This window comes from Haemaphysalis longicornis, unplaced genomic scaffold (assembly GCF_048455015.1).
Source record: "Haemaphysalis longicornis isolate Haplotype H1 unplaced genomic scaffold, Haemaphysalis longicornis Haplotype H1 scaffold_2, whole genome shotgun sequence".
NCBI classification, from domain to species: Eukaryota; Metazoa; Arthropoda; class Arachnida; order Ixodida; family Ixodidae; genus Haemaphysalis; species Haemaphysalis longicornis.
In genome coordinates this window covers 105836148-106361812 of record NW_027526295.1, presented here as the reverse complement: position 1 = coordinate 106361812, position 525665 = coordinate 105836148, and the positions used below count along the sequence as shown (strand labels likewise).

The 525665-nt window shown below is 47.9% G+C and overlaps 11 protein-coding genes and 2 pseudogenes across 24 annotated transcripts in view; 9 read left to right on the top strand and 4 right to left on the bottom strand.

The window, feature by feature from the left end:
* Positions 1-44736: 44736 nt before the first annotated feature.
* On the bottom strand, positions 44737-84635 carry LOC144169105 (P2R1A-PPP2R2A-interacting phosphatase regulator 1). 4 transcript variants are annotated; one of them, XM_077698122.1, is made up of 11 exons: positions 84173-84635; positions 82102-82279; positions 76579-76660; positions 73308-73396; positions 68859-68910; positions 67963-68085; positions 67267-67358; positions 64040-64095; positions 58031-58139; positions 51583-52552; positions 44737-50599 (listed from the first exon to the last, which is right to left on the bottom strand). In XM_077698122.1, the coding sequence occupies exons 2-10, from the start codon at positions 82203-82205 to the stop codon at positions 52342-52344; spliced, it is 918 nt and encodes a 305-aa protein (XP_077554248.1). In that variant the 5' UTR covers positions 82206-82279; positions 84173-84635; the 3' UTR covers positions 44737-50599; positions 51583-52341. The 4 variants fall into 4 exon arrangements, with proteins under 4 accessions (XP_077554248.1, XP_077554251.1, XP_077554249.1 ...); XM_077698125.1 differs by having other exon boundaries at positions 64040-64092; XM_077698123.1 differs by lacking the exon at positions 84173-84635 and adding an exon at positions 83879-84129.
* Positions 84636-84828: 193 nt separating this feature from the next.
* Mpi (mannose phosphate isomerase) lies at positions 84829-121499 on the top strand. Its single transcript, XM_077698121.1, has 8 exons — positions 84829-85106; positions 87818-87954; positions 89479-89670; positions 93670-93811; positions 104912-105067; positions 110110-110280; positions 112725-112927; positions 118115-121499. The coding sequence occupies exons 1-8, from the start codon at positions 85097-85099 to the stop codon at positions 118304-118306; spliced, it is 1203 nt and encodes a 400-aa protein (XP_077554247.1). The 5' UTR covers positions 84829-85096; the 3' UTR covers positions 118307-121499.
* An 822-nt stretch (positions 121500-122321) lies between these two features.
* Rab6 (RAS oncogene family member Rab6) lies at positions 122322-150590 on the bottom strand. Of its 2 annotated transcripts, none has more exons than XM_077698120.1 (8): positions 150382-150590; positions 143510-143568; positions 140293-140346; positions 136844-136949; positions 136021-136132; positions 135705-135798; positions 134715-134778; positions 122322-124306 (listed from the first exon to the last, which is right to left on the bottom strand). In XM_077698120.1, exons 1-8 carry the CDS (start codon positions 150449-150451, stop codon positions 124239-124241), a joined length of 627 nt encoding a protein of 208 aa, XP_077554246.1. In that variant the 5' UTR covers positions 150452-150590; the 3' UTR covers positions 122322-124238. The 2 variants fall into 2 exon arrangements, with proteins under 2 accessions (XP_077554246.1, XP_077554245.1); XM_077698119.1 differs by lacking the exon at positions 122322-124306 and adding an exon at positions 126310-127347.
* Positions 150591-150674: 84 nt separating this feature from the next.
* LOC144169101 (uncharacterized) lies at positions 150675-175359 on the top strand. Of its 6 annotated transcripts, none has more exons than XM_077698114.1 (10): positions 150675-150966; positions 151052-151158; positions 151220-151326; positions 153546-153755; positions 155130-155200; positions 156649-156897; positions 163559-163591; positions 168645-168949; positions 173190-173463; positions 175016-175359. In XM_077698114.1, exons 1-10 carry the CDS (start codon positions 150865-150867, stop codon positions 175196-175198), a joined length of 1641 nt encoding a protein of 546 aa, XP_077554240.1. In that variant the 5' UTR covers positions 150675-150864; the 3' UTR covers positions 175199-175359. The 6 variants fall into 6 exon arrangements, with proteins under 6 accessions (XP_077554240.1, XP_077554239.1, XP_077554243.1 ...); XM_077698113.1 differs by having other exon boundaries at positions 163559-163648; XM_077698117.1 differs by lacking the exon at positions 156649-156897.
* A 922-nt stretch (positions 175360-176281) lies between these two features.
* On the top strand, positions 176282-210998 carry LOC144168214 (low-density lipoprotein receptor-related protein 3-like). Its single transcript, XM_077697248.1, has 5 exons — positions 176282-176303; positions 190849-191072; positions 193751-193938; positions 200176-200312; positions 210334-210998. The coding sequence occupies exons 1-5, from the start codon at positions 176282-176284 to the stop codon at positions 210528-210530; spliced, it is 768 nt and encodes a 255-aa protein (XP_077553374.1). The 3' UTR covers positions 210531-210998.
* Positions 210999-214226: 3228 nt separating this feature from the next.
* On the bottom strand, positions 214227-217653 carry LOC144169100 (dynein light chain Tctex-type protein 2B-like). 3 transcript variants are annotated; one of them, XM_077698111.1, is made up of 6 exons: positions 217309-217653; positions 217049-217182; positions 216901-216970; positions 216141-216204; positions 215983-216040; positions 214227-215241 (listed from the first exon to the last, which is right to left on the bottom strand). In XM_077698111.1, the coding sequence occupies exons 1-5, from the start codon at positions 217350-217352 to the stop codon at positions 215993-215995; spliced, it is 360 nt and encodes a 119-aa protein (XP_077554237.1). In that variant the 5' UTR covers positions 217353-217653; the 3' UTR covers positions 214227-215241; positions 215983-215992. The 3 variants fall into 3 exon arrangements, with proteins under 3 accessions (XP_077554237.1, XP_077554236.1, XP_077554238.1); XM_077698110.1 differs by having other exon boundaries at positions 215978-216040; positions 217309-217652; XM_077698112.1 differs by lacking the exons at positions 214227-215241; positions 216901-216970 and having other exon boundaries at positions 215980-216040.
* A 17-nt stretch (positions 217654-217670) lies between these two features.
* LOC144169099 (uncharacterized) lies at positions 217671-220728 on the top strand. Its single transcript, XM_077698109.1, has 2 exons — positions 217671-218143; positions 219345-220728. The coding sequence occupies exons 1-2, from the start codon at positions 217935-217937 to the stop codon at positions 219526-219528; spliced, it is 393 nt and encodes a 130-aa protein (XP_077554235.1). The 5' UTR covers positions 217671-217934; the 3' UTR covers positions 219529-220728.
* LOC144169098 (integral membrane protein 2B) lies at positions 219507-242867 on the bottom strand. Its single transcript, XM_077698108.1, has 6 exons — positions 242599-242867; positions 229519-229680; positions 225837-225995; positions 224170-224382; positions 222524-222674; positions 219507-221940 (listed from the first exon to the last, which is right to left on the bottom strand). The coding sequence occupies exons 1-6, from the start codon at positions 242677-242679 to the stop codon at positions 221816-221818; spliced, it is 891 nt and encodes a 296-aa protein (XP_077554234.1). The 5' UTR covers positions 242680-242867; the 3' UTR covers positions 219507-221815.
* Positions 242868-243285: 418 nt separating this feature from the next.
* On the top strand, positions 243286-286335 carry Wdr79 (Telomerase Cajal body protein 1 homolog). The gene is made up of 10 exons (XM_077698106.1): positions 243286-243802; positions 243895-244009; positions 253604-253692; positions 260980-261070; positions 264542-264674; positions 266015-266101; positions 269148-269266; positions 272726-272829; positions 274583-274732; positions 286012-286335. The coding sequence occupies exons 1-10, from the start codon at positions 243576-243578 to the stop codon at positions 286175-286177; spliced, it is 1281 nt and encodes a 426-aa protein (XP_077554232.1). The 5' UTR covers positions 243286-243575; the 3' UTR covers positions 286178-286335.
* A 36223-nt stretch (positions 286336-322558) lies between these two features.
* Positions 322559-339327, top strand: LOC144168213 (endothelin-converting enzyme 2-like). Its single transcript, XM_077697247.1, has 3 exons — positions 322559-322577; positions 331110-331387; positions 336971-339327. Exons 1-3 carry the CDS (start codon positions 322559-322561, stop codon positions 339035-339037), a joined length of 2364 nt encoding a protein of 787 aa, XP_077553373.1. The 3' UTR covers positions 339038-339327.
* A 73160-nt stretch (positions 339328-412487) lies between these two features.
* LOC144169096 (potassium/sodium hyperpolarization-activated cyclic nucleotide-gated channel 3-like) lies at positions 412488-480770 on the top strand. The gene is made up of 9 exons (XM_077698105.1): positions 412488-412850; positions 417454-417635; positions 419399-419568; positions 419985-420265; positions 459534-459683; positions 464860-465078; positions 466831-466977; positions 475043-475286; positions 479475-480770. The coding sequence occupies exons 1-9, from the start codon at positions 412566-412568 to the stop codon at positions 479702-479704; spliced, it is 1908 nt and encodes a 635-aa protein (XP_077554231.1). The 5' UTR covers positions 412488-412565; the 3' UTR covers positions 479705-480770.
* LOC144170914 (uncharacterized) lies at positions 444031-446387 on the top strand (annotated as a pseudogene). The gene is made up of 4 exons (XR_013322700.1): positions 444031-444091; positions 444295-444514; positions 445706-445950; positions 446113-446387. The product of XR_013322700.1 is annotated as an uncharacterized LOC144170914 (transcript).
* A 9882-nt stretch (positions 480771-490652) lies between the features above and the next one.
* The window catches only part of LOC144169095 (uncharacterized), a 192508-nt pseudogene continuing 157495 nt past the window's right edge, over positions 490653-525665 (top strand). Inside the window, exon 1 of the transcript XR_013322361.1 lies at positions 490653-491202. The product of XR_013322361.1 is annotated as an uncharacterized LOC144169095 (transcript). The remainder of the gene's footprint in view (positions 491203-525665) is intronic.

Here is a 525665-nt window from a genome sequence, read left to right as displayed (position 1 = left end):
TGTACCAGCCGTGGTGGCTCAGTGGCTAAGGCGCTGCGCTGCTGAGCACGAGGTCGCGGGTTCGATTCCCGGCCGCGGCGGCTGCTTTTCTGATGGAGGCGAAAAGCAAAAACGCCCGTGTGTACGAGATTTCGGCGCACGTTAAAGATCCCCAGGTGGTCAAAATTAATCCGGAGCCCTCCACTACGGCGCGCCTCATCGCCTGCGTTGCGTCGGCGCGTTAAACCCTACAATCAATCAATCATCTTGAATGTCTGTGAACAGGCCAAGGAGCGTATAGAAATGGCTTTTATTAATGCATCACAACAATTGTTAAAAATTATTTTGAACCATTTCAACTTAAACAAATGCAACCCATTAATCGATCAATTAACCCAATGCCGATAATTAGGGTTAGAATGTTTACCCGACTTCCGGCCCTACTTTTAACTACAGGAAGAGCCTACATTTCAGTGAGTTAGTGCTGGTAGTACTTTTTGAAAGGCAACGCAGAAGACGAAAATACGGATAGGGGGAAGACAGGAACAGGACAGGACAGTGGTAGATTTGAGGGGGGGGGTGCCGCCGCTCCCCTTAGACTACTTGACAAACCCGTTATTAAGACCCATGTCTGCATCCTTCTTTGCTCATTGAAGTGAGAAGATGCCCTTACGTTTTGGGGATCGCGTACGACAGCCAGAAAAAAATGCGTGCCAATCCACCCTGTGAAGGAGGTTGGAAAGCGAAGCTGAAAACGACACCCACAACGATTACCCGAGTGACGTCACTTGAATTTACACACGTGGCTCTATACAAAGGGTGAAACCAGAAACAAGTGAAATACACTTAACCGCACCCTTTATTACTTCAAAGGTTAAATCATTGCATGATCCACGAATGGTGGTTGGTTAAGTTGTACTGGTGAAGCACATGAGTTGAAACTCTTTTTTATATAAAATTGGAGGAAGCTCAAACCGGGGTTAGACGATCTCACTTCTCCTCTGTCTCTGCAGCCGCCGACGGAGGCGACGAGATCGGCGCAGAGACGAAGGAGAAGTAAGATGCCATACATTGCTGTGAGCTTCATTTAATTTTTAGGAACTCCTAGCGCATGTGCAAGGCGCGCACACGGCCGCTACACGTGCCGTGAGAGGTGCCGTGAGCGGCGCGAGAGGTCGGATGACACTATCACGTGGCATTCAGTAAGACCGCAGGGGGTAAACCCGCCGATGTGCTCGGTGAGTGCACCGCCTGTCTCCCCCGTTTCCGCGAGGGCTCGTAGCTCAATCGGTAAGACAACGGGCTCTCGCTCCGTTTCTCTATTCGGTCCAGGTTCGATTCCTGGAGATGCCAGTAACTTCTTTTAATAATTCTAGGGGGTTTTTCATTGACACCAACGGTCGCGATAGAACCCTTGGGGGTTGGGAGGGGGGTAAAAAGCTTCGCTTTAAAATAATATTTCCCCAATGCGAATTTATAAAAGCGGTTGTTATAGAGTTGAGGATGCATGGAGGTAAAAAATGCAGGCGGCGGGAAGTGGGCGGATCACGCCGCACCCCGCTGGGAATAGAGGCACCCTATACCGTGATCACTGGCAACTAACACGCTGCGCGATCTGAGATTGGGGTGTCAACACCCCGAATAGCGTACGTACTGCGCGCCACAACACTATCGCTGGTATGCTGTATCGAGGCACCTTTCAGCCCCGAATCAACGCTGAAATGGCTACGGGAAGGTCAGACTTTCCTTTGAAACCAACAACCATATTGCTGTTTGTCTTCAGAGTCCCTTTAAGGACATGGCAGCCGTCTTGATATCCCACGGCATTTGGCCGCATTTTTCTAAGCCAGTGCGAAGAACGCGAGAACCACGAAAAGTATGCCGACGATACTACCGTCGCCTTTCATCTTTCGTCTTCCTTTTGTTGCGATTGGGCTTACGCAACAGTTTATTCAAGTGACGTACACGGTTACGTTTCTATGCACTCCTGGTTGCGCGTGCGCGCGACGTACGACGTCGCTCCCGATTGCAAACTGCTACGAACTCTGGCGGTTAGAACCGTTCGTATACAAATACGAAAAACCAAGCTTAAGCACAGGTTGGTCTGGTTACTCAGTCCCAAGTTAAAGCTTGAATTACGTGGAACTGTTTGTAATCACTTACGGTTTCCAAAACTTCGTTACCCACCTTGAAGTCACGTTTCTTGGCATGCTGATTGAACAGTTCCTTCGATTTCTTCTTTATTTTAGGCCTGTTTATTTTAAGTTTATTTTTACGTTTGTATTTAAGGAAATGACCCGCAGAATAAGCATGGGGTAGGCTGTTTTGGGTAAGAATTCGGATATCCTGACCAGTAAGCTTCGTCGGTCCCTCAAAAAGTCGGTATTTAATCAATGCGTTCTTCCAGTAATGAAGTACGGGGCAGAAACTTGGGGCCTCACTAAACGACCTGAAAGGAAACTTAGATCGGCACAATGGGCCATGGAGCGCCGAATGCTAGGGGTCACGTTGAGGAGTAGGAAAACAGCCGCATGGATTAGAGAACAGACCAAGGTGGAGGACATTCTAGTTCAAATTAAACGAAGGAAATGGGCATGGATAGGTTGATTGATCGTAGGGTTTAACGTGCCGACGCAAAGCGGGTTCGATTCCCGGCCGCGGCGGCCGCTTTTCTGATGGAAGCTAAAAGTAAAAACGCCCGTGTGTACGAGATTTCGGCGCACGTTAAAGATCCCTAGGTGGTCAAAATTAATCTGGGGCCCTCCACTACGGCGCGCCTCATCGCCTGCGTAGCATTGGCGCGTAAAACCCTACAATCAATCAATCAATCAATCAATCAATCAATCAATCAATCAATCAATCAATCAATCAATCAGAGTACACTACCGCTGCTATAATGCATTCTGCTTTGATGAAACACTGAATCATCTGTAGCGGCTGCAACGGCCCCACCACCGGTTTCAGCTCCTTTGGGGTGGGAGCAGACGACGTCTAGGTCGCTGACGGATCTTACGGTATTTTAATCAAAACGATAGGCTTCTCTGGTTACCCTAAGGTTGTGGTAATAAATTATAGCGTACGAGGGCTGTTTGAGATGGGAAATCGGGTTTGTGCAGCGCTCATGCACTAATTCAGGTAAGTTTATGCGTGCACGGTTTTACAATCCACCACGAATAAACCGAGCAATCCGGTTTCCCACGCAGCGTGTCAAAATATCTAGCAGGCCCGATGTTCGTGGCAGCGGCCAATCCGGGGTCGTCCGTCAGTCAAATCGGTTTCCGGAGCAAGTAACGCGTGCGCAACGCACCCTTTTCGGCTCGTGTGTTTCGCCCGGAAATAATAGGGCTGAAAAGACAAGGGCGAACGAATGACGACTGAGACAACATGAAAACTGCATAAAATGGACAGTTTGGGTTAAAAAAACGCAACGAGGTGGTCATTTTTATCGTGTTCTTTGGCTCTCTTTTTTTCGGCGCGCCTTTGCGTTTTACCCGAAACGGTGGCCGGTGACTGCGGGCAGCTGGGCACTCAGGCGTTCTCTGGTCCGATTCGCAGTGCTGTTTCTTCTTTTTTTGCGAGAGATGAAATTTACATATGTTCGTTCGTTCGAGACTCTTCAGTGCATGCTAAACAAATCTGCTGCCATGCATTAGGACGATGGTGATTACTTAGGCCGCGCACTCAGGACCCACGGCGTATCAAAGCCGATTTCCCTTCCAAATACGAGGTTTTCGTACTCGGTAATCAACTGCGAAGAATCACAGCGGTCGTTAAATGCATACACCCTATTTCACGAAGAACGACTAAGCCAGCAGCGCACGTACGGTTCTCGCTAAATAGAAGTGGGAGCCGTCCCTTCGCGTGTGAGGCACGGAGCGTAAGCAAGGTCCTGTCCCGCGTTTCCGATTGCTTCGAAATGTCGGCTCTTACGTGCAGTGACTCTTCGAACGTGGGCGAGTGCTCCGGCATGTGTAATTCTTAACAAACACTTTAGGGCAATTAACAGCAAAGGGATACATGCCGATTTCTTTTAAGTGTCAATTCCACGAAAACGTTTGCGAAAAACACTAATGAAAAAATTCAGTGCCCCTTCCACTCTGTGAAGAAGGATGACCAGACAAAATGGGTGCAGTCTAACGAGTGGAAAAAATAAAGCACGTTTGCTTGTAATTTGAGAATGAACATACTTCCCTGCCACTTGCCTGAATGAAACTTGGAAGAGCTAAAGTTTTGTTTTAGTGGACAAACATGGAGCTGTCCATCTCCCTCTCGTAGAAGCCTATGTAATGAGATCATAGGGGAATTTCCCAACATTTACAACTTCACTGTGCAGTACGCAATTATAAAAAGTAGATAAAACTCGTAGTGCTGTTAGAGTCGTCGTAGCGGCTAAATGTCTTCCGGGAGAGGGGGAATCCCATTCGTCGCTGTGTTGAAGAAAATCGGTGATATTACAGATCCTTGGGGGGGTGCCCCTGGGTATCCTGAATGTGGTTGAGCGAACATGGTTGATTCCTATAGTTGCTGTGGGTCCGGTAGGGAAGTCTGCATGGTATTTGTACAGTTGTTTCCCACAGCCGATAGAAATTAGTCCTTGAAGGATGGCTGAATGGCTGATATTATCAAAGACGCCCTTGATGTCCATGGTCAGGATGCACCGCTTGTGCATATTAGAAAGGCGGTAGATGGACTCTTCCTTCAGCTGCGAAAGAAATACTTGTGTGGACCGCTTTTCTGGTGGAGGCGAAAAGCGAAAACGCCCATGTGTTCGAAATTTCGGCGCACGTTAAAGATACCCAGGTGGTCAAAATTAATCCGGAGCTCTCTACTATGGAGCGCCCCAGCGCCTGTGTAGCGTCGGCGCGTTAAACCTCATTATCTACCAATCAATCAATCAATCAATCAATCAATCAATCAATAAATCAATCAATCAATCAATCAATCAATCAATCAATCAATCAATCAGTTTTGTGTGGACAAGAGGGGGTGTGGAATCCGTACATGGTATTGGGGGGAGTGTCCATTCTCTTCTATGTAGGGGGAGAGGCGATTTTGCACCATATGGTCTAGTACCTTAACAGCACAAGAAGAAGGGAAATAGGTCGCAGATTAGCAGGGGTTAGCGGTTTTCCAGGTTTTGGGATCAAGGTGATATCTGCATGCTTCCACTGAGAGGGGATATTGCCGGTTATCCAATCTTAACTAATGAAGTCGTGAAGGATCTCTAACGCTGCGGCGTCCAGGTTGCGAAGGAACTTGTTTGGAATTCTATCTTTGCCAGGCGTAGTATTTCTCGTTAAACTTTGAATTACTGCTTCAATTTTCATTATGGTGAAGGGGCTAACAAAAAGATGGAAAAAACAAGAAACAAATCGAAAATTGCGGCTCAGAATAGCTCGAAAAACGCAAAAAGCAGCAGGCTGCATGTAAACTTATCCAACAAAATTGTTCTGATTTCTGCACGAAGCTGCGAGGCACATGCGGCACCCGACGCACGTGGCACCTCCTTCGATCCCTAATGGGCACTAAGGACAGCAAATCAGCAACAGCCCATAAACTCTTATCCACTGCAAATGAGATGCTTGAAGATGGTTGAGATGCTTGAAGCAAAAGGTTGGGCAAGTTGATACTGGATAAGTTATGCGTATTTTTCTAGAATAAAATTAAGACTCTAACACAAGGGAAGATTGCGGCCTGGACAGGAGCTACTATCTTCAATTAAACTGTTACCGATTTTTCGCCAACGGTCCAAATTAAGTTCTAAACACATAATTTTACATTTAAAAAATTCCAACTATCCAGTTACGTGGCAGATCAATATTAATCCTGATTGTGCTTGTCTCAATCCACGAAGGTCCCAACGCAAGGAACCAGCACCCAAATGTTATTATGGAATAAATATGGTTTCCGCCTGTTTTTGTTGTCTTTGATTACCCTTGTTACCTCACCAAGGGTAATTACTCTCCCCTGTTGTCGTTACGACATCCCTAATCACGGAGAAGGTAACAGCAAGGGTGTGAAAGGGAGGTGCATTAGCAGCTGTGCCGAGAAGGATGGTGCACTGACGATAAGAAAAAAAAAAAAAAGCTTCCGAAGCCCCTCACTAAACCGCAACTGGGAGTTTCTGGCGGGCGCGCGCAACAAACGAACAGCTGCTCCAAATCGATCCTTAGCTACTACGCCGCATCTCGCCCGGGTTTGGTCTCGCAGCGCTAAGTGCAAATTTCGATCCTGATAATAGTCTTACATGGCGAAATTACAGGTTTTCCCGCTCAGTTTAATCCAATCACCATACAATTTAATCCAGACGCCAGCCAATTTAATCCAAGCGCCATCTAATTTAATCCAGACGCCATGTAATTTAATCCAGATGCCAGCGAATTTAAATCCAAGTTCCAACCAAATTAATCCAGCTACCAGTGTTTTGTGCGAAATTATATTAGGTACAGCTTTGCGGACTTTCTTGCGCGTGGTATGGTGAAAAAGTGGTGTTTCTTGAGCCATTATGTACAAAATACATGATGCGAACAGCTTAATGTACATTTACTAACACGCGCAGACTGTTGATGCCGCGTGCTGTGAGCTGATCGTCTGCGAGAGCGCCATCGATAACACACGTCGGAAGTCAGAACTCTGGTCAGAAGTATCGTCTGCTCTTCATACAATGCCTTCAGAAGCTCTTCTGATAAAAACACATTAATTAAATGCCCTTTGCATTCTGATTTTCAATTATTGAATGCTTTTCTGCAGCGTTGAGCATTATTTACAAATTATAATATCGTCTGCAATCGTCAGAAATATCGCCTGCTCGCGACAGAAGTGTCGTCTGCTCGCGTAACAATACGCTGGCAAATCTGCTGGCGTAACAATACGCGAGCAGGCGAAACTTCTGACGATCTCGCAGACGATCAGCACACGGCACCAACGGATCAAAGATCAAACGAGACTGCTCTCCTGCATTCTGCGGGTTTCAGAAAATGTGCCTTAAGCTGCGCGCATATGATATTTTGCACATAACGGATCAAGAAACACCGCGTTTTCACCACACCACGCGCAACAAATACCACAAAGCTGTGCATAATTTCACACAAAACACTTCTGAACATTCTTCTGGCAGCTGGATTAATTAAGTTGGCGAAGGAATTAAATTGGTTAGCACTTAAATTCGCTGGCACTGGGATTAAATAGTATGGAGACTGGATTAAATTGAGCGACAAAACCTGTAGTAGCGGAACACACGTGCATTGGATCCTTCAAAAGAAACAGCGCCCTTTGTGGGAGTGCTTGGGAGGCTTGAATTGTACGACGCGTGAAGGAATGACAGCTAGGCTTGACCGTGTCTTGGTACTGTATATCAAAGCGTTCGGTCACCGCTGGGGGCGACCTACAAAAACTTTACCATCCCTTCCTGAAGGAAGTTGAGAGAAGCGTGGAAGCTTCGTCCAATCCAAGGAAAGTGCGTCTAATCGATCGTCAAACTTTCAAAGACCCAAATCGCAAAACGAAGAACGAACCCATGCGACGATTTTTCGCGCACTAATTAAACGCACCGGCGAACGATCTAAATTTATACCGATACGTGGCTTATGAGATAAACGTATACTATTGCACTCCTTCTTCATACTATTGCACTCCTTCTTCACTCCTTCTTCATAATCAAAGCGGTTACTTAAAAACCGCGAACAACGAACGGTTTTAGATAAGATGATACACGTGTATCATCTTATTTAAAACCGTTCGTTTTTCGCGGTTTTTAAGTAACCGCTTTGATATAGAAGGGAAGCGCAGTATCACGCACGCGCCGTGTTCGGAGTTCTTTGCACAGCTTTTCGGTCGACCAACCGGTATGTTGGGAAACGCATAAGTTTTTTGACAGGACGCCATCGGTACCGCTAAGAAAGCTTTCTCTTTAAAAGTGGAAGCAGAACACATTGGTCTCTTGGATTTTACGGCCCCGGATAGTTCACCAGCAGGCAAGAGACTAGCATCGAGTATGTGTGTGATTGCTGTTGTAAACATGCTTATTTGAGCGTATAAATAAACAAGAAAGTGCTTGCTGCGCCTCGGGCAGTTCAAGACAGTCTGGTACTGCAGATCGAAGAGGTCTAGATTTGGCGGGGGAGGCCTCTTTCACACACACTGTTGACGATATTGCCGCGAACCATACATTGAGTTTGTTTATTTGTGTTTTGCTTTTACCGCCCGGCTGCGCCGGTTTGCGTTATCTCTGCGCCAAGGGAAGCGCGTGTTCCATTCTTTCTTTCTGTGCCGCATGTGTTATCTGTTGTGATAGGGAGAGCATTCCGGTCTAACGTGAACAGCCCAGAATAATCTTCTTGGATCTACTATGTTCTCGATGCGAATCGACGTTTCGAGAACCACGCGCGCCGAAAGATAAAAAGCCTGCAGTGCGGACGCCGGGGCATTCGATTCGACGACACTCGCCTGTGCAAGTCACTTTGTTGACCGCTGCTTCGCCACCTCTGTATTCTTTTGAGTTGTTAGGGGAGCACAAGTTCGCTCCAATAAACGTATTTCTCATTCAAGACAACTGCTCCGTCCTTGTCTTCGTGACATCTGGTGGAGGTGCTGGGTACGCACCCTTCATGCCCACTACAACCTCTGAAAGCCGCCAAGCCAGTCCAACAAGAGCCAGCCTCCGCGTGCAAGATTTACCACCCGCGTTCGGTCTACTACCGGAGAAGACGAAGAAGAAAGACGTCGCAACCAGCACCATGCTCAACCAAGCCAATCCTCCTGTCGTTCTGCAGCAGCCACGGGAACCGCCATCATTCCGAGGAGCCCCCGCAGAAGACCCAGAAGAATGGTTGGAAAAACTGGAACGCGTCCGGAAATTCAACAGGTGGGACGACGCAGAAACGTTCCGGCACGTTTTCTTTTACTTGGAAGATTCGGCTCGCACTTGGTTCGAGAACCACGAGAGCTCCTTGACAAACTGGGCTCAGTTCAAAAGCGAGTTCACTAAGACCTTCACTACCGTGGTCAGAAAAGAACGCGCAGCGCTTTTACTCGAAACTCGAACGCAGCACCCCAACGAAGGGGTAGTGATCTTTGTTGAGGAGATGAAGAGGTTGTTTCGACGTGCGGATCCGGAGATGACAGAAGAAAAGAAACTAAGGTTTCTCATGCGAGGGGTAAAGCAGGAGCTTTTTGCTTGCCTTGTCCGCAATCCTCCCAAGACGGTGGCCGAATTCGCGTCTGAGGCGGCCGCGATGGAGAAGACGCTGGAAGCTCGAACGAGGCAGTACGATCGCCCGGTCAACGTGATGGTTTCCGAGACGATCGGTGCCGGGGCTACAAGCTCCGACACACTGCGTGAGACCATCCGAGCAGTGGTCAGGGAGGAGCTTCGGAAGCTTTTTCCGACGACACCGCAACCTCAAGTGGCTTCCCTAACTGACGTCATCCGCGAAGAGGTTCAACACGCTTTGGGCACTTCTATGCCATCCGAGGCACCCCGCGAGCCACAGGCGATGACCTATTCTGCGGCTGTTCGTCGACCCCGCCCTGCTCCAACCCGTCTACAAGAAGCTCCACCGTACCGCCGTCCACTCTCGCCGCCGTCCCCCCTCTCGCCGCCGTCGACCGTACCGCCGTACACAGCCCAAACCCAGACGCCGAGGAAGACTGACGTTTGGCGAACGCCAGATCATCGTCCGCTGTGCTACCATTGCGGGGAGGCCGATCACATCTATCGTCGCTGCCCGTACAGGAGACTCGGACTGCGTGGTTTCTCCGTCGACGCCCCACGCCCCCGACCCGGCCAGCGCCCTACTGAGATCGACGAATACCTGTCCAACACCAACCGAGGACCAGCCCGCTCACACCGATCGCCATCGCCCTACCCATACCAGTCGCCTAACCGCCGTAGCAATGCTGATTTCGCACGTGGAAGGTCCCCCAGCCCACGCGGGGGAAACTAAAAGCAGCAACTTCTGGAGGTGAAGTTGCTCTACGGCGAAATACTGGAAACCCTCCAACGACGCAACGACGCACCGAAGACAGTGATTCACGACATGCCCTCATCCCGACGACCCGACCCAGCCCTGACGAGACTCCTGAACACGACGACAGCTACACGGCGCGACGCGTACCCGACCTGACCGAGACGTCCGTTGAGAAGACGACGACAACGACGATGCACAGTGCCGGACCGTCAACACGTACAAGCAGAGATACGACGCCCCGACGAACCCGGAACTCGAGGAAGACTGCATCTGACGTCAAGGTGTCCATCGACGGCTTTGACGTAGTCGCCCTCGTAGACACGGGAGCTGACTATTCGGTAATGAGCGGACCATTTGCGTCTAAACTGAAGAAAGTTATGACCAGATGGGACGGTCCGCATATACGCACAGCAGGAGGCCACCTCGTGACGCCAAGTGGAACGTGCACATCGCGCGTCACCATAGACGGCATGACGTACCCTGCCGCGTTCGTCATCTTGCCTAACTGCTCCCGCGACGTAATTCTCGGAATGGACTTTTTGACGGACAACGGCGCAATAATTGATCTGCAGACCAAGTCGATAACTTTTTCCTCCGATCACTCCATGACGCCGGAACCGAACCCCGAACACCGTGCAGCTTTAAGGATAACCGATGATCATGTCACCCTGCCACCCCGCGCAAGTTTGATGATCACCGTCTACTGTGAAGGTGCTGCTCCTGACGTTGACGCTATCGTGGAGAGTGACCAAAGGTTGCTTCTCGACCGCGGTGTGTCTGTCGCAAGAGGCATTGCGCGCTTCAAGGAACACCAATCCCACATTTTGGTTACTAATTTCACCGAGGAGTACCAGCATTTAAACAAGGGCGCGGCAATTGCATTCCTCGAAGAAACGCAAGAAGCAAGTGACGTGATCGCGGTCGCCGACTTTGAACACACCCCCGTAGAAACCTTCAAGCTCCCGCAGCCCTTCGACGTGAACCCGGGTGCTACCGCAAGAACAACGGAACAAATTATTGGCTTTGCTGCGTCGCTATAGCGAATGTTTTTCGTCGAGCGCAAAACTACGTCAGGCCCCTCTAGCGAAGCACCGAATAATAACCGAAGATGGAGCCCGACCTACCCGACAGTCACCGTACCGCGTCTCTTCCCACGAACGGGAAGCCATCCGGACTCAAGTCGACGACATGCTCAGCGACGACATTATACAGCCATCGAAAAGCCCCTGGGCTGCGCCCGTGGTACTCGTAAAGAAAAAAGACGGCACATTAAGGTTTTGTGTTGACTACCGGCGACTGAACAAAATCACGAAAAAGGACGTGTACCCCCTCCCCCGAATCGACGACGCCCTCGACCACCTCTGCCACGCGAAGTACTTCTCATCGATGGACCTGAAGACCGGCTACTGGCAAATTGAAGTGGACGAGAGAGACCGAGAGAAGACTGCATTTATAACCCCAGACGGCCTATACGAGTTCAAGGTGATGCCGTTTGGGCTGTGCACAGCACCAGCGACATTTCAAAGAGTCATGGACACTGTGCTAGCTGGCCTTAAGTGGCACACCTGCCTCGTATACCTCGACGACGTAGTGGTATTCGCCCGGACTTTCGACGAACACCTTGCAAGGTTGGAGTCTGTACTCGAGGCCATTCGTACGTCGGGGTTGACGCTGAAGCCTGAAAAGTGCCGTTTCGCATACGAGGAACTCAAGTTCTTGGGCCACGTCGTCAACGCCGCGGGAGTCCTACCTGACCCGGCAAAAACTTCAGCTGTCGCGAACTTCCCTAGGCCGAAAGACAAGAAGGGCGTGCGAAGATTTCTCGGGCTGTGCGCATACTACCGGCGCTTCGTCGCAAACTTCGCACGCATTTCAGAGCCACTCACGCGCTTGACGAAAGACAGCACCCCCTTCAGCTGGGAAAACGACCAAGAAAAAGCATTCTGCGAGCTGCAAAAACGCCTGCAAAGCCCGCCCGTGCTCGCTCATTTCGACGAAAATGCCGAAACGGAAATGCACACGGACGCCAGTGATATAGGCTTGGGTGCCGTCCTTGTCCAAAAGCAAAGCGGCTGCGAAAGGGTAATCGCCTATGCCAGCCGTGGTCTGTCGAAGGAGGAGAAAAACTATTCTGCCTCTGAGAAAGAGTGCCTGGCTATTATATGGGCGATTTCAAAATTTCGCCCATACGTGTATGGAAGGCCATTCAAGGTTGTAACAGACCACCATGCGCTGTGTTGGCTCGCCAATTTGAAGGACCCCTCTGGCCGTCTTGGGCGGTGGAGCTTGCGCCTGCAGGAGTTCGACGTTACAGTCGTTTATAAATCAGGCAGGAAACACTCCGACGCCGACTGCCTGTCCCGCGCCCCCGTCGACCCACCACCACAAGACTCTGATGAAGACAGCGCGTTCTTCGGGATCGTGACGGAGAGCGACCTAGCCGCCCAGCAGCGTGCCGACCCCGGCTTACGCGTCATAATCGAGTACCTCAAGGGATGCAACGTTGCCGTTCCTAGGACCTTCAAACGCAGCTTACCAGCATTCAGCCTGAGAAACTCCGTCCTCGTGAAGAAGAATTTCAGCCCCGGAACAAGAGCGAATTACCTCCTCGTCATCCCCGCGGACCTTCGTGACGAAATTTTGGAAGCGTGCCACGAAGACCCGTCTTCCGGACATCTCGGCACAGCCCGCACGATTGGAAAAATCAAGGCGAGGTACTACTGGCCCGGCCTTACCTCTGACGTCACCCACTACGTCCGGAGCTGCCGTGACTGCCAGCGACGAAAAACGCCGCCGACAAGACCCGCCGGACTTCTACAACCGATCGCCGTCCCATCGAGACCATTTCAACAGATTGGAATGGACCTTTTAGGCCCGTTCCCTACGTCACGATCACAGAACAAGTGGATTGTCGTAGCGACAGACTACATGACGCGCTACGCAGAGACCGCCGCTCTTCCGAGGGGGACTGCACAAGAAGTGGCAAAGTTCTTTATAAGCCAAGTTGTGCTGCGACATGGAGCCCCGGAAGTCCTAATCACAGACCGCGGAACGGCATTTACTGCGGAGCTGATGCAAGGAGTATTACGCTACAGCAACACGGATCACCGAAGAACGACGGCGTACCACCCCCAAACGGACGGACTAACAGAACGTCTGAACAAGACAATCGCAGATATGCTGTCAATGTACGTTGACGTTGAACATAAGACTTGGGACGAAGTACTCCCGTATGTCACGTTTGCGTACAACACGGCTATCCAGGAGACGACGCAGCTGACGCCGTTCGAGCTGGTATACGGTAGAAGGCCGACTACGATGCTCGACGCCATGCTTCCGCACGTAGAAGACGACGACCTCAACGCCGACGTCCACGGATATCTTCAACGTGCGGAGGAGGCCCGCCAGCTCGCTCGAGTTCGTATAACGGACCAGCAGCTGGTGGATGCGGGCCGCTACAACCTCCGACGCCGAGACGCCGAGTACCAACCAGGGGATCGTGTGTGGGTTTGGACTCCCATACGACGGCGCGGACTCAGTGAGAAGCTCCTGCGACGCTATTTCGGACCCTACCAGATTCTACGACGTGTTGGCCAACTTACCTACGAAGTGATCCCTGATGGTGACTCCGGCACATCACGACAACGCAGGCGGCCTGAAGTCGTCCACGTGGTTCGCCTAAAACCTTTCTACGGACGATGACGAACTTTTATTTTCATTTGTTCGGACTGTCGCTTATGTTAGCATCGGGTCGATGCACTCTTAGAGGGGGGGTAATGCCGCGAACCATACATTGAGTTTGTTTATTTGTGTTTTGCTTTTACCGCCCGGCTGCGCCGGTTTGCGTTATCTCTGCGCCAAGGGAAGCGCGTGTTCCATTCTTTCTTTCTGTGCCGCATGTGTTATCTGTTGTGATAGGGAGAGCATTCCGGTCTAACGTGAACAGCCCAGAATAATCTTCTTGGATCTACTATGTTCTCGATGCGAATCGACGTTTCGAGAACCACGCGCGCCGAAAGATAAAAAGCCTGCAGTGCGGACGCCGGGGCATTCGATTCGACGACACTCGCCTGTGCAAGTCACTTTGTTGACCGCTGCTTCGCCACCTCTGTATTCTTTTGAGTTGTTAGGGGAGCACAAGTTCGCTCCAATAAACGTATTTCTCATTCAAGACAACTGCTCCGTCCTTGTCTTCGTGACAATATAGTATGCACTAGGGGTGGAAGAGGGTTACTGCGGTGCATACTTTTGCACGTGGCGCCCATTCTACCACTAACGAATTAAGCTCTCTGGGAGACGGAAACACTCTACGGGAACGAAATCAAGTGTATTATGTTAGTAATGCCAGAGTCCTTGCAGTGCTATTGAGAAAGCGTTAGTGTTTTATAGGTCTAGCTGAAACTGCCTTTTTAAGAATTTTCCCGAATTCAACTTTTGAGCCCACATGTTTGTAGGATGCATAGAAATTTAAGCCTATGTTTCTTTTTCTTTCCAGTATGAGCTTGGCAGTACGGCTCATGGGTTGCTTGATGTTGAGCAACGGCACGTCCGCACTTTGCTGCGTAAAGCTGTTGAGTGAGCAATTGATAGCGAACTGAGTTGTAAACATTTTCCACTTACCTTGCCGGATCGTCGATTACCTTACCGAAGTCTCAAATGGGTACTTCACGTTCCGAGCTTCCGTAGGCAATTTACAAGCATATTTTTAACGCGAACAGTGTGTTCAAATGTGTACCATCTTTGCGCCCCATCTCTTCCGCCGGAAAGACGTGGGGTTTCTCTGATAACTCCATCTTACACCTATACGATGCCATGTTTCTCGGTATTTTACGTTACAGCCTGCCTGTACTAACCAACACGTAATTCAGGCCATACATGCCCAGGGTCTTCGGACATGTCTCGGACTCCCGCGTTGCGCCTCAACTGTGGGCACAATTTGCATTGCAAGGGATCCTCTGATCACAACCCACATGACAGTGGAGACACTGAGGGCACACATTAGGCAACTCACCCGGTTGCCCCATCACCACCTTGCACCCCTGCCTTAAACACGACCACAGACATCTTTTTGTAAGGTGGTTGCCGCGTGCACAGTGGGAGCGTACCATCGAGGTATGCACCTCCGTCTCGACCCTTGTCGCCCCTTTGGTGCCTATTACAGCCACAACTGCACCTATAGCTATCCCGGGAATAAAAAAGAAAGCGGACCTTCCACATAGTGGTCTTTAGCAGCTCTACCTATTCTTTCTACGTGAGGCCTACGGACACCGGGTCCATGTCTACACGGATGGATCGGTAACCCCGTCCAGTTCTGCCGGTGCTGTTGTAATACCACAAAAGTCAACCGACATTCATTTTAACCTTTCAAACTCGACGACGTCAACCGCTTCTGAATTGACAGCTATTCGGGAGGCCCTTCTATTTATCCAGCGGGAATCACCAGGAACATGGGTTGTGCTATGCGACATGAACTCGAGGCCTGCTCTTCAGTGCATCCAGTCTGCCCTCCGCCGCGGCCCATACGAACCACTTGTGGCTAAAATCCGGTGCTTATATGACGCAGTAATCAGGCATGGGCCTGATATTGTTTTCCAGTGGCTCCAGAGCCAATGCGGCATTACTTAACGAACATGCCGATAGAGCGGCTTATGGCGCCCACAAAAGTGCAAGATTGACCTGCATCCCTCTATCACGCACTGATGCAACAAGGTCGCTGTGGTCCATTGCCCTCGAAGTCACTCTCGCTAAGTGGAACACACCATAGTTCTCGAACGCTCGTCTTTACTCGCTCGACCCCGATTTGCAGCGCCAGCTACCTACTAACGTGCCACGCTCGGACGTCACCATACTTTGTCGCCTGTGGCTAGGTGTTGCCTTTACCGGTGCTTACTCCTACACCATTGGAATGGCCAACAGCCCTGCTTGTGATGCGTGTGTTACCGATTCATAACGCCGAGGCAACAGCTCTCCACCCCGCTTCGCCGACTCGACGACCACCCCTTTACAGCACAGACAATTTTGTGTCATTGGCGTTGTCCGCCACAAGCCCAAAAGGATACAAAAGCCTTACTTCGCTTTTTAAAGAACACGGGCCTGTCTGAACGATTATAGGGACATTACTACAGTGCGGCGCCCTTAGTTTGCCAATTTTATCAGTGCACCGCCTTAGTTTTGCACATTTTCTGGTTTTGTGTGCGTGCTTTGCACTGCCTTTGAAGTTGTCATGCGTGTTTTGTACTGCCTTTGTATGGTCACGCCTTGATTTTTTCTAATTTTCTTCCTCTCCTTTTCTTCTTTAATATGTACCGCTGTCCTTTCTTTCCCTTTCATTTCCCGTATCCCCTCCCCCCTGACTATAGGGTAGCCAACCGGACAGTACCCTGGTTAACCTCCCTGCCTTTCCTGTACTGTTCCTTCCTTCCTTCTTTTCCCGCCGATTTGTAGGTGTGGACGACGCACTACCAAGTCTACAACGCTAAATTTAGCGGATTGCAAACATAGCCTGTAAAGCTTGGGCGAGAACAAAAAGAATCGATACTAACGATGAGATCGGTGAATATCCTAAATTTGAAGGTTGCGATAGCGTGAAAACACATTTCGAACCAATGTGTGTCATACAACAGCTGGCGCGGCTGCTGCGACCGGCACAAGGTGTTCTCTTTTTTTCTAACACCCACGACAGATAAACAGCGGCTTAGACTTCGGCTAAAGAGCCAAGTAATGGATTACATGAGTCGAGCTCCACCCCTCAATGTCCCTCCACCCCTCCTCCACCACCCCCTAAATTCGCTTTCCCGTCTCCTTAAAGCTTGCTCCACAGCAAATAGAGTTACTCAGCGGTGAAGGCAACAATATAGGGTGACCAGCAGCGATAAGTTGGCTTGGTCCAGTTAGAGAAGCAAGAAAATAATCGAACCAAAGCGCCCTTTATGGAGAGGGAAGTATATTAAACCAAGTTCTATGAATGTAATAATGACAAAAACGGTTGGCACACAGCCCTGTTCACACGATTGTACAGCGAAGCTGTTAAAATGCCAATAAAATGCTACTGCAAAATGAACGACAAATGCGCTTTGAGATGCCCTGTTGCTGGCACCCTACACCACGTGGTATGGGAGTGCCAACGGACTCCCACTCCAACTCCAAATACCAATCCTACATATGAGCAGTGGGTGGAGCAGCTGACCAGCTCCGAGCTCTCGGACCAGCGCCGACTGGTGGAACGGGCCCGGACGGCCAGCCAGCTCCAAGGCATCTTGGAATAAGGATGCCTCTCACGGGGTGGAGGCCCTAAGAACATCCTCCTGCTCATTACTAAAATAAATGTTTGTCTCTCTCTCTCTCTGAGATGTGATTTTGCGGAGCGTATTGACCGGCTCACGGTCCCAACTAGTGCAAAAAACAAAACACAGTTCTTTCCTATTTGCGGTGTATCATTCCTGACTGTATTAGCTTGGAAGGACTACAGTTTTAGCGCAGCAGAACAACATAGGCTTGTACGTTCAACGGAGGCTCTATGACGGGAAGCTTCGCGTTATTTGCATTACAACTTCGACTGATAGTCGAGCATGGTACCAGCGGAGATAAAACTTCCCACCGTTATTTAGTCGTTTGAGCAGCCCAATGTGATATAATTTGTTTGGTTACGGCCTTTTTCTGCAACCATCCTCATGCGGCATACATTGAGAGCAGACGGTGGGCCATGACAAGTGAATGAAACTCTGCCTCATGATGGAGTCATCTTACCGGCTATTTTCAGTTTGATTTTTCTTAGGATTCTTATATTAGATTGCGCGCTACAAAATATTCACGAGAAGGTTGGCCTTGCTGCAAAAGACCCGATAACGTCCCAAGGAGTGAGCCATACACAGCTTCGCTGAAAATCTTTTTTAGGGGCGAAGCACTTGGGGGGTCGGGCTGTCGGCATCTCATGTAGTGACGGTACTAAAACACCGGGACACTCGTTTTCCAACGCCTCGCGCTAGAACCTAACGCGTACTGAAGAGCACACCGGGACACTCGGTTTCCAACGCCTCGCGCTAGAACGTTTCATCTCCGTGGGCATAAACGCCTACTAAAAGAACACACCGGGACACTCGTTATACAACGCCTCCGGCTAGAACGCTTCATGCTTCAAACACACGACCCTTTTACAGCCTTTACCTCTACCCCCCAATGGTTACATCTCCGCGGGCAAAAACGCCGAGGCCTAAGACGACGAAGGCTCAGCATCGAAACCGCATCATACACTTCATCACAACTTCGAAACCGCATCATACATCGAAACAGCATCATACACTTAAACACTGCATGTTTCGACCCTCCCGAGGTTCAGGTTAGTGGGGATGGCCCGATTTTTTATATAATCTTTGTTTTTTTTATTTTTTTGTGCGAAGGGCTGGAAGTCTCAGACTACCTCTCACGTTTCCAAAAGTTTCAAAAGTTTGAGCGATGATTTTACTGCTCTCACCGTCACAAAATTTTGCATCCCCAGTCTTGGTATCCTATGCCTAATTCCTTCAGTATATGTCTCCCCGCCTTGGTTGTGGACAGCTGCTCGAGCTCGGCGGCGCGTTGCGCCTCCGCTATTAGATGCGACGCTCAGAGCATCTCTTGTCGGCGGCCCTGTCCTTCCTGCGTGCGTCCGTTGTTGTCCGCGTGCGTCCGTTGTTGTTGCCCGCAGCCACTCTCCCCCTCTCCTCTCCGATAGCGAACAGTCTCTCGCGAGGGGAATTGGATTGGATTGGATTGGCTTGGCTTGGCTTGGCTTGGCTTGGATTGGATTAAAGTGGATTGCGTTGGATTGTGTTGCGTCATAGCCGCGGCACTCTCTCTCTCTCCGCGGTCTCCTCTCCTTCGGGCGCGCTGCGCATATAACCGGTGTGCCGCTCTCCGGCGGCCTTTCGGTCGACGGTTGCTCTCCGCTTGCGCTTGAACCCCCCCTTTGCTCGGCGAGCACCTATGTCCGGTGCCGCCGCTTGTAGTGTGGACTCGATGTGAGCGTCGCTGCCACCTGCCACCTACCACCCACACCGTTATCACGCCCGCGTAGATGGTATGTCTGGCGTCTTCGATGCTCGCGAGCCTCTCGGCCACTCCGATCATTACTAGGTTGAAAAGCATGGCGAGATGACCGACCCTTGTGGCGTGCCAGTGCTGCCGAGCTTCTTCTCTTGCGCTTGAAGGCCACCTGCTTGTAATCGGCGGCCCTGCCCGTGAGGAAATCCCTGATGTATTTGTAAGGTCTTACTCCCATGTTGAGCTTGGAGACGTGAAAAAGGATCGTCGAGTGCTTCACCTTATCAAAGGCGCTCTGCAGGTCGAGACCCAGTATAGCTTTGTTGTCGTCGGTGTTGCCGTCAATGATTTGATGCTTCAGCTGTATCATTGCATCTTGCGTGCCTAAGCGCTGTCTCAAGCCGATAATTGCCGCCGGGTAGAGGTCCTCTCGCTCCAGGTAGTCTTGCCACCTGTTGAGCAGGACGTGCTCCAGTACCTTGCCCACGCAAGACGTGAGCGAGATGGACCGGAGGTTGTCCGTGTCGGGTCGCTTTCCCGGCTTTGGAATCAGTATGGTTCTGGCTTTCTTCAACTGCTTCAGCAGCGTGCCTACTCCCAGCATTTATTGAAGTAATTCGCCAGGTGTTCGACCGACTTGTTGTCGACGTTCTAGAGCTCCTTGTTCTTGACAAGGTCCGGGCCGGCCGCCGACCTGCTGTTGAGGTCTTGCAAAGCCGTGCGGACCCTCCACGTCGATGTCTCTGTCGAGTCTTTCGTTGGGTAATCCGCCGTACGGTCCGTGTTGTTCCGTGGGTGTAGTTGGCAGGTATTTGTGGCTGATGCGCTTGATTACATTGTCGGTTCCGTGCCTCGAGACTTTCTGGTAGATGAGCTTGGCCAGTCTCTCTCTCTGGTGTGACTTTGTCTTGGTTTCGTCAAGCAGATGTCGTAGCAGGTTCCATGTTTTCCTGCTATGCATCTTACCGTCGGCTACGTTGCAGATCTCGTTCCACTGCTGCAAACATAGCGTGCGGCAGTGTTCCTCGATGGCGCGGTTGAGCTCCTCGACTTTCTTTCTTAGCTTGCGATTGAGACGCTGTTTTTTTTCCACCGGTTCAGTATCGACTGCTTAGCTTCGATGAGGTGAGCCAGACGGCTGTCCACTCTGTTGGTTTCTACGTCCGTTTCTGTTTCCTTGGTTGAGTTTCGTACGACTTTGGCGATCTCGGTGGTCCAGGTTTTGATGCCTTCGATTTCGCTCCCTTCCTCATTGTTCTGACTTCTGATGTCTCTGAAGGCTTTCCAGTCGATCTATGTGTGTTTCCTGGTGTTAGTGCCGCTGCGTTCCGGGATCACTATCTCACGATTGTGTGGTCACTGCCGAAGTCCACCCCCGTATTCCTCCAGGTTATCGTAACCGGGTTGTTATCTTCACGAACGTGAGATCGGTCGGGGTGGTGTCACGAGATACAGAGTTCCCAATTCTCGTCGGGTATGCCGGGTCGGTTTTGAGGGTAAAGTCGAGCTCTGTTTAGTCGTAAGCTAGGTTGCGGCATTTCGCTTTGCTGTTGTCGTAGCCCCAGGCGGGGTCCATCGCGTAGAAGTCGCCGCACGCGATCGGCGTGTTGCAGCCCGCCCCGGTGCTGGCTTTGGGGAGGAGGTCTTTGAATTTCTGATTTCTGTGCGATGGATTACTATAGACGTTTAGTAGGAAGATGCTCTGTTTCCTTTTCTTGGTTGGCATACGTTCGGTGAATGCGTGCTCAATCTTGATGTTGTTCAGCCTCTGTTCGACGAAGGTGAGTCACTTCCTGTCCAGGGTGCAGAGGCCCCTGCCGTTCAGCGGGCCGGCATGCACTCTGTAGCCAGGAAGGGACGGTGCATCTGTCAGAGTCTCTTGGAGTAGGAGCACATCCGGCTTGCGCGCGGCGTGCTCAATGTGCTGTTGAACGACTGCCTTCTTCTTGCTGAGGCGGCGGCAGTTCCACTGTCACACTGTTACGCCTGTTGCGTTGTCCTAGCGTGAAGAGGGCACTGGTGTTCCTTGGTTTAGTCGCGCGATCAGTGATACGAACATCGCGTGACCTGCAATTGGTTTTACGGTTCTCTCCAGGCAGGTGAGTATATGTTCTCCATTTTGAAGGTTTCGATCGCTCGTGTCATTGATGTGAACAGGTCTTCGAGCTTGGCAAAATTGACTTCGTGGTTGTGGCCACTGTCGATGTTCTTGCTACCCTTCTGTTTTCGTATAAATTATTTCCACAAATTCCTGCCTTACGTACGCCATGCTTGGAAGGTTAGAGGGCAGCGTGAAGGAAGGGCGCGGTCTTGGAACGATGTCCGTCGGGATGGAAATTTCCAAAGGCCATAAATGCACGCAGCGTGTCGCCTCCTCCAACTTGCGTTGCGTATGGCCATTGGGCCAACCCACTCCCTGTAACGTTGAGGCCTAAGTGGCTTGGCTCCAAGGAAGCAGAATTTATTGTCGACGATTCCCGGAAACGGGTCACGTCCAGATTAATTCTGTCACTGCAGGTAATACCGCATGTGATGCAGTTTCCGTGATGTTTGGTGTTACATCGAAGTCTTTAGTACACCCGCGTGCCTACGTGGTGTACGATGATTTGCTTCTTGTAGAAGAAGATATGAGGCAGGTTTTGGTAGGTTCCGTCGGGGATTATGCAGGTATCACAAAAAGAACCTTCGGCAGATCTTTGCCGCTGGAACGAACCTCGATGCCCATCTCCCTAGGGGCCGTGGAAGCCTACCTATATGAACTAGGTCTTGAGCCATGGATGAGGAAAAGGGCCGGCTGTGTAAGGCGTTTGTGCGCTGACAAATTCGCTCGCGCAACCTACGTGCCCTCCTCTTCTATGGCCGAGTGGTGTGGACCACTAGAAGTAGTGCGTCGCAATGCCCAGGTTCCAGTGATGTTTTCGTGGATCGGCACCCAGGCGATTTTAGCGCTGTGCCAATTTTTTCAGATCCGTGGCGCCGAAGTACTAATACGCTGAACCGTGTTGAATATTCTCTAACGGAGCCCTGCGAACCAGTGTGTATTGCAGTTATGTCGGTTCCTCTCGGCCATTCTCGGCGACGTGCTTCGTTGCGCGGAGGATGGCCAGAAGTTCGAGGCGATGAACAGTTGTGGCCAGAGCAGCGTCGGCATCATTCGACTCCGTTTGCTACCCTGTGCAGATGTGCCAGGCCGTGGATAGAGGCACGAGTTTACTTAGTTTTTAGCATGCACCTACACAAACGTACTGGACCCGCCGCGGTGGCTCAGTGGCTAAGGCGTTGCGCTGCTGAGCACGAGGTCGCGGGTTCGATTCCCGGCTGCGGCGGCCGCTTTTCTGATGGAGGCGAAAAGCAAAAACGCCCGTGTGTACGAGATTTCGGCGCACGATAAAGATCCCCAGGTGGTCAAAATTAATCCGGAGCCCTCCACTACGGCGCGCCTCATCGCCTGCGTTGCGTCGGCGCGTTAAACCCCACAATCAATCAATCAATTACACAAACGTACTGGTCCCGTGAGTCCGTAGACATCTACAATGTTCGATTCCTACGTTAAGAAGTCCGTGAGCTTCCACGGATGTGCAGAGTGCAGTGGTTCCGAGTGGCCTGTGTCCCGAAGTCTGCTGCAGCCTCGCTCTGTTGTACGCAGGCCACTGATATGTTTCTCAACTGGCGACTTAGTTTGGCTCTTGCAATGCCTTTGAGTCGCGCTAAGGAAAATTCAAAATTGAAGCTTTCACAGGCGCCGACTAAGAGAATGCGGGGTGGGGGGGGGGGCAGAGCCCCCTCCCCTGGCGATGCTGATCCCAGCACCCCCCCCCCCCCCACCTACTCCCGAAGTCCCATTGCCACCGTCATTAAAGGGACACTGAAGTGAATTTGTCAAGCTCCCGTTTTTGCTTGCACTGTGTAGACTGGCTCAAATTAGCACACTTTTCATCGTTTATCCGGTTGACAAATCGGTAATTATTTTACAAACCGCGAAAGAAGAAAAACTACCATGCGCAGTTTGCGGCGGCCGCACAAACTAAGCTGTGACGTTGAGAGGAGGGGGCGCGTGATTGAACGACGCCCAAGGTTAGCAATCAAACAAGTTTCGGTTTCGGTTTCGGCCTTTAAAACAACATGTTTGACATTCGATAGTGTCGTTGGATGGGCATTCTCAATATTCTAGTTATCGTAGTACCGCTCTTCTGCCATGTTGTCGGCTGTAAAATGCATAAGATAAGCCTCCCAGGACGGCTTGAAATCGTAGCATTCACTATCTGAGGCCTACGCAGTGCATGAACGCCCTCCGCGTCCCCGCAGACGCTCAAAACATGCGCTTTTCCCCCATATTTGGAGCTTGCCTCGCTCATGCCTGTATCGTAAAAAGCGTGTTCGCACCAGGCCAAGGGTCTGTTGATTATGGCCTGTGCCCACTGCCCGCAAGCAGTCGGTGCTTATGGCAACAGCACGCCAACGAGAACTCGCTAGCGCGGCAGTGCCAGCCTGCGCGAGTTCTGTGGACTAGTTCGTGGAGCAATGAACGTTGCGGCCCAAAAAAAGGTGAACTCAGTATAGAAAACATCGGCGAAAAACAGAAAAGTTAACTCATAAAAAAAAATGTACCCGTGGCGATTCGAACTTGTGACTGGCAAAACACTTGCGATGACATACCTAGCACACCAAACGACTAGGCCACAGGCGGCCGCTGGCGGCGTTGGAAAAGATAAGGTATATAATGTATTGTGAGCACAGTCGCCATCGTTGTTTCATAACTGTTACTCGAATGACCAATCCCACCTAGCAACTCATCATCAGTGTGGCGCACGCGAGCACCACACCATCTTCTTCATCTTCCATCCTCGCGCCTTCTTCACCATCGCTTTTCGCAACGGCCTCTCGGCGAGGTTGCGTCGTCATTAAACGCGTCCCTCAAGTCTCCCGTGTCCGAGTCTTGCACGTGGTGGAGGTGCACCTCGATCCACGTACGCTCTCCCCGGCTTCTCCCTGGATCTTCGCTCAGGTCGGCGTGTTCATCTTCCCACTCACAGCATGCCACAAGGCGATCCGACCAACCCTGCCGATGGCCCAGCACCCGCAAGCCCGCTTGCCCCAGCCTGGATGATCACAAGCCCGCAGCGAGACCCTCAGAAGTTTTCAGGACTTCCTGGGGAAGACGTAGAGGATTGGCTCGACGATTATAACCAGGTGAGCGCCTACAATCGGTGGGATGATAAGCTCAAGCTCGCCAGCGTCAATTTTCATCTAAGAGAAGTCGCTAAGACATGGTACCTGAATAACAAGGAGGACTTACCTGACTGGTCGCGGTTCACCGCAGAAATACGTCGCATATTTGGCACGTCCACTTTGCGCTCAGACGCGGCCAAGAAGAAGCTTGCTGAACGCTATCAGCACCCCGCCGAATCGTACACGTCGTACATTGAAGACGTTTTGGCTTTATGTAAGCGAGTGAACCGAGAAATGGCTGAGTCTGATCGAGTGAAGCACATCCTCAAGGGCATTTCTTCCTTTGCGTTCAACGCGCTCGCCGTGCAAAACCCGACCACCGTGGGTGATATCGTGACGATTTGTCAGCGCCTAACTGATCTCCAGGCCTTGCGCCTGCAGCAGTGGCGTAGCCAGGGGGGGGGCTGACCGGGCTTCAGCCCCCCCCCGAAATTTTTCCGGCCGTCGCCGTGCTGCCTGTATGCCTGGTACGTCGCCTGTGAACAAAGCTGCATATCCTTCGAAAGTGCCACTAATAGAAGCATTCACGACTCAATGTCGGCCCTACGCAATTGTGTTTACACAAAACCACGGCCGGACTCGACTATTTTTCCGCGCTGCGAAAAGGGAGTCGAGTCCGGCCGTGACAAAACGAAGCGCCGGAAGGGTGCGAACCGCTGAGGAATGATTGCGGAGGGGGCAGCCCCGAAAGCCACGGCGCGTTCGGGTGAGCTCAGCGCACAGGACGCAAAAGGCATGCGTTGTGTCTCTTTGTGCGAGACATGTGGCAACACAGAGAATAATTGGCCGGCTGAGTCGTTCTGAGCAGAGGAGATAGACTCGGCCGGGGAAGCAAGGAGTGGTCCGCACTAACTCGCGGCGGAAAAAAAGGGGGACCGCCGGCCATTGATGGTTGAAGACTGGTACGATGCAGGCCCGAAAGAAAACAGACGATCTTTGTATGTTAAGCAGAAGAACGTGCAAGCGGCGGTGGCTGACCACGGCCGCTTCACCTCCTAGAAAGGGGGAGATCAAGCGGCCATGGGCACACATTCAAGACTCCTGCAAGGTAACTGAAGAATGCGATGGGGCTACGTAATGGATGAAACATGCAGTTTAGCTGGATGAATGTCGTGCGCAGGCAGAGGGCCTTTGCGAATGAAACACACAGCAAGGTATGCCCCTCTTCCTCGCGTCAGCCCTTCATTCTTTCTTTTTCACGTTTCTGTTTAGCCCGGAAGGGTTATGTTGGAGTGGGCTCAGATTGCACGCACTGAGTGTCCCCTTCCGACGGCGATGTTGCGACAATCACTTTCACCCCTGCGATTAGGAGCTTTGTTCGGCGGTATTCTAACCTCCTGGGAAACTGGAGAACAGCGGGTCGACAAAAAAGGCGCGCTGCGGCTCCCCGAGCCAGTCCCAGACTTTATCCTAAATGTGAAGGTACGACGGCCACCAGCCCTGCCACAGGCAGACGGCGTCGTGACAGCAACAACGATCAGATGGCCATATTCTACCTCGATCACAACTAAAGCCCCTCCATTGCGTCCACGGCCGCTTTTTCTCTGGACTGCGGCTGCCCAGAGCAGTGTATATTCAGCTAGGGGCCTGAAACACAACGGCAATATGCCGCGAGGATAGAAGCGCCCCCGGTTTTGAGAAGCTCATGTTACAAGTGCCAACACCCAAAAGAGGCCTCAAATTGTAAGTCATTTTCTTCCAATGATTAATCCTTGCATGATCACTGATGTCTTTTGGCGATGGAGGTTGCATTGTACGTTAAGTTGTGCAATGCAGATCAGTTATGCATTCTTTGATACTTAAATAATCATTTCCTTATATTTACACGATGCCACAGCACCTTGTGTCTGCGAGCTAAAAATGAAATGTGTATCTCGTTTTATTTTGAATGAAGTATTTGCGTTTGAATTGGTCGTTGAAAGCGTCCACGGTGGAGCGGATAGGTGATTTTAATGAGGGAAAACGTAAATTGAACTCCTGTAAAAGCCTAGATATTTTATTATGCACGAAGTTTGAGAGGGTTACTCAGAGTGTATCGGGACAGCCTTAGTATCAGTACATGAAGAGTGAAAAATATATTTGTTCTGGCTGCAGTTTTAATAGTTTGCTTTTGCTGGGACGAAACTCCATGTGAGGTAGCCGCTGTCGCATTGTGTGCGCGTTATCGGGACTTTTGTTACCGCGTTTCACATCTACGCGTGCATCCACTGCTACACTCAATTTTAAACCCATAGCAGCGAGCACAGCGCAAGTGAAAGACCTTCGTACTGGTGGCGAAGAAACGAACGTGCCTTTATGGTAGAATTTTCTTTTAACTCTTCCTGGCCTTCTTTGAAGTTCTGTGGACGCAGGAGTATCGTTCTTTCAAGGCTCAATCGGTAGTGCAAGACAACAGAATTTCCTAATTAAATAAACGGGCTACAGACCACAGGCCCTCTCAAGAGCACCAGCACACCTCCGCCCTCCTCCTCCCTCTCCGACCCCCCCCCAACACCTCCCCCCCCCCCCTTCACATACGGGTGCGCGCTGTTGTCTTCCTGAATCCACAACTGCTACGTATAGGGTGTATTCACAGGGCATTGGACCGCGTGGCGGCGCTACCTGCGCGGCGGCGGCGACGCCATATTTGAGGTTGCACTCCGCCGCGCGGGCAGCGCGTTTCCCGACGCGAAACGTTGTTTGCGGCGTGGTGCTGGCAAGAACGTTCGTGTTGACGGTGTTTTTCTCTGCGTGATTCGTGTGTTTGAGAATGCCTGGTCGTAACGAGTAGCCAGCATTGTTTTCGCTGCGAAATTTCCCGATGCGCTGTTCACGTCTACACTACAACTGCAGACCCGAAGCACGCCGAACGACGAAAGCAAGCGCGCCGTTTTTTTTTTTTTGGTTTTTTGTTGTTTTGTTTCGAAGAGAAGGCCAGGGCAGTGCTTGAAGACACTATGATTTCGCGCGACGAATGCAACTGCCCGATGGTTTGACAGGCGCGGCCAGCGGCGTGCATAACCCGGTTAGTTTTGGCGATTTCGCGCTATCTCGGTGTCATCCCCGTGCGCCGATTTCCTTATTTCTTCCGTTGCTTGAAGCGACCGTGGCGCGAGTTGAGAAAATTTCTTCACCCAAGGCTGCGAGGATATTTGATGTGGTGGTGGCGTGTGAGAGAGGAGCTGGTTTTACCGTGCACCACCCAGGCATGTTGCGCGCTTCTCGAGGAGTATGAGAGAGTGCTCTGGCAACAGTGTTCTGTGCGTTGAACGCACGAAAGTCCTCCATTTGAGCTCCTAATGAAGCGGAACAATTACGCACAGAGTCTGGGTGGAAACCATCGCGAGGTACGTACGTGATAAAATTAGGTATGGTGGCGACGACAAAGATCCCACCGACAATTTTCAAGTCTTTTCCTTTTGGTAAAGACGAAGCGGAAATTATAAGCAGAACAAGATTATGGAACACGCACGCTTTGACTACTTCGAAAGCAGCACAGAGACAAGTGACAAAGGCTGCTCTAGTTTGTCCCTGCATACGGTAACGTTTTAGTCTCTGCGCTGTTTTTGAAGTAGTCAAACTGTGTACCCAGCGTCAAGCTTTAGTGTCTGAACACGTACCACGCTTGGTCATTAGAGAACAGTCGAAGGCGACGGAGAAGAATTGGATCAATTTGGATGCCCGCAATTACCTGGGAAGCGATATTGCATGTACGCGTGCGTTTACCTCAACACTCGAAGTAGCCAATGTTGAGGCTGCAGGAGCCCAGTATGGTTCGTCTTATCCATAAAATACGCCGGCTACCTTAATTTGGAAACATTTTAAGCATGCGAATGTTTCAAACATGTGACAAGGTGGGAGGTGAAAGCTCCGACGCTTATCGTCCCGGGGCCCACCTCGATGAAACGGGTTCCAACAGATTCGATGCTGATTAGCCATATTATCGATAACTTCTTTGGTAATTCGTAGAATGAAGACAGACAGCCTTCAAGCACTGCCCTAGCCGTCGCTTCGAAACAGCGAAAGGAAAAAAAAAAATACACGGCGCGCTTTGTTTATTTTGTCGTGCGGCCTGCTTCGGGTCTGCGGTTGTAGACGTGAACAGCGCATCCGGAATTTCGAAGCGAGAACAATGCTAGCTACTCGGTAGGACGAGGCATTCGCAAACCCACGGATCAGGCAGAAAAAACACCGTCCACACGAACGTTCCTGCCAGCAAGCAGCACACTGCAAACCACGTTTCGCCTCGGGAAACGCGCTGCCCGCACGGCGGAGTGCAACCTCAAATATGGCGTCGTCGCCGCCGCGCAGGTAGCGCCGCCGCGCGGCCCAAAGCCCTGTGAATACACCCTATACATTCTAAAATATTGCATGAAGGACATTTTGAGCAATCGTCAGCATTTCTTACGTAAGCGAAATGGCCCAGGAATTAACACGGTAAACAACTTTGCAATTTTTAGCCAATCTATCACGTCGTAGCCTGAAACCATGCTTCAGTTTCAACATCACGGTCGCTGTCAACCAAGGTAATAGTTCAACTGTGTCATTACTGTCGGCTTAACGCTGAAGCATGGTAGTCTTTGGTCTTTCTGTATGCGGGGCCATGCCATTACGCATATTTTCTTAGTGCACTCCGGACAACAGAATGCTGACTTGTTTTGGGCATCGCACCATGCCCGAAGGTCATGCTGGCTCAGCAAAGCTGCCCAATCCTCCGTTTTCTGATGGACCAAGGAGATTCCCAACATAATTTCCATTTCCCGCGTCTCTAACGAAAACTACAAAACTCCTGTGCGCCCTATACATTCCAGCGCCGCCCATGCTCATGCACTGATACGTTTTTATCGTTTAAGTTTAAAACCGGCATGCAGTGTGTACTAGGCTGAAAAATGGCAGTGCACGCATCAGCTAAAAAAATATGTCCTTTCATGAAAGTTTGAAACCAAAATGGTAAGACCGCATTATAACTCTTTCCTCAGATCTCACGACAAAATTCAAAACAGCAACATTTTGCTCAGATCGCACAGAACATGCCTAACCGCAAGAGTATGGTCAGACATCGTCGTCTTTGCGTTATTTTTTCTTGCTAAATATAAAGTTCGATACAGCATCGAATGGTGAACTTTGCATTTACTTGCTCTACGTACCTCATCCGGGAGTGGTAACTAAATGGGGTGGCTGCTCCAGAAACGTTACTGGATAGTACACGCCTTCAGGCAGACTATAGGGCATTTATGCACAAAGCATTGAAAACTTGACAGGAAATAATGCAACTATTTGAGAACACCAAGCTCATTACAGCAGACTCCACATTTGCGCTGTGCCGAAATGTAAACCAGATCCATTATGTTACAAAGCACAAGCTTCTCATGTCCGCCCGGAGACCTGATAGAAGCTACGAAATGGACTGCGTTGAGACTCAATACAGAAGCGCAAATTTAAACTGGCATGACTTAACAAATACCGATGGCTGAATTATTCCGCTTTGCGTGTGGACTAATCCTGCTATGTTCGTGTAATTTTCGCCCTTAACAGCGCTGTTATTGCGCGTGATGTTAGTGTGTTTAGGGTTGATATTTGTTAAAACTATTGCTTGAGATATAACGCTTCTTGTATGCATAATTCATAGCCTTTCGTTTTTTAAAGATAAGACCTGCGCTACACATAACGCAAGTGCATAGATTCGATGTACACTGCACAGAATGAGCTCCATTGGCCTTACACTGGCCGCTATTGTACGGGCGTTTAATGGAAAACATTTTATTTTGCATTGTGGACAAAAACAACTAAATAAAACAACCTAATTCTTACGGCCTACGCCATTGGATTGTGGATGTCACACTCATCATACTCCTAACGTTGAAATAAAGCAAGTAATTGCATGAAACTATGGCCGTTTAATGCAATGCCTGCACAAGGTTCCCGTGCGTGCAATGTACGTCGCGTATCACGGGCAGAGATTTGTACCACGCGGTCTGCGGATTTCCGCCCAATTTCAGCTGGCACAAATACAATCACAATCAATATATCATGAGAGAACCTTAAAGGGCCTTTTAAAGACAAAATACAACCTTGTTCAATTGAATAACAACTAGCCTTTGGTAACTCGCACAGCTCCACTCCAATCACAGGCGTTTTTTCAACCGAAGCAATGCAACAAATTTCAAAAAAAATTTAAATTTAGCTTTGCAGAGAAGTGATATCGGCAGGAGTGGTATATATATAGGCTAGCACTAAAACGTAGTTATGAGTGTGTTAACTGCACGTTAGAATTCAAATGATAAGATCAATGGAGGCGGAGGCCCCTCTACAATCGCGCAATCATGTTCCTTGGCGGTGACTGAAGTCGTTAGGCGCCACTCGTACAAACAAGATCCTGAACTGTCATAGTGAAATCGCCGCCGGAAAGAGGGCGGGGATTCGCCACTGCTTCAAACGTTTAATTTAATATATCGATTATTCCTTTGAAGTTGGCGATAAAACTGGTATCATTGTTATCGGGACAAGGCAGACTTTTTAATGAACCAAACATGTATTTTATTTTCATAGCCTTTAAGGGCGCTTGCAAACTACGTACCGCGCTTTTTTTTCTTTGGAGGGGGGGGGGGGGGGGCGGAGAACAACCTTAGCCCCCCCCGAACAAAAATCCTGGCTACGCGCCTGGCCTGCAGCCATCATCTTCCGACACAGTTGTACCTGACCAAGGCAACCTGCGAGCCGTGATAAGAGCAATAATCCGCAAAGAGCTGCATGGGCAGGCGTCATCGAGCTTTCCGATGGTGCAGCCACAGACATTCGGCTCCAGTCTGCGGGAGATTATCAAGGAAGAATTGGCCGCAGTCACGTGTTCTTCACCTCCGAAGCCCGACTTTCGCGCCGGGCCTGCGCACTCTGATGTGGTTGCGATGCCACACATCCCGTCCTCGCCCTCCGTTCCTGAGGCTTCCCATGTTCACCTGGCCCCCGTCTCCGCTGCATACCAACCGGCCACATACCAAGCACCATACTACCCACCATGGCAGCCGCCTCGCCCAACATGCTACTACTGCGGCATCCGGGGCCATATTTCCAAGTTCTGCCGACGGCGCCAGCGGGATGAACGTCAAGTATTTTCTACTCCGCCACGGGGTGATCCCCGGTCCACGTATGACTACCGACCGCAGCCATTTACCTATTCTCGCCGCCGCTCACCTTCTCCTCCGGACTCCGTTGATCATCGTGCCACCAGCAGGTCTGACCGCCGCCGATCCCCTTCACCTTTCCGTCGATTTTCGTCTCCCCTCCGTCCAGCCTCTCAGAACGTCGACCGCCGCGCGGAAAACTAGGAGCCGCAGTTCAGGGAGGTAGAACTGCGTCACACGGAAAAAAGACAAGTCCTCCTGACCGGCCATGCAATATTTTGGAAGTTGTTGTTGAAGGAATTCCCGTCGAAGCTTTAGTGGACACTGGCGCGAGCATTTCCATTATTCATGCAGACTTGTGTTCGCGGCTACGGAAGGTCAGAACTCCTTATGTTGGTCCTGCTCTACGCGGCGCCAACAAAAATGTGATTCAGCCTTCCGGGCAGTGTACAGCGCGTGTATTCATAGAAGGCATCCGTCATCACATTCTATTCGCGGTATTAGCCCCATGTGATCATCAGATGATCCTAGGTTGGGACTTCTTGTCATCAGCATCTGCTATCATTTCCTGTCGTGCACCCACCCTTTCTCTTACTGACACGGCTTTCGACACGGTACCGGACGGGCGAATACGTCAATTGGTGTCAGCTTCCGATTTTGTCCTGCCTCCTGGAGAATCCGTATTTTCCATCACGTCTGACAGCATTGTCGATGGCGATGCGCTCATCGTGCAAGCTGGACACTTCATTCCCAAAGGACTTATGATACCGGCATGCCTTGTCCGTTTTTCTTCCGCTTCAGCTCTCGTAGCCGCTGTGAACACTACGACTGAACCCATTTTGCTACCTCAAGGCGCTACTATTGCTTCTGTGCCCCGCGACGATCCCGTAATCGTTCTTCCGGTCTCTTCGCTTTCTTCGGAACAACCGAGCCACGCATCAAAGCCCTCGCCTTCCCTTTTTGCTAGTATCATCAGTTCTGACCTGACCTCGGATCAAAGAGAAGCATTGCTCAAGTTGTTGACTAAGCACCGAGGATCATTTGACTGCTACTCTTCCGTCCTTGGCCAGACCTCTGCCGCAACCCATCGAATCGAAACGGACAACTCCTGCATCGTCCGTCGCCGCCCATATCGTGTGTCTCCGTCAGAAAGAAAAATTATTCAGGAAAACGTGGATGATATGCTGAAGCGGGACATCATTCGGCCATCATCGAGCTCTTGGTCATCACCCGTTGTACTAGTTCGGAAGAAAGACGGAAGCGTGCGATTTTGTTTCGATTACCGAGCCCTGAACAAGATAACTCGTAAAGATGTATACCCGATGCCGCGTATCGACGACGCTCTAGATACCTTGCAAGGTGCACAATTTTTCTCCAGCCTTGACCTCCGGTCAGGATACTGGCAAATTCCTATGGATGAGGCCGACAAAGAAAAAACAGCCTTCGCCACACCAGATGGTTTGTTTGAGTTTAACGTTATGCCTTTCGGGTTATGCAACGCGCCTGCAACCTTTGAGCGCATGATTGACAATGTTCTTCGTGGCTTAAAGTGGAAGACGTGCCTCTGCTACCTTGACGACATTGTTATCTTTTCTTCTACCTTTGACGAACACCTTCACCGTCTAGACGTAGTTTTAACGAGCCTCGCCAATGCTGGCTTGCAAATAAACACCAAGAAATGTCGCTTTGCGAGCAAATCAATCAAAGTTCTGGGGCATGTCGTCAGCAGTGATGGAATTCGCCCCGATCCCGACAAGATCAACGCCGTAGTTAATTTTCCGCGACCTCTTCGTCAAAAAGACCTTCGAAGTTTTCTGGGCTTGGCGTCCTACTTCCGTAGGTTCATCCGCAATTTTGCTCAAATAGCGTCGCCACTCAATAAACTACTAGCATCTGCGACCCCTTTTACCTGGTCTGATGACTGCGAAGCTGCATTCCAGACACTCAAGGATGCCTTGACTTCTGGACCGGTTCTCTGCCACTTTGATGATGGTGCTCCCACTGTACTCCACACGGACGCCAGTGGACACGGTATCGGCGCGGTCCTCCTACAACGCAACTCATCATCAGTAGAGCAAGTTGTGGCCTATGCAAGCCGGACTTTAACACCTGCGGAGCAAAACTACACTATAACGGAAAAGGAATGCCTTGCCGTTGTTTGGTCCGTCCAAAAATTTAGACCGTACTTGCACGGCCGTCATTTCTCGGTTGTGACTGACCATCACGCGCTTTGCTGGTTGTCGTCACTGAAAAATTTGTCGGGCCGCCTCGGACGTTGGATTCTCCGTCTACAGGAATATGATTTTACAGTGACCTATAAGTCAAGGAAGAAACACATGGATGCGGACGCTCTTTCCCGCTGCCCGCTGTCGCCTCAGTCAGATGATAAGCACCCTGGTGTTAACTCCCTAATTTTGCCGATTGCACCTGCAGATTACGATACCTACCACTTGCCTGATAACCTGATCTCTTTGCAGCGGTCCGACACGTACTGCCGAGACCTCATCAATCGCCTCGGCGGCTTGGCGCAGCCTTCTAACAGCCGCTCGCGTCGCCAGTTGGACAAATTTCGACTTTTGAATGGCGCTCTGTACCACTACAATTACCATCCTACCGGCGACAGATGGGTTCCTGTGATTCCCCGTTCGCTTCGAAAGGAGATTCTAGAAGTTTTCCACGATGCCGCCACCGCTGGCCATCTGGCGTTTCGCAAAACATACGACCGCATCAAGAGCCGGTTCTTCTGGCCTGGCCTCGCCACCAGTGTCGCCAAGTATGTTGCATCTTGTGCTGCTTTCCAGCTTAGAAAACATAAAACCACTGTACCTGAGGGACTGTTACAACCAATGCCATGTCCGTCCGCTCCTTTCCACGTGGTGGGAATTGACTTGTACGGGCCCTTGCCATTGACGACAGCAGGTAACCGTTGGATCGTCACTGCGGTGGACCATTTAACCAGATACGCCGAAACTGCCCCGCTTCGTACCGGCTGCGCTTCAGAGGTGGCTCATTTCTTTCTAAAGGACATATTCTTGCGACACGGCCCTCCCCGCATTCTTCTCAGCGACCGCGGAAAAACCTTCCTCTCAACACTGCTGAATGAAGTTCTTCGCGCTGATGGTACCGTCCACAAAACCACATCGAGCTACCATCCCCAAACAAATGGGCTGACTGAGCGATTTCACCGCACCCTGTCCGATATGCTTTCGTTTTATATAAGCCCTGACCACACGAATTGGGACACCGTTTTACCTTTCGTCACTTATGCGTACAACACCGCAACACAACGAACTACTGGCTTTTCGCCCTTCTTTCTTGTTTACGGCCGCCCTCCATCTTCCGTCCTCGATGCTGCTTTCTTTTCTGCACCTGCCTCTCCGCAAGCGGATGTCCCAGGAGAGTTTGTCTCTCGCCTTGAACACTGCCGCCGTCTCGCACAGTTGAACACCCAGGCCTGTCAAGAAGAGCGCAAGTCTCGTCATGATGCGACGCATCGGACTGTTTCCTTTCAACCAGGCGATGAAGTGTTACTTGCGACTCCCATGCGTGCAGTGGGATTATGTGAAAAGTTACTTCCACGTTTCATCGGTCCTTACACCGTTCTGGAGCAGACTTCTCCAGTAAACTATCGAGTGGCTCCTACTCGCCCCACGTCCGACCGCCGGCGCCGCGGAACTGAAATTGTCCATGTCTCGCGCATCAAGCCGTTTCATCGGCGCCCCTCATCTCTTTAGCGCCTGGAGGCGCCCCTTCCGCCGCGGGGGGGGATATTGTGAGCACAGTCGCCATCGTTGTTTCATAACTGTTACTCGAATGACCAATCCCACCTAGCAACTCATCATCAGTGTGGCGCACGCGAGCACCACACCATCTTCTTCATCTTCCATCCTCGCGCCTTCTTCACCATCGCTTTTCGCAACGGCCTCTCGGCGAGGTTGCGTCGTCATTAAACGCGTCCCTCAAGTCTCCCGTGTCCGAGTCTTGCAGTATAACCAGTTTACACTTTTATTTAGTTTTAGTATTTCAAGCAGCTTAGGTGACTATTTGTTGTATTGCGCTCGTGCAGTAAGCGTCCCCCGAGTTTCCACAATAGCTCACGTCTAGCAATTGCATTTCGTAGACGGAAAAGCGTTCGCAGATGCGTAGTCGTGCTGCTGACCGCTCTGCTTGTTCGCCCAGGGCAAAAAAGTGCTTCCCGCACCCTAGTTTTACGCTGTACGGTAAAAATATCAGTTGATTTTATTTCCTTAGTACCTATATTGACTTCGCTCACTCTTCGCCTCCTTCAAGAGGCCTTATATTTTCATACTGGCGTACCAGTCAGCGAAGCGTCGCATGTGCGCTTGTGCAGCGCTTGTGTGAAGCGACCTTGACTTGGAGCTAGATACAGTGTACAAACAAACCAAGTAAAGAAAGGCACATTCTTCCATTCCCAAGCGTGTTGTGGCTTAGTTTCAACTGATCGAGCGAATTGCGACGACCCGTTGGCGGCCGGCGGACTAAACGGTGGGCCGACTGACTCGGTCGCGGAAGGTCGGCGAGCCGTGCAGTAGCGCAGCCAATTGTCAGCTCCTCTCCTGCTGACGTCACACGAAAACGCCACAGAAAATGGGCGAGCGTAAAGAGAGGAGGACAGCATTTTCGAATTGATTTTTCTACTAAATAAATTCGCGTAAACGCGCACAGAGTGGTCGAAACAGGGCCCAGGGACTCCGGACTACAGTTTGCGCTCGTAATCCCGCATTGTTTACAAATCACTTCAGTGTCCCTTTAAGGCTTCTTTCGATTTGCCTCTACCTTTTCACTTATTCCATTGTGGCTAAAAACTTACTGCATCATTGTTGGCGCAGTCGTGCACGGCTTACTTTCGATCCATTTTTTTTTTAATTCGCATTTTTGCCATGCGGCATATAGAGAAAAGATAAGACATTAGGTAGAATAAAAATACCGGGTACAAAAGCACAGGTAGTCAAGAAATTGATGACCCTGTACAAGTCTAAAGGTAGGCATGGAGTCCGGTCTCATGTAAAAAGTTCAGCAGCGACCTGCAGTAGCGGTCTTCGTTCACCCACCGGTTGAAGTCCCCCGGTTTATCCCACCGAAGACCAACCACTCTTAGCGCACTGTCCCGAGCTGTTCTGGTTCCTGTGCACGTCCACAAGAGAGGATTAACATCAGCTGCAGCCGCCGAAGCCGGACACTTGGGACATGTTCCTGGGTCTTCTGGTGCGGGTCTCCAAGTCCAGGTGACTGAAGGTGTGAGAGCCACCCCAGTCTGTGTACAATACACAGTAACCTTCAGGAACTGTGGTATCTGAGGTTGGCGCTGGCTGTTCACGGCGACAAAGCTTCGTTGTCTTGTTGGTTGTTATTGCTGTATAGCGCCATGGTGGAAGGTCGTCTATGGTTGAAGTCACGGGAGGCTCTTTACAGAAATACGAATGGAGGGCTCCGACCATAGGTATGTAAAAACGCTTGAGCTTTCTTGCTTCTTCACGCTGATTTACAAGCTCCGTGATAGTATTGAGCTGAGCGTGCTCCTGTAAGATAGGAATCGGAGTGAGACGTGGAAGTGCTGTGATGGTTCGCATGGCCTCTCTGTTGATAGCCTCAAGCCTCGCCCATTGTTGTGCTGTCAGTCTGTGAAACTGCGCCTGGTAGAGTAAGCGCGGCTGTATAACAGCGCGTACAAGTCGCCGAGCCACCTCCGTGCGGGCTCCTCCACTCCGCGTGGCAATCCTGCGGATCAAGTGCAACGTCGTCGAGGAGTCTTTCCGTGCCTTTCGGAGCCAATGGATACCTGAACCCGACTGGTGGATCTGAAGTCCCAGCACCCGCAGCTCTTCCTTGGCTGGTATTGCGGCTGAACCAATCTTAAGTTGACAGTTAGCCTTCGAGGCTAACTTCCTCCCCGCCTTATTAGCCACTTGTACATAGCCAGACTTCTCAGCGGAAATTTCCAGGCCGGCTGATTGCGCAAAGGCATGGAAAACATCCAGGGCTTGCTGCAGACGACGACACTGCAAGCCGAGGTCTCGGTTTGTAGACCACAGCGTGACATCGTCAGCGTAGATGAGAAACTTCACACAAGGGATGTCTTGTAGCTTCCATGCCAATGGTGCAAACGCGATGTTGAACAGTAGAGGCGCTAGCACGGAACCTTGCGGTACCCCACGGTTAGATTCGAACAGGCCAACAGGCTTTCCGTCCACTCGTACTGAAAACGTCCTCGAGCACAAGAAGGAGTGTACCACTTTGGTGACATGTAGTGGAACCCCCAAAAACTCCATGTTTCTAAGAATTGTTTCGTGTTTCACGTTGTCATAAGCCTTGGCAATGTCGGTAGCCACCACAGTTCGCACAAGGTGGCTGTGAGGTGAAACATGCAAAATATCGTCAGCCAGAACAGACAGGCCGTCCTCGGTACCCAGGTGCTGTCTGAATCCGATCTGAGCCGGATGATATTTTCTATTGTGCTCCAGCCACCAGGATAACCGAGTGGCCACTATTCGTTCAAATATTTTGCATATTGTAGATGTCAAGGAAATCGGGCGAAGTGCACTAATACCAGTGGGAGGTTTTCCCGGCTTGGGGATTGGCACTACCACTGAGTGTTTCCACTCGGGTGGAATGACACCTTTAGCCCATACATCATTCAATGAGTATAGTAGTGCTTCCAAAGCCTCCCCCTCCAAGTTCTTAAACAGCTCATATGGGATTTCATCATACCCTGGAGAAGAGTGCGCCTTGGATTCCTCAATGGCCGCGATGAGCTCGGCCATCGTAAAGGGGTCGGTTATTCCTGAGACGTCCGATACATCAACACAGGGAGGGGCGGCCGGAGGTTGTCGGTAGTTCGGAAAGAAACTGACGGCCGCTCTGTCCGCAAACTCCTCTGGGCTGATGTTGAGAGCCAGGCGAATGCTAGCTGATGGATCCATCACGCTGCCACCCCGCTCCATGGCGTGGAAGGTTCGCCATAAGGCCTTGTTTCCGGTACCAGAGCCAAGACCAGCGCACCAGTCATTCCACCGGCGTCGTGACAACTGCTTCTCGTAGCGTCGAGCTTGTGCTGCGATACGGTTTGCCGTGACACGAGCGTAGAGTTGCGTCGGGTGGCGATTAGCATGGAGCTCTGCTCGGCGGCGCTCTGCCCAAAGTTTAAGGAGGTTCATATCGGGCGTCGGCTGATCCTCATTCACTGTTGTATGTATAGTGCAGTCTGTGAGGACGGACTGCAGCGTATAAATGAGGTTCTCCGCAGTTAGCGAAAAAGCTCGTTCATCAGAGCGGACCTTGTCCCAGTGAACAATTCTGACCTGGCGACGAAGCTTTTGCAACTTTTTCGCGTGCAGGCCAACCAAAATTGGCGAATGGTCGCTTCCCCAAGCATCTGGCTCCGGATTCCAGGAAGGATTCCCGGGGCCAAGCCACCACGTGAGGTCCGGTGCATGAGACCGAGTTGAAGGGATGGTAGGTGCGGTAGAGTTAAGCAAGGAAAAGTTCATGTCCGTGAATGTGTCGTGCTCGTATCCAGACACAGTGTGTGGGGCGTTAAAGTCTCCTCCTACGAGTATGGGGGTGCCTGGGTACGTTGCCCTAAGGTGGTGGAGCCAACCTAGGTTAAGGCGTGCTCTGCCTGGCCTTCCATAAAAGGACACAAGAAGGAGGGGTGTTTTGGCTGGGCGTGTTAAAACCGCAACCACCTCCTGATGTTGGTTACACCATTTCTGAAGGTTGATTGGTGTTTGAGGAACACTTCTAACGATGTATACTGTCGCTTTTCCAGGTGCATCACCACTACGGTTATCCGGGATGGTAGGAATATGATAACCGATGAAGTGGGGGAGAGGGCATAGTTTGTTTGACTCCTGTAAAAGGAGTGCCCACACTTGGAGTTTACCGGAGTGAATTTTGGTTTTTAGCTCTCCTAATTTGTTCGAAAGACCTCTACAGTTCCATTGTAGGATGACCGGTTGACGGCTGGACGGACACTTAGCCATGGTACAAGCTAGCTTGTATTAGTTGGGTTAGCTTGGATAGGGTTTCAAGTATAACGGTCCAGATAGCTGGATCACAGGGGGTTGTCTTTTGAGCGTTGAGCCGCATCCGTAAAGGCACATTTTGTGTTCCTTGCAGTGAACGCGCTTAGCGCGTTCTTTGCGGAGAGCTGCTACGCGTGTCTTCCTTTGCCGCAGTGCCTCAAGCTGTTTAGATAGGTTGGCTATCTGAGTATCCAGATCTTCGTCAACCGAAACAGCTTCATTCAACTCCCAGGAGTCTTTTGGCGTTTGCTTTGGAGGTCTGTGATTTTTAGAATCGGACCCCTTGAGAACGTCGGAATACAAACCACCAGTTGCATCGGGTTCCACAGGCTCTTCTACTGCAGAACCCTCAATGGGTTCCAGGACCTGGAATCGATTGTACAGTGTAGCCCTTGCTGAACTGGTTTCCCGACGGCGAGCGCGGGCTGTGGCGCGCTGTTTAGTGGGACACTTTGCCGATGTTATTTCATGGTCATCCGTCTTGCAAAGCCCGCAACGATAGCGTGGCTTGCCGTCTGAGTTTATTCTATCTGTGTCCACAGTTGCCATCGGACAGTAGTTTTGCTGGTGACCTTATCCTAACCATAGGACACCCATATAGGACAAGCGCCCTAGAAGCACCAGCGGCGGTTGCGTCATCCGTATTTTTTTCTTTTCTTTTTAAACTTTTGACTGCGAACGCTATGCGCACAATAATACATTTAAATATACACACAATAATAAATTATACTTTTTAAAGAGAAGGACGGAGCCTACTAACCATATGTACTGTCTGTTAGGGATAGCCTATCCCGAACAATCACAGGGAATGAATATGTTGCTGAATGTTCACCTCGCTTTAAATTGCTTTGCGTGCTTTTTTTGATCACGAAAAAAAGGCTGCAGTGATCAGTGACCCCTTCGGCAGAGTTCTTCATCAGCGGCTTGTCAAATGCACACGAGTGTTGTGTGTCCCAATATTGCTGTTCTTTCCAGTAGGCAAGCCTGACGAATAATGCAAAAAGAAGCTCTTCTTATAATTTACGCTTCTCAGGGATGGAGACATCGTGCACTTGCATACCGAGTTCATAAATATATAATAATAATACTTTATTAGCATACATATATTCTGGGAGACCCAAACCTGCAAGGGCCGCAGAAGGCAGTGTGCCCATACCAATAGGCCTGCGGGCCCAGCCTTGGTCCCAATGTTAATAGCTATTCACCACACAGACTACACCAGTGCTGCACTACGCAGTCCGTTGGGCAGCCCTCATTATAGTCCTGAGGTCGTCGTCATCGTCGTCATCATATATAATTCATCCAGTACTGAAAACGAGGCCAAGCCGCATTCGCTCAAAATCAGGATCAGATTATGGCGTCCAATGCGCCCAATTCTACACCCAGGCTTTAGGAGCACCATATAGCGCTGGGCTCCGGATTAATTTTGAGCGCGTGGGGACCGTTAACGTGCGCCGAAATCTCCACATACCATAGATACATCATGATGATGATGATGATGATGGGTAAGTTCCATCATCATCTTATCATCATCATCATGGGCTGCAAGTGAACTGATACATATATTTGAAACAGTGAGGTCCCCCCCCCCTGAAAATGAAAACTTTCCACCTATGGGAGGAAGCGTGGCTCCAAGTCAGAAAAGGTGATTTACTCGTCACACTATCGTGGGTGAACGAAGTGCTTGCCATCAGGAAGTAGAGGTGACAAACGAGCTGAACAGTGCTACCGTAGAGGCTGAAAGGGGGCCGGCGAGCTTTGCCAGTCTGGCCAAAGGGGCGACGAAGCGAACAAAAAATATTACCCCCAGAAGCGGCGGCGTCGGCGGCAGACGAACACTCCTGCTCTTGAAAGTGGACGAGCAGCAAAATGGGTCAGAGTAAAACGCGTATGGAGGGACCATCAGCGCACCTTGGGGCACGTGTAATGCATGGCGACAAGAAGGGGTCGTGCACGGCCTGTCCATGAGACGCATTCAACACACGCAAGTGACACTTCGACCACAGATGAATTGAGCACGAAAACCAACAGGATGCATGGGGAAAGCGAGTACACAATGGACCTTTTTCCAGTAGCGATCTGCGCATGCGCGGGCTGCCGGTCCGCCATTCTTGGCAGGCGCCTCGGGCAAAATAAACAAAAGCGCGCCCCTTGGTTTCCTGCTTAGGGAGCGGCTATAATCTGCACGTTTTCTTTTTTTCTCTTTGGACTCCTCGTGGTGGGTTCGTACGAGCATACAATAATGGCTTTCTAAGAAAAGGGGCGAAAACGCTTGAGACTGACCACGCTGCCAGCACATGGCTGCCAGTGAGGGGGTTACGAAAATGAAAAAAAAAAGGGGGGAGGGGCGCTTCGAACACGGCAGATTAGTCACGAGAACGTTCGCCTGCTACCGTGACATTCATGTGAAAGGTGCGGGAGGGGCTGCAGGACCAGGATATTTTGTGCACGAGTTCTCCGAAAGCCAAACTTTCTTGGGGGTGCGCCTTACTGCCATTTTTAGTTCGCCGGGGCGGACCGGTACTGAAAAAAGGTCCATTACCTCAGAAATATTTCTGCTTTTCTTGGGCTTGTCGCAAAAATCATATTTTAGCGCCAATTTTTGAATTATGCATTAAATCTGAGCATATACAAGTCAGCATGCGTATTTGCAATAGCTTTTTAATCGTGAGGTGGTATATATTTTCAATAAGTCATGGAATTTGAATAAATACCAAACGCCTGTTCCACACCCTTTCAACACCCACTAAGAAGGGTGTTCATTACTGCAACACCCTTTTTGCTACATGGGTGTCAAGCTAGAAATAAGGGTGTTGGAAACAAAAAAAGGCGTAAAATACCTCCAGCTTCGGCGGCATTTACTGCCAGTTGAGCAGCGGGGGGATGTTTTGTACCTCACAGAGTTAAAAACAATATGGGTTGGCATAACTTATTACCAGCGGAGCTGCTAAAGCTTCAGCAGATCCTTTCAATGCTTTGCTTCAGCTTGGTTCGGTGGCGTTAGCAAAAAAAAAAGAAACTGTGCCGCCTGTAAAGTGTGCACCACCGCAGAGGGTATAACAGTGAAGCCGGCTTTCGCGCCTGCTCGAGTGCGAGCACAAGGGGGGCAGGTGTATGCGCACCTCTTACTAACCACTTTAAAGGAGCCATGAAGAGAAAATACAACTTCGTTTGATTTGAAAGAACTAGGACTCAGTATCTCACTCAGCTCCATTACAGACCCAAAATATGTTTTTTAACGAAAAAAAGCAAGAAGTATTTAAAAACTTTCAAATTTTGCGCCACAGTGACGTGTTATGAGCAAGAATGACGTCATACGGGCCAACAATAAAACAATTTTCAGTGCGTTAACTGCACGTTAGCATTCAAGTGATGCAGTCAAATGGAACTAGAGGCCCCATTACAGACGTCCAGTCATGTGTCGTCGCTACAGGTCAATTAGGCGGCTGCCAATCGCACAAACAAGGTTCCGTGACGTCATAGAAAAGTTGCGGGAAATTGGCTAGGGGGTCGCAACTGCTTCACACGTTTTCTTTAATATCTCCGTTATTGGTTCGAAGATTGCGATGATATTGGTATCATTTTTATCGGGACTAAGCAGTCTTTCTAATAAACCCAACTTGTATTTTGTCTTCATGGCTCCTTTAAAGGTGATAGTCTTTTTGGGCTACTAAAACGAAAAAAAAAAAAAAACTGGCGCAGCGTGCAGTAGTGTAAGGCTGGGGAAACAGCGGAGCTGGGGGTCGACCTCGCTTGTTTCCCCCTTGGATCCGCTGTGTGGGGGACCCACTGGAACAGCCTTGTAAAATCGTTCTAAACTTGGCCTCACCCAATTATCTTAGCCCAGCAAGAACATCGCACAACCAAACAAATCTTAGCAAAGCCTAGCGAAACTTCGCAACACTGGAATAAGCTCGGCCGACCCCTAGCTCCTCCATTTTTTTTTCGCAACTGAACACCTTGTTCACACCCTTTCAACACCCAACAGAAAATTGATGGTGTTTGTAGTCAGTCAACACCCTTTTTGCCACACAAAAAGGGTGTAAAGCTAGAAATTAGGGTGTTGGAACCTAAGAAAAAGGACGTAATGACTTCGCAACTCGTTACTTATACTACACCTTTATTAGGCGATGAGGGTGTAAAAAGTTTAGTGTGTAGGGCAAATGAATGAATGGAGCAGACACCAAAGGATACCGTGGCGGCATTCACCACCACCTGCAAGCTACAGTTGCTGCACTGCGTCACCCCTTCACCTATTCGCTGTGCTGTTGCGAAACTGCAAGAGCATTGTGTGTGTTTGTTGTGGGTACGCATGTCTTACCATGAACCCAAGGCATGTCCCCCTAGTGGGGACAGTGCTCCAAAGAGGGGAACTTCCACTTTCCCAAATGGACAGCATCATCTGTGGACGCTTCCCGACATAGGGAACCACGAAATGACAGGCAGATAAAAAAAGCCGTGCTACGACTCACCGAGCGTATTCTCAACTTGATTCTCACCCCGACTCGTAGACACGTTATCAACAAGGAAGTCAAGCTCGCGTGAAGCTGCTTTTCTTACAAGCTTTTCTTTCGCTAAGAAGGCATGACGACGACCGGTCCTTCTACCTTAACAGCAGACAGCGCTGGCTACTATGTGTATACGATTCTCTGCCGTTATTAGTTCAGCAGGCCTGTTTCTTGCTCTTTTGAAAATAGAAAAATTGATACTCATGTGCGTTAAACTGCAAGTGTATTGGGTCTGTTGGCGCAGTTCTGGAATTAAAGTAGTCACCAAGCTCGTTTTTGGTGTTGGATAGGATGCCTTTATTATTCGATTAACACGTTGCCCTTGAGATTAGAAATGCGGTGCACAACAAAAACATTTTTAATGGTTAATAGAAAAAAAGTCAAGGTTTTTCTCCTGAGCAAAACGATTTTATTACCATAAAAATTTTGAGGTAAATAAAAATAAAAAAAAAACTTTCGCTTCAGCACCCCCTGTAAATAAAGTTCCAGCGTCACTGACTGCAGTAGAACCTCGTTGATACATTTAAAAAGAATAGCACGTGAGGGAGAAACGTACAATGGGGCGCTTTAGAGTTCACATTTGAAAGCGTAGTAACTGGGAACGTATCAATAAGGTTTTACTGTACACGGCTTTCTGTGGACAAAGAGCAACTGTCATGTTTCGTGTGCACACGGCACCATTCTTGTATTCTGTGGCCCCCGTGGCTGGGAGATGAACTTGGGTGTAGCGGTAGCGCAATGTTTCAGCCAGGACACAACCTTTGTTGCCGACCCAAGCAACCCCCTGAACTCTCCAATGTAACCCAACTTTTCATATGTGCGACTCTTGAGTGCTGATCATTGGGTGACTCGCTATGCAGTAGAGAAAAAAACAACAGAGTTCGCCGCATTCGTCAATGAATAAAATTTAATAGGCATTATCATCTCATCTCTGTGCACACGCATACATACAGACACACTACAGTTAGAGTTCGCAGCAAAGACAGACTGCTCACATCAGTGTGCTCCGACACCGGCCAAGTGCTACGCAGCGGGCCGGCCTTCTGATATGTTACATAATGTACAAATAAAAAGCAGCAACTCTGTCTAGGCGCCGACGAAAACTCCCAAACTCAGGTAAGAAAACAACGCTCACCCTGACAGACATCCCCATAAAGGGAGAGCTGCTATTTATTACACTGCATAGGGGCGCCGTTTCAAAACGAGTTCAAATTTCAACTTTCTACACAACTGCAGCGCTCTTGTGAAGTTTCACCCAAAACATACAACAGCCTAATACGTGAACTCCCTGATTTGGTGATATGATAGTACTACAAGGGCTTTTTAACATTATGGCATTTGTTTCTCTACTGCACTGAGGAAATTCCTGTGTGGGAGTGTCCCTGAATTGGCTATTCTGAGCGGGCAAATCGAGAGGTTCCATCAATAAACACTCAGCACTGCGAACATGAGCTGCACGACGCTTCCTTCGCACTAGGAAATTTAGGACATAGCATTATGCGCCACCCCTTCTTCAATCCAATCAGTTGGAGTTTTGAAAGAAAAAAAAAGACTGTGCAAACAAACACTTTGTTCTTCGATAAAAACACTGTCACTTAAAGAACACAGCTAGGGTCAGCAGCATTCTACGTGTACCCTAAAACTGAGCGAATGGCTGAAACCGCTCTACTATTTCCATTGGGAACAAGACACACAGTTTCAAACGTCCAATCTAGCAGAGCAAGTGCAATGAACAAAAATCCGTCGACGAAGTCGGTATGTGCCAAACAAAACAAAATCATGTGGTTCGAGCTAAGACAAGCAACAAACTGATGCTTCCTTGTTTAAATGGGACACGGCACACATTTTCCGCATTGAAATCGTTATTCACAACAGAATGAAAACCATCTTCTTTGGGTCAGAAAAAAAAAAAACATTTCGACCAGTTATTGTTTGAAACTCCTTGCTAGATCTGAAGTCAACTAGACAATCAAGGATTGGGTTGCAGCAGAATGCGCATTGACATCAACAGTGGGTAACATCTTTACAGTTCACATCTATCATGACAAAACCATCATCAGCACAAGCGGGCAACGCACAAAGCTCCTCTCACAAACCCTGAACAACTAGGTAACATCAACATGCCTGCCTAGGTTGCTTAAAGTGAAGAACAATTTCTCCACACTAAATTTCGAGAACTAAACCAAATTCAAATATAGGCAACACAGAAACGCTGCCCACACCCTGGTGGAGAGAGCAGAAAAGTTGCTTAACTGGCACAATCATCAAAAAGCCAGAAGGAGAGATATTACACTAAGCTGTCTGAATAAATTCACACCTTTTGTTTTTGTACGTGTGTGTACATGCATCATCCATTTGAATGCCAATAGAACAAGCGAGCAAAAAATAATAAAAAAAAGTGTAGCCATCACGAAAGACAGATGCATCCAAGTTGTCTTAAGCGCTAGACACATGTACAACGGGTGCACGTGATTCCCATGCGACTGATCGTTACAACTTATTGTTAGGACCGGTTTTGGTAGATCCTAACAATAAGTCGTAACGATCAGTCGCATGCGAATCGCGTGCGCCCGTCATACATGTGTATAGTGCTTTATCGTAACAAGATCGCACCTAAGGATAAGCACATGTGCAAGGGGCCACAGCTCGAGAAGAGCTGACAGGCCATGCTGGACCAAATGCAGCAGCAGCATTGCCATTATGCTTTTTTTTCGTCCATCGGATTGGACATGGTGCACAATATTCAGAAGGCCATATTGTCACAAAAGGCATATCACTGAAGGAAACGCGAAACAGCGAACAAAAAAATAGCCATCCAATTTCACTTTTTACGCATCGACAATGTGCGCAGACTATTCCGTGCAACACACGACAAGTGACCAGCATTCCTCATACTCTACCCAAGCGGTGCGAACACGGGAGTCCTTGTATTATGCCTCCATCAAGAGCACACTGTCACAAGGCATAGAATTGAAATAACAGTGCAACCCTACAACACTTGGGCCATTATGCCGTCTCGGCAGGGGTGAGGGGATGGGCTAAACAGTGGATGCCTACACTGACTGCACCTTCAAGAGCAAACACGCATAGATACATCCCCTAAAATCTGTTACACTTAAATTCGTTCCACTTACTGCTTTCCAATGTGTTCTCGCATGACTTCAACATTTTCTGCACAGCAGTGCACACAATACTGCTCTGCTTACTGGTAATGAATACTTGAGGCTCGACACACAGTGGTCCGACGCAAAAGTGTGAAAGGGAACAAGACAGATCGAACTGTGCGCAGCACTGCACACCTCATTGACCCATCCACAACATGTTTGCTGCCACTCAATACCATGCCATCCTCAGTTTTTAGAGACTTTTTCAATGCACAACTCACGGCCCTTATGTGGTCATGCAACAACTGCACTATCTCTCAGAATCCTGCGGACTGATCAGCGCACATCCAACACATTTACAAACTGCGATAGGTTCTTCAAGCGTGCATTTCACAAACAAAATCAGTTTCAAGTACATACACAGCAACACACTTCATTCCTCTCTCTCGTAAAGTATTTATACATTCTTGTCACATCAAAGGTCAGGCATAAAAATGCCACGAAATAAAACAGCGGCAAAAACACACACAAAAGAAAAACTGAGGAGCAAACCTTAAATTGCAGCCTCCCGTAGCAAAGTAACTCAATAAGGGCCCGGCTTATAGAGCGAAAACCGCAACTCATAAAGCTGCAATGTAAAATCATATGCCTGTCTGTGCAAATATGCTCACAAATGGCCCGACTTTTGCTCACAATATGCTCACAAATGGCCCGAGTTTCGCAGCCCGCAAACTACCAGCAAAAAGGTTAACCTAAAACATTCCACATTAGCAAAACTCATACAATCAGCTGCCGTGAGGCGTCAATTTAATGCGAGCTCTCGAAGTGCAACACAAGTTTTATAAAATAGTCAGAAAAAATAGAGAAACTCAGCTCCCTCTACACAAAAGGGTAACCAACACGAGAGAGAGAGAGAGAGAGAGAGAGAGAGAGAGAGAGAGAGAGAGAGAGAGAGAGAGAGAGAGAGAGAGAGAGAGAGAGAGAGAGAGTCACATCCACATTGCAAGGTGCAAGTCCAGCTCTCTGATGCAAACAAAAGGAACTAGCATGTGGTATACATAAGTTATGTATATATATAATATATATATAGATATGTGTATGTATATGTCTACACGTGTGTAGCATCAGTTGCCGCAACGGCAATAAATAACAATGCCCCAGAAAACTCCACACTGTCAGCTAGAGAGAGAAACAAGAAAAAGAAAGAAGGAAGGAAAGGAGTTCAAGAACAAAGTGACAGCACCTGCCGGCAGCTAGAGAAAGCCATATTTTCTAGTCTGGAACATGACAGTCTTACTGCTCATCACCGAGCCAACTAATTGAAAGGCTGTGGTGCATGTAGTAAGGTTTTGAGTGCCCCACGAAAGCTTATCATAGAACACGAGAAAGGAAACGTCACTTGCTAAAGCAGCCAGATAACGCCACAAGCACGTTGCAGAGGTTAAGCTAGTGGCATCTGTCGCAGGAGAAGAAATTGCGTGGCCACCACGATCGGCATATGAACTGTGGCTGCTATCATTCTGCCCGTCAGGTGCCGCTACACTCTCCTTCACCGCCACACCTACGAAGACTTGTAGTCTGCATTGGTTTTTATTGTGACATTATCCGGTCGCTCACCCGTGCCCTTTGCAATGGGCCGTTTCACCTCCTATATACATTCTTGCTCCGAGCCATACGAGGTCCTGGACTACTTTCAGAAGGTATCAATTTCCACCTTTTCCTATCGTACGAATGTTCCTATCTGCGTCATTTGAGCAGTGTTCCAGCTACCCGTTCACAAGTGGTTACAGAACACTCATTGCAAACAATGGGGCGACAAAGAGGGGCTTCAACAAAATTTGTGGCTAACCTTTCACTGATGATAGCTGGTTTACTCTAGGGCCCTTTGACAAGTCCACTCACAATCGGCAGCAAATGGATCATGGGCCACAAGGTTTTCGCCACACACGACGCCCAAGCAAGTGATGTCGTGTTTAGGCAACCAGAGTAGCCGGCATGGACGCACAATTCCGGCCTCAAATCGAATTCGCGCCTCAGTCAGAGCCTCACGTCTTTTGGCACAAACTTTACAGAACCCAAGCCCACTACGTGGACTGCGGCTACTGTCAATGAACGAGAATTCGAAGCGTTGTGCTCACGTACCCAGCTGCATCCTGTGTGCCAGGGGAATCGGGAACAGTGTGTACGTCACAAAAACCACTCATCAGTGAGCAGCCTGCTAATTTCGTTGTCAGCAGCGGTCAGCCAGAGAGGCAAAAAATATGGCATAGTAACAGCAAGCCACTACCGAGAGAACTTGTCCTTCAAAAACTTGCACAAACAAAGTTATCCGAACAGCGCACAAGTGACTTGATTGAAAGAAGCCCTTACGATGCTGCCCCCTGGCCCAATTACGCAAGATTTCAAATCCGCTGTCCTTGCTATCCAAACTAATTCTCTCTCAATTAAAATGCGCTAATATCAAGCTGCACCACGCAACTAATGCACTCGTGAGAAGAATAACACGCACAATAAAAGAAGAGCACATTAACAAAATTCTGAAATTTATCTGGCGTGTTTACACTGTAGTCAAAGAAAGAGAGGGGAGGGGTGGGGGAGAAACCTGTGTAAAGATCATTAAAAAAAAAATAGTTGCACTGCCTTTGATTATATACAGGTACCAGCAGTTAAAACACGAAATTCAGGATCAAGCAAGAATGCAATTTTTTACAGCAGCACTTTGTTACTAAAACCTACTAGAAGTAGCCAGAGCAATGTCGGTTTTTTTTTTTTCCCTCGTTTACTTACACGTGGCTGGGCGCCAAGCAGGAGGCATGGCATGAGAACCACACAGGGCTGCATGACTTTGTCACGTGACCCACAAAACACCAGGATTCAATCCAATCGAAAGAGGAGGTCAGCGGTGGCATTACAGGCGGTGGTAACAAACAAGCGCAAACAAAATAATTTAAAAAAAGGGGGAAAAACAAGAGGATGAGAAGGTTTCTCACACCATGCGTGCATTTCCCAAAATGTAAATGACGCCCTTATGCTCTTTACATTTCTTAGTGTCATTCATCAGCCTTTGCTTCAGCCCTTGCCATCAGGTTTTATCGCATGCTGCGTGCTACGACCACGACGCACTTGGGCCAAGCCAAGCCAAAATCCAAGCCTGCTGCAAGCCCCGTTCCACCGATCGGGGCAAGGTCGGCGCGAAGCGATGTGACCAGCACAGTGTTTTAGGAACTACAAAACTTTGCTACGGGTTACGGCGGGAAAAAAAGTCTCGGAGAACGAGTGTGCATAAACCACCGACGGCAGCAGTGTTCGTTGTAAGGTTCTGAGTGCGTGTCTTCCCCGTCCCAGGTTTAGCTGGGCTGCCAGGGATTCAGAGTTGCGGGGGAGGAGCCAGACGAGGCGAGGAGTGGGCTGCTGCGATCCGCTGCACACAAGGAGGGAGGTGGTTTCCTCTCTGGTGGAAATAAATAAGCCACGGCCAAAGCGAGGCATTCGTACGAGGTTAAGTTAGCAGGTGGTGCTGTTTTTTATCTTTTTTCTTCCGCCCACTGGCGATATGATGCTGCTGCGATGCTGGCTGCTGGAAAATGAGCGAGCTGGCTGGGCAAGCTGCCGCTGAGGAAAAGCAGCACACTCGGTGCAGACAAGAACCTGAAAGGGACAAACAGTGTCTGCTGTAGGTACATACTATATGGTAGAGATAACGACTCCTCTCACCCGAAGTTTCGCTAGAGATAGAAGGTCTGTTTGAGTACAGCTAAGGGTGAATTCTTTGGCAACTCTTTCTATAAACTCGACCACTCTAGCAATCTGTAGGACAACTTAGAATGGAAATCAAACTCAACAAATATTTGTGAAAAGCGATTGGCGACAACAAAACATTGAGCAGTACTTGCACCGAGGAAGCTCGATGAGGCTGCTTGCAACAAGGGTTGTCGGCTTAGGCCAGGGTTAGCTAATGGCCACCATTGTTGCAAGCAGCTCACTGCTCAATGATACTAGAGCACGACAAAAAAATTACTTGAAGTTCCATCGGTGGATCCTTACAAATGCATTAGCACTGCATTCTTTTGCATCTTGAAAACTTGATAATTCAGGCTTTTTTTCTGGCCTCAGAAGCCCACAACTCGGCGTTTATCGCACGCCGTTTGCAAACCACATTTACACATTGTGCCAACCACGTCCCCTGTCTCAGTGGTTCCCTTTGCTTAATTAGTGGCAGCACCGACTGCCTGTCGCTCCTTTCGTTGTCTGGCAGTCTCGGCATTCCATCATTTCCATCCTGTCCCCTCTGCTATCAGCCCTGCATACCCCTCTCCATACTCAAGCCTACACCAGACATCAATGCGCACAACCAGTGATGACATGCTCAAGCAACTGAGGTTCCAGTTCTAAGGTGACACGCAGCCGAAGCGGCTGTAGCGGCGTTTTGACGTCCCCTCTTTCCCTGTGCGATTGACTGGCCGTCGTGCAACAATGGCCCTCTCGTCTGTTCCTCGGAGGTCCTTGTAGAAAATGAACCCCTCGTAAAAACTTCAATCTCTCAGGGAAGCAAACCCATTCCTGGCATCAGTTGATAACATCCCCACTAAAAACACAAACTGTCATGGCAGGCGAGAATTCGGTCCACTCACCTCGCACTTTACGGTCGCCCGAGAGTCGCACACAGTCGTGGCACTTCTTCCGCCAAGCTGCAGCAGCACACAGAGAGGTAGTAGGTGAAGGGGATGGGGAGGGCGGAGGATGGGAACGATCTTTTGACTGTGGCCGACGCTAGGAAAAAGAACACTCCCAGCTTTTGATTTCGTTGTCCAAGCTTGGCGCTTCGCCAGAGCACCACTGAGAGGAAGAAACAAACTAAAACAGAAAACTGTGCGTGAGCTCTATGTGCCTTGTTACTTTGGCCATCTTTTTTTTTCATCAATATCGTTTCTTGGCTGGCACGAAGAGTACACCCTGCCTGAAGGCTTCACAATACCGAAGCTAGCACACCTTATAATGCAACGGTCTGGCAAACTTCTCCCTGACCTAGGAGAGAGCGAGAGAGCCTGGAAACTGTCAGCCGCACGGGCGGACCACGTGCCCAAGTAGACAGCAGGGAGACCTAATTTAGACGAGGTTGAATCAACGGCAGCATGCCAGCCCATGGCTCAGCAAGGCAGACTCAACAAGCTGAAAAGGCCAGCACTTGTCACTTGAGCAACATTACGGCCAGCCGCCAACTTTTACCAACCGTGTCCAACGTTAACCTCGTTACGCACAGTGCACAGAGATGCAAAACAGTCCCTGCAACTACGCATAGCCTCGGCCACAGTCGGAAAGGGAGAAGGTGGGGGGCGAGCAAGGAGAGAGAGAAGGGAAAGCGAAGAGGTGAAAGAAGGGAGGAGAGGGGGTTAGGAGTCCTCCATGTTGCAGGGCCCGTCGTTGGAGGAAGCCAGGGGCGAGCGGACACCGGACGAGGAGGCCAGGTGGTGGTGGTGGTGGTGGTGGTGGAAGACGGAGGGGCACCCGGGTGAGCCACTGCTGCTCGACAGGGAATCGCCCATGTCCTGCGGCACCGTCTGCTCGGGGCTGCTCATCGCCTCCAGGCTGCTCTGCGACAGGCTGCACCCAAACGAACAGCAGCGGGCACAGGATGCCACCTTAGAGAATGCCCTCTCTCTGCATTCACCCGCAATAACCGAGACACTTCTTTTTTAAAGCGAAGCTTTCTTTGCCTCTCCCCCCCTGGCTTTTCAGGCACTGCTCCTGCTGCTGCACCCTGGCACGATGCTTTTCTGGGTTTCTACCACCAAATGGCGCTGTTTTCGTGCATAGTGGCTTTTCGCTGCAGTGGCAACACATCTCACAGTCAGCCCGGTCGCTGCCAGCCAACAGAGAGGCCGAGCTCTTCTCGCTGACAGTGTGGGCGATGCGTGCATTGGGCAAAGCAAGGGGGAACATGAACATCGCTTTGGCCACACTTTTACGTCAGTTCGGCAGCATTGCAAATGAAATTAAAAGCTTCATTATTCTGCGCTTTGTTCAGTACGAACTTGGGGCTGTGATATCTGGCTACGACTACATCCCACAGCAAGATGACACCGCTGGTTTTCACAGAAGACTTTATACCAACCTTCGAAAACTGGAAAATGGCTTAGTACTGGGCTTTTTTTTTCATTCTCATTTTGCCCACTCATGAATCCCACACCCCTATGCTCAGGTGCTATCAGAGCATGTACCATAATCGAGCATTCGACCCGTAAAAGGCAGTGTCGCTGGCATTCCATCCATTTTTCCCATCAGGTCAACTTTTATTCTTCAAAATGGGGGTCTGCTTCATGAAAAGCAAGATTACAGGACTTCAAAATCTCACAGGCAGTGCGAAGTTTGTAGTCATGAGGCGAGAAAATACGAAATGTGTCAACACCCTCCACGAGCATTTGTGTGGTAGCTTTAGCCTGTTCACTGCATGCGTGCATATCTTCAAAGGGACCTGCAACAGCCAGAAAAGAAAGGAACGACCTTTTTTGCGTGTTTGCGCGGCCCCTGCTTTACTTGGAGGTGTAATATTTGGTATACGTTGTCGTGAAGATTTTGCGTGATTAAAATAGCTACCTTTGGAAGGCTATTTAGGGCACCTCTAAATATATGAAAAAAAAAAAAAAAGCACTCATAAGTGTGAAAGTTCACTGCAAATCAAAAGTAATAGTGATCACTGTTCCCGAATTATCGGAAACCTTGAATACTAACACCTCTGCACAATTTTTCTGCATTTTAAAGCAAAGCTATACTAGTCTCGTCAAGCGGTTTTGCTGTCGCTCTAAATTAGACCTTCATTTGACCGCATCTGTGCCGTATCCTTGACAACGTATCAAGTGACTCGCTGGGTCAAGCTCCGCCAATGGCCGCATTCGCCGCAGCCACCACTAATGCCGGCTTGCTGCATGAGCTCTCTGCTGCTAGTTCGCGCCTGACCGCATGACTTGCTGCATGCATACAAGCGCATGTGCATGCGCATGACTTGCACAAGCTTGGCCATGAATGAGAGCGAGGTCAGGTTGACTTTTGTAAATGTTGTGCCGGGTTATAGGCTCTGAGTCGTTGTCGGCAAGCGGCATCTGACTACCCTTCAGATATCACCCGGTGAGCTGGTTCACTGGAATGCCAAGCATGCGAAGCTAGTGTTGGAGACACAGAAAGAGTGAGCCATGCGGCTCGGCAAACGTCAGAAGTGACACCATAACTGTAGACAAACGGAGGCTTTGGACGAATTGAATAATAATTACAGCTAAACCGAAGGTTAACCTAGTGAAACCAAGACTTAACCAGGCTAAGCCAAGCTTTCGCTTTGCATATGCAGGATTAGCTGAGCTCAGCCGTAGCCGTTTCTTTTTTTAATGTCCTGGCACTGGATATAAATAAAATAGGCCCAGTTTGTAACATTAGAACAGTACCAGAAGTAACTAGCCTTAGTCCAATTGGTCACAACACCAGTGTGGCTGGCCTCACTTAGCCAACTCGGACAATTTGCGTTTTTTCGAGCGCCAGCTGAGCTTGTCACGAGTATTGCACGCTCTCCTGTTTCAGTACAAGTGAGAACCCCTCACCTGCTGCCTCACCACATACTCATCCGCATCACTTTTCCACAGCTACGGAGCAGCAGTGAAAGCGATACAGAAGAAAAAAAAAATCACGCCATATCCACGGAATGAATGATGATAAGTGGGGCGAAGCTCGAGAGGGGGAGATCATCGGTAACCGTAACTCTCCCGTGAAAGTTCGCCCATTACATCATTAAGAAAGACGTAAGACTGTGTGCGTACATTGTACAAATCAACTTTTATTTTCGGAGTCAATGCTCCCACGCCCAGACCTGGTGAAAGACCCCGCGCCATCGAGGATTACCCCGCACCTCCACCACAATTTGTCACGTAGGATGGGACACAACGGTAAAGAAAGAACTTTTATTTAGGGCGAACTTGTGCCCGAACAAGGCGAGAGGAAACGAGCAAAGGTCCTTGCGTCTCGTTCGATCTCCGAGAACGACTGCCTGCGTTCGTGGCGTGATCTCTTGCGTGATCTCCCCCTCGCAGTGCACGTGCGCTCGCGCCTCCGTTGGCGAACCCAGACAAGCTCGCGCTCCCGGTGCCGAGTTTGCGCTGCCGGTTGCAGCCGGTTCTTGCGCGTGCAACGCGGCCCACTTTGCGACATCTCCGAAAGCATGCGGTGGTCACGTACCACGAGACACAAGGGATGGACAGACCCATGACTTAAGGAGCTCTGCCCCTAAAAGTCCGACCAGAGCCTGCACCTGATTAAGGTACGACTGCCCAACCCAGCTAGGACTAAAAGACACTGCCTGCAACAAGGACGAATTCATAGTGCAAATACCCCTCTTTCACGATGTGCCTCGCATTCATGAACGTGGGAGGGTCGCGGTACCCTCCAGCCGAGTGACGACACGCAGCGTGCTGGTGGTGACGATGACTAACTGTGAGCTGCTGTGCTTGTCGGTGTCTATTGGTCAGCCAAACACAGTGTTGCTCACCGAGCTTTGCGGGGGCCACTGAACTTAGCGGCCAACAAAGATTAGGGTCGGGGGGCGCCACATACCGTATAATGCGGAATATAGGTCGAGATTTTTTACAGAAAAATTTGCCGAAAAGTCACCCCTCGACCTATATTGCAGTCACTGGCAGTTGTCATCTGGCGACCGGGCAGCCCATCGAGCCCATCCAAACCCCAAAGGCACTATCGCCACCACCATCAATCGGACACGACGCCATCTTTGTTTTGTTGCTTCTCTCGCTGCCGGCGAATGTGTGCGTGCAATTTTCTTCTTGCTCAAAATGAGTTTAGGCACTTGGTGCCAGCTTACAGCAGCATTTAAAAGAAAAGTTGGGGGTTTTCCAAGGCCAATGACGTTTCTGCCTAGCGCCTGTTCGGTATCACCAAAAGAAGTGTTGCTAGCGGCGTTAGCTGAAGGGGCAGCTCTCGGTATGCAAAGCTCGGAAGGCCTCGTTTTATGGGCACTGCTCTGTGCACCTGTGCTGCTGTACAAAGGGGCAAATTTTGTCCGCTAGCGTCGTGCGATGTCTCTACGAATGGATACCCCAAGATGTTTGCTGACTGCCGGCACAGACTGGCTGTCGCTCCGGTCTGCACACGAGTGTCCCATGCTTTGCCCTCGCTTCACGATGACATCGTCTTGCGAGAGTTTAAGAAGTGCTGCATAAGCAATTCCCTGGACTGCACCGAGGACGACCTGCTGTGTGGGCGACAGCGAGCCAGAAGCAGTCGTCCGACGATACTTCAGACAGTTTTAAATGCGTAATCTGAGATGAAACAAGTTATAGTCTCAATTAAACAATGGTTGGTACCTCATTATTATTTTTTTGCATTTTTCGGCTACAAGGTAAGGGGGTCGACCTATATTCCGCCTCGACCTATATTCCGCATTACAGTCGAACCCCGCTACAACGAACGCCGCTTTAACGAAATTTCCGCTTCAACGAAATATTTCCAATTCCCCATCAGCTAGCCATAGAAGTCAATGCAACAAAGTCCTCGCCACAACGAACCATTTGTCAGGCTTGCTTTCGCTTCAACGAAATTTTCGATGATTTGGGCTGGGTTTGAACAATTATTTTACAATAAAATAAGCATAGCGCCAGCTATCTGTAACTTTTTATACATTCAGGACGCTTAGTTTCACCGAAAATGCGCGTTGCGACCACACCGCCACCCAAAACAAAACAAAAAATAACTCATAGGCGCACGCCATTGCTTGATGGTGATAACGATGTGGCTGGCCGTCTTTACACGAGGCGCAGGCCCGCTTCGCCAAGGCGGAGCCCCAGAGCTACAGCCAATCCGTATCCAGTTGAAATTGCATGAATGTGCTCCGCTGCTGGCGCGGTGCCGTCATGTATGCGTTGTGAGCAGCTGTCCTTGCCGTTTTCCTTCTACCATTCTTCATAGCCAAGAGCGAAAATCATGTTTGCGCGTTTGGTCTTGAAGCCTAGTCATCCTATCTTAGTCGCGAGCGCGCGGTCATGTTAAATGCAAGCGCGCGCGTCTTGCCTGCCAAGGTCAGTAGCTGCCGTGCCCTGTCAGAGGATAAGATAACGGCACTGCTCCTGCCACAAGTGAGAGGGGGGCTTCCCACGGCCTAGCAGCTATCTGCAAGTAATCAGCTCGGTGGACACGCCTTGTTGTACAGCGATACGTTTTTGCGCCTGCATATCTTCACCCCCTCGGTAACGCGTTCTTTGGCTGGTGAAAAAACAGATAACCATTGGTATGTTTGTTATCCGAATAAACATGAGTTATTGCGCGTCACTCCTTTTTCTAAACATTGTATTATGCTGCCAATGTTGCGGAAATGCACGGGGCTATTTTTCTGGCCTTTCCGTGGTGTGTTGGGGCAGATTTCGCCTCAACGAATTTTCGCTTCAACGAAATTTTTCGCACGTCCCGTCAATTTCGTTGTAACGGGATTCGACTGTATACGGTACTTGTCTCACCCTCAAAGGCAGTCATTCTCAACTGTGAACTGTCAGAACTGCGTCACTATAACAGAATACGCACTATCCAGCTGAGGGGCCCCTGACGGAGCCCAGGGGGCAAAACAGTATTGCTTTATGATTGATTGATTGATTGGGGGTTTAATACGCCGACGCTACACAGGTGATGTGGAGGGCTCTGGATCAATTTTGACCACCTGGGGATATTTAACACGCGCGAAAATCTTCGTGAACACAGAGGTTTTTGCTTTGCGCCTCCATCAGAAAAGCGGCCACCACGGCCGGAAGTCGAAGCCGCGTCCTTGGGCTCAGCAGCATATTGCCTTAGCCACTGAGCCACCGCGGCGGGTACAAGAGTTATGTACTTGCACTCCAAGCATCCATATAATTACCTCCCATCTAATCATTCACAAGCGTTCCTGGAAGCAAGTGAGGTACCGCGGCAAGACAAAACAGGTTTGTGGTTCGATAAACGCCCCACTGGCTGCATTTTGTCCTGCCATTTTACAGCTGCTGGGGACAGGACGGGCCCTCGGCCTCTCCTCAGTGGCCAGTGGAGAGAGTGCCTGCTCACCTGTGGTGCAGCATGTGTGAGGTGGCCATGTCCTGGGGCCCCCCCACGGACAGGTTGAGCCTCTTGGGGGGCATGGGCAGCGTGTCTCCCTGGTCCATCTCCATGTCGACTGCACGAGGGCAACAAGCGGTCTCTCAGCGGAGGAGGTGGACATGCCAGCTACAAGGAAACACTGTGAGGCGCAGGAATAGGTACAGTATGAAAGCAGTGGGAGGCACATCTCACCAAGCTACCCCCTTCAACTACAAGACTGAATTTTCATGCACATAACCAACACCAAAAATGTGAAAATTTCACTAGAAAAGTAAGGGTGCAGATAATACGCGGGGATTTTCCTTTAGTGCAGCTTCATGGCAATGCACGTGCCGCAAAGCTCCTACGCAGTAACACTAAGCCTTCCATGGCAGCGATTGCGCAAAACATACAAGGACAAGGAAGAAAAGAGAAGGCCGAGCACGCACTAGCAACTGAATTTTATTAATGAATTGTGACATTCGTCTTGCAGTCGGTGTATCCTACTTGCTCAATACACGCTTTTTTCATCTTACATAGTGTGTGATGTGTTGCTTGAGGAGTAGCTTTGGTGCAGCCTTTCCTGTATCAAATGTGCGTGCAATACGCGAGGATTTTTTCGTTTTTTGTTTTCCGGCAGGCTGAAACTGGGGGGTGTGGATTATGTGCAGGGGTGAGTTATACGCGTGAAAATGCAGTAATAAGTTGCACTTTGGGCTCGCCTGATGAAACATTGTGGGCAACGCTGGGTGACCCACACCACACGGTCAAGCTGAGCCAAACCCATAGGATACATCATTTCCAATCAGGGAGGAGACTCGACCAAAAGTGGTCCTAAAAGTTGACGCTGATTATGCGACAATATCTTAGCAGTAAGAAGTTTTCTAGCTTTCAAAAACTGTCAGCCCCTTCTGCCCCTCTCATTATGTTGTGATCGTCTCCTACTGCAAATAAGATTACACCACGTCCAAGTATGTTTGACTTCTGAACTCTGAAAATCCATCAAGAGCACCCTTTGCGTACACAGAGACAACCTGGCTTGGCTATTGTAAAAGTTTGCAAGTGAAGTTTGGGTAGAAGATGGTGGACTGCTTCAGCAAGCACAACTTTTGAGTGGCACTTAATGGAACACTAAAGACCAAATGAAATTTCGTTGTAGCTGAGTGATCATACATTTCGTCGCTAGCTCTCTTGGCATTTGTTCGATGGGCAACGACGCAATATTTGCTGAGAAATAAGTAAATAAAGCTGCCCTTCTTTCTCTCATTTCCCCTTCATTTTTTCGGGATGTAGCTGCCACGCCACAGAGTAGGAGCAAGGCAGCGGTGCGGTCTAGAGCGTAAAAAGTTGGCACTAGGCGCTCTCATGCTGGCAACAGTAGCTTTTACCTCTCCAAGCCACTGTCGACCCCCGAGAACATTTCTCTGGCCGAAAAGACTGGCTTGGACTTTTATTACTTCTCACCAATGGATCGAGAAATGCTCTTGAGTGCTCGAGCGGACGGTGTGGCCGTTTACACTGGCCACCCATACCCCATCGAGCCTGCTGCGAGTGAAGCCCTTTTTCTGAAGCAACAAGCGGTATTTCAAATACCTTGCAAGCGTGGCTGCTCGGGACGCTGTTAAAGTGGGCACCTCCACCTCACCTCACCTGGCGATCATGGCCATCTCATCTTCCCTTCCCTAACGTGAACCTAGCATGAAATAAACCCTTTCTTCCCAGCAGCTGTGGCGAGTACTCCTCCTAAGCCGGGCTCCCGGGCACAAACATAACAAAAAGGGCACAGCTAAGCAACGCATGCCTTTATGGATTGCTTATCAACAGCGGCTCGCGGTGAATGGAAGAGCACAAGGTGGGATCGGTTGGCTAACCACCTGCGGTAAGTACCCTGTCCCTTTTATGCGCGATAAGGTTTGAAGTGGACATGGGCACGCTTTACAGATAGCAACATCCACGTGCGGAGAACGGCAGATTGAGTGAGTAGAAGTTGAAGAAGTTATATCTATAGCTCATGTGGGTCGCTTAACCACACCTTGTTCCTTCTGCTGCTGCCTGCAGGGGTTTTTGCTTGCAGAAGCTCGGGCATTCACTGTCGTAGGTTACTGACTTCGCTAATTTTCCGAACCAATGCTTTTCCAAAACAATACTGAAAGCATGATGGCTGACTGAATTGTGAGGAAAGCAGCCTGCCTGGCAATATATAACAGATGTAGTCGGTGTTTTTAAATTAGATAAGCTCATGGAAAGCATTGATTTGCATCTATTTCACGTGCTCAACCACTCCAGAACTGTTTATTTCAGGAAAGCACTTACAGATGCTTCTCCAATGAGCTCTCACTGTTCACAACTTTTCTGATGTCACAAAACGTCATACCCAAAAGCATACGTGGCATCGACACCTGTTTTCACATTTCTGGCATTTCCTGCCTTATTAACACTTTCGTGACCGCGCCTACTCCCATCGATAGTATGTTATCGATGAATACAAATTCAAATTCTGGCGCTCTCCAAGCGCTTCTGAACCGCTAACGCCATCCAAATGGTAAAAGAAGAAGTATTTTATCAGTTTCACTTTTAAGTTTCATTTTTCCGCAACAGGGGGGATTTTTAAATGTCCTTCGGCGGCGGGGAGACAAGCTCACGTGGTTTCGGTTATGGCGTCGTCGCCGCCGCTCACCGATGCTTCGCGCGAACGGCAAATTTCGATGGATTCCGATGTATCTGGGCTTGAATCTGTGCATGATGCTAGCAGCACAGCCACGGAAGATGACTTCGATTCGTCAGACTTTAGTACGGACAGCAAAAGTGCGTCATGTCGCCCCGGACCATCCCCAGGTGAGTGCCAGTGAGTTTCACTTTCTTCTCCAGTCACTCTATCGCGGGCGCGAGTTGCTGTAAACAGATCCGGCCCTGTTCTAAGGGTGACAGCTCTTATCTGCAGGGTGTCGACTTCGTTCGGGCGAGACCATTTCACACCGACTGCACAGAGAGCCGAGTTTTCTCCACGAAGACGGCCCGTTGTCGACCTTGGCGTAGCGCACCAGAGCAACGTGCAGCTGTACATGTTTATATTTATACTTTTGTATGTAAATAACTTTTGTACTGACACCGGTCATATTTGCAGTATTATTCTATAAGCATTCCATGTTCAGAGTGTATATTTCAAATTGCTTTTATGTGTACTGTGTGCAAACTAGCGTTGAGGTTAGCATCAATTTTTTTCTTTTAGTTATTTTTTTTTTCACAATTTTTCAGAAAATTCTTAATGCATCTGTTGTTTGAAATTATTACTGTTGGTAAGCCCCATTCTCCCTTTTATCATATCATAACCTACACTTTAGCATCCATCATTTTCTGTGGCGAGAAAAAAAAAATTCCTGGACTACCCAGGAACAACCGGTAGGCACTAGTGTTTACATAATTGCATGTACGTAAATAAGTTTTGTACTTACAGAGCTTATTTTTGCAGTATTACTTTATAAGGGCCTTATGTTCGAACTGCCTACTTCACATTTTTTTTATATGCACCTTGTGCAAAGTGGCATTGATGTTTTCATTTTTTTTTCCTTTTTGTTACTTTTTTTGTTTTGATAATTTTTTTTCACAAAAATTTTCAACAAGTCTGTTGTTTGAAATTATTACTGTTAGAAAGCCCTACTCTTTCTTTATCATTTCGTATCTTGCACTTCAGCATCAATCATTTTCTGTGGCAAGAAAAAAATCCTTCCTGTAGCGCCCAAAAACAACCCGATTTTTCTGCAGCCACGAAAGGGTTAAACAGCTCCTAGATGCGAGCACAGTGTATTTAGATTCCCGAAACCATAATCTACCAATACAGGCCAACTTGTTTTTACCCTTTAGTGTCCCTTTAGGCTTATTGCCTAGCCCTGATGTGCCTAGTCAATGTTCCTCTATAAGAAAACGAGGCAGCAGTTGTTGCCAGCGCACAATATGGGCTTTGAATGGGTGGGTACGAAACTCATGTTTTACCTAACAAATGAGCACCCCATCAAAATGTGCATTTCCCAATAAAAGTGCCGCTCTGGGAGCAATTATGACCTCTGCAAGGCAGGCAACCTAGATTAATTATTGTATGTTGATTTCATCCAAATACTGCTTGCAATAAACTGTTTACATAAAGCTTAAACCATGTACATGTAACGTAATCAAACTGACACGCAAATTATTTCAACTGAAGTTATTGAAGCTAAATCACCATTTGCTTCAAATATTACCTATTGGCTGCGACTAAATCTCCACAATACTAATCTATATCCTAGCATGTCTTCCTGCTAACTATTTCTTTAACCTACCTATTCAGATGAACTTACTGGTGATGCATGATTTCAATAGAAATAGTGCCACAATTGAGGCGCTCCTTACATCTGCAACTACTGAAGTTCACCATGGTCATTTGCGATTGCTTACAAAAAAAGAAGTGCTATTTGTGCACTTGAATTTCTCAATCAGGGCACCAACAGTGAATCAGAAGCCAAGATTCGTTAGTCAGACTAAGGCAAGGTGGTGATTTGGGCTATAGTGGGTTCAAAATTAACAGAATTTGAAGCAGCGCTAACAAACAGGACAAGAAAAGGCAACGTACACCAGTGCTGGCAGGACCCATTTATTAGCACTGTTTCGAATTCTGTAGTCCAATAGTAAGAGTTCAGTTCAAACGGTTACAGTGAACAAATAAGCTAAAAAAACAATTGAAATTCAGTCGGCAAAGTTAGTTACCCATTTCAACCGGTTTCGTCGCCATCATGCACATTTCTGGACGTACTGTGACGTCCCAGAATACATAATTATCAGGGCCAAGATGACCACAGTTTCGGTATAGTTTTTGGAGTGCAAACTTTATATTTGGCACTACTGCTTAGAACAAGTGTGCTGCCTGCTGTAACCACCTTATTTTTGTGATGACGGATCCGAAGTCCAAAGTCGGATAGAAGTTCCAAGCAACCATCACAGCGTCTTTCATTGGCTGGAAATGTCAGCAGCCATTCACCATTGAGTTGCTGAGCGGTTATGTTCTCCTACGGGTATTTCTGAAGGTCTAATGGAGGTATCAAGTACAAATGGCTACTCCCACAAAGTGTACAATAGTTCCAGTTTCGTTTTCACGGTGAAAACATGGTGAAAATTCGCCGTTACTGAACCATTTCCATCCAAAGAAGCTGCAGGAATATTCTAGCCAGCATTTTTTTCTAGCCTAATTCTAGCCTGATACAACTGCCCAAGCCATGTTTGGGGAGTTGCCGTTGTTTCATGTGTTTTCTTTAATATCTTGTAATTTGTTTGAAGTTTGCCCCTGTTCAACTTTGAGTGGGTTTCCTGCTATCGCAGACGTCTCTGGGAAGTCTGTGCTGTTCTTATGTGCAACACTGGTTATCAACAGGGTGTCTCCGTATCACTTATGAAACATTTGGTGGCAATGGCTAAAAAAAAGTTAGGGCACCATAATGCAGGTGCCATTAGTGCTAACTATTTCTTAACACTGAGAACTGTTGTATGGATACCATATTCTGCTACGAAACAAACATTCTGGATATTTTTTAATGCAATATGTTTTTTTAGACATTCTTATCAATTGTCCTAATGTTGCCACAAAAATTGCAACCCTGCAAAATCTTTAAAATAACATCACTCACTGAAGCATTTTTTGCTAGCTTGTATATCTGTATTTTGGCGAACAGCAAAACATGCCAACATGTCACTTGCACCAAGAAAATAAAACACTAGCCCATAAAAAAGCGGTCAAGTAAAATTTTTTGATGCTGCTAAATGTCTTCAACATTACTGAATATAGGCCGACTGGACAGTGAAATTTTTCGTGACCGGGACGTTATTGCTCTATGCAAGTGATACACAGCAGCTTTCCAAGTGAAAGAATACCTAGTCAGCAAGAGTTCCCTCTATCCCGGTTGCACTGCAACGATTACGCCACCTCTGCTTGGCATACCATTATTGATGACCACCAATACAGTTGGTACTCACATTTTCGCTTTACAGGAAACTGGCTTGGCCTTAGCGTGATAGGGCTTTGACTTCTTCTGGGGGAAAGGGGCAAAGAGAATAGAGAGAACGGACATTCAGACAACCTACTCCAGAAAACGGGGAAGGGGGGAACACTTGACTTACAATCACAATCGAAAAACAATTTCTTAGAAAGACAAGTTTCTTAGAAAGACAAGCACCATAGAGTGAACAAAATAAACGTGAATGATCTATTTATGTGTTGATGCAGTCACTTATTTGTGCTTTCCGCACTTGAGCCGAAAGCTAGTCCATTTGGTTTTTTTTTTTTTTATATATATATATATATATATCTCTGCAGTTTTGGTTGGCAGTGCCACTTTTGTCTGCTTTTTCGAACCTGACCCGCTTGATATCTCTGTCCTTTGGGTGGGCATTCTTTCGCAACTTTACGGTAAGTTGGTGGTGTAAGTGGTGGGATTTGTGCCCCTACCAAGCACCATTTACTACACAACTTGTCCGCCGACTTCATGCGCGCATTTTTAGTTCAATTTCCAAGTTGGAGGACTTTGGAAGTGTTTGGATTTACACCCCAAATTTATGCTTTGCATTCATTCTCAGATTTACTCCCTGTTATGTGCATTGGTTCTTTCCATCAAGGGGTGGAAAGCCACTCTTGTTAAACTGTAACTGAGGGGCCCACAGAATTAACAAAAAAGGGGTACCTGCAATGTCTAACGCTACTTTCATTTTGACAAAGTCACGTGATGAACGAGGACAGGTGTTCGGACTAAAGGATGCAGGCCTTTCCAGCTGCATTATGTCACTAGATAAACTGACCCGAAAATTAAAACAAAGGGAGCCAAAGCGGCTGCGAGCACACAGCTGAGAATAAAGAAGTGAGCGGCTTTGTCTTACGTGTATTGCTTTCCGCATCGCCTGAAAAAGTCGGGGAGAGCGATACGACGTTAGACTCGCCTTTCCAGTGCGTGACAAACGGCAAATGTTTGCTGTGCAGTCAACGTGATGAATAATCAGGTTGCTTGCGGTGCAAGACCAAGTATGTACAGAAACTTGATTCTTGTGCAAGAAAGCATGGTGTGCCAGATATCATTCACATGCAGAAGTGAGAACTACTCGGATAGGAGCCAACCTCTGATCACATACTTCAAAGTGAGGTAGAGGCAAGTCCCAGCCATTTCAAACTTTTTCACTCGTGTCCCACTGCCCCTGCTTTGCCGCAACAAAGCCAGGCCTGCAGATCATAGATCATTGAACGGGTGCTTTTTTTATGTCAAAGTTCACGCCGTTGGTGGTAGATTGACATCGTTGTGTAGATAGATTTTCTTTGGACCAGATATGTCACTGAATGCGGAAAAATATACTTGTGAATAAATCAAAATATAGACAAAGATTTCGTTCTTTTCTTTTCCTGTTTTCTTCCATTTTTTTTCTTTCCTTTTTTTTTGTTTTTACTGCACGAAAAGCAGCCTTGCGACCTGAGAGATTGAAAGCAGGAAAAGAGAACTTTTAGGGAAAACCTTTATATCTCTATGTGGCGTGGAACACCTGGGGTACAGAAAATCATTGTGAAAATTGAGGCACATGCCAGGAACGGTAAACGACAGCACTAAAGGAGGGTTCTCGCAAAAGGCGACAGACCGTAGAACAGATGTACATTGTACACGTTGCTGCATAGGCTCAGACCTTTGTTCCACTACATCACTGTGGGTGACGCCACGCCAGGCAATAGTCGCGTGGGGAGGAGACTGAGAAAAAAAATACGCTGTAACAAGAGGCTAGGGCAGTTCAGAATGCGACTCATTAGCTCCATTCGATTCAGAAGGGAGAAGGGGTGCACGGCAACGTTGCAGAGAAAGTTCTGTGGTGCCGGTGCAGTGCAGCAGCGTGGTTCCGCGGTGCCGTGCATCACGGCTGCACCGTCAGGAGCACCCCTGCGTATTTGCAATCGAGCGAGGTGCAGGCATAGTCGTCTGCTAATCAGCCTCGCCTGCCGTCCTCTACAACTGGATGTTTACGGCCATCTGGGTTGCGTCGTACGCATAAGCGGCGACGCTAAGTTCGTCCCGCGTATCTTCGAGCTCGACGGACATTTTCACGCGGTCGCCGCAAGTGCCGGTAGCCGCCTGCCAACCCGCAACGCCCCAACGCTCACGGCACCAAATCGCTGCACCTCCTCCGTAGCAGGTGCAGCGGTTCTCTGCACCGCGGCGGCAACGCTGCTGCACCATGAGCAATCGAGAGACGCGGTGCACGGCACCATTCCTGCAGTGGCGAATCGAGCGCTTTGGTGCAGCGCACCGTGCAACGTTGCAGGTGTTGCAGGGAATCGCGTCTGAATCGAATGGAGCTATTGTAACTGCCATTGGGACGGAGCAGTGATGAATGAAGCTTTGGCAGCGGTTCAGCGAGAGGAACGTGAAAGTTTCACAGAAAGGTCAGCAGCACACCACCAGAAGCCCAACTGGGCTTTCGCCAACATATTCTAAGCATCCCCCGTAATTTTTTGAACTCACTGTACCCACCAGAACTACTGGTGCAGATCAGTAAAAGAAAAAAAAAAGAAGTACTCCAAGACCAGGCCGTGTGCTCTAACTGTTTACCTCTAACAGTGATCACTGGAGTCATCAGTGCACGTGTTTGCAGCTGCCTAAACACCACTGCTTCGCGTCGCGTCAGCTTAGGGTGGGGTGGGGATATGCCGGAGGTGTACCCCAGTGATGTGTGTGTGATGTGCAAGAAGGACAGGGCCACGGTGGCCCACATCCTGTGGGACTGCAGAAGACACCCGAGCGAGGCCAGTGCAGCAGAGACGTTCCCGCCGTACCTTGTCAGTGCCGCAGCGTGCAAAGACTACGTCATACAACACATGGCCGTCCAGCAAGTGTCGGACGCCCTCGAGCTTCAACGCCCGAAAGTGTCACCCCCACCCGGGGGTAGGCATGAGTAGGTGACGGAAGCCGAGTGGCCGGCTGACACGACGTGAGGCCGCGTCGCGTTTGCAGGACAAATAAAGATGTTTTCTCTCTCTCTCTCTTACAGTGATCAGACAGCATTCACCACCCCTTTAGCGCACCCCTTAACTTACAGCATCCAGAAAACAGTAAATTCCGCTGCACTGAAGCAGGCATCCCTGCCGCTGCCAGAGGAGACAAAGGAGGCCCAGTTTTGCGCGAAGAAGAGCACAGAGTTGGCAGCAAAGAAGAAGAGAGGGACACAGCACCCACCTTGTGGCGAAGGCCTTGCGCGTGGGGCTGGGGCTGGGACTAGGAGAGAACGCCTGCTTGCTGGAGACACACATCGAGGGCGAGAAGCACTGCTGCACGTGGGAAAGGGAGGAGGGGGGAAGGGGAGAGGGAAAAATTCGAATGAGGGCGAGGCACAAGCACATATCTCAAATCTTCTATGATAACAAAATGCTGTGAACTACACACCCACACTCCACAGTCAAACTGCGCGATAACGAAATCCCATGAGTACGAAGTTCCCACAGCAACGAAATATTTTCGGATCCCCAGTGAATGTCCATAGGAACATATGTATTTCATATCTCGAGGCAATGAAATGTTTTTGGAAAGCGATCTTGCATTAACGAAATTCGCTGCAAGTTTGGTCGGCATTTTATCTACCCATTTGAAACTAACAGTATCCCAAAAGTGGTCAAATGAGTTTTTTTTTTTCACTTAAAGTGCGTAAGCTCTCCCATGGATCTCCAATTATCCCAGTCCTGTGCTAACTGCGACCAATTTATCCCCGCAAACTTCTTGGTCTCATCTTCTGCCCACCTAACTTTCTGCCGCCCCCTGCCACGCTCGCCCCCTTCCCCGTAGCTTGTCCCCCAATACATTAACAGGGAAATCCCACGAGAAACGGGATGGGGCGGCACCACCCAGGGAAAGGAGGAGGAAGAGGAGAGCGAGTACCTTGCCAGCCCGTGTCGGGGAGGGTGAACTGCACATGCCCGGGGGCGGGGTGAAGATGTGCAGAGGATCTGTGAGTGACCGGGGCCTCGGCTTGCTCCCATCGCCCCCGAGGCAGCCGTCGCCCTGCACACACCAGTCATTGCCATCAGACCCACCTTCTCTCCCCCCTCCCGAAACAGACTGGTGCTGCTGATTACAACTGCACTTGGTAAAGGTTCAAGGTGAAAGGAAGTGCACCTGTCCACTGTGTCTTGGCTGGCATCCTTAATGAGAAAGCACGGCACCTGTCCCGTGCCCACCACAGTCCCTGCACCTGATCATGTCAGGCTCACATGCAAAACTGAAATGTTTGTGCTACCCGCCGCGGTGGCTCAGTGGCTAAGGTGTTGCGCTGCTGAGCACGAGGTCGCGGGTTCGATTCCCGGCCGCGGCGGCCGCTTTTCTGATGGAGGCGAAAAGCAAAAACGCCCGTGTGTACGAGATTTCGGCGCACGATAAAGATCCCCAGGTGGTCAAAATTAATCCGGAGCCCTCCACTACGGCGCACCTCATCGCCTGCGTTGCGTCAGCGCATTAAACCCCACAATCAATCAATCAAATCAATCAAATGTTTGTGCTGCCCACCAATCACAATTCCCGCCTTTGTGCCGCGAAATGAGTTTGATGGAGGGCCACCATCAATGACCCCCAAGATTAGACGGAAGAGAGAAACATTTTTCAAATCTACACAATTATTTATCAGCTATGTTCTATCTCTAAAGAGACACTAAAGGCGTTTACATTTTGAAATTACACAAATTACAATTTTTCGAGAAAAAAGCAACACAACAGTGTTCCCTCGTAAGGCGGTAAAGAAGGAACTGCTCGTAATGAGAAGGAGGGTGGTGTTTGCCTACCAAAGACAGGTCATCCCAGGACTGCGATATTTGGAGCTTGGACTGCACCTCCCTGAGTGTGGCACAAAGAGGACAAAGACGTCAAACACCATCGCAACTCTGAGTCAAGCAGAAGCGAGTGACCACAACACAGCACGTTTATGCAGAGCTATAACACATCCAAGCTCTTTTCCCTTTCACTACAAACGTTTCCATCACAAATGTGCCTCTGCACACCATGATTACTCTTTCTGCATCTGCCATAAAACTGCAGATATCACAGATTCCCCCCAACCCCCAATTAATGTGACACTAAATACACGTGAGGTAGGGTGCGTGGGGCTGACAAAGGAGGACTTTCCATAAATTTTAAGCTCTGCTGCACACAGGACACTTGACAGAACTTGAAGAGAATGGTCACCAGCTTATCTAGTGTCCTTCACAATGCTATCTCAAGAATGAAACAACGCTTAGTGCTCTTTGCACATCACTCAAAGCCTGCTGGGTGCTAGTCTTGTGCAAAGCGGTGGAAACCACATTAAGAACAAGCAGGAAGCTTAATGCAGCCACAAACAGCAGCCTCAACTTTCTGGATAGCATCGTGGTGCAATAAAAATAGATACACAGCATCTTTGGAAGTCCGGGTTTCGTTTTTGTCAGACCACGGAACACTGAGTGTAGTTCACAACTAAATGATTCCGGGTCTCCCTGCCACTATGGTGAGATCAATGCATCGACCGAAACCAAAAGCTTCACTCCTTTAGACCCCGACATCACGAGAGGCACCATAAGCTTTGTTTCAGTGTTGCCTGCAAACTTGCCCTTAGGGCTAGTTGCAAAGACTTTTTTTCTGGCGTGTCTCGCTACGTATTGATGCGAATCATGCCTTTTGATTTGCTTACTTACGCTCTGTTACCAGCCCCTGGCTCCGCCCGGCTACCTTATCTTCTGCTCAAGCAAAGCGCGCATTTCCATCCTGTTTTGTATGTCACACGGAAAATCTCAGTTTGATAGAGAACGGGTAGTGCTTTGCAGGTCCTGGACTGTCCTTGGTTAATAGAAAATGTTATCAACCTAATCTGATGTTTCTAGAAGCAAGAGCATAACAGATAAATGTGTGGAAGGCAAATGCTGTGGCATTGGATTTGTTGACACCCGTCCATGCACATCCCTCTGTTGACTGCTTCTTCACTGCTTGCACTTTCTTTAAGCTTATTGCGGAAACAAGTTCGCTCCAATAAACGTTCATTTCTGGAAGAACCTCACTTTTACAAGAGGTTCATTTCTACAAGAAAACTTCCCTGTGTGACAATAATCTAGATCTTTTTTTTTATTCTCTCCTGTTTGTAGAGTTGGCTGACACAAACTGCACTCAGCTTAGTCGTGACTGTTATCATTGTTCTGTCGTCAATTCAGGACCACTACTTTTTTTAAGCGCCACTACTGGCAAAAGCCAAGCATCACAGCCAAACTCCTTATCCCTAATTACTGGCAGGCAACCTGTCATGCTACCTTATGCCACTAATAAAGGCAAAAAAAGAGAAAAGAACCTGCGTATTAGGGTGCACTCACACTACAAATGGTCAGTGCTCTACCAGATACGCAGAACACAAATGAAACACACTCTCAACATCTTTATTTGTCCTTTTCAATGGTCTTTCCCATTAAACCGAACACTTCATCTGCAGCAAGGCAAGCAAATCCTACAATGCCTGCACATGCTCGCGTGCTCCACTCAACTGCACTGCACTGGCCAGTGGCAGCTTAGTGAAGCTGTTTGGAGGGAAACCCATAGTGTGGCTTGACTGCCAGGCACTCGTGTGCACGATGACACTTTCACAACTTTTTGCTTCCCCTCTCATTCTAGGCTGAATAGTGAATACATTTCGGTAGGACATCCAAAAAAGCCCTGCAAGACCCCTGAACTTTTTATTTTTAAAGGGACACTAAAGGCTGAATGAAATTTTGTTTTACCGTTCAACCCCTTTATAAGAGACACGAACCAGGGAGCAGTTTCTGTCCCTTGTATGAGATGTCTCTTATAAGCAGAGTACCATGTTGTCACTAACTGGTCAAGCCCCAGTTCAATGTGGGCGCCATATTGTAGGCGCCAAGAGAAAGCTTCTACAAGCTTTCTCTTCTTTCACCGTTTGCGGAAGATGAATTCTTGATGTTGGAGTTTACAAGCCCGGTGAATAGGCAGAGCACACAGCAGCGTCTTCCACTGTGTGCTCTGGCTATTTATCATGCTTTCAGGACTCAACATGTGCAATGCTTCTTTATTGGGAGCTATGCGATGGGGAGAGCCCACTGCGCACTCCTGGTATCCCTGGCTTGCGCAGAAGCTAGCATGTGTGGTCACACTCGTATGCATGGTGGTAAGCTTTAACCACTTCTGTATGTTGCATTTCCATTCGCAGGGCTTCTCGTCGTCACTTCATAGCTGACTGAACCACTGTGTGTGTACTGAAGTTACAGTGTAGACCGCTTATAACGTATGTCGCGGGAGCCGCAAAAATCCGCACTATAAGCGGTACCGCACTATAACCAAAACACGCACGAATTCAACCACATCGCCACCTATCTCTCAAGTCAACCTATATTTATCATCACTCGAACGCACAGCACTTAAAAACGAAGGCACGGTCTATATTTCGTGTTATTTTTAACATCAGCCGCTGCTGCAGGGCAAAAGCGCAGTCTCACAAACGGCGAGCGCGGCTTTAACTTCCGTTGTGTTTGTTTTGAGACCATGGCTGCGTTTTTAGCGTCTATGAACAGGTGCCGCAAGACGTGATAAGAACGCCAGCGGGATTTTTTTTTTTACCCCACCTTGTGTTCAGGATGCCAAAGGCGGCTGCTTATCAGCGCAACGTACTGGTGGTGGAAATCTTCGGCTTCGCGCAGCTCGAATGTTCGGAAAGGGAAAGAGCGGTGGCTTATCAGCAACAACGTTCTAAAGCGTGAACCGCGTGGTAGATTTGGTATCGCGAAAACGTGCAGTGCACGCCAGCGCGGATACAACTGGCGTGGTGTGGGCGGCGCGGTAAAAGGCGGCAACATGGCGTCGGCACTGGCCGTGAAGCGGTGCAGGCAGTTCCAGTAAGTTCCAGCGACCGCTTCTAACCGCTCGCTGAAATGCCGCACGGGGCGCAAGCGAAGATGCTCATGCAAGAAAGGAGCTAATAATGTGGGCGAAAAGTTGAATATAAACTGCCATCCACGCTGCTTGTGAAAGCGCCCATCAAAAAATACCGCGGTGGTAAGCCTAAACATCTCTGGCGCAGCTAGCCGGCTCGGAGCGGTTCGAATCTCCCGCCATTAGGTACGCGTCTCCCCATTGGTGCAAGTCGTCAGGCTCCTCCCACTACCACGCGAAGAAGCCACCGCGAGCGCGGAATCATCGACACGAGCACGAAAAAAAAAAAAAAAAAAAAAAAAACTCACGCGCAACGCTGATGTGCACGATTCGTGCGCGTCATGCGGTTCACGATTAATAAAATCAACTTGCCAAACGCGGATGGGGAGACTGTCGCTATCTTCCGAGATGCATCAAGCAAGGTCAGTTGTGGTTATCAGGTACGCACGAACTAAAGGGTGCCTATTTTTTTTCTTTGGGTGTCTACGTTAGAGGAGGGCAAGGGGTGCACGCTGCGTCAGATGGCCGATTTCACCCTTTCTTTTTTCTTTTGCTACCCTAAAACGATGCCTCAGCTGCGCCGGTCGATCAGCAGACCCGCCGAAAAACCGCACTATAAACGGTATGCTTATGCATTGAGTTCTATGGGAGGCAAACCGGTGGTCGCAAAAACCCGCGTTATATCCGGTCCCGCACTATAAGCGGTTACGTTATAAATGGTCTACACTGTATAATAAATAGCGACTGCAGGTGTCTGTCGTCCTCTTTGATTCCACAACGGATGCAACTGCAGTTAGTGACTGGTGACACCGCATCTAAAGTTAAAATGTCTGTTACAAGCGGGATTGTTGACCAAAATTCAAGGATAGCTTGTCCTTAACAACCGACTATCTTTTACATCCAATGTCTGTCATAAAAGAGGTCAATTTAATGGGAAAGACAGGGTGGCCATCCATCTACGTGAACAGTGTCTCTTGTACCCGATTGTCTCTTACATCCATGCCTCTTATAACGAGGTTCAATTGCACCCAAAAGCGTATGGGGCGTCATCGCCCGTTTTCACATTTCTGGCGTTTTCTGCTTTATTAACCTATTGCCAGTTGCGAGAATGGTGTATTTAGATTCTCGGCACCATAATCTACAACTACGGGCCAACTTGTTTCCACCCTTTAGTGTCTCTTTAAATGTGGACGTGCCTTCGCCAATGCAATTGCCCCCTCTGCTGCATCATGTGAGTGAGGTCACATTTCACTGCTCATCTACAGAACTCGCACCAGAAACCGGTTCCGGGGAAGGATAGGAAAGGGAGGGAGAGGGGGGGGGGGACTCACTTCTCGTGTGCCGTCTCCCTGATCATGGCGTCCATGCCCTCCTCATGCTTGATCTGGCTCACCCGCGAAGGCACAGCGGCCAGGGGCGACTGCAGGACAGGGGGAAGGCAGGTCAGAGTGCACCGCAGGCACAGCACAGCGACAAAAAAGGTACCGTATTTTTGCGCATATAGCCCACCCCTGCTTATCCTCCGCACCCTCACTTTCAGCCCGCCGGTAAAGAAAACCAAAATCCTAGCGAATTGCCCACACATTTGATACAAACAGGAAAGGCTGCACCAAAGCTACTGCTCAAGCAAGTGGAATACATCGACTGCAAGACGAAAGTCACAATTCAGTCATAAAATTCAGTTGTTAGACTGTGCTCGTCCTTGTTTTTTCTTCCTTGTCCTTGTATATATGCACAATCGCTGCCATGGAAGGCTTAGTCAGTGTTACTGCGTAGGAGTTTTAACGGCGCAACACGCGTTGTTGTGAAGCTGCATTAAAGGAAAAGCCTGGCATATTAGACAGTTTTGGCACATCGTTACCGTGTTTCCGTTACCGTTTGGCGCGTTACCGGAAGCCGAAGTTTCCGTTTACCGCTGAAAACAGTAGGTCACACTTTAGTGCACCGTTTACAGTTTGCGTATTCCGGCCGCCGTGGCGCAGGTAGCGTCATCTGGTGAATTAGAATAAAAGCACATCACGCATAATTTTGTTGCTCATATCTATTTGCTTTCGTTTAAAGTAGCTTTGAATACTTCACTTCTCAGTTGAAGCGTTCACAATAACTGTAGTTGTTTCAAGAATACTGTAGCCATCACCTGTAAAGCTTTTAAAAGGGACGTGTCGACGCCATCTACTGAGTACATGTAGAACCAAGGCAAAATAGAATTTGCCACCTCGCTAAACATTTAGGCAAGAAATGAGTAAAATATGTTGTAGTAATTACTCAATAACTTACACTACCTTGCCCAGCACAATCTTGGAGGCCTAAAAGGCCTTTGAGAGCTCATAAACTTATCTGAACTATTTGAGGCGGGCGAGGCTTAGCGAGAGTAGGGGCGGCCATTTCATTCGCCCATCTGAGAAAAATGGTTGTTTGTCGTTCTCCTGAGCATTATTTAACAAGAAAAACATAATAAACAACATCGTGTAAGATTACTTTTATCGGCTGTACCAAGCATAAAGCGCCGAGCGCACTGCATTTGCTGTAATGAATACGCAAGGGTACACTTCATCTGCTCAGGAAGCTCGCTGGCGACAGTGAAGCCCATGCCAGTAAGTTACGTTCGCGGTAACTCTCGCACATGCGCAGTCGACTCCCGGAAACACGGTAAATGGTAATGTAAACACAGTAACGCTATGCTGAAACTCTCTATTATCCGCACCACTACTTTGCCACTGAAATTTGCGCATCTTTGGTGCGGGTTGTACACGCAAAGATACGGTACCTCCATCAAATATCCCAGCTTCAACTAAGGAGAAATTATAGTTGAGCTAAATGCAATTGTACAAAGCAGCAAAATAAATGGCCTCCGCAGAAACCTCCAGCAAAAAAACTTTTTTTAAAGGGGACTAACCCTGAAGGTCGCAAGTTTGGTTACAGTGGTCCAGTGAAGACTCAATAAACAACCGTGCAGAAAACACGAATCTGAGTGCCCAAACAAAACATGTCGATGAAACTGGGGACGAATGGATACAATTCAAATCTAGAGTTGCACAACACTGCCTTACACCTTGCACTCATTGTATATCACATTTTCGCAAGTATAATCCACACCAAAAATGCGAAAATTCTGGTGGCAAAGTAGGGGTGCGGATAATACGCGAGGATTTTCCTTTATTGCAGCTTGACAACAAAGCGCGTTGTGCTGTGAAGCTCATACGCAGGAAAACTGACTAAGCCTTCCATGGCAGCGATAGCCCATATATACAAGGACAAGGAAGAAAAAAACCAGGATGAGCGCACTCTAGCAACTGAATTTTATTAGTGAATTGTGACTTTCGTCTTGCAGTCGGTGTATTCTACTCGCTAAATATACGCTTTTTCTGTCTACACAGTGTGTGATGTGCTGCTTGAGCAGTAGCTTTGGTGCAGCCTTTCCTGTATCAAATGTGCGGGTAATGCGCGAGGATTCTTTTTTCTTTTCTGGCAGGCTGAAAGTGGGGGTGTGGAGTATATGCAGGGGCGGGTTATACGCGCGAAAATACGGTGTTCCGCGCCAGGTGACGGGTGTCACACGTAACACAACATTCGTTATTCCCCAGCCCCAGCAACAGCTATGCAGGCCACCTCCTCTGAGGTCGCTTCAAGGCTTAAGCCTTCCTGAACATCTGTCAGCCACACCCAAGATACCAATGAAGCAGCCCTTTTACAGGGGAATGTTAGGTTTCTCGGCGTGCGTAGAGTTGTAGGAGCTGACGCGGTCACCAACATCAGTGCCCACTTTAATTTTATGGATCTTACGTGGTAAAGTCAATTCTGGGCCACGAAGCATGTCGTAGTAATTTTGCCCAACAGGGGAGCTTTAACAAGCAGCAAAATCTCGACACACAGATACTTTTTGTTCTCTTGCATTGCTTCCCACTCATTATACTCAGCTGCATCGTGCAAGCTCTTCGCTTGTTCCTCTTTAGTGGTTCTTGGGAGTAACCAGTGAATACCCGATCAACAACATCGTTCTGTGAATGCCACAGTTATCCCCTGTTGCGATACATTAATTAACTCAAGCCACTGCGGCTGCCAGGTACCGTATTTGCACGATTCTAACGCACCCCCGATTGTAACGTGCACATAAGTTTACTCATCGAAATCTGAAAAACAATTTACTCCGAAAAAAGTTAAAAGCAAATATTTGCAACAGCCGACTATGTTATGCCCATTGAGGAATGCGCGCGCCAAAATTTACTCGATGTTGACAGATTGTCTTGGATTGGATTGAGTTGGATTTTGGGAGGAGTTGGTGTCTACGGCGATGCTGCAGGACGCTTTGAATCAAATTTCAGTTTTGTGCCCTATTGTAACGCGCACACAAATTTCACAGCTACTTTTGGCGAAAAAAGGGTGCACATTAGAATCAAGCAAATACGGTAGTGGTGGTGGTGGTGGTAGCAGGCGCGTTTCTTTACAGAGAGGGGTACAAAGACACCACACTATGCTCTGGCGAAGTTTTCTGCCTACCGAAAGGTTTTAAGGAATCTGAAGGAAAAAAAATAAAGGGAAAAATTGTGATACACTGGCCTGGACTAGCCACGAGTTTTCCCCACGAGGGGCCGATGCACTCACCGAGGGGGAGTGGTTGGGGCTGAAGCTGGCACTGAAGCGCCTTGTTCGTGGAATGCTCAGCAACAGCGGCGACAGGGCCTCCCTGGACGCAACAGAACGAGGTTGGGACTCAGTTGTTGGCACAGAGGACAAAGAAGCGAGCATGACGTCACGTGCCGAAGCTTTCTTTGCAGGGCTACCAGTATTGAAGCTGCTCGTTCTTTCACTCGTTCTCTGGCACCATCAATGTCAGCCCCATTTGAACAAGTTTGGGTAAGACTGAGCAATATTCCCGCTCACCTCATGAGAGCGTGTGTATGTGCAGCGTTAACTTAGAGCACGTAAACTGCACATGGTTGGCAGAGAAGAAAAGAACAGTTTCTTCTTTTTTTTTTTCCAAAAAAGTGAATATGCCTGTGCACAGCAAAGGAGCTTGTCACTTACTGACCCAGTAAACAGGAAGACTTAACAAATGAAGTTAATTCATCATTCTCTCACTGCCACTTCAAGAACAGTGGAACACCGGGCCTCAACCATTTATTTCATCATTGCCTTAAAATTTTCTGCTTTGGGAAGCACTGGCACTCCCCAGGGCTTGGTCCTGTCACCCTTTCTTTTCAATATCGCTATGAAAGACCTTCCTCCTTTACTATCGACCCCACCGGACCTCCACCATTCCCTTTATGCAGACGACATCACTCTTTGGATCTCCAAGGGTTCGGACGGACACATTCAGGACACCCTTCAAACAGCAACCCAAATGATCGAAACATACACATCTAGCCGCGGCCTCTCCTGTTCTCCACAAAAGTCCGAGTTTTTCCTCTTTCGGCCCAACTCCCATGACCCCCCCAACATCTCGATTACCACCCAATCTGGCAACATCATACCTACCGTCGACACCATCAGGGTCCTTGGTTTGCGCCTCCATAGCAAGGGACACAACCTAGACACTATCCGAGAACTTGAACGTGGGGTATACCAAACTACGAGACTAATATCTCGAATAGCTTCAAAGCATAAGGGTGTCAAGGAGGGCAACCTCATTCGACTCATACAAGCCTTTGTCCTGTCCCGAATAGCGTACTCGACCCCCTTCCTAACCATGAAGCTAAGTGAACGAATCAAAATTGACGGCTTGATACGCGAATGTTTTAGGGTAGCCCTCGAACTCCCTCCAAAAACCTCCAACGACCGCCTCCTTGCACTGGGTGTCCACAACTCCCTTGACGAGATTGTTGAGGCGCAACGCACCGCCCAATTAGAAAGACTCACTAAGAGTCACACCGGTCGGCACTTGCTAGCTTCCTTAGGCCTTTCACCACCCACCTCCAACCATCAGCAATTGGTAGACATTCCCCCTTCCATCCGCCAGAGGCTCCGAATCAAACCTCTTCCGCGAAATATGCATCCCGTACACAATGAGGATCGCAGACTGGCTCGCGCGAGAGCCCTTGAAAAAGCGTACCCTCCAGGCTCCCCCACGCTATACACAGATGCAGCAACCTATCCTACCAGAGCGGCTGCTGTAGCCACAGTGGTTGACTCGAAAGAAGTCCAGCTCGCTTCCGCCTCCTTATCTACAACATCCCCCACGGCGGGAGAAGAGATCGCCATCGCGTTGGCTATGACCCACAGTCCCCACCTTCAAACAACTATAATCAGCGACTCTAAATCAGCCATCCTAAATTTCCTTTACGCAAGAGTTTCTCCAGCAACTTTATCAGTCCTGTTGAAGGCACAGGACATTCGATCGCGTTCTTTCACTCTCGTCTGGGCTCCCGCCCATACCGCGCTACCTGGAAACTCAGTGGCCCACGAAGCTGCTCGAGCTTTGGTCTACCGAGGGCTCGATGGCGCCGCCAATGAGAGTGAGATATTCACTCTACGGGACAGGCTGCACACATACGGGGACATCCTCGCCCATTACCACTTGGAGCGTGCCATTTTTCCTCCTCCTCACCCATCTCTATCCCGATCCTTGGCGGTCATATATCGGCAGCTCCAGACCCGCTCCTTCCCCACCCCTGCCATCATGTCAGCGATCTTTCCTGACACCTACATAGACGAATGTCCATATTGTTCGGTCCCTCACGCATCGTTATCCCATATCATATGGGCCTGTGATAGCATCCCACTATCCAGGCACCGATCCCACCCCATTCTCCTTACTATCACCAGCGAGGCGCGCTGGGAGGCTGCCCTGCGTGACCCAAACCCCCAAATTCAAGAAGACCTGGCCCGTTTGGCCGAAGGCACCGGACCCCTGCCGAAAAGGGGCCCTGCTGCCCGACGGACGACGGAGAAGACGTCGCCGGCCTAATCGCCCAGCTGTGGCCAAATAACGTTCTGTCTGTCTGTCTGTCTGCTTTGAATGCTTGCCAACAGGTTGGTCCTGGAGGATAGATACTTCACTGGTCAAGCCTTTCACCCACTTGGGACACCTAAACACTGTTGATTACAAACTTGAACGGTGGGTTACCAACAAGCTAGCCAAAACGCACTTTCCTTCTCTCACGAAGGTGCTTGCCTTCCCTTGCAATCCTCACTTCGTACTCGATTACAGTCCATGTATGCCTAATCGTGGAAGTCAAAGCAGCTAGCCATAAAAAGTGCAAACTGCATGCCAGGACAACTTAAAAAACAGACGCAGGGAACTGGCTTCCCAAGAAATGCTGCACAGTCAAAGCTGCCGCACCCTTTGCAAAGAGCAAAGTAATCTCTATAACAAAACATTTTTCTTTTGGGTATAGCACTCTACAAGCAAGTAGCAACCACAACAGCCTTGCATGTGACAATCAGAATGCTACCATGGTATAAATGCCTAAGCCACACCATATAAAAATCCCCGGCCATCTCCACTAACGTGAAACCTGGTGAAGGGTGCATGCAGTGTATAAGTGTATTCTTGGTGCCTTGGTGTTTTTGCCAATGGAGATGAAATCGTTGGAGGGTACAGGTATAAAGTGAAACCTCGATATATCGAACAGCGCGGTGCCCGCGAAATAGTTCGATATAACCAGAATTCGATATATAAAATTACGTAAAAATCGCGTCATAAACTGGTACAAATCACCAAATGAGCGAACTGTGCAGTAAACATTCACTTGGTGCTTCAAAGTATTTATTATTTTGGCTTAAAGCACTGCAGCAGGGTAGCCTGGCGTGTCATACACGACTTCCTCAACGTAGTCCAAACATTCCACAAGTGACAAGCCGGTGCCTTCTATAGCGCTGCAGTACCGGTGCGGTAGGCCCAAAACCTCTGAAGCCTCGTCGAAGTCGGGAGTGGGGCACTATCAGCGCTTGCGGGTACAACCTCGGCAGCGCCTTCGTTAGTGCGCTCAGTAGCTAGCATCTCCACATCCGTCAACTCCGCCGTAATTCCGGTGCTGTCGTCACCGCCAACAAAGTCATCAATGCACATGCTTCGTAGCTCAGCAACAAAAAGCGCTCCAGCTGGCCCCAGGTTTCTTCAAGCTCGCATTCTTCTTTTGCACCGCCCAATTCTGCTTCGGCCAACCGATGCGCAGCAATCGGGAACGCCCATCGCGCCACCGCTATCCTCGAGGGTACTGCGGGATAGCTCGCCGCCTGTCAACAGAGCACGAGCGGTCTGGGCAGTCTGGGGTGGCGGAGTTCGATATACCCATTTCATGTCCTCCCAGTTTGAAATAAAAAATAAAAAATGCATGTGATTTTCCGCGTGATATAGAAAGTGTTCGATATAGGCAATAATTTGATATACCCGTGTTCGATATATCGAGGTTTGACTGTACAGCACTGCTGTAAATGTCTCTTAACTTTGAAGTACGAAGACCTCTAGCACGAGGCATAAACAAGCATCCCAGTGTTTTTTTAGTACGTGTTACGAAGCGCTCCAGTGCGAGGCGTAAACCAATGTCCCGGTGTTTTTTAATACGCGTTACGTTGTAGTGCAAGGCGTAAACAAGTTTCCAAGTATTTTAGTGCCGTGACTACATGAGACGTACGACAATTACAATGACAGGAGACGCCAACAGCCCCAGCCACTATGGGGCTTTGCCCCTAAAATAAAAAACTAACCCACGGCATAGGTCTTCTCTGTCGGAATGAGTGAGGCAACCGGTTGATGTGCTCCGCGTCCTCCTCGTTGTGTGGCTTATCCGAACCACGTGACATTTGCGCGGGATGTTCAAACACAATTTGCAACAACATGCTCGGTGGCGGCAAAGTGCTACGAGATAATGGCAGAGTAGAGCGTGCCGTCGCGTGTTTGCTGATCATGCAACCACTTCCGGGGACACAGCAGCTATGGTTCATGCTGTGCACAAATTTCGCTATTAGGGAGTACAGTAATTGTCAGCCATTTTTTTTTTTTGCAATTGGGAACTGGCCACTGCCCAGCTCGTTCACGTTTTTTTCTCGCATGCTTATCGGCTTGAGTTTTCTGCGTACACAGGACCACTGGATTTTCCTTTCACCTTTAAAGCTCCACATTAAAATTTAAACACGGGATGGGCGCACTTTAGTTACCAGTGCCAAAAGTAGAAAAAGTGGCCGCATTCGACACACCCGTGATACACCAGCATCTATTTCCTTATTCATCATCCCTGAATCCATCAAAAGACGTGTTGCTGAGGGTATCCAAGACAAGGTGAAGTGCTTCATCCTCCATGTTTTCCCAAGACCCAGGCCCATCGCCGGATTAACGCTTAGAGGCCCGGCAGCGGTTCAGTTCGCTTTCAAAGTCGCCTAGGTCTGGGGAGATCTTACAGTGCTTAAAGGATGCCAGGACGGTATCTTTAAACCGGCCAAGCATCAAACCAGCCAAGTATCTTCTGTTTCGATCTAAACTTTCCACGGTGGGTCTCAACAGTATTCCTGGAGGGAAAATCAGCACTTCCCCAGAAAGGCCTCAAAGATAACTTTTAAAGGCCTCAAAGATAACAATATTCATGGGCTGGGCAGATACGTTGGGGTTTCTATGAAGATCGACATTTCATCTTCAAATATGACAACAAATTTTTTGTGCCAGTGCATCAACCCTTCTTCCTGGTGCTAAAGTGCATGTGTGCAGCAGCTTTTAATTAAGGCTCCCATTTTCACGTGCCAGTGACGATAACTAAACATTAACATTCATACTAGCACAATTATTTTCATAGCTAGTGTGCAAAAGTGCCAAAACTTTGAGCAAAGGAACGAGGACAGGTGCGCTATCATCCCGTGATGTTGTTCATCCTGTCCTCAGTTCCCTTGTTCGAAGTCTAGGCCCTTTCCCTCCTTAGCTAAGCAGCACCAACTAGCCCCCACTGATGCCCTGTTAACAATTATCCTTCCTTTAGTATTCTTTGAATACAAAGTAATATGATACCCATACTTTCCCAGTGCATTGCAAGCAAGAGTAGCCGTAGGAGTGATGATGAGGTGCTGTAGCTCGGTGTAACAATGCAGTTAAAGCATCCATTTTTTCCAGGTGATGAACCTTTTTCCCTTGGCACTGTGCACAAAAGCAACGAGAGGAAAAAGAAAGGGGACAAAACAGTCCCCTGAGGAGCGCCTCACCTGAATGTGGGCGTATTGTTGCCCAGCACGTTAATCATGGGGGCACTGGAGGAGCGCTTCAAGTTGGAGCCAGTGCCCACTGGCGGCGGTGGGTCTACGTCCATCCTGTCGTTGCAGCGATGCTGCCACCGCTACGCTGCAAGCATCCCTCTCTCCCTCTCTCTCTCCACGCGCAGGCCTGCAACCAGAGGAAGGTGGATGCGTCACTCAACAGCTGTACGGGCAGGCAGACAGTTTGCACAACTAATAAGGGTGCAGCATGCAAGAAGAGCACAGCAGTGGACGGAGAACTCAAGACAAGGCAGATAGCTCATTACGATTTCTGCACACTCAGACGCTTTCGTGTCTAGCCAAACTAGTTTACATCGACCCTGAATGTCAAGCTTGCAATAATGAGCACTAGGAAAGTGCAGCCAAATGCTGAACGCAAACCCAACTAGCCTTATCATGTGTGCTCCACCTGTCAACACATGTGCACAATACGCTCTTGCAGAGCGCCGTGGCTGCGATGTAGTAGCAAGAAGCTGATTTTTTACGGTCGTTAACCGTGCTTTCTTTTTAAGGTTATGCCGTACTGCATTTGTAAGCAGCAGGAAAAAGACACAAATTGGCCAGTCATCAGAATTCTAAACTATCTACGACTGCGGGCACAAAAAAATTATCGTCCCATCTTCGTTGTCAAAAGCGTTCATTTGCAGCTGGCCTTTGCAAAGCAATTTTTTTTTTCGTTTTAATATCCGCAGCATCTACCGTCAATATTATATTACTAGTGGTGGTTCGGGACTTTTTTTCTTTTAATCAATCTGAAACTCGAGCTCGCTTCCAATTTATTTTACAAGCCCTCTAGTCAAAGGCTGCTAATAATTACCGCGATAACACGCGAACGTAAAGTATATAGCTATGAAGCAAACGCTACAACTATGAAACAGCAAAGGATATAACAACAAAGAGAAACACGGGGTTGAGCATACAAGTGCACGCAACAAGCATAGGTGAAATTACGTTTCGCGCAGGGGCTGCGACACGCGTAGAAGCAACAAACAGAACGCCGTTAGCTGAAATACAACACCTCGAAACACCTAAAAACGGGAGCTAACGTCACGTTGTTTCGGCACACGCTTACAAGGACACCGGGCGCAGGCTTTCGAGGACAAGCACGCGACTTCAGCACTCCCGCGTGATCCGGGGATCGGCAGGATAATTGAGTAGCGAGATCGCTGACCCGGAGAAACAGGACAGCCGCGTCGCATCCGCGCACAGGACTGTCACATGCATGCGGGCGACGTAAAGGATGAAAGTAACGGCAAATCCGGCCAATCACAAAGCGCCCGTATTTCGTACATACTACAATACCGTGGCCTCGCCATATTGATGTTGTTGTCTCAAAAGTCGAGGACAGAGAATTTAAAAGGCAGCCTTAATTGTTCCCACCGTGCCGCCAATCGCGAGCCGTTTACGTGTACGCCAAGTTCTCAAACACCGAAGTATGTTATCGCAAATAAAACGGCCCCGAGAATCAAAATCGGCCGCGAAAGAGAGACAGCACCAAGAACGAGACGATTGACCACACCACCTTTGAAGGGACCATCAAAGCTGGGTCAGGATAGGAGTACGACAGCGCTCACCCTGACAGGCCCTAAACGATAACGCAGCACTGTCCAAGAAAAAAAAAAAAAAAGCGTGAGCAGCCAGCAACAGCTTCTGTCCTGTCATGCGTTCAACAAACCAAAGAGGCGAACGATGCGCGAATGAGCAGCAGAAAAAAAAAACCACAGACCCTCCCGGAGTATTTTTCCTCGTTTACCGGCACTCTTCGGCAAGGAGACCATGAACCAAAAGCTAACAATCAAGCGAACGGGGTGCCTGAAACAGTTCCGCGCCAGCTCTTTCCAAACTGAACAAGTGGCGAACGTCTTGTATCGAGTTTCAAGTTTTCGTTCGGAAAAAGAATGCCAAGGAACCGGGGAGCCTGATTGAATTTCTCTACCGCGTGCGTCAGACGCCCACTGCAGAAAACAGCCACCGAAGCAGAAGAAAGTTTAGAATAAGGGACAATTTCTGTTGTACTCACAGCCACGGTCCCTCGTAGCAGGCCCTGTTTTCTTTATTACGTTAATGCGGCGCCAGCAGAAGAAAATAAGCTAACGATAAGAACAAAACTGCAGCTCTCGGGGCCGGATATATAACAAAAGTGCTCATTGGCTACGACCGTCTCTAGCGCTGCTGAGGACCAATGATCAGTGTCGTAAGAACATTATCGAGGTAACTGTTAGCCATGTTAGCTGTACCGAGAAGCAAGCTTTCGTAACCTCAGGTTCGTTCGCTTCGCTGCCGCGAAAATTTCGCGGAAAAAGGTTAAGGCAAAGTGCTCGCAACCGCAGAGAACTAACAGGTTAACAGCTAACAGCACTGACTGCGCAAGCGTCACGCTTGACAGCCGCATTAGTTGACACCGATTAACATTTTTTGTCACCTAATTGCGTTCCTTTTTGCAGTTAATTTCAGCAAAAAATCGCTACTTTTTCGAGTCGTGTGTTGTTGCAACAAAACGGCTGCTAGGAAAAATAAGACTGCACGCCCTTAGTTTAGTTACGCTTAGACCTAGATGGCTCTCAATACCCCTGTCCTTAGAGTCAGTAAAAACTCGTCCTCGTTTTCAGTGCTTGCTAAAACTGTTTATTCCAGTAAGCGTAATGTTTCCAGTGTTATGAAGGTGATTTAGTAACCTTGTTTGATGCGAAAAAAAGAGGGGGGCAGGAAGACTGTCTCTACTATATGTTGTTATCCAGGGACTTTAGCTATGGTATTAGTCCACCGCGTTTATTAACATGGCTGCCCTGTTGTTTTGATAAGTTTGAACGCCAAACAGCTGACTGCGCCGGGTGACCTTAGCGACAGTTTTACACAGCTGTACAAACGATGCAAAAAATTTGCGACGTGGTGTTTGAAGCCTAGCGCGGTAGAAGTGGAAGTCTGCCGCTTTCCACGCTGAACCATGGGGGAAGGTACGCTACATGCCGTTCCGTGTATCTTGTGAGATGTGTCATCTGGAGCCAAAAAGATAAATTCACTGGAGTGCACTTTACCTAGCGTCTCTTTCGCCGATCAAAGCGCCTTGACGACCGTATCCGCATTCAAGCTCGACACTAGTGGCGTATCCTTTAATTTTTGTGTGTGTGTTTTAAGAGCATGATGAAAATTGCAATCCGAAACCTGATCTCGAATAGGTATCGCAAACCACATATCGCAAACATGTTTATCCGTGTATATACAGTTAAGTTACGGCGTATTCTAACTGGGGACTTGCACATATGCCTCTTTTCTGCCCTGCAAGCGGCACATAACTGTGCTCGCATTATCGTCAAGTGGCATAAGCGAAGCGTCCTAGATTCAATAGCGTCCTAGAATGAAAACCGAATTTAGTTTTCTGGTATCGCCTAGTCAAAGAGGAAAATACACGCGTCCCCGCTTATTCCGAAATAGTGTGTAAGCTCACGCAGCGGTCATCAAAGCTGTTGTCACACGTTGGTCTGCATTAATTGCCTGGGAACTTTGCACGCATGCAGTCAGTTCCCAGCAGCCCCTGCGTAAATTTTCGCGGCAATTGCACCTCGTTTTTGTACCAAGAGCCAAGTTTTGAAGCCGGTAGTCTTTCTTTGCGAACCTAAACGAAAACAATTTTGTCTGTATGTGTGTTTGTCACTCAATACAGCTACTTGCTACCCACCAGCCAAACAAAAAAAAAATGACTATGTATCTGTTTAATTCGTTGCAAATGAACCGCTACCATGGAGCATGCATGTCCACATTATTTAGCACAGTCGAAACCTGAGGCATTCTTGTTAGGCATAATGTAGTCACACAACTGAGAAGACCGGCGTTATTTTAAGAACACACGTTTGATTGGTCTGTACAAAAGCAAATAAATAAAAATTGCTGGTTTAAACTACATCGGAGAGGGATGAAGTAAAAGCAAACGTAAAATTAAAAACAAGGTGTCAGCTCGACCTCTTCCAAACACAACAAAGACAAACGATTAAAAAACATTCATGGCCATTGTGCCCTGCAGATGCGGATGACCAGCCAAGCTGTAAAGGCCATGTCACGTAGTAGTGACGACACAATAGCTGTGTTGTCGCTGTGATGTACAGTCGCGGCCACTGATAGCGGGAACACGCAAGTTCGTGGCCACGCTCTTTTCAGCGCCGCCGCTGGCGCTGCGGGAATCTTGCGCCACATGTGAAATTACTAAAATGAGGGGTAGAGGTGGAGGTAGGTGGCACTGCTTGCGCATGTGCCGTAAGATTCCCGCAGCGCCGGCGGTGGCGCTCCGAAGAGCGTGGCCATGCACTGCTGTGTTCTCGCTATCAGTGGCCCGCGACTGTACACGCAACATATCCACAACTGCATACACATTCTTGGACAATGTCAAATTGATGCACATATGGCACTCGGTGGTTGGTTTGGCCGGATTAGTGTGGCCTTGTAAGCCAAATGTCTCCAAAAACACATAACCACTCCCTTCTCGGTCCCGACACATCACATTAAAATCACCGTGTATGAGTACAGGGGTAGGGTCATTGCAACTAACCCATGGCTTGAGGCCAGTCCAAGGACACCGAAGCACTTCTTGAGGGTTCTGAATGCAAAAGCATTATGTTCAGTTGAATGCCCAAGACAGCTTGCCTCTGCTTCGCATTCCTAAAGAGCTTCATCCTCTTGCTTCTTGGCATGATTTGCGTCACGGTTTGCTTCTGCCTTGCAAATGCGTTATTTCAAAAGCATTCGATCTGCCTCCTGTGCGTTGCACAGCTTCCTGTTTCCTTTTGCAATTTCCGGGTTAAAGTGCATGTTGTGGAACGCTTGCACTGCAAGAGTAGGTGGAAACTTGGGAATTTTAGCCACAAGTAAACAAGCAAGCATGCAAATCAACAAGCAAATGCACACACAAATGCCCCACTCTATGGGACACCTTGCCCTTCAAAGGCACACGGATTAAGTTGGAGGCAATTTGATATCAAGCCATCGAAAAATGTATGGAAACCAAAAACTACTCTGACATCCTTCATCACTATCAAACTTCTCGCAGGACGCTACTACCTCCCCCCCCCATTCATTCCTTTTTGCGGCCAACGCATACATTTGGCAACGACTCCAGACAACTACTTTTTATGGCCACACCTTCCTCCGTTGGATTTCCCCTACCACATACACCCTACTGCCGATACTGCCCTGACACCCCAAACACAACTCATTTGGCTTGGATGGGGCCTACCAACCCACACCCACGCACTCTTGAGCAATGGGAGAACTTGCTGCACTGTGGGCAGCTTGCGAATGAAGAAGTTCTAATGATGTGCACCCAGGCCACCGCAGCACAGCATGGACTACTGGACTAGGATGTCCACCCACCCCCACAGTCTCACTCAGTGCAATAATAAAAACATTTTCCAATCCAATCCAATCCACCCTAGCCTAGTACAGCTCTGCTGTAAAATGTACATATTGGCTGTCCCAACAGATGACGTGCACGCAGTGCAAATGCGGGAAAATATGATCCCTCCATTGCAGGAATTATAGGAGGAGTAAGAGCCGAGGGAAAAAGTGGGAGGGGAAGAGGGAAGGATATGCTACTGTCAGAAAACTATCGCCTTTACACATTTGCCGCCAAGCAAGCAGATACGCAGACGATTTTTTTCCTGCTGTGACTGTGCAGCTTGTGGAGTCCTGGAGCTGAGCTGCGCGGTGCAGAAGTACCACTGGGGCAAGAGGGGCTCCAACAGCCTGGTGGCACAGCTGGCAGTCAAGGGGCACCACCTGCCGACCATTGACGAAGCCACCACCTATGCCGAGGTGGCTGCCCCGTTTCCTTCTCCATCTTGTATTCTTCTTTGAAGGGAGCAATTAAATGCAGGAAGGAGGACAGGCTGGTTTGCATTGATGGGGTTACGAGTCTCATTTGTAAAGAGAGCAGTCTCTTTGATTGGAATTCAAAAGGAAAAGAAACTTTCTTTGAACAAACTATGGAGGCTATTTTTGAGAGGTGCGGAACTATGCATGCACCAGTGTAGACTTCAATCAACCAAGTCGAAATGTAGTCGAACCTCGTTAATTCTAACTCAGAGGTGCCCGAAACTTTGTTCGGATAAAATGAAGTTCGAATTGGCGAAAGCTATTTAAGTACACATAACTTTTCTGGGACCGCAGCGTCAGTTCAAATAAACCAGAGGTTCAAACTAAGTGAGTTTGAATTAACGAGGTTTGACTGCATCAAGATTTTACCATGGCCTTTTGATAGGTGGCTGATGTGAGCATAGAACGAAAGGTGGCTTTCTGCACTATGCTTGGTAGCATCACAACTTGGGAAAGCAGATTGGCAGAAGTTTTTTTAAAATCTCAGAATTATTAGGAACTTCATTGTGGTAAAAAGAGATGCATGCTTGTAAACAAGTACACACAGAGCATTTGGCAACATTTGGTGGGTTGGGGTGCTAAAATGCAGCACATACTATTCACTCAGAACTTGTGATGTGTTGCAAAAATTCAAAGGAATCAAAGAAGAGAAATTTCTGCTGGATAAACTGACGTGATTAGAAGATTCAAAGTTGATGGATATATTTGGCTCGTTAAGCAAGGCAGAGGTAGATGGCTGATATTACCAACAGTGAAGCAGAGACAGCTCCTTTTATGGTTGAGCAGACACAGAAATACGTAATGTTTTATAATGGTGTGAGCACAAAAACTTGGATGTTTGTCCTTAGAGCCTCCACATTCTTGAACCAACAAAAAAAGTGTGTTCCTTATTTACTTGTATAATGATTGCACTTGTTTCCAGAAAAAGTGATGTAAAGTTGGGCGATCACTGCATATTTTAAAATTCCGAGGGATTGTTTTAAGCTACAGGAAAAAAAACACTGCCGCTCAGTTTATGTTTTGTTGACAGTTCCTGCCCAAGCCCAGCTGCTGTCTTATCCTTTTCGAGCTGAGCGCGTTTGCTGTTTTTGTCGTCTGCCATGCCAGTTGTCACTGAGCATGTACGATTCTCACTCTGGGTCTCCGGAATCCATCCCCACATTGATCCAGCAGATTATCTTTTGGATTATGGACCCACGCACCCACAAAAAGAACAAGCGGGCGCCTAACCCTTCTTCCCCCACCTCAGGATGTGGGTTTGTTTCTCAGCCGCGGCCGCTGCTTTTCTGATGGAGGTGAAGAGTGAAAAGGCCGTGTCTGGAGATTTTGCGGCGCGTTAAAGGTGCCCCGGTGGTAAAAGTTAATCTGGAGCTGTCCACTATGGTGCGCCTCATAGCTCCGGGATAGGTTCCTTTGGCGGGTTGAACCCCACAATGAATCAGTCACACTCCTTCCCCCTTATAGCTGTGGATGGGCACGCACCCCTCGTGCCCGAGCAAGATCCGGGGCACTGACAAGACACTAGCCGCGCACATTGCCGAGCACCCGGACTGCCTGGGCTCCGGAGTGCGGGCCACCTTCGGCACCCAGCTGCCCTTCCTGTTCAAGGTGCTCTCGGTGGACACCGCCCTCTCCATACAGGCACACCCAAACAAGGTGGGTCTCTCTCTCTCTCTCTCTCTCTCTCTCTTTTTTTAATAGACGACATGATGTACGGCTGGTTTTGAACAAGGACTTATCTGTTTATTATTACATTATGATGCATTGTTGTGGTCATGCTGTACAGTAGCTCACAGACTTTTTGGACCTGGAGGGGAATGAAAAATAGTCTGAATAAAAGAGCATTCCGAAAAATCTGTGAGCCATTACTCCCATGGGACAACTGGCGGGTCCTCGTGAAAGTCCGGAATATCCAGCAAGTCTGAATTTTTGGTGTCCGAAAGGACGGTTGGCTACTGTACTCAATTCCAAGTTAAGAATGTCAATAACCCTACGTGATGTATCCCTCCACCAAAAGGGATGGGCCCGGATGTCAGCGCGCATGCATTTAGAAAGGAGATTGCGCTTAAAGGAGCACTGACGCCAATTTGCGGCGCTAATATTATTGCACAGTTTGCTTCCTTCACTCAACAGAATACCCTGGCTGAAATATGAGCGGCCTGCGACGCGAAGAACATAGTTCAATTGGATCGCATTTATCACGCCGACGGAGCAGCGCGCGGAGCGGCACTCAGCAAATGGACATCAGCGTGACATCACTCCAGGAGAGGAAAAAGAAGTGACGCGACAGCGCTCGTCAAAAACTCGTTACGTCACTTCACGCGCGCGGCCCCACGAGGGGCGAGCGGGCGCAACACCCTCTCAAGAGGGCGCCGGTGACGTCTGCACTAAGCGGTGAAGTCAGGCAGGGAGTCTGTCATATGCGCCGTTTGGGATGAAAGCGCGGGAATTTGAAACAAAGGATTTTCAGGCCGTTCAATGTAATTAACTATCGCGCGCTAAAGTATTTGAAGTGCTGTTTCAGGTTGGCCAGACCATTAAGCATCGATAAAAGCAATAAAAGTGTAACATAAAATTTCCGTGTCAGTGCTCCTTTAATGCGTGATATTGTCCGCTTTTCCTCGCATAGTTTGTGTGTCATCACTGGAGTAATTCATAAACAGATTAGGTTCGATAAATAATAGAAACAACTGGTGTCACGTTAAAAGCACTCGCAACGCGATCTTTGCACGGCGCGGAGGAACATCCGTCTGCAGGGCAACTTACGTTGTTGTTCTGGTTGTCCTCGAGTATATCATCCCAGTAAAGAAGAGTCCTGGGAAAGTGTCCAGGAGGCTAACCTTTAGGAGAATTGAGGTTACAGGGTTGTGGTTTGATGCACAAGCCAGATCAATGCTCATTTCTTAATAGTATATGAGTGAGGTATGAAAAAGGGGTGATTAGGGAAGAGGAGGAAGTGGGGAAATATACTTTACTGACCTGGTCAACGAGCACTCTTGAGTACAAGGGAGGGCCACCAGCACATAATCCTCTGCCTAGCCTTCTTAAAGTATACCATATTTTCCAGAAGTCGCACTTTTGTATGAGTCGCACCCCCCTCAAAATGGCAGTTTTTCCAGAAAAAAAAAACGTATACAAGTCGCACCGGTGTACACAACGCACTCACACAACACAACGTACACAACACAGATCCTCACAGAGGATCAGTTCATTAGGAAGTTTGGCGAAAGTACGTGGTTGCGGCCTCTAAACACATCCCCCGGTAAGTAGTGCTAGACAAGTGCATATACCGTACAAAGTCTAGACAGAACTAATTCTTCTAAAAAATGGTTTATTCATACACACAGATGATGATGTACTTACAGACGACGTTTAGGCGAAACCATCGAAACCTTCTTCCTCCGACTCGCTAACAAACAATTCATTCATTTAAACCACAAAGCTGTGTCTCTTAACGTGCGCTGACATCACACAGCACACAGGCACCTTTTCGAGCGTGGCCCACACGTGGCCGCCACGTACCAAATTTCAGAAAAAATCCGCGACTTATACACCAGAAAATACGGTAGATGGGGGTTTCAGTAGGGTATGTGTGTGCGTGGATTTGCGTGTGTATAAGTGCAAATACCTTTGAAAGAGTAAGTTTGGATTCTGGGGTTTTTACACACTGAAGCTACACCTTTACGGGAGAGCGTCAAATTTTGTCGTTTGAGCGGTGGAAGGATGAATGGGCCAGCTTTGATTGCAAGAACCATCGTCGGCTAATTGTACTTGCATAGGTGGCCGAGCAAGGTCCAATGGGGTCCTGGAATAGGGATTTCGCCCACATAATGCTTTTATGCCATCAAAGTTTGTTCCCTCTCTTTCCAAATCAATTTCGGTCATCTGGGGATCTTTAACATGCGCCGAAATCTCTGCACACGGGCGTTTTCGTTTCTCGCCTCCATCAGAAAAACAGCCGCTGTGACTGCAGTCAAGCCCGTGTCTGTGAGCCCGCCAGCACGCCTTAGCCACAGAGTCACTTTGGCAGGTTCAACAGAGGGGTTAGGCCCGAACTTAAATTGTGAAAAGGAAGATGACAGCCAGCCACCAACGTTTGCCTTTCCATGGTCAAGAAAAGGCATTAATGTCCAATTTTCAAATGTATATTCCAATGTTGGTATTGTGGGTGCTGCCATGCACAACACAGGATATGCTGGCTCGCTGGTGACTGCTGTGCTGCCAGGTGAGGTAGCAATGGTGGTGCGAAACATGGTGCGGTGTGGGTTGAAATGACGTGTCCTCCCAGCTTTTGCACCATCCTTTTTCCTTTCCTTCTTGTCTCTGGTACTATGATTGGAAGCTTTGGCCAGTAGTGCTCGTTAGGCCTTTATTTATGCCTAACCCTTGGTGGCAGCCCGCTCATTAAGCCTAACCACAAGCCAAGCGTTGCCAGTCTCGTATATTAAGAGTGGAACTCGAGATACGTGTCAATTTTATGAGGTAAAAAAAGTGTGATCATTGGGTAAGTAATTGCAGTATCCACTTTTCGAGTTACTCGAGTTATTTTGCTTTTTTTTTTTGCGGGTTCCCTTCAGCAATTAGCGCTGTCGTTAAGTGTAGCTGTTTGCAGACAAAGCCGATTTTAAGTACTGGGTCTTTCTACGTCCATGTTGATTTGATTTCACTCAATTTGATTTCACTTAATATATATTCTTTAGTGTGATTACTTGTTTGCTGTTATGAAAGGATGGGCGGCTCTGTGTAGAAATACGGCATTTGGCAATTGCGAACAATCTTATCGTTACTCAATCAACGCAGCTTTTGGTTGCACAGGCAGAAAACTCACGATGAACGTCACTCGTGGATGCAACATCATTCTAGCATTTTATTGATTTGTTTGTTTGTTTGTTCGTTTGTTCGTTCAGATAAGTGCCCACAAACAGCATGATGCCCTCAGGATGGTGCACAGAAGAAACAAAGGAAAGGAGAGGAAAGGAATATGTGTACAACAGAGAAAGAAGAGCGTAAAAAATGAAAATAACATCAATGGAACAAACATCACATGGCTGACTCGCACATGATTCTACAACACAAAAGAACTCACTCAGGCTTTAGACGCATTTTAACAGCTCGGGCAAAAGTTCTGTAACAGTCAAAGGTACTCAGATCAGGGGCTTCAAGTGAGTTGTAAGGGAGTTGCATTCTCTGGATAGGACTTTTATGATTGACGGCAGGATAAAGTAGTGGCGAGGAACGGCATCGTGTGGAGACATGAAATTTGATGGAAGTTAGCAAATCGGCAGGGTCAAACGAGCTTGTGAAGAAAGCACATATCGAGGAATGTTCTTCTGTCACTCAGTCTGCTTAAACCAATGTGGTCAAGTATTCTGTCGTACGTGTAATATATTCTTCTGAAAGGGTAACGATCATAATAGATTCAAACAAATCTTATCTGGACTCATTCCAGAAACAGTGACAAGTATTGAGGAGCATACATGTCTACATACCGCTTTTTACTTGTGTTTGTGTTTTAATGATGCCTTTCCAATCGACCCAGCCGTTGGCACTTGAGCAGACAGAGCTGCTTGATAAATAACCGGTGCGATTGTGCGCAGCCAGGCCAATAATAAGCTGGGCCATCTAATTACTGCAAAATTGTTTTGGGGGGCACAGGACCTGGCCAAGAAGCTCCATGAGGCTCGCCCAGACCTGTACCCAGACTCAAACCACAAGCCAGAGATTGCCATCGCCCTCACAGAGTTTGAGGCCTTCTGCAACTTCCGCCCTCTGGAGGAGATCTCACGCCTCTTGAAGGGTACGTCCTTAGCTTTCTCTTCTCTGTCATTGGGGGAAAGAAAGTACCGTATTTATTCGATTATAAAACGAGGGTGCAGTTTGGAGAGTAAAAAGAAATCGCCATATATATATATATAAATATATATATATATATATATATATATATATATATATATATATATATATATATATAGCGAATCAGAATAGGAAATGAGGGGCTCGTTGAAAATAACACAGAAATAAGGGTTGGCAGTCGAGAAAACCTCGGAAAGCAAAGGGGAGGATGTGGTAGATCATTGAAACAGATTAAGAATTTGGAAAGAAAGAAAGAAAGTGAAGAAAAAATGCCCGCCAGGTGGGATCCGAACCCACGACCTCCAGAATACCGGTCTGGTGCGATAACCACTACGCTACCGGCGGGGCGATTTTCCCATTCACTTTCTGGGGTATTTATGTTAGGTATGTTTGTTTCCTGTGCTTGGGGGTGGTAGCCAGCGCCATTCGGACTAATCGGGGTGAAGGGGACCTTCTTTTTAACCCCCGGGTCGTGACTCGAGTGTCTACGACATGTCCAGAGTGGTCGACCAGCTTTGAACCCTCTTAAGCTCCCTTTGGCAACAAGACTGCCAGAACAGAGGCCCTCGCTATGCATGTAGCGAATCAGAATAGGAAATGAGGGGCTCGTTGAAAATAACACAGAAATAAGGGTTGGCAGTCGAGAAAACCTCGGAAAGCAAAGGGGAGGATGTGGTAGATCATTGAAACAGATTAAGAATTTGGAAAGAAAGAAAGAAAGTGAAGAAAAAATGCCCGCCAGGTGGGATCCGAACCCACGACCTCCAGAATACCGGTCTGGTGCGATAACCACTACGCTACCGGCGGGGCGATTTTCCCATTCACTTTCTGGGGTATTTATGTTAGGTATGTTTGTTTCCTGTGCTTGGGGGTGGTAGCCAGCGCCATTCGGACTAATCGGGGTGAAGGGGACCTTCTTTTTAACCCCCGGGTCGTGACTCGAGTGTCTACGACATGTCCAGAGTGGTCGACCAGCTTTGAACCCTCTTAAGCTCCCTTTGGCAACAAGACTGCCAGAACAGAGGCCCTCGCTATGCATGTAGCGAATCAGAATAGGAAATGAGGGGCTCGTTGAAAATAACACAGAAATAAGGGTTGGCAGTCGAGAAAACCTCGGAAAGCAAAGGGGAGGATGTGGTAGATCATTGAAACAGATTAAGAATTTGGAAAGAAAGAAAGAAAGTGAAGAAAAAATGCCCGCCAGGTGGGATCCGAACCCACGACCTCCAGAATACCGGTCTGGTGCGATAACCACTACGCTACCGGCGGGGCGATTTTCCCATTCACTTTCTGGGGTATTTATGTTAGGTATGTTTGTTTCCTGTGCTTGGGGGTGGTAGCCAGCGCCATTCGGACTAATCGGGGTGAAGGGGACCTTCTTTTTAACCCCCGGGTCGTGACTCGAGTGTCTACGACATGTCCAGAGTGGTCGACCAGCTTTGAACCCTCTTAAGCTCCCTTTGGCAACAAGACTGCCAGAACAGAGGCCCTCGCTATGCATGTAGCGAATCAGAATAGGAAATGAGGGGCTCGTTGAAAATAACACAGAAATAAGGGTTGGCAGTCGAGAAAACCTCGGAAAGCAAAGGGGAGGATGTGGTAGATCATTGAAACAGATTAAGAATTTGGAAAGAAAGAAAGAAAGTGAAGAAAAAATGCCCGCCAGGTGGGATCCGAACCCACGACCTCCAGAATACCGGTCTGGTGCGATAACCACTACGCTACCGGCGGGGCGATTTTCCCATTCACTTTCTGGGGTATTTATGTTAGGTATGTTTGTTTCCTGTGCTTGGGGGTGGTAGCCAGCGCCATTCGGACTAATCGGGGTGAAGGGGACCTTCTTTTTAACCCCCGGGTCGTGACTCGAGTGTCTACGACATGTCCAGAGTGGTCGACCAGCTTTGAACCCTCTTAAGCTCCCTTTGGCAACAAGACTGCCAGAACAGAGGCCCTCGCTATGCATGTAGCGAATCAGAATAGGAAATGAGGGGCTCGTTGAAAATAACACAGAAATAAGGGTTGGCAGTCGAGAAAACCTCGGAAAGCAAAGGGGAGGATGTGGTAGATCATTGAAACAGATTAAGAATTTGGAAAGAAAGAAAGAAAGTGAAGAAAAAATGCCCGCCAGGTGGGATCCGAACCCACGACCTCCAGAATACCGGTCTGGTGCGATAACCACTACGCTACCGGCGGGGCGATTTTCCCATTCACTTTCTGGGGTATTTATGTTAGGTATGTTTGTTTCCTGTGCTTGGGGGTGGTAGCCAGCGCCATTCGGACTAATCGGGGTGAAGGGGACCTTCTTTTTAACCCCCGGGTCGTGACTCGAGTGTCTACGACATGTCCAGAGTGGTCGACCAGCTTTGAACCCTCTTAAGCTCCCTTTGGCAACAAGACTGCCAGAACAGAGGCCCTCGCTATGCATGTAGCGAATCAGAATAGGAAATGAGGGGCTCGTTGAAAATAACACAGAAATAAGGGTTGGCAGTCGAGAAAACCTCGGAAAGCAAAGGGGAGGATGTGGTAGATCATTGAAACAGATTAAGAATTTGGAAAGAAAGAAAGAAAGTGAAGAAAAAATGCCCGCCAGGTGGGATCCGAACCCACGACCTCCAGAATACCGGTCTGGTGCGATAACCACTACGCTACCGGCGGGGCGATTTTCCCATTCACTTTCTGGGGTATTTATGTTAGGTATGTTTGTTTCCTGTGCTTGGGGGTGGTAGCCAGCGCCATTCGGACTAATCGGGGTGAAGGGGACCTTCTTTTTAACCCCCGGGTCGTGACTCGAGTGTCTACGACATGTCCAGAGTGGTCGACCAGCTTTGAACCCTCTTAAGCTCCCTTTGGCAACAAGACTGCCAGAACAGAGGCCCTCGCTATGCATGTAGCGAATCAGAATAGGAAATGAGGGGCTCGTTGAAAATAACACAGAAATAAGGGTTGGCAGTCGAGAAAACCTCGGAAAGCAAAGGGGAGGATGTGGTAGATCATTGAAACAGATTAAGAATTTGGAAAGAAAGAAAGAAAGTGAAGAAAAAATGCCCGCCAGGTGGGATCCGAACCCACGACCTCCAGAATACCGGTCTGGTGCGATAACCACTACGCTACCGGCGGGGCGATTTTCCCATTCACTTTCTGGGGTATTTATGTTAGGTATGTTTGTTTCCTGTGCTTGGGGGTGGTAGCCAGCGCCATTCGGACTAATCGGGGTGAAGGGGACCTTCTTTTTAACCCCCGGGTCGTGACTCGAGTGTCTACGACATGTCCAGAGTGGTCGACCAGCTTTGAACCCTCTTAAGCTCCCTTTGGCAACAAGACTGCCAGAACAGAGGCCCTCGCTATGCATGTAGCGAATCAGAATAGGAAATGAGGGGCTCGTTGAAAATAACACAGAAATAAGGGTTGGCAGTCGAGAAAACCTCGGAAAGCAAAGGGGAGGATGTGGTAGATCATTGAAACAGATTAAGAATTTGGAAAGAAAGAAAGAAAGTGAAGAAAAAATGCCCGCCAGGTGGGATCCGAACCCACGACCTCCAGAATACCGGTCTGGTGCGATAACCACTACGCTACCGGCGGGGCGATTTTCCCATTCACTTTCTGGGGTATTTATGTTAGGTATGTTTGTTTCCTGTGCTTGGGGGTGGTAGCCAGCGCCATTCGGACTAATCGGGGTGAAGGGGACCTTCTTTTTAACCCCCGGGTCGTGACTCGAGTGTCTACGACATGTCCAGAGTGGTCGACCAGCTTTGAACCCTCTTAAGCTCCCTTTGGCAACAAGACTGCCAGAACAGAGGCCCTCGCTATGCATGTAGCGAATCAGAATAGGAAATGAGGGGCTCGTTGAAAATAACACAGAAATAAGGGTTGGCAGTCGAGAAAACCTCGGAAAGCAAAGGGGAGGATGTGGTAGATCATTGAAACAGATTAAGAATTTGGAAAGAAAGAAAGAAAGTGAAGAAAAAATGCCCGCCAGGTGGGATCCGAACCCACGACCTCCAGAATACCGGTTTGGTGCGATAACCACTACGCTACCGGCGGGGCGATTTTCCCATTCACTTTCTGGGGTATTTATGTTAGGTATGTTTGTTTCCTGTGCTTGGGGGTGGTAGCCAGCGCCATTCGGACTAATCGGGGTGAAGGGGACCTTCTTTTTAACCCCCGGGTCGTGACTCGAGTGTCTACGACATGTCCAGAGTGGTCGACCAGCTTTGAACCCTCTTAAGCTCCCTTTGGCAACAAGACTGCCAGAACAGAGGCCCTCGCTATGCATGTAGCGAATCAAAATAGGAAATGAGGGGCTCGTTGAAAATAACACAGAAATAAGGGTTGGCAGTCGAGAAAACCTCGGAAAGCAAAGGGGAGGATGTGGTAGATCATTGAAACAGATTAAGAATTTGGAAAGAAAGAAAGAAAGTGAAGAAAAAATGCCCGCCAGGTGGGATCCGAACCCACGACCTCCAGAATACCGGTCTGGTGCGATAACCACTACGCTACCGGCGGGGCGATTTTCCCATTCACTTTCTGGGGTATTTATGTTAGGTATGTTTGTTTCCTGTGCTTGGGGGTGGTAGCCAGCGCCATTCGGACTAATCGGGGTGAAGGGGACCTTCTTTTTAACCCCCGGGTCGTGACTCGAGTGTCTACGACATGTCCAGAGTGGTCGACCAGCTTTGAACCCTCTTAAGCTCCCTTTGGCAACAAGACTGCCAGAACAGAGGCCCTCGCTATGCATGTAGCGAATCAGAATAGGAAATGAGGGGCTCGTTGAAAATAACACAGAAATAAGGGTTGGCAGTCGAGAAAACCTCGGAAAGCAAAGGGGAGGATGTGGTAGATCATTGAAACAGATTAAGAATTTGGAAAGAAAGAAAGAAAGTGAAGAAAAAATGCCCGCCAGGTGGGATCCGAACCCACGACCTCCCACGATCCGAACCCACGCCCCGCCGGTAGCGTAGTGGTTATCGCACCAGACCGGTATTCTGGAGGTCGTGGGTTCGGATCCCACCTGGCGGGCATTTTTTCTTCACTTTCTTTCTTTCTTTCCAGATTCTTAATCTGTTTCAATGATCTACCACATCCTCCCCTTTGCTTTCCGAGGTTTTCTCGACTGCCAACCCTTATTTCTGTGTTATATATATATATATATATAGAAAATAAGAGTTGGCAGTCAAGAAAACCTCGGAAAGCAAAGGGGAGGTTATGGTTGGTCATAGAAAGAGATGAAGAATTTTTTGAGTCGAAAAGAAAGTGGTGAAAAAATGCCCGCCGGGTGGGATCCGAACCCGGTATTCTGGAGGTCGTGGGTTCGGATCCCACCCGGCGGGCATTTTTTCACCACTTTCTTTTCGACTAAAAAAATTCTTCATCTCTTTCTATGACCCACCATAACCTCCCCTTTGCTTTCCGAGGTTTTCTTGACTGCCAACCCTTATTTTCTGTCTTATTTCACGGAGCCCCTCATTTCCCATTTTCTGATTCGCTACATGCTTAGCGAGGGCCTCCGTTCTGGCAGTCTTGGTGCCACAGGGAGCTTAAGAGGGTTCAACGCTGGTCGACCACTCTCGACATGTCGTAGACACTCGAGTCACGGCCCGGGGGTTAAAAAGAAGGTCCCCTTCACCCCGAGTAGTCCGAGTGGCGCTGGCTACCACCCCCAAGTGCAGGACACAAAAATACCTTAACACAAATACCCGAGAAAGTGCTGGGGAAACAGCCCCGCCGGTAGTGTAGTGGTTATCGCACCAGACCGGTATTCTGGAGGTCGTGGGTTCGGATCCCACCCGGCGGGCATTTTTTCACCACTTTCTTTTCGACTCAAAAAATTATTCATCTCTTTAGACTATGACCCACCATAACCTCCCCTTTGCTTTCCGAGGTTTTCTTGACTGCCAACCCTTATTTTCTGTCTTATTTCACAGAGCCCCTCATTTCCCATTTTCTGATTCGCTATATATATATATATATATATATATATATATATATATATATATATATATATATATATATATATATATATATAGATATATATATATACATACCTATAAAAAGAAGTGCCCGACTGACTGACTGACTGACTCATCAACGCCCAGCCAAAACTGTTAGACCTAGAGACTTGAAATTTCATGAGTTTATTTGCGTCATTGAGTAGGTGCTCACTAAGGCGGGTTTTTCAGAAATTGCCCTCCTAACCGAAGAAAAGGGCGAAATTGTGGTTTCGCGAATTCGTAATTTTCTTGGTCACCCATTCACATATCGATGCGCTTTTTGCTGATATAAGTAGCCCTTAAGAATACCTAAAAAGTAGTTTTTTGATTTCGTCCTAATCTACACCAGCGAGGTGATTCCGCATTCCGGAACTAAAACGGTGTTCCTAAAGATTCTCAAATAAATCTTTCACCGATGCAGTAATCCAACTGATTTTTGCTAGATTATGTTACTCATACAAATGCACAGAACCGTTTTTAAGGATTTCGCTCTGCAACGCCGCTAAAAGGGTCAAATTGTTTTTTACAAATGGCACGGCTGATGAGCCAAAAAGGCCCGACAGGTTATGTACACGTCTAGCCAAACTGCTCTTTCAAACGGCTACAGATTGCAAGGGCACGATCTGATTACGGTGTTGGAGGTCAATATTTCTTAAAATTTTAAAAATTCCACCATGGAGAGAGTGAGAAACGGTAAAATTGTTTTTCAGATATTAATTTTTTTACTGCCCGCCATCTTAGATATCGAATTGATTTTTGTTGGGATAGGCAACTTACTCACACATCTCAACACTGTTATACAAGATTTTTCAATGACACCCTCCCAATAGAGGCAAGCGGGATTTCGGGAAAACACTGTGTTTTTACACTTTCGTAAATAACCACCCAGCCAGTTGATATCTCCCATTCGTTTTTTCTTCAAAATGCTGCCCATTTAATTGCCCGAAAACCACTTACAGGATTTTGTCCTAACATGCGGATAAGAAGGCCAGCGAGATTTCTTAATATGCATTCTTCTGGACGTAAAATTCAGTTGAGTTTTCCCGCGTTCGCTTAGCGGTCGCCATCTATTGACACCTTCGGCAACTACGCGTCCCCCGTAGAAGCAGGTGTCATATATCATAAATGTAAAAGAGAAGATGTACCAGTAGAATGCGCAAAGGTTAGCCCTCGGCATCTGCTGGGACTTCCTGCAACCTCGCACCTCCCGTAGGGAGCCCATGTTACTTATGATAAAACTGTACCGATGAGCATCGTTCATATCTTCTGAGATAGCACTTCCTACGAGGAAGAATACCCCTCACCCAGCCGGCCTCCATCATGCGTTCCCAGCGCAATCTCCTGCCGAATTCAAGTTGTGGTTGCAACCTGGCACTCTTCCTCATATCATATTAAGAGTGCAAGCAAACCAAGCTCCTCCTTCTTCCATCCACTTTTCCAAACCTTGAGCTGTGGGAGAACCCGGTGACTAAGAGCGATCTGGATGTCCAGACAATACTTCCTCCTGAGCGAAGGCTGCCGATTCATCACATGGCTTTCTGAAATTGGGAACCACTCCCACTTCGCCGGCTCAATAAAGCCTATTTCACTCACTGACTCATTCGCTCAAATGCTCCATCTTGGTGCAATTTGTTTAGCGAGAGTGGGAGTAAAACACACGAGTACCGGTCGTTTCACATTACCACGACGCGCCTGCAGTAGGAGCCTATGTACTGACAGCAGGCAGGCGCTCCCGAGTGTGTACCACTTCCCAATGAAGTAGCCTAATATGGCGCCTAACAAATACAAATTGCTGTCCTTAATATAATGGCCCACCCGGGCACCGCCGGGTACTGCCGCTAGTATATATATATATATATATATATATATATAGACACATATATGTGGAACTTCAAGTATAAGGCGGGGTATGACTTTGCAACTACGGATTTCGGAAAAATACCTCGCGTTATATTCGAATAAATATGGTACTGTCGTCGTCATAATTAATGTGTCATTCCAAAAGGAGATGTAGTCCATCTTAACATTGTCTACGCAACCACGCTGTACTAGTTGTCTGTAGCTCTGATACTTTGAGTATGGGCTGTACACTGAAGATAACGGATTGCATGTAGCTGGTAGTTCTATTTTTGTTGTCAGTGTTTTTGTCAAGGATGAAAAAAAAGGTGGTGTGTATAAATGTTTGTTTCTTGTTCTTACATGTTTTTCTTTGAAGGCGAGGGTCATTAAGTGTCATTAGCAGTGCAAAGGCTGCCCATGGCATCGTTGGAGTAAAGTGCAAACATTGCCTCTGAGGAAATTCGTAAAAATGAAGCTCAGCGCCCAAAAGGCTCGCAAGAGAGCTGCCCTTGTAAGAAGTTACAGTGATTGCAATGCTTTTAATGGAAATCGTGCTTTTAATATGACTTGCGGTGGGTCCATGCTAAACAGGTCATTGAGGCATCACTGTGTATTATGTCTTTAAATGGATAAATGAAAAGTAGAGGTGGAAAATTAGGTTTTAATAAAAGGTAATATGATTAGTAAAAAGCGATGCTTGTTGTGGTAAATATTTATAAGCACAGTACTTTCAGCCCAGTGTATTTGAGACTTAAATACACGACTAAATCAATTCTTTTTCAGCAAGCGTAGGAGTTGAAAAAAAAAAATAAATTCATTGGGCACTCTTCTGCGTGCTGTTCTGTTCTTTACGTGCACTCAAACGTAATAAAAATAATACAAAACAAGGCAAGCCAGGCATAAAGCAAAGCAACGAATTAACTTTAAAGATGTTGTTGCAAAGAACATTGACAAATGCCTGAAGCATTTGTAAATATTATTTGCAAAGGTGCGCTGCGAGTCAAATAAGAGAGCAGTCACTGTGTGTGAACGTTGGTCGGTACCACAGCAGTCCTCCAATCGCGCACATTCACTGTCATGCATCTGCGATGAAAGGTTCTTTTTTCCAAGTGCAATAACCCCGTGGAACAATCTCCCCGACGTTATTGTTTCAAAGCCTTCCCTGAAAAACTTACAAATAATTTTACCTAGAAGGTCTTTGTTACTTGGACCCTGTTAGTAATAGTGTTTAGTCATGCGTACTGCTTGCTTGCCTTTTTTCTTTTCCATAACCGTGCTTTCGATTGTTGTACCGTTCGCTTCTTTCTGAGCGTTGTTCCTTTGTTGTTCTTGTACACCATTTTCTCCCTTTTTTATTTCCTTCAGTTGGTCGATTAGTTCCCCAAGACAATTAGAGGTAATTTGCCATTTTTTGGTCAAACAACAGACAAAACAGTGTTGGTCACAAAACTGTTCTCTTTATATTTATATTTATCTTTATAGTATTGGAAAATAAAATTTTCCAATACTATGAACCCTGGTGAATGCAATAATCGAAGCAGTTTTTGGTGCACCGCTTGGAACTAATTTTACGGCTCATTAAACTTTGGTGTTTGAAATGGGCACTCAAAATGGTTCCTTGCCACTAGTGCCACTGACGTTTAATGAGCTGTAAAATTAGTTCCAAGCGATGCATTGAAAAACTGCTTCAATTATTGCATTCACCAGGGTTCATAAAGTATTGGAAAATATAAAGAGAACAATTTTGTGACCAACACTGTTTTGTCTATTGTTTGACCAAAAATGGCAAATTATCTCTAATTGTCTCCGAAACTAATTGACCAATTGAAAAAATAATGGCATATTTGAAATCAGTGGGGAAAAAAAAACAGCAAGACTGACAAGTTTCACAAAGTATACTTGAAAATTAAAAGAAGTTGTTTTAAGACCAGTCTCCCCCCAAGAGCTTGCCAAGCATTGTTTGCCCCTCCTTATGAAATGCCTCCTGGCCTTTAAGGCTTCAGTAAATGAAATTAAATGAAATTACACAAAGTCACAAATCTTTACATACCACTATTAACAAGGATTCGAGGATGAACTAGAAGAAAAAATTACACAGGTAGGCGTGCAGTGCAGGGTGTGTGGGTAACACAAAGTGAAGGCTCTCCTTTTACATGCGCACATACGTATACATACGCACACAGACGGCAGCCTTATCGACAATCACAGCTGAAAACTGGAAGCAAACTTGACATTGAATCAGTCAGTGCAATGTTGTACAAACATTGCACTGACAGGCCTGAAAAATTTTTTTTTCTTGTTATGTGGGCAGTTAATGTAGTTCTTAAGGCGAATCCCTTAGATGTCTATGTTTCAAGCATGTGCACTGTGGGGGGACAGAAAATCGGTGGTAGAAAAAAGTTGAAGTTGTGGTTGGAGTGAGTGCAAGTTCGATGATTGCACGCCAAAAAAGGGAAACAGCAGTGTAGCAGAAGGGTCGGAGCAGGGCCCTGAGAAAGGGTGATGCAGCGCGCCAGCAAAGGGAAAAAGAAGTGCCAAAGGAGGAGTAATTTTTCGTGTACTTCTGTGTGGATTCTCTACCATAAACTGCATTATATGGGGGTTTTCGTCACAGTCAAATAGATTATGAAATAAACTGTGACGAAGACTTTTGTCTGTGGTTGAGAAAACCTTTGAATGCCCAGCAGAAGCATGAAAAAGATCAATGAAAGTAATAGCGTAGTTGGTGCATAAATTGTCAATGCATCATTAGCGGTGCTGAGCTGATCAGTGTTGATGAGAATTGTGCATATGTGTGAAAAAAATCACACACTGCCGTTACACTGTACTAATGACAGTGACGATGAGCTTTGTACCTTCAGGGTTCAAAGATAGCGAACATATTTGTGCAACATTATCAGTAAGGCAGCAACCCCGCACACTGTGTTAGTGATGTTTGTGCCAATATAGTTTCCGAAAAAAAAAGATGCAAAATTTGTTTTGTTTGAAGAGCTGGTGGTTTCGAAGAGTTGATACGTCTTTGCTAAGCGGCTACACCAGTGACTAGGATTGCAGGAGAACACAGGCGCAGCTTCATTTTTACCCCCTTTTCTGCATTCATTGTCAGTATGCATACAGTAGCCCTTCGATGACATCCTCGTTTCCTTCGCAAAAAGCAGCACTGAGCAAGCTTCTGGGGAGCGTTTGCCCTTTTTATTTAAATGGTGCCAAACGTGCAGATCTTCCAGAGCTGCAACAGGTGCTGGGACCGGTGATGAAGCAACCGCTGGAGACCAAGCAGCATCTCCAGGTGTACTTCCAGGCCGTCATGACTGCCTCACCCGATGTCTTCAGGCCACCCCTCAAAAAGCTCTACGAGCGCATCGAAAAGAAAGGTGAGAGAGGGGTGTACAGGGTCTATTACAGTGTACTGCTCTGAGTTAAAGGAGCCATGAAGAGAAAATGCAAGTTGGTTTTATTCGAAAGATTTCGTGTTTTATAGTGCCCCCAGCGCTTGTCCGGATACAAACGGTGCTTTATTCACTGAGAAATTAAACAATTTAGGTTAAAATTTTGATTTTCCCGCTCAATCGTGCGTTTTCGTGGTCCCAAGTGACATCACGGGAACCGACCGCTCTGCAGCCTAGAATACCTTCATTCACGCATCCGCCGTACAGGGTAGAGACACGTAACGCTGGCGCCGCCATGTTCGGTTGCTCGCTCGCCGCCGAAGCAAGTCATTGTGTCAAAACCGCGCTAAAATTATCGCCGCAACGCGGTTTACTGAAGAAGTTTGAATCATATTGTCTGTTTCGCGTTGCTAGGTCTCGTGGGAAACGAAAAGAATAACGTGTTGAGCCCGTTGGCCCAATTGCGGCGGCACGGGACCGTTGAAAGGTTGTCTCCACCGTGTAGCGGTGTTGGTTTGTTCCCGCGTTTCTTTACGTTCCGTAACCTAGATGGCGCCACCATACCGTGGCAAGTGTTTGGTTTGTTTTTGCCCGCATTTAAACCTGGCTTGTTTTTGTTCTGGGAGAAAATATTCGTTCCCTGAAACAGTGCTCGCTCGACAAATGGGGTCACGTAAGACACCGTTGCTTGCGTCAATCGGCCAGTGTCGTCTGAGACAACCCCAAGCCCCGTAGTGCTGTGCAGCTAAACCAAAGCATGCTGTGCGCAGTACGAACAGCAGAATGCATCAGTACTTCTATGTTTACATGTGCTTTCGTAACTTCCACTGTTTGTCCCATCATTCCTATTGCTTTGTAAAGAATGTGCCCTAAATTTAAGCGCAAATCGCTCGTTCGTCTAGTTTGTAAGCTCTACCTAATTTGCGTCTGCTTCTGCCAGCCTCCGCCAATCGCAGAGCTTAGCCCATGTGACATCACAGGTTCTGTTGCGGGAAATGAGCTGGTGGGTCGCATGACCATTCCCGTTTTTCCTAATTATGTAGCTTATTTGAGTGAAGTTTACGTTAAAAGTGGTGTCAGTATGATTCTAACGAGACAATCTTTTGAATGAACCAAACTTGTGTTTTCTCTTCATGGCTCCTTTAAAGGGACAGACAACCAATTTTTGTGGATTGCATGCCCTCTAGCTCACAAAAAGCCAGCATTTTGTATACTGGACCCGCCGCGGTGGCTCAGTGGCTAAGGCGTTGTGCTGCTGAGCACAAGGTCGCGGGTTCAATTCCTGGGCCGCGGCGGCCGCTTTTCTAATGGAGGCGAAAAGCAAAAACGCCCGTGTGTACGAGATTTCGGCGCTCATTAAAGATCCCCAGGCGGTCAAAATTAATCAAAATTAAGCCCTCCACTACAGCGCGCTTCATCGCCTGCGTTGCGTCGGCACGTGAAACCCCACAATCAAATCAAATCAGTCAAATCGTTTTGTATACAGGGTAACTGCAAGGAATTTCTAAATAAGCAGGCAGAAATAATTTTAATTTTGCACTAAAATTTATGAAGTCTGAAAGGTGGTGACACATAGTGTCTAAACGTGACACTACGTTACTTGTCCAAAGAACTCCATCGATTTTAACACGTGGTTCAAAAACCGCAGGAAGGAATAGGAGAGGTTGCATGTCATTTTTGTTTTAGCCGGGGACAAGTTTTTAAATACTTTTTTCCATCTCGCGTGCAGTTAAAAGTGTGTTGCCACGCTGATCATTGTCATGGTTGCTAGCATTCCTTTTGGCGGGACACGTACGGCCGGTAGACGTAAAAATTCCGATTTAAAAAGTTTTAGGGCGCTATCGGCAAAACCGTTTCGGCAGAGTCCCTCAATACTTTTCTGGTCACAAAAACTCCGGCCGCAGTTTCATACAGGGACAGAAGTTGCCACTAGGGTCGCCGCTGTCAGCAAGAGGGCGTTCCGTGCCCGCGCCACGTGCGTGCACAGCGCACCGTTAAAGCTGCTGCCCGTTCAAAACAGTTGTTAACAGCGGAGCGAATATTCTGCTATCAGTCATATTTAGTTTGACATACAATGGGGTTGCTGCATTTGCATGTCGAAAAATTTTCTTCGCTTACTTTTGCAAGATATCAAAGCTTCGATTGAGCCAATCATGCCTATACGCAGCAATTATGCATGTACGTGTTGTTGCGGCAGTTTTTTTTATCTCGTGCAAGGCAGCGTAAGATGGCGCTTTATTTAAGCGAAGGTTATTTACTAGGGTTTGAGACACTGGCAAAGCTTCAGATTTCACAACTCGCAAATATGAGCTGTGCAGCAAGTCCTGCGGTGACGTCGATCGCGCGAGTTACCGTATTTTCGCACGTATAACCTGCCACTGCATATCATCCGCACCCCCACTTTTATCCCGCCGGAAAAGAAAAAAAAAAAATTCTCGCGTATTGCCTGCACATTTTACACAGGAAAGGCTGCACCAAAAGTACTGCTCGAGCAACACATCACGTATTACGTAGACAGAAAAAGCGTATATTTAGCGAGTAGAATACACTGACTGCAAGGTGAAAGTCGCAATTTACTCAGGGTCACTGCTCCCGGTAGCGCTATCACTTGAGCCGCAGTCCTCACTGTTGTACACAAGGTCATCTTCACAGCACAACGGGCAGTGCAGCTTCACTCCATAACGCGCATTGCCATGAAGCTGCACTAAAGAAAAACCCTGCGGATTATCCGCAGCCCTTGTTTCCCACTGAAATTTTCGCATTTTTGGTGCGAGGTATACGCGCAACAATACGTATATGCAATCCTACCGTTATTCGGCCGGTGTTCCATGCAGCTGCGGTACCAAAAATAAAGCTATAGATTTCCCGTGTTTACAGTTTACTGAAGTTAACTTCAGTCGTGTGCACTTATTGCATAGACCTTCGGCAAAATTTCAAAACACGAGCGATGAAGCTTTCGTCGCATGAATGCAGGTTGCTCTTTAGGATTCTAACCTTGCTTAACTTCGAGTTCACAGCTCCCTCATGTTAATTTTTATGGAACTTCACGAAAATGTTACATAGACACTGCAATATCGTTCAGTAATATTGTTCAGCTGCCCAAGGTCATTTGGGAAGCTACAATTTCCTAATGCTTTGTGCTCCCAAAAATACCCCCACCCGCTGGAGCAAATCCCGCTACCACGTCGATGTTGTGTCGCAAAGTCGTAGTTCAGCCTGCTCTGTTCCCACTTAGCGAGGGAGGCCCGTTGCATTCGTTTAAAAACAGCTTAGGTGGGCTGTCCAGTTCAAGTACCTCAGTTAGTCAATGAAGGCCACCGGCAGCTGTATAGCCTGTGTGCCTTCTTTGTGACACCCGGGCTGACGTGTTCGAGGGGCACTAGAAGCAGTCATGGGAGTGCTTTCACCTCTCTGTCTCTCTGTAGTTGTCGGGGGTAACTACCGCATTAGTGCGTGCGAGGCACAGGTGTGTCTTGGTCAGCGGGGTTATTCTCGCTGCGAGATCAATTGTGGGGCCAGAGATTAATAGGAACAAAAGGCGAAACAGTGTTACCCATAAAACTGTAACCTTGGTATTTTCCAGTGCTACGAACCCTGGTGAATGCATTATAGGAAGCGGTTTTTTGATGCGTCACTTGAAACTAATTTTACAGCTTATTTAAACTTCGTGGCACCAGTGGCAAGGAACCATTTCAAATGCCCATTTCAAACGCCAACTGTCAATGAGCTGTAAAGTTAGTTCGAAGCGATGCATCAAAAAACCGCTTCTGATATTGCATTCACCAGAGTTTCATAGCATTGGAAAATACAAAGATTGCAGTTTTATGGCTACCACTGTTTCGTCTTTTGTTCCTCTAAAAATTCCTAATTATCTCTACTAATTATCTTGGGAACTAATTGACTGACTCAAGAAATAATGGCACGTTCGAAATCAGTGGGGAAAAAGCAGCAAGACTGCTTTTGCACAGACTGCTTTTACGCAAGACTGTGTCACAGAGTTTACTTGAAAATTAAAAGATTGTTTTAAGACCCATGTCTCCCTCCCCTTTAAGGGGCCATGAAGACAAAATACAAGTTTTTATTCGAAATATTTCGTGTTTTATAGTGCCCCCAGCGTTTGTCCGGAAGCAAACGATGCTTTATTCACTGCAAAATAATCAATTTAAGCTAAAATTTTGATTCTCGCACCAAAACGTGTGTTTGAACAACGTTTGCAATGACATCATAAGAACAGGTCTTTCAGCTAAACTTGGTGTGGAGCGGAGACTTGCTTACTGTTAGTCAACCTAGATGGCGCCACCACACCGCGGCAAGCCGTTTTCTGCCTTTGGTTTGTTTGTGACTGTATTTAAACCTGGCTTGTTTTTGTTCATGGAGAGAGTAATCATTTCGTGAAACATGGTGCTCGCTCGACAAATATGGTCACGTAAGACCCTGTCGCTTGCGTCAATCGGCCAGTGTCGTCTGAGACAACCCCGAAGCCCCGCAGTGCTGCACATCTAAGCGAAGCATAGTGCACACAGTACCAACAGCAGTACGCATCGGTACTTCTATGTTTACATGTGCTTTCGTAACTTCCACTGTTTGTCCCACAATTCTTATGGCTTTAAAAAGAATGTGCCCTAAATTTAGGCGCAGATAGCTCGTTCGGCAAGTTTATAAGCCGTGCCTAATTTGCGTTTGCTTTCACCGGCCTCCGTCAATTGCAGAGCTGGCTGGCATGACATCACAGGTTCTGTTGCGGGAAATGAGTGAACGGGTTGCATAGCCATTTCCTTTTTTTCCTAATTGTACAACTTATTTGAGTGAAGTTTATGTTAAAAGTGGTGTCAGTATGATTCTAACGAGGCAATCTTTTGAACGAACCACGCTTGCATTTTGTCTTCATGGCCTCTTTAAGCCCACTTCTGTCCCTGTCAGCTCGTGAAGGCAGTAAAAATTGGGACCGGGACCAACTCCTGTTTACTCGACTGCTAAGTTGTCAACTGATACAAATGCAGCTACCTCCCTCTATTCCCTTTGTGCAGACAAGGATCTGGGCATCCCCGAGGACTTGGCCACGGTGTTCCTTCGTGTGCATGAGAGCTACCCAGAAGACATCGGCTGCTTCGTCATCTTCTTCCTCAACTATGTCAAACTACAGCCCGGGGAGGCCCTCTTCCTAGCCGCCAACGAGCCGCACGCCTACATCTCGGGAGGTCAGTCCCTACCTGTGCTGTCCACCAAGGCCCTACGCGATAGTAAAGGGAAATTTCTGGGGAAGTCTGTGGGGAAATAGGGACATCTAGAAGGAACTCGGTCACTTCTACTGTGTGCTATCTTGGGACCTGCCGTAAGCTGGAAGTGTTCCATTCTTACTTGGCTTGGCTTGCAACAGGCCTTCTTGTGGCTATTTATAAAAAAGCCAACAACAGGGACAATGTTTTCTTCTTCTTGTTGTTCAAATTGCATGCAGCTTTCAAAAATTCCCGACGGAGAATTCGTTTAAGAGCAACACTTTTATGCTGGTAAAAAACTGCCAATTGCCTTTTATGTACTGTAATCACAGTTTTTGCAGTCACATGGAACTTTCGAGCGTGTTAGCGAGCCGTGCCGAGTGATAACGAAACACTTCTCTGCAGTACACGGTGGCGCGGCTGTAGAAGTGTGGCTCGTTTAGGCACCAGTGCCAGATTTTTCTATTATATTAAGTATGAAACACCATGGCCCGACACTCTTCTCCCAGTGTTGTTCTTCTATCTGTGTTGATGTGTTCACCTGTAAAAAAACATTTAGAGGCATTAATTTGTGGAGTTCAAACATAGTTCGTTTCAATTGCAGAATAAAGTGGTGCTGCCCCCGTACTCTTCAGTACTGTTGTTCTTCGGGAAGCCTTACGCTGTCTGAGCACAATGCCAGTCAGTGAAGATATCTGTTAAAGATGGTGCACCTACCACAGGTTATTTTTCAAACCGGAAGGAAAGAAGCAGTCTCACTTCAGAGGTTTGATTCCAGAAGCAAGAAAGTGCTATCATTGCTTATCATTCGTATGGCTAGAGGGTTAGTGACTGAACCAAGTGCATCAAAAAGTGATGATGCTGGTATTATTGTAGAATGACTCGCTGCGCAAGCTTGCGTGAGCAAAAATGTGCACCCCGCACTCACATGTATTTTATCTTCACCCAGTACTCACTCAGACTCACTCACAAATACTTTTCCATAGCTGCAAAAACATTTCGAGGATCCCACTTTCTTGCACTCAGTGCAGTGAAGATTTCCATGGCTTACTACACACACTCGCGTGAGCAGAAGCTTTTAAGGCTCACTCACTTACGGATGAGTGCACTCGCGAGCCTGCCAGCCTAGCTGACATTTTTATTTCAATAAGCAGTTTAAAAGCCAGCAAAGATTGCGCACTGCATAAACAAATTCAGAGCGACCTTTCCCTAAGCTTAGATAAGCTCATTCTACATTTCAGCAGTCCGTATTTGTTATTAAGCTGTCTCTGTAATTTTGCTGTGGGCCGGTCTCACAACTGTGCAGCCGGTACTGAGGCCTTTATTATCAACAACATGTAGTGCCGCAGCATTGGCGAACCTGCAAGCGGTGAATTTAAACCAGCGATGCAATGGGCTGCTACTTCAGTGCACCCCGTTTAAAGAATGGGCAGCATTGAAATGGATCTTCGGATCTTTAAACAGATCACACACTTTCCAAAGCAGCCAATAAGCCTGCCTGCTTGCAGAGGTTACTTCCAGGGGGTGACTATGCTCTGTTTCAGTAACTTCACAGCAAAGGCTGCGAAGCTTGCAGAGGTGCTGATAACAATGGGCAGGACCAAGTGGTCGTTAAGTGCGTCGTCATCCTTCTCCTTGTTGTGGGAGATGATATGTGCAATTGCTGTCTGTGGAGGAGCATTGCTCCTGCCTTCAATCTCCCGCCCTCATTGCTCATTGGTCGATACCCGCTGCAGCTTTTGCAGTGCTGAATAGAGTTCAAGAAAGAGTGCAAGCACATGTGCCCTTTGGCTGCCCCTCCATTGGCTTTCCCTTTGTGTGTGTGAGAGGAAGAGATAGATCTTCAATGAAATCTGGCAATGTTAGCCATGCTAAAATGTCCAACTTGCTTTGCCAGACGATGACATAATGAAGATGAAGGGGGTGATGTTGGAGAAGTTGATGCGCACAAATTATTTACAGACATTGGTCTGTACCTGTGTGCTGCAGGCACGTGGTCAGATTTTTTTGTAGCCGTGAAGCACGTTTGGGACACGTCCACGTACTTAAAACGTCCTTTAATTGAATGTCCACAGAAAGCGGCCGTCCCAAAGACGCTACGAAAGACAGCCTTTGCGCACTAAATCAAGCGCATTCACAGAGCAGGTGCTGGAGCTTTTCTCGCACATTGCAGTGTGGGCACAGTGGCGATGTAGTTCTTTTGAACTTAGGTAAGTTGCGCGTGTATGCGACATTCAACCCCATGGCCTCAACCTGCTTGGAGAGTCCAGGTGGCATCTTGAATTTGCAGCTCGGACCAGTAGAAGATAGCGGCGTGTAATGACGCCATACGTCATCCCAGAGTGCTCGCTGCATGTTCCATGCCTTGCTAGATGCGAGGGCAGTGTGTGTGCCCTGCTCAACCCTCCCCCCTTGTTGTGTTGCAGACTGCGTGGAGTGCATGGCGTGCTCGGACAACGTGGTGCGGGCGGGGCTGACCCCGAAGCACAAGGACGTGCCCACACTGTGCTCCATGCTCACCTACGGCCCCGTGGCGCCCGCACAGCTGCGCTTCCAGGCCGTGTCCTCCACCTGCGACGGCTGCACCTTTGCCCCACCCATCCCGGACTTTGCCGTCGGCTACATCAAGGTGATGACAGGAGTGGGAGGGGGGGAGGGTAGGAGGCCTTTTTAAGAGCGAAGCTGTTCAGCAAATCGTAATTTTTCGTGTCCGCAGTTAAAAAATACCAAGAAATGCGCCTAGTGCGTGCCGTGCCGACCGCCCGGCAGTAAACAAAACCAAGAAAATGCCTAGCGCTCTTGTGTGCATGCCTCGAAATGACCGGCCAGCGTCCCCTGCGCACATTGGTCGAGCGGAGCATGCCCACTTAGGAAGATTGGCCAAGATTGGCCAAAAAGACAGAAGTGCAGCATTTGCCGTAATTGTGGCAACACTTGCTCAGAACGAGAGAGACATGACATGGCGTACACCCCTCCAGGGTCAGGTCCTATCATTATCACTTACAAAAAAATCAAGGCAGCTCACACTTACAGCAACAGGGATGCGGTTAGGAGTCTTTGCGGCAGCGAAGAAGAACCAAATCGGCTGCAACTGTGCACATAAATCTTCTTGATGGCCGTGAAGGTTGCGTACAGCTTCGCTACCTTCGAGTCTTGCGCGTTAGTGTGAGCTTCCTGAATTTTTTCTTTTAGGCCGGCAACTTCGTTATTATGTTGCTTGGAAAGAAAAGGAAATATTCAGCACTGACCTGTGTGGCTTTGCAAATGATGAGCTTTTCTTTCAGAGCGAGTAATGATTTCATTCAAATAGTTTTGAATGAAAATGAATGCTTTGCGGTTGCCAGTGCAAACACTGAAATTTCCCATTTCTCTAGTAAGCTTTGGTAGTAAGCTCAGTCTCCCCCCCCTCCCCCAAGAAAGAGGGGGGGAGGCTGAGTGATGAGGTCGGTATAAACTTTGTTGCGGTGTTTATGTTATGCCGTGGCAGATATCAGTAAAACTTTTAGCTTAGCTTATGGTTTGGAGGCAGCCTTCACCTCCAAGATATACCACTACTACTACTGTTCTAATTAATATTACTAATTACTCTTTCGATAACTACATCGGCACCTCCATGTAAAGAACGAAGATTATCCAAGGCATCACAAAAATGTAAACATTTACAAGTTTAGTGTTCTTCTACATGTCCTAAATAGAGTAGACTCGCAATAATCTAACTCAAAGGGTACCCTGGATTTTGTTTGAATTATTAGAAGTTCTCCGACACTGCACACATACACTTGTAAATTCTGCGTGGAGCCATGCACTCTCTACCACATGGTATGGGAGTGCCGCCACACACCATCCTTTGCCCCAAACTCAAATCCCTCACTTGAGCAGTGGGAGGGTCGGTTGACCAGCTCCAACCCGGATCACCAACAACATCTGGTAGACCGGGCGAGACAGGCCGCCAAGACCCAGGGCTTCCTGGACTAAGGAGGTCCCCCACCTGGCGGTCAACCCAACAACATTGACTGCTCAATTAAATGTTTATTCCTTCTCCTCTGGTGTAAATCGATGGTTCAAGAACCGCGCGCACCGAAAGATAAAAAACCTGCAGAGCAGACACCGGGGTATTCGACTCCTGACACTCGCCTACGCACGTCACTTTCTTCGGTAGTAGAGCAAGTTCAGGTGGGAAGCCTTCCTGTCAGCTGCTGGTACGAGTGGGGCTTGCTTGGCGACTTGCAGATGGTTTAGGGTGCATGTACCCAGCACCTCTACCAGATGTCACGAAGCCAAAGACGACGCAGTTGTCTTGAAAGAAAACGTTTATTGGAGCGAACTTGTGCTCCCCTAACAACTCAAAGAATACACAGGCGGCGAAGCAGCAGTCAGCAAAGTGACGTATACGCAAGCGAGCGTTGGCGATCGAATACCCCGGCGTCTGCTCCGCAGGCTTTTTATCTTTCGGCACGCGTGGTTGTCGAACCGTCGATTCACATCTAGAACATCGTGGATCCAAGAAGATTATTCTAGGCTGTTCACGTTAGTTCAGAACGCTCTCCCTATCAGAAGAGATAACACATGCGGCACAGAACGAAAGAATGGAACACGCGCTTCCCTTGCCACAGCGATAACACAGACCGGCGCAGCCGGGCGGTAAAAGCAAAACACAAATAAACAAACCCAATGCACGGTTTGCAGCATTATTCTGAGTTTTGAAATGATATTTGACTCTTACCCAAACTGAATGACATGTATTCCCTTTGATATTAGGAAGCTTCGGATATTCGCACACCCCTGTTAATTTTTTTTTTCAGTCTACTGTAGTCTAATAACTGCCCACCTTTTATTCCTTTCTTGTGTTGTGTATTGGAGATGGCACACCACTGCTTCCTTCCGGGTGAGCGACACTGCCGTGGTCACGCCCATCATTTCACACCATGATGCTAACGAAGAATGGAATATCCCCCTGGATCAGTGAAGGGAAGGTTGCGTGTGCCGGTGCATACAAAAAAAATTTTTTGCCCAAGGATAAGATCCTCCTCAACAGCGCACACTCTGTCTGTATAAACACAGATTAATGAAAAAAAAGTGCACCGTCCATGGCCAAGATTAAGCCTGCAGCCTCTCGTGGCAGAGGGACTCTGTGATATACATATGTACAGCAAATTTTTTGCTGGAGACAGGCATACAGCTTGGCATGCAAGGAACAGGCTTACCACAAGAACAGTGTTGACAAACTGAAGCTCGCTGTTGGTGGTCTCCGTTTGTTGTCACTAATGCCTGTGAGTTTTTGTCGAGTGCCAAAACTTGTGTTCTGTGGCTGGTGCTGAACAATTTAACGTGTTTACTCGAATCTAGGCCACCCTCGATTGTTGGCTAACCCCCAAAATTCGCTAGGCAAAAAAAAAAAAAGGAACTTACCTTGAATCTAGGCCCAATGACAAAAACGCCGTTTCATCAGCAGGGAACCCAGCACATTTATTGCACAAGGGCACACTCTGTAGGCACATATGTATAAGTTTTATTCGTTGTCATCATCATTATCGCCCACAACACCGCTGTCCTCTGTGTTGGTGGGTTCATCCTAGAGGGCATCATCCTCATTTCCGTCCATCGCATTTGAAATAGAACACTTTTTGAAAGCTGTAATGATTGTTCCATCTGGAATTTCGTTCCACACCGCGACGATCCAGTTCGCCAGCTGGCCGAGTGAAGCACGCGTGATGCGCCCGGTTGGGGTGAGCTGATGTTCTTCCGACGTAAGCCAGTCGGTGTAGTGCTGACGAAGCCTACCTTTAAAGGGCTTATTAATGGTAACGTGAAGCGGTTGGAGTTGGCTAGCCATGCCACCAGGGATTATGGCAATGTCTGTCCCAGCACGAGAAAGCGTGGTCCTCACGCTGTCAGTCAGATGGCTGCAGTAGGAATCGAGGACTAGAAGTGACTGCTTGCACAACGCGGCCCCTGGACGGCATTCCCAAACCATTTTTCACCCACTCCTCTATCAAGCCGCTGGACGTCCAACCTTTGTCATGAATGTGCACAACAACATTTAACAACATTTCTGGGAAACTTCTCGCTCACTGGTAGAGCCTTGCATTTCAATAATATATGTGGGAAAAGTTTCGCCTATTGGCGGTGCAGCACATTACTGTCGTTCACTAATTTTCGTAACCCATTGTAAGTTTGACCTCTGTCACACCCTTTTTGTTCATAGTGTATGCCATTGGCATGTTGAAGAACACCCGGGTTTTGGTCGACATTTGCAATTTGCCCCGGTTGGTAGTGCTTTTCCCACCATTTGTCCATCGCGTAGCACTGAAACTTGACAAAGTCCTTCTCGAAGTCAGCAAGCAGCTTCTGACTCACGGAGGTCCGTCGTCTCAGCCTGAAACTGAACCGCTTCATAAGGCGCATTTCCCAACCCCTGCTTCCTTTAATATTGGCTCATGCGACACCCTTCACTGGCAACTTCCCTGGCTTTCACCTGGACAATCTTTGTCGTCACGGGCATTCCCGCTTCCCTTTGTTCCCTGATAAAATCGGCGACAACTTCTTCCACTCCATGATGTCAGCCCGGGCCGTTTTTGGTCTGCTGAACACCAGGCGGGTTACTACACAGCTGAATGGTTTGGTTCATTGTTTGCGCCATTGTTGCACATTCTTTTCGTGCACGTTGAACTCGTGCTACGCTTGCAGGTTTCAAGTTTTCTCCGCGTGCAAAATGACCTTTTGCTCAAAGGCCGCGCTGTAGTGGCACCGCTTGGTTGGTGCCATCACTTCTCAAGCGCAGGTGGCGCAGCTGCTGCCGGCATTTGGCGAGCACGTGGCTAAGTCACGACACTTGCAAAACTCTACCAACGCAACTGCACTGAACGATCGCTTCCTGAAAACTGCCACCGCTGCACCCACGCCACAGTGAGAGGAAGAGAGGAGGGGGTGTCAAAGTGCATGGCAATCGCCGGCACCGTAATCGCGTGACACGATCCACCTTTGCCGACATGAAAGCTCGCCGGCTCGACGACCCTCGCTGCATGAACGTGTGACTGCAAGATTTTGGAACAGTGGACAGTACGAAGCAGATGACCGAGTTCGCCTGTGTAGCCGTGGGGACCACTACCCCGCCGCTGACCCCGAGTGACCACGTCATCGTGCAGCTACCGTAGAATGTCGCGAAAATGAGCCTTGGGCGCGCATGCAGAACCGCCTGCACACGGCAGCCTGACATCGGTGCATAGCGAGCTGTCATGCTGCTAGCGCAGCCAGGCCTTTAGCGGACAGGCCATGGTACTTGAATCTAAGCACTTTGAATCTAAGTGCTTAGATTCTGAGTGGTGCTTGAATCTAAGCATTTTGCACTTTTGCACATTGGTTTTTTTATAAAAAAAAAAAAACATCAGCCTAGGTTCGAGTAAATATGGTACCCTCTCTGGCTGGGCCCCAAGACAGGAGAGCTATGGTTTCGAGGTTATTGGTTTTTATTTTGGGCAAACTTTTTTCCCCCCTCTTGTCACCTCCAAATGAGATTTTTTGGTAGGCCTCCTTTTTCTGTTCATGTCTTTTTTTTTTACCTCAAGTTTTTTTGTCTCATTTCCTCAAGACGTGTCAACTGCGTGTCTAAGCTCCTTACGAGCTTGCCATACACAGTGCACATCACGTGCGCTCGAAGAAGAATGCATTGCAGCACGCCCAGAACAGCCGCAAACTCTTGTGGCGAAGCTTCCACTCGCATGCCAAGAGAAGGCGCTCTGCCAGTTGTACTTCAGGATTGGCTATGCTGAATCGAGCCCATTCCACCCCCACCCCCTTACCCCTGGTGTGCGTGCAGGTGCAGGCCAACTCGACGTACCCCCTCAAGCGCCTAAACTCGGCCAGCATCCTCCTGGTGGTCGAGGGGACGGGCAAGGCAGGGAGCGTGGAGCTGCACCAGGGCAAGGTGCTCTTCCTGGCCGCCCTCAAGGAGCTCTCCGTCACCGCCACCGACACCATCACCCTCTACCGGGCATACTGCCCCGCCTGAGGGGGAACTGCTATGGCCAATCCCCCCCTCTGTAGTAGGGGGATTCGCAGAATCGACGCGTTCGTTGGTTTTTGAAAAACTGCGACGGTTTCAATTTTGCGAGTCAATCAGAGTCAAAGAGGGTTGGTGTTTGGTTGACAGCACGTAATTAGTGTCAGGCCTCAGGCCAATCGCCCACCGAAGGGGAATTGGCTGAATCGTAGACGTATTCGTTTGCATTATTAAAAAAATTGTGATGGTTTGAATTTTGTGGGTCAAGTGGCGTTGAAGGGGGTTTGTGTTTCAATCCCCCACTGTAGGGGGATTGGTTGAATGAACGATGAATTTGTTTTTCAAATTGCAGTGGTGCAGTGGTTTCAGTTTCGTAAGTTTATCCAGCAGTAAGAGGAGTTTGTGTTTGATTAACGACAAATAATTAGTTGCCAGCTATAAACGATCTCTAGGCCTGGCTCAGTGGCCTGTGATAGTGGACATTTGTTGTTTTCTGTGCTCAATTGAGAGTCATCTGAATAGTAGGCTTGAAATGCACAGTTTTTGTCTCTGCGGTTGGAACTGGCCTGCATCGTTGTGCAAACCTGTGAAATTACACAAGTGCTTTGCCCCTTGAAGTGCTGCCTTAGCAGAGCTATTCTGTGGCAGTTGGCCCAAATTGTCTTTCCGTCCTTTGTTTAAGAAAAAAATATTACTTCATGAAGCTTTGATTCCCCTGTTGTTTCCTTGCCGTCTGCACAGTATGCATGTGGAAATTACTAAACGTGCACATTGGAAAATCACGTTTGTCTCTAAGGGTGGGTTGGAGGTGGCGTTGGCACAAGCTTCACATCTTTCGTAAGACATTACGAGATGTCCTTGCCGCCAACTACCAAAAATAGCGCAAGATGCTTTTTTTTATCCGAAGTTATGGTTCATTTTTACTCACCTGCTTGAATTTGTCCTCCATTCTGCAATAACTGTGAACGCAGACAATTTGTTTTTCCTATTACAGTATCATGCCGCTAAATTAGAATCCTGTGAAATGTTGTGTGCCCGCGAGAACTTTTTTGGTTATGCAGTGTTATGCACTCATATTGTGATCACAGTATCTTATATACCCCTGCTACACTCACTGGCGTCCAAATGCCATTCGAATTGAATGTCATTTGACTCATATGAGAAGTTGTGCTGCTCCACTTGGTTTTGAAATGGCATTCCAGTCAAATGAGGGGCTCTCGAATGCCATTTCTCGCACACTCGCGCACGGCGTTGGATCCAAGTCAGCATTAACAAATGTATTGCTAACGTACTTAGAACAAACAAAATACTCTTGTGAGACTTAGCTTACTTTTCATTCACCTAAATCATGATATCAAGATGTAATATTACGTACTCTTCAGCACCAGTGCAGGCAAGCGACAAAGCAATGTGGCTAGACAGCACAAAACACGAACCCAACAGTATACAAAAAAACCTTGATTGTGATTTAAAGTGAATAAAAACTGTGTCAAAGCTTGCATTATTTATAATTTGATATCATTTTACTGCAAAAGACTGCTGGTAAATTTGATTGTTGCATTAGTGTGAAAAACAGAACTCGACAGCAGCAGCACGGCAAGCGATTCTTAAATCTGTCAAATGCGATCGAAAGTGTAGTGGAGCGCGGCGGATTCTGAACGGCATTCGAAGCCCCTCATTTGAGTCAAATGTCATTCGGTTCGAATGACACTCGGACATAGCTGTAGCAGGGGTATTGAGTTGATGGCAGCCAGGTGAGGCTAAGGCAGTTTTCAAAGATGGCAGACACAAAAGCATTCACGTGCTGTTTCATGTCACCCAACTTGTGGCTATTGTGTGTGCTCTTGGGTGAGCCTTGTTGTCTATTTGTAGGGCAGCAGGTATTGTCACTTCTATGAGAAGTTTTCCTCGGTTACAATACTAGGTGTGCATGAATTTCAGACTCTCGATCAAGACACTAACAGCTATTGAAAGGAGGACATATGCTGAGCAACAAGGACATATTGCACAGAAATTTTGAAAGTGTGAATTTTTAGTTGTTTGAAATTAGTTAGCAGGCCTTACTTAGTCCGGAGTGATACAATTCCCACCCTGTCAGTTCTTGGAGGATCGGGACATTTAGCTGGTGTTAGTGGTTAATTCATATTGCACCTAAAGTGGTGTCTAAACATGATGCTGTGTCATTTTGTTGATGTTTGAACATACGAAGCTCAATGCAGTGGTTTGAAATTGCTGATAGAAACATTGTTTTTGTGGTGTTTTTCTTCTTGTTAAAGTTGGTCATTGTGTGGTCAAATATTTCACCTGCTCAACAGTTATCCTCGCTGGCTTTGGCGTTCCCTAGTACTCCTAGCATCATTTAAAATTGCTTAGTGTATTTGGTGTGGTGACGAAATATTGTGATAGTTTGGAAAGCAGTCTTTCTTTTTCTTAGCCTTTTCAAGTACCTGCAAGTTACCCAAAGTGCAATAATTTTTCACCCCTTCTTGACGTATTTCATTCCAATGTAATCAGCTACGGTGGATGTAGCGGCTATATGCAATACTCTCTCTGCAATTTTAAGTGTTCTGTAGCAACGTCAGCTTGGAATTAACTTATACACTTGTTTGGGATGTACTTCTTTTTGTGTGTAAAGTGGCGATGTTTACATGTCAACGGTCCTCAACACACTGCATTCAGGCTGTAGCCTAAAACTGCAGTGTTGCAAGGGCAACGAACCAGCATGCAATACCTCAGTAGTTTGGGGGTAAGAACCTTGTTTAAGGGGGGCAAGTTTATTTACAATGAGATCCTAGCAACTGGATTTCTTGCCCAGTATTAGTGTCAACTGCTGTGAATGCATGCAAAGTTCCAAGAAATAGATGTCTGCTTTGACAATGCTCCCTTGTACCGCATATAATAGCAAGTTCAGCTAGTTTCTGCAAATATATTGAGACGAAGCACAGTACCCATGTGAAACAGCCGCAAATTGCGAGTTTGCATGGCCTTACCTGTGTGGAATGCAGTAAGCAATGTGGTAAATTTCAATGTCAAATTGCTAAGGCATTTTAAGACTTACCTCAAACTTCACTGCCAAAGAAGGTCGTCACTTGAGCAGGCACCCTAATTTTACAGATGAGCCCTGCCTGCTATCGTTGACGCCATTTACACGTGCTCCCTTGCAGTATACTATGTACGCAATAAAGTTACAGTTTGCAGTAGATGTATCGTCATGTGTTTGAGGCAGCCTTCGAGGCTCCCGATTGCTTTTTTTAAATCTGAGCTGATGGCACCATTCAAAGCATTCATGACGCAGTTCAGCAGGTAAGTTACTATTGCCTTTGCTACTTTGAAGTCATTCGAAGAGCCGCAAACCAATCCAAACTCTGCATTGAGAATCCATAATGAACGTATCCAATAGTCTGAACTTCTGATGTCGGTGGAAAGGAATAATTTTAGACGAGGCAAGGGGAAAAAGATTACCTGTTTTTTTTACCAGGCAAGCTGCGTAAGCTCTTGGTTGCGCCATCCATGAACGGATATACTCGGCGCACGCGAGTGTGCCATCGTCCCACTCCACCTCCGAGAAACTCTGCCCAGCGTTTGTGGAGTGACCTCTCGCATGCACTTCTCTGTCTTTGACGAAGGGAGAAGGGCCGTGACTTTGACGAAGGGAGAAGGGTCACCAGCTCTGCCGTTTCTTGCACCACTAAAGCAAGCTGCACCAATTTTTAACAGGTCTAACCACAGGCAGAATAAAAAAAATTACCCCAAGTTTCCTTCATGTATTTATCAAGCCCACGAAGAGCTGAAGAAACAAATTGATCATCGAAATAAGTTCTTGTTCAACAAGGACTCGTTTGCCTAGTCAGGAGACTATTACAGTGGCCTTTTTTTTTGCCTCAGCACCTTGGCAATTTCCCATTGCCAAAAGTTCAATAAACAAGCAGTGTATTTCGGTTGGACACCTCGCCGCTTGGCAAGATTTTCCCGCATGCTTCGTTCCGTTCGATACATGCACGCACAAGCACAATCTGAGCCAATTGCTCTGCAAAGCCTTTGTGGCCAACTTTATTTGAAAAAAATTTTTTACACCGGACACATAGTTCCTTGGAACTAGCCTCGCACCATTAGCAGCCTTTCCTTTGCAAGTGCAAAGGTCCATTCACATCCTTTTCTCCAAAAGCGGACAACATAAGTACTGGGAACTGTGTTCTCAGAATGTCCTAAGTAGTACGCACGCAGAAATAAAAATAAACATTGACACGTAGGAATAAATAATATGCGCTACAAATAATCTCGATAAGCAGCTAGTACTGAGAGCTAAAACGAGCTTCTTTCATTTCAGAAGAGCGAAATCAACACAGGCTTGGAAACAGCACCACTCTCATTGCAAGGCTTAGATTAGCTCGACAAAAAACAATGTACTACAACAAGCTGCCATCTATGGATGTCTTTCACAGAGTTGTAACTTTACGGTCTGTGTTAACCATTACTGGCAGCCCAGTATCATTGTGCCGGTAAATCTCACCAGTGCTGTGACTTCACAGGCACAGTTAACACTTTTGAGATCCTTCAGTTTAAAACTAACCTGCACAAACTGCACTAGTCAATGACCGCAGTTCACAACTGGCCACATCTACGCAGGCCCACAACTGCTGCGAGTGATTAAACCTAGTTACTTTGTTTCCATCGGGAAGCACTAACAAACGAAAGAGGTAGCAAAATTCTCCCACAGGGACACACCTCCACCACCTACGAGCGTCGTAGTGCAAGTGATTGTAGACCTCGTTCTAAGCTCTCGCACCATGCTTATAAACATGCAAAACCTTTCAGACGTGAAAAAGACCTCAGACTAGAAGGGGAAAAAAAAAAAAAAAGTGTTCCATTTCACACGCAGAGCGCTCACAAGTTTAGCTACTATGTGCGCATTCGCTGCAGCAGCTGTGTCCTAAAGACTGCGCATTTTTTTTTTGTCGGTTTTATTCGAGACAAAGTGGACCGAAACTTATTGCAAGGAATGTGCATTTCGTGGTAGAAGAAGTTCACAGACCACGCAAGTGACGTCTACGCCGCTCGTGAAAGGATATTTACCTAACGCCGTTGCGAGACCAAAATGCATGCACTGATGGCTCAAATGCAGAGCAGGCTCACAGCGGGTTAGGTCAAAGGTTGCAGAGCGACCTTGATACTGACGCAGAATCACACTCTGCCTGTACCACAACTTGTCCCGAGTGACAGATTCGTTCCGACACGTTCGTCCAACTTGAGGCGAAATGCTGGCAAGCAAGCAGCCAAAGTTGAAAGACCAGAAGTTTCAAAGTGACCAGTCGGCACTCTCAGCATGGAACATTCAGCAGAACAGCAAAACAAGCTACCCGATAAGACAAACGCCTTAGAAATTCAAAATTCCCACTTGTGAAATCCCTTTTTAGCTTCAGAAGCAGCACACCTGGCTTAGTTATGTGTGATATCCCACTTGTTATATCGTTACCGAAACGGTCCAGGTGGTGCAATGTTAGATCTTCACGTTCCCTAGCCCTGTGCTCTTTGAGGCAGCAATGAGGCAAACAGACGCGCCGCATCTTTTAGCAGAGTTGCAACAAGCTCAGTGCAACAGCTAACGTTAGCTGCGCCACTAACTTTCACCCGATTGCTGGCAACCCATGCATCCGACTTACACTAACAAAAAAAAATCTTTGGTTTCCTAAGCAAGTTTTCCCGGCAGGCCAGTGAACTTCAAAAGCTGACCACGCCTCCTTTTTTCCCCTGCCATCTTAACAGCCACGCCATCTTGCACACTGTGCCTACCCCACTTGTGGCATTCTTCGATTATCGCAAGCGAGCTGTTGTCAGCGCGTGCTTTAAGTAGTTCCAGCAGCAGCAGCAGCAGCAGCGGCGGGTTCTGTGGGACGTGGGAAAGCGATGGCTGGAGCAGGTGACACCTACGAGACGCGTGCCTCTAGCAGATGCAGCCGCCTTCTTCGTCCTTCATCACCTTGGGAGGCTCTTGGGGCTTCAGGGGAACAGCTGGGCACGCACGTCAAGTCAAGGGAGCTACGACACCACGCGTGCACCCTCTCTCGCTCAAGCACTTTGTGGCAGTGGGCTTACAGCAATGCTATCGGAAATATCGGAAAAAATTGAGCGCTACAAGAACTGACAAGATGAACGCGGCAAAAGTGTTGTCTCTCTACACCTTAGGAAACAGCGCGAAAAATTCAGACGAAGAGTGGGCAAACAGACACGAGCGCTAACGAGCAACTGGTGAAATTTTATCAGAGTTGGCAATAAAAAGGAGGAGGAAAGCACATAATCATACACCAGTGCGAGAAAGAAAAAGCGAGATAAACAAAGAGCTTAAAAAGCGACGTCAGCTATAAAAGGCGATAAAACACACACAACTTTCTTTTTATCCGGCCAGATGCGCAATCTCCCACTCCAGACACGAGTTGTCGTCAGCGCTTGTGTCTGTCTGCCCTCTGTCAGAGCTTTTCCCGCTCTTTCTCTGTTGCTCTCATCATCCTTGTCCCTCGCTCTCTCAACTGTTTTTGTAGCACTCACTTTTTTCAATGCCGTGAACCAACTCGCTGAACAGCAATACAGCTGCAGCTCCGATTTTACCGAGTTCCTAATGTGTCAGACTTATTTCGACACCCCAGCAGTAACCTAATAGAAGTTGTTACCCTCTTAGGTCTAATGAGATTCACAGTGTTAACAAGGTAATTTTAACATCATCATGCTGGTTAGAGTGAATTTTCAAGGACGGCCTCATTTAAGCTTGTCACAGAGGGGCACTGTGTATACACCCACAATACGAATGCATCAAGTTGGAGTGGTCCATCTAGAATTTAGAAAAACAGCTTGCCTCACAGCACAGCCACAAAATAAACCAACACCTTTCTTGCAGTAAACTGCAAAGAGTATTTTACGCTCTGCAGGCCGAGTTTGTCAGCAAGGCAACAACTTTTGGCCAACTTTACGCTGCATACGGCTGCGCTGCACAGCAGCCCGATTCCCCCAACACTTTCTTTTTTTTACTTCCAACGGTTCCTTTCTACTCTCCAAGAAGCCAAAGCTGGCTTACTTCCTAGCACACCTAGGCCTTGTGCACTTCAGTGTATGGGCACAAATATGCCGTTTAGAGTAACACTTATGCACATCCTCAGTAAGTAGAGTGCCAGCACTGGAATGCACGTCGCCACAACAGACCTCAATACGTTTCTACCGCTTGTGTGCAAAAAGCAATAAAGCACGATTCTGAGAATCACGGTTGCCAGCAATTTGTCTCTCAAAAGGCATAAATAATGTTGACAAAAAACTAAATTTGCAGTCTAAACACAGCCCTGCAAAAGGAGCACTTAGATTCGGAACTAAAAAAAGTAACTGGGCATAAAAGGAGAGCACATGTACATTAAGTACTTCTTCATTTGCATATAGTGTCAGTATCACTCTCTCTCTTTTTGCCTAGGTATTGTCCTGTAAAGCAAAAATTGCTCGATCTCAAATTGGGGCTTGGTGTGCCAATGATTCACCTGTGGAATAAAGTGTACCACAGTGATTGGCTATGGGTTAGTTAATGCCTCCCGTGAATCCGTTAACATGCGAATAAACATTATACATGGAGGTGCTTCAGTATTTCGCCTCCATTTGAAGTACAGCACCTGTGGCCTTAGAATCGAACCCATATCCTTGTGCAAGATACACTATGATGTGTCCTACTATGCCGGCAATGCACAATGGGCCTCTAAATTTAGCAACGTTAAAAGACCGATTGTAAGGTCGGTGATTGTTGATGCTTGCCTAACAAGCACCTAGGTAAATGCACCAAACTAAGCATAGTCGCAGCTGGACACTAATTTAGCTGCACTGCTGCCAAGCCTTCCATCCAATGCAGCAAAACTGCAAGCAGCCACGTATACAGCCTCAAAATTGAGGCCGAGATAACTTTGGCTGTATGCTAACTCAATCAGGCTTTCACGAAACAACATTCAAAGGTTCTGAGTGCCCGCATTCACGACAGTGCCACGAGGAAGTAGAAAAAGAAATTTATATTCTACAAAACAAGGAACAGAGCCACACAGACCAACAAAAGAAGGCAGATCGATAAATACAAACTTACAGAGGACGACATACTTCCAAGGCGCGACCGTTGGTTAGAACGTAAAAAGCAAACGAAAAAAATCTGAGGACGGCTGCTTCTGTAGTGGTGGCAGATCGGGAGAAGGCTTAAATAATAAAAACGCAAACAAGAGCAAAAGCACGCTTAACCAGCTAACAGTTACAAAGCCCCAGCCCCCTTTTTACAACAAATGCTCGTTGACAGGCGGACCTCTCGCGCACTTCTCTTTATAGAGGCTCGCACAGCTCAGCCAACCACCCACACCCAGGGGCGCAACAGTCTCCAGTCCACTGTCCAACAAACTCGCAAAAATAAAAAAGAAACACAGTTCACTTCACCCGCCGACAGAAGAAGTTTGTGGCACTTGTATTCCCGCGTCTCGTTAGCTTGCATTCTTGTTCTTCCCTTCCTACCAGTGCTTGGAAATGCCGTGTTGTGGCCCAACCTTTTTTTCCTCCAGCAGAGCAGACAACTGGCCCGAACCCGGCCCGAACCCGGCCCGAACCCGGCCCGAACCCGGCCCGAACCCGGCCCGAACCCGGCCCGAACCCGGCCCGAACCCGGCCCGAACCCGGCCCGAACCCGGCCCGAACCCGGCCCGAACCCGGCCCGAACCCGGCCCGAACCCGGCCCGAACCCGGCCCGAACCCGGCCCGAACCCGGCCCGAACCCGGCCCGAACCCGGCCCGAACCCGGCCCGAACTGTTACGCGCGTAGTTACAGGCGCATGCACACGTGGCCTGAGGGAAAAAACTGCGTGTTTGCGTGTGCATGCCTGGGTGTGTGGATGTGTGTGTAGCAGCTGTTTTGTTGGACGGGTGAGTGCGGCACTGAAGAGCAGCAGTAGCGCGGGGTTGTGTGGTTTTCTGTCTCGCTTTCCCCTAGCAGGCACAGCCGCCTTCGGGCCGCGGCGTTTCCGTGGGGCCATCTTTGAGATCGACGTCCACAACTGGCGGAGCAGGAGAGAGAGGGGCAGCAGGGCGGGAGGGGCTCGAGTCAAGGAACCAACAGAAACAAACGCGGCAAAACCAAAATGGGCGCAACAAAAAGGTATTGGTGCTGGTGCAGAGAGAGAGAGAGATACAGTGAGAAGGTGTGTGCATGCAAGCATGCAGGGGGCACATGACACACCGATGGGCTTGCTGCTGTTGCTAAAAGGTGTGCGAATTAAGTTCAGCCAAAGCCTTCTCACCACCAACAACACCATTTTTTCCAAACCAGATTTCTACCAACTTATTACAAAGCTCTGACTTCCAACAGTTTTTACAGAGGCACCATGGTGTCGCAGGGCAGCAAGTGCAATTTACCTGGGCAGATGAGCACCGGGATTTCTCAACAGCCTTCACTTCTAGTTTCGGGAATCAGTAACTTTTGGCTAAGCAGAAGCTCCTGAATGCACGCACCTCTTGCTTTTTTACTAAATGGGAAGCATAACTTAACAAATAAATTGTACAGATAATTGGGCAAGAACTGCATGGAAGTGATTAAAGAGCAAGGTTACGAACTCACTATGTCATCATGGCTGCTCCTTTTTTGCCTTTCTATGTCGTAACTGTCCCTGTCACTCATGCAAAGCTCTGTTCTAATAAACTGTTTCCCTAACCATTTCATTGTTGTCAAGTACTTTTCTGTCCTGTTATTTGATAGACAAATTACTTATTTTATCTTGGTTATGGATTATGGAGATTAATACACAGAAGCTACTCCTGGGCTGTGTGGAGGGCTCCAGATTAATTCTGACTGGATTAATTAATTTTGACCATCTTTAGCGTGCACCAAAATGCTGACACGGGCGTCTTCACTTTTCACCTCCATCAGAAAATCAGCCATTTTGGCCAGGGTCGAACCCGCATCCTTGGTCTCAGCAGCACAACGCTTTAGCCACTGAGCCACTGCGGCGGGTACCTGTCTTTTCATGACTAAGGTTGCTTTATATGCATAGTACAGATGCACGACATTCGCACAACCACACCAGAAGCCATGGGCGTAAGAAGATGCACACACCATAACGGGTCACCAAAAAAAAGGAAAACCAAAGAACAGGGCATGCAAGTTACAAGGTATTCAAATCAACCATATAAGGAAAAAACATACCAGCAGTCAGGCATGCAAAGACAACAACAACAAACAGTGCTGCTGATACAACGTAACATTTCACCTGTAAAGGGGCCTAAAATTGCTAATAAAAACAAACCAGCCATAGCTCAGCAGCTGGGAATGCACTCAGCCTATAAGCCTGCCTGTAAAAGAAAAAAAAATTCAAGTATGAAGACTGTCTGCTCAGCTAAGGGCAGGGCACAAGTTCAATATGCATTCAAGGTGAAGCAACAAAACAAAGGGAAACCACCTCAGTCCAAGGTGCACTTGTGTGCCCCACTACACAGGTTTGCAGAATCAACATGCATCAGGTTCCTTTCCATTCTTTCCCTTTAAGGCACTCAAACTTGAACACCTGTGATGCATAGGCAACATTACGCGACATAATCCGTGCCACCCATAAGACCTTAAAGCTGCTTGTATCATATGAAACATTTGTGAAAAAGTGAACACAGTTATTCTCAAACAACTACAGTAAACAAGATGTACAAAAGCTAAAATTCTTCCCCTGTTTTCCTCAATAGCCAGCCACCCCCCCCTCCCCCACTTGCACAGCTTAAAAGAAAAATGCAACTAAGCAAAATGATATGTTCCAAGCACGGCGATGACGAAAAATTGTAGCATTTCAGTTGTGCAGAAAGCTAGCAGCACTAGATGAAACTAAGAGGAGTAAAATTAGATAAGAAATGTCCATGCCCGAAGTTGACTGAGAAAAATTTATATCACAAGCCAGCAATGTAACCTCGAGGACTGAAATGCTACAGAATAATTGAGCGTGTTTCGAGTTTGTGTGCCATGCGCTGCGCCCCCCTTTCCCAAACACACACCCACCCATACACACACGCACCCAACTTTCCATTTTTTGCCTCTGTCTGCAATACGAGGCGTCGAAGAAGCTAGCGCAATGAAGCACAGCAACCGTAAAAGATAATGCAGGGCCGTGGCACAAAGGTTTAAAAAAGTGAGGGCTTGTTATGACAGCACTGGCAGGCTAGCAAACAGAAAACGGCACATGCAGTTCAATCCCTCACCGACAGCTCAGAGGTGCCAGTAACCTGGGCATGTGCGACAACAGACTACGTCACCATGCCAGCTGCACTTCACGACGTTCAACCATCCTCTACTGCAAGAATCGAAACCAGGCAGGCTGAAAGATGAGCAGGGTGCAAAAACACAGAGGGAAAGAAAAGGACTGAACAAAATGAAGAGGAGGGGGAGACGAGCAGTACTGCAGGGTCCTTACAATATTTACATTAGAAGGAAAGCTTGAACAGTGCATACGAAAAGCATAGTGTTCAAAGGTAGGGACATCAAAGCGGTCCTACGAACAATGAATGCAAGTGCCAACCAAACTAGAATCCTGAACAACTGCCACAGGAGAAAGCCCAGCTTGCATGCTGTAGGTGGCATCTTTTACCAATGAGGTCAGATGTGAGCCATCCCTGTCTAATCAAGTCTGCATTCACCCTCACGGTCTGCATTCACCAGCTTTTCAGCACCACATGCTGATGTAGCTGATGTTCCCACTGGAGAGTCTCAGCAAGTGTAAATGGGAAAGGTCATCCAAGCTGAGTGAAACTGCACTTGGCCACCTATTCTGCTAATTTTGAAAACTAATACCATATTTTTGCGTGTATAACCTGCCCCTGCATATAACCCGCACCCCCACTTTTCAACGAATAAAAAAAAATATATCCCCACGCATTGCTCACAATTTTATACATGAGAGGATGGACCAAAGCTACTGTTCAAGCAACATTACACATTTGTTTATGCAAAAGAACTTACCTAGCTGACTACGTAACTAGACGGCTTGCTGCATACACTTTTTCAGGTTGGTATATCTTTGAGCTGTGCGTGCAAAGTAAGCACTGTCAATGGGATAACAGTGGCTTAGTCGCTATTACTGCTGTAGGGGCATCACGGCCCTTACAGCAGTAATTGCGGTGAAGCTGCACCAAAGGAAATACCCCGCATATAATCCACACCTCTACTTCACCCCTGAAATTTGTGCATTTTTGGTGCGGGTTATATGCGTGAAAATACGGTACATAAGTTGCATTAATTTTTTATTACTTTTCCTTTTCACTACTGCAATCAATCAAAGCGAACATCTGAAGCTTAAAACGTAGCAGACCTTCTATGAAACCAAAGGAATCTTGCTCCTCTAACACGCTGAAAATATAGTCCTCAGAGCCCTCACAATGTTCTTTGTCAGGCCAAAATTCATTTTCCACTCGATCTTTATAAATTTCCTCTCCAATGCATACCTCCATCAGACCTGCCTTACAGCACGCATCAAGAAGCGGTTTCAGATGCCAATGATTCACCAGGGCTGTAAATCTTGGCAGAGGGCCGCAGATCGACTAATCTCCTATCACCACAAATGCTCCTTCACACCTAAGCACCATCTAAACCTAACTTGTTGCTGTGTAAAAGAAGTACTGAATCGCGCAAGGAGGTCAAGAATTATGTTTGCACTTTCATCTATCCTCAGACACACAGCGTAGCCCTCAGAATAGTCCCTATCATCAAAAAAGTTTAGGCAAAAAAAAACAGAACAAACAGCTATGCTCATCCCAGGCATTTTGCAGATGGCAGAACAGGAATCAGCTAGGCTCATCCAAAACTGTTGAGGGTTACAACAAGCGAGACTAGAAAAATGCTATCTTTACCCATAACCAGAGGTTATAATGTAGCCTTATCCTTTACAGACACGTACCCTGCTTAAAATAGTAGTCGGCATTAACTTTCTAGTCAGACACAAATCTCTCACAACAGACAAATTTTGAGGAGATGTCACAAAATGATTCCTACATTGGCAGCTACTTTGAGATCGCAATCGCATCTAAGAATTGTTGATCTGCTACCCTTCAAACCCGGTGGTGGTGTTTGTTGTCCACTTGTAAAAATAGGCAATCCGTACGTGCAGGCATATAAATCATTCACTACAACGAAATTTAAAATTTTGAAGCACTGTGGTCACCCACACCAAGATGCTCGCCACAGATTGACAGTGCTCAATGGTACAGCAGCTTTAACCTAAACAGTAAATCAGGATGGATTCAGGGCTCACAGTGCCAAAGCAGCACCTTGGCAATGAATGAGCTCCTCAATCAATTTTGACTGATGACAGCTCATTGACGCGCACCTAATATTGTACATACAAGCATTATTGGCCTTTCATAGTAAATGCCATGCCTGAAGAATCAAACATGCGGCTCGTATGGTTCTTGGGCCACCATGACAAGCTTTTGAAAGTACGCAGATGGAGGATGCAGAAACAAAAATGCTGATGCAGTACGGAAAAGCACCCAGAGGCCTGAAAGGACAGCCAATTCAGAAAGCTCCATCAAAACTTCTTGCTGTCTGACTAATCTTTCTGAACTGTCCGAGGAACTTCTTCTTGAAGATCTTTTTAAAGGGACCCTGCAACACTCTTTGAGCAGTGCAAGTAAACCTTCACGACGTTTAGATTACACTGCCAGGAATACCAGAGCCAAATATTACACGTGCATGTGAAGCGGTGGGCAGGCAAATCGCTGTGAAAGGCGTGGTAAAAACCAACCCCACTCTCTTCAGTTCCCCTCATTATGCAACCCTGGCGTGGCCTAAGCGACGTCACTGCAGCCATGGGTGTCCTATTGGCTGTCGCTGGTCAACTTGACCGCTATTTCTCGCATTTCCTGTGACAGTCCACCGTCGCCGCTGTGTTCCAACCTCTTCTATGCCTGAACCTGTACGCACAGTTTTGGCCTTTCTTTTGTGTTCCGAGTAGGCGCGGAGTTTGGGTGACGAATTCAATGCTCCCCTTTCAACAAGACCACGCAGCAACACACGTTTGATGCTTCAAAAACACCCTACCAGCCTTAGCGCGCACTTGCGAGCACACAGCCATGCTATAGCCATGCCTGCTTTTTTTGTGGCACCAGACCGGAAATAGACCCCTCCACATTGCAGGGCAAAGGAAACTACTATCCGGCCTGTGATATATCGAAGGCCGCCAAAGAGAGTGCCACGAGCCACCCCCCTCTCTGGGATAGAGCGTGCAGCTTTCGGCGCGTAGTTTCGGTGACAGTGAAGGATTTTCGCCATGATTCTTGAAGGAGGAGATTGCTGGGACAATAGACTTTACCCCCAAGAACATTCTGTTACGACTGAGCCCGTCACTGGGCTTCGTGTCATCACTCCTCGGCTGTGCGGCGAAGCCACTACGTGCGCCTTTCAAACAAGTTCCACTGTGTCTGTGACCCATGTTTTCACGTCTCGACAAAGCCCGGGTCAGACGCCTCGCTTTCAGCGCGCTTCAAACTCCGGCGGTTGCCAGCGCCACGTCGAGACGCGCCCCACGGACACAGAGGCCCCGCGATCGCAGCGGAGTCCTCCTCTCTCTCCTCTCTCAGACTCAACATGCGCCGATGCTACAGACTGCTCATGAACTCTGGAAAGAGCATTGTGCGTGTCTGTGACGTTCGTGGTGTGTGCACATTATAGAGGGAAAGCTGTTTTGACCGTTGCCGCTTTTGGGTATAAACAGAGCCGCCCAAGCGCTGTAGATCCATTCCCGTTTGAGCAGTGAATCATGCTGTCACTCTGCTCGAGTCCTGTATTGTAACCTCGCCCGTCGGGGCATTGTTCTTTGGCTTCGGCTCACCTCTCGCTATGAAGTAAACAGTTACGTTAGCCTACGGCGTCTGGACTTCTTCACGGCTGCAACAGCGGCTGGCCGCTCTTCACACCACGCTACCACGCGTATGTCGGAGGCAACGGAGCTCGGCTCGGGTCGGCCCACGCGGTCACAACAATTCTGAGTAGCCGATGGTAAGTGCTGCAGGGTCCCTTTAAGGTTTGCTACCCCGATGCATTTTTGTATCCAGAAGGTCAAGACGCCACACAGCTACCCCAGATTTTAAAACCGCCTTCCCATTACAGACGAGAGGTGCAGGTCCCAGAAAGCAGGACCTGCAGTCAAACGAGACCCTCTAACCCAAATGACAAAGTGCGATTGGACTCTTCTATTGAAATTCTCCAAGGATTCTAGCGCCCTTGCCGAGAACAAAAAGGTGTCACACCAGCTGCAAGGTCCCTGGAATCAAGAAAAAAAAAGGACTGAAAAAGAAATCCACCCCTGCAAAAATGACATCCTGTTCTACCATTCCCTCAAGGCTCTTCTGAAAGGCACAATGAACTGCTCTGCAGATCAAAGAACAACGATGATGGTCTGAATGGATACATCCTAAGTTCCAACTTTTACAAATCTATCTATCAAAGTGGGGGACTAACTTTTTACGAAGCCAACAAATGACAAGAAGAAAGAACGTCATCACCACTGCAAGCCACCTTCTACACAGCAATTTGCGGTACCACTAACTTCATCTATTACACCTAGCGTTAGCATACGCACTTGCACATTTCTGAACAATAACACATAGTGTCCTGAGGTAACACAAAAAGCTCATTAAGTTGCATTCATCCAATAGGTTCTTCGTTCTAGGCAGTATGAGCATATCCAAACCCTCCAGCCAAGCAACGCCGCTAGGCCAAACATGTTCCAGCCTATAACACACACACACCATTTCACAAGTGCCTATGTGTGCTACAACCATCACTAACCATCACTTGTACCAATTATTTTGTAGGTTTCAGCAAGACAGAAAACCCCACAGAAACCAGCTTTTCACACAACGAAAATTGAACACTGTGCAAGGAAACAGTTGTGGTACAATTCATCTTTCGAGCAGAAAAATGCCTTACCACACGACAAGCAAACCTCTTCGAAACACACAAACACCACTTTGAGGCGCTACAACAGCGAAGGAACGCGGTTTCAACGGAAATCAGGACTCATGTCATGGCTTGACAACTTGCACGACACCAATGCTACCAGCTCTTGCCACAGGTATTGTGACCTCCCGTGCACCCACAGGATACGCTTCATGCAACACCACTCAGAGAAAAAAAAAAAGATAGTGCACTCGTCTAAGAACTGCAGGTGTCACAACAAGCCCTCAGTAAAACCAAAGTGCCAATGCCCAAAGGAGGTAAAGAAGAGTGCCTAAATGAACACCGTGCCGAACCCCCCCCCCCTCCAATGCCCTCTACTCAGAAAAAAATGCCGAAGGGATGGACATGTGAAATTACTGAGCGCTAAGGCAACGACATTGCAAATGGGCACTGGTGAGAGACAAAGCACAAGACTAACGGCCAACCAAAGGATACTGTCCTCTTTCGTCCGTTCCGTGTTCTCCATGCCTGGTAGGGCAGCCGCCACACGTCTGAAGAGCTGCACCAAAAACCATCATCACTAAGGTGGACTACAGCTGTTACTGTTAATGCAAGGTTAAGTTGTTCAGGTTAAAGCAAAGTTAATTTACTAATGTTGATGTAACAGATCTTTAGCATAGCAAGGTGGCATGGCCAAAACCTATTACATTTTTATGCATGTTATGTTAATCTTATCTTTAAAGAAAATGACATTAGTGGGACCCACACATTAGGTTGCCAGGTTTCTAATTCTGGAAAACCATGAAAAAGTTGCTCGATCCAGTAACTGCAATAATTGAGTTATTGAAATTACTTCACTTGAGAAATTCATTGCTGGGCTTTGTTAACTGTCCTATGGATACTTAGGGTACCACTTATTACGAAGTAAAAATGTCTTCAAAGAAGAAGAAATCAAAGAACAACAAACGTCAACAAGGTGCAGTGTAAGTTGTGTGGAACGCTGAATAAAATTGCATCAAAGTGTAATAGCACTAGACAATGGAAACAGCATGATTAAATATCTAGACATTGCAGACTAGACAAAATAATTTTTTAAAACAAATTGAACAGTGATGAAAAAAGAAATGTGACAATGATGCAAACTTAAAAAACAGCACCATAACACTTGCAGAAAAAAAAGCTTGCAACCATAAGAAAGTAATAAAGTAATATACCATACATGTGCTTCATATGTGTTTCACACTCCCTTAAAGACAATAAGAAAACTGCGAGAAGTGACAGGAATTTCTACCAGACTAATGACTCCATACAGTAATGAGGACAGTAAAAACCCTTAGCTCATGTGACTGGTTTCATCAAGTTAAAGCACATAGAAGAAAAAAAAAAGAAATGTTCTTGGTTATGCAACATCTACATCGAAAGTTATCAGACAGGAGCAGTGAAAGACTGCATCTGCCCTCTTCTTGTGCAAACACAATGAGGTACCTGTTTGACGTTGTAGCCAGACTTTGCACTGGTCTCGATGAACATGACGTTGAGCTCCTTGGCCTTCCTCTCACCCTCTTCCGTCGTCACCTGCCTGCGCCAGTCGCAGAGGGGAGGAGAGCACACACAAGATTTCTCAGGGCACTCAAGTTTGCTCAGGTGCTTTCAAGGCGATACCCAACAGGGACTTATTCACGTCTATTCCGCAGCTTCCTCAATTTCATCTCCCCAATTCTAACCTCACTTTGTGCACCTGCCCAGATCGAAGCAATGCGAGTGGAGCGTACATGCGGCAACTGCCAAGCAGCACACCCACCTCTTGTCCGAGAGGTCGGTCTTGTTCCCCACCAGCATGATGATGACGTCGTTGCCCCTCTCCGTCCGCACATCATCGATCCACTTGGACGTTTGGTGGAATGAGTTGGCATCTGGGATGACAACAGAGGAGAGTGCGACACTGGTGAGCAACGCTTTGGTCTGCAGCCTCCTACCATGCCTCTTTGTTCTATACAGTTCTATCTACCAGCCACTTCAAGCCAATAGCCAAGTCAAGCCGAATGCAATTTAATGCTCGTTCCAGTGACACAGATGAGTGTGTTACAGGCACAGGTCAGATACCTGAAGCCACTGATCAAAAAAACAACAGATGCAGTCTGCCTTACTAACTCTCGCAAACTGTAAGTCCACGTGCCACAGGCACATGCTGCAACTACCTCCTAGACAGACCTAATTCATAAAAGAAAACATGTACACTGCATGAGTTGGGGTTCCCTGGATGGGGCCACAGTGAACCGCAAGGCACCATGGTGTTTGTGAGGCAACATCAATCATTTATGGTAATCTCCAATTGGAGTGCATTTGCTTCCATAATACTCACAAGACTTCCTCATTTAGTTCCACTAGCCGTTCCCTTGAGTACACTTTCCAGTTATTCCCTTCTTTCCCTCTAAATTCTTATCAGCTCTATCAGCTCTCTCACGCTTACACCAGCACCCCAACGGTTTGTGCACCAGTCTAAAACACTTCCATGCGAATCAAGGCAGTTCAAAACGCCTGTCAGTGCACCAAGAAAAGAGACCAGAAAGAAAGGAGGTGTTCATAAGAGGCCAGTGCTCCCCCCTGCCATATGTAGTACTCACTGGTTATGTCGTAGACCACTACGGCGACCGTAGAGTCCCGGATGTAACTTGGAATGAGGCTCCTAAACCGCTCCTGACCCGCCGTGTCCCACAGTTGTAGGCGCACCTGCAACACATGTCAAGGGGGAGTTGACACACACGACTCGAGAAAAAAATGCCAAAGGCCCCAAAAACGGAAATGCCCTCGCAAAAAGCCAATGACGCAGGCTCAAGCTAAGCTTCCTGTGTAGGGTTCACCCTCTCGCATTCGACACCACAACATGCATGAATTCCTTAGTTACTGAGCAGTAAGTACAGAGACTGCGAATGCAATACCCACAAATCAGCCTTTTTTGTTGTGGGAAGGAGACAACCAGCAAGTACCGTATTTTCCGGTCTATAAGTCGCACCTTTGTATAAGTCGCATCCCCCTCAAAATGACAGTTTTCCCGAAAAAGAACGTATATAAGTCGCACCCGTGTATAAGACGCACCGGTGTACAATACGCACTTGTTAATTAGTTAAACTCATAGTGAATCAGATCGTTAGACAGTGCGGCGAAAGTACATAGTTGCGGCGGCCACCGCCTATGAACACACCCCGGTAAGGAGGGCTAGACCCGTGCATATACCGTCCAAAGTCTAGACAGAACTAACTTCTCAAAACAGGTTTATTGATACACACAGAGGGCATGTACTTAAAACCATCGAAATCTTTTTCCTCCGACTCGCTAACAAATAATTCAACAACTTCAAGTGGGAGTTCTGCCGGCGCATCGCTGTTGTCCTCCGACTCACTGATGTCTCCTTCGCCAACATCGTCACCACTCGTGGACCGGATTACTCCGGCCTTTATCAACCCGACTACAACTGTTGTTGTAGAAATGGAGTCCCAAGACTCGGAGACCCATTTGGCCACCTCTCAAAACGATGCGCGCCTCTTCCGTGCTGTCGTAAATCAGCGCAATAAAGATGTCATGGCGGACGGAAGTGATGCAACCGGAAGCGGCCCAAAAATTGAAACTTATCAGCAAGCTGTCATTTTAAAAATTAGCAGCACGTTTACCTCCTTCAGAGCAACTCTGCAATAATTTATAAGCTGCATTTTGTTTTTGCAACCCAGTTTGATGTTACTTTGAAGTTATTCTGAACTGTAGTTACTGCACATGGAAGAAAGTGGCACGCAGTTGTCGCAGGCCATTATCATTGTTCTCGACTAGAAAAAGCTGCAAAGTCTTTGGTTTAACGTTCCGAAGCGACAAATGGGCTATGAGAAACGCCGTAGCGGTGGGCTTCGGATTCATTTAGACCATAGAGCTGTGTCTCAACGTGCGCTGGCCACGTGCGGCCGCCGCCAACCGGATTTATTCCATACATAAGCCGCATTAGTCGATAAGACGCACCAACGAAAATTTCAGAAAAAAACCGCGACTTATACAACGGAAAATACGGTACTGTAACCTTAGCCAAGCAGAGGGGGAACAGCACGCTACAGGGTGGTGCAACGAGCATTCCCTTTCAAGTGCGGAACACTTCAGGGGCCTGGCATGTCGTCATAGCTGATACGGCATCAAAAACCCACACGGAGCACGACATCACGCACCCGAACAGATGCTTCGTAAATAAAGCAGCTTCCCCTGGTTGGGACTGAACCTGGGTCCCTCACATTTCGAAGCCGATGTCAATCCCACTGCGCTACACAGGCACTTGTTTCTCAGATGCAAAGTGTTAGGAATGATTTTTGCACTGCACCATTTCCACAGATGCTGCCGTTGCTAGGCCGCAAATAAGCACGCAGTACTATAAAATAAGGAAAACATGAATTAATGCATTAATTACCCCAAATTAATGAAAACTCAACCCAGTGTCTCATTACGGGCCTTTTCAGGGGCTGCAGCTCCTCTCTCGACTACTTTCGGTATCAACGCCTGGCTGATAGTGAAACTAGTCAAGAGAGGGTGCCACAGCCCCTCTTGGCGGGCTGTGTTTTTTGCTTACTCTTTATTTCATTAAAGAAGCGATATGTTTCTAAAAGAAGCAAACTAGCCATTGGAAACATTTATATCGGTTTGTAAACTTTTTGATATCAGTACACGATGCTTTTTGAGCCCGTGGTACATGAAGTGCTAAGACCCATAGGAATGTGATCAGGCAAGTCCCTTTTAATGTGCAAGCAATACGCACATTTGCCCTGGAGTGCGACCTCACCACAATGTGCATCACACCAGGATACACACATCATCGTCACAGCCTTCAGTGCATTTTCTCCTCTATTCCAGGCCCACACAATGTTAAAGTGGACTTTTTTAGTTGCATACTGACGCCGCCTAGATGATCTGTAAACAGCATTCCCCTAATGCTAATGGCAAGTGCTCTTGCCATTCAAAGATCAACACAAGAAGAGCATCGAGGACAATCACATTAACAGGCACTGTGCCTGACAGAAATGAGAGGAGGGTTTTGCAGTTTACAGCTACAGCTGGCTAAGTAATCCCCACACAGGAGTGCATTGTTGTACAGAAGTATCCCTTCTTGCAGCATTTTTTCCTGATTGAAACAGGGAAAGAATGAAGGCAATGGACTCCTTACAAACAGCTAAAAAGAAAGCTCAATCTTTGATGACCACTGGTGCATTTTTTTACCCTGAGTAACAAATAAGAGCATTATTTGGTTTTTGTCAGCAGGCCCATTAGTGGTGTAGTTCCTTCTTGCAACAACTTCAGCACGGCAGTAGACATGATTAACTTCATACTACCGCAGACACATAAGCACTAATCTAGCTAGTGTGCCCCATCCACTTTAATGTCACTGTAGGTGACCTTGGGAGAAAACTGCAGCTAATGAAAAACAGTGAACCTAACTGCAGGGCATAAAGCCTACATTTCCGATCAGTGGCGTCTCCATTTATGAACAACGCAAGGCAATGAGCTAGTCGCACACCATGCCCAAACAGGCTTCCAAACAAAACTCGCAAAGAAAAGACAAAACAGATTTAGCATAAAAGTGTGAAACCTCACTTATGTAGCAACCCTGGTTCCTCTATCGCCAACTTTCTTAACGCCAACCACAGAAAACCACGATGAGAACTAATAGAGTAACAGTGCCTTCAGCAGTACTAGATGAAACTCTTCTTGTAGTTTCCCTGTAACCTCTCACTTGAAATTTTAAAATTTGGCTTCAAAAAATAGGTTTAAGAATAATAAAAATTTTTAAAGTTTTACGGGCTAGAGCAACAACTCTTAGGTATTTCCAAAAGGCTTTTACATTTCCCAGTGCCTCCAGGTCTAGTCCTATGGCACAAATGGAGGACAGTACAGAACACCGCTTCACTAACGGCGACATCCCGTTTTGTCAGGAAAATTATTAAAGCATGGAGGGGAAAAAAAAAAAACAGACGTGTGTACAAATTTCCCCCAAAAAAGGCAACCAACATCAGCACGCAGAACAAGCTACGAATGTGTTTACACTTACCGTGCGGTCTTCTAGATACATGGTCTTCGAGAGGAAGTCTATGCCTATCGTGGCCTGCACAAAAGAGGGGTGAAGAATGGGAACAGGAAAATTAGGTCATAAAAAGGAAATAATTCAAAACCACAAAAAAGCTGATGAGTGTAATGCAGTTATAAAGCGGAAAAAAAAAAGTAAAGCTGTTTGATGAGCCTTATGGATATGTATATCGGCCTTGTTTCAGACGTAAGAACAACAAGTGTGGTGCCTTCCCGCTTTGTCCTTCATATGACACCCACTGCAGCTGCCATAACTGACAGCTGTGGCCATTTAAATGACCCTGAGGGAGGAAAGAGGTCACACATTCAATCTATCACCGCTTGTCCCTCACTGCAGACATCTCCGGCCAGACGTCGGGTATTCTTCCTTTTGCTGTTGTAGTTGTATTATAACCGTGTACTGCCCCTTCCAGCACAGCAGGTTCAGTCTACCCTTCTCGTAAATTGCGCATTATGAAATTACAAGTCCCCCCCCCCGAACAGTTTTTACAAATCACCTAGAAAAAAGGTTTTTGGAGAAAAGTTTATTTATAAACAATGCAAGACCTTTTCTGCTGGTTTCCTCCGAAGGCTAACAATGCCAACTTAGCAGCTCTGTGTGATCAATTATCGTGTTAATGAGACAAAACGTATGGCTAGTGCAATGGAGCAAGCAGCTATCGAGTACCTTCAATGAATGATACAACTATTAAGGTATTAGCACACCTAATGCGACAACGTTCTGGCAATTGTACAGCTTTGGCCAAATTGCATAACTTCCTCCTCCTCCTCCATTGTGCATTACAATTTCACACAATGCTTTGTCTTGTGCTGTCAACGCATTGTTGACCGCACAAAGGTGAACGAAACAATAACTTCTAAAAATTTTAACGACACTGACCAATTGGCTTTCCGGTGCTAGACCAGGAAGGAAACACTTTGTTGACACATCGAACACAATTGCAAAATGAATAATGCGACATCAATGTTCTCCAGAAAAAGGCTGAACAGCAGAGGTGCCACTATGTAGTATTGGCATATCTCTATGTGCTTGTCTCCCAAGGACTGCATCGGTCGCGTTTGTGTCTAACTCCAGGGTCTCACAAGAAGCCTCTCAGCTAAGCCAGACTGAGTGCCTGGCCAGAACTTCTAAAAAAAACTTGACTGTAGTCAAAAAATGAAACAAAACAGCAAGCGTGATGCACAGAAAAAAGAAAATTAATAATTATATTTTGGGGGTTCCACGGGCCAAAGCTATGTCTGGGCTTTGAGGCACGCCGTAGTGCAGGGCTCCGGAATATCTTCGACCACCTGGGGATCTTGAAGGGACCCCACAACACATACCATCGACTACTCAGAATGTATTTTGGGGGAAACTCGCAATGTATTTTGTGGTAAGGTCTACTGACCCCAGCAATCTCCTCCCGCAAGAATTATGAAAATCCGTTCACTATCACCGAAACTACATGCAATGAGAAATCGCCCATAATTTTCCCCTCTCAACTCGATCGCAGACAATGCGACGAAAGCTGCACGCTCTCTATCGGAGATAGGGGCGGCTCGCGGCGTTCTCTTCGGCGACCTTCGATATATCGCAGGCCGGGGAATTTTCTCCTTTTCTGTGGAACATGGAGGGGTCTATTTCCGGTCTGGTGCCACAAAAAAGCAGGCATGGCTGCCTGCTCGCAAGCGCGCGCTCAGGCTGATGGGGCATTTTTTAAAGCAGTAAACGTTCGTTGTCAAGTGGTCTCGTTGAAAGGGGAGTATTGAGTTCACCACTCAAATTCTGCGCACACTCAAAACACGAAAGAAACACTAAAACTATGTCTACAGGTTCAGGCATAGAAGAGGTTGATACACAACGCCGATGACAGCGAATCGTCACAGGAAATGCGAGAAATAAGCCGCAAAGTTGACCAGCGACAGCCAACAGAACAGCCGTGGCCCAAATGAAGTCGTTTAGCCAATGCCTGGGGTGCATAATGAGAAAAATTGAAGAGAGCGCGGTTGGTTTTTCCGAGTCTTTCACAGCGATTTGCACGCTTACCGCTTCACGTGCACATGTAATATTTGGCTCTGGTATTCCTGGCAGTGTAATCTAATAGTCGCGCCGGTTTACTGACACTGTACAAAGAGTGTTGCAGGGTCCCTTTAACGTGCACCAAAATCTCGACAACCGGGGGGCGTTTTCGCTTTCTGTCTCCACATGTAAAGCAGCTGCGCAGCTGGGAATCTAACCTGCAATGTGCTTGGGCTCAGCAGTACGACACCTTGGTCACTCAGCCACCACGGTGAGTAAAAGAAAAAAAACCACCGCCAGACACTTTTCAACAATGTTACTGTAACACTGAGCGTTATTAGTTTGACGGCCAAGCAACATGTGAGAGGGGTTCCACCCTGCACTTCCATGTAGCTAAAAAAACATGTCTACCCCTTAACCCTTTGAGGGCCACGGCCGTACATGTACGGCATCGGCAAACACTTTCAAAATGGTCAATGACGTACATGTACAGCATTGCTTGAATCTTTAAAAAGCGCTCCTTTTTCGCCAACTTCTCTTGCTTGGCATGTGTTGCGCTTTTCGGAAATACGTCAAATTTTTTTCTTGTGCTGATGGCTCTTCTTTTTATTTTTTTATGACTTACTTCAGCGGCGCGCCAGCTATCGTTTGTGCACCCGCAAATGAGGGGGCGCGCTGGGTATCACCCACCTGGCGCCTGGGCGCCTTTCGCTTCTTGCGCCTGCCACAGACAAAGGTCGTCTGCGAAACTGATGAGGCTCTTTTCTCCCTTTTTGTATTTTATGAGCGGTGCGCCGTCTATCGCTCCCGCATCCAGCTGCGCGCACCCGCGAGCGCGAAGCGGCTGGTATCGTCTTTCGGGCGCTTCCCGCATTTTCCGCACGCGAAACTGATATCTGATTTTGATTCACTCAAAAGGTGCCGGCTTGTTACTCTCTCGTTTTTATTTAGAATTTTTCTTGTGTTACTCATGAATAAACCCCATATATGTCACAACACAAACGATTTTTTTGTCACTTTATGGTCACCCTAAAAAAATTACCATAATTTTTTCTCGGAATAGATTCATCCGAAGAATTTAAATCAGCAATAACAAAAATCGACCCTGAGAGGTCGCACTTGGCGAAAAAATTCAACCCTCAAAGGGTTAAAAAGACACACAACAGATTGAGGGGAAACTCACCTGGTATGTGTTGTCGAAGCTGTCGTACATGAAACGTGTGATGAGAGAGGTTTTCCCAACTGCAAGGAGAAAAGCATTCACTCTTTCAGGACAATGCATAACACACCCAAACGTATTCAGGAGAAAAGAGAGAAAAACCTTTTAGAACTAAACTAAATGTAATTAGACACCTTAAATTCTAAACAAGACGTGGAGGACAGGGTTGTGGATTCCAGAACGTACAGCTGCCTGTATTGAACACACAGCAAGACATTGCGTGTCTATTGTGTAAGAAAGGTGCACGCATTTCATATCCTTAAAAAACGTAACAGAAAAATGCAAGATTCCAGTAAAATTAAGCTACCTAAATTAAAAACTTCCCGACATCACCCATTACTCCACCACCACGCCAAGCACAGACAAATTCTATCGTTATAACACAACAAATACGTGTGCCATTTATCATCCACGTTTGAGCTGCAATGTCCAGTAGATGGGTCAGAACAAATTTGGTGAATGGAGTTAAAATAAAGTTTCCTAAATTAAGAGAGCTTGAATGCTGATCGCCCAGAATTTTTTCAGCTTGTTTCGCATAAAAGTTGAAGGTTGCCAAATCTCGAAAAACTGATCACGGCAACAGCGAAACCCCAGACCCCGAAAGCTGTCAAATGAAAATTACATGTTTCGAACCGCTCCCAACATTTTTTCCTCAGCGCGTAAGTTATAAACTCTCCCTACAAAACTTCAGACAAAAACTGCAGTGGCAATTGGAAGCATACAAGATGCGGCAATGAAAAGCCAAGTTTCTCAAATTACACAACTTCGGCATTTCTCCCCAAAAATGAAAACTTTTCGAATATCTTTCAAAATTTCAATATTTACACTATTGGCAGATGAAATGTTTCTGTTAAATGCAACTTTAATCCATTCATAAATGCAGGTCCCAGCACCAATGAATGTCTATGCAATGCGACTAGCATTGCATTGAGCACAATTCACAAACCCTCCTACCCATTTCACTCCTCTCTTCCACCCCTCCCAAGAGCACCCAGAAAATGATTAAACAGATTCCAGCAGACTGAAAAAGTGGGTAAAGTAGCTGAAGGACACTGATCTCCCTATAACAGAAAGGAAAATACCGCTGTTACAACCAGGATTCAAGTTTTCTGTTTTACCCCTCCCAATATACATCCTGTAGTGAAGGCAATTGCACTGCAGCCAAAGCTTTTTCTTTAGAAACCCACTCCATCCCATTTAAGGCCATTGTATTCTTTTTCCCAACGCTACACTGATAATTTCGAACGACTCCAATAGAATGCCAAGCATGATGGCCACGAAAAATTATCTGAGCTAAGGAAAACCACAGCTGAATGCAAGAGAACATGCCCAGCCATGAACACACGAGTCCTCAGGAATTTACATGGCTTCCCCGAGCCTAGACGCACGTCCTTATCAGTGCAGAGCCCCCGGCAACACAACCCGGAAGATAAGAAATGTCACACAGGTAAGGGCACAGAGTATATAAAGCCGCGGCCTTGAAAACATAAAAATGACCCAGAGAAGATGTCACGCTCGAAGAGAAGATGGATTGACTGTAGGGTTTAATGCGCCGATGCAGTGCAGGCAATGAGGCGTGCCGTAGTGGAGGGCTCGGGATTAATTTTGACCACCTGGGGATCTTTAATGTGCGCTGAAATCTCGTACACACGGGCCTTTTCGCTTTTCGCCTCCAACAGAAAAGCTTCCGCCACAGCCGGGAATCGAACCCGCGACCTTGTGCTCAGAAGCACAATGCCTTAGCCACTCAGCCACCGCAGTGGGTCGCTCGAAGGGAAGCACAACGCAGGAAAGACAGTAAGTACCAGTAATGGTCAAAATAAAAACATGCCCGGGCTATAAACGAGGTCTGAAGTTCTCAATTTGCATCTTTGAAAATTCAACGTGCCTTTTTTTTCCTCCAGTTTAAATGTCATTTTTTGTGAAAGTATGAATAAATATATTCAAAGTTCAAGTTCATCCCTTTTCTCTTTTTTTTTTTGGTCAATATGCAAAACTTTGTGCAATGTCTTACATTCGTTTCGTTTTCTTTTTGAAACATTTGTTTACATGCCAGTACAAAAAAAAAAAAGAACCCATGATCATGTTTCGATTATTGTAACGCATAAATAAAAATGGCTGGAGACTAGTCATGACTGCAAATATGTAAACGTACACAAAATTGCTGCTTTCGTTTTTAATCTAAAAACAAATCTGTTAAAAAGATGCTGTCACATTAAATATGCAATCAACATGAGAAGACATGCTGCTATTGCAACTACGGTACTGTGTAAAAATGTAGCCCCGAAACCATAACAGATTGGCCTGTGCTTAGTTCTCCAATTTTCTGCCAATAAAACATGGAAAATGAACAATCAATCACTCATTTTTTCAACAGCACACATCCTTACTCTTTCCCCCTATCCCTCCCCTTGGAACAAATCAGTGATTGGGCACTTTCACTGTGCAACCGCACAAGGTGCTGGCTTGATCATGGCTGACCTTGAAGGTCAATTGATGTAACAACGAACGACTGTTTTCTGGGTTTGATCTGGAGTAGTAGAATTTTCGCCCTAAAATGCAACATTTGTTCCTGCTAGTACAGAATTTTGCGCAGTTTAGCTTCCCACGATAAGTATTCCCTCACCTCGTATACTTTGATACTGTTGTAGCGTTTGCAGTGACAAATGTGAAACTACCGTATTTTTGTGCATATAGCCTGCCCCTGCATATCATCCGCACCCCCACTTTTAGCCCGCCGGAAAAGAAAAAAATCCTCGTGTATTGCCCGCACATTTGATACAGGAAAGGCTGCACCAAAGCTACAGCTTAAGCAACACATCACACACTATGTAGACAGAAAAAGCATATATTTAGCACGTAGAATACACTTAGTGCAAGGCGAAAGTCCCAAATCACTAATAAAATTCAGTTATTAGAGTGCACTCGTCCTTGTTTTTTCTTCCTTGTCCTTGTATGCTGTGCGCAATTGCTGCCATGGAAGGCTTAGTGGCCTGATGAGGTGTCGACAAGCTTCGTCAGACAGTTTCGCCCCCCCCCCCCCCCCCCTCCTCTCTCTCTTTCTCTCTTCAAAACCTCAAAAGAGAGAAGAAGGCTTAGTGTTTCTGCGTAAGAGCTTCACGGCCCAATGCGCATTGCCGTGGAGCTGCACTAAAGGAAAAACCCCGCGAATTATCCGTACCCCTACGTCGCCACTGAAATTTCCGCATTATTTGTGCGGATTAAACGCGCGAAGATACGGTACTGCTGAGGAATAAACAGCTGCACTCCCTGTGGACAGGCCTCAAGATAGTAGGACACAGCAGGACATATTCCACCTCACGCAAGGTGGAATATGTGACACCCAGATAAAAGGGGAAGAAGCCTTTAATTATAGTGACCATCATCCGTCGCTTCTGCAAAGGTCTTACAAAAGCTGTCAGCATTGGCTGGATGGAATCTTTTTGCATCTGCCATAAACAAATAAAAAAAAAAAGCTCTGCGGGTCACCCACCACCTCAGGATCAGCCACCACCACGACCGTACTTGTCGCCAAGAGAAGGAGGTGGGAATAAAGAAATGCATTCTGGTATTGGTACTTCATACCAGAGATTTCCAGCTTACGCCGGCCAGGGAGGAAACTGACCCCGTGCAGACAATGACAACAAAACAAACCAGTTAACTATGCTGGAAACGAGAAACATCTGCAATTATGCACACTATGTTATTTACAAGCTATGGGTGGGATTTAGTGCACCGAAAGCTACCTTGCGCATGACTCATGTATTGGTTTGTTCCTGTTATCTTTTTTTTTTTAATATGTGTTGCAGGAGTTCCGGAATACAAAACATTTTTTATGTACCACACGGTAGATAAAACAGTATCAACCATGCACTCCAACCACCTGAAATTGTTTTTTTTTATCACAGAAGCATCCAGGACTGGCTAGGTAGAATGACATCGGCTTTGACTTCAACAGCTCAACTCTGAACCAATCTCAAACCTGCTAGGCTTTCAAAGCTTTTGTAAAGTTTGATACAAAGAATATAACAGATGAATGTGACAGGCCATGAAGAGTTCTACGCTGAGTGACACGGGAACCTATGGTGCATCCAAGGTCCTTTTACTTATTGTTCTAGGTGCACCTTACACAGGCATTCAATTTAATTATAAACCCCGTACATGAATTGTACCACATTGAAGCCTAAAATATGAAGGCCATTTATAAAGCTTTCTGCCAATTTAGCTGCACGTTTCAAGGAGCCATGAAGATAAAATACAAGTTTTGTTTATTAGAAAGACTGCTTAGTCCCGATAACAATGATACCAATATCATCGCAATCTTTGAACAAATAACGAAGATATTAAAGAAAACGTGTGAAGGAGTCGCGACCCCCTAGCCAATTTCTAGCAACTTTTCTATGACGTCACGGAACCTTGTTTGTGCGATTGGCGGCCGCCTAAAGCCCGTTCTACATGGGGCGAATTTCGCTTGCAAATTCGCAGCTGCGGCGCTGCTCGTCCACCAAAACGATCTATTCTCGTTGCTGTGGCGAATTTCCAAATGTTTGGAACAGTCGAACTTCTCTTGTGAACGCCGCTTAGCATTTAGCAATATGTCGCAGCAGTGAAAATAGGAAAATAAATCGTTTTGCCGCACGGGCGGCGCCGCAACTGCAAAGTCACCCCATGTATAACGGGCTTAACTGACCTGTCGCGACGACACATGACTGGACGTCTGTAATGAGGCCTCTAGTTCCATTTGACCGCATCCCTTGAATGCTAACGTGCAGTTAACGCACTGAAAATTATGTTTTATTCTTGGCCCGTATGACGTCACTCTTGCTCATAACACGTCACTGTGGCGCAAAATTTGAAAGTTTTTAAATACTTTTTGCTTTTTTTTCGTTAAAAAACATCTTTTGTGGCTGTAATGGCGCTGAGTGAGATACTGAATCCTAGTTCTTTCAAATTAAACGAAGTTGTATTTTCTCTTCATGGCTCCTTTAACAAGAAAAGGGTGTTTGCTTCACACCATCATCCTTGCAGATGTGCTAATGCAAGATATGACTACCTATTGTAAATCCTCGTCATAACAAAGTCCTTTTATTCGAAGTTTTTTGCTGTCCCAACCACAGTTCACAAAGGAAAAATCATCCCTGCATTTAAAAAAATATTCCTCATAACGAGGTAGCTGCTTGTCACCAGGGCTTCGTTATAACGGGGGTTTACTGTACTTGAACTTCCTAAGGCATTATAAACATATTGCGCGCCCATTTAACCTGTGTGAGCTGCGTGCAACAAACAGTTGTCGAAGGATTTTTTCCAAACCACCTCGCAATTCAAACGTTTCTGCTAGAACCGCCTGGTAAGATATCCGAATAGGTAGGTTGTCTTTATTTTTCTACCACCGTCATCACATCTGGAAACCCCGTCACTAACTGCATTTGCTATCAAATAGCCAAAACAATAAAATTTCCAAGGCTGAGATAGCATAGCTTATGGCAGCTGCAATTTATATATATGCAAAGCATATAAATTATCTTGTAATAAGAAAGAGTTGCGATGCATAAGCAATCGACTGTGTGCGTTTTAGGAAAAGTAGTTAACACAATCTGACGAAGGGAAAGCAGCAATTGTTTGGCAAGGCCTCAGAGATGCTGTGTGCATACGCAATCGACTGTGTATGTTTTGTCAAAAGTGGGGGCTAATACAATCTGATGAAGGGAAAGCAGCAATTGCGCGGCAAGGCATCAAGAGACGCTGTCACGAATGAACAGCGCCGCGTTACGTTGTAGAGCGTAGGCTACTTCCGCGTCCGTGGCCGCTCGTCAGCTGACGACGCATTAATCACGAGCCGAAACGGGACTTCTCACGGACGGTCGCACACAATGAGCTGGCGACTTCGCGACTGGCCGCTCGCGTTCAATTCGCAAACGCGGTCAGCGAGAGAACTGGGTTGGTCGCATTCGTCCACGCACCTAGCCCGTTCCTCTACTACGCCGAGCCAGCCCGCCGCCGAGGTCACTTACCCCCACGCTTTTTTTTTCTCGCACGCCCCACGACGCGACGAAGTTACCATCTACGCCGCCGCCGCCGTTTCACAATACCAGACCGCTACCGCCGTTGACACACACGCACACACCCTTCCTTAACAACGCGTTCTCTTTCTGCTGGTTGCTGTAAACGCGGATATACGGTTTGACCCGAGAGAAAGATGAACGTTTATGCACGACCAGTTGCGCTGAAGTTCCACAGCTGCTGCCTTGTAAAAATGAAGGCTCGAGGTGCGCGCACGCAAACTTCGATCCCTGCTATCACTCGAATACGGCGCGCTGTGCATTCAAGCGCAAACTGCAGGGCGAGTTAGCGCGAAAGGCGACGTCACCCTGACCATTAAATTTCCAGCGAAATCAGCCGGCCGATCGGTAAAGCCTGAGAAAGCGGAGGCGTGGACACTGCGTTGAGCGCATCCGGACGCACGGGCCAGTGGTGTCTCTAGCTAAAGTGGATGTCAGGTTAAAGCGCTGCGCCTTCTTGGTGAGGCGTAGTGGAACGCTGATTTTGGTATCCGAAAGCGCGCGCGCGAGAACTTTTAAAACATCGCGAAGTGACAGTAGGCCTAGCCGTTAATCTGACGGGATTCTGTTCGGCACGAAGCAACTCCGAGGTTCGTGCGCGAGACCATCATATCCCCTGACCGCACCCCAGGCCAACTCAGCTCGCCACAAAGACGAGCCGAGGTCAAGAGCGAGCCTCGCAAAAAAATGCAGTCCGCGGCGATTTCAGAAGCCCCCCGGCACGCCCGCACCACCGCGGACCGGCTACGTGGAAGGGGCCGCGACAGTTCGACTCACCGCTCTGTTCTCCAAGGAACACAAGCTTGAACTTCCGCAGAGGGTTCCCGAAATCCCCCGAACTGGACATGATGACCCTCTCGTCTCAACCCAAGACGCACCCACGAACACACACGCACAAGAATCCTTTGGAGGCGAACCCCCGGGCCGATTAATTCGCCCGTCGAATATCAATATCCAGAGGCAGACGCCGGACAACTTTCGTCTTTTCACAGGGCGTCTGCGAGCGAGGCTTTCCCCTTGCCTACCCTCGCACGCAGATCGATTTGACTGGTGCCGCCATCTGTTGAGAATGCAAAGCGCCGTCGCCGGGAAACGTTTCGCGGGGAACTGGCGGCTCGAGACTTATTAATCTTTGCAGAAGCCAGCTGATTTGGATGAGTCTCAGAGAACGAATCGTCGGCACTACGGACGCGGAGGCAGCAGCCGTTCCAGCGGGTTTCCAGACGACGAGCCTTTCCTGTGAAGAGGACGACGGCGAAGATGACGCAGGAGAAGGCGAAAGATGACTGTTCTTCTAGGAGTCGCAGCTCGAGCGATGGATCGAAATCGAGGGAGAAAAAAGACCGATCGTTTCTTACCAAGGTGAATACAGCCTCATTTTAACCTCTTGTTGGTTTGGTGACAATGCAGCGGTTGTTATTTACCTGTCGCCCTTCGTTTGCGTCAGGTTGTGATACGCAGACTCCCGCCGACGATGACGGAAGAGCAGTTTCTGGAGCAAATATCCCCCGTTCCTGCAAATGATTACATGTACTTCGTGAAAGGAAACAAGAGGTAAGATAGGGCTTACGATTTTTAATGAGCCTCAGATATTCTAACGCCTACGATCTCGCAGCCTCGGTCCGCACGCATTCTCGAGGGCCTACATCAACTTCGTCAACCAGGACGAGATTTTCATCTTCAAGGAAAAGTTTGACGATTACATCTTCGTTGACGAGAAAGGTAAACCACGTAACGTGGCGCTGTTTCTGCTTACGTGCGATCTGTAAGCGTGTGCACAGTGCAGCCGTAATGCCGCAGCGGCTTCCACATATTCGCAGCTCGATCGCTGCTCTGTTTGTAAACACACCGCAAAGATTACCGGTGAAGCATATGCGGCGCGCATAGGAAAGCTAGATTTGATGTAGCATCGTTTGAAGTGTAGGTTTTACACCGAGTTGGGTGATGCTTGCTGGGAGCAGCTCTAATTTAGCCTAGGCTATTGTAATCGCCCCACGCATGGCATCAGCGAAAAAGTGAAGCCTTTGCGTGGGAAGTCAGAATAAACGACATCCTCGCTAGGATTTAAGGATAAATAGGATATGCAGCAAACTCGTAATAGTAACGAGGCGCGCGGGGCAGAAAACCTGCTGCTTCGTTGTATGCGGTACTTTGTTAAAAGCGGGCCCGGTTTCCTCATTGTGCATTTCAGGGGTTAACCAACCATTAAACACTTATGAATTAAGCAAGAGTTCGTTATAATGAAATTTTAGAATCCAACTGACACGTGCACCTTCGACAGTGTGTGAGGATACACAAAGTGCCTTCTGCGCAATTTTTTTTTTTTTAAGTGAAGCCTTCTATGCCTTGCTGATAGCGTTCAATGTCTCACCAGAATGCACTGCAGGAAAGAGAACTCTGCATAATGAGTTTCGCAATGATGTTAAGCTAAGGCACATCAAGTGCCTCAAAGAAAAACGCTTCCCGTGGTCGGAATCGAACCTGCTACCCTTGCGTCATGAAGCCGACATCTATCTGGTTGCTCCATTCCAACACGGTGAAGCAGTTTGGATTTAGGTCTTTGATTCAGGTTGCCGTTTCAATTAAGCTGCATTAAATAATGTTTATGCCAGTGTGCACCAACAAAGGGTGCTGAAAGGCCTTTGAAACATATATGCTATTCTGTAATGAAGAAATTTTCAAGCTCTGTTTATGTGTATCAAGCATTCCTCAAGACATGATGCCGTCAAAGTCCTGTGCTAATTGCAACCTGTATATGCCAATTAAACTTGGCGTCCAAGTTTACGAGGTACTCTCAACACAGGAGTGTGTTGCACAAAGTGACACTAGAGGTTAGTCATGCGGAAAAAAAAAAACCCTATTTCGTGTAGGGAAACATTTCTACACTGCTTTTGATTTTAAGTGCAGGAGCTACATTTGGGCTATGAGGCATGCTATATTGGTGGAGCATGGAGTAATTAGACCTTCAAGGGATGTTTATGTACTGGGGAATCGCTTTATTCACAGGTGCACATTTATGTAATATGGTAGCGAATTGGGCTAGTTGGAGTACGCACATGATGGTCAGCGGAGACGAAAACGGGACAAGAAGAGTAAGGACGACACAAGCGCTTGTGTTGTCCTTACTCTTCTTGTCCGGTTTTCGTCTGCACTGACCATCATGATGAGCACACTTATGAATGTGGCGTGGCCAAAAAGGCGGCCGCACTGTGTCGCTTGGCACATGAAACACTGCACACAGGACTGTTCACGCCAAGTGCCTGCCAGGGTGGCGCCACCCATCGTCACTTTGGGAAATGTTAGTGCGTAGTTCCGGACACCCTCGGTATGTGGCTGCACCTGTCAGCATCCGCAAACTGAAACCAGAACTGAATCATGGACGCTGCAGTTTAAAAAGCCCATGAAGACAAAATTGCGTTCAGTCTGAAAGAACTCACCTTTGGTAACTCGCTTAGCTTCAGTCCAGCCACAAAAGACGTTTATTTAACCGAGAAAATGCAAAAACATTGAAGCATTTTCAAGTTTCATGTAACAGTGGCGTGATATGGGCCAGCACCAAAAACGCACTTATCAGCGTGTGAACTGCACATTAGTATTCAAATGATATGAACAAATAGAACTAATAAATATGAACAAATAGAACTAATAAATAAATAAATCACACGAACAAGATTGTGTGATGTAGAGAAATGGCTGGAAAGCGACTAAGATGTCGCCACTGCTTCATCTGTTTTCTTTAATTTTATTATTACGATAAGTTTACAACAAAACAGGTCTCATTTGTTATTAGGACAAGACAGCCTTTAAAAAAAAAAATGAACCAAACTGGCATTATGTCTTCACGCACGAGCGCTGTTGTTGCGTTGCCACCGGTGTTGGCTACTGCTGTGCCTGTTCTGGCCCGCATAGTAGCCCCCGACACCCCTGGCCCTCCCGTGTAGGCAACGAGTACCCGGCCATGGTGGAGTATGCGCCCTTCCAGAAGATCCCCAAGCGGAGGTCGCGCAAGCGGGACCCCAAGTGCGGCACCATCGAGCAGGACCCCGAGTACCTCAAGTTCCTCGAGAGCCTGGAGCAGCCCGAGGAGGTGTCGCTGCCCTCCATCGACACCTACATTGAGGAGATTGAGGCCAGGGAGAAGGAGATGAAAGGTACCCCTTTCCCTTCTTTCTTGTAGGCTGGTGAGCCACCCTGCAGGCACATTGAGGACATTGTAAAGACATTGTGTGGACGTCGTGTGAGGACGTTGTGAGGACATTTCCTGTCCTGTTGAGCACATTGCAGGGGATCTGTCCCTTCGCCCCACTCTCGTAGGCTGGCGAGCCACTCTGCAGGCACGTTGAGGACATTGTGAGGACATTTCTTGTCCTCTTGAGCACATTGCAGGGGATCTGTCCCTTTGCGTCTCTGTTGTAGGCTGGCGAGCCACTCTGCAGGCACATTGAGAACGTTGTGTGAAGACGTGAAGATATTTCCTGTCCTGTCGAGCACAATACTGGGGATCTGTGATAGGGAGTTCAGGCTTCAGTGGTTGAAAGAAACCATTCTATTTGTACTTTTTCGGCGATGCTGTGGATGAGCACGAAGTTGGGTTAGTTGACCTGTTTAGGATAAGCTCTCAGGGTGAAGCAAGTTACTACGGAGGAAAAGTTGTCGTCCACTGGAAACGTGGCAGTATGGCACACAGAGGAAAGCTTCCTTGGGAAAACTCAACAGTTGAAAAAAGATTCGTTCTGGCTCAAGATTTAAAGCCGGTACCATTGCCTATTCAGCGCAGTCGCTCTACCAATGCAGTTACCAAGTTGCTTGTACCAAGGGGTGCAAATAAATCGACAACCCAGAATAAGGGGAAAGTGTTGATAAGTTGATAAGAGGGGGTTGATAAGTGTTGATAAGAGGGACAAGTTGATAAGTTTAGCTTCACTCACTCCATTTGTTCCCTGGAGTGGAATGTCAGAGTGAAGCCCCAATGATGGCCTTCGGCGTTAGCTACATGCTGGGGTTCAGCTTTGATTGATTGTAGGGTTTAACGCGCCGACGCAACGCAGGCGATGAGGCGCGCCGTAGTGGAGGGCTCCGGATTAATTTCGACCACCTGGGGATCTTTAACAGCCGGGGTTCAGCTTCAGTGGCATCACATACGTGATGGCAGGAGACTAATTGGTGAGAGGGAAAAAGGGGGAATAATCGGCAAGCTTAAGGGCCTTTGTAACTTCAAGGGCGTTTTTGTATTGTTTCCACATCATGCTAACACTGAAAACCCCTGAGCTTGCTAAAACCACTAGGCGTGCACTTTGTAGATTGGTGGCAAAACATTGTTGTTACTGCACAATGTGGTGGCAGTCGGTGCAGGAAAACTACTCCGCATGGACAATGGTGTGGTGCGAAGAAGGCTGATGATATTGCACGTAACAGTTGGTTTCCTGTCCACCTTACCATGAAATCTTGCTAGGTCAAGTGACTTTGTGGGGTGCATGTGCTCAAAGTGGTTCTAATGGTGCCTCTGTGTTTGTTATTTTTCCCAGCCAACAACGGCTGCCTTAAAGTGGTGACACCACTAATTGAATACCTGCAGCAGAGGAAGATGGAAAGACTGGTACGTGCCAAATCTCTAAATAAGTTCTTTCTCTCTCTGTTTTTCTGAAATAGGCTGCACAAACCACTGAATATTGGGCCAAAGTAGCATACATTCTTGCTTATAAAGTGTTGTCCAGGTACCACAGTGCCTTAAACTCTGTGGGCACATAACATATTGATAGGAATCGCTGTCCAACACACCTTCCCAAGTATGTTTTTTTTGTTGGAGAGCTTGATTCAAAATGTCGAAATCTGCACTTGTGCGGCTTATTGAGTTGTGGGTGTCGAAGCGTCATCATCATCTTTTTCCCTTTTTACCTTTTCCTCCTTCCCGCCATTACTGGAACCAAAAAGCTTGGCTAAATTTCTTCGGTTGGACTTAAGTTTGCGGCTAACATTTAGCAGCCTCACATGTAAGCTTAACGATCGGGCCTGCCGGGCATCGTCAACCTTACTGTAAGTCAAACTCCCGACGACGATAGACCTCAAATTGTGAAGTCTAAGCCTAGCAGTTTAGTTGGCCTTTTAGCAGTGGTGATACCATTCGTAAAGCATCATCTTGAATCTGTGAATTCCAAGTAGGGTAGAAGTGTCTTCGCATTAAAAAGTAAATAACTGACAACCCTCTGCATCTTTCCAAGCTACATAGTTATAAAGCGAAAAGCAGTACAGAAGTTTCAGTAGGGAAAGGTTGGTGTCCTGTTGTGTGGCAAACGGTTAGTTAATCCTGATCCTATTTCACGTAAAGGTCAGGTACACAGAAGTAGAGCGTGCATTCCACAAGTCATCTAGTGTCGCTCACTTCAGATGCTTCCAAGAAAGGGGGGGAGAGGGTCACTAAAAACCTGAAGTGATGGCTCTGCCATAAAAAGTAAACTGCCTTCCTGCAGATCCCGCTGTTTCTTGCACTGTGCTCTTGAACTCGCTTTCCCCACAGGACTCCTCTCGGAAGTTGCCTAAAGTAATGGCTAACACACGGCACCTGGCATTAAGTGAGCCAGCCAGCCTCCTTGTTTTTCAAACGCAGAACCATTTTGTTCTGTTGGATTGCACCAACAGCAGTGTTAGGATGTGCCACGTTGAGAGCAGTCTGAAGCCACCGCGGCGTCTTGTGAAGTGTAAGCTTGGTAGAGTGGCAGTGACAATCATCGTCAGCAAAACGCACTGGAAGATAACTGAATTCAGTCATGCGTGAAAAGCAACATGAATGCGCCACTTGGTTTTTGGTAATGATCGGCATCAAATCGCCAACGATCAGATGCTGCGATCAGGTGCTGCCTGACAAAACAACACACAAAGGAGCCTTGCAACCACATTTCACTTGAGGGATTCACACAGCAGATGCGGAGCTTGTGAAGGCGGGGTGAGAATGCGGATGTGTTTCCGAGCGGGGATTGAAACGGAGTGGAGCACTTGTGAACGAGCTCCGCTTTATGCTGACCGCTTTTCTCTGTACCCCCTCTGGAGGCGGCGCAAAAGCTGCGCGAGGAGCGCCGGGAGGAGCGGAAGAGGCGGGAGGTGGAGAAGAAGCGACTGCGCGACGAGGAGAAGCGGCGGCGAAAGGTGGATCGCGAACGCTCCAAGGAGTCTGTGAGCGCACACCGCGGCGACACGGGCAACTCGTCGGCCCACTACGACGACGAGCTCCCCCAGATCGATGAGGACGAGGCGGCGGTGGTGGTGGGGTCGGCCCCCAGGCAGCAGCAGGTGGTCAAGGTAGGGAGGGACGGCAGTCTTGCGGGTTGATCTATCCGCCATCAGTGACAAACGAGACGGAAGTGCTTCGCCTCGAGGAAAATGGAGCGTTGCGCATCGTCGCATTGTTTGGCGCTCAAAGGCTTGACACGGCCACTGTTTCATAACGTCGTTGTAACACAAATGGAATGGTTTGCCTCAAGGAAATCGAACCAATGTAACATGGTTACACAAGTGGGCGTTGGAATGCATGGCATGACCCTTGCTTTGTAACACGATAGCGGCACCACACCATGTGGCCTAACGTGGCACCACTTACATGGTTTCGGAGTTTTTACTGGGAGCTGGCTGGCATGCGGTCTCAGAAGGAGCACACTACGTGTGTCTGGTCATGCACAAGCACTTGCACGTGTGCACGCTCCGTGGTAACCAGATGAAGCCAGGCTTCCATGTTGAGGGCATATAATGTCCCAAACTTGTAATGAAGTTGTTTTTTTGTACATAAAACAGCCAACAAGAACGGCCTTGTTCAAAAGCATTGACTGCGCAAACCATTCTTTCAACAACTTCTGCGTTCACCTGCACGCAATGGAAACTTAGAGCAGCACGTTGGATTCCGTGGTGTTTTGCAGAAGTGGCGAAGGCATTCAGAGCCAACTGCAGCGTACTTTATTCAAATTGCACCACTCAAGGAATGCTAACGCAGTGAATGAAGTGCATTTAACAGTGTTAACGGCAGTTGTAAATGTCGTTCTCTGAATGCAAATAACTCTGAAGTAGCGGCGACAACAGTGGACGACCTCCAAGTACTCGTGGCCGTTTAAATGAAAAAAAGGAAAGGAATTGGGAAAAGTTCACACTTACAATGTCAGTCAAAAGCTGCTTGGAGAAGGATAGAGGCTGCAAGCAGAAAATAAACCAGAGCTTCACAAACAGACCCATGTTCGTAGTCATTCCCCGCCACAGTCGTGACGGCATCTCGGTTTTTAATTACCAACATCTCGGTTCTAATTACCAACTTAGCGACTACCCGCCGCGGTGGCTCCATGGCTAAGGCGTTGTGCAATTGAGCCCAAGGGCGCGGGTTCGATTCCTGGCCATGGCGGCTGCTTTTCTGATGGAGGTTAAAAGTGAAAACACCGATGTGTTCAAGATTGCGGTGCACATTAAAGATCTACAGGTGGTCAAAAGTAATCCAGAGCCTTCTACTACGGTACACCTCATCGCCTGTGTAGCGTCGGCGCATTCAACCTCATTATCAAATCAAACCAACTTAGCGACTCAATGTTTGTGCTTACGTGAGTGACGGCCTAATCCCTGCGTAAGTCTGTCGTGGCAACTGCTGTGGAAGGGCATACAAACAACAGTTTCTGGACTGTTTGATGATGCAAATTTATCTCTTTGATCACCTTCACACGGACCAGTTTGGATTTTTGCCGCTGCAATAGAGCTGGAAAGACGGGAACAGTCATCTCTCATCACCAAACCATCGCACAGCAAAAACTCGGCACCACGACTTGAAATTTCTTTGTGTGCTCTGGCAGTTAGTCACAATAACGCCATTTGCAGGTTTAGCAGCAATTGGTTGGCAGCTTGCATTCGCCGCACAGTTCTTGTGCCTGGGAACATCAACATCGTATACCATAAGAAGCTTCATCTCTGTTGGCGACATGAAGTTTGGGAACTTTAGACTGCCTTTATTGGATGGGTGTATGAACTGCCACAAGGAACCCGCCCAAAACAATGCCAGCGACTAATAGTTGTTCGTTGGTGACGTAGACATCACAAAAGCTGCAACACATAAATAAAATCTATAATGGCGGCTTTCCAAGCAAGCACTGTTTTATTTCGAAATATCCCTACTTTTTACAAACATGCAATTTGGTTTCTATCTTTGAGGTGAAATATAAACTAATCAGAACACCACATACTTGCCTTTACACTTGCATAATGTCTCCGGTTTAAAAGGACCAAAAAGAGAGCTCACAAGCTTGCCTTATTTGGAAGATGGAGCAGTACCACAATGGTGTCTTTTTCGATGGGGAAGTGGTGGTACTTTCGCTACAGTTGAACTTGCATCAGAAGGGCAGATTTCAACTTGCCCATTCGCTTCCTAAGCCACATAACATACCGGAATGTTTTGCAGCATACCTTTAAGGGAGCCCACTTGCAAGAGCTGCTGGTTTTTGTGTATGTAGACACAGTGAGGCTGTTTGCTTCAGCAATGTGATGGTGTGGCCGTATGTTTCCGTGCTTGCTTCCGACGATGGATACGACGAAGCAAAGAATGCATATATTTGGCATGGGCAACTGAACCCACCTGAGCTCTCGATCTTGTCCAATGAGAAAACGAGTGACCCGAGTTCCTGGTGTGTCTTTTTTTTTTTCATTTTGATGACGTCGCGCCTTCACGAGAGCCCTGTTTGTGGGTGGGTTTTTTTTCACCAAGTTATTGCTGATCTCCCCTCAAGTTCGCTGTGCACCAAAGCCATTTGCGAACAGTGTCAGCCAGTCTGTTCAGGCATCCCGGTGACATCGTTGGACGAGCAGTTGAAAGGACACCGAGGGAAACATCACCACCGTTTCTCCTTTCTGAATTACTGTATTTACTTCGTCATAATGCACACCTCCTTTTCGCAACCAGGAGAACTGAAGCCTTTTGGCTACTTGGGAACATCGCTTATTGCGCCTGGACAAATTTCCATCGCTTTCAAGTCCCAGCATAGTGTATGCACTCGTAAACAGTATGTTGGGACCGCACGTCCCCACATCAAGTCCTGTACACAGTGAAACCTCGATACAACGAGTAAAGAATGGAACCTTACTTTGTTTCATTGAAATTTCATTGCTCCGAAATTCTACACCTAGCATGCAGAAACATTACCAGTGTACTTGAAAGCTGTATGGACTCATTCGAGGGACCTTTCGTTTTGTCTGGAACATATCTGGTTACCTGTTTATCGATGTATCTGTGACCTTATTTTGCATCTGTTTCGTTGTCAGAGACGGCTTCACAGTGCATTCTTAGACCCATCTTGCAGCCCAGTCGATCTCGCGTAGCGAGCATTTTGAGGTCGCTTGGAGCTTTGCCCTTGTCAGTGTCACTGCCCATGACCCCTTGCGAGTTTTTAAAAATGTCCTACATGATGTAGGTGTCCATCACTTCCTTGGTAGCAACACAAGATTTGGCGCAAAGGAAGGCCCCTAAAATGACACTGCCAGTCCACGGAGAGAACTCTAGGCTTAGCATTGTGACTAATGTTTGATAGCTGCTTTAACTAGCAGCACTGATGGCTATCCAAAGTTCAGTACTCCTTCATACTATCATCCCCGTTCTTGCATGTGTAACTTAGTCTTCACAACGAATTCCATTCTGTTAGTGACTGGCATCATGACGCCACTGCATCGCGGAGCCACGGCACATGGCCGTACAGTTGACATGCGCGCAAAGCGATTCTGCGTGCAGAAAAAGCTTCAAATTTTTAGCATTATCTGTTCCTTCCGAATCATGCGTGGAATTTACAAACTCAGCTAAGTTATTGTTGTACCCCGCAAGGCTGATCGGGTAAAGGAATCGCAGCCTTTTCTTCAGCACGATGTAAAGACAGAGGGAGAGGGCCACAGGCCAAGGAGGAGCAGAGCCATTTGCCACCATTGGTGGCAGAGCAAAAAGAACGGAGAGCAGCGGATTATGTCCAACTCTCAGCAAAGCAAAGCTGCATGCCCCTAGGGGCGCTCCCACACTGGCTTGCCCAAGCCGCTTGTTGTGGCAATGCTTTCTCTGCAGCCATCGTTATTGTCTTGGCGAAATCATCTTTCGGGGGTCAACTTTCTTGGGACTTGAGAGACTCTATTATACAAAAATTACGGCAGCAGTTACTTCATTGTATCGGGATTAAATATATGTACATAGTTTCAAATCGACATTATGGTACTTATCCTTTGTTAACTTCATTATTTCTGCAATTTCGTGATATTGAAGTTCATTATATCGAAGTTGTACTGTACTGTGTATGGAACAAGTAAGTTTTTTTTTTTTGCGACTCATTTAGCTAGCAGACCTATGCAGTTAAAGTATGCCTACACATTAAATGCTGCCAGTTACTAGGGGTGTTTCTGTGGTAGGAGTGGTTTTCCACCAATTCAACCTTCGAAGCATTGTTGGGAATACCTTTAATTAACAGAAGTGCATCAGCTTGGGTAAACCACTTGAAGTTTTTGAATGTGCGAATATTTGGATACCTCACGAATAGGGTTCACTTTTTGATAGTACTCGAAGCCTTCCTTCTGCCGTTCAAAGTGTCCGACATTTTAAAGCACCCGAAAATCAATGAATTGTGCAAAAATGTAAGTCAACTTGCACATCCTCCCGACTTCGGCGTGCGTTGCTCACAGGTTAGCTCTCCCATATGAGGCCAAGGCTCAGCAATAAAGCCCCGGCGTGTTTGACAAATTTGGTGGTTTCGTTGTTCGCAGTCAAGTCATGTTAAAATAAATGTACGCGTTATTTCTACTCAAATTAAACTCTCCGTTGGTTTTTTTTTTATTATTATTATTTTTTAGTTCACTAAAAAAGAACATGCAAGGCAGTTGAGGTTCGTTTCCCACCAACTCTGCGTAATTTCAACAGCTTCCTCAAGTTAAACTTACAAAAAAAATTCCTGAAACTCCAAAATGAGAATTGTCGAATAATGTGCAAGCTTGCCATGCACCAAACCCCCTTAAAGTAAGGTTCACTGCTTTACACAGATGCATGGTTGGAAAGAGATTTCTAAAGTAAATGTAGACATCATGCAAAAAAGCCAACACAACATCACATGCCGTGCAGTGAAGTTAAAAAACTGCATGTATCATGCAGTAATGTCAACTTTTTTTATTTGTAAATTTATGACCTTGAAACAATTTTCAATAGAATTAATAGTGCGTTTTTACAAAGTTGGCGGGGGTAGCCCAAAGCCTTCACAAACTGCGAGAATTTTTGTGAACTCGAGATTGTGTCGGGTAAAGGAATGCATTAATTTTCAGTGGTAAAACACGTTATTTTTACTTGTGTTCAATTTACAAGCAAAGACGTTGTGCATTTCTGCACAACTCGCAATATCAGCCTCTTCACGCTTCAAGTCTGTGCTCTGTCCTCTGTTTCTTCTACGATTAACCATGAACATTTTTTTTCTTCCCTTGTGTAATGCCTCGGTGATAGGAAATTATGTTGCAAAATAGGTTATGTTCCTATCGCCTTCCAATTTTTTGTCGGCTTTTTCCCCGCCCCCTGAGAACCTTCTTACAATCTTGTTAGGCAGGAAATTCTGCTCTTAAGATGAGTTCTTGCGTGCACTAAATTTTATAGATAGCATACAGGCAACTAGAATCAGTTGAATTCAGGGAATAACAGTTTTCAACTTTACTCCGAAAGGCAAGAGTGCACTGCAGTCCAAAGGGAAAGCAAACACAATTTGTGACACATTCAAAGTTTTGAGTGTTTGTGCACCTCTATAAAATGTACAAAGTGTACAATAAATTTTTGTAGGAGTTCTCCTCCTTTGCACTTCGTGTATCGCTTTAGGCTAAGCACATTGAATCCGCAGTGTAACGTGGTGTCTTAGTGCAAAAATTAGCAAACAAAATATGTCACCACTGCAAATGATTGAGCCTCTTGTTGAGTAGCCTTTGAGTACAATTACTATGCAAGTGTGAGTTTGATGCACCTAAGAAACACCTTGCATGCAATTTATAGTGGACAGCCTCAGGTTCATCAATTTAGACAAGGTAAACAAGTTAACACGTGCCTGCATATCTCTCTCTCTCTCTCTCTCTCTTTCATTTGTTCTTGCCTCCTTGAGAGAAACGGGCACTGGATCTCAAATAGGCTATGAACGGCCCTGAAAAATGCTTTTCAATGATGATGAACTTTTTTAGGCTGCCTAAGTGGGAAAATTTTAATCTGCGTCTTTTGTCACTCAATTTATCGCACGGCCAAAAGTTGAGAGGGCACTTAACCAGGAAGTATGCACATGCGAGACCTTTCCGAACTGCTAAAACTGGTGGCATGTCTCGTACATGTCAACACTGTTCAGCAAAACGAGGACATGAGGCATATTTGAGGCAACGCATAACCATATAAGTTACAGTAGCAGGGTTCCGTCAATTAAAAATAGGTCTGGAAGTGGTTAATATTGTAGCATTTCTTTTTAAATGCATAAGAAACAGTGTAAGAAAGTTAAACTGGAATAAAACTTAACCCTGATTACAAAAGATGTCTCTTCAAGCTGTTACGTGGTCATTGGAAACAAAAGGTCTTGACAGGTGGTGCATGAGCAGTGCAACTGCGGGAAAATTGAATCAAATTGAGCAGACTTTCACTGCATTCATCACGCGAGGAAGGAGACCGGAGGGGAGGAGCATGAGGGGTGGACAGAGAAGGGAGTAGGGACATTTACACGACGGAGGTGGCAGCAAGCTATCGTTTTTCACTGCCCTTTGCAGCTAAGCTAGCAGATACGCGGGGAATGTCTTCGTGAGGGGTCACTGCCTTATTCTACAGCTGACTGTAGCGTTCTACAACCGCACTTTCTCTTCTTTCTTACGAATGTAACGTCTGTGTTCTGTTTGCCACGTAACGCCCCTATAGGCCTTCTCGGGTGCCCGAATAAACAAAAGCCGTGTGTGTTCTCCCCCAACCCAGGGTGGCCACGTCCCTAGGTCGGCCAAGTCGAAGGTTGGTCCTGTGCGCAGGCCGGGCACGCGCCCGGCTGTCGCCTTTGCCGCCGGCCCGGTGAGCGACGAACAAAGCGGCAGCACCACAGTCGCGCCCTGGGGGGTCTTGTAATAACACCAACCCCCAAATGGGGCCGCCTCAGAGTCCCCTGTGCTGCTCATAGCAGACGTGAAGGGGAAAGCGGCCGATACCAAAGAGAATGTTGTCTCTATTGGTGCTGTCATTTGATGGCCTGAAGGAGCGAACCACCCACTGGAGTGAGGGTGTTCAATGTAAGGATAAATGGCTCCAATGCCCCCTAGCAGTGCAGATTGATTTTGTCTTGTCGTAATGCAAGGCCTGATAGGAAGCACGATGCAATCGAACACCGTCTGTGGAGCAAGAATATACGGGAGGTGGAATGCGTATTGCAGCGTTGCACGGCCAAGCAACCAGATAATGTCACATTGCAGGCTGATGCAGTCTACAAAGCTTCATGGCTGCGAATGCAAGGAAGGTTAGAGCGGCATCAGGTCAACAAGATGATAGCGGCTGCAATTTGATCTGTGGCTGCACAGCGGTATGCCGATCAAAGCGTCTGCGCAGTGTTTTCTCTCGCAACAGATGCCGCTAGCTTAACCTGTACCAAGCACTCGTGGCGTTATCTGGACGCCTATGAAGCAATGTTTCCCCTCCTGTCTTGTTCTTACTCCACGATACTCACGCTAAATGATGAGATCATGAGCTGAAGGGTAAGGAGGGATAAAACGACAATCAGGAGAGGAGGCATTTTTAACTGTAGAACATGTAGAATATACTAGTTTATACCACCATGGATGAAGTTGTGCACATACAGCTCATATGGCATGAGTCGTGAAGTATTGTATCGTATAAATGTATCATATCGTATAAGAGTCATGAAGTATCGTATAAATGTATCGTATCATCGTGTAAGAGTCGTGAAGTATCGTATAAAAAAATTCTAACTTTGAGGCGGTGTATTGGTCCTTCCTTGCTTTCTAAGGGCAAAACACGCCAAGAGAAAAATTACGCGTTCTTAATGCTTTCCTGTTTATTCAGTAGTCTCTCTGCTTGCGCAAGTTAAATTGCTTTACTGTGGAAGCGGCCTGCAATGTGAGCCTACGGCATTATAGCATGCACATTGCACCCACCACAGTGGCTGATTGTCAGGTGGAGGCGAAAAGCGAAAACACCCCCCGCGTGTCGAGATTTCGGTGCACATTAAAGATCCCCAGGTGGCAAAAATTAATCCGGAGGAGCCCCCCACTATGGCATGCCTCACAGCCCAGGTGTAGCTTCGGCGCGTTAAACCCTCAAAACGTGAATTTTTGTTTTTTTGCATGCACTGCTCTAAAAATGGTATGTCACCTTGTTTTCTTACTCGCAGTGCACTGCATGATGTTTGCAGAATTTGTTCTTCGGTGGGTTTTGTGGCAACATTTTTATTTTTTGACCAGCAGTGCATGCTCTTCTCGCTAGTACCAAACTGACACTATTCCACCCTAGTTCCTTTGGTGTTGCAGCGCACTGACTTCACTCATGTCGGAGTGTTTGCACGGTTCTTACTCGCTTCCACTCGCTCGTACATTTACGTATAAAAATTGGGAGAAAAAAAAAGACGCCTATTTTATTGCACATGTCATCACATACCTGGCTGAAAACATCTTATCTGGCACTTGCAACTGTGGCTACAAAACTTCCGTGCACTTCATAAACTTGGTTATCCAGCAGCTCCTGCTGGCATTAAAATTGGAGCAGGAAACATTGAAAGTTTTTGCTGTTTCAGGCACCTTGACCTCCATAATTTCAGGCCTGGTGAGCTGTTGGTCTATTTGCTGCTCCTTTATGAACTCCGCTAGGTAATCTTCAAGCCCTTGAAAATGTCTGTGCTAAGGCCGGTAAAGCCTTGCATGAAAATATAGCTGTCCTTTGTTTACTTGCTCCTTTAACTCCTCTTTTACTCCTGTTTTACTCCCCTCTTACTCTTACTCCCCTTGCGTCTCCGGGACATCAACAGTGTGGGATGCCGCTTGGTTTCCCTTGCTGTTGGCAAGTAAACTGACCTTGCACTTGAGGGATGCTTCGTAGTGTTACTTCTTTGGAGCTCTAACAACTGAAATGAGGTGGTAATTACAGCAGCAGCAATATGTGCAACAGCTGGCTGAGGTCTGCCCATCGACCAATGGCGTGCCAAAATCATAGCAAACAAGAATTACCTAGGTAGTTTACTAGAACCAACATTTACTCATATGATATTGACGGATTGTATTGGATTGGATTGAGTCGGATTTTGGAAGGAGTTAGTGTGAGTGGCGATGCTCTGCTGGCCTCTTTGAAGCCGGTTTCAAGCCTGACTGTAACGTGAACACAAATTTGAAGGCTACTTTTAGCAGAGGAAGGTGTGGATTAGAATTGTACGAGTGCGGTGATACAAAGAGGGCAATGAATAACGTCTGCATAGCATAGTGTGGCCAATGCCACCTGTCAACGGGTGCCATATGTTGGACCAGGGAGGAGGTTGTCATAGCCAATTCAAAGTAGCGTGTTATTAGTCACAGAGTACTATGCAAACGTTGAAAAAAATGCACGAGGCACAGATGTTGAAGAAGGAAGACCGACCAAGGTGTTTGTCTGTTGTTTAAAGTATACAAGTAGACGATGTAGGTACGTCTCTGAGTAGTGGTTTGGGCGAGTTGGTAGGTACATAGTGATGTGTTGAAGTGCAGCACAACAGGCGAGACAAAAACACAAAAGACAACACACAGTGTGCACTGTGCCTTTTTCTGTGTTCTTGTCCCTCGTCTTGTGCTGCACTTTGGCACGTGTACATCTCAGGCAGCGTTTCCAGATAATCATGTTGTTGTTTTTTTTGTTTTGTTTTTTTTTTTTTCAAAATTTGTTTTTTCCCCCACTTTAAAATTGCTTAGAAAAGCGTCTGAAACATCAGGGACTAAGCATTTAGTCAAATTCAAATTCACAGAGCCTGCAAATAATCAACACACTGCCACTAAAATAAAAGCAGCTAATCTTATACTTGACCGAGATACGACAAACGGTAGGTTCTGTGTGTACCATTTGCAATACTTGGATGGGAAGAAGCTTTTTTAGTTCTTAGGCATGAAGTGCCGGGGTTTGCTGCTTGAACATCAATTTGTTACCATTTTCAACTGTAAGGGAGAGTCTTCAGAGATAGTCAATCTAGCAGTGCAGTTTAGATGAGCAGCCAAACGTGGATGCAGGACTATTTTGTGCATTAACATTGAAGTGGTCATACTGAGCAATGGGTAAAAAAGTAGTGACTCAAAATTCAAAACATCATTCGAAGGTATTTTGAAGTCCCCATTTGAAAATTTCCCGTTATACATTGAACAGAAAGACATGTCGTTTTTTCGCCGGCACATTAGTTTTTCTCCCACGATGTGGGAAGTTTTTAGCAATTTTGCCGCGCTGGTCTTTAGCTGTGACCAGTCACCCTCCATGTTGTGGATCAGAGCCAGATGTTAGAAGTCTGTCATCCAAATTGGTAGATGAACGATTAAGGCTTCCTACCATGCTAGTAGAAGATCCAAGGTTGTGAATAATGTACAGGAGGTGTGCGTAAGAAGCAATGAGTCTGACATGCCTGGATAGTTGACCATTAATTGCATGCGCTATTCCTAGTAAGTATGTGCGAGACGTTAAGGAAGGTTGAGAGTAGGAGATTGATTCAAGTGAATCTAGGCACTTGGTGCTTGGTTGCGTGTGGCCAATCCCTGTTTGGGTATGTACGAGAAGTTGAGGGGAGAAAATTATCCTGATTGGATGAGGTTAGTTGTGGCCCAGTCATCATCATCACCATCATCATATTAAGCATGCATGGCAGATGCGTGAAGCTGTGGCATTTGTGACACTGGAGCATGGCAACATTATAATGACAAGCTTTAACATTTGCACTATTTAATGCTTTCGGCTTCCTTGGAGTGACAAAAAGAGACTGCTAATGTGTCGTTCAGATATTTATGGTGTGCCATCATGTACTATCGGCATCAAATGAAACGCGGACACGAAAATATGAACCAGAACGTGCAAAAAAAATACTATGAAAATGCCACACGCTCGTCAGCGCGTGCCTCGTGGCTGAGCGTTCCCTTCATGCGCTGTGGGTTTAGCAAACAAAATATCATGTTGCGTTCGCACTTCAGGGAGAAACATCCCCCTCGCGAGGGGCACGATCAAATGCAGAGCATTTCCGGGGGCGCACGACGTTAAGTAGTTTGCGTTACGTTAATGTTGTTGCACTTGTGGCAACTGCTGACGAGAGAGCGCTCGTCAGCAGTAATTTGAATGAGTCAACGATATAAGGCGCGTTCGTAGCGTCCCATTCTGTGTCGGCTTTGTGGCGCAGTGGGTAGAGCACCATGTACATTGCGTTCCGGGCGAAAAATAGTATTTTTTTTTATGTATGGTAGGGAGAGGTGCGGTGCGGACTACGGACGTCAACGCGGGTGACATCGTGAGTTACTGAAATGCTCTGCATTTAAAATTGAAAAATACTATTCATAGAGTTCATATAATGGCTTGCTATTGGTATGTTTGGAAACCCACTTTTCCCAACTTGTAACTAATCCACGCGTCATTTTGGCTTGCATGGAAAGAAATCACACTATTTGTGTGCTCAGGTTCATATTTTCGTGTTTGCGTTTCTTTTGACGCCGATAGTACAACCTGGGCCTCAAAGGGAATCCTAAGCACATTAAAGCAGGCTGCACCTTGTGCCAGTGTCAAGACGCCCCCTGCTATGCGGTAGCTTTCAAAGGCCCACTAAGGCGCCTACAGCTGTCGCAGATGGCAGGGTGGTGTGCAGTGCTCATAAATAGCAGGAGTGAGTAAGGTCTGTGTGTTCCCTTCCCCTTTCAGCTGCCACTGGGGAATGTAATGGCAGCTGAGGCATCAGTTTTCTTTTTGGGTGGACCAACATGGACTGTGCACCCATCTGTATGGGGTGTACAGAAAAGCACGGGTGTCTTCACGGGAACATGACGCCACCCTCTGGGTGGGCCCCCCCTGTGTGCAGGTGCTGAAGAACCCCGTGCGGGATCACCACGATGCGCCGGCCTCCTCCAAGGACGTGGGAGGAGGTGGGGACCGGGGCGGAGGGGGCGTGCTGCCCAAGTCGGGGGTCCACCCCAAGGCGGTGGCGGCGGGGGCCCGCACTGCGGGCAGCTCCTCGCGCAAGGACTGGGAGCCCCGGCCCCCGAGGGTGCCCCGGCCACCCACCAAGGAGTACCCGCCCCCCAAGGAGTACCAGTCCACCAAGCACAGCAGCAGCACCAAGGGGCAGGAGCAGGCACCGCCACCACCGGCCGCCTCCACCCACAGGTGGGAGAGTGGGCCTTGTCTTCCAATAGGCCTAATCCTGGCCCTTAATTCACCTTGTGGATTGACTGCCAGTTTGGCGAACAATAGAATGGCAAGCAGGGAGAGAACTGGGCCTCAGCTAATAGTAATGTGAAACCCAGCTATAAAGTTCCTCACTGCCATGTTTTCCTGGCTGTTACATCGTCTTCGGCCAGTCCTGGCAAAGCTCCCATGGTATCCAGTGCTTGGGTTCCCCGCCATTGCGTTGCAACCGTAGGAATGTTCCCGTACCCTAACGTCACACACTGGCATTTCGAGCCCGCATGAGCAACAAGCGCAGACCACCATTTTGAATTTTGATGGGCCCCAGCGTGACTGGACAATGGAACTGGCTACATTGAGTCGCGTGTGACTGGGAGTCGCCACTACTAAATGGCCATCTGTGGTGACTCACCGGTCTACACCCCGTCATAAAGTACACTACATCCATCCATTGTTTTGTGTGAAAGGCTATCACCATCATCATCGCACCTACAGCAGCAGCTCAGATACCTCACTAGACCTTTTTGAGTAACCTCACTCCACAGTGGTCACTCTCTGTGAGCACTATCTTTGTCGTGCTGTTTTGATGGCATCGCAAAAGCGGAAATCACTTTCCCTTGAGGAAGAGCTCCATGTTCTGAAAGCACTCAGTGCGCGGCTAGCGTAGAGGAGAGTCAACTCGACATTACTAAAGGCATCGGACTGCCAGCCTCGGCACAGTGCCTCAAAGCGGGCCAAGATAGAAGAAAATGCCACGCTTTTTGGCCCAAAAGCTAATCAGGCTCGTGGCGCCAAGCACTGAAACCTTGACAAGGAACTTCTGACGTGGTTCAAGCAAGCTCGTGCGACAAAAGTAAATTTCGGCGGCAGTGGCGCCAAGCACGAAAACCTCAATGAGGCGATTCTGGTGTGGTTCAAGCAAGCTCTGACTACCAAAGTTCATTTCGACGGCAGTATTTTGCTCTAGAAGGCCATGTTAATAGCCAAGAGGCTGATCATCATAGCCTTCCCAGAATCAAATGGCTCGACCAATCGTTTCCGCGAGAGGCACAGAGCTGCTATAGGGCAGTCAGTGGAGGAGCTGCGAGTGTCAACTTGGACACAGTTGACGAATAAAAGACCACACTTTACTCTGTAATTGCGAGATATGAGCATCGCGATGCATAAAACGTTGATGAAACTGACCTCTTCCTTCAGGTGATGCCATCAAGGGCACTGATTGTGAAGGAGGCAAATGTAGCGAAGACAGGTTGACCGCGCTTCTTTGTTGCAATATGGGCAGTTCGGACAAGATGAAGCCGCGGGTGATCGGCAAGTGCTGCAGCCCGCGATGCTTCAAGAACATTCGCCTGCTGCCATGCCACTACAAGAGTAAGAGTCGTGCATCGATGGCATTATTGTTTTTCAAAGAATCGCTTCGATATTTCGGCGACAAGATGGGCTCACAGTGCAGGAGTGTTCTCCTTTCTTTGGACAACTGTGCCACTCACCCAAAAGCTGCACCATTTCTTCGGAATGTCAGGCTTGTTTTCTTTTTTCTTCTTCTTCTTCTTTTTTCTTTTTCGCACCAAACATGACAAGCCATTTGCAGCTGTTGGATGCCGGAATTATGATAATAACTTGAAACACTGTTACCGGAAGAGTATCGTGAAGCACTGTCTCGCGCGCGTTGACCGCGGACAGCAGCCTGAAAGCATTTCGGTGCCTGACACTATGCACTACATCGCTGCAGTGTAGGCTGAAGTGAGTGGCTTCTGCATGCACAGGGGTATTGAAACGGCCACGGCACAAACTGAAGAGTGGGTAGCAGTCACTTGTGATGAACTCAGTGAAGCGGTGAATGCCCTGGGTGCCGTCGGAGCCTCACATGACGATCACATCGCCGTGGATGCATCCGTTGTGACGTCGGAGTGACAGGGCATTGCCAAAACTGGTGAAAACTTGGTTGCGAGTGACAAAGCCCATAACAGCGATGATGATGATAAGCACGAACTGCACGTATCAGAGGAGATTCCAGATTCAAGCATTGGACCTATTGCACAGGTACAGTCTTCTTTGCAAAATTTTCTAGACCACACTGAAAGTGCTCAGGCCGCAAGAAATTCAATGTACAAGCTTACGTCTTGAGCGATGCTGAAACTTTTTATGCTGAAAAGCTAGAGAGAGAGAAAGAGAGAAAGGAATAAGTGCTTTTTGGAGACTTGTACAAAAGCACTTCCGCTGTCTGCATCAGTTCTGGCCTGTGAGGATGGTTGGACCGTCAGGGAGGCCGGGTGGGATGGTGGGAGTGTCTTCGGTAGTTACGCAATGCGCCCCTCGGACCCTTGTCGTCATGGACAAACGCGGCAAAAGAGGTCCATAACAAAGTGAGCGTGGTAATGTCCCAGTCAAAGTACGTCGCCGGATGAATGTCCTCGGGGAGCGTATGGAGCGTGCGATCACAGAAGAGAGCGTAACACTGACAGTCCCAGACGAAATGTGCGGCAGTTGCCGGCATGCGACACTGCGGACAGAGTCCTTCGGCGGGGTCATTGCCATAGAATTTGTGGCGAAGCGCAGGGGAGGGAGAATGCGGTGTTGGTGGCAAGGCGGCAAACCAATGTCTGTGTGGCCCGCAGTGACCCCTCCGGCATGGGAGGAACTAGCTCATGAAAAGCTAGAGAAAACAACTTTTTTCTTTCTTGTCTGCCTCCACACACGGAGTCGGATTGGGCTTCAATAAAAGTTTTATCCTCCTCCCCTTTCTGTAATAAAATAATTTTGTCACAGTTAAAGATTAACCTTATTCTTTGAATTCTTCGGGGTCTGGAAGGCTTAGATTTGGCCTAGAAAGTTTTGACAAAGGCTGTACATTGCTCCTCAAAGCAACACAGAGAGCAGTGTGGCCTTCCAGACGATGGGATGGCACGTGGTGCTCTTCAGCCAGCGAAGAAAAAACAAGCCTACAGCCTTGATTTTCTCTGTAAACTTTAAGGGGCACTGACACAAAAATTTTGCATCTTGGGTTTTTTTTGGGGGGGGGGGGGAGGGGGGGGGGCGATAAGTAGCTAGTAACCTACTTATCACCTGTACAAACCTCATTTGCTTCAGCGTGCGACGGTTGTTTAATTAGGCATTTTCAATGCGGCCAGTCGCAGTTTCGGTTTCAGCGGGTGCTGCGATACGATGGATTTTTTGTGAACAAAGCTACCACGTGACCGTCAGAGGGATATCAGAGAGCAATGCTACCGTAGCACTGTCGAATCCGTGTCGCCAGCAGTTTCTGCCAATGCCCCCACGTACTGATCTTGTGAGCCGCTTAATAAAAAAAAGCGACCGTGGATGTGACGCAGGCGCTGCAAGTGCAAATGCTGCCGCGGCTAGAGAACGACGCGCGCTGGGAGCAGCCGGCCGGTCTGCCTACAGGTCTGCCTACAGATGTGTTCGGCTTAGCACTGCGGCGGATATTCGATTTCCGCTCTCGTAAGCGGTGCAGATGACAATTTTTAATGCAACCCATCATTGCATCATTAATTCCTTTCTCATATAAGATGCCATGGCTGGGACCGTGGTCCAATTTCGTGGAGTGGTAACAAGCTATCACTCGAGCTACCTGCGCTGGCTGGCGCCACTTCGCGGCCGTGGCCGTTGCCTGCACAGTGACTGTGCGGCTCACACAGTGGGCTTTTCATGTCTCGCATTTTCAAGTCCAATGTAAATAAAAAAAAGTAATGGAAACAGAGTGCCTGGAATTGCTGTAGAACTTTGGTTGCGGCCAGCTGCCCGATGAGCTGACAAAATCACGGCGCCTCCGCCGCCAACGATCGGGTCGTTCGTTCTCGAGAGCAGAAGCTCCGCCCTCCGGCCGTCCGATGGGAGCGGTGAGCCGGCGAAAAACACCGGCAGTGCGGAAGCGGCAAACACAAACTCGTGACGTGTTTGGATGTTGTTTGTTTACACAATATCCGCGGGATGTCGATTGCGCGTGGTCCTCTGCTGGCTGCTCGGTTGCGTTTCGCACACTTTAAAATTGATTTTAAATATGTTCTGGGCTGTATTCGCCGCTGATATTTTGCAGATGATGTATGTGTGTTCACACCAATCTATCTCCGAAGTTATCTCACCTTCAACTAGACTGTTTTCATGAAACATGTGGGGCATTTCTTCTCATCTTCAGATAGGCATAGTTTTGTGCATCCGAGTTTGCTAAAACTGTCGAATTATGTTTTCCCGTGTGCAGGAGGGGCTCTGGCGGAGGGTCGGCCTCTGACGGGAAAGGGGGCAATCAGGAAACGAGCGTCCCCCCGAAGGCGTCGACGACAGTGGCAGCAGACGACGAGGGTCCTCCCGCCGAGAACTCGCGCAGCAGTGGCGGCGGTAATGCATCGTCCTCCACCGAGGGCAGCAAGCACGCCGCCCCTGCCGAGAAGGACCGCGAGCGACCATTGGCCCCCGAGGAGTCCTCGCAGTCCCGCCAGAAGGACCCTCGCGCCGAGCGCAGGATCCGCAACAAGGTGAGGGGGCAGGGGGACAACCACATATGACACCAGAGGAGGGAAAAGGTTTGGTACATGGCAATCACAATGACTATAAGTGCAGACAGGACAGAGGACAAGGCTGAGACACCCGCCGCTCAGTGGCCAAGGCGTTGTGCTGCTGAGCCCAGGGGTGCAGGTTCCATCCTGGCCACAGTGATTGCTTTTCCGATGGAGCCGAAAAGTGAAAAATTAAAGCTGTTCCACTCAATGTGAAAGCTTTCGGAAGTGCAGAGCAGTGATTCGCCATAATGGGCTGTAGCGCTGTTATCCGCTCACTGCTACCACCCAGTGCAATTCCTGCCTTCGCAGTGCTCACGCGCCCCCTGCCTGGAACTGCACCTGCGGGAGTTCTGTTCTTCTTGTGCTCGCTTTTCCTCCCGCACGTGCCGGCGTTGCGCTGCCACTTTGTTTCGCTTACTATCGCAAAAACCAACCCAACGAGCGTTCCAAACTAAATGAACGCGGGTGCTGCCTGTTAATTACGTACATTTTGCCTCAAATGTACCTGCAGTTTTCTTTGCGCTAAGCAACGGGGAGATGTATGACAAGCGCTAGTGGCTCACGAGTTTCGAACAGTTATGACTATTTAAACCACTTGGCTTTCGAAGCCTCTGTGGGACGCCGCAACGACAGCCGCTATGATGGAACGCCGTGTGGCTCTACTTGAGTCCACAATTATGATTCTCCTGCCAAATCGTGTGCTTTCGTAACGTCAGCAATTAATTCACAAGTGCGTGTATTCAAACAAACTTCCACTGCGTCATTCGGCTCTGCAGCCTTTGCTTGCCGTCAGTGATCCCAGATGGCGCTACTGTACTCGTCCACAGACCATTGTCCGCCGTTGCTTTGTTTTTGACCGTGTTTGTACCTTGCTTGTTGTGGCTACTGTAGAAAGCAATCGTTTCATGAAACATGGGGTATCCTCAAAAACATGGTCACGTAAGACAACGTCGCTTACGCCAATCGGCCAGTGCCGTGTAAGACAACCCCAAAGCGGCGGAGTGCTGTGCAGCTAAAACAAGCATAGTGCGCCCAATACCAACAGCAGTGCGCATCGGTGCTTCTATGTTTACGTGTGCTTTCGTAACTTCCGCTGTTTATCCCACCATTCTTACTGCTGTAAAATGAATATGCATTACATTTAGTGCAAATAGCTCGTTCGGCAAGCTTAGAAGCCCTGCCTAACTTTCGTTTGGTTCTTCCGCCCTCAGCTAATCACACAGCTGGGCACATATGACGTCACAGGTTCTGTTGTTAGAAATGAGCTAGTGGATCGCATGGCCATTCCCTTTCTTTCTAATTGTATAGCTTATTTGAGCGAAGTGTGCGTTAAAAGTGGTGTCAGTGTGATTCTAACGAGGCAATCTTTCGAATGAACCAAACTTGTGTTTTATCTGCATGGCCCCTTTAATACCTTTTGAGCATGCACACAATACGTTATGTAATGTTTGTCATGGCATGTTTTGTCAATGCACGGTCAATGTATTGTCAAGCTGAGTATTGTTGCATCCTGTTTCCCCTGTGCCAGGATCGGCCGTCGATCGAGATTTACCGACCCGGGATGCGTCGGCTCTCCCAGAAGCCGTCAGCGTCGCAGGAGGAAGCCGCTACGAGTAGCGCGGCGGGAGGCAGTGCAAAGCCGGCCCGCAGCAGCAATGGCAAGCCTTCCTCCAATCGCCCGACCAGCAGCGCAACCCAGGATGAGGAGTAGGGAAAGCACTGGCCCCTTCACGACACTTCCGCCTTGATGCACTGTTCCCATGGAAAGCAGGAAAGCAACCACATCTGCTCGTGTGTGACCTGTCTTCCTGTCTGTGTCTTGTAAATAAATTACATTGTGGTAGCATGGAAAGAGCTGCTTCACGGTGTAGGTGCGTCAAGTCCGATGCCCCATAGTGACCGTTTCAGTTGCAAGTGATGGAAAGTCTCTGCATGTGCACTGTTACGCGAGCCGTTAAGATGCACACAACACTTGGAAACACCGACACCATTCACAATGGGTTCGGGTCAACGTAGAAATGTAAAGTGATGGAAGTGCTGCGCCAATCGTGCCAAAGCGGAAATGCTGCTATAATTGCACCATAACTGTACTTAAATCGCACTTCAGAAAGTAAACCGAAAAAAATGTTCTTCATGATGCACGCTGCAGTGAAGCTAATAAAAAGTGTCAAACACGGTCAGGCCAGGAGAAGCGAGACAGGCGACTGCTGTTGCAAACAGCTGCTATTACTTCTTCCCTTTATTTCTCTACTTCTCTTTTACATTCCCCCCCCCCCCCCTCCCACAACCTCTTTTTCTACAAAAATAACGCACTTAGTTAAATGTGCATCCACATATGCATTGCAGTAGTCGATATAGGTCATGCTGCCAAGTTTGGGTTTTCGCACTGTGTTCCCCGCAATGCTGTGTCTGCGCGCATGTACAGCCAGCAACTTGTTAATATTGTGGCCAGGGGAGCACATCATCATAGTGGCAAGCAGCAAAAGTAGCTAGAATACCCACATGCGCAGAACAAGCACGCCAGTGCGAGCATCGGCTGTTCCTCCAATCACAACACGCACCCTTCTGCGTGTTATCTGCTGGGTGTACGCAGCAGACGGTCTTACTTGCCCGGTGGTGTCCCATGTGGTAGCTGTAGACAAACAGTGGTGCAGAAACCCGAGCAGAATTTTTTATATTTCATGATGCCTGAAAATGTCTTTCGCTCGCTTGCACGGGCATCTGCCAGAAAAACTGCAAAAGGACAAAAAATTTTCTGTGTATCTGCTCACTTCTCTGCAAACGTCTTCGAAAGATGGTAGTCGTCCGACAGGAAGGTGAGTCGAAAGTTGCGTTCGATAATGTAACACACTAAGCAGTCTTCACAAATCTTGGCAACCTGGGTTGTGAGAAAAAGACGTACTCCTCCAAGAATTTTCTGTCAAATAGAACTGCCATCATTAAAATTGACGACATCCAGTCTTCCCTCATACAATGCGACAGTTATGGTACACCACAAGGTGCAGTGCTCTTGCCCCTACTTTTCAACATAGCCATGATAGGCCTTCCCAGACAATTAGAGAAGATCCCCAACATTAAGCTTGCCCTGTATGTGGACGATATAACGAGCTGGATTGCCAAAGGTTCTCGAGGCGTCATGCAGGCTACAAACAGCAGCGGACATCGTCCACACGTATTTCAGCTGATGTTGTTTAGCTTGTGCCCCGCAAAAAGTCAGAACTCGTCATAGTACAAAAATTCCACCAGGACCCTTCAGATAACATCAAAATATGGTTTAACAGCGTACTCATCAAACCAACATCCTGAATCAAGATATTAGAAATGACATACCAGGAAAACTGCAAAAACGCCCTGCTCCTCAACAGGCTTCAAGAAACCACGGCTCAAATTGTTCGGATGCTGCCTAGGATAGTGAACAGGAGCTGTGGATTGAAAGAAAATGACATGGTCCATCTTGTGCAGGCCTTTGTCGTCTCCAGAATCATTTACATGGCTCTTTATGCGGTTCTGGGGGCATCGGAGCGCGAAAAGCTAGACGCCCTTTTTAGAAAGGCATACAAACAAGCCCTGACACTTCTACAAGCACCTCTACAATTCGCCTCGTGGCTTTGGGACTGCACAACACCATCGAAGAGCTCGGCCCACCTAATGGTGCAGAAAGCAAGAGTCGGAGCTAGCCCAGTGAGTAGGGAAACACTAGCTAAGCTTAGGTACACGGCGCCGTACTTCACGGAAAACGCTTGAGAATGCAATTGTCATGCCTAGCCCAAGCCAGAAGCTGTGGTCTTCCCATATATCCCCCACGACGACACGGGTTCTCGGGTGCACTTTCCTCTCTAGTATATTTGCTAAAAAACTCTATGGCAGCAGCAAGTTTCGCGGGGCGCGTGTGGGAAAAAAAGGCACTAACTTGGTCGCGATTTCTTCTTTCTTTTCTTTACTCCGTCCTGGCTAACTCAGACGCATCAGCAATGCTCGAGGGCATTGCTTTACGATGCGCGCGGGAGCGCCGTCACCTGGTATTTTCATTTTTCGCGGTGTTTATCAGTCAGAATAATTATTCTAATTACGTACTCATTTAAATGAGTGCGTAATTAGTTCTTGCTAAAAATACCACACTTGTCTCATTGGCGTGCAATCATTAGGGCAGTACTATTCAACTTAGATGTTTTGGTATAATTATTTAATTAAATCTCAACGACAAAATTACTGGCCGGTGCTTCACTCTACTGGAAACATTATGCGCTAGCTAGGTTTTGTTCGAGTAACGTCATTGCTCTTTTTTTTTTAATCTTGGCGCATGATAGCTGGGACACCCTGTATTTTGTACATGCATGCAGCCTGTCTACATTTTTTTAGCATTCCAAGCAGCTTAGATAACTATTTCTTAATAACGCTCGCGCAGTTAAGCGTCCCCCAAATTCCCAGAAATATATCTCATCTCTAGCGACCGCATTACTTAGGCACAAAAGCAATCGCAAATGTGTGGTCGTGCTGCTGGCCGTGCTAGTTCACCAAGCGCAAAAATTACTTCCCGCACAAGCTTGGTTTTACGCTGTAAATAAAAGTTTCGGTTGATTTTAATTCCTTAGTACCTATATATATTCACTTCGCTGACCTTCCCCCGCCTTTAATTGGCCTTAGATTTTTCTACTAGCGAACCAAGCGAAGCGTTGCATGTCTGCTTGGATTTAGAGCTCTGCAAACTAACAAACTAAAAGCACATCCTTCCAGGCACATATCGTGGTTTCAACTAACCCACCGGCGGCCGGCCAACTAAACGCCGGCGAGCCATACAGTAGCGCTGTCAAGCCAAGCCATCTCATTTTGACGTCATGGCCGGAACGTCAGAAAATGGGCAAGGAGAATGCAGAGATGAGGACAGCACTTTCGAACTGATCTTTCTATTGAACAACGTTGTGTAAACGCAGCTAGAGTGGTCAAAACATGGCCTATAGACTCCAGGCTACAATTTGCACTAGTAATATATGGTCCCGCAATGTTTATAAATCACTTGCAGTGTCCCTTTAAACCGACACGTTTGTTTGAGCAAGCAGTGTTTATTTGCAAGAGCGCCTTTGTAGTTTATCGGACAGGTGTTGCCTTTGTCTATCGGCGATCCTAGCCCTACCCTGCGGATTGGCCTGCTGTTGCCGTTTGGCTTCTGCTCGCCGAACCCCTTCAGCGGCCCGCCGTACTCTCCTCTCGCTTGATTCTCACATTCACGGGCCCGCTCCCGTTGCCGTTCTTCCAGAGCTTCCCACTCTGACAGCGCGGACAAAGCGCGGCCTACCCATGCCGCAGCTGGCCTGAAACTGGCTGCCGAGAAATGCGCGCGGAGCGAGCAGCCTCAATTCCCTTCTCTGGAGGAAGGGAGCGCCTGTGATTGGCTTGATGCGGCGCGTAACCTGTAAGAGTAGCCGCCATCTGCGGGCGAGGAGAGTCAGCTGTGGTCGAGGAGGAATGGGAGATGGATGACGGGGAGGAAGAGGGTTTTGGCTTACAGCGACAACACCGACGGCACAAGTCAGCCAATTCAAGATTGTGGCTTTGTTCCTTCGGCATGCCAAGGAACTTATGCAGTTTTGTAATTAACTTGTTTCCCAGTCATCACGCAACTGCACCGACCGGCTTCGTAGTCGGCCGCCCGTGCGCACACCAAAACACGAATGTTCGTTGCCTGAGCGCCAGCCCCCTGGTTCCCGCGGACCGTTTCCTGTCCTTCTCGTGTTCCTGCGGGCCCCCGCACAACCTCCGGCGACATCTCTGAGAACGCCGGGGAATGTCTTTGCGGCCGGGCGGCAGATGAAGGTTGGGGGAGAGCATCTCGGGGAGGCACGCTGAGGCGATACCCACAAGCTTCGCTTGAAAAGCCACCGCCCCAGAGCTGCACAGCATGAACTCCCATATAGCTGTGAGCGTTCCATAGCGCGTGCCTCAGAAATGAAATGCAAAGAACAGGGGCGCGCGCTGCTAGGCAACCCTTGGGCAAGCGCAGAGACACGTGAAAAAGCAGAGTGCGGCATGTGTTCCGTTACAGCTCTCATCACGCCGAGCTTCGCACTCCAGCCGCTTCTGCTCCTCACAGGGTTTCACACAGTGGTAATATTGTGTGAAACCCTGGGATAATATTGCGCCCCAATAATTATCATGAGACGCTGTCTTAATTGGGTACGGTGAACTAGTACGTACTACGGGCACTCACTGTTCCGCGGGCCCGTGTTGCTGTTGAGGCGAGGCTCATCTCTCTATAAATAAATATAGGCCCTCCCTCAAACAACGCTGTGCTGCTCCTCTCGGCCAGCGGCGCAGCAATCACCGTCCAGCGACAACGACCTGCAGCCTACAGTTCAGCGGGGTCCGCCTTCGCATTTAAATCTCGAATAATAGCTAGGTACTGCTGTGGCGACCTCGGAGTTTTAAAGCGAAGATTTATGTGGCTGGGTTTCCGTGAATTCTTCCTGTGCGCGGGCAAAAATGCCTAGCGGCAAAGCTAATTCATTATTGGATTTTTTTTTTTTTTTCACTTCGAGCCGAATTGCAGCTTGGGAAACCGTGAAACCAATGGCTTCTCGCCTCGGTGCTGAGTAGACAAAGAAGTCACACAAGTCCAGGACCGCACAGGAAGCCGACAAATGAAGCCGCACAGACCGAGCTTCTTCATCTACACGTGCGGCTGGTTGTCTGCCAGCAACATGGCGATGTGTGATGGCAGGCCTAGCCCGCTGTTCCTGATTAATGCATGCCGCTTTAACTCATTACAACTGCCCCCCTGGGGAATAAAGCGCCATTCTGGCGGCTCACAAGGCAAACGTCACTAGGGGATTATTGGAAATGCTCGGCAGGAAACGGCTACGACTATTAACAATAGAACTCTTGTGATCGAGACTTTTCGTTCGTCCGCTGTAGGTCGTGCGTCACGCAGGGGGTTGGAGCAGGTTCTTATAGAGTTACTGTATATGCTCCATGTATACAGTAACTCTACGTTCCCCGACCAGCCGCCGCCATCTATCGGTGGATCTTGGATCCACCGATAGAGGGCGCAGTCGTCTCGCACGGGCGGGATCCTCTCTAGGGAAGAAAGAGAGGAGGACGGCTCCCGCCTTTGACGTTTGCCGATTTATTTGCGCAAACCGTAGAATTTTCGCGGCGGCGGCGCTCCTGTTCTCGGGCGAGCGACCGTTTACGTTCGTGCCGACACATACAGCTCCGCTGTTCCAGCAGATTTCGTACTGGGTGGAACTGGGTTTAATTTTTGTTTTATGACCCGCCGCGGTGGCTCAGTGGCTAAGGCGTTGCGCTGCTGAGCACGAGGTCGCGGGTTCGATTCCCGGCCGCGGCGGCCGCTTTTCTGATTGAGGCGAAAAGCAAAAACGCCCGTGTGTACGACATTTCGGCGCACGTTAAAGATCCCCAGGTGGTCAAAATTAATCCGGAGCCCTCCACTACGGCGCGCCTCATCGCCTGCGTTGCGTCGGCGCGTTAAAACCCTACAATCAATCAATCAATTTTTGTTTTATGAAATATTTCTCCAAAAGAATTACGTGATAGCTGGCCGTTAAGACGACTCTATCTCCGAGTTTTCTTGTCAAGACCCGCCGCGGTGGCTCAGTGGTTAAGGCTGAGTGAGCCCAAGGACGCGGGTTAGATTCCCGGCCGCGGCGGCCGCTTTTCTGATGGAGGCGAAAAGCAAAAACGCCCGTGTGTACGACATTTCGGCGCACGTTAAAGATCCCCAGGTGGTCAAAATTAATCCGGAGCCCTCCACTACGGCGCGCCTCATCGCCTGCGTTGCGTCGGCGCGTTAAAACCCTACAATCAATCAATCAAGCAATCAATTTTTGTTTTATGAAATATTTCTCCAAAAGAATTACGTGATAGCTGGCCGTTAAGACGACTCTATCTCCGAGTTTTCTTGTCAAGACCCGCCGCGGTGGCTCAGTGGTTAAGGCTGAGTGAGCCCAAGAACGCGGGTTAGATTCCCGGCCGCGGCGGCCGCTTTTCTGATGGAGGCGAAAAGCAAAACGCCCGTGTGTACGACATTTCGGCGCACGTTAAAGATCCCCAGGTGGTCAAAATTAATCCGGAGCCCTCCACTACGGCGCGCCTCATCGCCTGCGTTGCGTCGGCGCGTTAAAACCCTACAATCAATCAATCAATCAATCAAGTTTTGTTTTATGAAATATTTCTCCAAAAGAATTACGTGATAGCTGGCCGTTAAGACGACTCTATCTCCGAGTTTTCTTGTCAAGACCCGCCGCGGTGGCTCAGTGGTTAAGGCTGAGTGAGCCCAAGGACGCGGGTAAGATTCCCGGCCGCGGCGGCCGCTTTTCTGATGGAGGCGAAAAGCAAAAACGCCCGTGTGTACGACATTTAGGCGCACGTTAAAGATCCCCAGGTGGTCAAAATTAATCCGGAGCCCTCCACTACGGCGCGCCTCATCGCCTGCGTTGCGTCGGCGCGTTAAAACCCTACAATCAATCATCAATCTTTACTTGTCAAAATGAGTTCACAGAGAAAATGCAAACGTTACAAAATTCCCGTCTGCTGTCAATACGTCGTTATCTACGACCAGAGTATGCATGGTTACAGAAGACGGCTGGCTGTAACTCTTGCTTTATCAAAACTTTCTCAACAAAACTCATGTGACAACTGTCCGTTAAAACGGCTATATCATTACGCCCATGCAGTTTCATTTACTCGTCATAATTAGTTCTCAGTAGCTGACTTCGTACCCTGTGCCGTAGTGGAGGGCTCCGGATTAATTTTGACCACCTGGGGATCTTTAACGTGCGCCGAAATGTCGTACACACGGGCGTTTTTGCTTTTCGCCTCAATCAGAAAAGCGGCCGCCGCGGCCGGGAATCGAACCCGCGACCTCGTGCTCAGCAGCGCAACGCCTTAGCCACTGAGCCACCGCGGCGGGTCATAAAACAAAAATTAAACCCAGTTCCACCCAGTGTGAAATCTGCTGGAACAGCGGAGCTGTATGTGTCGGCACGAACGTAAACGGTCGCTCGCCCGAGAACAGGAGCGCCGCCGCCGCGAAAATTCTACGGTTTGCGCAAATAAATCGGCAAACGTCAAAGGCGGGAGCCGTCCTCCTCTCTTTCTTCCCTAGAGAGGATCCCGCCCCTGCGAGACGACTGCGCCCTCTATCGGTGGATCCAAGATCCACCGATAGATGGCGGCGGCTGGTCGGGGAACGTAGAGTTACTGTATACATGGAGCATATACAGTAACTCTATAAGAACCTGCTCCAACCCCCTGCGTGACGCACGACCTACAGCGGACGAACGAAAAGTCTCGATCACAAGAGTTCTATTGTTAATAGTCGTAGCCGTTTCCTGCCGAGCATTTCCAATAATCCCCTAGTGACGTTTGCCTTGTGAGCCGCCAGAATGGCGCTTTATTCCCCAGGGAAGCAGTTGTAATGAGTTAAAGCGGCATGCATTAATCAGGAACAGCGGGCTAGGCCTCATAATGGGCATGTGCCATCACACATCGCCATGTTGCTGGCAGACAACCAGCCGCACGTGTAGATGAAGAAGCTCGGTCTGTGCGGCTTCATTTGTCGGCTTCCTGTGCGGTCCTGGACTTGTGTGACTTCTTTGTCTACTCAGCACCGAGGCGAGAAGCCATTGGTTTCACGGTTTCCCAAGCTGCAATTCGGCTCGAAGTGAAAAAAAAAAAAAATCCAATAATGAATTAGCTTTGCCGCTAGGCATTTTTGCCCGCGCACAGGAAGAATTCACGGAAACCCAGCCACATAAATCTTCGCTTTAAAACTCCGAGGTCGCCACAGCAGTACCTAGCTATTATTCGAGATTTAAATGCGAAGGCGGACCCCGCTGAACTGTAGGCTGCAGGTCGTTGTCGCTGGACGGTGATTGCTGCGCCGCTGGCCGAGAGGAGCAGCACAGCGTTGTTTGAGGGAGGGCCTATATTTATTTATAGAGAGATGAGCCTCGCCTCAACAGCAACACGGGCCCGCGGAACAGTGAGTGCCCGTAGTACGTACTAGTTCACCGTACCCAATTAAGACAGCGTCTCATGATAATTATTGGGGCGCAATATTATCCCAGGGTTTCACACAATATTACCACTGTGTGAAACCCTGTGAGGAGCAGAAGCGGCTGGAGTGCGAAGCTCGGCGTGATGAGAGCTGTAACGGAACACATGCCGCACTCTGCTTTTTCACGTGTCTCTGCGCTTGCCCAAGGGTTGCCTAGCAGCGCGCGCCCCTGTTCTTTGCATTTCATTTCTGAGGCACGCGCTATGGAACGCTCACAGCTATATGGGAGTTCATGCTGTGCAGCTCTGGGGCGGTGGCTTTTCAAGCGAAGCTTGTGGGTATCGCCTCAGCGTGCCTCCCCGAGATGCTCTCCCCCAACCTTCATCTGCCGCCCGGCCGCAAAGACATTCCCCGGCGTTCTCAGAGATGTCGCCGGAGGTTGTGCGGGGGCCCGCAGGAACACGAGAAGGACAGGAAACGGTCCGCGGGAACCAGGGGGCTGGCGCTCAGGCAACGAACATTCGTGTTTTGGTGTGCGCACGGGCGGCCGACTACGAAGCCGGTCGGTGCAGTTGCGTGATGACTGGGAAACAAGTTAATTACAAAACTGCATAAGTTCCTTGGCATGCCGAAGGAACAAAGCCACAATCTTGAATTGGCTGACTTGTGCCGTCGGTGTTGTCGCTGTAAGCCAAAACCCTCTTCCTCCCCGTCATCCATCTCCCATTCCTCCTCGACCACAGCTGACTCTCCTCGCCCGCAGATGGCGGCTACTCTTACAGGTTACGCGCCGCATCAAGCCAATCACAGGCGCTCCCTTCCTCCAGAGAAGGGAATTGAGGCTGCTCGCTCCGCGCGCATTTCTCGGCAGCCAGTTTCAGGCCAGAATTCAGTGTCAGCTCTGTGTGCTAAACAGCTGATCGACTTCCCTGGTTACCCACATAGTCATACAACTAATGTTTTTTATCGGTATTTGTAGAGATCTGGTACGGTCTATACCATCTTCACTCGCCATTTGTAAAGGGTTTCGCCGTATCACCATCGCCATGGGGAAGGCGAGTACCCCAGTAGTCTGGATGCACACACTGCACGCATTAGCTTTCAATACGCCACGCTCGCTTACTACGCCACTCATCCACCCATTATATTCCCCGTTCAACATCTAAGTAGTGGCTGGCTCCCCGTGCCCGGCACGTGAACTCTCTGGCCTCTCAGGAGGTCGCCACGAGGTTAATCCTGGACGGATACGGCAACCCTCCTTAACTGAGGCCGATCCCTTTAAAAAAAACTGTGGTTGATTTCTCTGTCATAGGAATCAGTAAAACGCGAAAGTGAAATGTGCAGCGAAATCTGCAGCTGAGCATGACCTGCGGGTCGGCGGCTGTCTTGCGGGTGTGCTTGGCGAGCGACGTCCTGCTGGCGGGTCGCTTCGGCGAAGGTGTACTGGCGTCATTTCCGTGACGGATATGACGTCAGTGGAATCTTGGGGTATCTCGGCATAAAACACTTTCGTGAATATAAATCCCGAAAACAAACAACCTTACGTATAACGTACTCTTTGGTGCTAAAGGTTGCTTCGCCGCAAGACGACCCTTTGTGCCGGGGTGCACCCTTTACAGACCGCAATTGCTTCGTTGTACTGGCGCCATTTCCGAGACGGATGTGACGCCAGTGAAATCTTCGTGAATCAGGGAATAACTTTTTAACACTTTCGTGTTGAAAAGTTATTCTCTCTCGCTCGCGTGTTTATTACCGCCGTCATTCTGCCTCGGATGCCGTAGAGAGAGATAAACATCTTTAATGAACAGGTGAGGTCAGCCAGGCGGGGCGCCGTACTCTTTAACGTCTGTAGTGGCGTCGCCACCCCTGCAGTTGTGTCTTACCGTCGGTCTGTGCGCGCGACACACTAGCACAGTTGAGTAGTAGATTGTCCACAGGTCCACAGCCTAACGAGCCAAGCCGCGTTCGGACAGCCCCATCGCCAACGAGGCTTTGGCTCGTCCGATGGAACAGCTGAAGTGGACCCCACTCCCGCTTCTGGTTTTCGTACTTGTACAGCATGCCCGATGCTGGGAGAACACGCGTGAGTGGAAACTACATTCTTGGTGGCTCTGTAGATCAATTGCACACAGCCCACACGAGATCTGCCCGTCGCGGTGACTCAGTATGGCGTTATTCTTCTAAGGACGAGGGCTCGATCCCGGACGCGGTGGCTGTTTTTCTGGCGGAGGCGGAAATCGCAAACGCCCGTATGTGGAGATTTCGGCGCACGTTTAAGATACCCAGGTGGTCAAAATTAACCCGGAGGTGATCACAATTAACTTGGGACACAGATAACACAGCCGGGCACGGCCGGGCAGTAAAACAAAACATAAACAAACAAACTCAATGCCTAGTTCGCGGCAATATAAACGAAAGCGCAGAACTTACGTTATACAGGCGTGGGCGGAGAGATTTCGCGGGAATCATCCACTCAAAGGCGTCATCCCGTCGGAAGTGCCAGAACTGGCTGGCTTCATCTTATGCAAGCAGGTTTAATGTGATGGCTTTGCGGGTTTTAAATTCTTGGCCCGCTTCACGTGTATATTCCTGTCTACACCTAAAGCCCCTTCATACCGCTTTTTCCAGATTTAAGCTTCCATACCTTCAAGAGAAGTGAGAGGATATGAACGCATGTTTTGCCAATATTTGTTGTATTCGGCATTGTCTATGGCTACACTCGCGATTACCATTCCCCCTTTGCTTCTGGCCGCGCGAAGGCCGCTGGTCGCCTCTGCCCAAATGATCACGCCTCCCGGACCACCAACGCCGCTGGAGCTCGGGATTACGCCATCTTTGCGTTAAGCCTCGCCGAAAAGGGAAGGACAGAGTAGCAAGGAGGATAGATGGCGTGGTGGGAGGTGTACAGGCGACGATGGCCCAGCAGCTGGTGGGCGAAGAGGAAAGACAGGTCACGCCGAAAGAGGGGCGGAAAGTTGTTCTTACTCGTTCAGAGTGCTAGCCGTCTGAACGTTTGCTAACGTTTGCTAACGATTACTTGTGAACTGTGATGCGAGTTGGTCACGCTCGCGTAGTTTTTCAAGCGAAGCTCAAAATAACTTACTTGAACGTGCGATGTGCGTGTGTGCGCTAAACGCCAGCTTTAGGTTCGCAGTCCCACGGGTAGGCCACGGGTGATTCGTTTAGCCGAGAGCAGGCGGTTATGCGGGAACGCGCTCGTAAGCGTTATTCTTGTTTAAAATTTATTTATTTATTTATTTATTTATTTATTTATTTATTTATTTATTTATTTATTTATTTATTTATTTATTTATTTATTTATTTATTTATTTATTTATTTATTTATTTATTTATTTATTTATTTATTTATTTATTTATTTAAATACCTTCAGGGCCCGTACGGTGTTACATAACGGAGTGGTTATTAGCTTAAATATTGCAATAAAAAGACTTTTAAATACGTGCGAAATTGGACATACAATGGCAGCAATGCATACAACATAAAAACTGAAAAAACAAAAACACGTCACACAAGGTACCACAATATTATACAATATTCAAAAATACAATGAATGAGGTCGATAGAAATTCTCCGCAGCGGTTTTAAAAGCCAGGGTATTAGCAAGGGTTGCAATTGAGGATGGCAGGTCATTCTATCCTTTAGACGTCTTTACAAGAAAAGAGGGACAGAACGAATTCGTGCGGGCAAAATTAAAGGGATGTTAACTTTGTTTGCGTGATCAGTACGCGCAGATAAGTGTGCGGGTGCGGAAAGCAGTTCATGTTTAAGACTCGGGTTGTGACAATAATTTTTGTGAAATAAACTGAGGCCAGACAATTTCCTACGTAACGAAAGCAGAGGCAAGTTTAGAGAAATCTTCTTGGAGGGTATACGCTGGCAGTACGATGATAGTCGGATTGTAGAAAAATATAAATATAAAAATAACAAATGTTGATAAATATAAGCATCATTAAATATATAAATGAAACTTAAATTTAAAATAAAAGAAACGTAGGTTATATAAATAGAAGCAACATTAAACATAGATGTACTTATAAGGTGCGTTGGATGAAGCTCAGCCTCAGTTGTTGTAGTGCATTACGTGTTTGCTATGAAGCTTCGCGTGTTTACCTTTGATTATTTTTCTTTTCGTGCGCAAGAGGCACAGACCACTAAAAAGACGTTCTTGGCGTTTCCGTTATAAGACGGAAGCCTCCTTCACAAATTTTGCGAGCAATATGCTTCCATGCTGGAACCCAAAACGTCAAGAACGATTTTATTTTTTTACTGCAGCAAAATAGAAAATTGGGCCAGTTGGTTCAGAATCATAGTTAAACAGCGCAGAAAGCGAGACAAGAGCAGAGGAACACAACAACTTAATGTGTTAGTCAGGCTCTGAATGTTTAATTCGGCGCGATTTTTTTTTTGTGTTCTTTTCTGTCTGGATAAAACGTGCAGTTAGCGCTCGTCTTGTGTCCCGACTCCCTAGCTGCGCTCTTGACTCGCCTTTAGCGCTGTTTAGGTATTATTTTTTTGAACTTGTCAGCACCTCTTGTGTTTGAAAGGTGTTATCCCGGCCAGACAGGATTCCGTCACACTCGCCACTTGTTGGCCGTGCAGTTTTATGGAGCACTCCCTCTTGTTTCTGCGATTTCTCCCGGATATTTTAGCCACTTGCCAGCTTCAGTTATGATAGTTCTAGGCGCGCAAAGGCGGAATCTGGGATTTTTTCACGTTGTTTTGGCATGTTTCTCTTTTAGTCCTTTTATTACACAAAAGCCCAATGCCTAGCTGTCATATTTTCCTCCTCCAAGGTTACTCTCCTTAGTTTTGGGATGCAGTCCCACCAACCACATTTGCACGAAACGCCGTATACGCGTTAATTGCCGGAAGCTGTCCGATTTCAGCGCGTCCGGGACTGAGATGGGAACGTCCATTTTATTCAGCTCTCATGAGGCGGGTGATATATAGTGCAGGGGTTTGCCATTAGGAGTCTCCCGCTTCCGACCCCACATACTCTGTGGAATCGCTATTACCGTATTTTTGCGATTCTAAGCACCCCCCGATTCTAAGTACCCTCCCCTTACTTTCGGGGGAAACAAATGAAAAAAAAAGGTTACGCGCGAATCTAAGCACCACGTACCTTTTTCTAAACAACCATGGCAATGTGGATTTCAGACGCGTACAAGCGGGCCCGAGTTGACGTTGTGGCCGAGTCATTTACGAAGTTTTCAACTACAAACCACTTCAGCAGAACAGAAAACGACCGGCTGGGGATGCGGGGAGTGGCGGCCCATGCGGCACAGCGGACTCAAATGGTAGTGAGGGTGACTGAGTATCAGACGTAAGCGATGGATTCACTGTCTGTACCTATTTTTCTTTTGAAAATATTTGCCAAACAACCCATTATTCATTGCGCCCGTCTCGTGGAGATACGGCGGCGAAAACAAGTGTCGAGGGTATGAAAGGGGGGAGGGGGGGTTAATTTAGTTTTTTTCTTAATTTGAGCACCCCCTCACTTTGGGCATCGCGATCGTAGAAAAAAAATGGGGTACTTAAAATCGAGTAAATACGGTAATACGATTCGCAGACGCAGCTCTCTGCGTTCACCAAAGCTGGCTTCTCCGCAGGATAAGTCTTGACGTGGAAAAACAAACTTTACGTAGCACTATGATCAGGCATTTTTTTTTAAAGCGAGAGCTTTCTTGGTGAGACCGATGGTGTTTTGTCAAAAAAAAAAAAAAAAAAACTAATTAATTTCCCCATAAACCAGTTGGTCGACCAAGAAGCTCTGATAAGATATCTGGATAACACGGCGCGTGCGTGAAACCGAGCTTCCATTGTGCCAAAACGGTTACTTGAAAATCGCGAAAAAGGAGCGGTTCTAGGTATAAGACAATGCACGCATCGATCACGAAGAGGGTGCACAATAGTATACCTTTATCTCATAAACCACGCATAGGTACACATTTAGATCGTTCGTAGACGCGCTTACTTAGTGCGCGAAAAATCATCGCACGGGTTCGTTCGTTTGCAATTTGGGTCTTTGAAGGCTTAGCGATCGATTGAACGCACTTTCAGCGAAGGATGGAAGCACTGTTGTTTTCGCGCTTCTCTCAACTTTGTCAATTTTTTGAAACAATGTTTGAAGGATTTTCAAAATGGAGAACGCCATTTTTAGGATCGAAACGTGCACCACGGGGTTTTATTTCATTTCGTCGCAGCGCGTGCTCGCGCTCTTCACGTGTTTAACAGAACCATAAATTGCATAGTTGTGTTAACTAAAGACCGCGCATAACGTGCAGAATGGCTTTACCGTTTTTTGCATAGTAGAGCACCTAAGTTGATAGGCTGACGAAAGCTGCAAAACACATTTGAGTGTATGCCGCATGTGAATGTGCCGGTTAGGATGTGACGGTAATCCATGAAACGGCCAGGAAAGTGAACGTTGGAAACTTTGGGAAGAATTCGCAGCATGAAGGACATATTAGGCCGCTGAAACAGCAAAGACGGTGCGACGTGCGGGTTTTAAAGCTGCTGACCGTTTCCTTAGAGACTCTGGACTAAACGCAGCTTGTCACTGCCTCCATTGATTTTTTTTTTTTTCTGTACATGTGCGCGCGTAAGTTCGTCTGATGGATTTTCTTCCTTCTACGTTTCTTTTTTATTATTACTATTCCTGTTCGCAGTTAACCTTCATTAATGGTTCACCAACCTTCTGAAGTAGCAAGCATAGCATTATGCAGGACTGACGTCTTTTGTCTCATTAAAAAATTATCTCTCTTATACCCGTAAGAATCGGCAGAAAAATGTGCGATCCCCTGGTAAGAGTATGTAGGAGAAGGGGGGCGGGGGGGGGGGGGGGGGGAGTGGGTGATAATTGGTGTCGTGAGACCATGTTAGTTCTGCCTAGAAAGAAAAAGAAAACGCATACATTCTGTTGTGGTTTTTTTTTTTTTTTTTGGAACACGGGCATAAAATACATATGCGTAGTGAAACCTCGTTTAGCCCTGTAGGAACTGAAAATAGACTTCGTTATAAACGGAACGTCGTTATAAGCGGAAATGGTTTCCTCTCAATTCTCCGCACTGAGCATGCATGCAGGTACCACTTCAAATAAGGCGAGATTCGGAATAAAGCGACTTCGTTATAACCAGAGTTTTCCGTGCTAAAGCCCTCGCTATTACGAAATTACTTCATTCGAACTTTCGCTTTATTCCAAGTTTTTCACGGTACCAACAGCAGTGCACGGAGAGCAAATAACCTCTATTTCGACGAAGTACCGCTTATAACGAAATTCGTTACTATGCGCTTCCAAAAGACGCGACATGCACTGTCGCCGCAGACCTGTTCGGCGACGTGTGCTGGGAGAACGCGTCCAGCGTGCTGCGTCTCCGGCTGGACGAGTCGTCGTCGCCGTCGTCAGCCGTGGTGGGCCTGCGGTACCCGCTGGCAGAGGCGCACAACTGCAGCTTCGCCGTCACCAGCGACACCGGGGCGCTGGTCGTGGTCGTGCGCCTGCTCAACCTGCGCCGGGACCGCAACGGCACCTGCCTCGATTACGTGGCGGTGCGCGCAGACCTAGGCTTTTTTGTTTTTGCGCACTTTGTATGTATAGTTTATGGAGGTGCGCTTAGTGGAGAGGACACGAAGCGCAAGGACAGTTCTGTTGCGAGCATTCGCTTCTAACGCAACGGCTTTACTTGGCTGGGTTACTTAGTACTTACTTAACTTGACTAGAGATGGGATCCCGTTCTCTCTTAACTCTATTCCGTGGTGTACGTACTGTACTGACTGAGAGAAATAAGCAAACTAACTTTGAAACTTTGCAAAAGTACGCACCCGGCCGGCATCCGCACAAAGCGACCACGGAGCACCTAAACCTCGGTGTTCGCTCAATTCCCATTATATGCGACGCGTTCCATAGCCCTTGCATTAAAAAAAAAATAGTAAGTTCACACTAACGCTTAAGACTTCAAGGTAGCGAAGCTGTACGCAATCTTCATGACCATCACTATCCACGATTGCAGCCGATTCGCTTCTTTTTAGCTGCCGCAACGACCTTTACTCCATCAATGGGGTTATAAGTGTGAGCTTTCTTCATTTTTTGGATGTGATAAACATTGGACATCACCTTGAAGGGGCTCGTTCCGAACAAGTGTTGCCACGATTAGGATGAACTTTGGAGTTTATTTTTTGGTCAATCTTGGCCGATCTGCCTAAGTGGTTATGTTTGTCTTGACAAACGTGCGCAGGGGACGCTGGGCGGTCGTCACGAGGCACGCACGCACGAGCGCTAGGCATTTTCTTGGTATTTTTGACTGCGGACACGAAAAGTTACGATTTGCTAAACAGCTTCGCTGTTAAAATTAAACCACAAAGAATAGAGCCCGCACTCTCAGCTAGCTTTAGCTTCTGAGGAGCAACTGACGCAGCGGCTTGTATAGTGGGACTCTTCAATTTTCAGTCTCGGACTTACCGCGGACTCCCCGAGGAGCAGTCCGGCGTCCGATTTTCCCATGTATCCCTATGGCTTCCGGGAATCCTCGGAGTACCCGCGGGCTATCCGCGGTGAGACCGGGACTGTAAAGCGAAGCGCCCCAGTGATTCTGCAACAAGTAGCTCTCCGATGTCGAGATTGTCGGGCCTTTGTATACTCTGTCCCTCCTTTCTCAAAATTTTAAGTTTACTATAGTTGCGATGTGGAGTTTTTTTTTTTTTTTTTTTTAAGGAACGATGAGCGGAAGCAACGTTTACGAGCCTCGGGCGCAAATACTATATTCGCTAGGGCATTGCATTTTTTTTTAAATTTGGCAGTGTTTGTACGTGATATCAGTGGTCAGCAGCAGCAAAGTGATGTTTATTCGCATAATGATATTAGTTAACAAAGTTTTTGCTATCGGTTATCTGGACTAACGCAAATCAGCGAGAGTGAGGCGAGTGTGGCCTTTGCACAGGCCTAAATGAATCGTGTTTTTAGATAAATTAAAGCGCTGCATTTTGGTGACCTCCTAACAGAAAGGGCCACAGATATGGAACTTGAGAATGGGACTCACAGCTGCAGTATACGACTTACTATCACTTATTGTTACCACTATTACTGTTACTCTTACTGTTGCTATCACTATTAATATTGCTATCTATTACTATTATCAGTATACCACTTGCTACTAACAGATATATTCGAATCAAAGTACATTCGAGCCGCTGAAATAATTGCACTGCTCGCGCACCTCTAGTGATGAACATACAAGTTACCAAGAAAGAAGGGGGAAGAGAGAAGGGAATTCAGCTAGGGGCACCTCACCGCCTTCAGCGCTCCGCCCCGTGTATACATGCCTACTTACTCGTGGCGCATTTGCGTTTTGCTCCCGGTCGCACCGCAGTATCACACATTAGGTTATGTTAGGCTAGCTTAGCTTAGCTTAGCTTAGCTTAGCTTACCTTAGGCAATTTACTGCAGTTGTAAAAAGACATCGCTCTGCCGCACGAGCGGTGCTGCGGAACAAGCTCTGCGCGGCGTCTGCTTTTAACCGCGATGATCATGCAGGCGTTTTGCGCTGCCACCGAAGAGAAACAAAAATGAATAAAACATTGTTAAGGTTATATGTAAAATACGACCAACTCGTACCGAACTTTTTGGTATTTTTTACGTTTAAAATTGTTTTCGACCTTTCTTTTTCTTATCGTGTTCTCATTCTTCCGTTGTTTTTCTTGGGCCCCAACAAAATGTATTCCCCCTTCGTATGCCACCGGTTGTAACCACATATACCACTGTAGGGGACGTAGAAGCTATTTCACAACGTGCAGAACGCGAAATGCTTCACGAGGGACGACTAAAGGGCGACACGGACAAGCGCTACTTCAAAATAATAGATTTATTAGGTAAAGACAGAGTCCCTAAGCCCTCAAAAACGGCGACCTTTCGGTTCAGCTTCGGGCTGTCCAAAGGGACTGCGAGAGGACGGAGGGCCACGGCCTTCCGGTCCCTGCGTGGCAGCGGCCCGCGACTGTCACGGACTCCCCCTGAGAGGGGCTGTCCAATGGAGTTCCTCAGGACCTAAATAAAGTTCTTTGTCTGTCTGTCTCAATGCTTTGAGGGACTCTGGTAAACAACACGCGCGCACGCACACGCGCACACGTGCCCCTTCGTCGTGTCACTCGTGAAATATTTCGCGCTTTGCACGTTGTGTTGTCAAACGGAGCGCCAACTACTTAGCGGCTAAACGTAGTCCGCCTTGACGCAGCTAGAGGAAGGCCCCCGGCGGCCCCTGATCTTCAAGAACCGCCGCTGCGCCCTGGAAGGGGCCGAAGCGAGGCACGCCGTGGCGCGCGGCGTGGTGCACGTGCACCTCAGCGTCACGCCGCCGGTCGACCTCGGCTACACGGGCGTCAACATCGCCTTCACGGCCGCCTTTTTAGAAGGCGAGTACGCGTACTATACTGCACGTGTATATATGACGAATTAATGAAAGTGGTTCTAGCTGGTATCTGGAATTAATGGTAGCCTAGTTGGGGAAGAGGGAAGAATGGAAAGGGAGTGGGATGGCCGTCATTGCCGTACGGTCAGGTCTGCCTCTCGCACGAACTCCCGCAAGGAAAGAATCGTGCTCGCTGTGTCCAAGTGAGGAGGGGGCCGGGGTTGTCCATTCCTCCAGTGAGGTAACGCCGGCACCCTTGCGCCCGCTCCTCAACGGTGAAAGGCCGGGGCAGTCCCACAGTAGGGGCCTTAACGTTGGAGAGGCAAATGCAGCACTTCGCAGTGGCTGCCTGGTCGCCCTCCTCGTTTTGATCGGTGTTTTCCGTCTGAGGGTCACCGCCACGAGTTCTCTTGGAGGCAGCGTGTGCTCGCCACTTTGCCAGAACATCTTCCGTAAGGGCAGCACCTGTCCTATAGCCTTGTAGATTAGCACTTCCGCACCGCGCGGAAGCACTTTGGGAAGTGGGTAGGGATTGTGCGGCACCTTCGTCCTCAGTTCTCGTTTGGCTTGCATCGTTATCCGCTCGCGTTCCTCGTCCGGGTCAAAGAGCAGCGGAGCCTGAGGGACTACGTCAAGGGGGGCCGAGCGGAAACGTACCAGCTCGCTCGCCGCGTCATGGGCGGCGCCGTTACCGATGCCGCCCGCATGCCCCGGGACTCAGTCCACCCACACCGTCACGCCGCAGAGCTCGTGAAGGGTTGCGCAAGCGACTTTCACGTTGTGCACCAAAGTTCCGGCTCTAGGTGTCTTCATCAGATCTTCTAGGGCGTCCAGTAAGTGGGTAAAACTTGGTGAAGGTTTTCTGTCGCACAGAAAGTGAGCCGGTCCTTGCACATTCAGTCAACTTCTCTGGTGCATAAAGGACGGCCTGCAGTTCAAGTGACCTCACAGGTTGCTCTTGGCAGTAGTGAAACGCCTGCGCGTCCCGCGCGCTGCTGTCTTCGGACGGCAGCGACCGCCCCTGGGCGGCGTCCGTAAAGATGGCGTTGTCCTGGAAGCCAGCCCTCTCAGCAAGGGCGGTTCGTTGGGCCGTGTGATCCCCTTTCGTGTGTCGGCGCGTGACCGGCTTCGTGACACGAACCTGGACGTCGTCCCAGGGAGCAATCGCGCGGAGCACTTCTATCTGTTCACCCAGCTGTTCCCCGTCCAGCTCGACTGGCCCGCTCGCGTGTAGAGACGGCGGCGATCATGTCCTGCCTTGCGTTATGCGATGATGGAAAAACATTTGTGGAGAAAAAAACAAGCGTGACGTCGTGCTAATTATGCAACATGTGACGTCATCATTACGTATAGGTGACGTCATAAACAATCACCAATCGGTGTTTCTAGCAACTTCTCTCCCTAAGGGCTTGTCTATAGCAGGGCACAAGTTGGTCCCAACTGGATGATATATCTGCAGTATCTGGTCACAGCTGGGCTTGACTTGGCTGCGGCAGGAATTAGCGGGTTGTTAGCAGAAGCCATAAACACGAGCTACCTGGGACTAACTGTACCTCAACTTGGACAGAACACTTTCAGCTGCTTGTGGCCCAATTAAGCATACAAGCCGAATAAAAGCTTGTTCCCACTTGGTGTGAGCGTCTCGGTGTCGTGACTGCGGCAATCCGCCTCTTTCATTGCGGTGTGCTGCCACCTAGCGTGCCTAGCGGAAGTTGAAGCTGTAGGGTTTGCCGGCGATTCCTCCGGCTGCGTTCTCGTTGTATGCACGGCAATACCACATTACGGCAAGGAGCAGCCGAAATTTTCCTTCTGTGTTGATGTTATAACGCCTTAAGATGACAGCCCCTGGTCATCACATAATACCAGGCGGCTTCTTATCACTGAATGAGGGCTGGCAGAGAAATCTCGGTCAGATCCGTGTGCCGTCCGATTAGCAGAGCGAGCAGTACTTGGAGTCGTCTGGCATGAAGTGCGATCGCCAGCTCAACAAAGGCCGGCAGTTCGCAAAATGCCTTTGAGCGCTGGACACATGTACGATTGGTACACGCGATTCGCATGCGACTGATCGTTACGACTGTCGCCCCGACTAGTCGTACGCGTGAATTTGAGACGGCCCGATGAGCGCATGAGATGCGTCGTCGGCGTCACTCCGCCCACTGCTTTTGCTCCATGGTCAACTACGATGATCGCTGAGCTGAATTTGTAGATTCTGCGCGTTTGTTCGCAAGAAATGGTTAAAGCAAGCAATCTTGAAGCGTTTTCTGCCTTCGGAAACAGTCCGCGCACACGCCGGCCGCGCCTGCCAGCTCGGAACACTCAGCGGCTCGAACCGGCGCAGACCACGGTAGCAACCGCGCTTGTTGCTGCTCTTCTGAATCAATCTGATCGCTAAAAAGTTCCACATGCGAAAAAGTAGGTGTTAGTGTGGTGAAAAATTGTGCTAGGGATTGTTGTCAGGGCTTATTTTAAAAGCGGCGATCAGATATATCTGCCGCGATGCAAGCCTACGCTGACTGGTCGCCGCGGCGCGCGGTGCGCCGAGCGGCCGAGAGATGGCGATACCTGCGCGGAAGCATCGAAACAGGCTACGCAGATGTCTTGGTCACCGATCGCTCAAACGGCAGTTATAACTTAGAGTTCCACATGCGAGAAAGGGGATGATAGTGTAGTGAAAAGTTGTGTTGCGGGTTGTCATTCGCAGTTGCACAGATAGCAGCGATCAAATATCCGCCAGTAAGGCTAAAGTTCCCATCACCCGAGCCGACACGAGCGACGCAAGCCACCGTAGCCGATCGCGTGCGGCCGACGGGAAGCGATAGAAGCCGACACCGTTCCCTTTTCGGCACTCCGAGTTACAGCGGAACGCAGCACAAGTTGTGGGCATTGTTACGCGCACAACGAGCACACACAAAAAATCAAACGATGTAAATACAACCACGACCCCTTCCCGCTTGTGCGGGAGCTGTGGGGAATGTCGTCTGCTGCCCCTACTGGACTGCTTAGGGACTTGGCCGCTAGGGGATTGCGCATGCGCAGTGGGGTTGTGAAAGAAGCCGAGTGGCACGTTTGCCCGTTGCCTGATGCTATGTGCGATTCAGTGTGCATTACAACTATTTTAAGGCGCAAGTCTTCCGATTTTTGTGTTGCATGGAACGCCTGAGGTATGCAGGAAACAGTTGTAAGGGAGCGCACGTCGGGGATATAAAACAGCACCGCCGGAGAGGGGGGCGTAGAACGTTCTGGAAGCGCCCAGTGCCAGTGGACCAACAAAAGGTGCACCTAGGCTTTCGCCATCACATTATTTGAAAGTTTTGAGCAGCCCCATAATTTTTGTACGCTTTTCTGCATATCACAATGCGCGTTTTTGAAACATGTACATCTGGAGCTTTCGCCTAAAAATACACCCCTACCAGGCCTCGTCGGCTGAAGGTTGGATTGATGCTCTATCTTGCTGCTAACGAAGGAAGGCGGCGATTCCGCGCTGCTTTGTCATTTGGTAGGCGTTTTTAAAGGAAACGATGTTGGACAAAAGTCCCACAGCCCCACTGGCCATTTGCTACCGTGGATACAAAGCATTTAAAGTTTGGCACTACATCCGCTTGTAAAACCTTTGCCGGAGTAATTGTGCGTTTTGTTAACAGATGCTTTTTTAGAGACCAGTTGGTATAGTCTTCCGATATTCTATAGTATATAGTTGAGATAGTATAGTTGGTACAGTCTAGTTGGTATATTTCGTCTTGGGACAGATATCATGATAGGGCTCCCGACGTACCAAGCTACGTGCGATCTGCTGCGATAACATCGGTTTATGAGCGGGAACGGATAAAGCAGCGTGCACCACAGTTGGATGAAGACAGATTGCTCAAGTGTAAAAAAAGAAAGGGCACTGCCAACCTCTGTGAGCGTGCAAGAGGTAGAAAATAAATACGGGGAACATTTCTTCAACGAATGTACCAATCAGCGCGCCAATGCAGCGGACGGGTTAGTGGGCTCGTTCCTAAGCATTTCAGGTATAGGGGTTGCAGTGCTCTCAGACAAGGATGCAGAAACGAACAAATACAGGAGACAGCACTGATACAACTACACTGTTATTCGAAGAAGGACGTTGTATACGCACACTGCACCAGCCAATGGCAAGGCAGAGCGGAATTCAATGAACAAACCTTCATATTTAGCCTCCTGTCCGCTACGTAGCGACGTGAAGTCAATAAATTTCCTTTCTTTGAGGCGATAAATCTGTATGCTTATCCTTCTCTTTTGTGGTGACGACGCACTCTCCGAAGAGTAGAGCAAAAGCACAAGTAATCAAGGGCAAAGAAAGACGGCCCGGTACAACAGTCTTTTTAAATGGGCCACGAAGAAAAAAATTCCCGCGCCTTCCCGCGAGGGGAACACGAGTAAATGCAGAGCACGGGGGGTCGTTAACGCCGCGTAAAGTCGCGTTAGGGTGGGTAGTTGGGTCGTAGTTGCGTTGGTGTTGGTTTGGGGTAGAGAGAGGAGAGTAAAGTCGCGTTAGGGTGGAGCGAGCGTCAACCAAGGAAGGAATTAAGGAGCAACGCAGGGACTGAAGCACGAGCGACCGCTAGCCGCTTTATATTTGCAGCGCGCACAGTAGAGGGAGAGCAGTACGGGGGGAGAGCGCGCATGCGCAAGCAGCGCGCACCCTTCCACGCCCCAACGCGCTGCTATCTCGCACCTGTTACGCCGAGACCGCGACGGAGCGAACGGGCTGACTACGACGCATGCGCGCGCCAGCTGCTGTTGAGAGAGAGGAGGGAAGGAGGAGAGGCGCACCTGCTGCGGACGCGGAGCTGTGGACGCCGTCCGACGCAGGAAGAGGCGAGGCTAAGAAATGCTCTGCATTTAAAAAATACAGCTTTGCTTAACTTGAAAGAGCTAGCTTTGGTAACCACCTCAGACCAATGGCAGTACGTTTTTTAACCGAAATACAAAAAACATTGACAAGTGTAAACAATAGAGCACTGTAGTGACGAAATATGGGCAGGAGTGACACAATAGAGGTCAGCACTAAAAACATAGCAGAGTTTTAACTGCAGTGTATTAAATGCACGTTAGCATTCGAGGGATACGATCAAAGGAAACTGGAGGTCCCACTACAATCGAGCAGCCATGTTTCTTGTCCGCGTCGATGGCTTTAGTCGGCGACCGCCAATCGCACAAAAGATATTCTGTGAGGTCATAGACCGGACGCCGGAGAGTGGCTGGGGTCACTGGATCATATCTCGATTATTTCTCTGGAGTTTCTCTGAAACTTCCGAGAAATAAGTTATCTGAAAATTGTATTTTGTCTGCATGGCCGCCTTAACAAGTATCCCCTAAGCCTGTTGTGCACATATACGTACCCTTCTGTTCGATATAACTCACCTGCAAGTCAAGAGGAGAGAGTGAATAACGCATCCATTGTAAATCTTCACTGCATTCAACGAACTGCTCACGACGCTTTTTGGAGCACCGTACTTGGGACTTCATTCCGGAGTTCACCACTGAACAAAACATGGAAATCTTGTTAGGTGCAGAGAATGAAACGTCAACGCTTTATTTTTCTAGATGATGCACGATCCTGTGCAGACGGAGATCCACGAAAAACTTTTAATTTGATTGCCTGATCGGATGACAGTCCATCAGTAAGACACAAGCCGCTGAAGCAGGCAGGTGGTGCGAGCATCCGGTCCACAAGAGGCTGGATATCTGGACCATAAAAATACCCTGCGAAACTGGCACAGGACTTCAAGAATAAATTTATTAGACCAGACACGACAAAACCCCTCATTACAAGTTTTGTGTTATCTAACGGTCACGGAAGTATAGTAGTTTCGTGGCCCTCCACTCATACAGGCGTGTTATCGTCGAACGTGTGACTGACAGCATCTTTGAGCACGCCGCGTAGCCCCACCGATTCCTGAGGTGCAGTCATACAAAGGCAGCTGTACTAAAAGAGTAAAAGTGTAAGAGTAAATAGTAAAAAAAGAGTAGCTGTACTAAAAGAGTAAAAGTGTAAGAGTAAATAGTAAAAAAAGAGTAAAAAGTGCAAAAGTAAAAAATAAAGAGTAAATGTAAAGGAGTAAAAAGTTGTAAATAGTAAAAAATGTAAGAGTAAAATGTCAGAAAGAGTAAAATGTGTAAGAGTAAAAAAATTTAAAAAGAGTAAAAAGTGCAAGAGTAAAAGAGTATTTAAAAAAGCCCGGATGAGGAGGGAGGGGAAATCAATGACCGTGTGCGCACGCAGGCAGCCGTCGCTGCGACTCCAGCGACATGTTCCGGTGCGCAACGGGCGGAGTGTGCATCTCGCAAGAGTGGACCTGCAACGGCATCAACAACTGCGGCGACGACAGCGACGAGCCCAGGCACCTCAGTAGCGAGCACTGCCGTAAGTAGATGCACTACAAAGCAACATCACGCTCCACTCCATTACGCCTTTTTGTTGACACTTAATGGCTTCTGGCGGAACCCTGCGGGTAGGCTGCTTTACTAAGATGCACACCGTAACAACCTTGTCGGTTGGTCAATTTCACGCGGTTAAGGACAGAACGAGCCCGAGCGCATGATGTCCCTGAAATCCACCATGGAGGCTGTAATGATATATTTTTCTTTTGAACTACCAAAAACGCTATTGGAAAGTCTTTCCATAACAGTATTCTTGTTTTCGAGGTGATTTCTTTCAAAATTAAAACATATTATGCCAGTTAACTTTGTAACTCAAATCTACCAGAGCTGATTGTTCAACAGATTTTCGCGGCTTCTGGCAGCATGTCCACCGCTTGTCAGTACACCGACTTTCATATATACAGCCCAACTCCACTTGCTTTCTCTTAATTTGGGCTGCGATGTCTTGTGTGCTTATTTTCTTGCGGCAATCCGTGACACTGGATTCATGTGTGCGGCCCATGGGGGTGGCTGAAGTTTTCCTTCAAGATGGTACGGCATAGTTTGGAATGTGTTAAAATAACCGCCAAGACCTGACCTGCATCCATCTACTGAAGCCGAAGAGAATAGAATAATATCTTCATCCTAGCAAAAACGATTAAAGAACATGGTTAATATTCGCGTGCTGCCCGGAAGAAGCAACAGCGAAATCAGTAAAATCGTCGCCGAAACATGTTCGCAAAGTGCCGCTTTTTGACCATTAACTACGCCAGCATTGTATATACGGGCACAGAAAGCCTGGAAAACAGTTATTTTAAGTTTATTTTTCTTACCATGAGGCACGGTTGTTCATGAATTTCTTGAATTCACCACACTGGTGGGACGAAGCAATTCGCTGGAAACTTCGCCGTTCTGTTTTCACCGCAGGACAAGCGAGCTAGCCGTAGAGCACCCTTTAAAGGCAAATGTGGGGACCTGAACGAGTACCGGTGGTGTAAATTCCTTTCTAGATGCAAAGCATCTCTTGCTCTCGGCTCTGTCGTCCGTCCGTCGTCCGTTCGCACCTCTCCCCACCAGCTGTGCGATAGCGCGCGCGCTTCTCCTCCTCTCCCTCTCTCCACGCCTGCTGTGCGATAGCGTGGGCGCTACTCATCACCGCAGCTGCGCGATAAGCGCGCATGCGCGTCTCCTCTCTCATCTCCTCCTCTCCACTCTATCTGCTCTATATAATAAATGACACCATCTTCCCGCGAGGGAACCCTGAGTTGATGCGAAGCATCTCGGAGGTTCCGAAACGTTCACGAGATTGGGTATCCAAATAACGGAAAATGGCGGAACTCCGAGATGCTTCGCATCAACTCAGGGTTCCCTCGCCGGAAGGTGGTGTCATTTTGTTCATTTTTCGGTGTAGCGCAAACCCTCTGTGAGTACCCGTTTTTAACAACGGAGCTGTTTAGGGGCTGCAATGTCCGGCGGCAATGCTTGTCACGCCAGGCGAAGAAGCCCGTCACGCCAGGCGAAGGTACCCTGCTGGCCCGACAGATAGCGCGACGGCCTCGACGGCGGTATCGCCGTGTTTTTAAAGCAAAACTTTCTACCTCTCCCAGCCAACGATTCATTCGTGGCGTGCAGAACAAGAAACTTCGAGGGCGGTTGTCACTCCCGGAGCACACTGTAGATGGCGCGGAGATAGGGCACTATTTAGGGAGCCTACATAAGCCGCGCCTTCGTCGTTTAGGGTGGTGCCACTCTTTGACACAGCTCGTGCCGCCTCCCGCCGTCGGGCAGCGTTGCCAGCACACGTTGCCATAGCAACGGGGCCGATACGGCGCCATGTTGTTTCCCAGTCGGCTCACTGCCGCCGTGTGCGTAAGGCTGCGTCTTTGCCGCCCGTGACTCGCGGTGACTTCTGTTGACCACGGGAAGCTTTTCGTAACCATGCCAGCTCGGTGAACGTGTGGGGAGTTGTGTGAGCACCAAAAATGCCCGGCTGTTGCGTTCCGCAATGTACGAACCATTGCAGAAAAGGCACACGGATGTTCCGCTTCCCGGCCAGCCCGAACCGAAGAAAGCGCTGGCTCGTACAAGTGAAAAGGGACCGCTGGGAGCCCACTGCTGCTTCTCGTGTTTGCGCTGTGAGTATTGCACCTCTCTTCATGTTTTTCGCACGCGTACTTGCAGCTATATTCTATTATGTAAGTGCTATGCACCTGCAACGCTTTCACCGAGCGCCGTCGTGTCCTCAACGTCTCCTCCGTCGCCGCAGCGCCGTTGCGCGCCGGTAGCGGAGGCCATGGCTGTTTTGATGGCTTCCAGCGACGGCTGCGCGTAGCCGAGCGGCAATTTAGCGTGCGAATGCAGCGTGCGCGCAAGTGGATGCTTTGCGTGGTTCGATTATGCCGGATTACGCATGCATGAAACGTGAATGTTCAAAACTAAGCCTGGTTATAAAACATCCCCGGAATCGGAAGGCCCGGACCGTTCACGCTTGCTACAAAAAAAAAAAAAAAAAAAAAAAAAAAAAAAAAAAAAAAAACGCGATTTTCGTCACTGCGACAAAAATTGGTCGAGACAAAAGCGGTCACTGAGCGACTGCCAAATCTTCGAATGCGCTGCAATTCAGAGTTCGGCAATCGATTTTGAAGCTGCCGTGGGCTGGATATTCATCGGGTCGCCGAAAAAATTGGCTGGCGCCCCCGTAGGCTTTGTGAAATCTCCCCCTCTACCGTAGACTCGCCTCGTAGGTGTTGTGAAATCCCCCCTACCGTAGACGGGCAATTGTTCCCTGCGTTGCTTGTGCTGATATTCCGTGCGGGGGTGGAATATATGATTGATTCTTTCATGCAACACTGGGCAATTGTTCCCTGCGTTGCTTGTGCTGATATTCCGTGCGGGGGTGGAATATATGATTGATTCTTTCATGCAACACTGCCAAACGGCGTATGAGGGGTCACTAAAGTCTGCAAAGATTTCTGTGGCGAGCCGCCCCATAAAAATTCCCGTACTGCAATTAGAGGGCATAATCAATTTCCATTCCAAAAGATAAAAAACGCGCGAAAGCGATCATTCTGCCTCTCGAGCGAGTAATTCAAATGCATTATGTGGTTTTCAATTATTGTTTAGATTGACTTTTTTTGTTCTAGGCACATTTTGAAGATTCAAGTTTTGAGCAGCACCGACAAGATGGACTGAAAAAGCTGAGGCCGGATGCTGTCCCAACTCTCTTTCCCTATCGTGGTAAGAACATATCTGAACTCGTTATATAAAGCCGTAAAATGGACACAAATTTAATTTTCCTTTGAATTTGTGAATCTAGTTTGGGTCATTCAGAGAAAAGACAAACTCATCTAAATGCATTGCCTCAATTGCACTGCGGCATTTCGCTCTTATTTTTGTTTACTCAGAACATCTATAAGGAATAGTAATATGCTTTGTGTGGTGCAGACCATTCAAGAAAGTGCGTGATAACATTTTGCTTGTAATTTTTAGTCTGCAAAGCGAAAATAAGTATTGGAACTGTTTGCTGAGTGAGAACGCATAGGCAAGCATGTTATTGTAGTAATGTTTGTATGTTTAATTTTTTCCAGCTGCTCCAAAACACCGGAAGTCCCCGAAGAAGCGCACTTCTGCCATGAAACCTGCGAATTCGTCTAACACCAAGCGTGTTTGCACATCTGGAGACATTCCACAGCTGCCTACGGATCCTTGCGACATAACGAGTTTTGAGCACGGTGTTCAGTTGAGTGCTCATATTTCAGCAGCCGTTTTACAGCCAGATGCTCTTCCTCATGACACTGCTGAATTCGCGAGAGGTGATCCTCCAGAAGCCCACTTGCTGTCAAGTTTGCCCACCAACAAGGCAGCAAGCATCAGTACCAGCGATCCTGAGTCCAGGCTTGCTCACGCATTGGGAGATTTCTCATTTCCTCTACCGCCTACAAACAATCTAGAAAGTGATGCGGACAGTGCTGCCGAGTGCAGGTGTGAGTGTACATCCGTGCGTGTGCCCCTGCCATTTGTTCCTCCAGCCAATGACGCAGACAGCACTGGTGAGTTTGGGTGTCATCATGAGGCAGTAGCCGCCTCTCCACCACACCTGTCTGCCAACAATCTAGCAAGCGACACAAACGCTACTCCAGGTTCATCCGTAGCCATTCTGAAACAGCTCCCTCCCAACACCGTAGCAAATGATGCAGGTCTCACTCCTCCACAAGAACAGTCAACCATGCCAGCTGCATTTATGTTTGGAGGCAGCACAACTCTCACATTGTCGACGTTGCATCGGGAAAATTCCGAGCTCCGGAAAAAAAACGCCGACTTAAGCAGAAGGTGTAAAAACTTAGTAAAACTGCATGAGCAGACGAGATCAAAAGTACGTAGTCTAAACAAGAAACTAAGGTTAGTTCAGCAAGAACTGAACGCATTAAGATCATCGACATTTCTTGCTGCAAATCAAACGAAGGCTCTAACAACAAAAGGCAGGGTTCGCAAGTGGTCAGTTCAGACTATACGTGTAGCCCTCCAAATAAAGCACGCATGTGGTACAACAGGCTACGAATTGCTCAGGTCTCTGTCATACCCACTGCCATCTAACCGGACATTGATTCGAAGAATGCAAAACATTCGCTTTCTGCCTGGTGTACTTACTGAAGTGCTGGATGTTCTAAAGCGTAAGGCAGAAACAATGGAAGACATTGAGAAAGATTGCGTCCTCTTCATGGATGAGATGGAAATTAGTCAAGGGTTTGAACATGACCGCTCTCTGGATTGCCTTTTTGGGGGTACGACACTTCCAGAGTCAACTGACAACGTTGCAAACCATGCCCTCGTGTTTATGATTGGAGGTCTAAACACGAGGTGGAAACAGGTCATCGCTTACCACTTCACTGGTCGTTCTACTGACGGAAGCCTTTTAAAGGAGCTTATATTTCATTTAATTGCGCTTTGTTTTGAGGTGTCCCTGAGAGTTCTTGTTGTAACAAGTGACATGGGAAGTGCCATCAGGAAAGTGTGGCAGCTGCTGGAGTTTTCAAGCCACAGGCACTCGCAAACTGTCTGCTCTATACCACACCCTCACTTGGATGGTAGGGAGCTGTATTTCATGGCTGATCCTGCTCACGTTTTGAAAAACATACGTGGGCAGCTTCTCCGCTCAGGAAGTTTTACCCTGGGGAAGGAGACGACAGAGGAGCATTGCATCCCAGGAAAAACTGTTACCCTTGAACATGTTGAGGCTGTTCTCGAATATGATAAAAAAAATGACCTCAAAATCGCTAACAAGCTGTCGGACATTCATGTCAGCGATGGACATTTCGCAAAAATGAAAGTAAACATCGCAGTGCAGTTGTTCCGTGAAGCACCTCCTGCCATTCGCTATCTAATCAAGCTCAAAATCTTGAAGCCGGAAGCTGAAGCAACTGCCTGGTTTTTTGACCTTGTCACTAAGTGGTACACTTTGATGTCATCACGACACCCCATCGTTGCTTTAAGTCATTTTGACCGCGCAAAGCACCAGGAAGCAGTTGGGACATTGCAGCTGGCATGTGCTACATTCACTCGGATGAACATGGGAGCAACTGCACACTGGAAGCCATCGCAGGCCGGTCTTTTGGTGTCTACAACTGTTGTGCTGCGCCTGTCAGAGGAGCTCCTGGCGAGGCGCGGGTACTTGTACCTCCTCACTGCTAGGTTGATCCAAGATTGCCTAGAAAATATTTTTTCAGTTGTGAGGTTGAAGAAGCCAGTTCCAAGTGCGTATGATGTTAAATGTGCACTGAAGGCCATTTGTGTCAGCCAGTTTGTACACACCCCTAAGACTTCGAGCTACAACATTGACGACAGCAGTCATCTGGCTGACTTGCTTGAGCCAAGCTTAAAAAAGCTAGAGGAAGACCCCATTCAGCAGGCTGAGGAGTTAGAGAACTTGTTTGTGATTGGACTGACGGAAGCAGAGTGCGACATCGTAGCGTACATCGGTGGTTTCCTTCTGAGGTCTGTTTTAAAATCTATAGGTAACTGCAAAAGCTGTAAAGCAGTACTGACTGACAGTGCTCCTGGGAAATACAGCAGCCTCATCCAGTTGAAGGAGTACGTGAAAAATGCTGGAAATCTGATCCAGCCAAGCATGTCTGTAATGACAATTTTGATGGATTGTGAAGAAAACTTCAAAACGTTTGCTGAAATGGGTGAAGTCATGAAGGTGAAAAAGCCATTTTCAAGCATTCTGAGTGCCCTGCAGAAGTCTGTAAAAATGCACTTGGGATGTTGCAGTTTGCACAAGCCTACTGTAGAGAAGCTGCTTCTCGAAAAATATGTCCGAACAAGACTAAAGATTTACCTCAGGCAGCAGCATGAACACAGAGTAAATGGGGCAGCAAGCAAAACCTGTGCTGCGGCAAACTTGGAGTAGTTCAGCAGCCAGCTAGAACCGTAGAGCGTACGCAGCTGCGATAAATTTTTTTTTTATGTGAGGACACTTGAAGACTTGGGTGTGGTACGTTCAATCATAGTTTAGGACTGCCTTTGTTAAGGACTCTATGCAACTTCATTGCCGTACAATGATGATAAAGGAAAATTGATGCCTTTTTTGTATAATTTACATTATAGTGTGTTCAAAATAGCTGTAAAATATTTTACTGCTAACATTTTCTTTTGCTGTTCCTCAGTACCAGCCCGAAAAAGGCATTCAAAACCAAGAACAGTGGTGTGCCTTCGTTCACATTGCACCTTTCTCTCGAGACGTTGCTCTCCATTGTGTCAGTTGCTCACGACGTGTTTTTGTTCTCGACTGATGTCATGTAATTTTCAGTGGGGTAATTTAAATTAACCCAGTGGGGCTTGGGGAATTTTCTTATTGATTTATTCCCCAATATTTTGGTTCATGTATGTATCCTTGCTCAAAGTACTACTTATGCAGACGTGTAAAATGCTTTCTCACTGTCATCAGTGAAGCAAGCCGTATTCTTCTCTACTTGCTTTCTCCTTCATTAGTTATCTCTGCGTTTGTCTCATCAGCATTGTCCACCTGTGTAGCCCATCTGGGCTTTAATCTTGCTCGTTGCCTGTGTGTTCAGTTTTTTTTCAACAGCTCCATTGGAAAAAAGTCACGAATGAGTGGTAACTTTTACATGCATTAGTCTGCTACGTAAAGTGCTTCTTGAAATTCGATGCCTTTATTAGCTCGGACACATTTACTTTGTGTGTTTTGTTGTATTTCCCATGTACGCCTGTTGTTCGAGAAGGGGGCATCTGCATGTCACGCAAGCAGTGCAATAAAAGAATTTTACGTGAAGTTTGTCTTCCTTTATGCGTGTAATGAAAGTACGCTTCAAGGCATGATGACGTGTATGTTCAGCCATAGATGTAATATTTTGTGTTGCCACCTCAACAATATTCTTTTTAGTGTGTGTAAACGTGTTAAATTACACATTGGGCACGTTAAGATGCCCAGTTTGGGCAGAAGGGTTCAAGCATAGGCTGGGGAGGTTCTATAGGCAACAGTGGTTTAGTCTGTGCGGGCCATTTTTATTGTATCGGAAACTTTACTACTACACCGATATTTTCTATGCTATAGCATTTGCGGGGTACCCTAATAACATGTAGTGCCTTGTATCTGCACAAAAATGCGTAATTTGAAAAGTCAACCTATTCAATTGAATAATAGTGCATAAAAAATAATAGCCACATCATCATCATGCCAAAACAATTAAAAAATGATATAAAAGCCAAAAACTGAAAATGAAATTACCGTCTCTCTAATCGGGCGTCATCGTGCAATTACCTAAACAGAACCTTCCCGGGTTAAGAATGACGGCGAGGTAAGGCGACATAAAATCCCTGGCCATTTCCACTAACGTGAAACCTGGGGAAAAGCAAAGCGTGCGGTGTACATGTGTATCCTCGGCGCTTTGGCGTTTTTGCCACGGAGGTGAAACCGTTGGGGGTAGAAGGATACAGCTTTGAAGCGCAGCGCGTTCTAGCGCGAGGCATTGGAAAACGAGTGACCTGGTGTGTTTTCCTAGTACGCGTTACGCTTTACCGTAAGTTGTAAACAAGGGTCCCGGTGTTTTAGTGCCATGACTACATCGACGACGACATGAGACGGCCACAGCCCGAGCCATTAAGGGGCTTCGCCCCTAAAAGAGACGTGTTCCTTCAATGCCACCAAGGAAATGAAACGTTCGTGCAACAAGCGTCGGAAGAATGCTTATGTATTAGCAGATAATTCTGAGATATATTTCGTGCTTGCCACCGAACTGACCTGCGAAAAATAATTGCACCGTAGCACGATTCTGCATGTGAAAAACAAGATACACCGGCTATGCGCCACATCGAGCTCCACGCACAAAAAATCGCGTATTCGCGCGCTTCTACGTACAGCTAGGGCCTCCAAAGGAGGCATTGGCAAGCCTTTACCAAGGACGTGAATGCCGCATTAAACGAATGATCCCACGATCTCAACTGTTCCCAGCAGCAGGAATTTTTTGGAAAGCTGCTTGGCGATAACCACTAACCACGCACTATCGTTTCGAAGCAGGTCGTTCTAGAGATAGCCTATTCCGCGCCTCCATAGGCGCGGCGCATGCCGGCTCCCTGGGTCGGGCGGGCACTGGGGACCAATATGGCGGCCCGTCAAGTTTGGCGGCCGCCGCAGCCACCGTTAGGAAACCTTGGACTCTGCTGTCGCCACCCTAAACGACGAAGGCGCGGCTTATGTAGGCTCCCTAGCACTATTACCCAGCCTTCCCCGCACGCGGCTCCCTGCTCGCACCGGCGGGCGCGTTGGAAGGACAGCATTGTCGTCTGCTTTAGCGACGGTTGTTTTGGCCTGTTCTGGCGTGCTTCGCGTCCATTGCGCGCTTCCTTCGCACGGCTTGATTAACTCGTTCGACAGTACCTCCTGGGTAACCCGGACGCGGCGAAGTTAAGTGGTCGTAAGGCAAAGACACGTTAAGGATTGGTTTGCAGAGCGGGAAAACAAAGTGTAGTAACCACATTCAAACATCTGGGCGCTAGAGAAACGCCACCTTTTGCGCACTGCTTGTCACGAATGGGACTGCGTTTTCTAAATTGCTGAATACCAGTTCGGTTGTATTTTAACAGGAATTACAAAAGGCGAAAGGAGCAACTGGTTCTGATCAATAGCTATTATAAAAGTTCTCTCAGCTTTATTGCAATTCTCAAACTTACTAAACTGACTTGCTTAAATCGGTATAAATGGGAATAACTAAGCTGACATGCCGAATCGTTTCGGTGTCTCGCGCGGCCGTGTTTCGCGCGGCCGTGTAGCCCCAAGCTAGCACATCAGGATGGCTAGGTTCCGCTGTCTCACCCTTCGAAAGACGCTCCTCTCCGTTTTCTTTCTCCCGACTCACGGCCGACCACAGCGGCGTCGTCCGCCGCTCTAGCGCGGCCGTGGCCGACACTGCTGCTGCGTTCGGGACTCCGCCCCCGCGAATTCCAGGTAACGACTGGCAGAATCTCTGGTTTCGCTCTTTGTAGAGCCGTGTGTGTGAATTCAAGTGACGTCGCGTGGGCAATTGTTGTGGGTGTCGTTTAAAGCTTTCCTTTCCAACCACCTTCACAGCGTGGATTGAACTAATTTTCTTCTACGAAGAGTAGCTTCATCGCGTCTGGCCAGTTAAGGATGAGGAGGCGGGAAGGATTGTCTAAGGGCGCGACAACGCTCGGTGATGCCTCGGAAGGCGAGCAGGGGTGGAGTGTCCACATCATCATTCTCTGTGGCCTTGGAAAAAAGGCCGCAGGCTTGCTGACGGGCATACCATAGAGGAGCGAGCTGGTGGCTCGAGACTGGGTTTATTTGAAACGAGAATCTCTACACGTGCGAGGCAGTCAATTTACACTGGGGCATGTCACGTGTGCTACAATCGGAGTGGGCGAGTTGGTGGCTTTGGAAAGCGGGAACTGTCGACGCGTTGTGCCGTCGCCTTCTTTTTCGCTTGTCCCTGTCGGTGGTTGGCGCTTTCCAGAAGCACAATTCTTGTTCCGCATGTCGCCGCGCGCAGTGGCGGGCGTGAAGCCGGAGTACGTCTGGGGCCCCGTGCTGTTCAGCGCCATCCTGCTGCTCTTCTCGGGCGTCATCGCCTACGTGGTCCTGCTGGCCGTGTACAGGGCGCGCGTGTCGCTCGGCGCCCGCACCGGCAGCACCAGCGCCCTCGCGAGGACCCCGTCGTCCGAGGAGGATGCGGACGTCGCCATCTGACCATCACGTACCGCGTCCGCTGCGCGTGCACTGCAATATACTGCGCAGTCGTGCTATTTGGAAGCCAATACTCTGCGCACCGTTGGGAAGATCACGAATGGAAACTACTTTCTTTCTTCCCACTCGATAAACTGTATTCTTGCGTAAAGCCAGACATTATGAATGTTACGAACTTTTAAAAAATGCGCGTTTCTGGAATAAAATAATCACTCCGCTATCACACAAATTGATCAGACTGAATATCGGCCCCAGCCGACATCTCTGCATTTATTTTCTTTACTTTTTTATCTGCTGAAGTTCGATCAATAAAAGTTAGTTCGACTACATCTTCATGGCTACCTTCGTACACGCAACGCGGCGCGCGTAAGTACGCTCACGGTCTCAAGTGACCACTGCGTTTCAATGGTTGTGCAGTTGTAGCGCACTTGCTGGCCACTGCGCTATCCTAAGGCAGAACAAGCGTGTACAGGGAAATCTAAAAGGGGGTTGTGAAGAGGGGGCAGCGGAAAAAGCAGTTTGCTGGTGGTCCCGGGAGGCTCGTGCTGCCCGGTGAGATTTTCATTGCACGGCTGGAGTAATATATACGTATAACCCGCCGCGGTGGCTTAGTGGCTAAGGCGTTGCGCTGCTGAGCACAAGGTCGCGGGTTCGATTCCCGGCCGCGGCGGCCGCTTTTCTGATGGAGGCGAAAAGCAAAAACGCCCGTGTGTACGAGATTTCGGCGCACGTTAAAGATCCCCAGGTGGTCAAAATTAATTCGTAGCCCTCCACTACGGCGCGCCTCATCGCCTGCGTTGCGTTGGCGCGTTAAACCCCACAATCAATCAATATATATATATATATATATATATATATATATATATATATATATATATATATATATATATATATATATATATATAGGGTTAGTAGAGACAGAGACAAACGAGAAAGACGTAGAAAATAAAAATAAGTTTACTGACGTTTCAGGGAGAGGACTCCCTTTCTTCAGTACTGGGAGTCCTCTCCCTGAAACGTCAGTAAACTTATTTTTATTTTCTACGTCTTTCTCGTTTGTCTCTGTCTCTACTAACCTTATTTTTTTTTTCGAGCTCTGTGTGAGTTTTTATCTTTTCAGACTATATATATATATATATATATATATATATATATATATATATATATATATATATATATATATATATATATATATATATATATATATATATATATATATATATATATATATATATATATATATATATATATATATATATATATATATATATATATATATATATATATATATATATATATATATATATATATATATATATATATATACACACACAGTCGAACACGGATATATCGAACACGGGTATAACGAATTATCGTCTATATCGAACTTAAAAATTATCCCCTTGAAACTTCTGTGTAAAAGTATAGGAATTCGTACGTTTATATCGAACGGTATTTTTCCCGACATTTGGTATATCGAACGCCGCGCGAGCTGGAAGGTGCTCTTCAGCGGTCGCAGCCCACCCAATGTCCGCAGTCGCTTAGCGGGCGACATCGCGCCTTCGCCAAAACGCGACAGCGACAGAAGCGCGAAACGCTTGGAAAATGTGACAGTGCGAGGTAGAAATGCCCTGACTGCGCTCCAACTGCCCACGTTCTCTGAATTGAGGAACAGCTCTTTATTTTTCGGCTGCATATGTTCCCGGTTTGCCAGAAAGATTTTTGTTACTCTCTTTCTGGGTCTGTCTTCCCCCGACATCACTCCGGGAAAGGGAAGAGCAGGAACGGAAGCGCTGCCAGCCTCCTCCTCCTTTTGCATTTTGCTGCTGTTGTTGCTTTGCGAGTTGTCCCGCACCTTTCGTAGACCGCTGTTTCCCTCAGAGGTGCGTTGTTTTTAGAAAACTGCTTCCGGAAGGCAGGCTTCGTGACGGCCGAACTTTCCGAAGCTTGCGAAGACGGCAATGACGACTACGAGTGCATGGTCGAGATGTTTCGCGAGTTGCCGCCACTTTTCCCGGCTGCTGTTCCAGCCGGAGTGTCTGCCGATGACTTTGTGAACGCTGACAACAATGTTCAGGCTGTTGCAAGCCTCGGTGACGAGGGTATCGTAGCTGCGGTCGCAGGAACCCAGGTACTCAGGACAATCTCGAGTGGCGGAGATCGTCCTGACGAGGATATGGCTACACGATCGTACTCCGCCGGTGAAGTGGCGGCTGCGTTCAGCTTGATTCACCGTTGTTGCGCCGACATGGAAGGAACTGGGCTGTCGTACCTGGACAGCCTCGAGAACATTAAGACCATCGTCTTCAATTTCATTTCCAGGACGAAGAAGCAGGGCAAGATCAGTAATTTTTTTCACGCAAATAAAGCCTGCACTTTCGTCGTGAGTGCGGAATTAGTTGTCATTTTTGAATCGGTAAGTGATCGTCCACCATAGGTAACGTCTCAGACCCATATTTTTTATATCGGATTTTTCATATATCGAACTATTTTGCCATCCCCTTGGAATTCGATATATCCGTGTTCGATTATATATATATATATATATATATATATATATATATATATATATATATATATATATATATATATATATATATATATATATATATTCACTGAAGGCGTATATAAAGCCAGAAGTAATTGGCTCAGTGACGGACTGTCGTGCTCCATCCAGTTTAGGGGCAGAAATTGTGGTCCCCAAGTTCCGTAGCACTGTGCTGGAACCATGTGGAATGCGAGCGTCGGAACCTTCGCTCGTAGCGTACGCAGGATTTTGTTTCGCGGAACGGAGGCAGGGGCCCCTGACAAAATGGAGAACAAAAAAGAATTGGGAAAAAAAGAAACACTGCACAAATACATATAACTGAAAAAGGAATCAATCGAATACCTACAACAAAAGACTTCGGGATGCCGTGCTGCTGTTAACATTAACTTCCGATTGTTTTCTGCATTTTTTTTCTTGGGGAAATTGCTAAATGCGCGATTGTCGTGTTGACAGCGGATTGATTGATTGTGGGGTTTAACGCGGCGACGCTACACATGCGATGAGGCACGCCATAGTGAAGTGCTCCGGATTAATTTGGACCACCTGGGAATCTTTAACATGCACCGAAATCTGGAACACACGGACATTTTCGCTTTTCGCCTCCATCAGAAAAACAGATGCAATGGCCGCGTGCTGACAGCAGACATCGAAAAGACATTGTCGGTGCGTAGTTTCCGAAATAAAAATATCTGCAGTCGTCGTAAACTCTGCCGCCCTGCGAAGGATTGAGCAGGGAGCAAGCAGGGAGCCCCTACTTTTAAGCACAAGATGTATCCCGAGACATACCCAGATTCCACCTGTCGGCTGTGTCGCAAAGCCCCAGCAGGACTCGAGCACATCGTCTCGAGGGATTGCCTCGCATACCTGGACGAATCAAACGCAAGGAGGATGCCGCATGCCTTCGAGGAGGTGGTGCGGACTGAAGATCGAAATCTTCAACTCCAGGCTGTCCAGCGAATCATCGTGGCGCTGGCCAGGCAGGGGGACACCGCCAACCCGGTGACGGGGAGCGGGGGCCCTCTAGCCAGTTTGGCTATATACATCTGCGATGACGACTCCGGTCAAGTCATGAAGACGTAGCAATAGGTCTTTATTCGCAGGCCCCAATGAAGTTTTTCCAGTCCAATCCCGCTGGGTATGCGCCAACCACCATCATCATCATCATGTACAGATTCCCGCGTGACTACAGCTTATGGTTTCCAACTTGCAGCCATGGCCTAGGTCTGCTTTGCATCGTTCTTCCACAACAGTCGTTATTTGGCGTCAGTCAGTGTTTGTGACCTTGTCCTCTCCATCACCCCCTCTCCCCCTTTCTTTTCCTGCGTATCCCAAAGCCTTCGTGCACTTAAAGGGAGGCAAAAACAAGCAGAATCCTCGGCAGCCGACCAACTAAGCAACGACAACACTCCAGCCCTGTCGACACAGGCAAAGCGTCGGTGCACATAAAGCCAGCTAGAGTTTTTTTTCCAGCTTGTTTTAAGCGTTTGTTATTTTTTGTTTTTTTTTGTTTTTTGGTATTTTATGTGTTTGTTATTTCGGGTATTTTGAGTGTTATTTTTAGTGGGATTCAAAAAGCTCCGTAAAACCATGTCTACTCATCCGCTGTTGTCCCCCGACGGAACCCTCACGGCTCCTGAGCAGTCGGCCAGGTCATTAGAAAGTTCTAGCACTCCGTATGCTCCGTCTGTACCGTGCGTACCGTGTTGACCGGAACCCGTCTGGGCACTTGCGCATTCGTTTAGGTCGGGGGGATTAGTTCCGCGGCCTGCCCTCACCATATTCCCCGAATTTGTTACGATGGGCTGCGCCCTCCTCGCCGTGCCTGCGCACGCAGGCGCAATCGGGTCCCGGTCAACACGGTAACCACGGAACAGGCGGAACATACGGAGTGCTAGAACTATCTATTGTTACAGGCTCAGATCAAGCAAGACGACCTTGGCTCCGATTTAGAGGTAACTACGCTGAGAAACAACACAAATAAACAACACACACTGTCCCCAAGTTGGCAGCCCATGGCCAGGACATGCCACGCACGGACATAGCTCGTCGTTTCAAAAAGGTGACATTGGACGAGACGAATGCCAGCTTGACAATGCCAAGACATCTTTATTGGCAGATTTCTCCGTGCTGTGCGGATGGAGCGTTTTACGGCAGACTGAGGGCCACCTGGAGAAAAACGTAGAAGTGAAGGTATATTTTAGGTTGCGTGTTCGAAAACCTTGTTGGGGTCCGCTATCCCAAGCCCCGTATTTCTCAATGTCCCATCAAGGCTCTACGCGCTCTTCTATTACGCAGTTCAAAGTGAATTGAGACTTCTGGGAGCCCGCCACACTATATACCTGAAGTATGTAGAGGCGCATTGAACGTTCGAGTGCTATCACCGCAATGGGCACGACGCACGCGCCGTAAAGTGCAGTGCACTGGGAATGATGTCGGTCCATATATTTTTAGCGTATCATCATCATCATCATCATCACCAGCCTATCTACGCCCACTGCAGGGCAAAGACCTCTCCCATTATTCTCCAATTACCTCGGTCCTGTGCCAACTGTGACCAATTTATCCCCGCAAACTTCTTGATCTCATCTGCCCATCTAACTTTCTGCCGCCCCCTGCAACGCTTGCCTTCTCTAGGGATCCACTCTGTTACCGTTAATGACCAGCGGTTATCTTGCCTTCGCATTACATGTCCTGCCCACGTCCATTTCTTCTTCTTAATTTCTACTAATATGTCTAGCGTATCATTTTGCGTATCAATAATTGCCAAATGTGTAAATCAGTGGCTGCGCGCATGCAGTGAAGCTCTATAGAGATCGGGTGCGAGGGTATGAGAAGGAGGGGGAGGGGTGCACACGTTCCAGTAACGCTATTAGCAGTAACATGAAAGTTAGGCGAGGCTTACCGTACTTTTGCTTAGCTAGTAGTAATACGAGGCCAGGACAAGTGCAGCGCAGAACAAGGTATCCTACGCCAAAAACAACAACAAAAAACAAAAAACAGAAAACATAATATGAGTGGTAAACCAGTTTGGCAAACCTAGTAGCTTATTTAGTGGCTCTACTTACGCCATTGAAGAACTCTGAAACACAGACGTCCGTGTCAGCGTCCCACAAGCAGCGGCAAGCCATCCTGCAAAAGGGTCGTCGTCGTCATCATTATCAGCAGCAGCACCCCCACCAGCAGCAGCAGCCTGGTTGTGTCGACTGCAGGACGAAGGGTACACTACAAGGAAGGCCTCTCCCAAAGATTTCCAGCGACGTCTATCGAATTCTAGCTGAGTTCACCTTTTCCCCCCAAATTTTCGTAGTTCACCCCTCCATCGAGACCTTGGCCGACACTGTGCAAGATGCAAGAAGCACAACGGTACTGGTGGCCAAGTGCATTTCTTCACGCCACAATTGATGATTGATTATGGGGTTCAAGGCGCCGAATCAACACCAGGGCTATGAGGCGCACCGTAGTAGAGGGCTCCATTTCGATCGCCGCGGAAATCTCGACACACGGGGTTTTCAGCTTTTCGCCCCGATCAGAAAAGCAGCCGCCGCAGCCGGGATCAAACCCGCGTCCTTGAACTCAGTAGTACAACGGTACCGTTGCCACTGAGCCACCGCGGCTGGTTCTTCCCGCGACAACACAACACTTCGCGACAGATGTTAGCAGGGTGCGAATGCGCACAGCAGATGAAATGTTGAAGGTGCGGTGAAAATAAGTTCATTAAGGCCGGAGTAACAGAAAACCAAATCACCCCAATCAATTTACATCTTTAGCATTTTCTCTTAGATGCAATTGCAGGAGTTCTCGTGTTTCGCGGTTCTTAGCACACACCTTGCACCTTCGCCGCGCTGTTCGCTGATGACGACCTGCACCACGTACTTGTATCTTTCGAAGCCCAGTTCTGAAATGCGATTCACACGCGTGATTCACGGGCTCTGCTCACCGAACGCTAACGAAAAGCAGCGCTTCAAAACAATACCTTGAAGCCTGTCGCATATTTTTTTCGATGTTTCTTTCGCCCACGTGGCCACCTGACTTTGGTCGTACTTCCTGTCGTCGTACTCGTTCATCAAGACGTCTTTCACGCACTCTTTAGCCGCTTGGGCAGAAAACCTGCAAGCGGCGATTCATTGCAATGAAACGAACCCGTGACGCCTGTAAAGAGTAAAACGTGATCGGCGATGGCTAAAAAAACGCTTATGTCAGCAAAATCATGCGCGAAAAGGGAATTATACGCACTTTTTATCAGGAGCCAAGCGTAACTCGTACGTATTGACCGCCATTTTAGTTTGGTTGACGTTGCCATAGCAACGGCTGTATGTGCGGCATAGACGTACGTAATTTTCATGCTTCTTGAGCAACTGGACGTATGTCGTCAGGTGCCGAGGATCCTGCAGTACTGGTCGCACGCTGCAGCTTCGCCGGTTAAATGTGTGTCAACAGAAGAGTTCTTTACATGGGCGTATTTTTTTAGTGGAAGTATAAACGGTTTGACCAGCGAGAAGCGGAAGCGATAGGTAACGCTGCTAACGCCACCACACGGAATTCAGACGTAGTGGGTAGAGAGGGAGAGAGTCAGGTAGGCGTGTGCGTCAGGTTGCAGGATGATGCGGCAGGCATGGAAAATTAAAGAAGGCGCAGCGACTTCTCAAATGCTTCCTCTCGTCTTGCGTTCTTAAAAAAAAAATTACGCATTGTTTTATGAGTGCTTGCAGTAACCGCAATGGCACCAGTGGTGCCGTCAACGCTGGATGATTGCGTGTCACCGCTTCATGTCCTGCGGGCGCCGTGTTCGGCCGTGCATGTGAATTCGTAGACGTAGCAGATGCGATTAGTGTCGCGGTGAGTTTAGTTTTCGGTGCGCGATGTCGGCGGCTGCCACGCTCGCCGTCTCGCTTCTTGTGCTCGGCGTCCGTTCCACCTGCGGCCAAGGCAAAGTGGAGCCCGCGCAGCGGAGCCGCCAACACGAGCTCGAAGTCGTCAGCCGGATCCTGAGCGTGTTCGCGAAACAAGAAAAGGACCCGTGCATTCCACGCGGACGCATCTTAGCCATTATACGGACCGAGAAACCCAGGTGCAAACCAATTTTCAATCGTTTACCACCCGCTGAAGTGAGGTGAAGCAACCGCAGGCTGAACGTTTTGCGTAGGTAAACGTACGCGTCGACCGAGCCATAGGAAGCTATTGCGGTCGTCGACGCGTGGCTCATCGCTAGGGCTCGGGCGCAGTTTCTTCGCCAGCTACAGAAAAAGACACCACCCCCTACGTGTCAAGCAAAAGGCTCAGGTTGTCGCTTCGACGTACGTCACCCGCGGCAACTCGGCAAAAAAAAAAAAAAAAACAAACAAACAAACAAACAACCAACCAATTGGATTGTTTTTGATAGGTCCAAATGGACCTACAATGTATTTCTGGCTGGGATTAACTCTGATTAACTCTCTCCTGACAGGGCCCTTATGGCGCCACTTGCGCCTGCGTCTCCCTAATTACTCGGAGTGTACCGAAGACTCGCATCACCGTTTGTAGTGCATCAAGCAGTGCGAAATCCCGGAGAAATTTTTAGATTTCCCACTGGGGTCTAGAATATGTCGCCAAATCTGCCACTTTTCCAGCAACTTGGTGTCAAATTCCCACTTAACTCGCAGCAGGTTTATTTCAATATGAACCAAAGTACTACCACTCGCAAACTAGCCACGCTCTGTTGTTTTTACGCAACGGGCAGCACAACAAATGGGACGGACAGGACGTTTGTTGCACTGCCCTTACCAATGTGCCAACCAGCTCGTTTCAACTTTGTTGATTACCATACCTTGCTTTGGTTGGAGTTTCATAACAGCAACCATGGTTAGTCCACAAGTAATAGTGGGTTAAAATCGACACAGATGGTTTTCACCAAGAAGTTTGAAGCAGCGAGGCACTGGGTTCGTAGGATACGGGAAGATACACCGACACTTACTACATGCCAGCGCTTAATTTTCTCATGACGATTAGAGAAAAAGGTAATCATCAGTGCTAGACTTACCAATTTAGGCATAATCCATAGGTTCAGTTGCTGCAAATCGATGTGCAGGGGATGGAAGGATTATCTCCCAAACCCCTCGAGCCACGAAGGAAGTGGCGACACGACAGGCATTGCTACCACTGTAGTGCTCTTATAATTACATGAACCACACCCACTTAACTCGTATACCTGCATTTTTGCATGATTGAACTTGCGTGCCATTCACCCAAAGTTGGTGCAAACCTTAATTTCATGCTCTTCCCCCTCCCACCAGGTACAACACAACCCTGTCCATCATAATGGTGTTCGTATCCAACATCGTCCTGGTGTTCAACCTCTTCGTGATGGTGGTGACCCGGTACCTGCGCTACGACATCCGCAACAGCATCGGCCAGCTCCTCCGAGAGGCGGCCGCCGAAGACAACAACGTCCCGCCTCTTCCCAGCTCCTTTTATTAACCAATCCACAAGGAGACAAGAATAGAACCACTACTCGTACGCTGCAGTCAATGTGCGCGCGGGCCAGAACCGTTGCCTGTGCAGTACAAGTGGTACAGTACAATAGTAGCGGTTACGAGTCGTAGTAATAATGATAATAGTAAGCAATGCTCTTCGCTCATAAACATTTTCTCTTTCCCGTGCACAGTTGTGCGGGGATGAATCCAGGAGCCTGAAAAACACACCGCTACTACAACTCAGTATAAAACGGTACGGCACAAATGTGCGAACGTAAAAAAAAGTATGAACAAAGCCTGCAGACAGCACCACACAAAACAAACATGAGGAGGGGAAAAAAAAGCAATGCACCTGCATTTACAAAGTTGTAAATATCCTGTTGTGCTTAACCGTTCTACAGTTAAAACACGACGTCGACATGTTGTCATGGCATGCACTGGTCACTGCAGCTTCTTGTTTTACTTTAAGTGCAAAGCACGTCGATCGTCGTCATTAAGTAGAGATCACTATAACATGGCACCTAACTGTCGGTAAGCAGTTATCGTTAACAGCCCTAACCAGCAAGACTAAGTTGTGCATCACTGCCACGTGCATTTACTCCAGTTTAGTAACCACACCTCCGAAAGATGCCAGGCATGTTAATATCCAAACCTGCTCAGCAGCAAGAACAAAAAAGTGCTAGCCAAAGGCAGGAAAACTAAATGGTGCACTTTAGGATTACCTGCGTGGCCTCTTCCCAGCGATGCGATTGTTTAAAAAGCAGCAAAAAAACGAGACACTGCGCACACGCCGGCGTCACTGTCACTTTGTACTCTCCATCTTTCTCACTTGCCCATTTCTTGAGCGAGGCAACGCGAACTTTTTTTTCTCAATGGTTGTTGGCCGCTACAACATTTTGTTCTCAAAGCCTATCACTGCGTGACAAAGGAAAAACACAATACAACATGGCGACACGCACAAAGAATACTACGACCAGCGGTGGGTAAACATACGTACACACGAAAAGTACATATATATGTGTGTGTGTATATATATGTGTACATATATACGCTATGTGCATTCGGTGGTTGTGCCATAACACGTGCCAGGGCACAGCGGCCATGCCTGCAGTGGCTACCAGAATCCGCGTGGACAATGGCACGCAAAAAAAATAGGACAAGTATGCCCACACACCTGGGTACAAAGCAGTTGTATAAACAGTAGCTACTAGAACAGCCGTAGCTACGTAAATGTGCTTTGCCTTCCGGCAATGCTAGGATAGCGGAATGCACCCAATACTGTTACGTGGTAGTAGCGGATTGCAGTATTAAGCAAAGAGCAGAGAAAAACTGCTTTCAGGTGGGCCAGCTCTTGCGACCTTGGCTAATGAGCATTTTTTTTAATGCCATGGCACACTTACTTAGTCACTTGACATCGTTTCGGCAAGGTAGGTTGCCTTTCAACTTCTTGGCTGTTGAAACTGAACACTCGCGCTCAGCAACACATCACGTCCTAATTGACCCCAAAAGCAGGCGCTTAGCCAATATTTTCTTGCACAACAACAACAACAAAAAAAGAGCAAACAATGTCAATGCCTGGGTCAATGTCAAAATAGTGCACAAGTCCCCACTGCTCCCAGGAGCACCAGTCCATTCGCTAGCAACGAGACCTGCTCCTACTAGACACCATCCACACACGCCTGCAGCGGTAGTCGACCAAAAGAAAGAGGAAAATAAGGGAACAGCGGGAAGGTTGAAAGACGGCCAAACAAACAAGCCGTGGCGAAACCATTCTTAGCAGAATGACTAGACATCCCACAGATACCAGAAACCATCATACAAAAATGAAATGCACAACGAAACGCCGACGGCTACACCTGCTCCCTCCAAAAAACCAAGAAGCCAGCAGCGCGATGCGACTACAACACCGACAAGCCCGCATCCACAAGATGGGTTACCACCGACTGGCCGTGAATTTACGCTCGAGGACACGCGTGTAAGCCCAACGCTGCCCACAACACAATGCAACCATTAAAGACACGCCGATCGCTACGGGGAACGAACGTTGGGAAGAAACCCGCAAAACAGGAAATAGAACGGGGGAACATAGGGCTGGCGGACAAAAAGCGCGAGGCCGCGTGAACTTGGCTTAACCGCCCGATGCGCAATGAACACAGGAAAGAAAGCGGGACTCGGTGAGCAGCACGCACCCGGTCACTGCTGCAACGGCAGTACAGGCACACGACCGCAGGTGCCCTGCCCGCTTCCCACGACAACTCTGGCTAATCGACAGCACCGCCGCCCACAGGGCCTCAAGCGGAGGCGCCACCAGCTCCGACGGCCTCGTCGATGTTGGTGATGTCCAGCTGCGTGATGTGGTTGCCGGCAAACTCGACGAAGACGGCGTGGTGCTGTTGGTCGAGGCTGCGCTTGAACACTGGAACAGACGGAGAGCGGGCTTAGATGCGCCGTGAAAGTTCATTCATTTGGTTCATTCGCTAACAGTGACGCTAACAGTTGTATCTCAAACTTCACACAAATGATGGAGATACGGAGGGAATCAGATGAAGCAGATTTCTCTACGACGTCACACAATCGTGTTCGTGCCGTGTTCGATTGTAGTGGGGCCCCTAGTTCGATTTGATCCCGTCACTTGAACGCTAATGAACATGGGGTGAGAACTCTGATAACCATGTTTGCAGTGCTACGTCACTCCAGCCTATATTACGTCACGTCAGAGTGAAATATGAAAGTTCTTCAATACTTCTTGTTTTTTTTTTTCCTGATTAAAAAAAAAAAAAGCATCTTTCATGACTGGAACAAAGCTGCACGAGTTACCTTTCAAATTGGACTAAGCTGTGTTTTGCCTTTGTAGCCCCTTTACGGCTCGAGTTTAGAATTTGTGCACCTGTGATGCCACGACTACTGAAAGACACGCTTTCATTCAACAAGATCTCCCTTTTCCCCCCCACTTTCGCTGACAGCGCTTATCTCCTCTTTCCCACGTCCTCGAGCCATACCTGGCATGGTCATGCGCTCCAGGCGGTAGGTGGGCAGTGAGGAGCACTCGCGGGCGATGTAGTAGCCCACGTCCCGAAAGTCCAGGATGGGGGGCGTCACGACGCGCATGCGCTCGCGCACGATCTCCGTGTTCACGTCGTAGTAGCCGGCCTGCGACACACGGGAGGGAGGAGGGGCACAGTCAACAGCGGCGGCTTGTAGCAGTTTGAACAGTGCGCCTGACACGCAAAGACGGGTCATCCGCACGCCTAAAGCAGCCGCACAAAGGCTCTTGCGTGCACCAAACTTTACCCATGCAACTCGGGTAATCAATGCCGAGGCAGGGGCAAATGAACACCGACAACAGAAAGCAACGCGGAAGATCGAAGGGGCCCAGAGCACTTGATATCTGCGGCAATCGTTCCAGTTCAGAAGATTCACTGCACAACCTTGCCCAAAGCAAGGCTGTGTGCTCGGATGTAGCTCAGTATTTCCCAGTAGTGTTGCCAGGCAGTGCCGAGTGAACTTCAGTTTGACTTGTTCGTGGAGCTTTTCTGCACATTCCAGTTTTACGCATCTTAGCTCTTGCGTGTTTCTAGCAGATCCAAGTTGACCACCTGGTTACATGCCCAAGGTGGCATGGCTAGCGACCACTTTACACCTCCCCAGCCAACTTAACTTTTCAGTGCGGTGGAGTCACGTTAAACAACATTTAAAGCCATGCAGACAAAACACCAGTTTGGTTCATTCGAAAGATTGCCTCGTTCGAATCATACTGACACCACTTTTAATGTAAACTTCACTCAAATAAGCTACATAATTAGGAGGAAAAAAAAAAAGGGAATGGACGTGCGACCCACTAGCTCATTTCTTGCAACAGAACCTATGATGTCATATGTGCCAGCTCTGCGATTGGCTGAGGCTGCAACGCAAATTAGGCAGCAGGGCTTTAAGCTTGTGAATCGAGCTATTTGCGCTTAAATTTAGGGCATGTTCTTTTCATAGCAGCAATAATAGTGGGGTAAACAGTGGAAGTTGTGAAACTTAGAAGTACCAATGTGTACTGCTGTTGTTACTGAGCGCACTATGCTTGTTTTAGCTGCACAGAGCTGCAATGCTTTGCGGTTGTCGCAGACGACACTGGCCGATTGGTGTAAGCGACAGTGTCTTACGTGACCATATCGATCGAGTGAAAACGACGTTTCACGAAACGATTATTTTCTCCCCAAACAAAAACAAGCCAGGTACAAGTGCGGTCAAAAACAAAGCAAAGGAAGAAAACGTCCCGCTGTGGTACGGTGGCGCCATCTAGGTTGAGTAACAATAAACAAGGCTCCAGAGCAGCTTGAAAACCTGCTCTAGTGATGTCATTGGACACATCATGAAAACATAATTTGGCAGGAGAAGCAAAATTTTAGCTTAAATTGATTAATTTCTCATTGACTAAAGCATCACTTGCGTCCGGACAAGCACTGGGGGCACTATAAAAGCGAAATCTTTCAAATAAAACGAACTTGTATTTTGTCTGCATGGCCCCTTTGAAGGAAACCGTGTTACCCACTCGAAGGAAGAGCACAAGAATGTACAGTTAACTATGCAAAGCGCGCTGGTAGCAACAGACAAAGCGAAGGTCGCCTTCTTGGGGAGGAGGAGGGGCCCGACCCACCCGCATCTTGACGATCAGGTCGAAGAGCGAGTGCGGGGGCAGCACGAGGGAGCGGTTGAGAGGCATGACGAAGCAGCGGCGGCCCTCCACGTCCACGATGCCCGTCTTGTTGGCCGCAAAGTCGTGGATGAAGCGCCCCCGTCGGCCGTGGGAGAAGTCCGGCACCTCGATCTCCTCGTACTGCTCATACTCCAGGTCTAGGTCGAATCGCTCCTGCACACGTGCAACAAGTGCCACACCAGCCATTCCTGAGTTGAGTACGGTACGAGTAGCGCCCATCAAAAGCCGCACTGTAATCGGAATCTAAACTATCCGCAACATGCAAGCTGCCTCGAAGGACATTCATTAAAACAATGCCTCCCAGTGCTGTCAAGTACTTCTCAGGATTGAGAGAGAGAGAGAGAGAGAGAGAGAGAGAGAGAGAGAGAGAGAGAGAGAGAGAGAGAGAGAGAGAGAGAGAGAGAGAGAGAGAGAGAGAGAGAACTGGAGCTGTTCATTTTTCTGCCAAGGGTTTGAAGACCGCCTTTGGACGGCAGCTTGCACAACTGCAAGGTGAAAAGAATTACTGCCCTTTTGCTGTCCTCGGCAGAGAGTGACAAAAAGACCGGGGAGCTCGCACTCGCCCGCTCGCAGTTAAGTATCTGTGCATGTGCCACGTCACTGGCCCATTAGCATAAGCAACACTGCCACTTACGTGACCCTTTATGTCTCTCAATGTTTCACAAAACAATTATCACCAACCCGAATAAAAATACAACACAGAAGGTATAGAAGTCTGGTCAGAGGCAGAGTGTGAACAGCAGTCCTTGAGCAGTATCACTGCGCCATCTAGGCAGGCGGACAGTAACCAAAGCGGTGTAAAGCGAACAGCAGCAACCTCAGTCAACATACTAACTTTCGTTTGAGGTCCCTGCCCACATGATGTCACGAAACACACTGCAGCGGGAGAACTAAAATTTTGGCTAACATAATTGTTTGATTTCACAGCGAATAAAGCATCCTTTGGTGCCAGACAAGTGCCTTACTATAAAGCACCAAATTGTTTGAATAAAACAAACTTGCATTTTGTCTTCATGGTCTTTTTAATACAACTCTCGTGATGCCTCTTTTGTGCCCTTACACAAAATGCTGTTAAAAAAAACTCAAATGCAAGAATTACAGCCCTTCGTTGTTTGAACCCTTAGAAATGTGTTTTTTTTTCTTGGAGCACTTTTCTTGGTGCTAGTGCTGCAAGATAAGTGAATGATATCAGCAGTTGTCAGCTGTATTATCAGCAGGTGCTTATCAACACGCAGGAAAGATCACAAGGGCCTCAAAGCTGCTTTGAACTATTATTGGGAGCAGAGCAGCACTCTGTCCTGCATTTGTGTTCACTACAGTGTCCCCTTGAATAAAAAGATTTCCCAATCCAACCCTCCTTTCACAAACAAGCCCAAAGAAGTCGGACTGCTCTGGAGCTCGGTTGACCAGGTACAATTTTCTCCGCAGTGTGACCTGTTTGTCACTCAGCCGAGGGACAATAACAACACCCCCCCCCCCCCCCAAAAAAAAAAACATGCGCGCAACAATTCAGCATCCGTAGATAAGTCAAATACACTGCACGAACATTCAGTGCACTGAGAAGATTTGTGCAGAAATTCGAGATCACAAGGGATTCCACGGCTTACTTGGAAGAAGTTGTCCTTGACAGAGTCCATGATGGCGCTGGCCACATCGGGCAAAGCGCCATTCCGGTTCTGGCGGAGGAAGTCCGAGCCCGACATGACAGGAGGCATCTTGGAGTCCGCCACGTACGGCACGCCGCACCAGCCGCGGTAGCGACGGACCTGCCAGATGGGGAAGAGTAGACAAGGAAAGCAGCGCTTGGGGGCTCCTCCAGACAGAAGCCGAGTGGGTCTAAGTTTCTTTGACAGTCCTTACACGCTCCAAAGTTCTATCCTTTTCTTGCTCTTGTTCTATCCAGAAGGGCAAGCAAAAATAGACTTTGTGGCTGTTGAGTTCATGCTAAGAAATTGCCCATAGCCCCAATAAATAGGCTTGTCATGAGAAAGCAACACAGAGCTGCCGACAAAGAAGTCGGCACTCACAACTTCTGTACACATGCTTGCGTGCACACTGTCACTAATGAGGCAAAAGCCTCAAGTGCCCCACTCCCCCGAAAAAGCGCCGCCGTTGTTGTTGTCCGGACCAAAGTGTGGCCGCCGCTGTGAAGGACAAATAAAAAAATGTGCAATCTGGTGAGATTTGAGCCCGATCCACTAAAGACTGTGCTATCCCAGCACGTCATGAGCGGCAGAACACAAGTTGCTGCGGTTCTTGTTGTTCCTGGCCAATCCCCACTGGCCAATCCCCACTCCCGATTCCTGGCCAATCCCCACTAGGGGGATTGGCTAGGAATCGGGAGTTCCTAGGGGCTCCCCAAGTTTGGCTTTTTCTACTTTTTTGTTGATGTGCGCAGGCCTAGACATGAAAAACACAGGGCAAAATGTCGCTCCGGAAACCCTTCAAGCTGGACGGGAAAAACACCGAAAACAACCGGAGAAGGAAGCTTGAAACACTAGCTCTTAGGTGTGAAAAACTTCCAGTCTTTGCTGATTTATCCACACACTCAATATGTGGAAGTGCAGGCATATACAGCTGTGCTGTAAAAAAGTGCTCAGGGTGAGATGTAGAGAGATGCAGAGACTAAAATACACTGTCATGTTACTAACTGCAAATGAAATAGGAGCAAAGACATTATCTTAGTGCCTCAACTTTACGAAAGCGAACTCCGCAGACAGACTATCTACGGGGGGATGAAAACTTTTCAATGTCGGTAACAAATTATGCCACAGAGTACCTAGTCAAAACCTAGGGACTTTTCAGCGGGTCTAGGTACAGGCCAGAAAGACAGCCTGGGGACTTTTTCTCCCCAGTACAGCCAGCTATATCAACTAGCAGGTAACAACAGTTGCTAGGCGCCTATGGGATAACCCAACAAGCACTGTTGCAGCGTAACACCGACAAATAAGTGCACAAACACCATGTATTTCGATGCCATCCCGAATACTCGCAGACATTCATTAAGGAGCACATTATCCTCAATCATGGCCCTGCCAAGTGGGATGGTAGGCTTCAATAATAAACGCACACGCTGGCCTTGCCATTTCAAGCATAGCATCAGTGTCGGGGGGGAAAAGACAATTACGTCGACAAGGAGTCCATCATCTGCGCATGCTTTGCATATTACAGGGCCTGCCATTTGCTGAAACAAACTAGGGCAGCTAAACATGTCACTAGGCTGTTCATCTTTTTCCTTTCTTGTCTAGCAACTCTGTTTTCCGCCTCATAGCATTTAAGTTTAATGTGGACGGTGACAGTGAAGGAAAATTTTACTTATGAAATGTCATGGCAGCATCATTTATCAACAGTATCACTTATAAACCACGGACACGGCCAGGGGAGATGAGCAGTAACAAGGCACGGATGGACGAGAAAATATGCAAAAATGTGACGTGGCTGTGTGGGGAAAAAATGTAAACGCAAACAGAGACAGAAACAGGAGCTGCTGGGCCGCAACCATAGGTAAAACATGTCTTAGTACATTTTTTGAACTCCGAGTAAAGTGACCCAATTCTGCCCATGCATTGCAGAAAGGGTGGTAGCCATCACATATTGGTTGAGAGGTTGTTTTTTTGTCAAGCACTATCTTCACTACCACAGGGTTCGTACAGAATTCAGGGACAAGTATTCAAGGACTTTCAAGGCCCTGCCAAGGCATTTTAAAGGGTGCAGGAGAGCCCATGTACTAACATTTCACTACTGTTTTCCCATGCTAAACGTTTGCTGCTTTACATCTAAAAAAAATGACCTCAAGAAATATTTCTTTGGAACCATCATACTGGATGGTTCCAAACTGGACAAGTTTACCCCTACCCATCAAAATTCTGAGGGAGCTTTACAAAAGCCATGCTATCTTGAACTTTTTCGAGCTCTGCAAATTCTCTTAATACACAGTCTCAGATAGCGAGGAATGTAACTTAGTACCCCCTCCTGCCATTCTTATCCCCCAAATTTCTGTGCTCGTTAAAAGGGGGGGGGGGTTGATGAGTCTACTGGCTCGACCCGCCATCACACCCGTCCAAATAAAATATTCCAGTAAAGCTTAGGAGCTAGATGCACTGTGTTCTCGCACTCAAAGTTTTGCTTATCTGTGCTCATTTTTATATCACCCTGGAGCGTCAGCACCGTTCGTTTTCGAAACCTAGTGGGGCATAGGTATGGCGGGGCACAGCAACAGAAAGATATGTGAAATGAATAACAGGATGAGGCAATGCAGAAATTAGTATAAAAAATTGGAAGGGTAACTATGCCAATTTCTGCCTCGTCCGACAGAGGGATTTCATTCCGTACGAGCCAATGTGTAAAGCAGCACGCCTGTGCTTCCAAGCTCACTTAAAATTGTAAAAGCTGTATAAAGCAGCACAACTGCACCCCTAAGCTGGCTTTAAATTGTAAAAAGCATGTTTTGGAAGGGGAGTGTGCAGGGCCACACTACTATAAGCCACGGAAACCCGGTCACGTAATCGGGTCTCCTCTTTGTTGCCCAAAGAAATCAACGGTTTTCCAGGAGAAGGAAAAAATTCCAGGCTTTCAAGTCACTTGAAAACTCAATTGTCAATTTCAAGGGTTTTCAAGGTTTTCAAAGACCTGTACGAACCCTGCTATCAGGTGATTGGTGCAGCACATTTGAAGAATGCAGCTGCTTTAGAAAAACAACAGTTCTAGAACCTGCTACCACCCACACAGCCTTCGTAGTTCTACATTCACCACCACTTGGGAAGGCTGAACACACTTTTTGACACAAGCATTTGTCAGACTGTGCGGGGGAAAAAAAGTTCACCTTTCGTGCCACTGCAGAGTTCCAAGCAAATGTGCTAACCGAAACTGAAGCCTCCAATCAGGAGTGTTAAAGAGAAAAAAGCCAGACCAATTGTAGTGTGGGGCTTATCCTGGCTGGTCTTGCACCATACCAAATAAGCAAGTGTGAATTCTATAGGCGACACTTTGCTATCAGAACTTAAAAAAAAAAAAAAGTTTTGTGATGGCTGTGCACACGGTGCCCAAAACAGTACTCTATGCGCCGGCGACTCTCACTGTTGAGCAAACTCGGAGACAGAGTGCAAAGAAAGCAATGATTCCCCGCTTCTAAATGAAGATACAGCCTCAGTTATCTCGGCTGTTGCTACCCCACCCCTCATCCTGCTCGCTTCCCCGAGCCAGGCCTTCTCCCTGCCAGGAATTCTGGTCGGCAGGGGTCTGTTCTCGCCCATCACAAACACCTGGGTGCCGTTGCTGTCGCGGGCCCACCTTGTAGTGAGTGAACTGCCGGTAGAGGTAGACGCCGCCCACGATGCCCGTGGCCAGCACCAGAAAGGCCGTGAAGAAGACGCACAGCGTGGTGGTGGTGCTCACGCGGCGCGCCCGCATCGTCACGATCACGGGGCTGCCCTCCACGTCGCACTCGTTGCCCTGGGCAGGGTGGGAGGAGAGGGACATCAGGGGGGGGAAGAAGACGCACGCAATTGACAAGGAAAAGAAGAGGACAGGCACACCTTTTACACTAAAAGACACAAAGCTCGATAAGACCGCCACATAGGCAATGCAAGACATTCGGCACAGCACAAGAGACAATTTGCTCAGCCAGGACAGTCACCCGAGCTGTCCACCACAGAAGGAAAGGGGGGTCAGAATGAGCGTATACCATACACACAAGTAGAACCAGTTCTACTGGGCTCCCCTACACAACACTTTAAGTCTTTTTTAGTACCATGCTTCCCCTCTGTTTAGCACACATCACTTTCAGTTTTACTTGTTTCGCTTATTTGTGTTTCCCTGCAACTTGCCTCACTAGCCTTCACTCACACGGCTGCTAACGGCAACTTTCACCCATTGGCTGGTGGCAAAATATATTTACGGCAACCTCGTGTTTGAATACCCGCATTGTAGACAGCTTGGAATTAGCAGTGCTATCATGAAGGATGGGATGCAAGGCGGGGCACAAGTAAGTTGCCCCCTCCAGGGAAATTAGGGGGGCAAACATCTTAAAACACCCAACTTTTATTTCAAGCAAGTCATCTCCGTTAGGGCCACTGCCTTTTTCACCTGTCTCCTTTTCTTTGCGAGATTAGTTTTTGGGAACTGCCAGCAGTGCACGCCACAAAAGGCAATGCACATGACTCGCCAAGGAAGGAGGGACATTTGGAAAGGTTCTGGTAGCGTTTAAAGGCCCTTATCATTCTATCATTCTCATTGCTAGCGATTTACACATTCCACCCTATTCTCAAGGGGAACCAACTTCCATGCAATACTGTCTGCACAAAGTTTTGAAAACTGCATAACCTACTGTTCTTCTCACAAAGTTTTGAAAACTGCATAACCTACTGTTCTTCTAAGTGGCTACTGAGCTACAAGCGGGCATCGCGTGTGCAGGCCTCGCACAAACGAAGGTTGCACAAAACCTTGCGATTCGTGTGGAAAGCTTACCTGCACAGCAGCAAGACAAGGCAGACAGGCTGAAAGCTTGAATCTTAACGCTAATATTGTAGGTGTAGTTCTTTACCTGCCGCTACCACTCTAAAACAACATGCCAATAGAGTGTAGCAGCGTTTCGTCGGCAGCCGGTACCTTGGCACCAGCTACCAAAGACAAGGAGAATAAAATAAACGAGCGGTGCAAGCTGGGTGCACCAGCACAGCACGGGCAGTTCGGCTCTGAAAGCCCACCATGCTGGTACTCTTGCGCTGCGCTGCGACCCCGAAGTTCCCAACAAGACACGTAGGTTTCTCGGAGCGTTTTGAAAGAGTGCAGGTGCACAACGAAACAGGAAGCACAGTGTTGAAATCTGAGCAGTCGCTGCTACCTAAACCCATACACGGCCAGTGTGTTTATCTCTCCAAAACTGACAGGGAGAAACTTTTTTCCTTTACACATGCCAAAAACCCCCTTCCGAGCTCAGAAAACAAAAACAGATCATTACGCCTCCTACTATTCCTATCTCATTTAAGGACATCCTGGAATTGCCATGGGGACGCAGCCAATTTTTTTGCATTACATCATTCCAAAAGAGTTCATTTTCAGCCCGGACATCAGGCTGCCATGCACAAACCAAGTAGGCGAGAATGTGCTAGCCACAGCAGCTACATCCGTTGCCGTGATTCACAGCAACATTCCTTTGTGTTGCTGTCATCCGTCACTGGCAGCCTTGCATGTAGCATGGCATGGCAACTGCGATTTGTAAGCCTATTCTGTCTGCTTGCTTGCAGGACGACCTCAAACAAACATACAACCCAAGCATACCACCGGTGCTCCTCTGCCTTCCTGACGCACAGACACATGCACGAAACAAAAGACAACCAGAAATATTCTGCACTCAAAACAACCAAAACTAACAAGCACACAGAAGAAACAGAAATAACAAACGCATGAAACAACCAAGACTAAATCTTCTCGAGGGAGGGGAGGAGGAGGGGGGGGGGGAGAGGTAGAAACTACTTGTACCCTCTAGCTTCAAAAGTAGTCCTAAATTCAACCATCAAGACAAAGGCTAGGTGAGGCGATAGCATAAAAGCCTGAATTCTGAGTTGAAGAAATGCTATTCAAACGCGAAGTGATTGTGTACGTTTCCTTTGATGAAGTAGCAAAAGAACCTGGGTTTTGAGTTGAAGGAATTTAATCAAAATGCAAAGTTATAGCTTATGTTCTCTTGACAAAACAGGATGCTTAAGAAAAGCCAGAAGACATTTCGCGCACGGGTCACTAAATTTCCAAGCTAAATCGTAAATTTCTGAGCTATGGGCAAAGAAAATAGTGTCACGTGTGTCGCCCCTAAGAAAGTTCACTGCTAGATGACCAACTCTCCACAAGGGCTCGATCCTGCACAAACAACGTTCTCGCATCATCACTGGAATTCCCTGCTGGGTTCAATGAACCTGTGATGGATGTTCTCAATGGAATGTCAAAAAACCAAGCAAAGAAAAGTCGATTCTTTTCAAAAGACTTGCGTTTCCGTAGCGATAATTCTCTTGCGGCAGCTTTGCAACAGTACATGAGTACAGAAAAGCTAACGACACAAGCGCTCACTCTCGACCGGTTTGTTTTGTCAAAAACGCAAGTGCTTACACGGTTGGCCTCAACTTTGACCTTTAAATTTGCCCTTTAAAGGTATCATGATACCGTTTTATTATTGTAGCTACATCCCGTGTGCACCAAATTCCTCATCACACGCAAGTGCGTTTGCTGATGAACGGCATGTGGGGACGATTGACGAAGTTATGTTTATGCAGTAGAGTTACATCCTGCAATGTCAAAATTTTTCACAGTCATGTTGCGAATTGGCTCACTTTCGTTGTAGAAGAGAGACACCCACTTTGGCCTGCCAGAGGAAGACAAATTCCATTCCAAGTAATGTTTGTGTTAAAGTGGCCTTGAAGACAAAATGCAAGTTTGGTTCATTCAGGAGACTACCTCAATAGAATAATACTGACACTACTCTTCATGTAAGCTCCACTCAAACACGGTATATTATGAGCAAAACAGGGAATAGCTACGCGGTTCCCCTGCTGCTTCCATGCACAGAACTTATGATGTATCAAGGACTGCTTGTTGCAATTGGCTGCAGCCGACGAAATCCAATGCAAATCATACGGGGATTATAAGCTTGCAGCATAAGCTATTTGCACTCGGATTTAGTGCCGATTTCTTTTATAGCAGTAAGATTGGTAGGGAGCAAACAGCAGAAGTTACAAATGAACACGTATAAACACAGAAGCAGTTTGTGTGGCTTTCTGCCGGCCAACATTACCCTTTGTAGACACGGTGCGTTGGCCTTGTCCGACACGACACTGGCCACCAGACGTAAGCGACACTGCCCCTTATGTGACTGCGTTTGTCGAGTCATACGCAACGTTTCACAAAACGATTATCACCATCCATGATTAAAAATACGACAGGTACACAAGCCTGGTCGGAAGCAGGATGCAAAAGTGGTCCCTGAGCAATATCGTTGCGCCATCTAGGCAGGCAGACAGTAACCAGACGCGCGTTTTTCAGGCAGCAGCAGCCCTAATTAGTCAGCATACCAACTTTCGTTTCAGGTCCCTGCCCATATGATGCTCCAGAACATACAACGCAGAGGGAGAATATAAATTTTGGCTTAAACTGTTCGTTCTCATTGAATAGAGCATAATTTGCTAACCGACAAGAGCATGGGGGCACTATAAAACACCGAATCTTCTGAATAAAACAAAGCAGCATTTTGACTTCATGGCCCCTTTAAGGGAAAAAACATACTGGTCCCCATCCTCCCATGTGCTTCAAAGAAGAGGCAAGTTAAATTAATCAAGAAAACCCATGCTTACTCCTCCAGGAACCATATGCTAGCATGGAATAATTTTACTTCAAGGACTAATGCTACGTTGGTGGTTATTGTAATGACAATATAAACACTGATACTGACACTTGGTTTTAAAATACCGTTGTCATTAAGAGTGCAGATCCATGAGCAATATTAAAACTCAGTTGCCAGTGTAAAGTGAATTCTGCTTTTTGTCGCCCGCCTTTCCTCTAAAAGCGCTTTTCCTTCAAAAGTAAATTAATGTTGTTAATGCCAATGCAAAGTTGAAAACAACGAAATAAATTTAAAACACTGTGGGGCTCACCCACAATCAGCCTAGCTCGTGCTTTGGGTGGCACATTTCTGTTCATCAGAACAGTCACCCACTTTACCGTTCTCTGTTTCTTGAAATTTGTTTTCAGTTTTAACTGCCATGAAAAGCACTTAATCCATTTTTGTTACAGAACACTTCGCATAAAAAAGTTCTACCCAGCAGCCCCACAATACCGGCCCCACCCCTGGCGGCAGATGAACACAGGGAGGGGGCAGAAATTGCACTCCACGACAGAACAATTTTCTTAAGGATCAGGCCACATGAGAATTTCAGTGGGCATTGCTTGCCAATCTCAACAAGAAACAATTTTATGCCGACACTACGCCAAGCATCATTTCATTCAATAAGACCCGACTGTATCAAGCATCAGTGTCCACTTTATTAGATTGCATGCTCAGTTTACTTCCATTATTTGTCACTACTCCAAATTAGTAGTTTATGTGCACGAAACCACCAAGACGAAGCCTTTTGGCAGGAAGCCCGGTAACACATTCACTAGAAATGTTCAAATGTACAAAATGTTCAACAATGTGAGAATCACTGAGACAGGTCGAAAGATGGGCCAATGGCAGAGAAAAGAAAGCTGTGACCAGCCCAGCTCATTGTCGGACGCTGAGAAACTTCAGCCACAAGTTTTAATGCGCGAGCAGTCTGACGAATGCCCCAGCAAAATCTGTCCGTAATGCAAAAGTTGTAATGCCTTTTATTTGCCCAAAAAATGTATAGTTGATGTAGTTAAGACATTTAATCACAATAGCAGTGGAAATGTAGACTGGTAGCATTACGAATCGATATGGAATAACTGAAACAAAACGAAAGGCACTATCTTCGTTGCCACATCCTTATCCTTACAGATAAAGTGTTCTTGTCTTGGCTTGAACGCTTACTTTCCTGAAGTACATGTGGTGCGCAGAGAAGCTCTCTGTTGGGCTGCCGAGTATAAAAAATAACATTCCTAGATGCGATAACAGTATCATAATTACAATGCACAATTGGTGGCGATAAAAAGAATTTGTGGCACTGCCATAACTGCAGCAAGGCCATAATAAAGAGGAAGAACAGCAGAAATAAAAGAAGCAGTGTCACAGGAAAAACCAGCAGCAATCGGACGACGTTCCGGTTCGGTTGATATGACCGCCTCAACAGGGTCGGATGTGGCGAAATCATTTCCTTTGACGCCATCAAGGAAATGTAAGGTTGGAGAAATGCAGAGGCGCTGTACGAATGCTTGCACACCAGTAGACAATTCTCATATATTCAGTACAATTTCTTCTGCTACACTGGGACCGTGGACACACATTCCCCTTCTGTCATTTCCTTCACAGGCTCAAAAGCAGCCAGAAGTTTTGAATTTTAGCACTGAAATGGTATCATAACCATTGGCACGCAATGAAAGCAATGTTGTTTTATTGAGCGGCCATGAATCAGGAGTAGAGAGAGCGCAAGACTGTTTGTAAAACATTTATTCTGAAGTCGACAAGTTCTGTGTTACTGTTCAAAGTTTGCATAAAGCAAGGCCTGACCTAAGTGTTCAGAACTACCATGTAGCGAGTACTTTCTAGTGCACCTATCGTGTATTGTATCCACACACACACACACACACACACACACACACACACACACACCCACACCCACACACACACGCAAAAGAATAAAACAAACAATTCTTTAAAACCCTTAGCTTGCTAGTGCTAAATAGTTTTATTCTTTCTGGCGAGCTCCGCACTAGCATCATACCCTGCTCAGACCTTCTCCGAAAGTTCACAAGCGCAATCCTCAGTACGGAGGTCAGATTGATTAATTGATTGATTGACTGTGGGGTTTAACGCGCCGACGCAACGCAGGCAATGAGGCACGCTGTAGTGGAGGGCTCCGGATTAATTTTGACCACTTGGGGATCTCGAACGTGTGCTGAAATCTCGTAGTACACACAGGCGTTTTCGCTTTTCGTCTCCATGAGAAAAGTGGCCGCCACAGCCGGGCCTTGCATGTAGCATGGCATGGCAACTTCAATTTGCAAGCCTGTTCTGTCTGCTTGCTTGCAAGACGACCTCAAACAAACATACAATCCAGACATACCGCCGGTGCTCCTCGATCTTCCTGACACAGAAGCACACGCACAAAACAAAAAACAACCAGAAATACAAATGCACAAGACAACTGAAAATAATCGACACTCTAAACAACCAATACTGACAACCACACAGAACAAACAAATGTAACAGACGCATATAGCAACCAAAACTAAATCTCCCTGAGACGGGGGTGCAGGGGGTTGGAGAGGAAGAAAACTGACTGTACCCTCTAGCTTTAAAAGTAGTCCTAAATTCAGCCATCAAGACAAAGGGTAGGAGAGGCAATAACACAAGACCCTGAATTCTGAGTTGAAATATTATTCAAACGCGAACTGATCGTGTAAGTTTCCTTGGATGAGGTAACAAAGGAACCTGGATTTTGAGTTGAAGAAATATAATCAAAATGCAAAGTTATAGCTTATGTTCTTCTGACAAAACAGGACGCTTAAGAAAAGCCAGAAGACATTTTGTGCATGCGTTACCAGCCGTAAATTTCCGAGCTACCGTATTTTCTGGTGGATAAGTCACGTTTTTTTTTTTTCTGAAATTTTCCTTGGTGTGTCTTATCCACTGGTGCGACTTATGTATGGAATAAATTTGGTACGTCGTGGCCGCGCTTGAAAAGGTGCCTGTGTGCTGCGTGATGTCAGCGCACGTTAATTAAGAGACACAGCTCCAAGGTCTAAATGAATGAATTATTTGTTAGTGAGTCGGAGGAAGAAGGCTTCGATTGATTTGATTGATTGATTGTAGGGTTTAACGCGCCGACGCAACGCAGGCGATGAGGCGCGCCGTAGTGGAGGGCTCCGGATTAATTTTGACTACCTGGGGATCTTTATCGTGCGCCGAAATCTCGTACACACGGGCGTTTTTGCTTTTCGCCTCCATCAGAAAAGCGGCCGCCGCAGCCGGGAATCGAACCCGCGACCTCGTGCTCAGCAGCGCAACGCCTTAGCCACTGAGCCACCGCGGCGGGTAGAAGGCTTCGATGGTTTTGCCTAAATGCCGTCTGTAAGTACATGCCATCTGTGTGTATCAATAAACCATCTTTGAGAAGTTAGTTCTGTCTAGACTTTGGATGGTAGATGCACGTGTTACCGGGGGAGGCGTTCAAAGGCGGCGGCCGCCGCAACCATGTACTTTCACTACACTTTCTAACTGATCCTCTACGAGTTTATCTGATTACCAAGTGTGTTTTGTACACCGGTGCGTCTCATACACCAGTGCGACATATATACGTTTCTTTTTTTTCGGAAAAACTGTCGTTTTGAAGGGGGGTGCAGCTTATTAAAAAGTGCGACTTATAGACTGGAAAATACAGTACATTCAAGCCACTGCTCTGTGGGCAAAGAAAATAGTGTCACGTGCGTGACCCCTAAAAAGTCCACTGCTAGATGACCAACTCTCCAAGAGGGTTCGATGCTGTACAAACAACATTCTCGCATCACTCGAATTCCCTGCTGGGTTCAATGAACATGTGATTGATGTTCTCAATAGCATGTCAAAAACCAAGAAAAGAAAAGTCAATTCTTTTTAAAAGACTTGCGCTTCCGTAGCGATTAACTCTCTTGCGGCAGCTTTGCAACAGAGCACGAGTACAGAAAAAGCTAACGACACGAGCGCTCGCTCCCGACTGGTTTGTTTTGTCAAAAAACACAAGTGCTTTCACGTTTGGCCTCAACTTTGACCTTTACATTTGTGCTTAAAAGGTATCGTGATACCTTTTTATTATTGTAGCTATATCCCGTGTGCACCAAATTCCTCATCACATGCAAGTGCGTTTGCTGCACCTCGGACAAATGGAATGTGGGGCCATTGATGAAGTTATGTTTATGCAGTAGAGTTACACACCCTTCAATGTCAAAATTTTTCACAGCCTTGTTGCGAATTGGTTCACTTTCGTGGTAGAAGAGAGGCACATAATTTGGCCTGCCAGTGAAAGACAAATTCCATTCCGAGTAATGTTTGTTATATTAAAGTGGCCATGAAGACAAAACGCAAGTTTGGTTCATTCAAGAGACTGCCTCGTTAGAATAACACTGACACTACTCTTAATGTAAGCTTCACTCAGACACGCCATATACTGAGCATAACAGGGAATAGCTAGTTTTAATGCGCGAGTAGTCTGGCGAGTCCCAAGCAAAATCTGTCCATAATGCAAAAGGTGTAACACCTTTTAATTGCCTCCCAAAACGTGTAGTTGATGAAGTTGAGACATGTAATCACTATAACAGTGGAGATGCATATGATTGGTAGCATTAGGAACCGATAAGGAATAACTGAAACAAACGAAACTCCCCACGGAGAGACATGTTCTCTTGGCTTGAAAGCTTACTTTCCTGCAGTAGAGGTGTGTGCAGAGGGAAGCTCTCTGTTGGGCTGCCGAGTATAAAAAATAATATCCGATTCCTGGATGTGATACCAGTATAACAATTACAATACACAATTGGTGGCGATAAAAAGAATTTGTGACACTGCCATCACTGCAGCAAGGCCATAATAAAGAGGAAGAACAGTAGAAATAAGAGAAGCAGTGTCACAGGAAAAACCAGCAGCAATCGGACGACGTTCCGGTTCGGTTGATATGACTGCCTCAAAAGGGTCGGACGTGGCGAAACCATTTCCTTTGACGCCATTAAGGAACTGTAAGGTTGGAGAAATGCAGAGGCGCTGTACGGATGCTTGCACACCAGTAGACAATTCTCATATATTCCGTACAATTTTTTTTTTCCGCTACACTGACACAGTGGACACGCATTCCCCTCCTGTCATTTCCTTCATGGGCTCAAAGGCAACCAGAAGTTTCGAGTTTCAGCACTGACATGGTATAATAATCATCGGCGTGCGCAATAAAAGCAATGCTGTTTCATTGAGCAGCCGTGAACCAGGAGTAGATAGAGTGCAAGACTGTTCATCCAACATTTATTCCAAAGTCAATAACTTGTGCGTTACTGTTCAAAAGTTTGCGCGATGGCAGACGAAACAACGCCTGAAGTAAGTATTCAGAACAAACATGTAGCAAATACTTTCTAGTGTACCTATCATGTGTATTGTATCCACACACACACAAAAAGGAAAAAAATTACGCCCACCTCCCCTCACGGGAACCCTGGTGTGATGCGACGCTGAGGGGGATTCAAGCGCAAGCGGAGAGCAACCGTCGACCGAAAGGCCGCCGGAGAGCGGCACACCGGTTATATGCGCAGCGCGGCCGAAGGAGAGGAGACCGCGGAAGAGAGAGAGAGATGATTTTGATTGTAGGGTTTATCGCGCCGACGCAACGCAGGCGATGAGGCGCGCCGTAGTGGAGGGCTCCGGATTAATTTTGACCACCTGGGGATCTTTAACGTGCGCCGAAATCTCGTACACACGGGCGTTTTTGCTTTTCGCCTCCATCAGAAAAGCGGCCGCCGCGGCCAGGAATCGAACCTGCGACCTCGTGCTCAGCAGCGCAACGCCTTAGCCACTGAGCCACCGCGGCGGGTGGGAGAGAGAGAGAGTACCGCGGCTATGACGCAGCACAATCCACTTTAATCCAATCCAAGTCAAGCCAATCTAATCGAATCCAATCCAATGCCCCTCACGAGAGGGTGTTCGCTATCGGAGAGGAGAGGGGGAGAGTGGCTGTGGACAACAACGGACGCACGCAGGAAGGACAGGGCCGCCGACAAGAGATGCTCTCAGCGTCGCATCTAATAAAACAAACAATTCTTTAAAACCCTTAGCTTGATCACTTGCTTGCTAGTGCTAAATAGTTTTATTCTTTCTGGCAAGCTCTTGCACTAGCACCATACCCTGCTCAGACCTTCTCCGAAAGTTCGCAAGCGAACTCCACAGGGTGGAGGTCAGGGCTCTTTGCACATCACTACAACTCAAGGCTGCCTCCCTCCTGCTTTTTTTACAAGGCACTATCTTTATTTTCGGTGTCACATTCTTATCCTTACAGATAAAGTGTGCCTTGGCATTCAGCCTCCCCAACAGACAGCTGCGTGAACAACCTGTGCATACGCTACCAATTTACATCTGGTTTCTCACAGGCTACTCAACTAATCTGCCTCAATCACCATGCCAGGAAGCTGACATTTTGTGTGGCGCTGTTAAAGGAGCCGTGAAGACCAAATACAAGTTGGGTCTATTAGAAAGACTGCTTAGTCCCGATAACAATGATACCAATATCATCGCAACGGAGATATTAAAGAAAATGTGTGAAGCAGTAGCGACCCCCTAGCCAATTTCCCGCAACTTTTCTATGACGTCACGGAACCTTGTTTGTGCAATTGGCGGCCGCCTAACTGACCTGTCGCGACGACACATGACTGGACGTCTGTAATGGGGCCTCTAGTTCCATTTGACCGCATCACTTGAATGCTAACGTGCAGTTAACGCACTGAAAATTATGTTTTATCGTTGGCCCATATGACGTCATTCTTGCTCATAACACGTCACTGTGGCGCAAAATTTGAAAGTTTTTAAATACTTTTTTTTTCCCCGTTAAAAACATCTTTTGTGGCTGTAATGGAGCTGAGTGAGATACTGAATCCTAGTTCTTTCAAATTAAACGAAGGTGCATTTTCTCTTCATGGCTCATTCAAGTGCTGCTGCATTCGGCTGTCCACAAATGCTACACTGTTGAATGAATAAAAAGGGACTATCACTGTCGCTGCTCTCGCCTTTGTTTTTTGTTTTTTTAGTGCTTATCATCAATGAGGTGTACTTTTTTACATGTATTTAATTGTAATTTCTGCCCTGTACCCCTACTTTTTGTGCTATGATGCTTTCATGTTAGGGCCTACAAGGGTTTAATAAATGACGATGATACCACAGAATAAAACAACAAGAATAAAATCCATAACGCAGACAATAAAGGGAGTAAATGCAAACGCAAGAAGCAGCTCTGGAAATGCCACCGACACATCTTGTTGGGTGATAAGCAACCACTGGCAGGAACTTTCTGGGGTGGGGCAATGCCCGAAACGTAACCAGAGAAAGTTGAGAGAACAATAGTGAGTCGAGGATATTGCAACGAGAGCATAAGAGGAGTCAATTTGGATCCTGACACATTCAGGCTCCGAGGTATGCCATAGTGGACGGCACCGGATGCACGTAGACCTACAGGCATTCTCTAATGTGCACTTCGACGTTTTCTGACTCCACCAGAAAAAAAAAAAAAAGGCCTGCCGACTGTGAGCAGGGCCACTTTTTAACGACGTAACCCAAGTTGGTTCATCATTGTTTGATAAAGTGTTCAAGAAATAAGAAAATTTGTGTCAAAAACAGGGGCACATTGCTCCACTTTTGCAAACGACCTGACGCGTGACCTTGTCACGCCAAACTTTTTGTAGGTACTTCACGATTCTGCTCTTGCATTTGATTATCTTATCCACGGCGATAGGGCGTCGCGGCAGCCGCACTTTTCACTCAGACCGCTTCTGAACAGAAAACTTGCCAAGGCTGATACGACAATCGCAGGTCGGGACGCCACCACACTCGCACACACGCCTGCCTCGGATGGTTTACCGTAACGCCATCCGCGACACGAACCATCTGCAAGCGCACGCTGCGCGACACCTACCACGAGCCCCGACGCGACAGTCTGCGCACTCGAATATTTCCGGAACGCTCATTCGCAATGCGGAGACATTTCGCAAATTTATCTGGCCTGTTTCCGCGGAGCAGAACTTATCACGGAGCGCCAGCGTGTCGTTTCTTGGCAGGGTCGCCAGCATTTTTTTCTGCACGGGCGACGGAGCAGCACTGTCGACATTCTCTCAGGGAGCGCGAGCTCGGGGGCACAACAACAGCGGGGCTTTCCGAATTCTGGTCTGAAAATAAGCGACGTCGACGCAGTCGACGGTAGCAGTAACCTCTCTGGCACGACGGAAACAAGGGGTGCCAGTGAGCGACATCGTGGGTACCGCTCTGGGGGCAAGTGCGCACTAGAATGCACTGGCCAAAGATGCGACTGCACCCAGGAGGGCGAATACGAGGGACAAAATTACCACTTGCTAGAAGTTCCTTTCTCGATGTCGGTAGTTTGACTACAAATACGAAAAAAAAAAAAAAACGCCTAATCAAAGACGATCCGTGCTTGGATGCGTGCGTTTGACATGTCATCTGACTCACGTTGACCGAAATCATCAACACTCGTCTTCCTTTCTTCCTGTTCTGCGTCCCTTTTTCTTACGCTACGTCTGCAAGAAAACATACACGTTGGCTGAACTGCCCACAAACAGCGTGAGCGAGAAGGGAATTTAAAAAAAAAAAGGCGACCACCGAAAGAAAACGCAATCAATGCGACCAAATTACAACCGAAACTGCCTTTCAGCAGCACCGCACGAGACGAAACGGAAAGCTATTCCACGCAGTAACCCCGCGGAGCTTGTTAAAACATGAAACAGATAAATTTATTAAGTAAAACGCTCTTCGAGAATGCTATCCATCCCGGGCAGAAACAAGCACCACCAAGAGAGCCGCAAGCCGTCGACGCCTCTCCGTACTGACGCGCATTCAGGGCGCATATCGAGCAACCGGCCCACGGCAACGCTTCCCCGTGTCAATCCGGTCGAAGGGGAAACGAAAACCAGCCGATATCGACAGCCCAGGGTGGCAACGGCGACGATATCCTTTTCAACGTAAGCCTAACTCACCGATTCATGCTGTACAAGAGGCTTGGCCTGCGGCGACTTGGCCAGCTTCTTTTCCGTCAGGGGCTGCGTGATGATCGTCATCGTGAAGAAGACGGGTGTCAGCAGTGCGGCACACGGATCACGGCAGTTTGCGGTCTCGGCCTCGGGCTTCTACTACGCACAGCTGCGCACAACAGACAACAAAGATACACTGTCCCGCGAACTGCGACTTCAGCCTCAGCTTTCGCCTTCGGCGCCTGGTGGCGGCTAGAAGCGATCGGCCTTCGCCTTTCTCGATTTGTTTTGTTTTTTGCACGGCGTGCGCCTGTCTACGCGCTTCGCGGTGAGGACATCTAGGGAATGAAACTAGCGCTTCGTCTCCGTGTTGCGTACAACGAACGAGTTCTCCCCGTACTTTTGGAAAAAACTGGGGAGCTGTACTAGGGAACTTTTAAGAAATAGAGTTCTGAATATGTTCTTTTTTTTTGCGTATCAAAGTTGGTTTCCGCTGCTCAAAATAGGCCTTATTGCTACTCTTCTCATTGCTTAAATGTACTACGCTGATACAACAAAAAAGCTGGTTATGCAAATAAAACAAACTTTTCTGTTGTTTTTGTCCACACTTATTTTTTAACAACGAAATTATGACCAATTAGGAAACTATCAGGCGCAGTAACACGCAAGTAGTTCGCTAACAAAATACCGGTGTCTGACATATTGTTTACACCATGTCGACCATGTGGGGCTAAAGCACAGTGCACTTTCGCTAAAACACTGAAATGTGCGCGAAATTAAAATGCTAGGCAGTATTTTTTCTTTCAAGACTTTAATGCATATATTGCTGGAGCTCAATCAAAAGAAGCATAAGTGGTGGCGGGTAGTTCAGGTTTGTCGTGTAATACAAACGGAGTGTGGTGGTGAGCATGTGGTGAGGACAGACTTGCGAACTGCTAGGGGGAAAGAAACAGCATCGATAACATCGTAATCTTTTTACTGCCATGGAAGAGGACACGGCTGTGGGGCCCAATACGCAAGAAGCAGAACGCAAGGAAAGCAGTTCTGAGCACGAATTATTCCCCAGTGCGAACTCCGAGGAGGACGCTGCTACCCAAAGTACCGATACCGCCGAGACAACTGTGCATTCAATCGACTACTGCGTGAAGCCCTTTCAACTGTGCGGGGCGTGGAAGGCGTTTTCCAAGTGCATCACGAGGGGCTGCAAGTGGTAACGTAATGCTTTTATTTGGCAAAAACTCGTGATCTTGGATAAACATGCCTGCAGTGGGTAAATCACCGTGTTTTCTCCCGATTTCAAAGGTCCACTGACGGTTCCTGCATTCTGACAAACAGCGATGACTGTACTCTTCGGCTCTTCAACCTTCCCTCGAGCCTGTATCAACAACCGATTGACTGGGGTGGTGTCGAGGAGATGGTAATATGCGCTAAACCCTGCCTCCTTAGCTCTTATCTTCTTTTACTGGTTTGAACTCGCGCACACACTTGCGGGCGTTGGTGTCGATGTAAAAGTCGCGGTGTGAGGGGCTATTATTGCTTTTCCGCGGGATTTGTGTCTTGTAACAACAAAATCCTTGTGTGTAATGATATCCTAGCAACGAATCCTGAGAGTATCAACTGTGCTAATGTTTTAAGTGGTTGTAAAGAGTGTGTGTGTGGGTATGTAATATATATATATATATATATATATATATATATATATATATATAATGAAGAAAATGAAACACGTCGAAAGAGGATAGGTTTTAACGTTTCGACCGGGGACCGGCCTTCGTCAGAATAACAGTACCAAGAGTAATTGTACAGTATGTATGTATGTATGTATATATATATATATATATATATATATATATATATATAAATATACATACTGTGAGCACGTTCTCAGCATCGCGTCGTATTTACAGTGACCGGCTCGTATATTGTGGGCACCATTCTGTGCTTCATCTTCTTCCTTTCATAATCATCCTCATCACCATCCTACCAACCCTCCTCTTGCGAAGATCATCGTCATCGGAGGCTGGTTCCGAGTCCACGGCGGTTGCAACGCTTCCCAATAAATGTGCTCCTGCACCTGTCTCTTCAGGCCCTCTCACGTGGTGGAGGTCGACTTCGATCCTGTCCTCTACGCCTTCTGATCGCACCCCTGGAGCTTCGTTCCGGTCGCCGTTTACTGGCTCAAGCCATGCAGCGTGAAACTGGGAGCAACCCCACTGGCGCTGCTGCCACGCCTCCGGCATTTGCCTTGACCACCCGGCAGCGTGACCCACCGTTTTTCTACGGGTCCCGCGGCGAGGACGTCGATGACTGGCTCGACACCTACGTTCGAGTTGGTGCATTTAACCGCTGGGATGATGCGGCCGAGCTCCATAACGTATCTTTTTCTCTAAAGGAAGCTGCAGAAACACGGTTTTTCTACAATGAAGCTGACATTGATGACTGGGCCAGCTTTGCCCAGAAGCTGCGTAAGGCCTTCGGCTCTCCAACCAATCGTTCGGACGTGGCCAAAAGGAAGCTGTCTGGTCGTATCCAACACCCTGAAGAGACGTATGCCTCATACATCGAGGACGTCCTTGCCCTGTGTCTCCGCACTGACGAAAGCATGCCAGAGGCCGACAAGGTACGCCACCTTCTCAAAGGCATCTCTTTATTTGCATTCAATGCATTGGTGGCTCAACATCCTAAAAGCATCAGCGATGTGCACGAAACGTGTCAACGCCTCGACGAACTGCAGTCGATTCGCTTGCCACAAGACGCCCGGGCTACTCAGCCTCATGGAGACTTGGAATTACGGGCTCTAATCCACGAGATCATCCGTGAAGAGCTGCAGCTCCATGACCAGCCTACCCTTCCACGGGATCTCTTTCGGAAGGATGGACCTCAGTTGCGCGACCTTGTCAAGGAGGAGTTCGCATCCATGAACAGTCTGTTGCCAACCTCGTCTCCTATTCCTACCACTCCCGCTCTGTCGTACTCGGTGATCGCCTCAAAGCCACCCTTGCACCAAGAAGCTTCGCTGGCTCATGAGCATTTGACAGCGATCTCTCCAGCACCTACGTCCCGGAACTGTTATTACGCCAACATGCGACCCCGCCGCTAGGCTTTCTCGACCGATCGCCCTGTCTGTTATTACTGCGGGATTCGGGGACACATTGCCCGTTTCTGCAGGCGACGTCAGCAAGATGAGCGACGAGGGTATGCACCATTTGAACACGATGTGACCTTTTCTTATGGCACCCGGTACACCACACCTGTTTCAGCCCTCGCCGCTCCTCCCCACCTCCATCCCCTGTTGACACGCCTCAGTGTGATCGTCCTTCACGGTGGCGATCGCCCGCTTCATATCGCCGCTCTGTATCACCTCTTCGCCCTGCGTCTCACGCCTTGGGTCACCATCCGGAAAACTAGAGCCTGCAGTTTTTGGGGGGGAAACTGCATTCGTCGAAAAGGCGAAAACTCCTCCAGCGCAACCGTCGAATACATTGCACGTACAAGTTAAAGGATTTGATGTTGATGCCCTCATAGACACTTGAGCCAGTATATCAGTCATTAGTAAAAATTTGTGTTCGCGGCTCAGGAAAGTGAAAACCCCTTATACTGAACCTACTTTGTGTGGTGCTAACCAAGCTGTGTTCGAGCCATCCGGATACTGCACCGTACGTGTATTGATTGAGGGAATTCGACACCACGTCCAGTGCGCAGTCTTGTCCAGTTGCTCTCACGAACTCATTCTAGAGTGGGACTTTCTCTCATCCGCCTCCGCTGTCATCTGCTGCCAGTCCCCGGACATTGAAATCACCGCTACAGGCCGTATGAACACTTCGGATATCCAAGAGCAGTCATTGGTGGCTAGTGCGGATTACCTTCTGAGCCCTGGATATGATACGACAATTTTTGTTCGTGGTGGCAAGTGTTCTGATGGTGACGTGCTCATCGTGCCCCGCTCTCGGCTTCTCCCACGCGGCATCGTAATAGCCACCTGTCTGGTGCACTTTGCGTAAGGGTCTGCCGCGCTCGTTGCCATGAACACTAGCCCTGAGGCAATCCTCTTACGGAAAGGCACTACTATCGCTACCACTGCTCAATCTGTAGCTGTCTCTGTTGTTCCCCTCTGCTGTATTCCATCAGTGTCGACTTCGCCCTCTGACCCACCACAACCTGCTTTATCCGCCACTATCAGCTCCGACCTCTCCCCGGAACAAGCTAATTCTTTGCTGGACCTCCTACAAAGGCACAAATCACTATTCGATTCTCGAGTACCACACTCGGTCAAACATCCGTAGCAACTCATCGAATTGCAACAGACGGGTCACAGATCATTCGCCACCGGCCATACATACCGCGTCTCTTCTTCGGAGCGGAAAGTGGTTAATGAAAACGTCGCCGACATGCTAGAGCGCAAAATTATTCGTCCATCTAACAGTCCTTGGTCATCTACTGTTGTCTTAGTAAAAAAAAAAGATGGATCTGTTCGATTGTGTATTGATTACCGCGCACTGAACCGAATCACACGAAAAGATGTTTATCCGATGCCTCGAATCGATGATGCCTTAGACTGTTTACAAGGAGCGGAATATTTTTCCAGTATCGATCTTCGATCTGGTTATTGGCAAATTCCAATGCATGAGGCGGATAAAGAAAAGACAGCGTTCGCCACCCCTGATGGACTATATGAGTTTAATGTGATGCCCTTCGGGCTATGTAACGCTCCAGCAACTTTGGAGCGGATGATCAACACTGTTCTCCGGGGCCTTAAATGGAAAACGTGCCTATGTTACCTCGACGATATGGTTATGTTTTCTTCAACCTTTCTTGAACACCTCCAACGGCTGGATGAGGTACTAACATGCCTTGCCAATGCTGGCCTTCAGCTCAACACCAAAAAGTGCAGTTTTTCCTCTCGAAGCATAAAAGTTCTCGGACACGTCATCAGCCACGATGGGATTCGGCCCGACCCAGACAAGATTGCTGCTGTGGTTAACTTCCCTCGGCCCCGGGAGTAAAAATCTCTGCGTAGCTTTCTTGGTCTGGCGTCTTACTTTCGGCGCTTTGTCCAGAATTTCGCTTCCATAGCTTCGCCCTTCAACACACTCCTTAACTCTGGAACTCCCTTCGCCTGGACGGATGATTGTGAATGAGCTTTCCAGCAGCTGAAGACCGCGCTGACCTCTGGGCCGGTCCTCTGCCATTTTGACGAGTTCAGACCTGTAATTCTCCACACGGACGCCAGTGGCCACGGACTTGGGGCTGTTCTACTGCAGTCAGATGGTAACGGTCGAGAGCGCGTTATTTCTTACGCCAGTCGTTCCCTAAGTCCTACGGAAAAAATTGCAGCATCACTGAGCAGGAGTGTCTCGCTGTGGTTTGGGCCGTCCAGAAATTTCGACCATATCTCTGCGGACGCCACTTCACAGTAGTTACTGACCACCATGCGTTATGCTGGTTGCAGACACTCAAAAATTTATCAGGACGCCTCGGACGCTGGGTTCTACGACTTAAGGAATATGACTTCACCGTCACTTACAAGTCCGGGAAAAAGCACCTCGACGTGGATGCACTTTCTCGGTGCCCTCTTGAGTCGTCTACGGCTTCCGCGTCATCGTCACCCGATACCGCCCTCCCTATCGCACCTGTCAACCACGCAGCATTTGATAACAGCCTGTCTCATTTGCCTACTCTTCAACGAGCAGACTCATACTGCCGCACTATGATCGATCGGCTTACCGGCTCAATCCAACCCCAGAACAGTCGGGCGCGTCGGCAGATTCAGCAGTTTCAGTTTTTGAATGGTGTTTTGTACCGTTCCAATCGCCACTCGTCGGGCAACAGATGGGTCCCCGTCGCACCGCGCGCTATTCGACAGCAAATATTAGAAGCCCTCCACGACGATGCATCAGCGGGTCACCTAGGCTTCCACAAAACTTACGACCGCGTCCGCTCTTGTTTCTTCTGGCCTGGCCTCTCCACCTACGTTGCCCGCTACATCGCTTCGTGCCCGTCTTGCCAGAAGCGCTTGTACAGCCGCTTCCTTGCCCTTCGGAGCCCTTTCACACTGTTGGCATAGATCTCAACGGATCTTTGCCTTGCACGGCTGCCGGCTTCCGGTGGATTATAACCGCCGTAGACCATTTAACCCGCTACGCAGAAACAGCGCCCATTCGCTCTGGTTGTGCAGCCGAGGTAGCAGACTTCTTCTTGCGTGCCATAGTGTTGCGCCATGATGCACCCCGTGTTCTTTTGAGCGATCGCGGCGAGATGTTTCTCTCCAGCACTGTTGAAGAAGTTCTCCGCACTGCAAACACAGTTCATAAGACCACTTCCGCTTACCATCCGCAGACGAACGGTCTGACTGATCGCTTCCACCGGACTCTTTCTGAAATGATTTCTATGTACATCCGGCCTGACCACACCAACTGGGACACAATTCTACCATTCATTACTTTTGCATACAACACGGCAGTTCAAAAGACTACTGGTTACTCACCCTTCTTGCTCGTCTACGGCCGCGATCCCTCATTCATGCTGGATGCCAGTGTATTTAGTGTTCCTGTGCATAACTCCAGCCCGTTACACGAGGAGTTCATCTCCCGCCTCAACTACTGCCGTCGGCTTGCTAGACTCAATACGGAAGCCAGCCAAAGAGATCGCATGGACCGCTACGACTCCAGTCACCGCACCATCCGCTTCCGCCCTGGTGACGAGGTGTTACTGTGGATGCCCACACGCAAACGTGGGCTCTGCGAAAAATTTCTTCATCGTTTCACAGGCCCGTACACCATCTTAGAAGAAACTTCGCCCGTGAACTACCGCGTCACTCCATGCAGTGCTCCTGTTGATCGTCGCTACCGTGGCACAGAAATAGTGCACGTCTCACGACTCAAGCCTTTCGTGCGTCGCTCCTCTTGACGAACCGCGGCCAGGAGGCCGCCTTCAAGCGGAGGGGGAAATTATTGTGAGCACGTTCTGAGCATCGCGTCGTATTTACAGTGACCGGCTCGTATATTGTGGGCACCATCCTGTGCTTCATCTTCTTCCTTTCATAATCATCCTCATCACCATCCTACCAACCCTCCTCTTGCGAAGATCATCGTCATCGGAGGCTGGTTCCGAGTCCGCGGCGGTTGCGACGCTTCCCAATAAACGTCCTCCTGCACCTGTCTCTTCAGGCCCTCTCAAGACACACACACACACACACAGTCGAGTCCACTTATAATGATACCGTTTATAGCAATATATCGGATATAACGATTGAATCGGGTTACAGCAAGCACCGAAAATGCGAGCTGCTGCCGGCTCTCCACGCCAACCACGCCGATAAGGTGGCATTCTAGCCTCCTTAACGCCGACTCGCATTCCGTCCACCCCTCATAAAACGAGTCAACTGCACCGCTTACGAGGAAGCGAGCGGAGGAGGGGAACAGTTCTCTTTCAAAACCCCTCCCGATGCCGCCGCTTTGGCTTTGTCTTCGTGCCTGCTGCTTTGAATTTGACTGGGTGCCTCTTCAACTACCTCTGTTTTTCCGCAGATCAAACGCCAGGGCCGATGTTTTGGTAATGTCTGAGTGCCTTACTGAAGAGGCAATCGTTGCGCGGATACGTGCGGCGGACAGCGGTGGCAGTGACAACTCTGACGTCGCGGTTGCGCACTCCTACTCGGGCAGCACCTTCGCAGGAGGCCCAAAGCATGATAGTCTCTCAGGGACTTCGTTTCCACCAATGACCCTTCGCTCAGCTTGGTAAAGCACCTATAGATGCTCTTGAAAAAGATGTGTGCTAGCTTCATGTGCAGCAAACAAAGCTGACCGAGTATGGCTTCTTTTCCACAAATAGGTAGCAGTACAGCCTTGCTTGCCTGCAAATAAAATGTGTGAGCTCTGCTCTGTCTTTTTATTTAGCAACCCGCATATAACAATCATCGGTTATAACGATGGGATTTCCTTGGCACTTGGATATTGTTATAAGTGGACTAGACTGTAGTGCCAATATACTCGCAACCATAACATCGGCCACACTGATTACGAATGGAATTCTGCTATGCGGTTTGATATGAGAGCCGGACGATAACTGCTAAGAGCTGTAAATTATTTTGCTTGTCTTCGCTTAACGCAGAAGTTAACTTTAAACACGAATGACGCGACCTCGTCGGCACAAAAAAGGGCCAGTGCTTCCTATGAAAATGTCCCCAGTGTGCGGCAGGGGCATAAGAAATATTTTTCGGTGGGGTGTTATACGCCGACGGAAAAAAAAAAAAGTCTTGAAAGGAAAGATGGCCTGAGCGCAAACACTATTTCATTTATGTGTGTATTTATTTATATGTGTGATGTATGTGTGTATTTATTTATTGATTGATTGTAGGGTTTAACACGCTGATGCAACACAGGCGACGACGCGCGCCGTAGTGGAGGGCTCCAGATTAATTTTGACCACCTGGGGATCTTTAACGTGCGCCGAAATCTCGAACGCACGGGTGTCTTCGCTTTTCACCTCCATCAGACAAGCGGCCGCCGCGGCCGGGAATCGAACCCGCGTCCTGATGTATGTATTTACAGCTATCTACAACCACGTGTCATGCACATCTTCATCTTCATCAGTGGAGTAGACTACAGCGCTACCAGAGTCCTTCAATGCTTTTCTGGTCACGAAACTCCGGCCGAAGTTTCAGTCAGGGACAAAAGCTGCTGCTAGGATCGCCCCTGTTAACGTGAAGGCTTCGCCGGCGGGCGACGACGCTTGCGGGCCGGCTGTTTCTCCGTCGGCAACGCGCCTACTTTCATCTGCTCTTCGTTTCCACCTTTAAAAACGCGAGCGAAGTGTGCATGTTTTTGAGTCAGTTGTCGCATAGCTCAGCTGTGAAATTGAGGCAAGACCACGGGTGTTACTGAGGCGTGTATGTTGCAGTGTTCGTTCGTTGCGGCAGGAACCGCAACGTTCTCGCTATGAGAAGGCGGACATTTGACGTTTTCAATTTTTGACTAGCCTTTGCAGCCGCCTGCATGATTTGAGTTAACTAGCGCCAGAATTAAATTGTATTCAGCTCTGGGCGACATGCCGCGCTGAGCAAATAGGTGTGCAAACATACACATACAGCACGTTGGTTAGCGCTGTGTTTGCGCTATTTTATAGCGCGCTAATAATGTAAAAAAATATTCGAGATTCGGAAAGTTAGCGTGAACAGCAGGAAAAAAAAAACGCTCACAAAATGGAAGCAGCATAATGGCGCGCGGAGGGGCCAGGGTAGGAGTAAATTCTACAGCCTTGAGCGACCGCGGCTGCCCTCATAGGCATAGGGTGTCGACAGATAAAAACTCGCCCGCTCAGTGCCTGTCACACCCCTCCGACCCAAACGGCAAGTTAAAAAACATTCATTGATTATCAGGTTTAACGTGCCGACGCTACACCGGCAATGGGGCGCGCGCCGTAGTGTAGCGCTCCGGATTAATTTTAACCACTCGGGTATCTTAAACTTGCGCCGAAATCTCGAACACACAAGCGTTTTCTCTTTTCGCCTCCATCAGAAAAGCGGCTGGGAACCCGCATCCTTGGGCTTATCAGCACAACGCCTTAGCCCCTGGGCAAGCGCGGCGGTCAAGTTCAAAAAAATATATATATGCAGGCAAAGATAGCCATGCTCCACTTTCCAAATTCAAAATGTCTGATTGGATAACCAAAATCACAGTAGCTGCAGTCCCATCGTTGTTCAGCGCCTAAACGCGACGACATTTTGCAGACGGATTTTCTCGTTGTGTGCGCGACCGTGGCTTGGGCTTCGTAAAATACGCCGGCAGGTTTTCAAATATCTGGGGTATGGCATCGACGCGGAGCTTGAGCTTCTCGCGCTGCAGGAGCACAGATTGCCCACTTATTTCCAACTCATCGGCTCGAATAATGCCCGTATAGGGTCGAAATATTTCTCGCACACACGAACGGCCTTCGACTCGAAGCTGAAAGCGTCCGTCTCCTGTCGTGGAATGGCTCGCTTCCACCTGTCACGTTGTTCGCGGTCGCTTGGGAGGCAGAACAGCGAAGCCTTTTCCGTTGTACTCCGATAGCCAGAGCGGCAACCCGGTACACAGCACGTCAGAGGCATGGTAGTTCACATAGTTTGCCCTTCGTGATGAGTGTAGACAGCTATATCACACAACAAACACCAGTAAGCTCACGCTCCAACGCACTGCAAATGCGGCCGCCGCCGTCCAAGCCGCCTTCACCGGACTCGTAGCGCCACCGCGCGGGAGCTTTGGTCCCCATATGAAGCTCTCCCATAGCGTTACGGAGAAGTTTCGTGACCAGGAAAGCATTGAAGGACTCTGGCGCTACCTATCATTTTCTTCTTTGTCTTCATCTTTTGACATTGCCCCTGCATCAGAGACGACCGTCCCAGTGGGACCGCAGGGGCCTATCGAAGTGCAGTGAGAATGAAAGATGGGATGGGCCTGCTGAGTCATGGACGTGTCCATTACCCAGTCTCGTGTCCTTACCCTATGATTCACCGAGACCAGCTGACGCGACCAGCTGTGACGTGCCCATTGGACAGTGATGCTCCTGCGCCCAGTTTTTTGGCGCGTCTCCAAGGCCTTTGGGTGTTGCTTTGCTGCATCAGCCGATTGTCGATTTGTTTCAGGTTATAACGAACTAATTTACTGCCCCGGTACTACATCGTTATATAACAAGGTTCGACTATTTCTTTTGTATACTGTGTGGACAGAAGGGTGGATGGTGCGGTGGCTCTGTGCCTAAACATGTTGAAATACAACATTGCGAGCCTATGGATCCAATTGGAATGGGCTCCACCCTTCCTGCTTAGTGTGTGCATGTGTTTTGGAGCTTCCTTAAATGTATTAGTGGCAGTCACGAGTCTGTTTGTTAACTCGAATTGACTGACAGTGGTATTCATGTCAGAGTGTCAATGTGGGCTTGTTGGCAGTTATGTTTGTGAAGCAATATTGCTGGCATTCAGTATTGGTACACCCCTATTCAAGTGACATTCAAGAGGCGCTTGCCCCATTTGCAGGTGCCAGTGCTCCAGTGCACCGAAAGTGGCCTCATCTACGACTATGCGTGGTTCCCTGGCATGAGCTCTGCTGACCCAGCGACCTGCTGGTACGTCTCTCTGCTGGCAGCACATGTGACTCTCATCAGGCTTGTCTTCTAGATGCATCTGCAGCGGAACGTGGATGTGATGGTGCCCTATTGTGATGGTACCCTATTTTTAGCCCTGGGAAACAAAGAAAGGAATGATGGTTTGCTGCAGTCACGAATCATCGTAGAGAGGCAGCGTGTGTATTTGCTTCCCTGGTTTCACTAAGAAGGGATCAAAATGAGCTTTGGCTAGGGCCCACCCACTTTGAAGTGTGGAAATATAGTACCGCTTCATGGTGAAGGCGAAAATACAACTTCGTTTAATTTGAAAGAACTAGGATTCAGTATTTCACTCAGCTCCATCACAGCCACAAAAGATGTTTTTTCAAAGGGAAAAAAGCAAGAAGTATTAAAAACTTTCAAATTTTGCGCCACAGTGATGTGTTATGAGCAAGAATGATGTCATGCGGGCCAGCGATAAAACATAATTTTCAGTGCGTTAACTACACGTTGGCATTCAAGTGATGCGGTCAATTGGAACTAGAGGTCCCGTTACAGACGTCCAGTCATGTGTCGTCACGACAGGTCAGTTAGGCGGCCGCCAATCGCACAAGCAAGGTTCCGTGACGTCATAGAAAAGTTGCGGGAAATTGGCTAGGGGGTCGCGACTGCTTCACACGTTTTCTTTAATATCTCCGTTATGTGTTCGAAGATTGCGATGATATTGGTATCATTGTTATCGGGACTAAGCAGTCTTTCTAACAAAACCAACTTGTATTTTGTCTTCATGGCTCCTTTAAAGGGACCCTGCAACACTCTTTGAGCAGTGCAAGTAAACCTGCGCAACGTTTAGATTGCACTGCCAGGAATACCTGAGCCAAATATTACACGTGTACGTGAAGCGGTGAGCGCGCAAATCGATGTGAAAGACGCGGAAAAACAAACCGCTCTCTCTTCAGTTGTCCTCATTATGCATGGCCCGAGGGACGTCACATAGGCCATGGCTGCCCGATCGGCTGTCACTGGTCAACTTCGCGGGTAGATTCTCCCATTTCCGTCGTCGTCATCGCTGTGTACGAACCTCTTCTATGCCTGAACCTGTAGGCACAGTTTTGCCGTTTCTTTTGTGTTTTGAGTGCGCGCGGAGTTTGAGTGATGAGCTCAATACTTCCCTTTCAACGGGACCACTCGGCTACAAACGTTTATTGCTTCAAAAACGCCCTACCAGCCCGAGCGCGCACTGGCGAGCAGGCACCCATGCCTGCTTTTTTGTGGCACTAGACCGGAAATAGGCCCCTCCGCGTTGCGGAGAAAAGGAGAAAACTCCCCGGCATGTGATATATCGAAGGCCGCCGAAGAGAACGCCGCGAGCCGCCCCCCTCTCCGGGAGAGAGTGCGCAGCTTTCGTCGCGTTGCCCGCGGTCGAGTTGAGAGGGAACGATTATGCGCGATTTCTCATCGCGCGTAGTTTCGTTAATTGTGAACGGATTTTCATAATTCTTGCGGGAGGAGATTTCTGGGACAATAGACTTTATCCCAAAATACATTACTCGTAGTCGATGGCAAGTGTTGCAGGGTCCCTTTAATAGGGGCTGCTGCAACAATAAGTGAGCATCTTTTAAAAAAAAGGTGACACAAAAAAAAAGACTTTGTCACTTTTTGTGGTCTGTTTTACCCGTTACTGCAAGAAACTGTTTCGCCTTAGCTTTTTTTTTTTTCACAATTTTAGAATAACTTGTTTTCATTGGGGGTGCAGGAAGCTGCTTTTTTTTTTTTTTTACTCATATATGCTCAGAAAAAAAAATACTATTACAGCCAGCTTTTCTTCCATAGCAAAAGCTGGTTTTTAAAGGATTGCTAAAAAACCAGGGCACTCAAGCTGCGTGCATTATTTTTAAGAAAAATAGGCCATAAATTTCGACCTTTGTGTTAAAGCTCAGCACAAAAGATTTAGCTGTTTGTAAATGAAAATTGCTTTTAAAGATGCTCATTTGTTGTGGTGGCACTCCGTATAAGTTAGCCTTGCAAGGCTGTGGGAAGTTTTCATTTTTTTATAACACAACATCTTTCCATAACTGTGAGAACAAGAAGGAAGAGCGCAAAGTATCAAATTTAAAAAAAAAGACACAGAAATAGGAAACATTTCTAAAAAAAAACAGTCTGGGAGCAGGTGAGTGACATGTGTTGGTAGATGTCTTTGCATATTCTTCAAAAAAAAAAAAAAAACCCAGGTTTCAGAAAGCCCCTTTCTTCCTGGAAGGAGATAGCTTAGAAAAGCCTCTTTCTTCTACAGAAAATCGTGCATCCATCTATAAAGCATCGTGCGCGAATCAATATAAATCCACTTATATTGCCCCTGGAAATATATCTTTGTAGCAGTGCACTTGCCTGCAGCTGTCAAACCCACCATACAGCTACTTTGCCTGACTTTGCAAGGCTCTCCACCTTGCATCTGTGTATTACAGCAATGCCTACTGGAATGCTGTCTGGGGTTTTTGAAAAGCACCGTCAAGGAGAGCACAGGGGTGAGACAGCTGCGCATATTGCGCATTTTTGATACAATTCCATTTTTCTGCGCCAAGCTGCTCCAAAAGCATGAAAATTGTGAAAATTGCGCCAAACTGCTCCAGAAGAGCCTGAAAGGCACGGATTTTGATGCTCATGTCAGTTTCGGAGGGGACGAAAGCCTCCCGCATCCCGGTGACCGCTTTTATTGTCAGTCAATTGCAAACACAGAAATGGCAAAAATAGAAAGACTGGAATGAAGCAAACGATAGCTTCTAAAACACGATTGGCTTTCTGTCCGGGTTCGCTGAAACGGCCTTCCCGATTAGGCATCGCTGTGGATACAAACATGGCCGCCGCCTGACCTGCCTGCTACTGCCTACTTCACGCGCTCACTGCGCATCGCCGATATTTTCGCTGGTTTATTTTACGCTATCAGTTGGGTTCCAGTCTGTCATGCTATCAATTGTGGCCCTGAACAGTGACGTTAACGCGGGGATATGGTTTGAGATTGGTGCGACATTACGAGAAGTTGCGCGGCTCGTAAAAAAGTTTTGAAATGTGGGGCCTATGACTTCGGCACGGTATGTCCTTGAGTGCGAAACGCGGTGCGTGCGTCTATAATCGTGTTCGTGAATTCAACTTTTTGGCTGGTTGTCGTGTTATAAAATGCGGAGGTGTTGCCGAGCTTCGAAGCGCGATCGCGAGCCTCGGTCCGGGAGGGAACGGTCGGCACGAAAGTTGCGGGCTGCGCTGCGGCGCCGTGACCTGTCCAGGCAGCGCCCAATAGCTGCAGGACTGCATAGTTGCCATAGCACGCGACTAATCACACTGGATGTATGCGAAGTGAAATTTAATGCCCAAATCTAGGTGGCTAAACAGTAACGCTACTCAAATGATCACCGGGGTGGACGTGCGCCCCACGGACTGCAACGGGTAGGCTGAATGGGCTATGCGACCGTTATCTCGAAGTTGCTCAACAGTTGCCGTGACTACACTCGTTCGTACAACGCAGCCTGAGATTACAAAAATAATAAATTTAGCATTGAAGCGGTAAAAAAAACCGCCAGAATTGCAGAGCTCTTAAATTTGATAATGTTAACGGCAATTTAGTTGTCAGTGTTGCGTACATCCGCAACACAATATCACTAGTTAAGAAAAAGGTAGTGCAGTTAAAACTTTGTGATACTCTTAAAAAATTCTTTCACGTAAGGCTGTTTCAGTGTTCTGTGTATTCAAAACTGATATTGGAATGTGTACTTGACCTTTCAAATTGCTCTAATTATAATATTTTAAGCTCACAAGACGATGTATTAAATTTCCCTACCTGCTCCAAATCAAGATTCTTCTGCTCCAAAATCAAAATTTTGCTGCTCCGAAAACTGCTCCCAAATCTCTTTGGGCTGTCTCACCCCTGAGAGCAAGATAAAAGCAGAACAGACACAAGAAATATAGGGGAATTCTCATGGCACTAAATGCACCACGTAAAAAAGCCTAGGGTTACTTTGCATAAGTGTGACGGATGCCTCTCTCCTTAAATTTCTCTTCAGATGTTGTGACGTGAACAGGAACCAACACGTGATAGGAGTGCTTCAGCTCAACTTTGGCATTCCTGTGCTTCGCTCCAGTGCCATGTGATATAGACGTAGATTTCAATCAGCATATCGTTTCTGAAATATGTTTAGGATAGGCAGAAGAAAAACGGAGGTAGCTGCCCATGCCTGTTCCTGGATTTATAGTAGCCGTGCCACACGTGCATGAAAAATGACATTAACTCTTTCGCTACCGCAGAAAATTGACCAATTTTGGGGGGTCCAAGAAAACATTTTTTTTTCTGCAAAAAAATTATTTAGGCACTAATTGCAGGAGCACAAAATGCAGATTATGTAACGGCCTTTCCAATAACACCAGTTTTTTAAAGGTTTTCATATATCATAGTTGTGAAAAAAAATATCAAAATCAAAAGTTTTGTCAAGTTGTCGAAAAAAATGATAAAAAAGGAGTTGTGTATATCAAACCACCGGTAGTAGAAAAAAATTAGAATATACATTTTGCAGGGAAACATTTCAAAAACACACCCTAAAAAAAATGTCGACTTGCGCGGAACAGTTTTTCAGATATAAAAAAAAAAATGTTAGCACGCACGGTGCTCGTGTCATGCGGTGAAGCCCAACCTCTAATTCAAACTGTGCAATTTTGGGTGGTTCCTTGGAATAAATCTGGCGGTTTGACGTTATCAGAGGCACCAATTTGCCCCCACATAACGTAAAAACATCTTGTCAATGGCTGACTTTGCATTTACAGCGAGCACAATATTTGGGACAAGCACGTGATGCAGAAAAAAACATGCATGAAGTTGAAAACGGAACGCCGTGGCTGATGTTTGTTGTCGTTCACGGTCAGTTATCTCTCAAAACATAAAGCTGAGCTTTATTATCATCTTCTTACTCGCAATTGTAGCCTTGCTCGCAAAAATGAGGTACGATGAGCTAGAATCGTCCCCTGCGATCTTTGGCCGAGTAGCAGTCGCGCGCTAAAAAAGATCAGCACAACGAGCCTCCTCTATTGCAGCGCCACCTAACATTTTTCAAATGAAACAGTACAAAAACTTATCAGAGACTCCGTCCGAATAGACAGTTCAACTAAGCAGCAACATTAGACACCCGGATATACCCTCGCATGAAAACGAAACTGGAAGGCGAACAGCTGGCAGTGTAAGGCCGGTTTGAAGCGCTGTCCTCGGCGGAACAGATATCTGGCGACTGGGTGTGACCTTTTGACTTGCATCTGAAGTTCTTATCGCAGAAATCGGGTTAGGGTGGGGGGAAATGAGGAGCGGCGTGCTTTGTTCGAGGATCAGTCGCGGACGCTTCAGGCGCCATGGCAGTTAGCCTTGAAGTTGGGTAACTGCGTAGTTGCGCTAAATATGAATTTCGCGATGCAGAAATGAAACCGAAACTGTTGTAAACTGTTTGGGAATGGTCCTGGGGTAAGTAGAACTACCAGAGTACTTAGGACAACTTGCGCAAAGGCAATAAAACTGCCTAAAATCATAAAGTAGCTTTGCAACCAGGCACTGCTTGACATTTTCAGCCGATTTCTGGGATTATTACTGTCAGAGCGTGAACCTGACGATTGAAAATCGTTTGCTAGTTCCCCATTCACGCCCTGATAGCAAAAAACAAGCGCTGGTGCAGAGTAATTACGAGTTGCACGCATTCTTCATTGGTAGCCTTGAGGCGCGATGACCACGCCCCTTTTCCACAACAAGGTGATTCAAAAGCGTGTCAAAAATCACGTTTCCATTGCAAAAATGAAAACAAAACTGATTTTGAAAGGCCATTTTCTGATCTAACTCCGAACAGCTTTACTTGTTCGAGAAACGCCTGGAACGCTATGAAAAGGCGCTCCCAAAAGTATCGATCAAATTGATCGATTTTGATAGGCGCGGTAGCGAAAGAGTTAAATGCTTAATGCCTTAAGTTTTAAGGCCATTAATTTGCTGCTACACGCAAGAATCTAATGCCATTCGCACGAATGCCATTTTTAGTTCAAGGACTTCCGCCCAACTCATTCGCCTTCACGGACATCTTAAGTCTGCCTACTCTCGAACGCGATGAGCGCCAGATGAAAATAACGAAACTCTAGTATCGACGTGAAAACGTAGCTGAACTTCAAAATAAAGGCGATTTTTTGTGCCGTCTCGGTGGCGAAGTTCTGTAAATGAAGTTCACTAAAACAGCGGCAAAAAGCAGAATGTCATGTTGCTTGTTGTTTTGAATATTTCGGATTTGGCTACTGCTGGCAGGCGACGACATGTAGCTGCCGAAGCCACTTTTAGAAACGGCTTACACCATTTTTAAAAAAAAAACACTGTTTTTCATAACGTTTTCTTTCACAAAAACACATTTCTAACCCTTGTAAAACGTTTTTCTCTACGTTAAAAAACTTCTAAAATACCAAAATACGAGTGCATTTCCCTTTTCTGGTGGTTATCACCATCGTGCCTCACACATTTAATGCCTTTGCGTTTTCGCGTGTAGTACGGCCCGCCCAAAATAATGTCATTCGGTGTCTTAAGGCCTTAGACACTTAATGTCATTTTTCGTGTACATGTGGCGCGGGTAAAAATCTGTCTGTGTGATTGAGCCCATTTAACTTTCATGGAGAAACACAACTAGTACAAAGCAGTGTAAAGATGGTTTCAGTGAATGCATCAGCACGCGCATTAGTGTGACCTGTACGGACCGCATCAGCCCACACAGTTCCATCACACGATGCACGCGTGCCTTGCGGAAAAGCGTGGGATAAGACGCCCTAAAAAGCCATAAGCTAGGTGGACATGATAGCGCATAAGCAAGCTGCAGGCAACACGAACAATGAAAGGATGATGCTTGGAATTACCAAAACAAATGAAAGGTAATAGCAGGGATCGCTGCTCTGTGATATGCAGAAGTGATGAAAAACAAGTGAGGGTGGAACGAGGGGCAGCTAGGATTCAAAATGGGCACAAGGAAGGGATTGGCGAACTTAGTAGCGAGCACGTGACCTCACAATTGTGAGAGTTTACCAACCATGTTAGCAACGTGTTTCAGGACCCCTTTAATTGGGAAAAAGAAGTTGCTGAGGAGTGCGGACAGTGAAGAACTTCGCCTGCTAATTCTTTTTTTTTTGTAATTATTTGGCTCGCTAGCAGCGCTTGTGCTTGACCTTCAGGCATACCCATAGGCGGTGCACATATGAACCTGCAAGTGGCTTAAGTTGTGTTTGGCCTCCACTGCGGCCATTCCGTCAATTTTGCAGCTTTGCGAGCACAAGTGCTGGAAATCCTGTGCACCTCTGGGACGCCTACACAGCGGAGTTGCGGTGCTCCTACAGGCCATACAACCACATGGTACGAGCCAAGTATACCACAAAAGTATTTTCTCTGGTGCATCCTTGGAGGTTGGCAAAGGCATTGTATGAACTTCTGCAGCTTAGGTGATTTTGCTGCGGTAAATATTAAAAACAGTGTCCATGCTTTCTGCTGGCCCGAAAACAATCAAGGGTATATTTGTGTGTACAGTGTCAGAAACAGGTTTCGTAAAAGATGAACTACGTTTGGGAAGTGTTGGGGGCCTTGAATGTCCAAGCCAAGTGCTACACATCTGCACACAACATGGAACTTGTAAATTTGCTGAAGAAGTTGCGGCATGGTTCTTTTGCCTTTCGTAAAGCACCACACGGGTGTTATGCATACGTACCTTACTTTCACAAGTGCAACCTGCACCCCATGGGTCGTTAGAGAAGGAAAAAAAATTTATCCGCATGTTGTGCACACCATTGACTGCCAAATGCAACTTTTCTATGCTCACACGAAAAGAGGTACCGTGTAATTACATCGTGCTTATTCAGATAACGAGGAGGCCAGTGGCTCTCTAACTTTTCCTTTTACCTCTGCATAAAGGCTCAAATAATGGGAGATAATGGGGGCTAGAAGGGGGGGTTTAATGCAGCAGAAATAAATTTTTACTGTACTGCTAGGCACGCCTATGGAGCTGATTACTTCTACACAGCTGCTAGATTGTCAAGATCCAATGTGGCAGACAGCATTTCATTTTCAAATCGCAACCATTATAAAGATAGAACAGTGCTGTTTTGAGGTTGAACAGTAAAACTTGCTTATTTTAGAGCACAGCTCTTCAGCGCCCACTTCTGTGCTTTCGCATCGCTGTTGGCCTCATTGCAACCAAGCAAATGCAGATGGCGTAAAAGATAGAGCGAGCTGGTAAGTGGAGGAGGGAAGTATGGCAAAAGTGTGAGGGGGAGGGCGGTATGCCAAGGCTGCGGGGGACATGCTCGGTGGCGGCAACGTATTGCAAAATAATGACACAGTAGCGTGCACCGTCGTGCGTTTGCTGATGACGCGGTCACTTCCTGAGACGCAGCAGCTATCCACTGTCACAAAGAAGACTGCAGTTTGCCGTGCGCTCAAATTTCACATTAGGGAGTACCGTAATTGGCAGCCAATTCTTGCTTTTGACATGAAGCCAGCTGGAATAAATCAAGAGGAAGATTGCAATGACCGCCAGCGATAATGCATGCATCACAGGGCGGCGCACATTGCAGTGAGGGTAAAAGTATGCATATTACCTGTGCTGCAACTTTGCACTCGAGATTGGTCTATTATCAGTGCAAGTTATACGGGTGAAACTATAGTACTGAAAGCTGCCATTGGCAGAAATTGAATCCCGGTGTGCGCGAAGAGCAAATGGCCCTCGATGCAAAATTGTGCCATGGGAAAGTGTTGTTGGAGCCACGCACTACACAGCGATATTTGCCTTCACACTGAGGCAATTTTTGATCATTGCGAACTACAGTGATTTTGCACCCATTTGAGAAGTGCTTGCACAAGGGGACAGCTTGGGTGATGCTGTTTTATGCCCAAAGCATTTTTTGAAATATGCCAGTAATACCTGTTTCAGGGCCCCTTTAGGCATTGCTAAGGTAGGCTGTAATCCAGGAAGCTTAAACAATGCCGCTTTTGGTGTCCACTGCTATTGCTTTTTTGTCATAATACAAGCTGTGCCATTGCGCTAAAATGAAGCGCCATCTATACAGCATGTCACTTTAAGCCAAGGTATCAACAATTGCTTTGCTTTGGATACGCATGGACCTTAGTCTGCATTCAAATGGACTTGTTTACTTGCGGTGTTGTCACCATTTAAGGGCTAATGTTGGTGTGTCCTGCTGCAATCAGGATTCCTCAATGCATGCCAGCTGTATAACTTTGCTTCAGAATCCAGGTCACGTGAGCATCTTTGCGTGTAGTAGATGAAGAACAAACGTATTGACCTGGCATGTGGGGGACAAAAACTGAACTTTGGCAAACATTTATTTTTAATAACACAAGTCATTTAATAATAGTTGCTTTTCAAATCGGGAAACATCGTAGTATTAGGATGTTTTTGAATGTTTTGGTGGCATTTTTTTTTAGCTAGCAGAAGCGGCGTATTTGGCCGAATGCTGATTTAACTTTCTTTCGACAGATGGCAGACCAATCCAGTCACCTCTGTTTGCCGCCAATGTAGGGGGCCAACCCTGGGTTGCTTTTTGGTGCATAGGGCCTACAGGGTTGTATGGATGGATAAAACTTCAGCTTCTCCAAAAATGGGATTAGGGATTGTGGGGTTATTGGTCACACGGAGCGGTGAAGATAGGAAGTGCGCCTATGGGAAGTTTAGAAACTTCATCTGGGCTCAGGTGGTGTGTGGCCAACATTTAGTAATTAGTACCATACCCAAGCAATGGCTACGAAAATATTTGCCTTTTAATAAGCTGTGCATTCCACTAACATATGCATGCCTTTTTATGGGTCTAAACAAAAGTGTTATTACACGCGGTACAAATCAAATTAAGGTCTGAGGAGGTGTGCACCATGTTTTAATCAGGAGGTAATAAAGAGCGGACCTCTGTAAGGGAGGATTCAGCTTACTTAATCACAACAAGCGGTACAAAAATTCAAAGGTTAGCTGATATTGCTGTTTAATTCTCCTTCAGAAGTAATCAAGCTGGAGTGTAGGGATGTTTCTTATTTCAAACAAGTACTTTGGAGACTAACACGACAAAAGGGATGTAGTGTTGCCAGGTGGTGACATGACGTGGTCGTGTCCATTTGTGGCTGCACCAACTTTGGTTTGTGTTTTCATACAGTAAAACCTCGTTACAAGAGACGCTGTTACATTAGACACTTGGTTATAAGGGAAATTTTAATGAAGATGGTTTGGTTGGTTTTCCTATGTTTGACATGTTAGCAACATTGCGCACAAGAGACCTTGGTTACAAGAGACACATTTTCCGGGTCCCTTGACTGTCTCTTGTAACAAGAGAACACTGTAGTTGCAGCAGTAAGAGCGTGCCCAGTGCTTAAGTCAAGGTCTTTTTAACACAGCTCATACCCGTGGGAATCTATACATTTTTTTTTTTACGCATCACATCAGGTAGTAGATGGAGCCTGGTTTTGGAAAATGCAGCATCTGTGCTACAGAGAGTTGAGTTTGAATAATTTTTTAGTCAACCTTTCTGAACTGCAGGCCCTTCTGTTGGTAGTAAGTGAACCCGGAGTGTGTTTTAAATGACCACCTAACTCCATGGTTTCCATTGAATGTGTTAGCTGTATAATTCCAGCAGCGATCCTCCACTTCTGTTATGAAGTGATGCGCAATAGATTGAGGCTGCTCTCTCTTAGTGGCGTTTGTATGCGGGCATGATGCTTGGTTCCTCCCAAAAGCAGGCTGCATTCATTCATGTTTAATTCACTCATCAAGGGGCCAAAAATCTGTGGCAGCATGTTGGTGGGCTCCAACTCTGATCCGGAACTGTGCAGGATGAACCCGTGTCGGCACACAGCATTGCGTTTGATGACCTGGGGGAGAAGCTGTACTGTGGCTTCAACAAGATGGTCCGGGTGTTTGACGTGCACAGGCCTGGGAGGTGCTTTCAGGAGCGACCGACCAACGGTAACGATGAGCTTGGGGAAACGGCATTAGTTCTTCCTTTTTTGACGTGAGTGGTGCAAGTGGACTTTCACATATTGCACCTGGGTCGTGAATCCCCTGATCATAAAAGTGTGTAGTTTTTCACCGCCCCTGTCTTTGTGTCTAGATCCCTCCGTTGTAAATGTTCTGTCACTGGATGGCAGAACAAAGCAGTTGTTCCAACTGTGCACTGGGCACTAAGGAAGCAAAGAGTCTCAATAGAATTGTTTATTTAAATGTTAATCTAAATTTGTTATTGTACATGTTGGTCTAGTCTGAACAACTTTTATTGGAGTGAACTTGGACTGAAAAATAAACTCGCAAATGAGGAAATGGAGGGGTAGCAGTCAAACAAATAGACATACACAGTTAGGGGTCACTCAATGAAACTAAGTTTTGCTTGTTCTGCAAGTATTTGCAAGACTGCACAGTTCTCCAGAAATACCTGTATTCAATTCAGGAATGCAGTTGGGAAATCTAGAGTAGTCACATCAAGTGTAGACTTCGTCCTTGTGTGAGATGAGCTAGATATGCTGGGCCTAACACACACAAACACACACAAAAACAGAAACATGAATGAAACAATAACAAAATGTGTGGCAATAGATATTTCACTGCCTCTAATCATGTTTGTCTGCAAGACAAGCAAACATTTCACAAGGAACATCTTCTATGCACCCATTTTCATGCAGAAAAAACAACCTTTTAGTTTAAGCGTGCTGTTTTTTTTTACTTCATCTCTACCATGCTCCCCTTGTATTGCTGGACATGCAGTGAAATTGTGGAGGTGTCCCTGCAAGGGCATATCACCTGCATCATTTGCTGCTTCTTGCTTAAATTTGGCACCTAGCGAGTGCATCACGAGAAGTTGTAGAAATATCCTTTCTACATAAACGAAATTTAGTTTTCAGTGAAATCATTGCATTTGCGCTATTTGGTAGAAGATGCCCAGTAACTTCCTTATTTCTGGGGACATCATTTTTCTTGTCTTTGTTTTTGTTTACAGCAGTAGCGCGTATTCACACCACTTCAGTTTTTCAATTTGTTCCAGTACTACATTCTCTGCTTTCTGTCACCTGATACCCAATCAAGTTCTCAGTTACCTTTATCAGGCTGTTTTCTTATAAACAAGGAGAGTTCAATTCAAAGGACAGTTGTGTGGCAACACACTGGTGCATGGTAAATCGGACCATTGGGACGTCTTGATCGTTGTTGCCTTGAGATGTGGAAGAACAAGAGAGGAGCTTTCACTTTTAGTCTTTTTACCATCACCCCTCTTCTCTTCTTTGACAAGCAACGCTGTCTCTTGCTTTCCACTGCAGTGAAGAGGATGGGGCAGCCGGGCATCATCAGCTGCTTTGCCTTCAGCCCAGAAGGTCTCTATGCTGCCGGGTCCTACTGCAAGACAGGTAGCACACTGCCCAACATACCGTTATTTCGCGTGTATAACCCGCGCCTAAATTGCGAAAATTTCGGGGGTGAAGAAGAGGTGCGAATTATATGTGAGGTATTTCCTTTGGTGCAGCTTCACTGCGATGCGCGTTGGGCCGTGATGCCCCTGCAGCAGTAATAGCGACTAAGCCACTGTTATCCCATTGACAGTGCTTATTTCGCGCACACAGCTCAACAATATACCAAATGAAGAAATGTGTGCGGCAAGTCATCTAGTTACGTAGGCAGCTAGGTAAGCTCTTTTGCATAAACAATAGTGTAATGTTGCTTGGTCCATCCTTTTATCTATAAAATATGCGGGGATATATATTTTTCATTTGTCGACGGAAAGTGGGTGTGCGGGTTATATGCAGGGGCAGGTTATACATGCGAAAATACGGTATGCGCCTGTTCGTATTTTTATTTTAGTGCGCACTGTAGCGACAGCAGTGTTGGCGTCTTTATGGAGCAGACAAAGGGAGAACCGAAGAGAGGAAAAAAATGGAGGAGGAAACTATGGTAAAAGTGTGAGGGGGATGCAGCGAGACATGCTGGGTGGTGGTGATGCGCTGCAAGATGACACCATAGCAGCACCTGCCTGCATGCGCTCGATGATGATGTGCGTTCACTTCCTGTGATGCAGTTTGCACTGCCGACGCAGAGGCTTGCCATTGCTGACATTTGCGCGGGAGGACCAAGCACGATTTACAATTACAGTTGGACCCCTTTATACGAGATGTGTCTTATAAGCAAGGAACTATACTTTCACTTACTAATTAGACCCTAGTTCAATGTGGGCACCATATGACTAAAATAAGCTCAAAAGAACGCGAATGCATTCATTCATTCTGATTTATGTTTGGCCCCCAGAATTTATGAAACAGTTCTGAATCTTTGTTTGCTTCATCACTGTATTTACTGTTTTTTACAACCAATTCTACAAGTTTTTTTTTCCTTTCACTGTTTGTGGAAGATGAATCGTAGATGTTGAGTTCACAAGCCTGATGAATAGCCAGAGTGCACAGCTTCTTCCGCTGTGTGCTCAGGCTATTCATTACGCTTGCAGGACTCAACATTTGCGATGCTTCTTGATTGGGAGCTACGCGAGTGGGAGAGTCCGCATGTGCGGTCGCGCTCCAATGGATGGCAGTAAGCTTCAACCACTTCTGAAAGTTGCATTTCGATTGGCAGGACTTCTCATCGTCATTTCATAGCCGACTGAACCACTGTGTGTTTGCTGCAGTTATAATAAATAGCGACTGCAGGCGTCTGTCATCCACCTGTGTTTCCACAATGGAAGCAACTGCAATTAGTGACTGGTGGCACTGCATCTGAGGTTAAAATGTGCGTTACAGGCGAGAGTATTGATTAAAGTTCACGGATGACTTGTCCCTTATAACCAACTGTCTTCTACATCCAAGGTCTGTTATAAAAGAGGTCAATTTAATGGGAAAGATAGGGCAGCCAACCATGTGGGTGAATAGTGTCTCTTATACCCATTTGTCTCTTACATCCATGTCTCTTATAACGAGGTTCAACTGTACATGCTTGGCGGTGGCGACAAGCTGCGAGACAATGGCAGAGTGGCACGCACCGCTGTGCGTTCACTGATCACGCGATCACTTCCTGAGATGCAGCAGCTGTGCGCCGTGACCGAGGAGGCTGCAGTTAGCGCTGTGCACAGATTTCGTATTAGGGAGTATCTAAATTGTCAGACAGCTTTTTCTTCCTTTTTTTTGTAAATTGTTTTTAAGGCTGTTATGCTCGAAATTTCTGTAGTTTTGAGGAAGCTGACATGCCCTGTGTCCTATGCAGCACTTTCTGAGCCATTGTTTTGTTTGGGTCCTCTAGCGAGTGAGGGAGGGTATGGGTGTGGGGAACCTGGAAAAGAAAAAGAGACATGCAGTAAACATGCTTAAATTACATACGAGACAAGCAAATGTATTGTCTTCTACCGCCTGCCTTGCAATTTTTACGTCTCACAACGGTTAGTTTTCAGCAGACGCATCTGTCTCTCTACTCCACGGTGAAGTGCTCGACACCACTTTGCAGGAGGTGGAGGTTTTTGTTCTGGGTATACTAGATACTGTCAGCGTTCTATGACGTGTTCAATGGCCGCTGCGGACAAGACTGCCGTGGGCTTAAATTAATGTCATTTGATGTCGAATTGGGTCGGTGCAGCTGCCAGTCTTTGCATTAAACAAATTGAACCACGATGTGCAACTTCACGCGAAAGTGGCGTGCGAACAACTGGGTACATACTTTAAAAAATAGGAAGGTTTTAAAGTGACCAAGCTAATGGTGCAACACGCTGTGTGTGCATAACGTATTCCTTGAAACCAAAAATTGTTCTTAAAATTGTGGAAGATTCGGCCTTCCCTTGTGCCATAGTGAGAACAAGTGGGAAAGCCTGTCAGTTCATTCTTTGCTTTGAGTTCATGCAGCATGGCCATCATGCTGCCCATTCACATTCTGAAAATTCTGTTACGAAAATCTCGAAGCGTAGTCAGCTTAATCTTTGTCTTTGGCATTTCTCCTCACTAGCGAGTAACGTTCGGTTTTCTTGTGGGTACAATCCCGGAATCACTGGTGTGCAATCTGCGCCATCTAGTGCTTTGCTTGGAACACTCTTCTATTCTCTTATGCAACCGCCAGAAAAGCTCCGCTGTTCTGTCTCAATAGCCTGTGGGTAGAGTTGTGGGTTTTGGAATGAATGCACCGGGTTCGAGCGCTAGCAATGACCCATGATTTTTCTTTTTTTTACAGTAAAATGTTCTCTTAGCTCAATTCTGCACATTCTTTTCATTAATAAGAGCACTTGGGTATATCTTTTACGTCAGTTTAGAGCTGTATTGCGGCATATCGACGCATTTAACGGTCTGTATTGCACCAGAAGTGTCGGGCTTGTACGTGCTTGGAACAGGATACTGCCACCAGCGATAAGGCGTTCATACAAGCTGTTCAGCCAATCTTTTGCCGAAGCAAGGGTGCTTACAGTACAACCTTGCGTGCATTGTCGTGCAGTGGCGGTGTACGACAAGTCGGACGGCACCATGCAGTTCATCCTCGCTGGCCACCACGGCGGCGTGACCCACCTGGCCTTCTCGCCAGATGGCCAGAGGCTCTACAGTGGGGGCAGGAAGGCGAGTGGCTTCCCTCATCATCACCTCGGGCTCTGATCCTGGGGTAGCAGCAACGTGTGAATATGGGGCAAACTCACACCTAGTATTCACCCCGACATTGAACACAGTCGCCCCCTGGTGGCAGCAGAATGTACCACCCCCTAGTGTGGATGGCGCTCTCGCGTCGTCTGCTTATTCACATTGCACACGGTGCAAGACGCGTGCCTCACACAATAAAAAAATGAATAAGTGCACTTGTTTGGCCCGGGGCAGTGGCATAGTTACCTCTGCTTGTGTATTTTATCTAGAATTGCAATAATCAGCAGCCGTTGCAGTTGCAGAAACACCTTCGCCGTTGTCACCATTTGAGTGTGAAACGTGTTGTCACCATTGCTTCGACACATTGCCCTTTTCTTATTGATAAGTTCAGTCGTCTGCCGTTTCACGAACGTCAAAGGGTGCTTTTTGAAGGTGGCATGATGGTTATTTAAAGGATAAAAGTTTACTACCCAAAACGGGTAAGAAGTGACAAGATGCGTGCATACCTGTACGTTTGCCGCACCCTTGTAAAATGGCGCTGTGTCCTTTTAGAAAGAAGAAACAAAAAACAGTTACACTGCACATGACCCATGCGCTATCACCCATATATTAACGGAGGCGTATTTTACACACGCAAGCGCCTGTGTGATTGAATTCTTCCCGTACATTTTTGGAAATGGACACCATTTTTGGACAGTCATTGCTTATACTGTGTTGCTAATTTTATCTATTGTTTAAAATATGTTTCTGTGGGTGTGCAAGAGTATTTCAGGGGGATTTCTCGGTAAAATTATGCAGTTGTGAGTTTGCGTTTATCCTGGGGCATTTCGTGTGTCATTTTTATATATCCTATTTTCAAATCACGACATGAATCAGCTTGTCAAGAAATGTGTTTCGCTCAGCATAACCAAATGCCTAATATGGTCAGGTCCGAACCACTTAAGGGGGGACGCGGCTTTCAACTTCGGAAAAATGACCAAAACATCGTTTTTTTGAAACCAACTTCTATGTTTCCTATTCTGTGCGTCTGCAAAGTTTTTACGCTGAAAAGCGTCGCAAAGTGGCATAAAAAAATACTTTTGTCAGGTGCGGTGACAAACTATCAGCGCAAAAGGGCGAAAAAACGGCAATTTTCGGAGCGCTCTATCTCCGCAACGGTGCCACCGGGCGCGGCCATTTTGATATGGTTAGATCGGCCGAGCGATCGTCTTTCCGGTTCCGCTCGTCTCTTTTATCTTCGTTCATTCGCAAACGCACAAACGGCAGAAAAGAAACGACGCACAAACGAAGCTAGAAATAGATGCTGAAGCGCTATTGGTCCTCCGGTCGGGGCGCAGAACGACGACCCTCCTGATTGGATGTCGCGGGCGCAACGCAAGATGGCGGCCGCCTGAGCTGCGTAGCGAGCGGATTGAGTTCATTTTCGCCGCTTCGCTCGGCCGAGTTTCTGTTCAATCTGTGGTATTCAACACGGACGTTATCGCGATGGGAATGCCAGAGATAACGAGCCAGATTACGGGAAGTTGTGTGGCTCGAAAGGCGGAGGTCATCGAACGCTTCGTGGTGCGCGTGACTCTACCGTCGCCAGACCCCGGAGGGTGACGCGGTGTGCGCGCTTGCGATATCGGTTCGTGAAGTGAACTTTTAGTCGGATTTGCGATGTTTACACGCTTAGTTATTGCTGTGTTTTGACTGTGGGCTCGCTAGCCTTGAGAAAGAAACGGTCGACGCGTCAAATGCTGCGGCGCGCACGGCATAGCCGACGCGCATTGGAGCATCACATGACTGGGCAACCGGTTACGATTGAACGCCAGTAGTTGTAATTAATGCCTGCGACGTTAGTTTTAATCTTAAAAGCGACCTGATCAGCCATATCAGGTATAATCAAAGCTCGATATGTCGCAGTAAGCGTGCGCTGCGATGCGCGCGAGCCATATCGCCTTTCTTGCGCAACGTTTCCCGTGCACTTGTAATTTTCATGCAAACAGGTTTGAGTTAGTAATATAGGAATAAAAATATGCTCTCTGCGTTAAAAATGTACGTTACTGTGGCAGCATTTAACAGTGATTTTTTTAGGGAAATTATTGATACCATTGCTCAGGGCATACTAGCTGTGCTGCGAGAAATATTGGATGCCTTGAATGTCAAAAGTAGTAAAAAAAAAAATATGCTCCTGCATTGAAGTTGGGAGTTATGCAGAATACTCTACCAAGCTTCAACGTAGCTCATTTTCAACCTTGTGGTATGCAAACTTTTGGCAATGAACACCTGCACTATGAGTACTAAGTTGCTGTGCCAGGCAAGATAAAACATGAAAAAAAAGCCAAAAATGTTCAAATTTAAGTTAAAAAAATGCTTAACTTGTTGCCATGGTGACAACACTGCAAAAGGAGGTTGTCCAGTGCGATACAGCCAACCAACTAACCTACTTTGCATTGAAAGCCCATTGAAACCCATCTCCCCTCCGTTTGGTTTGCAAAGGGGGGTATGTACTCTTCACGGAGGAGCTGAAAATGATGTTTTCTGGAAAGAGAAAGGCTGAAAAGGCACTCCAATTTCAAGGCAAGGCCTTCCAGAAGCCCTATGTTCAAAAGGACATGAAAGGCTACAACCGTGACGACTTTTGATATGTGAAACCTATGTTGCAACTTCGGAAGCCGTTTTCTCAAAACAGTTTTTTTTGCCACCTGTGTCGCTTGTCCCAGGGATTTCTTCGTGACCGCTGGGTCTATTTTGATTCCGTTTCTTGCATTACATTCCTTGATGAACTGTTCAGGTCGTGACACTTTTAGTTTTCCAGATTTGTTTTTTGTGATTTTTTTATTCAAATAATCGTTCACAGTTGACATGCCTGTTGCACATTAACCTAAAAAAAATGAAAACTAAAAAACATTGTGTTGTAAAAAAAAAATCTAAAACTGTCACGACCTCGTCCATTCATTTGGGAATGCAAAGCACTTCGAACAAGTTTTCTATCGTGTTTTATAAGCCGCTCAAGCTCGGTACAAGCGGAACAGAAAGAAAATTTCATACATAAAAAAGTTATCAAAATATTAACTTCAAATTTTTATGGTGTTATCACAGAAGCATTTCCAGTTGCTGCGCCAATTTTCATCAAAATCCACAAAGAAATAAAAAAGTTGATTTTGAAAGCCACGTCCCCCCTTAAAGGTGGACCTAAGTTTAAAGAAGTAAAAATCGCTTAACTTAATGCACGTTGTTGCCCACATGTGTGGAGGGTGTGTGCCACGACTTGGTTGAAACCATTGTCCATTTCAATCAAGTAGCATGGCAGCCGTTATAAAATAAAGTAGGTTTTTGGTGTGGCTTGCAGGCTTTTAAAAGTCCACAATATTGGAAATTGTAATGTGGTAGGGTGCATGCGTGATGCAAGGTGGTAAATGTACTGCACATTGTGACCGCCTGTTTGCCCTGTTGCAGGATGCCGAGATCCTGTGCTGGGACCTGCGCAACTTGGGCAAGGTGCTGTACTGCATGAAGAGGGTCGTCACCACCCACCAGCGCATGTACTTTGACCTCTCCCGGTGAGGACCGGGCTCGGAGTGCATGGATGGTGGGGTTGCCACATCGAGTCACGCTCTGTTCAGGCTGGTGGTTTTGTAGTCCATGGGAGCTTGCTAAAGTCGGCAGAAGTGGAACAAAAAGGCACACCTGGCCACAGTGACTGATCGTACACAGACACTGTGCCCGACCTGCTCTCCCATTGCTTTTGTGACCTCTCCAGCTTGTAATTCAACATTTGCTTGAGCTAGGGGTGAACCCGTTCCTCCAACTTTGGTGGGAAGGCAGGTGCAGGAATGCGAGGAAGGGAAAAGGCATAATGAAGCGGAGGATGTACCTACATGCAACGAAGTTGAAAAAAGTTCGCAATTTTTTGTTAAATCCAGGTTTTTGTTACATGCAGTTTTTGTCTGAATACGGGCACAAATCACACGAGGATAAAACTGAAATGCAAGGGGCATAAATTGAGGCAGTTGTGCCTCTCAGACACCTTAACAAAAAAAAGAAACTGGGTGATATTTGCTTGCTGGCACTTCTGTAGAAGTGAGGACTTGCATGGCACTCCAAGGGCACTGAGTCCCTAACGGGTTCGCCATCATCCTGTGCGCCAACGTAACGACACCAGTGGCGCATCCAACTGTTGAGCCGTCACCGTCAGCACGATCTTGAAAGCTTTCTACGAGCACCGCATCTGATATTTCTTCTGTTGCCAAGGCATCTTTGTCAGCGTGACAAAATTCCAAGCCGGGCACACCACCATTCATGCATAGTTCGTCTCACACTTTGGTCACATCCACTAGGTCCGAAGGCTCCTCTGCGCACAGGTCACCTTTAACAACCTCGTGAATCTTGACTTTGACGAAGCAATGTGCGATCGTCTGCGCTGTGACTTCCTGCCGGGACGCAGCAAGCATCTTGATAGCATAGGGGGGAAAGACAGTTCTTTTACGGCACGCCAGCCGAGCTTTGGGTGCGAGGGAAATCAGCGGCGGAGAAGGCGGGTACGGCTGATTGGCAAGATGCTCTTTGAACAGGAGCAGCAGCGGAGAGTGGGAAAGGGTAGACAGGGTACTGGCCCACTGCAAGCCCCGACATGGCAGCAGTGCGTTCACAATACGTGACATCAGGGCCTCTTCTAACCTTCTCTTTCCTCCCTGCTGCGATTGCATGCGGTCCTCTCGCAATCGCGTGCTTCCTTTATTTACTTCTTGCAAAACTTGCGTCTCGTGCTCACGAATTTGTACTAAGCTGCAACTGAAGGTAATTAAGGATCACGGTTGAAAATTTGTTACATCAAGGTCAACACCACGCCACCTTCATAACATGGATGTCGTAAATACACGTGCTTGTGTGGAGGTGTCACTGGGCGAGGCAGTGAAAAAAATTTAAATCCAGGAGTTCGTTAGAAAGAACCTTGATGCATTCAGGTTTAACTGTAGTCGGCTTTGGGGTCCTATCAATTTATGTCATTGGCCATCGTAAATACTGCTCTTGGTTGTGAACAATGGTACGCCTTGAGTTCATCCAAATAAACCATTTTGCTGCTCTTGTTGAGAGACAGCACCAAAGCTGGAACTAAAGCCCCCGTAAGGTCCTTTTTCCCTTTTTGTGGTGGTGTTTGGGTCAAAATTAGGCCTTCGGTGTTCTTTTGCGTGGTGTTTGGCTCTAGTTGTGAGCGGCTTGTTTCATGAAACCCCCGAGTGCATTTTAGTCTTTAGTCATCCTGGTTGGTCATTGGGTGTGACGGTGCAACGTTCTTCCCCCTTAACTTTGCAGGTGTGGGAACTACCTGGTGACGGGAAACAGCAATGGCATTGTGACGGTGTGGGATCTCAGAGTGGAGCCCTTGGAGCTCGAGGACAGCGAGCCCCTCAAGAAGCCGGGACTCTTCTTCAAGGCTCACGATGACTGCGTCAATGGTGTGAGGTGAGGAGACCACAGTATGCTTGACAAGTAGGCAAGCATACAAAAAAAAGGTAAGGGGGGGGGGGGGGGACTTCACATTGCTTCAGGGCCTTGAGCCTTTTGATGCTTTCATGATGAAACTTTGAAGTGAGTAAGCAAACAGAAGACAAAACTTCGGAGACTGTAGCGGCCTCGGTCTGGTGCCAGCGTAGTGTTTCGGCAAGAAGACTTTCTTTCGGACAAAATTTCTCCATACATACCAGTGTGACGGAGAAATGTATGTCGTGATGCTTGCTCACTGCCACCGTTACCACCATGAGCCTCTACTCATCAGCTGCGGGATGGCCTGCTCTTTGCCGCTGTAAATGTGCAAAATTATGAGTGGGATCAAGATCCTGCTCATTAGGGCGAGTGGAAGTCATCCCGCAGCTTACTAAATTGAGAAAGCAGAAAGAGCTGAAGGTGTGACCTTGTAGGGACAGTGAGAGGCAGCAGCAGGGCATGCTCTAGTCAAAGGAGAGCAGTCTCTATTCTGTTATTAGTGACGACCGAATTGAGGGGGGGAGGGTAAGGGGGGGGGAGGCTGTGCACATTTAAGGGGACATGCTCCTCGAAACAACTTTTTTTTAAATAATGAAGTTAGGAGGCTGAAATTTCATAGCTTGTAAAGATTGAGCTCCTCTGGTCATATATGCAATCAGATTTCGAATAGCTGCTCCGGATAAAATGTTACGCAGCATGACTTGCAGAAAAATGGCTTTTTTGTGCACACTTTTTTTTATAGTAAAAATTTTTCCTGAAACTTTTAAAATAGCCTAGGTGGTTCCTTATGAACTGCAGAGTGCACAAATCTACCTGAAAAAGCCTCATATTCATTTTCCTCACCACGAAAAAAAATTGACTGGTAGTGTGCCTTTTCTTGTTCTGTTTATTTTTGTTTTATGACAGTCAGAAATATCTAAGGACACAAATTGCATAATGAACAAGATTTGTGCACTCTACGTGTTATAATGAACATCTGTGCAAAATTTCATCGTGATACAACAACTTTAAGGGGGGACGCGGGTCTTAGAATGGTCAAAAATGGCCAAAATATCGATTTTGAGAAAATCCAATTTTTGGAATTATTGTGCCTTCAAGCACCTGCCTCCAAAATATCAACGCGAAATTCCATCGGGAAATACTCTAAAATCATGTTTTGAAACGCCTCGGGGGCCACGAAATGCCCCGAATCGGGCAAAAGTTGCTTGAAATTCCCGCGCGCCCCGCGGGCGAAGCAGCCGACCGATCGCCGCCATCTTGGTCTTGTTTTGAAGCTTGTTTCTTTGTGCGCAATTTGCGATATCTCAAAATGGCGTCGCTTGAGTAGAACGACCGCGCTTGCCAGTTTACCGAAGGCGCCTAGAGCGGGCACGCGCGGTTTGAGTTCGCCGTACGACCCCTCCCATTGGTCGGCGCGACTGCTGTCATGGCGGTCGCCATCATGGCGTCTGCTACGCGCGTCTGACGGAGTCCGCTCTTCTGGCGCAGCGCTCGCTTAGAGCAGTTTTGCTAGAGCTTTTTACAGTTTCTTCTAAGTCTTCCATCGCGTACTTTCGTGACTGATGCCAGGAGACGTACGTTTGAAGAAGACGACCCGTCATGCGTACGGGAAGCGAAAGCGTCGTCCGCCTATCCCAAAGTCGCGTGGTGTGACTTCGGACCGCTCGACTCCGCCGGATGAGAATCGTTCGCCGCCTCGTATTGCCTCGCCTGCCCCATCGCCTGACCAGCCACCTCCTGAATCCATACCTGGTCCAAGCACGTCTTGCCGGCTTGACACGAGGTATTACACGGCGGAGGAGATCGCCGCGCGTACGGAACACGCGGACGAGGTCAAGCGCGGTATGGAGACGAAGTCAGCAACGCAGCGGAAATTCGACCTCCTTGAAGTGGATTTGGCGCAGTCAGAGGAAGAATCAGGCATAGATTTTGTCCTAGTGGATTTTGCAATGCTGAAGGACCTTTTTGCGCACGTCAGGTGCGGCAAGTGCGGGCTGGCGGCGCCGGATTTGAGGAAGGCTGACCGGCAGTACGGCCTCGCCGTGAAGCTCGAGGTGACGTGCTCGGTTTGTGAACACCGTGTGGAACGTTTTTCCTCACCAAGGACCGAAGGATCTGGCAATATCACTCCTTTTGAAGTGAATATGAGGGCTTTGAAAAGTATTCAAAGCATCGGGAAGGGGGTGACTGCTCTGTCGGATTTTTGTGCTGGTATGAACTTGTCCCACAGAGGCCTGCACCACAAGACATTCCAAGCGCACTTGAGGAAAGTGGTTCAGGTTTGCGAGGACACTGCAGCAGCCTCTGAAGCTGATAGTGTGCGTGCCGTCAAGGACTTGTACTCGGACCTTGGTCAGCCGCCAAACAACATAGATGTGATGTTTGATGGCACGTGGATGACAAGGGGACGGTCGTCACACATTGGAGTGGGCTGCATCATTGAAGTGTACACCGGCTTGGTGATTGATCATGTAGTCCTCTCTAACTTTTGCTTAGGTTGCGCCATCGGACCCAAAGCTTCAGATGAGGGCTACGAAGATTGGCTGGCAGAGCACGAGTGCCAGCGAAACATTGACTGTGGTGCAGGACGCATGGAGGTAGAGGCAGCCCTGATAATGTTCAAGCGCTCGCTCTCCAAGAATGGGCTGCGGTACACTACCGTGATGTCCGATGGAGATAGCCGCACCATGCACGGCTTGAAGGAAGAAAGTGTCTATGGGTTTATTCCCATAGAAAAAAAGGACTGCATCAACCATGTGTGCAAGCGTATGCACACTGCCCTGCGAAGTGTACGTGAACAAAAGAAGGCCCAGGGTGTAACGCTTGGGGGCCGAGGAAAGCTAACGGACCAAAAAATCAGAAAAATCTCTAGCTACTATGGGTATGCCCTCCGCAGCCATGCTCATGACGTGCCGGCAATGCAGAAGGCGGTGCAAGCCACACTTCGCCACATGGCCTCCACAGATGGTGCTCCCGACCACAGCTTGTGCCCTGATGGTCCCAGCTCGTGGTGCAAGTACAACCGTGCTGTCGCCAACGGGGAGGAGCCCCCTCCACACAAAGACCCTTTGCCGGACTCTGTTCGAGCCGCACTGGAGCCCATCTTTGATCGCCTGAGTGATGAGGCCTTGTTGGAGAGGTGTGCAGATGGCAAGACACAGAATGCAAGTGAGTGCCTGCACTCTGTCATTTGGACTCAGGCGTCCAAAAACCAGCACGCATCACTGCTAAGCATCACCCAAGCAGTTGCCGAAGCTGTTGCGGTCTTCAATCGGGGCAGGAGAGAGACCAACGAGAGCATTGCGGCGGGCCTCGGCTACACTGCAGGCAGCTGCCTCCTTCGTCGGAGCCTTGAGAAGGACAAGAAAAGGCTCTAGAAGTCGACCACAGCCTTTTTGAGCAACGACGCCAGCAAGAGGAGGCTTGCCAAGCGGCACAAGGCAGACAGGTCTGCGGACTACAGCCCTGGACAGCTGTAAATCGGCATCAACTGGTACAGCAATCTTTCTGCAACTTGTGAAAGCTCTCCCCCCCCATTCAGAACTTCAGTGTTGCGAACTAAAAACTGAGTGCTTTGTCACAGGATCGCCCGACCTTTTTCCAGCCATAGGCCAAGAAAGTTTGCCTTTCGGCTACATTTATTTTCTCCAAAGGCTCTTTTGAGGGCCAACAACATGATGCATTTGCGGAGAACGCACTGCGCAGTGTCCCACCCCTGTATCCTCTCAAACTTCCAGCATAAAAACCGCGAATGAAATAGCCTCACCAAAGAACAAAAAAAAGGAGGGCACCTAAAGCAAGTTTCCCCCTCACACTTCTGCCGTACCCAATATTCTGGGTACCACAGTGCACTGTAATGGACGATGGCACTTTACGAAGGACTGTTGCAGTTTTCACGACGCCAGCAAGACACCACCAGATTTCATAACGCTAGCAAAATGCCAACCGATTTGAAGTCGATAAATTTTGCTAAATTCCTGATGGGGTCCGTTACTTGGTCTTTTGTATCTCCAGTTCTAGTTGACATTTTTGGAATCCAAAGACAGATTTGAAAATGGGAAGAACATGTCTTTGTTACTGGGAAATTTTGAAGCTACACTACTTACGGTTCATCTCATAACACATGGCCAAACTTCAAATGCAGTTTTCTCAGTTTCATTTTTTTGGTCACTTCCCTCAGCCTTACGCAGCTTTTTGGAAACTTCTTTTTGCTTCATAAGGTCAATCTTGGTACCGTTTTTTTCAGTACAGCCTGAGGCAGCCGATGACATTCTTAGTTTTTCTGTTTAGGCTACGCATAAATAATGACTTGCAGTTATTTTGATGAGCCAAAATATCGAATACTGCCATCTTTTGTGCTTGACATATTTTTTTAAGATGCCGCTACTTTAGAGAAAAACGAAGAATGTCATCGGCTATGGGAACTCTCTGGCTATCCATTCATGTAATTAAAAGCGACAAAATGCAATGCGAAAGTTCATTAAAGCTGCGTAAGAAATTACCTAATTGTGGTTTAGACTTTGTGTGATAACTTTTGAACTAACAGCACCAGCTCAAATATAATTGCATATTTGAAATCTACAGAGAAAAGCACATCTGTGTGCAAATTTTCATAAGTTTCTACCCATAAATAAAAAAGTTAGTTTTAAGACCCTCGTCCCCCCTTAAAGGAGCCATGAAGACAAAATACAAGTGGGGTTTATTAGAAAGACTGCTTAGTCCCGATAACAATGATACCAATATCATCGCAATCTTCGAACAAATAACGGAGATATTAAAGAAAACGTGTGAAGCCGTGGCGACCCCCTAGCCAATTTCCCGCAACTTTTCTATGACGTCACGGAACCTTGTTTGTGCGATTGGCGGCCGCCTAACTGACCTGTCGCGACGACACATGACTGGACGTCTGTAATGGGGCCTCTAGTTGCATTTGACCGCATCACTCGAACGCTAACGTGCAGTTAACGCACTGAAAATTATGTTTTATTGTTGGCCCATATGACGTCATTCTTGCTCATAACACGTCACTGTGGCGCAAAATTTGAAAGTTTCTAAATACTGCTTCCTTTTTTTTCGTGAAAAAAACATCTTTTGTGGCTGTAATGGAGCTGAGTGAGATACTGAATCCTAGTTCTTTCAAATTAAACGAAGTTGTATTTTCTCTTCATGGCTCCTTTAAGTGGGAAAATAAGTGTGCACAAACTCAGAAAACGGACAAAAACAACAAACTGAGAAAAACGCAATTGAAAGTTTATTTCTTTGGCAGATTCAGAAATTCTTGCTCAAACAACATGAAACTTGGTGGGGATATAGTCTGAAATGTCCACATTGAGGTACTAAAACTAGAACGTTCCTGCTGCACAAGTTGCACCCTCACGGTTCTTGCGGGTGTAGTCCTTGGTACAGGCCCGTTTCACCAGGCTGTGGCGATGGGACCTAGCCTCAGCAGTCAGCCTGGCAGACATCTGCCTGATCCTCCGCTGGTCACTTGCACTGCTTAGTTTAACCAGTTCTTCTGAAGGGAAGATTCCCAATTCTTGGAGAACTTGCTCAAAGCTAGTATGGCCCCTGTTGAACCACAACAGAGTGAGAGCAGTGGCCGTCTTCACTACAGTGAACTGCAGGTTGTACGATACCGTCCTGTGCCAGATGTGCAGTGCTGCTTCTGTCTCCATGGATGAGTAGTCGACATTTTTTTCACACACAGGGGCAGAAAGGCTTGCCACACTTCCTCCTCTTGCTAATCAAGCTTTTGGGGGTGGCTGCAATCTTGACAGTAGTTTGACAGCACCTCAAAATCCAGGCAGAGACCAGTGTCGAGAGAAATGGCAGTGCCAACTCAGTTGTGGCTTTTGTGTCCTTGTTTCTGCCAAGTACAATCAAACATCACACTGACGTCAGTCTGACCAGTTTGTAACACAGTTACTTGTTTTGCTTCAGCATGGTTGTCAGAGACGACTTTTGTGGCCGCGGCATGAACTTTCTTGGCAATGTTGGGGAATGTCTTTTGGTGCAGTGGTTTTGGTAGACCAAGAATGGCACAAAACCTGCACAGCTGATCGTGTCCGATGCCAACCACGCATGCAGCGAGTACCGCTTTCACATTGATGGCGAAACTATCACGGGGACTTCCCCTGCAGAGTTCCGGGTTGCGGCCTCCACGGCCGATGGCGGCAGCGTGCTGCGACGAGTAGATAGAAGAAACCACTCCTGCAGGGCACTCCATGTTTTTGCAATTGAGTTCCAGTACCGATGCGAGGCCCTTCCGCTTGTTTGCGACCTCAACTACGACGAGTTCGTACTTCCCGCACATCGCGCACGCACACGGGCCGCTCACAAGGTCACTCAGACCGTCGACTTCGGAGGTAACTGCGCTTGCACCACTCCAGTTGCCGACAGTCTCACCACCTTGAAAGGCTGAAACTTCTTCTCCGATGCGCTTACAAAGCTGATAGCGTCACTGATAAAACCAGCCTCGCCTGGTTGAGCCGCGCTCGCAACGCTTGAAGGCGCGTTGCCGTTAGGCCTCGCCGTGCCGGTCGTGCCGGCGTTGACCGCAATCGTCGCAATGCCGCGCCGCTTCCGCTTTCCCTTGTACGGGCGTGAAGTCCGGGACTTGCGGCGATGAAAGTCATGCTTCTTCTCACCATCCATGATTAACAACACACGATAAGGAAATAGAAAAGATAGCGCGAAGTAGTGAACGGAACGACGGAGGCGATGGCAGCTCGCAAGCGGCGAGAGCCAATGGCGGTCCCGATTTCGCGTCACGTGATTTAAATACCCAGTGGGAGCTCTCAAAACAGCGGGAAGAAATATTTTTTTTTTATTTTTTACGCGGAGATACGAAGCTGGTGAGTGGTTTGATTGAGAGAACAAGGCTTTTTCTACCTCTCTCAAGTGACTGAAATGGCAGCCAGCCGCGCTGCCGTGCAGCAAAAACTCTCGAAGACGGCCGAAATTCGGCTTGATTGTGTGATTTCTAGGCTCACCGGGAGTCATTCGGACACGATTTTCACTATGTTCTCGTATGTATTTCGTTTCCATTTTTTTTTCCATGAAAGAGGGATAGTCAAAGATTAAAATGCAAGTGAAAGCAAAAAAACGACATATTTTGAAAAAATGGCGATTTTTCGACCCGCGTGTCCCCTTAAGAATGTATGGGTCATCACATTTTGCAGCTTTACCCAGCTCTTCTGACAAGGAGTTGACCCTGCACACTTTTTCACTGCGAGTGTTAGGTACTCAGACACCACGCAAAGGTAGCAATAAGTGTTCGTGGCTCCAGTTGTTGGGAGTACTGATGCATTTTCATGTAACGGATGTCACATCATGAACACGTTTGAGTGCTTTTGCAGCCTTACTGCATAAGGGGAGATCAAAGCAAAAGAAAAATACACACCATTGGTCAATATTGAAAATATTGTTGACAATAGTTGGGGATCATATACATTGTTAATACTGACTACTAGCAACAGCTTAGTATCTGATGCCGTACAAAACATAACAGCAGATGGTGTGCAAGGTGGCATGAAATGCATGGAGGAAGGACAGCATTGCTATACAGTTGTGAGCAAGTACTGCTGCAGTGTAAGTACTATGAACAATAATAATAATAATAGCGAAAGTAAATAGCCATGTGATAGTGAAATGAAATTAAAACCTGTGCAATTAATTGTCATGAGACGTGAGTGGTCAGTCATTCGTGAAACATGTCATTGTTCGATAACAGCCAGTGGTGCCAGGGAAGTCGTTCCACAGTGCGATGATGGCGCATGGCACAGCAGGCGAATTGAATTTATGTGGTGTTCGTGTGAGGCTCAAGTGGTAATGGAGCCGTTCTGGCATGCATGTGTAGGTGGTTCTAGTGGCCTAGTCGTGCCAACATGTTTGTGCAGGACGCTGCGAGTAGTGATTGAGCAACAAGTTTCTAATAACTAAAGAGATATACCTAGAACACAAGTCATGTAACTTCAGCGCATAGGAAGTTTCCAGCCTTCAGACCCAGCTTGTCTTGTCTTCAGTTCCTTGTGGTTTTCCCAGTAGTGGACTCAGAATTTATCAATTTGTCTACTGATTGCATGGTTGCAGTGTTCGAAAATGGGCCAACTTTCAGGTTAAAGGCAGCTGTAGAGCTAATATTACCCCCATGGCAATGGTGGGGGATGCAGGCGGCGTTGTAGGGACCAACCGGCAGACAAACAATATCAACGAGCGATTCAAGAGGCTCCCATTGCTTCTCCGCTGCTTGCACTTGCGAGCACAAGTAATTTGCGTAACATATAAACGATAATGCCCAACTGCCTTATTCTATCACCTTCGCTGATCAGAACAAGCCAACAACTCTGCTAGCAGCAATATCGGGGTGCAATGATTATGCGAGGAACTGTACCGTGACTGGTTTGACTCCACTGGTCCCATGTGACGTGAGTCACCTTTGTCCTCCATCCTGACAGGCTACACCACATTGTCTCTGGATAGCACCCTTTCTCTAGTCGTGCTCCCTACCCAAACATTCTCCACTGTAAGGCATAAGCCGAGAACCATGTTAAAATAATTTAAGCATTTCAAGAAAAAAAAAAAAAATCAACGATTGAAGGTCATTGTGGGAGTGCGAGCATTATGGGAGTAAATACAGTTTATATGTTATGGGCCATTTGCATTGGGTCGCGCTAATGATGAGTTTTGTTCGAGTCATTTTTAAGGGCAGTATGGTCATGAAGGCTGCTTAATAATTTGTGGATAACGCAGTCGTTTGCAAAAAGTCGCATGGAAGGTGAAACGTTGGTAGAGTAGTCGTCAGGGTAAATTAAAAAGAGTAACAAACCTAGTACAATACCTTGAGGCACACCTGACGTGACGTCAGGAAAGGGTGAGCTGAAGCTGTTGACTGCAACAGGATGCCAGTGGTTGCACAAATTGCACAGGGTGATTTATTCCCACCACCAAGTTTAAAGAAAAGAACTATGACAGTAGCACTGTTTTTATTTTCACAGGTGGGTTTTAAAAAAAAAGAAGACATTGTTTGTGACAGAATTCATAACTTCGTTGTGATTAATAGAAAAAAGTTTATAAATTCGCAATTTAATTTTTGGCTTTAGTGTGACTGTTTATAATAAAAAACTGAATGCCAGTATTAACACAACACACAAAAATTTCATATATGGTTTCTGGAGATACAGCGTAGACCGCTTATAACGTATGTCGCGGGAGCCGCAAAAATACGCACTATAAGCGGTACCGCACTATAACCAAAACATGCGCGATTTTAACAACAGACATCGCAACCTACCTCTCAAGTCGTCCTATATTTATCATCACTCAAACGCACAGCACTTAAAAGCAAAGGCCTGGTTTTATATCGTTTTTTTTTTTTTTTCCACATCAGCCACTGCTGCAGGGTCTTACACATTGCAAGCACGGTCTTACAAATGGCGAGCACGGCTTTAACGTTGTGTTTGTGTTTTGGAGGATCGTGGCTGCGTTTTTAGCATCTATGAACAGATGCCGCGAAACGTGATTAAGAACGCCAGCGGGATTTCTTTTCTTTACCCCACCTTGTGTTCACGATGCCGAAGGTGGCTGCTTATCAGCGCAGTGCACTGGTGGTGGAAATCTTCGGCTTCGTGCGGCTCGCTTGTTCGGAAAGGGAAAGAGCGGTGGCTTATCTGCACAACGTTCTAAAGTGCAAACCGCATGGAGTGATTTCTTCTCGCGAAAACATGCAGTGCACACCGCAGGCGCAGCGACGCTGGCCCTGTTACAACTCGCGTGGCATGCAGCGCAGTAAGAGGCGGCAATGTGGCGTCGGCCCTGGCCTGGAAGTGGTGCAGGCAGCTCCAGTGACCGCTTCTAACTGCTCGTTGAAATGCCGCACGAGGCACAAGCGAGGATGCTCACGCAAGAGAAGAGCTTATAATACGGGCGAAAAGAGGAGTATGAACTGCCAACCACGTTGCTTGTGAAAGCGCCCATCAAAAAAGACCATGGTGGTGTGGTAGGCCTAAACATCTCTGGCGCAGCCAGCCGGCTGGTCAGAGCATTTCAGATCTCCCGCCATTAGGTGCACGTCTCCCCATTGGTGCAAGTCGTCAGGCTCCTCCCACTGCTACGCGAAGAAGCCACCTCGAGCGCAAAATTGTCGACACGAGTGTGAAAAAAATGCACGCGCAATGCCAACGTGCACGAATCATGTGCGAAAACGGGCCATGCGGTTCACGCTTAATAGAAACAACTTGCCGCCCGTGGACGGGGATGGGTGTCGCTATCTTCCGAGGTGCGTCCAACAAGGACAGTTGGGGTTATCACATACGCATGAACTAAAGGATGCCATTCTTTTATTGTGTGTCGAAGTTAGAGGAGAGCAAGGGGTGTGCACTGCATCAGATGGCCGATTTCATCCTTTCTTTTTTTTCTTTTGCTACCCTAAAACGATGCCCCAGCTGCGCCAGTCGATCAGCAGTCCCGCCAGAAAAGCGCACTATAAACGGTAATGTGCTTCGGCCAACTGCATTCTAATCGGTATGCTCACGCATTAAGTTCTATGGGAGGTGAACCGGTGGTCACAAAAACCTGCGTTATATCCGGTCCTACACTATAAGCGGTTTCGTTATAAATTGTCTACACTGTATATACACACCAAAAGTGTGACCTCGAATAGAGAGGCATTTCATATATTATTGTACGCCCATCATCAGCTGGGGAAAATTATGTAATACACCAGGGCTGATCTATTTGAGGTCCACCTTTGGGGAGAAACATTTATACCAGAAGCCAGGTAGGGAATTTTTTTAATGTCGGATAATGTTTGTTGATATTTGCCTTCGTTTTTCCAACATAACGTTTGGCCCAGAAACATTAACAGAATGATCAATTTGTGAGTTGTGTTCTTTATGGCAAGAAACATCTGCCTGGGCTACATGCAGAAGTGACGTTCATGTTACTGTCGCAGCTTCCTTGCAAAATAGTGGCAGATTTAAATACTGCACCTTGTATAACTAAAAGAAGGCCTCGTGAGGATTTAAGATTATTGCTTCATTGTCTTGGATGCCTAAAAGTCCAATCTAGCTGTAGTGAATGCAACTTACACCTCTTAGATTGCTGTATATTAAACACATTTCAGACTGCAGACTTGAAATTATCCTTGATTTTTTTAGAGAAGAAAAGAAACTGGTGAAGAGTAGACCTGAATTTCAAAAGAAACTGCAATGCCTTTCTTTTTCCTTTAATTCACACATTTTGTGTTTCATGCCTCGCAGCCTCCACCCAAGCCTTCCCATCTATGCGACCACTTCTGGGCAGCGGAGATTTCCCGAGCTGTGTGAGGACGACAACAGTGATAGCTTCTTCGCACTTGAGGACAACGTGAAGATGGACAGTTCTCTCAGGCTCTGGTGGATAGATGACAGACCGAAGCAGGCCTGAGGGTTAGTTAGCGTGTGATGCAATTACTGTTCCTATCATTCATTGTCAAGTTAGCCTTGTTTGTTTCCAAGATTACTTCATCTTCTTCCGGTTACTGTGTAACCAGGCATTCTCATCGTCTCTCCATCCTTGCTGCACGGGAATGTTGTAAAATAAATGCCATACTGTTTCAGTTTTGCCTGTCGTCCTGTTACCTTTAAAGAATGACATTGTTTTCCTATGTGCAGTAGTTGTTCTTCAGTGCCTGAATGTGGGCTGTGTCGCTTATACAGGGGTTAAATTCCATGTGTCATCTTAGTACATGCCGTAAAAGCGACCTCCTTTCTGTGCTGGAATTGCCATGTTGTTTTGTGCACTGAGTGTTTTTTTCTGGTGCCAGACAGTAGTGAACAGAGCCATTCTGTTCAGTAATGGTTCAGCCTTGTCTGATGTTTAGAGTGTTATACTAAAACAGTCGAACGCCGCTACAACGAACTCCACTTCAACAAAATTCCTGCTTCAGTGAAATATTCCAAATTTCCTGTTAACTAGCCATAGAAGGCAGTGCAACAAAGGCCTCGCCATCTGTATGGCTTATTTTCGCTCACTGGGGCTGGGGTTGAACATTTAATTCAGAGTAAAATAAGCATAATGCCAGCGATCGGTAATTTTAATGCACTCAGGGCGCTAATTTTCCCCAAAAACATGCGCCGTGAGCCTACACCACCACCCATAAACAAAAGCAAACTCGTAGATGGACACGATTGTTTTCTGGTGATAACGATGTGGCTGGCTGTCTTTACACGAGGTGCGGGACCGCTTCGCTAAGCCAGAGCTACAGCCAATCCGTATCCAGTAACAGCATCCCTTGCAGTTTTCCTTCTACCAACCTTAAAATTCAAGAGCAGAAATTATGTTTTCGTGTTTAGTTTTGAACTTGCGTCATTCTATCTTAATCGCGAGTGCGTGGTCACGATAAATTCAAGCGCGCTTGGCTTGCCTGCCACGATGGGATGCCGCCGCGCCCAGTCAGAGGACAGGATAACGGATGCTGCTTCTGTCACAAGCGAGAGGGGGGCTTCTGATGGCCTAGCAGCTATCTGGAAGTAATCAGCTCGGTAGATACGCCTTGCTGCACAGCAATTAGTTTTGCGACTGCATTTCCTAGCCCCCCCCCCTCGATAACGCGCTCTATGGGTAGGTAAAAAAAAACAGGTTACCATTGGTACGTTTGTTATCGAATAAACACTGCGTAATTGCACGTCACTCCTTTTTCTAAACATTGCATTATGCAGTCATTGATGCGGATAATACACAGGGGTTTTTTTCTTGCCCTTGCGTGGTGTGTTGGGGCAGATTTCGCCTCAACGAATTCCTGCTTCAACGAAATTTTTCGCACATCCTGTCAATTTTGTTGTAGCGGGATTCGACTGTATGTTGTTACATCCTGGTAGATGTAGGCGTAAACAGCAGGCTGGTGAAACATCTATTTATTAAGTGTGGAACATAAGTGGAAAGGCCAGGCAGCAGTGGTGCTTTAATGGGGGACTTGGCGAAGATGGTCGACTCATTTGTGGGTGTGCATTCATGTGGCTTCTTTAGTGAAAAGGGCTGCCTTGCACACAGCGTGTGCCCTACACCGGGGGTTGCACGAAACTAACATTCCATGTGGTGTAGAAGCCCACAAAGAAGATTGTCCTGCTATCTAGTCGACTATGCACTAGAAGGCAATCTGGCACTAGGGTCTGGGTAAACCGTGTTTCAAGTAGCATGCCTTCATGTTCCACGTGGCGCGGCTCATGAACAAGTTCAGAAGTTGTCTGCGGCAGTGAAAAATCACAAAATTCTTGTTGAAAGACCAACATTATTTTATCAATACAGAAACATAGCTATCGAAAGATTTATTTTCATAAATGTTTAGAAGCTTCGTGCAAGACAGACAAAAAATACAAATTTCATTGTTGCTGATTCTGGTGTCGGGAGCAAAGAGAAGCCATGTTGCAAGCCAGGACAAGTAAGAGTGGAATGTATGGCACCACAGCACCTGAACGGCAGTTTTCTCTTTAGTGTATATTAGCATAAAACTCTAGGGTCCAAAAGTTGTGGATAATAGAGCACGTGGCTAAGGTTGCTTCGTGTATGTCAAGAGGAAGCTAAAATTGATGCGTGTCGCGAGTGCATGTCCTTGGCTCCCTCATTGGCTTGACTCTGTTAGTGGCCTGGGATCCAGCAAAATGTAGTAGTAGTAGTAGTAGTAGTATACTCGGTTACAACTCAAGAACGGCACCACCTCATGTAGTGTATCACTCCGCCAAAGCGCCGGACCCGTGACGTCAGTGCGTGCGCGTTTTGAAAGGGGTTCGCTATGAATGCGTGATATCGTCTGCCTTGTCTCACGCAGTTTGTTTGTCGTCACTGGAGTCGTTTATAAGCATATTAAGTCCAAGAAATCACGGGAACGGTTCACGCCATGTTCAAAATATTACCAGTAACACCCTACTTGCGCCGCGCGGAGAAACATCCGGCTACGGTGATAAGGCCCAGCAGCAACTTCCGGTGTCGTTCTTAAGTTGTCACCGAGTATAGTAGTAGTAGTAGTGCCACTTTATTTTACATTGGGTTCAGGGTAGGGGGGTTGCGGAGGCCCAAAGCGCCCCCGCAACGTCCAGGGCTCTGTCCGTGACGGTTTCTTGCATTGCGAGGTCACAGCTCCCCAGAGCCTGCTCCCAGTGAGAGGGGGAGGGTAAAGGGGGAAGGGGTCATGCGGGCACTCACAGAGCGAGTGGAAGAGAGAGTCCAGCGTGCCACATGAGGGGCACTGAGGGGAGGTGAATTGGTGTGGGTGAGTGTGCACAAGGAGAGTGCGGTGTGGGAAAGTGTGTTTTCTAAGAGGCGCCACATGTGCGCTGCCGGCAGAGTAAGTGAAGGGTGCGGGGGAGGTAGGTTCTTGCGGAAGAGGCGGGAACGTTGAGTTATGTCCCTGTACGTAAGTAGGTTCGTGTGGGACATTTCGAGGATGCCTTGTGTAGGCGTAAAAGAGACGGGAAGTTAGCGCCACAAGCAGCTACACTGTGACAACCCTTTTGTGTTGAAGCTAGCAGGTTTGAAGCAAATTGCGGCGCTTGCATGGCAATCATTTCGGTTGAAGTGCACTCTCGCAGGGTGCTTTTACTACACAGTCATCATCTTCATGTGGGCTGCAAAGGTAAACTACGCGGTAGTGTAGTGCGCTACACGAAAACGATTCTGTGGCTTTCTTGTTGGCCGCAGAGTATCCATGGGAAGGGGTGCTCCCTGCAGTGATGCCTCATCAACTCGTTGCGTGCAGTGCTTGTCGAAGCGTGCATGGTATCGGGAGCGACCAGCCTATGTTCAGAAGCAAATTATCAGCTGCATTGTCTTTCCATGAGGAACTTTTTCCGGAAGCTGTGTGAGGTTTGAGACTTCCTTTCCTGTGGAGACGTCTAGGGCCTGCCCTGCCTTCTGTGTCTTTGGTCTTGTTCATGGCCCATCTGGATGTAGGGGTAGCTGGGCATAGCATGTAGTCGATCAGTTGGCACAGGCTTCCTCTCCTGCCGACCATTAACAATGTAAAAAATGTAAGTCTCTTCACTTCAATGAACAGTAAAATAAGGAATTGTATATGGTAAAGGAACTACCACTAGTGCACACCAAGGTCAATATTATATATAGTTGAGGGGGTAGCATTTGGGCTGGCGTAACCGCAAATTTTCCCGCCGTTTTTTCGCGGGGCTACCATGGTTGCCAGACCAGGACTGTCCTCCCCTTTACGGACTGCCTTTACGGGCCCCATACGTTTGTAGTACCTCCCCTAGGGGTGAAGTGAAAAAAAAAAAAAGAACGAACCTGGGCCCGAGCCGCGAGCGCGCAGGGGTTTGTAACCAGAGCGGGCTACAGATCGGAGGCCTATACGAGCCCCAATACGTTTGTAGTACCAGCGAATGTATGATGCGAGCTAATAAACAGAGGGCACTCCTGGTCTGGCAACCATGGTAGCCCCGCGAAAAAACGGCGGGAAAATTTGCGGGTACGCCAGCCGAAATGCTACCGTTTAATGAGCTGTAAAATTAGTTACAAGCGGTGCATCGAAAAGCCACTTCTCTTATTGCGTTCACCAGGGTTCATAGTTAAGGAAAATATGAAGATTACAGTTTTATGACTAACACTGCTTTGTCTATTGTTCTTCCAAAAATTACCAATTATCTCTAATTATGTTGGGAACTAATTGACTGACTCGAAAAGTCAGTGGCAAAAAGACAGCAATACTGGCAAGTTTCAGAGTTTAGTTAAAATTAGAAAAAGTTATTTTAAGAGCAGTGTCCCCCCTTAATTTGCTTAACTTTGCGGCCACGCCCGTCACTGGTTGATTAGCCCTAAAAGCAGCACCCTGTGAAGCTCGTCCAACTCTCTAGCAATCGCCAGGAGCACTTTATTCGCTACCTTTACCTTTCAAGGTAGCTCGTTATCTTGTGCAGCAGCGACCTGCCCTTTGGCACTGCTGTTTCCGTTTTCTTGCGTGCGCTGGGTCACAGGCCCCCTTCTGCGTATTGCTGCTGTTTCCCTTTCCTGGCGCACGATCCTCGGTTCGCTCTGTTTAGCTCGCGCAACTTCAAATTTTAATAGCGAAGCTGTTTAGGGGGCCCGCAATGTCCGGCGATGATGCCCGTCACGCCAGGCGTGGGTGATGCTCGTCACTCTTGGTGAAAGTACGCCGTTCGGCCGACAGATGGCGCCACTGCCTCGACGGCCGTCCATGGCGCGGTCACGGCCCCCGGCGCGGGTCCAACTCCCTATATATGCACCGATAAACTACCTGACCGCCCCGGGTGAGCTTCGAGTGCGTAGATTTTGTGGCAAATGGAGTTGCGATTTTTTTATCGCGTAATTTTGCCACAGGACAACAAAGGAATGAAAAAAAAAAGGAATGTGACGAGAGATTGTGATTGTTGTGATATGCATTCATTAAAGGGACAGACAAGTTTTGTCGAGGTAATTTCCTCTATCCAAAATGAAAGGGCCCAAAACGGCATTGCTGATGGCGCCCTAGAACTTTTTAAATCAGAATTTTTAGATACAGCAGCCATACGTGTCCCGCCAAAAAGAATGATGGAAACCGTGACGGTGAGTCGTGTGGCAACAAACTTTTAACTGCATGTGAGATTTAAACGGCTATTCAAAAACCTGTCCTCCGCTAAAACAATAATGTGCAACCTTTGCTATTCCATCATGCGGTTTTTGAATCACGCATTGAAAAATACACACAACGTAGTGTCCCATTTGGACACTACGTGTCGCCAGCTTCGAGACTTCAGAACTTTTACTGCAAACTTAAAATGATTTCTGCCTGTTTATTGGGAAATTTTTTGCGGTTACCCCATGTTACAATCGGCATACGGGGTCGCGAAGACCGTCTGCAATACTATCGGGTTTAATCACCCAAGCCTAACGCCCGCCGGCGGGCGCTTGCACGGAGGCGGTGACATGGAGGCATGGAGGTGGTGACAAAGGCGTCGCACGGCATCGCCTTTTGGCAAAGTGGTCCTGTTTTCGTCGGCTGTCATCTTCTCGCATCGGGGGAACCCTTTATGGCGTGTCGGAAACGCCGCTGTTCGGAAACGCCCGGAAACGCCCGGCGCCGGATTACCGACGGGGCGCAGGCGTCCTCCTGTTGCTTCAACCTCGGATGGTCCTAAGGGCTTCGACCTTAGGAAGATTGCACCATGGAAGTCAACCTGTCGCTGACCTGTGCGAGAGGAAAAGGGCCTTCTCTGTAGCTGCGAGTGTGTGGGCGTCAATTTCAGTGCGAAAGATTTTCGTGATTGGTGCGTTCGTGAGAACAGCGGGAGAAAGGCAGAAAAGGGACGGACCCAACCTGGTTATTTAATCTCGCGCGCGCAGGAGCGCAAACCCCTGTTCACTCAGTCAAGCGCCATGTAAATTTCTGTACGTAAAGTTTTTTTTTCTTCGCCCTACTCGGCCCCAAAGTTTGCCCCAACTCTGGACCAACGAACGCCATCACCCGTCACGTTACCAGATCCGCAACACCCAGTATATAAAACGCTGACTTTCGTATGAGCTAGACGACATGTACTCCACAAAAATCGGTTGTCGTGCCTTTAAGCTTAATTACAATCTGTGCCTCGACCTTATTGGTCATTGCTGGAGGGGAATATGGGAAGGGGAGATGAATGGGGTGTCTCGATTAAATATGGTCCTAAATGCCAGCTTCTCGCATGTAGAAGAGGAGGAGAGAATCGAGGACCATCTTGTTGTGCTTTGTAGACCACCATTCGGGATGGGTCCACTCCCGCAGCGTTTGTGGCCTTAGTTGATGAGGGTAATACGAAAGGAAAAGTCAATCTTCAGCTTTTATTGGCGCCGCTCAATATCGGTGCTAACCGCGGACCTGTTGATACAAGCGCCGGTGTTCCGAACTCGTCTGCGTGCCTGCCGCAATCCGCATGTGTGCGAACGTTCTACTTCGTTGTCGGCGCCTCTATCATCAACAACATGTGGCTGGCAAATTACAAATCCGCACCGTCTTCCACGCCATGCTCACTCACACAGTTTCAAAGGGCACAGCAGTTGCACAGGTCTATGGGCGCCCACACAATCTCTCCTAGCTACCAAGATAGTCAATTTCTTTCCCCGCAATGGCGGCGGAGTGTGTGCTGATGCAATTCCGCTGCCGGGTGTGAATTTCCCAGACTTCTCTGATCTCCCGCCGCAGCCTGTCCTGATACCTGGCCACCACGTGGCACTGCTCAAACGAAGGCGAGTGTGGAGTGGAGTGGAAAACGTTTTTAAATGCAGAGCATTTCAGTAACTCACGATGTCACCCGCGTTGACGTCCGTAGTCCGCACCGTCGTTGTCCCTACTATATAAAAAAAAATACTATCCGGCGCCCGGTTTCGAACCCTCGACCCTGCGGGCGGAACGCAATGTACATGGTGCTCTACCCACTGCGCCACAAAGCCGACACAGAATGGGACGCTACGAACGCGCCTTATATCGTTGACTCATTCAAATTACTGCTGACGAGCGCTCTCTCGTCAGCAGTTGCCACAAATGCAACAACATTAACGTAACGCAAATCGTGCCCCTCGCGAGGGGGATGTTTCACTGCGTCTTCTCTCGGTCGCGGGACCCGTGGCGCCATCTGGCGGAGGCGCGGCACAACTCGTAGCACTTTGAAAAGATGCGGCGCCAGCCAGCTGTGTGTGTGCGTGCCGCACTTGTACATATGGCGAGTGCATTTTCTCTCTCTCTCTCTCTCTCTCAATAACGATTAGATTACACGTCTATCCAACTCGGAGCCTCGATCAGGAAGGCTGGGAAACGGCGAAGGGGCGGAGCTCACCGCTGGTCGTCTTCCGAATATGACGCTACTTCCGGTCGCGGCCTCTGTGTTTTTTTTATTATTATCGCATCGAGTGCTACCGTAGGCGGTGGGTGGACATCCTAGTCCGGTAGTCCAGGTACGCTGTGCTTCGGCGTACTGGCCACCGCGAGCTGGCCACTGCGCAGCAATTGCTCTCCCACTGCTCAAGGGTGTGTGGTTGTAGGGGTGGGGGGTTGGCAGGGCACATCTAAACCAAGTGAGTCGTTGTATTTGGGGTGCCGGGGCAGCACTGGCAGTTGGGGGGGGGGGGGGGGGGCGGGGGGGGTATGCGGTTGGGGAAATACAATGGAGAAAGGTGTGGTTGTGGGAAGTCTCGGTCTGGAGTCGTCGCCAAATGTGTGCGTCGGCCACACCTAGGGATGGATGTGGGGGCGGTAGGGCCCTGCGGGAATCTCTTATTAAGGAAGTCGGAGTAGTTCTGTGAGAGTGGGTGCAGGACCGGAGGGCCGCTAAGTGGATCGTCTTCTCCTGCTTCTGGGAATGCCCGGTGAGTAAGGTCGCGGGCAGTGGCATGCGCCACCTCATTCCCAGTGAGGGACGTATGGGCTGGAATACATACAATGAGCGTCTCTGGAAGTTCTTGTCGTTGTTAGAGGATGGCAGCTGCAAGGCCGGTGATGTTCCCCGTTGCAAACCGCCGGCAGGCTGTTTGTGAGTCGGTTATCACGGTAATGTTGGACGTCGGGGCGTGCACCACCGCTAATGCGATGGCCACTTCTTCAGCTGTACTTAGGAGCCGGTAATGTTGCTGTTACCAGTGTGCTACCATCCGCCCTGACTACCGCAGCCGAATGTGCATGTCGGTAGCGGTAGCTCGCGGCATCCGTGTAGCATGCTTCGGGGTCCGTGGCATATCTCGCTTTAAGAAGCCGTGCGTGGTATCGCCTGCGGCCAACATTGTAAGTCGGGTGCATGTGCTCTGGAACTGAAGCACCCGTGTGGCAGCTCGTTGGATCGCTGTCATGCGCTGCAGGGTGTCAATTGTTGGTGGAAGGGAGTAGCCCAAAGTGCTTAGCACATATCGCCCTGTAGCAGTTAGTCGAAGATGCTGACTGTTGGTGTGGGCTTCAGTTAGTTCAGCCAGGGTGTTATGCAAGTTCAGCTGGAAGAGGCGGTAAGTTGATATGAAGACTAGTAGGCCAAGAGGTGTTTTGTAGGCTTTTCGAATCATTATATCGATTTTGTTGGTCTCTGGTCTTGAGAGGGTGTCCCATAGGTAGGGTGTCCCATAAGTGATTCTACTGATCAGCATGGCCTGAAGAATTGTGCATGTGTCTGCTTCTTTGGGTCCATGACGGCGGGAGCACACACGTTGAATAAAATGAGTCAGCTGGGCCAGTCTGTTGAAGCCTAGGAAGCATTGCTGCTCCGCTTCCATCATGATGGTAGTGGATTCCCAGGATTCGGAGCGTTTGCACTGTGGGAACGACAGTGCCCTTTATGGTCCCTATCGGATCTGGTGTTGGTGGAACCGGTGGCCCTCGTGCCCGCGAGCGCATGATGAGTACGGCAGATTTTGAAGGTGCGCACGTCAGGCCGCACGTTTGCCGGTATGCCAATGTGGTGTCGACAGCTCGCTGTAGCTGATCTTGCTGGTGGCCTGATAACCCCTTGGTGATCCACAGTGTTAAGTCGTGTGCGTACAGGGCGTGGAAGACATCCTCTATGGAATCGAGCTGGTCTGGTAGTTACCCCGATAGAACGATGTTAAAAAGCATAGGTGAAATTACCGACCCTTCGGGGGTACCGTTCACTGGTGTGCTGAACTTGCCAGAGACATGGGGTCCCGAGTGAAGGGTGGCGGTGCGATCTGTTAGAAAGGTACGTGCATAGTTGTATGCTGCGGCTCCACAATGGAGAGTTTGCAACCGGTTGAGAATGGCTGCATGGGTGACATTATCAAACGCACCCTGTACATTCAGTGCTAAGATGGAGCTGGGTTGACCCTTACTCAGGTTGATAATGAGCTGGAAATGGACATCTTGGGTCGACAAATGGGGTCTAAAACCATACATTGTGGGAGCATGTCTCTCTCCTCTAAGTAGTCGGTGAGCCGGCGTGTAACGAGGTGCTCGAAAAACTTCCAGACGCATGATGTTAGAGAGACAGGGCGCAGGTTATCGATGGCGATGGGCTTGTTAGGCTTGGGTAAAGCGTTATTTCGGCATGTCGCCAGTGCGCCGGTACCGTGCACTGAGCCCTGTGATGATTGTAGCACTCCAGTAGCGACTCCTGGTGTTCTTCGTTCAGGTTCCGTAGGAGGCCGTAGGTTCTCTGGTCGTGGCCTGGTACAGTGTTGCGGGTTAACTTGGCTAATGCTTGATCTAGTTCGGTCTCAGTGAACGGGGAGTCGAGAGAGGGGTTGGATGCTCCCACGTAATCTGGGTGGGTGATTACTGTCGTATCATCCCCAAATATCTTGGTGCGCACTTGGTCCAGAAGTTGGTCAGGCGTGGACGGATGGTTGTGCAGGATGCGGGTGACATGTTGGGCCGTAGATGTCTTCGATGGTGACGAGCCCATAAGGTGCCTTAGTATGCACCAAGTCCGCTTGGTCGTGAGAGTGCCCCCTAATTGAACGCAAAACGTGCGCCATTTCAGGTAGTGCAGTTGTTGGGCGTAACGAAGCGCTTGCTGATTAATGCGAGCAATTTTTCGTTTCAGAGACCGGTTGTGCTTTTGGCGCTGCAACCTGTTCAGTAGGCCTCTTCTGGCTGCCCAGGGGTGGTCGAGGTGGTTGTGAACCGTTGGGATATCAGAAGTGAGGGCTATATGTAGTTAGTGTCTTGAATAAATGAAAAACGAAATGAAAAGTGTGGGCCTGCTGTAGTAGGCACTGCGACCGCAACTCAATGCTCTCTGTTGGTGATGGTAGGGCTGTTGGGTCCTGTCGGAAGTTAGGCCAGTTGGTGAGTTTGGCAGTTCCGATTCGGCGCCGGCCTACTGGATGTGAGAGCGTGTGTTCGATGATGAAGTGGTCGCTGCGAAGAGTATCAGGCAGGGTCTCCCAGGTTAGTTGTGGCGCATTTCGGGCAAAGGTGAGGTCGGGAATGGTATCCCGCGTTACGCTAGTGCCCATGCGCGTGGGTACCGTTAGGTCGTTGCATAGCATAAAGCTATAGAGTTGCGTAGCATGTAGAAAAGCTGTGCCCTTTTTAGAAGCATGGCATGAGAGTGTCCCCACGTTATATGCGGGGCATTGAAGTAGGAGTAGTGGGTTGTTGCCAGCACGCTTCACTGCTTGTTGGAGTAGGTTTTCTATGGCTGTTAAAGAGGCCCTGAAAGACGTTTTGAGCACACTAAATGAACTAGCGCAATCGTTAGATTGGGTCGTCAACGCCATCTGTGCCAAGTATTACTCTTTTACGCGAAGCGGAAAGCTCACACTTTTGTTGCAAAGTTTGTCGCTTTTTTCTCACCCTTCCCTTCGTGTTTTTGGACGCCGCCATCTTCACATATGTCTACGTCATCGATCGGCTAGACATCCTGCTATTGGGCGGCTTTTTCACGCACTTCCGGCAAAGAGATGAGACGTCTGCTCAGCGTCGGCCCGCCGGCTGATCTGCCAGCGGAGTAACGGAGTGCTTGGACATTTTACGACAAACGAAACAAGTGTAAACAAACGCTTAACCGTTTGTATTGAATGCAACACGGCCATAACACGACATGGATATTCTCTTCCCTGAGTACGTTCCATAAAGAAAGCGTTGAAGCCCCGTGGCACTTCTTTCGTGCAATCGCAGAGAACGCCCTGAGCCGAATGACCGGGTTTGACGCATACATTTTATTCAACTTCAAAACAATCCAGAGATGCGTTTCGAACGAACACAACGTCACAACGTGCATTGCAAGTCTGAACCGCGATTGACAGACGATGGGTTGCCTCCTCCCGCCCGCCGTAAATTCGGCACTCACCTTCGGCACTTACATTCGGCGGGGACGACCAGCAAGTCACTTAACTCTGGCGCACAAGCCGAGATGGCTTTTAGCCACGCACACTGCACATACCTCATGCGAGGTTGAGTCGTACGTCGCTCGAGAAAGATAATCCAGACCATGGGAAGCACCATCCACCCGCAGAAGCACAACGTCGCATTCCATCGCGAAACGAACGCGTCCACAACACAGACACCATCGCCTCCTGTATTTTCACAATGCCGAACGCATCGCGCACTTCCCAATGGGGGTGAGTGGTACGCCTGCAGTGCACACATGTCGCGAGGTGGGGCCCCGAGCTGAACCGGGATCACGGAACCGTCACTGACTTCTAGAGCGGTTTGTGCCTTGTTGCCAAGACAACCGATGTTTGAGATTGTCAAAGAAATGGCGCTCGCTCCAGCGCTAGAAAACTCAGAGCCGTGGCGGAGCATGTTTTGCCGACGTTGCCGCTCTCCACTACGCGTCGCCCCAACCTGAACTGGTCACATGATTGAAGCTTTTTGTGCACGGGTTCTGTAACGGTTTAAAATGTCTTTAGCACATGCCGCCGGCCGGAATTACCACCGCCGCAAAATAAGAACCGGCACCAGCGGGGCCACATCTGATACGGTGCTTTTTGGATAAACAGTGCGCGGTGCATCAAAGGGAATGAGCGCACGATCCTCCCCGTGCGGCTGCGAGTTCGCCGCCGATAAAAAGTCACGTGCCGCCGATAGCAACTGCAGCAATGTACACCGCGAAAGGGCAAGGCAGGCCGCCGAACACATGCGGCCAGATTTTTCGTTCGCTTTTCCAGCCTTCAGCGGAGTGCGGGATTCATGGTGTCAACAAAGCTTGCCCGTAGCAGACGGCAGTATGAGGAGTGCAATAGCGGAAGTACGTCACCGCTGAGGAGCGCAGCATCACGGGAGGGAAGGCTGGCGCGCCGTCAACAGTGAAGAAAGTCGAAAGGAGGAGGAAAGGCGGCGCGGCGATAATGCGCGGTTTTTGATTTACGATTTCTCAGCTAATACTCATCGCTATAACAAAATTCTTGTGGGAGGAGATTGCTAATACATTGCTTTATTTGGCTACATGTACATCCATGCATCGGCGGAAGGTATTTCAGGACCCCTTTAATGGTCGCGGCGGTGGGCTGTAGACATTCATGATGAAAAGGCTGGGCCGGTGGTTTGCATTGGGAGTATTTCTACGAAGACATGGTCCAGCTGAGAATCCAACTGTATCGCTTGGGCAGTAAGGTTGTGATTCACTGCTGTGCGGTTGTTAGGGTTGATGAACGTATCATATCCCCTTAGAGTATGGGACTCCTGTAAAGCAACGATGTCGGGGAGGGATGTCGTAGTTAGGAGATCGATGGCTGCGTTTTCCCCTTTGAAGTGATGACCAGAGGTGGAGATCCATTATTTCGGAGTGGGTGGGTCATGCGGCGTTCGGATTCTCTTTGCTTGCGGGAGGTCGGGGACGATTGCTTGTTCTAAGGCCGATGTTCATTCTGTAAGGAGTGTGACAATTTGTTCTGCCGTGTCGGTGATCAACTTGTACATTTTCCTTGAAGATTGCAAGACTTGTTGCACCACGTTGGGGATACCTTTGGCGGTGAATTGAGCCTCCACTGCGGCCTCTACCTGGTCCTGCATAGGCGAGGAGCTTGAGGTAGACGAGGGTGGTGTGGCCGCGCGGGAAGCCTCAGGAGCCTCTAACCGTGCTATCAGTTGTGCGTTCTGCTGTTGAAGGTTCTGAATTAGCCCAATCAACGCGGGTATCTCCAGCGACGATGCGATAGGCGGTTGGGTAGTGTGTGTGGTGGACTGTTGGGGAAGAGTTTGCGCAGTGCGTATCTGCGGTTACACTGTGATGGGGGTGGCTGCCGAATGAGCAGCGCCGCAACTTCTAATTCGCAGACAACTTCGCCGCACAGAGCGCCGTCATTTGTGTTTTCGTGCTCGCTGTGCGGCAATAAATTGATAACCCATCCCATTCGCAACTCTGGGTTATAAAACATTTCTACTCAGGGTGGCGTCAGTCCGCGTGCGGCATTCAGTTCAAGGAGAAACGTATTTTTGAACGCTTCTTTCAACACACCGCGTAGGCAAATGCCTTCATGAAAGTCCAAAACGTCAACGAAACTGTCCGCACAATCGAATCCATAGTAACTTCCGCAAGCCATCGAGCGCCAATCAGAATCCAGAACTATCCATCACGCCCATAGTTTCATACTAATATATATTAGTATGAAACTTTATGATCACGCCCATTGCGGCGGACGATCGCAGCGCCAGATTCCTCTCTAGTTGTTTTTGAATGAAACTCTATGCGTGCCAACCGCCGTGTTCAGGCAGTAGTCTTCATCAACCTGCGGACACTCCGCAGAAGAGATGACGTCATATTATGTCACTGTCAAAGTAGGAGCAGTAGACTAGCAGAACACCCTAAACCGCCATAAACACCTCCGGCGTCCTCGTTATTTTGCTCGGCATCGCAACAGAAAAGGTTTGTTGACATGGTCAACGACGTTTGTAAGTAAATTTAAATATCAGCAAAATCCTCCGCGGGCGGGTTAAATCAGCCATCGCCTGCAAACATTTCCAGAAGAACCCCACTCTTACGTTCCTCAGTGCTGCGTTTTCCCGGCTGCTACGTTGTTTTTGTCTAGTCCCGGTGCAGCTCACATAGAGTACCATGTATTAAAATCCTCACTGTTACGTCGTGGCTTTGAGTACATTCCCGGATCATTCGTCGCAACCCGACACTCCGAAGCCGGCCAGGCAACATGCGCGGACCTCCACTTTGACGTTTGACGAGCCGATTCGTCACCACTAGATGACCCTATGTAGGCTATCACCATCGTCACTGCCCTTACAACGGAAGTTTGAGAGAGAGAGAGAGAGAGAGCGAGGAAGAGAGAGAGATAGAGAGAGAGAGATAGAGAAACTCTATTAAAGAGGAAAATGCAGAGAGGTTTGCCGACATCAGTTCGCCGGCATGCTACTCTGCGGGGAAAGGAGGAGAGGGAAAAAAGTAGTAGGTGTAGTGAAGCAGAGGAGAGTATTAGTAGAAAATAAAATGTGATCCTTTTTCAGGGCGTTGAGTTCAAAGGTTCTTGAGATGAAGGGGCGACTACAATTTCGTGGACACACCAATGTCCTGGAGGAATTCGAATAGCGCGGACAAGATTTTGCGCTGAGCGGAGGGAGAGGGCCATGGTCCAAGTACAAATCTCAGTGTCAATGGTCCAGGGTGGAGGCAATCAATTTTATGTTGTAAACGGAACCTTGAGTCGGCATAGGCAGAGCACTCCAGTAATATATGTTCAACAGTTTCAAGTGAACCACGATTATCGGAATATGGGCTTGATATCTGGCCGATCCGATGCAGATAGGAATTTGTTAGTGCTGCATTAAGACGAAGCCAATGGAACAACGTCTCCAAGTGGCGGGGTAGACGCTCTGGAAGCCGAATTCTGACATATGGGTATGTGGAATGTAAAAAAACCGTAATGATGCTGCTGCAAGGACCATAAACAGTTCCTTTCCGACAGAGATAGTGCCTTTGTCATTGTGGGGACATCATGCTTCGTGAAGAAAATCTTTCTTTTTCTCATTTATAGGCCCCTGCGGGCAGCCTCGTCTGCTTTCTCGTTTCCCATTATGCCGCTGTGGCCTGGAAGCCACTGGAAGGTAACGCGATGTCGAGCGACGTATGCGAAATGGTGCAAATACTTTACGTCGCGCTGGACGTGTTCGTGAAAGCTGAAACAGCTAGCGCGTTGTAAACTTTGAAGTGCTGCCACTGAATCAGAGAAAACAGTCCAACATGTCGGTGGCTGGCGTAGAATGTATCGAAGTGCATGCTTCTCTAACCCCGTATAGCTCCACCGACGCAGGCGAAGTCGGTCGCTCAAGCCGATATCACAATGGTTTTTCACTTGATGGAATGAAAATTCCGGAGGAGCTGCACTCAGTTGTTGCCGACCCATCGGTATAAATGTGAGTAGTTGCAGAGTAAACTCTGTTAATATGTGCAAGCGTCATCTGCAGCAGGCCAATTTGAGGTATATGTTTTTTAATCAATTCCAGGTATAAATGTTTTTATCCGGCGAGGTGTCAGATTCCAGGGCAGGGCGGGAAGTTCAGTGGCATGGCCGGCGGTGCTTGAGTTGGAATTGAGGGATTAATACTTTTTATTGTTTGTCTAAAGGTAGAATTCAGATTTTGAACAGCAATACGGGACAGGAAATGGGTTCTTGCATGTAGCGTATGCCTTAAATGAACGCGGAGCGTTTCTTGGAGCCGTAGCACGCCCAAGGGGAGGCAACCAGCTTCAGCAGTTGTCCCAGAGCACGACGAGCCTTTTAGGAAGTCCGAGGCATTTTCTGAGGCAGTTATTCCTCGCCGCCTCCAGCTGTCTTTTGCTTGTAGGCGTCAGTTGCTGCAGGACAGGAAGGCTGTAGCGCAACACGCCATCCACATACGCCTTGAACAGCAAAACCATGGAGCGGCAATCGCTGCCCCATTGGCTGCCAGAAAGATACCCAATAATTTACGATGCTGTTGAGATTTGCTTCCGTAGCCTCTGTACTTCAGGGGCCCAGGAGAGGTTTCTGTCTAAGAGAATACTAAGATATCTTTGGGTCCGTAATGAAGAGGCGGGTCACCCAGGATTAAATGACACATATCCATGCATTTGCGAGTGAATGCCATGGCGACGCTTTTTTTCTAAGGAAGGATGGAGTCCTTTAGGCATTAGGTATGCAGATATTTTTGCAAGCGCCTTCTGAAGTTTGTTTTGCGTTACCCTCCGGGATTTTGATGAACTCCAAATACAGATGTCGTCCGCATAGAGAGTGATCTTGACGCCACGGGGGAGAACCCGCTTCAGGTGGATGAGCGTGAGATTAAACAGTAAAGGGCTTAATACAGCTCCTTGAGGTACCCCTCTTTTCATTTCATGATATGATGCTTGGCCTTCTGCCGTGTGAAGAGTTTTCGTCCTTCCAAGTTAATTTGAAATCCATGCGTATAATCTTCCGCCTAGTCCAAGTGCAATAAGGGATGCTAGTATGGCATAGTGATAAACTTAGTCGAATGCTCATTTAACGTCTAGAAACAGTGCAACAGGTACATGCCCAGAATGTAGTTCTTCAACAGACGATACAAGGGCAATGATGTTGTCAATAGCCGACCTGTTTTGACGAAATTCATTCATTTTAGGTGGATAAAGTTTTTGGTTTCCATGTACCAAGTGACCATCTTAAAAATCATCTTTTCTATTAATTTCCCAACGCAACTGAGCAAGGCTATCGGTCGAAAGGAGTTGTAGCTTGTCGGTGGTTTTCCAGGTTTTAAGACAGCGGTGATTTTCACCAGTTTCCAACCAGAGGGGACGATGCCATGTAGCAATGCTCTATTATAATATTCCAGAAGACTTAGACGGAGGTGCTGAGAAAGATGAGAGATTGCGTCGTAGGTGATTTCGTCATAACCAGGAGATGAGCGTTTTCTGACGTCGGAAATCGCTGCGTTGAGTTCCTCTATTGTAAATGGAAGGTCCAAGGCGGGTGTAGCAGCTGGCGCAGGAACGATATCGTTGAACTGTGAGCGCATCTGTGTCGACGTGGTTGCCGACAGGAGCTTGCAATACTGTTCAGCTGCTTCCATCTGGGAAATGTTTTCGTGCAGCGATAGCGCACTGAATGGGTGTATATACTGCGAGATATTGTTGCGCATGCCCTTCACAACGCGCCAGATGTGCGAAGAAGGATTGCGAATATCTAAATTTGTGCAAAAGTCTTGCCATAGCTGCCTTCGTAACTTTTCCAAATGGCGCCTCACATTCTCTGTGCCTTGCGGGCTTGTTGCAGGTCTTCTAAAGTTCTGACGCGTCGCGCCTTCCGCTCCGCCCGCCTGCGAATGGCTCGTAATCTCTCATATTCCTCATAGGTCTTGATGTTCAAATGCCTTCGCATCACACGCGAAGGCAGCGAGCTATGGTTGGAATGAGCTCATCATCTGTAGTTGCAGCAGTAATCAGCTCATCTACACTGTATTCATAGGTGTCCCAATTGGTGCACTTCATTTTAATTCCCAGTCGGGGTGCATCTTTACCAAGGTAGGATAGTATCGTGTAGTGGTCGCTGCCCCTATAGTTTCCATGCCTGTGCGCCATAAAAACCTTTGAGCGCTGCGGCTTGAAACTAATGAAACGTCAATGCGGCTGCTGACTGTCGTGTTTTTAATATATGTGATGCTTCCATTGTTAAGTGGGTCCGGAGACCAAAGAAACTGACTCCGTCGGACACCTGCACCCTGAAACCGTTTATCAACGCAAATTTCGAGACATGTATAGTTTTCCAATGGAATGCACGTGGACTACGATCAAAACTCGCCGACTTTCGGCAACTCGTAGGTACATATCGATTCCCTTTCATTGTAATATGAGTCGGTTTTCACTACACAGTGGTCTCTATAAGGTTGTCTGATACGTGAACGACGATCCCTTCTTTAATGTGCCCTTTGGAAGAACTTTTGTCCAGTTTGTGCACATTCACAGTAGTGCCAATTCAGTGTGTTTTTTTTCTCTTACAAACTCAATAGTATAACTGAACGCCGGTACCTTCTTCAGTGCACCCTCTGGAAGATCTGCAACTTGTTGCCCAGTTTCTGCCGATTCACTGTACTGCCCTTCAACGTGTTTTTTTTTACTCAAGAGCACTACACAAGAACTGAATACTATCACCTTTCGATAATATGTAAGCCCTCTCCCCACCCCCACCCCTTATTCCCTTTTCCCCGCCAGGGCTTCTTGCCTCTTTCTCATTAAAGCCTATCAATCAATCAATCATTGTAATATGCGAATCTCGGGTTAAAGATGACTTTAGATTAAAAAACTACGATCGCAACGCTCTAACGGAAGTTTGACTTTGGAATGCCGGAAGTGAGTGTTTGCCATTGAAGCACCACCGCTAGAATGGCACGCGCTCTCGTCGTCATCGTGCGCTTCAAGCTTTGAGAAGACCGTTGAACTTGCAACCGCGAACTTTGTCGTGCCTTGATGGCGTCGCGATAACTGGAGCAACGCCGCCTGTATAAACACTGCCTAACGCGTGAGCGAAAAATGGCCAAACAGCCACTCTCCTGTTGCTCTCTCCTACCCTTCCCCGCTCCGTAGCCTTCCAGCGTGCTTTTGTGTCCGCCAGCCAGCGCCGCGTCTCGGAAACTATGCAAAATAGTGGAAAGTTTGTTTAGCGTTCCCGAGGCGGCGCTCCTTCGCCTTCTTGTTTTTCACCATGCCTGTCTGTCTTGGTCAGTCACTGATAAAACTTCCTTTGTCACGAAGCAAAATCCCTTGCGCTGCCGCAGGCTGATACCGGCTTTGCGCGGTTATCTACTCGGATCACAGGCCCTGAAATTTTCTGAGTGGGGCATCCAACCTCTATCCCCTCCGCATTTAGGTATTGTTTTGACCCCGCTGTTCGCCCTCCACATCGGTACACACTTCTAATTGAGGACTGTACTGTAGAAGCTCCCGGACAGCGTGGCGGGATCCCAGCTGCGTATCCTTTTGTTTCCTAAAATTTTCTGAAGTTTACAAGCACGTGATATTATTGGAAAGTAATCGTAGAAGTGAGCGCCTGAAAAAAAAACGTGCATGCAATTTTTTATTCTCTAAATACTCCAGAAAGAAAAATATCAGTAAAATAATGGCTACCCCATCTGAAAATATTGTTTTTCTGTTAGCTATATGTCTACCCGACAATCAGTGTGTTCTTACACTATTTCAGTCCGCCTCCGTCTTTATCTTTGGAAAAATGCAGCAAGTATGAAGCGAGCGACACGTTGAACGAGATCCCCAGTGCGCCACAGAACTAGCGCCCCGTCGCGGCTAAGGTGTAAGTGAAACGGCCCTTGAAGCCCAACAGGCAAGCTGACAGACACACGTCGTAGAAGTGGGTGCAGCGTTCGCGACTCGCGAGCAGTGACGTAAGGCGAGATGTCCACCGGCACGCGCCACATAGCGGATCAGTGCCTGAACTAAGCGTACCTACCCTTCCCATTGAAAAGCGGGCGACGCGTCAGGCAATGTTAATACAGGTGGCGTTGACTGGAGGCGCGGTCCCTTGAGGAAAAACTTGACATACTAAATGCAGTAGACTAGCAGCCAGCGCGGAAGAGAGTCGACATCGCTAGGCGCCTTGCATTGACATGCGTGGTTGTCACCCGTTTCCTTAAATTAGGGTGCACTGCCAGAAGATATGGGGAGTCGACTCATGAGAGCCAACAAACCCCACCAAATCGTACAGGGCACAGGTGACAAAGGGGGTGGCCGTCTGATGTGCGGCTTTCGCCGACCAGAGCGGCAAGAATGAGCAAGAGCCTTGAACGGAAAAACAGCACAAAGACTTATATTCAGACAGGCAAGTTACAAACACAAGCACGAGGTAACGGATCGATAATGACAGACAACTTAGATGGAATTCAAATATAGGAAACAGTCCAAAATTAGACAAAATGATACAAACAGGAGCGTTAACAAATGAATATTACGAATCGGAGCAGTTAACTAAAAGAAAACGAACAGTTCGATGCTTATGAGAGACAGAGTCCATGCATATTCACCGACCGGGCCGGACGATGCACCACTGTCGGAGGCGATTCGGCTACCTGGGAAGCGTGGCTTCGCTGTAGGCCAGGCCGTCCGAGACGATCACGGTGATTCGAGGCCCTGGAGTACGTTGGAGTCCTCCAGGGCGCGGGTCGCCGATGGTGTGATGTACAAACTGGCAGGTGCCGTTGTCACATCACGACTGCCAAACGTAGCTGGTTTGCTTAGGCGCGGCTTCTCTTTTTTTATAACCGTGCCGGCACGGAGAGGGAGAGCACGACACACAACGCGCCCGCCGCCGTCAGCGAATACCTTCACTCTTCTCCCTTCTAGAATCATCGACGCTCTTCAGCACTGGCAAGGCCACCCGTGCCTCCTCGAGAGTGCTCGAAGCTTCGGTGTAAGTTGAGCGGCGGAGCTTTTTAATCTGGTATTGTCTTGCCGGCGAGCCGGCTACTGGTCGTGTTACCGCCTCTTCGTTCGCGAACGTTCCAGCCTTGTCTCGGGGCGAATAGAACCCAACTGAATGAATCGGACGACTGAAGAAGAATTAGGTGCTGTACAATTAAATGAAAAATTTATACCGTACTTTTAGACGTCGTACGCTCGAGTTTGTGACAGTGGTGTTTTCCAGTGATCTCAAAAAACGGAAGTCCTACATTCTCGAGTTTTTCAAATTCGAAAGCCAAAGTTCCAGAAATACATGGTTGCAAGTCAAAGCTACACTGTTTTCGTTCGTTTTCGAAGGTTTCCTCACAGCTGCGTTTTCCTGGTTGTTACGTTTTGTTTTGCCGGTCTGGTGAAAAACGTATGATCGGGGTTCCACTGTATTTGTCCCTTGCATTTAGTAAAACTACTGACAGCATGCTTCTCCTCGTGTTTAGAGCGATAACTCTACTGCGCTGCATCTTTCGCTAGATAGTAGAGAGTTTTAGCATAGCGGCTCCCGTACGCTACGCTAAGGTTAGCGGGTAGCGGGACCGGACTGCGCATGCGCGCGCGGGGAGTGCGAGGAGGTTGCCCTTCAGCGGAGGGAAAGAGCGGGCATGGCGAAGGCAGGCCGCGCGGAACTAATCCACCCCACCGTGACGAATTTGCTCTCCCCAGTCGCGCCCCGCTACCCGCCGCCGTAGCGTTAGCGGACGGAGCACGCTATGCTAAAACTCTCTAGTTTTAGCATAGCGGATAGCGTACGCTAACGCCACGGCGGCGGGTTATCGGGACCCGTCTGCGCATGCGCGTGGGAACGGCGAGCAGGTCGCTTCTCATCGGAACGAATAGGGGGCTCAGCGCGCCGGAACGAATGCGCACCTGCCTACTCGGGTCCTGCCGCCGTAGTGTTGCTTCCAGCGATGTCATTCATGTAGCGATGTAGCGATGCAGGTGACTCTCAGCCGGCGTTCCTAGACTGCGACTTTCTTATCGCTTCGCACGCTCGGAGCCTGGCTGCTGCGGTACCACGTGACTAGGCGGGGGTTCAACGACTGCTTTGCTGGCGCTTTGTCCCTCAGTCTCGCCAACGATGGCGCCCCAGCTGGGCTGTCTATTCGTACGCTTCTGCGCAAGCAAAAGGATGAACTCATTCATCCAGCAGATGCAGCTGCACGGCAGGCTGCGAAATATCAAGCAAAAACAAACTTTCACGGAACAACACCGTGTGCATAGTCTTTGTTTTCGCTCGAGACAACCTGGTTTAGAAGTGTTCAACCTAAGCCTTTTTCTTCTTTCAAATGACTGGCAAATATATTAGAGGCCTTGCGCTTCTCTTCTGAAATTACCCGGTAAAGTCAGCATTCTCCTCTGATGGAATATGCGTGAGTATGGGCTCTTTCATGAGGTGCAGAAACATTGTCATCAACAAGTTGGACTTTCTTGCTGAGATTGGCCTATACAGCATTCTGTAGTGCATGACGCCGCTTGCCTTCCGCCGCTTTCATTTTTTTTTGTATACTACCATTCCTTTGATGCCCTGTGGGAAAATGGCTGAATAAAAAAAGTAGGGCCAGGAGCAGTGTCGTTCCAATAAGTAGAGGAAGACGATGGCCAGCGACTAGTTCACGTGCAATCTTCATCGAATCTTCTTCACTCGTACCAAGACGTTCGGAGCGAAGGAGAAATGTCCTCGTCTCGATCCTCCAAGTCTTCTGTCTCCTCCGGAGGGTCAGCGGCTCCCGTGTTGTGTCCGAGCCGCGCTTTCGCCCTACCAGCTGCCGGTACAGTGGTGCCGGAGGACAAGAGAAAGAAACGGAGACACCGCCGAGGCTCCCTGTCTTCTGGCAGCCGGCGGAACACCCGGCACAAGACAGCGAACGCCATGGACGGCGCCAAGGTATACATGCCACCGCATTACCGTGTGAACCTTTCAACCTTCTCACGATTCTTCATTGGCGCTTTTAAAACGGGCTCTAAGCCATTGTTACCCACATAAGCGGCTCTGATATCTCCTTCAGCGGATTGTAAGGTCGCCAACCACAACCGCGACCGCAATAGCCATGTTGTAATGAGAACCATTGAGAGTGGCCCCATAGGACTAGTCATCATACCTTGTTTATTGGCTTGAATACTACCCTACGACGTAAACATGGGTCGCCATTGGCAGGTTTCCGGTTCGCAGCTGTTGTGTTGCTGGAGTTAGGCAGTCTTTAAACAATCAAACGTTTCTATGTGGACTCAACGACGAAACTCGTCTACCCGTCTGTAACGCGCGATGTTCCACACTTCTTCCGCATACGAAAATGCTATTAATACAAGTCGCTAGGACCTCCATACTTGATTTCAGACATGTGGGTCTTGCATTGTTCCTGCAAAAATGCCTTCCTAGAAGTGAATCTGTGCGAAGCCGATTTTGAAGTGGCTCGGTGTATAGCGCTCCATGTCGTCCTAGAGGAGGTCAAACCATCAATTAGGACTACAGCCCCGCTCGCGCGTAGAGAATTGGCCGGGCTCGCCATGTACTATCGGCGTCAAATGAAACGCAAACACGAAAATATGAACCAAAACGTGCAAATTTGAAAAATACTGTTCGTAGAGTTCATACAATGGCTTGCTAATGGTATGTTTGGAAATCCACTTTTCCCAGCTTTGTTTTTGTAACTAATCCACGCGTCATTTTGGCTTGCATGGAAAGAAATCGCGCTATTTGTGTGTTCAGGTTCATATTTTCGTGTTCGCGTTTCATTTGCCACCGATAGTACAGATTCGCTGTTGAAACGAAACATTTTGTGTGGTCGTAGCGGTGGAGAATAAACGCTTTGAAACACTGACACTCTTGGTTTCTCGATCAAGCTAACCAACACCCCGCAGCCGCAACCTTCACGTCTGCATGTGGAGCTACGTCTTATGGCCTCGGTCTTTGTTCTGTCGCGGAAGGATGGATGGATGGATGGAATAAACTTTATTTAGACGAGCTTTAGGTGCTGATGTTAGGGACACCTGCCCTGTGGGGGGTCTCCTTTAGTCCGGCGATTAAAAATCTTCTAAGCTATGCTCGCGCCCTTCGCCGACCTCCATAGAGCGTCAAAAACATAAATGGTAAATGCAGCTATTCTGGTCGAAAATGCTTCCTGGCGACGTACATACATATTACCTAACCGTAGATGTCGTCTGCAACTTTCTTCTTGGTTTGAACGGCCAAAGTATTACCAGGCATTCCGAAAAAATAAAAAAAAATCACTTGTAAGCCACTCTAGTCGTTGTTCTTTGTCTTAGCCTAGCCCATTGTCCGTTTTACTCTGTTCCGACTCTTTTTTTTTTTCAACCATGAAGCAGCTTGCTCAAACCTCAACCTTAACACACTACCGCATTTGCAGTCGCATACTGGCGGCGTGATGTATATGATCAGTCCAGCAGTAATTTCGCCAACTTCAGCCTCGATTTTAACTATAGGAGAGCTTAAGATGATGACCGCCTCGGAGGAGAGAGAGAGAGAAAGAATAAACTTTTATCGAGCCAATTAAAATGGTTAGTGCACGCAGGCACCAGATGGGGTGGAACCATCTTGGCGGGTCCCATGCGCGTCGAGCAGCTCCTGGCTTCTGACTGCCAGCGCGAGCTGGGTCGTCAGGTCGGGACTGGACAACAAGGTTTCCCATCGCTCTTGGGGGTCGTGGTTGGGGAAGTCAGGGGAAGGGGCTGCGGGGGGTTCTTGAGGTGAGTGCACTCGGATATGACGTGTGCCAGGGTGCCTTTCTCGCTTTTGCAGAACGGGCACTTGATATCGTGCTCTTCCGGGTACATTCTGTGTAAGAGGACGCCAGCGACCCCGCCTGTACTCTACGTACGATCGTCTGTTGGTTCTTGTTGAGTTGCCGGTGAGGTCCGGGGAACCTACACCTGCCTTCCCTGTATAGCTCGGTAACGTCTCTGTAGCTCATGACGGGGTGCGGTAGTCCCGGCTGCTCCTTGGCCCGGTTGGTCAGTTCTCGGGCGTAGTGGTCGGCGAGCTCGTTGCCTTCCACCTGCGAGTGAGCCGGCACCCATACGAGCTCTAAGGCTCGTCCCGGTGGCCTGCGTCCGGACAGAAGCGCTAGTGCCGCGGGAGAGACCCTCCCCTTACGGTAGCTTGCGTAGGCCATCTTGGAGTCTGTGACCACGGTCTTTGCTCCCGGCTGTGCGAGGCCTGGCGAGGGCAACGGCCAGTTCTTCGGCTTAGGACGGGTTCGTCGTTCTGATCAACGCGCTGGTGACCAGTCTGTCGATGGTGGGGACGACCGCCGTCGCTCTGGTTCCGTACTTGGGGAGCGAGGCGGCTGCGTAGAGAATCTTCGGGTCCTCTTCCAGCTGCCGGGCTAGTGTTGCGGCCCTCGCGGAGCGTCTCTCGTCGTTTCTCCCCGGCTGCATGTTCCTGGGGAGCGGTTTGGTTTTTACTGCGTCCCTCAATTCCTGGGGTAGCGTTTCCGTCGTCGTATGCGGTTCGATCTTCCATCCCACCTTGCGCAGGACGGCCCGGCCGTGCTCGGTTCGGCTCAGCCGTATTCTTTGGTTGGAAAGGTGGGCTTCCAACAGTTCTTCCACCGTGTTGTGCGTGCTTGTCCATTCCCCACAACTTTTGCGTGGACGAGTAGACGGGCAAGCCCATGGCGAGCTCGTCCGCTTTCCTGATCGTCGTGTACAACGTTTCTCGGTCCTCCTTCGTTAGCTGGAGGAACGGGGCGGAGTACGTGATGCGCGACACGACGAACGCCTGGACCAGGCGCAGGGCGTCGTCTTATTTGATGCCTCGGTTCTTGTTGGTGATCATCATGCTCAGGATTTGCTCGGACGTTGCATTGAACTTATTGACAGCCGCGTACGCTTTGCCGTCGTCCCTCAGCAAGAGTCCTAGGATCTGGATCTGCTGCGTGAGCATGATTTCCGTGCCTTCGATGGTGACTACCACGTTCGGCGGCGGCTCTTTCTTCGGTCTGCCGGGCTGCACTATGAATAGAGAGTTTTAGCAGTACGTATGCTCCGTTCGTTACGTTCGTTACGTTGCTACCGGGTTTACCGGGACCCGACTGCGCATGCGCGCGCACGTACCGGGCTCTTTCCGTGTAGTGAGACGGAAAACGTGTTTTAGCACTCCGTAGCGTCGTACCGTTCGTTCCGTGTGACGGCTGATTAGCCGAGTTGTTGCAAAAATCCACACGCTAAAAATACGTAAATAAAGAACGCAGTTTCCCCTAAAGCATTGCAAATCTAAAATAAATCGCGCTCGGCCGGACGCATTGTGAGGCAGGGGCTGCGGTGGCGGCGACGGCACCAGAGCGAGCGCAGGTGACGACATGGTCGCGCGCCGTTCACGTGGAGGAATGGCCTTGGCCTTGCCCGATTGAAGCGCTAGACACATGTACGATTGGTATACGCGATTCGTATACGACTGATCGTTACGACTGTCACCACGACTAGTCGTACGCGTGAATTTGAGACACATGGCCCGATGCGGGTGTGCGATGCCTCGTCGCCTCGTCGGCGCCGCTCCGCCCACTGTTTTTGCTCCATGGTCAACTACGACGATCGCTGAGCTGAACTTGTAGATTCCGCGCGTTTGTACGCAAGAAATGGATAAAGCAGGCAACCGTGAAGCGTTTTCTGCATCGGAAACATTCCGCGCACACGCCGGTCGCGCCTGCCAGCTCGGCACACTCAGCGGCTCGAACCAGCGCAGACCACGGTAGCAACCGCTTGTCGCTGCTCTTCCGGATCAGTCTGATCACTAAAACGAAGTTCCACCTGCGAGAAAGTAGGTGTTAGTGTGGTGAAAAATTGTGCTAGGGATTCTTCTCGGGGCTTATTTTAAAAGCGGCGATCAGATATATCTGCCGCGATGACCGGCCGTGGATGCCGCGGCGCGCGGTGCGGCGAGCGCCCGAGAGATGGCGATACCTGCGCGGAAGCATCGAAACAGGCTACGCAGATGTCTCGGTCCCCGATCGCTCACGGCAGTTGTAGCTCAAATAAAGTTTCACATGCGAGAAAGGGATGATAGTGAGGTGAAACGTTGTGTTATGGAGTGTCATTCGCAGTTGCAGAGATAGCGGCGATCAAATATTCGCCAGGACGCTAAGCCTAAAGTTTCCAACACCCGAGCAAGCCGGTTGCGGGCTCCGGATACGGTAACACGGAAGCAGAGCGCCGGGAGAGACGCCGGCCGCGTACGGAACAAATGGCGCATGCGCAGTCGGGTCCCGGTAAACCCGGTAGCAACGTAACGAACGTAACGAACGGAGCATACGTACTGCTAAAACTCTCTAATAGCTCCGACTTCTGCGGGGCGCAGGTCAGGCCGCATGTTTTTGCGTACTCGTGGGCGGTCGTTGCCGCTCTCTGCAAGGCTTCCTCCGCCCAGGCATCGGACCCCGCCCGGTTCGTCCACACCGTTATGTCGTCGGCGCAAAACGCGTGGTCCACGCCTTCGATTTCGCTTAGTAACTCGGGCAGGGGCAGGAGGGCCAGAATGGAGAGCAGAGGCGACAAGACCGACCCCTGAGGGGTGCCCCTGTCGCAGAGCTCTATCGGCTTCGACTGTTCGTCTCCTATCCGGATGGTCGCCGTTCTCTTGTCAGGAAGTCTTTGACGTAACCGTACGTTATGCTGCCGCAGCCCGTCTTGCGCAGCTTCTCGAGCACGCTGCAGTGGACACGTTGTCGAAGGCCTCCTTGAGGTCCAGTGCCAGTATTCCGCGCGGTGCGTGTCTCGATGCTTTCTTGATCACCAGTTCGTGCATCTGGACGAGGGCGTCTTGCGTGCTGAGATGCTGATGGAACCCGTACATGGTCGCCGGCATCTGACCCGTCTCGTCCAGGAATCCTTGGAGTCTTCTGAGGACCATTTGCTCCATGACCTTGCCCACGCAGGCCGTTATAACGAGATCGGTCGCATGTTCTCGATTGTCAGAGGCTTGCCCGGTTTGGGTATGAACCTCACCTCGGTGTCTTTACACTCTGCGGGCAGCTCCTAGCGTTCCCAGGTTCTGTTGATGTGCCTTAGGAGCTCGTGAGCCACCTCATCGCTCATGTTGTTCAGTTATTGGTATGTTATTGCGGCCGTGCCGGGCGCGCTGTTATTGTTGCTTTCGTCAATTGCCGTTAGCAGCTCCGTGATGATGAAGGGCTCGTCCATCTCCGGATTTTCCGGTCCCCCCTACTCCTCCGGTGTCGGGAACTGTCCCTTTTCCGTCTTCAGATACTTCGCTTGGAGGTCCGCGATGAGTCTCTGACCGTCTCCTCCGTAGACGTTCAACACCTCGGTGAGGTTGCGATTGGTTGCAGACTTGCTGCTTAGCGGGTCGATCAGGTGTCAGAGCACGCACCAGGTCTTGCGCGTCGACAGCTTGTCCTGCAGTCCGTCGCAGGTGCTCATCCGCTTTTCGCGGTAAAGCTTGGCGGCGTATTCGGAGATTTGCTTGTTGAGCAGCGCTATGCGCTTGACCAGCTTCTTGTTGCGTCTCTGGCGTTTTCACCTCCGCGTGAAGGATTGTCGCGCCGCCCACATCTTGGCATCGACAAACTGCGTCCACGCCGTTGTGGTCACATCCTGCGTGAACTTATCGAGCGAGGCTTTTTGCACTTTCACTCACTCCGTGTACGTTCTTTGGATGGTGTCCTCCGATTCTTCCTGGGTGTCTCGTCTACTTTGTCCGTCCGGAAGACCGCGCACGTACGTTCATGTCAGGGTTAACTGGTACCCGGTATACAAACGAACATGGTTGCGCCATGCAATGCGTTTTAGGTGGCACGGATCGGCGCTGGTTACAGAATTCGTAGGTGACTCAGACCAAAGCTATATGGAGGCATCAACTTCTGAGACTGATTCACTGTTTCGCGTGATTGTGTGTGCGCTTTTCGTGTGTGTCCGTGTGTTTGAGCAGTCACGTGTATGTGAGAATTATTTTATCTCCACGAGAATCGGAGAAAGCTGGGCGAGTTTACAAGGATTTATGATTAAATTTCCGTTCGTTTGTGCTCTTTCTTGTCCTCGTCCTGTTGCATAGTTAGAATGTAATCATGGACTATATATTTTTGCATCTCCTTCACCCCCGTGTGCTGTAGCAAGCCGGGCGGCGAGCCTGGCTGACCTCGCCTACCCATTAAAGATCCCTATCTCTCTATCTCCCACTCAAATCTCCCGTCTCTGACACGGAATAGTCGGTACGCGAATTTGACAAACCTGGCCGCCTTAGTCGCATGCCCAACATGCGCCTCTTTCTCGCGTCGTACTAGAATAATTAGAGCGAATGGCGTTGGTATATAGGCTAAATTTACCCGAAACACACCAAACCATCCTATTTTCTATAGGAATGCTTAAATTGCCCTAACAGAAAAACCCGTTGCAGTAAAAAATTAGTTTTTTTTTTCAGAAACACAAAAAGTATTGCGGCTTGAATTCAGGCTTTTATTGTGAAATGTAGAGCGAACTTCACTGAGCAGTCGCCAAGCCTGCTTAAACCAGGTATCCTGATTTCCGCTGGACATTCCTACCTGTGAATGTGGTTGGCTGGGGCCGAACAGCGCAGGTGCATTTGTAGTTACTCAAGGGAATAGGATGGGTGTTCCAAGGAAAAATATTAGATGGAAGTAGTGGGGGTGCGTCTAGGCAGCCAGGTTTTTGAACCACCAGGTCGGTGGCGTATAGAGTGAGCAGAGGCTGTCCATTGGTTGTCATTTACTCCGGCGTGACTCTACATTGCGGCTACTTCCTTACTAAATGAAGAGCTGAACACCTTTTCCACACCCTTTCAACACCCTAAGAAAAACCAAGGGTGTTGAAGTTGATCAACACCCTTTTTTTCACACAAAGAGGGTGTAGAGCTAGGAAAAGGGTGTTGAGATTCAAGAAAAAGGGTGTAAAGGCCTCCCAACACCCTTTTTCACCCTTGCTACACCCTTTTTTATCTAAAAGGGTGTAAAAAAGTTTAGTGTGATACGAAACTCGGCACGTCTCTGCAGGTTGACAGTGCGGTGGTGGCTCCCAAGATGGCGGCAGGCATCGATTTGCCAAACGCGCGAGGGCCGCCGCTCAGCAGTCGACCCCGCAATGCTTCGGACAGGCCACCTCTACCCGACATATCGCCGGGTGGTATGCTGGAATACCAGCTGACAACAGGCAAGTGGGCCGCCTCGTATTGAAAGCTCGGACGCTGGGGCTCCTTCCAAAAGAAAGTTGGCTAAAGTTTAGCGGACACCAAAGTTCCTTGTTATGTTTCTTTTTTGTGTTATGGCCCATGGGTGCCTACTGTACCACTAATTATTGAGTGGCACATTTGATAGTCCATCGCAGCGTAAATGATTGTTTACAGCCTCGTTTATTTGTGTCAGTTTTGGTTTCGATGAAACAAACACCGAGCCTGCCGCCGTGACAGGAGGGCGCTTTTGACGTCACTGTTCCCGTCGCACTATGGCCGATCTGGACGCCCGCACTCGTGTCGAGACCGGCAGTGGTGCGACGGGAACAGTGACGTCAAGCGTCCAGACCGGTAGGGATCGCAGGCGCCCTGGCAGAATGACATCCGTGCCAACACTCCGACGTAACGCACAAGACGAAGCCGAGCACGCCAACAGAAGCCAGCGCTTTGGCTACTTCACGGGAAAACTGTCGTTGACAGCTTGGGACGAAAAGAAAATGGCGTCATGCTGATGCCGGGGCCGAAAAGGTATCCGTTCTGACATTTCGGCGGCGTGCAAAGATTAAAATTGATTTAAAATATGTTATACCGAACGGTTACGCGTTGGATCTTCGTGTGACATTTACTTACAAAGGAAACTTTTTCCGTATAGTTAACTTTGAAATTTCGTGTCAGTACTCCTTAACCCTTGTCAAGGGTGAAGGCAAAGACTATGCACATCTGATTGTTGACTGTAGGGTTTAACGCTCCGACGCAACGCAGCCTATGGAGGCGCGCCGTAGTGGAGGGCTCCGGATTAATTTTTCCCATCTCGGAATCTTTTACAGTACGCCGAAATCTCGTACACACGGGGGTTATGCTTTTCGCCTCCATCAAAAAAGCGGCCGCCGCGGCCGAGAATCGAACTCGCGACCTCGTGCTCAGCAGCGCGCCTTAGCCACTGAGCCACCGCCTCGGGTGCTATGCACATCTTGTTTCGTGAAAGTTTGCCTTTGCTTGAGATTTTACAGCTTGGCGTCTAGCTATACATACCGAATGTAAGATGGAAACTTGGGCTAGTCGGCGCAGATTCAGATTGATGATGAAAAACAGCGCAAGAAACAGAGGGCCAAACAGAAGAGGGGACGACGCACAGCGCTGGCAATCCTGTGCTTCGTCCCCTCTTTTTTTTGTCCCTGTGTTTCTTGCGCTGTTTTTCCATCAAGAATCTGAAACTGCTGGATGATTGTATTCATCCTTTCGATTGCGACGAAAAGCACACGGAGACGTCCCAGCCGGTGCGGCATCGATGGCGAGACTGATAGTTCAAGATGGTTAACAATGCAAACAGCGCAAATCGTGTCTTCACACGCTCCCAGGGATTGCCAATAGGCCTTTGGCCGCCGCCCAAAACATAATAATTGTTAATACTTACTATTATTATAACTATTATGCACATTATTGTATTATTATAATGTAATAAATAGTGCTGGGGGTCGATTGAAAATTTAATCTCAATAGTCGAATAAGCTATTAATTAACCTATTAAGTCGGACGTCTTCATTCAAAAATGGCTTAGAAAGGGATCAATTTTAATGGTTGTTTCTATTAGATTGTCGATGCTACCGAATACAGGTCATTTTACGCGATCAATGGTAACTCGTCCTTGCAGTTGCGGAGGCCGAGAAGTTCGTTGACAATTTCCGACACCAGTTTCTTTATTGTTTATTTTCTTGTTGACAGTAATCCCGGCTGTGCTGAACGCATGCTCGCGTTGAGGACAGAAAGTAAATGGGATTGAAAATGGCATTGAGGTCAGCGGGACGCACAGGAGCATTTTTACAATGGGTAATAGTTCCAGAAAGGAAGGATTTCTGCACTTGGCGCCCTTCCAAGGGATTCAGATCGTCGTTGGTTCTTGACTCACGTGGACTTCAACCAATTAACTGATTTAAAAAATAATAGCGACTAGAACATTATTCGATTAATCGGAAGGTTAATCGACCAATCGCCCACCTCTGGTAATAAAAAAGCCATTACTACTACTTATAATGTACAAAAGTACGCAGTACCAACATTCGGGGACATGTATACGAAAACTATAAGAGCAAACGCGCGAAGCCACTGCTTCTGTCCGTCAAACTAGCAGGGCAAGGGTATATAAATTATGCGCAATTCACGACAGAACGTATACAACAAATTCGACACAAGAATAATCAAACGGCTCTCATACCAAACGATCGTAGTTTTAGACGACCTATCAAAGTGATGTAATTTTCATGCGTTGCTTCCAGTCGCTGGACCTGAATTGGTGGTCAAAATTGGCACATTTACGGAGCCATAGCCTCAAGCAGTTGGCGCTGCGTAGAACCAGAAATGCCTGGATGCCAGAGGATGAGGATGCACCCGCTTTCCCACAACAGCTGAGTACTCAGGATTTCAGTTCGGGGGAGGGGGGACCTGAAGGACCAGAAAAATAAAAGAAAACAAGCGAAGGAAAATGTGACATCCTCCTCAATGCAGCCGTACGGCCACAATGGAAAGCTGTACAGCTTTCCTTTGCAGCCGTATGGCTGCATTGAGGAGGATGTCAATTCTCCTTCGCATAAACTTACCCCGGCTTGGGTTTTTGCTCTAAATGTGACCAATTAAAATAAATCAAGACAACAGGAAAAGCCAAAGCTAGTAATATATAGGGATGATTCCGTGCTCTGTTTCATTTTCTAATGATTTCATTAATTTCTTTAGAGAAATTGCAAACATACGCCGAAGCCGCGTATAGCTGGTGCGCAGCGAGCGGCATAAAAATAATTATCGGAAGTCATTATTCGTTGCTGGGCATGGAGTTGTTGTTTTGGCCCGTTGTTTCCTATCAAGCCTCCCCCCCCCCTCTTTTTCGTAGGCCCGTAGCCAGGATTTTAGCGAAAAATAAAAATAAAATAATAGCAGCGGCGGCGCAGAGCTTGCCCGCGGAGTGGGAGACGCGCGCATCAACAGAGTGGGCCCGCAGCGCCACCTCCTCGCAGCGGCTGCAGGCAGGGACCAGGCCTCTTGCGAAAGCCGTACCAACGGGCCGTACCAACGCGCGCACGCCGCCGCTCTAGCCCGGCCGTGTTGCATCAGGACATACCGCGAGGGTGAGAGCGCTTTGACTGTAGGCTTACTGCTTCCGGTTGCCAATGAGCGGGACCCGCCGCGATGGCTCAGTGGCTAAGGCGTTGCGCTGCTGAGCACGAGGTCGCGGGTTCGATTCCCGGCCGCGGCGGCCGCTTTTCTGATGGAGGCGAAAAGCAAAAACGCCCGTGTGTACGAGATTTCGGCGCACGTTAAAGGTCCCCAGGTGGTCAAAATTAATCCGGAGCCCTCCACTACGGCGCGCCTCATCGCCTGCGTTGCGTCGGCGCGTTAAACCCTACAGTCAATCAATCAAGTCCAATGAGCGGGACTGTGGTTCGCCGCAGCGACAGCGGCGCGCTGCAAGCCTGGAACGCGTTTGTGCGCCGACGGTAGTCGCCCGGCGGTGCGCGCAGCCAATTTCGCGACATCGTCTGTGCGCGCGCTCCTGTTACACGTGCCCTTCCAAAGCGGCGCAGATAATGTGCATGTAAGGCATGGTCACGCTCATCTAAATAAAACGAACGTCTGCTGGCGAACTACACGCGAACGTGCCTGCAACTGCCGCTTTCCTTTTTTTATTGCGAAGCAGTATATCCCCTCCCCCCTCCCCCCTTCCGTTTTTATTCCGGTGAAGCCGATTTACTCGGCGCCGCTCCGGGGCTGCTCCTCGCCATCGCCGACCCCTCTTTCGCAACGGTTATCGCAACGGTTATTCCCCTTACTACCACCGATGCCTCTTTCAGAATTTGCGCAGTCGGCTAACAGCGACCGTAGTGCCATTATCAGATGATTGCGGAGAATCAACAGCAGCACGAATGGGTGTCAAAATGCCCGAAAAACGCTGCCACCGTCGCCACTCAGAATGTAGCCGCGGCTGTTAACCGCCACAAATTCCATCTCGCCCACTACCCGCCGTGGTGGCTCAGTGGCCATGGCGTTGTGCTGCTGAGCCAAAGGACGCGGGTTCGATTCCCAGCCGTGGCGGCCGCTTTTATGATGGAAGCGAAGAGCAAAAACGCCTGTCTGTACGAGATTTCGGCGCACTTTAAAGATCCCCAGGTGGTCCAAATTAATCCGGAGCCCTCCACTACGGCGCGCCTCATCGCCTGGGTTGCGTCGGCGCGTTGAACCCTACAGTCAATCAAATCACCTCGCCCACTAGCTGCGAGTCCCTAGCCGGTCGGTAGCAATTTGTCGGGTGGGAACGCTGGCGTGAGCACACAATTCTTCTTTAACTTGAAAGCCATTCCGAGTGACATGTCACGTCGGTGTCCCTCGTTGACCAGCTGGCCATAGTTCTTCTGGCGAAAGAATAATAGCGGAAGTCAGCCTGGCCGCATATAGCCTTTTTCTCTGCCGTCACCGGTTTATTTCACGTCTAATTATGCGCCCATCCCCGGTTGCCGGTTTAGGCGCGCACGGGTTGGGGTGGAGGGAGGAGACATGCACGCACTGCAGGGCTTAATGCCGCTACCGATGATGACATACCCGTTGTGGTTGCGGGAGATGTAAACGTAGACGTCTCATGGCTCAATGCGTCCTGTCAGCTGTGCTCCGCAATCGAGCGGTTTGGGTCTAAGTTGGTGTGTTACACAGACAATAAGATACCTACGTTTTGGCAGAGAAAGGGGCACCCACGTGTGTGTCTCCTAGAATAAAGTTCAAGGCCTTCGAGGTGTTAACTTGCTATGGGACAGACGCTTGTCATTCGCTAGGAGGAAGCCCGAACAGGAGCATGAATAGACGCGAAAACAGCTGAAAGCCGCTGCCGCCACCGTTGCCACCTCACGTTCCAACTGGTCAAGTAGCTGCGAATCCTTCCGGATAAACAGCAACTGGCCCGCTTGAAACGCCGACGTGGGCCAACATCACTCGTTCAGCTTAAAAGGCTCTCAGAGCGACATGTTCGACAGTGCCTTTCACTTCTAACCACCCGCTCATGACCAGTTGCCGATTTACGCGTGCACGGGTTGGGAGTGGAGGGAGGGGGGATGTGCACGCGCAGCTAATGGTTTCGTGCCCTTACTGAAGACATGTCCGATGTGTTGGCGTGAATTTCAAACGTGGCCGTCAAACAGCCCAATGCGATAAGTCCGCTGCCTTCAGTGGTAGAGTGGATTAGGTTAGCGTGCTACAGGAACAGTAAGATGCCTACGACGCGGGAGAGACAGCTCTACATTTGTCCGCTGGGATAAACGTAGAGCTCGGGTCTTTAGAAATTTTATTCGGGTAATTGTCTAGAAAGTATTTTCAGTGGTAAATTACAAACAAACGTGTTTTCTTTCGTGCAGGTCTCCGTCGAGGGCGTGCAGCGTCGCAGGTCACTCGTTTTCGCAGAGGGGAAGGGCACTATTTTTTTGCGTCCTCGCAGTGACACCATCATGCAGCGTGTGTTTGAAGTTGCAGCGATAGTGTGTTAGATATTGCAGTGAACAAAACGTTTGACTTTGCGGTTTTATTACTGCAAAAATGACCAGAATATTGTTCAGGTTCAGGCTGTCTGTTTTCTTTTCCCGCCAGCTGTTTTCCCGCCAGCTGTTTTCTTTCCCCGCCGTCTGTTTTCTTTTCCCGCCCAAAAAGTATCTTGTTACGCCACTGAAGCGACGTACGGTCCTACACCGCTGTGTTCTTACTGTAGGCTTTCGGGCACGACCAGTTGGGGAATGGGAAGGGGCTGGTTTTTTGTAGCTTTTGGGACTGGCAGGGGGGGGGGGGGAAGGGGGGGGGTAAGGGTTTTGAGGATGTTTCTTTCGCTTATTTTCTGAGGGATTTTGTACTCGATGTTTGAGATCGGTGATTTCCAGGTTTCGTCTGGCTATCTGAGTCTTTAGTTCATGTATGATTTGGTCGTGTTTGGTTTTGACAATGTCTGTTTTCGCATTGGTCTGTCTAGGGAGGCAGCTATACCGTAGCACAGCTCACCTGTTTTAGCGGCGCTGATACATCTCGCCTAAAAATAACTCATGTTCGTTTTCACACAAAATAACGAGATATAATTGATACAGTGGGGTTCACTTTCGCGGGATACTCGCAAGAAAAGAACCGTAATTTAGCATAATCGCGCGTACCACAGCTGCAATCAAAAGAGGGTACTTTATTGCAGGTATCAGAACACCGTAGGTGTCGTCCTATCCAACCCTCAGTTCAATGCAAGTCGTTTTTTTCAAACATCGCAGACGGGCAGGCGCCTCGGCTGGCATCCTCGACACCGAGAACACCACGGACCGCGGAAAAGGCCCTTCCCATAGTTCCGTACCAGACGACGGGGACTCCGCGGGGCCAACCGCTCACCGCCAGCGGGTCCAAGACGCCCACCGCGCCTTGCACACCCATGGCACCACCGTCCTCAGACGGGACTCAGCTCCCGCCCCACGCGGCCGAGCAGCCCGTATCGAAGACCGCGCAGCCACCGGAGCCGCCCGGAGAGGCGCCGATTACGCGCCCACCGTCAGTCCCGTCAGTCGCGAAGATTTCGCAGCCTCCTCGACCTCCGGGGCGTGCAACCGAGAATACTGAGGCTACCACGGCGCCACAACCGAGTAAGTGTGATCCCGACACGTTATCACAAGAGAGATACATTTGAGGAGCTCGTGTCACGGATACTGCTTTGTCACTACGGTTATATAGAATGCGAGTGTCGCGTAGTAAAGCGGAAAGTTTCCACGCGTCGCCGAGTGGGCACAGTGGCGCTGCTACCTGCTTTGTCGAGAATGTGCGAAGTGAAACAGAGCATCCAGCATGGAGCAACAGCTGAACGGTACCGACTTTCGTTGTGTGAAATATTCACACTACGAGAGTGACAACTCTGGTAACATTCATGACCTTTGCTATCTTTCATATAAAGGGACGTTTCTGGAAATATAGAATAACTGACACAGCTAAAAACAAAAATAACATATACCTATAAAGAGAAGTACCCGACTGACTGACTCACTCCCTGACTCATCAACGCCTAGCCAAAACTGCTAGACCTAGAGACTTGTAATTTCGGGAGTACAGTTGTGCCATGGCGTAGGGGCTCACTAAGGTGGGACTTTTCGAAACTGTGCTCCCCTTTTTCTCGGTTAGGAGCACAATTTCGAAAAATCCCGAAAAAAGCCTTTAGTTCCCCCGTGGAGCGCTACCTCAAAACTCAGCCCAGCCGAGGGCACGTGAGCGTGCGCCTCGTAAGGAGCTTACGCATCAAGTCTTACGCGTGGGCTTCCGCCAAGCGAGGAGCTCTAAAAAAATTAAAGCCGTTACACTCAATGTGATAGCTTTCGGAAGTTCGGAACAGTGATTTGTCAAAATGGGTGGTGGCGCCGTTATCCGCTCACTGCTATACTCGGGAACAAGTTATGAACGGCACCAGCTCATGTACGGTATCACTCCGCCTAAGCGGCGGACCCGGATGTCAGCTGGCGCGCGCGTTTTGAAAGGAGACTGCCACGAATGCGTGATATCGTCTGCCTTTTCTCACGTAGTTTCTTTGCCGTCGCTGCAGTAGTTTATAAGCATATTAGGTCCAACAAGATACAAAAACGGCTCGTGCCATGTTCAAAATATTCCCAGTAACGCGCTACTTGTGCTGCGCGGAGTGACATCCGGCTGGCTGCGGTGATGAGGCACAGCAGCAACTTCGGTGCCGTTCTTAAGTTGTAACCGAGTTTACCACCTATCACGCGCTTCGCCGCCCTCTCTCACTGCTCTCTTGATGAATATGCAATTCCAAATTCCCGCCTTCGCAGTGCTCGCGCGCCCCCTGCCTAAAACTGCGTCAGGGGGAGTTCTGTTTTTTTTTTTACAGCAAAGCAGCTTATGGCTAGGATCTAGCAGATCGCCTCCGGTAACCATGGAGTTTTATGCTAATATATGCTAGACGGAAATCCTTCGGTGCAGTCGCGGGACGCCGTGGGTGGCGCCATTGCTACTAGCGACGTTCCTCGCTATGGAGGAAAGACAATTCCACGCCTACTTCGCTAAGCTAGCCGTACGGCTTCTGTTTTAGATGCGACGCATCTCTTGCTCTGAGGCATGTCCCTCCTGCGTCGGCGTCGGCGTCGGGGGCGTTCGCACGCCACCTGCGCATGCGCGACTCTCCTCCGCTCTTCTCTCCGACAGCTGTGCGCAACACTCTCATTCCGTCTCATTATCATAAACAACAGCTGCGTGCGCGCGCTTCTCTCGCTTCGCTCCGCTTCCGTCGCGCAAGTGCGCGCATGCGCGACTCTCCTCCGCTGTCTCCTCTCCTTCAGGCGCTGTGAATATAAAGCGGGTAGCGCGCTGCGGCGGTTCAGTCAGCGCTCGCTCTTGTTCGACTTCGCGTCAGAACACGTTTCACCCGATTTAGAGAATCAACCCAACGGAAACACCAATTGAACCCCCCGATGCGTCGCATCACACCAGGGTTCCCTCGCGGGAAGATGGGCGTAATTCTCATCGTACATAAGGCTTCTACATAATCGCTGACAAATTAATCTTTTCGAGGTTCAATTTTATAATAACAAAGCAATGTTGATGAACCTTCTACAGTAATAGTGTCGGTTCTTTGCAGCCAGAGCCAACTTTTCAGCCTGTTCATGAGCCATGCCAAGGACAAGTGGAACGTGCTTGCCCGGTACATGACGGAACGCTCGCTGAAGCGCCGACTCCCAGACAGCGGCGCCAGATTTCCCTCTAGTGTATATTAAGTATGAAACTGTATGCCGTAACAGAGCGATGTAGACAAGAATCGCTAGCGAGCGTAGCGCCACGTTGCGGAGCCCGCTCAAATCTCCGTTATCTTAACACTGCGCGCCACACCCCCGGCGCATGGGAAAGATCATATAAAATAAAACTTTCTTAGGGCCTCCATATTTTAATACAAGACGGCTTATATTTGCCCTTTAAGAAATTGGCTGGCGATTACGATACTCCCTAATGCGATATTTGGGCGTAGCTGTTCGGGCAGCTCGTTTAGCAGCAGCGGCAGACGACGCAGTTCCTGCAGTTGCGTCGCTTATTTCTCAGTAAGAACTGGCTGAGAGCGCATGTGCACGTTCCACAACAGCCGCTGCAGATGCGCACGACCAGTTGCGTGACTCGGAGTTCAGCACTCACTCAGGACTGATGGCTGCAGTGCGCTGGGGCAGCACTCACTCGTGGGTTCTCTCGACGGTGAGCCTCTGCGGCGGCGGCGCGAAGTGCGTCTCAGGAAGGGACCGCAACTGCGTCTTAGGCCGGGTTCAGACTGTTGTCGCAACTGTCGTAATATATTTAAATAATGGCGTCATTTGACGTCTCAGCCAACCGAACTACGAGAAACGCCGTTCATAGCGCCCGATAAGTCTGTTTCATCGGTAGTCTGAACGTAGCATTAAAACGAACGCGCATCATTGTCACGCGAACGCCGCCCTCACGTTTTCGCCAAGCGTAGAGCTCCTCGTGCGGGCACAGCATACTGCCCCTTCCCTTCCCCCACCGCACACTTTCGGAGAGCGCTGGCTCGCTCCGCCACAGCGAACTGCCCTCCCCTCCCAGTTTCGCGACATTCTCCTCCTTTGCTTTCTTTCACTCGTCAGTCTTCCCATCGTTCGCTCGGTCACGACGACATCGACGCGGCTGAGCCCGGAGACGGGCGCCAAAGGGCTGCACAGTAAAATGTCTTCCCAACAATTCATTTGTGTAAGGATGTGAAGCAGACTTTAAGAAGGTCTCTTTAGGTTTGGTCTTTGTAAGATGGCTTTCCCACATCAAGTGTTGCACAGTGAATCACGTCAATCTTCCAAGGGAATACCATTACAGAAAGTGGCTCTAACGCCTGTTTTATTGAAACTATGCCGGAACAACTTATGTGACAATTAGCCGCTTAGACGACTCTAACACAACGCCGGGTTTTATATAGTTTTAAAAATTACGTGGTTCACAGTGAAGTAGTAAATATTGTGGAATGCTCGTCCGCTGTCAATACATATGCGATTCTACGGGAGGGAAACGGACAGTCTATGTTTGTCCATTGAAACAAAACTAGTTCGTCAAACGTTCACTCAGGTAATTAACCAGGTACTATGCTCAATCGCAAATTACGAACAAACGTGTTTCGCTTCGTGCACCCCTTGGACTATGACCCAGTCAAAGCTCAAGTTGAGGCTCGGCACCGCAGCTTTGCTGGTAATCCTTCTTCACAGAGTGGAAGGGCACTAAATTTTTTGTGCCTGCTTTACTTTCGTATGCTGGAGCTGTTTTGCGTCATTTCAAACGTGTAATTTTTGTCTTGCACGGCTGGATCCTCTCTACGTCATTTTCAAAGCGCTGTTTTCAACGCCCAACATTCTTTGCCGAGTACACCCACTGCCAGGACCGTGTAACGCCCTGCATTTCCGCAAAAAGCAGATATCGCGGAAGTTCCACCTGAAATCGCTATAATGGTGTAAATAGAAATAACTGGTTGGACGAAGTTTGGAAAAATAAAGAATAGAAAAAATACAAAGAAAAAATTACGGAAAATGGCGAAATGTATGACGCCCTGCATTTCCACAATGCCGAGGTTGCAAAAGTTCCACCTGTGATCTTTATAATAGCGTAAATGGAGATAATTCGTCGAACAAAATTTTGAAAATTTTGTTCCCCGGCCGCGGCGGCCGCTTTTCTAATGGAGGCGAAAAGCAAAAACGCCTGTGTGTGCGAGATTTCGGTGCACGTTGAAGATCCCCAGGTGGTCAAAATTAATCCGGAGCCCTTCACTACGGCGCGCCTCATCGCCTGCGTTGCGTCGGCGCGTTAAAGCCCCACAAATCAATCAATCAATCAAAATTTTGAAAATCTAAAAAAAGTACGAAAAATAAAAAAAATAATTACGAAAACTGGAGAACCGTGTAACGCCCTGCATTTCCACAATAATGCAGATTTCTGGAAAGTTCCAAATGTAATCGGTATACCAGCATAAATGGAGGTAATTGGTCGAACGAAATTTTGAAAAAGTAAGAAATATGCAAATTAAAATAATTCCGGAAAACTTAAAAACGTATAACGCATGACATTTCCACAATAATGCAGATATACCGCGAAAGGTCCACCTGTAATGGTTATAATAGCGTAAATGGGGATAATTGGTCAAACGATATTTGGAAAATCTAAAAAAGTAAGAAAAATAAAAAATAATTACGAAAACTGGGGAACCGTGTAACGCCCTGCATTTCCACAATAATGCTGATTTCGGGAAAGTTGCAAATGTAATCGTTATAATAGCGCAAATGGAGGTTATTGGTGGAACGAACTTTTGAAAAACTAAAAAATAAGAAAAATGTACACCAAGTACGAAAACTGGCGAACCGTGCAACACCCTGCATTTCCATAATCGTGAATATTTCGGGAAAGTTCCAAATGTAACCTTTATAATAACGTAAATGGAGATAATTGGTCGAACGAAATTTTGAAAAACTGAAAAATAAGAACAATATTAAAAAATTACGGAAAATGTCGAAACGTATAACGCATGCAAGTTCCACAATAATGCAGATTTTGCAAAAGTTTCACCTGTAGTGGTTAAATAGCGTAAATGACGAGAATTGGTCGAACGAAATTTTGAAAAACTAAGAAATAAGAAAAAATATAAAATAATTACGACAACTGGCGAAACGTGTAAAGCCCTTCATTTCCCCAATAATGCGGATTTTGAAAAAGTTCGAAATGTAATCATTATAAAATAGACATAAATGGTCGGACAAAATTTTAAGAAACTAAAAATAAGAATACTATTGAAAATTACGGAAAACAACGAAACGTATAAACGCAAGGCATTTCCACAATAATGCAGATTTCGCGAAAGTTCCCCCTGTAATCGGTATAATAGCGTAAATGGAGATTATTGGTCGAACGAAATTTGAAAAAATAAATATTAAGAAAATATAAAATCATTCCGCAAAATGGCGAACAATGTAACGACCTGCATTTTCGCAGTAATGCAGATTCGAGAAAGTTCCACCTGTAGTCGTTATACTAGCGTAAATGGAGATACTTGGTCGGACAGGATTGAGAAAAACCAATGAGTAAAAAAACTCGCACTCAAGACAAGCGGCATAAGAATGCTACGTATTAGTGGATAAGTCTCTGAATTTCTGCAGAATTTTTTTCTTGCGCGGCTGGAGCCTTTATGCCGCATTTCGAACGCGCCATTTTTTGCTTGTATTGCGCGGCCACTTTTCTCGCTTACTATCGCAAAAACTGTTGCGTCCGGGAAGGCCGACCCGCGCCAAGCTCCGTCGCCTCCGACATGCGTGTGATAGCGTGGTGAAGCGCGCGGCCTGCCAATGTTGCAGCCGTGAAGAAGTCCAGAAGTCGTTGGCAAACGTAACTTGTTTACTTCATAGCGAGAGATGAGCCGAAGCCAAAGAACAATGCCCCGACGGGCCAGGTTACAGTGCAGGACTCAGAGTGACATTATTGATTCGCTGCCCCGACAGGAATGAACTACAGCGCTTGGGGTGTCTTATTTATACCCAAATCGCCAACGGTCAAAACACGCGTTCCCTCTAGATTCCGCACACGACACGAACGGCACAGACACACACAACAGTCTTTCCAGAGTTCGTAAGTGGTCGGTAGTAGCGGCGCACGCTGAGTCCGAGAGAGGGGAGAGAGGAGGTCTCCGCAACAGCTTCTGCGTCCTTCAGACGGGTTGAAGCCTGCCTCGTCTGCCAACGCCGGTTTGAATCGCGCCGATAGCGAGGCGCCTGCGATCCAGACGTGTCGCAGCTTGTGTGAATTGTCGGCTGCAAGTGTGAGTCGCCGACAGGGAGGCCTGCTCAAAACGCGCACGCAGTGAAGGCTTCACCGCACAGCCGAGGAGTATGGAACGAAGCACAGCGGCGGGCTGATTCGTAACAAAACCAACCCAACGAGCGTTTCTAACTAAATGAACGCGGAGGCTGCAGGTTATATGCACAGATTTTGCCTGCCTGAAATGTACCCGCAATTTTCTTTGCGCTAAAGAACGAGGAGATGTATGACAGGCGCCAGCGGTTCACGAGGTTCGAACGGTTTAGACTATTTAAACCGAGTGGTTTTCGAAGCCTCAGCGTGACGGGTCCCTGACGACGGTATACACCAGGCTCTTCTTGGGTCCGTTATCTCGCTGCGCCGCCTATTTCTGGTAGTCGCTTGACATATCGACCGTTAGCCAGTTGCGACGAAAAGGCGAGCCCATAAAGTGCTCTGCACTTAAAAAATACCAAGAAATACCGTGCGCAGACGACCTAGGATTTAAGGGTAGCACAAAGGAAGTAAACTACAAGGCTGTCGAGCCGACGAAAACAAGATTCGAATGCCGATGGACGAAAAGCTGAGAGAGGAATATTGCCTAGGACAGCTACCGCCTGTAACAGAAAAAAATTATTTTATGTCTAAGAAGTTTTTTGTGCCTGCCCCAAGAGCAGTGCTATTATTGAACGAGATCGTGAAATATAGGTATATTAGTTTTCTTAGTTTTTTTTGGTAAGATGACACATTTCATCACCCCACTACAAAGAGGATACAACTATCAATCGTCATCATAATCATAATGGTTGCCGTTCTTAAGTTGTATCCGGGTATAGCGCTGCCGGCCATGACCTTCCCATCTCGCCGCAGCTGCACGCACGCCCCGCACGTCGGCAGCATCGCGTGCTGTGTCTTCGCAATAGCATAAAGTTTCTTCACCGGCGCTGTGCTGAAAATTACAGTGGTAACACGATTAATTTGGGTCGCAACATCAAGGAAGAAATTAAGCGCGAAATATATACGCAGTGACTGACCATTGTTATCGCTCGCACTCTGAACTTAATCGTATTATGTCGGGGCAACAGCTCTTTTCTGGCGACTGAGATTGAAGCTTGCCGGTATTACGTTCAATTTGCAACAGTTTTCACGCCCGTGATTGTGTTTAAGTCCCACATCTTTCGATGAAAGCTTGTTAAGGCATTTTTGTCAACTGTGGCTCAAGCGAGATCGACGAATTTAGTTTCATCCCTATATGCGCACTTTCGCTGGCACTTTTATTTTCGAGTCTGCCTGTAAAAAAAAATGTTGCCCGTTACGGCCTCTTTATGTATGTAGTTATGAGCCAAAATTGGAATAACATAGCTTGAGAACCGAATATGGGGCGCGGAACGCAGGTTATGGTACCGTAGCTGTCAGTCTTCGTGCGCGGAGAGATGCATTAGAATATGTTGTTTAGCACAAGTCATGCACATCGTTCAACAAATGAAAACTGTTGCCCACACAGTAGAAGAAATATGGAAGACCATCGCGTGATGATTTCGAAAGGTTTTATTGACGTAAAGTGAAACGAAATTTCGGCCAACTATCGGGAGTTCAACTCCAAGGCGTAGTTTGGTTATTGCCTCCCAGTTGAATTTCCTGAGCGATTAACAGCGGAAAAGAAAAGACGACAAAGGAGCTCACAGACATATCGCACAGATATGTACCAACTGGCCCGCTTGAAAGTCATGTTATACCGGCAAGTTACTGCGCGATCCCTGCATTGGACAAAACATTTCCCTGTTTCTCATTGAAGGTTCCTCAGCAGGAAAGTTGGGCGAAGTTCATCTGTAAACACTTGGTGCAAATGATCATCCGTACTGACGCAAGCTTGCATGACACCCCTTCGAAACTCCAAGTTTCGCAAACAAAAACACAGCGGTCGCGATCAACACGGCTCTCACATGCACACACATGCGCGACCTGCATTGTGGCCATGGAGCAGTAATTGGCTGCTGCAGTAAAACATGAACTTAGCCCGCTTAGTTTGCTCCATTTGGTAGGATTCGGGGATGTTAATCCTATCTTACGCATTCAAGCTTCCGTGCGTTCGGCATTGAGCTTGCCGAGCGGTGCAGCAAACAAAGCCGTTCCTTTAACCTACTGTGTCAGCAACTCAAATGCACAACGGCCAGTCATCCCGTAAGTGTCATGCACTGTGGTGAGAAGAGACCGTACTAGAAATAAAACACCCGCCTAAAATGTTCCGCGACATTACCGGGCTGTACGACTGGCACCGGAGCCCACCTAGATCGTTCATGGCGGACCGGAAAAGGAAACGCAGGGCGGAACCGGAAACACTCGGCGGGAGCCAATAGCAGCGCGTGTCGGCCCATCAATCGTTGTCGCTGCGAAAAGCCGTGAAGGTACTTCAGCTGGGTCTGCTGCTTCAGCTAGTTATTAAGGGTGTTTTCGTGAATCGCTTAATTTTTTTTTCTGATGCTGTGGGGACTCCTTAATGATCAGTCTATGTACGACAACGAGGTCTAATTTGGAATTTTCGAGAGCGCTATCTAACGTGGCATAATCGTCGCAGCCGAGGCAAGCCACTCTCTGCACGGCATCCTGAAGTCTGCCACGGACAGCCGGCGATCACTACCGGGCGGACACAAGGGGAAGCCGGAGGCGTTCGTGGTTCCGGTGCCCTCGTACGTGGGCACGCCGGACAGCACGGCAGACCGGAAGTGCCAGCCGGGAGACGCCGTCGAGAGCCGCTTCACGAGAACCGCCATCTCCCGGTCGTCAATGATGTCAACCACTCTGCGGCAATTCCTGGGTCGGAAGAAGGCGCGATTCGGCTTCTTCTCGCTCAAGGTACGCCCGCCTCTTTCTGCGCATGCGTCAGAGCGAACCCTTCTAGAAGGAAAACCGAGCTTGTTGGTACAGCGCTGGGAAGACGGACGATACAGGCGCCGATTTTAAAGAGAATTGCCAGGTTGGTCTATAAATAGCCAAGTTGGGCTACTTGATTTTATATATGGCGGGGAAAATAATTGGTTGGCTATTTGGCTATTTTGGGCTGTTCTGCATTTTTGCTTGATACACCCTAAACATATCGACAAAATGCCACCCATAGGCTGACACACAAAAGTAATAAACGAATCAATTGCAATTTTACACTCTAATCATAGCAATTTATTTTTTAGCCTAAACGTAATAGAAAACAAACTGTAGTTGATTCCTCTGTCATAGGAATCGGTAAAACACTAAATTGAAATGTGCAGCGAAATCTGCAGCAGAGCATGATTTGCACGTTGGCTGTCTTGTGGGTGTGCTTCGCGAGCGACGTCCTTCTGGCGGGTAGCTTTGGCAAAAGTGTACTGGCGTCATTTCCGTGACGGATATGACGTCAGTGATATCTTGGTGTATCTCGCATAAAATACTTTCGTGTTAAAATATAAATTCCGAAAACGAACAACCCTAAGCATAACGTACTCTGTAGTACTAAAGGTTTCTCCCCTGCAAGAAGACCCTGCGTGCAGGGGTGCACCCTTTACAGGCCGCTTGCTTCGTTGTAGTGGCGTCATTTCTGTGACGGATGTAACGTCAGTGAAATCTTGTGCATCCGGGAATACAACGCTTTCGTGTTAAAATTCCTAAGATTGGATTGGATTGGGAAACATTTAATGAGCATAAAAGTGGGTGGCTTTCTCAGTCCAGATAGCCGCGAGCTAGCGCAGCTGCTTGGGCGCGAGTGATGAGGCGTTCTTGGTCCTCGCACCGTGGAATGATGTGAAATTTTGAAAAGCCTAAGAGGAGCAGATAAGTAAGGGCTTCACACCATCCGATATCTTTTTGGAGCGGTTCAACACCACCGCTACGTACGCAAGTGCAGCAGCTTGTGCTCCAAACGAATGATCTTTTGTCTTGCACTCATTCTGTGAACATCTCAAATCTTGCACCTGAAAAATAGCAGATGTCTTAGTAAGCGTTTGAAATGAATCGTTTGAACTTTTTTGACTTGGCTATATGGACTATTTCTGCGGCTCGACATTTGGCTACTTTTGGGCTATGTGGCTGAAAAATTTGGCAGGTTGCTCGGCGGGAAACTGGCATCCCTGATTTTAAGGCGTAGCATTCTCTGCCGAGCAATTCCACAGCCCGGACTGTGTAACGCCTTGCATTTGCGTAAAAATTCACGATTGGCGGAAGTAACACATTAACTCGCTAAAATAGGGTAAACGGAGATAATTGTAGAAGTGAGCTTTGAAAAACCAAAAAATACAAACAATAGAAAAATAAAAAAATTACAATAAGATCGGACAAAACCAAAAGTATGCACTTTTACACCTCCTCCTCTTTCTAAAAACGAAAACAAAATTAAATACTTCAAGGAAAGAACGTTGAAAATACGAATAAAATATATCGAAAATGGGCAAACCGTGTAGCGCCCAGAATTTCCAGAAACTTGCACAATTGGCGGAAATTACACACTTAATTGTCATACTAACGTAAATACAGATACCTGGTCGAACGGAATTTGAAAAACCGAAAAAGAGTAGAAAATTTACTTGTACAAATATTACTGAAGAAATAAAAAATATACATCTTGGGAATCTCTTCCAAAAAATGAAGACTGAATTTCAGAATGCACTGACGATTACTATGCTTCTAATGCGATATTTTTGCGCAGCGCGAACTGCGGTTTTCTCGGTCGCGGTGCATACCTGCTGCGTCTCAGGAAGTGGCCGCGTGATCAGCAAACGTACGGCGGCTCCCGCTACTCTGCTGTTATCTCGAAGCGCGTCGCAGCTGCCGGCGACCAAGTCATTTCAAATCGTGTTTGAACCTCCCGCGCAAATGTAACCTGGTTTGGGTGGGCCACAAACGGAGTAACAGCATCTGCCGAAAGTGTGAGGGGGAGGCCATGTGAGAGATAGCGCCACAGTAGCACGTGCCGCCCTCCCCCTGACAGTTTTGCCAGAGGCTCCCACGAGAGTCTCGTGCTGGCTCTGCATATTGCGCTCCCCCCCACACTCTCACCACATTTCACTCAACCGCTTTCTTCCTGCCGTCGCTGGCTCGGTTACGACGCCGTCGCCATCGCCGCCGCCAAAACCCCAGTAGCGGCCGCCAAAGTGCTTGCGCACTAAAACGCCTGGAAAAGAAAGATGGAAATACGAATAACTAGAGGAAATGGCAAGCCGTGTAACGCCTTTATTTCTAAAAAAATGCATGATTGGTGGAAGTAATACAGCTAATTGTCACAATTGCGCAAATGGAAATAATTCGCCAAACAGAATTACGAAAACAAAAAAAATAGTAAAAAAACTCCACAGAAATGAACTGACCATCTTACACATCTCAAAAACAGGAAGGCTCCACAAAAAAACCCGTAAAAGAACACTGGAAATATTAACGAAATAATAGAGAAAACTGGCAAATCCTGCATTACGCCTTTCACCCACGAATTAAAAGCATAATGGTGCAACTTTACATTACTGGAGTGAAGAAATGAAAAAAAAAACTAACAAACTACAAAATAACCTGATGCATTTGACTGCTGTTAGCCAAATCTGGCTGCAAAGAAATCACAATACATAGAAGCTGTGTAAGAATGCTGTGTATTAATATGCAATTCTCTGAATTGCTGTAGTTCTTTACTATCGACTAAAGAAGATTTAGAAAAAAAGCTACGCATGCATACACACACATAGGCCACGCTCAAAGACTCTGTACATTACTAAACAACTACAATCTAATTGCCCCCGTGACACTCACGGCTCTGAATGTAGCAATCTGACTTTGTTATTTGGCAGACATAAGAAAGGGTGGCTTATGCACTTATCACCACAGCGCCTGTATCCTCCATCTTCTTGTGTCCCCGTCGTGGCTCTAGTGTGGTTCAAAATGCGAACACTGGGTTTGCGGGTACGCCACCATCACTTCTTTTGTACCGACATCGGGTTTTCCGCAGGAACGGCCGGAAACACGCGATGGCTTTGAAATGTATCCCCCCAACAGCGCGTGTGCTACAGTATCAGTTAACAAAGAAAAAAATGAGGGAAAGCACTTGTCACATTCAAAACGAAGCGGCCAGTGCCGTGGAGGCATGCCTACTGGGAAAGTACTAACCACAAGGTCGTCACGCAGTCGTGTTGTACGCGTTCAGATGAAAACCCAGTTCTTGAATGAAGTAATAAAGTAACCAACAACAACCCGGAAAATAGTGTGAGAATTGCGTTATATCTGATTTGATTATAGTTAGACAATAAAACACCACCTGGGTTACTCTGGGCCGTTTCTAAATAGTGTTAAATTTATCTGGACGGAATCCCATATTGACGCTCAGGCTGTTCTATAGTTCCGTGCGTATTCGCGCTTACTATGAGTGCAGTTTAGTAGATAAGGTGCTTTGTAAGAGTTACGGTGCAGATACCCAAGCATACGGTTTGCGATGTGAATAACGTATGCGATCTGAACATTATTGCATAGATTGGTTTTGGTATGCTCGCCGAGTTATTTGCAAGGGGATGCACTTTTGTTGGGTAGTATAGAAAATAAAGGGTGGCGCGTTAAGCGATCGGGTTACGCGCGTTGTTTTGCAATTGGTACGGGTTAATTTTATCAGCCATGAGCTTTCCACGTCACACAACGTTAAAATAGCATCCAGATAAGACTGAAGAATGGATAAGTCGAAACCACGAAACCACGACGGCTAGGGGAATGTAGTTATCATCGTTCCTTTCCGGCAAGGCAAAAGTCGCTGAAATCTGAGCCAGCGTCAATGCGGTCGAATTTGTTCCTAACTTCAGGCTCCAAGAAAAGAATAGCAAACAGGTAAAACGTCTACGGTTGAAAGCTGTATTGAAAAGGTCACCAAAAGCGGTACAAAAATTGTGCCATCAAATGAAGACCCACTGTATCAAATATGATAGAAGGAAATTTGAAGCAACGCGAAAAAGTGGGCAGGCCTCAAACATGACAACAAAAAGATTATCTGACGAAGAAAATGCCCAAGTGTAGGACGAAAGAGGGGAATACTGTTTTTCGAGTAACACGGAGCCCGCCAGCTCCCGGGTTTGGCCTTTTTCTCGAGTTGCCAGGAAAGCCCTTGTGCGCCCTTCTTGAGTACTCACATGAGAGAACTCCGTAACGGTATGAAAAGTGATACTCTGAGGTTAGGTGTTCAATTAATGCGATTTACCATCACTTTCTAGCTTCTTAAACACCATGCATCAAGTTTGATAAGCAGCATTCTTTGCCGAGTACCCCCAAGCCACAACGCTGTAATGCCCTGCATTTGCGCTGAAATGCGAAAGTAGCACTTTTAGTCGTTATAGTGGCGCAAATAGATATGACTGGCCGAAGACAAATAAAAAAACAAGAAAATAAATATGAAAAGAAAATAAATTTACAAAAATGATCTCACGAGATAAAAATATGCCTCTTGTACACCCTCAAAAAATCAAAACTAAACTAAAAAATTCCGCGAAAAAACCTGCAAAGATGAATAAAAAATAACGAAAATTGGCGGACTGCCTAACGTCCTGCATTGCACAAATTTGCACAATTATCCGAAGTAACATATAAACGGTACAGTAGCGTAAATGGATATCATTGGTCGAACAGGATTTTGAAGAACCGAAAAATAAAACTAGAAAAAAAAATAGTTTACGAAAATGAAATGATGAAAACAAAAATATATATCTTCTACATCTGCTCCAAAAAAAAAAAAACGAAGACTAAAGTAAAAAATCACGGAAAAATACGTTGTAAATACGAAAAACAATTGCGAAACAAACGGACCCTTCACTGTACGTTGGGTATGCGGGAAAATACATCGTTGCCGAAGTAAATCATGGCGTATATCTACATCATTAAAAAAACGAAAGAAAACTTCAAAGAAATAAAACAACTCAACGTCATTCTTTATTCATAGCTTAATCTGGCTGTAAAGAACTCACACTGTGGACACGTGGATTAAGAATTCTATCATTAATGGGCAGATCTCCATATTTCTGCAGATTTTTTCCTGTATTATTCCCAAGATCTGTTACCAACCTTTATTTACGTATTAAGTTTGTTATAATACGTCCCCACCCCATTACACTCCATTTGGGCTATATTCTCAAATTTTGTATTCGAATGTGTAGAACTGAATATTTCCAGGTTTTCATGTCAACAGACAGCAACCATTCAGGAATTCAACCATTTCGAGAAGGTCATCACTTGCACTACATCACTAGAGATATCCGCACTGTGCAATTATTTATTGCTTGGATTTTAACCATTGCCTTCTGTAACGCCTTTCGACCCCGAACGTAAACAAATAGGCAATTTGCGGTCTTAGCCTAACGCGTGTTCTATAGAAGACACGGGGCTCATGTTTTCTTTTCAACCGGCTCTGGATGTTCTTAGTCACGCACTGCTTTCCTCACCGGCTTTGTCTCGCAGGTCATAACGCCCTGTTACATGACGCCGATGAGGCAACGGTCGGTGATCTTCAAGTCGGTGGTAATGGTGGCACTGGTCGCGGGCGTCTCCGCCGTTACGCTTGCGATCGTGTTGTGGGTCGCATTCGGCGGCGATCACGATAGATACTGCGAGAGCAGCGACTGCCGTTACCACAAGAAACTAATCACCGGCGCCCTCAACTGGAGCATCGACCCGTGTGAAGACTTCAGCGCTTTCGTGTGCTCCGCCTGGCGGGCGACGGCCGGATACCGGCGCGGTTCACGGTCTTCGCTGGAGGACGTTGTCACCGCCTGGACCGGGGACTTTGAGTCGATGCTACGCAAAGGGGGAGAGCACCTGGAAGTCGGGAAGAAGGCCCTCAGCATGCTCGCTCTGTGCAAGGAAATGAAACCTGAGCAGGTGGCGGCTAGAACCGAGGTGCTGAGGAAGTTCATGGCCGAACGCCAGATCCCGTGGCCCGGGGAGGCATTGCCCAACACGAGGCCACTCACAGTCCTAGTTGACCTCGCCTTCAACTGGGGCGTGCCTCTGTGGTTCCGGGTGCGTTTCCTGCGAGACATCGGCGATAGCAAGCGCGCCGTGCGCATAAGCCCGAACGGACGCGTATGCGACTGGTTGAGTCTTCACAGCGGGCTCCTAAAGAGTGGAAGTTTCCACGAGTACTGGAGAAAGCACTACCAGCTTCTGGCTCCGGCGGGCTACGTGCCTACGACGACGGCGCAGAGTGAGAAGGCGGCTAAAGTTCAGATCGCTGTGCTTGAAGAGCTCCGTAATGCCGGTGAACGACTTTCCACTGCGAGCTTCTTTCTCCAAAATATGACGCATCACACTCCTTCAATACCATCTGATGAGTGGATGACCAGTCTGAACGAGAGCCTCAGGGTGAAACCGTTTCTTACAGCCCAAGATCAAATAATTTTCACGCACGTGGCGCTTCTGGCTGCCTTAAACAAGATAATTTTGCAGTACACGCGCGAGGAGATTCTGGCGAGTCTTGCCTGGCTCTTCGTTCAGATGGTCGCTCCTATTGTAGACCCCACACTCCCATCGCCGAGAGTCGGCCAAGCGGCTGTCGGGCCAAAGGGCAATCTTGTCGAGGCGCAGTCGGAGCGGTTTGCGTTCTGCGCGTCAACGGTCGAAGCAGCGTACCGCTTTCTCGTGATCTCGCTGTATACAGTTTCAAATTTCCACGTCGCTGAGCGCCAAAACATCGACAAGCGGCTGCGGGCCATTCGAGGCGTGGCGGTGGAGAAGGTCAAGGGCATGAAATGGATGGCCTTGCTTTCCAAAGCGCGCGCGGAAGAAAAGTTTAACAAGTCGAAGACGCTGCTTTGGCCATCCGAAGACCTTCAGTCGAGCGCCGCATTGTCCGCAATGCACTCCGGATTTCCAGAGAGCGACGACAACTTTGCTGCACTGTGGCTGCGAGTACGCAAGTCCGTACGGGAGCTGTACGCAGAAACAACGTACGACGAGGCGCTCAACATGCCGTCCAACCTGGCGCTTCCGCTAGTCGACTACGACTACGTCCTCAACCGCGTACGTATCTCCGTGCAGGCCCTGTCGCCACCGGTCTACTACGCTCAGGGAACAAAGGCCATGTTTTACGGCGGCCTGGGGTTTCTGTACGCGAGTAAGCTTGTTGGCGCAGTGGACGCTGAGGGAATGCGGGTTGACGCTCATGGCCGCGTGTACGACCTCTGGATGCAGACCAGCTGGCGAGACGCTGTTCTGGACAGGGAGAGGTGCTCTGGTAGCAAAGGCGGATATTTCCCCGAGATTCCGGCGCTGGAAATCAGCTACGGCGCCTTTGAACAAGAACTGGGCAAAGGCAGCGTCCGGCACCAGCTACTGCGAGACGGCCTTTCGGAACGGCAACAGTTCTTCGTAACCCTTTGCTTTCACATGTGCAGCCGGGACGCCACGAAGCCCACGGGGGACTGCAACAAGGCCGTCATGAACTTCCCCCCGTTCGCCAGCGAGTTCAGTTGTACTCAGTATCCGACGATGAATACCTCCAACCGGTGCTTGTTCTTTGCCCCCTAAAGGTGAACACATTTCGTTCTTCCTCCTGTGCCCCTGGTGGTTCAGGGTGAACAGGTATGGAACACGGGGATATAGTTACTTTGGTTCGACTAACAGCTACTTCCGCCGATGGTGTGGTAAAGGAACACATTGTTCTTGCGCCTGATGCAATGTAGCGCTTGGGTTTTGTTGCTTGGAACGTTGCTGACTTGTGCGTGAAACTTCGGGCGTTCTTTCGCATCATTGTTGATTATTCATTCTATGATTGCCATCCGTTCTACGGTAGTTGCCTACCGTTATACGGTAAGAAGTGTTCGTTATGAACAATACCACGTATAAACTTGAAATATGCAATATATTTTTCATTCGCCATCCAATCCATGTCGTATATTTGCTATTATTTAACTCCAGGCTGCCTGAATGGAATAAATATATTAGCTTCCATCTGAACTGCATATTTTTTAAGGCGAAAGCCTTGAGTACCCCAGTGTGCGAAAAACTCGTTTCATGGCCTAGAAAATGTGCATCGCTGTAAAGAATAAACAAAATCTTGCACTCCTCCGCCTAGCGACGCCGATGGTTGAACGCGAAGCTTTATCGTGTCGGATTCTTTGGTTGTCGGATGAGTTTTCCAAACCGCTTCGACTATGTCCAAATGGAACAATCGCATAACGCGAGAGGCCCAGGTTTCATTTCGGCCGCGGGAAGCGTTCTTGAACGCAAAGCTTTCTAGCTCTACCAGCCAACGGTTCTTTCGTGGCGTGCGGGACAATTTCCCAACGCGTCGGAGGCGGCGGCAGGGGGGAGGGATGGTCGGAGGGTTTCACTCACGGATCACACTAGAGATGGCGTCACGAATTTACCCAGCGTACCCCGCGTGGAAGTGCCTGCTCGCCGGCTGCGGCAGTGGCGCCGGCGGTACAGCTTTGTCGTCTGCTCTAGCGATGGTTGTTTTTGGGCCTGTTTCGGTGCAGCTTCGCGTCCATTGCGTGGTGTCTTCGCACGGCTTGATTAACTTTATCGAGAGCACCTCCAAGGTAACCCGCACCCGACGGAATGAAGTGGTCGTACGGTAAACATACGTTAAGGATTGGTTTGCAGGGCGGGAAAAAAACGTAAAAACCACATACAGAAAAGGCGAAATGGCAACTGGTTCTCATAAATAGACTTTATAAAATTTCCCTCAGCTTTCTCGCAATTCTCAAACTTACTAAACTACTTAGTTTAAATCGGTATAAATGGGAATCACTAAGCTCACATGCGGAATTGTTTCGTTGTCTGCTCTTGTGTCGCGCGGTGGTGTAGCCCCAACTACCGCATCAGGATAGCTAGGTGCCGGTGTGTCACCCTTCAAAAGACGCCTCTCCCCGTTTTCTTTCTCCCGACTCACGGCCGGGCTACAGCGGCGGCGTCCGCCGCTGTAGCCGTGCCGTGGCCGACGCTGCTGATGCGTTCGGGATGACGCCCCCGCAAATTCTAGGTAAAGGCTGCCAGAACCTCTGGTTTCACTATTTGTAGAGCTAAGTGTGTGAATTCATGTGACTGATTGATTGATTGTAGGGTTTAACGCGCCGACGCAACGCAGGCGATGATGCGCGCCGTAGTGGAGGGCTCCGGATTAATTTAGACCACCTGGAGATCTTTAACGTGCGCCGAAATCTCGTACACACGGGCGTTTTTGGTTTTCGCCTCCATCAGAAAAGCGGCCGCCGCGGCCGGGAATCGAACCCGCGACCTCGTGCTCAGCAGCGCAACGCCTTAGCCACTGAGCCACCGCGGCGGTTGTGAATTCATGTGACATCGCATGGGCAATTGTTGTGGGTGTCGTTTAAAGCTTTGCTTTCCAACCACCTTCACAGAAATTGATGGGAACCAATTTTTTTCTTTCATTTCACCCACGAGCATTACTCATCATCGTCAGAGAAAGTAGGCTTTTAGAGTCAATAGTCTTTCGTGGGCTACTTAAATGCAGAAATTTTAGTCTGTCTGTCTGTCTGTCTGTCTGTCTGTCTGTCTGTCTGTCTGTGACTCGATTCAGCCATTCGGCAAAAGCGAAACAAATGGTGCGCAATAGTCTTATATACCCCCAGGCAAATCTGAACGCCTATGTCCGGTGTCCATGTTTATAGTTGTCAATAATATTGAACAAGAAGAAGACATTACGCAAATGTAAGGCAGAAAACTACTACTTATAAGCGATATTTAGAGTGTTCCTTTAGTTAAAAAAATACGGATGCTTGGTTTTTGCGATAGCAAAAGAAATACTGTAACTGCAGAAAACCGTCGCCTGCTGGTACCCGCACTACTATAGCTCCTGGCGGCATTAAGAAATCAAACGACAACAGCAATGAAAGGTTCCAATAGGTAGGTTATACGTTCTTCTTGGAACGCTCGTGGAGTAGGGCAACGTGGTTCCCCATACAAAAATATTGTACGGTTGTCTATAGATAATGCTTTTTACGGTCGGCTTTAGCTATTTGGCCCGATTATCTTTAGCCTTTGCTACGGGTGTCTTTAGCTTTTAAAGACGGTAGTCTTTCTAGGGGTACTTAAACCCAGAAATTTTGGTATGTCTGTCTGTGACTCGATTCATCCACCCGGCCAAAGTATAACAGAATCTACACAATACTTATATACTCACAGCCAAATGTAAGCATCTAAGCCCGGTTTATATGTTCATACTTGTCAACTTTGTTGAACAAGAACAAGACATTAAGTAAATATAGGACAGCAAATTAATACAGCAGGGATATTTACAGTGTTCCTTTATTAAATTCATGGATGCTTGGATTTTCGATAGCAAATTATATTGTACATCTACTGCAGAAAACCGCCGCCTGCTGTTGCCCGCGCCACCTTCTGGAGGCATATGAGAAATCACGCGGCAACAGCAACGAATGGTTCCACTAGCCTGGTTCCAGGTTCTACTTGGAACGCACGTGGACCACGGCAGCGCGGTTCTATAAACATTGCAGTCGGCTGTCTCGATTCACGCGCGTCTCCACCGTACTGCAGCGCTGGCATCGAGGAACCCTGCCTGTAGCAGTGGAACGCGGTAAATTCAAATCGCCTTGGGCAAACCTTCAGTGTGCTTACCTTGGGATGAGCGCGACGGAGCAGGAACAGCATAAGAGGGGAGCGGGAAAGCAAAAGAGGGCATTTACTCGGCAAATGTCTACAAAGACTATCGTCTTTTGACGACATTCGCAACGAAAGAAGCAGATACGCGGCCAATTTTTTCTTATCGACGTTCCTACGGGTGTCTTTACCCTTCTCTATGGTCCTATGAAGAGTAACCCTAAGAATTCTTTAGCTTTATCTGTGGTTTGCTAAATACATTTTTATAGTATGTTGTGTTGCCTTGTATAAAAAACATGCCATAGCCCCTCCAAATAGGCTCTACATATGGTTGCTTGAGATGTCTAAAGGTTTTTCTACGGCTTTCTATTGACATCTACATCACATACGCCACAATTTTCTTTAACCAGGAAGCTAAAGCGATCCATAGCATTTTCTAAAGAAGCCTGTAGACAACTGTTGACGTCTGTATGGCTTATCCTATTGACACATTTAGCCTAAATGCTATAGCCCCACGTATTGGCGTCTCTATCACTTGGCCAGGAAGCTATACCAAACCATAGCATTTTCTAAAGATGCTTGTAGACTACTACTGACATCCCCATGTCTTAACCCTATTGACATCTTTAGCCTAAATGTTATAGCCTCATGTATGGGCATCTCTATCACTGATGCCACAATTTTCTTTTGCTGCGAAGCTATAGACAACTATACCATTTTTTAAAGACGCCTGCAGACTACTGCTGACTTCTCTATGGCTTATCCTACCGACACCATTCCCTAAATGCTATAGCTCACGTATAGGTTTTAATTTCAAGTTCTTTAGCTGCCTAAAGTGTTTCGTACGGTTTTGTAAAGACACCTTGGAAACCACTCTTACAATGCTCATTACACAGCATGCTATACCTGCCTAAAGCATTTCTTTTCATTTTGTATGTCCCATATAGCTACCTTTACAGTATGCGTTAGGCTCCTCTATGGCTTATTTTATCACCTTTAACAAGCATGCTATAACCCCACATATGGATACTCCTTGGCTTCTTTAGCTGCCTTAGTCTTTTGTGTGGTTTTCAAGGCACCCTCGTGATTTCTCCTGCGGTGCTCTTTAGACAGTATGCCACAGCTGCCTAAAACATTTCTTCCGGTTTCGTATGTCCCCGATAGCTGCACTTAAGGTCAGCTTGAAGCTTCCCAAAGGCTTATCCCACCACAACTTTTAGATGCGACTGCATCTCATTCACTCGCCTTGTCCATGCAGCGTCGGCGTTGTTGTCGTCCGCCCTTCCCCCATTCTTCTCGCCGCGCGAGCTGCGCTCTCCGCCGCTCTCTGCCGCTCCGATGCCCCTCTCTCGTCCACACCCCTCCTCCTACACTATAAAAAATTCCCATCCAGTCGTCGCCCGCGTCGACGCATTATGCAAACATCCCCCTCGCGAGGGGCACGATCAAATGCAGAGCATTTCCGCGGGGTGCGCGCCTGCAAGTCGTATGGATTACGTATTGGTTCCGCCCGCAGAGTCGTGGGATCGAAACCTGGCGCCGGTAAGTATTATTTCTTTATATAGTGTAGGGGGAGCGATGCGGACTACGGACGCCAACGCGGGTGACATCGCGAGTTACTGAAATGCTCTGCATTTAAAAAATGATAGTTAGCGGCGCCTGGTTTCTATCCCACGACCCTGTGGGCGGAATGCGAGGTACATGGTGCTCTTCGCACTGCGCCACAAAACCGAGACAGAATCAAATGCTACGAACGCGCCTTATATCCTTGACTCATTCAAACTACGTCAAGAAGCTACTGATACAACGCATGATGGGGCAATGATTAACACTTGCAATAAAAGAAAAGAAGCTCCCACTTACAGCAACAATGATAGAGTAAAGGTCGTTGCGACAGCGAAGCTCCAAGTATACCACTTAGAGAGATTGACCAAGATTGACCAATAAAATTCATAAAACATAATAATCATACGCGTTCCAGACATGTTTCACGCGATTTCAGAATCAATCCAACGGAAACAGCAATGAACCCCACGATGCGTCGCATCTACACAGGGTTCCCTTCGCGGGGAGGTGGGCGCAATTTTTGCCCTAATCCCACACCACCCGTACGGGTTCCCATTTCTTTAGAGCACAATGTGTGTCCAACTTTTGTCCCTTTGTTTCTGCCCGAATGGTGACGAAGCAAAATATCAGCTCACCAGAGACAGTTCTTTTCGGACATTTCATGTGGTTGTTACCGTTATTCGTCATTCCCTGTACACCTAACGTAGGCTTAACTGGGTAGTATGCTTTTTGCCCTACCTTGCTTCTCGGCTGTTTCAACTGACCATAGGCCTAGAACATGATAAACACCCCTGGCCTCAATAAGCGTGAACTTTATGCAAAAGCCATGCACAGATCCATATGCACAAGTTATCTGTAACTGCTATCCCATCTCCAAGGGCTTCTAAATGCAAGGTATTCTTTAGAAAGTGCACCTAATGCATATTTCACCATTTAGAACTTCGCGGCATTGCACTGCTGGATATGACTAATGAGTAGTATACTGTTCCTTTAGAAAAGAAGTACAGTTGATGATTCTCGGCAATAAGACAGATCATAAACAAAAGCAAAAGATACTGATCAGTTTATTCATCGTAAGTAGCGCTAGAGACGGGACACAGAAGAGGAGACACACACGACGGCGCTAATGTGTCCCTCTTCTAATGTGTCTCCTCTTCTGTGTCCCGTCTCTAGCGCTACTTGCGATGAATCAAAACCAACTAGCCCAACTGTCAATTTTATTGATCAGTTTATTGACATGCTCAACTTAATCAACACTTTATTCACGTGCAATTTGCATGTCCTCGGGAGCCTTTTCCTTATTTAACATAGACGCTAACGACGCCCGCACAGGTCCTTCAGCACGTTCACTATAAATATTAAGAGAGGACCAATCACTAATATTTGCCTTTCCCTCATAAGCAGAGCTACGTTAAAACTAAAAAAAAATATTTCAATGAGTTGAGATACCGCAACTTGTTTTGGGGTCTAAAAAACGCAGACACATTTGTGCGATAATCCTGGAAATCTCTAAAATTGAGTGGTGAATCAATTTTACATTCTCAGATTTGCAGCATTTATTTAATTGCTTCCAATGGCTAACCACGGTAAAGGAGGTGCAAGAGGCAACTTAACGTAACAAAGTTTACAAAAGGTCAAGCCTACGCAGAACTCTGTTTCATGCCAGCCTTTTTATGTTAGTGCTTCATTATGTCCCTGCTCTGGTCTGTTGCCACTTAAAATTTGCCTTGAGAGCAGATCAACTCAAATGTAATATCTGATCAAGATCCTTTAGAGCAATCTGCTTGTGTCCAGCTGGCTTAAAATTCACGACACAGTTGGCACAGCACGCAAAACGTAGCATGGCCACGTGGCAGCAAAGATCAACAGCAGAAGACTAAACAATTGGCAACATTTCTACTTCCTTGAAAGATGATAGTCTCTTTGCACCCCTACAATAATTCTCATCTCTATCCCCTACTTATAATCACGAACTTCCCCTTCCCTCTTGCTTCTCCCTCGAAGACTGAGAGGTTTTGCTCAATTCAAGCAAGTTGTCCCCCATTCACACTGCTCGCTTGCCACTTGGGGGCATTCCCGTCTATTTCTGTAGCTGTTTTTTTCTGCTTGGAGTTGCTCAAGAAAGTGTTTGTTTTAATGTTTTTTTTTTCGCACCGCTCTGACACTATTTTTAACGCATCGTTTTTTTATTTGCCGTTATCAAACCCAATTCAACACGCACTCAACTCTGGTCCTCTTGATTAAGTGCTTATGTTTGGGCTGAATTATGCCTGAGGTTTCCTTTGCACCAAGTAATTCAACATGTGTGGGCTTGTTTGAAAAGGGTGTTCCGATACCTAGAATGTCTATAGCATTGTTTTTTTCATCTGTTTTTGGCCTGGCAGTTGAATTGTTGACATATACAAGCAGACAGACCAAAATTTTTCCCATTCAGATAGTCCAAGCAAGACTCATCTTTAAAACTAAGATACCAAAATCTCACTGCAATGAGACGCTTTGTCAAAGCAGGGTAGAGCGAGCAGTGCACAATCCGTCCGTCGCCGCAGTGCACGCGAGACGTGGTGTATAAGGAATGTCACCACCTAGGGCCAAAGCTGCATTCGATGTGCTTTAATGTTGCAAGCCAGAAAGAAAGGCAGGGTATTGAGCATGGCTGGACGCACACGTGCTCAGAGATGTCTGGACACCAGAAGTGCATCGGATGGTGTGGGGATGTTTTGCCACTCACGAGCGTGGCCCGGTTAATTTTGATGCCAGGTGTACTTGTGGCAACATTTTGCTACTGTTTTTGCACAGCCAACTAAATTTGAACAAAGAAAAGTGCAAATATCTTTACAACAGAAAAAATTCACCTCCTCCCACAACAGCATTGTAGAAGTTTTACACCAGCCATGATTCCTTACACTGCTCCAAATAGTTTCAACTAATGAATATCTACTCTCAAAATTTGGGATTCATGTAAGGAGAATGAACAATGCCACTGATAGGATCTTATATCTTGAATAATTTTTTGTTGTTTGACAAATTTGAACGGATTTTTGACGTTTTTTTCTTGTTATTGGCCTCTATTCCGCATCTATGCCACCTCTAAAATAAAATATGCTATACTCTTGCCTCACATGGTATACAAATGCACTATTTCTCACATTGAGGCTTGTACGTAGAAATCAACAGTTTTGTGTTAAAGGCATGGCAGAGCCTAGGCACCACGCACCCAAAAGTAGAACAGACACAAAGTACACGTGCCCACATAAGAACCGCACAAAGCACGCTCACAGCCGAGCAAGCGGTGTTGTGCCAGAGCGGCTGGCCCAAACTGGTTGCTCGGGGTGACGCACCGACAGCGGGGCCGATTCACGCCTCGCCAAACCAGACCAAACCACCCGCGGTGGACACGCTGAGACACGCACTGCCCCAGAGGTAAGGTTACCAGAGGCGCCTCTCCTTTTACGTCGCGGCGGCTCGGCCAGATCCTGCATCGGATGAACGACCCACCACGGGCTTGTCGCTACTCGCCTGGAGGCGAGGTTACGGGCACGTCGTGGGCGTCTCCCTTCCTTTCCCCATCGTGGTGGCGCGGCTGAATCACCACTTCGCTACCATTCGTCGGATTTCAAATTTCAGCCAGCGAGAGCCCTGATTGGAGCGATTCAAACTTCTCGGGGCTCCAACGACCTTCCGGGGGTATAAAAACCCGCTCGGATCAAGTATCGGCGGCATTCTCTGGCGGCATTCTTCGGCGCCGCTTTTCGGAGGCACCGAGTGGAGAGGTGCTGTCGCCTTTGTGCGAGCCATGTAAAGTTTGCTTACCCTTGTACATACTGTATATAAATGTTACTTCAACTTTTCGTCAGCTCGAGAACTTCTTCGCTCTGCTCTGCGCTTCGTCGAAAGCAGACGGAGCGAGGCAACGTCGCTACACCGGTGGCTGCGCTTGGAAGCTGCGGTGAGAGGGCCCAGTCCCAACAGCGGTGACAGTGTCGGGATGGCTGATTCCCACCAGAGGTCGGCGGACTCACTCATGAGTCCACTCACTCAGACTCATTAGGACTCAAACTCACCCGTGAGTTTGAGTTTGAGTGAGCGCGAGGCTAGTGTAGCATGGTGACTTTGAGCTTGAGTGAGTTTGAGCCCGGCTGAGTTTGAGTACGCCTGAGAACGAGTGAGTTCTGAGTCCATTTTGAGTTTTGAGTACATTGTGAGTTTGAGTATATTGTGAGTTTGAGTGCATTTTGAGTTTGAGTGCATTTTGAGTTTGAGTACATTTTGAGTTTGAGTACAATTTGAGTACTGAGTACATTTTGAGCTTGAGTACATTTTGAGTTTTGTGTACATTTTGAGTTTTGAGTACATTTCGAGTTTGAGTACATTTTAAGTAGTGGGTACATTTTGAGTTCTGAGTACATTTTCACTTCTGAGTAGGTACATATTAGTAGCCTAGGAGGCAGATATGGTTGGCGGTTAAGTTTCATGTGCCGGTTTGGGCTCGCAATTCAGGTTAGCTGCGGGTACGACAGCATTCGCGATGCTCATGATCGGTTGGTGGGGAGGTGGGGGTGTGGTGGGGGGGTCTGATTTAGCGGCTGGACGTGTGAATAATAATCGACTGGTGAGGTCATAAAGAAAGGTTGTCGCACCTTTTCCTCCTGATGGATCCTTTAAGAAGGTGGGAGAGGGTGGTGGAAAAGCACACGGCGCGGCGCTTTCTTGCTGGTTGTTCGCGTGCTGCTGTTAACGGTTTGATCTGCTAGGGTCAACAAGGAAGATGTGACCACCATGTGAAAGGGGCGGCGACTGTCCCCTCCGCTCAAATGAGTTGTCAACTGAACTGACTGGGCGACGCGCGTTTATATAGAATAATGACCGCATTATGAGATAGATTGTGTAAAAATTCAAACAGATGTCGCTAAGGCGTGTTGGTATTAAGTTAAAGGTCCCGATTAACGGAATAATGCGAGGTAAATTAAAAAAAAATGCTTCCTGTGTATAGCCATCAGACAGTCATAATAAGTCATAGTTTGGGTTAAAATTCAAAATGATGCCACGAGGGCGTGTGTGGAATCATATTCAGGGTCTAGATGAGGGGAATTACGTGGGGCAAAAATGGGTTATGCTTATATTATGACCTAGCCATGGCTAGTCATAGATTGGGTTAACATTCAAATTCGTAGCGCTAGGGCGTGTGGCGTATGAAATTAAAGGTCTCGATGAGGGGAATCACGTCGGACAAATGCAGAAATGATTCCTGATTAGTATCATATGACATAGTCATAATAGGTCCTAAATTGGGTTAAAATTCAAAATGATGCCACTAGGGTGTGCGGGGCATCAAATTAAAGTTTTGGATGAGGGAAATCGCATGGGACAAAAATGCGGTATGGCTATATCATGAGATAGTCATGGTTAGTCACTCTTTGGGTTAACATTCAAATTGATGCCACTAGGATGTGTTGTGTATCAAATTAATGGTCTCGATGAGGGGAATCACGTAGGACAAATATCAATTTTTTTTCTGATTATATTCATGAGATAGTCATGGCTAGTCTTATATTTGGTTAGAATTCGAAGTGACACCGCTCAGGCGTGTAGGGTATCTAATTTGCGATCTTGATGAGGGGAATCACGTGGGACAAATAAAAAAAGGCTTGGTGGCTCTAATCATGAGATAGTCATGGTGAGTCATAGATTGAGTTAAAATTCAAGGCGAGGCCGCTTAATTCAAGTTTTCAATTAGGGAAATCACGTGGGGCATATAAATAATGCGTCCTGCTTAGTCATAAGGGTCATGGTTAGTCAGATTTGATTAAAATTCCAAATTATCCTGCTAGGTTGTGTGGCGTATGAAATTAAATGTCTCGTTGAGGGGAATCACGTGGGACAAATACAAAAATTCTTTCTGGTTATAGTTATGAAATAGTCGTGGTGAGTCATAGATTGAGTGAAAATTTAGAGTGACGCCAATAGCGCTTGTTGGGTATCAAGTTGAAGGTCTCGATGAGGGAAATCGCGTAGAATAAAGAAATCCGTACTCATCATCCAGACACAGTCATGGCTAGTCAATGATTGGGTTAAAATTCAATTTGATACTGATAAGGCGTGTAGGCTATCAAAATATTGTCTCGGTGAAGGAAGGTGGATCGGATGCAACCATCGGAAATCATGGCACTGAATAATGAATAGTTAAGTAAAAAAGTCTTATTGAGTACCCGATAGATATAATTGTGCTCGTTAATTGTTGGTACGCCATCTTGAAAGCGTGGTTGGTTCGATACATTATAGCACTCAACATCCGCCAACAAGCCTGCGTTCGCATGAAACAGCTTAGGAACTATTGGGCTGATATGCCTCCTAGTATACGCTAAGAAGTAAGTGGATTGGGGCAATCAGCGAATGCCTCCGACCACGCGCGCGGTAGTGCAAATTTCCAAGTATGGCTTGCTGCTGCCGGAGCGCGAACGTGTTGACATTTAATACGCGCTTCTATACCTCATACTGAGTTGGTTGTTAAACAAGGCTATGAAATACTCCTTTAACTGTGCAGGTCGCAGACGTACATGCCCATAAAAGTGAAATATTTGCAACCTAATAACACTATTTCCTGCTGCCAAACAGGGACAACTTATTTGATACAACAAAATATTTACCGCCTCATAACACTATTTTCTGCTGCCAAATAGGGGCAACTTATTTGATACACCAAGATTTCACGGCTGTTTGCTTGCTTAGAAGAACTTTAGCGTTTCAGCGGCGGATGGGAACCGCGAACAGCTATTTCCTGACACGACCGGACGTTCTCGGCCACCGCAACGCTTTTATTTCGCTTTCGGCTCACCTTTTTCGCATACCCGAGCTGCAGCATAGGTGTCCGGATGATTTTTGTCGGTTTCCCGTCGATGAGGTGAACAGAACATACCTCCAGAGAACAAAAACGTGCGATAGGGATTGAACATGAGGGTGAATAAACATTGCTTCCGGAAGCAGCGTACGACCGTACGTATTCTGGCAAGTTTGCTTGGTTCGAATTCTTTCCGATTCAGCACGGCGACCAATTCGCGGCGGCTTAAAAGGGGCGCAGGAAATTTGTGCAGCGAATAGATGCCGCGCAGGGAGACACTTCTTTTGTCGTGGTGCACTTCACACGTTTGTTGCTCGAGCCCTTTGCCGTGACGCTGATTGTTGGTGCAGCCAACAACGGCGTAATCACACCTGGACGAGTAGCTCCTGCACATTACCAAACAAAGACAATGACGGCAACCTGCCCCCAATTAAGAAAATAAACATCAATTGGGGATGAAAAGTCGGGCGTCCTGCTTGCACGGTTAAACGTAGCCTCACTGGCAACCCCCGTCAGGGCAAAGCGCTTTTAGGGTGGCCCGCCGCCTTAGCGGGTTGGGGACAGAATTTATGGGCAAATCTGACAGCTCTCGGACGCTTTGAACGTTCTCTTTAAAGCCCTGTTGAACTTGGCGCTGCTGACGTACCGAATAAATGACACTTACCGATTTTCGATTCCGCCTGGACGTCTGATATCCACGCGCGGCACGGAGCAACAGCGTGGGACTGCGACGTCGTCTGTCCGCCCCGCTGTCCCCAAGAAATGCCCGCCAAGTGGTGCTTCCATAGTTAGAAAATGGCCGACGCGAAAAAATTCTTGTCTATACAAGTTATAGAAGAGGGGTACAATGAGCAGAGGTTGGCTGCGGGTGTTGACCCGTCCCGACATCAAAAAAAGTTTTCCCGACCTCCATTTCCATCTTGCCCCTGTGGCTGTTCACCAGCGTTGTTTTAGTGGCTACGTGGGCTTTTTTCCAGACATTGCGAGCCGCAGAGTGTCGACCAAGCCACGTTTTAAAGGAGCCATGAAGAGAAAACAAAAGTTTGTTTTATTCGAAAGATTAGGTGTTTCATAGTACCCCAAGCGCTTTCCCGGAAGCAAATGATGCTTTATTCACTGAGAAATAAGGCAATTTAAGCCAAAATTTTAAATCTCCCGCTTAAATTGCACATTTCGTCACGTGAACAATGGCGTCATACGAGCCGGCCCATGAAACAGATACTTAGTATGTCGACTCCATATAGCACCCACACGCGGGAGTCGACCGAGACGGCGGCCATTTTAAAAATACTAGTAAAACCTAGTGCACCCGCAGCCCTAGTCATGGAATCACCTGATCCGGAGAACAAAACCCTCGGCGAGGAGCTCAGGCTCGCATTTAACAACCTCACACCACTTGAACGCTCAATGCTTCTAAGTGCACGAGCGGCAAGAGTTGTGGGATACGCGGTGGACGGGAAAGCGACCATTCCGCGATAGCCACAACAGACGAACGCCCTGCCGTCGGCACCGCTGCCTCGTCAGCCCCGTCGCGACGGACGAATACAGACTGGTACGTATGTGCCGTATTTTCAATTTCAGTAGCAGTATCGCTTATGCCAGTTGGCCGGTGTCGTGTATGGAAAGCCGTTCGCTCGAGCTCTCTGCTCCGACCAGAAAGATTCGAGCGCCAATGCGCGGTGTGTACGGCAATTTTTTTCCCCCAAGGTCAGAGCGCTTTGACGAACTCGGCGACGAGCGCGAGCATGTCCGGGTCCCTGCCGTAGACACTTCCTCGCAAATGAAGCGAGCACACTCGTACTTCGTTTAGCTCTCTTTCTCCTCCGTTTGCAAAGTTCACAAAACGTAGCCACTTGCTTCGCCGAGGTTCGTCGTTGGGCAGCACATGAAAGGAGATCTCACAGGCGGGGATGTCGCAATCCCTCGACGATTTGCCCGTACTACATGGGCATTTCAAAACACAGCAAAGAAATTTCATTGTAAAGTACTCGAACAAACTGAAGTTTGCCGTGGTTGTAAACTGTAAACGAGCTCGTAACGACAGCAGCAAGCCAACGCGACCTCCATACCGAAACCTGTGCGACGAGTGGCACTATCTCGTTGCTGCTCTGTGTTCCTTACTCCCCTTGTTTCTATTTTTACCTTTGCTGGTTGGCGATATGACGGCTAACCTCCTGTGAAGGGATTACGATACCAAGCAAGGTCGCGGCTGTGCGTGCTGGGACGGTTCGTTGGCCCCGAAGAGCCTTGAACCCGAAAATTCGTCTGCGCGATGGTGGCGACGGCGAGATGTCGAGTTCGGCTGGCGGTAGTTTCGTAGGCATTAGCATACACGCTTGCATGTTCGTTCGGAACTTCAACCGTTTACTCCACCGTTCTTTGTCATAAAAAGAATGCGCAGTATGTTTCACGGGCATTTAGTCGCTATGCAAACTGTAAGCCCTGCCTAACATGCGTTTGCTTTTGCCGGCCTCCGCCAATCGCAGAGCATTCTCGAGTGACATCATAGGTTCAGTTGCGGAAAATGGGCTGGTGGGTCGCATGGTCATTTCCTTTTTTCCTAATTATGTAGCTTATTTGAGCGAAGTTTGCGTTATAAGTGGTGTCGTTATGGTTCTAACGAGGCAATCTTTCGAATGAACCAAACTTGTGTTTTCTCTTCATGGCTCCTTTAAAGATGGCCTCGTCAACAATTGATCCCTCTGAAGCACCAGACGAGGGTTTTTGGATTGTAAGGGCCTTCGGTACTTGGCGAAGAAGTACGTTTATTCTACGACACAGCCGTCTCCGAACGCCGCTTCAGGAACCAATGATGATGATGGTCACTACAGAAGAAGACGAAGTGTTCCTTGAAGTGATTGATGATAAATGAATTTTCACGCTTCGGAGTTTCGCGCTTACAATATTGCCGTGTTTCAAAACTGAACTTGCCATTACTAAGTAGCATGTGTTCGCTTTAGCTACACGTGAATCCCGACACGGAAACCAATTATTGTACAGCCCCGATGAGCTTACGACACAACTCCGAGATTTACTTATGAAGTGAGTGCACATAATGATCTTACGATGCGGTCATTGCCTGGTTTAAATTTTCTCCCTCAAACCCTTCCTTTTGACACCACAATTCCTTTCGTGCTACCGTTCTAGCATCTGCGATGAATTTGCGCAGTTTACTCCTAACTAGTACTGATCAGCGGGATCCCCTTTTTATCTGTCCCACATGATTTTATTCATCGAAACCTTTATTTGATACCCCACACACTCTGGCGGAATTTCTTTGAATTTTAACCTAATTTATGACTTACAATGACTATCGCATGAGTATAACGAGGAAGCATCTCTTATTTGTCCCAAGTGATTCCCCTCATCAAGACTTTCAATTTGATACCCCATACCTAGCAGCGGCATCACTTTGATTTCTAACCCAATCGATGACTCACCATGACTATCATGATTATGACCAGGAGGAATTTTTATTTGTCTCACGTGATTTCCCTCATTGAGACCTTAAATTCGACACCCGACACGCCTTAGCGCACATCACTTTGAATGTTAACCATATCTATGACTCACCATGACTGTGTCATGATTATAACCGGGAAGCATTTTTTTTTGTCCCACGTGAATCCCCGCACTGAGATCTTCAATTCGGTGCGGGGGGACACACTAGCGACATCCCTATGAATTTTAAATCATTGTATGATTCACCGTGACTATGTCATTATTACTACCAGGATGTATTTCTTATTTGTCCAAAGTTATTTCGCTCATCGAAACATTTGAGACCACATACGCCTACGGGTCATCATTTTGAAGTCCAACCTTATTATGACTCACGATAATTAAGTCATGATTATGACCACGAAGCATTTTTTGTTTGTCCCACGTGATTTCCCTCCTCGAGACCACATGCCCTAGCGGCACATATTTTTGAATTTTAACCCAATTTGTGACTATCCATGACTGCCGTGTTACACGGTTCGCCATTTTCGATATTTTTCTTATTATTTCTTTCTTTAGATTTTTAAAATTCCGTTTGATGAATCATCTACATTTACGCTTTTATAATGATTACAGGTTCAACTTCCGTGATATCTGCATTTTTGTGGAAATACAGGGCGTTACACGATCCTGGCCGGGGGAGGGGGAAGGAGGGTACTCGGCAAAGAATGCTACGCATTAAAAAAGCAAAGGTATATCCATATACGCCTCGTGCCTCAGAGATTCGCGGGGCAGTTCACTTTGACACAAGGCGTTTTTTTTTAGGATGCAGAGAAAGAATGCACGGAACCGCAACCCTAAACAGCCTCGACGTAAATGAACTGAGCAGTGAGCGTACGTCCCCTCGCCCAATTTTGTTTTTTTTCGCCCCAGGGCCCCAACACACCACCGAGTCTGGACCACTTCTGTCATGAAGACGAACACGGAGCCTACATCAAGAGTTTGGTATCCAATATATACGTAGAATTGCTTGCAACCAGCGCTAATCATCATGGCCAGCAGGTATAACTGTATGAAATCTGCAACGAAAATTGTTTCCGACCTCACAGGAGTTACGGTGTCATGACGTACCGAATGCAAGAGTTTGAGCTCACGAATTTGCACCCGTAATATTTTTACCACGCGTGAATTTTAAAACTGTGAATGTTAATGAAATGAAAGACCATCTGAGCCCGATGAATTCCTAGTACTAGAGAGTTGTGAGTCCATTTGAGTTCTGAATTCATTTTGAGTTTTCAGTACATTTTGAGTTTTGAGTAAATTTTGAGTTTTGAATCCATTTTGAGTTTGAGTACATTTTGATTTGAGCACATTTTGAGTACTGAGTACATTTTGAGTTTGAGTACATTTTGAGTTCTGAGTACATTTCGAGTTTGAGTACATATTGAGTTCTGAGTACATTTTGAGTTTGAGTACATTTTGATTTGAGCACATTTTGAGTACTGAGTACATTTTGAGTTTGAGTACATTTTGAGTACTGAGTACATTTTGAGTTTGAGTACGTTTTTGAGTTCTGAGTACATTTTGAGTTTTGAGTCCGAGTGAGTTCTGAGTTTTGCGCTCACTGTGAGTTTAAGTTTGAGTGAGCGCAGATGTGCTGCTCACCATTGAGTCTGACTTTTAGTGAGAGGTGATTCCAAAAAAACTTTTTTTTCAGTGAGTTTAAGTGAGCCGCGCCAACTTTGCCGAGGTATGAATTTAACAGAATTATCACGAAAAACAATCACGAATGAAGACATAGCTGTCTAGCAGGGCATCCGGCCTGTCACCGCAACAAAGGAGTGAAAGGCGATCACATCTCTGTGGCAGATTCCTAGGACGGAAGACCCAGGGAAAGAACAACGGTAAAAGATAACGGGAGATTAAGCCGATTAAACTAATATTCAAGGTGCGTGCGTCGCTTAGCGAGCAGACCTCATCTTTACCTTCTTTGACCTTCTTTAGCACACGTCATCCCAAGCCCCTTCGGGGATTGATGCCTGAACCATATTACATGGTCGTATTCCAGGCAAAGCGCACGTGACGCGATCAAGACGCCTCATGTAACGCAGGTTGCTGACAGGCAGCGTTCCCAGACCAGCTGTTGCAAAATTTGGAAAACAAATACAGTAGCCGACCTCTTTTTTCTGACCTGGAGGAGGAGGAAGTAACTTTATTGTGCCCAGAGGAAAGGCCTAGTTATGGCCGGTGTGCTTCAGACGACGGCCAGAATGTCTTGGTTCCTAGCGGCGTCTTCGGCACTCTGGAGTGCCCAACGCTGGATGACAGGGTCCTCGCTAAGCAACACGGACTCCCACTGCTCTTTGGTGTAGATAATAAATGTTCCCTCTGTATTGCTGAAGCATTTTCTTTGTATAGCAGGGCATTCCCAAAGCATATGTGCCAAACTTGCAAGCTGGGGGCAGTGCTTGGAAGTGAACAAAAAATAATCCGTATAGAAGAGCCGTCCGAAAAATCCGCCAACGGCAAAAGGACCTTTATTTCATTTAAACAGGACCAAAGAAGTTACGAATCGTCCCTTGCCTTGAATTTCTCCTCCACGTGAGAATGTCTTTTTGCATCTCTGCAAGTGTCCCGTTTTCTTAGTAAACATCACAAACCTTGTGATGGTACGCGCAGTGCACATGCGATTGTCTGAACCCCGTGAACCACCATCCCCAAAATGGCTACCGATCAAGTAAAAGAACAACGTGCACTACGCGTGACACACGACAAACCGGATGATAATGTTGCCTATATTCAGCGGCGTCACCTGGTGCCTAAAAGAAAGTGTTGTCTAAAAAAATGTGGTTGATCCCTCTTCCATAGGAACCGGTACAACACGGAAGTAAAATGTGCCTTCACAGGAGCAGTTTATGTTTATTGTGCATCGATATGAACTTGCACATCGCTATTTATGCTTCGTCGGTATGCAACCGTTATACAGATCAACGTTAGACACTGGATTGCACGCGCCCGAGCATTGCGTAGTTGTTTTTGTAAACTTTATTCGAAAGGAAGGCCAAAGGCCAGGTGGGAGGCGGGAGGGAATGGGGAGGACGGACCCCTGTTCTTATGATGCCGGCTTAAAGGGTTCTTTTCAGAAGTCGTGCAGACCACTGCAAAATTGCCGGTACTAGGCCGCTTTTTGTGGCATAAATGGCGATTTCGAAGAGTGTGTCGTGTGAGAGGGATGTTGGCTCGATGTAGGTTGAGGTGTCGTGGTGAGGGGGAGTGAATGTACGAAATCGAGAAAACTTGGGGCAGTGCCAGATGAGGTGGTGGAGATCGGCTGCGATGGAGTGGTGGCAGTAGGGACATCGGGGGGCGTGCTGGGGATAATATTATTGTCGAATGGTCTCTGGTGCCGTACAGGTGTTGGTCAGGAACTTGTTCAAGAAGATCTCTTGTGCTCGGGTCAGGGTGGGGAAGGAGGTGAGGTGGCCTGAAGGGGTGAGTGCCTTGAGGAGTTGTTGTTTCAGCTGCTTGAATCTACGGAGCCTGATTGCAGGAGCGAGAGTGGGGTCATCATCAGGGCAGTTGGGCCAGGGTGGTCCAAGAAGGGCGGCGCCGGGGGTCCATTGGAGGCTATTTTGAGAAGGGCCTCCTGTGCAGCCACGTGAGCTGCTTGGTTCCCAGGAGCGGCTGGTTCATGACCGGGGGTCCAGTTGATTCGGACTTGGCAGCCTGCTGTTTGGAGCGCAGTGATTTTAATGTGGTGGACAGAAGGGTAGGTGGACATGGGATGACAAAGTTCTTGGAGAGCTTCATATGAGTCTGTTAGGATGCGAAGGTTGGGGGGAATGGGGAGATGGTAATCGTACATGAAGTAGTCGAGAGAATCGTGGATAGCGATGAGCTCCGCGTCCATTGAAGTAATATTGGGAATACGGTGATATTGGGCTCCCATGATGGATAAAGTGTCGGGGCTGATCCATGCTGTGCCGACCTGTGGGTTTATGTGGCTAGCGTCGGCGCAGACGTCAATTTCACACGATCGTTTAGTTGAGGCAAGGCGTCGACAGCGTTGCTGTCGAAGCTTGGGCTTCCTGCGAGCGACGGGTTGAGAGGTGACGGATTGAGTGAAGTGGGGCCGCTGTCAGGGGGGTATTGGGGCTGGAAAATTAGGTAGGGGAATATTTCTTCGTTGATCCCACGCGGTGAGGAGCACGCCTTGGTGGGTGAGGTGTCGTTTAAAATTGTGTTGGTCCGTTTGTTCCTGAATGATGCGGTCGATTGGTGGGAGGGCCGATCCGATTGAAACAACAGGAGCTCGCGAACGGTCCTTGCGAACGAAACCAAACGGGTTGTCAGCGAATCATGTGGTGGTGAACACACGGTCCGCTGCAGCCATAGGAGCAGCAGACCATGCCACGAGCGGGGCATTCGAAATTCGGCGTCGACTTTACTTGCCTTACAGGCTTCGCTGCAGGTTACGCTGCGCGTCCCACATACACGTAGGCGGTGGCATCGAGGCGCCAGCTGTCGGCGCTCATTAAAGTTATGATGCACTACTTCGCTTTGGCTCTTCTAGACCGCAGCACCATCTGAAGGGAGGGGTATAAGGCGCGTTTGTCGTTCTGCTGCCGCGTCTGTTCATAGCGCAGTTGGGAGCGCGTTTAATACCTCCCATTGAGGCGAAAGAGTTCGGGGTTCAAATCCCGGCGCAGCCTCGTCAATCGAAGTTTTCCTGGCGATGTCATTTCCGTGACGGATAGGACGTCAGTCAGATCTTGGTGGACCGCGGCATAAAACACTTCAGTGTTAAAATAGCTGGCGATTACGACACTCCCTAATGCGATATTTGGGCGCAGCTGTTTATCTGTATTGACTGTGCAAGATATGTTAAGGCAAAGAATTCCACACGGACATACTTGTATTGTTACAGAAAACACCTATGTGCAGTGGCTGACGAGCACATGCACCGGTTGCCCCGCTCATTGTTCAGACCTCACTCGGGGTTCTGGCGGCGGCGGTGCGGATTCCTGCTCGGGCAGCTCCTTTAGAAGCACGATGGAATCATGTTTAGAAGCAGCGCAGATGAGCAGATGACGCAGTTCCACCAGTTGCGTCGCTCATTCCTCAGTAAGAACTGGCTGATAGCGCATGTGCGCGTTCCGCAAAAGCCGTTGCAGATGCGCACGACCGGTTGCGTCACTCGCAGTTCAGCCCTTACTCCTGATGGGTGCAGGGCGCTGAGACAGCACTCACGCGTGGGTTCTCACCACGGCAGCTATGGTGAGCCTGTTCGTCGCGGCGCGAAGTGCGTCTCAGGAAGGGACCGCGAGCTGCATCTTAGGAAGCAAGCGCACATCATCGTCACGCGCACGCCCCCCTCACTTTTTAGATGCAGAGCATCTGATTCACTCGCTTTGTCCCTCCGGCGTCGTCGTCGTCGTCGGCGTTGTCCGCCCCTCCCCCATTCTCCTCGCCGCGGCAGCTGCGCTCTCCGCCGCTCACCCCCTCTCCTCTCCGATAGCGAACACTCTCTCGCGAGGGGCATTGGATTGGATTGGCTTGGATTGGATTGGATTGGCTTGGCTTCGATTGGATTGGATTTGGATTGGATTGGATTAAAGTGGATTGTGTTGGATTGTGTTGCGTCATAGCCGCGGCACGTTGCGTCATAGCCGCGGCAGACGCGCTGGGGCCGGCTTATGTGCAGTACTCTCTCTTCCGCGGTTTCCTCTCCTTCGGGCGCGCTGCGCATATAACCGGTGTGCCGTTCTCCGGCGAAGCAACGTCCACGCTTGGCTCAAACACCTAGAGTCCACGCCGCTTTACAAGTACGCCAACGTCGTCATCGACTGGGACCGGCTTACGCAGTCCCCTCAACGTTATGCGCGCTATAAAACGCGGTCCATTCGCCGCTCCGCCTATGCGTCGCATCTACACAGGGGTTCCCGCGAGGGGAAGTGGGAGTTCTTTTCAGCAAGTCTCGCGCAGTCGAGCGTCTCGTGCCGTCACAGCAGACTGCCTCCTCCCCCCCCTCCCCCACCATTGCACATCTTCGGAGAAGCGTCTCGCGCTGCCACGACGAACCGCCTTCCCCACCCAATTTCTCGAGACTCTCCTCCTCTGCTCTCTTTCACTCTTCGAACTTGCCCTCGTTCGCTCGATGACACCGACGGCGGCGCCAGCCAGCCCACGAATGAGCGCCAAAGGGCCGCGTCCTAAAAAGTGACCCCCGTATACGTATGACCCGCTTCAGGTTTTTGAGATTGCTTCCGCCGTAGGCAAAATGCAAAATGCAAAATGCAAATGCAGTTTATTATCCCGGCGGGAGTGAAGGCAATACCCATCCAATGCTAATCTACCCAGGTGGCTTAAACTTCAAAATAGCGTCTTCCTGGAGTCGCACCGTGGCGCTATCGCGGAAAATTTTGTACGAAAAATCGAACCTTTGACTTCATTTTGTCCGAAATATCCGTTGTTTATATAGATTGCTCCCATGTTACATCTGGTGGTTCATCGGGGAAGTCCGGAATATTCGGCAATCACCAAAAAACTTTCCGGCTTTATTGTGTGCAACTCAATGTTTTATTTGTTGAGAGGGAGAGCGCCCCAAAATTTGCAAATGCCAAGGACCCCAAAAATATTGAAGCTGTTCCGACCGACGCGAAATTCTTTCATTCCCTATACAATTTTCCAGAACCTCTTCGCTAAGCGTTCCGGAACCCGGTTCGGAACGGTTCCTTCGATTCGTTGCGGCTATGGTTCAGTTACAAAATGGCGGAAAAAATACGGGTTTGGTTCCGGTTCCGGTTCGGCACCCTGGTCACAAGTGCTACGATATTGCTGAGAGTGTTATCCATGCCTAATGCCACACCGACGACGTAATGTAACTCGATATGGATTAGCTTCCTGAAGGAGACGTCCTGGGTATCCTACGACAGGAGCAAGCCCAAGTGCTCCTATGCTTCATGTTTAAAGCGCGGACACACGATACACAAGAAGAGGACAGCACGAGCGCTTTAAACAAGAATCAGATTCAACTAGCTCAACTTTCCGTTCTACTGCACCTATGCGTCAATTTGGCGCTGGAGTACTACACGCAGGGCAAAATAATTGACTGTGTGCGGCCTCTGAAGGTAGGCCTCACGGAGACCCGGCTCGGGTGGGCTATTGAAACTTCAAGTAGGACAACACCACCTTTGTCGACAGACAGTCAGAAATTAAAAGGAACAAGAACCGCAAGCATGACCCCTCCACCAAGGCCGTGGTGCTCTACGTCATGCTTTGCAGATACTTCATCCTTCTCCTGGAAGGAGGCAATCGACCAGGCTGATGCTCAGTTCAACGTTGCACTCACCCAGTCGCTCATCAGCGTTCCTTTCTTCCTGGGCAACGGGCGCGTTCAAAAAGGGGTACAGAGGAGCCCTGTCTTACTACAAGAAGACCCTGCCTAAGAATCCCCATTGTCCATCTACTCAACATGCTGTGGAAGCAGAAGGCGCGGGCGGCATTTGAGCGGGGTTTACCCCTAGCTAGCCGGTGGATGGGGTTATCTTCAACCACTGGGGGCCAGATGCCAACCGGGGTGTACATGTGGCGCGCCGAAGTCGTCGTGCCGACTCCATGGTCTTCAACCATGGTACTGCAAGGACTACGTGAAGGTGCAGCGCCTGGCCCTGAATACCTTCCGCAACATCGAGAAGGTAGCCTTGAGCGTTCAGAGCATGCCGCAGCTGGTCCGGTAATTGGTCCGGTGCCCGGTCTGTTAGCAGCAGCTGGAGCTTGAGCACGCAGGCCCCAGTTGCTTCACCAGTGCCATCGTCCCTTGACGGTCATGATCTGATAGGTTAGCTCCGCCTTGCTGCGAAAGAATCCACATTTGGGCAAGATGGCATTGGTGTAACATCGGACGACAGCGTCGTCTTGTCGTCGTCTTTTTCGCGTGTATTCGTCCATAACTCTGCCCTTCAACATTTTCCAGCTTGGTGGGTAGCTTTCAGTGAGGCGCTCTGTGCGTTGACTTAGTTGTTGCTGTCTCCAACTTAGCGCCGTCAGACGTTCATCCTGAGTTTGCTTCCGGCATCCGTTGCATGATATTTTTTTTTGGTGTGACTCTCTTCCATCTGCGTTTCTAGGGTGAACGCTTGGGCTTCCGCTCACTGTCCGCGGTATGCGCCGTCACTGTAGTACAGACAGTCTGCACTTTCGAAGTCCAGGAGCCAGAAGTGCGCGTTGTTATTATATTTTAGGTTCCGATGCACGGTGAGCACAAATTGAAAAATGCTGCAACTTTGATGAGATCAAAGGTGGCTGATGGGCATTTATTCTATGCTGGAGCCAAATTCTCTGAAATGACGGTCGTCACTTCGAAGCGGGGGGTTGTCTGGGAATGACCCATGTGATTTGCAGCGCTTGCCACCACATCGTGCGACTCCCGAAATCAAGAATACATGCATCGGGACGCCAATACCGCGTCGTCTCAAAGTGCCGACCGTCGTTTTCAGAATTGGGCTTTTCTCTTTGTAATGCGGACGGTGCTCCGCTCTTCAAAAGCGTGCAGTAAACAAATTTCAAAACAGTAATCTATGCGCACGTCCATTGACACTTTCCATATATATTGAGGGTAGTACTTGGTATACGGCGCTGACGTATTTTGAGCATACTGTTACGGACAAGACGTCTAAAAGACTACTCGGATATAGCACTGTGGGGGGCGCGCAGCCAAAGCGGGCTTTCTTATGGCCGCCTTGTGAATATTGTAAATTGATCGCTCATCATCCTTATCTATGGCTCGTGTCATGTGTTCTGCCACCACGGAACAATATTATAAATACACTCCCCCAGCGCATCTTAGATGCATTACCGACTTATTGCGAACTCGTTTTGGAATGCCGTGTCCATGGCACTTCAAATGCATTTGAAATACATTTGATGTGAATTTGACCCAAATGTCTAATGTATTTGGGTGATACATTGCAATACATTTTCACACTGTTTAAAATGAATTTCAAAGGCGGAGAGAAACAAAAACGCTAAATTCGGGCGCGCTCCCACATTCCGACATGCGCAGCATGCGTGTGCGAACGTGCTATTTGGATTAATTACGCCAGGCCCATCCTGCTTAGCACTCGATCTGCAACACGCAATCTCAATACATTGCAATGCACGATCTGCAATGTACCATCTACACGTCGAACATTGTCTGGCAGTACACACGGTTAGCGATAGTGATGATGAAATACATTCTCTATGCAGGGTTGTACGTTGGTGTTGGACTTCGTCTGAGCTGAAGTGGACTTTGGCTTTGGACCAGGGCAGTTTGAATTTTAAACTTCAGGAGAGTAGATTTCGGACTTTGGCTTTGACTCATGTTGAACTGGAGAAAGCTCCAATTTCGTCGACGCAGGGGATTAATAGAGAAGCTATGGATGCCAACCGCCCTGGTTGAGGCAGTAGTCTTCGCCACCTACGGACAGTCCATAAAAGAGATGTCGTCATATTACGTCACTGTCAAAGTCGGAGCAGTAGACTAGCGAAACTCCTAAACTTAAACTGTCATAAACAACTCCGGCGATCTCGTTATTTGGCGCGGCATCGCAACACAAAAGGTTTGTCGCCATGCTCAACGACGTTTCTACGTAAATTTAAACGTCAGCAAAATACTCCGCGGGCGAGTTAAATCAGCCATCGTCTGCAAACGCTTATTTGTCTTTTGCATGTAGTAATACTACTAGAAGAAGAAGAAGAAGAAGAAGAAGAAGAAGAAGAAGAAGAAGAATGTTTATTTCCGCCTTGTAGATACAGGCAGGGGGAACTGCAGAAAAAAGCTGTCTAAAGCAGCTTGACGAAGCCGCAGCTCCCTTAATTAGCAGCAGTTGGACAGCGAAACAAAAGAAACACAGTTGCATCAGGATACATTTGTAAAAGGGGCCCAAATTGCCTCATTGAAAAAAGATACAAAGATACAAAAGATACAAAAAGATACAAAGAACTTTTACATAGTTACATCTGGATTATAATTACGTCACGTGTACAGTACCACAAAGAGCAATGAACAATATCACATTTTCGCATATATACTACGTAATTTACGAAATGAGCATGTAGATAAATTGAAACTCTGAACAACGTATTTATTTAAAAGGGATGGAAGTGTGTGTCGTACAAGTGCCTTTGCGGAGTTTGTTCTTGCCGTAGGCACTCTCTTTGCCTAGTGGGGTATAACCAGTGTTTTTAACGTAGGTCAGCTGTTAACTAACAGCTGACCTGTTAAACATGTTAAGAAACTAACAACATGTTTCTTCTCATCTTTAGAGGGATACCTCTACTGCGCTACAGCTTCCAATAGAGAGTTTTATCATAGCGGATAGCGTCCGCTAACCCTACGGTGGTGGGTTGTCGGGGCTCCATTGCGCATGCGTGCGGGGACGGCGAGCAGGTCACTTCTCACCGGGACGAATACGGGGGCTCGGCGCGGCGGAACGAATGCGCACCTGCCCAGTCGGGTCCTGCCGCCGTAGCGTTGCTTCGAGCGATGTTATTCATGTAGCGATGTAGCGATTCAGGTGACCCTCATACGCAGGTCCTATAAATTGCGGCTTTCTTACCGCTTCGCACGCTCTGAGCCGCTCCGCTGCGGTACCATGTGACTAGGCGAGGGTTCAAGGACTGCTTCGCCAGCGCTTTGTCCCTCAGCCTCTCCATCCATGGCGCGCTAGCTGGGTTGTCTATGTGTCCTCTTCAGCGCAAGCGAAAGGATGAATTCATTCATCCAGCAGATGCAGCTGAACGGCAGGCCGCGAAGTCTCGAGCAAAGGCAATCTCTCACGACACATTGTGTGCACGGTCTTTGGTTTCGCTCGTGGCAACCTGGCTTAGAAGTGTTAAACCTAAGCCGTCTTCTTATTTCAAATGGCTCGCAAATATCTTATAGGCCTTGCACTTCTCTCCTAAAATTACCTGGTAAAGTCAGCATTCTCGTCCGATCGAATACGCGTGAGTGTGGGCTAGTTCACGAGGTCCAGAAATATTACCATCATCCAGCAGCTCTTCGAGTTTCTTGCTGAGACTGGCCTATACAGCATTCTGTATAGCACGAAGCTACTTGCCTTCGGCCACTTTCTTTTTTTTTATATACTCCCATTCCTTTCATGCACTGTGGGAAAATGGCGCCAAAAAAGAGAGTAGGGCCAGGCGCAGTGTCGTTCCAATAAGAAGAGGAAGACGATGGCCAGCGACCAGTTCACGTGCAATCTTCATCGAATCTTCTTCACTCGTACCAGGAGGTTCGCAGCGAAGGAGAAATGTCGTCTCGATCCCCCAAGTCTTCAGGGTCCTCCGGAGGATCAACGGCTCCTGAGTTGTGTCAGGGCAGTGCTGTGGACCCGCCAGCTGCCGGTACAGCAGCGCCGGAGGCCAAGAGAAAGAAAGAGGGACACCGCCGAGGCTCCCTGTCTTCTGGCAGCCGGCGGAACACCCGGCACAAGACAGCGAACGCCATCGACGGCGCCAAGGTATACATGCCACCGCATTACCGTGTGAACTTTTCAACCTTCTCACGATTCTTCATTGGCGCTGTTAAAACGAGTTCTAAGCCATTCTTACCCATATAACGGCTCAGGTATATATCTCCTTGAGAGATTTGTAAGGTGCCCAACCACAACCGCTACCGCAACAGCCATGCTGTAATGAGAACCATTGAGAGTGGCCCCGTAGGACTAATCATCATATCTTGTTTAGTAGCCTGCATACTACCCTACAACGTAAATATGCGCCGCCGCTGTGAGGTCTCCGGTTCGCGGCTGTTGTGGTGCTGGCGTTTGGCAGTCTTTAAACAATCGAACGTTTCTATGTGGACCCAACGACGAAACTTGTCTGCTCGTCTGTAACGTTCGATGTGTCACACTTCTTCCGCATACGAAAATGGTATTAATACAAGGCGCTGGTGCTTCGATACTTCAATTTCAAACATGTGCATCTTGCATTGTTCCCGCAAAAATATCTTTTTATGCTGGGGTACAACTTAAGAACGGCAACGGAAGTTGCCGCTGTGCCCCATCACCGCAGCCTGATGCTACTCCGCGCGGCGCAAGTAGTGCATTACTGGGAATATTTGGAACATGGAACGAGCCGTTCCCGTGATTTATTGGAGTTAATGGGCTTATAAACTACTGCAGCGATTGCAAACAAGCTGCGTGAGGAAAGGAAGACGATATCACGCATTCATGGCAATCTCCTTTCAAAACGCGCGCTCCCGTTGATATCCGTGTCCGTCACTTCAGCGGTGTGATATCCGTACATGAACTATTGCCGTTCATAACGTGTTCCCGAGTATAGCAGTGAATTTGGGCATAAGAGCGAAACCGATTTTGAAGTGGCTCGGTGTGTACCACCCCATGTGGTCCTAGAAGGACTACAGCCACGGTCCCTTGTAAAGAATTCGCCGGGTTCGCCATGTACAGATTCGCTATTGAAACGAAACATTTTGTATGGTCGCGACACTAGAGAATAGACGATTTGAAACACTGACACTCTTGCTTTCTCATTCAAGCGAACCCACACCCTGCAGCCGCAACCTTCACGCCCGGACGTTAAGCCACGTCTTATGGCCTCTTAGTTCTGCCGAGGTGATTAAAAACCTTTTCAGCTAGCCTCGCTCCCTTCGCTGACTTCGAGAGCTCCGAAAACATAAATAGTAAATGCAGCTACTCTGCTCGAAAACGCTTCCTGGCGACGTACATATTAATACCTAAACTTCTTTCTTGGTTTAAACTATGAAAGTATTACGCGGCATGCCGAAAAAAAAATCAGTTGTAAGCCCCCTCTATGGTTGTTCTTTGTCTTAGCCTAGCGCATTGTCAGTTTTACTCTGTTCTGACTCTTTTTTTCAACCATGAAGCAGCTCGCCCAAACCTCAACCTTAACACACTAACGCATTTGCAGTCGCATACTGTGGTCATGAAGTATCTGATCAGTCCAGCAGTAATTTCGCCAGCGTCAGCCTCGACTTGAACTAAGCGAGCTTAAGATAATGACCGCTTCGGGGATGACCGTGTACGTAAGCGTTCCCGTTATGTCAGTGTTGCTATACGATACAAGCGAACATGGCTGCGCCGTGCAACGCATTTTAGGTGTAACTAGCACGGTTCGGTGCTGTTTACAGAATTTTAAGCGACTCCGACCTAAGCTATCCGGAGGCATTGACTTCTGAGACTGATTCACTGTTTTACCTGACAGAAAAGCACACGCACGTGCGTGTGCTTTTCTGTGTGTCTGTGTATTTGAGCAGTCATGTATATGTGAGAGTTCTTTTATATCCATCAGAATCAGATAAAGGTGGCCGAGTTGACAAGAATTCATGATTAAATTTGTCCGTTTCCTTGTGATCTTGCTCTTTCTTGTCCTCGTCCTGTTGCGAAGTTAGAGTTTATGCATGGATTCCTTTTGCATATTTTCGTACCTCCTTCACCCCCATGTGCTGTAGCAAGCCGGACGGCTAGCCTGGCTGACTTCTCCGGCCCATTAAAGATCTCCCTCCCCCCCTCCCTCCCTCCCCCCTCCCTCCCTCCCTCCCTCCCCTCTCTCTCTCTCTCTCTCTCTCTCTCTCTCTCTCTCTCTCTCTCTCTCTCTCTCTCTCTCTCTCTCTCTCTCTCTCAAATCTCCCGGCTCCAATATGAAATAGACAGCACGCGCATGCATTTGACAAACCTTTCCGCCTAGACGCATGCCCCGCATGAGCGTCTTTCTCGCGTCGTACTAGAATAATTAGAGAAAATGGCGCTTGTAGGCTAAACCTACCCGAAAGGCACCAAACTATACTATTTTCTATAAGAATGCTTAAATTGCCCTAACAGAAAAACATGTTGCAGTAAAAAATTAGTTGGTTTTTGCGGAAACATAAAAAAATAGCGGCTTGAACTCACGCTCTTACCCCCGGATTCACAAACCTAACTTAAGGATTAGTTTGGCCTCACGACACCTTTCGGTGCCTTAACGCCTTGCAAGAACTAAACTTACGTGAAAGGGCGCCTTTTCGCGAACTTATCTGCCAGAAAAGTAAGCGCTACTTAAGGTAACTCCCGACATACTTTAAGTGCGCCTTTCCCCGACCAACATCGGAGACTACGACGATGGCTTAGCTGAGGTGTCATATTTCGCGTGTCATTCGGGAGAACTTGATAAAGCAGTAAATAATGAAGCGCTTTCTGCAAGCAAAAACCATCCACACACAGAGGTGCCGCCCGGACGCGGCCGTGCCCGCACCCGTGCACCCGTGCACCGCTCCGGCCGGCACGCGATGCGGCCAACGTCGGCACCAACCATGGCGCTGCCTCCCCGCATAGAACGACGCTGGCAGATGCGGCTAGTTTGTCGCCGCTTGCCAGAATGCAACCAATCGGGCAAACAAAGGTACACATGCTAGAAAGGGGAGGATACTGGGGGGGGGGGGGGTAGTTTACGCATTGGATAGTCATGCGCGGCAGTAGTGCAAGCGGCGATCAAATATCTGCCGCGATGTTAAGCCTAAAGTTCTCAACGAGGACCGGCCACCGACGAAGCTGGCTGATCCGAGCGCTTCGAAGCTGGCGCCACAGGAGCGTCTTTCCCTATAGGTGCAAGAGTAAAGACCCGCCCACACGCAGTGCGCGGATTGGCGCGTCGCGCGCTAGTCTCGTTCGCAGGAGCCTAGCGTGCTCCAAAAAGGGCGCCTTTGATAAGGGCGCCTCAAGGAAGTCTTCTGAAACGCGCGGTGGCCTTTTCTCATTCTGATACTTTTCGGACACTTACTAAGGCTTCCTTAAGGCATTATTTAAGTTGGCTTTCTGAATACGTGGTTTAGTGTCAAACGTAGAGCGAACTTCACTGCGCAGTCGCGGCGCCTGCTTGAACCAGGTATCCTGATTTCAGCAGGTCATTCCGCCCTGCGAATGTGGTTGTCAGGGGCCGAACAGCGTACGTGCATTTGCAATTGCTCAAGGTAATAAGATGAGTGCTCCAAGGTAACCAGTGGTTGGACCTAGTGGGGGCGCGTCTAGGAAGCCGGGTTTGTTAACCATGAGGCCGGTACTCTATAGAGCGACCACAGGCTGTCCATTGTTTGTAATTTACGCGGGCGTGCCTCTGCATTGTGGCTACTTACAGCCACCTACGAAACTCGACATGTCTCTGCAGGTCGCCAGCGCGGTGGAGGATCCCAAGATGGCGGCAGGCATCGATTTGCCAAACGCGCTAGACCCGCCGCCCAGCAGCCGACTGGGCAAGGCTTCTGAGAAGCCATCTCACCCCGACATATTGCCGGGCGGTCCGCCGGAACACCAGCCGACAACAGGCAAGTGGGCCGCCTCGTTGTATAGAGAGAGAGAGAGAGAGAGAGAGAGAGAGAGAGAGAGAGAGAGAGAGAGAGAGAGAGAGAGAGAGAGAGAGAGAGAGAGAGAGAGAGAGAGAGAAAGAGAATAAACTTTATTTCGAGGAATACCAGTGATTATGCATAATGAAAGCGATGCTGGTGGTTAGATCGCGTTGATGGCTGTAAGCGTAAACTGATCAGCGACCTCGGCAGCCCTGGTGACCAAGCGGGCCTGTAGGTCCGGGTCCGAGCTGCGCAGCGCGCCCTCCCACCGTTCCTCGGAGGGTATTTCGGGAAAGGGTTTTTTTCGGGCAAGCCCAGATGATGCAGGATTGTGGGGTATGACCGCCACATAAGCAGCAGGCCGAAGTGGGGTACAGAGTTGGGTGGATGTGCGTCAGGACAGTGGGATTAGGAAAGGTGCCTGTCTGAAGAAGTCGCCACGTGTGAGCCTTACAATTGTCTAAAGGTTTGTCCGCCGGAGGATAGGTCAAGCGGGAGAGGCGGTAGTGCATAGTGATGTCGTGAAAAGAGACCAGGCGATCCCGCGCAGATCGCGCCTGTGGTAGGGCTAGAGGCTGGGCCCAGCGCGGATCGTGAGTCCTCGGGCGTGTTTGTGGGCTGCTTCGTTCCCTTCGAGGCCCGAATGCGCGGGCGTCCAGGTCAGAAGGACTGGTTGTTTTAGGGGTCGGGCAGAGTTTCCTGCCAAAATTTTGAGTGCCGGCTCTGAGGTGTGTCCGGTGGAAAAATTTTAAATTGCAGTTTTAGAATCAGAAATGATTCTAAAACTGAAATGATTCCGTGCAACAGAAATGATTCTGTGCAACGCATTTGGGCCGGCCGCTCTGGCACAACAGGGTGCAGGCTGTCTGTTTTCTTTTCCGCCATTGGCGTTTACCACCCCCCGAAAAGTATTTCTTGTTACGCCAATGGTGCGACGTACGGCCCTACACCGCTGTGTTCTTACAGTATTCTTTCGGGCACCAGCAGCTGGGGAATGGGAAGGGGCTGGTTTTGTGTAGCTTTTGGGACTGGAAGGGGGAGGGGGGGGGGGTGTTCTGAGGCTGTTCCTTTCGCTTATTTTCTGAGGCAATTTTGTACTCGCTTTTTGAGACAGACAATTTCCAGGTTTTGTTGGGCTATCTGAGTCTCCAGTACATGTATGATTTGGTCGTGTTTGGTTTTGACGATGTCTGTTTTCGTGTTGGTATGTTTAGGGAGGCAGCTATACCGTAGCACAGCTCACCTGTTTTAGCGGCGTTGCTACATCTCGCCTCAAAGTAACCCTCATATTCGTTTTCGCAAAAAATACCACGATATAAATGATTCAAGGGCATTCGCTTCCCAGAGATATTCGCAAGAAGATAACTGTAATTTGGCATAATCACGCGCAGCGCAGCTGTAATCAAAAGAGGGCACTTTAATGTAGTTATCGGAACAGCGTAGGTGTCGTCCTGTGAAATCCCAGTGTTCAATGCAAGTCGTCTTTTGCAAACATCGCAGATGCGCAGGCGCCTCAGCTGGCGTCCTCGACACCGGGAACACCACGGATCGCTGAAAATGCCCATCTCATAGTTCCGCCCCAGACGGCGGGGCCTTCCCGGGGCCAACCGCTCACCGCCACCGGGCCCAAGACGCCCACTGCGTCTTCCACACCCGTGGCACCACCGTCCTCAGACGGGACTCAGCTCCCGCCCCACGCGGCCGAGCAGCCCGTATCGAAGACCGCGCAGCCGCCTAAGCCGCCCGGAGAGGCGGCGATTACGCGCCCACCGTCATTCCTGGCAGCCGCGACGATTTCGCAGCCCCCTCGACCTCTGGGGCGCGCAGCCGAGAATACTGAGGCTACCACGGCGCTAAAACAGAGTAAGTGTGATCCCGACACGTTATAACAAGATACATTTGCGGAGCTCGTGTCACGATTACTGCTTTGTATTTACGGTTACATAGAATGCGACTGTGACGTAGTGGAACGGAAAGTTTCCACCTGTCGCCGAGTGGGCACAGTGGCGCTGCTACTTGCTCTGTAGAGAATGTGCGAAGTGAAACAGAACATCCGGCATGAAGCAACACCTGAATGGTGCCGACTTTTGTTATCCGAAATTTGCAGACTACGAGAGTGACAACTCTGGTAACATTCATGACCTTTGCTATCTTTCATATAAACGAACGTTTCTGGAAATCTGCAATAACCGACACACCTAAAAACTGAAACAATCGATACCTATACGAAAAAGTGCCCGACTGAAAGAATGACGGACGACTCAACGCCCAGCCAAAATTGCTATACCTAGAGACATAAAATTTCGGGAGTATCCTTTGTCGCGGCGTAAAAACTCACTAAGGCGGGACTTTTCGAAATTGTGCTTTTAACCGAGGGAAAGGGGGAGCACAGTATCAAAAAATCCCACCCTACTGAGCCCCTACCCCATCACACAAATGCACTCCCGAAATTTGAAGTATCTAGGTCCAGGAGCTTTGTCTGGGCGTTGATGAGTCAGTGTGTGAGTCTTTTAGTCAGGCACTTCTCCATATAGGTATTGATTGTTTCCGTTTTTGGTGTGTCGGATATTGAAGATTTCCAGAAACGTTGGTTTATATGAAAGGTTGCAAAGGTCATGAATGCTACCAGAGGTGGTCGGAAAATTTCAGCTAACGAAAGTCGGTACCGTTCAGGTGTTGCTCCATGCTGGATGCTCTGTTTCACCTCGCACGCTTTCAAAAGGTCCACACCAATTTCCCTGGACTCGTTTTCCTGTGCATAATGTAATACGACGAAAGTCAAGGTCTTACCCCCGGTTTGGGCTTATTCAGTGTGGGGAGGATAATTGTAGGGTATTAATAAATGTAATAAAACTTTCCACACTTAGTTGGCCCAAAACGGAGGTGAAACTTTGATATTCGTCGTATATCTCGCACAGGAAAACGAGTCCAGGGAAATTGGTGTGGACCCTTTAAAAACGTGCGAGGTGAAACAGAGCATCCAGCATGGAGCAACATCTCAACGGTACCGACATTCGTTAGCCCAAATTTTCCGACTACAATTTTTTGATCACCCATAAACTATTGTCAAGTTTCTTTACGTAACAGCGCTGACCGTGTGAGCTGGAGACGGCTCTACAAAAACAACGAAAAAATAATAGCAATAGAAGGCAAGACCTAAAATTGACGAGTGAGTGAGTGAGTGAGTGAGTGAGTGAGTGAGTGAGTGAGTGAGTGAGTGAGTGAGTGAGTGAGTGAGTGAGTGAGTGAGTGAGTGAGTGAGTGAGTGAGTGAGTGAGTGAGTGAGTGAGTGAGTGAGGAAACGATCGAGCGAGCGAGTGAGTGAGTGAGTGAGGAAACGATCGAGCGAGCGAGTGAATGAGTGGGTGAGTTGATAGCAAACAGCTGGATCCTTGCGAGGCGTGCCGGCAATCGTTCCGCCCGAGTAGAATCCTATAAAACTATTCGTTGCCAATTACCAAAGGCACGAAGGCTTCAGTCCTTCAAAAGGTTCAAGAAAAGGTGACAGATGTCTCGTCTGGCGATCCAGTCAGTCACCTTTTCGAAATAGTATTTCGTCGCAAAAGGAATTCGAGGCGGCTTTTTTTTTTTTTTCGAAGTTCTTTAAATACAACTGACCGCTGCATTGCAAGCACCGGACAGTACATAAAAATTAAAGTCGGTCCATCCAATGTGAAATCGGTCGGAAGTGCAGAGCAATGATTCCCCATAACGGGCTGCAGCGCTGCTATCCGCTCACTGCTGCCACACAATGAATTCAAAATTTCCCGCCTTCGCAGTGCTCACGCACCCCCTACCTGAAACTGCGCCAGCAGGAGTTCTGTTCTTTTTGTGCTTGCTTTAAATTCGAATGCTCGAGCTGTTTTGCGTCATTTCGAACACGTAATTTTTTTGTTGGACGGCTGAAGCCTCTATGTGTCATTTTGAACGCACCATTTTTTTCTCGCGCGGCTGGAGCCTTCCTGCATCATTTCGAACGCCCCATTTTTTACTTGCGGGGCCGCTTTCTTCGCTTACTATCGTAAAAACCAACCCAACGAGCGTTCCTAACTAAATGAACCCGGGGACTGCCGGTTATATACACAGATTTTGCCTGAAATGTACCTACAGTTTTCTTTGCGCCAAACATCGGGGAGATGTATAACAAGCGCCAGCTGTTCACGAGGTTCGATCGGTTACGACTATTTAAACCACTTGGATTTCGAAGCCTCACCGTGACTCCCTGACGACGGTGCACCAAGCTCTGCATTGGATCCGCTATATCGCTGCGCTGCCTGATTCCGGCAGACGCTTGACATCGACCGTTAGCGAGCTACGACGACAAGGCGAGCCCATAAAGTGCTCGGCACATAAAAATACCAAGAAGATATACCGTGCGCACGTGATTGTGCGCCTCGGGAGGGGCAGAAATACCAGTATCCCTAAGCCGACGTCACGCAGACGCGTATCTCAGCACCGCCCGTGGCCATTCGCACTCACCGCCAATTGGCGGTGAGATCTTTGAGTGGCGCCCCCTGGCTCTGACGTCGGCTTAGGGATTCGCGCCGCTGTCGTCTGCTACACTCCGCTTGTGAGGGGCAACAGTGCCTGGGCTAGAAACCGCCCGCATAGTTGCTGTAGTGCGTTAAAAAGCGTATTTCTAGCGACTCAATTATTTTGCTAGCTTCTGACGCATCTGAATAATTTGAAGCTGTATCCCCCACAAGTTTGCAACACACGAAGTGATAGAGAACAAGTTTCTTCAGAGTATCGGTCAGAAGATCCTGTGTAACCCGTCCTTTCTTGCTTATTCGCGAGGATCAGCGATCAGAGCTTCTCGATAAGTATTCAAAATGCGTAGGCTTCCCTGCAGTATTTTTGAGATGCTCCTATGAAGACTCAACAGTCTAATACTACGTAGCAAGCAGCAGCCTCTACACGCTCATCGCACAGCAGGAAATAAAGCGGCTTTCTTCTGTTTCTTTCGTTGTTGTCTTGTATCGGATTAAAGTTTCTTGCTTTTTTTTCTGCCCAACGCATTAATTTTTCTGCGCCGTCACCAACTTCTTATTAGGAGGTTTCGGGATGTTTGGGAGCCTCACAAAGGTCGTGTGGATATTTCCTTCATTTTGTATGGCACACATTCCCTTCTTCTTCACAAATTGGCTTTCATTACGGCTGCGTGCAAGAAGGTGCATATCCGCAGCGTGCTTTGTTTATTCACATGCAAATACAATGAGAAGGTTTGTGCTACGCCACCGCGATCGCGCCCTAAACAACGTGGTCCACAGTACTCGAAGGCGACTTTTGTGCTCCGAATTGCTATCGTATTATATCGTTATCATAACGAACTGACTCTCAACTCGAACAATGATGACATGATTACGGTGTTGAAGGCATGATATACTCGCTAACTAACGTAATAAATAGTATACCTGCATTACAAGACTCGAAACCGAAGAAGAATTCCAAGTAGCCCTTTATTGCTTTTCAACCCTTCCAGGCGCGAAGAACAAATCCTATTCTACTCGGGATGGCGTTCTATGATTTGAAGAAAATCACTTTTACTCTCTTGTCCTGGACTGAGGACCCGGCCCACTAACCAGATCGATTTAATTGTTAAACAAAGTTTTTCCCTCCTCCCCTTACTCCTCCTCCTCCTCTTGAGTGCAGTTTTCCTGTAACGCATATCCGAATATGGGGAAGATATGGCTGCGCAAAATGTTCCGAAATATCCCTCCAGGTCTTAACAAACATATATGTGTTAATATAAATTAAACGAAGACGTGACTCGTTTTGCTCAATAAACCTCCATACTGGTTAGATGCCTGGTATAGAATCAGCACGCGCGTTTATACACACTGGGTTATTTGGAACTCAACCTACAGTTTTTGCAGTCTATAGTGCATGTCGGTAAACTTTCATGCCTTGACAACGTAAAGTGATGTGACAAAACGCGTTCGAGCGTTCGGCAAGGTTGGAAAAACTGTTTTACCTTACATATGATTACCGGGAATCGTGATGCCTTCTGCCAAAGCCGACAGCCCTGAAGGCCTAGAATTTGTTTTGGTCTTCCATTTTCGATGTTGTCGGTTGTTAGCAGCTGACTGTTCCTTTTGTTCGAATGCTTACATGAGAAGCTGACGCCTAGGACCTTCGCGCTCCGCACAGGACCGGCATCACAAGGAATGGGGTGGCGCCGGCAATGTTTCTCCCGTAGCGGTATCCAAAACTATACTTTAATTGACACCATGAGCTAGTGTATGCGATTTTAAGCCTATTATTATGATAAAAAGTTACCCACACGCAAATTCTGGTGCGGACAAGTATCAGACGTTGACCGAGCGCAAAGAAACAGCAGGGAGAGCGATCCTGAGTGAAGCAGACGACAAATGCGAGAATCCCTAAGCTGACGTCACGGAGGCGCGCTTCGCAGCGCCGCCTGTGTTCGCGCTCACCGCCAATACAGTGCGTATTCTCGCGGGCGTCAACACAAATAGTAGACATCGATTCACATGAAAAAAAAAAAAACCTGCACCTGTTAAAGTCGTCGTTACCTGCATGCCTTCATACCAGTGCCGCTATAATTCGAACTTAATGGTTGGTGGCTGGGTCTAAAGCCCCTTCATCGGCTTTTAGACAAGTAGCGACAAGTCCCTCCACTCCACCCCTCTCCAGCTCCCCTCACGTCCTCTATCGGGAACAAGTTAAGAACGGCAATAGCTCATGTACCGTATCACTCCACCTAAGCGACGTACCCGGTTGTCAACGGGCGCGGGCGTTTCGAAAGAGGATTGCATTGGATGCGTGCTATCGTCTGCCTCCTTTCACGTACTATGTAAAGTCCAGAAAATCACGCAAACGACTCGTGCCATTTCAAGATATTCCCGATAACGCACTACATGCGCCGCGCGGAGTAACATCCGGCTTCGGGGATGAGGCACAGCTGCAACTTCCGTCAAGACAGGCGACTGGATGATAATTTGTTCGTTAGAACTCAGTGCATTGAAATAGCTAAAGTTCAAAGAAGAAAACAGAACAAAAGGTTTCCCCCCCAAACAGCAGTGGGCCAGGATGGAATACCGATGCAGCTGATAAACCTGCTTGGACTTAAAAGTAAGGCATCGTTTATGGAGGCAATAGATAAGGTGATACAAACGAAACATACCGGAGGAGTGGCTAGAAAGTAGGATGAATTGAATATATAAAGGTACAGGCAACAAAGCCAGTATTGGTTCATAAAGACCACTCACAGTAACGTCAGTGGTGTATAGATTCGTAATGCAGGCAATAAAATCAGAAATTCAAACATGGATGGAAGAAAATGAAACCTTTGGGGAACTGCCGAATGGATGTAGACAAGACAGACGATTGGATGATGATTTCTTCGTGATAACACAGTGCATTGAAATAGCTGTAGTGCAGAATAGATTATAGATCACGTTTTGAAACATTAAAGGGGCGTATGACAACATAAACAGAAAACTGCTGTGGAGAAAGCTAAGTTCCAGGGACTAGATGATGACTTAATACAGTTCCTTATAGCGACCTGTGAAAGTAAGAGTGCACCTGACGTGGGAAGGGCAGAAATGCGCGCAGTGCGAACACCCACCGGGGACTGGAACAAGGATGCCCTTTGAGCCCGATACTGTTTATACATTACATGGCAGGGCTAGAAAAGAAACAGGAAGAAATTGAATTAGGGTTCAACCTAACGCGTATGTTGCAAGGCGAAGTGGTGCAACAGGGTATTCCGGGAACGTTATACGCAGACGACGTTCTTTTAGCTCGCAACCATACCGATATGCAACGGTTCATAAATATTAGCTGTCAGGAAGCCACCGTACTCGGGCTAAATTTTAGCGCAAAAAAGAAAATGATGGTTTTCAATGAGACTAGCACTGATGCAGTGTCAATCCAGCATGTCAGATTGCCCAGAGTCAAGGAATATAAATATTTGGGTGTATGGATAAACGAATGATGCGACCACTTAAGAACTCACCATTAGCAACTTAATTAAGTTGAAGGAAAAGCGAAACACAGGTATAATGAAGCATAGAGCTCGTGGGGGGGGGGGGGGGTATAAATAGAATGAAGCAGTGAGAGGAATGGGGAAAGAAGTAATGGTTCCGGGTCCCACATTTGCTAATGCAGTGCTCGGCTTATAATCAGACGTTCTAGCAGGCCAAACAAAATACGGTAGGCAAACGTTTGGCTTTCCGAATACATGGAAAAACAACTAACGAAGCAGTGCAGGGACATATTGGCTGGGCGTCGTTTGAAGCTGAAGAAGCACCGGGTAAAATAGGTTTTGAGAGGAGGTTGAGAGCGATGGATCAATGTAGGGGGGCAGCTAACGTTCTTGGATAACTATATATGAAAACCTTCGACAGGCAGTGGCTAATGAAGGCTAGAAGGCTAACGTTGTGAAATGCGGAACGCAAAGTGGAGAATCTAAGACATGCAAGTTAACTAAAAAAGCGGCAAGGCAGATAGAAACGAATAAATGGAGACAAAAAATGGAAGCTATAGATCGTTCGAGATGTACAGGGCTGAGAAATTGTACATCATAAAGGAAAATCTCTACGATAATTCCAAAGTGCAGTGCTTTGCTTTTGTAGCTAGAGCAGGTTGCTTGCGAACTAAGAGCTTTGTGGCGAAGTGTACACAAAATGGCGGGGTATAAGTGGTCTGTGGAAAAGAAACAAACTATGCGGCACATCGTGTTAGAATGTGAGGGTATCCATCCAAACCTACATGAAGGGAATATTCGGCTTCCAGAAGCCCTAGGATTTAAGGCTAGCACAGAGGGCGTTGGCGTTAACTTCAGTGCTGTCGAGGCGATGAAAAGAAGATTCGAATGCCGATGGACGAAAAGCTGAGAGAGGAATATTGCCTAAGACAACTACCGCCTGTAACAGAAAAAAATTAATATTTTATGCCTAAGAAGTTGTTTGTGCCTGCCCCAAGAGCAGTGCTATTATTGAACGAAGATCGTGAAATATAGGCATATTAGTTTTCTTAGTTTTTTTTTGGTAAGATGACACATTTCATCACCCTGCTACAAAGGGGATACCACTATCAATCATCATAATCATCATCATCGTTGCCGTTCTTAAGTTGTATCCGGGTGTAGCGCTGCCCGCCATGATCTTCCCATCCCGCCGCAGCTGCACGCACGTCCCGCTCGTCGGCAGCGTTGCGCCCTGTGTCTTCGCAATAGCATGAAGTTTCTTCACCGGCACTGTACTGGAGATTACAGTGGTAACACGATTAATTTTGGCCGCAATACCAAGAAAGCAATTAGGCGCGAAATATATACACGGTGACCTACCATTCTTCGCGCTTGCTCTCTGAGCATAATCGTATTCTGGCGGGGCAATAGCTCTTTTCTCGCTACTGAGATTGAAGCTTGCCGGTATTACATTCAATTCGCAACAGATCTGATGCCCCTGATTGTGCTTAAGTCCCTCATATTTCTATGAAAGCTGGTTAAGGCTTTTTTATCAACTGTGGCTAAAGCGAGGTCGACAAAGTCACTTTCATCCATATAAGCGCACTTTCGCTAGCACTTTTATTTTCGAGTCTGCCTGTAAGAAAAATATTGCCGGTTAGGGACTCTTTATGTATGTAGTTATGAACCAAAATTGGAATAACATAGCTTGAGAACAGAATGTGGGGCGCGAAACGCAGGTTATGGTACCGTAGCTGTCAGTCTTTGTGCGCGGAGAGATGCATTAGAATATGTTTTTTAGCACAAGTCATGCACATCGTTCAACAAATGAAAACTGTTGCCTACACAGTTGAGGAAATATGGAAGAGCATCGCGTGTTGATTTCGAAAGGTTTTATTGACGTACAGTGAAGCGAAATTTGAGCCAACTGCGGGGAGTTCAACTGCAAGGCTTAGTGTTGTGATTGCCGCACACTTGACGTTCCTGAGCGATTAATAGCGCAAACAAAAGAAAAAAAAAACGACAAAGGAGCTCACAGACATACCGCTAAGATATGTACCAACTGTTCCACTTGAAAGTCATACCGGCAAATATTTAAATAGGAAAAAGTTACTGGGCGATCCCTGTATTGGACATAACTTTTCCCTGTTTCTCATGAACGTTCCTCAGCAGGAAAGTTGGGCGATGTTCATCTGTAAACACTTGGTGCAAATGATCATCCGTACTGACGCAAGCTTGCATGACACGCCTTCGAAACTCCAATTTCCGCAAACAAAAATACAGCGGTCGCGGTCAACCCGGCTCTAACATGCACGCACACGCGCGACTTACGTTGAGGCCGTGGAGCAGCAATTGGCTGTTGCAGTAAGACATGAACTCAGCCCGCATAGTTTGCTCCATTTGGTAGGATTCAGGGCTTTTAATCCTATCTTGCGCATCCAAGCTTTCGGTGTTGAGCTTGCCGAGCGGCGCAGTCAACCAAGCCTTTCCTTTAACCGACTGTGTAGCGCACTCAAATGCGCACAAAAAGCGAGCACCGCTTCACCTTCGGAACCCAGCTTGATCGTTCATGGCGGATCAGAAAAGGAAACGCAGGGCGCAACCGGAAACCCGTCGGCGGGAACCAATAGCAGCGCGCGTCGACACATCAATCGTTGTCGCTAGTCAGCGAAAAGCCGATGAAGGGACTTTATCTGAGTCTGCTACTGCAACAAGTTATTGAGGGTGTTTTTATCAGTTGCATAGTGTTCTTTTTCTAGTGCTGCAGGGACTCCTTTATGTTCAGTAGACTTACCACAATGATGTCTAATTGATGACGATGATGGTCATTGATAGTGGTATCCCCTTTGTAGCGGGGTGATGACGTGTCATCTTACCAAATAAACTATGAAGAAACTAATATATACCTATGTATCACACTCTTCGTTTAATACTAGCCCTGCTCTTAGGGTAGGCACGAAATAGTTATCTTTTCTGTAACGGGTGGTAGCTGTCGTAGGCAATATTCCCTTCCCTACTTTTCGTCCACCAGTATTCTAATTTCATTTCGTCGCCTTGACAGCCTAACTCCCTCTGTGCTACCCGTAAATCCTAGGGTTTCTGGAAGCCGAACATTTCCTCTGTTTGGATGGATACCTTCGAATTCTAACACCATGGGCCGCATCGTTTGTTTCTTTTTCCCAGACCACGCATATCCCGCCATTTTGTGGACAGTTTCCCGCAAAGCTCTTAGTTCGCAAGCAACCTGCTCTAGCCTCAAGAAGCAAAGCACTGCATTGCAATTCTCGTAGAAATTTTCCTTTCTGGTGTCTAATTTGTCTGCTCTGTACATCTCTAACGAAGTTTTAGCATGCATATTTTCTCTCCATTTATTTGTTTCTATCTGCCTTGCCTCTTTTTGCGTACCTTGGCTGTCTTGGGTTCTCCACTGTTCTCAGTATTTCAGCAATTTACGGGAGCGCCATCTAACGTCGCATAATCGTTGCAGCCGAGACAAGCCATTGTCTGCACGGCATCCTGAAGTCTGCAAGAGACAGCCAGCGATCACTACCGGGGGGACAGGTGTGGAAGTCGGAGGCGTTCGTGGTTCCGGTGCCCTCGTACATGGGCACGCCGGACAGCACGGCAGACCGAAAGGGCCAGCCGGGAGACTCCGCCGAGAGCCGCCTCACGAGACCTGGTATCTCCCGTTCGTCGATGATGTCAACAACGCTGCGGAAATTCCTGGGACGGAAAAAGGCGCGAATCGGCTTCTTCTCGCTCAGGGTACGCCCGCCTCTTTCTGCGCATGCGTCAGAGCGAACCTTTGTAGAAGGAAAACCGAGCTAGTTAATACAGCGCCAGGAATACGAACGATACAGGCGTAGATTTTAAACAGGGATGCCAGGTTGGACAATGTATAGGCAAATTGCGCTACTTGATTTTATAGTTGGCGGGAAACGTTTTCGGTTGGCTATTTGGCTATTTCGGGCTGCTTGAGTCTCTATAAACATGTAGACAAAATGCCCTTCTTAGGCTAGCTCCCAAAATAATAAACGAATCAATCACAATTTTACACTCTAATCATAGCAATCTTATCTACAGTGTTAACGTAATAGAACAAGAAACTGTAGTTGATTACTTTGTCATAAGAATCGGTAAAACACGAAAGTGAAATTTGTAGCGAAATCTGCAGCACAGCATGATTTGCAAGGCAGCGGCTGTCTTGTGCGTCTGCTTGGCTAGCGGCGTCCTTGTGGCGGGTGGCTTTGGCGAATGTGTACTGGCGTCGTTTCCGTGACGGATATGATGTCAGTGATATCTTGGTGCAACCTGGCATAAACACTTTTGTGTTAAAATATAAAACTTGAAAACGAACAACCCTAAGAATAACGTACTCCTTAGTACTAAAGGTTGCTTCCCAGCAAGATGACCCTGCGTGCAGGGGTGCACCCTTTACAGGCCGCTTGCTTCGTTCTACTGACGTCATTTTCGTGACGGATATGACGACAGTGAAATCTTTGTGTATCCGGCAATAAAACACCTTTCGTGTTAAAATATCTAAGAAGGTGCAAAGTTTTGAAAAGCCTAAGATGAGCAGATATGTGAGGACTGCACACCATAACAGATCTTTTTGGAGCGGTTCAACAACACCGCTATGTACTCAAGTGCAGCTGCTTGAGCTCCGAACGAATGATGTTTTGTCTTCACTCATTCTGTGAACATCTCCAATCTGACATCTGACAAATAGCAGACATTTGAATAAGCGTTTGAAATGAATCGTGTGAATTTTGACTTGGCTATATGGACTCTTTCTGTGGGTCGAGATTGGACTACTTTCGGACTATGTTGCTCTAAAATTTCGCAGTTTGCTCAGCGGATGACTGGCATCCCTGATTTTAAAGCGTAGCAATCTCTCCCGAGTGCCTCCACAGCCCGGACTGTGTAACGCCTTGAATTTCACAAAAATTCACGATTGCCGGAAGTAACACATTTAATCGCTAAAATAGCGTAAACGTAGATAATTGTAGAAGTGATTTTGAAAAATCAAAAATGAAAAAAAAAGTGGAAAAATAAAAAAATTACAATTATGATCAGACAAAACCAAAAGTACGCAATTTTACACCTCCTCCTGTTTCTACAAACGAAAGCAAAATACGCCCGTTAAAGAACGTTGCAAATACGAATAAAATATAGCAAAATGTCCCAACCTTGTAGCGTCCTGAATTACCACAAAAATGCACAAATTGCCGGAGCAACAGATTTATTCGTTATAATATCGCGAATTTCGATAATTACGCGAACGGAATTTTGGTAAACCAAAAAATACAAAAAACAAACATTTTGCGTTCATAACCTGATGGAATAAAAATAGATATGAATCTTGCACACCCCCTTTGAAAACCGAAGACAAAATTAAAAACGCACGGGAAAGAACGTTGGAAAAATGAATGAAATATAGCCAAAATGCCCAATCTTTGCAACGCCCCTGAACTGCGACAAAAACGCACAATCGGTGCAACAAATTTACTCGCTATAATAGTGCGAATTGGGATAATTATTCGAACGGAGCTTTGATAAAGGAAAAAAATACCAAAAACACAAGTTTTACGTTAACTGCTGACAAAATAAAACAAAAAATATGAATCTTCTACATCTCCGCAAAAAGAAGTCTAAATTAAGAACGTCCGGAAAAGAACGCTGAAAATACGAATAAAACATAGTGAAAATGGGAAAACCATGTTCAGCCAAGAATTTCCGGAAACTTGCACAAATGGTGGAAATACATAATCATCATACGAACGTAAATAAGGATACTTGGTCGACCGGAATATAAAAAACCGAAAATCGTAGAAAATTTACATTTTTACAAATATGAACTCAGGAAATCAAAATACACTTTTTGGGCATCTCTAACAAGAAATAATGAGTACATTCAAAATGCACTGACGGTTACTTTGCTTCTTAATGCGACATTTGTGTGCAGCTTGAACTGCGGTCTTCTCGATCACGGCGCATATCTTTGAATCTCAGGAAGTGACCGCGACATCAGCGAACGCACGATAGCTCCCGCTACTCTGCTGTTATCTCGCACCGCGTCGCCGCCGCCCGCGATCCAGTCGTTGGAAATCGTGTTTGAACCTCCGCTCAGATGTCACGTAGTTTTGATGGGCCACAAACAAAGTAATAGCGCCTGCCGAAAGTGGGGTGGGAGGCAGTGAGACAGATACCGCCACAGCAGCGCGTGCCGCCCTCCGCCTGACAGTAATAGCGGGCCTCCTCGATTATCAGTCTCGGATAATCTTGCTAGCTCGGTTATGACGCCGCCGCCATTGCCGCCGCCAAACCCCCAGTAGCGGCCACCAAAGTGCTTGCGCACTAAAACGCCTGGAAAAAAAGGATGGAAATACGAATAACTACTAGAGCAATGGGGAAACTTTGTAACGCCCATAATTTCTAAAAAAAAAATGCATGATTGGTGGAAGTAATACATTTATTTGTTACAAAAGCGCAAAGGGAAATAATTCGCCGAACAGAATTACGAAAATAAAAACAATAGTAAAGAAACTTTACAGAAGGGAACTAACCAAGTGAAAAATATGCATTTTATACATTTAAAAACGAAGGCTCGACAAAAAAAAAAGCCCGTTAAAGAACATTGGACATACAAACAAAATAATAGGGAAAACGGGCCGATCCTGCACTACACCTTTCATACACGAAATTTACATTAGTGAAGTGAAAAAACAAACAAAAACTTTAAAACAATAAAATAACCTAACGCATTTGGCCACTCTTAGCCAAATCTGGCTGTAAAGAACTCGTATAGCATAGAAGGTGCGTAAGAATGATGCGTATGAGTACGCATTTTCCTGAATCGCTGTAGATTAGATTTTTTTTACCATCAACTAAAGTAGATTTAGAAGTAACAAAAGCTTGATGTGGGCGAGTTGGTACATACTGCTAAAAATTAATCGGCGCTAAAACAGGGACGAGAGGAACACGTAACTCACCGGCACCGTGTTGTGAGTTACGTGTTCCTCTCGTCCCTGTTTTAGCGCCGATTAATTTCTAGTAGATTTAGAAAAAAGCAACGCGTGGATACACACAAATTAAGCCATGGGGTACGACTCTGTACATCACTAAACAACTACAATCGTATTGGCGCCGTGACACTCACGGCTATAAACCTAGCAATCTGACTTTATTTGCAGACATGAGGAAGGGTGGCTTATGCGTTTATCACCACCGCGCCTGTATCGTCTGTCTTCTTGTGTCCCCATCGTAGCGTTAGCGCTGTTGAAAATGTTAACCCTGGGTTTGCGACTACGCCACCATCACTCCCTTTAAACCGACATGGCGCTTCCGCCGGAACGGCCGGAAACATGCCATGTTTTGAAATGTATCCTCCTGACAGCGCATATGCTACAGTCTAAGTTGACAACAAAACCAGGGAAAACATTTGTCACATTCACAACGAAGCGACCAGGGCCGTGGAGCCATGCCTGCTAGAATGTGCGCCACTAACCAGAACGGCGTCACGCAGCCGTGTCACACAGACCCAGTTGTTGAACGAAGTAATAAAGTAACCAACCACACAACAAATTCTGTATGAATTGCGTTATATCAAATTTGATGCGAATGGAATTCTAAAACAAGTTTAAAACACTTATGTCCCGTGCCTTTTAGACTTGTAGGACAACTGTACAATGGACGGTGCAAGAATGCGGTGACTTTTATGCCGATAGCCTGTTGAATCTGGCAGGGAACTACTCGAGGGCTCTCGAGGCTCTAGGATAACTTGTTTACTGACGATGACATTTGCTCCATTTCAAGATTTCACGTGCATCACCCTGGAAGAGCTGCCATAGCATCACAAAGCACAACCGGCCATTCGCTCCTTGTGTCCATGGAGTGGTGTACTCCACACCGCTGCCGTGTGACAAACCCTACGTGGAACAAACGCACAAATGCATTAACATCCGCCTCGAGGAGCACCAGAAAAACTTGTGGGCGGCAGTGTGCAGCCACCTGGCAAGGCACTGCCATGGTTGCGGCTGCACGCCACTTTTAGAAAGGTGGTCGGTTATTAGCAGGCATGGCGACCAAATGGCTCATGAAATCTTGGAGGCAGCAGAAATTCGCACACTTGGCGACGATTGTGTAAGCAGGCGCTCAGTTTCTGTTTAAAAACACAGCGTTTCCTGCGGTTTACCTAACCCCACTATTTTTTGGCTGCCGGTCTTACTTTCTTGTGTGTTTTCTTGCAGTTACCGCTTTTCGGTCTTAGTAGGATGTTATCTGTACTGCTAAAGAGTGGTTACGTGCGTCATGCTCCTCTGTTCGCCATTGTTTTATCCTGGACCGCCAACCTTTGCAGGTGTTGTTGTACAGTGTGTTTGCAATTATCCGTAGCTCTTTTATTTTCTTCCAGTTTGGCTGGATGCATGTCACACGAAGTCGTTGCATTCAGTTGAAAATTTCAGTTGAGTCAGTGCTGAGCTTGATTGCTCTTGCCTTCCATCTTGTGGTTCGGGGTTTTAAGTGCGAATGCACTTCTTAAGCGACCCTGAACCTGCGTCCACCGGTGATGTCCGCATAGCATACCCACGTGGGGGATTGGCCAGGAATCTCCTCGTCTTCCTTGGCAACGGGGGAAGATGGGCGCGCGCTGCCGGGCCGCTGACATGGCACATACCCACGTGGGGGATTGGCCAGGAATCGGGCGTGAGAAGGGCTAATGCACCCGCTTAAAGGAGTACTGACACGAAATTTCAAAGCTGACATCCGCTCTAGCAATCAAGTACAACGACAACACAAATAGGCGTCTGTGAATAAATGCATCTTTCTTTCTTTGTAGTTGTGTGTGTGTGTGTGATCTCTCTTTAGCGAACATTACCGAACCGCGCAAATTCAACTCGTGCATTCGCACTTTCACATTCTTCCCCTCGGGGAAATGCGGGGAAATGTTTTGTTCCGCTGTTTGCTCATTTAATTACACTAAGATGTAACTCCTTGTGTTTCGTGGTTTTGCGCTGTTTGCTCATTTATCTACACTAAGACCAAACTCCTGTTTTTCATCCAACATTGGCTTATAGTAGACGATTGTGAAATTTTCAGAGAATCAGCAAATGGCGAAATTTTTCCTCTCTTCAGTCTGACCTGAATGCTATTTTAACGTCGTATGGCATGGAAAGCTGATGGCGGATGAAATTAACCCGTAACAATGGCAAAACAATGCGAATAACTTGATCGCTTTACGCACCACCCTTTATTTTCTATACAAATTAACAAACGTTCATCCCCTTGCAAATAAATGGGCGGGCATACCAAAACCAATCTAGGCAAAAATGTTCAGATCGCATATGTAATTCACAACCTTAACCATATGCTTGCGTATCTACGCCGTAAATCTTAAAAGCACCTTATCTGCCAACGGTCCACTCACACTAAGCGCGAATACACACAAAACTATTGAACCATCTGAGCATGAATACAGGAGTCCTTCCTGATAGATTCAACGAGAAATGGCGCAGAGTAACTCAGCTGGTTTTATAATGTCTAGTTACAATCGAACCGTGGGCAAATAAATCATATATGAAATCCTCAGCGTACCATTCCTTCCTTCACGCCGCGATATTTTAAGCGCGCAGAGCCCAAGCATATGTCCAGGCATATAAAAGTTCCAGAAACGTGTATATTGCCGCGAACCATGTATGGGCTTGCTTATGTATTGTTTGATTTTACTGCCGGGCCACGCCCGGCTTTATCTGCGTTCCAAGCACAGCGGGTCTTCCATTCTTTATTTTTACGCCGCATGGGCTATCACATTCAGATAAGCAAACTGTTTCGCCCTAACGTCGCTAGCCCAGAATAATCGTCTGTGATCTACAATGTTCTGGATGTGAATCGACGGTTCCAGAAACACTCGCGCCGAAAGATAACAAGCCTGCAGACAAGACGCCTGGGAATTCGATTCTGCGACGCTCGCCGACGCAAGTCACTTTGTTGACCGCTGCTTCGCCGCCTCTGTATCCTTTTGAGTTGTTAGGGGAGCACAAGTTCGCTCCAATAAACTTGTTTCTCCTTCAAGACAACTGCGTCGTCCTTGGCTTCGTGACAATATTAAGGTCTAATGTGACTTTGTTCATACAGAAACAAAAATAAATGAAAATAATTAGACGTATCATATATGATACAGTCTCCTCTTCTGCTACCTCTTTGTCAGCTGCAGTCTTTTGTCGTAGGGATATTTGAAGGAACAGTATTGTTGCTTGTTTAAGGAAGGAGTTGCGTTGCATTTCGCGCACACAGCTCTGATAATCGTCCTGGCGTTTGGTACACTACTCCTGCATCGAAGTAACTTGTCACAAGTGGAAGATGCCCAGCACCATCTCTTCGAACGTCATCATGTGGCTGACTCGGCGTGATCTTTGTGTTCTTCACAGAAGGCAAAGGGAGACTGGTCAGCTGCTTTCTTGGCGCTTTTCCCGCGGGAATGAGGCTTTCTGATAGGCTAGCCATGAAGGTCCTCAGCTTAGTGGCCGCTCCTTCAACTTATGGCTCTGGCTATGGCACCTGTGGACATTCCACGCGTTCCTGGAGCAGATGAATCCAGCATGGTGTATGACATACGCGTATCAGCATCTGGAGCGAATGCTGTACTTGTCCTTGCGTAGCGATGTCTAATAGGTATGCTGGCCAATTCCCCATAAAACAGTTGTAGACAGCAAGAACTGCTGACAGTGGACGTCACCGTCAGTTTTGGCGCTCCCCGCATACCGTTTTACCTGTTTGATGGGCTGTTTCGAGGACCATTTCGAGAAGGTCATCACTTGCACTACATCACTAGAAATATCCGCAATGTGCAATTATTTACTGTTTTGATTTTACCCATTGCCTCCTGTAACGCCTTTCGAACCCAAAGGTAAACAAATAGGCAGTTTGCGGTCTTAGCCAAACGCGTGTTCCATAAAAGACACGGGGCTCACGTTTTCTTTTCAATCGGCTTTGGAAGTTCTTAGTCACGCATTGCTTTCCTCGCCGGCTTTGTCTCGCAGGTCATAACGCCCTATTACATGACGCCGATGAGGCAATGGTCGGTGATCGTCAAGTCGGTGGTAATGGTGGGACTGTTCGCGGGCGTGGCCGCCATCAAGCTTGCGATCGTGTTGTGGCTCGAATTCGGCGACGATCACGACATATACTGCGAAAGCAACGACTGCCGTTACCACAAGAAACTAATCACCAGTGCCCCCAACTGGAGCATCGACCCGTGTGAAGCCTGCAGCGCTTTAGTGTGTTCCACCTGGCGGGTGACGGCCGCATACTGGCGCGGTTCACGGTCTTCGCTGGAGGACGTTGTCACCGCCTGGACTGGGGACTTTGAGTCGATGCTACGTAAAGGTGAAGAGCTCCTGGAAATCTGGAAGAAGGTCCTGGAAATGCTCGCTCTGTGCAGGGAAAGGAAACCTGAGCAGGTGGCGGCTAGAACCGAGGTGCTGAGGAAGTTTATGGCCGAACGCCAGATCCCGTGGCCCGGGAAGGCATTGCCCAACACGAGACCACTCACAGTCCTAGTTGACCTCGATTATTCAGTCTATGTTAATATTATTAACTACTTTTATATAAACTATTAGGAACTACCGTTCTGCGGTAGTTAATAACTATTCCTTATGAACAATACCACGTAGAATCTTGAAATATGCAACATATTTATCATTGGCCACCGTAGTCATGGCGTACATTTGCCATTATTTCATTCCAGGCTGTATGAGTGGAATAAATATATTGGCTTCCATCTGAACTGCGTATTTTTTTAAGGCGAAAGGCTTAAGTACCCCAGTGTGCGAAAACTCGTTTCACGGCTTAGAAAATGCCTATCGATGTAAAGACTAAACAAAAATCATGCGTTCCTTCATCTAGCGACGACGAGGGTTGAAGGAGAAGCTTTCCGATTCTTTAGTTGTCGGATAGTTTTCCAAACCGCTTCGACCATGTCCAAATGGAACAATCGTATAAGCGAGGGACCCACGTTCCATTTCTACCACGGGAAGAGTTTATTTTTTCATTCACTTCACCCACGACCATTGGCTGTAACAGTCGATTGCCTTTCTTGGGCTACTTAAACTCAGAAATTTTGGTCTGTCTGTCTGTCTGTCTACCTGTGACTCGACCCAGCCGTCCGGCCAAAGCGAAACAAATGCTGCGAATAGTCTTATATACCCCCAGGCAAATCTGCACGCCTTAGTCCGGTGTCAATGTTCATAGTTGTCAATGATATTGAACAAGAAGAAGACATTACGCAAATGCGAGGCAGAAAACGAATACTTATAAGTGATATTTGCAGTGTTCCTTTAGTTAAAAAATATGGATGCTTGGTTTTTGCGGTAGCAAATGAAATACTATAACTGGAGAAAACCGTCGCCTACTGTTGCCCGCGCTACTGTAGCTCCTTGCGGCATTTAATTAAGAAATCAAACGGAAACAGACACAAAGGTTCCACTGGACAGGTTCTACGTTCAGATAGGAACTCTCGTGGACTAGGGCAATGGGGCTCCTCATACAAAAATATTCTACCCTTGCCTACAGAAAATCCTTTTTACGGTTGGCTTTAGCTATTTGGCCGGATTATCTTCAGCCGTTTCTACGGCTGTCTTTAGCTTTTCTTATCGAAATTGAACAGTAACCCAGACAATTCTATAGATTGTTCTATGGTTTGCTAAAGACATTTATGGTATGTTGTATAGCCTTCTAAAGTTTGTTATATAGCCTTCTGTATTACCTGCTACAGCCCCTCCAAAAAGACTCTACATATGGTTGCTTTACATGTCTAAATGTTTTTCTATGGCTTTCTATTGACATCTCCATCGCCTATACCACAATTTTCTTTAACCAGGAAGCTATAGCGATCCATGACATTTTCTAAAGAGGCCTGTAGACTAGTGCTGACTCCTTATCCTATCAACACCTTTAGCCTAAATGCTATAGCCCCACGTATGGGCATCACTATCACTTGTGCCACAATTTTCTTTAGCTACGAAGCTATAGCCAAACTTAACAATTTTTAAAGATGCTTGTAGACTACTACTGGCGTCTCTATGGCTTATCCTATTGAGCCTAAATGCTATACCCCAATGTGTTGGCATCTCTATCACTTATGCCCCAATTTTCTTTTGCGGCGAAGCTATATAGCCAACCATAGCATTTTCTAAAGATGCCTGTAGACTACTGATGACTTCTTCTCTATGGCTTATCCTATCGCTACCTTCAGCCTAAATGATATAGCTCCACGTATATGTTTCAAGTTCTTTAGCTGTCTACAGTGTTTTCTGCGGTTTTGTAAAGACACCTTCGAGACCACTCTTACGATGCTTTTTAGACCAGAGCTCTTCGATGCAGGTAGTTGCGAAACTCCGCTTCAAAAAACCGGCGCGCACCTTCACACCCCCCGCTTGATTTGGATCGTGCTTACGGTGGCGCCACCGCAGCCTCCACTCGCACTATCTAAAAAAACAAACTAAATATTTAAACTGACAATTCAACGTTAAAGTTGTGTTAAACAAGCATAATTCTTTATTTTTGTACTTTACTAAGTTATTTATTGCTTCCTTAACTGCGGTTTTTTCTTGCGATTGTTTCTGCGTCTGGGTTACTGCCTCGACCGATTGGCACAGCACAGGTCCGACCTGAACTCCGGCACAACACAGGTCCAACCTGAAGTACTAAATTTGCAGTTGGCGCTCTTACAATCTATGCTACAAATAATCCAGTAGCGGATCAAGCGGCTCTAACTAATCCTTTCAAACTTTGCGTAAAGCCGCGGAAGCGAATTTTTAACTCTGTCTTTGCTGCCGAAATACCGCAGATAACGCGCAGCAGACGACAATGCACAGGCGATAACACATCTCGCTGACGACACGGCCGCATTTTTTTACTACTCTCGGTTTAAATGCGTTTGAAACTCCTGCGAGGCTGAGCACGTTGGGCTTCTTCGGCGCTACAAATTTACGTAAGCACCCAAATACCATTTTTCGTCCAGGTCGTTTAGCGGACGACGTTGTATAGTTTATTTTGTCACTAACAGATGGCGCCACTGTACGGGAAGATCCAAAACAGTGGATCAATCGTAGGGCCACTTTTTGATGCATGGGGCCTATGGGGAGTTTCGCAACTCCTACATCGAGGAACTCTGCTTTAGACAGCACGCTGTACCTGTCAAAAGCATTTCTTTTCATTTTGTGTCCCCTATAGCTGCTTTTACAGTCTGCTTTAGACTGCTCTATGGCATATATCACCACCTTTAACCAGCATGCCATAACCCCACATACGGGTACTCCTTGGCTTCTTTAGTTGCTTTTAGTCACCTGTATGGTTTTGAAAAGACGCCCTCATGATTTCTCCTGCGGTGCTGTTTATACAGTATGCCACAGCTGCCTAAAACATTTCTTTTGTTTCGTATGTCCCCTATAGCTGCACTTAGGGTCATCTTGAGACTTCTTAAAAGCTTATCCCACCACAATTTTAAATGCAGAGCATTTCAGTAACTCACGATGTCACCCGCGTTGACGTCCGTCGTAGTCCGCACCTTCGTTGTCCGCACCCCTCCCCCTACACTATATAAAAAAATACTATCCGGCGCCTGGTTTCGATCCCTCGACCCTGCGGGCGGAACGCAACGTACGTGGTGCTCTACCCACTGCGCCACGAAGCCGACACAGAATGGGAGGCTACGAACGCGCCTTATATCCTTGACTCATTCAAATTACTGCTGACGAGCGCTCTCTCGTCAACAGTTGCCACAAGTGCAACAACATTAACGTAACGCAAACTACTTAACGTTGTGCGCCCCCGGAAATGCTCTGCATTTGATCGTGCCCCTCGCGAGGGGGATGTTTCACTGCGTCGCCATGCGAACAGTTTGCCATTATAGTTTCCGCCCGCTCCGGTCGGTGTCGCCACGGTTCAAACCACGGCAGGGGACCTGCGCGGGCGTTCGTTGATCGGCGTGCGTTCCGGCGTGGTGGTTTGATGGTTGTGGCGAGTTCAGTCTGCACTTGGGATTCTTTGAATGCCCAGGGCTTCCGAAGCGGGGACAAGCAAATAGAGATTATTCACTTTGCAAGGGCGCAAAACGTTGACGTTTTTTGCCTTGATGCCACACCCCCCATGCGGGTTCCAATTTCTTTAGAGCACAATGTGCCCAGCTTTCGCTTTTTTTCTGCCCGAATGGTGACGAAACAAAATATCAGCTCACCAGAGGCAGTTCTTTTGGGATATTTTTTTTTGTTCTTACGTTTATTTCGTCGTCCCCTGCCCAGCTAACCTAGGCTTAACTGTGTAGTATGCTTTTTGCCCTACCTAGCTTCTCGGCTGTTTCAACTAACCATAGGCCTAAAACATGATAAACACCCCTGCCCTCAAAACGCGTGGCCTTCATGCAATAGCCATGCACAGCTCCATATGCACAAGTCATCTTGTGCATATGCAACTGCCATCGCATCTCCAAAGGCTTCTCAATGCATAGTCTTACTTGAAAAGTGCGCCTGATGCATATTTCACCATATAGAACTCTACTGCATTGCACTACTGGATATAACTAAAGAGTACAGTTTACCATTCTCAGCAATAAAACAAATCTTAATCAATAGCTACTGATCGAACAGTTTATTGACATGCTCAATTTAGTCAACAGTTTTTAGATGCGACGCAGAGAGCATCTCTTGTAGACGGCCCTGTCCTTCCTGCGTGCGTCCGTCGTCGTCGTCGTCGTCCGCACTCTCCTCCGCTCACCCCCTCTCCTCTCCGATAGCGAAGACTCTCGCGAGGGGCATTGGATTGGATTCGATTGGCTTGGCCTGGCTTGGCTTGGCTTGGATTGGATTTGGATTGGATTGGATTGAAGTGGTTTGTGTTGGATTGTGTTGCGTCATAGCCACGGCAGACGAACTGGCGCCGGTGCGTGCCCAGGTGAGAGCGAACACTCTCTATCAACATCTGCGGGTGTGCGGCCCAGCGCGCTCTCACTCCGCCGGTGGGTGGCGCTGCACGCGGTGCTGCGCATGTGCAGTACTCTCTCTCTCCGCGGTCTCCTCTCTTTCGGGCGCGCTGCGCATATAACCGGTGTGCCGCTCTCCGGCGGCCTTTCGGTCGACGGTTGCTCTCCGCTTGCGCAGGAACCCTCCTCAGCGTCGCATCACACCAGGGTTCCCGCGAGGGGAGGTGGGCGTAATTTTTTCACTTGCAATTTACCTGTCCACGGGAGCTTTTCCTTATTCAAAATGGACGTGGGGACGCCTGCACAGGTCCCTCAGCATGCCAAACGCCTTACACGTGTCCCCTGGAAAATAAGAGATCACCAATCACTATTGACATATCCCTCATAAGCAGAGCTACGTTAAAACTAAAAAATATTTCTATGAGTTAAGATCACATAACTTGTTATGAGGTCTAAGAAGCGCAGGCCCATTTGTGCGATAAACCTGGAAATCCTTGAAATTTAGAGGTGAATCACTTTCAAAACCAGACATTTTCACATTTTCAGCCTTTATTTAATTGCTTCAAATGGCCAACCGTGGTAATGGAGGTGCAAGAGGCAACTCAACGCTACATGCGCTGAAGTCTCGATACAATGGTGCTTCTGTGAAAACAGGCGCCGCGGCCGGGAATCGAACCCGCGTCCTTGGGCTCTGCAGCGCAGCGCCTTACCCACTGAGCCACCGCGGCGTGTTTTCCATCGGAACTTTTGCCGGCACCAACATTGGGTACCCTAACTAAATCACGGGGAAAAGGATTACCGCTAGTCTCTCAGAAATCGAGGGACGCATATATTGTAAGTAAAAATAAATAAAGCCCACTATATAGATTCTAATCACGTAGGTTTTCAAAGTACTTGGAAATATTCCAACGGCTCTGTCTCCGCTACAAGCTCGATGTTGCAAACGACAAATGGCGCCACGCGGTCGAGTTAAAAACCAGCCTAAGAGTAAGTACGGATGTCCTCCAACAGAACAGTAACGTAATAATACTCACCTTGGTGCCTAAAAAACCTAACCAATTAACCAATCCTTCACCAATCTTTAGCCTACAAACAAAACGCCCAACCATAAGAAAAGCAAGAAAAAGAGAAGAAACGACATGACTCGTGCAGCCACTTATCATGAGTCCAATATTGCAGAGCCTACGGTACCACAAGTTTACCGATACCAAAGAAAGTTATAGAAACACTACCATCAGGAGAGGATATGAGGCACTCCACAACCTCGCAATTTTGACCGTAAGACAAAATAACGGCTGGACCACCCGAAAAACAGAATGGGCATTGCTAGACGGGTCTCGAAGAAGGGGATGCATTTATTCGATGTGGGGGCAAAAAATACCAATATCCGGGCAAAAAATGAACTCGGGAAGCGCATGACAGGAGTGGATGAAGGTCAATTGGATAGGACCTCACCCTGCAGTCGTCCTAAATAGGATGTTAGGGATAATTACTCTGAATATGACCTCAACTTGTCTTCCTAACGCATTTAGAGAAATCGGAGAAACCACTCTCGGAGCGCCAAGAGAGTGGATAGAAAAACAATCCGAGGGGGTGGGCATGGTATATAAGACAGGGGTCCGCGCCTCCCCGTTTAGAAAGAAACTACTGCACGCCATGATAGACCTGACACCGATCCAGCGACTACGCGTTAAAACTCTCCTGTACCAAAACTATGGATCCAGTCGTACACAGGAAGAGGCGATATGGCAGGAACAAGTTCATTCAAGAAACGTTCCCAAATCATGAGGCCACAGTATACACCGACTCAGGGAGGTACGAAAGCACGGGGCTGCAATTGTCGTTCTTGACTACTCTGGGAATCTTTGTGACTGCATGCCCGTTCAAAATACAGGAAGAAAGAAGTGGAAGTTGGAACCATCCTCTAGGCATTCCGGATAGCGGAAGTAACATCATATAGAATCTCGAAGGACATTTTACTGTTTCCTGTAGGCAGAATGACTAAGCGCTTCGCTAAGATATTCTCATCCACAATGCAAACAGTTAACAACCCCACCTGTACCCCTTGACACAATGATCTGGAAGAGAACTACGTACTGACCAAGAGGCACACAAACTTGCATATCATGCACCTGGTGACCGCGACTACCACACTGTCCTCCTCGAACAATGTTAAGAACGAATCCCCATCCTATGCGTAGGAACAAGACCTCCCCCCCTCGCTATAATAAAGTGGCGATACCGAAGAATCCAAAACTCTGTGAATGAAAAACCAACACAAGTATCTGCAAATGTATGTTTGTTAAGGTGTTCGGTAGAAACATCATACATTACCTTTAAACCCTGCAAAAAGGGGGGAAACATACACTCTCTTGCACGAATCCTAGCCATATCCACGGGTATGGCCAGGGGAGAACAACTCCAACATAACGTACTCCACTCCGAGACATGGGAGGCATCTTTGACCGCCTGCCATTTGAGAGGGCAAGGGAAGAAGTTGGTGAATCTGTTGCCCTAGTCTTCAGGTTCCTCCCTCTACCACCCTGTCATCTCTTTACCAAGTTTTCCTAAACCAGAGCTATTTCTTTCTGGACAAACGTCTCTCTCTCTCTCTCTCTCTCTCTCTCTCTCTCTCTCTCTCCGAAAAAAGAAAAATTGTTCAGCCCGGTCTAGCAATTACAGAATATTTTGAAACACTGACACTAACGACCCCTCGCTCAAACCGACCAAAACCTCGCACCGGCAACCTTTCCCGCTCACGTTTTAATCCACAGATGTGCAGAGAGCCTTTGTCTTTCGTGGAGCACAGCGATTAAAAACCCTCTTTGCTAATCTTTCTTTCTTCGATGGCGTTTAGTGCTCGTGATCGGAAACGCAGCAACTGCGTACGAAAAAACTCCGTGGAAGTCAAAGTACCGCTATCGCGCCTTACATCTTACGAAGCAAGCGTAGATGTCTCCGCAACTATTTTTTGCTTGGAGTAGCTCAAACAAGTATTTCTTTTAATGAATGTTTTTGTCGCACCGCTGTGACACTATTTTCAACGCATCGTTTTTTTATTTGCCGTCATCAGAACCAATTCAACAAGTACTAGACTCTGGTCATCTTGTTTACGTGATTATGTTTGCTCAAATATGCCTGAGGTTTCCTACGTCCTTACCACGAAGGCAGCCAGAAAGCCAGACGTTATTGTAATGCAGGAAACAGTCAGTGAAAATGTGCGATTACCGGGTTACAAGGCACACGCCTGCCTTCCCAGCCGAGCACCCAACGGCACGGGTAGAGGATTTTGCAGCTTAATCAGAAAGGGGATATGCCACGAAGAGAGGGAAGGTCTAAAGAAAAGAAGTCGATGGCTGAGCACATCATCACGGAAGTAGTAGTAGGCAAGAAAAGGAAACAGAGCATTTACATCGCAAACATCTACAGTAGACCAAGCTACCTACACCGTTTCAAGACGCTCATGCGTAAGATCAGCAAGACGGCAGGTCTCAGTGCTAACCTCGTAGTATGCGGAGATTTTAACGCTCATCACAAGAAATGGGGATACGATGCGAATATGATCAAGGGTAGAGATCTCCTGGAAGCCACCGAGGAAGAAAACCTCCCCCTGATCACGGATTCCGCACACCCAACACGTACCGGCTCCAAAAAAGATCGAGATACTACACCAGATTTTACGTTCGTCAGGGTAAACAGCAACAGCAAGCTCCCGACGTGGACCAACACGGGTCTCAACCTGGGAAGCGACCATTACATTCTCTAAATACGGGTCCCCGTGAACGAAAAGCCAGTCAAGACACGCATCCACAAGCTAACGGATTGGAATCTGTACCGCACTCTGTTACCGGTGGATGAAGAGGACATTCAGGATATTGAGACTTGAACGACCAAGATCATGGATAGCGCCAAATCAGCTACCAAGGAGATAGAGACCGAACCCGAAACAGAGAAGATCGACAGCCGCTTGGCACACATGTTGGAGGCGAAGCAATCCATACGCAAGATGTGGAAGCAACAACGACACAACAGGAAGCTAAGGCAAAATGTCGCCGATCTCAACCGGGCCATCCAGAAACACTGCACCGCACTCTGCCGCCAACAGTGGGCGGAGGTATGTAGTGCGGCGGATGGTCAACTTCACATAGGGAAGACGTGGTCGTTACTACGCCACCTATTGGACGAGACCAAAACTAAATCCCACCAGCGCGACAACCTTAGCAGGGTCTTGAACAAGTAAATCAGAGAGCTTGGTCAGGAGGAGGCGTTCAAGCAGATTGGTGACAAGTACCTACCGGCCATCCCAGAGGAAATACATCCCGACTACCAGGGTCCCGCCAACGACGAGTTGGATAGAGACATCGAACTCTGGGAGGTTCGTGCAGCCGTCCAGGAACTGAATTGCCGTTCGGCAGCAGGACCGGAGTGGGTGACAAATAAGGTGCTCAAACACCTCAACCAACCGACGTTAGCTAGCCTCACGGCCCTGTTCAACAGGTGCTGGAAGGAGGGCAAACTACCCAAGAGTTGGAACAGCAAAGACGATACTGATACCCAAACCAGGCAAGCCCCCAGGTATCGAGAACCTACGACCAATTTCCTTGACATCGTGCGTAGGGAAGGTGCTTGAGCAGGTCTTCATGATTCGTGGCAAGCATACTTGGAAGAGAACGACCTTTACCCATTCGATGATCGGGTTTCGAAGCAAACTAAGCACACAGGATGCCATATTACAGATCAAGTCGGAAGCCATTGACAACAGAACAAGAGACAACCAAGCGATAGTGGGATTGGACTTACAGAGCGCCTTTGAAAAGGTGAAACACTCTGACATCCTTTTCCAGATCAGCGCCCTGCGGATGGGGGAGCGTACGTACAACTACGTGCGGGACTTCCTCTCGGGGCCCACAGCACATATTCAAGCAGGAGACCTTACCATGGATGAACGGAAACTAGGAAGTGTGGGTATCCCTCAAGGGTCGGTGATATCACCACTGCTCTTCAATCTAGTCATGATTGGAGTGGCAAGACGACTGGAATCAATACCCGAGGTCCGCCACACCATTTATGCGGACGACATGACGCTATGGGTGCCGGGTGGATGCGATGGCCACATTGAATCCTCCCTGCAGCTAGCGGTGGACGCCATAGAAGAACAGCTACAAGGCACGGGTCTGGTTTGCTCCCCGAGCAAATTGGAGCTACTAATCATCCCGCCAATGTCAAGACTCCGGCAAGAGAGCACTATCAAATTACGCACCAGCAACGGGCAAACGATCCCGGAGGTGGCTAAACTCAGAGTGCTGGGCTTCCTGATTGAAAGGAATCGCAGAAACAACGACGCGGTTACCCGCCTGGTTGGCAAGGTCACGGCTGCCACGCAGCTCATCAAACGAGTGGCAAACAGAAATCCGGCATGAGAGAGGACAGCCTACTCAGGTTGATCCAATCATTTGCAATAAGTCACGTTGCTTACGCCGCGGCCTTCCACAACTGGCTACTTCAAGAGCGTAACCGACTGAACGCTGCCATAAGAAAGTCATACAAGGCAGCCATCGGTGTTCTTGACATCGCAAACACCGAAAAGCTCCTCGAGCTCGGAATCCATAACACTTTGGAGGAAATCATGGAAGCCCAGCAAGTAGCCCAGATCGAGCGGCCCAAAGGATCGAAGACGGGAAGATCCATCCTTGCCCGACTCGGAATGGAAACGGCGTCCACCACTCGTAGCCCCGGCAAGAAAGAAGAACGAGACATCCCGGCTGTCATCCGGAATGCTACCAGAGTCTATCCTCTACCCAAGAACATGGACCCGACTCACAACAAGGATAGAAGAATGGCCAGGGCAAAGGTCATGTTAGAGCAGCACCTGAGCGTTCCCGGCACCAGATTCGTAGACGCTGCAGAGTACAGCGACCGCCGATGCTTTGCAGCAGTAGTGATCGATTCAAGGACGGGAGACACGGTGAACGCTGCGAGCATCGTTACACGAGAAGCGCAGTGTGCAGAAGAGTTGGCCATCGCCCTGGCCATCGCGGACCCAGAAACAACGACCGTGCTAAGTGACTCCGAAAGTGCAGTGCGTAACTTCTCTAAAGGCCGGATGTGCTGTGGAGAAGTGCGGTTGCTCGAATCGGCGAACATCGACGGACGTAAGGTAGCAGTCAAGTTGTTCCCCGCTCACGCAGGGAACGATGTGTCAGAATCGGCTGCCAACCACAACGAGACGGCAAATTCAGTGGCGCGAGAATTAGCAGGCCGCGCGGCTGTAATGGATTCGTCTGTAGAGTGGTGGACGGAGACAAAGGATAGCTACGATACCTTTCAGGGTATCACTAAGTTTTACAGGAGTAACAGGAGGGTGCTGGCACCGCCTCACCCCGAGTTGACTAGAGAACAAGCGTCTACGTTCAGACAGCTACAGACAAATTCATTAATGACCCCGGACATTATGAAACATATCCATCCAGAACTCTACACGGACGACAAGTGTGTCTTGTGCAATAACTCCAGGGCAACAGCCGCCCATTTATTATGGGATTGTGAAGTGCGACCAGTCGAAGCTTCAACTAGGACCGACCTTCCGCCGTGGTTACAAGACGCCATATGCAGTTACGACAAGGACATTCAACTCGCAGCCGTCCAGCAGGTCCTAACGGCTCTCGAACGGCGGCACCGGAGAGAAAGCTACGGGCCGACGCCCTCCCTTCGGGGACAAGGGTGTCCACCCCTGCAGTGAGTAGCGAAAGTGTTGCTTAGTAGAATGCCACCAGGATCGACGAGTGGCTACGTTCGGGCGTAGTGGAGACATTGCGCCTGTTGCCGGTGATCATTAAAGTCTCTTTCACTTCAGTTCACTTGCACGAAGTACTTCAACATGTGTGGGTTTGAAAACCTGTGTTAATACGGGCTTGTTGGTACATACTTAGTTTGATAACAGCGCTAGGACAGGACACAGAGAAGGCGACACGAGACACGTGTTGTTAGCCAGCGCCCAGTCTCGTGTCTCCTTCTCTGTCTCCTGTCCTAGCGCTGTTATCAAATTATGAGTGGGTTTGTTTGAAACGAGTTTTCCGATACATACAATATCCTTTCAAGCATTGTTTTTTTTTCAAATGTTTTTGGCCAGGCTGTGAATTGTTGACACACATACAGGCAAACAGACCAATATTTTTGTATTCAGATAGTCCAAGCAAGACTCATCTTTAAAACTAAGATACCTAAATCTCACTGCAATGAGTCGCTTTGTCTAGCAGAGTAGAACGAGCGGCGAACATTCCGTCCGTCGCCGCAGTGCACGCGTGACGTGGTTAATAAGGAATGTCACCACCTAGCCAAAGCTGCATGCAATCGGCTTTGCTGTTTCAAGCCAGAAAAAAGGGAGGGTATCAAGCATGGCAGGATACACACGTGCACAGAGACGTCTGTATACCAGAAATGCATCGGTTGATGTGTTGATGTTTTCCCACCCACTAGCGTGCCCTAGCTAGCGAATAAAATTTGGAACATACCCGAGATTTATCCTAGCAGACAAATGCCGAGCTGTCTCCTTCCCTCCCGGGTAGTAGGCATCGCATCGTTTGTGTAACACGCCAGCACAATCCACTCTACCACAGATGACACCAGCCCAATCGCATTGGGCTGTTTGACTGCCACGTTGAGAGACTGAACATATTTATAGTTTTCTAGTAAAGAGTCTTCAGGGTGGCCACCTCATTCCAGGAGTCTATTGGCACGGGCCGCATCTTCTGCCCCTCCACCAACTTGCGTTGGACGTCAAGTGAAGAGCTGGCCAAGGCGCTCTCCCAAAGCTCATAAGTGTGGAAGGGATTGGGCGGGTCAAGTGGGTTTTGTGCACAACCGCCGACCATTCAAAAAGTGTCCCGGATTCCCCAACGAAGTGGAACAAACGGGAATACAGGGTGGGGGCTATGTAGTGGTTTCTGCTCGGGTGGGGGTAAGTATTATTTTGCAGGGCGCGAAATATTCAATCGGGGTCCTTGGGTAGTACTTTGTGTGGTGGGGAGTACTTTTGTCTCTGTAGCCGATAGTGCGTGGTAATCTCTCGATACGTGACTAGAGGGGGCGGACGGAGATCTTTGTCTTGGGTACTCGGCCGGTCAACTCTACAGCTGAGAGAACTTCACGCCAACACAACGCACATGTCAACAGTAAGGGCATGGAGCTTTTTTTAATTTCGAGATATTTCCCTACGGCACAAAGAGAAATTTTAAAGGTACAACGTTACACCACTTTGACGCAAAAATCCAAGAAAAGACCGGTACTGGGGTCCTCATATCCAAATCTTAGATCTGGGGGTCTCCCACGATGGAGCCCTGTGCTTCTAAGGTGCTGAATTTGGGAGTTTCTGAGACCTGAGCAAGTCCACAACAGGCGTTTAACATCACCTTCTGGCGCAGAGGTCACACAGAGGCGGCAGGTGTCCGCCAACGGGGTGTGATATCGGGCAGGCCAAGCGTGACTAACTGCTGGAGATGACGCCACCCCAACTAGAAGCCTCCGCAGCAAGACCTCCTCCCAGGGAGCGAGCCCACCGGGGAGGTCAGTTCCACATTGTGGAAGTAAAGCACACGTGGAGCGGCGGAGGATCTCTTTTCCACCACGAGTTCTTCTGCGGTAGATACTGGAAGAAGTGTTAGTGGCCGTGGGAGTTCTCTTCGGTGGCATCTCCGCGTGACCCCCCCCCCCGTTACCATCCTCCTCTCCTAACCAGTGCACGCATGAACCGGCAACTGGCCATGAGCGGGTGCTTAGAAAGATACTGGCGGACATGTCACTCTGAAAGCCCTTTAAAGGAGCCATGAGGACAAAACACAAGTTCGGTTCATTCGAAAGATTGCCTCGATAGAATCATTCTGACATTAGTGTTAACGCACACATCGCTCAAATAAGCTACGTAACTAGGAAAAAACGGAATGGCCATGCGACCCACTAGCTCATTTCCCGCAACAGAACCTATGATGTCATATGAGCTTAGCTGTGCGATTGGCTTAGGACGGAAAAAGCAAACGCAAATTAGGCACGGCTTAAATGCTTTCCGAACGAGCTATTTGCACTTAAGTGTAACGCATATTCATTTTACAGCAGTAAGAATGGTGCGGTAAACAATGAAAGTTACAAAAACACACGTAAGCATAGAAGTACCGATGCGCACTGATGTTGGTACTGGGCGCACTATACTTGTTTTAGCTGCACAGCACTCCGCCGCTTTGAAGTTGTTTTACAGGACACTGGCCGATTGGCGTAAGTGACGTTGTCGTACGTGACCATGTTTGTTGAGGATACCCCAGGTTTCACGAGACGATCACTGTTTACAGTAACAAAAACAAGCCAGGTGCAAATACGCTCAAAAACAAAGCAACGGCGGACAACGGTTCGTGGATGACTACAGCAGCGCCATCTGGGAGGGCTGACGGACAGCAAGGCCGCAAACCCGAGTGACGCAGTGGTAGTTCACTTGAACACACGCGCTTCTGACGTCATTGCTGACATTACAAAAACCCACGATTCGACGGGAGAATCAAAATTTTCATTTAAATTGAGCAATTTCTCATTGAATACGGCGTCATTTGGCGCCGGACAAGCGCTGGGGGCACCATAAAACGCGAAATCTTTCGAATAAAACAAAATTGTATTCTGTCTTCATGGCTCCTTTAAGCTGAACGACTGATATTTGCCGACGTCGGCGTTCCAAGCGGGCCAGTTGCTGTTCATCCAGGAGGGATTCGCAGCTACACGACCTGCTGGACCTTAAATTCAATAGGTGACTATAGCCTGATTTTTTATTTTATGGACGGCCATAGACATCCATAGGCGGTGATACCGCACACGTTTTTGTGCAGGCACCCATAGACTATTTTTGTATGAGTCTATAAATGTTGTAGTAGGGTAAATTTACATTGACTTGAGCAAACGTCTCGCGTGTTATCTTTGGAGGAACGAGACGGGAGAGGAACATCATGAGAGGTGAGCGGGAAAGAGAAGGGAGGCATTTACTTGGCAGCGGTGCCAATCGAACATCGTCTTTCGTCGACATTTGCAACGAAAGGAGCGGACACGCGGCCATTTTTTGCAGGGCGATTTCGCGTTACAGACGCCACCAGTGAAAGCACCGAAGCTTCGCTATGAAAGCTTCGCTATGATCCCATAGGATTTAATACCGGGTATCCACAGTAGAAGCCCATTCGCCGCTGAGCTGTATCAGCGTGTCCCGGGGTGAACTCCAGGCGTCGTCGCTAATTCATTCCTCGTGGCACATACCCACTTGGTAGGTTGACCAGGAATTGGGAACTTTGATACGCTAATCAGTAACTTGCGCTATAAGAGAAAGAAATGAAACTGATGAAATATCCGCAAAGATGGCCTAGAAGTAAACAAGCAGGTCGAAGTAATTCGTCCCAAAACACGAAGAAACAAAAACGAAGAAGGTAGGACATACGATGTAGAAGTAAAAAAGTTACGTATCGCCCGATTTTTGCCTTGAAATCACGTAGGCAGACTTAATTTCCCGGGAAAATTTTTGTTTCCCCGGGAAACACGAGCGCTAGGCATTTTCTTTGTTTTTTTAACTGCCGGGCGGCCGCCGCGAGGCCCGCGCTCATATGCGCGCGCTCGGCAATTTCTTAGTATTTTTAACTGCGGACACAGTAATTACGATTTGGTAAGCAGCTTCGCTGTAAAAAAAAACATTACTCACCCTGGTTCCTCGACAGGCTCGTTTTAGATGCGAAGCATCTCATGCTCGGGGCTGTGTCCCTCCCTCCCTCGTTGTCGTTGTCCGCCGTCCGCGCTCTACTGCGCATGCGCGTCTCTTCAGCCCCGTCAGCGTTGGGGCTGACGTCAGCGCATTCCACTATAAAAAGAAATAGTTAGGCGGCGCCTGGTTTCGATCCCACGACTCTCTGGCCGCAACGGGAGGTACGTGGTGCTCTTCCCACTGCGCTACAAACCGAAACGGGAGCATGTGCTACGAACGCGCCTTATGTCCTTCACTCATTCAAACTACGTCAAGAAGCTACTGATACAACGAAGGCACGCGAAGCTGAACGTCAACGGAAACGACGAACTGAAAACTAATGGGAACTTCAGTCGACCCCATGGCTGCTTCGCATACTACTCAGGGTTCCCCTACGGGAAGATGAATTGCATTTTTGTCAATGCTTCTTTTTCCTTTAGTAAAAACTTTAGTGGTATTGTCATCAAGTGAAATCGTGAGAATGTGGTTTTGTGGTGTATTTTTGAGTTCGAGCTAGTTTCGGCTTCGGTTCCGCCGTGCAATACGTCCATGGTTTCTGACGTTTTCTGTGATCGCGCATTAGTCGTACGTCAGAAATCATCATGACCCGCTATTCACATGTTTTTGGCTGCAAAAGTGGGTCGGATAAACCTCCTTGCACCACTTCAAGCTAAGAATTATCGTTTTCTGCAGTACGGAAGACCGAGCCGAAATGGGCGTAGTGGCTGAACTCCGGTGCTGCTGTTCATCGCAGATGGTGAACCGCGGGGTGTCTTTCCCGCACGTACTCATCTCACCTCACCTACATGTCTTTATTCCGTAGTATCGCCCGCGGCGTCGGCCAATCGGCCAACAAAAAAAAAATTCACCCCACCTCCCCGAAGGGAATCGTGAGGAAATGCGAATGCATTTCTTTTGCGCGAGAGTGCGCGGAATTTATAATTAATGAGGAGACGGTGATTTCTGCGTAACCATTTATTTAACACCTGTTTGTGTTGTCGTTGTACTTGACGGCCACGATCACTGCCTTGTGGTCGGTAAAGTGCACAGTCAAAGGGTCTTTGAGAAGCATGCGGGCGTGGGAGAGTGGGGCGAGCGTCGAGAGGAGAAGCACCGAAGCACCGCTCCTACCCTCGCCTACACTCTCCCACACACGCGGGAGCTCCGGCGAGCTGTGGCGATGCGAGCGCCCTCACACGCCCGAGCGCGTTCCTCCTCTCCACTCACTCGCCGCTGATCCGCCTGCACCACCTGCTCCGGTTGCTAGGGGAGAGGAGGAGCGCGCGCGCTCGCAGCTGTTGCTGTGGGAGAGGGGGTGAGAGCGGAGACATAACACCTGCGGGCACGTGGACGCCGCACGGCGCCTGACATGGCTCAACTAAGAAATGCATTCGCATTTAAAACAGGTCTATACCGCTCGATTTGGAACCACCGAGTAGCTTCATCATATTAAACTATGGGAACATACAACTACGCTTACAAATAAGTTATAACAAGTATATATGTCGAGGCCCACCCCCGTCATATCGGATGTTGCTGTTTACGTGTAAAATTGCTGTACCTTGAGCTGATGAGCTGAGCATTGCTTGAATAACGTTTGTACAGTGGGATTTACCGTAGCCCCCACAAATTGCTGATCAGCAGCTACTACGTTTCTTCGGGCAGTATTATTGAACGGGAATGTGTGGTCATGCTGTCGACTGGTCTGCTATTTCACACTGTGAAACGTTTTTACGGTGTACGATGTACAAAAGCAGTTGGATTTATTTTTAAATTACGTACATTACTTCGTTTTTATTGTCTTTGGATTTTCTACAAGCGTACCCGTCGCATAGGCATATGTATCTTACGGCGAAGCGTCGTGCATCAGTTACATGAAGCGATACTTGCTCGCTACAAACGGTGACATAAGGCTTATCCAGCCCGTCTCCGAAGTCAAAATCATGTGAGCAGGTGGTCATTGTGACTCCTGAAATATGGCTCATGCGTGATCACAGATATCGGTGGAAGCCACGGGCCTGTCGCACCGCAAAACCGAAACCGAAACTTGTTCAAATTCTCCGAAACTAAACTACAATAGCCATATTCCGACCCATACTTGTTGCGAAGCGCACTAAAGTATTTCCTGAAAAGCATCCTTTACGCAAACGCAGGTGCGTACCCATGAACTGTAGAATTTTAGTCGTCGTCCATTACATCGAAAGATGAGTTTGCGTCATTTCTCGCCACTGCTGCAGTTGTTGCGGCCGTCGCAGACTTCGCCGCGTATGTATTTCTTCTTTGGGGATTTGAAACCTAAATATGGCGTTAGCGACTGCATAAACGTCGAAAACAATGTTTTTTTTTCGCTCATCTGTGCAATACAAACAAAATCAAAAGTTAAACAAATTCAAAAAGCTGTTGGTTACGACATAGCAACGCATTAACTAGGTTGTTTAATATTCTTAAACTTCTAATGCGCTTTTTTTCTTCGCGTCTGCAATGTTCCTGGTACTCTTCATGGGCTAAAATTTCAGCAAGCAGTTCAATGATTGTCCGAAAATTAAGTCACGGATTGGTGTAACCCTTCGGCAGGGAGCTAAGAATAGTGTAACGGTATTGCTGCCTTTCCAAAGATTGATATACGAAATGCATTTATATAACCCGCCGCAGTGGCTGCGGGCCTAAAGCGCTGTCCAGCTGAACCCAAGGACGTTGGTTCGATTCCTGACCGCGACAGCCGCTCTTCAAATGGAGGTGAAATGAGAAAACGCCCGTTTATTCGAGATTTCAGCGCATGTTAAAGCTCCCCGGAGGTCAAAACTAATCCGGAGCCCTCTACTAGAGCGCGCCTCATTGCCTGTGTAGCGTCGGCGCGCTGAACGCCATAATCAACCAATCATTTATATAACATTCTTATTTGAAACCATTTTATCTCTAGAAAATGGCAGCTCGGTGCGTGAATAAGGTACTGCGCTTGTGAACACTAAGTTTCAGCTTGATTCGGGGCAAACACAGTCGCTTTTTCCGTCAAGTAAAAACAAGGCAGCAGAACGATAAAGTAGCGTAAGCAAAACCATCTATGTGTTGCGCACGTTCAAATCAATTAGGCGTCATAAATGGCTCCGCAGTGCCCCCTCCCGCTCCCACGACTATCCACAAAGCCTCACATAATTTTTTACTCGGAAATTTCCCGTTTAAGCTGAATTATAACAATTTGAACATGTTTGTCACCCTTGGATCCCTTTTCGTCTTCTGCCCATGTAATACACTACAACTGTAAAATGATGAAGAGCTCTATTTGAAGCAACGGAGCAAAAGAGTGGCAGGGCTGGTTGCCGGTGCGGCACCGATTCAATTATGTATTCCGCTATCTCTCGAGCTGCTTTCGTCGGCACGTTTATTCCTGTCAAACTTAATTTGAATCAAGTGTTAGCAGTGCACCGGTCATCTTAATAGGATAGATCATGCGTTGATCTTAAATAAAACGAAAAGTGCAGGAAGTCTGTTTTCCTGGCATACGAGTAATTATCGAAATTGATTTTCTGACGACAATCTTCACGAGTATTTAGTCATGCGACCACACTGTGTGTGAGGAACCCGACAGATTAGACCCTGAAGAATTGCAGTACTAAAAACGAAACTTTATTGTTTGTTTTATTGACAGACGATATTGCTGAAATTGGCCAGAACAGCGCGGGACAATACGCTCACGTTTGTGCTACTGAGCCCAAGGTCGCGGGTTCGATTATCGGCCGCGGCACCCGCTTTTCAGATGGAGGCGCAAAGCAGAAACGCCCGTACGTGCGAGATTTCGGCGCACGTTAAAGATTCCCAGGTGGTCAAAATTAATCTGGTGCCCTCCACTACGGCGCGCCTCATCTCCTGTGTAGCGTCGGCGGATTAAACTCCACAATCAATCATTCAATCAATACGCTCACAAATGTTGTGATTTTCTAACGCCAATCATCACGTGTATTTCGTGGTGCGACCACACTGTGTGAGTAACCTAACGAATCATGCACTGACGGATTGCAGTACTGAAAACGAAACTTTATTGTTTGCTTTAGTGACAAACGGTATTTCTGAAACTGACCTGAACATCACGAACAATACGCTCACGTGCAACTGGTTACATACACGCAAAACTGAGTCCTGCATGCGAAAGACGAACAAAACTGTCCAAACGGTCAGTTACGTTTGATGGGGTACAAATTTTACACAACGGATCCAAAGCCATCGCTATCCGCTTTATTCGAATTAGCAGACTACGTCTGTCCTATTGTTGGGCCTTTAGTCTCGGTGGTTCTTTCATATCGATGGACATTCAGGCTCGATTGGACCTTTCACCGCGGTGGATCTTTCGTCTCAGTAGATATTCAGGCTCGGCTGGACCTTCCGTTTAGGTGGATCTTTCGTCTAGGTTGGCATTCAGGCTCGATTGGACCTAACGTCTCGGTGGATCTTTCATCTCGCTGATCACGCGACCAATTGGACCTTCCGGCTCGGAGGATCTTTCGCCTCGTTGGAAATTCAGGACACAAACGTTCTCTACGACATGCCCACGAATGAGGCCCATTGCGGTTGTGAACAAGAACCTTTTACTCACATCATGGCTATCCACGGTACACCGTCCAAGAGCACGCACACACCGAACCCTCCAGAGTCCCGAGCCCTAGCCACCCGCGCGTGTCTCCGCACGGCATCACCACCCACCGCCCTGCGTCCACTAGCGCCATCCCTCGGGTGCCGACATCCCCAAGTCCCGCGGGCGGCGGCCGCCCGGCAAGCGAGGAGGGCGAGGGGACAGAGCCTGCGGCGAGGGGCGCCGAGGCGTTCCCCAAAAAGTGTATACAGTCAAATTCCGTTATTGCGAACCTTATATTAACGATTTTTTCAGATTAAGGAACAGTTTGAAAATCGCCTACCAAGTCCCCATGAATTTCTATGTAAAAATATTTCACTACTACGAATTTCAGAACGCCGATTATATCAGAATAACGTATCAAATTTTATCATTCCCATATGAAACAACACTTCAAAATAATGAATTCCGAGTGTACGAAATTACTCGTGTTGGTATGTGTTGCATCTCCATCCCATCTGCCTGTTCTAGGCGATCCAGTTCCTCCACCGCAAACGGCAAGCGTCGTAGATTAGCGCTTACAATAGCAGCATCCTTGCGTATCTTGACTTTATGCACGAAGCCCTTTGCAAGACCCCAATTCCCGTCACACAGGTGAGAGAACTGGTATAGCAGATCAGGAGAGAGCCCTTCCGCTTTACAAGTGTGGAAGCAGCTCAGCGACGTACCATTTATCTGTAGTTGCAGGGTGTTGATGGCATCGATGCCCAAGAGATTTGTGCCTTGTGGTACCACGTAGAAAAGAAGTTGAGCATGCCGGTTCCGACACTGACATGGAGTGGCGAAGCATCCTTGAATGTTGATTTTTCTGCGTGAAAAATCGAGCAATGTTGCAGATGTTGGCTGCAGTGGTGGTGGAGGCCCCAGTTTACTGTACGTGTCAGCAGCAAGAATTGAAACTGCAGAACCCGTGTCCACGAGGAAATCGACGGGAGTTTCTTGAACCTGTACTTGTATGCGCACTCCGGTGCTCTGTTCCCCGTTAAGTTGCAGTACGCTGAGAGCTGTTGGATCGCGGTGCTGGACTTCTTAAACAGCGAGGGACTTCTTGCTAAGTTTCTGGCTATGACAGACCCTCTCGAAATGGCCTACCTTGCCATAATTGTTGCAGGTCTTGTTCCTTTCTTTGCAAATACTAGAATTGGCTAAGTGTTCCGTACAGCCACAGCGAAAGCAAGTCCTACTGTTTTGTCTCGACGAGGCACGTTCGGCTGGCCCTGGCGCCAAACGCTTATCCGCTTTTTGCACGTACCCTGCAGGCCTAGCAGATGACAACTCCTCGGAATATTTTGAAGCTTTTTCGATACTTCGAGCAATTGTGAGGGCCCTGTCCAACGTCAATGAGGAGCCTTCCAAAAGTAGCCGCTCCCGAAGTACGGGGCTGCTCGTCTTTGCAACGAGTTGGTCGCGTATGAACTCGTCGGCCCTGTCATTAAAGGCGCAGGATTGCAAGCTGTTTCCGATTTACCCTTTGCTTGACGGCTTGAAGCTCCACGCCTTCCACCTCAGGAAAACTTCCAGTCGGTCTTGCAGTGAGACCGAGTCTGGTCCTTGGGTGACGGCCGTGTAGGAGGACAGCAGGTTTCTGACCCGTAGTTGCATGCGGGGCGCAGCGGTAGATCCCAAGGTACTCTGTGACATCCTCCTTTAGTGGGCGGTGTTCCTCAAGACACACCTGAACGTAGTCCTTTAACACACGATTAAGCCGTTCCACTTGTCCATTTGATTGTGGATGATAGACTGCAGAGAATGTGTGGTGGATACCTCTATTCCGCAAGAATTCTTCAAACTCGACGGATGTAAATTGTGGCCCACGGTCACTCACTATCTCCTTCGGATAGCCTTCACGGCTAAATATACTCTGCAAAAAGGACATCGCCGCCGCTGAAGTGACGTTAGAGGTGAACCCTACTTCTTGCCACTTGCTGAGAGAGAGATAGAGAGAGAGAGAGAAAAGGCTCTTTATTGTGAATTTTGGTGTGGTCACTTGCTGAAGTAGTCTACTAAAGTAATGGCAAAACGACAGTCCTGAGGAGCCCTTGCGAAAGGACCAACGATGCGGATGCCTATCTTCTCCCACGGTGCTGAAGGAAATGGTACCGGCTGCATTAGCGGCACAACTGGCTTTTTTTCCGTGGGTACGAGGGGGCGTCTGCATCTCTCTGCCACGTATGGTGACTCAGTGGGCGGCGGATACAACAAAATGTAAACAACGACTAATGGTGGGCATGTACAACTATCATGATCAGCATACTAAATGCGCGTTAGCTCTATCGCCATCGCCTGCGCTTGAGGGGTTTCGCCGCCATGCTAGCCTCTGTCGCCGCCTTTGTTCTGTCGTACAGCTACGCAGCTACGTCGGCACGCTAGTCATACGGCTGTTTTTATTTATACGTGCGCGATGAGCTCCGGAAGCAGGACGAAAAAGAAACGGAGGCAGTTTTCTTTGCAAGAAAAAGTGGACATTATTCGTCAAGTGGACGCTGGGAAGAAGCAAATTGACATCTCGAAGGAGTGGGGGATGGCACCATCAATGGTGGTTGCAACAATCTTGAAGGACTGGCAAAAGATCACTGAGCTGCACGGAGGGTCCCAACTTGCTCCTAACGCTGATGTTTTGCAGTGCGTAGCAAAAATGCGCACTTTTCTTAAAAGGTGCACCAATGCCACCGAGGCAGTGCACAAGAATGTGGACAGCTTCGAATCGTTCGTCTTGCAGGAGTTGAGTGGCACACGCCAGGCAAAGATCACCGATTTCTTCAAATAAACGCGCATCCAGACCCGCGTTAAGGCTAACGCGATTGTGCACGTGTTCCCAGTGAAGGTACGTGGATGCTTTTGTTACGTTCACAATTTTTACCGCGCATTTTTTATTTTTTCACTATAACGATTACTCAAAATAACGAACTATTTTTAGCGGTCTCTTGAAATTCGTTGTATCGAGATTGATGGTAGTTCAAGTCCGCTAATGTACGACATAGTACCAGGTGGATGGAAATTTGCTGGCTTTGGCTAGTGAAGAAGGCAAGGTTCGCTTCATTATGAATCCCGAAAACCTTGGTATCAGTTGTCTTCCGCGCTTTCATTATGCAGTGGTCAGTCCAAAGGAACTGCCAGTTGTTTTCCTTTCGAGCGAGAGTGCTTTTGCGAACCGCCTTTTGTTTTCCAGGGTGAGATTCTCGTTAACATACACGGGGGTTGTGTCATTTCTCTGTAAGACGATGTCCTTTGTCTGAATTCTGGCCTCTCGGGCGTTAGAAACGATGTCTGCGTTTTTTTTTTTTTTGCACGTCAGCGAAATCGAGCGATTATGTGTTTTTCGTCTGAGGACAAGGGTACGCTGTGAACAATGCCAAAGTCGCTCTCATTGATGGGGCGCTCGATTTTGTTCCCGATGTCTTGAATTATCGCAAGGCAACTTTCCCCTTTAGTGCATGGAATGTCTTTCACTTCGATGCTGTTCTTCTGAGACTACTGCTCAAGTTCTGACACTGGCATTTCGAGCTCCTCATTCCGCACAGCCATAGCTGCTGTAAGTAGAGTATGTCGAGCGTGTAGAAGAGGAAGAGGAAGATAAATAAAAGGAGGAAGAAGTAGCAGCGTTTGGAACGACGGCCTCATGTGGGGTTTCATTCTTTGAGAACTTTCATTTCACGTCCTTCCCTTTTCTACAAATAAATTAGTATTTTGAAGTCCTATCGAAGCACAATCAGTGATTTAGCACTGGCCAATCCCCCTTGTGGGTACGTGGCATAAACATTGAGGGCATCGTCATCGTCGTCATCATCATCATCCTCGTCGTCCTCGTCTCTGTCTTCTCTTCGCCCGACCGGTTTTAGCACCTCCATTTTATACCGATTCCAGGCCAATCTCGGTTTGCTTACCGCCCGCATTTTTTATTCCCCAAAATCAGCAGCGCCAGTAGCATCACCGGCTGTGGATAACTAATCCTTGTAACGGGAGGACGAGGCCTAAGAAGAAGAAGGAGCATTGAACGATGGAGGAGCCCAGCCAGCAACGCGCCAGCCTGCTGGCCGCCGCCCGGCCCAAAGCACGGCGCGGCTCGTCCACCCCGACCCTGGGCGACATGGCGCCGCTGCTGACCGAAGCGGCTGACATGGCCCGACCACCCGTCAAGCAGTTCCTCAAGCACGGCCTCGACGTCCCCGTCGACCACTCCGATGCGGGCTCACCCGTCAGGCAGTCCGTGAAGGCATCGCCTAGAGCAGCAGGGCATCCCCACGCAAAGTTCTCCCTTGTGCCAGACACTGACGACTCTGAGGTATTGTGCAATGACTTCTAACCATTTGTGCTACGTGAGTCTGCAGTTTTTGCGCCCGCTTCCCTAGGCCTCTTACGGCCAGGCCGTAGAAAAATGGCTGACGATTACGATACTCACTAATGCGAAATATGAGCGCAGCGTGAACGGCATCTTCACGGAGACAGCTCATTGATGCTGTGTCTCAGGAAGTGATCGCGTAATCAGGACCGCAGGACTACGCGCGCTACACCTGACGTTCTCTCGTAGCGTGCCACCACGGGCAGCATGTCTCGCGCCGCCTCGGCGTACCGGGCTCCCTTTCCTACCACCGCCATACTTTCATCACCCGCTTTCCTGCTCGCTCTATCTTCGGTGGCCTCTTCGTTCTTTCGGTTATCTCCGCTCTATCTTCGGTGGCCTCTTCGTTCTTTCGGTTATCTCGTAGAACGTCGCCGCCGGGAAGCATGTCTCGTGCCGCCTCGGCATACCGCCCTCCCCTTCTCACTTCCTTCATACTTTTGTAGGAAGAAGTCGTGGACTCGGTAGAGCGGGTGTCGTTTCCTGCAATATTTTCTGGTGCGTTGGTCCGACCAGAACTAGGAGCGGCTATGACAAGCGACGCTGAGCCTGAGCCTCACGGACATGTTCGATCTGTCGCGAGGCAAAGCTGACACGCCAGTCCAAGCACCGCTGATTATGATGCAAGGATTACGTTTATAGTGACGATAGTGGTGCTGGCGCTGATAGCAAATGACGTTGCCGCCACTGCAGGCCTCCCCGCCTAGCGCGTAGCGTGTTAAGACAAACAGAAGCTATAGTATACAAGACGCGAAGGTAACATGTACACAGGTAATCGGCAAAGCATGCCGTGTTCAAGTTGGTACAGTAATATCTGTGGTAAGTCTGGTGGGAGTGTCTGAAGCACAGACTGCTCTTAGGTGGCCTCGGCTGGGATTGGCGCAGCGATCGTAGGTAACAAGAAGGGTTAGTCTGACCGGAAATAGTCTTTTTTCTCCCTCTCCTGCGGTGCGGAAACTGTTAGAAGAGCCCAGAGGCAACAAAGATGTCCCATGCAGCTTGAGCGCGCTATTTGGTTCACAAAGCGACCTAAGGAACTATGTGGAGATGGCCCACTAGGTTTGGGCCGCTCCGTCATGGATGCATTTCTGTGGTTGCACGGGGCATGGTGACGTGTGCAGGGTAAGGAGCACAGTCGGCGCCGTTTTCGTCTAAGGCGAGGAAACTGACTTTGACTTGACCGTCGCCGTGGCTTCCTGAAGTGAGCGATTTCGTTTCCTTGGAATTTGCATGAATCAGCACGGAGGCGCGTGCTCAGTGTCTGCCCTATGCGACACAGAGGATGCCGGTAGAGGAGGACGAAAAGCTTCCTCTGCAAAGCTCACGACGCAGGCAATGCAGTTAAAAGGGCTGATCGATGCGGAACGACGACTCGCGAGCGCAAGATGCACGGCGTTTATGTTTCCGCTTGCAGTTTTGACTGCCAGAAGCACGAGGCGCGGCGTCTTCTAGCGAAGCAGCCAGCGAGAGCGTGGTCGTACTATTAAAAAAGACGGGGTTCGTGTACACGTTCTGAGTCACTGTACCCGACACAAGTTCATGCACATCCAGTTGTGTGACGTCTTCTTTGGGTAGCTCAGAGTCTGCGAGCCCACACGGTTCCTGGTTCGCGGGCGGGTCGCTCGGAGACACCGCATTTGGGGTGATAATGATGCGGCTCAGAACGTAGATGGGGTTCCCGCCACTCACCCACGACCTGAGCCGCGTAGTAGACGACGTTGCCGCCACTACACTTTCATCCTCCACTTTCCTGGGGCCGAATTCTCTAAAACGACGGGGCGTCGCTTTAAAACGACGGGGTGGCGCCATTGAAATGCATGTGTTGTGGGGTTGTGGCCGTCGCTTTGAGGAAGGTGTGCTCCTAGTAAGAGCCGCAGAAAAGCATTGTGGCAAGGGCCCGAAGCGACAAGTGAAACGATGGGGGGCAGTCGGCGTCGCTTCGTGCCCTTGCCACAATGCTTTTCTGCGGCTCTTACTAGGAGCACACCTTCCTCAAAGCGACGGCCACAACCCCACAACACATGCATTTCAATGGCGCCACCCCGTCGTTTCAAATCGACGTCCGTTTTTTAGAGAATTCGGCCCCTGCTCGATGTATCGTTTGGGGCCTCTTCGTTCTCTCGGCTATCTCGTAGCGCGTCGCCGCCACAGGGCAGGTTGCGCGCAACCTCGGCATACCGCCTTCCCCATCACACTTTCACCATACTTCCGTCCTCCACTTTCCTGCTCGTTCTGTCTCGCCTGTGTTCAGTGTACTCTGCGTTCGCTCGGTTCCAACGAGGACGACGCCGAGAGACGACGCGAAATTAGAGGAGCGGGCGCTTAAGAGCTGCGCAATGAAAAGAGAACGTCGGTGGATTATGCACTGACAATGTGATTTTCGGCACTATTTCAATATTCTTGAATGCACCCAGAACCCTGATTTTCCTCCTCCACCCCCTCCCCATTCTTCCGAGCAGTGGCAGAGGCTGCTGTCCAGCTCTCTCTTTTGCGATCAGCTCCTGCTGGTCGAGGGAGCGGTAGCATCAAAGTCGGGACATGGCAACCTGTAAGAAGGCTCCATTCCCCCAAGGCTCTGCCAAATAAAGAAGTTTCTCTCTCTCTCTCTGTCTCTTTCTACCGGCAATTTACTGCGCGGCGTTCTTTGACAGGCGGGAGTGGTGAGGTAGCCACTGCGTCATTGCAAAACGCTGACGTTGTCATGCGAAAGCATTCTGTGCACCATGAAGCGAAAAAAATCGGCGTTGGGAACACCGGATTACCCCTACACTCTATGTGCCCCAAGACTCCACTAAAAAAAATCCGCTGAAAACGCGGAACCAAACACAGGGTATTGCGGTGGGACACAGAGTGCGAATTACTATCGTGAATAAAAAGGCCGGACGCCCTGGGAGAGTGTGGGGGGGATTCCCTGTTTAGGCGAAGGTTCGCTGTGCATATGAAGTTCCAAGTTCACACAATCCTTTACAGCAAGTTCACATAATCCTTTACTGTTCACACAAGGTTAACACGGCGCAGCAGAGCTTCATGTAACTTTTACCCTTTGTCTTCCGGCCTAGTTCCCTTCCGGCCCGCAGGGTAGCATTTAGGCGACATGTCGGCAGACCTTCCTGCTTTGGGGTAGATAGAGTACGCATATTGCACTGCTATACTCGAGAGCAAGTGAAGAACGGCAGTAGCTTATGTACGGGATCAGTCCTCCTAAGCGACGGACCCAGATGTCAACGGGAGCGTCGCGTTTTGAAAGTAGATTGCTGTGAATGCGTGATATCGTCTGCCTTTTCTCACGTGGTTTGCTTGACGTCGCTGCAGTAGTTTATAAGCATATGAAGTCCGAAAAATCACGGAAACGGCTCGTGCTATGTTCGGAATATACCCAGTGACGCGCCACTTGCGCCGCGACGAGTAACATCCGGCTGCAGTGATGAGGCACAGCGGCTACTACCATTGCCGTTATTAACTTGGGCCCGAGTACAGTTGGTCAGACCGCTACAGCAGTTTAAAGAGACCATCCTGAAAAGCACATTGAGTAATAAACTCGGAGTGCCGGACTAATATAGGCCGCGCTGTATAGGCGCCGGGCTAATAGCTAAAAGCTTCGCACGGCCTGTGTCGAAGGTTAGCCGTAGTCACTTGAAATAAAATTAATTTGATGTGCCACCGTTACGACCCTGCAGGTGCTGCCCATTTGTATAGGACGTTAGAGGTATATGTCGCAGTGGCGTAGGCTTTGTTCGCGAAAAATGCTTGAGAATAAAGTCCAAAAGCTCCGTCCGGGATCGCATCTTGTGTCTAAAATTCTAAAGAAAGCATGATAATAGTCTTCCTCTTTCTTAGTGCAGTTAATCTCTTTAAGACGGAAGCTTGATAGGTGTCATGAAACGTATATAGGTAGCGACCGTCGTCGTCGTCCGCGTCAACATGAATGGTATCAAAATGGGCGTCGCTGTAACAGGAATAAAAATCATTTGGGCTAGTGTAGGATCTGAGCCAGGGTCTCTAAATCAGGACCCGCGCGTGTTTTCCTTGTCTTAACGAGGCACCCTGTCAGAGGGTAGACAAGACAGTAAAGAGTGCAAGGGTGAACGGTTCACGAGTGGAGTGACACCCGAACCCACGCACATCCGTTGTTGGGCTCCAGCCCGCGGAGCATGTTTTGCTCCCTTTCCTTTTTCCTTTAAAAAAATAACCGTCCTTCGACATGAAAAATGAAAAAAAAAATTCCTCCATTTTTTTCTGCCTTGGCGTTCATAACTGCTGGCCTTTCTTTCTGTGTTGATTTAACGAGCCCCTGATTTCCAGTTTTTTTTTCTTCGCACCATATTAATTCTCTCCTTTATATATTAAAATGTGATATTTAAATATGTGATAAATGTATTTATATTCATACAAATCTCTAATATATATATATATATATATATATATATATATATATATATATATATATATATATATATATATATATATATTATATTTGTATATGCGATATTGAAATGGTGAGCGGTGACGAAGGGGGCGGGGACGCCACCGCACATGTACCCTGCAGCAGCAGGCGTTCCACAAGGAGGCGGCGGCGGAGGACGAGGCCGAGAGGCAATCGCAGCTCAAGCGCCAGCTCGAGATCTTCCTGCTGCCGGATCACCCGCTGCTCTCGTCCGCGCTGCTCCGACCGCTCACCGACATGAACGCCTCGCACCCCTGGATGATGCACCCCGGAGGGAAGTTCAGGTACTGGACATACGCACTATGCCAACGCCGGTCGATCAAACGCTTGCGCTAGGGGCCGTGACTATGCGCACCCATAGAGTTTATTAGCAAGTATAGTAGGGAGTAAACTGCGCCTGAGAATCCATGTCGGCGTGGGATATTATGGGAAGAGTACATCTTCTGGCTTCGGCTTGGCGTGACATTTGGATTCTTAAGCGTTTTTTTTTTCGTATTTGCTATGTCATGGCCTGCTTTATAACGCGGAGACCATCGTTCCAACAGCCTCTGCTCAAAATGAACACGTTTTACTTCCTTTTTCTTTTAAAACAGCCTTAAAACAGCGGTCTTTATTTTATACATATCTAAAAAACACTCTTCTTGGCGTTCTTGTGACACTGTATTTATCTGAAGTTACAGCCACTACCGCGTCTTAATCCAAACCAATGAAGAAATTAAGGCAGGCGTGCGACATAATGGCGGCTCATGACGACACAGATGCCCTTGATGTGAGCCGCATAGACACTAGCGCCAGATTCCTCTGGTGTATATGGTAAAAAAAAAACTCTATGTGCGTACTCTGCACGTCGACTCCTGTTACGCGGGCTATCGCATGACGCCGCTTTCAGCTTAGGTGAGCTGAGAGGCCTGAACTTGTAACGTATAGAACAAAGCCGGAAGATCTGTCCGCACCTTTCGAATTTTTCTTTTCGGAACGGAAAACCTCGGCTTTGGTCGCCATACTGACTCTCCTGTTATCACTGACGGAAATGGCTCTATCGCAGTGGTTCTCAGCCATGACTGCCCCGGGGACCCCTTTTGGGCTTGCGATAGTGATGGGGGACCCCACGATGGAGCGTATGTTGATCGGTGCCATAATGTCAAACAATTTGTACTTGAATCTATAAGTCTTCTAAACACCTATATGCTGCCTTTGGGGGCCTGTTTTCTTTTTCTTTCATAGCTGGCGTCTTGTGAAAAATGCAGATGTTAAAATGTGCCACGCGGAGGAGCTAAATGTACATGTAATGCGGCGGAGCCACCTTTTTGCATTGCAAGAAAGCAGTGCTAGTATGTAAAACTAGGTTGTATTAGTCCTTTTTTGGTAAGATGACATGTCATCGCCCCGCTTCAAAGGGAAACCAATAGCAATCATCATCATCATCAGTAAATGCTGGCGAAATTGAGAGATAAAGGGCGGGTGAAAAGTTTTGCGGGGAGCTTCGCGGACCCCTGGAATGCTATCGCGGACCCCCTGGGGTCCGCGGAACCCCATTTGAGAACCACTGCTCTATCGCATGCATTAGCCAACCAACAAAACCAAGTAAAAAAAATTCGTCCACAGTTGACGTTCTAGCGCGAGAGCTTAACAGCCGAAGACGCCTTATCGTCCACTCGTTCCTGTGTATTTGTTTTAAAACTGCTTGATCACGTTTGCGAAATAACTATATATTCGCGCAAAAATGAACGGCGCATTGTAGCTTCGTTCCTGGCAATTCCAGCCATACCGTGAATGAGACGATCTCCGAAAGCTGCGGTGATCGTTCTCAATGCGACAGGCCATTGGCTGTTTTTACACTATCCGTAAATATCGGTTGCGACCGCGCGTTCCCGGCGTATCGGTGTTACTTGATGACATACGCGAATTCAACACATTGCGGTAGGAAGGATTGAACCGATTTCCCACTAACCCCGTCATCAGTAGTGCAAATTGTCCCGCCGCAGTTTCATAATTATAGTAGGTTCTTGTTTACGGAGTGGCCTACTAACTTCGTGACGCCCTCCAGGGTCCGCTGGGACATGACCATGGTGGTTTTGGTGCTGGCCAACGTGGTGCTGATCCCGGTGCAAGCCACCTACTTCGGCAACATCGAGGAGGAGATCTTCCAGTGGAGGCTGTTCAACCTCGTCTCGGACCTGGTTTTTGCCGCAGACATCATCTTCAACTTCAGAACCGGTGCGGCCCTCAACGAATCTCCTCTCGCTTCTATCGCTTCGTTGACTACTTTGAAAGGCTACTTTCTCCCGATAACAATGATACCAGTTGTGTCGGAAACTCCCCAAAACATAATGGAGACATCAAAGAAAAGATGCGGAGCAGTGGCGACTCCCTAGTCACTTTACGGCAACTTTTCTGTGACGTCACAGCGTCTTGTTTGTCTGATTGGCGGCCGCCAAACTAACTCATCCCTAAGACATGACTGGAAGATTGTAGTGGGTGCCTCTCGCTCCGTTTAATCGCATCACTTGATTGGTAACGTTGATTGATTGTAGGGTTTAACGCGCCGATGCAACGAAGACGATGATGCAGCAGTTTATCAGAGAAGAGTTCGCCCGCTTCATCTCCTCATCCGGCGGTTCCATATAATGCAGGCGTGGTGGTGGAGGAGGACTACGAGCGCGTGGTGATGGAGCCCAGGGCGGTTGCGCGCAGCTACCTCCGCGGCTTCTTCCTTATCGACCTGGTGTCCACCGTGCCCTGGGACTACGGCGTGGAGTTCATGCTGGCCTTCTTCGAGCACGAGGCGGACCTGGGCGACGACTCGTTCACCGGCACGCTGCGCCTACTCCAGGTCACCAAGTTCCTCAAGCTGCTCAAGCTCATTCGCCTCACCAGGCTCGTCCGCTACCTGGACAACGTCGAGCAGAACTACGTGAGCGCCGTTATTGTTGCCAGTGTTTTTTGTTCCCTAACCAAAGCATTTAATAATGCATTTATTGAAGGAAAAACCGGCGCAACATCCCATAGGGATATTATTGCTTGCGCTCTTCATGAACCGCGCTTTGATTGGCGTTGTTCGGTACGCAGGCGGGTAGTTAGTGTATAGTGAAGCTTCACTATAGAGTAGAAACTCTGGAAGGAGTCTGTAGTACGGCTCTGGTCAAGTGGGTGGCAAAACCATAAAAATTTTGTAGTCTTCTATCTGCTAAGCAGAGTTAGCCAGTTTGGTAGCAAGAGGTGAGAGCTATAACGTAACTTCAGTTGTAATATTTTGTCAGTTTCTAGAGCACGCAACACATATTTGGGACTGCAGCGTTACAGGCCCTTTGAGCGTGTAGACGGAAGAGTGAGGATAGGGGGTTTCGGTTTGTTCGTGTCGAATGCGTTGTGCCTGCCTTCTTGAAAAGAATGGGTGCGAGAACACGACCCTGTCGCAATGAAGGTGGGTAAAGAGGCTTCGGTTTGCATATCTACTGCGACATCCCCATCGGGCCCTTAGCATTAAGCAGACAAATTGTGGGCTGCAGCTGTCACCCAAGCCCGTCCATTCGTCCATTTACATGCCCCGTCCGTGCACGACGAGCCGTAAGTTAATATAAACGCGAGCGCACAGCCCGGTCGTGGGCGCAGGGTGCACCGTGGGAAGTTCGTTCCGAACCAGCAGGCATGTGAAAGCACGCGGTTTGCAGTATTGCCTGGTGGCAAATGAGTTCTCAGCCAACATTGGCAGCGCAAGGTCCTGCCACTCCTAGTGAAGAAGTCAGGTGATGTGTAGTCCTCGTGTCTGATGGCAGCTGATAGTCCAATCTGTTGAACCTGCGTTTAATGGCAATTGCTATTCTGACGGTGCCATAAAATGAACCGCTCGCGCGAAGTGGAATCATCGGGAAGACCAACTGTAATATCAGGCTGGCCACAGCGCAGACCAAGCCATAAGATGAGACTGAAGTTAGGATTAGTTACTTTGATGACAGGAGAACCGAGTTTATGGTTTCGATTCGATTTGTGTGCGAAGAAAATCTTCGCTCTGAAGGACTCAAGTGTGTTGGCGTGGAAAAGCAAGCATGAGAAAAACGTCTATAACTGCAGACACAACAAGGGAAAGCTGCAATTACAGGTTTAACCCACAAAAAGTATCTACAGCTTCGCTGTGGCCGGCATTGCAGTATTACGGATCGACGGCCTTGAAGTTAGCGCCTAAACCTGCAAGTCCTACGAGCGTTGCAAGGAGGCTGACTGCTCAGCTTCAGAGAAAGGGCCTATCCTAGTATGCTGGTTGCACACCGTGCGTCCGACATAGCAAGCTGTCGCGATTAACCAACTGTTGGCTCAAGCGCTCAGTTCCCCGCCAGCATAAGTTTTTCCCTTCCCTTCTAAGACACATACGTCAAAATAACGGAGTACGCTGACACGTTGCAGAGGCATATTTTTATGGCTCGCGCTGAACCAAGGGGCCAGCACGTTTTCAATATTTGTCGCTCCTTCCGGACGAAATTCGACACGGAACTGACTGGTGCGCCGGACCATCGGAAACAGCAGCCTTGCAGAAGCGGGCTGCCACTAGCTAGACGCGAGTGGTCGCCCGCAGGACTGATGGAATTCAGCCTGTCAACAACCGCTCCACTGTCGGACAAGTGCCTCTTCGCGACAGGGCCGACTACCGACTCTCGTGTCCCCCGAAGCGGAATTAGGGGTGGGGACCCTATAGGCCTGCGGGAAGAGGCAGACCTACTCGGGTACACTCGGCCTGGGCCCCGCGTCTTGCAGCAGAGAAGTGTTTGCTCGTCCACCCCTTTGAGCAGAGCGCAAAGCGGCTACAGCTGAAGAAATTAAAGCCGGTTCTACGCTTGCGAAATTTGATCAAACAGCGGAGCTGCTGTTGGCGTTCACTAACCAGCGAGCGCTGACGTTTTAGCCGTTCTGCGTCCCCTGGCGAGTGTTCACCGCTGAGTGCACTATCACCTTTCAACCATAGGCCTCCTGCGCTGGAGTTTTGGCGACATGCAGCGCCCCTAGCGGCCGACGCCTCTGGGTAGTACAAAAGCAGACGACCCTCGCCGCCCTCCATGTGTTTTCAATTACAAGCCAGAGTGAAAGTTGGTTGTGGCGCTTTGCGGCGTGTTTAAATGACTGCATACTGTATGAAATAGCCCTTAAAGTAGCTGCAGAGGCTAAACAAAATAATATCCCCTAAAAGAAGCCGATTTGTCGGCTTTCTTTTGAGCTAGCTGTAACGGTGGTCGCGGCGTGGGACAGTATCGCTAGTTCGGTGGTTTAACTGTTTGACGACAGTTACAGTTTTTTTCTTCTTGCGTGCGGTCGACAAAGGAAAGTTCACGAGTAGCATAAACCCAGAACGCTGCTCATCTTACATCCTGACGTAACTGCAAAAGGTTGCTTCATCGGGAGCTTTAAGCGAACGCAAGATTTGCGCAGTCGACTCAGCTGGCACTGTTGGCCTGGCACCGCCTTTGAAACGAGTGGAAATTTTGTTTCGTATTTTCGCAAACTAAATGATTCTTGCGTAACGTTTTACGCCGCATGATTTACGAACGGCAGGGTACATGTATACTAGCGAGTAGGTGGGGCAATTGCGCCAAATAAATAAACAAATTAAGCGCTATTAAAGGACGCAAAACACGCACCAAATCACACGCACAGCATAACATAACACAGCCGCATACACGGCGCGGGGCCCCGAATATTTACATACGATCATCCCTGACTGTGTTGGTTTTCTAGTGCAGGGGTCGTCGAATCTGAACGCCGACACGACAGTTTTGACTTCAAATGGAGTTAGACAGCGAGACAAGAACAGAGAATAGACCCTATGCAAAATGCGCCCCGCCATCTCACGTCGACTCCGGTAACTAGGTCCGCCATTTTGGTACGGTCGTTTGAAACCGAAACCAAGTAGCAAAACATAGAAGGCGGGCATTGACCGCACTTGTTGATGGACTACAATGCCGTAGCATTGCTGCGTGCCGCAGTGCACGCAACGAGGAAATACCGGTCCAGATGGAGAAAAGGCACGTGAAGTTCCACGCTCTTGAACGAACTTTCTGACGCGAACTACGCCGGCGCGAGCAACCTTTGTGACACGCTGAGCGCGTTGCGCTGGGAGCGAGTATTTGTCATTGGTTCGCTAAGCGCGGGATTTCGTAGTCGCTGTCCGGATGAAAAATACAGCTGCGTTGGAGTTCCGTGGTTCAGCCTTTGTATTATAAATGAAGCCTGAGCGTGCGTCACCTATTTATGACTGACAGCGGCGCTCGAGCGGGGAAACAGTACCACACGTTGTCAAAATTAGGCTTGATTTCTTCACTCGTCCCTGTGGCTCTACGCCCGCTTCATTTCATTGTTAAATGGTACCGCTTAGCCCCTACACGAGCCTTTATCTTACCTAGGGCTGTAAACTTTTCTTGCCGCACTACGCCGTCACGGCGCGGTTGAAAATTTCCTCTGTGGCGGGCGCGCACGGTATCGGAGTATGTTGTTAGTTTCTTTTCGGTGCATTTAGCCGCCTGTCGTTGCGGAAGTGGCGTACACTGTTTTATGATGATCTGACGTTGGAAAATTCGAGTTTCTGCACTTGGTTCCCGATTTGCCGGGCTGACAGGTTTGTTTACGTCAAGTTAACTTGTTGCCCATTGTCATTTCAGCCGCGATGTATTTACTGTCGAATATTTCGCGACTAAAATACACACTCACTCCTCTAGTTTGTCACATACTGCATGCATGCCTCCGACGTAATGATAGTGGCCATTGATGTAGGTAGGCGAGGCAATTTTAAAGTTTTCATCAAAAAAAAAAAACGGCCTGAGTTGCATCAGTCCACCGCGCATCAGCTTGAGTGGTTTTGCTTTTTTTGTATCCACAGTGAAAATCCAAGTAAATTAAAATACTTCGCTGATTTATAGCGCGTGCAATATAGCAAACTGTGGATATAAATGGAACAGCATTCGCGCACCCCTGAATGCAGCGGTCTAGTAAACACGACATTGCCCAGCCTTTGCGTGCTCGCGAGATGACCACGGCGTGATGTTGCTTGAATGCTAGCTGGTAGCTCATAGGTGACCCTCCAGGTGACATGCCAGTCCTCGTTTCTGTTACTGTGTGTGTGTGTGTGTGGGGGGGGGGGGGGGGTGAGGCCAGCAAAACTGAGGCAAAAAACCCATTCCAAAGGCTACCAAGTTTTCTCCCGAGCGCTTGCAAGGCACTTTATTGCTGCTCGCATTGCTCCTGCACTCGACGTGCGCTGAACAGACGCATTGGCAAGGGAAGGGAGGGGCCATTTTCTTGCGGGCTTCTCCAGTCAATGTCTTGGACACTCGCTGGCTTGATGCCCTGCTGTCTCAGACGTCCCCACTGTTGTGGCAGTTGTGCACGCAAGCTACGGTGGCGCCTCTTTAAAACCTTGGGCTTGCAAGAGGACAAGTACAGCTGCCAGGATGTGACTGCATGCTCCACTGCAACCCGCCGGGAACTCGCACGCTGCCTCCACAATCGCCCCACTGTCCGTCTCAGAGGTGAGGCACACAACATAGGGCCGGTCAATTTTTCTGTGGGAGCGAAAGCAGCTGCTGACCACATGGATGAGGCCCAACCTGCAAGAACAGAGAGAGTAACAGTAAATAGCACTCAGGGAAGAACAGGACTAGTCCGCTACAGGTTATGCTAAAGGGACAGAGCAGAAAGCAGTGGCCGCAAGGAACATCTCGACTCAAAATGACCAGATTTTGTGTCTTGCTTAACACTGTTGCAAGGGCAATTGTTTTTCAAGTTCGAGCGTGCAAGTATCGCTGCATGATTTGTTAATGTACTTTCAAGAGAACCTCACCGTGGGTAATGATACCAGTACCCGCATATTCGTGTTCGTCATAATTTAAGCAAGCAATATTATGATTATCTGGAACTCACTTCCAAAACCTTTCCAGATAATCAGGTAAACATTCTGGCTATACCGATGACCCATCGAATTAAAAAAAAAAAAATTAGTTCAGTCAGTTCGAGCTAACGAGGTTTTACGGTATTATCTGTTCGGGCACACTCAAAACATGCGCTTTAGAAGCTACCAGAACCACCCCACTGCCAAAAAAGGACAAGCCAGACGCACAAACAGATTTTTGCGGCAGGACATGCGCAATAAATAATGAAACCACACACAAAAACGAAAATTCAAGGCGCATGTGCACTTTTGTAGTTGACTTCGCCGCAAAGCACGAATGCTTTGGGGGAAACGCGCGGGCGGACGACCGTCACGGAAAACGGCCGCAACCTTTCCGTAAACATCTTCGCCAAAAATCGTCCCGTAAATTCGATGTACAGCATTTGAAAATACCTAATCCACCCACTAGCGGTACGGTCTGGCGATTGTCGCTTTCCTCTTTCAGGGTTACTGCAACAGGGTCCCCGCTACGCATTTACATGGTAAACAACGGTGAACAAAGTGCTGTACAAATGCTCATACCGGTTAACTCGCGTCAAGGAAAAAAAGAAAGATTTACTTACTGCTAGTCGCACGTGTTTGTCCGCACCGATGAAGGCGAGCAATGCGGCTCGGTGGCTAGGCGGCATGCCCTGCTGCGCTGGGCTCGGATGGGTCTTCGGCGCGGCCCCACGAGTGGTGTGAGTCCTCAGACACAGTCGGCAGCGCAGACGAGTCCTTCGTCCACAATCCGTGGTCGGGACCCGAAAAACGCAGTCCAGTTTGAGCCATACCGCGTTACCGTCACCTACTCTTTCATAGTAAACAATGCGAGACTTCGCGATCGTCGCCCGTACCAATATGGCGGACGGTCTTGTTTACATCAGTGTTGCTAGATCACCAAGCAATTTCGCATAGGGTCCATTGGCGTCCTCCAGTTGAATTGACCCCATCCCCCGAAGTTCACACTTCGCCAGAATATTATCAAATGTTATTAGAAATTCGCTGAATTTTTTCTCTTTGCATTCAAAGCACCCTCCTCCTCCTCCCCCCCCCCCCCCCCCCCGCCCTCGATTTGCCGTCCAGCTGCATGGAACATGGAACTCGGCCGTTGCTGACCCTCATTCTAGGCTATTAAGTGCGAACTGGGAATGTATGCTGCAAGAGCATAATTAAGTAAAGAGCAAACAAGGAAAGCGAGCGGCCTCTTAGTTCGCCCGACCACTTTGTTTTACGGCCACTAATTTCGGAATCGCAAAACAGATTTCACTCTTCTGACGGTCGCGGCAATTTGTCACTGAGACACGCAACAAAACGGCAAGCTAACGCTGCACCATGTATTCGTAACGGCGACGCAAACAAGCACTGTTTAATGAAAGTGCACGCATAGTGGGCAGGTACGCAAAAGAGCGGCGCACCGCAGCAGGCGAGCCTGCGGTCCGCCGGACTCGCTGATCATCGCCGATTGCGTCACTCTTCTTTTTTGATCGGCTGTTTTTGAGAAGTCTTTGTCACCTAGAGTAATAGTTTAAACTAGAAATTTCACTTAAAATTTCACTTCGTACGACCATCGATCGGTGAACCTGCGAGTAGCAGACGCCGTCACGGTCCCGGCACTTTCGTCGGCGCTGTAAACGTGTTTAGCGCTGCAAAGCTTGTTCCCCTAATGCCACGTTGATCGCTGAAATAGATCGGACGCGTCGGGGATGAGCTGGTGACCACGTCGCGAAATAATCGGGAGCGTCGAGCTCATTTTGCTTCTGTCAACACGGGATCCTATGGGACCCGCGCAGCTTTGTACTACCCGGAAGTACTGCCCGGAAGCCGCTTGCGCAGCGCCCCCTGGGCAGCGCAGGAGTCCTATTCCGAATCCATGGCAATAAAGTTAACCTGATGGCCGCGCGATCTCTCAGATTATCCTTTCCTTCGAGCGCGAGCGGAGATCGTTTACTGGCCGGCTGTCGATGTTGTGGCACCATCTGACGATCAAACGATGCACCTACGCCAGGCGTGGCGTGCAACACCTTCGCCTGGCGTGACGAACACCGCCGGACATTGCGAGCCTCTGTTCAGGTCCGCTGTTAAAAGCAAGGAAATTTCCCAATGGGGGGGGGGATGGAACGGTTCACCAGCCCGCAAGTTGGGCTAGTTGGTGCACATTATGATTCATGGTGAAAAACAGCGCAAGGAACACAGGGACAAAAGAAGAGTGGACGACGCACAGCGCTCAACACGCAACTGAAAGTTTATTAGAAAGAAAACACGTATTTAGACACAAAAAACCATACCTTCGCGTGAACAGATAACACCGACAAGTATGTGAGCGACGACAAATTAACATCTTTAAACATTATGGCACGCGACGAAGTGCGGCATTCGGCACACGCTCTGTCCGTGTTATCTGATAGTATGGTTTTTTTGTATAAATACGTGTTTGCTTTCTGATAAACGTTTAGCGGCCGCTAAGAAAGCTTTCGCTGTAAAAAATGCAGAAGGCAAGCCTGCTATTTTGGTGGCATCGTTTTGGTTACTGAGATCGGTTTAGTTTTTCGCGGAATCTTTTGAGGTCGCTGCACTAAGCATTATTTTCCGGAAGTGCGTTCCAAAGTGTTACGGCATAAGGGAAGAATGAGCTGCTCATCGCCGTCGTGCGGCACTTTGTCGCCGCAAAGGGGCGAGTGTGATATAAACGGGATGATGGTCTAAACAAACGTTTTAAGAGGGCGTGTCTTGACCGGGTGAAGTAAAGATATAGGGCGTGTCTTGACCGGGTGAAGTAAAGATATAAATTCTGTGGCGGCGAAAGCGAAGAATTTTTACACCTTTTTGTCTTTCTCTTCTGCACAAGTCTCTCCTAGATTCCGCTTGTGCCTTTGGTGAACCTAGTATACCTGCATGGCCGATCAAAGGCGTGCGCACAAAAAAAGCAAAAGAAGCCCCCCCCCCCCCCCCTCTCCCCAATCATCTTAGGGGGGCGCCAAATTTAGCCGCAGAACCCTCTTGTTACACCTTCCGAGAGTGTTTACGGTCAACCCCGGAAAGGGGCGAGCGGGGGGGGGGGGGGCGTTGGGATAAACACGTTATAACGTGCGTGGCACGGATTAACACAGCCACGTAAAGAGAGTTTCAGAATAGGCAATATTAACTTTATAAAATACCGATATGTAGCGTATGGTTGTGTGCTAAATTTAGGGAGAATAGAAGTTGTTTGGACAGCGCGTTGTGAAATTGATGCTGCATGCGCGCTGGGCATTGCTCCCCTTGTCGATGTCACATTTGAAACTAAAAGCTTGTGCTCACAAATATTTTGTATATGTTGCAATTCCATCTCATTGAAACAAAACTTCTAGATCTAACCATTCATCGTCTTTGCACTGCGTTCTTATTATTAGGCCTTCAATGGAAAGAGTTTGGGAGTTGCCGTAGGGGGAGGGGGTGGGGGAGGCGCTGCGGTAATATTTCGCCCTCTCTGATCGAGAAGCCTGCGCACGCCTATGTTGCCGATCACCCTTTTAGGGCGGGCAACGAACACGCCCATCAACAAGCCTGCCCTCTTAACGCCCAGGCTGGGGAAATGCACTCCGGCAGCCAACTCCTTTCCCACGTACAGAACTATAAGTCGGCGTTATCGCTTTCAAGTACAGGCACTACGATAATATTGGTATCCAACTTGAAGGTATAACGACGGGCAGATAGACGCTTGGTGGCAGCCGTTCCAAGTTGTCTGCGGCCTCGGCCCCGAAAATCCACGAAGACCTCGTCGAAGCTTAAGTACGGTGGCGTGGGTGAGCCTAACGATGCCTTGGTTTGTCAGTGAGCGTTTGACTGCTGACACGCATTTTATCACCCAGGGGTCGAGGTTGAATACTTACTCCGCCTTCTGTCGCTTTGAAAAAGCCGCCAAAATTCTGTAGTTCCGCTGCCAGGCAGATGCTGCCGCTCCGCGTGGAAGGAGCGAATTGTCTCCCTTTTTCCACGTGGTCATTTGGTTTTTAAATACGCCCGCGCGCGGCGGTTAGTTTCTCTTTTGTCGCGCTTTCCGCTTCCGCTTGTTGTGTTACCAAAATAGCATGTCCGCCTGCTTTATAATCCTTCAAAGTGTAACGTCAAGTTTCTCACCCGCTTATTTCTCGCACTGGGGTCGTGTGCATTCAGATCTCTCTGGGCGCCGACGTATACAAATGATGCCAACGTTGCCACTGCGCCTGCGTTTTGTTCCTCGAGGCCCCGGAAGACTGATAGCCCCTCTTTGGCGATCTGACGGAAGATTACTGCATTTTCGCTCGCTTGGTGTTTCTGACGGGCGAACGACCACCCAAGCGTTTTTCCGAGCACGCATACGCAGACTTCGCTCGCGGCACGGCCGGGCACGCACCCGTTGCTCTGCTGCGCGTCGAACAGCGATTCCTTGGTTTGTGAAATGCAGACTAGAGAGGGACGACACGAGACAGAGCGCTCTTTTAACAAACTTTATTAAGAAGAAAACACAAATTTATACTGCACACTCCTCCAAAAAACAAGGAACAAACACCTCCTCCCCTCTGTGCATTACCACACTCCTAGGGCACGTGCCACTGCGATTGCGGTATCACGATAAACCGTCGTCTTGCCCAAGGAAGTGCATCCCCTTTTCCGTAAGTGCGAGGGAGGGAGTGATTACGCAGTAGTCCCCAGCACGTGATATTTCGTTGGTCTCAATGATCTCGCGGGTCGTTTGGTTCCTGTTCAACGCTATAATATAACACTTATCAAACGGGGGGGGGGGAAGGGGGGCGGGGGGTATGTGGATAGCCAAATGGCCTGAGTTGGCATTTTTCTCATTGTTGGCATGTTCGCGCAGGCGATCATTGATACTCCTCCCCGTTTGCCTTACGTATGTCTTTTTGCAGTCTAAAGGAATGACATACGTACACTACACACGTAGCGCAGTCTGTGTGTCCTTTATTAACGCGATGGCGCTATTAGGCTCATTTTTCGATTTTTCCGTGGCTGCCAGCCGTTTCCTAACATCGTCCGCTAACATACGTGATCGCTTCCGCCCGGAAGCTATGACTGAGTAACAACCAAATCAGTGAGCAAGACAGAGGGAGCGAAAACGGGGCACGTGCAGTGATGTAAAACCGAAAAAGAAAACTTGGAAGCTAAGCATCAAATATGACGCTAGACGTGCAGTAAGCGACCGGAAAATGGTTTAAATAAGTTGATTGGTATAAAATAGTTGCTACAAGATGAGACAAGATAGATTTTGCGGCTTCGGTAACAGGAGCACCTCGGTGATGGTTCCGGTTCGCTTTGTGAGCGAAGAAACACTTTTCTTTTTGGGACTCGGTGCTTTGGCGCGCGAAACAGAAGGAAGACGATTATGATTACAGACAAGACAACGGAGAACTATATTTACAGGTTGAACCCGCAAAAAGTGTCTGCAGCTTCTGTGTGGCCGACCTTACAGGCTTACCGATCAACTGCCTCGCAGACAGAGCATACACCTATATGCCTGGACGCTCAATGCAGGGGGGCTCACAGTTCAACTTCAAAGTCAGAGTCTAGTATACCGGTTTCACAACTTGTATCTGACTTAATAACCACGCACGATGAACGAATTGAGTCAAACACGGCCCCACGCCGCAAGATACGTTTATTCCTTTATTTAGGCAGGGAGGTCAAGGTTACGGAGTAAGGATAGTCGCTGTACAGGCATGTTTTGAGGGTAAAGCCCCTTAAAAGCTCGGGCTGTCGGCGTCTCATGTCGTCGTCGCCGTAACCATCGTCTCATGTAGTCACGGTACTACAACACAGGGAAACACGTTTACGCCTCGCGCTAGAACGTAACGCGTATTAAAAAAAAAACACCGGCACACTCGTTTTCGCCTCGCGCTGGAACGCTTCGTGCTTCAAAGACACGAGAATTTTACAGCAAAGCTGTGCACCTCAACCCTTCACCGGTTTCACCTCCGTTGGCAAGAACGCCAAGAAGGAGACGGCCCGGGATTTTTTTTCTGGCGCACGTCGACCTCAGGTTCCCAAGCTACACATTAAAGGAGTACTGACACGAAATTTCTCGCTTTCAGTTTTTATGCTGTAAAGAATACCTATTGGCCTATTAATTACGAAAATCGAACCGAAAGCCGTCAGCCGCCAACACAGAATTAATTATAGCACGTTTATTGCAACCAATTTCAAATTTGGTCGCCGCGCGGGAAAATGGCCGTTCGAAGGCCAGCCTGCAAGCGGGCAGCCTTACGTCACGGTCTCACCCGTGACGTCAGGGACGTTTTTCTTTCCTCCGTGCGTTCGCCGCATCGTCTGCTACGATTGCACATGGTCCGCGACTCGCCCGCGCAGTCGACATGTCGTCTGAATCTTCAGACTCGGATGACTCACTGCCACCCGACAGACAGAACAACTTTATTTGGCCAGGCGATTAGGCCGGCGATGTCTTTGCCGTCGTCCGTTTTTTAATATCACTGCGGCTCGAACCAGCGCAGACCGTGATAGCAACAGCTTGTCGCCACTCTTCTAATCAATCTGATCACGAAAAAGAAGCTCTACATGCGAGAAACTAGATGTTAGTGTGTTGAAAATTGTGCTAGGAGTTGTTATCAGCGCTGAATTTAAAAGTGGCGTTCAGATATTTGCCGCAATGGTAAGCCTACGCTGACCGGAAGCGGGGGTTCGGCGCTCCATGTTATCTCTATGGGCGCTCCGACCCAGCACTGTCGGCACCACGGTGCGGCGAGCGGCCGAAAGATGGCGCCACCTGCGCGCTAGAATCAAAACAGGCCGCGGCAGATGTCTTGGTCACCGATCGCAGAAACGGAAATTATTGCCAAAATAAAGCTTCGTATGCTAAAAAGGGAATGATAGTGTGGTGAAAAGTTGTGTAAGGGATGGTCATTCGCAGGTACAGATGCCAGCGATCAAATAGTCGCCACGATCACGGCCGCTCGATGGAAACTAGGTCCGGCCTGCCCATTCACGCGCCGCCGATGGGCAGGCGCGTGAAATCGGAGTTGTCAGTTGCCGCCGCTACTTTCGGCGGGGGCGCCACACATCGGTGACGGCTCCCGCCGCCCTCGCTTCGGGGCGCCTACGGAATATCGACGATGATCGTTCCTTTAAACGTCGTTCACTCGCGTTCTAACACACGTATCTGGAAAATAATAACACCACAATTTACGGCAAAGATATGTCTTCAATGTCTAAGAATTTCATCTGTTTGATGGCGGTAATTCTTGTTCACTGTTTAAAAAGACGAGTGCGATGCGGCCGCTCCCGCAACCAAGTTCCCGCGATGTTCGTGAGTACATGCGACTGTACAGCATGTTACAATGCTAATTCGGTTTAAACACAGCAGCGCGTTTGTGCTGGAAAATAAAACTCCATTATTGCTGCCATTCACCATGCTAATGGAAGGACAACTTTAAAACGGCCGTGTTTTAACATTGTCAAAGGCTCAGCAGCCCCAGGGCTGTCTCATGTTTGAATTCAGGCACGGTAATTTTACTCCGAACCAAATGTCCCCAAATGCCGAGAAATTGTAGAAGGTCACATTTATTAGTAAACCGGATATTTACTCGTTAAACAGGGGAATAAAATGCTTGGATGCGCTGCGTACGATGCGCTGCGTACGTAGATGCGCTGCTTTGCCTGAGAGAAACACCTGTGTACTATCGGCAATGTGTTTGTGATTTGCTTTCGTTCCGTATTTCGTTTGAATCGTGGTTTGATTTCGCATGTGCGGTCGAGTTTCCCGTATGTGTGAAATCTGACGTGTGAAGTCTGATAGGCCTCTTGGGAGGATATTAATAGATTTTATAAGAACTGCTAGGCAGTGAGAACTTGTGTATTTTTGCGTGATTTTATGTTGTGTAGCATTATGAACAGAAACGAACTAGCTCAGCTTCAAGTTTTAATAATCGATACATGTTAACTTCGGGAGGGTGGAATCGGAATTAACGTGGGCAAGCAACACGGTTGGAAGGATTAATGCGGGTTGCAGCATCGCGCGTCGGCGACGGGCGAGGGCATGGAAGCGAAGAATTACGGTTGCCGCTTGTACTCGCGGTGGGGTGCCACGTATCGGCGCAGGCTCCGGTTTGGGTGCGAAGAGCTGCAGCGGCGGGAATGTTGAAGCTCGCGTGAGCGCTTTGAGCTTTTCGTTTCGCAGAATTCCGCGCACTGCGCGTGTAATACAGCGTACTATTGTGCTCCTGGTTATGAAATGCCCAAAACTGCTGCGTGCCGCGCTGCAAGTCGAATTCCTCGAAAACCCCGGGCGTCTGCTACCACCAGTTCCCACCAAAGAGCGACTCCGAGACGCCTGGCTGCACAACATCTCCCGTCAAGGCATCAACAAGGGCAGCCAACGGAAGCCAAGCTACAGATCGGCCGTTTGCTCGCTGCACTTCAAAGAGGATGACTACACGGTGGGATTGAAGCGCCAGTTATTGCTGCCAACAGCTGTGTCGACAAGATTTCCTTCGTACCCAACGTACGTGCAGCCTGGAAGCCCGAAAAGGAGGAGGGCGCATGTTCGGCCGCTGCTCGAGGCGTGTGCGTCGGCATCTCAAGTACGCAATCAAGGGCAAGTGAGCACAATGGTTGCAGAAAATGAAACGATTGAACGTTCAGTTCTGGGCCTAACTGGTAATGAATAAAGAGGTCAGCCGCACTTACCGAAAGATGCAGACCCAATCCTGTACGCTCTCACGGACATGCAATCATGCGGCCAACGTAATTTTGAGACTCGAGAATGCCAGACTGCGTTCTATCTGACAGGCTTTTTCGATAACACCAAGAGAAATGCCCGCCGCCTTAAAATGAAAGAAAACAGACTAAACGAAAAACTGCAAAAACTGCAAAAACGCTGCGACGAGTTTCGCGAACAAGTGAAGAAGTTCGAGGAGGATCGCGCTGTACAGGCAGTTCGACACAGCGTACAAATTTGTAAGCTCCTTTCAAACACCGTTTTCCCACACCTCGCAGGCTGTCCGCTGATGTGGTGCGCCAGCAACAGGACCCGTACCACTGTCATGAGCTGTGCGAAATGTTCTTGAAAAAGCTATTGAGGCTGCTTCTTGCCACCTGGGCTGGCGACGTTAATAGTTCTTTGGAGAATCTACTGAAGCTTTCGCGAAAACATTTCTCGCCAAAGGTTTTCCGCTTGTAAAGCTGATTGCCGGTGAACCATAGGTGAAGAGGACTTACAAATTTTCTGACAAGCCCAATAAATCCCCCTTTAAATGTTGTATTAAATTTACCTTTGATGTCCCAGCTATTTATTACAGTTTAATTTACCTTCCAACTGTATATTACATTGTGCAACTAGTGTAAATCAAAGAACGACTGCCGCAGTTTTACAGCATCCCAACTGCATTCTGTACTCATTTCCGTGTTTTGGTTCCCATGTAAATAGTCTTCTTGTTACAATAAATCAGTTCATAGTTGCGTTCGCTCTGTCCATTTCATTCGTGTGTCCTCCATAATTTTGTGTACCCTGTAACCTAACGCGCAGTCTAACAATATTTCCAAAGCAAATGGACCAATAGACCCTAAAAGGTATTAAGATTATTCCAGTTCTCTTTGAAAACGCAGTTAAAGCAAGGTGTGAAAATATCCAGTCACATTTGTCAAACTCGCATTGAGAAATGGGCGTGTACGACACAGCATGAAACGTTTATGTAATTTTTACGTACGCGCAAGTTATAAGCTGTTTTGTAATAAACAAATGCGGTTGCTCAGACTAGCTTGCCACGCCAAATATTATTTCTGAAAGCCATGGGAAAGTCTTTAGAAAGAAATCCGCCTATTGCGCTCGGCGTTTGCAATGCGCCACCTGCTAACGTCGCATGCGGCGCGCTAAAAGGAAAACAAATGTAGCGCTGTGGCTACTTCTTGTATGCTAGTTAGTCCGTGACGCCTATATTGTGAGTTTCCGCCTCACGTATCACCGCATATTATTATAAATTATAAAGATGCTGACTTCGGCCGTCGGTGCAGTCATGAACAACTTACACCACATTGAAACCGTTGAAACCGTGACCGCGGCCAGCAGCCGCCGCTCTTCTATCACCGATGATTAGCGCCACGACTGACACTGCGGCGGAAAGGGAAACTAACGCCGTCACCGCCGGAGAGGCGCGTTCGGCAGGCCGGACCTAGTTTCCATCGAGCGGCCGTGCCACGATACTAAGTTCCCAACACCCAAGGTGACCCGTGCAACCCCGAGCCCGCTGGCTTGGGCGACAGTTCTTGCGGCCGCCGGCGTGCACGAACTCCACGAAGTCCACGTTTAGCGCTGCATGTCGTCGCGTGGAAAATAATGCATCTTGGCGTCGTCGTCGATTTGCTCGGGCAGGCTTCCACGAGCAGTACTTCGCATACCGCGAGCTTGCCATAGCACAACTTGGGCGAGCTCGGCGACGCGCACCGCCGCGGTGCCCGTCGACATCGCGCACCACGCCGTTTTCGGCACCAGTGCCGAACACCATGCGCCGGCAACGAACTGAAGAGCAAAGACGTCGAACACGCAACGTTTACAAGCATTGCTCACACAGCTACGCCCACGTCTCCTGCCCAAACGAATACCACCGACAACAGCAGCGCAGGATATCGTTTCCGGTTCTGAAAACGACTATATGACGTCACCCTGAACCGGCCAGACACGTAGGCCAATGTTTCGTCACGCCGAAAGCGATTGCGCTAGTGCTGCCGATTTGTGGAAGTTCGCGGCCTGGACAATCAAAATCGATTTTAGATGTGATTCCGGCCTCGGATCGCTGCAAAAATTTCTGTGAGGCATCTGTACAAACTACTGAAGCCAATTATATCATTTTTTAGGTATCAAAATTTGGTGTCAGTACTCCTTTAAGGGTTGTCTGCCCCTTCAGACGAAATTTTATCCGGATCTGAATGGTGCGTCGGCCCTGCGGAAGCTGCCCCCCTCCCCCTCCAGCGTTTCTTCGAAAGCGTTAACAGCGGTTGGTAACAGTGAAGGGCTCTGAGAGGGATTGCACTGCACCACAGGAGTGTTTGTTGGTCCATCCCTTTAGGACGAACGTAAAGCGGCTGCAGCGAAGAATGGAAGGGAAGATACCCGTGGGAAAGGAAGGAGATGGTTCAGCAGAATTGGTGATTCCAATGCCCATTTATTAAACCAATTGCGCGGGACACATCGATGCTAGAAATGCAACCACAGGGGTGGAAGATATTTTCCTCCTCCTGACGTTTTCCCATTTATAGGCTGACTGTTGCGTGAACATCCCAAGCAACCGCCGGACATCCGTCGAACGTCCGACGTATGTCCGCTCCGGCTCTAGCGTATATCCGAAGGATGTCCGTTTGGGAGCCGACGGACATCCCCTGCACGTACGACGGACGTCCGGTTTTAACACTTCCGTACGTCCTATCGAACGTCCGGAATTGGATACGTCACCGGATGCATTTCGGATGTTGCGTACAATTTTACGGTATCATGCTCATGTACAATTTAAAACATACACAGTGTTTTACAGCAGTTAAACTGCCATAAATGAACACTTTATTCGCCTCTAGCATCCAATTCACACATCATGACATCTTGCTTTGGCCATTTGTCCAGATTTTCTTGAAGCCAAAGAATGTCATATCCTGGAGTTGCTCTTGCTACAACCAAACATTTTTTGGGTGCCTGAGGAAGAAATTAAATGTGATGATAAAAGAACAAATACAAATGTTTCTTTTTAAAACAGTATACGTGCAACTCAGCCGTGTGCTTTTTAAATGACGGAAAGATATAGTATGTATTTAGCGAAAAAACTAGCAGGGTAGGGGGTGGGCCACATTTACCAGGATTTCAAAACAACCCATCCCTAGAAGAAAAAACACAGGCAAATTAGGCGCAGCAGAGTAGATCAGCTCAAGGAATTGAGGTTTGAACATAGCAAAGTAGACACCATTCTGGAGGTGACTCCCATACCAGCAGCTGCAAAGTTGCCGTGAGGAGAAGACATTCCATAGCATATACACCTTTAGGGTTGCCGACCTTTGCACACCGTCCACCCAAGAGTCTGTTGCGCCACGGAGCGCTAAGAAAAAGGAAATGAAAAGCACAGGTCATTCCAGCCAGAATGAAACAGTCAAAGGTTGCCGGGGGAATGAACCACTCACGTGAAAATAACTGCCGGGTTGCAGTGGGCACGACGAATTCCACGAAAACCCACGATGTTCAGGCTCTCATTACTGTCTGCTCGGGCTGGGACTGCAACACCACTGCACAGTGCAAACCTAGAAGAAAAGATATATGCCTGAAAATACATTGCAATGCCAAGCAAAACAGTAAGTGGTTATGAAAAGATGAGCCACTTACATCTTAGATGCTGCCAGGTTGTCTTGCAGATGAGAAAATTTCTTCGAATAACCACCCACATGATATTCAGACTTTCACTGTTGGCTGCATTTCAATTTATTACAGGTGGCAATGGCAGTTGGCAGATTGACTCAGTTTAAAAGCGCACAGGGCAAGTTTGCCTGTCAGTGAAACGTATAGCCGAAGCATAGAAGCCATGAAAAACCCTGCGCAGCGCCACTGTCAACTGTTTAGTTCTAACAGGCAGAGTGCCAAAAAAAACTAAGCCACTGAATCTAAGCCTTGCTACCTCGCCGTTTTACTGAGATCAGAAGCACCTGCCTTCTTCCGAAGACAATAAAGCAGCTACAGTTGGGCACACTGGCCTGAGCTCATACCCAGATGACAGGAATATTCAGCGAGGCGTATATGCGGATCTGTAAAGTGCTAAACTGTGTGCAGGAATGGAATAACAACTGATTGATTGTGCGAGGGAAGTCTGACATGTTTCTGCACATTCCTCATAGGCCAGAATCTTGTGCCAGAAAGTTGAGAAACAGCAAAGATGCCAATGGAGCTAGATGGAAATGGCCTTGTGTAGAAGTCTTTTTTGTCTGTGAACTCTCGGCCAACGATGCATGGTGCCTGTGTTGAAGTGGTACGAGCAAAGCTGTCTGCAATGATGATAGAATTGTCTACCACACAGCAGTTGTTGGGAGGGTTTACGGTAAGAGTGAAATCCCGAAATTCTGCACATCTGTACTGAGGGGGTGTCAAGCCAGGTGGAAGCAAACAACCTTTATGCTCCTGTACAAGCTGAAAGATGTCTGATGATGAATTCCGTGCAGAAGAGGATGTGCGCGCAGCCAGTTTTCCTTCTCGTTCTTTAAGGCGGTTGTACAACTGTGCCAGTGGAGTGTTCTGACCTCTGAGAAGCCGCTTAAGAAACTGCATATTATTCTCAAATGGAAAAGCACTAAAAGCATCCACAGGACCAAAGTTGCGTACATCATCTGCTAGGTGCAACACACAATGAACATTGTATGACACACGGTCAGTTCCATAGAGCATGGTAAATGTCTCAACAAAGTGCTTATAAAGAGACTCTGCATAATCAACATACTGAGTGCACAATGTCGGGCTCGACACCAAAAATGTTGCACAGTGCAAAGCAAGAAAGTTTTTGTACCGGTCCGACCGAAGGACTGATTTCAAAACAACAGGCCCACTGTAAAGCAAAAAAAATCTGAGCTCTGTCGCCTTCCAGCGCTGTACTTCACTTGTACTCCTAGGCTTCCGCGCGAACTCTTTAGGTACATGTGGCCCCAAAGAGAGGGTCAACTTCGACAGCTGCTTTCGTTCATCTGGGCCAAAACGTACTTCAAAAGGCTTTTGATATGGGCCACGAAACCACAGATCGAGCAGTTTCTTTGTGACTCCAAGGCAGAGTAGGTGCATATAATCAAGAGGCGCAGTACTGACGATATCGATGGGAAGTGTGGTCATAGGTGACACACCGAGGTGGTGTTCGTAATCTGTTTGAAGCCTGACAGATTCATCAGTACGCAGTGTGGAAATCACAGGCGGGAAATATGCTCTGTGGTTTAGGTTGTCCCCTTCAACTGTGCACTTGGGACACCCAAGGTGGGCTATGTGAGGCTTGACGCAGTACACAAAGGCCCGAGCCGGTGCGTCACAGATGAAGCTGTGCACAGAGACTTGGATCACGCGCCTATCAAAACTCATTCCATTTCTCATGAGTTGTTTCAGCTCAGTTAGAAATTGGGCTAAATATTCCTCTGCCGAATCTGGTTTTCCTGGTTTTCCTGCACCAGCCCAGACACCAATGACGAAAGGCGCTGCATCATGGTGTTCAAGAATTCTGCACTGGATGGGCCACAATTCTTTTCTCGAGCTCTTGGAAATCGGCAGCCCGTCAAAGCTGAACTGGAGAGTAATGGATCCCCCTGGAGGAGCGCCAGCGATGGCGAGGGCGTTTCTGAGCTGATGCTCCAGCCCTAAATGGCAGTAGTGCCCCGGGGGCATTATTGTCACTGGAGAACGCAGCGTGTCTCTCGGTGCCCGCAACAATGTACGAGCGTCGCTGGGCAGACAAGATGCGTCGGACGGACAAGATTTCAGCACCTTCAGCAGCGAGGTTAGGGCGGCCTGCGTAATGTTCTCCCGCAGAGCCCACGCCCTTAGCCCTGCAGCTAAGTCGCTACAGTCAGGCCTTTGTTGTGCATTAGCGGTGCATTGTAGAGTCAGTTCGAAGACTGGCTCAGAAGCTAGAGGTGGCGAGTCGGGTACACCGTCTTCTTCACTTGACGTGTCTGTACACGTAGCTGGCATCTCCACGGCGCTGGCTTGCAGTGTCGCCGGTTCGTCACACAGCGTCGCTGGTTCATCAGAACTGTGAACGTCATGTGTTGCTTCATCACCAAGAACGTGAACACAAGTTGGACACGCGTTGCCGGCACCACAGTTGTTGTCACCGCACGAAACGTCATTACGCTGTACTGCATCGGTCATACAACATGCTGCGGCTTCCTGGCGGATGGGTCGACCGTACCTCTCGAATAATGTTCTCGTTTCCCGCCAGGTTGTTAAACGCGTTTTGTCCCGGGCTTTCGGCATGACAATTAAGCTAACTCAAACTGCACTGTGAAAACTTACTTGACCAACTCAAAGAAATGCATCCAGATGTCTTTGAAGTACGTAGTGCGCGCATAGAGTTCACATAACCACCGTAGCCAACGTTTTTGCAGTCAAGTAGGGAAGCATCCATGTTTGCCATAGCAGCGATGATAGCGATGTTGATGTCGACACCAGGCCACCGCAGTGGCCGCAGCTTGCGCGACGGTGAATCCAAACAGTAAAAAACAAAAACTACAACAAAGTAACACGCTCTGCATCTTAGATTAAAGATAAAAAGCTTCTCGCGTTACACTGTGAACAGTTTACTTATTTTTTTTTACTCTTCTCAGTTATTTGCCTTTGTTGCCAGCCAGAACGTGCTAGAATGTGACAATTATTTTCATTAGAGATTTTTTTGTCTGCATTATGTTTTAACTCTTACCGAAATGAAGTGAAGTTTTTTCTCCTATTACAAGACTGACTTCTAACAAAAAGAACGTACTACACATTTGGGTATTGGTATACCGAACACATTGTCTCAAATAGTTCAAATTCTCAAACCGCGGAACGCCAAGCTCGCAAAACAAAAACCGTTTAGTGGTTTAAGTATTTAAGTACTTTTGTTTAGAGCGTCCGTTACGCATGAGCCGCACAAAGTGTTTTTTTTAATAATACGGATCTACGGCTCATACATCTATCCGTACCCGTATCCGTGCCTCCGTTCCTCCCTACCTAAACCGCCTGAACCATAGAGGAACCAAGATGAGCAGCGGAGTTTGAACGGCAGCATTTGAGCGCACCAATCCTCCCTGTTCTGTGGCGCACCTATGCGATAGCAGCAAGTTGGACACCAGCATTGTTTTGACTCAACAGCCCATTGTAAGTGGCCACCGCATGCAGTTCTACTCAAGCGAGCTCTTTTCCTTTCTCTTGTTCATCAATTGTAAATAAATGTTTGGTATTGCGTAAGAGTTACTTTTACAGTGCATAGTAGGGAAGTTAAGTGTACTTTTGAATTATGGCTTGCGTGTTGCCTGTGGGTGCTTTGTAATGTCACGCTGGCTACGTTTGTCGGTTGGCCAGCATGCGTTTCTGGCGCACATGTCTCAAACTTCACAAAATACGGTCAAGTCAACTGACTGATCGAGCTGTAGTTGGCACGAAATACCTAACGTCTGATCTGTTGAAATTACCCTCCCGATGGAGCCTTGCTCTGCCAAAGCTGTTGTGCGCAGCAATCAGTGCCGTAACAAATGTGTGAGGCTACAGATTGATTTCGATTGCTTTTGCAATCGCGTGTGCGGCCATGACTCGGAACGCGCGACTCCGTGCTAGCTGAAGTGGCATGCACGCCAAGCTTGACTGCAATATATATGCACTCACCAAGGCCTCACGGTAGCCACCCGTAAGGGTTTCGTCAAAGGCCAGCACGGCCTCAACAGAACCCAGTGGGCCTGCCATTACAGGTTCAGTAGGTGGACCAACATTGCCGTTATTTTTGGTTGTAAGTCCATGGAGGCTCTCCAAAATTTCCATCTGGGTGTGCCGAATTATGCTTAAGGAGGTCAGCACACGCCTCTGAAACTCTGCAAGCAAGAACGTGATGTTTACAACAAATATTGTTTTAACTTATGAAGTCAAATTAAAAATAATTGAGAGTTAGAACTAGTTTTAACAAAGTTATGTACACTTCTGGTGCATGTTGGTGTGGGTTCACTGATAGAGATTTTGAAATCGCTTCAATTCCTTCGGCGAACGGAATGTTTGTATACAATGCAGCAACGTCAAGAGTAACTAGGAGGGTTCCACTGGGTAGGCGCCCGCCCATATTTATCTCTTTTATTATGCGGAGGAAGTGGGGGGTGTCCTGAACGAATGAAGGAAGAAGAGCCGGAATGTCGGATAGGTGATGATTCAGAAACAGAGATAGTGCTTCGGTTGGGGTATTGTTATTCGAAACTATGGGTCTGCCAGGAATGTCGGCAGTGAACAATAATTCTACGGGGACTTTATGGACTTTCGGGAGGAGGTAAAAACGTCCTGCATGCTTATTATTCGGTTTCATGAAATTTAAGTCAGTAGTCGTTATTAATTCTCTAGATCGTAGATCTGTGAGGCTCTGAAGTATTTTTAGGCTGTATACCTGGCTCGGATCGTTATCTAAGGACTTGTAGTGGCAAGGGTTATTGAGCTGCCTATAAGCTTCATCTTTGTATTTTCCCATAGGTAAAACAACTACACTGCCACCTTTGTCGGCTGGCTTTATGACTATGTCGGTTCTGGCTGATAAGCAATTCAGGGTAACTTCTTCCGACGGAGTTAGGTTCTTGCGCTTGTTTGATCGCTTAGTTGTTGCCAATATTTCTCTTGATACTGATTTTAAGTACAGATCCAATTCTGGAGATTGATCTACATCTGGAGTTCAAGTGCTAGGAGGGTGGAGGGTGCGTTCGTTAATGTCAGGTTGGTCCTGCTTCTCCGAAAAAAACTCGCTTAGTATCATTCTCCGAGAAAATTCAGTGAGATCTTTGTGTAACTCGTATTCATTCACGCTGTTATTTGTGGGACAGAAAGTTAGACCTCGTTCTAGGATACCTTTTTCGTCGGCCGTTAGTGTTTTGGAAATGTCAATAACGTTGCTGGGGCAGGTAGCGAGAGAGCTCGTTTTTTCTATAGGATTATTGGCTAGGGAAGGAGGTTCTATTAAAGCGATCTCTGTATCGAGGGGGAACAATAGATGACCTAGTACTTCATAGTCGCGGCTATTGAGAGGCTGATCTCCTACAGTACATGCTGCATTTTGCGAGGGAAGTTGGTCACGCTGAAACTTAACCGCTTGCTTATTGCTAAGATCATTTTCCTTACGATTTATGAAAATATTGAGATCTAGTTTCTCCTGCTCGGTTAGTGGAAGAGCTTCAATCTGGTCGTTGAAGAGGCTGAGTTGGCTAGTACAGTGCTCTCTAAGAATTTCTCGGAGGGAAAGAGAAGCATTATTCAGAATATCTTGCCACCTGGCAGCTAGTTCAGGAGGGAGCTCACCAAGGGCACATCTAACTTTTAGGCGGAGGCCTTTGGGGATCGCGACACAAGAGGAACAACATGAGAGGTGAGCGGGAAAGCGAAGGGAGGCATTTACTTCGCAAAATCCGATAAAGGCTATCGTCTTTTGACGGCATTTGCAACGAAAGGAGCAGATACGCGGCCATTTTTTTTTGTAGCGGCTTGGCAGCCATTATTGACGGTTGATTTGATTTGTTTATTTGTGGTCAAGCTGCGGTCGCGAAAGACATTGATAAAAGAATAACAAGTGGCAAATATGTCCCTTTTTATAGTATCGGCTCCTCTCTCCCCGGTGAGGCGTTACAATTAGTTCCTTGTGCATTTTGTTGCTTGAATTTTCACTTGCCGCAGCCAGTTTGCGCCAAGTGTCGGAATCGCTTTTACTTTTTTTTTCTTGTAGTACAGTGGTCAGATTTTAATTTTTTTTATATGAACTGTGTGGTTGACTTTTAAATCTTATCTTTAAAAATTCTTTTTGCCCAAAAGCAGTTTTGAGAAGTTATAGTTGACCACTGGTATGTTTGTTTTTGCACAAGTGATCCACATGATCCACAATGTGGTAGTTGGCCTCCTTGATTATCATGACATGTACTGCCAGGGTTTTCATGTAGAGCTCAAATTTTTATGCACTCGTGTGGAAACATCAGCCGTTGGATTTCCTGTGGGCTATATATTCAAGCCTCGTAAATTGAGAAGGCCCATTATCTCTCTGAGCGGTACTTGTAGGAAAATTGCATATTTCCAGATGTATGCGATCGTGGAATTTGATGACGGCAAGGAAAAAAACTGTGGAAATCGTTCCTTGCGCATGAATGAAAGGTGAAAAGTGTTGGTGGCCAAATGTACCACCTGACAAAGCTGCCAGGATGGCAAAGAAAGGGCAGCCACCAGGCCCAGGTTCCCACCTTTACAATGCGGCCGTGAAGGGAGTGTTTGGTGAGTCTAAAGCATGCGCTTGTGGTCGGCGCAAGTACTGATAAGCACTTTTATTTTACATTAACTACGTTCATATGAGCAAGGAAGGAAAAAACTGGAAATGGCCCAGTTTACTTCCGACCTTTCTGGTGGGGAGGAGATGCCCAGAAAGCGGCGCCGAGTGAGGCCAGCACGCTGGGTGGATGACGATTCCACGTTCGTGGAATTGGACTCTGATGGTTTTCCGCGTGCCCCAACAGCGTTCGTCACATCAGAGCCACCTCGTAATACTATTGCACTTTTTTTTCACTTTTGTTTGAAAACTTTGTGACAGAGTTGCATGTTACTCCTTTGGTTTTGGGAGCCACTTTTTAAACTGTTCAGTGCTGGCAGCTTTACTTCAACTGTTTGTGAAGAACTTTGTTGTCCTTTCGCATCTCCGTGTATGTATGTATTCTGCCCATTTAATGTACTTCACTACTGGATGTGCGAAGCCCCAGTTTCCACTACATGTCTACATGCATAAAAGTAGCATAAACGATTAGCTTCGAGAGTTAAAGCTGCAAACAAAACATCCTTGTGATGTAACACAATAATGCTTCCAGTCCTGCATACATAGAATTTGTAATATCCTCATACAGTGCTTATATTTGCAGTTCTTTTGTCTTCAAATCTGCTCATTTCTATACATATCCCACTTTTTAGAGTTGTACATTTTAGTTGCTATATTCTTGCCAGGTGAAGTGAATAGCCAGCCAGCTGGCTGCACTCTTATGTGAAGTTTTTAATTGTGCATATGTACTTTAGCACGTCTTGAAGGTTCAAGCCAGGGGCTGGCACACCAAAGCAGCCCAGTGCCATTGCTGCAGAGCCCATGTATGTTCCTCTCTTTTTGTTTTTGTCTGTGTATTAACGTAAAAATTACCAGGTTGACTATTTTGACCTTCTACACAGCTACAAGTACCAACAGTGGTGGGCTACTCAGGCAATTGGGGCACGCAGGTATGCTTCTTTGTTGCAACATCTTTGTTTGCTTTAAATTTGTTAAGGGGTAGGTGCTCCAGCGTATCCTAGTGACATTGTTGGAGAGTGGAATAATGTTTTGTCTGTGTGTTGATGTAGACGTTGATAGATTGACCGTTTCATGCTCTGCACAGCTACAAGTGCCAGCAGCGGCATGCTGAAACAAGGGCCTGACCAACAGGGGCAAGAAGGTACGCCAGTCACTTGTGTACTCTTTTTTGCAATATATTATCTTTTTTTTCATATAAATTTGTTGGGCGTTTGAGCTAAACATGTGAATAATTTGACCAGGACTGCAAATATGACAAGGCCCGGGCACCCGTGCAGAAAACTGTAAGCTATTTTGTTTTTTTAGTGCTGTCATATGATTCTTCGAACTGCATCAAAAAAACTTTCTGAATTTTAGGTGGTCCAGGAAATTCTCCAAAGGCCCTGAGTTGTGCTGGTATGTGGGTGAAGTGTTAAAAAGTCAACTTCATAAGTTAAAACAATATTTGTTGTAAACATCACGTTCTTGTTTTCAGAGTTTCAGAGGCGTGTGCTGACCTCCTTAAGCATAATTCGGCACACCCAGATGGAAATTTTGGAGAGCCTCCATGGACTTACAACCAAAAATAACGGCAATGTTGGTCCACCTACTGAACCTGTAATGGCAGGCCCACTGGGTTCTGTTGAGGCCGTGCTGGCCTTTGACGAAACCCTTACGGGTGGCTACCGTGAGGCCTTGGTGAGTGCACATATATTGCAGTCAAGCTTTTCAATAAATTTGCAACCACTGCAAACATTTGTAGCCAGGCATGCAGGGTCATCCTGCAAGAAAAGCCTTGGCAACGATTCCTCAGTGTATTGAAATGAGTGCTGGTGATCGCATTATAATAATTTGTTACAGATTGCTGAACTTGCCTCCTTTGGAGGAAAGGCAATACCGGCATCGGTGAAGGCCATGATGCCACACCTGCTGACGGATGGGGTCGCCCAGCAATTCAGTACGGAAGGCCGCAAGGGCAAAGAGAGGTTTCGGGGCCTCAAGCTCTGCCAAGTGATTGTCGGTACGCACAATTTTGTGGGGCAATCTGTTTCTATTCCAAATATGCCTCTTTGTTGCACTTCCAGACGCAGTAAGGCAGAGCAAATTCCTTGGTGACAGCCCGCGAAGCGAGGTGGAAATCCACATCAGGGAATGGCTCAGGAGGGCCAAAGAAAGGGCTGCGTTCGGCGTTAAGAAAACCTAAAGGAGAAGAAAACCTAAAGGAACAAAAATGTTGAATAAAAATCGACTGCTAGTAAACCCTGTGGTTATTTTTCACTCGCAATATACCGCATTGAGCATGGCTGCGTGTGCAAACAAGTGCATGGTTCATTTTCAGAAATTACATGTTCGGCAAATGAAGAATAGGTCTTTACACAGGAAGAAGGTTAATCTAAAAGAACAAAAGAAGATAATAGATAAGGGGATAGAACTTCAGTACTCAAAACTTCGGTCTCTATGCCGACCAGCAGGCAGGAAGTCAAATTATACGTCCTCCTTTTTCCGTACTATTTTGCATGTTGGCTAGAAACCTGCTGAAAGGCTGTTTATTAATGGCTGTATCATTTGTTTTTACGTCATACTGAGCAGAACTTAATGCATGTCATTGAGGTTGGATTTTTTCATACAAAGCTTTTATGGCCAAGATCCGGGATTCTATAGCAACCCTGTGCACAAAAAAAATGCGATGTGATATAGCCAGCTTACAAAGGTCACGCTTGATTTGGCCATAAATCAAGCGCATATACAAAGAAATTTCAGAGCCAGAAACAAAAGTGATTAGTCAACAAACGTCGCCCCTCATGTCGGAGGTTAGGTGTGTCACTGAATGATAGACGTGTGGTTGGAAAATTGATGTCTCAGCGTCGTACACCATTCAAAACATGATTTGGACCCCGTACGTCTCATCGCCTATTCGGAGGCGAGCTATACCCACCATTTTTAAAGTAAGTAGCTAGAGTAAAAAAAGTGGGTGCTTACATATATGTTTTTCTTCAACGTGACTGCCGTCAATGCTTAAGAGAAATTTTCTTTTTCCTTTCACTTAAATTCTGTGTCATTTCGCGTGCTACTGTAAACCTCGCTGGCATGTTAGCCAGAACGCAGAGATACTTTTTGTTATTCTAGCTTTGAGAACTTGTGTAGTAGACCCAGATTAAAAATACAGGCTTATTGCGTGACCATATTGCATTGTGCACCAAATATAGGGCACGACTTGAACTTTTAAAAATGTACATCCAGTTTTCGTCTACTGCTGGATGTCCGACGTACATCCAGAAATGTATGTCCAAAAATGGATGTGTACTGTACGTACGCTGGACGTCCGTTCTCGGCAATGGACGTCCGGCTGTTCTTCGGACGTCCCACGGACGTACATGGTTGCTTGGGTAGCTTGGGGCTACACTACCGCGCGACAAAAGCGCAGACACCGAAACAATTCGGCATGTGAGCTTAGTGGTTCCCATTTATACCGATTTAAATTAGTCAGTTTAGTAAGTTTGAGAAGACAGCGCGCAATAGACGCGAAGCTGCGCCAAAACAGGCCCAGAACAACCGTCCCTAAAGTAGACGACAAAGCCGTACCGCCGACGCCGACGCCGCCGGCGAGTGGGCACTTCCGCGCGGGGAACGCTGGGTAAATTCGCCGCGCAATCTGCAGTGTGCTCCATGAGTGAAACCATCCGCCCCCCCTCCCCCCGCCGCCGCCTCCACCGCGTTGAGAGCCGCACGCCACGAAAGAACCGTTGGCTGGTAGAGCTAGAAAGCTTTGGTTTAAGACAAAATGGGTCCGGTCATCATATAAGAACATACCACACCTCCAGAAAAAGAAAATAGACGCCATGATGGATATATCACCGATCTAGCGACTTCTGATAAAAGCCCTCCCCCTACTAAAACACATAGATAGAAACCTACGCGAGGACAGGCGACAAGCAAGGATCAAATTGCTTTAAAGTTCCAAAACCATGAAAAAACTCGCGTACGCTGACGCCAGGGCGCTCAAAAGTAGGAAGTCGAACAGTTGTCATAGTGGAATACCATGACAATCGCTGTAATTCCATTACCTTCCTGAACCCACGAGAACTGAATCCTCTTTGCGATCCCTCTAGCGGAACTATCGAATAGATGCTTAAACACGATTCATTACACATGCTCAATAGGCTGTTAGACTCTTGGCTATAAGCAGAGCACTAAACGCTTGAGGAAGATTGTTCCACAATCCACAATGATTAAAGTTAAACACACGGGCACGGGTCTGGAAGGTAGTGAAGCAGCCGATGAAGGTCCACTCGAACTGACCTACCGTGCTCCCTGTTGGCCACTACTACAACACTCTCCCCTCAGAAAAATATGTGAATGGTCTCCTCATACTACGCCTACGAACATCATCCTTTGCCGTGCCACGCGGAAATCTCATGGCTTAAGAACCGAAAACTCTCATCAGGATACAAACCAACGCATATATCCACAAATACAGCCGGGTTAAGATGTTTGGCAGGAAATGTTTGACATAAACTTAAATACGGGCAAACAACCACTCTCTTCTGTGACACCTGGTCACGTCCAAAGATATGCTCAGGGGTGAACAACTCAAACGTTACATATTCAACTTATATTGACACATGACAGGCTGCCCTGACCAGCCTATCAGCTGAAGATCAGCGTGAGCTGATTTTGATGCCCTGGAATTCTGGTTCAACCCGTCGGCTCTACCATCTCTTTATGCCCTTATCCCAAACTTTTAATATATCTTACTCAGCAAAGACATTTGGTCCCCTTCCCGCCTTCCCTCCTCTGCTTATCTCATAAAAATCCAAAACGTTCAGCCAGGCCACCAGCATAAGCACTTTAAGCTTCGACACTGTTGCTTTCTATCTCGAACTGACCAACACCTCGCAGCCTTAACCTTTCACGCCCATATCTTCAGCCACGTAAGCGTAAATGTCCTCGGAGTTTCCTTTGCGGCAGTGCGGCTAATCTATAGCTATTTTCAGGAACTTCAGTACTTGGAAAGCATAATTGGTAAATGCAGCAACTCCGTTCCAAAGAACTCCCTCGACGCCGGCGTAACGCTGGTTCGTCATACGTCTTAAGATTTAAACGTACTTGTCATATGAAACTTTTTATGACACCAACTGGCCGCTCGCCCGCACCGGCCGCAAAAGGGAATACACTTGTGCCCTGCCCCCGGCTGTGGTGCTTTACGCCTGCAGACACTCGCTTGCCACGTACTGTGCTACCTACGACTCAACGTTTTCTTTCAAGGACAGAACTTCCCATAATCTTAATCTCTAATTGGGCTTACGACAAACCTGACACCTAGAAAACGCCCTGGGTCGACGGGTGAAACGATCGACGTTTGTTGAGAGGTTTTCCATGTTGAATGCAGCCGCATCATCTAAGTATCGACGGGAACCATGTGGAATCGCTAAAACGGTGACGCGACCTAGGCAAAAAGGGCCTTCATGTGTCAGTGGGCTTTTGGCTGCTGACATACATTTTGGCCCCAATAGTCGAGGGGGGAAATGTGCTGCACAGTCTGGGGGTTTGAAAAGCGCGCCAATATTTTAAGGGTCTCCTGCCAGGCGGGTGCTGCCGCTACGTGTGGGTGGAAGGAAACGTCCGCTTTTTTCCACGTGGTCATTTAGTTTTCGTATCCGCGGCGCGTCGTCAGGCGCCCGCGCGCGACGATTAGTTCCGCTTTCGTCACGCGTGCCGTTTCTGTATGTTGCGCTTGCGAAATATGATGTCTGCCGCCTTTATAATCTGTCAAAGTGTAACTGCGAGTTTCTCGGCCGCTTATTTCTCACCGGGGTCTGGTGAATTCACACCTGTATGAGCGCTGATACTGGTGACAAATGATGCCAACGTTGCCACTGCGCCTGCGTTTTCTTTGCCGAGGCCCACGAAGACTGATCGCCACTCCTTGGCGATCGGGCAGAAGATTACTGCAAGTTTTTCGCTCGCTTGGTATTTCTGACGGATGCGCAACCCCCAGCGTTTTCGTTCCGCGCGCTCCTACGCAGACTGTGCTCGCAGAATGGACATGGTTGCTGTGCTGCGTGTCCAGCAGCGATTCATTCGTTTCTGAAACGCATTTGTGCGTACATTGTATTCAAACCAACCTGAGTGCAGTGAACATTTGTGCACGTAAATCCGCAAGCTTTTAATAGAGTGAATTGGGGCTAAACATGCAGTAATTTATTAATGTTAAATCAAATAAGAGTAATGAGGTCTAAAACCCACTCAACTAAAAAAACAAGATCGACCATCAAGGGTTTCTTTGAATAAACTGCATTTTGTAACAATGTCTGTGTCCAAATTCCGTATTTTGCATGCCAAGCCGCGTAGTACTGGTTAAGGCCTATGCAAAAGTAGCTACTACGGAAAAGCTTAGCTGCATCCCTGGTAAACTTGATTGATTGATTCATTATGGGAGTTTAATGCGCCGACGCTTCACAGGCGATGATGCGCGCCGTAGTGGAGGGCTCCGGATTAATTTTGACCACCTGGGGATCTTTAACGTGCGCCGAAATCTCGACCGCAACGGCGTTTTCGATTTTCGCCTCCATCAAAAGAGCGACCGCCGTGGCCGGGAATCGAACCCGCATCCATGGGCCCCTGGTAAACTAATGTGCAACGTAACTTGCAAGCCACACCATTAGAAACAGCAACGAAAGCAAAACAAAACAAAATGAAATTGACTTACCTAACGTCTAGTGCACTAGATTATGATAAAAACGAGTAAACTACAGAGTAAGCAAGCAAGAAAAAGAGGCAGACAGTGGGTATGTACAGAGTACGTGGTAGATTTTAAAGAAAATATAATACCAAAGCATGAACAAATATACAAAACGTAAAAAAGTAAGCGATTAACGTGGCGAACAGAGTCTCCACGCACAGATGGGCGCAACCTTCAAAACTAACATCAAAGCAGTTTAAGCATAAAAAAGATGGAAAACATGAAATAAGAAAGCAAGACATAGGGGCAAAAAAGTGCTACGCGCAATTCGGTGTAACCCCCCCTCTCCCCCCCCCTCCCCCCCATAAACATGAAAACAAAGCGGTAAAACGGGTTGCAAACCGCGAAATAAGTGAGCAATACAGAAGGATAATTAAAACAGCTGTACATTGCGATGAAGACTACAAGCGGGATTCACACTTCGGACGAGGAGGCCTACGGAGGCGGACGGATATGTGACGTCAACACGGCGTCACCGGATGGTCCGTCTTCCATCTTGGCGGAGCATCCACACGTGCGGAGCGACTAGCAGTCGGCAGAGTGGAGGACACAAAACGAGTCACCCTAGCTCTCGATCGCCCACACTGCCCCCAAACGCCAAGGCGTGCTTTTCCGGCGCACGCACTTGTCACTTCCACACCTGTCGACCACGTCACCTCGAAAAAGCCACCCTCGCACCTGGTACAACCTAAAATGGCGGGGACCGCACGTCCGCCGAGTAATACTTGAGGAGGCATTTTATTTCCCGGAGCATCCGCGGCCGTACCCAACCGAGGGGTGGAGCCTAAAACTGGTCACGTGAGCCGATTCCGCGGGCGAGAAAGACGGGAGTTCTCCGTGGTGTGAATCCCGTTCAAAGGGACCATGAAGACAAAATACACGCGTGTGGTTCACTAAAAAGACTGCTTCGTCCCGAGAACAACGGTACTAATTTTATTGCAAACAAAAAAAATATAATATAGATATTAAAGAAATGACGCAGTGGCGGCTGCCTTACCACTTTCAGGCGATGTCTCTTGGCGTCACAGAGTCTTGTTTGATCAATTGGAGCCCGCCAATCGAAGCCACTGCGAAGAAACATGGCTGGACGATTTTAGTGGGGCGTCTAGTTCCCTCTTATTGCATCACTTCAATGCTAACTTGAATTTAACACACTGATAACTATGATTTTAGTGTTGGCCCCTAATGCGTCACTGATGTCGGTATTGCGTCAATGCTGACGTCGTGTGGCGCGAAGTTCGAACGTTTTTAAACATTTGTTGGGTCTTTTGGCTAGCCGAGCATCTTTCGTGGCTGGAGTAGATCTGGGTGCGTTACTAAAAGCTATTTCTTTCAAATTTTGTGTCATGGCCCCTTTAGAGCAGGAGGAGGATAAACATTTTTATTGAGGGAAAAGGTTGCGTGTACTCTTCAGGAGGTGAAGTCCTCAGTCCAGGACCCCATATGCCTTGCCAGCCGCTACAGCCCGCTCCACCAGCCGCAGCTGGTAGGACAGGCATGAGCTGGACAGGGCGCGCCTCCAGAGCTCGGGAGAGTTGTAAGGATTCGGCTTGGGGAGAGGGTGGGAGGGGCATCCACCAACCATGTGGAAGAGAGTACACTCTGCTCCACAGAAGGGGCAGCTAGGGGACGTAATTTCTTCGGAGTAGTGGCAGACTCTTTTTGGGTGGGGAAAGGTGTTTGTCTGCAAGGCACGGTAGTGGTGTGCCTCCTCGATAGATAGGTGTCGGTGGGGTGGCGGAAGGGTGCGTCGGGCCAGGCGTAGATGTTGCGTCATTTCTGCATATGTCAGGAGGAGAGTAAATCTCTCCGAGGTGGTGTCTGCACTCCTCGTGCGGCGTGTCATTTCTCGCGCGAGGTCGTGCGCCATCTCGTTCCCATTCATTCCCAGATGGGCTGGAGTCCATATTATGTGGATCTGTCGCTGCGGCGGGTGGCGGAGTAGCATTGCGCGGGCCGCAGCGTGAACGGTTCCGGCCTGGAAGTGCCGGCAGGCCTGTTGGCTGTCCGTCACAACAGTAGTAGCCTGGGTAGAGGAGATGGCAAGTGCGATTGCCGCCTCTTCAGCTTCAGCTGGTGAGTGTTTTGACAGAGGCAGTGATAGCCTGTCCTCCTTGGGCGGGGCTTACTGCCAAGGCGAACGCTGGATAGGAGGAGTATGCTGCCGCGTCTGTGAAGACTGCGTCAGCATCTCGACTGTACTGTCGTGAGATGGCCTCCGCGGGAGCCTTACGCCGTCACTGTGGTGCTCAGGGTGCATATTACGCGGCAAGGGTTGTACTTTAATGAGGTCTTGAGTAGGCCGGGGGAGGGGCTCTAGAAGTGGGCTATTGTAGCCCGGTGTATTTATTCCCAGTCCTGAGAGGATCTGGCGGCCCGCGTTGGTTAGAGAAAGCCGTCCGTATTGTTGTAAGAGATGTCCTTCAACTAGTTCAGACGACGTATTGTGGATACCGAGTTGAAGGAGTAGCAAGGTGGATGTGTTTGTGGGAAGGCACAGTGCGCGCTTGTATGATTTTCGAATTATTGCATTGACACTTTCTTCTTCGTGCTTGTTGAGAAGCGCATATGGGGTCGCGTACGTGATGCGGGAAATAATGAAGGCGTGCACTAGACGTAGCGCCGCATTCTCCCCGAAGCCGCGCCTCTTCGTGATGATTCGGCGCAGCATATGGGATACCTGGTCCGTAGTGTGCTTCAGCCGAGTTATAAGGGTGGAGTTCCGTTTATCTTGCTGGAAGACCATCCCAAGGATCTTGATTTGAGGAGTGGGGCGGATAGCGTGGCCCTCGAGGTGTATTTCGACCGGTGGAGGTGGGTCACGCTTGGGTCTTCCTGGTTGGACCACGAGTAGCTAAGACTTTTGCGGGGCGAACGAGAGTCCGCAGTATTTTGCGTACTCAGTGACCACATCGGCCGCTTCTTGAAGGCGAGCTTCCATGTCCCCCCACGAGCCTGTGCCCGTCCAAACTGTCACATCGTCGGCGTAAAGCGCACGCTTGGTGTTCGGAAGAGCTGCAAGGCGTTGTGGCAGTTTGATTAGGGCGATATTAAATATCATTGGGGAGAGCACTGCTTCTTGTGGAGTGACTCTGCTCGCCAGGTTGATGGGGTGGGATTTCGCTTCGCCAACGTGGAGTACCGCTTGCCTCTTAGTAAGGAAGTCTCGCACGTAAGTGTACGTGCGTTCCCCGCAATGCAGCTCTCGGAGGTGGGCCAAAATGACTGAAATGACACATTGTCAAACGCCCCCTTGAAGTCCAATGCCAGCATTGCCGTGGGGGAGTGTCGGGTGGCAGGGGTCATGACTTGTTCTTTAATCTGGAGGAGAATGTCCTGGGTGGAGAGGTGGGGTCTGAATCCAAACATCGAGGTTGGTATGAGGCCCCGATCGTCTAGGTGACGCTGGAGGCGAGCGAGGACGATATGCTCCATGAGTTTACCGACGCAGGACGTTAGCGATATAGGTCGTAGGTTGTCAATAGAAGGGGTCTTGTTCGGTTTGGGGATGAGGTGAACGTAGGCGAGCTTCCATTCTGCAGGGATCTTGCCCTCTCGCCACACTCTATTGAGACACGCGGTGAGGGACACGAGGGAGTCGTCATCGAGGTTGGCTAGTAGCCTGCTGGAAATTCCATCAGGACCTGGCGGGGTGTTTTTCCGTATCCGGGACAGTGCCGCTCGTACCTCCGAGGTAAGGATGTTTTGATCTAATGAGGGGTTCGGCGATCCATCGTAGTCTGTGTGGCTCTGTTGTGGACCGGGCGGGAAGAATTTTGCCTCGAGGTTCGTTAAAAGTGTGTCGGTTGAGTGATTGTGCAGGAGGGCCCGTAGTTGGTTTGATGACGTTGCCTTCGAAGAGGACGGGTCCAGGAGGCAACGAAGAATTTTCCAAGTTTTTGACGTGCTCACATGGTTTCCCATGGCGTCGCAAAGGGAGAGCCAACTCTCACGGCACAGTTCGCGTGCGTATTTGGCCGCCTTTTCAGTGAGCTGCGCAATGCGGATGTGGAGTTTTTTATTGTGCCGCTGCTTTTTCCAGCGCTTTTGCAGGCTGCGTCTAGCTTCCCATATGTGTAGAAGGTGCGTGTCCACGCAGGGATTGCCGGTATTTGTCTTTATGTTAGTAGTACAAGCGGCCTGGTCCTGAATAAGTTGGGCTATTCATGCGGAATATTGATCTTCCTCTGCCGGATCTGCGGTGTCCTCTGTGCTGTGCGCTCACCTCAGTTTTCGGAAACCGGACCAATCTGTCAGCGTAGCACGTCCCACTGTGCGGACTAGCTCAGGGCCTGAAATGAATAATTCAATAAAGAAATGATCGCTGCCCAGTGCCTCTTGTTTGTTTGGCCATACGCACGTCACCTGCTGGTTGCTCAGGGAGAGGTCTGGCGTAGTATCGCTAGAGGCGCTTGTGCCCATGCGAGTGGGTATGCTGAGATCGTTGAGTATCTGCCACGCCTTCTCGTCTACTTACTTGTGAAGGTAGTTGCCCCTTGGATTAGCGTAAGTGTAACCCCAAAGGGGGTGCGCCACATTGAAGTCTCCACTTACGATGAGTTGGTGCTTCCCAGCTTTCTTTCGCGCCAGTTCCAGCGTGTCATTTAGGGCCTGCGGAGAACATTTGGGCCTGCAGTAGACATTAAAGTGGAAGATAGGTAAGGAAGCCTTTGATGCCTTGGCGGGGAGTAGTTCTAGTAGTACACCTGGGGCTCCTGCTAATGGAAGGGAGTGCTGTATAGCGGTGATAGACCTGGATACCAGCGTGCGTAACACTCGCGTGCCATCCGCATGAAAGGTGATATAGCCGAGGAGCGAAGCGTGGTTGTTGCTTTCTTGCAATGCGACAACGTGTGGAGGTTTTTCTTGTGTTGTAATATATTGGATCAGTTCTGAGCGTTTTTCGCGGAATCCGCGGCAGTTCCACTGCCAAGCAATTGTTTCGCCGCGGCTCCGACTATTCTTTTTAGGAGGACCCATCTTCTTCCATGGCATCTTTGGGTTAGGAGGAAGGGGGGTAGTGACGCGAGTGCACTGAGGAATAAATGCTTCCATTTTCGAGAGGCGTTCTTCGAAATTGGCATTTATTTCTTTGAGGGCTTGCATGGTCTGGTTGAGTTGGTCAGTAATAGTTTGTTGCAAGGCGGTCAGCTGCTGTAGCATAGAACGTATTCCAACCACCTCGTCTCGAGTGATAATGGCGTGGGGTTTGCTGGCATCGCCTGGCCCGAAATTGGTGGGAGGGTTGTGGGAAGAGCGGGGGTTGCATCACTGCCCGGTGGAAGGGAAGTTCGGGGACGCTTGATAGCGGGAGAAAGTTGTTGCGGGGAGGGTGTAGGGGGGTTGGCTGCTGCTTTTGTTAAGGACGCACGCAGTTCTGCAAGTTCCTGTCTGAGAGCCGCGTTCTCAGCTTGTAATTGAGTTGAGTGCGCCATACTTATTATCAGCTCTGGAGGCCGCTACCCCTGCCCAGCTCACCTTGGGTGCGTCCTCGTGTCGTGGTTCTTTGTGCGCGGAGTTCCTGCTGACTGAGGAGCTGGCCGAGCGTTGGTCTCTGGGTGGCTTGCGTTGCGTCCCTGGGGTCTGATCTCGATTGCGTGCCTGGCTGGGCGCGCGTTCCTTGGTGGTTAACCGTCCGTGTTGTGGCCCTCGACCGTGATCTCGGCTCGGTCTTGAGCTCGAACGGTGAGGTCCCCGGTTGCGTCGCGAGCCAGAAGAGGGGGAGCGTGACCGGCAGGGCCCATCCGATCTGGACTTGTTCGGAGTTTTCTTGGCCTTGTACACGATGGGCAGGTACCGCTTGAGGCAGTCTTGGTGTGTGGGCCTTTACAAAGCCCACACCGCGGTGTGCAGATGTGCTGAGGCTCGTTGAGGGGGGCACCGCACACGTTGCACTTGGGCGTGGCCGGAGGCGAGGGGCAAACGTCCGCTCGGTGGCCCGTTTGATGACAGAGAGTGCAAAAGGCGATCGTGCGGCGATAAGGGTAGCATCGGAGCAGGGCTTGGTTGACGTAAACGTAGTACGGCACTCGCTTGCCTCGACGTGTTATGACGAAGGCTTTGGACTCTCCGAGGCGACGAGCTGTGAGAACCTCGTACCCGGGAGCAGTAATGAGTGACTTGACGTACTCTTCTGGATGTTCTTGTGCGATGTTGTGAATGACGCCACGGCAGGAGTTGTCCGGAGTGATTGGGTAGACTGAGACCTCGTGTCGGTTGCCGAAGACCACAATCTTCTGGAGGCTTTTGAGCGCTCGTTCAGCTGCTGGAGAAGGTGTGCTGACGACTATGACGTTCTGCTCTGCACCAACGCGGAGCTGGAAAGGTGCTGGTGTAGTGGGGAGCCCGATCTCCCGAGCGATTGACGCAGTGAGAGAAATGGGGTCCGCACGGGAAAGCTGGAGGCCGTTTCTTGGGCGGATATCTATTTTGAAGTCGTCCGATGGTAGAGGTGGTTGCCTTGGTTGACGCGTCGACGGGCGATGGCGGAGCGCTGGTGTCGGTGGCGATTCGGGAGCAGACTTCGACGGGGAAGGAGGACGTCGCCGGAGGGAGCGGCGTACTACCTCAATCCATGGGCAGGATATTTCTTCCTCGGTTGTGGTTGCGGGCGGGGATGTAATATCTATTTCGTTGGCTTCCATCATGTCTTCAGGTCGGTTTGAAGGAGGTGCCAAATTTGCGTTTGGAGCGTCTGTGGGGGTGCGCGCTGACGCCATGCGCACCGGCAAAGGAGCCGGCGGCGTGGTTGCCTCGCCGGTGATGTTAGGCTTAGCGCGTCTGTCCTCTTGAGATGCTTGTAAAATTTCGAATTTTGGACTCACAGGGATGCAGATGGTATCTTCGTCTTCCTGGTGACGTTAGGAAGAACGTCCGGTAGTCAGTTTTAGTCGACGGGGTGATTTTTCATTGACATTAAACGATTTCAGCGGAGCTGACGTGACGCTCATTCGAACACCCCGAGCGGGCACGTGCTCTCTCCCCTTTAGAGCAATTGCTATACGGCAAGTTGACACCAGCCATAGCCTTGCTGCTACAATCATCGTCTAAATCATCAGGCTTGCTTAGTCGCTAAGGTAGAGATGTAGTCGCGTGACATGAAAGCGGCACATCAGTTCTCTCACAATGCATAGGTAGTCATTGCTGTCGGAGAAGCTGGTCGCCCAATAAGACTCGACAATATCTTCATTAGGTCTTAGCCTTCCATAGCTCACATGCAAAAAGCGAAGGCATGCTTTCATTTTAACATGCTCGACAGAATATTCTTAAAAAAGAGAGCTACTAATTCCACTTGGTTCTGAGGAGTCGTCCTGGACAGGTTCTGTGGAAACATTTGAGTTCGTAATATCACCACCAACAGGTCCACTGGGGAGTTCCTTTTCCTTCGCTTAGGTTGGGCTGAATGACAATAAGAATAAAAGTCCCAATAAATTAACTGCCAGAAATCACAGAAATAATACGCGCTCCATTACAGAGAGCCAAACAGCCTGGACAGAACTGTATACTTTAACAGGCGGCATCCTTCCTATCTCTTTCCCGCACACCGGCCCTCTTCAAAGTAGCGGTAAGAATCAATAAAATAGCGAGCGTTATCATTAGCTTTTGGTTAGATTGGTGCAAATTTCTTAACAAAAATGTCCGTTAATTTAAAGCGGTTTTGTTAAAAGGGAAAGTTTGCATGAAATTGTTGCTGAAACACCGAGCCTCGCACGTTTTCAAGCAGTGCAAAAGCTACGGCAGGTATCGAGAGAGAATGCCAAAGGCACGTTTCAGTCAGATGCTTTCTGTTAACTGCAAATTTTATATATGCACATTATGGTTAAGTGTATAGCTCCGTGACAGCATAGAAACTGTGATAGGGAATGTACGTGCAACCGTAATATAGTCTTATGAACAGCATATATAGTGCAAATATGCTCGCAACCCTAACGCGGACTACATAGCTTTTGTATAGTAACTCTGCTATACTGTTTGATATGAGAACCGGAAGATACCTACGGAGAGCTCAAAATTATTTTGCTTGTCTTCGATAACGCAAAAGATAACTTTAGTCACAAGTGACGCGACACGTCGAAAAAAAAAAGGGGACCAATGCTTCTTGTCCACGTGTAACCAGTGTCTTAAATGATGCGATGTTACGCGACTCAAAATCATGCTCGTACGACTCTAAATCAGGGCTCTACTCCCGCACAAACGCAGCGTTGAGATCGAAAGACACGTTCACGCCCTGTACATACACGGGTGCCTACATTCTTCGCTCTTTTCTCCATGATGAAGTCCTTGCACTGGCGCCTGGCCGCGTGGCAGCGCCACTTTGCTTTGACGGCAGTCTCTGCTTTGGTGGTTGATAGATATAGCAGACGGGTTTCCTGTTGAGACTCGCTCTTTTCCGAAAGTAGTCTAGGGCTGCCCAGAATTAACGTGCGTGTTAAACATCAGCTGCTCCCCTTAAACACCCTCCTGTCACTAAGGCGAGTGTAAACCCTCGTCAGGAATCTGTTGTCTCTTTTCTGGTAACTCCCTTTGGTTCTTGTCGCAGTTCTTCTACTCGAACGGCGTGTACCTGCGTATGACCAACTACATCGGCCTGCTGCTGCTCCTCGGACACTGGAACGCCTGCCTGCAGTTCTTCGTGCCTAGGCTGCAGGGATTCCCCTCGGACTCTTGGGTCGTCAAGCAGGAGCTGGTGGCAAGTACACGCCCCCCGTACACTTAATCTACCACTCCACCGCCGCCTGAATTTTAATGTCATAAGCCCATCCTTACAGCACGGTGCTCTGTCTCATGTACAGTAGCGACCCACGCCATCGCAAGCCGACCGGCAATCGGCCGGTAATCTAATAAAGGGTGGAACCACAGGCTGTTCGGTAACAGCAGGGAATAATGAAAAGCTTAGAAGAGGCTCTGACGTCACCGCTACTGAAGACGGAAACGCCAATTTCGCTGGGCTCCAATTATACAGTTTTAGCATAGCGGGTAGCGTCCGCTAAAGCTATGCTAAACCGGGACTAGACTGCGCACTTGCGGATTCGTTCCCATTGGGTGGATTAGTTCCGCGGGCCGGCTCTCGACATGCTCACTCATTGGTTCTGCTGAGGGGCGACCTCCTCGTCCTCCCCGCGCGCGCATCCGCAGTCAGGTCCCTGTAACCCGCCGCCGTAGCATGACCCTCCGCTACCCGCTATGTTAAACACAAGACAAAAGGTTTGGGCGTGTTGGTTCATAGTCACACAGAAAGCAGGCGCGGTAAAAAAACAGAGGACGAGATGCGGACAGGGACAAGCGCCTCGTCCTCTGTTTTTTTACCGCGCTTGCTTTCTGTGTAACTATGAACCAACACGCCCAAAAACAAGCGCCTCGTCCTGTTTTTTTACTGGGGTTGTTTTCTGTGTCGCTGTGCTAAAACACTGTAAATTGTTTGCTTACATCGCGGCTTCCGCGATCGGCTGCCGGCGGCGCGCCGTCGCTCCGGCCGTCCCATTCGGCGCGTCCCCCAGCAAACAAAAAAAAAAAAAAAATTAATGCGGCTCCCTCCGCAACGTGCCGCGAGGTGGCAGTGTTAGCCGATGGTTCGAAAAGGGACACTGAAGTGAATTAGTCAAGCTCCCGGCTTTGCTTGCACTGCGTATACTGGCTCCAGTTAACACACTTTTCATCGTTTATCCGGTTGATAAGTCGGTAATTACTTTAAAAGCGCGAAAGAAGAAAAACCATCATGCGCGGTCTGTGCCAGCCGCACCAACTAAAGGCTGTGACGACAGGAGGAGATGCACCTTGATTGGACGATGTCCGAGGTTAGCTTTCAAACAAGTTTCGGTTCTGTAAAACAACATGCTTGACATCAGACGGCATCGTTGAATGGGCATTCTCGATAGTAATCGTCGTTCCACGCTTCTGCCATGTTGTCGGCTGTAAAATGCCTAAGATAAACCTCCCAGCATGGCTTCGAATCGTAGAAATCACTAGCCGAGACCTACGCAGTGAATGAACGCCCTCCGCGTCACCGCAGACGACGCTCAAATGCCATGCGCTTTTGCCCTATATTATGAGCTTGCCTCACTCATGTTTGTATCTTAAAAAGCGTGTTCGCACCAGGCCAAGGGTCTGTTGGTTCTGGCCTGTGCCCACTGCCCGCAAGCAGTCAGTGCTTATGGCAACAGCACGCCAACGAGAACTCGCTAGTGCGTCAGTGTCAGCCTGCGCGCGTTCTGTGAACTAGTTCGTGGAGCAGTGAACGTTACGGCCCAAAGATGGTGAACTCAGAATAAAAATAAAAAACATCGGCCAAAAACGAAAAAGTCAACTTTAAAAAAAAGTGTACCCCCGGGGATTCAAACCTGCAACCTGCAAAATAGCAGGCCTAGTCTTGTTTAAAGTTTGAAGCTCTCTTTCCTTCATGGGCAAAAGTGTCTGGCTCAAAGGTGACAAACAGGTAAGACAGGAACCGGAATTTAAATGTGTTATTGTATCCACATTCAGAGGAGCTTTTTTTCTGAATGCAATGTCAGTGAATTCAAAAAAATATATTAACGCGCTCGCGTCACGTGAAGCGATGATGTTCGCCTGGAGGATTCGTTGGTTTGCCTTGTTTTAATTGAGGTGCGCATGGAGTTAACAGCGATTAATTTAGCGATTAATGTAGAGGAATTAATTCAGATGATTAATTTAGATGAATTAGCATGTCCAGAAAAGTAATGTGTTCACCGAGAACGGAACATAGAAATGCTGCCAAAAGCGGTTCTCTAGCGCAATAATACTCTCAATAAAATTTTAACGCCTTACTGCTACCCAGTCCCCAGTACGTGGCTACACTGCAAAATTATTTGCTCCCTTAAGCGTGTAAAGCACTGTCTATAACACCCTTTAGCCTAGCAAAACAAAAACCGGAAAACAACAGATGACACCCTTTAGGTTGTGCGTTTTTTTATAACAACGTTACACCCTAGCAAAAACACATGAATACACACATTTAGAGGGTGTCTTCTTTGTTTTTCGATATGATGCAAGGGCGTTATAGACAAAAAGGGTATGAATCATTTTGCAGGGCATCCGTCACTGTACTCCTCCCAGCTCAACCATGCACGTAGACTCGACTAAGCGTGTTTTCTGCACCTAATATTATGGAGGTTTCTCGACCAGAGTGCGGTGGTGATTGAGGCTTTAGGAGCGTTTAATAAATGGCCGCCTTTACCAGCGGACATTTCGCGATGCGCTAAAGAGTTCATACCCGTCTGAATTGTCGTTGAAGCTGCTTCCATTCAGCAATGAGTCCCATGGCGGCTCAGGGGTGTTCACAGAACCAGTACCGAATGCGTGAGTAGATTGGATTGGATTGGGAAACGACTGATTTTCTTTCAATTGGGAACGCCTTCCTTGTTAAACAGTCATGTAAGCTGGGTCCTTATCTTACGAGCTTGTAAGTCTCTTTATCTCAGGAGTAGAAATTAGTTTTCTTTTTCTTTTTTAAACCTGGAACATGGGGAGCAATTTTGTCCTTCCTGATTCAAGAGTTTGTCTATGAATATTAAAACATTATTAAGAGCAATTGCATATTTATTAGCCACAAAGTTCTGGTGCATGTATCGTAAGCTAAAATAACTAATTAGTCCTGGATAGTGAGTATGTGAGACGCGCACACTCTACAAAACATTTTGTACAAGTCATTATCTTTGTCATGCTACGACTAAGCTGCTCCAATGTGCGACTTAAGAATATCATCAATGGTACAGGTGCCGTCATGAGCAATTGGAACAGGGATTTGTGAATATCACAAAATATTTGCCTTACTGGCTTTAAGAAAGCCGTTACAGGTTTAACAGCTTTTTCTATTAGGCAGGCCTCCTTTAAACGCACACCAATGCACCCAGGCAGTTTCCGAAAAAAGAAATTCCTGTAAATTTACGAGACCGTGTGCCCATTACTTTTGACGGCACCTGTACATTGGTCGTATAGGTAGACGGGAGTACATCCAGTAATTTACTGCTATGTCTTAAGTAATGTTTTGGTAATTTTCTTCAAGCCTGCGCAGGGGTAACTCACAAAGTTTTCGCAACTTGCCACTCGTCGTGAAAGTATAATCTCGTAATTCAAATTCATACCTATGCGAGCTTACGCGCCGGGGCCAGGAGGTGCACGCCCTAGTCAAGGGCTCCGGATTAATTTAGACTCCCGCGGGTATGCCGAAATGTCGACGCACGGCTGTCTGTATGCGTGTTTCGCCTCCATCAGAAAACCGACAGCCTCGGCCGCAATCGAGCCCGCGTCTTTGGGTTAAGCAGCACAACATATTAGCCACTGAGCCACCGCGGCAGGTAAAATGATTAACTGCAGATAGGCTACCCGTCGTGGATGGGAGCTACTACTAAATGTTGTGCTTTCAGCCGAATATAATCTTTTCGAAAAAGTCGGTTTTGCCTATGGCCTTTTTTTGCGGTATACGAAATATTTGGATAATGGCGTAAATTTAGGGGCGGGAGAGAGGGGGGGGGGGTCAGTTTTTTTGGTGATTTTTGCGAATATCATTTTACCCGTCTCGTATAGCCTTTGCAATATAAGCCTTTGTTGTCATACATCCCTCGTCAATATAAGCACGCAGTAACATAAGTTAATTAAAAGCGGGGACATTTATTTCATCCCAAAATCGACTAAAATGAACGGATCACTTTATGGATTTTTTTTTTCTGCTCACAGCAGACACGGAACCCCTCCAGTAAACTCGATCCCATACAAAATTCATGTTGAGCTGTTTTTCAGGAACATTATTTCCCATCTTTAACCGGACCATTAGTTCTGGGACCATTTGTTCCGGCACCATTTCTTTTTGCGCCCATTCAAATGTGTTGTGTCTTGTCGGCATCTTCATGGAAGGGTATTTATTTGCCTGTTTGCCGAGGTAGTAAAGTGCCATCTCGAATGCGTATTAGTTTCCTCCATTACGCACCATAAATATTATCGCATACCTCCGGTCATATAGTACTCCGTCCACACCCACCACGGGTACTGGTTCATATCCTCCCAATTTCTTTGCGGCATTAATTAGAATTCGCGATGTTTGTGTTCTACATGAGACCAGGATGTTCCACTTGAGTGCAGGTCAACCACAGCCTGTGAATACAGCATAACCATGCTCGCCTTAACTGCACATTTTGTGATGTGCCAGTATGAGACGTGTACATTCGTTTTCTAAATGCACCCGCGTTACTGCAACCGTATAAGCTGCTAGGACTGGTGTCTATATACAATATGCATAAGTTGTGCACGCTAATGCGGTAGGCGTACAATGCTGGTAAAGCAAGTATAGGATCACGTGACATGTTAGTGGCCACAATACGGCACAGTTAAATTGCAATTGTTACAATCGCCAAAATTTTCTTCGGCATTTTTTCTAAAAGTGGGCTGATCATTCGCCGTTATAGTTCGAAACTCTTTTCTTGTGGTAAGAACCAAATATGTCGCCCAAAAACTTGCCCTTGTTAACATAACCGGCGCTGACCAGGAAGGAAGCGCTCATCCCCTGATCTATCAAAGCAATCTGACGGGCTAGTTGCTCTGAGATGATTGAAATAAACTTGCGCTAAAAGTACAGAATGAACAGGAGACGACACATCTGTTTGCGCAATGTGGTGTATCGTCTTTTGTTCGTCCTGTCCTTTTAGCGCAATTTTATTTACATCCACTGATTTTTCTGGGAGACTGCCTTGCCCCGTGGGGCTTGTCGAGCCACGTGCTTTCGAGGTGTCGAAAGTGAACGCAGAAGTATCCGAGTACCCGGATTTGAATTGGTTAAGAAAACACAAAATGCATTCTTAAACTAGCACCCAGCCATGCTCCCAAGTACACGGAAGGGCGTGTCTCTGTGGACGCAGGACAAGTCCTGGTTCGAGCAGTACTCGTGGTCCTTGTACAACGCCATCTCGCAGATGGTGTCCTGCGGCTACGGCCGGACGCCCGCCGCCAACATCGTGGACGCGTGGCTCATGTGTCTCGGCATGGCCTCCGGCACGGTCGGCTACGCGCTGCTGCTCGGACTCTGCGCCTCCACCATCCAGACGATGGACTACTCCCGACGCCTGCTCAGGGAGAAGGTCAGCGGGCCAGCTGATTTTTTTTTTTTTTTGTGGACACACACTGTAAAATGACTTACACCCTTAAGGGTACAAACCACTGTCCATAACTAACACCTTTGCACTCTAGCAAAGAAATAATGGAAAAGACCCTTGAGGGCATTTTGTGGTTCATAATACCCTTACACCCTAGCAAAAACACAAGAACACACCCCTTTAAGGGTGTTCTATTGTAAATTACTCTTTCAAAGAGCGTCTTTTTTGTTTTTTGGTAGGTTAGGGTAGTTATAGCAAAGATGGTGCTAACCAACTTATAGAGTAGGATGTCATGTCTCTAGCCGTGAATCCGCAATCTCAATATTTGGTGTCACCTGTCGTTTACATTCACTAGTTGGTATGGTGGCATTTATGTTACAGCGGTCTTGCGCACCCGAGACCGGCTGTCGTGGTGGGCTGCCAATGCTCGCGCATTAACAACGTATATCGCCGTCACCAGAAAGTGCAAGCGGCGGTGTTCGGCACACTGATTTTCAGGCGCGGTCTTATGTGTGCAAAGGATGTCTCTTGCGAATCGGAAGGCGCCCTAGTCACGGTCAACTAGCATCACCTTTAGCCTCTAGCAATGCCTTCTAACTGGCAGAACGGGATAATGAAGCCTCCAGGGCTGTGTGGCTAATCGTTTTGTGTGGCTTCGTAGCATGAAATGCTCATTGGGGCTACATTCAACCGGTCGTTTCTTTACCAACCCAAATAGCGTCCGTGTTCTAAAACAAACACCTAATTCTGCCGAAGATTCGTTCTAACTTGCGGAAAACAAAATACCATATTTGTAGCCATTTCAAGCTGGAATGAACTATGTATACCCCGTTAAATCGTCTCGATATGTCCATTCATTCCGAAACCAACAATATTTCTGTGATATATTTGGCTTAATATAGGAACCTGTGCGGATTACATCTGTATATTGATATTTTTATTTCTTTGCAGTGTCTTGTTATAGCCAAGTCTTAATTCTATTTGTTTTAGGGTTTGATGTGGCTTTGTTTCTATTGCTACCCATGGTGTTATTACGTGCTTCGTTCCCTGCCTGCATCAACTCATTCGTTATGTATGCATAATTTCCTCGCTGCCTTCTCTAACGCTGTACTTTTACACATTCTCCGACAGGAAGTCCCCCCTACAGTTTTTAAACTACAGGAGTTCCTTGTGTGTTATTATTAGTACGCATTATTTTAAACGTGTCAAATAACTTTCAACTCCAGCGTCATTTGAGCCAGGAGGCGGGGAGGCAACCAGCTACAGTTGGTCTGAAGGATAAAAGAGCAAAACTCAGAAACATGGATCAGAAGTGCAAAGGTTTCAGGATCTCGGCACCTGCCAAGCTTTGAAGGCATAAATCAGAAACTGCACTGTGGTGGCTGGACGTGTACTTTCCCGTCTAACATTTTGTATTGCTATGACGTCGTTAGAAGGGTAACCACGCCGCCGTACAAAAAAGTGACCGATAACCATCCTAAAATCGGAATGTCGTAAAAGATGGACAGACCTTTCGTAAAGTCAATATGCATGACCCAGATAACGAAAATTCAGTTATAAATTCGGCTCGGCCGCCTACCCTGTACAATGCAAAACTTAGGCGGAGGAATTAGGTGAACACTTGGGACCCTGTTGAAATGCCCGAGATGCTTATTGTGAAAACTTTGCACACAGGTTAACGCGTCAGTGCAAAGCGAGGTCATTACGCAGCACTCTGTATACATTGTGGCCCCACAGCTCAAGGAAGTGGACGACTACATGCACTGCCAGAAGTTCCCTCGGAAGCTTCGCTCGCGCATGCGCGACTACTTCGAGAACCGCTACGAAGGGCGCGTCTTCGACGAAGCCAAGATCCTCGCCTCGCTCTCAGAGCACATCAGGGAGGTGAGCGCTAACAGGCGGCCAATCTTGAGCGGCCTGTGAACCAGCCTTTTCTTTTCCTGCCGATAATACTGTTCCGTGACGCCTACAGCGTAGAGTTTCATACTAATATATGCTAGAGGGAAATCTGGCGCCACTGTCTAGGGGAGCCGCGCTTCAGCGAGTGTTCCGTCATGTACCAGGCAGGCACGTTTCACTTGTCCTTGGCATGGCTCATGAACAGGCTGAAAAGTTGGCTCCGGCTGCAAAAAAAAGCAACTATGTTAGTGTACAAGGTTCATTAAATATGTTTTGTGATTATAATATTGAACCTCCAAAAAGACTAGTTTGCCAGTTTTTATGTAGAAGCTTCATGCACGACGAACAAAAAATGTTAACCTTTTTTGATTGTTTTGTCTTCGAGACAAAAAAGAAGCCATAAGTAGAGCTAAGCCACAAGTAGGCGAGGAACGTCACTAGCGGCAATGGCGCCGCCCACGGCGGCCCACGACTGCAGCGACAGATTTACCTCTAGTATATATCAGTATGAAAAATCTATGGTCTACAGTAACCTGAACGCGGAACTGTACCAGGCAGAAACCGTTTTATCTCTACTAACATTGAGGAATGGGAATTGTGCAAGCGCGGCGGTGGCTTGGGGCTGCTGATTACCACTTGTTAGACCCTGATTAGGAACGCTTTCAGTGCAATTACATTTGCATATGAGGGGATGCACTCGTAATGATGTAAAGAAAAAAAAAACCTGCGGGACGCCGAATTCAGTGAGAGCTGGTCGCGGTGGAGCCCCTATGCCCTTCGACGCTAACTGGACACTACCGTGCATGAGGCGTCCAGGTTGCATGGACGGAATGCTCCGGGCACCGGCCTCCCACCAATCGCGTTCAATTTCAGCAAGTGGTTTGGGTTGTCCCGCCTAAACTGGTTGTGTTAAACCGAGCACTGGTTATGTTTATAACCAGTGCTCGGAGAAAGAGCCAGCACTTATTTTGCGCTAGACTACGCTCGTCACGTAGAGCACACCTTGAACGCCTGTATGCTGGCGTTCGGGAAACTGTAGTGCTTTAGCACACTCAACCATTTCTGACGCCAGACTCACAGCTTTTTTGAAGGGGTCATGAAGACAAAATTCAACTTTGTTTAGTCAGTTTGAAGGAACTAACCTTTGGTAACTCTCTCAGTTTCATTTCGGCCGGAAAAGATGTTCTTAATTAAAAAAAAATGGCGAAGCTTGCACCAAGTAGCGCAAGGCCTGAACCATGGTGAAGCTGGAGGATTTCTTTCTATTTTTTTCTTTATTGCCCATCTCGGACAGCAACAGTAGGTACCAGGTACAATGACAAAGAAAAAAACGGCCGCGTATCTGCACCTTTCGTTGCAAATGTCGTCAAAAGACGATAGTCTTTATCGGCTTTTGCGAAGTAAATGCCTCCGTTCGCTTTCCCGCTCACCTCTCATGTTGTTCCTCTTGCGTCGCGCTCCTCCCAAGGTAAGGACGCCAAAGGTTTGCTTAAATTATTTTAAATTTCCCGCTTTCCACTGCTCCAAACCGGGTGTCTCGATGCGAACGCTGCCGTACGGCGAAGACGTGTGTTAATCGAGGCGCCCTACTTCAGCGTTTATAGAACTGCGTTTCCCTACTCCACGTGCGTTGCAAGCAGAACGTGGAACCTATCTAGTGGAACATTGCGTAACTTTTGCCGGTTGATTTCTTAAAATGGCGCCAGAAGCTATAGTGGCGCTGGCGACAGCAGGCGACGGCGGAGTGAATTCTTTTTCTGCAGTTGTTGAAGTATTTAATTTCGCAGAAGTCAAGCATGTTTGATTTTTTTATGAAGGAACACTGCAAATATCACTTCTGTATTGATTTGTTGTCTAATATTTGCGTAATGTCTTGTTCTTCTTCAATAATGTTGACAAGTATGAACGTTAACCGGACATAGACAGGTAGATTTAGCTGTGACTATATAAGACTTGCGCAGGCATTGTTTTGCTTTGGCCGGGTGGCTGAATCGAGTCACAGACAGACAGACGGACAGACAGACAGACAAACATACAGACATACAGACAGACCAAAATTTCTGGGTTTAAGTAGCCCAAGAAAGACTATCGTCTTTAAAAAATCACAGTAATGCCGCCAAGCCCCGCAGGGCCAGTGTTGTCATTTAAAATTCCCTAAGCGTAGTCATGTAAGCACTCAAGCACACACCACCACGCATTCCATTAGGTTTGAAATTGTTTGTTATTTACATGTTCTGTCGTCGCTTTTCAGTGTAGTAGTAGTAGTCATCGGCATATCCATCTATATCGTCGACTTCCTCATACATGACTGGAGGGCCCGGATCGTTTTGTCCGCAGGATTTCCCATTTCGCTCAAAGTGGAACGCGTCAGGACGCGCTAAAACCGGCGGAAACCAGCTTCGCGAACTGGACGTCCGTAGCGCGAGCTGTCTTGAGGCGCGGGCGCTCGTGAACTGTTTTCTGGGTATTTTTTAAAAATGACAGTCTTTCTTGGGCTACTTAAACCCAGAAATTTTGGTCTGTCTGTATGTCTGTATGTCTGTCTGTCCGTCTGTCTGTCTGACTCGATTCAGCCACCCGGCCAAAGCAAAACAATGCCTGCGCAATAGTCTGATATAGTCACAGCTAAATCTACCCGTCTATGTCCGGTGTAATGTTCATACCGGCCAAAGCAAAACAATGCCTGCGCAATAGTCTGATATAGTCACAGCTAAATCTACCCGTCTATGTCCGGTGTAATGTTCATACTTGTCAACATTGTTGAAGAAGAACAAGACATTACGCAAATATGAGACAAAAAATCAATACAGAAGTGATATTTGCAGTGTTCCTTTGTACAAAATCAAACATGCTTGACTTCTGCGAAATTAAATACTTCATCAACTGCAGAAAAAGAATTCACTCCGCCGTCGCCTGCTGTCGCCCGCGCCACTATAGCTTCTGGCGCCATTTTAAGAACTCAACCGGCAACAGTTACGCAAGGTTCCACTAGATAGGTTCCACGTTCTGCTTGCAACGCACGTGGAGTAGGGAAACGCGGTTCTATAAACGTTGAAGTAGGGCGCCTCGATTAACGCTCGTCTTCGCCGTACGGCAGCGTTCGCATCGAGACACCCGGTCTGGAGCAGTGGAACGCGGGAAATTTAAAATGATTTAAGCAAACATTTGGCGTCTTTACCCTGGGAGGAGCGCGACGCAAGAGGAACAACATGAGAGGTGTGCGGGAAAGCGAAGGGAGGCATTTACTTCGCAAAAGCCGATAAAGACTATCGTCTTTTGACGGCATTTGCAACGAAAGGAGCAGATACGCGGCCAATTTTTTTTTGTGAGCTCCACGGGCAAGCCTGGACGACACTGGGCGCTGCTCGTAAAGCACGTGCTCACGAGCGCGGTAAACGGTGGGAGTAACTACGACCCGGGGCTTTTGATGACGCTGCACAGACTACGGCCAGCGACAACAGCACCGCTGTTAACAAAATGCGAAAATATATTTCGACACTTTCAAGTTTCGCCCCATAGTGACGCATTATGGCCAGGAGTGACGTATTACGGGCCAGCTCTAAAAAACGTAGTTATCAGTGTGTAAACGGTTAGCATTCTTTTGAAGGTAGCTTGGGCTGGTTATGATCACAGAGACGGACACAGGAAAAAAAAGTACACTTTCACGAAAAGACGGCGCCGTCTTCTCGTGAAAGTGGACGTGTTTTCTTCCTGTGTCCGTCTCTGTGATCATAACCAGCGAGACTTACCTTCAAAAGCATGTTACATGAACGAGCCCGACATTCAAGCTTTACTTAACTGTTAGCATTCAACTGATACGCTCAACGGCACTAGGGACCCTACTACAAACGCCCGGTCACGTTTCTTGGCGATGGCTCTGGTTGGTGGGCGTCAATCCCACAAACAAGATATTGTGACTTAATTGCAGGACAGAGGCCGGGAAGCCACCACTGCTTCATTTGTTTTCTCTAAAGGGACTCTGCAACACGTCCGATAAACGATTTCACTCTTTTCTTCGCGTCTGGATGCAATGCGAAAGCATTGTAGAAGCTATAGTTATCGCCAGCACGCGGAGTGGCACTGCGTGATTTTCTCGTCGCAGCAGATACGCCTTCCGTTTCTGCTTTGCTTCTGTGGCTTTTTTAATGGCTGTAAAATGCATCTATTGCTGCAGCTAAAGTAAAGTCGGCCAATAACCCCTACACCACTCTAATGCCGCAATTTCAGCGGTGGAAGAGCGCCAAGTCCGGGAAAGAGAAAAATCCCGTGCCATCACCACTACCGTGAAACCTGGGGAGGGGCGAAGCATGCAGTGTATGAGTGTATTCTTGGCGCCTTGGCGTTTTTGCCAACGGAGATGAAATTGTTGGGGGGTACAGGCATACAGCACTGCTTAAAAGTCTCTTGTCTTTGAAGCACGAAGCTCTCTAGCACGAGGTGTGAACGAATGCCCCGGTGTCTTTTTAGTATGCGTTACGTTCTAGAACGAATTTACCGGTGTTTCAGTACCGTGACTACATGAGACGAACGATGATTACGACGACGACGACGACGGGAGGCTCCAACAGCCCCAGTTCTTAAGGGGCTTCGCCCCTAAAAATCTTTTGAGCAAGTTTCAAAGTTATCTGATGGTCACAGAGCAGTAATTTGTGGCTGAGGTACTTCGCGACCCCCTAATCAAAGTACTGGATGTGTTGATTGACTGCGTTCTGCAAGAATTTAAGAATACAGAAAAAGTTGAAAAATTGTTGGAGGGTCCCTTTAAAATCTAGGCTATTTGTTTGCCATAAAATGGGTGCCAGTGTTATCGCGACAAATCAGTGCTTCTGGTAAACCAAACTTGTATTTCGCCCCCATGGCCCTTTTAAACGACCGGTAAGCTCAAGAAACGCACGGCAATGCAACTAATTATGCCGAAGTTGTTCTCAAAAGCACACGCGGAGATAGGGTGCTTTCCATCTCGAACAAGGTGCCTCGCGTTGACACACGGTTCGGCGCCGACCCGTCCCCTCCGCCCTCTACAGCACGAATTCACTTTCACGGTCGCGAGTAGAAACTCCTTTGCCCAACCTTATGCGACGTTGTTTCAAATTTCATGACTGCAAGGCATGTTATGCGTATAACTGTCTTTAACAACGCCACTCAAAACCAAACGGCATTCTAACATAATACACCTTCCATTTGGTCCTCCTAGCGAAATAAGCGGCTACTTAAGAATATTCGCTTCTTTCAAAGATGGCCGCCTAAGCACAGATGCGAAAGTTTTAGTTTGTTTTTCCTTAGAAGCATTGCGACGTGCACATCTAATCGTTAGGTATTTGCTCACCTCTGTTAGGTACACAAGATTTTCTTCGATGGTACCTGAGGCTATTTTATCTCATACGTATACGGTCCAACTCTCACGACGATTTTGCGAAGGACAGTTCGGTCCAGCTGGAGTATTTGGAGTATTTCTTCGTTTGTAAGCATTAGATTGTTGTGGTTCCGCCGCCTAACAGGATTGAATATGAGGTTTAACGGGAAGACGCTACACCGGCGATGAGACGCGCCGTAGTGGAGGGCTCCGGAATAATTTTGACTCTCTGGGGTTCTTACGGCCGCCTAAATCTTGAACACACTGACGTTAACGCTCTTGGCTTCATACAGAAAACTGGCCGCTGCGGCCAGGAATGGAACCTACGTCCTAGGCTCAGCAGCAGAACGCCTCAGCCCCTGAGGCATTTGTGAGGCAGATGCTAGGAGTTCAGCAGCACGGGCTTATTCGGTGAACCTTGCCCAGCACAATCGGGTAGCGAGTACCGAACAGAGGGATGATCGAAGGCGATGCTGTTGATGACGATAGGGTGAATTACAAAGAAGCGCCACCCTTGTGTGGGCGCAAATGGGGCTCGCGATATAGCCTTTGATAAAGAGTAACCGAAAACGGACGGATATTGATGTCGGTCTCACCTTCGGTCCAACCAGCGCTTACAATATATATATTTTCCAGGTGCAGGGCGTTGCAGGGTTTGTGATACGCGACAAGAAATGCGAAAGCATAAAAAACGAACGATAAAAAGAAAACTTCCGAGTTCACCGATATAAGCTTTGCATATAAAAATAAAAGGGCGAGCTCTCAGTTTCATCGGTGCTAGTTTTACGCGGAAAGCCGGGTTCGAGCACGGCCACTAAGATGACGACGACCAGTTCTAAATCACCTCAACGACGCCAGTATCGTTCAGGTAAACAAATAGAGCCGCCAGCGCTTAGCGACGAGACGACGGCAAGGGCTGCGGTCCAAGAATAACATTGTGGGAAGCCGGCTCCGAGCTGAGCCGCTCTGTGTCCCGCCGCAGACGGCACCTTGGTGCTGTGTGAGCGGAACACGCTGGCAACACGTGCTCGACTGTGTCCGGCAATCCGATATTGGCGACGGAGCAGAGGCTTTTGCTCCCGCACTGATCTCTTCAACATGGATGTGCATTTCATTTCGGTACAGTGTCTGCCTAAATGAAACAACGGCACCGAAGCTATTTTGCGTCATTTTACACCGTGTAAAATTAGAACTGCGCGAAAATTAACGAGGCCAGGAACACATATGATAACAACATGTGTTGTCCTCACGTGTTTTTGTCCTCGTTAATTTGCATGCAGTTATTTTTATGGTATTTTTATCGTGCTTTTATGGTATTTCAATGTCACTTTCATTGTGTTGATTCTTTTCTTCTGCAACATTGTATGTTTCGTCGGTTTTTAACTCATCCCTCCCCCCCCCCCCCCCCCCTATGTAATGCCCACTTGGGCCATAAATAAGTAAATAACATAAATAAGTAAAATAATAATAACCAATTCGCCTAACTTTCAACCCTTTCAGAGTTAACTTCTCGTACAGTGGACAATTCGTTAAAAGAACGCTGCGCTTGTGTTGCCCTCATGTGTTCCTGTCGCCGTAAATTTGCGCGCAGTTATTTTTAAGATGAACCCTTATCAACTCGCCCAATTTTCAACCATTCTACGCCTTGTGACATTACTCTCATTGAAAGGAACCAAGCTAAACGGAGATTCAAACTTTACTCGGCCTTGTAGCAAGTTGAAGTCGCTGAATTTAAAGTGCTGTGCTTGTCCCGGTAATTTTACGTGCGATTCAGGTAAATAAATTGATCGATAATTGGAAGCTGAAAGCCAATGTATCGGTTAATTAGCAGTTAGTTCGAATTTAAAGCATCGAAGTGACCCTTATTTCTGGACAAAATTCTCACTTTTTACGCCCCAAAAACACCGTTGTGCTCTGCACTATGTCGGCGCCATCGCAACTGATGCAGCGCTCAATTGATAAAGTGAAGGGATCTTTGAGACTCGCGCCAGCGTTCGCATCTGTCTCTTTTCAGATCCTCAGCCTTCTTTGTTGCACACGGCGTCGTGTGAGTGGTGTGCGTGGTGAACTCTCCAGTCTTAGATTTTAGCGATAAGCCTGGTATTGACAAATGCTTTCTCATACTTGATAGTAATGGCAGCAAGTGAGGAGTGCGAAACGTGCGGCACGCCGGAGATGATACGCCACGTTTTGTGCGAGTGCCCACGGTACTCGCCTGAGAGAAAGAAGCTATCGACAGCTCTAAGGAACCTGGACTCTCGGCGGCCATTTTCGGAGGAGAAGATTCTGTGTCACTGGCCTTCTCTGTAATCCGCTCGGAAGGCGTCTAAGGAACTCTTACGCTTTCTACGGGCGACGAACTAAAACACCAGACTTTATACTGAAAGCCTCCAGCGGCAATTACTGAACTTGAACGTTTAGTGCTTCAGCGCTGGGAACACCTGTCTGCTCCTATTTTTCCTCATTTTTTCCTTTCTCTTTTTTGCCTATTTTCTCTTTTCCACGTGCAGGATAGCAAACTAGGTTTGAGCCAGGTTAACTTTTCTGCCTTTCTTCTACATCCTTCCTTCCTTCCTTCTCAACTGTCAAGGCAACCCATGTCCAAGGGCGACGAAAGTCGATATTCTGAACAAAATCAAGAAAGCAAACGCATGTCGCACCGCTGAGTGCCTCCGTTGGCGCACCGCGCATGCGCAGGAGATCACCAACCACAGCATCCGGACGACGGTTCGCACGGTGCCCTTCTTCGCCCAGTCGGACCCGACGTTCGTGGCCGAGCTGGTGTCGCGTCTGCGGCCCGAGTTCTTCCAGCCGGGTGACGTGATCGTCAAGCAGGGCACCGTGGGCCACAAGATGTACTTCCTCCAGTCCGGCAAGGTCAACATCCTGCTCGACAGCGGAGAGTTCGTCGCCAGCGCCTACCCGGGCGCCTACTTCGGAGGTGCGTCTATATACTACCTCCTTCTTAAGGCGATAACCTTGAGTGCACCGTAATGCGAAAAACTGGCGCTGCCGCTGATGTTGTTTAGTATACATTTAAACCTAAATATAATAAAGGTGACAAAAATTCCCACTTTTTTGTTACATTAAGGTTTTGAGTTAACGCTCGCGTGAGTGAAGCAGAAATGAAACCGAAATGCTAGACATCAGTGCCGGTAAACTCACCTTAAGAGGATTTACTTCACTGTAAAAACTATCTGATTTGCGCCAGCAGCTTTACCACGAGCTTAGTCGCTACACGGCAACTCCAATGGAGCAAGGTCACTTACCCCGTGTTCACAGACGTAACTTAAGCATCACTTTTGCCTTTTGACACTTTTCGCTGCCTTTAACGCGCTTTAATAGCAAACTCATGCTGAAAGGGCGCGTTTTCGTGAATATGATGAACGTGATGCTATTTTCCGCACTAAAAATTGGTGCCAGGATACTAGCTGGGATACTGTACCGCGTAACGACGGTCTTCTTTCTAACCCGTATGGACGGCATTTAAAATTGCCTGCTTGTTTGTTTGGAATGACAAAACTTTTAGTTTTCTGGCAGCAGAACGCATCACCGACGAACCGGCACCACAGATAGCAGCGGAGACGCGCGACTACACGCCGACAGGCAGGCCTAGTCGGCACAGCACTCACACATGGAAACGCACGATAGTTTGCAGAGCAGCCTAAGTTAGCTAAATTAGTGCATTTCTACAGGCCATTTTTCAGAAAATGTGCAAACATTTGTTACATATAGGTTAACCATCGCAATGCGTTCGTAACTTAGAGGTCGCAAACACATGGGCTTCAATTGGGCTGGCGATGGGGAATTGAATAACATCGTTAAATTCAGGAATTCTTTGGATAGAGGTTCGTACATGCAGGTTTAGCTGTAAAGGCAAAACGCATTTGAATTCATGCGACGATTGCGCCCGGGTCTCCGTGCTGTTAAGCCCAAGAACGCGGGCTCAGCCACGGCCGCGCTAGCTGCTCTTCAGATGGACATGAAAAGAGGAAGCGCCCGTGTGTCGAGATTTCGGCGCACGTTAATGATACCCTCAATTGATCGAAATTAATACTGCGCATTTAACCACGGTGGGTTAAACCCCTAACGTTTGAATTTTTACCAGAGGAGGGGCCGAGTGCGTTGCCACGGCGCTACCTCAGGACGTTTCCATTGGCGGCCCAGTGCGCGACGTTAACGTCATATCGCGGGGCGGGGGCACGTGACGGTACACGAGTACAACAGGTGCGCGTCAGCCACGGAGGTCTCTGATTCTGGGGAAGCTGTAGCGTGAACTGTCGCCACTTTACTTGTCGAAGCAATTCGCCCAAAATGACGTAGAAAGGAAGACAAGAAAGAGACGCAAACAGCGCGCAGCAATAAAGAAATCTTCGATTTTTATCGTCAGGAGATTAAAAGGACTCTGCAACACTTCCGATAAACTCTTTCACTCTTTCTTCATGCCTTGAAGTACGGCCAAAGCTATAGTTATCGGCAGCAAGAGGCGGCACGGTGTGATTTGCTCGTCGCAGCAGATACGTCTTATGAGGAGGTTTTTTTTCCGAAACGAGTCAAATCCACCCGAATAGAATTTCAGAAACAAGCGAACATTTTGTTAACGGACCTAAATGCAACACTGTCAAAGCTAACTTCCCCTAGCTGATACGTGAAACATATCATATAATACCTTTGACAACGTTGCATTCAGGCCCGCTAAAAAAATTTCCGCTTGTTTCTGAAATTAAGACTGGTCCTCCAGTCGAAACGTCAGTGAACCACTGTTTTTGTTTTTAATCGTGCGTCTACCATTTTCTCAACTATTTCTTCTGGCTCCTCGAGAAGTTTCTTTTACTGCTGCTTATATATATATATATATATATATATATATATATATATATATATATATATATATATATATAGATTTCGATGAGTTTTGCAACGGGCCAGAAGAAACGGTCAGGTAAAAGATAAGAACAACTTTGCGGTTAACTTGTTTATTATAAATTAGTCCGACAGTTTCGGAAGTGGAACTTCCTTCCTCAGGGACAATCCCACAATTGTCCCTGAGGAAGGAAGTTCCACTTCCGAAACTGTCGGACTAATTTATAATAAACAAGTTAACCGCAAAGTTGTTCTTATCTTTTACCTGACTATATATATATATATATATATATATATATATATATATATATATATATATATATATATATATATATATATATATATATATATATATATATATATATATATATATATATATATATACAAGACAAAGCAAAAGCATCTGCTTTTAAAAAACCGCTTCCTGGTCTGCGTCTCTGTTAGAGGTAGACTTATCTCAAAACAGAGTTTCCATGCCTTCGTGCGTATATATAATGTCGTCTTTAGAAACACATGCATGTACACTTACATTATTTTTCTTTTGTTTTAGATTTCGGCAACTCGCCCGGCAGGTGCAAAGTCTCATAATGACCATAAAGCCCCCCTGCACACCCGAGCCCACCCCGCGATATTCGCGACTTCCGAAAGGGGGCGAGCAAATTAACCTTCAATATTCTCCCGCCTGTCTGGGACAAGGTCAAGGGCTCCTGGTTCGAATTTTGCCAGCTTGTAAGGGACGGAAAGCGCTAAAAAATGACAAATCAAGCCAGTCTTTCCATGCTCTCAGCGGAGGTCTCTGTGCCCGAACCACAGTTCGGGAGATCGTGGCTAACTCGGTTTGCAACTCCCACCCCCTTCTTGTTACACTGAAATTTTGTGTCCCTTCAAATTTGTGCGCGACTGCGCGTGCCTTCTTCTAAAATTCTTTAGTGCTGTTTTTTTTATTCTTTTCTAAAGCTAGAAGTCTTCGGCCGATGCATCTGCCTTTCCGCCTAAACTCATTCTCATTTCCGCTAAGACCTAGGAATGGTTGGAGGCGATGGCGTATTTATTTTGGAGAGAGATTTTTTTTTCCTTCCGAATCTATATATTTTTCGTGGAATCACTTCTTTCGCATTTTTGTTCGACAGGTTGTTTCTAGTATGTGCCTGTGTGCTCGTATCACTGCGAAGACGATGTAGAGCCTTTGGCAGAATTTTCAAGGCCATGCCAAAGTTTTATAAGCCACAAAAAAATTGGACGTACAAAAGCAACTCTTGAGCAAGGCTCAAACATTGTATGCCACAAATCTGGAGAAAATAGCCTTCTTTCTTACTGTCATAATATAATGTCGCCACAATTAAACGTTGAGCTTTTGCTTTGATTTTGTTTCGGACAGAAAACCTCTGGCGTGGCCTAGAAAATTTCGCAATGACTGTACATAAATAGGCATTGGAGAAACCTAAACTTTGCCGCCTTCAAAACGATCGTCTTCCGACCACGCCGTCCAGTAAAGTTTTTGAGAAACGTATAGTTTATTTACTGCCTGCCTTCTATAATAATCATCTTCTTGCGATTAAAACCCAGGGACGTACCAGTCCCGTTTCCAGTTCTGCTTCGCTCGCACGGGGGCCATGAAAATATCTTAGCGATGGTAAAGAAGAGTATATTTCGGCGGCAACACGTCGGACGCATGCGCAACGGCGTACGTCACGCCGTCGCGCATGCGTACGACGTGTTGCCGCCGTCCCGCCCAGAATGCGCCAGTATTGCGCACATGCGTCCTGCCAATATGGCGACCCTGTAGCGCAAACTGTCGGAGTTTTCTCACATTTCTTGCGCTTTTTATTTCGGTTGAAAAAAAGCGTCTTTGCGGGGCTGGAATGGAGCTGCGTGAGCTACCAATGTTAAATTTAAATAAGCTCTATTTTTTAGATGCGACGCATCTCATTCACTCGCCTTGTCCCTGCATCCATCCGGCGTTGTTGTCGGCGTTGTCGGCGTCCACCCCTCCCCCATTCTCCTCGCCGCGCCAGCTGCGCTCTCCGCCGCTCACCCCCTCTCCTCTGCGATAGCGAACCCTCTCTCACGAGGGGCATTGGATTGGATTCGATTGGCTTGACTTGGCTTGGCTTGGCTTGGAATGGAATGGATTGGATTGGATTGGATTGGAACTCTGCGATGCCTCGCATCACCTCAGGGTTCCCCTCGGGAAGATGGTGTAATTTTCTTGATGACCTTTTTCATGGTGAACTCCCTGGAACAACCCTTTTTCCCCCTGCCGCAGAGATGTGCATGCTGCGCCGGGCCACGCGACAGGCCAACGTGGTGGCCGAAACGTACTGCAACCTGCTCACCCTCTCGGACGAAGACTTCCAGGGCGCCCTGGACAGGAGCCCCCTCATGCGCAAAGCCCTGGAAGCCCTGAGAGCCGAGCAGGCCGCGCTGGAGCCGACCCTGCTGTTCAACCCCTTCGCGTCCACCGTCCCACCGCCCAAGCTGCAGCCCAATGAATGAGCAAGAGCAGCGGAAACTGCGGGCGGACTTCTGCAGTGACCGAACTTGCGCGACGAGTGTCCGTGCTCTGCGGAACGCAGTTATTTTTCGCGTCATACGTGTGCATTTCATGTTCATATCGAGGCGGCTTGATATATACTATTCGCATTGTGTCCGTTTGATAAACTTCTATGCGTGTTATTACCGCGATAGGGCTATTAGACTCATTTCTCGATTTTGCCGCACCCGCTATAGCCGTCCGCTATCAGCCGTGCTCATCAGGTGTCCACGGAAATACGTCACCACTGCCAACCGGAAACTACGACTGAGGCAGCCAGATGCGAAGGTTAACTGGCGGGTGGGAAGGAGGGCAACGATGCTACGGCGGATGCTATGGCAGAGAAATGATACGTGGTTCACGAAGCGTCGCGTCTGCACAGTAACTTCGTTCTCCCACCGTTAATGCATGCGTCGATGAGCCACTGTTAACGGGACACCGTTACTGGGATCATTCAGCGACTTTCCGTAAAAGCTCACTGTCTGGTATCAGCCGCGCTCTTGAAGCGACCACGGAAAGACAGTGTCTTTGTAAACCGGGAAGTACCTCTGCGCACCCAAAAAATAGCTCGCGCCTGAAGCTGTCATCGGGCGTAGTTGCTTAAAACCGAATATTGAAAGGGGGAGGCGGGCCGGTAGGCTTGCCGACAATGACACTGCTGAGCAGAAGACAAAAAGGGTGCGTGGTTTCGTCAATTGCCGCTTCTACGCAGTACAGCTCCTTCTCCAACATAAAGACGTGTTCCTTGTTTCGTGATGTTAAACTTTAGCGCTCGGACAGCATGAATGGCGAATGCCGCAGCTCCGTTCAAAACTCCCCGCTCCCCCTTGACGACGAGGCAACGCTGTCGAGTCTTGCATCTTAAGACCTAAGCGTAGATGTCCCCTGCAACTTTTGACTAATCTGCTACATTTAATAAAAATTTCCTAAAGTGTTCGTCTTATCGCCGAGACGGCGAACTTTGTTTTTATCGAAGCTGTTGGGCAGATCACACTTATAGCTCCGTGCAACACTTTCTGTAACCTCGAACACCGCACAGAAGACATGGGCTGGAACTGAGACATGGCAGGCATGTCAACTGCGAATGAAATGCAACAGCGCTGCACTGCTGCCCGCCTTTTTGGAATTTCTTACTTCTTTAAGCCGAAGATTTAAACGTCTCACGCAAATCGTAAACTTCCTGTGTGGCTAAATACATCTTTACATATTCCAACCGGGGCACACTCGACCATTTTTATATATTTATTATACTTTTTGCTTTCCGCTGGAGTTAAACTCGCACTGCAAGTGGGATTTTTCTTTCTTATATTTGTGTCTTAAATAACACAAACTATGGTAATTCGAAGAACGTTGATCGAATTTGTAATGCGAAACTGTGCAGGCCAATAAAAACGTGATGGATTCCTGCTCCCCTGTTGCCACTTCTAGGTTCCTTTGACTCGGTGATGTTAATTGTGTGCCCACGTTCGCATCCTCTAACAAAAACTGTGGGTCGTAGAATTTCGGTAGAACGACTGAACACGTCACCCCGGTCATCTCGCTAATATCCTGGCATTTCGAATTGTACCTTGAAGAATACACGCCCCCACCTCTCTCGCTTTATCTCTCTCAAAAATTTTAAATCTCGTCGCTAAATGGCGTTTTATTCTGAAATCCTCGCATTCACCATTGGTATCGGTCGGGCAGCGAAAAATATGAGAGAACCCTGACTGAGAATGATACCGAAACCCCAGTTAAAGTACGTTCGGAATGGACAAAATGTCATATAAAACTGTGGTTAATTCCTCTGTCATACGAATCGGTAAAACACGGAAGGGAAATGGGCAGCGAAAGCTGCAGCTGAGCATGATTTGCGGGCCGGCGGCTGTCTTGTGGTTGTGCTTGGCGAGCGACGTCCTGCTGGCAAGTCGCTTCGGCAAAGGTGTACGGCGTCATTTCCGTGACGGATATGACGTCAGGGATATCTTTGGGTATCACGGCATAAAACACTTCCGTGTTAAAATATAAAACCTGAAAGCGAACAACCCAAAGTATAACGCGCTCTTTCGTACTAAAGGTTGCTTCCCCGCAAGAAGACCCTGTGTTCAGGGGTGCACCCTTTATAGGCCGCTGGCTTCCTTGTACTGGCGTCACTTCCGTGATGGATATGACGTCAGCGAAATCTTCGTGTATCCGGGAATTCGTGTTAAAAAAAACGTGAAATTACGAATTTTCCGTACAACCGTACAAAAAATAGGGGGTTACGAGCTTGGCCCCCCTTTCCTGAAAAGATGGTGCGCAGGCCTGCGTGAAAACGTTTCATCAACGAGCGCCGCGCGTTTTTCGCGCTTTTCGAGCAGCCGCTAATTCGAGCACAACTGCATTGACCAAAATCTATTGTACTCCTGTGAATTTCCCAATGCGGATACAAATGAAACGGTCGCCTTTTCGGGCGGCCACGCCTCTCGAAATTGCAACTTACCTAAAGTTTCCTTATCCGAAGCTTTTTGTTGCATTGCATACGATGGCCAGTGGTCATTAGGCGCACGGAAAATTCCCGCGCAAGGTCAAAATATATATTAAATCTCGTGAGCCATTATTTTAACATACTGTTTTTCTCACGAATTGTCACAGAACGCACAAATACAATAAAAATCTTCTTTACCGGCGCGAGTAACGTACGCAAGAAAAACCGCTATGCTTGAAATGTATAACAACGGGCAGCCCAGCCACGTACGAAACGTGCGCGACTTAAACTGCCCGAATTAAACTTTAACGTGCCGCCTTTCCGCGGTCTGGCCGCCGGGAGAAAGAAAAATGACCTTCTCTCGCGTCGTCAGGGCCGACGGAAAACGAGACACCATTATACGCCGTGTCTGTGCCCCCGAAGTACTTACATCGCCGGACCGCCGCTTCCTTGGCGGCAGCAGACAAGCGTTTCCTTCGCCGCCACTGACTACTGCGCTTCTCACACGCGCTACTTGACACCCAAGCCGACGACGGCGCCACTGCGGCGCGGCCCATTCCTCAACGTCCTGTCAGGCCACGCATGCGTAATGGCCCCGCCACCACACCTGGCCGACTCCGAGGGGGCGCGTCTTTGTGGCTGGTAAGGAGCGTGTACAACACGGACGGCGTACATCATTAGTCACACTCTGGCCGACCGCGCCGACTCTCGGTCGGAACCCGCGTCTGTCCCAAGCTTCGAGGAGCCGCCGAGCGCACGAGAGTCTGTCTTCTACGCGAAGACGCGCAGCTCACGTGTGACGTCACTGGTTCTTGCCACCGCTTGGGGCTTTCCCGCCCAGCTTTCTATTGAGAAAATCTCGGTTATTGAGTGGTTGACACCTCTTAAGTCAAGTCTACAGAGCCTTAATCATCACGTGACTTTTTGCTCTTTTTAAAGTGCGCGGAAATATTAGGGCATAGTTATTATTACACCCAACTGCTACTCTCCACTTTGATGTTTTTGCGCGCACATTATCCGCGTTCTGGCAGAACATACGAGCCCTGACTAAATTTTACGACCTGTCGTCCCCAATGGATACGACGCGCCATTTAGTGTGCGAAGACCTAACCTTAGCCCTAACCACCTCGGCAACCGGTACCGCACCTTGACGTAGAATGAGGTGAACGTTTCCTGGCAGGTGGTCAGGCTCAACGTTAAGGTTGCCGATCGTCAAGTCCAAATGTAGGCCTAACAGCGTAGCCACTCAGTGACGATACTCATTGCGACTGAAGTGGAGGGAACAGGGGGAGAAGCGAAGTAATACTGTAGAAGGTGAACGGCATGTGTCAGATGAAAGAAAACATATGGATAAATAATTAAGGGAGGGTTCTATTATGAGAACGAGGTCGCCATGTGACTCAAGAGGCTAGGAAGCGAATTAGAAGGTGATGCGAACGGGGACCAACAAAGCTCTCGCATAGCACCGTTGAAGGAGCAGCTTCAGCGCCGTTCACGTTCGCACCGTTATGGGAGTACGAACAATTGCAACCCACAGCGGCCAAGTTCCGGTTTCCTCAACACAATCGTTTTAAGTAAATGCGTGTTTTGAAATCAAGAAACTCTTTCGCCTCCTGGCGTGGGAACTTGGAGTGTTAATGTATCTTGAAGTGTTTTTGGAAAGTTCCCGTTTTGCTTTTCCTTCGCACTTCTGGTTTTACGGTATTTGTATGTGTTCCCTATTTTTTTATGTTTGCGATGCGTAACGGCGTATCTTTCAATTTTTTATGTCTTGCTTTAATCTTGAATTAGGGAATTTTCACGTCCCCATGAGGAATATTTTATTCCGGCGTTTTTCCTGACTGACATAGTTAAAAACTGCATTACAACTGCATTTTACAAAAACTGCATTTTACAAAGCCGGATTAAAATTGAAGCCTATTTTTGAGAGAAACAAATATTTTCTCTGACCAATTTATCGTGGCCAATTTATCGTGACAAAAAAAAGGGGGGGGGTGGGGTTGGAAGCTTAAAACAGAAAGGATGGAAACACCGTTTTAGGCTAGGCTCGCATAAACTTCCGAACGCCCGATTTAATTGGGCGTGAGTGTGCTTTTCTTCCAACAAAAGAGGCCTTCTTGCCGGCGACGATAGTTTGGCAACGATCTCGACAAAGTGGTATGCATAAGCTTATTCAGCATAAGCGGTATTTAACTGCTACCCCGTGATGATTTGATACAGGGAACCACTCGGCATTGCATCAGAAAGCGGTGGGGTGTTTTGCGTGGGGTGTTCCATGAATCCCGTAGATACCGTGCTGCCGTTATCCCGATCACCACTACAGGCGGTGATCAGTGGCTCTGTGGCATCTAAAGTACACGGAAGACCGGGGGCCATAATAGGGGGCAGATGATGATGATGACGAATAAATCTTTATTTATCAAGCTGGTGCAGATAATTGCGAGGGAATGAACACGAAAGGTGCGCCGTCATGACAAGATAAAATGTATGCAGAAGAGAGGCGAAAATACGTGGCGCCTTATGTGTTTTCTGGCTATCTTTTATTGCCACAACACAAACTTCAGGCGCTACGACACTCGTAGCGGCGACGTAGTCGCTGCACGGGAACCAACCAACCCCCACTAAGCGTTACCCTAGGGGGCTGTAGAAGCTGGGTGCCGTGGTTGCCTGAGACGATTTCTGCATATAACCGAGTAGTTAAACTGCTGGTGCGCTTTCAAGGAGGTCGGTGGCTTAATTATACCTTAACCAGCATTAGATGTAGAATACCGCAGCTTAATTTTTATTTGCATCGCGCTGGTCTCAGCCCCTCCGGCCTTTGTGCTGCTTGCGGTGAAAGAGAAACAATTGAACAGTTTTTATTCTATTACCGTGGTTTTTCCTTTCATTAGAAAATGTTATCTAGCCGCACCAATTAAACGCTTGGCGTTCCACTGTCGATGCCTGTGCTCCTTTGATTCGGGGCCACATCCCTGGGGTTTTGTCACAGAGGCGTGGTTGCGGCCATTCACGCATAAATTTCAGAGACCAAACGCCTGTCCTGTTAACCTGTTCAAAAATTCTTTTTTTTCGCCTAGTCTCCAAAAATGGCATCGATCTCTGATTCTTCTCCAGTTGTATTATATGACTAACCTTTTCCCCAATTCAATTCTACAGGCTAGCTTTATAGGGATATGTGGCGGGCGTGTTAGCCCCAAAAAGCCACCCCGTCTCTTGGCTAATCCCCCACATGGGTATGCGCCATCAGTAAAGGAACAAAAACAACAACAACAACAACTACCGGTACATAAGCTGCTTCTTCCGCTTGGCATCTGCACGTTCTCGTCCGTTTTACACTAAAAACGCTATTGGGACAACTGTTGCATAGGTTCATCCTCGAAAGCACCACGCGTAACTAAGTCATTAACAAGCAGCATTAAGCGCTTCACATTGTCTGGCCCTGCGCTCTGGCACCCTATCCTACCGCGCACCCACACCTATGCCAGTCCTGTAGAGGACAGCCAAAACTTTACTATTCAGCAGGATAATAGCCCGTATATCCCGTCCAACTCCCATACCCAACCTCTTCCTCCTCAAATGAGAAACAACCCTCTTGAACACAGTCCTGGGTGACCAGTGCATACAGCAAACACCAAATAAAAATGTTTTCTACGACTACTCTGTCGCGTCTATGTTGGGCCACCATAACAGTGTCCGCTGTAATGTTCTGAACTGTATTTAGTTTCAGAGTACACTGAAGGCCCTGGTCAAAGAAAAGAAGGTTTTTCTATATGTGTCTGGTCTCTTAGCGTGTGTAGATACATTGCAGCATCAGCAAAAGCATTATCACCTGTGAGATTCCGAACTCCTAAGGTATAGAAGCCCGCAACTTCTTTTGCGCACCCAGCGCCACATACGGGTTAACATCGAACACTCCTTGTGTATTTTACCAGTCTTAACTCTCAGTGCATACATTATATCTGTGGGGATAGCCAGCTTCTTTGTTTGTTTGTTTGTTTGTTTGTTTGTTTGTTTGTTTGTTCGTTCGTTCGTTCGTTCGTTCGTTCGTTCGTTCGTTCGTTCGTTCATTCGTTCGTTCCTTTGTTCGTTCGTTCGTTCGTTCGTTCGTTTGTTTGTTTGTTCGTTCGTTCGTTTGTTCGTTCGTTCATTCGTTCGTTTGTTCGCTCCTTTGTTCGTTCGTTCGTTCGTTGGTTCGTTCGTTCGTTCGTTGGTTCGTTGGTTCGTTCGTTCGCTCGTTCATTCGTTTGTTTGTTTGTTTGTTTGTTTGTTTGTTTGTTTGTTTGTTTGTTTGTTTGTTTGTTTGTTTGTTTGTTTGGGAATACCCTGTATACCCCATCTAACTCCCATACCAAACCTTTCCCTCATCAAATGAGATGGTTAATGTTGCTTCAATCTCTGCCAGGTTGTGAGCCCGAATGTCACCGTTCCTGAACTGTTAATCGATTTTCTCAGCTCCAGCAATTAGAATCGCTCTTTCATTCCGAACTCTTCTATTTCTCGCTGTTTTTAAATCAGCTCCTTCGTTCGGTGACACAGTTAATTAGTATCTCGTCCAAGTCCTTGCCCTCGCACCTGTACTGCGCATAACGTGAGTATCCTTATTCAGTGGTCATTCGGTGTGTCTACTCTTTCTTCCCCTTCTGTTACATCGGAAATTAGTTCTGGAAGAATGAAACTAGGTGAAACGCAGGTAGCGACAGCACGCAAAGGAAGAAAGACACAGGAAGAGCTGCGCTCTTCTTACCACGTTTCATTGCTCCAACCAACTAGCTCACATTCAAACATTGACAAGTATTCGTTCAGGAACGTTATCTGAAACATTAATCTCCTGATGGTTTTTTAGAGTAACCCTCCAAACTTCATACACATTTCCATCTTGTATGCACTAACCTCCTCCTGCCCAACATCGTCGACATTTTTGTTACCCAATTTCGCTCCTGGTTGAGTATCCCCAATGCAGACGTGAAGAGGCCGCACTGTACTTTAACTACGTGTTTGAGTTCGAACAATTAATTAGCAGCTTCGCTTTAGTCACCCTTTTAAAAGAGTTCCTACCATTTAAAACTTGTAACGGCCTTCATTGCCTTCAAGTTGACCGCACCGCAGTGTACCCACCCACAAGCCCAAATTATGCACATATTTTCATGGATCATCTTGAAAAAAAATTTCTCTCAAGCCGTTCGCCGAAACAACTGCACTACTAGCGGTTTGTTTATAATTTTATTCTGATTGGGTTGCATGGTATACCTCATTTCTTACCATTCATCCACGATTTCTTTAACACTCATCTGTCAATTTCATTTTTTTAGGCTTGCGAACAAATTATTAAACTTCTAGACGTCACATTAACACTTTGTGATGGCTAGCCGACCAATAAAGATTAAGAAAACCTACTAATAAGGAAAAATACGTGTAATCGTGCACAAATGAAATGCAAACACAAAAATATGAACCAGAACACACATTCTTGGAAAACTTTGTTCGTTTAGATCTAACAATGGCGCGCTCTTGGTATACAGGTTGTCCCAGCTATCGCGCACTAAGAATTAAAAAAAAAAGAGCAATGGCGTTACTCCAACAAAACCTCGCGCATAATATTTCCAGTGCATTGGAGTACTGGCCAGTAATTTTTATTAATTAGATTTAATTGATTAAATGTAATTAATTATCTAACTCAACAATAACTGTTCCAATCATTTAAGTGTCAATGGGGCACGCGCAGGTACCCAGAAGAGGTATCTAACGGCGGTATTTTCGTCGACCAACTAATTGCGTACTCAATTATTCTGACTGAAAAAGAAACCCCGCGATACATGAAAAATACCACGTGACAGAGCTCCCGTGCTCATCGTAAAGCAATTCCCTCGAACAGGCTGCGTCTGAGTTAGCCAGAATGAAATAAAGAAAAGAAAGAAAGCAGAAATCTCGATCGAGTTTGTGCCGTTCTCATTTCATTTGTCTCTGACTGTGCATCATAATTTTAATTAGGTCACCTTAAGGTCAGACCCTTGGATTTAAAGGAAAACGTTCCGGGCAAGTGGATTTTACCTTAATTGTCAGCAGCATCGAAGCATCCTAATCTAACAAGAATACCACTCCCGAATAATTAAACACGCAATCAAGCGTGCTAGTGGCTATGGCCACAGGGCCATTTCACGCACCAGTACGAAACAGTCAGTTTTCACAATTACTAAGTCATTATTAATTTTATCTGCGCGCGCACAAAACGTAGGTGCCGCCATATAAAAACACCGCGACATACCTCTATAAAACGGACGACTAAATTTTCTGTGAACCACCGCCTGTTACGCGAATGTCATCTTAAAATCTAGGTGATCTGCATACTTCTAAGAGCGAATTTCTAATATTCACGAGCTGCGTCCTTGCAAAGAAAGAACGTCGTGCAAAGATTTCCACGGGGCCACTATTCCGGTAACCACAAGCTGAATTGCATCTTATTTCAGCTTTGAAATAGTCACCAGCCGCGGTGGCTCAGCGGCTAAGGTGTTGTCCTGCTGAGCCCGAGGACGCGGGTTAGATTTCCGGCCGCGGCAGACGCTTTTCTGATAGAACGACCATGTGTACGAGATTTCGGCGCACGTTAAAGATTCCCAGATGGTTAAAATTAATACGGAGCCCTCCACTATGGCGCTCCTCATAACCCGTGTAGTTTCGGCGCGTTAGACCGTATACTCAATCAGAATCAATCACGCTTTGAAATAATCCCTTACGACACGCGTCACACATTTTAGTGCTCACTCTGTAGAATGAATTACGTTGACAAAGCCGAAATACCCTTCAGATATTGGTTTGGCAAGAAGAATGTTGATATCTTTAACCTTCCTATCTCTTTACCACTATCGAAGCATGTCAAGGTCACGGATCGCTCATTTGACAACGCCAAAGCCCCAATTCTGTACTCGGGCTTTAGCACTCATTATTTAATACAGTTTAATACAGCTGCGCGTACTTTAGAACAGACTGTATGGAAATTCGATTGCCAGCATGTATGGCTACAGTGCTACCTGCAGCGCACAGATAATAAAAATGAAAGCAACTAACCAAAGAGTGTCTGAAGATTTAATATACTACTAATAAGTAAAATGACACTATAAATTTTCTGTCCGGCTATGCATGTAAAATGGATCATTTTGTTCCATGTAACTTCATCTAGGTGGGCTGGACGTCATTTTTATGTTCCTTATTGCGGAAAAATATATGCGAGAGCAGTATTGGCATTGATGGTGCTTATTTTAGCCACAAATATAAAGAGCACCGATTTGACATTTTGGCGAAATGGTTCCACTGCCTCATTGGGAGTTATTATATTATGTTTAATGGTTTTAAAGAATAAACGAGGTTGCTTTCTGCTTCAAAAATAATGCATTAAGAGGCCTGCAATACCATATTTCTCGGAACAATGTGAAAAAACAGTTTTTTTTTTTTGTTATAAAGCCATCTTCATCGTCACAACTTCGCTCACGTTGTGTAGATATCACAAAAGAAAACGATCTAATGGGCTAATAAAAGAATAAGCGAAATCACTACCGAGTTTAAAGGGAATGAGTACCAGTATAAACGCGGCCCCCACGTCAACAGGCGGCGCCTCCACCTAACGCACCCCTGTACTGAGGCAGAGCACGCTCTACAGGCGTCCTCCTTTCATTTTGATCTGCTGGTAATCCGTTGCTCCCGGCATGGAAACAAAACACTCCGGGTGATCGAGAGCGGCCGCTTTATGGCAGGACAAATACTATTATAAACGCCCCGGCGCACCCCCTCTGTTCTCTCTTATCTCCGTAATTATGCAGCTATAAACAGAATAAATGACCACCCAGAGAACCACTCATTTTGTAAATTCCGCTGTCTTCGGAAGCCACTTGTGCACTTAGGTGGCGCTGCAGTTGCTCGCTGCGAGGCATCCGTTGGGAGTCCTGGCTCGAAGATAGGTAGTGAGTGAATTCGAATACGCAGGGATCGAGCGCGCCGTGCGTGGCGCTCAGTTCAGCGTTGCCCGGAAAGCGCCACAAGCGTACGCCTGTGGTAATCTGTGCATCCAAATACAAGAAATCACCCACGAATTATCTCTGTGGAACAAAAACAAAAAATAGAGCAAAAAAGCATAAGCAAGAATAACACCTGCCCGTCTTCTTTCATTTATGAGAGGGCATGGCATTTGCGTTTATGCAGGAAATTTTCAACGCAGCAGCATTCAGGGCGGGACGTGGTAGTGAACGTTAAAATCCATCGCCAGTACCGGGCGTTCCACTTGCGAATAAATCGACTAACACCACACCGTATCTCAGGAATTTGGGCTCCGTGGTTCCGTGGCGGAGCTTAGCGCCGCTGGCGAGCCCAGCGCTTCCCTGGCGGCGCTCTCGCGCGGAGCGGCGCGGACCCTTCGAGCAGACGACGTCCGCGGCTGAGAACGGGGCTCCCGAGGAGCGCGGCGCATGCGCGGAAGAGGCCCACTGGCATCGGCGGCGGGGAGGCTTGCCAAGATGGCGGCCTGCGGATCGGTGCGAGGTCGTCGCTGAGCCGCGGTCATGCGGGAGCCCTGGGTCCCGCGGCTGGGGCGCCCTTCGGTTGACCCACGAGCGTGCTGCGACACCGCGAACTATGCCCCTGGCGCCTAGGCATGGGACGGCACCTTGGGAAGCGCTTCTCGGGCGGCTCGTGCTATGCGCCGCCCTGTGTGTGTGCCGCGGCGAGCTGCCTCCGGCCGAGCCACCCGTGCTCCAGTTCCGGCCCTCGGCGCGCTGCAACGCGTCGTGCGGCGGCGGCGGCGGCCCGGCGGCCTCGTGCGCGTCGCCGCCGGCCAGGCTGCCCTTCTGCGCGCACCTGCCCATGCGCCGGCTCCTGCTCGAGGCCGGCTCGTGCCGCGCCGACCGCCTTGCCCGGGCGCTGCAGGGCGACCGGCTCGCCTGCCAGCTCGCCTGCGAGTTCCGCGCGCTCCTGAGCCGCTTCGACTGCCTCGGAGGCTACTCCGCCAAGTGGAACTGCGACACATGTGCCGTGAGTAGACGTCGCCCCTCTTTGGTGCCGCTCCCGCCGAGTGTGGACCGTACACCGCCGCTGTGCACACCGCGTGGCCGTCGCAGCAGGTGGCACGGGCGCCAGAGCTCGGCTGTGAAGGCGCCTTTACGGCGCCGCCGGGCTGCTGCCCCCGGGCTCGTGGCCGCCGACGCGTTTTCTGGCCTGCGCGCGTCCATCGGCGACGACCGAGGCTTGACCTCGGACGCTTCCCTCACTCGCCACGCCGTAACCCGTCGCGCCCGAGCGGCGAAAAAAAAAAAACCTGACGGGTTCCCCGCCCCTGTTTCCCGTCTCCACGGCGCGATTGTTCCCGTGAACGTCCTGAGTGGCTGTTTTCCCCGTCTGGCACAATTTGCAGTGATTGCGAACCAGTGCGCGGCTGCCAGGCCCGCGCACTGCCCCCGGCCAACCCTAAAACGCGATTTGCCCTGGTTTCGGCTCGGCCTGAGGTCAGCGAAGAGGGGGATCGGACGAAAGACCCCCGTGAGAGGGAAAAATCACATATCTGCTTCGTGATCGCGCTTATTCGACTGCAGATCTTGTGTAGTATCGGTATCTGCCGCGTTGTGCAGAAATTCGCGGCAGTCTGAGTGTTTCTTTTGTGCTTCTCGCTACTCTTGGCCGAAGCACCGTCTAAAACTCAGCCTGTTAAGAAAATACTCGACGTTCTCACGTTCGCTACGCAACAATTGCTTGCGCCGAAGCAAAACAATAATACAATTTTTCAAAGGAGCTCGTGACATGTTTGTGTGAACAGTAAGAAACCGAAAGTAAAAAGCGTCAGCCCTGAATACTCGCTTTCCCTGTCGCGAAGTCAGTCGACAGCAGCGCTACTACTGCAAACGGCGCCGAAACCAGGGCAAGCCTGTGACGGATTCGCTCTCGGAGAGCTAGGGGTGCTGTGAGATAGATGGCTGCGCGTGGATTGGCTTAGTGCGGTTCCACCGAGACGCGTCGGTTAGTCGGCGGGGTTACCGATGACCCCTCCCCCTCTCGACGAAAAGAGGGCGGTAGACATCCTCCCGAAAATGCTGTTCCCGTGTGATCGGTTTTCAGTTGTGTTTAACGACGCGTCCCGTTAAGGCGCCTTAGCTGCACGCATAACCCGGCTCGGAGAGACCTCCGGCCATCGGGTATACAGCTCGCGCATTTTCGTCGGCGTTAGTCACGTTAGACTCGCTCTCCTCGCCCACCGCCTCCGTCCGTTCCGTCCGACGCCACGCTTGCTGCATTCCTCGCAACTAAAGTATGCAACCACGGCGGCGTTGCATACTTTTCCAAGCAGCAACAAATCTTTCTCTTTTCATCCTCCCTTGCGAAAACGGAGGGGAGAAAAAAACACGTCGTTAACGAGCGCACCGCAGACTTTCACTGACGAAGGGGGAAAAAAAAGCTGGCGGAGGAACGGGAAATCGAGATGGGGGTAGAGAACGCCCTTATTTCGTTGCTGTCGTGTACAACCTCTGTCCAGTACGCGATACCCCGCCGTCGAAGGTGAGGACGAACGAGACGGCGGTACGCTGCTACGGTCTGGTTCGCGCGTCGGCGGGGGAGGGAGCGCGCGGGGGAGCGGGAAATTCGAAACTCGGCGTCTCTTCGGCCCGTCCATCGCGACCGGCATCGCCATGTCCGCATCGGTCGGCGCTTAGCCCGCCGCTCTGTTTGCCCAGTTGATTTGTGCCGCGCCGGGGATGCTGATATCGCTTCGACGAGGCCGTGGCGCGGCCGGGCGTCGCGTGGCGCTGATCGCTATGCCGGGCAGATCATTACGTCCTCCACTGCGTGTATTCTGCTGGTCGACTGCGGTGTGCCTCTCTGGGCTTCCCGAACGAAGCTCTCGATCATCGAAAGCGACGGCGACGACTCGAGAGTTGGAAATGTGCCTGCGGTGGTCTGTTTTGTCTGCTTGTGTCTGTTCTTGGCCGCAAATTGAACACTGAGTGCTTTGAATGCATCAGTTGTAACGTTTGGTTTTGCGTTAAATATTTGGGGAATTGAATATCGAATATCGACAGGTTGAATCGCTTGGCGCACCATGAGTGATCTTGCGGAAAGTCCCACTTGGAAGCACTGGTTCTTCGTGAGGTTGCGTAATGATAGACGGGTATTCATTGCATTTATGGCACAATCCATAGAAAGTGTTGTTTTGACGTCAGTAAGAGGGGAAAAAAAAGGAAACACACATTCAATGTTCATTCAACGTTCAATAATCTTGTTCAAATTGTTATCTGGCCCGCCGTGGCCTCGTGTAAATTACATATCCCGAAAAGGCAGATACGAAAGTAGGGCTACGTCAGCAGTGAATTAAAAGAAAAGAAAACAAAAAACCCCAACAGGTTTACATCTAAAATGTCACCTCGCACGACAGTTATTAGAAGTTGTTTTCAATTTGAACCCTAAGTGAAATTTCCACGAAAGAGGCATATTTCCGCAAGATATTTTACGTACTTCAACGGCGCTTGCCGAATGTTGCTTCTACCTGGAATTTGCGCTCGTTGATAAAAAAATAGAACGAAAGCAGTAACGACTTTCTTGAAAGCGATATGAGCTCCTTCATGAAGGTGAAAGCAACGCACGAGTGCTTTTCGCATTTATGCGTGACGTGATGTGCGACTTATACGTCGGGAAGATTGCTTCGTCGGTGGTTTTTTATAAGCGCCCTCATGTATTTTTTTCTTTTGCTCGTCGGCTTATTCTAGGAACGGAAATTGAGATAGATGCTTTTCTATTGGTGTTGAACATGTGCATTCGAAAGCGGATCCATTTTTCAGCACAAGCGTGTACGTTCCTCGATTAACTGGGGGCATTTTGTCAAACACCTGGCAGCGCACGTAAACGGGATTTGTTTTACTCCGCAATCGCATTGATATATCTCCGTAATCGCAGATTTCTTCATCGCATTGGAATGGGTGACGCTTTCGCCACCGTCTAAATAGGAATGTGTGAAGTTTATTTATCCACCGTGAGTCAGCGGCTGCGAATTCAGCGCATAGCACAAATTTCATTCAATACTATGATCCGCATATTTTCTTTAACTGTACTACTCTGTACGCCACTATTGTCTCAAATGGGGGTGTTGCTGAATACATGCCTGTCGTGAGAAAGTTTGTGCCGGAGTTTCCGAAAGGAGGTTTTCCATCAAGGTTATCTCCAATTGTTGCTCTCACGCCGTCTAAATTAAACGAGGAAGTATTCAGAGCTGAAGCCCCGACCTTGAAGAATTATTCTCTTTAATGAATCTCTTCCTGTTTTCTCGAGGTTACGTTAATTGTGTGTTAAGTACGCTCCACTCCTGGGAGCTGAGAACGTGTGCTTGGAAAGAGTGGGCGAAAAGCTTGCGCTGGGCACGTCTACGCTTTACAAAATTTCGCGTTTAATGTTCAAGTGTTGAAGTGAAATGGTAATGAAGTTAACACAGGGGAAATGGCCATGTTTATCGCTCTCGAACGTTTCTGCTATGTCAGTAGGTCTGTTCTGACTTGAGAGGAAACGGCCACGGGCCTGCTCTCTCTGGTGCCAGCCCTCCCGGGCACAAATTTTGACTCCGTTATCAGCGCCCAGGCATTATTTAAACTCTGACAATCACACTAAACGAGGGCGCGCGAATGATTTATTTCGCATTTAGTCAGCGTGCCTAGTAAAGTGGCCCTCGGAGCATTGACAGATGAGCACAGAATCAATCGAGCAATGTCCGAGGTAGAATAGCAACAGTGGTCCAGGAAACAACATCGCCCACCGACGTACCACAAGGGCACCTCCGCAGTGTGATTAAAGAGGGCCCGGGTTCCGCAGCTGTGGATAGGAAGCCAAAGGTAAACTCACTTGCCAGTAGTTTGATAATCACATGCTGCCATTGTCCAAGAAGGTATTACAATTGCTTAACTCTTTACGATTTATTTTCAAAGCCACGGGCGTTCGCACAGATCTCTGTCTGATTATAAGAGTCCCTTCGTACACTCATCTGCACTTCCGTAAATTTACACGACCATTACTCGCGAAAAAGAGCAATGTTTCTCCAGAAACGGCTGTTGATTGATTGGCACACTCAGCAAGATGCTGAGCAGCGTCTAATAGCAGCTGAGTAAAATACTTTCAGTAAAGAGGCGTAGCAGCCCACCGGTACCACCTAGGTATAACCTGGGGGTACAAAAACTGGGGTTGATTCCTCGGTCATAGGAATCGGTAAAACACGAAAGTGAAATATACAGCGAAATCTGCAGCTCAGCATGATTTGCGGGTCGGCGGCGGTCTTGTGGGTGTGCCTGGTGAGCGACATCCGGCTGGCGGGTCGCTTCGGCAAAGGTGTACTGGCGTCATTTCCGTGACTTATGTGGCGCCAGTGAAATCTTGGTGTATACTGGCATAAAACAATTTCGTGTTAGAATATAAAACCCGAAAACGAACAACCCTAAGTATAACGTGCTGCTGCTGATGATGATTGCTATTGGTTTCCCCTTTGTAGCGGGGTAATGATATGTCATCATACCAAAATGGACTAATATACCTATATTTTATACTCTTGGTTTAATACTAACGCTGCTTAGCGCAGGCACAAAAAGCTTATTAGGCACAAAATACTTTTTTTTTTCTGTTACAGTTGGTAACTGTCCCAGGCAATATTCCCCTCCCTGCTTTTCGTCCACCAGCATTCTAATCTTTTCGTCGCCTCGACAGCCTTGAAGTTAACTTCCTCTGTGCTACCCTTCAATCCTAGGGCTTCTGGAAGCTGAATATTTCCCTCATGTAGATTTGGAGGGATACCCTCACATTCTAACACTACGTGCCGCATAGTTTCTGTTTCTCTCCATCGTTAGCCTTCTAGTCTTCCTTAACCAATGCGTGTCCACGCTTTTCAAGTATAGGTACCTAAATACCTTAGCTGCCAACCTTCTTTGATCCATTGCTCTCAACCTCATCTCCCAAACGTATTTTACTCTGTGCTTCTCGAACTCCAAACGACGTCCAGCCCATATACCCCTGCACTGCTTCGTGGGTTGTTTTCCCACGCGCGTAAGGCCAAACGGCCTACCGTTCTCTGGTTCACTTCAAGGCCTGATAGAACGTCTGCTTTTAAGCAGAGTACAGCATTCGCAAACGTGAGACCCGGAATCCTTACCCCTTTCCACATTCCTCTCACTATTTAATATATGTTATACCCCCACAGAGCTCTATGCTTCATTATAGCTGCGTTTCGCTTTCCCTTAACCTTAAGTTGCTCCTCGTGAGTTCTTAAGTTGTTATCCCCTTCGTTTATCCACACTCCCGAATATTTATATTCCTTCACTCTGAGTAATTCGCCTTGCTGGATAGACACTGCGTCAGTGGTAGCGTCATTGAAAACCATTATTCCCGAATTTTCTGCGCTAAAATTTAACCCGAGGTCGGTGGCTCCCTGGTCGCTGATATTTATTAGCCCTTGCATGTAAGTCTGGTTATAAGCTAAAAGAACGATGTCGTCTGCGTATAACATTCCCGGAATACGCTGTTGTATCACTTCGCCTTGCGTCCTATGGGTTAGGCTGAACCCTACGTGGCTTTCTTCCAGTTTCTTTCCTAACCCTGCCATGTAAAGCATAAACAGTATTGGGTTCAAAGGGCATCCCTGTTTCAGTCCCCGATGGGTGTTGACCTGCTGGGCGCACTTCTGTCCTTCCCATGTAAGGTGCACTCTATTGTCTTTATAGATTGCTTTATGGAACTGTATTAGCTCGTCATCTAATCCCTGCGTTTCAGCATTCACCACAGCAGTTGTCTGTTTACGTTATCATATGCCCCTTTAACGTTCAAGAACGTAATCCATAATGGTCTATTCTGCGCTTTCGCAATTTCAATGCATTGCGTTATCACGAACAAATTATCCTCCAATCGCCTGTCTTGTCTAAATTCCTTCTGCAGTTGCCCAAGTATTTCATTTTCTTCCATCCATGCTTGAATTTCTGATTTTATCGCCTGCATTACGAATCTATACACCACTAACGTTATTGTGAGAGGTCTGTATGAATCAATACTGGATTAGTTGCCTCTGCCTTCATATATAAATTCATTCTACTTTCTAGCGAGTCCTCTGGTATTTGTTTGGTTTCTATCACCTTATCTATTGCCTTCATAAACGATTCCTTACTTTTAGGTAAAAGCAGGTTTATCAGTTGCATTGGTGTTCCGTCCTGGCCCACTGCTGTCTGGGGGGAAACCTTTTGCTCTACTTCTTTCCAATCAAGGTTGCTCAAACTTATTTCCCTTTCCTCAGTCTTCTGTGGCGCTGATGTTATCGATGCAGGTTTCCCTACCACTATTGTCCTAAACTTCTCACTAATCACTCGATGAATATGCGCCAACGCGTGCTCTCCTTCTAAATGTTCCCCCTCCTCATCTATCAGGAATTTTTGAAGGTTATCGTTTTTTGAGCTTAGTGATTTTTCATGGTTCCAAAGCTTCTTGGTTGCGCTTTTGTCCTTCTTCTGGCCTTCTGCCATCCGTTGTTCGCTTTTCTGCTTGATCTTTGCTTTCACCATTTTCTGCTCTTCTAGGTTTTTCCCCAGGTAGAAATCCCATTTTTCCTTCACTACCTCCGGTTTGATACCAGTTCTTTTTCCTTCTCTATGTTCACTCGACGCCTTTTTTCGCTGGTCAATAGGCTCTTTTATTTCCTTATTCCGCCAGCTTCTCGGCTTTCTGTGCCCTTTCCATCGCTTTCGTTGCTTTGCTTCATTCATCTTAACCTTTATGAACGCAATCATTTTGTCGTCATCCCAATTTTTTGTGTGGGTATTTATTGATTTCATCTTCCATTCTATCAGCGATGACCTTTAACTGCTCATTGTTCAAATGAGTTCCTCCTATTGTATCTATTTCTAAATTTGTCCGGGTTGCGCCTCCAAAGTGCAAGGTAAGCAGCTTGCGGTCGCTTCCTGAGCTGTGTCCCATTTTCATCTATCCTCATTTCCCGCAACCTTTCATATACTGTCTTGGATACTAAACTATACTCTATGCTTGACTGTCTGTTACAGCTTTCCCACGGTATCTGTCGGTCACACTTGCTTTCCGTGTTTACTATTACAAGCTGGTTTTCCTGACATAGATCTATCACTAGAGAACCGTTTTGTGTCTGTGTATCCATTCAAACCTTCTATGTGGGCATTCATATCTTCAACTAGGATTATTTCACCCGAATCTTTTAACTCGTTTATATCTCTTCTCAAACAGTTTACCATTTCCTCATTTTCTTTCCTAGCACTACTTCCGGTCTACAGATACACCGCTCCTAACCATGTATTTTTCCCCTCTATGGTGCCTCTAACCCATAGATGCTCCTTACAGCTTTCCTGCACTCCCTGCCAGTCGGTCCCTTGTTTAATGAGCATGCCAACACCTCCCCCTTTCTTCATTCCTGTGGTCCTGTTGCAACCTTCCCAGACATAGCTGTCTACGACAGGTGGGGCTTCTAGGTCTCGGAGGTGAGTCTCGGCTAAAGCGTACACGTTTATTTCTTCCGGTTCAAGGTGGTTTTGAATTTCTACCCACTTATCAGGCTTTCTGCCTCCCTGCATATTTATGTAGCTGATTAAGTATTTATTGCATTTGTTCCTTTCCGGTTACGGCGTCTATTTATGTCTTTTACAAAATTTTTCGCTCCATTGTTTCCACTTAAATCGCTTCTGACAGCATTTTACTGGCGTAAAATAGACACGGACGAAGAAGTACACAGGACACTCGCTAGTCCTGTGCACTCTTTCTTCGTCCGTATCTATTTTTCGCTAGTAAAATGCAGTCAGATAACCAACTAGCCCAACTTTATGCCTTAACTGTGACGCTTCTGACAACGTTCTCAGTTATGTCTGTAGGTTCTGCGGTTAGCTCTAGGCCTGGCTGCCTCCTAGCGTTGAGTGTGCATGCGTCCCTCGCTTCCCCTATGTCTCCTAGTTGGCCTTCCTTAGCTGCGCGGGGCCCCCTAAAAAAGCTACCGCTCTCCCACCTAAGCGCCACCCCACCTTGTTTCCTCGCCTGGGGCTGAAGTGAATCCCGTCCCACTTAAAAGCTTGCCTATGTCCAATGCTGCCCACTACACTGTTCACGTCGATCACTTCAAGCCCAAGTTCCCTGCCGCGCCTCACTATCTCGCTGTTAGCAGCGAGTACTCACCGTTCGGTGTGCACGCCCTGTTTTGTCACCTCCGGGACGGTGCAGACTGCAATGAGCTCATTTGTGGCCGCCGCCCGCAGGTTATTTATCCACTTCACTATCTCTTCGTCAAGTTTTCCCTCCTTTCCCTTTAGCACATCGTTAAATCTCGCGGAAATCACCACAAGGTTTCTAGCTTTACTGGACAAGGCCAGCTGCCCCTTCGCTTGACTCATCACCGTCTGCATCGTTTGACCGGGGAAGCACCCCACCTTCACACGCTTATCCCCCTTTACCCTTTCCACTAAGGCAGCGCTGGTCCTCTTCATGTTAGAATTTCCCGCAATAATCACCACGCTATCATATGCCACGCGCTGCTCTTTACTGGTACCGGGCTTTTCGACTGGTTTTGCTGGCCTATCTTTAGTACTAAAGGTTGCTTCCCCACAAGAAGACCCCGTGTGCAGGGGTGCACCCTTTGCAGGCCGCTTGCATGGTTGTACTGGGGTCATTACCGTGACGCATATGACATCAGGAAAATCTTCGTGTATCCCGGAATAAACCACTTTCGTGTTAAAATACAGGAGCACGATCGAGGCAAGGAGCACAAACTTATCTTCTCAGTCGCACTACCGCGCCGTCACAGGGGCAGCTGCACAGCCGCTAGCATGAACTCCAAGCAGTCCTTTTGAACCTTAGTGGCACCAATTGTCTCCCTTCCCTGCGCAGGCTGCATTTTCCAAAAGCACATAAATATATCTTGCTTCTAAACCTCTAGAGGACACCAGTGTGGACGTGGTCCAAGAATATAGGTCGGTCGTTAAGGCTTGATTATCTTAGGTTTTTCTACCAGACCAACACAGGACTTTTTGCCGGATGAATTTTTTTTTTTGTAATTACTTCCAATCGCATTTTCGAAGGGACTCGGTGGCAAGGGGTGGGGGGGATGGCACAATTTCCGCTTATGTCGATGATGCAGCTGGTAAATACCGTGTATTAAGAAGTAATATATTCGGAGACAGTTTGTTCCCCTGACAGTATTTGGTTCACTCAATGGAAACAAAGAAAAACCAGCGAATTCGAGAACCCTGGTTTGGCTTCAGTTAAACTTAGTGTTTTTGGCTAAGCGTCGACGGCAAATGAGTTCGTTCTTAGATAATCAGTACACGCCATTTTCTTACAGCGAAGTTGTGTACCGGTACCTCCAATGGCTCAGTCGTGTGTGCGTCCACTCAATAAACCGCTTTGCAGCGAAGCCAACTTTCCCTGGAATGCTCTGTAGATTTCAATCTAGTGTCGATATCTTGTTCAAAAACCACGCCAAATTGGCCGCTAAAACGGCTGTGTCGTGACGCCAAGTTTCACTAGTACTAATGAGTTGCTTTCCCGTGGATTTAGGAGCGGGGTAACATATCTCAGTGCTCCTTTTTTGCTAAGAGGCCAAGCTTAGACTGTGACGTGTCTCCTTAATTAATTGCATGCGCCGTACCTTCCGTCTCGATAGAGCGCCATTATTTTGACGTGTCAGAAGTAAGTGGGCCGGTAACAGTTTCTTGCAGTGTATTAAAGGCTCGTCTAGTTTATGACATAAGTACCAGCCATTTTTTTGTAGAATGCGACTATTATATTAAAATAGGAGTTCAGTGGCATATTAAAGCCTTTGTTTACGTAACCACCTGCATGTCAACCCAGTGGCATGAACTCGCGGACTGTCGGAGGACAAGCCTGGCCTGTTTTGGTTTCTTTTTTTTTGTAGCATAATATGAAAGTAAAGTAGCGTTTTTAGCGCTATGATATAGCCACGCACCATCCAGTCACGGTAGTCCAAAGCCACAAAGCATGAACTTGCTATGTAGGGCAGAGCGTGTTTCTAGTCGCTTAAAGCAGCTCTCGTTAGTGAGAATTTTGAAAGCGAAAGCAGAATAGACCAGGGAGCCAGAAACTCGTGTAACACTGCCGAAGAACAACATTTTTTGATCGTCATGCTTCTGGATATTGATTCCAGTCGTATGAACTTCCAAACCCCATCCTGATAGGCCGGAGTGGCGAGAAGGTTTATGCGGGAAGAGTTGCGTGTCGTTCCTTAATTTGCTGCCGAGACGAACCGAAGCACCACCCGTATGTTGCTCGACTACGCTTCAAAAAAAGATCTCCTAAATTTTTTTTCTTCTTTTTACCTGAACGCCTATTGCTTCATACGGCGTTTGTCATTTCTCTTCGGCGCACACCGTCGTTGAGATCAATATTTGTGTCGTCCGTTCGCCACCATAGGATTTCCAGCGACTCGAGCTTGTGCGGGTGGGTTTGCAACACGTCGAATCGTGTACGTCGCCTCTACACGGCTGGAGAGTAATACGTAAGGGCCTTCTGTGCCCTCTTTTATATTTTTCGCGTACTCTTTCTCTTTGGACTATCTCAAAATCCGGGTTTATTTTACAGAACATGAACTGGTTGGCCTTTCTTTTGAGTCGTACGGATGCTCGTATTGTATAAAACCGTGATTTCTTCTCTCGACAATTTTTTTTTTTGCTTGGCTAGCTTTTTTTTCGAGAAATTTTGTCTGGCCGTGACTGACATTCGCTGAATGAAGCGCTTAGTAATCTGTTCTCGGTGAGCTTCTTCCAAATCTTACAGCACCTAGCAACGGACCGTTGGGGGCAACCGAAACCGACACGACACAAGTAAGAGATAGAAAAGATTAGTGCAATAGGGACGGGACCAAATAAAATAGAAAAAAAAAACAAAGCACGGTAGCTGTGCGGAAAGAAATGGAAAGTGGAAGTAAGGAGAAAAAAAAAAGAATAGAAGCTGGAGAGAAGTCAGTAAATAGCGAGGTAGAGAGAAAGAAATAAAATAGGCCGAGGAAAGAACAAAATTAAATCAGAAAAAGCGGGAGCAATTCGTAGAAATAAATAAAAGACAACGGGAAAAGTCGGGGAAAAGGGGCGCTTTCTAAATTATCCCTAGATGCATTTACGGTGGAACTAATAAACAGAGGTCTTCGGTCATGAAAGGTAGAGAGAGAGAGAAAGCAATTGAGAGAGAAGGTGAGGGAGAGGGGGACGAGAGAGAGGACTTCTGTTGCCAACTGGAGGGCTCGCTGCCTGGGATGGGAAGAATGAGGGAGATTGTGGGTAGACCGGTGAAGGGGAAGCAAGAGTAAAATGTAGAACATGAGATCCAAGATTACGCTAGAAACAGGATCGAAAATAAAAACTGGAAACAGAAAAGCCGAAACAAAATGTAATAAAAACAGATATCATAACGGAGAGAACGCCAGATGGTTTCTCATGGGCTCCTCCTGAAAGTCAAATCATCATTGACCCTAATGTGCTTAGTGGGATTAAATCCTTTATTCTAACAGGTCACTGCTAGAAAGCCACTGCTTACGAGGGCGCATGTCACTGAAGTGCTAACGACTGCACATTTCATAAGCGATATTTTGTTCCAAGATAGGTAGAAGCCCAAAACTTCCGGTGCGATGCCTGACGTTAGTAAAGTGTGTCGATACGCTGCGTCCTGCCTCTAAACAGACCTAAAAGATACCAAACCACATTTGTCTACGAAAATAATGCGCAGAATTGAGGTAACAGGACATTTTACAATAAAAATGCACGGGTCTCGGAAAAAAAATGCTGGCATTACTGGGGCTCGAATCGAGAACGTTCGTCTTAAAACCCACGTTTCTACCCACTAGGCTACTGAGAAAAAACAGCATAGCTCTATAACGGTTGCGTAAAAGACTACAGGGAGTGTTCTAAGCGAAGCAGTAGGTGGCGCTGAGTGCCACAGAAATTCTGGGCTTGTAACCACAAGGGAGCGGAATATCGCATCCGAGAATTCTGCCGTAACGTAAAGGTGTACCGCTGGAGTCGGTGTTATATCCTTCGTTATTTTTTAATCTATATATTAGTGACCTTCCTGATTGCGTTACATTTTCAGACATTATATTAGTTGCTGACTGATGGGAGCTGTACTCTAAAATCACTATAATTTAACTGATCCTATCAAACTTTAGAATAACCTAATAACGAGTAGTCTCTTCGGTGTCGTGACCTGCGAATGAAACTTTAACCCACAAAACCTAGAAGCAAGCGTGTCTCTAGTAATCTTTGAGCTTCTAACACTTCCGTGTATGTTCTTAATAATATCCAGTTATTGTCAGTGCACTCGTATAAGTATCTCAGGCTTAATGTATTAGAAACATTTCCTGGCACAAACACGCTAAATGCCTTGCTAATGATCCTAACTGCATGTTTGGCTATTTGCAACGTAACTTTGCTTCTGTGTCGATGTTAGGGCAACAAAACTTTTACAAAACGTTACTATCCCTAATCTAAAATATGCATGCGCCATCTGGGACCCTGGTTAAGTGAAGCTCACACTCATTCTTAAAGCAGTTTAAAATCGCGCAGTCCCTTTTATTTTGTGTAATTATTCACGTCACGCCAGCGTCACACCCATGGAAACAACTCTGAACCTAACAGATTTATCGTTCCGTCGCAAGTGCTCTCGCCTTTCTTTTCTTCACAAAAAGAATTACCATTATAAACCATTCCTCAAAGAGCAGCTTTCCTCTTCCATATCCTACGTTTCACCTCGTTTCGATCATAGTTTCAAAGTAGGTGTGCCATTTTGCCGAACAAATCATAGTAACCCCTAGTTCCAAGAACAAGCAACGACTGGAACCGCTTTTCCACCGACATCGCATCCCTCACCGACCCTGCAACTTTCAAACTCTCCATGTTGCAACACTTGTAATTTTCGCTCAAATTTGGTGTTAGCCCAAATGCGCCCCAACTCTTCTCTGTAAAGCCCGTGAGCATAGAAAGTATTTAAACAAACAAACAAACAAACAAACAAACAAACAAACAAATAAATAAATAAATAAATAAATAAATAAATAAATAAATAAATAAATAAATAAAAGCCCCTTTCTTGAGAGAAAGATGATTAGAGCACGAAGATTTCTCCCATGCAACATGAGTAAAAGTCCAAAATCGAAACCGAAACTGCTTCGACCGTGTCGAATGGCGCAACCGGATAGACTACGGCTTCATAAAACGAGGGACCCAGTATCGATTCCGACCACGGGAAGGGTTTTTATTTGAGGCGCTCGATGTGCTTTGGCTCATTATCATCATCGTTTTGTGAAACACATTGCGTAAAGTTGGCTTTCCTGCAGTTGAATTGGAACGACATCTAACGCCATCAGTAATAGATAGAAAGCTGGGCTTTAAAAAATGGTTCAGTAATTCTGGCAACTCAACTAGTGCGTAAGCATTTTTTAGCCGCTTCTCCGTTTCACAATCCTTACGCCCTCTCGGTGACATCTTGTGCGTTAATTTTACTTTTGAGTTAATCGCGTGAGACCATTACTATTTGGTATTTTGTAGCCATGTTTGGCTATGGGCAACAAAATTGTATGACTTTGCTCCACTTCTAAGCAGGGCGACTTTGTGTTTTGTTCTTTTTTAATGCAAGATCTCTTATCATAATCCACCAGGTCGCAAATCCAGTACCTCTGGCACAGAGTAGGGCCCACATAATGGTCGCTACACGGTGGCTGATGGCTCAGAGATGAGAAAACGGGCTATTGCGTTCAAAGGAAACTTCGGAAATTTAGTTCAAGGGGGACAGGAGCCAGGGACACCCGGAAAGTGAGACTGGAACACTTGAGTCCAAAAGAAGTTCGTAAATTTTGGCATCGATTGGATTGCAGCCAGGATTTTCCCGAGTTCGAGACTAGCAGGGATTCCCAAGATACTACTGGCGCAAGTCGAACTAAATAATGGTGGTCCCAGTAAACGCGTCGTGGCCTTTGACTTACAAACACGTTACAAAGGTGTGACATGTGCTTGGGTCTTCATGAGTAACTTGAGCATGTTAATCATAGAAGTGGCAATTCTGGGAGTTGCTACGTACATCCCCAATCAATGCTCTCTTAGCTCAGCGATTGGAACGCGGCGGGTATGGGCCGAGTCGTAGTAAGAGATAGGAGAAGAAAAGGATGCAAAAGGTGAAGGTTGGTGATAATAAGAAGCCAGGTTCGGCAGCGGGACACTCATGTGTTCTCAATCACAACAACATAAAGAGTACCCAGGTGTGCTTGAAATTCTTTTTTTTTTCTTTGTTTCTAACCAACAATGTATATCTAGGCCAGTATAATAAATAAATGTGTTAACTTCACCAGTTATGATGTTTGCTTATAGGCTAGGCCCTTGCATTTTTTATGTTTTTTTTTCTGTTTTTGTGCTCGTTTCTTTTCGTTTTCAGGATATTTGTATTTTTACCTTTAACACCGCGGTTGTGGGGAATTATATTCTTTGTGGCTTGTGGTTCCGTTGTTTCATTTCGTAGTTATTTTACTCTTTCTGTTGTTTATTTGCGTGTGCCTCTCTTTTATATTATTTCCCAAATATGCTACAACTTACACTACTAGAACAATTGCGTCTTTATAACGATTTAAGGCGCTTACGGTAGGCGCTTTATGATGTTTGATGCAAGCGCTTTGTGTTCGTGTTTGTTTTTCGTCTTAATCACATGAACGCGGGAAATACGATTGAAGTTCGTGATGTCGTCGGTTTAGGTTTTTGGGTTCTTCTCTATTTTCACCGAGAAATAATCTACTTACTTCGGGAATGTTGTTTGCCCTTTTGTGTTGGTAAGTACTGGGTAGGCATCGTTGCATTGTAGGAATTTCAGCAGAAATGTCGGAAATTCTAGGTAGTAAAGTTGTGCTGTGCTCCCAACCGATGTGCAAATATCACGCCCGTAACCGGGAAAAACCGAGCTGCAATAGTTTGTCAGTGAAGAACAATAATTTTTCCAAAGTGAGAAAAGGAAGCGCACCTCCTAACACTTCACCACTCCCGTTCACTGGAATGATCCCACCCCGTTCGTTACAAATCTTGTTAAGTTGTTTTTGATTTCGAAGCAAGGAATGCAAATTGGTAGTGAGAAATTAGTTTTGTCAGATGGAAAAACAATTTGTACACTCAGGTAGGCCCTACAACTCGCAGATAAAGCGAAGCGCAACCGGGGAAGAGTTACTCTTGGTGCTTTTCATCACAAACTCAACGGCTGACAAGACCACGAAACCAAACATTCCCAAAACATCTCCGCATTAAAGAAATTCTGGAAGAAAAAGAAGCCGCCGGGAGTAATTTACGTAATGCGTTGTTTGCACAGAAAATCACATTCCCAAAAGAAAAAAAAAAGCAATGCCACATTGGAAACACCAGCGATCCTATTTTTGCATGCCTCTACAGATGGCTTCCTCGGTCGTTCGTTTACTTAGCTTAATTTCTAGGGAAATGGCTTCCGGTCGCCATTGTACCCCCGGATCGGTATTTTGACTCCCCAGGGCATGCACCTGTGTATTTTGAGAGCCCTATGCCGTAAGGATGCGTTCAGGGTTGTCTCGGGGAAGAAAGTTCTGGTATTTTTTTCCATTGTAGGGGAGCCTGATGTACTGCTCAGTTGCTTGATTTCTTCTACGACGTGAACAAAAACATTCAAGTGGCGCTAAATGTAAAAGAACAATGTTTGATGGCTGTGCAAACAACAGGCGAACAGATCGAAACGGAGGCAGCGGATGTAATCGAGAATGTTAATCTGTTTCCGATGAGGAAGTCTTCGCCGTAAAGGCTGATGAAATACAGGCTTCGAAAGGAAACAGTATCACGAAATGAAAAGCTCCTGGTAGTTTTACTGTGTCGTGGGTACCTTTCCTCCTGCTTTCCCATTTTTAAAGTGCGAATGCACTTCTTAAGCGACCCTGAATCACGCGTCCACCGCCGTCCGTCCATCCGCACCACATACCCACTTAGGGCGATTGGCCAAGAAGAGTTCTTTCGCATCACCCGTGCATTCCCAGTTACTTGGCACATACCCACGTGGGGGATTGGCCAGGAATCGGGCGTGAGAAGGGCTAATGCACCCGCTTAAAGGAGTACTGACACGAAATTTCAAAGCTGAGATCCGCTCTAGCAATCAAGTACAACGACAACACAAATAGGTGTCTGTGAATAAATGCATCTTTCTTTCTTTGTAGTTGTGTGTGTGTGTGTGATCTCTCTTGCGCGAACATTACCGACCCGCGCAAATTCAACTCGTGCATTCGCACTTACACACTCTCCCCCTCGGGGAAGTGCGAGGCAGTTTTTCCTGTACGGCGAGGGAGTTTCGCACACTTGCAGTCTTTGTCATAATTTTCTATGCCAAGCTGGAAGTGCGCAGGCCGCAAAATATTTAATGTACAGGCTCACGTGCTCCGCGAGGCTGAAACGTTTTATGCCGGAAAGATAGAGGAAACGCTTTTCTTACTTACTGTCATAAAATATTTTTCTCACATTTAAACATAAACGTTTACTCTCTGAATTCTTTGTGGTCGAGATGGCTTAGGATTGGCTCTGAAAATATTTGACAAGGGGTGTAGCTAACTTTGAAAATTATAAGAGGTCTTGTGAGCTATACCTTCCCATTAAAAATACTTTACCGGATGGATCGAAAAATATTTGTTACCGGACGGATCGTTTTTCCGTCCGGAAACAAGTGTCAATTCACGGCTTGCAAAGCACGCACCGCACAGAGCGAAATATTGCTATTTTTTACCTCAAAATAGCGTCGGTAGTCTCTTAACTGGTGGTCTTTGTGTTATGTTGGAAGACCCAGGAAATTGCCGCATTGCGCGAGCTTTTCTACCTACAATATTCGCTTTCAGTAAAGGTCGTGCATAAGTCCATGGCTGAAGAAAATAAAACCAAAATTGCGCAATCGTACCAGTTGGCGCCTACATTTCTGCGGATGTTCCCACAAGGTTAGGCTTGTGAGCTTGGCACGCAAGTAATGATTTTCGCCCCCCTGTTATTGACGTTACACACGGTAAGACGTGCTGAAACCAAACGATCCCCGGAACACCAGATTCAAGAATAAGCAATAGTTGTGACTGATTGGGTGCGTGCGTGCGTGCGTGCGTGCGTGCGTGCGTGCGTGCGTGTGTGTGTGTGTGTGTGTTTGTGAGAGAGAGAGAGAGAGAGAGAGTTGATTTAACCCAGTTGAAAACGCACAACAAAATTTGTCAGCGTGCAGATTTCTAGTAATCCTACAAAATGCAACGCCGTATTTATTTGAACTGAGGAGGATAACGTATCGCACGAAGGTATAAACAGCTTTCTTTTTCTATCATGTTATTTTTTGTTTTAGATTTTTCTTATATTCAAGATCACTGACACCTGCGCATCTTGCCCTTCTATTTAGAATATTAAACTTGCATATGCTTAGGATGGTTCTAACTCGTGCACAGCAAGGGCTGTAGTATTGCTTGGCATTTGCTTTTATTTTTATGTGGGTTTTTATTTAGTTCCGCATTTGTTATTTTAAAGCGAATCTTTCAGCCTTTCAGGGATGCTGTCCATACGCAAAAAACACACTGCTGGAGGACCAAATCTTTTAACCATGATGATGATTGCCATTAAGTCTAGTAAAATTAAAACGCTTCCCTACGAAGCTTGGAAACATCTTTGTTAGGGCCACTGCGCTAAAGGTTGACGTACAGCGAAGGGAGGAGGTGGTGCAGGCTTGCGACGGCGCAACGTATTTATTTATTAAGTGCAGAGCACTCTAGGGGCTCGCCTTGCCGTCGTAGCTCGCTCGCTGGACCCAAGTAGAGCCACACGGCGTTCCGTCGTAGCCCTGTCGTCGCGGTGTAACCCAGAGGCTTCGAAAGCCCGGCGGTTTAAATAGTCATAAGCGTTCGAAACTCGTGAACCGTTGGCGCTTGTCATACATCTCCCGTTGTTTAGCGCAAAGAAAAATGCAGGTACATTTGAGGCAAAATATACGTAATTAAACGGCAGCGCCCGCGTTCATTTAGTTAGGAACGCTCGTTGGGTTGGTTTTTACGATAGTAAGCGAAAAAAAGTGCAGTGCAATGCCGGCACGTACGGGAGAAACAGCACGCACAAAAAGAACAAAACTCCCGCTGGCGCTGTTTCAGGCAGGGGGTGCGTGAGCACCGCGAAAACGGGAAATTTGAAATGCGTTGGACAAACGTCCGTTGAATTCACCAAGAGAGAAATGAGACAGGGCGGCGAAGTGCGCGATGGGTGGTACGAGTGAGCGAATAACGGGACCACAGCCCATTATGGCAAATCACTGCTCTGCATTTCCGACACCTTTCACATTGAGTGGAACGGCTTTAATTTTTTTTTATTTAGGTACCTAAGGGCCCATGAGTTGAAAGCCAACGAAACATACAATATTGCAAAACGAAAATTATCAACACAATAAAAGTGAACGAGTTGAAAGCTCACGAAACGTACAATATTGCAAAAAGGAGAGAGTCAACACAACAAAAGTGGCATTGGAATACCATAAAAACGCAAGACGTATGCAGGACAACTGCAAAATACAGCGTAGAACATTGTACCCAAACAGACAGGAAAATTGTAAAAGGGCCAAAAATATCTGGTATTTTACACGAGCGAACACGCTTTTACAGCCTAGAAAAAAAAACATGATGCAGACAAGTCACAGAGCATTTGGACTCGATACAAATGCTACCAGTGCAAGGAGTACAGCAATCAAAAGTGTTAACAAGAACAAAGAACGACGTGCCAGCGTATGCAAAGAGCGGCAGCTTGCTATAGCACCGGGGTGATCAGCGAAGTTGCGCGCATGCGTAGGAGCTGTTGAGTGCAGAGAGTCAGCATCGAAAGCACCGATCATCAGCAGCCGAAGATGCGCCGGTGGCTACCGTAACCTGCCGCTCCGCGCGTAGGCTGCACCTGCTTCATCGTTATTGTTAACACTTTTGATGACTGTACATGAACCTAACGTCATGTTCTGAGGTGAATGGCGGCAGCCGTTACCCACAGGTCGAAGTAGGATAAGAATGACGTTGCTATGTTTTCCGTAAGGCTGTTAGTCGCATGAAGCTAAGTCTAAAGTCACATTTTGAGGTTTAACACTTATAACTGCAGCCCACTCGAAAAATGACTCATTGTACGCCCAGCAGTACCAGGTACCAATTCACACCGAAGAGCCCAAACCCAAACGTTAGGCCTACGGAGTGCACACCCGAGAGTTGTGGGTATTCCAGAAAAGTGGTGCGTACCTCCAGAGTAGCGTACACTCGCAGTGTGGGATTGGCCAGCCAAGGAATCCCTCGCGAGACAAAAACACGAAAAGAAACTCCGACTCAAGGAACTTACGCGAAGGGATCACGTTTCAAACAGACCGTTCCTTACAAGAACCCAAGAAATATTTATTAACAAATTCTATACACATGCGTCATTTTCACCAGAAACAATTCGCAAATGGTACTAGTACCTGACATCAACCCGGAATGTCCATACTGCCAGCAAGCCGTCAAGGCTGATTTGCACCACCTGGTCTGGATATGCCTCAAATTCTCTCGATACCGGTATTTCACTTCCCCCAACCCAGATCCCTCAACCCGTATCGATCCCCTCACATTGGATGAACACACCAATAACCTTATTGTACGGTTCGCCACTAAGAGCGGTCTTGCGTGAGTTATATAGCGATGGCCTACACCAGTGAATGGACCATTCAATGATGAGCAGTTGTCGGTGAAAAACTGATGCCGCCCCCTGAAGATCACGAACTCATATGAGCCGCCTTCAACCAAGAATCCTCCCTTCCCAACTCCCCCAAAAGGCCTCCGGCCTTTCCTTCTTGAATAAAAGATTTAACAACAACAACCGCGTTCAACCATTCCCGTCGTTAGACGCAGGGGTGCATAATTTTTTATTATTTTGCGCTGTTTATTTGTATTAGTTTGAAATTGCACGAAGTGAGATGTTCGATAATGCATTTAATTTATATATATATATATATATGTATGTGCTAACGGCGTGAATTTGCTGTTTGGAAACATTACCACAACTTTGCATTACGAACCGAGGATCAGTAATTTCAGTCTCTCACTGACCGTCATGTATAGCTAACGTTTGACAACTAATAAATCTGAATGTCAGGGTGGATGTTTAGACGCTTTGATTCTTAAATGGTCCTGAACACCACAGAATGGGGCTCTGCAGAGCTCAGTTCGGGTAAAACTCTCGTCAAGAAGTTTGCAAAAGCGCTGAGTATTAGCTGAGTTGTCTCGCATCAAAACGCTCGTTTCCTTTCGGGTCTTCTGCATATTTCTTAATGCAGTGGACGCTACGGAAGGGTTGACTAGGGATGATTTCTCCTGGTTACAACTGTACCCTGGTGCTCCACCTGTCAGCGAAATCGTATACCGCTTCCAGTATACGCTTTGATTATAACACGGTGGTGGCGCCATCTGTCACGGCCCTAAAGAAGTTTTTGTTTTTATTTTGTACTGTTATCGCGGTCTTTCGTGATTTGAGCGATAGTTCTTCATGGACACAAAAATTCTTCGGTGCACCTGAGCTTGCTTACTTGTTTTGAAGGCGAAAGTCTGGTGACCCTTTTCGACGACTTTTTCGCTGCTACATTGTATTTTTGTCTGTTTCTTCGCTTCAGTTTATTTTTTTTTGTCGTGGATTACTTCGACTGGGATCTTTATTACTACCGCGTGTTTGCGCCTCTTTACTCGTTTTCATTTCTTTGTCTTTCGGCAGCGCGAAGTACTTTGCGGCGGTACCCACAGTCCTCTGCCGCCGCACATGGACGATCCCCAAGAGCAATAGTGCTGGGGCTGAGCCACAGTGGATGAGCGCTATCCAAGCACCGCTATTGCGGTCAGAGCCACGAGGGAGGAATCAACGGGGACCCCCGTTTCCGGTTCACGGGTGGAAGCGTTCGTACATGCCTCAAGGTCGAGAACTGGCCTAGTTGGTATACATTCATGATTTACCAGCGCAAATTAAACGGGACGAGAGAGGAGAAACGGGGCGAGAGAGGCAATCGCGACAACTTCAACCGGCAGACGGGTGACGTACGCCCAGATTTCCCAGAACCAGAGTAACGTGCGGTTGGAGCGCACATGTTCTACTTCCGTGCCGTCACTTTCGGTTGTCTCGTGGCACAAACTGGTCTAAGTTTTCTTTCGCTGTTGGCAAATGCGCGGGGGTAGTAACGTGGTGGTAACGCACTAAACTCATAATCTGGAGACACGCGTCCGAATGTCACACGGACTCAAATGTGTTTTTTACCTATTTTCTGCACCGCACAACAAGTACAGCGACGACGGTTTTTCGAAGAAGGGGGCACTTAAAGGTGTAGTGACACGAAATTTTAAAGCTGAGATAAATGTAAAATGCTTCCTTTTTAACAGGAGATATGTCCCAGCAAGTTTCAACAGGAGCAGTCCAGTATAACATATTTTAAATCAATTTTAATCTCTGGCCTTACGAGAACGCCCGGAGCGGGCCAGCATGACGTCATCTCCTACTTGTCCAAAACTGACGACGTCGGGGCCCCCGTGACGTAGCCGACGCGCTAACGATGGTTCGCGGGCGCTGCTACACCGCGTGTACACGTAATGGTTTTGCGACTGACGTCATGCTGCCCGGCCGCGCGGGGACAGTGAATACCTCGGACGATGTGGGCCAGCGCGTGCGCTCGCTCGCGTGTGCGTCCAAACCGGCAGCGGTGGGACGAAAATGATGACGTCAGGTGCTACCTCCTGCCATGGCGGCCGCTCGGCGTTCGTTTTGTCGAAACCGAAACTGACGCGAATGAACGACGCCGTAAATATTTTTTACGCAGCGATCAACCCTCTAATGTGCCATACTATGATTAGTGGGCTGGTATGCACCCATAGCTGCGCAATAACCTAACACGAAAATTTCGTGTCAGTACTCCTTTAAGGCTTTCGCCTTCAAAAGGGAGCATGCTGCGCAGAGCACCTGTATTAAATTTCGGTGGCGCGGTGCTTTGCTCAAAAGTTTTAAAAATGTACAAACGTTGCAAAGGCGTCATCTCGTTAACGCGCTGCAGGCAAGTGCCGTTTTTCGCGGGTCGAGCTGACAGCGGTTAAACGGTGCCGGCCCGACGGCCTCAAGTTACTGAAGGGGCGGGATAGAGGTTACGCAATTGCAGGCATCTTCGTTCCTGCATGGTACACAAACGCGGTGGAGACCGGAACACCTTGTGCGAAAAATGATAGGGACTGATATTGGGCACGGGAAATGAGCTTGGAGGTAATTTCAAGGTTCCTGTTCATAAAAAAAAAAAAAAAAGAACTCGCCGAAGGTTTATTCTCGTAACCTTACGGATGGGCAGTGTTATTTGCCGTGACCGGAACGTGTTGAAGGACCTATTTAGCGAATAAAAATGTCTCAGCTCGTGTACAAGGCAACACTCAAAACTATTTTGTTCCGCGCGACTTCCGAGTTGTCGCCACTGTGCAAGAGCACGTAGAAAATAGTAGGCTTGAATCAGGTGTAAAAATGGGACTCAATGCGTCGGCGCCTTAAACGGGCCCCAGAGACAAAATAGAAACCGGTTTATTTTGAACGAACTAGCTTCTGGTGGCCCGCTCAACTGCACCCCAACCCCGCTAAGCGTTTTGCGTAAAAAAAAAAAGGACAAGAAAAAGAAACATATTTCGATATTTTGTGCTGCACGATATCAGTACAGTTACACCTGGATCTAACGAACCTGCATGTAACGAATTCGTGGATTTAACGAAAATTTTCAATTCCCTATCGCCATCCCCATTGAAGCCAGTGTGCTTGCGACCTGTATGTAACAAAGGCGTTGCGACGGCTAACCTTGATTTAACGAATTCGCTACGCTAAAGAGTCATTGCTTTTTGAAATTTTCCCGATAAAATAGGCTGGAGAAATGCACTCATTTAGCGAATTTCGCCCGCATCGCAAACTACCGCGCGTTTCCACGCATGAGTGCGGGGTTGGTTAGGTGCTGTCCCCCTGCCTGGAGTTGCGGCTTCCCTGCTGTCTGTGGTATGGGTTCATCGGTTATGAGTTCTGCTATCTGGAAAAGAAAAGATTTGTCTTTCCTAGACAAGCTCGCAATTTTAAATGTTGTCTCCGCCGTCACCACCCGGTACAGTATCCCAGCTAGCACGCTCTCACCCATTTAGAGTGCGGAAAAAAAGCGTCACGTTTGCGAAAAAGCGTTCTTTCAGCACAAGTGTGGTCCTTAAAACGCGTTAACGCACCGAAAAGTGTCAGAAGGCAAAAGTGGTACTTAAGTTACGTTTGTGAATATTGGTGCGAGCGAGCTTACTTATTTGGAGGGCCGGGAAGTGACAAGGTCGTGGAAAACCAACAGGCGGCAATGACGCCGATCTTCACTGTGTAATAAATCTCTAGAGTATCAGTTCACCGTCAGTGATGTCTTGCATTTTGCTTTCGTTTTTGCTTCATTCACGCGTGTCTTAACTCAACATCTGCGTGTAACGAAACGTTGCGAAATTGTGTGAAATTCGTTATGTCCGGGTTTAATTGTAGGGACGTGTCAGAGGGACAATAAAAACATAAATCTTGCAAGTCAGAATTCGAGTGATGCGATCAAACAGAACTAGAGGTACAATCTCACAGTCATGCTACTTAGCATCGCACGTCGGCGGCCGCCAATAGCACAAATAAGTTCCTGTGACTTCACGAAAACCGGGAGACAAAGTGGGTGCTGCGTCGTCACTACTCCGTCTGCCTTACTTTATATCTACAATATTTGTTCGAAGTTTGCGTCAAATAACCGTCCTTGTCATTCGACAATAACGGTCCTTTTAATGCATGAATTATTTCCGAATGGCCACTTTAGTGATGCTATAAACTGGGCAACTATAGGTTCTAATACAGCAGAATTCTAATCCTGCTAATTCTAAACCTAGTTGTAACCTAGTTCTTACCCTGCATAAATATGTCGTCAGGGTTGCATCATTCAAATTTCCCACTAAAATAGCAGTGCGCTGGATAAGTATAGTGTTTAAGTGTTTCACCAGCTTAAAGAACGAACTGGATTTCCAAAGTAGGGTGACAATGGGCGACCTTGACGCCTTCAGCCAAGTGATTGTTTGTCGAAGATATTAACCTCTATGTACTTATGCTGTAGGCTAAAAATACGCTCTGGATTCGTTCGAAGTCCTGCGAGTCAGGAAGCGTTGTGAAACGAGGAAGTTAAGGAGCTTTACATAGGAGTATTGTCGGATATATTCGAGGAACACCAAAGATTTGTAATCCTTCTCAAGAGTCCGAAGTAGTCTCAAATTCGCGGATGGCGCCCGAAAGGGATACGCAACCACCCTCAGGTCATTGTTTGCATGAAGGGTGCATTCAAAAGGCACAATTTCGGCAGATCCGGCGTTAACGTCAGCGAATAATATCTCCGCAACTTGAGATTCGGCGATGACTTCGCCCTGTTAAAGGATTTAGGCAATAGGCAGGCAAAATTACAAGCATTCGAGACTAATAAATTATCCACCCTTCCGTCTAACGACATCGATGGTTGAACGCAAAGCTATCTCGTGATGGATCCTTTGGTTGGCCAATCCCGCACCCCCTTTCTTGAATACCCACTGCAACTCTCGGCTGTGCACTCCGTAGGCCTAATGTTTGGAGTTGTGGTGTACGGCGCGAATCGGTTACCTGCTGCTTGGCGTTCAGTGAGCAATTTTTTTAGTGGGTGCCAGTTTCACGTGTTAAACCCTAAGATGTGACGTTAGGCCTAACGTCCTCAACCTCTAAATGGGAAGTTAGGCCTAACGTCTTGTGGCTAACAGCCTTAAGCCACACAGAGCAACCATTGTCATCCTACGTCGGTCTGTGGGTATCGGTTGTCGATGTTCACCTCCAGGAACCGTTTTAATTTTGCTACACTTGACCCAAAACCATCATAATCGCCGGAGAAAGTTGGCTTTCCTGCAGGGCGTATTCGCGTTACAGACGCCACCAGTGAGAGCACTAAAGCTCCGCTTTTATAAGAACGGCTTCAGACAAAAGAACTGCACAATACTTTCCAGAATTGTCTACTAATGCATAAGCATTCCTATGCCATTTGTCTTTAATTGGATTTTGTTTAATTAGGCCAGAAGTTTACACTTACGCTATTATAACAAAATAATGTGTCAACTGCAGATAGAGGGTGCTGCGTGCTTGGTGCTTTTGTGTCCTCGACAAAAAATGTTTGGGCATTATAAATGGTACTTTCCGCTAAGTGGAACTACGGGGAGAGAAAATAAAATGCGAAGCTCGGGTGCTTCAGTGGTAGAAGCATTAGTGGAGTTGACGCTTACAACATCCCTGTTTCGCCAACTCATTGCAGCGCTGTTGAAGCTGCGAGACGCAGAGATGCGCAGCAGCTATCACTGCGTAGAACATTCCCAAGGCATGATGGTCTGTGTTCTCCAGGCGAGAGCAGATCCTTGGGCGTGCTTCTCGCGGAAGAACTGCTTGTGCGCGAATCTACGGCCATCATAGGCTGGTGCCGTTGCGTGCGCTCTCCCTTATAGCTCATTTCAGCTGCAGCTTTCCACCCGCGGTGCGTAAGTCGTGAAGGGAAGCATATAATCATGTGAACCAAATTGTTAGCGCGAGAGAGAGGTCTTAAAGGGACACTGAAGTGATATGTAAACATTGCGGGATTACTTGCGCAAATTGTAGTCCGGAGTCCCCAGGCCATGTTACGACCACTCTGGGCGCGTTTACGCGATTTTATTTAGTACAAAAATTAATTCAAAAATGCTGTCCTCCTCTCTTTACGCTCGCCCATTTTCTGCGGCGTTTTCGTGTGACGTCGAGAGGAGCCGAGCTCGCAATTGGTTCCGCTACCGCACGGCTCCCCGGCCTTCAGACAGAGTCAGTCGGCCCAGCGTTTCGTCCGCCGGCCGCCGACGGGTCGTCGCAATTCGTTCGCTCAGTTGAAACGAAGCCAGGACACGTTTGCGAATGGAAGAATGGGCCTTTCTTTACTTGGTTAGTTTGTACACTGTATCTAGCTCCAAGTCAAGGTCGCTTCACACAAGCGCTGCACAAGCGCACATGCGACGCTTCGCTGACTGGTACGCCAGTAGGAAAATATAAGGCCTCTTGAAGGCGGGAGAAGAGTCAGCGAAGTCAATATAGGAACTAAGGAAATAAAATCAGCTGATATTTTTACCGTACAGCGTAAAAATAGGGTGCGGAAAGCACTTTTTTGCGCTGGGCGAACAAGCACAGCAATCAGCAGCACGACTACGCATCTGCGAACGCTTTTCGGTCTACGAAATGCAATTGCTAGACCTGAGCTATTGTGGAAACTCGGGCGACGCTTACTGCACGAGCGCAATACAACAAATAGTCAACTAAGCTGCTTGAAATGCCAAAACTAAATAAAAGTGTAAACTTGTTGTACAATATATACCTTATATTACCAGGGTCACAAGAGCCCGTTCCGTGGCCGAGTGCTCTGAGGCGCTAAGTATGTTGCCGCAAGTGTTTTGCAAGTCACGAGTTCGAGTCCCCGCGGGTACATGCTTTTTTTTTGTAAGTTAACTTTTTCGTTTTCTGCCGATGTTTTCTACATTTAGTTCACCTTTTTTTGGGCCGCAACGTTCATGGCTCCACGAACTAGTTCACAGAACGCGCGCAGGCTGGCACTGGCGCGCTAGCGAGTTCTCGTTGGCGTGCGGTTGCCATAAGCACCGACTGCTTGCGGGCAGTGGGCACAGGCCAGAATGAACAGACCCTTGGCCTGGTGCGAACACGCTTTTTACGGGACAGGCATGAGTGAGGCAAGCTCCAAATATGGGGGAAAAGCGCATGACATTTGGGCGTCTGCGGGTACGCGGAGGGCGTCCATGCACTGCGTAGGCCTCGGCTACTGAATGCTACGATTCCAAGCCGTCCTGGGAGGCTTATCTTTATGCATTTTTACAGGTGACAACATGGCAGAAGCGCGGTACGATGATTACTGAGTTATTGAGAATGCCCATCCAACAACACCACCGGTTGTGTTTTACAGAACCGAAACCGAAACCGAAACTTGTTTGGTTGCTCACCTTGGGCATTGTCCAATCATGGTGCGGCTCCTCCTAACGTCACAGCTTTAGTTGGTGCGGCCGCCGCAAACCGCGCATGGTAGTTTTTCTCCTTTCGCGCTTTGTAAAATAATTACCGATTTGTCAACCGGATAAACGATGAAAAGTGTGCTAATTTGAGCCAGTCTACGCAGTGCAAGCAAAAACGGGAGCTTGACAAATTCACTTCAGTGTCCCTTTAAATGTACCTGGTGATGTTAGCTTGGCAAAGACGCCTGGCTTGTAACTCCTGATGATTTAAAAAAAAAACGTAGCGATAACGAAAAATAAGACTACGGGGAGAAAGAGGAGGAAAAAAACTTTATTCAAACGACATATTAGGCGTCGAGAACGTCCCTCCAGGTTCCCCAACGCCAACTGGTCCGCAAGCTGGTCCGAGGCTAGCCAAGTCCTCCATGATACGCATACTTTCAGAGTTATTTATAGACACTGGGCCATTTATGCACTTTTCAGGAAAATTAACAGAGCTTTGGTTACACGGCGGGCTCGTTTATGATACGACTAAAAGCCCAACAAGTTTCTAAATTTCCATCTTACAGATAGCCGAAGGCCCAGGGAGACTGAAACGGACATTCTGGGCGCAGAAATTGCGCAAATTTGCGGTTTAGGTGGTCCCAGTCCTCGCGGACGTCACAAAGCGAACGCAGCGGCGAGGTGGCCTATTGGAGCTTGAAATGGAAGAGCCATCTGTAGGCGACATACAGCCACGGGCGATGTAAAACCCCTTCACCATGTTTGTTTCCCCTGAGGAGCGTATTCATATTTGTCATACCATTGGATACGAAGAGCTGTAGCGCCGCAATATTGATGGTTATCAGGATTGGCATGTCTGCTGACGTAAACGCCAGAAGGATAAAATGCAGAGAAGCTTCAACTGACGACAGTGATAAAGAATATGGTGATTTCGGTGATGATTATTATTAGCTCACGCACGACAGAGGAGGGCGCAGATAAAGTAAGTTTCAGTTTAATTCTGTAAATCTACAAGGAAAACCGGAAACACTTTAACGCCAGACGAATGGAGTGACAAAGGGGGGGGGGGCAGCAAAATAAACCTATATAAATAAGAAAAAAAGTATCGAAACACTGGAGTAAATCACGGGAAGGAAGTACCTTAGTAAACATTTTCGATGACATCAAATAAATAACCACCATGATCATCGTCACTATAATATCAATCAATCAATCAATCAATCAATCAATCAATCAATCAATCAATCAATCAATCAATCAAACAATCAATCAATCAGTCAGTCAGTCAGTCAGTCAGTCAGTCAGTCAGTCAGTCAGTCATGTTTAGTAACATGACCAGGAACAAACAATGGCCTCGTTGCTGGCGCGCGGATAGTGACAAAAATATATAGAAGAACCACAATGCAAGAAACAATCAAATGACAACCCACACACAATTTGAAGTGATGTAAATGAAACAAATAAAACAAAGGCGGAATGAAAGGTCAGAGCAGGTAAAAAGAGACGCCTACCGAAACTAGTCTTCTTGTAAAAGTACGGCAGCTCAGTAGTGACGATAATAACAGTGAGTTGCACTGCAATAACGTATTAGCGATAATCAACGAACGACGCTTCCACAGATTCTAATCTCGTAAAGACGACACAACAAGCAGAGCAACAAAGTTTGACAGGCAAATATCTAAAAAAAGAATCTAAGAAAAGAACATGATCAGACGAACAAATAACAGAAAACACTTCCAAAAACATGTCACTAGCAGTTGGTTAAACAAAACAGCAGAGAAAGTAAATTGCAGCAATCGATTAAAAAATAACAATAAACAAATCGTAGATGTCCAACGTACTGTATTGGGCAGTTCAGTACTGTAACTTGGAAAAGAACTTTAAAAGATGTCGAGGCGTTCAAAGAAGTGGCTGTAAGGATCCTGCATTGTGTGGATAGGAGAGTGATTAGAGTGTCGCACAGCGGTCAAAAAAGGGGTAATGCGACCCGGCAGGCTTTTGTTGAACACTAAGCCCTAAACAGCCAAGCAGGTCTGCGCGAGGAAGGTTACCGTGAACAATTTTGCGAAGGAATGGAAGATCTGCAAGTATACATCTGCAATTCAAGGAAGGGAGGGAAGGGATAATGGGTAAGTCAGAAATAGCAAACACGCTGTGGATGTGTTTATATGGATAAAAAAATTTTCTGCACACGTTCTACTAATTCACTACTAAATTTCGATATGCCTTTCCAGGCAACAGAAACATATTCCAACTGAGGGATACATATTGTCTTACATAACTTTAGATATGAAATGGGAGAAGAGAAATCCGACCCACATTCCCAAGACTGTGGAGCGCTTGTCGCGTGATGAGCCTAATGTAAGGCCAAAAAGAGAGAGTACTGTCGAAGAGCACCCCAAAATCACTAATCTCCTCAATCCTTTGCAGAGGAGTGCCCCCAGTGCTGCAGTAAACAGTAGGCGATCGGTTTTCCAGCTGTAATTGCTCAGTTTTTGCGCCACCAGATCGATAATTCGGAAACACCACTCTGCAGGGCATTGCAGTCCTGAACACCGCTAGTGTGCCTAAAAAGGTTTACAGCATCAGAATAGAGAAGAAATGAAGATTTTTCAAGGACAGTTGAACATCGTTGATAAAAATAGAAAACAAAAGTGGACCCAACACGGATCCTTGAGGAACGCCACTGGTCGCAGTGCAAACACCGGACTCTTTGTGCTTATAGCTGAGTAAAATTAACGGTGAAGGAGACAACAAGGCAACAAGGGCGGCGTCTACACCGGACGAAGTAAGCTTGTTTAATAATAAGAAGTCATAGTTAAATACATAAAAAATTCTTATTCAGGTCGAATTAAATGACGTCCAACTGGCCGTTTTCGCAAAACGCAGCAGAAGCCTGTCTCAGAAAGCTGGCAAGATAATAATAATAATAATATTAATAATTATTATAATAATAATGACGATGATGATGGTGAAGCTGATGGGGGTGGTGTGGATGAGCCAATTCCAGGCGGAACAGCATCCGAGTGCACCGACGGAGGCAAAGCAGCAAAATTGTCATCAACCACGCCCACGCACAGCTTTTCGGCATCCAAAGAAGTCTCGCTCGTATGGATCAGACGCCGGCGGAATATTTCGAAACGGACCCGGAGAGCGCGTGATGCGCGAAATCTGTCGAATCTGAAGGCCGCCTTTCCCTAGCGGATCTCGAGGCAGAAAATGGGGAGGAGGAGGGGTGCGCGCACAGACGGCCGGAGCGCGCATGCGGGATCTCGAAAAGGACGGCCTCGGCGGGAAGCGCGCCGTTCGATCCGGTTCACAGGTCAAGTGGGTTAGTGCGCGCTCGCCCACCCACGGCGCAGGCCGCTCTGCAAGGGCTCGGCCCGGGAGACGACGACGACGAAGCCCTGTACGGCGGCTGCTGGGCGGGGAGGGCTGCTAGCGTAGTGCGAGGCAGGACGTTTGTAGGCGCTCACACTCATTTTTTATTATTATCTTTATCATCACCACCGTATGCCTCAACCCTTCCTCCGTCTTTTGGACGGGATTAACTGCTTTCATGCGGAGCGCAAAAAAGACGCGGGAGATGCACCTCCGTAAGAAGTTAACGTTTGGCACTACAGAGTGACGAAGCGTGAACGTCTCGATCTGTTTAGCGGGGGCTGTGCCATAAACGCTGCCCCTTCTTGCTTGATTGCGGACTGTATATGTGGTGCTGCTTATGTAAGTGGTGATCGAGACTATAGCTGTACTGTAACGGAGAATACTTAAGAACTGTTAACGGCTTCTGTAACACTCCTGCAAACATGGTGTAGAAGAAGTAGGGGTAGTGAAAATAAAAACGGGAAAAACACAGCGCCATGTATGCATACACGTAAAAAAGTGGCCCAGTTTTTGCTTACTACACTGCAAATGTCGTCCAGAGACGATGACCGTCATGCCAGGTAACTCGTTTTAACTGGAAACTCCTCCTGCACTCTCCGCTCCTACCCCTGACGCTCTTCCCCACCCTTTTTGCTCCCCTCGTGATGAATTGAACGGTGGTTTGCTCAATGCAATTTAAATTTCCCACCTTGGCACTGCTCGTGTGCCCTCTTTTGGGACAGCGTGCATCTTTTTCTCCAGCTTTTGTTTCCCGTTTTGCCTGGAACGCATGACCGGGTGGTCCGTGGTTTCTGTACTTGCTTTTATCCAGCACAAGCTCTAGCCTGTCTGCTTCATTTTAAAGCGTCTTTTGCTCTCGCTATCGTTAAAATCAATTCAGTCGGTAGTCTTAACTAAAGAACACGGTACTACAATATATTTACCTACCTTTTGTCTCAATCTTCCCTGCGGTTGTCCTTGCGCTAAATATGAGGTACACCCTTTGCCAGAAATTTCTAGGCCAATCCTAAGCATTCTGGACCACAGAGAATTAAAAGAAAAACCTTTGCCTTTAAATGTGAGAAAATCATTTTATGACAAAAAGAAAGAAAGGTGATTTATATAGCCTTCCGGCATGAGACGTTTCAATCTCACTCGGGAAGTAAGCCCGTACATAGAATTTTTTGTGGCCTGCACACTTTCGGCTTGGCCTGGAAAATTTTCACGAAGACGCCAGCAGTGTTAGCAGTTCAGAGCGCTTCTGCCTAGATATAGTTCCGTTCACTAATTATGTCAACTTTTGACCGGAACGATGATTAGACAGACAGACAGACAGACAGACAGACAGACCAAGGTTTTCGCTTTTAAGTAGCTCAGGAAAGTCTGTCGTCTTTAAAAGGTATACACCTCTGACAAGACTGTTCATTTGTCGACGTTTCGCTCGGTGGTCGACTCTTCCGCTATTCAGCGGTGCAGAAGACACGGCAGCGACACGTCGCCCTCGGTGGCGGGCCGGAGCGGCCGGTGGTGGCTCGTGGTCGTCGTCGTCGTCGGAGTAGGAGGGAGCCCTCCACCACCGCCTGCCGCATGGTCAAGCGGCCGCGCGGCCGTTTATTTATCGTCTCGCTCTCCATCGCCCTCGCGTGTGCGGCCCAGGCGGAAGGGCTTTTATCGGCCCCTTGTTTCGGGAACGCCGCGGAATGGCCGCCGCAGCACCGGCAGCAGCCGCGCGATAAACACGCGCTTCTAACAGCGACGACGAGCACCACGAGCCGGGGAAAACAATAAGAGCCCCGAGTAACGGCGCTGAACGAGAAAGAAAGCGAAGGAGAAGGAAGGGGCGCCTCCTGTTTGTTTTCGCTCTTTAATGCACCCGCGTATCGCGAGGAAATTCCGCCTACACGAGTACTTTTAAGCACGCCCCGGAAAGTACTGCCGCCGACATGCACTGCCCGAGGAGTATCGACAGCTTCGCCGTTACGATGAAAGTGGAAAGGGGGGGGGGGCGAGTTTTCGAGGGGTGAGGTTTATGCCTCTTTTTTACTTTCACGCTGATGATGTTCTGTCGCTTCGTGTGACTTGATTTAACGTCGGGTACCTTTCTAGCCTGGAGTGATATCGGGCGCTGCGGCGCTACAGTTGTTCTATGATGGACGGTGAGAGGGGAAAACCGGGAGTTCGTGAAAAATATCAAACGCCTTCCTGGGACAGACTGTGCAGAGAAAGCCATTTGAGTTTACCTTACGGCACCCGAACCACGCCTAGCCACTGGTTTCCGGAATGGAGGGATAGTTTAAATGGACCGGTGGCTGTTTTTTGCAGAATATGCACTCTCTATACCAAAGGAAAGGCGTCACTTGAAACTCCTTTAACCGAAACAGTTTTCCTGCATGGCTGTATAGCGTTTGAAAGAAGAATTTTTAGGCATACCAGCCATAAGTATGCTGACGAAACGAATGCTGGTAACCGTGACAGTTGGTTCACGCAGCAAAATACTTTTAACTGTGCGTGAGACGATAAGAGATATTATTATCTTGTGCCCAGCTAAAATGATAATAAAATGTAGTCCTCCGTATCTCTTTATGCGGTTATTTAATCACGCATTGAAACAGACGGGGCTGCTTGTGTGCCTACGGTAGTGTAACCTTGAAACTCTACATGGCTCCACCTTTCATACTTCAGAAAGTTTATTGTTAAATGAAAATTATTTCCACAACTTTATTTAGAAATTCATTGTGTTTTTTACCCCACTATATAAAACGCTGGATTTTATATGAGCTAGAGGACATGTACTTTAAAAGTGTGTGTCCTTTAAAAGTTGCTTCAGATTCATTCCGTGCTCTCGTCTTATACCGGCCCCCGTATTTGTTAACTGCGAGACGGTAAAGGCGGGGTCGCATTGTACGACTCAACGTACACTATCAAGTATTGCTTACCTCGGGCGCGACGTTTCTCCTGTCGCCTTCGCTCCCTCCAGCGTGCGTCAGCGTTTATCCCAGCAATATTTTACGGCGCTCGCCATCGACTGAATGCAGCAGACGAAATCGTGCGCAAACGTTAAGGACTCCTTCGTCGCGCTACAAACCATACATAACATCTCTTTTCTACCTACCGTTTTGTTTAGTCTGGTCGCGAAGTCCACCGTTCGTCTGCTTTCCCTCCTACGTCAGCGTAGGAGCAATGAAGCCCACATGTTGTGACGTAGTACAGTGCGTACTTCAACGCTGTGCGTAGCAAGGACATTTGTATAGCTGCCTCCCATTCCTTCTTCGTGCTGCACCGGCTGCATCGTGTAGGCAATTAGTGTTCACGTGATAGGCGGCTTGGTGTGAACGTGTTCAGTGCTTGTCCTTCAAGTTTTGGTGTCTGGGATAGAGATGTACGTTTTTATGAAATCTTGAGGGGCGAAAAAAAAGCAAGTTTTTTCATGTTTTTTCTTCAGAAAAATATGAAAAGTTCAAAGAAGACGATTCCGCACAAAAAGATAAAAATTCGGCGTACGTCTTAAGGCGAGAGCCTTATATGCCTCATGAAATGCGAGAAGTGACCGTAGTTGCTCGCGACTAGGAATGAAACGAAATAAAGGCCGCCGTAAAAATAAATTAAGTAAATAAAATATACACAGAAACTTATTTGGATTTGAATGGGATCTGAACACCGGCCGCCAAGAACCGCAGCCAAGTGTGGTAGATTCAGCCCTAACCCTGCACACCACCAGGATGGAACACGAATTATGCGGATGCGTGCCGCATGACAGGTGAACTTGAACTTGACGTCACCGCATAGACGCTGCAGCAGTGAAGAAGTCTTCGACAATCGCTGACTTTCGCCTTCAAATCACTCAGAAGGCTTAGGAGCCCGAGGAATTTTTTTGCGTTTATACTTAAAAATATATATAGTTGTTTTATTGTGCAGCACAAAAGTCCAAGCAGAGCTTCCGCTCTCAAACTCTACGCACGATTTCACGCCAAGGCATCCATTTCAGGAAGCGTTTCCTTCACTGCAG

Excerpts from the sequence above, each read along its gene's own strand:
- Mpi (XM_077698121.1), top strand. Across the intron at positions 89,671-93,669 it reads TACAGGCACACCCAAACAAG|GACCTGGCCAAGAAGCTCCA; the intron begins GTGGGTCTCTCT and ends TGGGGGGCACAG. Across the intron at positions 105,068-110,109 it reads CGAGCGCATCGAAAAGAAAG|ACAAGGATCTGGGCATCCCC; the intron begins GTGAGAGAGGGG and ends CCCTTTGTGCAG.
- Wdr79 (XM_077698106.1), top strand. The coding sequence starts at position 243,576 with ATGGAAGAGGACACGGCTGTGGGGCCCAATACGCAAGAAGCAGAACGC. Across the intron at positions 253,693-260,979 it reads GCTGACCCAGCGACCTGCTG|CTTTGCGAGCACAAGTGCTG; the intron begins GTACGTCTCTCT and ends TCAATTTTGCAG. Across the intron at positions 274,733-286,011 it reads GACTGCGTCAATGGTGTGAG|CCTCCACCCAAGCCTTCCCA; the intron begins GTGAGGAGACCA and ends CATGCCTCGCAG.
- LOC144169099 (XM_077698109.1), top strand. The coding sequence starts at position 217,935 with ATGTCGGCGGCTGCCACGCTCGCCGTCTCGCTTCTTGTGCTCGGCGTC. Across the intron at positions 218,144-219,344 it reads ATACGGACCGAGAAACCCAG|GTACAACACAACCCTGTCCA; the intron begins GTGCAAACCAAT and ends CCCTCCCACCAG.
- LOC144168213 (XM_077697247.1), top strand. Across the intron at positions 331,388-336,970 it reads TCGGCTTCTTCTCGCTCAAG|GTCATAACGCCCTGTTACAT; the intron begins GTACGCCCGCCT and ends TTTGTCTCGCAG.
- LOC144169101 (XM_077698113.1), top strand. The coding sequence starts at position 150,865 with ATGACGCAGGAGAAGGCGAAAGATGACTGTTCTTCTAGGAGTCGCAGC. Across the intron at positions 163,649-168,644 it reads TCGCCTTTGCCGCCGGCCCG|GTGCTGAAGAACCCCGTGCG; the intron begins GTGAGCGACGAA and ends CCCTGTGTGCAG. Across the intron at positions 173,464-175,015 it reads AGCGCAGGATCCGCAACAAG|GATCGGCCGTCGATCGAGAT; the intron begins GTGAGGGGGCAG and ends CCCCTGTGCCAG.
- LOC144169098 (XM_077698108.1), bottom strand. The coding sequence starts at position 242,679 with ATGACGATCATCACGCAGCCCCTGACGGAAAAGAAGCTGGCCAAGTCG. Across the intron at positions 224,383-225,836 it reads TCAAGGACAACTTCTTCCAA|GAGCGATTCGACCTAGACCT; the intron begins GTAAGCCGTGGA and ends GCACGTGTGCAG. Across the intron at positions 222,675-224,169 it reads ACCTGATCGTCAAGATGCGG|GCCGGCTACTACGACGTGAA; the intron begins GTGGGTCGGGCC and ends CGTGTGTCGCAG.
- LOC144169100 (XM_077698111.1), bottom strand. The coding sequence starts at position 217,352 with ATGGCGGTCAATACGTACGAGTTACGCTTGGCTCCTGATAAAAA. Across the intron at positions 217,183-217,308 it reads CGCTTGGCTCCTGATAAAAA|GTTTTCTGCCCAAGCGGCTA; the intron begins GTGCGTATAATT and ends CGCCGCTTGCAG. Across the intron at positions 216,971-217,048 it reads AATATGCGACAGGCTTCAAG|AACTGGGCTTCGAAAGATAC; the intron begins GTATTGTTTTGA and ends ATCGCATTTCAG.
- LOC144169105 (XM_077698122.1), bottom strand. The coding sequence starts at position 82,205 with ATGGACGTAGACCCACCGCCGCCAGTGGGCACTGGCTCCAACTTGAAG. Across the intron at positions 68,086-68,858 it reads CCTGGGATGACCTGTCTTTG|GGCGACGGCTGCCTCGGGGG; the intron begins GTAGGCAAACAC and ends TGGTGTGTGCAG. Across the intron at positions 64,096-67,266 it reads CGCAAGGCCTTCGCCACAAG|AAGAAGTCAAAGCCCTATCA; the intron begins GTGGGTGCTGTG and ends CCTTTCCCCCAG.
- LOC144169096 (XM_077698105.1), top strand. The coding sequence starts at position 412,566 with ATGGAGGAGCCCAGCCAGCAACGCGCCAGCCTGCTGGCCGCCGCCCGG. Across the intron at positions 412,851-417,453 it reads CAGACACTGACGACTCTGAG|CAGCAGGCGTTCCACAAGGA; the intron begins GTATTGTGCAAT and ends TGTACCCTGCAG. Across the intron at positions 419,569-419,984 it reads CATCTTCAACTTCAGAACCG|GCGTGGTGGTGGAGGAGGAC; the intron begins GTGCGGCCCTCA and ends CATATAATGCAG.
- LOC144168214 (XM_077697248.1), top strand. The coding sequence starts at position 176,282 with ATGGTAGTCGTCCGACAGGAAG. Across the intron at positions 176,304-190,848 it reads GGTAGTCGTCCGACAGGAAG|ACCTGTTCGGCGACGTGTGC; the intron begins GTGAGTCGAAAG and ends CTGTCGCCGCAG. Across the intron at positions 191,073-193,750 it reads CCTGCCTCGATTACGTGGCG|CTAGAGGAAGGCCCCCGGCG; the intron begins GTGCGCGCAGAC and ends GCCTTGACGCAG.
- Rab6 (XM_077698120.1), bottom strand. The coding sequence starts at position 150,451 with ATGTCCAGTTCGGGGGATTTCGGGAACCCTCTGCGGAAGTTCAAGCTT. Across the intron at positions 140,347-143,509 it reads GCTTCGACAACACATACCAG|GCCACGATAGGCATAGACTT; the intron begins GTGAGTTTCCCC and ends TCTTTTGTGCAG. Across the intron at positions 135,799-136,020 it reads ACCGACCTCTCGGACAAGAG|GCAGGTGACGACGGAAGAGG; the intron begins GTGGGTGTGCTG and ends CGACTGGCGCAG.